The following is a 576,716-nucleotide window of genomic DNA, read 5'->3' on the forward strand; positions in this document are numbered from 1 at the left end:
TTTTAAAAAGTATTTTAAAAAGTAATATACAAACTATTTAAAAAGTAATATACAAACGTGTTAGTTGGCTTAAATTCAAATTTTAAGCTAGTTAATGTAAAAAATTAATTCGCTGTACGTCATAGAATCTAAGATTACTTTTTTCATCATACTTAATAAATTGGAAGTCCTTGAAGGCTTTTTTCCCATGTTTCAGAATCTAGGAAATCTTTGACAAATAATGGTGTGTCACACTTTAATTGATGACTATTCTTTTTCTTTCCTAAAGGCATGGAAAATAATGATTAATAGTAACTTTGGGGTGGGCTGGGTATTATATTCTATGACATTTGGTAAGTAGTAATCCGAAGAGAATGCAATGTGATTTGAAAGAAAAGGCTAGACCTCCATATTTGAGACAGATTTCAAATACACCCTGCTTTGGCAAACTAGAGTGCACTTTGCCAACATCATCCTCTCTACTTTTTAAAGGAGTTCAATACCTAATGTCAAAATAGTCTTAAAAACAAACAACAAAAATACCCCTCTGCTTTTCAAAAGCTCTGTAATACTTGAGTAGTTTAACTTTAGTTTTCACAAGTTTCCAGGGTTAGTTACTTAATAATAAATTATTAAATAAGTATTTATCATTAATATAATAAAATATAGTTCATAATATAAATAAAATAATAAATCGCTGTTAAATAACAAATTAACAAATATTAATACAATTAATAAACATAATACAGTGTTAACGAAAAATGCAGAGATATAGCAAAATAAAAAATGCTTTCGAAGAATAGTTGAGGCTAGACACAGGTGGGCATCAAGTAACATAGACATGGTTATTGGTGTCCAGGTCTGAGTGGTCTATCCAAGAGAACATGTCAGGAGAAAAAACTAGGCCAAAGTCAGATTATTGTGTAGACTCAAAAGGAAAAACCTGCTACAAAGACTGACCATGACTAAAGTCAGAGGAGGATTCTAACACCAAATTTCAGATTCTTGGCACTATCGGCATTTGAGGCTAGATCATTCTTCCCGTGGAAGACCTATGAAGTGCAACATGGCACCCCAGATCAATAGCATATCCAACCCCATCCCCAGATGGGATGACAAAAATATCTCTGAATACTAACTGTAGGGATGGGGGATGGGGGGATGGGGGATAGTGTTGCAAAAATAATCCTTACTGAGAACCATTTTTTTTGTGTGTGTCACACCCGGTGATGCACAGGGTTTACTCCTGGCTCTGTACTCAGGAATTAATCCTGGCTTCCTGGCGGTGCTTAGGAGACCATACTGGATGCTGGGAATTGAACCTGGGTTGGCTGCGTGCAAGGCAAATGCCCTACCCACTGTGCTATCATACAGCTCCTGTCTCTGTGATACTTCTACCCATGTGTATAAGTCTTTACTTTTACTGATTTTATGACATATTTAAATGCCTTCCAAAGTAAATTAAGCAACATTTTTTATATAGAACTTTAAATTTATGAAGCTGGACAGGAAGATAGCACAGGATTAAGGCGCTTTCTTGGGCAGACCACAGTTTGATCCTTTATCACAAAGCCCAGAGGACCTTACCCCTCTCATTTCTGTTGCGTGTGGCCCTAAACCTCCTCCATTCTTATTTTGTGAAACGAAAGATTTTAAGAGCGAAAACTGAAATTAAGTTTTTTATAGCTATAGTTTCAGTAAATTAAGAAGCACGTGTTCATATTTAGTAAAATAACAGAAATTAAAAATTTTATCAAATATAGGTGGGCTTGATTTATAGCAAATAATTGACAAGGTAAAAACAGTACCAGTTTAGAGCTGCTATCATCAACATGAACAAGTTATACTACAAGTGGAACTACTTATTTTAATTGTGATAAAATATGCATGATACAAAATTTACCACTTCAATTTTTTTAAAGTGTTCAATAGCGTTATTTACAGTGTTGAGCAACTAATCCCCAGAAATTTTTTCATGACAAAAACTACCTGTTTTCCTTCATTTTAGTCCTTGATGACCAGCAAAACCTTGTTTTGTTAAATTAGGGCATTAAATAAAGCCTTTTACTTATAGGTTTCAAATTTATTACCCCCATTATCTTTTCCAAATTAAATTTCTACCTCTGTTTTTCAACTAGGTGAATGTGATTGATGGAGCCAGAGGTTTCTAGATTGAAGTTTTACTTACTCACATTGAACTAGATTTGATTAGTACTATAGATTCAAATTTCTTATGACAACTTAGTGATAGAAATGTGTTTAATTCTGACTTTTTAATTTTATTTAATTTACAGTTCTGAAGATTGAACACATGCCTGACACATACACAGCATCTGCTGTACCACAATACCCCACCCCACCACACTCCTCCCAAAGAGACTGTTTTTTTTTGTTTGTTAGTTTGTTTTAATTTTTTTTTTATTAGTGAAACACCATGAGGTACAGTTATAGACTTACAAATTTTTGTGCTTGGGTTTCAGTTATACAATTGAGATTCTATGGTTTATAATGCTACTAATAATTGCTTCTCATGGACATGATTCTCCATCACCAGTGTACTTATTCTTCCTCGAGAAAGGATCCCAAACCCCTCCCTTTAACCTCCTCAATTCAATTATATTTATGTGGATCAACCCTCCCATATGTTGCCCTTGGATCTTTATTGTTACCTTGCCATATATCTTTAAGTCCCATATATGAGAGAGATCATTTTGTATTCATGATTTTCTTTCTGATTGTTTTCACTCAGCATGAAATTCACTAGTTCCGTCTAAGTTGCTGCAAATTGCCTGATTTTGTTCTTTCTTAAAGCTGCATAGTACTCCATTGTGTCTTTGTACCACAACTTCTTGACTTATTCATCTGTAGATGTACATTTCAGTTGTTTCCATATCTTGGCTATTGTAAAATAAAAAAGGCCCTCCCGTTGATCATCGATTTGCTCTAGCGGGCCCAGTAACGTCTCCATTGGAGACTTTGTTGTTACTGTGTTTGGCATATCGAATACGTCACGGGGAGCTTGCCAGGCTCTGCTGTGCGGGCGAGATACTCTCGGTAGCTTGCCGGGCTCTCCGAGAGGGGCGGAGGAATCAAACTCGGGTTGGCCATGTTGGCTGCATGCAAGGCAAACGCCCTACTGCTGTGCTATCGCTCCAGCCCTATTGTAAGTGAAGCAATAAATTCAGGTATACAAATATACTTTCAAATTAATGGGGAGGGGGGCATATACAGTGGTGCTCGGGATTTCTCCTGACTCTGAACTCTTGGGATCATATGGGATGCTGGGGATTGAACTCAGGCTGGTTGCACGCAAGGCAAGTGCTCTACCCACTGTATTATCATTCTGGCCCTTGGAATTAATTATTTTGTGTTTTGTGTTTTGGGGGTAGATGCCAAAAAGTATATTGCTGGGTCATATAGGATCTCTATTTCTGTTTTTTGGAGAGATCTTTGCAGAGATTTTTAAAATTTGACTTGATTTAATTTAATTTTTATTTAATCGTTATAAAATTATAAAGTTATTTATGATTGGATTCCAGGCATACAATGTCTCAACACAGATTCCTTCACCAGTGTCCACTTCCCTCTACAATGCTCACTCCCTACCCCTAACCCATTTGCTTCCCACTCACCAATCTGCTTCCACAAGAGGTGCTTTTTAATATACATGTTTGCAATGTGATTTACAGTATTGTTGCTGATACATAATACTTTACCACCTTTCACCTTTCAGCATCACATACTTCCTCCTCTAGGTCGAAAGCTTTCCATCGAAGTGCCCCCTTCATGTCCTATTCTTGAGTTCCCTCAAGTGGCATGTATTCTGGTGGACACCAGCTCTCATGTTCTTTGTTTCCATTGTCTTTGGTTATCCATTTTTCCACCATTAGGTTTCATTATATCCCACAAACGAAAGAGATCATTCTGTGTAGGTCTTTCTATCTCTGACTAACTTCACTCAGCATTATATTCTTCTTCTATGTAGCAGCAAATTTCATGACCTTGTGTTTTCTTGTGGCCAAGTAATATTCCATTTGGTATCATGACCATCCTGTTGTTCGTCGATTGCCTCAAGCAGGACCCAGTAACGTCTCTTTCATCATTGCCCCGAGATTTTTTTTAAAAGTGCCATATTCAAGGCTCTTTCAGGGTTAGGAGAATGAGACCCATCATTGTTACTGGCATTTGGCATATTGGGTATGCCATGGGGAGTTTGCCAGACTCTGCCATGTGGGCAGTTTACATTCAGTAGCCTGCCAGTTTGTCCAAAGTAAGAATGAGATAATGGGATGTCACACGGCCACATTTGCTTCCGGGAGCTGGGTTTTATAGTCTCTGGGTCTTGGCCGTTAATGGGATTACACGACGCCAGGGGGCCAGTTGGTGGGTGTGACCCCTGCCTACTGGAATATGGAGGATCTGGGTGGAGGATGCTCAGCCCTGATCCGAGCAGGCTTGGAGATCTCAGCCCTGGGACCCACATGCCTTTGTTCCTCTGCTGGTACCTTCATGCGTGTGGAGAGTGGTCTCACCAGGGTGGTGGCTGGTTCTGGCCATTTTGTATATGTACCTCATATACACAATAGTACCATTTATCTAGTCATTTATTCTTGGATGAGTGGGCTGTTTCCAGATTTTATATACACAATTTTATACACAATTTATATAGCATTCTATTCTTGTGCACTTGGGCTGTTTCTAGATTTTGGCTATCTCCCTGCATCAATGCCAGCACTAGATGTTCTTGTTCTTTTTGATGTGTGCCCGTCTCTGTGGTATGAAATGATGTCTTATTGTTGTTTTCATTTGCATCTTTCTGATAATTAGTGATGTAGAGCATTTTTCATGTGTCTTTTGGCCATTTGTATATCATCTTTGAGGAAGTTGTTCATCTCTTCTCCCCATTTTTTGGATGGGATCGGATTTTTTTTGGTGAAGTTCTACTAGTGCTTTATGTATCTTGGATCAGATGAGTGTTGGATAAATAATTTCTCCCATTCCTGGGCTATATTTTTATCCTGGTCATTGTTTTCTTTGATGGGCAGAAGGTTTTTCAGTTAATATAGTCCCATTTCTTTATCTTTCCTTCCACTTGATTGGTCAATGGTTTTTCATCCTTATAGATGCCTTGCTTCAATGTCATGGAGAGATCTGCCTATGTTTCCTTCTATAAATCTTATGGATTCAGGTCTAATATCAAGATCTTCGATCCAGTTTGATTTGACTTTTGTACATGGCATTAGAAAGAAACAAGTTCACTTTTTTGCATGTATCTGATCAATTTTAGAAACTCAACATGTTGAAGAGGCTTTCTTTGGCAGAGATGTTTTTTAATTGGCTGATTCATCATGCTTACTGCCTAGAAATTCATTTTCATCTCAAGACCAAGATTTCCTCTTATATATGCAAATGCAAAGAACTTTTTTGTTACTGTTTTTAAATAAAAATCTAAAGATGTGAACCATGTAGTTACTGTGATAGTGTCATAAATTGAAAATAAGAATAATTTGAAGAGAAATTACATGTATAAATTTCCTGTTTTAGTTCAAGATTTTAAAGCAATATTTCATTATAAATATTTTAGAATTATATGAAACACAAAAGAGAAAGCAAAATGATGTGTTACCTTGCAGCCTAGATAAACAATTAAAAGTTGAATAAATAAGAGATAATTTATGAAAAGTCAGAAGAAATGAATGTTTCAGAATTATAGCAATGTGTCTAGAGATAGCTCAATGGACTGATCATATACTTTTCATGTGGGTAGCCTAAGTTCAATTGCTGGTAGCATATGGTTCTCTGAATACAGCCAGAGGTGACCCCTGAGCACAGAACCGGTTCATGAGAACTGCCAAGTGTGGCCCAAGCACTCAAATTAAAAACAATATAAAATTAAAATTAAAAAATGTCAAATGTTGGCCACTGAAATCACTTTTCAAGATTTACCTGGATAAAAGTGAGAAATCTAAATTTGTGGACCCATACATACACTACACACAGATAAATGTGTATGATATGCATCTAATGTGTATTAAAATTTTTTTAATTTTTATTTATTGAATCACCGTGAGAACAGTTACAAAGCCTTTTGGTTTAGTCTTGGTCGGTCATACAATGATCAAACACCCATCCCTTCACCAGTACACATTTTCCACCACCAAGAACCCCAGTATACCCCCCTCCCACCCCTCCTCCTGCCTGTGTGGCAGATTTACACTTCTCTCTCTCTCTCTCTCTCTCTCTCTCTCTCTCTCTCTCTCTCTCTCTCTCTCTCTCTCCCCATTGATCACATTCAATATTATGACAAAAGATCCACCATTATTATTTGGAATTTTCCCCAACAATCAGACCTGCCAAAAAGACATCATTAGATAATTTGTTTTCTATTGCTGATTATGAAGAGCATATGGTGTTGCACTGATGCGATTGTGGCCACACAATTTTGATTTCTGATATTCTAGTAGTAAGTCTGGAGGGATTACTGCCAAGAACCGCTCAGTTCTGAGATTGGTTTGTGTGCCTCTGGGATTATGGTCGTTCAAGAGCCGGAGGAGACGTTCGTGAGTGGCAACTCAGGGCCTTGTGAGGGCGGGGAGCAGGGCCGGTTCCACCCCAGATACCATGAGGTCCCATGTGCCCCGTCACTGCAGTCTCATACCTGGCTGTCCATTAGGCTCTGAAAGATAGCGGCCACCATGTTGCTACTACCAGGGGGAAAAGGCGGAGGGACAAACACCCTTCCCCTCCCAGGGCAGCATGTCACCGTAGTTTAATGCACAGTCCAGATGCATTTCGATTGGGCATTATATTTTGGGCATTATATTTTGCTCGAATTTTCACACCACTATTCAAGCCTGCCTTCCAGGGACAGACATTAGATAATTTACTTTCCATTGCTCACTTTGCATATCAGGAAAGGTCGGGCAGCCATGTAAGTGGCCACGTGGATCTGAAGAATAGTCCTGGTGCCCACATACCTTCTAGAAGCTTATGGTCTCTGGGATTCCATCTGGAGAAGGCAGGGAGACAGCACCTACCCCATCTGGGACTTCCCAGTGATATTGGCTTGGTATGGGGTCCGGAGAATTCTCCAGATGTTGTGGAGCCCACTGGCCAGGTTTCTTGACTGTTGTGTGCAGCAAGATGGCGCTGGGGGCATGACTTCTAGGGTCAGAGGCTGACTGGGAGCTGGAATGGAACTGCCTGGTCAAGCACCCCTCCGCATTTTGGAAAAATAGTCCTGGTGCCCACATACCAGAGCCATACTTGTATCTTATCTTAATAATTGCACTTATCCTTGAGTGCAATTATTTGATCATCTGTCAGTCTGTTGCTTATTCCCTACATTGTGATTTTTAGTTTTCTTCTGCTCTTCAGTTCAGCAACATGATTACTATATTATTATAGTTTCTATTTCCTTCTTGTAGTCTTCTGTTTTCTTCAAGTCAGTGAACAGACTAATGATTTTCACTTTGAATTCTTCATTGATGACTGTAGAGGACTTTTGTGTGGTTGGTTCACTTTTAGGCTTTTTAAATCATCCAACTGCAGGTGAGTTCTTCCATATCTTAATTGTCTGATGAATCCATTGGAATTTTTGAAAGAAAACTGCAGGAGCTGTTCCTCTCTCCTCATCTATCTGTAAGCCTGGAAGGATTTTTCACCCATGGGGCTGGCCCTTCAGGGTAATGGAGAGGTTTACTGGTATAGCTGCTATTCTCAGTCTTGGCTCACATGCTATGTTTTACCAGAAGACAGTGGGTGTGCTTTCTTGACCAGAGTTCATCTCATCAGGCCACTCTGTATAAGCAACAAAAGGGTTGTTCAGGGACTCATGCTCGCAAAATTGAGTCAATATTGGTGACTCCCAGACTTTGTGGTCTTGGATGTGCCTGGAAATTTGTGGTGACATGTTCCCTGCAACAGCTAGATTATTGAAGACTACTAGACCTGGACTTTTAACCAGAATTACTGATTTCTGACATAGATTTAAAGCCAATGTCTGATTTAGTCTCCAAAGTATTGTCAAATTGGAAGTTTTCAATAAGAAAGAAAAGGGTTGCATATGGGCCCGCACACACAGGGGACTGGAGAGTTCAGTGGCCAAGAGCTGCGTCCCCAGGCCAGACGACGGGTGGCAGATGGACAGAGGAATAGAGAAACAGAAACCGGACATCAGTGCTGGTCAGTAGTCAATTTATTTCTCTCTCCTCCCCAGCTTTGTCCAATTTCAATCTTTACGACACAGTCATAGTTGTTTTGGCCGTAGTCCCAGTCATCAGAGTTCCATCATCCTAAGTCTCCTGGTAGACCGCAAAGCCCTCTCCTTCATTATCTCTTCTTACTCATCTCAACATCTTGTCTTCACTCTCTAGTCCCCAACATCTAATCCTCATTATCTTGTTTTCAGCATCTAGTCTTCATCTCCCTCTCAGCATCTCTTTCTCAACATCTCCTTCCCAGAGTCCAGTCCCAGAATCTCATTTGAGAGTAGTTCTGTTTTTCTTCCCCAATGTCTAGTCTTGTCTGTTCTGTTCTATTCCCTTTTACCCCTTACACTGTCACTGTCACTGTCTTCCCATTGTTCATCGATTTGCTTGAGCGGGCACCAGTAAAGTCTCCATTGTGAGACTTTTTACTGTTTTTGGCATATCAAATACATCATGGGTAGCTTGCCAGAGTTTGCCATGCGGGCGGGATACTCTCGTAGCTTGCCAGACTCTCCTAGAGGGACAGAGGAATTGAACCCGGGTCGGCCGCATGCAAGGCAAATGCCATACTCTCTGTGCTATTGCTCCAGCCCCTTACCCCTTACAACATAGTTATATAGAAATCAGAAAGGGTGGGAATATAAAGATGGAGTTGAAAATTATCATAACAACAAAGAGAGGTAAGGTCACTCCTTCAGGAGATTAACTCAAGAACAAAATCTCACCTGAGGATTCAGCACTCCATATTACTAGAAGATCCTCACAAGGGTGGAATTCCACCCAGAGTGTATTGCTTTCTCCTTTCCTCAGCTAGTAATCCATTTATACAGTCATAGTAAATTTGCTTCTTAAAATATTTCTAGCAATGTCATTTTATATGAACGCAGTAAGAGACATATTAAGCTTAAATGTTGCCTCTCCTTGGAACATCTTGCTATATACTCCAGACCATAGCCCTCAGGCCAGGTTAGCTTTTTTAACTCCAGCATGGTCCTTTTCAGTTTTCTCTTTTTGGGTCATGACAAAATTTGCCCATGACCTGTGCTCCTAACTTATAATTATTATCACACTTGACCTGACCCATTTTGATGCCAGGGTTGCTCAGATCTTGCCCTAGGTCAATCCAGTTCCTCGTTGGGACTCTGCTCTTGGTGTACTAGGAACTAAGGGCAACTGAGGCTTAAGTCAAGTAAATATGAATGCCCAGGAGTAAATATTATTTGGAGTCAGTTAACTCCTATGTTACATCACATAGCATAAACAGTCTTCCTGGTTCTATACAAAAATGACATTGTTAAATAAACCATACAAATGACATAAAACAAAGAGAAAACAAATATGGAATTATTAGTGCCTGATGGAATTGGGTGTTCCTCAGTTGCACTGTTATGTGAGTGGCTTAGCAAACGTTAACCTCTCTGCAGGAGCAGCAAGGACAACCCAGTGTTATCCAACATCAAATGAACAATCCATCTTTGAACAACCAATCAAAAAGAAAAATCAAATAAGGAATAAAGGAAGTTCCAAATAAAATTACAGGTCAATATCTCTGATGAACACGGATGCGAAGATCCTCGACAAAATATTAGCAAATAGAATTCAACAACTCATCAAAAAGATCATACACTACGACCAAGTGGGATTCATCCCAGGGATGCAAGGATGGTTTAATATTCACAAGTCAATCAACATACTCCATCATATCAACAAAATAAAAAATAAAAACCATATGATCATATCAATAGGTGCAGAGAAAGCATTTGACAAGATCCAACAGTCGTTTATGATGAAAATTCTAACAAAAATGAGCTTAGAAAGAACTTTCCTCAATAAAGTCAAAGTCCTCTACGACAAACCTATAGCAAACATTATCCTCTTTTGGGAAAAACCAAGGGCCTTCCATGTAAGATCAGGAACAAGACAAGGATGCCCATTCTCACCATTTCTGTTCTTATAGGGATCCATATGAAAAAAGGAGAATGTCTGAGAACAGATGACTGGTTAAAGAAACTTTGGGATAAAAATACACAAATAAATAAATAAATACTGAGTGTTAGAAAAAGTGGTATAAATTAAAACTGATATCAGATGTGTGATGAAACAACTTGAAAAAAAAAAGAAACTTTGGGAAATCTCCACAATGGAATACAGGAGAAAGCAATACACTGGAAGTACTTGCAGTAGCAGTTAGACAAGAAAAAGATATTAAGGGCATCCATATAGGTAAGGAAGAAATCAAGCTCTCACTATTCACAGATGATATGATACTATATCTAGAAAATCCTTAAGCCTCTACCAAAAAACTCCTAAAAACAATAGTCTTGAATAGTAAAGTAGCAGGCTATAAAATCAATACCCCCAAATTCATAGCCTTCCTATACGCAAATAATGATACAGAGGAAAGAGACATGAAAAAAAGCAATCCCATTCTCAATCGTGCCCCAGAAAATCAAGTACCTCAGAATCAGCTTAACTAAGCAGGTAAAGGACCTCTACAAAGAAAACTACAAAACGCTACTCCACGAAATAAAAAGAGCATGAGGAAATGGAAACATATCCCCTGCTAATGGATAGGAAGAATTAACATTGTCAAAATGGCAATACTCCCCAAGGCACTATACAGATTCAATGCGATCCCTATAAGGATACCTATGAAATTCTTCAAAGAAATGGATCAAGCACTCCTAAAATTCATTTGTAACAACAAACGCCCATGAATAACTAAAGCAATTCTTGGGAAAAAAGATGCTGGGAGGCATCACCCTTTCCAACCAAAAACTCTACTACAAAGCGATAACAATTAAAACAGCATGGTACTGGAATAAAGGTAGAGCCACAGACCAATGGAACAGGGCTGAATATCCCTACACACGACCCCAAATGTGTGAACATCTACTCTTTGATAAGAGAGCAAGAAATGTGAAGTGGAGCAAGGAATGCCTCTTTAGCAAATGGTGCTGGCATAACTGGACAACCATATGCAAAAAAATGGGCTTAGACCTCGACTTAACACCATGCACAAAAGTCAGATCAAAATGGATTAAAGACCTCAACATCAGACCAGAATTCATAAGGTACATTGAAGACAAGGTCGGCAAACCCTCCAAGATATTGAGGCTAACGGTATCTTCAAAGATGACATGCCACTGACCAACCAAGTGGAAACAGACATAAACAAATGGGACTATATTAATCTAAGAAGATTCTGCACCGAAAAAGATACAGTGGCCAAAATGCAAAGACAAACTACAGAATGGGAAGGGATATTCACCCAATACCCGTCCGATAAGGGGTTGTTATCAAGGATATACAAAGCACTGGTTGAACTCTGCAAGATGAAAACATCCAACCTCATCAAAAAATGGGGCGATGAAATGAACACACACTTTCTCAAAGAAGAAATACGAATGGTAAAAAGGCACATGAGAAAATGCTCTACATCATTAATCATCAGGGAGATGCAGATTAAAAAAATGAGATATCATCTCACACCACAGAGACTGGCCCACATCCAAAAGAACAATAGCAACCAGTGTTGACGTGGATGCGGGGAGAAAGGTACTCTCTCTCCTTCACTTCTGGTGGGAATTCTGACTGGTTCAGTCCTTTTGGAAAACACTATGGACGATTCTCAAAAAATTAGAAGTTGAGCTCCCATTTGACCCAGCTATACCACTCCTGAGAATATATACCAGAGAGCAAAAAAGTATAGTCGAAATGACATCTGCATTTGTTTGTTCATTGCTGCACTGTTCACAATAGCAAAAATTTGGGAAAAAAAGGAGAATGTCTGAGAACAGATGACTGGTTAAAGAAACTTTGGGATAAAAATACACAAATAAATAAATAAATACTGAGTGTTAGGAAAAGTGGTATAAATTAAAACTGATATCAGATGTGTGATGAAACAACTTGAAAAAAAAAAGAAACTTTGGGAAATCTCCACAATGGAATACTATGCAGCTGTTAGGAAAGATGAAGTCGTGAAATTTGCATACAAGTGGTTCTATATGGTTCTATAATGCTAAGAGAAATGAGTCAGAAAGAGACGGATAGACGTAGAAAGTCTGCACTCATCTGTGGATATAAAGTAACAGAATGGGAGACGAACACCAAAGAATAGCCGAGATAAGTACCAGGAGGTCTGCTCCACAGTTTGGAAGCTGACAACAGATTCTGGGGGGAAAGGCACCTCAGATAGAGAAGGGAACACCTTCACTTCTCTACCAGATAGTAAAGGATGTTTGGAGGACTCACTAAGGATGCGAGATGCGTGCTGAAAATAGACTATTGACAGAATACTTCTATTGCAAACCATAACACCCTAAAGAAAAGTGAGAGCAAAAGGGAATGCCCTCCCAAAGGTGGGCAGGGTGTGGGGGATGGGGTGGGACGTAGGAGGTCTACTGGGTCTACTGGGTGGTGGAGAATGTGCACTGGTGAAGGGATGGGTACTCGGTCAATGTATAACTGAAACCCAAGCATGAAAGTTTGTAAGTCTCAGGGTGTTTCACTAATAAAATTGTTTTTTTTTAAAATACAAATATATGATGGAGCTGGAGCAATAGCACAGCGGTAGGGCGTTTGCCTTGCGCGCAGACAGCCCGGACAAGCCGGGTTCAATTCTTCCGCCCTTCTCGGAGAGCCTGGCAAGCTACCAAGAGTATCTAGCCCACATGACAAAGCCTGGCAAGCTACCCGTGACTTATTCAATATGCCAAACACAGTAACAACAAGTCTCAAAATGGAGACGTTACTAAGCCCGCTCGAGCAAATTGATGAACAACGGGAGGGCAGTGACAGTGACAGTGACAAATATATGATAATAATTTTTGTTTCATTTTGGCGCAGCACCTTATGGTGCTCAGGTTTTACACTTGGCTCTGGTCTCAGGCTGGGACTGCACTCTGAGCTGCCATGTAAAAGGCAAGGGTCATACCCTTCTTACTATATCTCCAGCCTTTAATAATTAAATTATTATGGACAAATTTATACCACTTACTGACATTTTCAGATTCCCAGAAATTTCAATGACTGAATCAGAAGGAAATACAAGTATTAAACATGCAAATTACTCAAAGGAAATTGAAACCATAGACAAAAAGCCCGGTTTGATAGAGGCTCACTAATAACTTTTTCCAACACTTCAAAGAGAACCTATTAGTTATCCTACCCAAGATATTTTAAAATGTTGAAGCAATAGGAATGAGGCTAAGATTATCTTGATACCAAAAGCAGAGACATCATTATAAAAGAAAAACAAACCACTAATTCTGATAAGCATAGATGAAAAGACCTTACCATCACATACCAAATTCATTGGAAGCATATTCTATGAACAATTTGGACTTATTTTGCGGAAATAATGATTGCTCAATATACAATATTAATTAATGTAATATACATATAAGGAATAAAAAGTTAAAATAATATTATTATTATCATATCAGTAGATTCAGAAAAAGCTTTTGACAATAATTAACTTTTATTTATGATAAAAACAATCGATAAAATTAGGATATAGGTAAATATAGTAAAGGGCTATACAAACTAAATATAGCTAACATTTTACTCAACGGTAAAAAGTTGAGAGACTCTCTTCTGTGTTCAGGCACAAGACAAAGGTGAATTCTCTAACCACTATTATTAAGAATAATAGCACTGTAGCACCACAGCACTGTCCTCTCGTTGTTCATCGATTTGTTCCAGCAGGCACCAGAAACGTCTCAATTGTAAGACTTGTTGTTACTGTTTTTGGCATATCGAATAAATCACGGGGAGCTTGCCAACCTCTTCCTTGTGGGCGGGATACTCTCAATAACTTGCTGGGGTCTCCAAGAGGGGCAGAGGAATCGAAGCCGGGTCGGCCACGTGCAAGGCAAACACCCTACCCACTGTGCTACCGCTCCGGCCTATTAAGAATAAAATAGAGAAAAAAAGAGAATAATATAGTAATTCCTAGGCCTCATGCTTTACAAAGAAGAATAAATTAAATGGATTAAAACAGGGAAAAAATTCAATTTTTGTATATAAAAATGGCATAATCTTACGTATAGAAAACTGAATGCTGCCAGACACAAAATCAATAAAAATAAAATTGGAAGAAAATCTATTGCATTTATATGCAAACAATGATGTAGGAAAGAATGATTTCCCCTGTTGTTTAGACATGTTTACAGCAATGTGCACATTTATGGTTTTGATATAGTTACTGGAACTTTTCACCACCAAAATGCCCAATATACACCAGCAATGTTTATTTTGGTGGGGAGAGAGGGCACACCCAGTAGCGCTCAGGGATTATTCTTGTCTCTGTACTCAGGATCACTCCTACTGTACTTGGGGAGCCATATGGAGTACTGGGGATCAGCTGTGAGCAGAGCAAGCATCCAACCAGTTTAGCTGCGTTGTCTCTATGGCCCTATCCACCAATGTTCTTATATTATTATATTACTTCTATCTGCTTCTTCTTTATCCCCGTCCTTGCTTTGAAATCTTATTTTTTTTAATTTAAGGCCAAAGGTGTGTTATCACTTGATGCTATCTAGTTCCTTGTTAATATTCCTTACGTGAGATAACCTGATGGTTGTCTTTCTCCTTCTGCATTATGTTGATACATTCCAGTTTCATCCAAGTTCTTTTCTCATTGCTACATAGCAGAGAATAAAAGTTTAAATATCAATCCCACTTACATTTGTGTAAAAATGAGTCAAGTACCCAGGAAATCAACTTAATTGTGGCAAAACTTAAATACCAAAAACTCTAAGTCACTATTAAAAGGAATAGGAGGGGGGTTGCAGTATCACCAGTATGTCAACCTGTACATGCTGGGTGAGTGCATTAGCAGCCTGATTGTGGCTTTAGGCTTCCTGATACCCCCAAATTTCCACTCTTCCTCTGGTCAGACCAAAAGAACTCGAGACTAAGTTTCCAGAGAAATTAAACCACGAAAATTTAGGTATGTGGGAGCCACTCACACAAACCCCTTCTGGCTCAGCTATATAGGCTCTTCATCAGCCTTGCTTCAGAGATCCATGAATAAATCTCAAAAGTGATCAAAAGTCACAATTATTATTGGACTCAAGCAAGGCTGAACAGACTGGGGTAAATCTGAGGGGAGTGGGTCAGTCTGGTACCTGCCCAAGCAGAGCTCCCAGCAGCCACTTGCTTCCACAATCCAAAATCGCCTCCATGACTCTGGCCAGACTTCACCATCTCGGCACAGACCTCACCAAGATATAATCTGCTGAAAATTTGGGTATGTCGGTTTTGTGACTGAAATCTCAAGGCTTTCTCAGGGTCGGGATGGGATACGTATCCCCACTTCCCTGTACTTTCAGAAGTCTCACAGTCACGCCCATAACCCAAAGTTGCCACCCAGTTAAAAAGCTACTCCAGCCTTACCTTTCCAATTAAGATACTGAGTGCCGTGAACAAACACTATGACCTCTTGTTACCCATATTGCAAACTATAATGCACAAAAGGAGAGAGAAAAAGAAGAAAAGTTCCTGCCACAAAGGCAGGCTGCGAGTAGAGGGGCTGGGTGGGGAGGGAAATAGGGACATTGGTGGTGGGAAATTCACACTGTTGGAGAGATGAGTATTGGATCATTGTACGACTGCAACCTAATAATGAACAGCTCTGTAATGATCTATCTAATGGATATTCAACAAGAGAAAGAATTAGGAGACACAAAGAAATGATAAAATGTCCCATGTTATGGATTTACAAAGTTAACATTGTTTGATAAATGACCACTGTCCACTGTCCTCCCGTTGTTCATCGATTTGCTCGAGCAGGCCCAGCAACATCTCCATTTTGAGACTTGTTGTTACTGTGTTTGGCATATCGAGTACGTCACAAGTAGCTTGCCAGGCTTTGCCGTGTGAGCAAGATACTCTTGGTAGCTTGATGGGCTCTCCGAGAGGGGCGGAGGAATTGCACGCAAGGCAAACGCCCTACCGCTGTGCTATCCTTCCAGCCCAATAAATGACCATCCTACACAAACTTATGTAATGAGTGAAATCCTTATCAAAATTCCTATGGTATTTTGAAAATCTGCTGAATAAAATCAGTAATATTTCTAAAAAAACAAAATTTGAATAAATAAACAATCAAGAAAAATATTAATTTGTGGGCATTTTATTTGCTGATTTTAGTGGGACACTGTTAAGATTGCTATATAAACTCTATATGCCCAAATCATTAGTAATCAAACCAGTATGCTACTAAAATAAAACCAAATATTCAGACATATTCAATAAAATTAAAGCATCAGGCTTCACGCCCAACCAAGGCCATGAGTTGCCCCCCACGAGTGGCTCTCCATCACGGTCATGGCATCAGAGGCATACGAACTTAATCCAGAGCCCAGCAGCTTGCGGCAGAAATGTGAATGGACTATGCGTTAAACTACGGCACCATGCACCCCCCCCAAGATGGAAAGGGTGTCTGTCTCTTCCGCCTTCTTCCCCCCCCCCCTCCTCAACCGGCAGCACGGCGGCTGTGTCAGAGCTTATTGGAAAGCCAGGTATGAGCCGGCAGTGACGGGCAACTGTAGCTTCATGGGAAGGGGGGCAGAACCGGCTAGTCCTTCACACCCAACCGAGGCATGAGTTCCCCCACAAGTGGCTCTCCGGCATGGCCATGGCACCAGACGCACAGAAACCAGTCTCATAATTATCCAGCTCTTGGCAAAAATCCCTCCAGACTTAATTAGTAAAATATCAGAAATCCAAAATCACGTGGCCACGATAGACATCATATGGTTTTCATAACCACTAATAGAAAACAAATTATTTCACAATGCCTTTTCAGCAGTTCTGATTGTTGAGGAGAAGTTCCAAACAATAATGGTGCATCTTTTGTTGAAATAATGAATGTAATCAAAGTAGAGAGAGAGTTAGGTAAAAATCATCTGCCTCACAGGCATCGGGAGGGATGGGACGGGGCTAATATTGGGGTTCTTGGTCATGAAAAATAATTACTGGTGAGGGGAAGGGTGTTTGATCATTGTATGACCTAGACTTAAACCTAAAAGCTTTGTATCTTTTCTCACGGTGATTCAATAAATAAATTAAAAATTAAAATAAAAAGGCCCTCCCGTTGATCGTCGATTTGCTCGAGCGGGCCCAGTAACGTCTCCATTGGAGACTTTGTTGTTACTGTGTCTGGCATATCGAATACGTCACGGGGAGCTTGCCAGGCTCTGCCGTGCAGGCGAGATACTCTCGGTAGCTTGCCGGGCTCTCTGAGAGGGGCGGAGGAATTGAACTCGGGTCGGCTATGTTGGCTGCTTGTAAGGCGAACGCCCTACCCGCTGTGCTATCGCTCCAGCAAAATTAAAATAAAATAAAAATAAAATGTATACTTTGGTGGTTTTTTTTTTTTTTTGCTTTTTGGGTCACACCCGGCGATGCACAGGGGTTACTCCTGGCTCTGCACTCAGGAATCACTCCTGGCGGTGCTAGGGGAGTATATGGGATGCTGAGAATCGAACCCGGGTTGGTTGCGCGCAAGGCAAACACCCTACCCGCTGTGCTATTGCTCCAGCCCTCTGGTGTATTTATAAAATCTTGTTCTATAAAAAAGAATTAAAATATCAGAAGTATCTTTTACCTAATTTGGAACGATATTAAAAAGCTATAGTGATAGAAAAAAACTTCCTGATAGTCCTAGGATAAAGATAAGCTCTCTTATCAATGAGTCAAAATAGGATATTCAAGGTCAAAGTCCCATATTAATTTTCAATAAAGGAGCTGAGAAGAGTTAATTTACTTTTTTAAAAAGATTTCTATTAAGCAACTGTGACTTACAAAATTGAGAGCTGTGTTTTAAGCATGTAATATAATTAAAACAACAATATCACCACCAGTATTAACTTCCTTCCACAAATGTTCCCATATTCCTTGCCCACCCCATTCCCATCCCTGCCTATCAACAAGACAGGCACATTACAAAGTTTCAGTGGTTGCAGCTTAGGTCTCATATTTTCAGTTTTGTTGAGTTTGTATTTTGGATATATGGCTAAACCACTCACCCATATCAACAGTATAACTGAAGCTCTGATGCCTGTTCACCAATTACTTCCAGTTCTAGTCTTACTCCATTGACTTCATTCCTTCTCTGTCCTATTATTTCTGAAAACTGGGGCTAATTGTGAGTTAGACACCCCCCTTTTACTGCTGTACACTTTCTCATTCAGTACTCTATCTCCCACAGATAAGTTGAGACCATCCTGTGTATTTTCTTCTTGGGGCTAACTTCATTCCAGTTTCAACCACTTTGCATCAAAATGCATGATTTCACCATTCCTTGCAGCTGCATATTATTCTAATGTGTGTATAAAATACATCTTCATAATCAAGTCATCTGTTCTTGGACACTGACAATTCTATATCTTAGCTATTGTAATAGGCTGGAGCGGTAGCACAGTGGGTAAGGCGTTTGCCTTGCGTGGAGGCGACTCGGGTTTGATTCCTCTGCCCCTCTTGGAGAGCCTGGCAAGCTAGCAAGAGTATCTCGCCCGCATGGCAAAGCCTGGCAAGCTACCCGTGATGTATTCGATATGCCCAAAACAGCAACAACCAAGTCTCAAAATTTGTTGTGAGACGTTACTGGTGCCCGCTGGAGCAAATCGATGAACAACCGGAGGACAGTGCTACAGTGCTACAGCTATTGTATTCAGTTGCAGCAGTGAATATCAGTGTGTATATGTCCTTTAGAAAGAATGTTGTTGTGTTTGTTTGTTTTTTAATTTAATTTTTTTTATTAGTGAGACACGATGAGGTACAGTTGTAGACTTACAAATTTTGTGCTTGGGTTTCAATTATACAATGATCAAATACACATCCCTCCACCAGTGCCCATATCCCACCACCACAGATCCCAGTATCCCTCCCACCCTCCATCCCCCCATCCCACCCTGCCTCTGTGACAGGGCATTCCCCTCTGTTCTCTCTCCTTTTGGGTGTTGTGGTTTGCAAGTTGTTGTTGTGAGTGGCAATCATGTTTGATCCAGAGTCTACTGTCAGCATGCTTCTCTCCCCACGAATAGCTAAGGTAATTCTTGGGAAAAAGAAAATGGGAGGAATCAACCTCCCTAACCTCAAACTCTACTACAAAGGAGTAATAATTAAAACAGCATGGTACTGGAACAAAGGCAGAGCTGTAGACCAATGGAACAGGGTTGAATATACTAACATCTCCCCCCCAAGTATATGATCATCTAATCTTTGTTAAGGGGGCAAGAAAAGTGAAGAGGAGCAAGGAAAGCCTCTTTAACAAATTGTGCTGGCAAAATTGAATGGCTACATGCAAAAAAGTGGGCTCAGATCTCTGCCTAATGCCATGTACAAAAGTAAGATGAAAGTGGATTAAAGACCTCATCATCAGACCGGAAACCATAAGGTACATTGAAGAAAAAGTTGGCAAAACCCTCCATGACATTGAAGCTAATGGTATCTTCAAAGATGTCATGCCACTGGCCAAGCAAGTGAAAACAGAGATAGACAAATGGGACTATCTTAAACTAAGAAGCTTCCGCACCTCCATAGAAAGAATGTTTTAATGTTTCAGGGGTAGACGCCCAAAGATGGAATTGCTCGGTCATATAGCAGTTCAATTCTAGGATTACTGAGAACAATTTGTACTATTTTCCACAGGGTTTGTACCAGAAAACATTCCTAACTGCCAATACAGGTTGCTCCTATTTTTGATATGTGCCATTCTCACTAGTATGAGATGGTATCTCAATGTCATCTTGATTTGGATTTCTCTGGTGATAAGTGATGCTGAGCATTTTTCATGTGTCTACTGGCCATCCAACTGTCTTCCTCTTAGAAGTGTCTATTTCCTCTCCCCATTTCTGATAGGATTTTCAATTTTTTGTTTGATCTTTGTGAGTATAACATCGATATCAAAGCTTTATCTGATGAGTTGAATGGAAGTATTTTCTCCATTCAGTTAGCTGTCTATTAGTCTTAGTTTCTCTGTTTTCACTTGCTTGGCCATTGGTGTGACATCTTTGAAGATACCATTTTCGACTGTGAATCTTAAGGATGCTCCTTTATAGGCAATTTCTTTCTTTGATCTTGCTGCTTTCAGAATTTTATCTCTATCTAAGGTTTTGGTCATTTTGATCAGGATGTGTCTTGGGGTATTTTTATTTGCATTTCTTCTAGCTGGTACCCTTCGGGCCTCCTGAATGTGGCCGCATGTTTTCCTCAGCTTGGAAACGTCATAGCAAAAACATCTTTGACAGTTTCTTCTTCATCACGGTTTTCTTCCTGTCCCTCTGGGACTCCAGTAAATCTTTTGTTACTCCTCTTGGTTTCATCACGATCTTCTTTTGCGATTTGTTCCCAGACTGTGAGTCTCTTTTCCATTTTCTGCTCTTTTCTGGAGAGTCTCTGCCCTTCATCTTCAAGCTCTCTGATTCTGTCGGCAGGAGCTGTTACTCTGCTGCTGAAGCCTTCCACTGAGTTTTTCAATTCGCCTACCAGGTTTTTCAGTTCTGACATTTCTGTTTGTAATTTTGTTTGCATTTTCCTCATTTCTACCTTCAAATCCTCTTGTCTTTTATTGGCATTGCTTCCCATTGTTTTTTTTTAGCCCCCTAAGCATCCTTAGTAGCTACATTCTAAATTCCTTGTCAGAGAAGTTGTCTAGCACTTCATTATTGTTGATGTCTTCTGGGCTAGCCTCTTCAATAAGTAAGCTTGGTGGGCTTCTGCGTTCCTTACCATTGTGACCTGTGTGCTGTAGACCTTCACACTCACTGTTACTATTCTGCTTATGATGCAGTATTAATTGAGGTGGGCTTAATGAATTATTGGCTAATGTGTTTTTGGTGGTTAAACTAACCTAGTGAAAGTTCCATCTAAGAGGGTAACTTATGGTACCTATGGGATATGTAGAGGGATAATAATGTGGCCGCCTATGCAGCTGCGGCTCCGGGAAGGAGCCCTGCTGCCGGGCAGGTACCTGGGTGATATGAGCAGAAGGTGCCCAGAACGGTTCAGCTTTGGTTGCTCACGGTGTGCCTCAATTCCCGTCCCCCGCAGATCAAGGATGAAAACAGACCTCTCTGGGGGTCTAGATACATGCACAACCCTGGGAAAGATCCCTGCTCCTGGGCAGGTACTGGGTGAGATGAGCCAAGAATAATATATTTTTACCTGGATATGAGCAGCTTTCTGTTTCTGTTCCTAGAATGACATGAAGAATTCCAAGCAGCAATGATTGCTATTTAGTGATGGGAAGTCAGATACCTGTAGTAACTCTCTGAAAGTATGCAAGTGGATATTTGTTGGCGCTAAGCCAGGACATTAGGATGAACCTCTGGATGCTGCCCTGCAAGAAGGAAGCAGAACAGAGGCCCTACTTCTCACTTAGTGGGCAAGCTAAAAATTTGTGAGTCGATGACCTATAGAAGTACAGCATGCTTTCCTACACTTGCCTAGTCATGCATTATCTTGGCAGCAGTTTCCCCCTCTCTTACACATCCTCAATCTGGATTGACCTTCAAGTATCAGTATGAGCCTTCACTTTGCCCTATATGTAACCAACCAAAAGAATGTGGGAGACATAATCTGTAAAGCCTACATGTCCAGTTCCATATCTTCCTCTGACTTTTTAAGTCATAACAACATAGCTTTGACAACATAGCTTTGAGAAGACAATGTATACTCTGATGTTGTTTTGATGATTGCTCATGCTATAACTGTTTGTACTCTTGCTAGTGAGTCTTTCTCTGTGATGAAGTCATTAGGATATAACTGATAAAAAATAGAATAAAATGAGGCCTCTGGCAGTCACTCTTCACCTCAAGCCAGAACGAGCCTCCGTGCTCTTTACATTCCTCTTGCGTGTTTTATCTCCGTGCCTCCAACTGATTGATCGATCACTTCATGCAACAGATATTGCTTTTCATTTGTCCATATTAGTGTAGTGCTACCTGTAGAAGTTCATAGGCAGATGAGGAGCATTAAAGTTAAAGGTAGACTATCATTTGGGGGTGATTTGAATTAGCAAATTATCCAAGTCTTGTATTTTAAACTGTTGTGGGCATCCTGTTCATAAATTATTAAAGCCTTCTTGAAGCATATTGTGTAGAAGATTCTTCACAGCTTATTATTAAGAAATCTCCAATTAAGTTGACAATGAGATATTGCCTCACACTAGTTAGAATGACATGTAACAACAAAAAAAGTAGAAACAACCTGTTTGACAGGGTTGAAATAATAAAGGATTTCTCAGGCACTGGTGATGGGAATGTTGCTTGGTTCATCCCCTATGAAAAACAGTATGAAGACTCCTTAAGAAACGAAGTCTAGAACTCCCATACAGCCAATTACCTCACTGATGGGTATCTACCCCTTAATACAAAAATATTCATTCATAGATATTTGCATTCCTATTGATTGCAGCACTTCGTCCAATATCCAGGATATGAATAAACTGAGGTTTCCAATGACAAAAAGTGTATAATAAGGTTTTGAAATACTATACAATTCTATGCATATCAATACACAATATAATATTATGCAGCCACAAGGAATATGAAATGATATAATTTGCTGCAAGTTGAATGTAACTGAAGGATCTTATGCCAACTGGAGTAAGTCAGAAGTACAAGGACAAATACTAGGTGTTCTTACTAATCTGTGGTATATAGAATAACCTGTTAGGGGAATGGGAGCTATCAAAGATGGGCAAAACACTGGCTCGAGATTTCAGAAGGCCACGACTCACTGCTGCCACCAAGTAAGCTCATCTACTGGCCTTATTCCAGATACTAGTAAATAAATCTCAACAGAGATCAATTAGCCACAACATTTCCCAGACACCTGTTCCCGGTGGAGAACTCTCTGGAGTTTTTGGAAGAAGTCAACAAATCTCAATTAACAAGAACATCACTTGATCACTTGACATCCCGTTATTCATTGATTCACTCGAGCAGGTGCCAGTAATGTCTCCATTCATCCCTGTCGCATGCTAATGTAGCCCAATGGCATCTGCTCATTCTAGGAACACGAAGAGCCTCAAATTGATTGTTCAGGGTCTAGACAAAGAAGTCTGACCGTCTCATAGTTGGGCGGTCACATGATCTTTTGACATTCCATGGAATCCAGTCGGTAATGGCTCTAGTCCAGCGGTCGTCTCCAAATGTCATTACATGTCCAGCTCATGATTTTCGATGCCTTGGCAAATGAGACAGCATCCCTGATTCTTCACCGTCGATAAACGTTGGAACTTCGGATTCTTTCTCTCATTTGAGTGAAGCGTAATACTCCAAGCATAGCTCTTTCAATTCCTCTTTGGGAAACCTGTATAGCATTCTTATCATGTTTGCGTGGGCTGGAGCGATAGCACAGCGGTAGGGGGTTTGCCTTGCACGCAGCCAACATGGCCCACTCGAGTTCGATTCCTCCACCCCTCTCGGAGAGCCTGGCAAGCTACTGAGAGTATTTCGCCCGCATGGCAGAGCCTGGCAAGCTACCCGTGACGTATTCGATATGCCAAACACAGTAACAATAAAAGTCTCCAATGGAGACGTTACTGGGCCTGCCCGAGCAAATTGATGAACAACGGAAGGACCGTGACCGTGACCGTGATCATGTTTGCGTAGGGCCCAGGTCTCTGAGGCATATGTTAATGCATGCAGGAAGAACAGTGGAATCAAAGAGATGTGCCCAGAGCCGGAGGTTCTTTGTCCTTTTAGCTAGTTCTTCAGCGTTCTAAAGGCGTTCCAAGCTGCTCTCTTTCTCCTCTGCAACTCAGGTGCCAGGTCATCCGTCATGTTGACTTCTCGACCTAAGTACACTTGTACACATAATTGTTTCATTTGGAGATGTTCGTCCCATTGAGAGTGAATGGAATGTCAGGAACGAGACTATTTCTCATAAACATTGTCTTTGTTAGATTCAGCTGTAGTCCGACCCTTCCACACTCACAGTCGAAGTTGGCTAGCATTTGTGCTGCTTGGCTGATGTTTGGTGTTACAAGAACGATGTCATCAGTGAAGCGGAGGTGGTTTAGTTGCTGACTGTCTATCTTCACTCCCATTCCTTCCCATTCCAGTTGTCACATGACGTTCTCGAGGGTGGCACTGAAGAGTTTTGGTGAAATAGTATCACACTGCCGAACCCCTCTCTTGACATCAATGATCACCTCCCTGTAGAATGGTGAGATCCTGGTAGTGAATCTGCAATACAGCTCATGGAGGATCCTGATGTATTGATTTTGAACACCCGGTTTGGTTAGGGCCTCGATGACCACTTCAGTCTCAACAGAACCAAAGGCCTTCTTTGAATCAATGAACGTTAGACAGAGTGGCATCTTGAACTCCCAAGAAACCTCAATGAGCTTGGTTATTGTGTGAATATGGTCGATTGTGCTAAATCCTTTTTGGAAACCGGCTTGCTTGCATGGTTGTTGTTAATCTAGTGTTCTACTAATCCTATTCAGGATGACTTGAGTGAACAGCTTATCGATGACAGACAACAGGCAGATCGAGCAATAGTTGCCAATGTCGTGGATGTCTCCCTTCTTGTACAGTAGTACAGTCCTGCTGGTTTTCCATTGGGACAGAACCTTCCATTCAGACTGGTAGCATGTGAAGAGCCGAGCCAGTGTAATGATGAGTACTGACGGCAGGTCCTTCAGGTGTTTGGGTCTGACCTTTTCTGGGCCAGGTGCTGTTCGATTCTTTACCGACCAAATGGCGTGTCGGATTACGAAAGGGAGAACTTTGGGAATGACATATCCATCCTGCAGAACTTGGTATGTGGGCAGGTGGACATGGCTATCAAAGAGATCCGAGTAGAAGCCATGGATATTCTTCTCCATTGCCCTTCTGGAAGATGTGATAGATCCATCAGGATGTCGGAGGTTAGTCATCTTGGTCTTGTAGTTGGCAAAGGACAGGCGAGCATTGAGAATGCTTTTCCCAACGTCTGCCGCATCTGTCAGCACTGCTGCTCTTCTCTCTTTGAGGTCTTCCTTTATTGCTTCTCTGTACTGCTTTGTGAGCTTGGATGTTCACTTGTGGTTGCCTGAGGCTTGCACCAAGTCACCTTGGAAATGAGCTCAAGAGTTTTCTAAGACAGTCGTCTTTTTGTGACTATCTCTCTCTAGGCGTTCCTTGCACAATCATGGAGGTGCTGAACCAGTCGATCGTATTCCTCGTCAATGTTGTCAACAACGGCATCTTCCCATGTTTCTGCAATAGTTCCAAAGAGCTCCAAGTTGGTGGTCGTTCTGGGAGTTCTCTTCTTAAACTTTGCAGCCCTTTCTCCCCACTATGTGAAGTAGAATTTTGCACGAAGGAGATGTGGTCTGATTCCATTTGGAATTTTGGGACAGCAGTGACACCGGTCAGACAAGACCATCGATTGAATATGATGTGGTCAATTTCGTTGTGGAACCATCCACCAGGAGATTCCCATGTCCAATGTTTAGATTCGGCCTTCTGGAATTGTGAGTTACCATCAATGGTCTTGGTCGACATGATGAATTCAGACAGTCTCTTACCCTGTTCATTTTATTCTAGGCCATAGGTCCCAATGTGGAGTTCTTTGGCTGATCTTCTTGGTCCTATCTTGGCATTAAAATTACCAAAAATGATCTTGTAGAAGGTGTGGTCTTCTTTATAGAACTTCTCCAGCTCCATGTAGAACTTCTCAATTTCTCCTTCATCATCATTGGATGCGTAGACAACAAAGATAGAAACTGCCAGCAGTGAGCCACATCTATTCAAGTGTAATTGTCCAATTCGGGTTATTAGGCATTTGAATGAATCAATGTTTATGACCAAGTTCGTGTTGACAAGGACACCGACACCACCAAAACCTCTTTTGTCGCATGTTCCGAGGAACAGTTCTTCCCCAGTGTCAAAAATGGCATGATGTGATTGACGCCTTCTCGTCTCAGTCAGTCCAATGATGTCGTACTTGATCTTTTGCACTTGCACCGTCAAGTCCTCAATGGATTCATCCGATGCGAGCGTACGTGCATTGAAAGTACAGTCATTTTTGTCCTTCTTCGTTTTTGCAGCCTAGGTCGGCCCTGAGATTTTATGAGCCTCTCCTTCCTCATCTTTCTTGATGCTGCCATATTGGTGGCTCTTTCAGGATCAGGAGAATGGGACCCATTGTATTTACTGTTTTTTTTCATATCGAATACATCACGGGTAGCTTGCCAGGCTCTCCAAGATGGATAGAGGCTTTTAGGGCGGCCTCTAATCGCCCTTACAGGTGTTCCCATGCTTCAAACCATATTTCAATGCATTCAAATATGGTGTGGCAATCTTGTATTAAGTGTTTTATGATGTGTCCTGAAAGTGTCCGGAAAGCATCCTGGAGGGCGTTTGCGGCTGGGTACTGGAGGTAGTGGAGGTAATGGAGGTCTGCGGGGCTGCTGGGCCCAACGAGAACATGGGAATACTGAAATATTAACTTGTAAGAACAACTTGATAAAAGCTCAGACAAGGACTTAATGTCCCCATGATGACATACAACAGTTTTGACAAATTTTATTCCCTGGAAATATTATTCTATCATTCCTTTAGCCATTTAGTGATAACAAGCAATATTAAATAAATTACTGTGGACCTGCTATGGTGGCAGGCTTGAGGGGTGGTTGAAAAAATGGAGACAATGGTGGAGGGAAGGTGACTAAAGGTAGGATTGGTGTTGGAGTATTGAATGACAGAAACAAATCAGCATGAACTGCTTTGTAAACCACGGTGTTTTTATAAAGTGGGCAAAATATTACCAAAACAAAAGTGCCAACGAATGTTATAAATGTAGGGGGAAGCAAGAAAAGGCACTCTGGAAGTAACATGGGGGCAAGGGATAGGAACCTTCAGTTCATCTGTGGTGTAGAGGCAAGGTATTTGTGTATATCTAAACCACTAGACATAATACTACTGAAATGATGAGGTACAAACTACATTAAGTGAAGTTTAAAATGTATATAACAACTAATATGGTTTGGTGATGTGAAGGAACCTGGGGTCTTAGGTGGAGGGATGGAGTCACAGGCTGTTTACATTGAAGATGGGAACATTGTGTACTTGAAGCCCTATTATAAACAACATTGTAAAATATGGTGTCCAAATAAAAATTAAATTTCCAAAATTTCTGCATCTTGATGAGCAGACACTTCTATAAAGAAGAGGCCAGTAAGCATCTGAAACAGTGCTTTTGCACACAGTATTAAGGAAACACTAATCAAAACAAAAATAAGATATCATCTTATACCCGTAAGAATGGCATATAGCAAAAATAAATGAAAACAGCAAGCATTTACATGAATATTTCTCAAAAAAAGGGTTAGAATGGAATAATCAAGATATGTGCTGAAATTAGACTAAGGACCAAACACAATGGCCACTTAGTACTCGTATTGCAAAACATAACACCCAAAAAGAGAGACAGAGTAAAAGGGAATGTGCCTGTCACAGAGGCAGGAAGGGGATGGGAGAGGTGGTAGGAGGGATACTGGGGACATTGGTGATGGAGAATGGGCACTGGTGGAGGGATGGGTACTCGATCATTGTATGACTGAAAGATAATCAGGAAAATTTGTAAGTCTGTAAATATATCTCACTGTGATTCATTAAAAAATTTTTAAAAAAAGAATGGAATAATCATTTTCACCCAACTATCCCAGTTTTAAACTTTAAACACCGTAGTTTACAAAGTTGTTCATGATAGAATTGTTTCAGGCATTTCATGTTTCGATACCAATCCCACCATCAGTGTGACCGTCCCTTCACTATTCTCACTAGATTTACGCCCCCACAAAACCTGCTTCCTTAGCAGAAAGAAAAGAATTTATTTGATATTGCTTGTAGCAACAAAATGACTAGTGAAATTATCAAAAAATACTTCGTTAATGGTATTTTTAATGATAAGCTTTTAGTACCTGTAGTGCAAACGATAATGCCAAAAGGGAAGAGAGAGAGAGAGAAAGAGAGAGAGACAGAGAGACAGAAAGAGAAGAAAAATGTGCCTGCTATAGAGGCAGACTGAATGGGAGTTTGGGGAGGGAAACTCGGGACTTTGGTGGTGGGAAATGTACAATGGTGGAGGGATGAGTGTTGGAACATTGTATGATTGAAAATTAACCACGAATAACTTTGTAACTATGTATCTCATGGTGATTTAATTTAAAAATTAAAGGTATTTTTTAATATTTTAATAAGAAAATTTGAAAAAGTTGTAATAGCTTACAAAGGGGTCATTAAAGTCATTTTCAGAATTTACTCAGCACTTTGTTGCTAGTTGATACATTTGTGGTATTGCTTTTGTTTATTGAGCTTAGTTGGCTACTATGTTACTTTCCCATCTAATTTGGTGTGCTCCTACTGGGCTGTCAGTATTGTGGAATTTGGAGTGCTCCAGGAGCTCCAGAATCTGTAGAACTGGGCTGATAAGTTTCAGTGGTTGGCTTGGCTTTCATCTCATCTGAAATTAGTGGTGACGCTGTGGAGCTAGGTCATTGGTTATATGGTTGCATCTGTGTGATATGAGTGTGGCTGCTGAGGCTCCCAGCAGCATGGGGCAAGTGTGGAGGCTGCCCATCCCCACTTGGAGAAGACCTTCGAGCTCTCATCCCAGAAACTAGTATACCTGAAATTTTTCATCAACTTTGCATCACTGCAGAAATAAGTAGTGAAGTAGTGAATTTGGGCCATTTGCATAGTTTGTATGGGCAGTAACTGTGGAGTGTGGGTGTGGTTGCTGGAGTTTTAGTAGGATTGGGACTCAATTTACCGTACTTCCGAGTTTTTAGCCCCAATACTGGTGTACATGTGAGTTTTAGTGGCTTGACATGAATCTTTTCCAATATTAGTGGTGAAACAGTGAAGCTGGGATATTGTTTACATGACAGCAGCTCTGGCATGTGGGTGTGGCTACAGCTATTCCAATTCTATTTAGCTACCCTCCAAATACAAACACAGAAACATTTATTCAAATATATTTGCATACCAATATTTATTGCAGCTCTTATTATAATAGCCAGGATATGGAAGGAACCCAAATGTCCAACATTAGAAGGATGGATTAGGAAGTTGTGATGTATATACACAATGGGATACTATGCAGCCACAAGAAATAACAAAGTCATGGCAAATTGGATGGAATTGGAGAGTATCATTCTGAGTGAAATACGCCAGAAGTAGCACAAATACAGGGTGACATAACTCAATATCAATTTGATAATAAATCAGTTTGGATAATAACAATTGATAATGAACCTTGGATACTGTAATACAGACCTAAGACTGATCTGGGCAGGGGGGCAAGACAGAGGGGAATTGCTGGGTTTACTACAGGTAAATTAGGAACATAGAGAGAGGGTCTGAAGCACTAAGATGGTGCTAATGGAGGTAATAATATGCACCAAAGCCGTAAATATTAGTCAAAAGGAATGTGGTAGGAATATCAGACTGGAGGTGATATAGTGATGGGGTGAAGTGTCATAGGCACCTAAATGGTGGTGGTATGTGACAACCTTGTGCATCAGTACCATAAAGTTGAAGACTATTGCAACATAATTACCTAAACTATAACAATATAATAAAATATTGGGAAAAGAAGAACAAAAAGGGACTGTTTCTAACTTTTTGATGTGTTATTAGTCATCCTAAAGTTTTTGGTTCTTTCCTAAATCATAGTGCTCCTTCATAAAGATTTTTGTTTATACAGGATTTATAGTGCTTTTGATTGCTGCATCTTTTAGGGTCCATCACACTAAAACTCCCAGTTACATATCTAAGTTCTAATTCAATAGAATCCTTCCCCATCAGTTTCCTCACCCATTTAGTAACCTCAGTTATGTCATAGAGTGTAGGTTTTTAACTGTTAGATATTTTCCATTGCTTTGTTTCTTTTTTTAGCTTTAATATTATTTATTTATTTTTTAAATTTTATAAAGTAGTTCACAATATTTGATTACACTTAATATTTAAACACCAATCCCACCACCATTACACCTTCCCACCACTATATTTTGGATATTTCCATCCTGAATCCCAATCCCTGACCCAAAGCAGACCCTGCTTTGTTTCTTTATAGAACACATATGAGTGAGATTATCAGATAGTTGTTTTTCTCCTAATTTAACATGGTTATATCAATGAACAACCATTATTTTAATTTTTGTAAATATTTTGAAATATAATAAAAGTCTGCAATTACTTGATGACTATTAGAATCTAAACTATTTATTGTACTCAATTAGCTAAAATTGCTAATTGTTTCTGAATTGGTATGTTCCCTTAAGTCTCAACTGGCTTCCTTTCGTTCAACAAATGAGAGTTTCGAAGAAGAGCTGAGATTCATTCCCCAAGAGGCAACTTGCAAAATTTAGGGAAAGAGACAAGAGACAAAAGAAAAAAGATATTTTTGCATCATTAATAATATTACCTTTCATCCATATGGCACAATGCAAGAAGTTTAAAAGTTTTTCATTGCTCTAAGTTTCTCTTTCTCCTTATATGTTAGCTACTTTTGCAGAGGAATAGGTTGGCTACTAATATTATGGTTATTTTTCCCTTAACTTTTAATCTCTGAAAGTTTTCATAGCTTTGTCTGCAATTAATCCTGCTAATTGCCCCAGAATTCTAAAAAAGGTATTTTCTGTCAGGTGCACCTAGCACATTAATAACATAAAAATCTTGGAAAGAGTTCAGAGGAGACATGTACAGGTCTTTGCAAGGTTTTAATATAGTCAAAATGAAAGCACTTGTCAATCGCAAATGGCCTGAAATATTCTTCAGGATGATCCCCTTGTTGATATTTCTGGAAGAAGAATGACTAGCAGGAGCCAGTACTGAATAAGTAGTAGGAGCCACTATGGAAGTACACACTTGAATTGATTACCATTCAGCTTCTGTTAGTTTTTCATTCAGCTGAGTAAGGAACTCTAGAATCTCATTAGATATTTGTAGTCCAAATTGGGTATGCGCTAAAACATTTTTTGTGGGTAGTTTAGATATGGAATGACAGATCTTCTTGTATGCTTCAAGAACATTTCATTTTTATTTAATCCTTTAATGTAAAACATATATTATAAACCACATTTCACAGATACAGAAATGAAGGGTATGAGACGCCACCGAACTAGTAAGAAGAAAGTGTTATAGAAAGCACGGTAGCTCTGTCTCTAAGTATAAGTCTTTTCACTGTGACTATATATTAAAATCACCTGAAAGGCTTTTTAATTAGGAGACTCATAGTCATGCCCAGGACAATTAAATAAAAATGGGTAAAGGGTAGAGATGTAACACTGAAGTAAAGCACTTCTGCATGCGTGAGGAGCTCTGTTTACTCCTGGGCATATAAAAAGGAGCATGGGAGACAGAAGGGCACTCAGAAGCATATGCATTGCATGAGTAGAAAGCTGATTTGAACCCCAACATAATATTGCTACCCTCAGCACGTCCAGGTTTATCTCTGGAGGTCCTTAAGTACTGCTAGGTATGGCTCTGGTGATCTTTGGCATTGTAGGATCAAAGTATCACCACGTCTGTGACTGGAGGACTGAACCATTCAGGCCCTGATGGCCAAGAATACCTCCGAGGGGCTAGCAGAACACTACTTGAGAGCCTAACCACCCCAAATGGGGGGTGGAAGGTGTGTGTTATACATTACAGGTACTCATATTTAAGTTCTTAGATGATCCTAGTGTATAGCTGAGTTGAAAATTCTTCTAAAACCCATGCCTTTTCCACTATATCCATTTGCCCTTAATTTTTATCTTCATAAAAGCCAATTTAGGAGGTTACTGTACTGGCTGCTTTTCTCTCTTCCCAAATATTTTTATATAGTAGGATAGGTGGGGCCTAGAAAGACCTATTTGCAACATGTACCCAAGTTGATAATTTTATTTATTATTGATGTATCATAATTTACACTAGAAATAATAAAAATGTTTTTTAAATTTATTTTTAATTTTTAATCACAGTGAGATACAGTTACAAAGTTCTTCATTATTGGGATTCTGTCATATAATATTCCAACACTTTTTCCTTCACCAGTGTGCATTTCCTACCATCAGTGTCCCCAATTTCACTCTCCACAGCCCCTCGCTTGCCTCTGTGACAGACATTTTTCTTCTCTCTCTGGAATATACTCACACTGTGATAATGGTTGGAATGCAATAAGACTGTACAAATAAAACATTGGTATTCTCTCTCTCTGATCTCCCAGAAGGTGCATGCCAAGAATCTAAACCTTATGGAATTGCCAGCCCCTGCTGCTGAAAATGCTACGGGAGGCATGGGGGCACATACTTGCCAAACTAAAACTCTAGTAGCAGCACCCATCCCCATCACTACAGCTATGCCAAGGGCTCAACTCCACCGCTTAACAAATAGATGTTTGTCCTTCCTCTGCCACAGTTTAATTAGAATAAAATTCTGTAGTTCTGTCCAAGTTGTAGCAAGACAGGATTTCATCTTTTATATGAATATTGTCATATCTGATTGTGGGGTTGGTAAGTTCTTGTCTAAGAATTTATTGTTTCAGGAGGTGCTGCATTGTCCAGACAGTTCCAGATTCATGGTCTGGGCCATAGAGTGAACAAGGCGATAGATGTGGATGGTGGATGGGACTTCTGGGGATTCCAGAAGTATGGGATATGGGGGAGAGGCTATTCATCCCAACTCCAAAACCCCTCCCAGAGCTCTCAGCTTAGATGCCGGTACTTGAAATAATTTGGAGATTGGTGTCTCTGCAGATAATATTTGTGAGGCGGTGGAGTTTAGCCCTTGGTATATTTGTAGTGATGAGAGTAAGTCCTGCAGCTGGAGCCTTCTTTTGGCAGGTATTCAGCTCCCCTGCCTCCCATAAGCACTCCAGGGTTTACAGTAGCAGGGACTGGCAATTTCATGAAGTTTAGCTTTTTGACATGCATCTCCTGGAAGATTTGGTTGGGATTTGATGGAGCAGGATGAGTGAGTACGTCAACATAGTGGCAGTCACGAATGGTGGGTGGGACTGCTGGGGTTTCTGGAAGTATGAGGGTGGGGGAGAGGCAACCCACTTTGACTCTGAAAAAACACCAGAGATTTCAGCCAAGGTGCCAATACCTGAAATTATTCAGATATTGGTGTCTCTGCAGAGAATATTTGTGATGCTGTGGTGTTGAGCCCTTAGCATGCATCTCTTTGGAGATTTAGTCTGGATTTGGTGGGGCAGGACTGGTGAGTGAGCTGATGTTGTGGCAGCCATGAATGGTGGTACTTTCATCAGCTTAGCAGTATTTGATGGTGTGTGTGTGTGTGTGTGTGTGCACGTGGCTGTGTGTATATCACAGTTTGTAGTTGAGAATTTGAGCTATTTTCATACCTTAGCTATTATATACACTTCTGCAATGAACATATATATGCATATACTTGTTACTCATTAGTTTTTGACAGTGATTTTATAATACTGTATTAATGAGAGATATTTACCCATAGAAAATTCCAGCACCCCATCCACCAACAATGTATGCTTCTCTCTACCAACGTTTCAAGGATCCCTCTCATCAATATCTCACCCCTAACTCATCCATTGGTTAAAAAACAATTTGTTATGTCTTTGAAAACTAAGAAATGACCTATATAACACAGAAATTCTACTTCCTATCATCTACCCCAAGGATCCAAAACACATTGTGAAAAGACATTTATATTCCTGTGTTGATTCCTGAGTCTCCTGCCCCTGCGCCTGGCTGTTCTCACCGGGGCCCCTTGGAGGGAGCGGGTTGAGTTTCCCTCCCCGCCCCGACCAGGGCTCTGGCAGCCGAAGACCTCCAGAACCAGCCACCACCATGGTGAGACCACTCTCCACACACATGAAGGTACCAGCAGAGGAACAAAGGCATGCGGGTCCTGGGGCTGAGATCTCCAAGCCTGCTCGGATCGGGGCTGAGCATCCTCCACCCAGATCCTCCAAATTCCAGTAGGCAGTGGTCACACCCACCAACTGGCTCCCTGGCGCCATGTAATCCCATCAACGGCCAAGACCCAGAGACCATAAAACCCAGCTCCCGGAAGCACGCGGCCACATTTGCGGCTGCATGACATCTTATTATCTCATTCCTACTGTGGACAAACTGGTAGGCTACCGAATATAACCTGCCCACACGGCAGAGTCTGGCAAACTCCCCGTGGTGTACCCAATATGCCAAACACCAGTAACAATGATGGGTCTCATTCTCCTAACTCTGAAAGAGCCTTGAATATGGCACTTTTAAAAAATATCTCAGGGCTAGGACGAAGGAGACATTACTGGGGCCTGTTCAAGGCAATCGACGAATAACAGGATGATTGTGATCGCGATCGTGTTGATTATAACACTATTCATAATAGCCAAGATGTGGGAAAAACAACCTAAGTGCCAAAGAACTGATGACTAGGCAAAGAAATTGTGGTGTATATACACAGTGGAATACTACTCAGCTATAAGACAAAGTCACACACAAATCTTTTAGAATTAATGTTCTGTACTCCTGCAAGAGATTCTAAGAGGAGTCACCGAGTCATATGTGAGTATAATTTTTAAATTTCTTTTTATGATTGTGTGTAATTTTAAAAAATATTTTATTGAATCACCATGAGAAATTTACAAGCTTTCATGTTTGGGTTACAACCACACAATGATCAAATACCCATCCCTCCACCAGTGTACATTCCCCACCACCAATCTCCCCAGTATACCCCCCTTCTTCACCCTCCCCCTGCCTCCATGGCAGACAGTATTCTCCATACTTTCTCTATAATTTTGGGCATTATGGTTTGCAATACAGACACTGAGAGGTAAATTTCTTAATAATTCTTCAAACTATTTTTCATAGTTTGAACCAAGTCTGGTATTACCAACTGTGAATGAGGGTTCCACTGTCACTGCATACATACCAACTATAATTACATCAATTCTTTTTTATATAGACCAAATGTGGTTTCATCTTAATTCACCATTCTCAGTGTGAGGTTACATCACATTGTTTAATTTGCTATTCTTTTTATTCATTTAAATTTTATTATGACAACACGATTTACAAAATTGTTCATACAAGAGTTGTCTCAGACATACAATACTCCAATACCAGTCCCACCATCAGTGTCCCTCAAGAAAATGTCCCTAGGTTCTCTCTAACCCCTCAGCCTGCTCCCATGGTGGTATACAACAAATTTATCACATATTAGTTGCTCTCCAAAACTTAAAAGAATGGGAAATAGAATTTGAAAATAAAAATCAATAAAGTGATGTGATTTAACCAATATGAATAAGACGAACAACTTGGTGCAAGTATTGTGCAGGAGGAAGAGAATGGCATGGAACGTCGAAGAAGTTGTTAAGAGGATGAAGAACCTCCGGCTCCGGGCACATCTTTTCGATTACACCGTTCTTCCTGCACTAACTTAAATCTCAGAGACGTGGTCCCTATGAAAACAGAATGAGAATGCTATTCAGGTCTCCCAAAGAGGAATTGAAAGAGCTATGCTTGGAGCAACACGCTTCACTCAAGTGAGAGAAGGAATCCAGAGTTTCGACCTCCGTTGATGATCGGGGATCAGGGACGCTGCCTCGTTTGCCAAACTGTCGAAAATCAGATGGGCCAGACACAAAATGTGATTTGGAGATGACCACTGGACTAGAGCCGTTACCAATCAGATTCCACGGGATGTCAAAAGAACACCTACGATATGATCGGACTTCTTCGTCTAGACCCTGAACGTGAACGAACGGTTTGATGCTTTTTGTGTTACTGGAGAGAGCAGATGCCATTGGGCTACACTAGCACACGACAGGGATGAATGGATACATTACTGGCACTCACTGGAGCAAATTAAGCAACAGGATGACAAGTGATACAAGTGAAATAAGGTGTTATTTATTACAAATGTATAAAAACCCTTAGCAAGTTAGGAATAAACATACCTTCTTAAACTAGTAGAGGACAACCATATGCATCACTGTGAGTGCCGTACTCAATGCCTCATGTTAAAAAATTTATTCTGTACTTTAGAGTTTGTACCCCTGCCCCTTTGGATTGAATCAGCATTGAGATACAAAGTTATGAAGTTTACATGTTTGGGTTTCAGTTATGCAATGTTCCAATACCCAATCCTTTAGCAGTGTACATTTCCCCCATCTCTCTTTCGCACTCTGTCTGTCTCCTTTTAGGCATAGTGGTTTGCAATACAGGTACTGAAAGGTTATCATGTATATTCCTTTACCTCTTTTTAACATTCAGTTCTTGTACAGAGTGATCATTTTCAACTATCATTGTCACAGTGGTCCTTTCTCTACCTTCTCTGTCTAATTGCACTCTCCCCACCCACTTTTGGAACGTTTCCAACCATGTACCAGGACTCTTGGCCCTTTTTTCTACTATCTTTGGGAATTATTCTCATACTGTTTTTAATATCATGCAAGTTCATGCAGTCATTCAATGTCTGTCCCTCTCTCTCTAAGTAAGTTCACTCATAATACACCATGTCTAGGCAAAGCATAGGGAAATTTCATGATTTCAGTTTTCCTCGAGGTTGAGTATTATTCTATTGTGTAGATAGACCATTGTTTCTTTATCCAGGCATCCACTCTTGGGCAATCAGGTTGTGTTCAGATTCTTGCTAATTTGAATAGCACTGAAATGAGCATAGAAGTGCAGATAGCTTTTCTACATTGCATTTTTGGGCCACTATGATATATTCCCAGGAGTGGTATCATTGAGCCATATGGAAACTCAATTTCAAGTTTTTTAAGGAATGCCAATATTGTTTTCCAGAAAGGCTGGACAAGTCAGCATTCCCACAAGAAAAGAATGAGAGTCCTTTCTCGCCGCAACCGTGCCAACACTGGTTGTTCCTGCTCTTTTTGATCTCTGTAGCATGAGATCTCTGTTTTTTTGATATTCATCTTCCTGATTATTAGGAGTGTAGAGAATTTTTTCATGTGTCTTTTGGCCATTTGTATTTCTTCTTAGAGGAAGTTTCTGTTCATTCATAACCCGATATTTTTGATAGGGTTAGAATTTTTCTTTTTTTATTTTTCTTTTTATTTTATTTTTTTAAAATATTAATTAGTGAAACACCATAAGGTACACAGTTGTAGACTTACAAAATTTTGTGCTTGGGTTTCAGTTATAAAATGATCAATACCCATCCCTCCACCAGTGCCCATTCTCTACCACCACTGATCCCAGTATCCCTCTCACCCCCCACACCCCCCAACCCACCAGGCCTCTGTGGCAGGATATTCCCTTTTATTCTCTCACTCCTTTTGGGTACTGTGGTTTGCAAAAGAGAAAAGAGGCATTGAGTGGCAATCATGTTAGGTCTATAGTCTACTTTCAACATCCTGGGAATATAGTCGACTTTCAGCATCCTGGGAGGATCATCAAAACACACTTTAATTGGTGCTAGCTTATCTATCTGAACTGCCTTTCCCCCTAGCATGTGCAGCTGGCTTACAAGCAATGGAGTGAACGTCCTGGTACATATCTAGGCTATTCTTGGGTGTTAGTCTCCTACTTTGTTACTTTATGTTCCCAGATGAACGCAATCTTCCTAAGTCTGTGCCTCTCTTTCTGACTCATTTTGCTTAGCATGATACTTTCCATGTAGTATCACTTGTATGTAAATTTCATGACTTCATCTTTTCTAACAGCTACATAGTACTCCATTGTGTAGATGTACCAAAGTTTCATTAACCAGTCATTTGTTCTCGGACACTCAGGTTTTTTCCAGTTTCTGGCTATTGTAAAGAGTGCTGCAATGAACAAACAAGTGCAGATGCCACTTCGACTATACTTTTTTGCCTCTCTGGGATATATTCCCAGGAGTGGTATTACTGGGTCAAATGGGAGCTCAATTTCTAATTTTTTGAGAATTGTCCATACTGTTTTCCAAAAGGGCTGAACCAGTTGGCATTCCCACCAGCAATGAAGGAAGGTCCCTTTCTCTCCACATTCACACCAGCAGCGGTTGCTTTTGTTCTTTTGGATGTGGGCCATCTCTGTGGTTTGAGATGATATATCAAGGTTGTTTTGATCTGAATCTCCCTGATGATTAATGATGTAGAGCATTTTCTCATGTGACATTTTGCTATTCAGATTTCTTCTTCGAGAAAGTTTCTGTTCATTTTGTTGCCCCATTTTTTGATGGCCTTGGATGTTTTCTTCTTGTGGAGGTCAACCAGTACTTTGTATATCTTTGATATCAACGCCTTGTCGATTGTGTATTCAGCGAATATACTTTCCATTTTGTAGACTGTTTTTGTATTTTGTTCACTGCTGCTTTTGAGGTGTAGAAGCTTCTTAGTTTAAGATAGTCCCAGTTGTTTATCTCTTTTCACTTGCTTGTCCAGTGGCGTGACATCTTTGATGATACCATTAGCTTCAATGTCGTGGAGGGTTTTGCCATTTTTTCTTAATGTACTTTATGGAATCTGATCCGATGTTGAGGTCTTTAATCCATTTTATCTTACTTTTTACATGGTGTTAGTCAGAGATCTGAGCCCATTTTTTGCATGTAGCTGTCCAGTTTTGCCAGCACAATTAGTTAAAGAGGCTTTCGTTGTTCCACTTCATATTTCTTGCTCCTTTATCAGAGATTAGATGATCATATGCTTTGGGGGAGATGTCAGTATATTCAACCCTGTTCCATTGGTCTGCAGCTCTGCCTTTGTTCCAGTACCATGCTGTTTTAATTATTACTGCTTTGTAGTAGAGTTTGAAGTTAGGGAGGTTGAGTCTTCCCATTCTCTTTTTCTCAAGAATTGCTTTAGCTATTCGTGGGGGCTTATTGTTCCATGTGAACTTCAGGAGTGTTTATTCCATTTCTTTGAAGAATGCAATTCATATTGTTATAGGGATCGCATTGAATTTGTACAATGCTTTGGGAAGTATTGCCATTTTGACCATGTTAATTCCCCCAATCCAGGAGCAGGGGATATCTTTCCATTTTCTCGTGTCCTCTATTATTTCCTGACGTAGCATTTTGTAGTTTTCTTTGTACCGGTCCTTTAATTCCTTAGTAAAGCTACTTCCTAGGTAGTTGATTTTCTGGAGCACAATTGTGAACGGGATTTTTTTTTTCATGTCACTTTCTTCTCTCTCACTATTTGTGTATAGGAAAGCCATGGACTTTTGGGTATTGACTTTATAGCCTGCAACTGTACTACACAAGTTTATTGTTTCTAGGAGTTACTCTGTAGAGGTTTTAGGATTCTCTAAATATAGTATCATACATCTGCGAATAGTGAGAGCTTGATTTATTCCTTTCCTACCAGGATGCCCTTAATATCTTTCTTTTTCTTGCCTAACCTCTATTGCAAGTACTTCTGGTACTATATTGAACAACAGTGGAGAGAATAGGCATCCTTTTCTCGTCCCTGATCTTAGAGGGAAAGCTCTCAGTTTTTCCGCATGGAGGACGATGCTTGCTTCAAGCTTGTGGTAGATGGCTTTAACTATATTGAGGAAAGTACCCTCTGTACACATTTTGGCGAGGGTTTTCATCATAAACGGGTGCGGGATCTTGTCAAATGCTTTATCTGCATCTATTGATATGATCATATGGTGTTTATCTTTTCTTTTGTTGATATGATGGATTATGTTGATTGATTTCAGAATGTTAAACCATCCTTGCATCCCCGGGATGAAACCCACTTGGCCATGGTGTATGATCTTTATGATGAGTATTTATATTCTATTTGCTAGTATTTTGTTGAGATTCTTCACATCCGTGTTCATCAGGGACACTGGCCTGTAGTTTTCTTGTGATGTCTTTGTTTCCTTTGGTATTAGAGAAATATGGGCTTCATAGAAACTATTTGGGAGAGTTTCCTTTTCTTCAATTTCTGGAAAAGCTTGAGAAGAACTGGCAATAGGTCCTCTTTAAATGTTTGGGAAAATTCACTAGTGAATCCATCTTTACCTGGGCTTTTGTTTTTGGGAAGACTTTTGATTACAGTTCCAATTTCCTTGATGTTAATAGGTCTATTCAGGTACTCTCGATCTTGATTCAGCTTTGGGAGATTATAGAAATCTAGGAATTTATCGATTTCTTCTAGGTTCTCCTGTTTCGTGGCATACAGACTTTCAAAGTAGTCTCTGATGATATTTTGAATTTCTTTGGTTTCTGTTGTGATATCCCCCTTCTCATTTCTGATTCGGTTTATTAGGGTTCTCTCTCTCTTTCTTTGTGAGTATTGCTAGTGGTTTATCTAATATATTTTCTCGAAGAACCAGCTTTTGGTTTCATCGATATTTCCGATTGGTTTTTTTCCTTTTTGGTTTCCATGTCGTTGATTTCTGCTCAACGAGTTTTATGATCTCTTTCCTTCTGCCTGATTTGGGGTCCCTCTTTTAATTCTTTTCTAAGATCTTGAGCTGTGAAGTCAAGTTGTTTATGTGGGACCATTCTTCCCTCCTGAGAAATGCTTGCAGAGCTATAAATTTTCCCCTTAACATGGCTTTAGTTCCATCCCATAAGTTCTGGTAGCTCGTGTCTTCACTATTCTTTGTTTTCAGGTATCTTTTGATTTCATCCTTGACTTCCTTCCTGACCCACTCGTTGTTCAGCATTGAGTTGTTTAATTTCCAGGTGTTTGATTTCGTTCTCCGTGTCTGTCTTCTATTCTCAGTGCATCGTGATGTGAAAAGATTGTTGATACTATTTCTATCTTCCTGATTCTATTGAGGTATGTTTTCTGGCCTAGCACATGGTCTATTTTGGAAAATGCACCGTGAGCACTGGAGAAGAATCGTATTCTTTCTTTTTGGTGTGTAAAGTCCTGTATAGGTCTATAAGCCCTCTCACTTCTATTTCTTCTTTCAAAACCAATGTTTCCTTGTTATGTCTTGTTCTTTTTGATCTATCCAGACGTGATAACATGATGTTGAAGTCTCCAACTACTATTGTGTTGCTAGCAATGTCATCCTTAAAGTCTGTTAGAAATTGTTTTAAATATTTAGCTGTTCCCTCATTAGGTGCATTTACATTTACGTGTGTGATTTCTTCCTGTTGCATGTATCCCTTGATGAATAGAAAATAGCCTTCTCTGTCCTTTCTAATCTTTTTCAACCTGAAATTTATGTTGTTGGATACTAATATGGCCACCCCAGGTTTTTTGAGGGAGCTTTTTGCTTGCAGGATTGTTTTCTATCCTTTAACTTTGAGTCTGTGTTTGCTCTGACTGTTGAGATGAGTTTTTCGTAGGCAGCATAATGTTGGGTTCTGTCTCTGAATCCATGTTGCCACTCTGTGTCTCTTAATTGGTGAATTTATTTATTCATTTATTTTTGCCAAAATCAGTTTATTATTGGTCAATTTAAGAGATTTTCAGGTTTTTCATTTCTTACCTGAAAAAGCAACTCAAAGCCAGGATAAGATCCACCCAAATGTGTTAAATATCTCTTTTCCTATTATTCACATATATGCTATTACATACACACAATTAATGCCTTGACGTTGTCAGAAAATAACAGGGAATCAAAAAATACTCTGGGACTGGCAAATTCCCTCAAAATACTCTTGTTGAGCTGCGCTCAGTACATCTGTGTGTGTTGCTTCGGTTAAACAATCCAGCTCTAAATGTGGCCATCAAGGATTTTCCTTTCCTGTCTTCATACTTACGAAAAAAATTTTTTCTTGTGATTTATAATTTTGTTTCCTGGCAAAGTATTACTTTTGCAAATAATGAGTGCCACAGAAGGAGAACTAGTATTCTCAGAGTAATGGCCATCAAACTTTGGCAATTTCATGGAGCCACTGTGTTTCATTGGAGATTTTTCACACATGCTTGCTGGTGTTTAGACCGTTGACGTTGAGTGCAATTATTGTTACGGGATTTTGTGTCCTCTTTCTGTAGGGGTCTGTTGTGCTTGTAGGGTTTGTCTTGTCTTACAGTAGCCCCTTTAGCCCTTCTTTTAGGTTTTGTTTTGAGTCTATGAAGTTCCTGAGCTGCTGTTTATCTAAAAAATGTGTACCATCCTTCGAGTTTTGAGTGAGAGTTTAGCCAGATGGAGTATTCTTGGTGAAGCGTTCATTTCAGTGAGTTTTTTCGCTATATCCCACCATTGCCTTCGGGCTTGGAGGGTTTCCTCTGATAGGTCTGCTGTGAATCTAAGGGGTGCTCCTTTGTATTTGATTTCCTTCTTTGACCTTGTTGCTTGCAGTATTGTCTCCATCCGCAGCATCCATCATTCTAAATACAATATGTCTTGGAATGTTTTTGCTAGACTCTGTTTTAGCTGGCAACCTTCAGGCTCCTTGAATCTGAATGGCTGCATTGTTCAGCTCTGGGAACTTTTCAGCAATGATTGCTTTAACGGTGGCTTTTTCATTGGGATTGCTTCCCTGACCTTCTGATACTCCAATGATAATAATATTGTTCCTCTTGGAATCTTCTCCTAGGACTCTGATTCTATCTAGAGCCATTTTGAGGTCTCTTGCCATTGTTTGTTGTTGCCTGTTGGCTTTTTGCAGCTGATCTTCCAGCTCACTGATTCTGTCTTCAGCTGTGGTCATTCTACTGTTGAGAGCACAAACTGAGTTTTTATTTCATCTATGGAATCTTGTATTCGTGACATTTCTGTATGCAGTTTTCCAATTTCTGCTCTCATTTCTTCCCGTAATTTCTCAATTTTTTCACTCATGTTACTGGATATCTGTCTCACTGTTTCATTGAGCTCATTGAACATCTTCATTACTTCATACCTGAATTAATTCTCAGAGAGGTCCTTTAGGTGAGTAGCACTTACTGAGGCTTCTGGATTCTTCATTGTCCTCCCAATATGGTGAAGATTTACGTTGTTTCTTCATATTGGTGTGGAGGTATGGGAACTGATATGTTACAGTAGATTTCTTGGCATGACTAAACTACTTGAGGGCATGTAAGCGGCCACTGGCACAAAATAGGCCACACCCACTTCTACAGAAGCCACGCTCTCTTCTGAAATGGCCATGCCCCCACGGGTAACTGGTGTGTGTGGGAGGTAGTAGCTGGGAGGGGAAGAAGACCGGCACAGCGTCCGGGACGAACAGGAAATGTCTCAGGGATGCTGTCCTCACAGATTCCTAGAGGACCCCTGTGGCGCTTACGTGGAGAATACCAAGTCCCAGCTTTGAATACTGGCAGGTTAAACTCACCTGAGAGGGGAACAAGACCAGCACAGCATTGGGGGCGAACAGGAAGAAGCTCAGGATGCTGTCATCCCAGGGTCCTAGAGGACTCCTGGGGCGCTTGCGTGGAGAAAGCCAAGTCCCAGGTTCTAATACTGCCAGGTTAGACTGACCTGAGAGAGGAAGAAGACCGGCACAATGGTGGGGACAAACAGGAAGAGGCTCTAGAATTTTTCTTGTAAAGTTCTGTCAGTGCTTTAAAAGATCTTTGATATTAAACCCTTATCAGATGGGTATTGGTTAAATAATTTTTCCATTATGTGTGCTGTCTTTGTATCCTGGTCATCAATTAATTTGTGGTGTAGAAACTTCCTACTTTAATGTAATCCCATTTGTTTGCCTTTGCTTCCACTTGCTTGGTCAGTGGTGTTTTATCTTTGAAGATACCTTTAGCGTCAATTTCATGGAGAGATTTGTCTATACTTTATTCTATGTATCTTATAGATTAGATTTCATATTGAGGTCTTTAATTCAACATCATTTGACTTTTGCACATGACATTAAAAAGAGGTCTGGGTTCATTTCTTCTTTTTTTTTTTTTACATGTAGTTGCCTAGTCTTCCAAGCACCACTTATTAAAGAGGCTTAAAAAACTTCACTTCATATTTCTTGTTCCTTTATTAAAGATTAAATGACCATATATTGGAGGGTCTTGTCAAGATATTCATGTCTATTCCACTGTTCTACAGGTCTGACTATTCCATGGCATGCTGTTTTATTTACTACTGCTTTCTGGTACAGTTTAAAGTTGGGAAGTTGATAGTTCCTGTTTTCTTTTCCCAAAGCATTGCTTTAGTTACTCGTGGGGTTTATTTTTCCATAGCACTGTAGCACTGTTCTCCCATTGTTCATCGTTTTGCTCGAGCAGGCCCAGTAATGTCTCCATCATGAGACTTGTTGTTGCTGTGTTTGGAAGATCGAATACGTCATGGGTAGCTTTCCAGGCTTTGCTGAGCGGGGGAGATACTCTCGGTAGTTTGCCGGGCTCTCTGAGAGGGGCAGAGGAATCAAACTCGGGTCGGCCAAGTTATCCACATGCAAGGCAAACGCCCTACCCACTGTGCTATCGCTCCAGCCCATATGAATTTGAAAATGTCATGGGAATACTAGTAGGGACCTCATTGATACTCTTGGGAGAATTGCCATTTTGATGATGTTAATCCTCCCAATCCATGAACAGGAGATGTGTTTTGATTTCCTCATATCCCCTTTTTATTTCTTGAAATAATGTTTTGTGGGCTGGAGTGATAGCATAGCCGGTAGGGCGTTTGCCTTGCACGTGGCTGACCCGAGTTCTGTTTCTATGTCCCTCTCGGAGAGCCCAGCAAGCTACCAAAAGTATCTTCTCTGCATGGCAGAGCCTGGCAAGCTACCCATGGCATATTCAAAATGCCAAAAAATGTAACAACAAGTCTCACAATAGAGACGTTACTGGTGCCTGCTCAAGCAAATCGATGAAAACAGGAGGACAGTGCTACAGTGCTAATGTTTTTGTAATTTTCCTTGTATAGGTCTTTCACCTCTTTCTCTTTCTGAAGTACTTGATTTTCTTAGGCACAATTTTAGACGGGATTTTTTATATAACTTTTCTACTATTTCATTATTTGTATCAAGAAAAGCCTTTGACTTTTGTGTATTGATTTTGTAAAGTTTTCTTTATTATACAAATCTACTGTTTCTAAGAACTTTTTAAATAGTCTTTAGGATTTTCTAAATATAACATGTCATCTGCAAATAGTAAGAGCTTGACTTCTTCTGTTCCTATATGGATAATCTTGTTATTATTTTTTTGGTTTATAATAATGATTCTGGCTATTGCAAACAGTGCTGCGATGAACATATAAGTGCAGATTTCATTTCTACTATACTTTTTTGCATCTCTGGAATATTATTCCCAAAAGTAGTATTGCTAGGTCAAATGGGAGCTCAATTTCTAATTTTTTGAGAAACGTCCATACAGTTTTCCAAAAGGGCTGAACGAGTCAGCATTTCCATCAGCAATGAAGGGGAGTCCCCTTTCCCCAAATTCACGCCAACACCAGTTGCTTTTGTTCTTTTGGATGTGCGCCAGTCTCTGTGGTGTGAGATGGTATCTTGTTTTGGATATCTTGTTGTTTTGATCTGCATCTCCCTGATAATTAGTGGTGAAGAGCATTTTTTCACATGCCTTTTGACCATTCAGATTTCTTCATTAAGAAAGTTTCTATTCAGTCATGAAATTTACATACAAGTGGTACAATATGGAAAGTATCATGCTAAGCGAAATGAGTCAGAAAGAGAGGGATAGACATAGAAAGATTGCATTCATCTGGGGGATATAAAGTAACAAAGTATGAGATTAATACCCAAGAATAGCTGAGATCAGCACCAGGAGGATTACTCCATAACTTAGAGGCCAACCAGGTATCCTAGAGGAAAGGGCAGTTCAGATAGAGAAGGGAGCACCAAATAAAGGATGTTTGGAGGATCCTCCCAGGAGAGGAGATGCATGTCGAAAGTAGACTATGGACTGAACATGTTTGCCACTCAATGCCTCTTTTGCAGACCACAACACCCAAAAGGAGAGAGAGAATACAGGGGATTGCCCTGCCACAGAGACAGAGGGGATTGGGGGGATGGGGGTGGGAGGGATATTATCCATGGTGGTGGAAAATGGGCACTGGTGGAGGGATGGGTATCTGATCATTGTATAATTGAAACCAAAGCACAAAAATTGTAAATCTACAACTTAAAAAAAATAAAATAAAATAAAATAAAGGGAAAAAAAAAGAAAGTTTCTATTCATTTCATCACCCCATTTTCTGATAGGTTTGGATGCTTCTCCTTATATTGTTAACAGGTGCCTTGTATATCCTTAATATCAACCCCTTATCAGATGGGTGGGCTGGAGCGATAGCACAGCGGGTAAGGCGTTTGCCTTGCAAGCCGACCTGAGTTCGATTCCTCCACCCCTCTCGGAGAGCCCGGCAAACTACCGAGAGTATCTCGCACACATGGCAAAGCCTGGCAAGTTCCCCGTGACGTATTCAATATGCCAAACACAGTAACAACAAGTCTCATGATGGAGATGTTAGTAGGCCCGCTTGAGTAAATCGATGAATAATAGGAGAATCGTGACCATGATCAGATGGGTATTGGGTAAATATCCTTTCCTATTCTGTAGACTGTCTTTGTATTTTGTTTTTTATGAGGTGCAGAAGCTTGTTAGTTTAAGATAGTCCAATTTATTTATCTCTGTTTCCACTTGCTTGGTCAGTGACATGTCATTTTGGAAGATACCTTTAGCTTCAATGTCGTGGAGGGTTTTGCTGACCTTGTCTTCATTGTACCTGATGGATTCTGGTGTGACGTTAAGGTCTTTAATTAATTTTGATCTGACTTTTGTGCATGGTGTTAGGTAGAGGTTTGAGCTCTTTTTTGCATGTAACTTTCCATTTTTGCCTGCACCATTTGTTAACGAGGTTTTCCTTACTCCACTTCATATTTCTTGCTCCCTTATCAAAGATTACATGATCATATACTTGGAGGTGTTCGCCAGGATATTCTACCTTGTTCCATTGGTTTGCGGCTCTGCCTTGGTTCCAATACCATGCTGTTTTAATTATTACTGCTTTGTCGTAGAGTTTGAGGTTGAGGAAGGTGATGCTTCCAATCTTCTTTTTCCCAAGAATTCCTTTAGATACTCGTGGGGGTTTACTGTTCCATATAAATTTCAGGAATGTTTAATCCATTTTTTGAAGAATTTCATGGGTATCCTTATAAGGATTGCATTGAATGTGTATAATATTCTGTGGAGTATTGCGTTTTTGACAATGTTAATTCTCCAATCAATGAGGAGGGGATATGTTTCCATTTCCGCATGTCCTCTTTTACTTCATGAAATAGCGTTTTGTAGTTTTCTTTGTACAGGTTCGTCACCTCCTTACTTAAGCTGCTTCCGAGGTACTTGATTTTCTGAGGAATGATTGTGAACGAGATTGCTTTTTTTTGAATTGCCAAGTAATACAATTATTTATTTATTTTTAATGTTTTTTTTATTAGTTAAACTCCATGAGCTACAGTTGTAGACTTACAACCTTTCGTGGTTGGTTTTCAGATCTTCAATGATCAAGTAACCATCCCTCCACTAGTCCCCATTCTCAACCACCAATGAACCCATTAGCAATCCCTCACCCCCACCCTATCTTCCACATCCCGCCCAACCTCTGTGGCAGGGCATTCCCTTTTGCTCTCTCTTTCGTTTAGGGTGTTGTGGTTTGCAGTAGAGGTATTGAGTGATTATCTTGTGTGGTTGATAGTCTACTTTCAGCACGCATCTCACATGCTGGGCAAGTCCTCCAAACACCCTTTATTTGGTGTTTCATTCTCTATCTGAGCTGCCTTTTCCCCCAGCATGTGCTGCTGACTTTCAAGCCGTGGAGCATACCTCCTGTTACTTATCTCGACTATTCTTGCGTGTTCGTCTGTCCTTCTGTTACTTTATATTCCCCAGATGAGTGCAGTCTTTCTATGTCTGTCCCTCTTTTTCTGACTTATTTCACTTAGCATGATACTTTCCGTGTAGAAACACTCGTTTCTAAATTTCATGACTTCATCATTTCTAACAGCTGCATAGTATTCCATTGTGTAGATGTACCATAGTTTCTTTAAACAGTCATCTGCTCTTGGGCACTCCGGTTTTTGCCAGATTATGGCTAACAATGCAGCAATGAACATAAAAGTACAGATTTTATTTTGACTATACTTTTTTGCCTGGATATATTCCCAGGAGTGGTATGGCTGGGTCAAGGAGAGCTCAATTTCTAAACTTTTGAGAATTGTCTGTACCGTTTTCCAAAAGGGCTGAACTAGTCGTCATTCCCACCAGCAGTGAAGGAGAGTTCCTTTCTCCCCACATCCGCTACAATACCGGTTGCTTTTGTTCTTTTGGATGTGGACTAGTCTCTGTGGTGTGAGATGATATCTCATTGCTGTTTAATCTCCACCTGCCAATCATTAGTGATGTAGAGCATATTCTCAGGTGCCTTTTAGTCATCTAGATTTCTTCTTTGACAAATTTTTTGTTCATTTTATCACCCCACCGTAATTTGTCTATTTTTTCTGTCATATTACTGGATATCTGTCTGACTGTTTGAGTTGAATGAAAATCTTCATGACATCATATCTGAAATCTTTGTTAGAGAGGTCCCTTAGGTGACTAATATCTACAGAGACTTCTGGATTCTTTTCGTTGTCCTCCCCATGTGTTGGGGATTTGTGTTGTTTCTTCATGTTGGTATGTAGGTATGAGGACTTGGTTTCTTGGTATGGCTAAACTACCCGCTGGAAACCAGGCCACGCCCACTTCTGCAGAAGCCACGCCCACTTCACCCCACGGAAACCTGGTGTGTGTTTGGGGGGGGGGTAAAGACTGGGGGGTGGAGAAGATCAGCACAGCTTGGGAGACGAAGAGGAAGAGGCAGAGGCTAAAAGCTGCTTTTCTCCCAGCATCTGAGAGGACGCCTGGGGGGCTTGCAGGTAGAAATCCAAGTCTCGGGTTCGAGTACTGGCAGATAAACTGACCTGGGTGGCGGAGAAACCAGCACAACTTGGGAGACAAAGAGGAAGAGCTCATCTTTATTTTTTTAATTTTTTAAAAATTTATTTATTTATTTATTTATTTTATTAGTGAAACACCATGAGGTACAGTTATAGACTTACAAATTTTTGTGCTTGGGTTTCAGTTATACAATGATCAAGTACTCATCCCTCCACCAGCGCCCATCCTCCACCACCAACGGTTTCCAGCATCCCTCCCACCCCGCATCCCTCCATCCTACCCTGCCTCTGTGGCAGGGCATTCCCTTTTGTTCTCTCTCTCTCTCTCCTTTTGGGTCCTGTGGTTTGCAAGAGAGGCATTGAATGGCAATCATGTTTGGTCTATAGTCTACTTTCAGCATGCTTCTCCCACCCTGGGAGTATCCTCCCAACACCCTTTATTTGGTTCTCTCTTCTCTATCTGAGCTTCCTTTTCCCCTAGCACGTGTGGCTGGCCTCAAAGTCATGGAGCAAAATTCCTGGTACTAATATTTTTTAAGAATATTTTTGGTTACCATTTCAATGGCGTTGATAATGATCGCTCTTTTCAGGTATTTCAAATCTTCTGGGTTCAGTCTTGGGAGATTACAGGAATCCAAGAATTATCCCTGTATTCTAAGTTCTTTTATTTCATGGCATAAAGATTCTCAAAGTAATCTGTGATGATACTCTGAACATTAAATAGTTTCTGTTGTGACCCTCCTTCCATTTATAATTTGATTTATTAGGGTCCTCTAAGCTACCCGTTACGTATTCGATATGCCAAACACAGTAGCAACAAGTCTCACATTGTTACTGGGCCCACTCGAGCTCATCGATGAACAATGAAAGGACAGTGCTACAATGCTACAGGGTTCTCTATCTGTTTATTTGTGATTTTTCTTAGGAGTTTATCCATCTTTTTTATGTTCTCAAGAATAGGTCTTGGTTTCATTAATCATTTGGACTGCTTTTTGGATTCGAGCTACTTAAATTCTGCTTCAAGTTTTATTATTTCCTTCTTCCTTCCTTGTTTAGTCTCCTTTGTTGGTAATTTTTCAAAATCTTTAACTGTAAAGTCATGTTATTTAAGTGTGCCTTTTCTCCTTTTTGATGAAGGCTTGAAGATCTATAAACTTTTCTCTTAAAACTTTTTTTTCTGTGTACTACGAAGTCTGGTAGTTTATGTCCTTATTTTCATTTATTACCAGGATTTTTTTTAGTTCTATAGAAGTTCTTTCATTGCTTCTTGCGACACTAGTCCCAGGATTAAGAATTCCCTAAGATGTTGCCAGTCCATGAAGCTGTGCATTGTTCCTTCAAATCTGAATGATAATCTAGTTGGAAAGAGTATTCTTAGTGAGGAGTCTGTCGAGGTTTTGTACTATATTTTTTCATACTCTTCTGGTTTGCAAAGCTTCATTTGATACATCTGCTGTACATCTTATGGGCTTTATTTTGTATGTATGTTCCTTTCTGGATCTTGCTGGATTCGGTATTCTGTTTCTATCTTTTGATTTTTGTTTTCATTTTGAACTACAATGTGTCTTGGAGTTTTACAATAGGTGTCAGCTTTCACTGGAACATTCCTGACCTCAGAATCTTGGTGCTTATTATCCTTTGTGAAATTTCTTTTTTTAAGGTTTATGAACATTTTAGAAATCACCATGAGGTACAGTTACAGACTTAAAAACTTTCGTGCTTACATTTCAGTCATACAATGATCGAGTACTCATCCCTCTACCAGTGCCCGTTCTCCACCAACACCAATATTCCCAGTATCCCTCCCATGTTCCCCCATACCTCCCACCCTTGGCCTCTGTCGCAGGCACATTCCTTTTTACTCTCTCTCCTTTCGAGTATTGTGTTCTGCAACGCAAGTACTGAATGGCCATCATGTTTGGTCTATAGTCTACTTTTCCCATCCCGACTGGCCCTCCAAAAGACCTTTACTTGTTAGTCCCTTCTCTATCTGAGCTGCCTTCCCCCCCCCCCCCCCCCCCCCCAGCATGTGAGGTCGGTTTCCAAGCCGTGGATCAAACCTCCTGGTACTTACCTTTACTGGTCTTGGGTGTTAGTCTACCATTATGTTACATTATATTCCACAAATGAGTGCAATCTTTCTATGTCTATCTCTCTCCTTCTGACTCATTTCACTTAACATGATACTTTCCATGTTGATCCGCTATTATGCAAATTTCACGACTTTAACTTTTTTAACAGCTGCATAGTATTCAATTGTGTAGATGTACCAAAACTTCTTTAACCAGTCATCTGTTCTCGGGCACTGGATTGTTTCCCAGATTTTGCAAACAGTGCAGCGATGAACATACAAGTGCAGATATTATTTGTACTACACTTTTTCGCACCTCCGAGATATATCCCAGAAATGGTATTGCTGTGTCAAATACGAGCTCTATTTCTAATTTTTTTATGTATGAGTACTGCTATTTATTCAGCCACTGATTAGCTGATTGAATTGTGCATGAACTCCACCTTACCTTTTTTTAATTTTTTTTATACTTTTATTTATTGAATCACCACGGTGAGAACAGTTACAAAGATTTCGGGTCTAAGTCTTGGTCATACAATGAAACACCTGTAACTTCACCAGTGCCCATTCTCCACCCCCAACAACCCCAGTATACCCCCATCCCACATCCTCCCACTACCTGTGGGGAAGATGATTTCCACATTTCTCTCTCTCTACTTTGATCACATTCAATATTTTGACACCAGACCCACCATTATTATTTGAGATTTTACCCCAACACTCAGATCTGCTGAAAAGGCAACAATAGACAATTTGTGTTCTACTGCTGGTTATGAATAACATATGATGTCACGTGGCTGCAGTAGTGGCCACACGATTTTGAAGTTCCGAAATTTTAACACTTAAATCTGGAGGGATTTCTGCCAAAACCTGCTGGGTTCCGAGATTTGCTCCTGAGTCTCTGGGATCATGCCTGTTAAGCAGTTTGACCAGGAGCCAGAAAGGCTGTCTGTGGGTGATGACCCGGGGTCTCGTTGGGGCGGGAAGGACAGGACTGGCTCGACCCCATCCCATAAGGCCCTGCGTGTCTCGTCACTGCGGGCCCAAAACTGACTGCCCAGTGGCCTCTGGAGGATGGTGGACACCGGGCAGCCAGAGGGAACAAGCCAAGGTACGAAACCCACTCCCACCTGGTTTGGCCCAGCACCGGTAACCTACTGCAGGGACCAGACACATTTCTGTCAAAAGACGCTGGGTTTTGAGATATGTTTCTGAGTCTCTGGGATCATGGCCGTTAAGCAGTTTGATCAGGAACCAGAAGGCCATGCCTCCAATTATATAGCTGAGCCAGAGGTGGTTTGTGGGTGTGTTTCCCACACACCTAACTTTTGGCCGTTTGCTTTCTTGGTAAACTTTGCCCCAAGTTTTTGGGGTATGTACAAAGGCACAGCAGCAATTTGGGGGTATCTGAAAGTCTGAAGGCACCATCAGGCTGCTGATGCACTCGCCTCACAGGTACAGATTGACCTGATGGCAGCACCATACCCCCTTTATTTCTAATTTTTTAAGAAATATCCATACTGTTTTCCAAAAGGGCTGAACCAGTTGGCATTCCCACCAGTAGTGAAGGAGAGTCACATTCTCCCCACACCTGTGACAACTAAAGTTACTTTTGTTCTTTTGGATGTGGCCTGTGTCTGTGGTGTCAGATATCTCATTGTTGTTTTGATCTGCATCTCTCTGATGATTAGTGATGAAGAGCACTTTTTCATGTGCCTTTTGGCCATTCGGATTTCTTCTTTGAGAAAGTTTCTGTTCATTTCATCTCCCCATTTTCTGATGGTGTTGCACTCTTTTAGAGTTCAACCAGTGCCTTCTATATCCTGGATATCAACCTCTTATCAGATGGGTATTGGATGACTATCCTTCTCGTTTCTTTTTTTTTCATTTTCTATAATTTTATTTATTGAATCACCATGAGAGCAGTTACAAAACTTTTGGGTCTAAGTCTCGGTCATACAGTGAAACACCTGTACCTACACCAGTGCCCATTCTCCACCACCAAAAACCCTAGTATACTCCCATCCCACACCCTCCCCCCACCTGTGGGGCAGATGATTTCCACAATACTCTCTACTTTGATCACATTCAATATTTCGACCCCAGACCCACCATTATTATTTGAGATTTTACCCCAACACTCAGATCTGCTGAAAAGGCAACAATAGACAATTTGTGTTCTATTGCTGGTTATGAATAACATATGATGTCACGTGGCTGCAGTAGGGCCATGTGATTTTGAAATTCCGAAATTTTAACACTTAAATCTGGAGGGATTTCTGCCAAAAGTCACTGGGTTTCGAGATTTGCTCCTGAGTCTCTGGGATCATGGCTGTTGAGCTGCTTGATCAGGAGCCAGAGAGGCCGTTCGTGGGCGATGACTTGTGGTCTCATTGGGGTGGGGAGGACAGACCTGGCTCCACCCCATCCTGTGAAGCCCAACAAGTTTCATCACTGCGGGCCCAAGCTTGACTGTCCAATGTCCTCTGGAGGATGGCGGCCACCGAGCCGCCAGGGGGAAACAGGTGGAGGGACAGCACCCTTTCCCCCTGGGGTGGCCTGGCGACAGTAACCTACTGCAGGGTCCGGACACATTTCTGCCAAAAGCCACTGGGTTTCAAGATTTGTTTCTGAGTTTCTGGAATCAAGGCCGTTGATCAGGAGCAGCTTGATCACGAGCCAGAGAGGCCATTCGTGGGCGATGACTTGGGGTCTCATTGGGGAGGGGAGGACAGGCCCGGCTTCCCCCTATCCCATGAGGCCCAACAAGTTTCGTCACTGCGGGCCCAAGCCTGACTGTCCAAAGGCCTCTGGACGATGACGGCCACCGAGCTGCCAAGAGGGAGCAAGTGGAGTGACAACCCCCTTTTCTCCCTGGGGTGGCCTGGCGACAGTAATGTACTGTGGGGTCCGGACGCATTTCTGCCAAAAGCCACTGGGTTTTGAGATTTGTTTCTGAGTCTCTGGGATCATGGTCATTAAGCAGCTGGATCCGGAGCCAGAGAGGCCATTCGTGGGCGATGACTTGGGGTCTCATTGGGGTGGGGAGGACAAGCCTGGCTCCACCCCCATCCCTTGAGGCCCTGTGTGTCTCGTCACTGGGGGCCCAAACCTGACTATCCAGTGGCCTCTGAAGGATGGCAGCCACTGGGTCGCCAGGGGGAACAGGTCAAGGCATGAAACCTATTCCCACCTGGGTCGGCCCAGCACCAGTAACCTACTGCAGGGACCGGACACATTTCTACCTAAAGCTGCTGGTTTCCAAGATTCGTTTCTGAGTCTCTGAGATCATGGCCATTAAGCAGTTCAATCAGGAACCAGAGAGGCCTTGCCTCCAATTATATAGCTGAGCCGGAGGTGGTTTGTGGGTGTGTTTCCCACATACCTAACTTTTGACTGTTTACTTTCTTGGTAAACTTTGCCCCAAGTTTTTGGGGTCTGGCCAAAGGCACAGCAGCAATTTTGGGGTATCTGGAAGTCTGAAAGTGCCATGAGGCTGGTGATGCACTCACCTCACAGGTACAGATTGACCTGCTGGCAGCACCATACCCCCTCCTTTTCGTTTCTGTATGTTGTCTTTGTATTCTGGTCACTGTTTCTTTTTTTTCTTTTTTTTCCCTAAATTTTTATTAGTGAAACACCATGAGGTACAGTTGTATACTTACAAATTTTTGTGCTTGGGTTTCAGTTATACAATGATAGAATACCCATCCCTCCACCAGTTCCCATTCTCCACCACCACCAGTCCCAGTATCCCTCCCTCCCCCCATCCCCCCCATCCACCCCTACCTCTGTGGCAGGGCATTCCCTTTTATTAGCTTTCTCATTTTGAATGCTGTGGTGTGCAAAAGAGACATTGAGCGGCAATCTTGTTCGGTCTATAGTCTACTCTCATCACACATTTCCCATAGTGAGAGGAACCTCCCATCGGCCTTTATTTGGTGCTCCCTTCTCTATCTGAATTTCCTTTTCCCCTAGCGTGTGCAGCTGTCCTCAAAGCAAAGGAGTAATCCTCCTGGTACTTATCTTGGCTATTCTAGGGTGTTAGTCTCCTAATTTTTACTTTATATTCCTCAGATGAATGCAATCTTTCAATGTCTGTCCCTTTCTTTCTGACTCATTTCGCTTAGCATGATACTTTCCACGTAGTACCACTTGTATATGAATTTCATGACTACATCTTTTCTAACAGCTGCATAGCATAGGTCACTGTTTCTTTTGAGGTGCAAAAGCTTCTTAGTTTAAGGTAGTCTATTTCTTTATCTCTGTTTCCACTTGCTTGGTCAGTGGTGTGTAATCTTTGAAGAAACCTTTAGCTTCAATGTCGTGTAGGGTTTTTCAGACCTTGTCTTCAATGTGAATATGTGGGGGCTGGAGTGATAGCACAGCGGGTAGGGTATTTGCCTGGTACCCGGTAGACTCGGGTTCAATACCTTCTTCCCTCTCGGACAGCCCGGCAAGCTACTGAGAGTATCCCGCATACAGACTTTCAAAGTAATCTCTGACTATCTTTTGAATTTCTTTGGTTTCTGTTTGATGCTCCTGCTTTCATTTCTGATTTGGTCTATTAGGGTTCGTTCTCTCTCTCTCTCTCTCTCTCTCTCTCTCTCTCTCTCTCTCTCTGTGAGTCTTGCTAGTAGTTTATCAATATTGTTTATTTTCTCAAAGAAACAGGTCTTGGTTTCATTGATCTTTCGGATTGTTAATTGGGTTTCCATGTCTTTAATTTCTGCTCACAATTTTATTATTTCCTTCCTCCCATCTGGTTTGGGCTCCTTTTGTTGGTCCTTTTCTAATATCTTGAGCTGTGAAGTCAAGTTATTTATTTAGGCCCTTTCTTCCATCCTTACAAATGCTTTTAAAGCTACAAATTTTCCCCTTTAACTGTGTCCCACAGGTTCTGCTACCTCATGTCTTCATTCTCATTTTGTTTCCAGGTACCTTTTTATTTCTTCCTTGATTTCCTTCCTGATCCACTCATTGTTCAACACTGAGTTGTTTAATTTCCAGGTGTTTGATTTTGTTCTCTGTGTCTGTGCGTGATTAGCTCCTATCATCAGTGCTTCGTGGTCTGAAAAGATAGTTGATACAATGTTTATCTTCTTGATTCTGTCGAGGTATGTTTTGTGGCCCAGCACGTGGTCTATTCTGGAAAATTTTCTGTGTGCACTGGAAAAGATTGTATATTCTTTTTGGGAGTATGTAAAACCCTGCATAAGTCTATTAACCCCCTCTCTTCTATTTCTTCCTTCAAATCCAGTGTTTCCTTGCTGAGTTATAATCTTGTTGATCTATCCAGTGGTGATGAGGTGGTGCTGAAGTCTTCAACTAATATTGTGTTGCTAGCAATGTCCTCCTTAAAATCTGTTAGCAGTGTTTTTTAAGTATTTAACTGGTCCCTCATTGGGAGTGTATATGTTTAGGAGTGTGATTTCTTCCTGCTGTACTTATCCCTTGATTAATAAAAAAAATGGCCTTCGCTGTCCCTTCTAGTCCTTTTCAACCTGAAATCTCTGTTGTAAGTTACTAGTAGCCCATCCTGGCTTTTTTTTAGGGAGCTGTTTGCTTGCAGGATTGTTTTCCATCCTTTGACTTTGAGTATGTTTTTGTTCTGACTGTTCAGATATGTTTCTTATAGGCAGCATAATATTTGGTTCAGTTTCTGATTCCATTTTGCCACTCTGTATCTCTTACTTGGTGCATTTATACCAATGACATTGAGAGAGATCATTGTTACAGAGTTTTGTGCCATCTCTCTGTAGGGGTTTTATGTGCTTGTAGGGGTTTTTCTTGTCTTACAGAAACCCCTTTAAACCTTCTTTTAAGTTTAGTTTTGAGCCTCTGAAGTTCCTGAGCTGCTGTTTATCATGATATAGTGTATTGTTCCTTCGAGTGAGATAAAGTATTAGTTTAGTCGGATAAAGTATTCTTGGTGAAGCGTTCATTTCATTGATTTTTTTTTTTACTATATCCAACCATTGTCTTCGGGCTTAGAAGGTTTCCTCTGATAAGTATTCTGTAAATCTAAAGAGTACTCCTTTGTGATTTCCTTCTTTGACCTTGTTGTTTGCAGTATTGTGTTTCTATAAGTGGCATCCATTATTCTGACTATGGCATGTCTTGGAGTCTTTTAATTAGAGCCTCTTATAGCTGGCACCCTTTGGGCTCCTTGGATTTGGATGTCTGCATTGTCCAGCTGTGGGAACTTTTCAGCAATGATTTCTTTAACTGTAACTCTTTTCTTGGGGTTGCCTCCCTGTTCTTTTGGTACTCTGAATATTCTAATGTTTTTCCTCTTGGAATCATCACGTAAGTTTCTGATTTGCCCTAGAACTACTTTGAGGTATTTTCCCATTTTTTTTGTTCTCTGAAGGCTTTCTGCACCTCGTCTTCAGGCTCACTGATTCTCTCTTCAGCTGTAGACATTCTACTGTTGAGGGCACGCACCGTGTTTTTTATTTCATCTACCGAATCCTTTATTCCTGACACTTCTGTTTGTAGTTTTCTAATTTCTGCTCTCATTTGTTACTGTATTTTCTTGGCTTTCTGTTCTACTGTTTCTTTAATTTCCTCTTTTAATTTACTGAATGCCTGTTTCACAGTTTCTTTGAGTTCATTGAACATCTTCAACATCCTCTAGCTGCGAGAAAGTATTCTAGACAAGCTCAGTTGATGGTGTTTGTCTTTTCCACCTCAAGATTACCACCTTTTGGGTATGGTGCCACAAGCAGGTCAATTTGTATCCGTGAGGAGAGTGCATCAGCAACCTGATGGTGCCTTCAGACTTCTAAATACCCCAAAACTGCTGCTATGCCTTTGGCCACACTCCAAAAATTTGAGGCAAAAATTACCAAGAAAGTAAACAGACAAGTTAGGTATGTGGAAGACACACCCACAAACCACATCCGGCTCAGTTATAGAATTGGAAGCAAGGCCTCTCTGGCTTCTGATCAATCTGCTGAATGGCCATGATCCAAGAGATTTGGAAACAAATATCGGATCCCAGCGGCTTTTTGCAGAGATGCGTGCAGTCCCCACAGTAGTTTCACGCACTGGGATACCCCAGTGGGGAAAGGATGCTGTCCCTCTGCCTGCTCCCCCTTTGCAGCTTGGTGGCCACCATCCTCCAGAGGCCATTGGACAGTCAGGTTTGGGCCCGCAATTATGAGACACACGGGACCTCATGGGATAGGGGTAGAGCCGGCCCTTTCCTCCTCACCCCAATGAGACCCCAAGTCGCCACCCACGAACGACCTCTCTGGTTCCTGTTCAAGCTGCTTAACGTCCATGATCCCAGAGACTCAGAAAAAATCTTGGAACCCAGTGGCTTTTGGCAGAAGTGCATCCAGTCCTTGTAGTAGGTTTCCGGTGCTGGGACCCCCCCAGGTGTGAATAGGTTTCATGCCTTGGCCTGTTCCTGCTGGTGGCTCGGTGGCCATCATCTTCCAGAGGCCATTGGACAGTCAGGTCTGGGCCCATAGTGACGAGACACATGGGGCCTCACGAGATGGGGGTGGTGTCGGCCCTTTCCTCCCCACCCCAACGAGACCCCGAGTTGCCGCCCACAAATGGCCTCTCTGGCTCCTGAACAAGGTCCTTAACAGCCATGATCTAAAAGACTCAGGAACAAATCTCAGAACACAGCATGTTTTGGCAGAAATCCCTCCAGATTTAATTGTTAAAATTTCAGAATTCCAAAATCACACGGCACTACTGCTGCAGCCCCGCAACATTATATATTATTTATAATTAGCAATAGAAACCAAATTGTCTACATTTGCTTTTTCGGCAGATCTGAGTGTTGGGGTAAAATCCCAAATAATAATGGTGGGCCTGGGGTCGAAATATTGAATGAAATCAAAGTAGAGAGAGAGTAATTTGGAAATCATCTGCCCCATAGGTAGGGGGCGGGCATGGGATGGGCGTATACTGGGGTTTTTGGTAATGAAAAATGGGCATTGGTGAAGAATCAGGTGTTTCATCATTGTATGACTGAGACTTAAACCAAAAAGCTTTGTAAGTCTTCTCACAGTGATTCAATAAATAAGTTTATATATAAAAAAAGTAAGGTGGAGTTCAAACCCAATTCAATCATGCAATTCAATGGCTGAATAAATAGCAATACGCCGATATTAAAAAGATTACCACCTTTCTCTCAGGTGTTTTTCTATGACTTATGTGAAGCTTCTAGTGAAGCTGTGGAGGATGTGATCTTTTATATTGGGCCTGTACAGTCTTGTGTTCACCGCTATTTTGGTGAAATTGGAATAGACTAGTGGACTATTGGCCTATTGTGTTTGAGATAATTAGGTTGTTCTTCACGGAGTTAGGTGCTGAAGACTGAGATGTGACTCCAGAGTGCTACAAGACCTCCTTCGCCGAGTCCACGCTCCCTACCTTGGAGGCCACGTCCTGTATTGTGGAGGCCACGGCCCCTGCCATGCTGTGGGTGGGGTGGGGTGCCGACTGGGGGGGTCACCCACCTGGGACACGGAGCAAGTCAGAGGGTGTGGTGCTGGAAGGCAGTGCATGGGCAGGCAGGATAGTGGTCAGGGAGGCTGGGTGTCTCCAGGTCTGAGGGGCCGACTGAGGTACGGGTGTGGGAATGGTGGCGTGGTCCAGTCACCCATCTGGGACAGAGAGCAAGCTGGCGGGTTTGGTACTGGAGGACAGTTCATGGGTGGGCAGGATGGAGGTAGGGGAGGCTGAGTGGCTCTGGGTCTGATGGGTTGACTGGGGCAAGGGCGCAGGAATCCCTTTTGGAAATTTGTATCGAGAATTTCTTTAACTGTTATTTCTTCATCACATTTGACTTCCTGTTTTTCAGGTACTCCAATGATTATTATATTCTTCCTCTTGAACTCATCCTATAATTCTCAGGTACATTATTCTTCACTTTTCAGACTATACTCTACCTTCCTAGGGTTAAGTTCTGATAAGTTCTGAATGCAGAATCTCCTGTCCCAGCTCCAGGCTGTCTTCATTGGGGCTCCTAGGATGGGGGAGGGTTGAGTCTCCCTCTCTGTCCCAAGCAGAACCCCAGCAGCCGAAAATCTCCAGAACCCAGCCACAGCCATGTTCAAGGCCACTCTACACATGCTCAGATGAGTATCACACATAAAGGAACCGGCAGAGGATCCCAGGTATGCGGGACCCGTGACTCAAAATCTCCAAGCCTGCTTGGATCGGCGGATTGGGTCTGGAACTCCTCTACCTAGACCACCAGTTTTCCAGTAGTTTGGCAGTCAAACCCACAAACTGCCTCTGGCGCCATGTAATCTCATCAATGGCCAAGATTCAGAGACTATAAAACAAAGCTCCTGGAAGAGAGTGATACAATATTTCCTATATTTCTCCTCAAAAGCCTCCATCCCTCTCGGAGAGCCCGGCAAGCTACCGAATGAATCTCACCCGCACGGCAGAGCCTGACAAGCTACCCGTGGCGTACTGATATGCCCAAAACAGTAACAATAACGGGCCTCATTCCCCTGACCCAGAAAGAGCCCGAATATTCCACCGGGCTACACTAGCATGCAACTGGGACGAATGTAGACGTTGCTGGCGCCTGCTCGAGCAAATTGATGAACAACAGGATGACAAGAGATACAAGTGATACAAGTGATTCTACCTTTCAATGTTTCCTAGCAGATTCCTCTTTGGAAGAGTCTTTGAGCTCCTTGAGGTTTTGCTCAACTTCTATTCAGAACATCTATTGACATTTTATATCACCTACCATGTTTTACATTTCTGTCATCTATGATTAGAGTCTTTTGTTTTCATCTCAAATCCTATATTTTATTGCAGTTTGCTGAGATCTTTTTTATTCGAATTTCATTTTTTTATTCAAATCACCATGAGATACACTTACAAAGTTTTCGTGATTGAGTTTCAGTAACAATGATCGAACACCCAGTCCTCCAGAGAGCATTTTCTACCACAAAGTCCCCTTTATCCCTCCTGCCATCCCCATTCAATTCCACCCCCTGCCTCTTTCTTCTTACTCTCTACTTTTGGGCATCATGATTTGCAATATAGGTACTGAGAGGCCATCATGTTCAGTCCTTTATTTACTTTCAGCACACATCTCCCATTCCAAGAAATCCCTCCAAGCATCATTGATTTAGTGGTTTCTTTTCCATTCCAACTGCCTTCTCCTGCAACAATGAATTAGGCTTCCACCCATGCAGTAATATTCCTGGCCCCTGTGTCTACTGTCCTTGGGTGTCAGTCTCATATTGGGTTATTGTATATTACACAATGAGTGCAGTCATTCTATATCTGTCCATCTCGTTCTGGCTCATTATACTTAGCATGATGTTGGGGAACAGTTTCCCCCCAAACTGCTCAGACACGTTGCACATCGAGTCCGGGCAGATGTGGGGCAAAGGATGACAGGTGCATGGAGAAACTACTCTGGAAGTCTTCTGATGGCCGCTCACTTCATTGCCAAATAAATACTTTTTTTTTTTTTGCTTTTTGCATCACACCCAGCAATGCTTAGGGCTTACTCCTGGCTCATGCACTCAGGACTCACTCCCAGAATTGCTCAGGGTACCATATGGGATGCTGGGAATTGAACCCAGATCGGCTGCGTGCAAGAAAAATGCCCTACCTGCTGTGCTATCACTCTAGCCCCTTTACATACATCTTGGCTTAAGCGGATGGTCCAATCACATAAAGTTTAGCATTACTGACCTATCACCTTTCCAACTCCCATTTTCCCTGGCCCAATCCCAATTAGCGTTTGAGAGGAATACAGTTCGGTGACATTTCTTGAGGGATGAGACTCAACACCAGATACCTGGAGCTTGTAAAATGCACCCAGACATTCCCTACTGGGTCCTTATTTAGGGACAAGTCTTATCTGCTATGCAGGGACAGGTCTCATCTGCTCTGGCACCTGTTGCCATGCTCCACAGCATAATACTCTTCGTGTCCATCTGCTATACAAAAATTTCATGACTAAATCTTTCCTAACAGCTGCAAAGTATTACACTGTGTAGATGTACCATAGTTTCTTTAACCAGTCGTCTGTTCTCAGGAACTCAAGTTGTTTCCAGATTCTAGATGTTGTGAACATACAATAAATATACAAGTGCAGATGTCACTTCTACTGTGCTTTTTTGCACTCCTGGAATATATTCCCAGAAGTGGTATTGCTGAATCATATGGAAGCCCAATTTCTAGTTTTATGAAGAATGTCCATATTCTTTTCCAATAAGGCTGGACCATTCAGCATTTCCACCAACAATGCTAGAAATTGTTTTATCCTCACATTCACGCCAGCACTTTTCAATAAATCAAATAGAACATTAGGAAGTGGAGACACATCCCCTGCTCATGGATCGGGAAGATTAACATTGTCAAAATTGCAATACTCCCCAAAGCATTATATAGATTCAACGTGGTTCCTATAAGGATACCCATGATATTTTTCAAAGAAATAGACGAAACACTCCTGAAGGTCCTCTGGAGCAATAAACCCCCATGAATAGCTAAAGCAATCTTTGCGAAAAAAAGATGGGTGGTATCGTCTTCCCCAAGTTCAAACTGTATTAAAAAGCAGCAGTAATTAAAACAGCATGGTATAGAAACAGACCCACAGACCAATGGAATAGAGTTGAATATTATGACACAGACTCTCAACTATATGATCACTTAATTTTTGATAAAGGAGAAAGAAATGTGAAGTGGAGCAAGGAAAGCCTCTTCAACAAGTGGTGCTGGGAAAACTTGGCAGCCACATGTAAAAAATGAACTCAGACCTCTATCTAATGCCAAACACAAAAGTCAGATAAAAATGGATAAATGACGTCCCCCACGCCCCACCGAGGTCGCCAGCTGCCCCCCACGAGTGGCTCTCCGGCACGGCCACGGCCCCGGAGGCACAAGGACTTAGCACAGAGAACCAGCCGCTTGGAGCAGAAAAGCAAATGGACTGTGTGTGTAAAACTGCGCCACCAAGCCTGCCCGGAGGGGAAAGGGCGTTGACCGGCCCGCCCGCTCCTCTCTGGAAAGAAAGATGGCGGCCGCACGGGAGCCTTGTGGAAAGCAGGTTTGAGCCAGGCTCGGGGGAGCGGCGGGGACCTCATGGGAAGGGGGGCTTTGTGGGCCGTCCCCCACGCCCCACCGAGGTCGCCAGCTGTCCCCCACGAGCGGCTCTCCGGCACGGCCACGACTCCAGGACACAGAAACCAATCTCTTAACTAGCTAACTTTTAATAGAAATTCTTCCAGGGTCAATAAGTAAAATAGCAGAAATTCAAAACCGCGCGGCCGCGCGACATCATTTTATTCTTAAACCAAGTTGTAGAAAGCAAATCATTTCACAACGCTGTTTCAGCATGTCTGATTGTGGGGGGTGGGTCGTAAACTCTAAACAATAATTGTGCATCTTCTATCGAAATAATCTATCTAGTCAAAGTAGATAGAGTATTAACTAGAACTCATCTGCCTCACAAGAATTGGGAGGGGTGGGAGGTAGGGGTCTATTGGGGTTCGGGGTTAAAAATGAGTATTGGTAAAGGGAAATGTGTTCGGTATCTACATGACTGAGACCTAAACCCGAAAGCTCTGTAACTTTTCCCACAGTGATTCAATAAATAAATAAATTATAAAAAAAATGGATAAATGATGTCAATATCAGACCTGAATCCATAAGATACATGGAGAAACATGCAGGTAGAGCCCTCCATGATATTGAAGCTAAAGGCATCTTCAAAGACAAAATACCACTGACCACGCAAGTGGCAACAAAGAGAAGCAAATAAGACCAGTTTAAACTAAGAAAAAAAAGGTATTTCTGTACCTCAAAATAGTAACCAAAAATACAGAGAAAGCCCATGGAAAGGGAAAATTATTTCCCCAATATCCATCAGATAGGAGGCTAATAGCTAGACGAGTGTTAGAACTTTACAAGAACAAGACAGTGTTAGAAATTTACAAGAAAAAAACATCCAACCCCATCAAAAAATGGGGAGAAGAAACAGAAGCTTCCTCAAAAAAGAAATACAAATGGTCGAAAGGCACATGAAAAAATGCTCTACATCACTAATCATCAGGAAGATGCAAATCAAAAAAAAATGAGATATCATCATTTTATACCACAGAAACTGGCACACATTAACAAGAACACGATTGTTTCTTTAAACTTGTTAAACATCCTCATCATAGTGTCATTAAAAGCTTTTCAAGTATTTACTGGTGCTGCTTATGTCTTTGACAATACTGTTTTTCACTCTTTGAGTTTGATGTTTTCTGTGTTTTCTGATTGTGTGTGTTTGTGTGTATGTTGTTGAGTGCTGGGGATGAGTCTTGGTAATCAGATCCTCTGGAAGATGCTGAAGGATTATGCTGTAACATATAAGGATATATAACACTAAATAACAGGAAGAATAACCATTAGCAGTATGTCACTATCACTGTTACTGTCCTCCTGTTGTTCATTGATTTGCTCGAGCAGGCCCAGTAACATCTCCATTGGAGACTTTGTTACTGTGTTTGGCATATCGAATATATCATGGGTCGCTTGCCAGGCTCTGCCATGCGGGCGAGATACTCTCGGTAGCCTGCCGGGCTCTCTGAGAGGGGCGGAGGAATTGAACTCGGGTCGGCCATGTTGGCTGCGTGCAAGGCAAAAGCCCTACCGCTGTACTATCGCTCCAGCCCATTGCAGCCAATATAGCAGTATGTAATTCCTTGAATAGATGCGTCTTATGCAGCTGTGTAAGTGATTCCATACTTCAGGAGCTGTGGTGTGGACCCTTTTCTATGGTACAGGTCAGATGTGGAGGTTACTGGGAAGTGCTAGAAAGAAGGGGCACTATCTTGCATCCTGGATTAGGCCCAATAACGTCAGCAAGAGGCAAAACTCACCTGGAGTGGCAGAATAGCAGGCAGAAGGACTGCAATTACTTTTTTTTTTGGTTTTTGGTAAAAAAGGTGACCCCCCAAATGGTCACACCTGTTGAGGCTCAGGGGTTACTCCTGTCTCTGCACTCAGTAATTAATCCTGGTGGTGCTCAGGGACCATATAGAATACCAAGGAAAGGTCCTGGATCGGCCTCATAAAAGCAAATGCCCCATCTCTCCAGCCCCCCTGCAAGTACTTTTTTTTTTTTTTTGCTTTTTGGGTCAAACCCGGAGATGCACAGGAATTAAACCTGGCTCATGCACTCAGGAATTGCTCCTGGCGGTGCTCGGGGAACCATATGGGATGTTGGGAATCGAACCTGGGTAGTCCGCATGCAAGGCAAACACACTACCCACTGTGCTATCACTCCAGCCCTCCTGCAATTACTTTTTGATAAGTAATTGTGAACTGTCACTGTCACTGTCCTCCCGTTGTTCATCGATTTTCTCGAGCTGGCCCAGTAACATCTCCATCGTGAGACTTTGTTGTTACTGTGTTTGGCATATTGAATAAATCACAGGTAGCTTGCCAGGTTTTGCCATGCATGCGAGATACTATCAGTAGCTTGCCGGGATCTCCGAAAGGGGCAGAGGAATCGAACTTGGGTCGGCCATGTTGGCTGCATGCAAGGCAAACGCCTTACCTGCTGTCGCTCCAGCCCAAGTAATTGTGAACACATTTACATATTCCTATAATTATCTGAATGCCTTCTTGTGGAAAAATCAATTCGTCTACTCTTACCACACCCACGGGTGTTCATGGGTTACTCATGGGTCTCCATTTAGGAATCACTACTGGCACTGCTTGGAGGACCATCTAGGATGCCAAAGATTAAAACTGGTTTGACTGTGTGTAATGTATACACCCTACCTACTGTACTATGTCTCTGGAACCTTTTTAAAAATTATTTGCTTTTCCAGGTTCAACGGGACCAGGAAGGGTGATCCTCCACCCCAGTCTCCCCCCTCTTCCTGCAACTCAGCAGTCATGCCCATAAGCCACCTCTGGTGGCATCAGATAATTTCATCTTTGGCCACAATCCAGAGTCGCATGTCCTTCACTCCTGGAAGGGAGCACACCACGACACACATAATAACCATGCCCGCTGGACCCGGCGCCAGGCTGTTTCATTCGTGGCGCCCTGGAGGGGGGGGCGAATGAGACCCCTCCCTATCCCAAGGGACCCAGACCTGCAGCCGAAAACCTCCAGAACTCAACCGCCGCCATGCTCACAGCCACTCGCCACATGCTCTGGCTGAACCTCACCCATGAGTGAGTGAACCTATTCCTGGACTGTGTGACAACTCACACTTCACACCACTCATACTCCAAGAGTTCTGCATCACATTTGATGGGGTTTAAAGGAAGAGGAAACCAATCTTAGCAGGAATTTTTTTACATATCTGTAAAATATATAAAAGTTATATATAAATACAACTTTAAGACTGTTAAAGTTGTTAACAACCTTAACAACTAACATGTTGTTAAAGGTTGAACCTTGTGTGCTTAAAGGTTTAACCTTTAACAACATGTCAGTGATTTCTTATAGAAGGGTTTAATGTCTCCTGGGTGAAATACAACAATCTTCACATTCTTTCCTCTAAGGAAACTTTTTTGTAGCATTTTTACTGGTTTTTCATAACAAACAATACAAAATAAATTATTTTAGTTCTGCTTTGGGGCAGGGGTTGGGGTTCAGGATAGAAACATCCAAAATATGGTGGTGGGAAGGTGTAATGGTTGTGGGATTGGTTTTTGAATATTAAATGTAATCAAATATTGTGAACTACTTTATAAAATTAAAAAATGGAACATATTAAAAAATTTTAATAATTTGTTTTATGATTTGAGATTCTGTGATTCATACTAATAATGATTTATCACACTCATAATTCCAGCACCATATCCATCACCAGTGTACCCACATACCTCTCGCAAAGACTCCAAAACCTCTCTAACTAATCCCTTCAAACATAATTGTGTGGGTCAGTTCTCCCGTTAAGTTGTTTTTGGACCTTTTTTTCCTACCTCACTGTATATCTTTATGTCCCACATATGGGAAAGGTCATTCTATATTTTTCCTTTCCTTCTGACTGAATTCAGTTAGCATATCCTCTAAATATTCCATGTTGCTGGCAATGGCATTAGTTTGCACTTTCTTAGAGCACCATAGTATTCCATTGTGTCTATCTATATCCAGTTATTGATCTGTTAGTCTTAGTTGGATATTTGAGTTGGTTCCATAGCTTGCTATTGTACTAGGTGCAATAATGAACATAGTTGTCCATAAATCCTTTGAATTGTGTTTTTGTGTTTGGGGGATAGATGTAAATAAGTGATATAACTGGGACATATGAGAGTTCTATTCCAATATTAATTTCCATAGAGGTTGAACTAGATGACCAACAGTGGATGAGGGTTCCTTTATCACCACAGCCTAGCAAATGCTATCAATTTAAGAATTTTTGATAAGTGCCATAATCACAGGGATGAGCGGATATACTATTGTTATTCTAATTCACATTTAATTATAAGTGAGGATGAGAACTTTTTTTTTATATACTTGGTAGTCATTATATATGTCTTCTGTGGGGAGTATCTGTTCATCTCCTCACCCCTTTTATGAACGGGGCATTATATTTTTGTTGTCAGTAAGTTTTACGAATGCTTTGTTGATCTTAGATATCAGCCCTTCACCAGCAGTATTATACATATAGCGTTGCTCCTGTGAAATCTGTGGCCTGTTCCTGGGCCCCCGGATCTAAGCAAACCCCTGCACCATCCTTTCGAACCCAGGACACACTCCTAAGTACAAATAATGCTGACGCTGGCCCCTGGTGTCAACTGGATGTATCAAGGGCTACAATCCTTTTCCCACCCCCATTGTCCATGTGCCAATTATGACCTTTTCCTGGGTCCCTATATCTGAGGAAAACTTTGCCACTCTCCTTTCAAAGCCAGAACATGCCACTAATGATTTGCAATGTTAAAGCTAGCCTATGTCATCAACTAAGTGTGTCAAAGGCTCTGAATCTCTTCTCACCTTGTTTTTCCTGCACAGTCTGTGACCTGTTCCTGGGGTCTCCGGACCTGAAAAAAACCTCTGCACCCTCTTCATGTCCACTCCTTTAGCCCTTCCAGTGGTAAGGGTATTATATATTTCCTCAAACACACCGATAATAACCTGATATACAAACTGATAAAGTATTCAACTGTATGACCAGAGAAATAACATCTTTTTTTTTTTTATTAGTGAGACACCATGAGGAAGAGTTGTAGACTTACAAACTTTGTGCTTGGGTTTCAATTATACAATGATCAAATACCCATCCCTCCACCAGTGCCCATTTCCTACCACCATGGATCCCAGTATCCCTCCCGCCCCCCATGCCCCCCCATCCGCCCCTGCCTCTGTGGCAGGCCGTAACCTTTTGTTCTCTCTCTCCTTTTGGGTTTTGTGGTTTGCAAAAGAGGCACTGAGTGGCAATCATGTTTGGTCTATAGGCTACTTTCAGCATGCATCTCCCATCCTAAGAGGATCCTCCCAACACCCTTTATTTGGTGCTCCCTTCTCTATCTGAGCTCCCTTTTCCCTTAGCATGTGTAGCAGGCCTCAAAACCATGGAGAAAAATTCCTGGTACTAATCTCAGCCATTCTTGGGTGCTAGTCTCCTATTTTGTTACTTTATGTTCCCCAGATGAATGCAATCTTTCTATGTCTGTCCCTTTCATTCTGACTCATTTCGCTTAACATGACACTTTCCATGTAGTACCACTTGTATGTAAATTTCATTACTTCATCTTTTCTAACAGCTACATAGTACTCCATTGTGTAAATGTACCAAAGTTTCCTTAACCAGTCATCTGTTCTCGGGCACTTAGGTTTTTTCCAGATTTTGGGTATTGTAAAGAGTGCTGCAATGAACAAACGAGTGCAGATGCCACTTCAACTATACTTTTTTGCCTCTCTGAGATATATACCCAGGAATGGTATGCTGGGTCAAATGGGAGCTCAATTTCTAGTTTTTTGAGAATTGTCCATACTGTTCTCCAAAAGGGCTGAACCAGTCGGCATTACCACCAGCAATGAAGGAGGGCCAATTTCTCACCACATACATGCCAGCACCGGTTGCTTTTGTTCTTGTGGATGTGGGCCAGTCTCTATGGTGTGAAATGATACCTCATTGTGGTTTTGATCTGCATCTCCCTGATGACTAATGATGTAGAGCATTTTCGCACCTGCCTTTTAGCCATTTGGATTTCTTCTTTGAGAAAGTTTCTGTTCATTTTATCGCCCCATTTTTTGATGGGGTTGGACGTTTTCTTCTTGTGGAGTTCAACCTGTACTTTGTATATCCTTGATATCAACCCCTTGTTGGATGTGTATTCGGCGAATATCCTTTCCCATTCTGTAGACTGTCTTTGTATTTTGGTCACTGTTTCTTTTGAGGTGCAGAAGCTTCGTTGTTTAAGATAGTCCCATTTGTCTATCTGTTTTCACTTGCTTGGCCAGTGGTGTGACATCTTTGAGGATACCATTAGCTTCAATGTCATGGAGGGTTTTGCCAACTTTTTCTTCAATGTACCTTATGGATTCCAGTCTGATGTTGAGGTCTTTAATCCACTTTGATCTTACTTTTGTATATGGTGTTAGATAGAGATCTGAGTCCACTTTTTTGCATGTAGCTGTCCAGTTTTGCCAGCAGAATTTGTTAAAGAGGCTTTTCTTGCTCCACTTCACTTTTCTTGCCCCTTTATCAAATATTAGATGGTAGTATGCTTGGGGGGAGATGTCAGTAAATTCAAACCTGTTCCATAGTTCTATCGCTCTGCCTTTGGTCCAGTACCATGCTGTTTTAATTATTACTGCTTTGTAGTAGAGTTTGAAGTTAAGGAGGTTGATTCCTCCCATTTTCTTTTTCCCAAGAATTGCTATAGCTATCCTTGGGGGCTTATTGTTCCATATAAATTTCAGGAGTGTTTGCTCCATTTCTTTGAAGAATGTTATGGGTATCGTAATAGGGATTGCATTGAATTTGTACAGTGTTTTGGAAAGAATTGCCATCTTGACAAAGTTAATTCTCCCAATCCATGAACAGGGGATATTTTTCCATTTTATCGTGTCCTCTTTTATTTCCTGAAGTAGCGTTTTGTAGTTTTCTTTGTACAGGTCCTTTACTTCCTAATTTAAGCTGATTCCTAGGTAGTTGATTTTCTGGGGCACAATTGTGAACGGGATTGTTTTCTTCATGTCATTTTCTTTTATTTCACTATTTGAATATACGAAAGCCATGGACATTTGGGTATTGATTTTATAGCCTGCAACTTTACTATACAAGGCTACTGTTTCTAGGAGTTTCTTGGTAGAGGTTTTAGGGTTCTCGAAGTATAGTATCATATCATCTGCAAATAGTGAGCGCTTGTTTTTTTCCTTTCCTACCAGGATGCGCTTAATATCTTTTTCTTGCCTAATCGGTATTCAAGCAATTCCAATACTATATTGAAAAGCAGTGGAAAGAGTGGAAATCCTTGTCTTGTCCCTGATCTTAAGGGGAAGGCTCTCAGTTTTTCCCCATTGAGAATGATGCTTGCTGTAGGCTTGTGGTAGATGGCTTTAACTATATTGAGGAAAGTCCTCTCTATCCCTATTTTGATGAGGGTTTTCATCATAAACGGGTGCTGGATCTTGTCAAATGCTTTCTCTGCATCTTTTGATGTGATTATATGGTGTTTATCTTTTCTTTTGTTTATATGATGGATTGTGTTGATTGATTTCCGAGTGTCAAACATCCTTGCATCCCCGGGATGAATCCCAAATTGGTCATAGTGTATGATCTTTTTGATGAGTAGTTGAATTCTATTTGCTAGAATTTTGTGGAGAATCTTCACATCCGTGTTCATCAGGGATATCGGCCTGTAGTTTTCTTTTCTCGTGGTGTCTTTGTTTCCTTTGGGTATTATAGAAATATGGGCTTCATAGAAACTGTTTAGGAGAGTTTCTATTTCCTCAATTTCCTGGAAAAGCTTGAGAAGGATTGGCAGTAGGTCCTCCTTAAATGTTTGGAAAAATTTGCTAGTGAATCCATCTGTACCTGGGCTTTTGTTTTTGGGAAGACTTTTGATTACAGTTTCAATTTCGTTGATGTTAATAGGTCTATTCAGATGATCTAGATCTTCTTGATTCAGCTTTGGGAGATGATAGGAATCCAGGAATTTATACATTTCTTCTAGGTTCTCTTGTTTCGTGACATACAGAATTTCAATGTAGTCTCTGATGATCTTTTGGATTTCTTTGGTTTCTGTTGTAATATCCCCCTTCTCATTTCTGATTCGGTGTATTAGGGTTCTCTCTATTTCTTTGAATGTTGCTAGTGGCTTATCTATCTTGTTTATTTTCTCAAAGAACCAGCTTTTGTTTTCATTGATCTTTCTTATTGTTTCTTTGGTTTTCATGTCATTGATTTCTGCTCTACGTCTTATGATCTCTTCATTCTGCCTTATTTGGGCTCTTTCAGTTGATCCTTTTCTAAGATCTTGAGCTGTGAAGTCAAGTTGTTTATGTGCATCCTTTCTTCCGTCCTGAGAAATGCTTACAGAGCTATAAATTTTCCCCTTAATACGGCTTAAGCTGCATCCCACAAGTTCTGGTAACTCGTGTCTTCATTCTCATTTGTTTCCAGGTACCTTTTGATTTCGTCCTTGACCTCCTTCCTGACCCACTTGTTGTTCAGCATTGATTGTTTAATTTCCAGGTGTCTGATTTGGTTCTCCATGTCTGTGTGTGATTCACTTTTATCCTCAGTGCATCGTGGTCTGAAAAGATGGTTTATACTTTTTCTATCTTCCTGATTCTATTGAGGTATGTTTTGTGTCCCAGCACATGGTATATTTTGGAAAATGTTCCGTGCGCACTGGAGAAGAATGTGTATTCTTTCTTTTTGGGGTGTAAAGCCCTATATAGGTCTATAAGCCCTTTCACTTCTATTTCTTCTTTCAAAGCCAATGATTCCTTTCTGAGTTTTGTTCTTGTTGATCTATCCAGAGGTGATAAGGTATGTTGAAGTCTCCAACTACTATTGTGTTGCTAGCAGTGTCCTCCTTAAAATCTGTTAGCAGTTGTTTTAAATATTTAGCTGTTCCCTCATTAGGTGCATATACATTTAAGGGTGTGTTTTCTTCCTGTTGTATGTATTCCTTGATGAAGAGAAAATAGCCTTCGCTGTCCCTTTAATCTTTTTCAACCTGAAATTAATGCTGTCGGATACTAATATGGCCACCCCAGCTTTTTTGAAGGAGCTGTTTGCTTGCCTGATTGTTTTACATTCTTACACTTTGAGTCTGTGTTTTCTCTGACTGTTGAGATGAGTTTCTTGTAGGTAGCATAATGTTGGGTTCTGTCTCTGAATCCATTTTGCCACTCTGTGTCTCTTAATTGGTGAATTTATACTGTTGACATTGAGAGAGATTACTGTTATGGAGTTTTGTGTCATCTTTTTGTAAGGGTTTGTTGTGGTTGTAAGGTTTGTCTTGTCTTATAGTAGCCCCTTTAGTCCTTGTTTTACGTTTGGTTTTGAGTCTATGAAGTTCCTGAGCTGCTGTTTATCTAGAAAATAGTGTACCATTCCTTCGAGTTTGAATGAGAGTTAAGCCGGATAGAGTATTCTTGGTGAAGTATTCATTTCATTGATTTTTTTCACTATATTCCGCCACTTCCTTCAGGCTTGGAAGATTTCCTCTGATAGGTCTGCTGTGAATCTAAGGGGTGCTCCTTTGTATGTGATTTCCTTCTTTCACCCTGCTGCTTGCAGTATTGTATCTCTATTGGCAGCATCGATCATTCTAACTATGATATGTCTTGTAGTGTTTTTGTTAGGGTCTCTTTATCTGGCACCCTTCAGGCTCCTTGAAACTGAATGGCTGCATTGTGGAGCTCTGGGAATTTTTCAGCAATGATTTGTTTAACCATGGCTTTTTCATTGGGATTCTTTCCCTGAGCTTCTTGTAGTCCAAAGATTCTAGTGTTATTCCTCTTGGAATCATCTCCTAGGACTCTAATTCTCTCTAGAGCTTTTTTGAGGTCCCTTCCATTGTTTGTTGTTGCCTGTTGGCTTGGTGCAGTTGATCTTCCAGCTCACTGATTCTTTTCTCAGCTGTGGTCATTCTACTTTGGAGGACACATACTGAATTTTTTAGTTCATCTACGGAATCTTTAATTCGTGACATTTCTGTGCATAGCTTTCCAATTTCTGCTCTCATTTCTTCCCGTAATTTGTTGATTTTTTCTGTCGTGTTGTTGGATATCTGTCTGACTGTTTCACTGAGTTCATTGAACATCTTTATGACTTCATATCTGTATTCTTTGTCAGAGAGGTTCCTTGCATGAGTTGCACCTACAGAGGCTTCTAGATTCTTTTCATCAACTTCCCTCTGTGGTGGGGATTTACCTTGTTTCTTCATATTGGTGTGTATGTGTGGGGACTAGATCTTTTGGTATGACTAAACTACCTGCCTAAAATTAAGCCACGCCCACTTCTACAGAAGCCACACCCACTTCTTAAGTGTCCACACCTCCACAGGAACTTAGTGTGTGGGGGTGATTAAAGACTGGTTGGGGGAGAAGATCAGCTCAGCTTGGGGGACGAAAAGGAAGCAGCAGAGGCTCAGGGCTGCTTTGTCTCCCAAGGTCCCAGAGGACAACTGGGGGCTTGCAGGCAGAAATCCAAGTCCCGTGTTCGAGAAGCAGCTGATAAACTGATCTGGGTGGGGGAGAAATCAGCTCCTGAAATAACATCTTAAAGACACAGGCATCATTTGATTTTAATGAAAAAAGTGTATTAAAGAAATTTGATTTACAAAGTTAATAGTGTACTTTTTGGTATATAAGAATTCAACACCAATCTCATCTACAGTGCCAACTTCCCTCCAACAGTGTTCCCATATTTCATGCCCAACCCCAACCATCGCCCCATTCTCGCCTGTCATATTAAAAAGTTCCAGTGGTTGCAGACATTGTTAGTATTGGACATAGTTGGTGCCCAACCAGACTGTTAGGATGAGGCTTTGGAGACTGACCCACAAACGGGCAGGAGCACAGACCCCATGAAATGGACAAGCCATGACTCGTGTGTCTGCACTGGTTTGGAAAGGGTTAATATCTCTTCTCTTGGCTGCTTTTTAGCTTTTAGTATTACATAGAGCAATCTTCCTTCTCTCACGGTTCCCTAGCCCAGCTCAGCTTTGGAATGCAGATATTCTCCCACATCCCCCTATCACTCTAGTTGCAAGGGCTGTAGCTCATGTTGCCAGGCTGCTTGGCCTTGGATTCCTCTTTTGAGGCTGCGAGCATTGGACTTGAAAACGTGACAAGAACAATGTAGTTTTTGCTGTCTTGATATCTTCTTGTAACCACTTTTCCCTGTTAATGCTTTCTTTGTACTGTGTGCATGTGAGTACGTAGGATGATGTAAGCATTGACTATAAAACTTGCAGCTTCTCCCTTGCTCCGGGATGTGCTTTGGCCTGCGTGCCTGAGAGCTTGACCCCAGCTAGCTGGCTTAAATAAACTCTGCTTGTGCTTTGCATTACTGGCTGGAATCTTTGTGTGGTTCGAAGGAGGGAGTATCAACTTTGGACCCCAACAGATCAGCACATTATAAGATATAATCACTTCCTTAAAATTAATGAATCTTATCAGGTTTCAGATATTTTGGAATCTGAAGTTCAAATAGTAGCACCCACAAATCTTTAAGAACAACAGTGAGAATTTCACCTGCTGTTGCAGACAGGGACAGAATTCCTGGCAAATCATCAAGCTCAAACCCTCAAGCATCATTGATGGATCAATGCTCCATGCAATGACCATAGAAAAAATGCAATCACAGAAATATTCAAAAACTAAAAGATGAACTAATATAGGATATTAAAGTGTCCATACAATTGGAATTGAAAGGGTTAAAAACTATATAAAGAAGCAAGTCACAGAAACAGAATTTAACATGCAGAGAACTATATCAGTTATATTGGAAACAAAATACTAGCCATCACAAATAATGAAGTAAAAAAAGAAAAGAATAGTAAATGAATAAAACAGAATGTAAGATTCATGATCAATAATATCAAGAGGCATAATCTACCTATCATAGGAATACAACAAGGAGAGTTAGAAGAGAAAGAGGAGGAATGACTGTTGACAGAAATAATAAATTTCCTGGTCTCTAGAGATAAACACCTGCATAGACTCAAAAGACCCATAGAGTACCAAACAAAATAGACTCAAACGAACCAACGCCAAGACACAAAGTAATCAGACTGATAAAAATAAAAGAAAAAGACAGATTACTTTAGGCAGCAAGAGAGAAGAAAATCCTCAAATATGAAGGAAACAACATAAGAATCATAACAGACCTCCCACATATCTTCTTACAAGCCAGGAAAGAATGGGATGATACATTCAAAGCACTGAAAGAAAAAAAATACTTTAGCCTAGAGTTCACTACACTGCAAAGGTATCATTTAAACTTGAGAAAGGGACAAGAACAATTCCAGCCAAACAAGAACAGGAAACATTTGTAACAATTTAATGAATCCTGAAAGAATTACTAAGCGCTGCCTTAAAAAACAAACAAACAAGACACTTGCAAAAACAACATGATTACACACATACACATACAGATGGCAATACAGCACTTTATGTCAATAATCTCTCTCACAGTCAATGGAATAACTTCCCCTAATGAAAGGAGCTTGTATGGAGCAGGAAAGAAAATCCATCCAATTGCTGCTTACATGAAACACATGTAACTCAAAGGATAAATACAGATTTAGAGTGGAAGGATGGAAACAAACATACTAGCCAATCAAAGGCAAAATAAAAAGCTAGGAAAACTATACTTATATCACACCAAATTGTACTCCATATAAATAATGTAATTAGAGACAGTGATGGACACTACTTATTGGTCAAAGGAGCAATAGATAAGATATACTGTCTTCAATAATCATGAACCACCTTATAAATGAAGGCACCACAAATTTCATAAAGATTCTACTCACAAACCTATAGAAACACTAGAAGATAAAGAATTCGACAGACCTCTTTCACTGCTGGACCGATAAGAGAGGTGGAATACCAGGAGAGAGATAAGAGGCCTAAATGAGGTGCTAATATTACTGGGGTTGTTAGTTATATACAGAGCTCTGCATCTCCCCAAACAAGAATACACTGTCTTTTCTGGTGTACTTGGAACGTTCTCCAGGATAGGTCATATATTAGAGCATAAATTAAACATGCATGAATTTACAAACACAGAAAGTGTACAAACTACCTTCTGACATCACAATGCCATGAAAGCAGAAATTAACTACAGAGAGAAGATGAAGAAAATTTCCAAAACTTTGTACCTGACAAAGAACACTACTACCCAAAACTAGGATCAAAGATAAATCAAGGAAGAAATCACTGTATCACTGTATCACTGTCAACCAGCTGTTCATCGATTTGCTCGAGTGGGCGCCAATAATGTCTCCATTCATCCCAGTCCTGAGATTTTAGCAGCCTCTCCTTACTCATCCTTCCCGAAGGCTGCCGTATTGGAGACTCTTTAAGGGTCAGGGGAATGAGGTCCGTTATTGTTACTTTTTTTGGCATAACGAATATGCTACAGGTAGCTTGCCAGGCTCTGCCATGCGGTTAAGAAATAAAAAATATTTCTTGACATTAGTGAGAATGACTACACAGTTATTAGAATCTATGGGACGTGGCAAAAGCTGAATTAAGGGGGAAATTTGAAGCAGTGTAGACTTACATTAAGAAGGAAGAAAATGCCCAAATCAATAATGTAAACACACACACCAAAACTCTTGAGAAGCAACAGTAGAATAAGGAAAACGGTAAAAACCAGGGCAGAAATTAACAATACAGAAATCAAGAAAGCAATGTAAAGAATTCATGGTATCAGTAGTTATTTGAAAGAATAAGCAAGATAAAGGTAAAGGTAAAGGCCCTCCCGTTGATCGTCGATTTGCTCGAGCGGGCCCAGTAACGTCTCCATTGGAGACTTTGTTGTTACTGTGTTTGGCATATCGAATACTCTCGGTAGCTTGCCGGGCTCTCCGAGAGGGGCGGAGGAATCGAACTCGGGTCGGCCATGTTGGCCGCTTGTAAGGCGAACGCCCTACTGCTGTGCTATCGCTCCAGCCCTAAAACTTTAATGAGCCACAAGACGAGAAAAAAATTGTTAGTAAATGAAATAGGATGAAAGGCGTGAAATGAAAATAAATCCTTCAGAAATTTCAAATATAGTATGACATTACTAAAAAAAAATTTATGCTCTTAACCTGGCGCCAAGAAGGAATGGATAGATTCTTAGAATCATGTGATTTCCCAAAGTTGTATGAAAAGGAAGCAGAAAGCTAAAACAAGCCAACGATAAGTAAAGAAATTGAAATAGTCATTAAGAACCTTCCCAAATCGACCCCGGTATGCCACCTTCCTCACGCACAAGCCCCAGGGTCCTCTTGGACCCTTGGCCACCCAACCTTCCCGAGCATCTTCCCATTCGTCCCCAATGCCATGGCCGGTTTTCTCCCTCTCTCAGGTACCCGTAGGGGGCTTGGCCTCTGCAGAAGTGGGCCGCTCAAGACACTCAAAACACTCAAAACACTCCAAAACATATCATAGTTAGAATGATCGATGCCATAGATAGTGACACAATACCGCAAGCAGTGAGGTCAAAGAAGGAAATCACATACAAATGAGCACCCCTTAGATTCACAGCAGACCTATCAGAGGAAACCCTTAAAGCCCGAAGACAGTGGTGGGATATGGTGAAGAAACTCACTGAAATGAACGCTTCACCAAGAATACTCTATCCGGCTAAACTCTCACTCAAACGTGAAGGAACGGTACAATATTTTGTGGATAAACAATAGCTCAGGAACTTCATAGACTCAAAACCAAACCTAAGAGAAGGGCTAAAGGGAAGTATGGTGCCACCAGCAGGTCAGTCTGTACCTGTGAGGCGAGTGCATCAGCAACCTGATGGCACCATCAGGCTTTCAGATACACCCAAATTGCTGTTGTTCCTTTGGCCAGACCCCAAAAACTTGGGGCAAAGTTTACCAAAAAAGTAAATGGTCAAAAGTTAGGTATGTGGGAGACACACACACACAAACCACCTCCGGCTCAGCTATATATTTGGAGGCATGGCCTCTCTGGTTCCTGATCAAACTGCTTAACGGCCATGATCCCAGAGACTCAGAAACAAATCTTGGAACCCAGTGGCTTTTGGCAGAAATGGGTCCTGTTCCTGCAGTAGGTTACTGGCGCTGGGCCACTCCAGGTGGGAATAGGTTTTGTGCCTTGCTTGGCCTGTTCCCCTTGGTGGACCAGTGACTGTCATTCTCCAGAGGCCACTGAACAGTCAAGTTTGGGCCTGCAGTGACAAGACACGCAGGGTCTCACCAGATGGAGGTGGGACCGGCCCTTTCCTCCCCATCCCAGCAAGAACTTGAGTCACCGACTACAAACGACCTCTCTGGCTCCTGATCAAGCTAATTAATGGCCATGATCCCAGAGACTCAGAAACAAATCTCGAAACTCAGCGGCTTTTGGCAGAAATGCATCTGCACAGCATACACGGCCATGGCTCCAGAGGCAAAAGGACTTAATCCAGAGCACGGCAGCTTGCGGCAAAAAAAGTGAATGGACCATTCATTAAACTACGGCACCATGCCTCCCTGGGAGGGAAAGGGTGTTGCTCCCTTCCACCGTATTCTCCCCTGGCAGCAAAGTGGCCACCGCCTCAGAGCTTATTGGAAATCCAGGTATGAGCAGGCAGTGACGGGGCAACTGCAGTCTCATGGGAAGTGGGGCGGTACCAGCTCGCCCTTCATGCCCTACCAAGGTCCTGAGTTGCCCCCCATGAGCGGCTCTCCGGAACAGCCATAACACCAGATGCACAGAAACCAATCTTGTGATTATCTGGCTCTTTGCAGAAATCCAAAATTGCGTGGCTGCAATAGGAGCCGTGCAACATTATATGATTCTCATGACCAGCTATGGAAAACAAAGTATTTCACAATGCCTTTTCAGCGATTCTGATTGTTGGGGGGGGTGGAATTCTAAACAATAATAGTGCATCTTTTGTCGAAATGATGAGTGTAATCAATCTAGAGAAGAGTTAAGTGGAAATCATCTGCCTCACAGGCATTGGGAGGGGTGGGAGGGGGGTATATTGGGGTTCTTGGTGGGGAAAAATGAGTACTGGTGAAGGGAGAGGTGTTTGATCATTGTATGACTGAGACTTAAACCTGAAAGCTTAGTAACTTTTCCCACAATGATTCTATAAATAAATATAAGACGAAAAATAAATAAAACTATGAAAAAAATGTAAGGTGGAGTTCATGCCCAATTCAATCAGCTAATCAGTGGCTGAATAAATAGCAGTACTCCTACATTTTAAAAAAAAGAAGGGCTAAAGGGGCTACTGTAAGACAAGACAAACCCCACAAGCACAACAAACACTCTCAGAAAGATGACACAAAATCCCATAACAATAATCCCTCTCAATGTCAATGGTCTAATTCACCAATTAAGAGACACAGAGTGGCAAAATGGATTCAGAGACAGAACCCAACATTCTTCTGCCTAAAAGAAACACATCTGAACAGTCAGAACAAACACAGCCTCAAAGTCAAAGGATGGAAAGCAATACTGCAAGCAAACATTCCCCTCAAAAAAGCTGGGGTAAAAAAAAAAGCTGGGATAAAAAAAAGCTGGAGTGACCTTTCTAGTTTCAGACAACATAGACTTCAGGTTAAAAAAAGATTAGAAGAGACAGTGAAGGGCATTTTTTATTAATCAATGGATATGTACAGCAGGAAGAAATCACACTCCTAAATGTATATGCACCAAATGAGGGACCAGACAAATACCAAAAACAACTGCTAACAGACCTTAAGAAGGTCATTGCGAGGCTGGAGCAATAGCACGGCGCGTAGGGCGTTTGTCTTGCATGCAGCCGACCCGAGTTCGATTCCCAGCATCCATATAGTCCCCTGAGCACCACCAGGAGTAATTCCTGAGTGTAGAGCCATGAGTAACCCCTGTGCATCTCCAGGTATGACCCCAAAAGAAAGAAAATAGTTTTTTAAAATTTTTTAAAAAAGGACATTGCAAGCAACACAATAGTATTTGGAGACTTCAACACTGCCTTATCACCTCTGGATAGATAAAGAAACTTAAAAATCAGCAAGGCAATAATGGCACTGAAGGATGAAATAGAAGAGAGAGTGCTAATAGATTTATACAGGACTTTATATCCCCCTAAAAAGAATACAAATTCTTTTCCAGTGCACATGGAACATTTTCCAGAATAGACCATGTGCTGGGCCACAAAGCATACATCAACAGAATCGAGAAGATAGACATTGTATTAAATATCTTCTCAGAACACAATGTGCAGAAGACAGAAGTTAATCATGTACAGACGCCTGTACAAATCAAACACCTGTAAATTAAACAACACAATGTTGAACAATAAGTACGTCAGGAAAGAAATCCAGAAAGAAATCAAAAGATACTTGGAAACAAATAATAATAAAGACACAATCTACCAGAACCTGTGGGATGCAGCTAAAGCTGTCTTAAGGGGAAAAATTATAACTCTGCAAGCATTTCTCAGGAAGGAAGAAAGGGCCCACATAAACAACTTGACTCTACAGCTCAAGATCTTAGAAAAGAACCAAAAAGGAGCCCAAACCAGGTAGAAGGAAAAATATTATAAAACTTAGAGCAGAAATCAACGCCATGGAAACCCAAAAAACAATCCAAAAGATCAATGAAACCAAGAGCTCGTTCTTCCAGAAAATAGATAGATAGATAGATAGATAGATAAAGCACTAGCAAGATTCACAAAATAGAGAGAGAGAGAACCCTAATAAACCAAATCAGAAATGAGAAGAGGGATATCACAACCGAAACCAAAGAAATCCAAAAGATCATCAGAGACTACTTTGAAAGTCTGTATGCCATGAAACAAGAGAACCTAGAAGAAATGGATAAAATCCTGGATTCCTATAATCTCCCTAGACTAAATCAAGAAGATCTAGAAGACGAGAATAGTCCTATTACTATCAAGGAAATTGAAGCTGTAAAGTCTTCTGAAAAACAAAAGCCCAGGTTCAGATGGATTCACTAGTGAATTTTCCCAAACAGTTAAAGAGGACCTACTGCCAGGAAATTGAAGAAACAGAAACTCTCACAAACAGTTTCTATGAATCTCATTATCTTTAATACCAAAAGGAAACAAAGACACCACAAGAAAAGAAAACTACAGGCCGATATCCCTGATGAACACAAATGCGAAGATTCTCAACAAAATACTAGCAAAGAGAATTCCATTTATGATGAAAACCCTCGCCAAAATGGGGATAGAAGGGACTTTCCTCAATATAGTTAAAGCCAACTACCACAAGCATATGGCAAGCATCATCCTCAATGAGGAAAAACGAAAGCCTTCCCTCTAAGATCAGAAACGAGAGAAGGATGTCCACTCTCTCCACTGCTTATCACTATAGTTCCAGAAGTACTTGCAATAGCTCTGAGTCAAGAAAAAAATATTAAGGGCATTCAGGTAGGAAAGGAAGAAATCAAGCTCTCACTATTAGCAGATGAAATACTATACTTAGAGTAACCTCAAAACTCTACAAAGAAACTCCTAGAAACAATAGACTTGTATAGTAAAGTTGCAAATATAAAATCAATACCGAAAAGTCCATGGTTTCCTATATGCAAATAATGAGAGAGAAAAAAGTGACATGAAAAAAACAATGCCATTAAAAACTGTGTCCCAGAGCGATTCGTCCCCAACGCTGTGCCGGTCTACTTCCCCACCCAGTGGTAACTTTATCTGCCAGTATTTGAACCCGGGACTTGGCTTCCTTCATGCATGCATCCCAGGCATCCTCTCGGACCCTGGGACAAAAGAAGCCCTGAGCATCTGCCTCTTCTTCATCGTCCCCAATGCTGTGCTGGTTCTCTTCCCTATCCAAGTCAGTTTATCTGCAGTATACAAACCCGGGACTTGGCTTTCTCCGTGCAAGCACCCAGGCGTTCTCTCGGACCCTGGGACAAAAGCAGCCCTGAGCGTCTGCCTCTTCCTCTTCGTCCCCAACGCTGTGCCGGTCTTCTTCCCCAACAAGGTCAGTTTATCTGCCAGTATTCGAACCCAGGACGTGACTTTCTCCGTGAAAGCGCCCCAGGCATCCTGTCAGACCCTGGGACAAAAGCAGCCCTGAGCCTCTTCCTCTTCCTCTTCATCCCTAATGCTGTGCTGGTCCTCTTCCTCACCCAGGTCATTTTATCTGCCAGTATTCGAATCCGGGACTTGGCCTTCTCTGTGCAAGTGCCCCAGGCGTCCTCTCGGACCCTGGGACAAAAGCAGGTGTGACCCTCTGCCTCTTCCTCTTCGTCCCCAAGGCTGTGCTAGTCCTCCTGCCCACCCAGGTCCGTTTATCTGCCAGTATTCAAACCCAAGACTTGGCTTTCTCCATAAAAGCACCCTAGGCGTCCTGTCGGACCCTGGGACCAAAAGCAGCCCTGAGTCTCTGCCCCTTCCTCTTCACCCCAATGCTGTGATGGTCCTTTTCCCCACCCAGGTCAGTTTATTTGCCAGTGTTTGAACCGGAGACTTGGCTTTCTATGTGCAAGCACTCCAGGCGTCCTGTCGGACCCTGGGACAAAAGCAGCCCTGAGCCTCCGACTCTTTCTCTTTGTCTCCAATGCTGTTCTGGTCCTTTTACCCACCCAGGTCAGTTTATCTGCCAGTACTCGAACCCAGGACTTGGCTTTCTCCGTGCAAGCGCCCCAAGCGTCCTCTCGGACACTGGGACAATAGCAGCCTGAGCCTTTGCCTCTTCCTTTTCATAGTAAACACTGTGCTGGTCCTCTTCCCCAACCAGGTCAGTTTATCTGCCAGTATTCAAACCCGGGACTTGGCTTTCTCCATGCAAGCGCCCCAGGTGTCCTCTCGGACCCTGGGACAAAAGCAGCACTGAGCCTCTGCCTCTTCCTCTTCGTTCCCAACGCTGTGCTGGTCCTCTTTCTCACCCAGGTCAGTTTATGTGCCAGTATTCGAAACTGGGAGTTGGCTTTCTTCGTGCAGTCAGACAGATATCCAGTAAATTTCAGGAGGACATGAAAGAGACAAGGCATCGGACAATCGAGAAAACCCACAAAGAAATGAGAGCAGAAATTGTAAAGCTATGCACAGAATTGTAATGAATTAAAGATTCCGTAGATGAAATAAAAAACAGTCTGTGCCCTCAACAGTAGAATGACCACAGCTGAAGACAGAATCAGTGAGCTGGAAGATCAGCTGCACCAAGGCAACAGGCAACAACAAACAATGGCAAGGAACCTCAAAATAGCTCTAGAGAGAATCAGAGTCCTAGGAGTTGATTCCAAGAGGAACAACACTAGAATCATTGGAACACTAGAAGCTCAGGAACAACACTAGAATCATTGGAACACTAGAAGCTCAGGGAAACAATCCCAATGAAAACACCATGGTTACACAAACGATAGCTGAAAAATTCCCAGAGGTGGACATTGCAGCCATTCAGATTCAAGGAGCCCGAAGGGTGCCAGATAAAAGAGACCCTAACAAAAACACTCCAAGACATACCATAGTTAGAATGATCGATGTTGCCAATAGAGACACAAAACTGCAAGCAGCAAGGTCAAAGAAGGAAATCACATACAAAGGAGCACCCTTTATATTCACAGCAGACCTATCAGAGGAAACCCTCCAAGGCCGAAGGCAATGGTGGGATAAAGTGAAAAAAGTCTCTGAAATGAATGCTTCACCAAGAATAATCTAATCACATCATAATGCACTGAGAATAGAAGTGAATCACACACAGACACAGAAAACCAAATAAAAAAAACCTGGAAATTAAACAACTCAATGCTGAACAACAAGTGAGTCAGGAAGGATGCCAAGGATAAAATCAAGAGAACCAGGAAACAAATGAGAATGAAGACACGAGCTATCAGAACCTATGGGATGCAACTAAAGTCGTGTTAAAGGAAAAATTTATAGTTCTGCAAGCATTTCTCAGGACGGAAGAAAGGGCCCATATAAACAACTTGACTTCACAGCTGAAGATCTTAGAAAAGGATCAAAAAAGGAGCCCTAATCAGGCAGAGGAAAGGGATCACAAAATTTATAGCAGAAATCAACGACATAGAAACCAAAGAAACAATCAAAAAGATCAATGAAACCAAGAGCTGGTTCATCAAGAAAATAAATAAGATAGATAAAACACTACCAGCAGTCACAAAGAAAGAGAGAGAGAACCCTAATAAACTGAATCAGAAATGAGAAGGGGGATATCACAACAGAAACCAAAGAAATCCAAAAGATCATCAGAGACTACTTTGAAAGTCTGTGTGCCACGAAACAAGAGAACCTAGAAGAAATGGATAAATTTCTGGATTCCTATTATCTCCCAAGGTTGAATCAAGTACATCTAGAGTACCTGAATAGACCTATTAACATTAGGGTATTAGAAACAGTATCAAAAGTGTCCCCCAAAACAAAATCCCAGGTCCAGATGGATTCACTAGCGAATTTTTCCAAGCATTTAAAGAGGACCTATTGACAGTTCTTCTCAAGCTATTCCAGGAAATTGAAAAAAGAGAAACTCTCAGAAACAGTTTCTGTGAAGCCCATGTCTCTCTAATACCAAAAGGAAACAAAGACACCACAAGAAAAGAAAACTACAGGCCAATATCCCCTGTGAACATGGATATAAAGTTTCTCAACAAAATACTAGCAAATAATATTCAACAACTCATCAAAATGATCATACACCATGACCAAGTGGGATTCATGCCAGGGATGGAAGGGTGGTTTAACATCCGGAAATCAATCAACATAATCAATCATATCAACAAAAGAAAAGATAAACACCATATGATCACATCAATAGATGCAGAGAAAGCATTTGACAAGATCCAGCACCCCTTTATGATGAAAATCCTCGCCAAAATGGGGATACAGGGGACTTTCCTCAATGTAGTTAAAGTCATCTACCACAAGCCTACAGCAAGCATCATCCTCTATGGGGAAAAACTGAGAGCCTTCCCCCTAAGATCAGGGATGAGACAAGGATGCCCACTCTCTCCACTACCGTTCAATAAAGTACTGGAAGTACTTGCAATAGCGATTAGGCAAGAAAAAGATATTAAGGGTATCTAGGTAGGAAAGAAAGAAATCAAGCTCACACTATTCGCAGATGATATGATACTATATTTAGAGAACCGCAAAAACTCTACCAAGAAACTCCTAGAAACAACAGACTTGTATAGTAAAGTTGCAGGCTATAAAATCAATACCCAAAAGTCCATGGCTTTCCTATAGGTAAACAGTAAGAGAGAAGAAAGTGACATGAAGAAAACAATCTCATTCACAATTGTGCCCCAGAAAATCAACTACCTAGGAAACAGCTTAACTTAGGAACTAAAGGACCTGTACAAAGAAAACTACAAAACACTACTTCAGGAAATAAAAGAGGACATGAGAAAATGGAAAAATATCCCCTGCTCATGGACCAGGAGAATTAACATTGTCAAAAAGGCAATACTTCCCAAAGCACTGTACAAATTCAATGTGATCTCTATTAGATACCCATGACATTCTTCAAAGAAATGGAGCAAACACTCCTGAAATTTATATGGAACAATAAGCCCACACGAATAGTTAAAGCAATTCTTGGGAATAAGAAAATGGGAGGAATCTACCTCCCCAACCTCAAACTCTACTACAAAGCAGTGATAATTAAAACAGCATGGTACTGGAATAAATGCAGAGCCGCAGACCAATGGAACAGGGTTGAATATACTGACATCTCCCCCCAAACATATGTAAGTGATCATACAAAAGTAAGATCAAAGTGGAATAAAAACCTCAACATCAGAATGGAATCCATAAGGTACATTGAAGAAAAAGTTGGCAAAACCGTCCATGACATTAACGCTAATGGTATCTTCAAAGATGTCATGCCACTGGCCAAGCAAGTTAAAACAGAGATAGACAAATGGGACTAACTTAAACTAAGAAGCTTCTGCACCTCAAAAGATACAGTGACCAAAATACAAAGACAGTCTACACAATGGGAAAGCATATTCGCTGAAGGCACATTGGAAAAGGGGTTGATATCAAGGATATACAAAGTACTGGTTGAACTCCACAAGAAGAAAACATCCAACCCCATCAAAAAATGGGGCGAAGTAATGAACAGAAACTTTCTCAGAGAAGAAATCCGAATAGCTGAAAGGCACATGAGAAAAATGCTCTACATCACTAATCATATAGGAGATTCAGATCAAAACAATAATGAGATATTATTTCACACCACAGTGACTGGCCCACATTCAAAAGAAGAAAAGTAACTGCGGATGCCGCAAGAAAGGGACCCTTCTTCACTGCTGGTGGGAATGCTGACTGATTCAGCCCTTTCGGAAAACAGTATGGACAATTCTCAAAAAATTAGAAATTGAGCTCTCATTTGACACAGAAATACCACTCCTGGGAATATATCTCAGAGAGGCAAAAAAGTATAGCCGAAGTGACATCTGTACTTATTTGTTCATTGCAGCACTGTTTACAATATCTAGAATCTGGAAAAAACCTGAGTGCCCGAGTACAGATGACTGGTTAAAGAATCTTTCGTACATCTACACAATGGAGAACTATGTAGCTGTTAGAAAGGATGAAGTCATTAAATTTACATACAAGTGGTACCGGGCTGGAGCGATAGCACGGCAGGTAGGATGTTTTCCTTGCATGTGGCCCATGCAGCCGACCCGAGTTCGATTCCTCTGCCCCTCTTGTAGAGCCTGGCAAGCTACCGACAGTTTTGCTCCCGCACAGCAAAGCCTGGCAAGTTACCTGTGACGTATTCGATATGCCAAAAACAGTAGCAACAAGTCTCATGATGGAGACGTTACTGGGCCCGCTCGAGCAAATTGATGAACAATGGGAGGACAGTGCTACAGACAGTGCTACAAGTGGTACTACATAGAAAGTATCATGCTAAATAAAGTGAGTCAGAAAGAGAGGGACAGACATAGAAAGATTGCATTCATCTGGGGAACATAAAGTAACATAATAGAAGACTAACACCCAAGAATACGTGAGATAAGTTCTAGGAGGTATACTCCATGGTTTGGAGGCCAGCCACACATGCCAGGGGTAAAGGCAGCTCAGATAGAGATGGGAGCACCAAATAAAGTGTGTTGGGAATATCCGCCCAGGATGGGAGATGCATGCTGAAAGTAGACTATAGACCGAACATGATTGCCAGTCAATTCCTCTTTTGCAAACCACAGCACCCAAAAGGAGAGAGAGAACAAAAGGAGTGCCCTGCCACAGAGGCAGGGTAGGATGGGGAGATGGGGGATTGAAGGGATACTGGGATCAGTGGTGGTGGAGAATGGGCACTGTTGGAGGGATGGGTACTCGATCACTGTATAACCGAAACCCAAGCACAAAAATTTGTAAGTGTACAACTGTACCTCATGGTGTTTCACTAATAAAAATTTAAAAAAAGAATAAATAATAGGGAAAACAAAAACAAAAACAAAAACAATTGCGTCCCAGAAAATCAAGTACCTAGGAGTCAGCTTAAGAAAGGATGCAAAATATATGTACAAAGAAAATGCTACTTCAGGAAATAAAAGAGAACCGGAGAAAATGGAAAGACTTCCCTTCTCGTGGATCGGGAGAAATAACATTGTCAAAATGGCAATACTCCCCAAAGCATTGTACAAATTCAATGCAGTTCCTATAATGATACCCATGACATTCTTCAAAGAAATATAGCAAACACTCCTGAAATTCATATGGAACAATACGCCTCCATGACTATCTAAAGCAATTCTTGGGAAAAAGAGTATGGGAGGAATCTACCTCCCCAACCTCAAACTCTACTACAAAGCAGTGATAATTAAAATAGCATAGTACTGGAACAAAGTCAGACAGACAATGGAACAGGGTTGAATATAGTGACACTCCTCCCAAATATTTGATTATCCCATCTTTGATAAGGGAGCAAGAAATGTGAATCGGAGTAAGGAAAGCCTGTTTAACAAATTGTGCTTGCAAAACTGGATGGCTACATGCAAATAAATGGGCTCAGATCTCTACCTAACACCATGTACAAAATTAAGATCAAAATGCATTAAGGACCTCAACATCAGAATGGAATCCATAAGGTACATTGAAGAAAAGGTTGGCAAAACTGTCCACGACATTGAAGCTAATGGTATCTTCAAAGATGTCATGCCACTGGCCAAGCAAGTGAAAACAGAGATAGACAAGGGGTACTATCATAACCTAAGAAGCTTCTGCACCTTAAAAGATACAGTGACCAAAATACAAAGACAGTCTACACAATGGGAAAAGATATTCACCCAATTCCCATCTGACAAGGGGTTAATACCAAGGATATACAAAGCACTGGTTTAACTCCATAAGAAGAAAACATCCAATACCATCAAAAAATGGGGTGACAAAATGAACAGAAACTTTCTCAAAGAAAAAATCTCAATGGCAAAAAGGAACATGAGAAAATGCTCTACATCACCAATCATCAGGGAGATGCAGATCAAAACAACAATGAGATATCATTTCACACCACAGAGACTGACTCACATCCAAAAAAACAAAAGTAACCAGTGTTGTCGCAGATGTGGCGAGAAAGGGATGCTCCTTCATGGCTGATTTGAATTCCGAATGGTTCAGCCCTTTTGGAAAAAAGTATGGACGATTCTCAAAAAATTAGAAACTGAGCTCCCATTTGATCCAGTCATATATATCCAAGAAAAAAAAGTATAGTTGAAATGACAACTGCACTTCTATTTTCATTGCTGCACTGTTCACAATAGCTAAAATTTGGGAAAAAACCAAGTGCCCGAGATCAGATGACTGATTAAAGAAATTTTGGGAAATCTCCACAATGGAATACTATGCAGCTGTTAGAAAAGATGAAGTCACGATATTTACATATAAATGATTATACATGGAAAATATCATGCTAAATGATATGAGCCAGAGAGGGACAGACATAGAAAAACTGCACTCATTTGGGGTATATAAAGTAACAGAATGGGAGTCGAACACTCAGGAATAGTTTAGATAAGTACCAGGAGCTCTGCTTCATGGCTTGGATGCCGCAGCACATGCTGGGGAAATGGCAGCTCAGATAGAGAAGGGAACACCAAATAATGGATGTTTGGAGGACTCGCTCTGGATGCGTGATGCTGTAAGTAGATTGTAAAGTGAACATGATGGCCACTCAGTAACTGTATTGCAAACTACAACACCCTAAAGGAGAGAGTGAGCAAAAGGGAATGTCCTGCCACAGAGGTGGGGTGGGGTGGGGGAAATGGGGTAGTGGGTGGGAGGGCTACTTGGGATCATTGGTGGTGGAGAATGGACACTGGTGGAGGAATGGGTACTCGATTATTGTATAGCTGAAACCTAAGCACGAAAGTTTGTAAGTCTACAACTGGTGTTACATGGTGTTTCGCTAATAAAAATTATATATATATATATATGAAAATATAGGCAGAACCCTCCAAAATTTGGACCTCAAATGTGCCTTTAATGATCTGATAGCACTGGCAAAGGCAACACAGTGAAAAATAAACAATGGGAACACATAAAGTTAAAGGGCTTGTGCATAGCAAAAGAAACATGAGCTAAAACTAATAGCTACCTGAATGGGGGAAATATTTACATTCAACTCATCAGATAAAGGTTTGATATTGAGGATATACTCACAAAGATCAACCAAAAATTTGAATATTCTATCAGAAATGGGGAGAGGAAATAGACACTTCTCAGAGGAATACAGTTGGATTGCTAGTAGACACATGAAAAATGCTCAGCATCACTTATCATCAGAGAAATCCAAATCAAGATGACAATGAGTTACCATCTTATTCTACTGAGAATGGCACATATCAAAAATAGTAGGAGCAATCTGTGCTGTTGAGGATGTTTTGAAAAAGGAACTCTTATCGACTGCTGGTGGAATGTTGTCTGGTACAACCCCTCCTAAAACAGTATGGAGAGTTCTCAGCAAATTTAGGATTGAACTGCATATGACCCAGAAATTCCACTTTTGAGCATCTATCCCCAGGACATAAAAATACTTTCTCAAAAGGACATATGCACACCATTATTCACTATTGCACTCAGCACAGTAGCTAAGATATGAACTAAACCTTGGTGTCCAATGATAGATGAATGGATTATGAAGATGTATTATATATACACAATGGAATATTCTGCAGCTGCAACCAATGATGAAATCATTCAATTTGCTGCTATATGATTGGAACTGGATGGTACTTAAATTAGCTAAAAGAAGAAAGACAAACACACGATGATCTCACTTATCTGTGGAATATAGAATATTGGATGGGGAAATGTTGATGTTTAAAAGGTTGATGCTTAGAGAATCCTTGACCCTAATGTTTAGAGAAGTGATAGGCAGAGAAGAAAAGAAATCAAGAGGTGGGGGAAAGAAGAGAACAAGAATTAATGGATTAATAAACATCAGGGCTTCAGTTATACCAGTTAGAGGAGTAAAGACAAAACACAGACTCAACAGATGTGAAAACATGAAATCTAAGTGACAACCACTGAAATTTTGTAATTTGCCTATCAAATTGATGGGGCAGTGGAGTGGGGTTGGTATGAAGTGGGAATCTGGGACCACTGGTGAAGCTAAGTTGACAATGGTGTAGATTGATGTTTAATTATTGTATGCCTAAAACATAACAGTAACTTTGTACATCATGGCTTTTAATAAAAATATTTTAAAAATAAAAATATACTATAGCAAACAAAAGAGTTAAGCAAGGCCTTTACTCATCTAGATTAATTCTTTCTAAAATTTTTCAAAAGTTTTCTTTAGGTAAAATGATTACCATAGTTTTAACAGAATGATTTTGTTGAACAAATTTACTGTACCTTCACTGCAACCAAAGTGCACAAGACCCTCCACTACTGTACCTGTTTCACCTTGGTCCACCCTCCTTGACAACTCTACTGCTTGCTTGATCACTGTCACTGTCACTGTCCTCTTGTTGTTCATTGATTTGCTCGAGTGGGCCCAGTAACATTGTGAGACTTGTTGTTACTGTGTTTGGCATATCAAATACGTCACGGGGAGCTTGCCAGACTTTGCCATGAGGGTGAGATACTCTAGGTAGCTTGCCGGGCTCTCTGAGAGGGGTGGAGGAATCAAACTCGTGCAAGGCAATTCCCAGTCGGCCACATGTAAGGCAAACGCGCTACCTGCTGCTTGCTTGATAATATCAGTTTTTCATTTAAAGGTCAAGAATTTGTCCTCATTAGATATTATGTTCCTTTATATACCACTGATGACCAAGATCATTTAATATTTACTCTCCCTTTGACATTTCAACTGTAATTAACTCTTGATAAGTGTATTTTTTTCAATGAACTTTTTTAATTCATATCTGTTCTGATTTCCTCTCATTTTGCATAATACTCAAAAAACTGCTGCAATTATACCACACCACATTTCCAATTAAATTTTTAACAGAAAATGCAAGAAACTAGTAATCCTAAAGAACGAGTCTTCTCTCTCATCTCCTATCTGGTGTCATAAAATTCTAGAGAAATTTTGACACATTTGTGGTGTGAATGTTATACTCTGTACCCTGAAACAAATATGTACACTCACAAACTACTGTTAACCAATAATAATAATAAATTAAGCTACAGTAATTTCATATCATTCCTAATTTTGTCAATGCTTTTATTTTATTGTAGAATATTAGCTTACAAATGTGTAAATATTTTTATTTTATACCCAGCACTGAAGTATCAACATACTTTAACCATAGGTCACATAGCCCTTCTCTGCCACTTAAGCCCCCATAGGTAACATAATCTCGGTTCTGTTAGAGCAGTTTACGAAAGTGAACAAAACCATCCCCTAGGGCTGCTGGTATGATCCAGGAACCTTATGTTTAATTATTTGGGCTTCCTATTCACTTAAACATGGTAGATTTCTGGGGGAACACTGAATTTTTTTCTGAAAAGGTGAAATATGTCTGAGTTAGAATATAAGGGCTTATTTTACTGAATATTGTTTATTTTATTTTTTGTTTCTCAGGAAATTGAAATAAATGAGATTCTAATTGGAAAAGTAGAACTATCACTGTTTGTATATGACATGTCAAAGGACATAACAACGTTTAATTTTCTATTAGTTCACTAATAAACCAATACAGTATAGTGGAGCAGGCTGAAAAACCAATATATAAAAAATCTGTTGCATTATATATTTGACAATAAAGTAGAAGAAAGGGAATAAAATCCATTTACAATCATATGTCTTATGCAGCTATTATCCTTTGTCTTCACTCCAAAAACTGCTCTCAGTAGTTTTGTAAGGTAGGTCTAGAATTGAATTATCTGAACTTCTATTTACTCAAGAATTTATAATTTCTTTTCTGAGAATAGCTTAACCAGGTAAAACCTAATTGTTTTTTAATAGTTTGAACACACTTTATCTCTATAGGAAAGTCTTTGTTGAGTAATATATTGATATCATAAAAACTCTACTTTTTGCGTTTTTGAAAACTTAGTTATCATATGCAAGACATCTGCACTCCTATGTTCAGTGCAGCACTGTTCATAATAGCCAAAATCTGGAAATAACCCAAGCACCCAGGAACAGGTGACTGGATAAGAAACTATGGTACATATGGACAGTCCTTCAAAAACTAGAACTCGAACTTTCATATGAACCCGCAATACCACTTCTGTAAATATATCCCAAGAATGCAAAAAAGCACAGTAGAAAATGACATCTGTACCTATATGTTCATTGCATCACTGTTCACAATAGCCAAAATCTGGAAAAAACCCAAGTGCCCTAGAACAGATGAATAGTTAAAAAAGACCTTGGTACATCTACACAATGAAATACTATGCAGCTTCTAGAAGAGATGAAGTCATGAAATTTGCTTATAAATGGATAGACACGGAGAGTATCATGCTAAATGAAATGAGTCAGAAAGAGAGGGACAGACATAGAAGGAGAGAGAGTATGGCGAATATTGTCTGCCATGGAGGCAGAGGGAGGGTGGGAAAGGGGGGGTATATTGGGGATATTGATGGTGAGGAATGTGCATTGGTTGAGGGATGGGTATTTGGTCATTGTGTGATTGTAATCCAAACATGAAAACTTGTAACTATCTCATGGTGATTCAATAAAATTAAAAATATAAAAACACAAAGATTTAATCGTCTTAAAAATAAAAAAAATGTAGCCCTGAAACTCAATCATGAATATATTTGTAATTCATGATATTGAATACTGTGTTTGGCATATCGAATACATCATGGGGTAGCTTGCCAGGCTCTGCCGTGCGGGCAAGATACTCTTGGTAGCTTGCCGGGCTCTCCGAGAGGGGCGGAGGAATCGAACTCGGGTCGGCCATGTTGGCTGCATACAAGGCAAACGCCCTAGCGCTGTGCTATCGCTCCAGCCCGTGATGTATTCGATATGCCAAACGCAGTAACAACAAAGTCTCCAATGGAGACATTACTGGGCCTGCTCGAGCAAATTGATGAACAACGGGAGGACAGTGACAGTGATATTGAATAAAAATTAAAAATAATTTAATAAAAATAAATAAAATATATGTAAAGTATGTTTAGTTTATAGAGATTCATTTGGCACTAAAATTAAATATAGATGTAAAGTAAAGGAATAGAAATTGCTATTCCAAGAAAATGAGAAATGCGAAAGTAAAGAATTTATATATATACATATATATATATAGTATATATACACTTCAACAAAGAAAAAGATAACAAGAAAAAGTTAAGCATTATATGATAAAAGAATGTACATAAAAGGAAGAGAGTAATTATTAATATATATGTACCTCACATAACATCACCAAAATATTTGAAGAAACTTCATCAGACCTCGAGAAAAACATTACTAGCAAATAGTATAATAGTAATTTTAGCATTCCACATTCAACATTAGACAGATCATTCAGGCAGAGTGGCAATTTAACAAAAGAAATCCCATAGTATTGGCACCTGTGACTCTGTCAAGTGGAGGTGAGTCACAGAATGAGACATACAAACACAGAAGGACAAAACTGAACACACAAGTACCATCCAAGCTTTGGGCTTGTCTGGGTAGTCGTGAGTGAGTTCAGAGGCCAGCCATTTATTCAGTACAACATTACTCTCCCACCCTAGTTTTCAGCACTTTAGCTATATATATAGAGATATATGTCTATATAACTCTCTATATATAATATATATTTCTCTCTATGATCTGTTTCCTATTGTCTGAACTCCATAAAATATGGTGTGGTAATTATGGACAATGGATAGTAAGTGCCCCATGATGTGCCGCGCAGCCGCAAAGCGCCTGGAGTGTGGCGGTGGTTGGGTAGTGGAGGCTGGCTGCTGGGGCTGGGTCCCTTGGGGCAGGGAGGGCTCTCTCCCGCCCCACTCTGGGGTGCCCCGAGTAGAAAAAGCCTAGCGCGGAGTCCAGCAGAAACAGCCTGGTGCTAAAGCAATCCTTGGAAAAATTAAGACGGGGTGAATCACCTCCACCAACTTCAAACTGTACTACAAAGCAGTGGTAATTAAAACAGCATGGTGTTGGAATAAAAACAGACCAGCAGATAATGGAATAGGGTTGAATATCCTTACACATATCCTCAAATATATGATAACTTAATCTTTAATAAGGGAGAAATAAATGTCAAGTGGAGCAAAGAAAGCCTCTTTAACAAGTGGTGTTGCAAAACTGGACAGTTATGTGCAAAAAAAATGAACTCAGACCTCTAACACCATGCACAAAAGTCAGATCAAAATGGATTAAAGATATCAACATCAGACCTGAATCCATCAGGTACATGGATGAAAATGCAGGCAAAACCCTCCACGATATTGAAGCTAAAAGTATCTTCAAAGATGAAATGCCACTGATCAAGCAAGTGGAAGTAAAGATAAATAAATGGGGTTACATTAAACTAAGAAGCTTCTGTACCTCAAAAGAAACAGTGACCAAGATACAAAGACAGCCTTAGGAATGGGAAAATTTATTCACCCAAAACCCTTCTGATAAGGGGTTAATATCAAAGACATTCAAGGCATTTGCTGAACCTCAAAAGAAACAGTGACCAAAATACAAAGATAGTCTACAGAATGGGAAAGGATATTCGCCAAATACACATCCGATAAGGGGTTTATATCAAGGATATACAAAGTACTGGTTGAACTCCACAAAAAGAAAACATCGAGTCCCATCAAAAAATGGGGAGATGAAATGAATAGAAACTTTCACAAAGAAGAAATCCGAATAGCTAAAAGGCACATGAGAAAATGCTCCACATCATTAATCATTAGGGAGATGCAAATCAAAACCACAATGAGATATCATTTCACACCACAGAGACTGGCTCATATCCACAAAACCAAAAGCAACTGGTGCTGACGCGGATGTGGCGAGAAAGGGACACTCCTTCACTGTTGGTGGGAATGCCGACTGGTTCAGCCCTTTTGGAAAACAGTATGGACGATTCTCAAAAAATTAGAAATTGAGCTCCCATTTGATCCAGCAATACCACTCCTGGGAATATATCCAAGAGAGGCAAAAAAGTATAGTCGAAGTGACATCTGCAATTGTTTGTTCATTGCAGCACTCTTTACAATAGCCAGGATCTGGAAAAAAACCTGAGTGCCCGAGAACAGATGACTGGTTAAAGAAACTTTGATACATTTACACAATGGATGTGGAAAAAACCTGAGTGCCCGAGAACAGATGACTGGTTAAAGAAACTTTGGTACATTTACACAATGGAGTACTATGTAGCTGTTAGAAAAGACGAAGTCACGAAATTTACATACAAGTGGTACTACATGGAAAGTATCATGTTAAGCGAAATGACTCAGAAAGAAAGGGATAGACATAGAAAGATTGCATTCATCTGGGGAACATAAAGTAACAAAATAGGAGACTAACTCCCAAGAATGACTGAGATTAGTACCAGGAATTTTACTCCATGGCTTGGAGGCCAACCACACATGCTAGGGGAAAAGGGAGCTCAGATAGAGAAGGGAACACCAAATAAAGGTGTTGGCAGGATCCTCCCAGGATGGGAGAAGCATGATGAAAGTAGACTATAGACCAAACATGATTGTCACCCATTGCCTCTTTTGCAAACCACAACACCCAATAAGAGAGAAAAGGGAATGTCCTGCCACAGAGGCAGGGTGGGATGGGGGGGATGGTGGGTGAGAGGGATACTGGGATCCGTGGTGGTGGGAAATGGGCACTGGTGGAGGGATGGGTATTTGATCATTGTATAATTGAAACCCTAGCACAAAAATTTGTAAGTCTGCAACTGTACTTCATGATGTCTCACTAATAAAAATTTAAAAAATGAAGAAAGATTAATAAAATGAATACAAAAATTAGATGGCTGGATAGAAGGTAGTATAAAATAGATTCTCCTTAATCCTTTCTCATAAAATTGATTCAGATCAGGCAAGAAAATTAAGTGAATATGTTTGGTCTGTAAAAAAATATTCACTGAACTTCTTTTATGTATCACCTTATGTTTAAGTATTTGTGTACAACTGTGAATAAATCTGTTAAAATGCAAAAAAAAAATCCAATACCACGAAAAAATGGTGAGATGAACAGAAACTTTCTCAAAGAAGAGATTCGAATGGTCAAAAGGCACATGAAAAAATATTCTTTATTAGGGAGATGTAAATTAAAACCACAACAAGATATCATCTCACACCACAGAGACTGGCACATATCCAAAAGAATAAGAACAACCAGAGCTGTCACAGATGTGAAGACAAAGGAACTCTCCTTCATTTTTGGTGGGAATGTAGGCTGGTTGAGGCTTTTTGGAAAACAATATGGACATTCCTCAAAAAATTAGAAATTGAGCTCCCAATTGCTCATGAATACCACTTCTGGGACTATACCCTCCGGGCCCAAACTAAGTCAAAAGAAGACAAATATCGGATAAAATCACTTATCTGTGGTATACAGAATAGCAGAAGAAGGGCAAGCAAGGCATCAAAAGGTGGGTAGTACCTAGACTACCCTGGAACTGGGATTATAAAACTGAAGATAGAAAAGGAAAGAAACGGAAGGAAATAAAGGAATAAGAGGTGGACAGAAAGTAATAGTGGTGAACACATTGATAGTGAAGCAGTTCACATTATCGATATAGTTGATTCATAGAACCAACAAAACTTAAAGTAAATATAGTAATCAAACTTAAAAATGTGCTTGCGAGGAGGAAGGAGGGAGGTGACAGGGTGGATGGGAACATTGGTGGAGGGAAGTTGATAGTGGTGAAGGGATATGTGTGGGAAAATTTTATACCTAAAACTCAACTATGAATAACTTTGTAAATCACGGTAGTTAAAAAAATAAAAAAAATTTACAAAAATCATTCAAGGGGTTATGGTGCCACCAGCAGGTCAGTCTGTACCTGTGAGGTGAGTGCATCAGCAGCCTGATGGCACCATCAGGCTTTCAGATACACCCAAATTGCTGCTGTGCCTTTGGCCAGACCCCAAAAACTTGGGGCAAAGTTTACCAAGAAATTAAATGGCCAAAAGTTATGTATGTGGGAGACACACCCACAAACCACCTCCGGCTCAGCTATATATTTGGAGTCATGGCCTCTCTGGTTCCTGATCGAACAGCTTAACGGCCATGATCCCAGAGACTCAGAAACGAATCTCAGAACCAAGGGGCTTTTGGCAGAAGTGAGTCCTGTTCCTGCAGTAGGTTACTGGCTCTGGGCCACTCCAGGTGGGAATAGGTTTTGTACCTTGTCCTGTTCCTCCTGGCGGCCCAGTGACTGTCATCCTCCAGAGGCCACTGGACAGTCAGGTTTGGGCCTGCGGTGGTAAGACACGCGGGGCCTCACTAGATGGGGGTGGAACCGGCCCGTTCCTCCCCATCCCAACAAGACCCCGAGTTGCCGCCTACAAACGGACTCACTGGCTCCTGATCAAGCTGCTTAATGGCCATGATCCCAGAGACTCAGAAACAAATCTCGAAACCCAGCGGCTTTTGGCAGAAATGCATCTGGACTGCATACATGGTGGCCGCCGCCACAGAGCTTATAGGAAAGCCAGGTATGAGCTGGCAGTGACAGGGCAACTGTAGTCTTATGGGAAGGGGGATGGTACCGGCTCATCCTTAACGTCCTACCGAGGTCACGAGTTGCCCCCCACGAGCGGCTCTCTGGCACAGCCATAACACTAGATGCACAGAAACCAATCTCTTAATTATCTGGCTCTTTGCAGAAATCCAAAATTGGGGCTGTGTGACATTATATGATTCTCATAACAAGCTATAGAAAACAAGTATTTCACAATGCCTTTTCAGCAATTCTGATTGTTGGTGGGGGGAATTCTAAACAATAATGATGCATCTTTTGTCAAAATAATGAATGTAATTAATGTAGAGAAGTTAACTCTTCTTTACATTAGAAATCATCTGCCTCACAGGCATTGGGAGGGGTGGGAGGGGGGGTATATTGGGGTTCTTGGTGGTAAAAAATGAGTACTGGTGAAGGGATAGGTGTTCGATCATTGTATGACCGAGACAAACCTGAAAGCATAGTAACTTTTCCCACAATGTAAAGGTAAAGGTAAAGGCCCTCCCGTTGATCGTTGATTTGCTCGAGCGGGCCCAGCAACGTCTCCATTGGAGACTTTGTTGTTACTGTGTCTGGCATATCGAATACTCTCGGTAGCTTGCCGGGCTCTCCGAGAGGGGCGGAAGAATCGAACTCGGGTCGGCCATGTTGGCCGTGTGTAAGGCGAACGCCCTACCCACAATGATTCAATAAATAAATATAAGAAGAAAAATAAATAAAATTATGAAAAAAGTAAGGTGGAGTTCATGCCAAATTCAATCAGCTAATCAGTGGCTGAATAAATTGCAGTACTCCTACATAAAAAATCATTCAAGGCCTAATCACTGTCATAAAGTTGTATGGCAGTGTTTCGTAGAGTAACACAGGTATTGTGTTAGAAGCTGCGATTGATACTGCTGAGTAAGGAAAGAAAATATGTGAGAATATGTATCAGATTGGCAAACATCTTTTTAAAGGGCAAAAATACTAGTGAAACAAATTTAAACCCTTGGCATCTTCAAGCAGGGTGAACATTTAATTTAGATGTGCCAATCACTCCAGAATATATGGGTCAGACATTGTAGCAGTATAGAAGAGAACGCTTTAACATTTTCTTCCCAGGTCTAGAAAAGGTTAAAATCCTCATATACTTCCATAGCACAATGTCTAACTGTGTACATGCCCTTTTCAAGTGTAACTGTGGAACAAATACCAAAACAGTGAAACAAATGCCAAAAAAGTGTAACGGTGAAACAAATGCCAAAAACAGTGCCAAATAAAGTGTAACAGTGAAACAAATGCCAAAAACAGTGCCAAATAACAGTGTAACATGGTAATGATTTCTCTGGAAGAGAAGCAGCTAGGGTGCATGCAACCTGGTTCAATTCTAGGTACTACATGGTTTCCCTGAGCATTGCCACTTGCAGCCCTGTAGGTCCCAAAGCACCACCAGGTATGGTCCAGGAGTCCCTCAAAATCACTGGGTTGGCCTTGGTATCCCTAGCACTGCAGGGTCTGAGCAACAAGGCATCCTCAGGTCCAGGATGCCTTGTTGCTCGAATCACTGTGATTGTATCGAATCACTGGCCAGATTGATGGATTCTATGGACCTCCTGATTTCACTGTGAAGTGCCCCTCCTGCCAATTTTTCCTCTGCCTATTAAGGAATAGATTGAGAACAAGTTCCTTTGACCCACCTCTGCCATAGTACAATTTCCAACTTTGCTGTGGAGTATCTATTTGTATCTGTCAGTCTACTTTACAAATGTGGGCACTTCAAGGCCCTGTAGAATACATAGGTACCTCAGGGACTGAGTAGAGGGGTTAAGGCACTTACCTTGCATGTTGCCAACCTAAGATTGATCCTTGGAACACCTATGATCTCCAAGCACCAATAGGAATGACTCCGAGCACAGACCCAGAAGCCCTGATATTCACAGGTTATGGCTCAAAAACTGGGAAAATATATACAGTGTAGGTCCTTCAAATGCATCCACTACTATTTCTATGGTGGCACCTGAATCCTGCAGAGGGTGGAAGTAGAGGGATATTCCCGCTGATGTCCACACTACGGATGAGTCTAGTGAAGCCAACCTGCTCATATGGACTGCAGTCAGCATTTGACCAATACATACACCATCTGGTTTGAAGCACAGCAGACAGTGAGCAGAATTTGGGTTTGATTCCTGAGCCTTAGTCAACGATGTTTTGCCCTGACAGTTGGACTGTTGCAAAGGGATTAACCCTATGACTTGCACAAGGGAATCCAAGGGGTATATGATCATAAATAAGCTCTGGTGGGGTATAGGTATATGCAAAGACATTTAGGTTTTCCTGCAAGGCACTAGTGCATACCTTACTCTTCTACAACCTGGCTGATAAAGACACTGCCATTCCTGTCACAGAAAACAGACACTGTCTCCACTCTCACTGTGGATCAATGCAGTATGCAGCTGAGAATATTATAAGATTCATTATATCTGGGAGAGGTTTATCAACTCCACCCCAGAGATTTCCGAAGGGAATAAACATTGTGTACTCACCATGGTATTTAACATTTTTTCAGAATGTCCTTGAGGCTGAAGCAATAGTACAGTGGGCAGTGTGCTTACCTTGCATGCAATCTTTCGCTGGGATGGACAAATTACTTTATATTCCTGGATAAGGAGGATTCGCTCAATTTCCCTTGGGATTCCATTGTCTTGTTGCAATCTGTGCCTGCTAAATGCAAAATACCTGGAATGGAACATGCAACAATAACAGACCGAAGGTGGGAACCTGGTCTGGCACACTCCCTGTACCTGTCCAAGTCCCTTTCATGCCAGACAGTGTTGCCTCCTCTGGTCAATATGTAGAGCAACATACACAAGTAATTTAAGTTCCTAAAGGCCCTCATCTCAAGGATAGGTGGACATGTTCTCTCTTGTACTAGTACACCTTTTAGTCACCATCTTTGTTTTTTCCACTGGACTGAAGGACATTTTAACACATAAGGAAGACTTCACTATAGTCATCCAGTAAACCAGCAAAACCTATCTCTATCAAACATTGAAAAGTATCTAAAGAAGAAAGCTATCCTCCAAAACAGGAGGGCTTTGGACATAACTACCACACAAGGTAGTACCAAAATACTATGTTGCATGTTTATACCTGTTGAGTCTATTAGTGTATCATTGTTTATTAAATAATTTAAGGGCACAGGTGAACACCTTGAGTGATCCAACCCCTAGCCTAGAGAATTAATATATCAGTGGTTTAGATCATGGGGCTCCTACAAAAAAAAGTGTGACTTTTTTTGGGATGCATTGTAAATACCTTTTTCCTTTGTATTTACCTATGTTGTTGCTATGTCTCCAGTGTATCCTGATTACCACCAAATAAGCTATAGATTCTTACTAATTAAACTTGCTAACTATTCAGTGAACACTGTCAAAGCAGGAAACACTGTTATAAGAGCTAGTCACAGAGGTAAAATATTGAAGGAGATCATTGAAAAAACATAACATAACTGGTTTATCAGTCAGAGATTCCTCACCTCCACTCTGCCAAAGAAATATATATTCTGCCTAGAATTTTTTGTTAGTAGCTCAAATTCTGGCATAGCTTTAAAGTGGCATTGAATATGCTGGACTGAATATGTCACTTAACACAATTAAGGCTTCTAAGCGAAGTTTTATATTTTAAGGTTTTTTATTTTTTGCTTTTCGGGTCACACCTGGTGATGCACAAGGGTTAGTCCTGGCTCATGCACTCAGGAATTACTCCCGGCGGTGCTCGGGGGATGATATAGGATGCTGGGAATCAAACCCAGGTTGGCAGCATGCAAGGCAAATGCCCTACCCACTGTGCTATCTCTCCAGCCCCTTTAAGATTCTTTTTTAAAAATTTTTTATTAGTGAATCGCCGTGAGGTACAGTTACAGACTTAACAAACTCTCATGCCTGTGTTTCAGTCATACAATGCTTGAGTACCCATCCCTCCACCAGTGCCCATTCTCCACCACCGATAATCCCAGTATACCTCCCACTGCCCCACCCCATCCCCCCTACTCCTTTAAGATTCTTGAAGGTACAGATTCTTTTTATCTTATAGCCACCCAGAACAACTCTTGCTTCTTATGTGTCCTCTTTCTTTGATCTCTCCTTCTCAGTACATATAGGAGAGTTTCCTGAGGTTTTTAACCAGCAGGCATTATGGGAATAACCCAAATCTTCCAATATGAATTTTAAATACAAACATTATGAGGGCCTTCCTTCTGGACATCATGACTTTATCAAAGAAAATAAACATGTATATACCATAATTTTACATAACTCGCTCATGTTAAGAGTTAAACCCAGAGTCATCTTCATATATGCTATTTTTAAGTAAGTCACATAATCACTTAACCACTTAACTTTGGTAACTGAATTTTTGACACAAGTATGGGACATCACACATGATCCTGTTGAATTTAATCCTACTAAATTTATTTTTTTAATTTATTTTTAACTTTATTGAATCACCGTGAGAAAGTTACAAGCTTTCCTGTTTGGGTTACAATCACACAATGATTAATCCTACTCAATGTAGCACTTTTGTGTGGTGCCATGAATAAAGCACAGGTCTCACACATACAAAGCTAGTGATATACTGAGCTTTATCCTCAGCACTAGCCTAGAGAACACTGGGCTATATTTTCCCAGTCAATTTTATGTGTGTGGTGGGAAAATCTTGCTAATGACAATTACTCTACTTTTTAATTCTGATACTATTTTATTGAAATGGAAAAGCGATTTTATGCTTTCATGGTAGTCATTGAATAATAACTTTAATGGGAGAGGAGTGTAGTTGGAAACCTCTTATCCACATTCACACATTGTTAGACACTGCTGATTCAAATTACTAACCCATCTATTCTTGTCATCTAGCTCATGTTACTACATTTTATTCTCAATGTCATTTTGATTTTTTTTGTGGAGGACGATTTGGGTTACACCCGGCAGTGCCTCAGGCTTATTACTGACTCTGCACTCAGGGATCACTGAGCAGGCTTGTGGGACCATATGGGGTGCCAGGGATCAAATCTAGGCTGATGGCATACAAGGTAAGCAAACTGTCCACTGTACTATTGCTTCAGTCTCTCTCAAGGACATTCTGAAAAATTGTTAAATACCATGGTGGGTACACAATGTTTATTTATTCCCTTCTGAAGTCTCTGGGATGGAGTTGAACGAAAAAGGCAAGCATCCTCCAGAACAGCTGAAGCACAAATGGCCCATACAATTGCCAACTTAGAGACATACCACATATATTAGACCACTATCAACAGATGAACTTAAGTGTAGTTTCAAATATTTGCAATTCAAGTCAGGAAGGCAAAGCGCAAAATTGCTGTTAACAATTTATGAGAGTTGATTCTCATATATATATATATATACTTTTATGTGATCTGCTCTAGTGTGAACAACAAGAGATATACAGTTTTAACGTTTAGCCAATTTACATCTTTAAGGAGGTGTGAACTTCCTTTACATCCAGATGAAAAGCTAGCAGATGATTTATTATAAAATTTATTATTATGCAAACAGAACAGTACTTGGTGGAGGTGGGGAAGAATAGCGAACTGATTAAATGTATATTCTAGAATCTCAGAATTAGGTTCAATTTATACTATCACTTAATACTAAGGCAGCTGTATAAAATTGACCTCTTTTCACCTATTTCCTATCTGTAATCTGGGAAACATAACCTTCTATGGTTGTTATGAAAATCAAACATAACTGTATATTTTTGTTATCCCAGTCTAAGAAAGAAATTTATTCTGGCAAGACAATCTTGTAAAACACATGTTAGGGTAAAATAATCCTGTTTTCTTTCATGTTTTTCACTTAAAAGAGTTTGGGGGCCACACATAGCAGTGCTCGGGGCTTACTCCTGGCTTTGCACCCAGGAATTACTCCTGGAGGAACTCAGGGGTCCATATGTGGTACTAGGAATCAAACCCAGGTGAGGCCCATGGATGGCAAGAGCCTCACATGATTTGCTGTCTCTCGGGCTCTCACCAACCATTCTTTTAATAATGAGTAATATTTCCTGAAATTAAAGACTGCTAACATACAAATTGGCTCAAAAAGTTCTGAACATGGATTTTGAAAGTGCTGTTTTTGGAAGTTCTCATTTGTGTTCAGATACCTCAATATAATTGCCTTTATACCTACTCAAAAAATAATATTGTTTTGGATATGTCAGATCAAGTATCTTAAGTGTCACATGGCCATGAAGCTGATTCTATGACTAACATTTTTTAAAATAAGAGCATTTCTTAACATGAAATACCTTGCTTGTTTGGGGGCCACATCTAGCAGTGCCCACATCTGGCAGTACCGTACTCCTGGCTCCACACTCAAGGGTTACTCCTGGTAGGGCTTAGGAGACCAAATGGGGTACTGGGAATCAAACTCAGGTCGGCCACATGCAAGGCAATGCCCTACCTGCTATAGTCTGTACTATAGCTCCAGCCCCATGCAGTGTCTTTTTGGCTTTTTGTTTGGGGCCACACCTGGCTGTACTCAGGGAGGTATCCAGAGTCTCCAATCATTGGGAAAGATGAGTAAGGAGAGGCTACTAAAATCTCAGGGTTGGGACGAATAGAGACAATACTGGCACCTGCTCGAGTAAATCGACGAAAAATGGGATGACAGTGATACAGTGATACAGTGATGTTAGATCAAACAACCCTTCACTGAATGGCTGGCTTACCAAAATTCTTAAGTGTGTTGGTTTGTAGTAGCTTTTGCAAAGGGATTTTATTCATCAAAGTATTTAAACAGATACACAATGGATATAAAAAGTTTCTTTGGTATAGCTTAAGTCTGTAACTGCCCAATCATGTTTCCCTTTTTTATTTTTTTGGTAAGTGCCTTTTGAATAAATTTCCTAACAGACTTCTGGGAAGATAATAAAATCAAAACATCCTTAATCCTTTTTCACTGTTCCATAAATCAACAGAAATGAACACAAAAAAATAGAAAAATGAACAAAATCTATACAACCTATAAAGGCAGCAAAAATCAAAGAATTTCTGTAAGACATGATCTTACAGGTGTTCTTACAGTTTTCATTCTGTGACATCATGACGAACTGAGAAAATTCTGGTAAAATATCATCTGGTTTAAAAGAGCCAGGGTTATCTTAAACTAAGAAGCTTCTGCACCTCCAAAGAAACAGTGACCAAAATACAAAGACAGTCTACAGAATGGGAAAGGATATTCACCGAATACACATCTGACAAGGGGTTGATATCCAGGATATACAAAATACTGGTTAAACTCCACAAGAAGAAAACATCCAACCCCATCCAAAAATGGGGCAATGAAATGAACAGAAACTTTCTCAAAGAAGAAATCCGAATGGCAAAAAAGCACATGAGAAAATGCTCTACATCATTAATCATCAGGGAGATGCAGATCAAAACCACAATGAGATACCATCTCACACCTCAGAGACTGGCCCACATTCAAAAGAACAAAAGCAACCGATGCTGGCGTGGATGTGGCGAGAAAGGGACACTCCTTCACTGTTGGTGGGAATGTCCACTGGTTCAGCCCTTCTGGAAAACAGTATGGACGATTCTCAAAAAATTAGAAATTGAGCTCCCATTTGACCCAGCAATACCACTCCTGGGAATATATCCCAGAGAGGCAAAAATGTATAGTCGAAGTGACATCTGCACTTGTTTGTTCATTGCAGCACTCTTTACAATAGCCAGAAACTGGAAGAAACCTGAATGCCCAAGAACAGATGACTGGTTAAAGAAACTTTGGTACATCTACACAATGGAGTACTATGTAGCTCTTAGAAAAGATGAAGTCATGAAATTTACATACAAGTGGTACAATATGGAAAGTATCATGCTAAGCGAAATGAGTCAGAAAGAGAGGGATAGACATAGAAAGATTGCATTCATCTGGGGGATATAAAGTAACAAAGTATGAGATTAATACCCAAGAATAGCTGAGATCAGCACCAGGAGGATTACTCCATAACTTAGAGGCCAGCCGGGTATCCTAGAGGAAAGGGCTGTTCAGATAGAGAAGGGAGCACCAAATAAAGGATGTTTGGAGGATCCTCCCAGGAGGGGAGATGCATGTCGAAAGTAGACTATGGACTGAACATGTTTGCCACTCAATGCCTCTTTTGCAGACCACAATACCCAAAAGGAGAGAGAGAACACAGGGGATTGCCCTGCCACAGAGACTGGGGGGATGGGGGGATGGGGGTGGGAGGGATATTATCCATGGTGGTGGAAAATGGGCACTGGTGGAGGGATGGGTATCTGATCATTGTATAATTGAAACCAAAGCACAAAAAATTGTAAATCTACAACTTTAAAAAAAATAAAATAAAATAAAATAAAGGGAAAAAAAAATAAAATAAAAAAAAAATAAATAAAAGAGCCAGGGCTGTATTTCAGGGAGGCAGTGATACAGACTGGGTAAGAATAAGTAAAGTAAAAGGCCCTCCCGTTGATCATCCATTTGCTCAAGCGGGTCCAGTAACGTCTCCATTGGAGACTTTGTTGTTACTGTCTTTGGCATATCGAATACGTCACAAGGAGCTTGCCAGGCTCTACCGTGCGGGCGAGATACTCTTGGTAGCTTGCCGCGCTCTCCGAGAGGGGCAGAGAAATCGAACTCGGGTCGGCCATGTTGGCTGCGTGCAAGGCAAACGCCCTACCGCTGTGCTATCGCTCCAGCCCTCCGAGTGCCTGAGAACAGATGACTGGTTAAAGAAACCTGGTACATCTACACAATGGAATACTATGCAGCTGTTAGAAAAGATAAAGTTATGAAATTTGCATAATAGCGCATCAACATGGAAAGTATCATGTTAAGCGAAATGAGTCAGAAAGAGAGGGACAGACATAGAAAGATTGCACTTATTTGTGGAATATAAAGTAACAGAATGGAGACTAACACCCAAGAACAGTAGAGAAAACTACCATGAGGATTACTCCACAGCTTAGAAGTTGGCTTCGCATGCTGGGGGAAAAGGCAGTTCAGACAGAGAAGGGACCACCAAGTAAAGGGTGCTAAGAGGGCCTGCTCGGGATGGGAGATGTGGGCTGGAAGTAGACTATAGACTGAACATGATGGCCCCTTAATACCTCTACTGCAAACCACAACACCCAAAAGGAGAGAGAGAGAGCAAAAGGGAATACCCTGCCACAGAGACGGGTGGGATAGAGGGGACAGGGTGGGGGTGGTGAGAGAGATGCTGGGACCATTGGTGGTGGAGAATGGGCACTGGTGGAGGGATGGGTACTTGACCATTGTGTGACTGAAACACAAGCACAAAAGTTTGTAAGTCTGTAACTGTACACTTTTTATTAGTGATTCACTAATAAAAAATTTTTAAAAAAGAGAATATGTCATACATTAAGAGATACCTGAGAAACTTACATTTTATTTAAGTTTCCCAGTATTTTAAAAATAAAATGCCAAAACAGGAATTTATTATATATAATTTTAAATGTTTTATATTTAAAAAATTAATCTGTATGTTGAATATTTTCCATCAGGACAGTCTAGCTCTGTATGATAGCAACTTATTTATTTGAAGATAATGTTAAAATTCTGACTTTGTGATCATGAGACAGGTAAAATGGCTCTCCTGATAACCTAATCCCTATGTCTGGATTACGCCTGGATTACAGGAATTATTCCATTTGTTGCTATTTTGACACTACAGATCAGAATTTAGAACTAGCTGCACTTGCTGAGAGCATGAACTCAGTGTATCCTCACAGTAGTTTCTTAATAAACATGATGGTCATGACTTAATACCACAATTAAAGTGGAAAGTCCTCTTTAATGAACCAGCAGTACCTATTTCATTGTTATATTCACTTCTACAAATAAACATAAGTGGCAAGAATATATTAAGATCACATACTTAGAAATAAAAAAAATCAAATTAGGAAAATTTTCAAAGCTGAAATTCTGTTGAGATCGCTCTTGGCAGTAGTTTTGTCCTCACTATTCTATCTTACTAGGTCACAGAGACAATAATATAACTTACACCACCGAGCCTTATGGTGGTCTGATATAATAAGTTCAAGCAACGATGAGAACTAAGTAAATAGTAAAAGCACACTATAGTATTTCCACTACCAATATAAAATAGTAGAACAGAATATTCTACATGCAATTAATAAATTTAATAAATGAATTCATGAAACAAATTATAAATAAACGAATAAACCATGATATAATAGTAGTTGAATACCCTTCTCCCCGCCCCCCCAAAAAAGACAGAGCCTGTAGAAAGAACCTGCAGGTAAAAAGGGACTATTATATGATGTAAGACATACAGGGCCAGATAGTACAGAGGGTAGGGCACTTGCATTGTATGTACCCCACCCAGATTTGATCCCCAACACTATATATGGTCCCCCCCCGCCAAGTTCTACCAGGAGTGATCCCTGAGCACCGAGCCCTGAGTACTACCAGGTGTGGCCAAAATAAAACAACCTCCCCCTCCCCCAAATCCATCAAAACCATAATGTAAGATATACAGGAAAAGCAGTCCAAAGTACTATAAAAGTAAAGTTATAAAACAAAAATTAATGGATTAGAAAACAAACAAACACAGAACAAAGAGGAAAAAAACTTAGTTTTTTTTTCAGAAAAAAATGTATTAAAAATTAGCTAAGCATTTGTTAAGCCTACTTAAGGACTTTTCCTCAAATATTTGAAAGAAATCCGCCTGCTAAATGTATATGAACCAAGTGTCAGACATCTCATATTGATGTGTCACTATTCCTATGCCACTGGCTTATTTAGTATTTGCTTCTCTATAAAATCACCCATGTCATTAATACACTTAAATTTATGATAGCAGACTTTGTAATTATCTTAAATTGGATAAATCAGTAAAAATATTACTTTACCTAAATTGTTCTGAGAAATAGATAAGCCAGATATAATTAGGTTTTAAAAATAAAAAAGTGGTTTTTAATTCAAATAAGTTTGAAAAATGTTTCACTGAGTCAAAGTTTTTACTCTTTTAAATGAAGAAATTTAACTCATTGAAAAACTACCCAACATTTACTGCATGACTCTCCAAGAGGACCTTTATCATTTACAAACTTATACAACTACTTCTATAGAATTATTTTTTTTCAAAAATGCATTTAAAACTGCTGCAGCAAAGTATGGTTAAATCTAGAAACAAGAATAACACTATCAATTTTATTATGTATCATTCTTCAAGAATTTCTTAACTCATTTAATCTGAAATCATTGCAATTATAAAGAACATGTAACTTTGTATGATTGTTTTTACTAGGAAAAATCCAAAAGGATGGGATATCGTTGAAATTAAAACTTTTGTAAACTGCAAATGTAAATGCTTTTATAAAATGACACACAATTATGTTTCTAGAAATCACTGCAATTCTATAGTTCTCATGATCAATTTAAGACAAATCAGAATACAAATTTATTTACTACTGTACAGCTAGTAACTACTGTACAGCTCACGTAATAAACATGCCAAAATCATAAGAAAAAATGAAAATAAGAAAGGTCAGTAGGGGCCTGGGCTGTGGCCCAAGTAATAGTATGAGGACCTGGGTTCAATCCCCGGCATCCCTTCCTAGCACTGAGGTTGTGAGCCCCACACTCACCAAATTTGGCCCAACGAAAGTAGCAACAAAACCATTAATAGAGGGCAAGTCCCAACAGGTAAGAAATCATTCTAACTAAATAACTACTAGCTATTTACTATGAATACAATAAACAGTAGTACTAGACAGAATTAAGACACATTATATATATATGTGTGTGCGTATATATATAAAACATTTCATATGGAAGAGGGAGGTGGATAATGAGATAATCAATTAGCTTTGGGGGAAAAGAATACTAAAACCTATATATCAAAATAATCCCAAATAGGACAAAAATCTACTTTAATAAAACCATTAAAATTTTTAAAAGTAGGGGCTGGAGCAATAGCACAGCGGGTAGGGCGTTTGCCTTGCACGCGGCCGACCCAGATTCGATTCCCAGCATCCCATATGGTCCCCTGAGCACTGCCAGGGGTAATTCCTGAGCGCAGAGCCAGGAGTAACCCTTGTGCATTGCCGGGTGTGACCCAAGAAGCAAAAAAAAATTTAAAAATAAAGAATGTAATCTTGGAGTGAAGCACCCTTCATAAACATGATCCTAAGGTCAGAGACAAAAAGGAAAAGATTTATGCATTTTTAATTTTTTTATTTTTTTTTAGTCATTTTAATGCATTTTTTCTTGTGCACAAGGGAATAACTGATAGTCAAAAAGATAGTTTTCTTTTCACATAGCAGTTAAAAGTAATACAAACATCACAAGACACTTTCAGTGAAAATTACATTTCCAATACAAATCAAAATGCATATTAGGGTCTCTTTACCGGAGAAGCTAAGAAGGCAGGCTGAGGTAAAACGCACTTTCCTGGCATTACCACAATGATCCTTCACGCTTCACAAAGATTAAGGTCATACACAGTCAATCTGCAAATGTTGAATGTCACACTGTAGTTTTCTGTACAATTAAATGTATACTTAAGAGATACCAGGATAAACATTTCTACTATATTTTAACTGAACCTGTCTAGTCAACATTTTCACTGATAAGTTTATCAAAGAAGCTGTAAGATTCTACAAAATTGTGAGACACACTTAACTCCAGAAATATTTCTTATATTCTTTCTCATTTTGGTTACACAATCCTGCTCAGAGATTTTTAAATTGCAGTTCCAGTTGTGCTTACTGTACTGTGTACAAGCATCACAAAAAAGATAAAGGAATGGTATAAATCTTACAGCATTTTGCTAGCAAAAATACATGCCAAAGTCACAATAAGCAATATTGTACCGCAACATTTGAATATTGCAAATTCCAATAATTTGCTTCTGCTTTTAATTTTTTCACTCTACATTAAATTACTATAATAGGCTAATATTTAAAATGCAAATAAACTGGACATCTGTAAGACAAAACTTGCTCACCCAAACATGAAAGTTGATATTTCCATAAAATCACAATAAATGCATAATAAAGAGAAATGTACATGCAACACCTTTGAGTGAAACAGCATTGATTTTCACCACTGAACACAAGGAAACAGAAGTAAGGGGGGAGGGAGGGGGAGAAATGAAAGGATAGAGATGGACTCCACCTTAAAATACATCATATGGAACTTGTAACTAGACAGATTTAAAATAATCAAAATTAAAGCACAATTCTGTGTATTTAAAGATTTAAGAGCCATTATCAAAAATAAGATACTTTTTTCAAGGTACAGAAACGTAATTAGGATGGCTGGGAGCCCAGCAGCCTCTCAATGGCTGCATTGATGTCACCTCCTGTTGCTATCAGAGCCTGCAAGTTTGCTTCACGGTTTAAAAACCCCATTGCATTGAGCTGTTCCAGTTGTTGCTGAAATCTGACTTCTGGATTTGGCAGCTGTGGAGGATTTGCTCCAGCCAGAGCCTGCACCATTTGCTGAATGAATTGTTGGTTAGGTCCAGATTCTGATGTTGGACTCATAGTTTCACTGGGTGCAGAGCTGGGCACAGTGGACCCAGAGGGACCACCAGAGCCAGCGGTCCCTGCAGAGCCAGTGGGTCCTATAGGACCAATGGGGCCAATGGGGGTAAAAGGAACTATGGGCCCTATAGGACCTATGGGTGTAACAGGGCCTACAGGGCCTATGGCAGTTCCCAGGACCCCCACTCCCACCCCGGGAGTGAAACTTGGAATGAGTCCGGGTGCTTCAGTGGCTAATGTCTGTAGCCCCTGCTGGATCTGCATTAAAGCCTGCATAGCTCTTGGGTTTGACATGGCTGATATTGTGTCTGGATTCTGCATTTGCTGCAGGAAAGCTGGGAGCTGTGGACGCATCTGCTCTTGTAGCTGAGGATTTGCAGTAAACACTGGGCTATTCAGCATCATCTGTGCAGCCAAATCTGGATTTTGACTCAGCGACTGCATCATACTTCTCATGTAGGGAGCAGACAGCATATTTTGGATCAGCTGGGGGTTTTCAGTTATCTGTTGCAGCAAGCTCTGCATTCCTGGGGTACTGAAGATGCTGGCTACATAATTGGCTGCGGCCACGGTGTTCCCAGTAGCACTGCTGGAGCTACTGCCACTGCTGGTGGTTGTACTGGTAGTCGCAGAACTCTGGGTGGCCGCTGGTGGCGCCCATGGATTGGGTAATGGATCTCGATTTTCTGTGCGGGAAGGCTGTGTACCTTCCCCGGAGGAGGAACTGCCCCCCACTGAGGCAAACGGATTACCCCCAAACTGCTCCTGTGCAGCATTCAGCATAGGCTCTTGAATGTCAGTGTACATGCGCCTTAGAGCATTGTAACCACCAGGAATGCTCTCCAGATTGCTGAGAGCCAGGTCTTGATTTCTCATCATCTCCTGCATCATGGCTGGATTTCTGGCAATTTCCAGCGTCTGCCTCATAATATCTGGGTTGTTAAGCAGGTGACTGATTTCTGGGTTTCTCTGAATCAATTGTTGCATCTGTGGATTGGCCATAATAAGCTGCCTCATCAGATCAGGATTCGAAAGCATGCTCTGAACAAAGGGATTTTCCATGATCTGGATCATCATTTCAGGGCTGGACAGGAGCTGCTGCTGCATCTGGTTCTGGAGCTCAGAGAAGTTGGTGGAGCTCAAGCCCAGGCTGCTGAGGCCTGCTAGTCCTCCCAGGCTTCCCAACCCAAACGGGTTGCTATTTGTGGAAGTAGGTGTGGAGTTACTCCTGGGAGTTGATGCCGTTGCCGAGGTAGTATTACTTCCCACGACATTGCTAGACTGTGTAGACTGGCCCTGAGGTCGGTTCTGACTTTTGATGACAAGATGAACAGTCAGACCATCATGGATGCCGTGCTGGATCAAGGTATCTTGATCTTTTAATATTTTTCCGGCAAAAATCAGCACCAGCTGATCTGTTTGGGATTTGAAGCGTTTCGAAATCGCTTCCTTAAACTGCTGTACTGAGCTATTCTCAGGTACCGCGAACTCCTCTTTCTCTTTAGGAGTCTTCACAGTGACTTTGATGATTTTGGGCTCTGCCGAGGCAGAGGAAGGGCCTTGGGCCGCTGCAGGGCCGCGGGAGGGGCGCGGGGGGCCGCTGCTCTCGCCATTCTCAGCCATGGCGGCCGCGGTGACGCAGGCAGACAGGAAAGGCGCGGGCGGGCGAGAGAGCTAGCGAGGGAAGGAGGAAGGAAGGAGCACAGCCACAGCAGGTTGGGCCGTGCAGGAGCGCGGAACACAGTACCTCTCGGATGAAGACTGCGGTTCTCAGGTCCTCCGGTTGAGAGAGGGCTCCGTGTAGGCCACAGGCCGAGGTCTCCCGCTTTCCGGTCTCAGGGCCTCCGCCGCCGCCAAGTGATCCCACCGCGCGCACTCCCAGCAACTCCTGCAGCCGCTCCGCCCGCTCCTCTCCGCCCCTTCCCCTCCCCCAGTTCCTAGCTTGCTTCCCTGCCCCCTCTACTGACGGCGCCGAGGCCCAGAAAGATAGATTTGACTGGGACAAATTAAAAACTTCTGTACTGCGGGGCTTGCAGGGGCGGGGAAGGGAGAGGGGAGAGAAAGAGAGAAACAAAGACAGAGAAACAGAGAGGGAAAGATACCAAGAGGAAAGAGGAAGGGGAGGGAGCAAAGAAAGCCAGCTTCAGGAAAGGACCAGTGGAGACTACGTTCACGTATATGCAGTCCATTAAGGAGGCAGCGAAAGAATGAGAGCCTTAAGCGAACCGACTCCATATAAAGACAAAAAATGAATAAAAACAACTCTCACAATACAGAAAGCTGAGAGATTAACAATTGTGGTTAAGGGAAAAGGGGAGGGCAGGGAAGAAACCTGTATTTTACGAAAATAGAGCAGATGGAAATGAGCGCATACAAAAGACATTTTGTATTAAGAAATCAGAGAAATTCAAACAATGAAATTCTATTCATGCTTTATCCATTGCCAAAGAAGAAAAATAACGATGAATTCTATTGGTGATAGTTGAGAAAATGTACTCGCATGATAATTGAACTGCAAGTGAGTTTAATAATCATTAGACATTTTGAAAAGATATATTATCATTTTAAAGGCTTCCATTTTTATTCAAAAAAACCTCATTTAGAGACCTCACCTATGAAAATAATTGAAGATGCAGAAATTTATATGTGCAAAAATTTGAAACTATTTGTATTTGTGGTAAAAAAATTAGTGGTTCAGCAGAAATTATTTTCTCAGCATATGACCAATGGAATATGCTTTGCTATGATAAAATATATTTTAATAATTAAGTGCAATATAAAAAATTTCCAACTTATAAAACACAAAAAGAATCGTTGGTCTTTAAAAGTTTTATAATTAATAAACCATTCACCGATGTCGAAAATGGTCCTCTGGTTGATCAAATGAGGTTTTCTAAAATGTAAACTAAGCATTTTCTCCTCCGTCTTCCTTCCTTTCTTTTTTTTTTTTTTTTTTTTTTTTTGCTTTTTGGGTCAAATCCAGCAATGCTCAGGGGTTACTCCTAGCTCTTCATTCAAGAATTATTCCTGGTGGTGCTCAGGGGACCACATGGGATGCTGGGAATCGAACCCAGGTCAGCCACATGCAAGACAAACACCCTATTATGGTATCGCTCCAGCGCTTCCTCCGTCTTTCTTTTAATTGATTTATCAGTTTACAGCATTATAAAATTTCAGGGATACAGATTAACACCTCCATTTGTGTGTGAAATTTACCACATCACTAAAGTTCTGATTATATTTAAGACTATCTATCTATCTATCTATCTATCTATAAACACTCTTTAAGCAAATGTATAAAATAATCTGGACCATTCGATATCAGTAAATTAATGGTAGTTACTGAATGCTGAGATTATGAATAGTTATCACTTCTTAAAAACACTAAATTTCTGTTGACTTTCATAACTATACATTATATTCACAATTTAAAAATAATTAGAAGTTATTTGGGGCAGAGTTAGTGGCAAACATTAAAATGCTTTTTTTAATTTAGTTATAGATTTCATGACAGAAATATAGCACTTGAATAACAGAACAATTTCAGATTCATTTATTAATCTCTTTGTTTTTGTTTTTGGGCCAAACCTAGCTGTACTCAGGGCTTACTCCTGGCTCTGTGCTCTGATAATGCCCTGGGGAACAGTGCTGGGGGTTGAAATGGAGTTAGCCACATATAAAGCCCAAACACCTATACTATCTCTCAAGTCCCACAAATTTTCCTTCCTTCCTTCCTTCCTTCCTTCCTTCCTTCCATCCTTTTTTTCTTTCTTTCCTCCCTTTCTTCCTTTATTTTCAGTACATGAGCTGCTGAAGTGAGTACATAGCCCCATAAACTTCTAACTCAGGTTTATGCTACTCATAAAATAGTTTTCTCTCATACACACAATATTCAGCAAGCATTTAGCAGCATTGAAAAGTCATTACATCACAAGTATCTTAGTAAATGTCAAGATAAGAATAGAAAGAGGTATGTTATAGCTGTCAAATGAGAGTAAATTAATTGAATGTGATGAATGTGATAGACTGTAGCACTGCACTGTAGCACTGTCCTCCCGTTCATAGATTTGTTCAAGCGGGCCCAGTAACGTCTCCATTGTGAGACTTGTTGTTACTGTGTTTGGCATATCGAATATGATAGACTACAGAAGATAAAATGAATGAACTAGATCATACAGATTTACATATGCATACAAATCCATATAGATGCCAGAAACTAATGTCTGATGTTTATTGATACACCTATATGAGTACTGAAAGCTATCCTAAATATACTAGAATCATTAGTACCAACATACACCATGAGAAAGAGGAAATGGAATAAGACACGTTATAGTTATTAAACTATTGAATTAAGTTTGTAAAAATGGATTTCATATTTGAGATAAAAATAAATATATGACAAAATGGTGACAGTATTTCTAACTAGTAGGCACATTAATGTTAAGATACTTCAGTATATATTTTTGTATTTTTAATTTTTCGGGGGCTGGATCAATAGCACAGTGGGTAAGGCATTTGCCTTGCATGCGGCTGATCCGCGTTCGATTTCTCTGTCCCTCTCCGAGAGCCCGGAATGCTACCGAGAGTATCCCGCCCGCATGGCAGAGCCAGGCAAGCTCCCCGAGTCATATTCAATATGCCAAAAACAATAAAAACAAGTCTCACAATGCCCGCTCGAGCAAATCAATGAACAATGAGAGGACAGAACAGTGCGATAGTGCTAATTTTTTCAGAAATAAAAATATCTAAATAAATTATTGTCACTTATTTATACATTATCACTATATAAAATACATGTATAATAAATTACAACTTATTACCAAAAGAATGCAAATTAAAATAATAGTGAAATATCAACTCACACTCACAATACCATATAGTAAAAAGACTATAAATAGGATTGGCAGGAATGTGGTGAGAAAGTAACCCTTATTATTTTTTTAATTGAATCATTGAGAGATACACAGTCACAAAGTTGTTCCTAACTGGGTTTCAATCATACAATGAAGCCCTCATTTTGGAACTATTATCTGGTTCAGCCTCTATGGAAACAGTATGGAGTTTCTACTTTAAAAAGTAGAAATAGATCTCCCATGTGACCCAGTTTAATTCTAATCATTAAATCTACTCTCCAGATAAGGGAAAAACAATATTTTGAAGATTTATGTACTCCTAGTCATTGCAACTCTTACAAGAGACAGGACATGGAAAAGGACCAAATGACTAACAACAGATGAATGAATGAATAAAGAAACCATGGTATATATACACAAAGGAATACTATAAGTCTTAAGAAAAGATGAAATCATAAATTTCACTACAATGTGAATGGAACTGTAGGTATCTCATTAAGCAAACAAGTTAGAGAGAGAAGGAAAAATACCAGATGACCTCATTCACCTGTGGTATATAGAAATGATATCGGAGGTGAGATTGGAGTGGGAACATTGTATGCCTGAAACTATTATCAACAACTTTGCAAATCACAGTACCTAAAATTAATAATGACAATAATAAAGATTCACTCTTCTTGTGAATCACAATTGGCAATAGAGAAATAAAAGAAGTTTCTTTGTAACTCAATTATAATCAAATCATCCAAGGTAACTATTTTCATTGGCAAGTTTATGTTAGATAAATAAGGTAATTCATATTTATTTTTACAGTCTTAAATCTTCAGATTGTCATTTAGAGATTCTATTATGATTTCTATTATCTATAAATGATAGCTGGAACGATAGCACAGCAGGTAGGGTGTTTGCCTTGCACACAGCTGATCTGGGTTTGAATCCGCCATCCCTCTCGGAGAGCCCAGCAAGCTACTGAGACTATCCCACCCGCACAGCAGAGCCTGGCAAGCTCCCTGTGGCATATTCAATACGCCAAAAACAGTAACAAATCTCACAATAGAGACGTTACTGGTGCCCGCTCGAGCAAATCAATGACCAACGGGAGGACAGTGATAGTGACAGTGATTATCTATAAATAATATTTATTTTATTTATTTTTTTACCTCCCGTTCTTCGTTGATTTGCTCGAGCGGGTCCAGTAACGTCTCCATTTTTTGAGACTTGTTGTTACTGAGTTTGGCATATTGAATACGCCACGGGTAGCTTGCCAGGCTTTGCCGTGTGGGCGAGATACTCTCGGTAGCTTGCTGGGCTCTCCAAGAGGGGCAGAGAAATCGAACCTGACTTGGCCAGGCTGATTGCGTGCAAGGCAAACGCCCTACAGCTGTGCTATTGCTCCAGCCTGTTTATTTTATATATATTTTTTTATTCAATCACCATGAGATAAACAGTTACAAAGTTATTCATGATTGGGTTTCAGCCACACCCATCCCTTCATCAGTGCACATTTCCCACCATCAATATCCCCAGTTTCCCTCCTGCCACCACCTGCTTGCCTCTATGGCAGGGAATTTTATTCTCTCTGTCTCTGTCTCTGTTTCTTTCTTTTCTTTTGGGAATTGTGGTTTTCAATACAGGTACTGAACGGTTGTCATGTATACCCCTTTACTTAATTTTAGCACTCCCTTCGTGTCCAGAGTGATTATTTTCAACTGTTATTGTCATAATGTTCCCTTCTCTATCTTAACTTCCTTCTTCCCCCAACACTCTTGTGGCAAGCTTCCAACCATGGATCAATGCTCCAGAACCGTTTCTTGTGTACTTAGATATCAGTCTAATACTATGTTTTTTTATGTCTCACAAATGAGTGCAATTACTATGTCTGTCCCTTTCCTTCTAATTCATTTCACTCTGCATGAAAATCTCCATGTCCATCTATTTTATCTATCTATCTATCTATCTATCTATCTATCTATCTATCTATCTATTTGCAGGCCTATATTTATTGCAGCACTTGGAACAATAACTAGGTTATGGAAACCACTTACATATATAAGGACAGATAAACAGATAAAGAAGCTATGGTATATATACACAAGGGAACACTTTGCAACTGTAAGAAAGGACAACATTTTGCGATTTGCTGTATGTTGGATGGAACTGGAGATTATCATGTTAGGCAAAAGTCGGCGAGAAGAACAGATGCTGGTATATTGGGAACAAAGCAAGGCAAGATAATAGTAATGTCTGATGACAAATCTTTGATCCTGAACTACAAAACAGCCCACCTATTTAAATTTTTTAAAATTTTATTTATTTATTTTGCTTTTTGGGTCACACCAGGCGATGCTCAGGATTTATTCCTGGCTCTGCACTTAGGAATTACTCCTGGCGATACTTGGGAGACCATATTGGGATGCTGGGAATTGACACAGCAAACCTGGGTCAGCTGCATGCAAGGCAAATGCCCTAACCGCTATGCTATCACTCCAGCCCCAAGTCCATCTATTTTAAAGCAAATCTCATGACTTCATTTTTAACACCTGCATAGCATTCCATTGTGTAGATGTACCATTGTTTCTTCTTCTTCTTCTTCTTCTTCTTCTTCTTCTTCTTCTTCTTCTTCTTCTTCTTCTTCTTCTTCTTCTTCTTCTTCTTCTTCTTCTTCCTCTTCCTCTTCCTCTTCCTCTTCCTCCTCCTCCTCCTCCTCCTCCTCCTCCTCCTCCTCTTCTTCTCCTTCTCCTTCTCCTTCTCCTTCTCCTTCTCCTTCTCCTTCTCCTTTTCCTTCTCCTCCTTTTTTTTCTTTTTGCATCACACCTGGCGATACACAGGGATTACTCCTGGCTGTGCTCAAAGATTACTCCTGACAGTCTTGGGGGAACATATGGGATGCTGGATTGGCTGCGTGCAAGGCAAATGCCCTACCCACTGTGCTATTTCTCCAGCCTCATAGGATAGTTTCTTTATCCAGTCATCTGTTCTCAGGTACTTGGTACTTGGGTTGTTTCCAGATTCTGGCTATTGTGAAGAGTGTTGCAATGAACATAGGGGTGCAGATGGTGATTCTGCTCTGTGTTTGGGCCCACCAAGGTATATTCCTAGAGGTGATATCCTGGCTGAAATGAGAGCTCAATTTCTAGTTTTTTAAGGAATGCCCATATTGTTTTCTAAAATGGCTGGACAAGTCGACATTCCCACCAAAAATGAATGAGAGTCTCTTTCCTCTGCATCCACACCAGCACTAGTTCTTGTTCTTTTGGATGTGTGCCAGTCTCTGTGGTATCTCATTGTTGTTTTCATTTGCATCTCCTTCATGATTAGTGATGAAGAGCATTTTTTCATGTGCATTTTGTCCGTTCGAATTTCTTCTGTGAGGAAGTTTCTGTTCATTTGATCGTCCCATTTTCTGATGGGGTTGGATGCTTTTTCTTGAATAGTTAAACCAGTGCTTTGTATGTCTTTGATACTAACCCCTTATTAGACGTATTAGAAGGGATAGCACAGAGGGTAGGGCATTTGCCTTCCATATGGCTGACCTGGGTTCGATTCCGCCATCCCTCTCAGAGAGCCTGGCAAGCTACCGAGAGTATCCCACCCTCACGTAAGAGCCTGGCAAACTCCCCATGGCATGTTCATATGCCAAAAACAGTAACAACAAATCTCACAATGGAGACGTTACTGGTGCCTGTTCAAGCAAATCGATGAAGAATGGGAGGACAGTGCAATTAGAAAGGAATTCCATATTTCACATTCCGTATCTTTGTATCTTGGTCTTTGTATCTTGGTCACCGTTTCTTTTGAGGTAGAGAAGCTTAGTTTAATGTAATCCTATTTGTTTCTCTTTGTTTCAAATTTCTTGGTAAGTGGTGTTTCATATTTGAAGATTTCTTTTGCTTCAATGTCATGGAGGGATCTTCCAATGTTTCCTCTGTTTATCTTTTGAACTTAGGTATAATGTTGAGGTACTTAATCCATTTTGATATGACTTTTATGCATGGTGTTCGATAGAGGTCTGAGTTACATTTTTACATATACTGTCCAGTTTGTCAGTACGACTTGTTGAAGAGGGTTTTCTTACTTGCACTTTGTCACTTGATCACTTGACATCCCGTTACTCAACGATTTGCTCGAGGAGGCACCAGTAACAGCTCCATTCTTTCCTGTCATACGCTAGTGTAGCCCAATGGCATCTGCTCATTCCAGGAACACGAACAGCCTCAAACCGATCATTCAAGGTCTTGAGGAAGAAGTCTGACCATCTCATAGGTGGGCAGCCTCACAATCTTTTGACATCCCGTGGAATCCAGTCAGTAATGGCTCTAGTCCAGCGGTCGTCTCCAAATCTCATTACATGTCCAGCCCGTTTGATTTTCGACGCCTTGACAAATAAGACAGCGTCCCTGATTCTTGATCGTTGATGGAGTTCAGAACTCCAGATTCTTTCTCTCATTTGAGTGAAGTGTGATACTACAAGCATAGCTCTTTCAATTCCTCTTTGGGAGACCCGAATAGCGTTCTCATCCTGTTTTCATAGGACACAGGTCTCTGAGATGTATGTTAATGCAGGAAGAACAGTGGAGTTGAAAAGATATACCCGGACCGAGAGGTTCTTCGTCCTCTTAGCTATTTCTTCGATGCTCTCGAAGGCATTCCAAGCCGCTCTCTTCCTTCTGTGCAACTCAGGTGCCAGGTCATTCATCATGTTGATTTCTCGACCTAGGTACACATAACTGTTGTATTTGGAGATGTCTGTTTCGTTGAGAGTGAATGGAACATCAGGAACTAGACCATTTCTCATAAACATTGTCTTTGTGAGATTTAGCTTTCTACGCTCATGGTCGATGTCAGCCAGCATTTGTGCTGCTTGGCTTATGTTTGATGTTATTAGAACGATGTCATCAGCGAAACAAAGGTGGTGTAGTTGCTGACCGTCTATCTTCACTCCCATTCCTTCCCATTCCAGTTAGTCGTCACATGACTTTTTCGAGGGTGGCAATGAAGAGTTTCAGTGAAATGGTATCACCCTGCCAAAGACCTCTCTTGACGTCAATGATCACCTCCCTGTAGAATGGTGAGATTCTGGTAGTGAATCCGCAATACAGTTCACGGAGGACCCTGATGTACTGAGTTTGAATGCCCTATTTGGCTAGGGCTTCGATGACCACTTCAGTCTCAACAGAATCAAAGGCCTTCTTTAAATCAATGAACGTTAGACAGAGCGGCATCTTGAATTCCCAAGAAACCTCAATGAAATTGATTATCGTGGGATATGGTTGATTGTGCTGAATCCTTTACGGAAACCGGCTTTTTGCATGCTTGTTCTTAATCTAGTGTTCTGTCAATCATATTCAGAATTACTCAAGTGAATTAACATCGTCAAAAATGGCGATACTCCAGAAAGCATTATAAAGATTCAACGCGATCCCTATAAGGATACCCATGAAATTCTACAAAGAAATAGATCAAGCAATTTTGAAATTCATATGGAACAACAAACGCCCACTAATAGCTAAAGCAATTCTTGGGAAAAAGACGTGGGGAGGCATCACCCTACCTAACCTCAAAATTTACTACGAAGCGGTAATAATTAAAACAGCATGGTTCTGGAACAAAGGCAGAGCCGCAGACCAATGGAACAGGGTGGAATATCCGTACACACAACCCCGAATGTATGAACATCTAATCTTTAATAAGGGAACAAGAAATGTTAAGTGGAGCAAGGAAAGCCTCTTCAATAAATGGTGCTGGCATAACTGGACGACAACATGCAAAAAAATGGGCTTAGACCTTGACTAAGGTCTAACACCATGCACAAAAGTCGTATCAAAATAGATTAAAGATCTTAACATCAGGCCAAAATCCATAAGGTACATTGAAGACAAGGTCGGCAAATCCCTCCACGATATTGAGGCTAATGGTATCTTCAAAGACGACACTCCACAGACCAACCAAGTGAAAAAACAGATAAACAAATGGGACTATCTTAAATTAAGAAGATTCTGCACCTCAAAAGATACAGTGACCAGAATACAAAGACAATATACAGAATGGGAAAGGATATTTACCCAATACCCATCTGATAAGGGGGTTGATATCAAGGATATACAAAGGACTGGTTGAACTCTACAAGAAGAAAACATCTAACCCCATCAAAAAAATGGAGTGAGGAAATGAATAGAAACTTTTTCAAAGTAGAAATTCGAATGACTAAAAGACACATGAGAAAATGCTCTACATCACTAATCATCAGGGAGATGCAAATCAAAACCACAATGAGATATCATCTCACACCACAGAGACTGGCACACATCCAAAAGAACAAAAGCAACTGATGTTGGCGCGGATGTGGCAAGAAAAGGACTCTCCTTTACTGCTGGTGGGAATGCCAACTGGTTCTGCCCTTTTGGAAAACAGTATGGACGATTCTCAAAAAATTAGAAATTGAGCTCCCATTTTACCCAGCTGTACCACTTCAGGGAATACATCCCAGAGAGGCAAAAAAGTACAGTTGAAATGACATTTGAACTTTTATGTTCATTGTTCCACTATTCACAATAGCCAAAATCTGGAAAAAACCTGAGTGTCTGAGAACAGATGACTGGTTAAAGAAACTTGGGTACATCTACACAATAGAGTACTATGCAGCATTTAGAAAAGATGAAATCATGAAATTTACATACAAGTGGTATTACATGGAAAGTATCATGCTAAATGAAATGAGTCAGAAAGAGAGGGAGAGACATAGAAAGATTGCATTCATCTGGCTATAGAGTAACGAAATAGGAGACTAACAACCAAGAATAGCTGAGATAAGTACCAAGAGGTTCACTCCATGTCTTGGAGGCCAGCCACACATGCTAGGGGAAAAGGCAGCTGAGATAGAGAAGGGAACACCAAATAAAGCATGTTGGGAGAATCCTCCCAGGATGACAGATGCATGATGAAAGTAGACTATAGACCGAACATGATTGCCACTCAATGCCTCTTTTGCACACCACAGCACACAAAAGGAGAGAGAAAACAAAAGGGAATGCCCTGCCACAGAGGTGGGGTGGGATAGGGGTAATTGGGGGTGGGAGGGACACTTGGAGCATTGGAGGTGGAGAATGGGCACTGGTGGACTGATGGGTACTAAATCATTGTATAACTGAAACCGAAGCACAAAAAATTGTAAGTCTACAACTGTACCTCATGATGTTTCAAAATAACAAAAATAAATAAATAAATAGATAAATAAATAAAATGGCATGTCATATTTCAGAAGGGAGAACATTGGGAACGACATATTCATCCTGAGGAATTTGGTATGTGGGCAGGTGGACATGGCTATCAAAGAGATCCGAGTAGAAATCATGGATAATCTTCTCCATTGCCCTTCTGGGACATGTGATAGATCTATCAGGACGTCGGAAAGCAGTCATCTTGGTCTTCTAGTTGGGTAAGAACAGGCGGACATTGCGAATGCTTTTCCCAACTTCTGCCGCATCTGCCAGCACTGCTGCTCTTCTCTTTTTGAGGTCTTCCTTTATCACTTCTATGCACTGCTTTGCAAGCTGGGACGTTTGCTTGCGGTTGCCTGAGGCTTGTGCCAGGCCACGTTGGAGAATGAACTCGAGAGTTTTCGAAGACAGGCATCGTTTTTTAAAATTTTTTTAAATTTTTTAATTTTTTTCTTTCTTTTTTTATTAGTGAAACACCATGAGGTACAGTTATAGGCTTACAAATTTTGTGCTTGGGTTTCAGTTATACAATGATCAAGTGCCCATCCCTTCACCAGTGCCCGTCATCCATCACCACGGGTCCCAGTATCCCCCCCACCCCCCATCCCCTCGTCCCATCCTGCCTCTGTGGCAGGGTATTCCCCCTTGTTCTCTCTCTCTTCTTTTGGGTATTGTGTTTTGCAAGAGAGGCATTGAGTGGCAATCATGTTTGGTCTATAGACTACTTTTAGCATGCTTCTCCCACCTTGGGAGGGTCCTCACAACACCCTTCATTTGGTGCTCTCTTCTCTATCTGAGCTTCCTTTTCACCTAGAACGTGTGGCTGGCCTTTCATTCATGGAGCAAAATTCCTGGTACTAAACTCAGCCATTCCTGGCTGTTAGTCTCCCTTTTTGTTGCTTTATGTTCCCCAGATGAATGCAATCTTTCTGTGTCTATCCCGCTCTTTCTGACTCATTTCGCTTAACATGATACTTTCCATGTAGTACCACTTGTATGTAAATTTCATAACTTCATCTTTTCTAACAACTACATAGTACTCCATTGTGTAAATATACCAAAGTTTCTTTAACCAGTCATCTGTTCTTGGGCACTCAGGTTTTTTCCAGATTCTGGCTATTGTAAAGAGTGCTGCAATGAAAAAAAAATTGCAGATGTCACTTCAACTATACCTTTTTGCCTCTCTGGGATATATTCCCAGGAGTGCTATAGCTGGGCCAAATGGCAGATCAAATTCTAATTTATTTTTTATTTATTTATTTTTTATTTTTTTCCCTTTATTTTATTTTATTTTATTTTTTTTACAGTTGTAGATTTCCAATTTTTTGTGCTTTGGTTTCAATTATACAATGACCAGATACCCATCCCTCCACCAGTGCCCATTTTCCACCACCATGGATAATATCCCTCCCACCCCCATCCCCCCATCCCCCCTGTCTCTGTGGCAGGGCAATCCCCTGTGTTCTCTCTCTCCTTTGGGGTGTTGTGGTCTGCAAAAGAGGCATTGAGTGGCAAACATGTTCAGTCCATAGTCTACTTTCGACATGCATCTCCCCTGATGGGAGGATCCTCCAAACATCCTTTATTTGGTGATCCCTTCTCTATCTGAACTGCCCTTTCCTCTAGGATACCCGGCTGGCCTCTAAGTTATGGAGTAATTCTCCTGGTGCTGATCTCAGCTATTCTTGGGTATTAATCTCATACGTTGTTACTTTATATCCCCCAGATGAATGCAATCTTTCTATGTCTATCCCTCTCTTTCTGACTCATTTCGCTTAGCATGATACTTTCCATATTGTACCACTTGTATGTAAATTTCATGACTTCATCTTTTCTAACAGCTACATAGTACTCCATTGTGTAGATGTACCAAAGTTTCTTGAACCAGTCATCTGTTCTTGGGCATTCAGGTTTCTTCCAGTTTCTGGCTATTGTAAAGAGTGCTGCAATGAACAAACAAGTGCAGATGTCACTTCGACTATACATTGTTGCCTCTCTGGGATATATTCCCAGGAGTGGTATTGCTGGGTCAAATGGGAGCTCAATTTCTAATTTTTTGAGAATCGTCCATACTGTTTTCCAGAAGGGCTGAACCAGTGGACATTCCCACCAACAGTGAAGGAGTGTCCCTTTCTCGCCACATCCACGCCAGCATCGGTTGCTTTTGTTCTTTTGAATGTGGGCCAGTCTCTGAGGTGTGAGATGGTATCTCATTGTGGTTTTGATCTGCATCTCCCTGATGATTAATGATGTAGAGCATTTTCTCATGTGCTTTTTTGCCATTCGGATTTCTTCTTTGAGAAAGTTTCTGTTCATTTCATTGCCCCATTTTTGGATGGGGTTGGATGTTTTCTTCTTGTGGAGTTTAACCAGTATTTTGTATATCCTGGATATCAACCCCTTGTCAGATGTGTATTCGGTGAATATCCTTTCCCATTCTGTAGACTGTCTTTGTATTTTGGTCACTGTTTCTTTGGAGGTGCAGAAGCTTCTTAGTTTAAGATAGTCCCATTTATCTATCTCTGTTTTCACTTGCTTGGCCAGTGGCGTGGCATCTTTGAAGATACCATTAGCTTCAATGTCATGGAGGGTTTTGCCAACTTTATCTTCAATGTACCTTATGGTTTCTGGTCTGATGTTGAGGTCTTTAATCCATTTTGATCTTACTTTTGTACATGGTGTTAGGCAGAGATCTGAGCCTATTTTTTGCATGTAGCCGTCCAGTGATGCCAACACAATTTATTAAAGAGGCTTTCCTTACTCCATTCACATTACTTGCACCTTTATCAAAGATTAGATGAGCATATGATTGAGGGGAGATGTCAGTGTATTCAACCCTGTTCCACTGGTCTGCAGTTCTGCTTTTGTTCCAGTACCATGCTGTTTTAATTATTACTGCTTTGTAGTACAGTTTGAAGTTCGGGAGGTTGATTCCTCCCATTTTCTTTTCCCCAAGAATTGCTTTAGCTCTTCGTGGGGGCTTATTGTTCCATATAAATTTCAGGAGTGTTTGCTCCATTTCTTTGAAGAACGTCATGGGTATCCTTATAGGGATTGCATTGAATTTATACAATGCTTTCGGTAGTATTGCCATTTTGACAATGTTAAGTCTCCCGAACCATGAGCAGGGGATATCTTTCCATTTCCTCATGTCCTCTTTTATTTCCTGAAGTAGCGTTTTGTAGTTTTCTTTGTACAGGTCCTTTACTTCCTTAGTTAAGCTGATTCCTAGGTACTTGATTTTCTGGGGCACAATTGTGAACGGGATTGTTTTTTTCATGTTGCTTTCTTCTCTCTCACTGTTTGCATATAGGAAAGCCATGGACTTTGGGGTATTGATTTTATAACCTGCAACTTTACTATACGAGTCTATTGTTTCTAGGAGTTTTTTGGTGGAGGTTATTGGGTTCTCTAAGTAGAGTATCATATCATCTGCGAATAGTGAGAGCTTGATTTCTTCCTTTCCTACCTGAATGCCCTTAATATCTTTTTCCTGCCTAATCGCTATTGCAAGTACTTCCAGTACTATATTGAACAGCAGTGGAGAGAGTGGGCATCCCTGTCTCGTCCCTGATCTTAGAGGGAAGGCTCTCAGTTTTTCCCCACTGAGGATGATGCTTGCTGTAGGCTTGTGGTAGATGGCTTTAATTATGTTGAGGAAGGTCCCCTATATACCCATTTTGGCTAGTGTTTTCATCATAAAGGGGTGCTGGATCTTATCAAATGCTTTCTCTGCATCTATTGATATGATCATATGCTTTTTATCTTTTCTTTTGTTGATATGGTGGATTATGTTGATTGATTTCCGAATGCTAAACCATCCTTGCATCCCTGGGATGAATCCTACTTGGTCATGGTGTATGATTTTTTTGATGAGTAGTTGAATTCTATTTGCTAGTAGTTTGTTTAGGATCTTTGCATCTGTGTTCATCAGGGATATCGGCCTGTAATTCTCTTTCTTTGTGGTATCTCTGTCTGCTTTTGGTATCAGTGTGATATTTGCTTCGTAGAAACTGTTCGGAAGTGTTTTTGATATTTCAATTTCGTGGAAAAGCTTAAAGAGCATTGGGAGTAAGTCCTCTTTAAAGATTTGGAAGAATTCACTAGTGAATCCATCCGGGCCAGGACTTTTGTGCTTGGGGAGACTTTTTATTACCATTTCAATTTCCTTGATGGTGATAGGTCTGTTCAGGTTTTCCAGGTCTTCTTGGTTCAGCCTTGGGAGTCTGTAGGAGTCTAGGAATTTATCCATTTCCTCGAGGTTTTGATGTTCCGTGGCATAAAGCTTCTCAAAGTACTCCCTGAGGATCCTCTGAATTTCTGTGGTTTCTGTTGTAATGACCCCCTTTTCATTTCTGATTCGGTTTATTAGGGTTTTCTCTCTCCCTTTCTTTGTGAGTTTTGCTAGAGGCTTATCGATCTTGTTAATTTTCTCAAAGAACCAGCTTTTGGTTTCATTGATCTTTCAGATTGTTTTTTGGGTTTCCATCTCGTTAATCTCTGCTCTGAGTTTTATTATTTCCTTTCTCCTTTTCGGGTTGTGCTCCTTTTTTTGGTCCTTCTCCAAGCTCTTAAGCTGTGAGGTTAGGTTACTTATGTGTGCTCGCTCCTCCTTCCTGAGGAATGCTTGTAGAGCTATAAACTTTCCTCTTAACACAGCCTTTGCTGTGTCCCATAAGTTTTGGTAACTCGTGTTCTCATTTTCATTCGTTTCTAGGAATCTTTTGATTTCCTCTTTGATTTCCTGTCTAATCCACTCGTTGTTCAATAGTGCACTGTTTAATTTCCAGGTGTTTGATTTAGTTTTCTGTTTTTGTGTGTGATTTACTTCTAATTTCAGCACATTATGGTCTGAGAAGATTGGTGATACAATCTCTACCTTCTTAATTTTATGGAGGCATGTTTTGTGGCTCAGCATGTGGTCTATATTGGAGAATGTTCCATGTAAGCTTGAGAAGAATGTGTATTCAGCATTTTGTGGATGAAGTGTCCTGTATATATCTACTAAGTCCCTTTCTTCCATTGTTTCCCTCAAATGAATTATGTCCTTGCTAAGCTTGAGTCTGGTTGATCTATCAAGAGGTGACAAAGCAGTGTTGAAGTCTCCCACTAGTATTGTGTTGCTATTGATGTCTTTTTCCAAATCTATGAGTAGTTGTTTTAAGTACTTTGCTGGTCTCTCATTAGGTGCATATACATTTATTATTGTAAGTTCTTCCTGTTGTACAGATCCTCTGATCAATAAGAAATGGCCTTCACTGTCTCTTATGACCTTCCTCACTCTGAAATCGATGTGGTCTGATATAAGGATGGCTACCCCAGCTTTTTTATGGGAGCTGTTTGCCTGTAGGATTGTTTTCCAGCCTTTGACTCTGAGTCTGTGTTTGCTTTGACTATTGAGATGCGTTTCTTGCAGGCAGCAGAATGTTGGGTTCAATTTTCTAATCCATCCTGCCACTCTATGTCTTTTAATTGGTGCGTTTAGCCCATTGACATTGAGAGAGATTATTGTTATGGGATTTTGTCCCATTGTTCTGTTAAAATTTGGTGTATTTGAGGGGCCTTTCTTGCCTTAAAGTAGCCCATTTAGTTGTTCTTGTAACCATGGTTTTGAGTCTATGAAGTTTCTGAGCTGTTGTTTGTCTGTGAAACTGTGTGTTGTTCCTTCTATTATGAATGAGAGTCTTGCTGGGAAAAGTATTTTTGGGGAGGCATTTATTTCATTGAGTTTTTTTACTATGTCCCACCACTGTTTTCGGGCCATGAGGGTTTCATCAGAAAAATCAGCTGTGAATTTTAAGGATGCTCCTTTGTAAGAGATTTCTTTCTTCGATCTTGCTGCTTTCAGAATTTTGTCTCTGTCTAAGGTTTTGGTCATTTTGATCAGAATGTGTCTTGGGGTATTTTTATTCTGATTTCTTCTAGCTGGTACCCTTCGGGCCTCCTGAATGTGGTCACAAGTTTTCTTCAGCTCTGGGAATGTTGTAGCAATGATGTCTTTGACAGTTTCTTCTTCATCGAGGTTTTCTTCCTGTACCTCTGGGACTCCAATAATTCTTATGTTACCCCTCTTTGCTTCATCACGATCTTCTCTTGCCATCTGTTCCCGAATTGTGAGTCTCTTTTCAATTTTCTGCTCTTTTCTGGAGAGTCTCTGAACTTCATCTTCGAGCTCACTGATTCTGTTCTCAGCCGCACTTACTCTGCTGCTGAGGCCTTCCACTGAGCTTTTCAATTCGCCTACGAGATTTTTCAGGTCTGACATTTCTGATTGCATTTTCCTCATTTCTGCCTTCAGATCCTCTTGTCTTCTATTGGCATTGCTTTCCATTGTTTCTTTTAATTCCCTAAGCATCCTAATTAGCTCCCTTCTGAATTCCTTGTCAGAGAGGTTGTCTAACACTACAGTACTGTTGGTGTCATCTGGGCTAGACTCTTCAATATGAAAGTTTGGTGGGCTTTTGCGTTGCTTTACCATTGTGAGAGGTGTGGTTTAGTCCTTCACGTTCACTGTTACTATTCTGCTTGATATGCAGTGTGAGTTAAGATAGGCTTATGAGTTATTGGCTACTGTGTTTCTAGTGGCTGAGCTAAAATAGAGAAGTTTCCATCTAAGAAGGTAGCTTATGGTTCTTATGGCATATGTAGTGGGAAAATATTTCGCGGCCGCTGATGCGGCCGCGGCTCCGGAAAGAATCCCTGGCACTGGGCGAGGAGTTCGGAACGTCTCCTGTTTGGAATTGGAGCCGTTCAGCTTTGTTGCCCAGAGCTGGGCCTCTGTGCCCGTCCCACGCAGATCAGGGGTTGAAAACCGGCTTTCTAGGGGCTGGTTCTAGCTGCGCGTGCCCAGAGAGGGACCCAGGCCCTTCGGGGCGGGCTGTACCTGTTGGAATTGGAGCCGTTCAGCTTTGTTGCCCAGAGCTGGGCCTCTGTGCCCGTCCCACGCAGATCAGGGGTTGAAAACCGGCTTTCTAGGGGCTGGTTCTAGCTGCGCATGCCCAGAGAGGGACCCAGGCCCTTCGGGGCGGGCTGTACCTGTTGGAATTGGAGCCGTTCAGCTTTGTTGCCCAGAGCTGGGCCTCTGTGCCCGTCCCACGCAGATCAGGGGTTGAAAACCGGCTTTCTAGGGGCTGTTTCTAGCTTCGCGTGCCCAGAGAGGGACCCAGGCCCTTCGATCAAATTCTAATTTTTTGAGAGTCGTCCATACTGTTTTCCAAAAGGGTTGGACCAGCCGGCATTCCCACCAGCAGTGAAGGAGGGTCCCTTTCTCGCCACATCCGCACCAGCACCGGTTGCTTTTGTTCTTGTGGATGTGGGCCAGTCTCTGTGGTGTGAAATGATATCTCATTGTGGTTTTGATCTGCATCTTTCTGATGATTAGTGATGTAGAGCATTTTCTCATGTGCCCTTTTGCCATTCGAATTTCTTCTTTGCGAAAGTTTCTGTTCATTTCCTCACCCCATTTTTTGAAGGGGTTGGGTGATTTCTTCTTGTGGAGTTTAACCAGTACTTTGTATATCCTTGATATCAACCCCTTGTCGGATGTGTATTTGGTGAATATCCTTTCCCATTCTGTAGGCTGTCTTTGTATTTTGATCACTGTTTCTTTTGAGGTGCAGAAGCTTCTTAGTTTAAGATAGTCCCATTTGTCTATCTCTGTTTTCACTTGCTCGGCCAGTGGCGTGACATCTTTGAAGATACCATTAGCTTCAATATCATGGAGAGTTTTGCCGACTTTGTCTTCAATAAACATTATGGATTCTGGTCTGATGTTGAGGTCATAGATCCATTTTGATCTTACTTTTGTGCATGGTGTTAGGCAGAGATCTGAGCCCACTTATTTGCATGTAGCCATCCAATTTTGCCAGCACAGTTTATTAAAGAGGCTTTCCCTGCTCCATTTCACTTTTCTTGCCCCCTTATCAAAGATTAGATGATTATATGTTTGGGAGGAAATGTCAGTATATTCAACTCTGTTCCATTGGTCTGCAGCTCTGCCTTTGTTCCAGTACCATGCTGTTTTAATTATTACTGCCTTGTAGTACAGTTTGAAGTTAGGGAGGTTGATTCCTCCCATTTTCATTTTCCCAAGAATTGATTTAGCTATTCGTGGGGGTTTATTGTTCCATATAATTTTCAGGAGTGTTTGCTCCATTTCTTTGAAGAATGTCATGGGTATCCTTATAGGGATTGCATTGAATTTGTACAGTGCTTTGGGAAGTATTGTCATTTTGATGATGTTGATTCTCCCCATCCATGAAGAGGGGATTTTTTCCATTTCCTCGTGTCCTCTTTTATTTCCTGAAGTAGCGTTTTGTAGTTTTCTTTGTACAGGTCCTTTACTTCCTTAGTTAAGCTGATTCCTAGGTACTTGACTTTCTGGGGCACAATTGTGAACGGGATTGTTTTTTTCATGTTGCTTTCTTCTCTTTCACTGTTTGCGTATAGGAAAGCCATGGACTTTTGGGCATTGACTTTATAGCCTGCAACTGTACTACACAAGTTTATTGTTTCTAGGAGTTACTCTGTAGAGGTTTTAGGGTTCTCTAAATATAGTATCATACATCTGCGAATAGTGAGAGCTTGATTTCTTCCTTTCCTACCAGGATGCCCTTAATATCTTTCTTTTTCTTGCCTAACCTCTATTGCAAGTACTTCCAGTACTATATTGAACAGTGGTGGAGAGAGTGGGCATCCTTGTCTTGTCCCTGACCTTAGGGGGAAAGGTCTCAGTTTTTCCCCATTGAGGATGATGTTTGCTGTAGGTTTGTGATAGATGGCTTTAACTATATTGAGGAAAGTCCCCTCTATCCCCATTTTGGCAAGGGTTTTCATCATGAATGGGTGCTGGATCTTGTCAAATGCTTTCTCTGCGTCTATTGATATGATCATATGATTTTTATCTTTTCTTTTGTTGATATGATGGATTATGTTGATTGATTTCAAATGTTGAGCCATCCTTGCATCCCTGGGATGAATCCCACTTGGTCATGATGTATGATCTTTTTGATGAGTTGTTGTATTCTATTGGCTAGTATTTTGTTGAGAATCTTCACATCCGTGTTCATCAGGGATATTGGCCTGTAGTTTTCTTTTCTTGCGGTGTCTTTGTTTCCTTTTGGTATTAGAGAGATATGGGCTTCATAGAAGCTGTTTGGGAGAGTTTCTGTTTTTTCAATTTCCTGAAAGAGCTTGAGAAGAACTGGCAGTAGGTCCTCTTTATTTTTTTATTTTTTTAAAAAACAAATGAAATTTATTTGCTTGTTAACTATAATGCCATTGAATCTTTTTTTCACTTTATTTTTTTTTAACTTTGTCTTTTTTTTCTTTTTTTATTAGTGAAACACCACGAGGTACAGTTATAGGCTTACAAATTTTGTGCTTGGGTTTCAGTTATACAATGATCAAGTGCCCATCCCTCCACCCGTGCCGTCATCCATCACCACGGGTCCCAACATCTTCCCCCCCCCACCCATCCTGCTTCTGTGGCAGGGTATTCCCCCTAGTTCTCTCTCTCTTCTTTTGGGTAGTGTGTTTTGCAAGAGAGGCATTGAGTGGCAATCATGTTCGGTCTATAGACTACATTTAGCATGCTTCTCCCACCCTGAGAGGGTCCTCACAACACCCTTCATTTGGTGCTCTCTTCTCTATCTGAGCTTCCTTTCCCCCTAGGACATGTGTCTGGCCTTCCATTCATGGAGCAAAATTCCTGGTACTAATCTCAGCTATTCCTGGGTGTTAATCTCCCTTTTTGTTGCTTTATGTTCCCCAGATGAATGCAAACTTTCTGTGTCAATCCCGCTCTTTCTGACTCATTTTGCTTAACATGATACTTTCCATGTAATACCACTTGTATGTAAATTTCATAACTTCATCTTTTCTAACAGCTACATAGTACTCCATCGTGTAAATATACCAAAGTTTCTTTAACCAGTCATCTGTTCTTGGGCACTCAGGTTTTTTCCAGATTCTGGCTATTGTAAAGAGTGCTGCAATGAACAAACAATTGCAGATGTCACTTCGACTATACCTTTTTGCCTCTCTGGGATATATTCCCAGGAGTGCTATAGCTGGGTCAAATGGCAGATCAAATTCTAATTTTTTGAGAGTCGTCCATACTGTTTTCCAAAAGGGTTGGACCAGCCGGCATTCCCACCAGCAGTGAAGGAGGGTCCTTTTCTCGCCACATCCGCACCAGCACCGGTTGCTTTTGTTCTTGTGGATGTGGGCCAGTCTCTGTGGTGTGAAATGATATCTCATTGTGGTTTTGATCTGCATCTTTCTGATGATTAGTGATGTAGAGCATTTTCTCATGTGCCTTTTTGCCATTCGAATTTGTTCTTTGCGAAAGTTTCTGTTCATTTCCTCACCCCATTTTTTGATGGGGTTGGGTGATTTCTTCTTGTGGAGTTTAACCAGTACAATATGTCCTCTTTAAATGTTTGAAAAAATTCGCTAGTAAATCCGTCTGGGCCTGGGCTTTTGTTTTTGGGAAGACTTTTGATTACAGTTTCAATTTCCTTGATGTGAATAGGTCTATTCAAGTTCTCTATATCTTCTTGATTCAGCTTTGGGAGATGGTAGGAATTCAGGAATTTATCCATTTCTTCCAGGTTCTCGTGTTTCGTGGCATACAGACTTTCAAAGTCGTCTCTGATGATCTCTTGAATTTCTTTAGTTTCTGTTGTGATATCCCCATTCTTATTTCTGATTCGATTTATTAGGGTTCTCTCTCTCTCTTTCTTTGTGATTGTTGCTAGTGGTTTGTCTATCTTATTTATTTTCTCGAAGAACCAGCTCTTGGTTTCATTGATCTTTTGGATTGTTTCTTTGTTTTCCATGTCGTTGATTTCTGCTCTACGTTTTATGATCTCTTTCCTTCTGCCCGATTTAGGCTCTTTCTGTTGATCCTTTTCTAAGGTCTTGAGCTGTGAGGTCAAATTGTTTATGTGCATCGTTTCTATCGACTTAAGATATGCTTGCAGAGCTATAAATTTTCCCCTTAATACAACTTTCGCTGCATCCCATAAGTTCTGGTAGTTTGTGTCTTCATTCTCATTTGTTTCCAGGTGTCTTTTGATTTCATCCTTGACTTCGTTCCTGACCCACTCGTTGTTCAGCATCGAGTTGTTTAATTTCCAGGTTTTGGTTTGATTTGGTTCTCCATGTCTTTGTGTGATTCACTTCTATCCTCCGTGCATCATGGTCTGAAAAGATAGCTGATACTATTTCTATCTTCCTGTTCTGTTGAGGTATGTTTTGTGTCCTAGCACATGGTCTATTTTGGAAAATGTTCCATGCGCACTGGAGAAGAATGTGTATTCTTTCTTTTGGGGGTGTAAAGCCCTGTATAAGTCCATAAGCCCTTTCTCTTCTCTTACTTCTTTCAAAGCCAATCATTCCTTGCTGGGTTTTGTTCTTGTTGATCTATCCAGAGGTCATAAGGTGATGTTGAAGTCTCCAAGTACTATTGTGTTGGTAGTGATGTCTTCCTTAAAATCTGTTAGCAGTTGTTTTAAATATTTAGCTGTTCCCTCATTAGGTGCGTATACATTTAAGAGTGTGATTTCTTCCTGTTGTATGTATCCCTTGATGAAGAGAAAATAGCCTTCACTCTCACTTCTAATCTTTTTCAAGGTGAAATTAATGTTGTCAGATACTAGTATGGCCACCCCAGCTTTTGTGAGGGAGTTGTGTGCTTGCAGGATTGTTTTCCATCCTTTGACTTTGAGTCTGTGTTTGCTCTGGCTGTTGAGATGAGTTTCTTGTAGGCAGCAGAATGTTGGTTTCTGTCTCTGTATCCATTTTGCCACTCTGTGTCTCTTAACTGGTGAATTTAGACCGTTGACATTGAGAGAGATAATGGTTATGGGGTTTTGTGTCATGTTTCTGTGCAGGTGTGCTGTGGTTGTAGGGTTTGTCTTTTCTTATAGTAGCCCCTTTAGGCCTTGCTTTAGGTTTGGTTTTGAGTCTATGAAGTTCCTGAGCTGCTGTTTATCTATAAAATAGTGTACCATTCCTTCGATTTTGAGGGAGAGTTTAGCCGGATAGAGTATTCTTGGTGAAACATTCATTTTAGTGAGTTTTTTGACTATATCTCGCCACTGCCTTCAGGCTTGTAGGGTTTCCTCTGATAGGTCTGCTGTGAATCTAAGGGATGCTCCTTTGTATGTGATTTCCTTCTTTGCTCTTGCTGCTTGCAGTATTGTGTCTCGATCGGCAGTATCGATCATTCTAACTATGATATGTCTTGGAGTGTTTTTGTTGGGGTCTCTTTTAGTTGGCACCCTTCGGGCTCCTTGAACCTGAATGGCTGCATTGTGCAGCTCTGGGAAGTTTTCAGCAATGATTTGTTTGACGGTGTTTTTTTCGTTGGGATTGTTTCCCTGAGCTTCAGGTAGTCCCATGATTCTAATATTGTTCCTCTTGGAATCATCTGCTAGGACTCTGATTCTCTGTAGAGCCATTTTGAGGTCCCTTGCACTGTTTGTTGTTGAGTGTTGGCTTGTTGCAGCTGATCTTCCAGCTAACTGATTCTCTCTTCAGCTGTGGTCATTCTATTTTTAAGAGAAGAAACTGAGTTTTTCATTTCGTCTATGGAATCTTTTAATCGTGACATTTCTGCTCTCATTTCTTCGCGTAATTTGTCGATTTTTTCTGTGGTGTTACTGGCTGTCTGTCTGAATGTTTCATTGAGTTGATTGAACATCTTGATGACTCGTATCTGAATTCTATATCAGAGAGGTCCCTTGGGTGAGCTATTTGATGGAATGTTCTAGATTGTTTTCGTTGTTCTCCCCTTGTGTTGGGGATTTTCTTTGTTTCTTCATATTGCTGAATAGGTTGGGGACTAGATTCCTTGGGGACTAGGTTCCTTAGTATGGGAAAACAACCTGCGGCTGCATAAGCGTTGGCCCGCGGGAAATTAAGCCACGCCCACTTTTGAGGCCACGCCCACTTTTGAGGAGGCCACGCCTCTACGGAACCCTGGGTTTGGGATGAGATGGGCGCGGCGGTCAGGAGTGAAGAGGGCAGGGCAGATGCTCAAAACTGCTTCTCTTCAGGCATCTCGGGAGACACCTGGGTTCCTGCAGGGAAAGATGGAGGTCCCAGGGTCGCGATCTGGCAGCCTAGCTGACCTGGATTTAGGATGAGATGGGTGCCTCGGTCAGGAGTGAAGAGGGCAGGGCAGAGGCTCAAAACTGCTTCTTTGCAGCCCTTTCTCCACGCTCTGTGAAGTAGAATTTTGCACAAAGGAGACGGTGGTCCAATCCTGTTTGGAATTTTGGGACAACAGCAACATCGTTCAGGCAAAACTGTCCATTGAATATGATGTGGTCAATTTCATTGTGGAACTGTCCACCGAGAGACTCCCATGTCCAACGTTTAGATTTGGCCTTCTGGAATTGTGAGTTACCATGAATGGTCTTGGTCGACATGATGAACTCAGACTGTCTTTCACCCTGTTCATTCGTTCCATTCTAGTCGATGGGTCCCAATGTGGAGTTTTTCGCCTGATCTTCTCAGTCCTATCTTGGCATTAAAATCACCAACAATGATCTTGTAGAAGGTATGGCCTTCTTTATAGAACTTCTCCAGCTCCATGTAGAACTTCTCAATTTCTCCTTCATCGCAATTGGATATTGGTGGGTAGACAATGAAGATAGAAACTGCCAGCAATGAGGCACATCTATTCAAGTGTAATTGTCTGATTCGGGTTGTTAGGCTTACGAATGAATCAATGTTTATGGCCAAGTTCGTGTTGACAAGGACACCGACACCACCGATGCCTCTTTTGTCGCATGTTCCGAGGAACAGTTATTCTCCAGTGTTGAAAACAGCCTGATGTGATTGATGCCTTCTTGTCTTGGTCAGACCAATGATGTCGTACTTGATCTTTTGCGCTTGCACCATCAGGTCCTCAATGGATGCATCTGATGCCAGCGTACATGCATTGAAAGTACAGACAGTTCGGCCCTTAGATTTTATCAGCCTCTCCTTCCTCATCCTTCTTAACGTTGCCGTATTTGTGGCTCTTTCTGGGTCAGGGGAATGAGACCCACGTATTTACTGGTTTTGCCATATTGAATACACCATGAATATCTTCCAGGTTCTGCCGTGCGGGCAGAATACTCTCAGTAGCTTGCCAGGCTCTCTGAGAGGGATAGAGACTTTTAGGGCAGCCTCTAATCTTCCTTGAAGGGGTTCCCTAGGTTCAAACCATATTTGAACCCTATCAAATATGGTGCGGTAAACTTGTATTAAATGTTTTATGATGTTCGGAAAGTGTCCTGGAACATGGCGGTAGTGGAGGTAATGGAGGTCTGCCGGGTGCTGGAAGCAGGCAGAGGATCTTTGTTCCTGGGTCCACTGAGCCTGCAATCCAAGGTCACGGAATTCTGCTTTCCTGTTTCTGTGGTGCTTCACTTGCGCGTGAGTTTCGGCCCAAGTGTCCTGGAGCGTGGCGGAGGTTCACTCCACTTCATATTTCTTGCTTTTTATAAAAAATTCATAAGTTTGAGAGTCTCTGTCAGGATATCTAACTCTATTCCAATTATCTGCTGGTCTATATTCCAATATTATGCTATTTTGATTACATCCACTTTGTAGTACAGTTTGAAGTTGGGCAAGGTGATTACCCCATCTTCTTTTCTCCAAGGACTGCTTTAGCTATTGTGGGGATTTATTGTTCTATATTAATTTCAGATGTGTTTGACATATTTCTCTGAAAAGTTTCATGTTACTGCATTAAATCTCTACAATGCTTGCGTCTGAAAATTTCCATTTGTATACTTATAAGGACTGCATTAAATCTGTATAATGCTTTGGGATTATTGCTTTTTTTGCTTTTTTTGGGTCACACCTGGCGATGCTCAGGGGTTACTCCTGGCTCATGCACTCAGGAATCACTCCTGGCGGTGCTCGGGGGACCATATGGGATGCTGGGAATCGAACCTGTATCAGCCATGTTGGCTGCGTGCAAGGCAAACGCCCTACCCGCTGTGCTATCACTCCAGCCCCATATTATTGTTTTTTTGACAATGTCAATCCTCCCAATCCATGAGCAAGGTGTGTGTCTCTATTTCCTCGTGTCCTTTTATTTCTTGAAGTAGTCTTTAGTAATTTTCTTTGTATAGATCTTTTACCTCTTTAGTTATGCTGATTTTAAAGTACTTGATTTTCCAAGGCACAATTGTGAACGCGTTTAAAATAAAATTTTAAATATCTTTTACTTCTGTTGCATTATTTGTATATAGGAAAGCCATGAACATTTGGATATTAATTTTGTAATATCTGCCACTTTAGTATACAAATACAAAAGTTTCTAGTAACTTTTTTGGTAGAGTTATTGGATTTTCTAAGCATAGTAACATGTGACCTGCAAATAGTGAGAGCTTGACTTCTTCCATTCCTATCTGGATGTCCTTGATATCTCTTTCTTAACTGCTATTACAAGTACTTCTAGTACTATACTGAATAGACTGATGATATTAGGCACCCTTGCCTTTTGTCTAATCTTAAATGGAAGGCTTTTAGTTTTTCTCTATTGAGAATAATGCTTCCTGTGGTGTGGGTTGGATGGATGGCTTTAATTATAGTGAGGAAAGTTCCTGTAATTCCCATTTTGTTGAGAGGTTTTTTTTTTAATTGAATCACCATGCGAACATTTACAAAACTTTGATCAAAACCCATCAAACACCCATCCCTTCACCTGATCCACCACCAAGAACCCCATTAAACCACCCATACCACCCCTCCCCCTGCCTGTGTGGCAGATGATTTTCAGTTTACTCTCTCTTTATTTTGATTACATTAAATTTTTCTACAGATGACCCACTATTATTATTTGGAATTTTCTCCCAACAATCAGACCTGCCAAAAAGGTATCATTAGATAGTTTGTTTTCTATTGCTGATAATGAAGAGCATATGATGTCACAAGCTCATGATGGCCACACAATTTTGGATTTCTGGTATTTTAGTAATTAATTCCAGAGGGATTTCTGCCAAAAGCTGCTGGGTTCCGAGATTGGTTTGTGTTCCTCTGGGATCATGGTCATTTAGGAGTGGAGGAGCCATTCGTGGGCGGCAACTCGGGGTCTCCTTCGGGCGGGGAGTAGGTCTGGTTCCACCCCCCGATCCCAAGAGGCCCTGCGTGCCCCGTCACTGCAAGCTCATACTTCTCTATCCAATAGGCTCTGAAAGATGGCAGTCACCATGCTGCCATCAAGGGGGAAAGGCGGAGGGACAAACACCCTTTCCTTCCCAGGGCAGCACAGGGCTATAGCTTAGTTCACAGTCCAGAAGCATTTCTGTCAGAAGCCACTGTGTTCCAAGTTTGGTTTGCGTGCCCTTGGGATCATGGCCATTCAGGAGCAGAGGAGCCTTTCGTGGGCCCGTTTGTTGAGTTTTTAACATGAATGAGTGTTTAATTTTGTCAACGCTTTCTCTGCATCTATTGATATAATCATGTAGTTTTAATTTTTCTTTCATTGATATGATGTATTATGTTGATTGGTTATCATATGTTAATGCATTCTTGCATATAAAATTTGAAGAAAATTCTGCAGTAATAGTAAATGGAAATATACATAAAGAACAATGTAAATTTTCCAATTCCTAGTCTTAATCTGTATAAAAATGAATGATGGTCAATCTAAAATTGTTATAGCATTTAAGTTCTGTTGGATGTATTTAAGAAAGTAACAAAACTTTCATTTTAAAGTAAAAATATGTAGCACTGTAGCACTGTCCTCCTGTTCATCAATTTCCTTGAGCAGGCACCAGTAACATCTCCATTTTGGGACTTGTTTTTACTTTTTTTGGCATATCGAATACACCATGGGGAGCTTACCAGGCTCTGCCGTGCAGGTGGGATACTCTCGGTAGCTTGCCTGGCTCTCTGAGATGAACAGAGGAATCGAACCTGGTTCAGCCACGTGCAAGGCAAACACCCTACCCTCTGTTCTATTGCTTCAGCCCTGCTATCACTCCAGCATAAATATAAGCATAAGTGTAATATTTAGTAATTGCATTTTTCAATTATGGTTACATCATTAGATGTTAACTTCCATGTACCAGAGGGCATGGAGCTATTCAGTGTTCTTTAGTAGATACATAAGTAAAAAAAAAATTTTAGCTTTTTGGGTCACAGCCGGCGATGCATAATGGTTACTCCTGGCTCTGCACTCAGGGAACCATACGGGATGCTGGGAATAGAACCCGGGTCGGCCACATGCAAGGCAAATGCCCTACCCGTTGTGCCATTGCTCCAGCCCCAGTATAACTTTTTTTAGGTCACTGATTTAATTGCTCCATTGCTGTCCTTGGTATTCTGCTTGTCAAGTTAAAATGTTAACTCTTGTCAGCAACCAGCATGGTTAAGACATTTTAAAATGAAAATTCAGTTGAGTTTGAGATAGATATCTAACCACTTACTTATTAATTTACAGTAAAAAGTTATCATTTCACACCTCCTGAAAGTACTCAAATTTATTTGAGACAGAATTAGGAATAGATTTGACTATTCCCTCAAAAATCTCAGTTGTAAATTCTTCAGAGAACTTCTCTGAAAACAATATACTACACAAACTACAACTCTGGTGAATAAACTAAGCAGGATTAATATTTTAATATTTAAAATTAATTTTTATTGGCTATATGATTATATTTTTCAATATTCTTGAGAATAGTTTCTCCTGCATACAATTCTAACACCACCCATCACCAGTGTACCGATCTTTTTTCCTCAAGTACCCTTGTGGCCCTCCTTTTCTGCACTCACCCACTCACGCATCAACTCAATTATGTGGATCAGTTCTCCTATTATGTTGCCCATGAACCTTTGCTGTTACCTTGCTGTATATCTTTAAGTCCCACATGTGAGAGAGATCATTCTTTAGCTCTCTCTTCCCTTCTGATTGGCTTCACTCGGCATGAGGTAGTCTAATTCCACCCATGTCTCTGTAAATTTTTCTTTCTTAGAGCTGCACAGTATTCCACTGTGCATATACATATATTCACTGTCACTGTCCTCTGGTTGTTCATCGATTTGCTCGAGCAGGCCCAGTGACGTCTCCACTGTGACACTTGTTACTGTGTTTGGCATATCGAATACGTCACGGGTAGCTTGTCAGGCTTTGCTGTGCGGGAGAGATACTCTCGGTAGCTTGCCGGGTCCTCCGAGAGGGGCAGAGGAATCGAACCTGGGTCAGCCAGGTAGGCCGCGTGCAAGGCAAAAGGTTATCGCTCCAGGCCTACATATATTCATATACATATATATGTGTATGTATATATACATACTACAACTTTTTTATTCATTTGTCTATAGTAGGGCATCCTGGTTATTTGCATTTTATTTAGGACCAGAGCAATAGTAGAAAAGGCAGGGTGTTTCCCTTGCATATGGCAGACCTGGGTTTTATCCTAGTAGCCTATATGGTCCCCTGAGACTTTTCCAGGCGTGATCTCTGAATGCAGAGGCAGCAGTAAGTCCTGAGAACAACAGGTGTTCCCCACTCCAAACAAATATGTAAAACACACCCACATTTAATTTAATTTCTTTTATTTGGGAGAAGGGGACTTTGGCCACATATGCTATTGTCAGAGGAACATATGTGGTGAGAGGGATCAAACCAGGATAGGTTATGTGCAAACCCAGCACCTTAAACTCTGAACAATCTCTTTAGCCTCCTGAGCAGACCTTTCCATTACCATTTTTTTTCCTAGAAAGTCCTTGCCCTGTGACCTTGTAACATGTGTTTACTTTAGGACATTCCAGGAGTATCTATAATGAGCAGATCTGCCATCCTAGTAGGGTTATGAGCCATCTTAATTTACACTAGACACGCACCAACTGTAGTGCCATGTGCCACAGCAGATTCCAATTAAGCATGCTTAGACCAATAGGTCATAAACAGTTTCTTTAGATGAGTGCAGTGTCTCCCGTCAATTAACATGAAATGGTTGACTTATTGTGTTATTTACAAAACCCACATATGTAAGCTCAAAACCCTTAACCACGATTTATATGGAGATATAACTATGCCTCCCTTGTGATGAGGTCTCCTTCACCCAATGATACTTTGTAATAAATAATTCTAACCTTTATTTCTATTTTGTTCTATTAAATTTTTTTCTGTTCTGAAACCAATCCCTTCCCTTCATTGTTGATGATATTGCTATGATGATCAGGAGTTGCACATATGCCTCATAGTAGAGTTCACCCATTTTTCCTAGTTTCATTTATGTTGTTCACCAGGTGTTGAGTGTTACAGTGTTTTTGCACTTGACTAGAGTGTCCATGTAGGTTTGTACTCCATTAGTTGCAGTATTCAAACACATGTTTACCAGGGGTTATATTCTTCCTTTAGACACACAAGGTATGGTTATGTTGCTTGTCAGGAATAGCTGTGGTGCTCACACATGTGCCTTACTAGATTTCAGGCTTCCTGATTATGGCACTTGCATGTCTTTTTTTTTCATATTTTTATTTTTTAAGTTTTTAGTGAATATCTGTGAGATAGACTATTACAAAGCTGTTTAAGATTAAGTTTCAGTCATGCAATGATCCAACACCCATCCCTCCACCAGTGTATATTTCTCACCACGAATGTACCCCATTTCCCTAACATCTTCCCACCCCCTCCCTTACAGCCTGCTTCTATGGCATTTATGGCAGGCACTTTTCTTCTTTTTCTCTCTTCTTTAGTGCACTATGGTTTGCAATACAGGTACAAAAAGGTCATGGTGCTTGTTCAGGCAGTTCAGTATTTTATCAGGAAGGTAAGGCTGGAGTAGCTTTTTTACCTGGATGACAGTTTTGTGGGTGTGGATATGACTGCCCAGGTTTCTGGAAGTACAGGGAGTTGGGAAAAGGTAGCCCATCCAGAGCCCAAGGAAGCCGAGAGATTTCAGTCACAAAACCTGATTACCCAAATTTTCAGCAGATTATATCTCAGAAGGGTCTGTCCCAACACTGGCTGGGGAGCATGGCGGTGATTTTGGATTGTGTAAACAAGAGGCTGCCAGGGACTCTGCTTGGCAAGCACCAGGCTTATCCTCCCCACTCCGATTTACCCCTGTCTGTTCAGCCTTGCATGGGTCAGAGATTAATTGCAGCTTTTGATCTCTTTTGAGATTTATTTATGGATCTCTGAAAACTGAGCTTGTATAGCTGAGCCGGAGGTGGTTTGTGGGAGTGGCTCACGCATATCTAACTTCTGGCAGTTTAATTTCTCAGGATACTTGGTCCCAAGTTGTTGTGGTCTGGCCAGAGGCACAGCAGCAATTTGGGGGTATCAGGAAGCCCGAAGGCACCATCAGGCTGCTGATGCATTTGCCTCAAGTGTACAGGTTGACCTGCTGACGTTACTGCAGCCCCATTGCACATGTTTTTAGTTGTGGTGCCTCGGATCATTGCCAGGTGTGACCCAAAAATAATACTTAAATGAGTAAATAAAATAAAACCTAAGTGGAAAGCCAAATAAAAATAAAAACAAGAAATGCAGGCTTCATTTATTTCCCTTTCAGTGTAAATTGTAAGCCACACACATTCTTCACCAAGACAGGCAGGAAACATTATCTAAAGGATAGATGATGGCTTTAGTAAGAGGGGTTTTAGGTAGTAATTAATAATATCATAAACTGAAATTTTAATGAGATAAGTTCACACATTTTGTGTATCCATCTCTTAATAATAGGTTTTTATGGTATTAGAAATATTAAAAAATAGAGTATTTAAGACTCTATTATTCTTTTGGTCACTGTCACTGTCCTCCCGTTGTTCATCAATTTGCTCTTGCTCAAGCGGCCCAGTAACGTCTCCATCATGAGACTTGTTACTGTGTTTGGCATATCGAATATGTCATGGGTAGCATGCAAGGATTTGCTGTGCAGGTGAGAAGCTTTTGGTAGCTTGCTAGGCTCTCCGAGTGGAGCAGAGGAATTGTACTTGGGTTGGCCATGTTGGCTATGTGCAAGGCAAACTCCCTACCCGCTGTGCTATCACTCCAGCCCATTGTTTTGGTATCAGAAATATTTACTTCAGTTACCCCTCCTTTCCCCTTCCCACATTGAGGCTTACCCATATCTTCAGCTTCTTCAGATTCACCATTTCTTTTACCCCCTTTTCTTTCTTTCTCTCTTTGCTTCTTTCTTTCTCTCGTTTCTTTCTTTCTCTCTTTGCTTCTTTTTTCTGTCTTTGCTCCTTCCTTCCTTCCTTCCTTCCTTCCTTCCTTCCTTCCTTCCTTCCTTCCTTCCTTCTTTTCCTTCCTTCTTTCTTCCGTTCTTATTAAAGAGCCATGATTTACAAAGTTACCGAGAGTTAAGTTTTAGGAATACAATAATTCAACACTAATCTCTCCACCAGTGTCAACTTCACCCCACCATTGTTATCAGATTCCCTCCTCAGCACAACCCCACTCCACTCTTGCCTATCAATTTGACACTCACATTACAAAGTTTCAGTGATTGGTGCTCATATTGCATGTTTTGAGCTCTATTTAATCTGTGGTTTGGATATATGGTTATACCTCTGATTCATATCACTGGTATGACTGAAACCCTGATGATCAATACCCATTAATTCTCATTCTCTTCTTCCCTGCTTGATTTCTTTCCTTCTCTATTCATCTCACATTTCTTTTTTTTTTTTTTTTTGCTTTTTGCTCAGGAAGAGCAGCAGCAAAGCCTTTTCTCTAGTTAAAGTGAATAGATTAGTAATGCATTATTGAAGAAAATATTTATAGGACTGTGGTACTATTACTATGAAACTCGTTAACTTTTGACTGGGTTCTTGAATTTTTATGTAAAGTTGGAATACAAAACTTATGATGCTTATGTAGTAAAATTTCTTTATTGTACAGTTTACACAGGTAGTTCCTATCCTATGCTCAGGTCTCTTTCTCTTTGTTTCTCATATAGTACCTTACTCATCCTATCGCCAAATTGACCTTTTATTTATTTATTTTTAATTTTTTAAATTTTATTGAATCACCGTGAGATAGTTACAAGCTTTCATGTTTGAGTTACAATCACACAATGATCAAACACCCATCCCTCCACCAGTGCACATTCCCCACCACCAATATCCCTGTTATACCTCCCTTTTCCCACCCTCCCCCTGCCTCCATGGCAGACAATTTTCCCCATAGTCTCTCTCTAATTTTGGGCATTGTTTTGCTGTATAGCTGATGAGAGGCCATCATGTTTGGTCCTTTACTTTGTGCATACATCTCCCATTCCGACCGATTCTTCCAGCCATCGTTTTCTTAGTGATCCCTTCTCTATTCCAGCTGCCTTCTTCCCTTTGCTCATGTGGCAGGCTTCCAGCTGAGGAGCAGTCTACCTATACTGTGTATCTACTATCCTTAGGTGTCAGCCTCATGCTATGCTCTTTTATATTCCACAAATGAGTTGCAGTCCTTTTATGTCTGTCCCTCTCTTTCTGACTCATTTCACTTACCATGATACTCTCCATGTTTATCCATTTATAAGCAAAGCTCATGACTTCATCTCTCCTGACAGCTGCATAGTATTACATTGTGTAGATGTACCAAAGTTTCTTTAACCAGTCATCTGTTCTAGGGCACTTACTTGGGTTGTTTCCAGATTTTGGCTACAGTAAACAGTGCTGCAATGAACATATAGGTACATAAATCATGTCCTACTGTGCTTTTTTGCATCCTTGGGATATATTTCCAGAAGTGGTATTCGGGGTCATTCATTCATTCATTCATCATCCTGTTATTTGTCGATTGCCTCGAGCAGGCCCCAGTAACGTCTCTTTCATCCTAGCCGTGAGATAATGTTCAAGACTCTTTAGGAGAATGAGACCCATCATTGTTACTGGTATTTGGCATATTTGGTACGGAACGGTGAGTTTGCCAGACTCTGCCCTGTGGGAAGGCTACATTCGATAGCCTGCAAGTTTGTCCAAAGTAGGAATGAGATAATAAGATGTCATAAAAAGATGTCCTCATAAGATGTCGCACAGCCGCGAATGCGGCCACATGGTTCCAGAAGCTGTATTTTCTAGTCTCTGAGTCTTGGCCGTTGATGGGATTACACGACGCCAGGGGGCCAGGTGGTGGGTGTGACCCCCGCCTACTGGAATTTGGAGGATCTGGGTGGAGGATGCTCGACTCCAATCTGAGTAGGCTTGGAGATCTCGGCCCCAGAACCTGCGTGGCTTTGTGCCTCTGCCAGTACCTTCATGTGTGCGAAGAGTGGTCTCAGCATGGTGGTGGCTGGTCCTGGAGGTCTTCGGCTACTGGAGCCCTGGTCGGGGCGGAGAGGAAAGCTCAACCCTCTCCCCTCCGACGCGCCCCGGCGAGGAACAGCCAGGCGCGGGGGCAGGAGACTGCACTGGTCTCGTCTGGGAGCTGGATTTGATAGTCTCTGAGTCTTGGCCGTTGATGGGATTACACCGTGCCAGGGGGCCAGGTGGTGAGTGTGACCCCCGCCTACTGGAATTTGGAGGATCTGGGTGGAGGATGCTCGACTCCAATCTGAGTAGGCTTGGAGATCTCGGCCCCAGAACCTGCGTGGCTTTGTCCCTCTACCAGTACCTTCATGTGTGCAGAGAGTGGTCTCAGCATGGTGGTGGCTGGTCCTGGAGGTCTTCGGCCGCTGGAGCCCTGGTCGGGGCAGGAATGAAAGCTCAACCCGCTCCCCTTCACCACGCCCCGGCGAGGAACAGCCAGGCGCGGGGGGCAGGAGACTGCACTGGTCTCGTCTGGGAGCTGGATTTGATAGTCTCTGAGTCTTGGCCGTTGATGGGATTACACGACGCCAGGGGGCCAGGTGGTGGGTGTGACTCCCGCCTACTGGAATTTGGAGGATCTGGGTGGAGGATGCTCGACTCCAATCCTAGTAGGCTTGGAGATCTCGGCCCCAGAACCTGTGTGGCTTTGTGCCTCTGCCAGTACCTTCATGTGTGCGGAGAGTGGTCTCAGCATGGTGGTGGCTGGTCCTGGAGGTCTTCGGCTGCTGGAGCCCTGGTCGGGGTGGGGAGGAAAGCTCAACCTGCTCCCCTCCGACCCGCCCTGGTGAGGAACAGCCAGGCGCGGGGGCAGGAGACTGCACTGGTCTCGTCTGGGAGCTGGATTTGATAGTGTCTGAGTCTTGGCCATTGATGGGATTACACGGCGCCAGGGGGCCAGGTGGTGGGTGTGACCCCCGCCTACTGGAACTTGGAAGATCCTGGTGGAGGATGCTTGACTCCAATCCAAGTAGGCTTGGAGATCTTGGCCTCAGAACCTGCGTGGCTTTGTGCCTCTGCCAGTACCTTCGTGTGTGCGGAGAGTGGTTTCAGCATGGTGGTGGCTGGTCCTGGAGGTCTTCGGCTGCCGTAGCTCTGGTCGGGGTGGGGAGGAAATGTCAACCCGCTCCCCTCCAACGTGCCCCGGCGTGGAACAGCCAGGCGCGGGGGCAGGAGACTGCACTGGTCTCGTCCGGGAGCTGGATTTGATAGTCTCTGAGTCTTGGCCGTTGATGGGATTACACCGTGCCAGGGGGCCAGGTGGTGGGTGTGACCCCCGCCTACTGGAATTTGGAGGATCTGGGTGGAGGATGCTCGACTCCAATCTGAGTAGGCTTGGAGATCTCGGCCCCAGAACCTGCGTGGCTTTGTCCCTCTGCCAGTACCTTCATGTGTGCAGAGAGTGGTCTCAGCATGGTGGTGGCTGGTCCTGGAGGTCTTCGGCTGCCGGAGCCCTGGTCGGGGCGGGAAGGAAAGCTCAACCCGCTCCCCTTCGCCACGCCCCAGCGAGGAACAGCCAGGCGCGGGGGGCAGGAGACTGCACTGGTCTCGTCTGGGAGCTGGATTTGATAGTCTCTGAGTCTTGGCCGTTGATGGGATTACACGACGCCAGGGGCCAGGTGGTGGGTGTGACTCCCGCCTACTGGAATTTGGAGGATCTGGGTGGAGGATGCTCGACTCCAATCCGAGTAGGCTTGGAGATCTCGGCCCCAGAACCTGTGTGGCTTTGTGCCTCTGCCAGTACCTTCATGTGTGCGGAGAGTGGTCTCAGCATGGTGGTGGCTGGTCCTGGAGGTCTTCGGCCGCTGGAGCCCTGGTCGGGGCGGGGAGGAAAGCTCAACCTGCTCCCCTCCGACCCGCCCTGGTGAGGAACAGCCAGGCGCGGGGGGCAGGAGACTGCACTGGTCTCGTCTGGGAGCTGGATTTGATAGTCTCTGAGTCTTGGCCGTTGATGGGACTACACGGCGCCAGGAGGCCAGGTGGTGGGTGTGACCCCCGCCTACTGGAATTTGGAGGATCTGGGTGGAGAATGCTCGACCTCAATCCAAGTAGGCTTGGAGATCTCGGCCCCGGAACCCGCGTGGCTTTGTCCCTCTGCCAGTACCTTCTTGTGTGCGCTGAGTGGTCTCAGCATGGTGGTGGCTGGTCCTGGAAGTCTTCGGCTGCCGGAGCCCTGGTTGGGGCGGGGAGGAAAGCTCAACCCGCTCCCCTCCAAGGGACCCCAGCGAGGAACAGCCAGGCGCAGGGGTAGGAGACTGACTGCACTGGTCTCGTCCGGGAGCTGGATTTTCTAGTCTCTGAGTCTTGGCCGTTGATGGGATTACACAGCTCCAGGGGGCCAGGTGGTGGGTGTGACCCCCGCCTACTGGAATTTGGAGGATCTAGGTGGAGGATGCTCGACTCCAATCCGAGTAGGCTTGGAGATCTCGGCCCCGGAACCCGCGTGGCTTTGTCCCTCTGCCAGTACCTTCTTGTGTGCGCTGAGTGGTCTCAGTATGGTGGTGGCTGGTCCTGGAAGTCTTCGGCTGCCGGGACCCTGTTGGGGGCAGGGAGGAAAGCTCAGCCCGCTCCCCTCCAACGGGCTCCGGTGAGGAACAGCCAGGCATATAAAAGCTTAATTTCTAGTTTTTGAAGGACTGTCCATATTGTTTTCCAGAAAGGCCCACCAACAGTGGAAGAGTGTCCCACCTCCCCGCCAACACTGCTTACTTTGTTCTTTTGAATGTGTGCCAGTTTCTGTGGTGTGAGATGATATCTCATTGCTGTTTTGATTTGCATCTCCCTGATGACTGTCGATGTGGAGCACTTTTTCATGTGCCTTTTGGCCATTTGTATTTCTTTTTTGAGGAAACTACTTTTCATTTCTTCTCCCCATTTTTTGATGGGGTTGGAGATTTTTTTCTTGTACAATTCTACTAGTGTCTTGTATATCCTGGATATTAATTCCTTATCAGATGGGTTTTGGGTAAATATTCCTTCCCATTCTGTGTGCAGGCTCTTTCTGTATTTTGGTCACTGTTTCCCTTGAAGTGCAGAAGCTTCTTAGTTTGATGTAGTCCCATTTGTTTATGTTTGCTTCCACTTGCATGGTTAGTGTTGTTTCATCCTTAAAGATGCTTTTGGCTTCAATGCCGTGCAGAGTTATGTCTACATTTTCCTCTATGTACCTTATGAATTCATGTCTGATATTGAGGTCTTTAATCCACTTTGATCTGACTTAAGCTGACCTTTTAAATGCAGCACATCACTTTGTCCTGTCTCAGACCACTCTGAGGTGCCCTGGGTCTTTTCTATGTCCTCCTAGTCTGAAGTATATTGCACTGTATTGTGTCTTTGTTGAAAAAAATCCCTTGTAATATTCTTTGTCATAATCCGTTGTAGTTTGTCACCGTGAAAAAGGAATCCCTGGCCAACTGAAAGGAGAGACCAATTTTCAACGTTCACTGTTCTAAGTTTCACTTTGTCCTACAAATTCTAAGGCTCTGTCTGAGACTATTTTGTCCACAGTTTCCTGAGGCCACATTCTGAGACAGATGAGTGACTTATAACTTGGGCCTTGAGCTGGTTCATAAGATAACAGGATGCCAGGAAGCAGTAATAGTAACCGACAGAGGAAGAACAAATCTTTGGGTAAAATTAGAAAAATTTCTATGGCAAATGACAACTATACTAGTGTAATTGAAAATATGGGATGAGATACTTCTGTCTGTTTTTGCAAAGTAAGAAAGGTTTTAAATTAGCAGAACATCTGTGGGGAACAAATGGCAATCCTTTGTGACAGCCTGTCAGCCTGATTAAAAACACAAAGACTCATTTACCTTTAAAAGCCCCCTGTAGAGGAACTTGCTATTTCTCTCTTTATTACATTCAATAAATTCTTGTGTTACAAATCTTCAGTCTGGGATAATTATCCCTGAACACACTGAAGAATCTGGGAGCCATTTAACCACCCCAGTGCCCTCTCTAATTCCTACAGCAGCTGGGACTCTGGCCTTTTAAGGCCCATAGCTCTGTTGCTCTTTGTCCCTTTGGATTTTCTTTGTTCTCAGTTCTCAGTAAAAACTCCAGCTTTCTTGATGTCTGCTCTGGGCAGATAATGGACCAAATAGAGGACATTTCCTCTTTTGTACCCACTTTTACAGGTTTGCTATCTCCATTCTCCAGTCAATTTCAATATCTATCCTTATCTTGTTGAAATTTAAAATGACCAACAGTATTTGATAGATTAGCTGTATTTCTTCTCCTTTCCCCTTCACTGTAAAAATACCAGATGATATACATAGTCACATTAGAGATTCACCACATGAAAGTGAGAATGTAATATAGAGTGTAACCACTACTTTAAAACATAGAAATAATCACAGAGATAGTGTGATAAAGAAATTGGAAAAAATGGAAGAGGGGAAATATGATTGGTTAAAATAAGAGAGGAGTGGTAAAGAAAACTTCTGTGAGGAAGAAAACAAAATGACATTAGCTAAGGAAAGAATATTGGATGATGATATAGCAGAAAGTGATTGGAATGAATTCTGAGAGACAGGAAGAGAGACAATTCGAATATTTGAATGACAGTCCTGTTCTAATGGATTTGTGAATGTGACTCAAATCTTTAGAGAAGAATAATTTCAGTGTCTGATGCCTAATCTGTATAGACTGTAGATTGAAAATTATAACTCAGAAGAAGAAATGAATTTTGTTCTGATACAAGAAACCATTTAATCAAAATGATGTCTGAAATTTTGTATTGAGTACTGGTGTGGAAAACTTCTGACAGGCTACCAAAGAAAACACTTTAATTTTTGTTTGGTATTGGATTTTTTAAAAATTTCTATTAATTTTGCTCAACAATTGAAAAAATAGGAAAGGTTGGGGCTGGAGTGATAGTACAACGGGCATGGTATTTGCCTTGTATGCGGCGGACCCAGGTTCAATCCCAGACATCCCATATGATCCCCCAAGCACTGCCAAGTGTAATTCAAGAGTAATTCCTGAGTGCAGAGCCAAAAGTCACCCCTGAGCATTGCTGGGTATGACACAAAAAGCAAAAATAAAATAAAATAAAATAAAATAAAATACGAAATATAAACACTCCTCAGTGATTATTGACATACATAGTGAAGGACAAAATCCATTTTCTGAATTTTTATCTTTAACTTAGATATCAAGTTACTGTTAATATATATGAAACATATATATTTTATATAATATATGCTGGGAAAATTAAGTTAATTTTGAGATTAATTTTTTTTTTGCTTTTTGGGTCACACCTGGCGATACACAGGGGTTACTCTTAGCTTTGTACTCAGGAGTTACCCCTGGCGGTGCTCAGGGAACCATATGGGATGCTGGAAATCGAACCCGGGTCGGCAGTGTGCAAGCCAAACTCCCTACCTGTTGTGCTATTGCTCCAGCTCCGAAATTAAATTTTTTTTTATTAGTGAAACACCATGAGGTACAGGTGTAGATTTACAAATTTTTGTGCTTGGATCTCGGTCATACCACGATCGAAAACCCATCCCTCCACCAGTGCCCATTTTCGACCACCAGGATAGTATCCCTCCCCCCCATCCGCCCATCCCCCCATCCCCCCCTGCCACTGTGGCAGGGCATTCCCTTTTGTTCTCTCTCTCCTTTTGGGTGTTGTGATCAGCAAAAGAGGCATTGAGTGGCTAACATGTTCAGTCCAGTCTACTTTCAACCTGCATCTCCCCTCCTGGGAGGATCCTCCAAACACCCTCCACTTGGTGTTCCCCTTTCTATCTGAATTGTCCTTTCCCCTAGAATACCCGGCTGCCCTCTAAGTTATGGAGTAATTCTCCTGGTGTTGCTCTCAGCTATTCTTGGGTATTAATCTCATATTTTATTATTTTATATCCCCCAGATGAATGCAATCTTTCTATGTCTATCCCTCTCTTTCTGACTCACCGAAATTAAAATTTAATGATGTATAAGAGTAAAGTAAAAACGATTTCTTGTATGTTGTGGATAAGTCTGATTATTGGTAGGGCAAAAAGAGTAATTTAGTAAAATTTAGACAAGTCTTGGTGTAAATTTAGAAAAAGCTTCAGGAAAAGAATCACTACCTCATATTATTATTGTTTTTTTCTTTTAATTTTTTATTGAATCACCATAATCTACATTTACAAAGCCTTCCTGTTTGAGCTTCAGTCATACAATGATAGAACACCCATCCCTCCACCAGAGTACATTTTCCCACCACCAATGTCCCAAATATACCTACCCACACCCCGGTACCACTCCTCCTCCTGCCTCTATGGCAGAAAGATTCCCTCTTACTCTCTCTCCACTTATGGGCATTATGATTTGCAATACATATTATAAGAGACCATCATTCTTTGTCCCTTATCTACTTTCAACAAATATCTCCCATCACAAGCACTCCCTCCAACCATCACTGACTTAGTGATCCCTTCTTTATCCCTGCAGCCTTCTCTCCCAGCTCATAAGGCAGGCTTACAACTATGGAGCAATCTTCCTGGCCCCAAATCTACTTTTTTTTTTGGTGTTAGTCTCCTATTATGATATTTTATATTCCACAAATGAGTGCAGTCATTCTATGTCTGTCCCTCTCCTACTGACTCATTTCACTTAGCATGATACTCTCTCCATGACCATCCACTTATAAGCAAATTTCATGATTTTATTTTTCTTAACATCTGCATAGTATTTCATTGTGTAGATGTATCAAAGTTTCTTTAACCAGTTATCTGTTCTCAGGCACTCGGGTTGTTTCCAGATTCTAGCTATTGTGAACAGTGCTGCAATGAACAAACAGGTGCAGATGTCATTTCTAGTGTCATTTTTTTGCAAACTTAGGATATATTCCCAGGAGTGGTATTGTGGGGTCATATGGAACCTCAATCTCTAGTTTTTAGGAATGCTTTCCAAAAAGGTTGGAGTAATCGGTATTCCCACCAACAATGAAATAGTCCCTTTCTCCCCACATCCACTCAGCACTGCCTGTTCTTGTTCTTTTTCATGTGTGCCAGTCTCTGTGATGTGAGATGACATCTACTTGTTGTTTTGATTTGTATCTCCCTGATAATTAGCGTTGTAGAGCATTTTATCATGTGCTTTTTGGCTATTTGTATTTCTTTTTTGGGGAAGCTTCTGTTCATTTCTTCTGCCCATTTTTGATGGGGTTGGAGGTTTTTCCTTGTACAATTCTACTTGTGTCTTGTATATCCCAGATAATAATGCTTTATGAGATAGGTATTGGGTAAATATTCTTTCCCGTTCTGTCAGCTCTCTCGGTATTTTGGTCACTGTTTCTTTTGAGGTGCAGAAGCTTGTTAGTTTAATGTAGTCCCATTTGTTTATGTTTGTTTCCACTTGCTTGGTCAGTGTTGTTTCATCCTTCAAGATGCTTTTAGCTTTAATGTCATGAAAAATTCTGTCTATATTTTCTTCCACATACCTTATGGATTCAGGTCTGATATTGAGGTCTTTAATCCTCTTTGATCTGACTTTTGTGCCTGGCGTTATACAGAGGTCAGAGTTCATTTTTGCAGGTGGTAGAGGTCCCGTTTTCCCAGAACCATTCGTTGAAGAGGCTTTCTTTCTTCCATTTCATATTTCTTGCTTCTTAATCAAAGACTACGTAATCATATACTTGAAAGTTTTTGACAGAAAATTCAACTCAGTTAGATTGGTCTGTGGGTCTGTTTCTAGCCCACTAGTATGCTGTTTTAATTAAAACTGCTTTGTAGTGAGTTTAAGTTGGGGAAGGTTGTTGCCACCCATTTTCTATTTCCAAAGGATTGCTTTAGCTATTCGTGTGGGTTTATTGTTCTACAAGACTTCAGAAGTGTTTTGTCTATCTCTTTGTAAAATGTCATGGGTATCCTTATAGGGACCGCATTAAATCTCTATAGTGCTTTGGTGAGTATTCACATTTTGATAGTGTTAATCCTCACTATCCATGAGCAGGTAATGTGTCTCCATTTCCTAGTGTCCTCTCTTATTTCATGAAGAAGTGTTTTGTAATTTTCCTTGTATAGGTCCTACACCTCTTCAGTTAAGTTGACTCTGAGGTTCTTGATTTTCTGAGGCACTATTGTGAACAGGATTGTTTTTTAATTATCTATTTCTTCTCTTTGATTATTTGTATATAGGAAAGCCATGGACTTTTGGGTGTTGATTTTGTAGCCTGCCACTTTACTATAAAAACTTACTGTTTCTAGGAACATTTTTGTAGAGTCTTTAGAATTTTCTAAGTATAGTATCATATCATAGTGATAGCCTGAACTCTTCCTTTCCTAACTGCATTCCCTTGAAATCTTTTTCTTGTCTAACGGCTATGGCAAGAACTTCTAATACTGTATTGAATAGGAGTGGTGAGAGTGGGCAACCTTGTCTTGTGCCCGATCTTGGAGGGAAGGTTTTAGTTTCTCCCCATTGAGAATGATGTGTGCCATAGACTTGTGTTATATGGCTTTGACTATACCGAGGATAGTTCCTTCAATGCCCATTTTGCTGAGAGTTTTCATAATAAAATGATGCTGGACCAAGGTTTTACCTTTTCTTTTATTGATACGATGGATTATGTTGATTTATTTGCGAATGTTAAACCATCCTTGCATCCCCAGGATGAATCCTACTTGTTCAAGGTGTTTGATCTTTTTGATGAATCCTTGGACTCCGTTTGCTAGGATTTTGTTGAGAATCTTTGGATCTGTGTTAATCAGGGACGTCGGCCTGTAATTCTCGTTCTTTTTGGTATCTCTATCTGCTTTTGGTATCAGAGTGGAATTTGCTTCGTAGGAACTGTTTGGAAGGGTTTCTGATTCTTTAGTTTCCTGGAAAAGCTTTAAAAGGATCAGGAGTAAGTCCTCTTTAAAGATTTGGAAGAATTCACTAGTGAATCCATATGGGCCAGGACATTTATTTGAGGAAAAACTTTTTATTACCGTTTTAGTTTTCATGATGTTGATAGGTCTGTTCAGATACTCCAGGTCTTCTTGGTTCAGCCTCAGGAGGCTATAGGAATCCAGGAGTTTATCTATTTCCTCGAGGTTTTCTTGTTTTGTGGCATAAAGATTCTCAAAGTAATCGCTGAGGGTCCTTTGAATTTCTGTAGTTTCTGTTGTGATGTGCCCCTTTACGTTTCTGATTAGGTTTATTAGGGTTTTCACTTTACCTTTTTTTGTGAGTCTTTGTAGAGGTTTATCAATATTGTTTATTTTCTCAAAGAACCAGCTCTTGGTTCCAGTGATCTTTCTGCTTGTTTTGAGGGGCTTACATCTCGTTAATTTCTGCTCTAAATTTTATTATTTTCTTCTTCCTGCCTGGATTTGGCTCCTTTTGTTGGTCATTTTCCAAGACTTTAAGCTGTTAGGTTAATTTACTTCTGTGGCCTCACTCTTTCTTCCTGGGGGATGCTTGTAGAGCTATAAACTTTCTTCTTAACACAGCTTTCCCCATGTCCCATAAATTCTGGTAACTCTTGTCTTCATTCTTGTTTGTTTCCAGGAATCTTGTGATTTCCTTATGAATTTCCTTTCTAAGCCACTCGTTCTTCTGTAGTGAGTGGTATAATTTCCATGTATTTGTTTTGTTTTTCTGCTTGTGTCTGATTCACTTCTATTTTCAGTGCATCATGGTCTGTGAAGATCTTTGATACAATCCCTAACTTTTTAATTGTATGGAGGTATGTTTTGTGGCCCAGCATGCGGTCTATCTTGGAGAATGTTCTATGAACACTTGTGTATTCAGCTTTCTTTTGTTATTTTTATTTTTTTATTTTATTTTTTCTGGGGGGGTGGGAGGGATACTGGGATCCGTGGTGGGAAATGGGCACTGGTGGAGGGATGGGTATTTGATCATTGAATAATTGAAACCCAAGCACAAAAATGTATAAGTCTACAACTGTACCTCATGATGTCTCACTAATAAAAAAAATAATAAAATAAAACAAAAATAGTTTGAAGTTAGGGAGGTTGATTCCTCCCATTTTCTTTTTCCCAAGAATTGCTTTAGCTATTCGTGGGGGCTTATTGTTCCATATAAATTCCAGGAGTGTTTGCTCCATTTCTTTGAAGAATGTCATGGGTATTCTAATAAGGATCACGTTGAATTTATACAGTGCTTTGTGAAGTATTGCCATTTTGACAATGTTAATTCTCCCGATCCATGAACAGGGGATATTTTTCCATTTCCTCGTATCCTCTTTTATTTCCTGAAGTAGCCGTGTGTAGTTTTCTTTGTACAGGACCTTTACTTCCTTAGTTAAGCTGATTACTAGGTACTTGATTTTCTGGGGCACAATTGTGAATGGGATTGTTTTCTTCATGTCACTTTCTTCTCTTTCACTATGTGCGTATAGGAAAGCCATGGACTTTTGGGTATTGATTTTATAGGCTGCAACTTTACTATACAAGGCTATTGTTTCTAGGAGTTTCTTGGTAGAGGTTTTAGGGTTCTCAAAGTATAGTATCATATCATCTGCAAATAGTGAGCGCTTGATTTTTTCCTTTCCTACCAGGATGCCCTTAATATCTTTTTCTTGCCTAATCGCTATTCAAGTAATTCCAATACTATATTGAAAAGCAGTGGAGAGAGTGGACATTCTTGTCTCGTCCCTGGTCTTAAGGGGAAGGCTCTCAGTTTTTCCCCATTGAGGATGATGCTTGCTGTAGGCTTGTGGTAGATGGCTTTAACTATATTGAGGAAAGTCCTCTCTATCCCTATTTTGATGAGGGTTTTCATCATAAACGGGTGCTGGATCTTGTCAAATGCTTTCTCTACATCTTTTGATGTGATTATATGGTGTTTATCTTTTCTTTTGTTTATATGATGGATTGTGTTGATTGATTTCCGAGTGTTAAACATCCTTGCATCTCCAGGATGAATCCCAAATTGGTCATAGTGTATGATCTTTTTGATGAGTAGTTGAATTCTATTTGCTAGTATTTTGTTGAGAATCTTCGCATTCGTGTTCATCAGGGATATCGGCCTGTAGTTTTCTTTTCTCGTGGTGTCTTTGTTTCCTTTTGGTATTAGAGAGATAGTGGCTTCCTAGAAACTATTTGGGAGAGTTTCTGTTTTTTCAATTTCTGGAAAAGCTTGAGAAGGACTGGCAGTAGGTCCTCTTTAAATGTTTGTAAAAATTTACTAGTGAATCCATCTGGACCTAGGCTTTGTTTCTGGGAAGACTTTTGATTACAGTTTCAATTTCGTTGATGTTAATAGGTCTATTCAGATACTCTACATCTTCTTAATTCAGCTTTGGGAAATTATAGGAGTCCAGGAATTTATCCATTTCCTCTAGGTTCTCTTGTTTCGTGGCATACAGACTTTCAAAGTAGTCTTTGATGATCTTTTGGATTTCTTTGGTTTCTGTTGTGATAGCCCCCTTCTCATTTCTGTTTCGGTTTATCAGAGTTCTCTCTCTGTTTCTTTGTGAGTGTTGCTAGTGGTTTATTTATCTTGTTTATTTTCTCGAAGAACCAGCTCTTGGTTTCATTGATCTTTCGGATTGTTTCTTTGGTTTCCATGCCATTGATTTCTGCTCTAAATTTTATGATCTTTTTCCTTCTGCCTGATCAGGGCTCCTTCTTTTGATCCTTTTCTAAGGTCTTGAGCTGTGGGGTCAAGTTTTTTATGTGCATCCTTTGTACAGACCTAAGATATGCTTGCAGAGCTATAAATTTTCCCCTTAACACGGCTTTCGCTGCATTCCATAGGTTCTGGTAGCTCATGTCTTCATTCTCATTTGTTTCCAGGTATCGTTTGATTTCGTCCTTGACTTCATTCCTGACCCACTCGCTGTTCAGCATTGAGTTGTTTAATTTCCAGCTGTTTGATTTGGTTCTCCGTGTCTGTGTATGATTCATTTCTATCCTCAGTGCATCGTGGTTTGAAAAGATGGTTGGTACTATTTCTATCTTCCTGATTCTGTTGAGGTATGTTTTGTGTCCTAGCACATGGTCTATTTTGGAAAATGTTCCGTGTGCACTGGAGAAGAATGTGTATTCTTTCTTTTGGGGATGTAAAGCCCTGTATAGGTCTATAAGCCCTTTCTCTTCTATTTCTTCTTTCAAAGCCAATGATTCCTTGCTGGGTTTTGTTCTTGTTGATCTATCCAGAGGTGATAAGCGATGTTGAAGTCTCCAAGTACTATTGTGTTGGTAGCGATGTCCTCCTTAAAATCTGTTAGCAGTTGTTTTAAATATTTAGCTGTTCCCTCATTAGGTGCGTATACATTTAAGAGTGTGATTTCTTCCTGTTGTACGTACCCCTTGATGAAGAGAAAATAGTCTTCACTGTCCCTTCTAATCTTTTTCGAGGTGAAATTAATGTTGTCGAATACTAGTATGGCCACCCCAGCTTTTTTGAAGGAGCTGTTTGCTTGTAGGATTGTTTTCCATCCTTTGACTTTGAGTCTGTGTTTGCTCTGACTGTTGAGATGAGTTTCTTGTAGGCAGCAGAATGTTGGGTTCTGTCTCTGTATCCATTTTGCCACTCTGTGTCTCTTAAATGGTGAATTGAGACCGTTGACATTGAGAGAGATTATTGTTATGGGGTTTTGTGTCATCTTTCTCTAAGTGTGTGTTGTGGTTATAGGGTTTGTCTTGTCTTATAGTAGCCCCTTTAGATCTTGTTTTAGGTTTGGTTTTTAGTTTATTAACTTCCTGAGCTGCTGTTTATTTAGAAAATAGTGTACTGTTCCTTCGAGTTTGAATAAGAGTTTAGCCGGATAGAGTATTCTTTGTGAAGCATTCATTTCAATGAGTTTTTTCACTATATCTCGCCACTGCCTTCGCGCTTGGAGGGTTTTCTCTGAGAGGTCTGCTGTGAATCTAAGGGGTGCTCCTTTGTATGTGATTTCCTTCTTTGCTCTTGCTGCTTGCAGTAGTGTCTTTATCGGCAGCATCAATCATTCTAACTATAATGTGCCTTGGAGTGTTTTTGTTAGGGTCTCTTTTAGCTGGCACCCTTCGGGCTCCTTGAATCTGAATGGCTGCATTGTGGAGCTCTGGGAATTTCTTGGTGATGATATGTTTACCCATGGTTTTTTCATTGGGATTGTTTTCCTGAGCTTCTGGTAGTCCAATGATTTTAATGTTGTTTCTTTTGGAATCGTCTCCTAGGACTCTGATTCTCTGTAGAGCTATTTTGAGGTCCTTTGCCACTGTTTGTTGTTGCCTTTTGGCTTGGTGCAGCTGATCTTCCAGCTCACTGATTCTTTCCTCTGCTGTGGTTATTCTGTTTTTGAGGGCACAGACTGGGTTTTTTATTTCATCTATGGAGTCTTTGATTCGTGCCATTTCTGTGCATAGCTTTCCAATTTCTGCTCCCATTTCTTCCTGTATTTTGTCGATTGTGCGATAGATTGTTTCATTCATGTCCTCTTCCAATTTAGTGGATATCTGTCTGACTGTTTCATTGAGTTGATTGCACATCTTGATGACTTCATATCTGAATTCTTTGTCAGAGATGTCACTTAGGTGGCTAGCACTTACTGAGGCTTCTGGGCTCGTTGTATTCAGCTTTTTGAGGATGTAATGTCCTGTTTATATCTATTAAGCTCCTTTGTTCCATTTCTTCCCTTAGATAAAGTATGTCAATACTAAGCTTGTGTCTGATTTATGTATTGAGAGGTGATAAAGTGGTGTTGGAATCTCCCACTAGTATTGTTTGCTATCAATGGCTTTCTTCAAGTCTATGAATAATAATTTTAAGTATTTTGCTGTTTCCTCTTTAGGTGCATATACATTTAGGAGTGTAAGTTCTTCCTTATGTACGGATTCCTTATCAGTAAGAAATGACCTTCTTTGTCTCTTGCGACCTTCTTCAGTCTGCAATCAATGTGGTCTTATACAGAATGACTACCCCAGCCTATCTGCGAGAGTTGTTTGCCTGTAGAAGTGTTTTCCAGACTGTGACTCTGAATTTGTTTTTGCTCTCTTCAGATGTGTTTCTTGTAGGCAGCAGAATTTTGGGTTCAATGTTCTGATCCCTCCTGTCACTCTGTGTCTTTCAATTGGTGCGTTTTGACCATTGACATTCAGAGAGATTACTGTTATGTGGTTTTGTTCCCATCTTTCTGCCAAATTTGTATTTGAGGGGTTTGTCTTGTCTTAAAGTAGCCCGTTTAGTTGTCCATGCAACTATGGTTTTGAGACTGTGAAGTTTCTGTATTGCTGTTTGTCTGTGAAACTGTGTGTTGTTCCTTTTGATATGAATGAGAGTCTATCTGGGTAAAGTATTTTTAGTGAGATGTTGATGTCATTGATTTTTTTCACTATATTCTTCCACTGTTTGGTCCCTGGGGGATTCACCAGTTAAGTCGACTGTAAGTCTTAAGGATGGTCCTTTATTTTTTTATTTGTTTATTGTTTTAATTTTTTTGATATTTTATTTTATTATTTTTTAAATTTTTATTAGTGAGACACCATGAGGTACAGTTGTAGACTTACAAATTTTTGTGCTTGAGTTTCAATTATACAATGATCAAATACCCATCCCTCCACCAGTGCCCATGTCCCACAATGCTCCTTTATAAGCTATTTTTTCTTTGATTTTCCTGCTTTCATAATTTTATCTTTGTCTATAGTTTTTGTCATTCTTATATAGATCTGTCTTGGAGTATTTTTATTCGGATTTCTATTACCTGTTACTTTTCGGGCCTACTGAGTCTGGATGCATGTCCTCTTCCACTCTGGGAATGTCTTAGCAATGATGTCTTTAACAGTTACTTCTTCATTAGGGTTTTCTTACTAGCCTTCTGGGACTCCAATGATTCTTATGTTATTCTTGGCTTCATCCCAATATTCTCTTGACATCTGTTGGTTTGTTTTGAGATTCTTTTCCATTTTCTTCTTCAATTTGGAGATTACCTGCAATTCTTTTTGGAATTCACTGATTCTGTCCTCAGCAGCTGCTTCTCTGCTCCTGAGGCCTTTCACTGAGGTTTTAAATTCACTTATCAGGTTTATCAGGTATGTCATTTTGCTTGTAATTTTGTTTTCATTTTCTACATTTCTACTCTCATATCCTCTTCTATTTTATTGGCAGTATGTTCCATTATTTCTTTTAGCTACCTATGCATCCTCAGTAGCTCCCTACCAAATCCTTTGTGAGAGAGGTTGTTTAGCTCACTGTTACTGGTTGGGTCTTCTGGGATAGTTTCTTCACTAAGTTTGATGGCCTTCTGCGTTGGTTTACCATTGTGATCTGTGCAGTTTAGACTCTCACATTCACTGTTACTGTGTGTGTGTGTGTGTGTGTGTGTGTGTGTGTGTGTAATGTTAATTGAGGTGGGGCTAATGAATATTGGCCTAATGTGTTTTTGGTGATCATGCTGCCCTCGTGAAAGTTGAACATAAGAGGTTATTTTGTGGATCTTATGGAATACGGAGGGGAGAATACAAATACCACCCCACTGGGGCTCTGACCTGGATCAGGAGAGATAGAGACCTTGGAGATTGAATCTTAGTGGCAATAGTGGCCTGCTTGGGTTTCTGTCCCTCGGTGTTCCATTCTCAAAACTCTGTTTTTTTCTTAAATATTCCTTGCCTAGCAAGCTACTCGTGATGTATTCGACATGCCAAACACAGTAACAACAAGTCTCACAATGGAGACATTACTGGGCCCGCTCGAGCAAATCTATGAACTACGGGAGGACAGCGCTACAGTGCTATTCCTTGAACGAAATTTTGCTAAATCTTGAGGTGCTCAACTATTACTCTTGGCTTTGTGCTTAGAGATCATCCCTGGCTGTGTTCAAGAATGACTACATGTGGTACTGGGAATTGAACATAGGTCAATCATGCTTAAGACAAACCCCTAAAACCCTGTAATACTTGTCCAGCCCCATTCTTGCCATTTCTTAAAGTCAGTGAACACTTGGCAACTTTTAAAATCACAATGGGTACAACAATGTGATTGCAGTAATTCTTTTCTTGATAAGGTAGAAACTTCTAGTTCCACTGTAGCAATAGATCAGATAAAGGAAGCCACAGTACTAAAAGCTAGGATACTTTCAAATTCTAACCATTTCTCTTCCTTACTTTCTTCATTCTTCTGCAGCCCTTAATAGACATTACCCTATAAAACCAGGTACCAAACTGAACCCCGCATCATAGTCAGAACCAAGTCCCAGAATAAAAAAATCCAAAAATTCTGCTGTAGTACTTCCATCTTGGATATTTATAGTTGCTGCAAGTGTGTTCTGGGTTCCCTGTTAGAACATCTCCTACTGTTTTGAAGAAATAAACGTGTGTTTATGTGACCTAACCTTGTTGCATGATTCTTTACTTGTGACCCACTAGAGTCAGTCAAGGGGAGTTCCCACTGACACAGGAACTTAATGGATGAATACATTCTGTGGAAGAATACTCTTACAATTTCTCTTGAAATTAAATTAAGAGATAATTGATCAGTTACACTGTTTCAAAACCTTAAGATTTTTCTTTATTTGTGTTTCAAAATTAGTGCATTTTTAGGGTACTATAGTTGAACTCCCCAAACTCAGTCATAGAACCACGCATTCTACTATTATGGGGGTGGATAATGTATGGAGGGGGCGTGCCAGATAAACTAGTTAACTTGATTTTTAAATTCCACACATTGAAAAAGAATACAGTCAATGTAGGATATGGGATGGCTGTTAGTAGTAGAGAGTAGAAGGTGAAAGGAAGCCCCAAGCTAGGTAATCTCTCTCTTTGCTTCCTCACCTATGCCCAAATGGATGGCAGTTCAGCAGAGATCCTCACTTGTATGCACAGGGCCATGGCCAGAGACAGAGGAAAGCTAAAAGGACAGGAAACCTCTGAGGAACAATTCTATAGCGGTCTAGTGATAGATTACAGAGCCTCAAACCCCAAATATGGGACATGGGTTATAGAGTTCCAGCTGCAGACTCCAAAGGAGAAGTACATATACTGAACAGAGAACAGTGTAACAATAAGACCAGGTTATTGTATCTTGGAGGTATACAAGAGCTCAGGGATAGGTCAAGGAGAGAATAATCTCTAGTTGGACATTGAGGAACAGATAAATGGCATTGCACTCTTGTAAAAATGAGAGGCCTAGGCATTGGGAAGGGACTCAAAAACATCTACTTAAAATGTATAGTAAACTTTATCTTCTTATGCAACTGAATTTTGTATGCCACTAATTCATACAATACATAAGGGTAAACGCACAATCTCAGGATTAAATTTATACACTACTTTTAAGCTACAGCCCCAACAAATTCACAGATTGTGGAAGCAGTGTGTATTGCATCAATTCCTAGAGGACATGCTTAGTTATTCATGCCAAGACTTGAAGACCTTTTAGACAAGAGTTTTATTGATAAATGACAGTTAATAGAATGTTTATGATACTTTGATAATTATTAGCTATGGATTGCAAATATTTTGTTACATTCTCACAACTATTCATTATTCACTTTTGAGGATGATAAAATAAGAGATTAAGAGCTTTTAAGTCATTTGCTCAAGTCCACAATTCAAATAACAGAGCTAGAATTCAAATCTAGCCAGTCTAGTTCAAACTTGGGTTCTGTGGGCCTATATTTGAATAAATAGTTTGTAAAAACATATTACTTTATGGCTACTAATTAGAAATGTTATTATACAGTAGTCAAATATTAAAAGAACTGACCTGAAATAGACATACATTCCTATCCAGCAATGAAATTGAAGGGAATAATTTTGTGCAAAATTATTGAAATACAGCATATTTATAGAAAATGTACAATTTAGAACTTAATGGGCTGTGTACTATTTAGCTTCTCAACAGCAATCTTCATGTTACTTTCTATTAAAAATACCTCTTCATGGATAAATACAAAGGCAACTTCTAAATTAGTTTTAGTTTTACTTGTTTTTTTTTCACTTTATACATATAGATTGATCAGTATGTTTTGCTTGACTTCCTTTACTTAACGTTGTGTTTTCAAGATTCATCCCCACTATTTCATTTGGTTTTCATTAAAGAAGCATTTAATTTTTTTAAAGCACACAGGTGCGAATTTTTTTTGGAGGGGGGAAACATCCTGTGATTCATAAGGCTTATTCCTGGGTCTGTACTCAAGGATCACTTCTAGTGGAGTTTCAAGTACCATATGAGGTAAGGAAAGCACCTTACACTCTGTACTATAGCTCTACCCCCAGATGACTTCTTTTCTCTGAACAATGTGCTCACCAAAAAAGAACAATACAAACATTGCTAATTTTTAATAGAATATATTGGGAAACAGGGTTTTTTGTTAAATTCTAGTTAGACTAAATATTTTAAAAAACACTCTTTATAAAGTCTTCCATAGAAGTCTCTGTGCTTCAGCTTCCTTAAATGGAAAATAAGGATGTAGTAATGTCTCACTGATGTCATTGGAAGATTATTGAAAGCTACATTTTAACAAAAGCAATTTTATAATAAATGAGATGACAAAAATAATCAGTGCTCTTTGGCATATTCTGATTCATAAAACAATGACCAAACTTTTAAATAAGAACCCCAAATACTTCTAATTTTGAAAAATTATTTGCTTTTTTGCTCGAGCAGGCCCAGTAACGTCTCCATTGGAGTCTTTGTTGTTACTGTGTCTGGCATATCGAATACTCTCGGTAACTTGCCGGGCTCTCCGAGTGGGGCGGAGGAATCGAACTCGGGTCGGCCATGTTGGCTGCGTGCAAGGCAAACGCCCTACCCGCTGTGCTATCGCTCTGTGTTCATTAATTTTTCAACCTCACAATTCCAGTTCAGGGTGGTGGGTGATCAGAGTTTGTTCCAGTAGCTTAGGGCATAAGGTATTAAGTACCCAACCTTACACAGAGTACTATTATATCACAGTACACACTCACACACACCCATACTCATTCATACTTGGACAGCTCAAGAACTTAATATGTTCATCTTTGGAACATTATTCAAAACCAGACTATACTAAGAAAACCCACAAAGACATAAAGAGAATGGAAAACCTTGTTACAGGTCTAATACATTGTAATCTCTAAGTTGATAGTAATCATTGCTGCAATTATCACAGCTAAAGACCAAACGTTAAATTTACCACTAAGCCTGATTTGTTAACTAGTAAAATGGTCTCTTTTTAAAAATATACAGTAAGCTGCCAATATGTTTTATTTGGAAGGTGAAATTTCTGAGTCTGTTTTGCAACAATTCTTTCATTTCTCTGAAGTATTCTAGGATCTGTGATCATAGTTTCATGTGGCAGTTAAGTTCTCTATAATAAACTGTGCGTCTTTTCCATCTCATAATATAACTTAATAAAACCACATTCTGAGTGTTCCACCTAACAGTTGAGAATTACCATCAATTCTTAGAATCTGTGTTAGACATATTATTTTAATCCCATTTTCATTCAAGTATTTTAATTATAGTGAAATAAAAGAGAAAATGAGTGTAATTAATATGTAAATTTTGTATGCACACTAGGGAATACTAAATAACATCATGACAAGCTCTGTAAGTAAAGCTTCTTTTGTAATGTCAGCAAATATGTAATGAGAGAAGTGAATTTCAACAGTGTATGTGGATAGAGATATAACCATTCAAAATAACAATTATGAACCTTAGGAGTCAGAAACATTGATGGCACAAATATCAAATTAATTGGAGGGAAAATGTGAATATAAATTTTATTAGTTGATAAGATTTTATTTGCTGTAGAAATAATGTTTTGGTTTATAACTTCAGAAAAACTACAAGTGTAGTTTATGTATAGTTTCAGGTTTGTAATACAAAGATCAAAGATAGTTTAATTCAACATTTCTTTTCTCATCAAAGGGGAATTCACACATATTTTTAAGTTAGAAAAACACTGCTCTATGGACAGAGACTCGGGATTTGCCTTGCATGCAGCTGACCTGGGTTTGATCCCTGGCACCTCATGTATTCCCTTGAGACTTTCAGGAGTGATCTTTGACCACAGAACGAGTAGCACCTACTGTTGCACCCCATCATGCCCCAAATAAAGACAGTGCTTTAGAAGGAATTCAAGTCACAAGGAGGTCTTTGAAAAAGAAGACGGCTGCATAATCCAGGTAAGCATTTGGGTTTTCTCTGATAAAGGTAGTGCTAAGAAAACATAGTGTGAGAATGTGCAAAAAAAAGGTCTAGATATGTGAACAGAACGCTTCAAGCATTTCTGTACCATGGGAAAAATCTTCTATCTATTACTCTAAATGTGTTTAAATGCAGTCTGTAGATCCTAACCTTATTCACCAATATCTTTCATTCACTTCACAAATATTTACTGAATTTACTATTATGTGTAAGTTGTGACTAATAAGAGGAGTAAAACATGCAATATACATTAAATAATCACACAAATGTAATATCAACTATAGATTATAATAAATATACCAAGGGAAAGAAAAAATGTAAAAAGAAATACAGCTCGGGGCTGGAGCAATAGCACAGTGTGTAGGGCATTTGCCTTGCACGTGGCCAACCCAGGTTCAATTCCCAGCATCCCATATGATCCCTCGAGCACCGCTAGGAGTAATTCCTGAGTGCATGATCCAGGAGTAACCCCTATGCATTGCCAGGTGTGACACAAAAAGCAAGAAAAAAAAAAGCAAACAAACAAACAAAAAAACCCAAAACACAGGTCATGTCCATTTTACATTAAGTTTGTTATGGAAGTCTTTTGTAGGGATATAATATTTAATGTGTGATAAAAATTGTAAGTAGGACATAGGCAGGTTTTACAAAAACAAGAACAATACTCAATAAAGAACACAAGATTCAAAAGCAGGTAAGAACTAGGATATTTATAAACAATAAAGAGAGTAGTGGTGTATAAAATATGTATAATAACTAAGGAAGAAGATGAAATGCAATGTTGAGCTGATGTATGGAAGAAAGTTTGTGCAGAACTCTACAGTAAAGTGAGAAGTTCAGAATTTTTCTACAGCAAAAACAGTAGAAACCAATAGTAATGCTAACCAGTGGATTTTAAGTATAGGGATGATGTGATCTCATTTACATTTAGAAAGGATCATCATAACTTCTGTTGAGAAAAGTGGAACAAGAAAACAGATACTTGAAAAGTTTTTACGTTAGTCTATATAAAAATAATTGTGACTTAGGCTGGAATAGGTTGAGACAAAATATAAAACAATGCACAAATTTTAAATGTATCCTGAGTTATAACTGATTAAAATGTATTTAAAAAGTCAAGCAGACTAATCCAAATTGAGGATTATTTTTGCAGAAACACTTTCTTGGACTCCAGAAAATGTTAAGGTTATAAATAAGTATTACTTAAATTAAAGCGACAGGAATGATTACCTTGCACACGGCTAACCTGGATTTGATCCCCAGTACCCGAATGGTCTCCTGAGCCTACCAGGAGTAATCTCTGAGCACAGAGCCAGGTGTAACTCCTGAGCATCTCTGGACATGGCCCAAAAACAAAACAAAAAAATCAGCAAGAACAAAATGAATGATAAATTTAAAACAGAATACATGAAAAGATTTGAAACAGCATGCAGCTTATGTATTGGTTATAAGGGATTTAAAAAAATACAAGAGGGGCTGGAACGATAGCACAGCACAGCGGGTAGGGCATTTGCCTTGCACGCAGCCGATCCGGGTTCGATTCCCAGCATCCCATATGGTCCTCTGAGCACCGCCAGGAGCAATTCCTGAGTGCATGAACCAGGAGTAACCCCTGTGCATCGCTGGGTGTGACCCAAAAAGCAAAAAAAAAAAAAAATACAAGATACTCAAGAAAAAGGAAAGCAAAAAAAGAACATTGGTATGTTCATATTATCAGTTGGAGTAGATTTAAATTTATAAACTCTAACAAAAGACAAAAATGTTAATAAGGAGATCAAATCATTGAAAAATATGAAATTATAAAGTATGTGTACTGATTATTTGAGCAATTAAATACATTTAACAATTATTTAAACATCTGTAGGGATCTCCTCCTATCTAGTCACTCCCAGCTCTGATCACATCTTCCCTGGTTCTGCGAAAGAGGGAAGCCCTGTAACTCTGTCCTTGGTCCTAGAACCAGTATTATTGACATCTGCCACTGACCTCCTCTAGGTGCATCATGAGGAACTGATCTTGGCCACCCTGATTATCCCGGAGCAGATAAGCTCTTCCCATGTCCTATAGACTCTAGAAAACCCTGCCACTCTAACCTCAGCCCCAACCCAAAACCATGTAGACATGACTATACTGCTTCAACAATTCTAAGGGCTTGTGGTTCTTTTACATGTCTGATTATCCCCATAAAAACCCTAGTATGTAAAAAGTGTTTTTGAATGACCACTGAAGTAGCATTTCAAGGACAGAGAGGTTGGTAGATTAAAATATTTTAAGTAGTGACCCCTTACAGAAAAAATACCGAATCAGATTAGATCTCAAATAATTGGAAATCTAAAGCTCAAATTTCAACACCTATAAGTCATTAAGGACAATAGGGAAACAAAAAAAATCACTTGTTCTGGTAGACAGGATAGAAGTCCTGGCAAACCATAAAGGTCAAATAAAGACCCAGGCTTTATCAAGGAGAATGTCAAGCACACCATGCAATGGCAGTGGAAATAAAAGCAATCATTTGAAGAGATCAGTTCAAGGATAAACTGGCCCAGATTATCATAAAGTCCATATAAATGGAATTAAAGGAGCTAAAGAGTATGATAGAAAGCCAAAGCAACATGCAGAGAATCATCTGAAATGATGAGGACAAAATACAAGCCATCAACAATAATGAAGTAGTAAAAGAAAATGGAAGTAAATAAATAGAAGAGGATGTAAGATTATTCAATATCTGAATACTTAGAATACCAGAAAGAGAGAGAAAAGAGAAAGGGGAAGAAAGACTGCTAGAATAAATAATAACCCAGAACTTCCCTGGTCTCTGGAGAGAGACTTCAGCACAAGATTCATGAGGCTCAAAGAGTATCAAACAAGATAGATTCAAGTAAAACCACACTAATGAACATAGTAATCAAAGTGGCAAATATAAAAGACTTAAAGAAGTGAGAGAAGAAAAACCTCAAATTTAAGGGAAACAATAAAAATCACAACAAACCTTCCACATGATATCAAATAAGTAAGAAAAGAGCTGTATGATATATTCAGGGTACTAAATTAAAAACGTTCAGCCTAGAGTCCACTACTCTGAAAAACTTTCATTTATGCTTGAGGGAAGTCTAAGAACCTTTTCAAACAGAGGATAGTTGGAGCATTTGAACAAATTAGTCCAATCTTGCAAGAACAAAACAACAATGAGATATCATCTCACACCACAGAAATTGGCACACATCCTAAAGAACAAAAGCAACTGGTTGTTGGCATGGATGTGGGGAGAAAGGACTCTCCTGCACTGTTGGTGGGAGTGCCTACTATACCAGCCCTTTTGGAAAACAATATAAACATTTCTCAAAAAACCTAGAAATTGAGCTCCCATTTGACCCACCAATACAACTTACGGGAATATACCTTGGGGACCCAAAAACACACAGCAGAAATACCATCTGCACTTCTCTATGTTCATTGCAGCACTATAGACCATAGCCAGAATCTGGAAACAACCTGAATGCCCAAGAACAGAAAAATGGATAAAGAAACTATGGCACATAAACACAATGGGATACTATGCAGCTGTTAGGAAAAATGAAGAAATAAAATTTGTTTATAAATGGATGGACGTGGAGAGTATCACACTGAGCGAAATGAGTGAGAAAGAGAGGGATAGATACAGAATGACTGCACTCATTTGTGGTATATAAATATTATAGAAGAAGACTAATATCCATGACCAGGGAAAACAGAGGTAAGTAGGACTGTTCAATGGTTGATCTAACCACAAATGTGTGTGGGGGGGAGGTTGATGTAGATAAGATAGAGAAGAGACCAGTATGACAATAATATCTGTAAATGATCATGTTGTGCAAGAACTGAGTGTTAAAAATATGTAAAGGGATCTTCTTGATAACCTTTCAGTATCAATATTGCAAACCTCAATGCTCAAAGAGAGAGAGAGAGAGAGAGAGAGAGATAAATGCCTGCCATAGAGGCAAGCAGAAGGTGGGGAGTGGGAATGGGAGGGAACCTGGGGACACTGGTACTGGGAAATGTACATTGGTTGACATATGGGTGTTGGAATACTGTATGACTGATATTCAATCATGAACAGCTTTGTAAGGGTCTATCTCACAGTGATTTAATAAAAAGGTTTAAAAAACTGGTTCAAGTAAATCAGATCATACAAGAAAAAGGAGAAATTACAACAGGTTGCCCAGAAATTTAAAATAAAATGAGATGCATTATGAACAACATTTTCTTCTTAAGCTGGAGAATCTAGAAAGCAATGGATAAAATCTTAGAGTCCTGTAATCTCCATAAACTGAACGGTGAGGAAATAGAAAGTTTGAAAAAGCCAATCACAAGTAAGGAAATTTAAAGAATTATTAAGATCTCCCTGGAAATTTAAAGAATAATTAAAATCTCCCCAAGTATAAAAATTCCAGTTCAGATGGGTTCAATGCTGAGTTTTGACAAAAACCAGAGAAGATTTACCACCTTTACTCCTTAATATCTTCCAAAATATGAAAGAAACAAGAATCTTTCTTATCACCATCTATGAAGCTAATATTACACTAATACCCTAAGGTGACAGAGACACTTCCAGTAAAGAAACGTTCATGCCAATCTCCCTGATGAACATCAATGCAAAAATCCTTAACAAAATCTTAGCAAACTGAATCCAACATCAGTGGTATTAAGGAATGATAGAGTTAAATATCCAAACCACAGAGTCAACAGCACTGAAATCATGACCCCAAAACTTAAATAAGCGAACTTATAAAGGTTCCTGTTGAGATGGAAGACTGGGGTAGAAGTGGGGGTGGGAGAGGGAACCTGGCAGCAGTGGTGGAGGGAAGACAAACCTGGGATTGTTGTTGGAACATTGAATGACTAAAGCCCAACTATGGATTCAGAGATTCAACAGTAAATGTCTCAGAAGAGAGCAGAGAACGATACACCATAGACATGCCTCTAGACCCTGCGACAGGCTGTTTAATTTGGAGAAAACTCAGGGCAGGAAGGTGAGGTCCCCTCCCCGCTCCAAGGGACTCAACCCCAGCAGCCGAAAACCTACAGAACTCAACAGCCGTCATACTCACAGCCGCTCTCCACACGCTCAGGTTGAGCATCACTTATGAATAAATCCACAGAAAACCCAGATATGCGGGACCTGTGAACGAAAATTCCAGGCTCAATGGAATTAGGAATGAGTGAACTCTGCCCATCTCCCCGTGCTTCAGGGAACTTGGAAGTCACCTCCATATAATCTCATCAATGGCTATGATCCAGACACTCAACAATAAATCTCCTGAAAGAGAGTACAGAACCATATGCCATAGACATGCCTCCAGACACTGTGCCAGGCTGTTTCATTTAGGGCAACCTGGAGGGAGGGCGGGTGAGGACCCTCCCCGCCCCAACAGAGCCAGTCCCAACAGCTGAAAACCTCCAGAACTCCACTGCTGCCATGCTCATAGCTGTTCTCCACATGTTCAGAAAAGTCTCATGAGAGAATCTACTCCTGGACCACATAGCTGCATTTGAGGCCACGCGACATCTCATATTTTACACCATAATATACCAAGACTATCATTTGATGGTGTTTAAAGTAGAAGGTAACCAATCTGAGGGGAAAATATGTTTATACAGATATGTGTGTGTAAATGTACATCTAGGCACACAAGGCTCAACCTTTAACAACATGTTACTAATCTCTTATAGAAGAGCTTAACAGCTCCTGGGTAAAATACAACAATCTTCACAGACTCCTCTAAGAAACCTTTTATTTTTTATCATTTTTAGCGGAGTTTTCATAACAAGCAATAAAAATTTTGGTTGCTCTTTGAGGCAGGGTTTGGGTGTCGGGATGGAAACATCCGAAATATGGTGGTGGGAGGGTATAATGGTGGTGAGATCAATGTTTGAATATTAAATGTAATTAAATATTGTGAACTAATTTATAAAAATAAAATAAAAACAAAAACATAAAATAAAATCACTGTAACCGTAACACTGTCATCCCGTTGTTCATCGATTTACTCAAGTGGGAGCCAGTAATGTCTCCATTCATCCCAGCCCTGAGATTTTAGCAGTCTCTTCTTACTCGTCTTTCCCAACCATTGGAAGCTATTTCAGGGTCAAGGGAATGAGACTTGCTATTGTTACTGTTTTTGACATATTGAATATGCCACAGTAGCTTGCCAGGCTCTGCCATGCAGGCAGAATACTCTTGGTAGCTTGTTGGGCTCTCCGATATATATATATATATATATATATATATTTCCCACATTGATTTGTTGCTTACTGTCTGAACCCCATCAAATATGGGTATGGTATGGAAACCCCATCAAATATGGGTATGGTATGGAATCCCATTAAATTAATGGTAATTATGGAAAATGGGTAGGGAGTGTCTTATGATGTGTCTAGGAATATATTCGCTCATATGTGAGGCTCGGCTGGAGTGTGTGGAAACAGCCTTGAGTGTGGCGGCAGTTGGGTAGTGGAGGTTGGCTGCTGGGGCTGGGTCCCTTGGGGCGGGGAGGTTCCCTCTGGGGCACCCTGGAAGCGGGGTCTGGTGGCATGGTTATGGGGGCCTCATTTTATGCTTCCTTCTGGAAGAAGCAGTCATGGGTTCAAAAATATTAAAAAATAAATTAAAAAATAAAATTCAACTATTAATAACCTTTTAAGTCATGGTGCTTTCACAAAACAAAACGAAAATAAAATAATTTGATTTAAATTAAAAAAATTCTCCTCTCGAAAGGAAGAAATCAAGTTCTCACTATTCGCAGATGATATGATACTATACTTAGAGAACCCAATAACCTCCACCAAAAATCTCCTAGAAACAATAGACTCGTATAGTAAAGTTGCAGGCTATAAAATCAATACCCAAAAGTCCATGGCTTTCCTATATGCAAACAGTGAGAGAGAAGAAAGTAACATGAAAAAAAATCCCGTTCACAATTGTGCCCCAGAAAATCAAGTACCTAGGAATCAGCTTAACTAAGGAAGTAAAGGACCTGTACAAAGAAAACTACAAAACGCTACTTCAGGAAATAAAAGAGGACATGAGGAAATGGAAAGATATCCCCTGCTCATGGGTCGGTAGACTTAACATTGTCAAAATGGCAATACTACTGAAAGAATTGTATAAATTCAATGCAATCCCTATAAAGATACCCATGACATTCTTCAAAGAAATGGAGCAAACACTCCTGAAATTTATATGGAACAATAAGCCCCCACGAATAGCTAAAGCAATTCTTGGGAAAAAGAAAATGGGAGGAATCAACCTCCCGAACTTCAAACTGTACTACAAAGCAGTAATAATTAAAACAGCATGGTACTGGAACAAAGGCAGAACTGCAGACCAGTGGAACAGGGTTGAATACACTGACATCTCCCCTCAACCATATGATCATCTAATCTTTGATAAAGGTGCAAGTAATGTGAAGTGGAGTAAGGAAAGCCTCTTTAACAAATTGTGCTGGCATCACTGGACGGCTACATGCAAAAAAATGGGCTCAGAACTCTGCCTAACACCATGTACAAAAGTAAGATCAAAATGGATTAAAGACCTCAACATCAGACCAGAAACCATAAGGTACATTGAAGACAAAGTTGGCAAAACCCTCCATGATATTGAAGCTAATGGTATCTTCAAAGATGCCATGCCACTGGCTGAGCAAGTGAAACCAGAGATAGATAAATGGGACTATCTTAAACTTAGAAGCTTCTGCATCTCCCAAGAAACAGTGACCAAAATACAAAGACAGCCTACAGAATGGGAAAGGATATTCGCCGAATACACATCTGACAAGGGGTTGATATCCAGGATATACAAAATACTGGTTAAACTCCACAAGAAGAAAACATCCAACCCCATCCAAAAATGGGGCAATGAAATGAACAGAAACTTTCTCAAAGAAGAAATCCGAATGGCAAAAAAGCACATGAGAAAATGCTCTACATCATTAATCATCAGGGATATGCAGATCAAAACCACAATGAGATACCATCGCACACCTCAGAGACTGGCCCACATTCAAAAGAACAAAAGCAACCGATGCTGGCGTGGATGTGGCGAGAAAGGGACACTCCTTCACTGTTGGTGGGAATGTCGACTGGTTCATCCCTTCTGGAAAACAGTATGGACGATTCTCAAAAAATTAGAAATTGAGCTCCCATTTGACCCAGCAATACCACTCCTGGGAATATATCCCAGAGAGGCAAAAATGTATAGTCCAAGTGACATCTGCACTTGTTTGTTCATTGCAGCACTCTTTACAATAGCCAGAAACTGGAAGAAACCTGAATGCCCAAGAACAGATGACTGGTTAAAGAAACTTTGGTACATCTACACAATGGAGTACTATGTAGCTGTTAGAAAGGATGAGGTCATGAAATTTACATACAAGTGGTACAATATGGAAAGTATCATGCTAAGCAAAATGAGTCAGAAAGAGAGGGATAGACATAGAAAGATTGCATTCATCTGGGAGAGATAAAGTAACAAAATATGAGATTAATACCCAAGAATAGCTGAGATCAGCACCAGGAGGATTACTCCATAGCTTAGTGGCCAGCCGGGCATTCTAGAGGAAAGGGCAGCTCAGATAGAGAAGGGAGCACCAAATAAAGGGTGTTTGGAGGATCCTTCCAGGAGGGGAAATGCATGTCGAAAGTAGACTATGGACTGAACATGTTTACCACTCAATGCCTCTTTTGCAGACCACAACACGCAAAAGGAGAGAGAGAACACAGGGGATTGCCCTGCCACAGAGGCAGGGGGGATGGGGGGATGGGGGTGGGGGTGATATTATCCATGGTGGTGGAAAATGGGCACTGGTGGAGGGATGGGTATCTGATCATTGTATAATCGAAACCCAAGCACAAAAATTGTAAATCTACAACTGTACCTCATGGTGTTTCACTAATAAAAAAAAACACAAAAAATTCTCCTCTCCTCATTTTTACTATATTATATATTTATATCATTTATTTCATGTAAAATTTAAAACCGAATTATTGAAAATATAATTAAAGTGTGTGTACATGTAAAAATAAAGATGAACGGTTTTGGAAAAAGTATTCAATTTATCATTGATTTACGCTTTTGTGGAAATTTAGGAATTTAGCTTTATTCAACATCTCTTATTTTAAAAATATCTGTTTTATGTATGGGCTGGAGCGATAGCACAGTGGGTAGGGCATTTGCCTTGCACGCGGCCGACCTGGTCGGCCCAGTTTTGATTCCTCTGGCCCTCTGGTGGAGCCCAGCAAACTACCGAGAGTATCTCACCCGCATGGCAAAGCCTGGCAAGCTCTTTCTGGCGTATTTGATATGCCAAACACAGTAACAACAAGTCTCACAATGGAGATGTTACTGGGGCCGCTTGAGCAAATTGATGAACAATGGGAGGACAGTGCTACAGTACTGTTTTATATAGTGATAAAGAAACAGGAAGGGAATTACAAATGGCCAAAACACCAGAAGTGAAGGAAAATATCCATTTCTGGTAAGCTCTATTTACAAAACAAAATGTGCCCGAAAGTGGAGTCGAAAGGACAGTTGAAACACTGTGTAGGAAAGCAGGCACTCTAGTGATGGATGGTATTGAAATGATGTAAACAAGAAAAGCATAATTAAGAGAATTATAAATAATGGTAAATAAATATGTAAAAAATTTAAAAGCAAATCAATACAACAATGAGACACCACCTCATATAAATAAATTCATCAAAGAAAAAACAACCAATGGTGGGAATGTCAACTGGCCCAGCTTTTTTGAAAGACAATAAGGAGAGTCCTCAAAAAATTAGTAATTTCCTTATTACTCAGTAATTCCACTCCTGGGAATATACCTCAAGGGATCAAAAACACAATGCAGAAAAGACATAGGGACATTTATGTTGATTGCAGCACTATTCACAATAGCTAAAAACTGGATTCAATCCAAGTGACAAAGAATAGATGATTGGATAAAGAGGCTATCACACACACACACACACACACACACACACACACACACACACACACACCCCAGAATAGTATACTTGGCCATAAGGAAAGATGAAATCATGCAATTTGCTAATACATAGCAAATGTATTATGCTGAATGAAGTTAGCCAGAAGGGAAGAAACAGACAAAGAATGATCTCACTCATAGGCAGGACGGCTACATGCAAAAAAGTGGGCTCAGATCTCTGCCTAACACCATGCACAAAAGTAAGATCAAAATGGATTTATGACCTCAACATCAGACCGGAATCCATAAAGTTCATTGAAGACAAAGTTGGCAAAACCCTCCATGATATTGAAGCTAATGGTATCTTCAACGATGTCACGCCACTGGCCAAGCAAGTGAAAACAGACATAGACAAATGGGACTATCTTAAACTAAGAAGCTTCTGCACCTCAAAAGAAACAGTGACCAAAATACAGTCTACAGAATGGGAAAGGATATTCTCCAAATACACATCTAACAAGGGGTTAATATCCAGGATATACAAGGTACTGGTTGAACTCCACAAGAAAAAACACCTAAACTCATCAAAAAGTGGGGCGAGGAAATGAACAGAAACTTTCTCAAAGAAGAAATCCAAATTGCTAAAAGGCACATGAGAAAATGCTCTACATCACTGATCATCAGGGAGATGCAGATCAAAACCACAATGAGATATCATTTCACACCACAGAGACTGGCCCACATCCAAAAGAACAAAAGCAACCCATGCTGGCATGGATGTGGCGAGAAAGGGACCCTTCTTCACTGCTGATGGGAATGCCGACTGGTCCAACCCTTTTGGAAAACAGTATGGACGATTCTCAAAAAATTAGAAATTGAGCTCCCATTTGACCCAGCAATACTACTCCTGGGAATATATCCCAGAGAGGCAAAAAAGTATAGTCCAAGTGACATCTGCACTTGTTTGTTCATTGCAGTACTATTTACAATAGCCAGAAACTGGAAAAAACCTGAGTGCCCGAGAACAGATGACTGGTTCTGTTAAAGAACCTTTGGTACATTTACACAATGGAGTACTATGTAGCTGTTAGAAAAGATGAAGTCATGAAATTCACATACAAGTGGTACTACATGGAAAGTATCATGCTAAGCGAAATGAGTCAGAAAGAGTGGGATAGACACAGAAAGATTGCATTCATCTGGGGAACATAAGGCAACAAAATGGGATACTAACACCCAGAAGTGACCGAGATTAGTACCAGGAATTTTGCTCCATGACTTGGAGGCCAGCCACACGTGCTAGGGGAAAAGAAAGCTCAGATAGAGAAGAGAGCACCAAATAAAGGGTGTTGGGAAGATCCTCCCAGGGTGGGAGAAGCATGCTGAAAGTAGACTATAGACCAAACATGATTGCCACTCAATGCCTCTCTTGCAAACCACAGGACCCAAAAAGAGAGAGAGAGAGAACAAAAGGGAATGCCCTGCCACAGAGGTAGGGTGGGATGCAGGGGATGTGGTGTTGGCGGGACGCTGGGAACCGTGGTGGTGGAGGATGGGCGCTGGTGGAGGGATGGATACTTGATCATTGTATAATTGAAACCCAAGCAAAAAATTTGTAAGTCTATAACTGTACCTCATGGTGTTTCACTAATAAAATAAATAAATAAATAAATAAATAAAATAGAAACACAGTAGGGCAATAAATTAACACCTGAAGACAAATGAAGAGAAGAGCAAGAGAACTGGTCCTTTATAGGTAGTTTGCCACTGGGGTGGGTTTGGGAAATGGAAGTGGGATAGGTCAGGGAAGAGATCACTGTGACAATGATAGAAGTGTTCACTCTAGACCAGGTGTTGAAAGGAGGTTAAGTGACATGCATAGCACCTTTTCAGCAACAATTTGCCGCTCTGTCTAATGTTCATTGACTTAAAGAAGACCTTTGATTCTGTTGAGACTGAAGCGGTCATCGAAGCCTTAGCCAAATGGTATTCAAACTCAATACATCAGGATCCTCTGTGAGCTGTATTGCGGATTCACTACCAGGATCTCACCATTATACAGGGAGGTGATCACTGACGTCAAGAGAGGGGTTCGGTAGGGTGATACCATTTCACCAAAACTCTTCAGTGCTACCCTCAAAAATGTCATGCGACGACTGGAATGGGAAGGAATGGGAGTGAAGATAGACGGTTGGCAATTACACCACCTCTGTTTCGCTGGTGACATTGTTCTAATAACACCAAACATCAGCCAAGCAGCTTAAATGCTGGCCGATTTTTAAAAAAATTTTTTTAATAGTGAGACATCATGAGGTACAGTTGCAGACTTACACATTTTTGTGCTTGGGTTTCAATTATATAATGATCAAATACCATCCCTCCACCAGTGCCCACTTCCCACCACCATGCATCCCAGTATCCCTCCCACCCCCCATCCCCCCATCCCACCCTGGCTCTGTGGCAGGACATTCCCCTCTGTTCTCTCTCTCCTTTTGGGTGTTGTGGTTTGCAAAAGAAACGTTGAGTGGCAATCATGTTTGGTCTATAGTCTACTTTCAGCATGCTTCTCTCATCCTGGGAGGGTCCTCCCAAGACCTTTATTTGGTGTTCCCCTCTTTATCTGATGTTGGCCGATTTTGACCGTGAATGCGTAAAGGTTGAATTACAGCCAAATCTCACGAAGACAATGTTTATGAGAAACGGTCTCGTTCCTGATGTTCCATTCGCTCTTAACGGGACAAACATCTCCGAATGCAACAGTTATGTGTACCTAGGTCGAGAAGTCAACATGACGAATGACCTGGCACCTTAGTTGCTCAAGAAGAAGAGAGCAGCTTGGAATGCCTTCAAGAGCGTCGAAGAAGTAGCTAAGAGGATGAAGAACCTCTGGCTCCGGGCAAATCTCTTCAATTCCACTGTTCTTCCTGCATTAACATACACCTTAGAGACCTAGGCACTACGAAAACAGGATGAGAACACCATTCATGTCTCCCAAAGAGGAATTGAAAGAGCTATGCTTGGAGTGTCACGCTTCACTCAAGTGAGAAAAAGAATCCAGAGTTTCAACCTTCGTCGACGATCAAGAACCAGGGACGCTGTTTCATTTGCCAAGGCGTTGAAAATCAGATGGGATGGACACGTAATGCGATTTGGAGATGACTGCTGAACTAGAGCCATTACCAACTGGATTCCACGGGACTTCAAAAGATTGCATGGCCACCCACCTATGTGATGGTCAGACTTCTTTATCAAGATTCTGAACTATCGGTTTGAGGCTGTTCGTATTCCTAGAATGAGTAGATGCCATTGGGCTACAGTAGCATGCGACAGGGACAAATAGAGACATTACTGACACCTGCTCGAGCAAATTGATGAATAACGGGATGTCAAGTGATCAAGTGATCAAGAAATCGACAACAAAAAGAGAGGAAAAAAGAAAAAAGAAAATAGTGCCTGTCAAGAGGCAGACTGGGGATAACGGAGGGTAACTTGGGACATTGGTGGAGAGAAGTGGACACTGTAAAAGGGGATTAGTGTTGGAAAATTGTTGACCTAAAACTCAATAATAAAACTCAGTAATTCATGGTGATTCAGTATTTTTATTTAAAGATAAAATTAATAAAATTAAAAGTGGATAACGTATTAGAACTCCAGATGTAAGTTTTCTTAACCTAAACACGAAAATACCTTAGAGAAATAACAAGAGACAAATGGAACTTGATTTCAGTGCAAAAGGTACTGACTTTAATGCAAAAAAGAGAAAATATGAGAAAAAAGAAAGCGACTTCAAAACAACCAGATTCCAGAAAAATGTCAATTAATTGTATCAGTAAGTTCACAAGCTGTCCATGACATGAACCAGTTCATTGAAAGCCATGTAATGGTAAGACAGATGAGAAAATAAACCCCAAACTTATGCTACATACAGAAGACCCACTTGAAATTTTGTGCTAAAAATTGGTCAAAGAGATCACTCAAAGAATTGACCATATGGTCAAAAGGCCCAGGCTTTATCTCTAGTACTGAATGGCTCCTGAGCACCACTGAGAATGATCCCTGAGCAGTGAATCAAATGCAGCTCTTGAGCCTTCAAGCAAGCAAACAAACAAACAAACCCACAGAAACAAAATAAAAAATTAGTCAAAATAAAATTTAAAAAACAATCAGAACGGCAGATGGTAGCCTAAGCAAACCAGGGAAGACAATGCTTATCTTAGATAAAATAGATTTCAAAAAGCAAAAGACAGTGATGGTTATTATATAATGACTAAGCAATCAATAAATCAAGAGAACTTTCTACTCAGTAATAGACATGCACTAAAAATAAACATCAACGACAAAGCCATAAGATTCACAAAAAAGGTGATAAAACTTAATAAATAATATTTACACAAAAGGGAATAAGTTACGATATATACAAGAGTAGAAAAGTTTATAAAATAATAGAAACAATAATTTATGCCAATAAACTAGAGAATCTGAGAAATATGGATACACTTTTAGAGCAATAAAATCATTTTAGAGTAATCAAATAAAATCATCACATGGAAAAGAAAACCTATACAGATAAAAAAATTTATTTATTTATTTTTTCTTTTTGGGTCACACCCGGCGATGCTCAGGGGTTACTTCTGGCTCATGCACTCAGGAATTACTCCTGACAGTGCTCGGGGGGACCATATGGGATGCTGGGAGTCGAACTCGGGTCGGTAGCGTGCAAGGCAAATGCCTTACCTGCTGTCCTATCGCTCCAGCCCCTAAAAAATTTTAAACCTTAATCAGTATTCCAAAAATACAAACCAAGGGCCGGAGCGATAGCACAGCGGGTAGGGTGTTTGCCTTGCTCGCGGCCGATCTGGGTTCAATCCCTGGCATCCCATATGGTCCCCCAAGCACCGCCAGGAGTAATTCCTGAGTGAAGAGCCACCCCTGAGCATCGCTGGGTGTGACCCAAAAAGCAAAAAAAAAAAAATACAAACCAAGGTCAGTTTGGTTTACTGGTCAGTTCTGTCAATTATTTTTAAATAATCCATTACAAATATCTCCCAAATTATTTTAAAAACTTGAGAAAAGGGGATTTATTCCAAAATTTTTTATGAGACCAACATTAACCTTATACCAAAACCTGAGAGAGATCTCAAAAAACAAAAAAGAGAAAGTACTCGTCTCTAATGAAATCTGTATTGCAAACCATGATGCCCAAAGTAGAGAGAGACAGAGAGTAATAAGAAAGGTGCCTGCCACAGAGACAGGGGGTAGGATGGGATGGGGGTAATGGGAGCAATACTGGGGACATTGGTGGTAGAAAATGTGCACTTGTGGATGGATGGGTGTTCAATCATGATATGACTGAAATTCAATAGTGAAAGCTTTGTAACTGTATCTCACCAGATTCAATAAAAAGAAAAACAAAATAGCTGTTAAGATTCTCTACAAAGTATTGTCAAACCAAGTTCAACAGTACGTAAAACGGTAATTATGACAATATGGAATTTATTCCAGGGACTCAAGGATGTTTCAACATACTCCAATTAATGTTATGCCTCACATTAACAAAAATCAGGATAAAAATCACATCACTGGGGACTGGAGAGATAGTACAGAGGTTAAGGCCCTTCTCTTCTATATACTACCCCCACTACAAAGTTCAATTCCTGGAATTGAGCTATGGAACTATGGTTCCCTGAGAACTACCAAGAGTGATCCCTGAGCACAGAGTAAGGAGTAAGTTCTGACTACCACTGGGTGTAGCCCAGAAAAAAAGCAGAAGGATCATATCAATAGATATAATAAAAGATGTTGAAATGAATCAATATCAACTTAAAATTTAAAAAACTTTCAGCAAAATGTAGCTAGATGGAATATACTTCAACATTGTAAAGTTAAGATAAAACACAGCTAACATCATATTGGTAGGCAAAAATCTGAAATCATTTCCTCTGAAATCAGAATTGCCTTCTAATCAAAATATTGGTTTTATCACTGTTATTACCCATGGTAGCTTGCCAGGCTTTGCTGTCCCTTAAAGTCTTTTTAAATCAAAATCTATGTTGTCTGATGGCTCCTCTGGCATTTCTAAGCAAACTGCTTGCATATAAAACAATTTTCCAGCCTTTGATTTTTGATCCTGATATTACCCTGAATGTTTAGATGTAAATTTTGTAGGTTGGGCTCAGTTTTCTGATTCATCTTCTCACTCTGTGTTCATTTATTGATGAGCCAGGCCATTATTCTAAGGCAGTCGAGATGGAAGAATTCATTGTCATCATTTGGTAAGTTATCTGTGTCTTTTACAGAAGGCCTATCAATGTCTGGAGTGGAATTACAGTGGATATGGTATTTGCCTTTCACGTCGCTGGCCTGGATTCGATTCCCAGCATCCCATATGATCTCCCATGAACTGCTAGGAATAATTCCTGAGGTAGTAGCCTTGAGTATCGGTGGGTGTGCCTCGCCCCTCAAAAAATGACAAAGATATCACATCAAAGTGGTGAGAATTGCATGTATGAGAAAGGATAGGAAAAGCCTATGCTAATAAGAGTGTGATGAAAAAGGGATGTTTCATGTATTTCTAGTTTGAATTTTGAATCCAAAAGGAGAGAGAGAGTAAAAGGGAATGTGCCCGCTACAGAGACAGGGGGTGATGGGGGTCAGGGAATTGGGTAGGGTTTTGATGGGAGGGTTACTGGGAACATTGATGATGGAGAATGGGCACTGGTGGAGGGATGGGTACTTGATCATTGTATGACTGAAATATAAGCACGAAAGTTTGTAAGTCTGTAACTGTACCTCACAGGGATTCATTCACTGTCACTGTCCTCCTGTTGTGCATGGATTTGCTTGAGCAGGCCCAGTAATATCTCGCCCACACGGTGATTCATCAAAAATTAAAAAAATAAAATAAAATGAAGAATAGTACTACAATGAACACAGAAGCACAGATGACTTGTTTGGTTTGTTTTTTGGGCCACATCTCAAGGCTTATTCCTGGCTCCATGATCAGGGATCTCTTCTCATGGGTTCAGAGGACCATTGGTGATCACTTAAAAAATTATTAATTGAGGTTCTGTGCATTATGGCACTGTTATTGATGGTTTTCCATGCACATGTTTTTAACATCATACCCACCTCCCTCCCCCAAGTACTCCAATGCCGTTCCTTTTCCACCACCCTTGCCAACTCAACAAATTGTGTAGAATGGTTCTCCTCTTTTGCTGCCTTTGGTTACCTTATTGTGTATTGTTAGGTACCACATATGGGTGAGGTCATTCTGTATCTATCTCTTTTGTTCTGATTGACTTTATTTGACATGATAGCCTCTAGTTATAACTATCTTCTTGTAGTAAATGGCATTATTTTCTTCTTTCTTATTTTGCATATTAAGTATACACACTACAGCTTCTAGATCCATTAACGTATAGTTGGGCATTTGGGGTGTTTTCATAACAGATAACTTTTTAAAATAGGATTTTGGGACCTTTGAGGTACATTCCACAAAACAGTATTAGAGGTTCATGTGGAAACTCAATATTTAGGGTTTTTGAGAAGTTTTTATATTCTGCAAAAAGGTTGAGTCAGCAGACATTCCCACAAGCAGGGCATGGAGGTTCCTTTATCCTCACATCAATTAGAACCTTGTTTGTTTTTGCTCTTTGTGAAATGTCCAATCTCACCGTTGTGAGGAGATATCTCATCTCAATGTTATTTTTGTTTGCATTTTCTTGATGATAAGTGATGCAGAATATTTTTCATACACCTACTTGCATATTTCTTTGAGTGGGTTTCTGTTTCATCTTCCCTCATTTTTTGATTGGGTAATTTAAAAATTTTACAAGTATTTTATATATCTTGACCTTTTGTCAGATGAGTTATGGGAATATATTTTCTCCCAGTGTGTTTATATTGTCTTTTTTATTCTAGTCACTGTTTCTTTTGCAATGCAAAATCTTCTTAGTTTTATGCAGTACCATATGATCAACTTTGAGTTCATTCGATTGGCCAGTGATAGTGAACCACAGATTCAATGTCATGAAGTTTTCTGCTGTGTTTCCAAAAATATAATTTTGGGGTTCAGGTCTGATATAGAAATCTTAGTACAGTGCTGGAGTGATAGAGGGTGCTTGTTTTGCATAGGGCAACCTATGGGTTCGATCATAGGCATCCCACTTGGTCCACTGACAGGAATGATCCCTGAACGCAGAGTAAGGAGTGAAGCCTAAGCACCACTAGATGAAGCTCTCCAGAAAAATAGATAAAAGAAAAAGATAATCTTTAATCTGTTTTAATTGACTTTTAACTTAATTAATTAATTAATATGGCTTTTTTTGGTCACAGCCAGCGATGCTCAGGGCTTCCTCCTGCTTCATATACTCAGGAATCACTCCTTGTGGTGCTCAGGGAACCATATGGGATGCCAGGGAATCGAATCAAGGTCGACCACATGCAAGGCAAACAACCTACCCACTATATTAATCTCTATACCCCTTAAGTGACTTTTGTGCATGATGTAGGAAACAGTTTAGAGTTTATCTTTCACATGCGACTGTCCAGTTTTTCTATGTACCTTTTGTTGGGGAGACTTTCTTTTCTCTACTTCACACTCTTTGCTCTTTTGTTTAAGATTAGCTGTCCATACACATGAACGTCTTGGCTACCAATTCTATTTCATACATCTGAAAGTATGTCTTTATTCCAGTGCCACACTATATTGATTACTCTAGTTCTATAGTATAACTTATTGTCAGGGGAAAGAAGATATTTTAAAAATATTTATTATTATTTCTATACTTTATTATTATCTTTTTAACTTTAAGACAACTAGGCCTAGGCCACTTTAATGTTTTGTGCAGTATCATATGCTTTTTCTCCTTGATGACTGCAGATATCAGCTTGGCCATAGTCACTGGTGGATTCCCTGACTGAGATGCAGTCTTTGTGAGTATAAGGAGCTACTTGTATAAGCAGCTGTCAAACCAGTAAGACTGCATTGATGCATCCATCATTTTCAGGATTATTGGTAACCTGGGCATATTTTCCCCAAATAACTTTGCCTCCCTGTGTGACAAGGCCCAACTTGCTGATGTTCACCTCGATGACAGTACCTTTGGTGAGAACACCCAGAGTAGTATAGAGTGGAGATGAGGGATTCTTCTTTACACCAAGTATTGACAAGCAAAAAGTGGCTTTCAGGTCAGGATGTGTTACATGGGCTTTTTTTAAACGTAAACCCATTAGTCTAATGAATCTTTCATATTTAGGTGGTTTTCGTATAAAGCCATCTTCAACAAAGCAGACTTTAGTAACCATCCTCTTCCATGCTTACTTCTTTCTCTTTCCTGTTTGAATAAATTTTAATACTTCTGTTTCTCCTTGGGCATGGACTTTGGGCAGAAGAACTTCCCATTTTCCTGCTTTCTCTTTTTGTTTTTGTTTACTCATATTGGAAAGTACTTTAGCTCGGTATTGTCTCTCTGTGTCCAGCAGATACTCAGGCATTGCTCCTTGTGGCCAGCAGGAAAGGGTGGCCTCCACTTTATCACTTTATTATTATTTTTAATTGAACCACTGTGAGATACAACTAGTTACAAAGTTTTCATGATCAGGTTCATTTTATTTATTGAATTACCGTGAGCTACAGTTAAAATTTTTCATGTTTGAGCTTCAGTGATACCATGATCGAACACCCATCCATCCACCAGTGCACATTTTCCAATACCAATGTCCCCAGTATCTCCCCTTTCCCAACCCTCCCCCTGCCTCTATGACAGACAATTTCCCCCATACACTCCCTCTACTTTTGGACATTATGGTTTGCAGTATAGATACTGAGAGGCTATCATATTTGGTCCTTTATCTATTTTCAGCACACATCTCCCAAACCAAACGATCCCTCCAACTATCATTGACTTAGTGATCCATTCTTTTTTCTAGCTACCTTCTCCCCAGCTCATGAGGCAGGCTTCCAACAATGGAGTAATATTCCTGGCCCTTGTGTCTACTGTACTTGGGTGTCAGACTCATATTATGTTATTTTATATTCCACAAATGAGTGCAGTCCTTCTATATCTGTCCTCTCTTTCAGATTCATTTCACGTAGCATGATATGCTCCATGACCATCCACTTATAAGGAAATTTCAGCACTTCAACTTACCTAACAGTTGCATAGTATTCCGTTGTGTAGATGTATCAAAGTTCCTTTAACCAGTCTCATGATCAGGTTTCAGTCATAAAATATTCCAACACCCATTCCTCCACCAGTGTACATTTCTCACCACCAATATCCCCCATGTTCCTCCTTTCTTCTACTTTCTTCTTTTACTTCTCCCTCCCCTCCCCTTCCTCCTCCTCCTCCTTCTCCTCCTCCTCCTCCTCCTTATTCTTCTTCTCCTTCTCCTTCTTCTCTTTCTCCTTCTCCTTCTCCTTCTCTCCCTTCCTTGGGGCATAATAATTTGCAATATGGACACTGAGAGGCCATGAAATTTGGTCCTTTCCCACTTTCAGCACAAATCTCCCATCCAGAGAGATCTCATTGAACCATCATTGTCGTAATTCCCCTTCTCTATCCCAACTTCCCTCTCTCCCAGCCCTTGTTGCAGGCTTCTAACTGTGGAACAATCTTCCTGGCCCTTGTTTCTAATGCCCTTGTGTGCTATATTCCACAAATAAGTGCATTCATTCTATGTCTGTCCCTCTCCTTTTGACTTATTTCACTCAGCATGGTACTTTCCATGTCCATCTATTTTTTTTTTATTTATTTATTGAATCACTGTGGGAAAGGTTACAAAGCTTTCAGGTTTAGGTCTCAGTCATGCAAATATCAAACACATTTCCCTTTACCAATACTTATTTTTTACCATGAAGAACCCCAATAAAACCCCACCCCCACCCCTCCCAGTCCCTGTGAGGCAGATGAATTCTAGTTAACACTCTATCTGCTTTGATTAGATTCATTGTTTCAATAAAAGATTCACCACTATTATTTAGAGTTTACCCCCCCCCCCCCAAATCAGACATGCTGAAAAAGCATTGTGAAGTGATTTGCTTTCTACAGCTGGGTTCAAGAATTAAATGTTGGTTTTGGATTTCTGCTATTTTACTTATTGACCCTGGAAGTATTTCTACTGAAAGTCAGATAGTTAAGAAATTGGTTTCTGTGCTCTGGAGTCGTGGCCGTGCTGGAGAGCCGCTCATGGGGGACAACTGGTGGCCTCGGTAGGGCGTGAAGGGCGGACCGAAATGCCCCCCTTCCCATGAGGTTTTAGTCGCCCCCACAGCCCCGGCTCATACCTGCTGTCCACAAGGCTCCCATGCGGCCGCCATCCTTCTTTCCAGAGAAGAGAGGGCGAATGGGGCAACACCCTTTCCCCTCCGGCAGACTTGATGACCTGGATTAACGCATAGTCCGTTCACTTTTCTGCTCCAAGCTGCTGGGTTCTGCATTAAGTCCTTGTGCTTCTGGGGCCGTGGCTGTGCTGGAGAGCCGCTCGCGGGGGGTAACTGGTGACCTCGGTAGGGCGTGAAGGACGGACCAGAACGCCCCCCTTCCCATGAGGTTTTAGTTGCCCCCACACCCCCGGCTCATACCTGCTGTCCACAAGGCTCCCATGCGGCCGCCATCTTTCTTTCCAGAGAAGAGAGGGCGAATGGGGCAACACCCTTTCCCCTCTGGGCAGACATGATGGCCTGGATTAACGCATAGTCCTTTCACTTTTCTGCTCCAAGCTGCTGGGTTCTGCATTAAGTCCTTGTGTTTCTGGGGCTGTGGCCGTGCTCCAAACTTAACTCTGATTTTCAGGGAGAAACATTGGGTGGTTTACTTCCCATTGATCACTTTGTATATAGAGAGGTGTCGGTTTTGAGGAAAAGTCCTAGTTCTCGCATACTCGAGCTGTGCTTGTAGAGGCTTCTGGTCACCGGGGTTCCATCTGGGGGAGGCGGGATGTGGTACCTACCCCATCTGGGACTTCCCGATGATCTCGGCTCTTTTTGGAACCTGTTTTTTTTTCCCACCGGGAGCTGTGGATCCCGCCCTCCATGTGGCCCTTCTCTTCGGCTGTATCCATGTCCATCTATTTATAAGCAAATTTCATGAATTCATTTTTTTTCTAACAGCTGCAAAATTTTCCATTATATAGATGTACCATAGTTTCTTTAACCAGTCGTCTATTCTCGGGCACTTGTGTTGTTTCCAGATTCTGGCTATTGTGAACAGTGTTGTAATGAACATAGAGCACAAATGTAATTACTGCTATGTGTTTTTCCACCTTGGAGGTATTCTGCCAGAAGTGGTATTACTGGGTCATATAGCCAACTCAATCCTAAAGAAAAAAAGGGTGGGAAAAATCAGGCACAATTTTATTTTGTGTCTGATCTTAGAAGAAAAGTTTTCAGTTTTTCACCACTGAGCATAATGTTCACTACGTGATCGTTCTAAGTCTCCTTAACTATATGGAGCTTTCACCTTCTGACTGTTGAGAGGTTGGGGTGGAGGCCTTTCATTTTCTCCACACAGCTCTGAGGATAGGACACAGTCCCACTGGCATCTCTGGGTCAGGAGTGTCTTTTTGTAGAATATGGCTAACCTCATGTATTTCAGCAGGTCAGAGTTCCAATGCAGCCTATCTGAAGCTGTTGGAATGGGGTACAGGTCCATGGGTATTTGTGGGTCTTGGATCATGGCTTGCAACTTAAAACTACCTTACTCATCTCCCTGAATCACACTGTTATATACCTAGCTGTTTAGTTTATCTTCACTTTTTCTACATGTCTTCAACATGGCGCTACCTGACACTATATGTCACTACCTACCTGTTACTACATCTACCATTTTTTGTCAAGTACGTAACTTTAAATTCCAAGGCTAAAGCCGCATCAAAATAGTAGTAAAATGAAGACTTATGTGCCCCTTTTTTAAACAGTTGTTAACTTATTTCTCTTTATTCCTCATTCCTATGTACCATTTTTTGAACCATTTAAAAGTAGTGTTAGGCCACAGATGTGGCTTAAGTAATAGAGCACATATTCAGCATGTGCAAAACATTGGGTTTGATCTCTGGGTTCTCATGTCCCTTGCCATCTCTGTTGGCATTGCCCAGGTCTCACAAAAGAACAACTGGGTGAATTTTCCATTATAAGGTTTGCTATAAGCATCATGAAAAATTGTATTAAACATAAATCCTAGATATCCATAAGAAAATTATAAACGCATAAAACACTTATCTTATATATCATCCATATTTGAATTGTATTAAGCATAAATCCTAGATATCCATAAGAATTATAAACACATAAAACACTTATATATCATCCATATTTGAATTTCCCAGTGATATCTGTAATTATCCTTGTAGCTTTTTTCCTTTTAAAAACTTTGTTTGTGGTGTTTTTTCAGCTGGATAGTCTGCAGGTCCATCAAGTAGCAGAAAATTACATGAGTTCAAGTGCTATTTCATTACTTACGTGTACCATAGAATCTTTATCCAGTCATAAGTTTTTTTAACACGTCGGTTGCTACAAAATTTGGGTATTGTGAACAGTGTTGCAATGAACATAGGAATGCAAAAGTATTTTCTGAAATGAGTTTTTTGGCCTTTGGAATAGATGTCAAGAAGTGTAAATGTTGGGTCATATGGAAACTCAATTTCTAGTCTTTAGAGAAGTGTTCTTATTGTTTTCCAAAAGGGTTGAGAGATTCAATGTTACCAGAGCAATAGATAGAGCTCTATTTTGCCCCAGATCCATGTAAACACTGGTTAAGTACATTCTCTGTGATGTGTGCAGACATCACTGGTGTGAAATTATTTCTTATTTTTCTTTTGATTTGAATTTACCTGGTGATAATAATGCAGAGCATCTTTTTCTTGTATCATTTAGTTACCTTTTTGTCTTCTTTGATGAAGACTGTTCATCACATCTGCCCTTTTTCTTGGACAGGGTTTGTTGTTTATTCTACATTATATGGTTGCCCATTATCAGATGAGTGGTGGGCAAATATTCTCTCCATATTTTTGTTCTGTTTATCATTTCCTTCTAATTTTGAATTTAAGCACTATTATTTCAAGGATGTTCACAATACACTTGTTTTAGGCATTCAATGTTCCAACACCAATCCCTCCCCCAGCGTGACCTTCCATCAATGTCCCCAATTTCCCATCCTCCAAGCCTGCCCTCTTAGCAGGCACAAACAAATTTAACTCATACTGCTTGTTACAACAAAATGGCAAATGGAATTATAAAAAGTATATCAGTAAAGGACAATCTGTGGTAATTGCTATATCTCACAATGATGCTACTAAACACATTGTATGAGGATTTGCTGAGCTGGTTGTTGCTAGTTGAGACTTCTGTGTTACAATTTTCACTCATTGAGCACGGTGGAATCCTATGCAATTCTCCCATCAAATTTACAGTGCTCATACTGGACTGTCAGAACTATGAAAATTGGAATTGTCATGAAGCCTCATATATGGTTGCACTGTCCAGGACCTGGGGCAATTTGGTGCTTTGCAGATTGATGTTCAGTTGTGTAGATGCATCGTTTCTATACGTTTCTATACTAGAGGATTGTGGATGTTGATGTGGATGTGGATTGCTGAGGCTTCCAACAGGGAGAGGAATCTTCCCTCCCTCATTCTGATAAGGCCCTAGTGTTCTTAGTCAGGAATCTGGTATATTTGAGACGATTCAGCTCCTTAGTGTTCTTTTTCCTTGCTCATAATTCTTTTGTGGGAAAGAAATTTCTTTGATGTACTACCATATGTTTACTTTTGCTTTTGTTTGTTTGTTTGGCCAGGGACACTAAGTCATTGATAAAACTTCTAGATTTAATATCACTATTGTACCTATGTATTCTCAAGGGGTGGAGCGATAACACAATGGGTAGGGAGTTTGACTTGCACATGGCCGACCAGGGCTTGATTCCTCCATCCCTCTTGGAGAGCCCTGAAAGCTACCAAGAGTATCCTGCCTGTATGGCAGAGACTGACACACTACCCGTGGCGTATTGATATGCCAAAAAACAGTAACAACAAGTCCCACAATGGAGATGTTACTGGTGCCTACTGGAGCAAATAGGTGAACAACAGGAGGAGAGTGCTACAGTGCTACATTCTCAATATCATTTACGGGTACATGTCTGATATTGTGGTATTTAATGCATTTTGAATGGATTTTGTGCATGGTGTTAGAAAGGGGTCTAATTTAATGTTTTGCATGCGTCCAGCTAGTTTTCCCAGGGCTATTTCAAGATAATAATGCCATCCTTAACAAGACGACAACGAGTATAATCCTTAATGTTGTAAAACGGAAGGAATTCCCTCTGAAACAAAGCACAAAACATGGATGCCCACTCTTTCCACTTCTATTTAACATAGCTTTAGAAGTCGTGGCTATAGCAAGCAGTCAAGAAAAATGAATCATGGCCTGATGTTGAGATCTTTAATCCATTTTGATCTGACATTTGTGCATGGTGTTAGGTCGAGGTCTAAGCCGGTTTTTTGCATGTGGTTGTCCAGTTATGCCAACACCATTTATTGAAGAAGCTTTCCTTGCTCCACTTTACATTTCTTGCTTCTTTATCAAAAATTAGATGTTCATACATTTGGGGTTGTGTGTACGAATATTCCATCCTGTTCCATTGGTCTACGGACCTGCCTTTGTTCCAGTATCATGCTGTTGTAATTATTACCACTTTGTAGTAGAGTTTGAGGTCGGAGAGGGTAATGCATACCCATGTCTTTTTCCCAAGAATTACTTTAGCTATTCGTGGGTGTTTGTTTTTCCATATGAATTTCAGGAGTGCTTGATCTATTTCTTTGAAAAATTTCATGGGTATCCTTATAGGGATTGCATTGAATCTGTATAATGCTTTGGGGAGTATTGCCATTTTGACAATGTTAATTCTTCTTATCCATGAGCAGGGGATATGTTTCCATTTCCTCGTGTCGTCTTTTATTTCATGGAGTAGCGTTTTGTAGTATTCATTGTAGAGGTCCTTTACCTCTTTAGTCAGGCTGATTCCGAGGTATTTGATTTTCTGAGGCACGACTGTGAACGGGATTATTTTTTTCCTGTCACTTTCTTCTGTCTCATTATTTGGGTATGGGAAGGCTATGCATTTGGGTATGGGAAGGCCATACATTTCTGGGCATTAATTTTATAGCCTGCAACTTTACTATACGAGTCTATTGTTTCTAGGAGTTTCTTGGTAGAGGATTTAGGGTTCTCGGGGCCTGGAGCGATAGCACAGCGGTAGGGCGTTCGCCTTACAAGCGGCCAACATGGCCGACCTGAGTTCGATTCCTCCGCCCCTCTCGGAGAGCCCGGCAAGCTACCGAGAGTATTTGATATGCCAGACACAGTAACAACAAAGTCTCCAATGGAGACGTTACTGGGCCCGCTCGAGCAAATCGACGATCAACGGGAGGGCCTTTACCTTACCTTTACCTATCATCTGCAAATAGTTAGAGCTTGATTTCTTCCCTTCCTATCTGGATGCCTTTAATGTCTTTTTCTTGCCTAATCACTATTTTAAGTACTTCCAGTACTATATTGAACAGAAGTGGTGAGAGTAGTCATCCTTGTCTTGTCCCTATTATCTTGAGGGAAGGCCCTTAGTTTTTCCCCATTGAGGATAATGCTTGCCATGGGTTTGTCATAGTTGGTTTTGACTATCTTGAGGAAAGTTCCTTCAAAACCCATTTTGGTGAGAGTTTTCATCATAAACGGGTGCTGCATCTTGTCGAATGCTTTCTGCGTCTATTGATACGATCATATGGTTTTTATCTTTACTTTTGTTGATATAATGGATTATGTTGATTGATTTCCGAATGTTAAACCATCCTTGCATCGCCGGGATGAATCCCACTTGGTTGGTGATCTTTTTGATGAGTTGTTGTATTCTATTTGCTAATATTTTGTTGAGGACCTTCGCATTCGTGTTCATCAGGGATAATGGCCTATAGTTTTCTTTGTTGGTGTTGTCTTTGTTTGCTTTTGGTATTAGGGAGACATGTGCCTCATAGAAGCTGTTTGGGAAAGTTCCTGTTTTTCAAAATTCATAAGATACATCGAAGACAAGGTTGGCAAAACCCTCCACGATATTGAGGCTAACGGTATCTTCAAAGACGACACTCCACTGACCAACCAAGTGTAATTAGGGATAAACAAACAAATGGGACCATCTTAAATTAAGAGACTTCTGCACCTCAAAAGATATAGTGACCAGAATACAAAGACCATCTACAGAATGACAAAGGATATTCACCCAATACCCATCTGATAATAGATTGATATCAAGGATATGCAAAAACTGGTTGAACTCCACAAGAAGAAAACATACAACCCCATCAAAACTGGGTTAATGAAATGAACAGAAACTTTCTCAAAGAAGAAATCCGAATGGTTAAAAGGCACATGAGAAAATGCACTACATCACTAATCATCAGGGAGATGCAGATCAAAACAACAATGATATATCACCTCACACCCCAGAGTCTGGCCCACATCCAAAAGAACAGGGGCAACCAGTGTTAGTGCAGATGTGGCAAGAAAGGGACCCTCCTTCACTGCTGGTGGGAATGCCGACAGGTACAGCCCTTTCGGAAAAAACATATGAACGATTCTCAAAAATTAGAAATTGAGCTCCCATTTGACTCAGCAATTCCACTCCTGAGAATATATCTTGGAGAGGCAAAAAAGTATATCCGAATTGACATCTGCACTTCTATGTTCATTGCTGCACTGTTCACAATAGCCAAAATCTGGAAAAAACCCAAGTGCCTGAGAACAGATGACTGGTTAAAGAAACTTTGGTACATCTATACAATGGAGTACTATGCAGCTGTTAGAAAAGACGAAGTCATGAACTTTACACACAAGTGGTACCACATGGAAAGTATCATTCTAAGAGAAATGTGTCATAAAGAGAGGGGGCAGACATAGATTGTATTCATCTAGGGAATATAAAGTAACAAAATAGGAGACTAACATCCTAGAATAGTCGAGATAAGTTACAGGAGTTTTACTCCATGTCTTGAAGGCCAGCCGTACATGCTAGGGGAAAGGGCAGCTCAGACAGAGAAAGGAACACCAAGTAAAGATTTTTGGGAGGATTCTCCCAGGATGGGAGATGCATGCTGAAAGTATAATATAGACTGAACATGTTTGCGACTCAATGCCTCTTTTGCAAACCTCAGAATCCAAAAGGATAGAGAGAACAAAAGGGAATGCCCTCCACATATGCAGGGTGGGATGGGGGTATGGAAGGGGTGGGAGGGTTACTGGAATCATTGGTGGTGGAGAATGGGCACTGGTGGAGGGATGGGTACTTGATCATTGTATAACTGAAATCCAGCTACAAAATCTTGTAAGGTCAACAACTGTACCTCATGATGTTTCACTAATAAAAAAAAGAAAAATGAACCAAAGAATCCCATTGGAAAAGAAGGACTCAAATTATGACTCTTTGAAGATGACATGTTGATAAAAATAAAAGAGTATAAATCCACAAAAATCACCTAGAAACAATAAACCAATACAGCAAAGTCGTTACCTACAAAATCAATACAGAAAAGTCAGTTGCATTCTAATATGCAAAGAGTGAATTAGAAAAGAAAGTGTTCAAGGACTCTATCCCATTTAAAATAGAATCTCAAATATCAAGTATTTAAGAATCAGCTTAACAAAAGATGTTGGAGATTGAATATATGTTCATTTTAAATCACTTTAAATCATAAGTTTATATCGAATCAGAAAAGAACACAAATAGCCAAAGACACAATGAAAAATTTTTTTAAATTCAAGTTATTTTATTACCTAATTGGAAACTGTATTTTAAAGTTATAGTGGTGGTCAAAATTGCATGGTGGTGGAATAAAGATAAACCCTCTAAACATTGGTCATTTTTGAACACCCTATGACAAATTCCCATATATGTGGGCAGTTAATCTTCGATACAAATGCTGAGAACATAAAACAGAGTATAGATAGCCTCTATAACAAATGGTGGTTGGAAAATTGAATAAATACTTGTAAGAACTTAAAGATGCATCTATATTTCACATCTCACACTAAAGTCTATTCAATGTGGATCAAAGACCTTGAGATTTGAATAGAAGCTATAAAGTACATCGAAAAAAATATCGTAGAAGATCTCAAGATTTGGACCTCAAAGTTGCCTTCAATGACTGAATACTACTGGAAAAGGCAAACATAAAAATAAACAAATGGGACTACATAAAGTTAAACAGATTCTGCATTGCAAAAGAAACAAGGACTAAAACTAAAAGGCAATATATGAATGGGAAAATATTTCCTTTTTATTACATTAGTAAAGGATTATCCATTAAGAGACACACAAATAAATCTCGGAACAGAGTGGCCCATGGCAGAAATGCCTCTGGACTTCGCATTAGGTCAACTTCTCCGGGCCACCCCGGACAGGAGCAGGTGTCATTCCTCCTCCTGTTCCCCAAGAAGCCCGGTGGCCGTCATATTCCAGAACTTAGTGGAGGTCGGGACAGCAGTGACAACACACGCCAGGCCTCTCCGGAAAGGGGAGAGCCTGTCCTTCTCCTCACTCACCCCAACTGGACCCTGAGATTATGTTCACGAACGCCCCCCAGCTACTTAATAAGCTCCTTAACGGACATGATCCCAGAGACACACAAACGAATCTTGGAACAAAGTGCCTCTTGGTAGAAATCTCTCCAGACCCTAATTATTAAAATTTTAGAATTCCAAGACTGTGTGACCGCAAGAGTGGCCATGTAACATCATATGGTACTCATAACCAGCAATACAAAACAAACTCTCTAACGTTGCCTTTTTGGCACGTCTGAGTGTTGGGGAAAAATTCCAAATAATAATGGTGGGACTAGTGTTGAAATATGGAATATAATCAAAGTAGAGAGAGAATGATGTGGAAATTTTCTGCCACACAGAAAGGGGTAGGCGTGAGATGGGGGTATACAGGGGTTTTTAGAGGTGAAGAATGTGCACTGGTGAAGGGATGGGTGTTCAACCATTGTATGACCAAGACTCAAACATGAAGGCTTTGTAACTGTTCTCACGGCCATTCAATAAATAAAGTTTTTATAAAGGGTTATCCATTAGCTAGCACTGTAGAACTGTCCTCCTATTGTTCATCGATTTGCTCGACTGGGCACCAGTAACGTCTTCATTGTGAGACTTGTTACTGTTTTTGACATATGGAATGCGCCATAAGGTGCTTGCCAGTTTCTTTCATGCAGCTGGGATACTCTTGGTAGCTTGCCGGGCTCTCCGAGAGGGACGGAGGAATTCTAATTTATCCATTTATCTAATTTATCCATTAGATAAAGAGTTATTTTCCAGTATATATAAAGTACTAACAAAGGTCAACAAAAAATTTAAAAACCCTATCAATAAATGGGGAGAGGGAATGAATGGACCACAGAGGAAGACAGGCGAATGGTCAGTAGACACATGAAAAAATGCTCAGCATCAAATATAATCAGAGAAATCTAAATCAAGACAACAATATGATACCATCTCACACCCATGACACATATGCGAAACATTAGGAAAAATATATGTTGGTAAGGATGTGGTGAAAAAAGAACTCTCATCCACTACTAGTAGGAATATTGTCTGGTAGAACCTCTGAGGTAAACAGTATGGAGAGTTCTCAGTAAACTCAGAATTGAACTGCGATATTACCCAGCTATTCCACTTTTGGTTGTCTACCACAAAAACACTCTCAGAACTACATAAGATAATTTCAGTCCTCTTCACAATGGCCAGAATCTGGAAACAACCCAAATGCCTGAGGATAGATGTTTGGTTAAAAAAAACTTTGGTACATCTACACAATGCAATACTATGCAGCTGTTAGAAAAGATGAAGTCATGAAATTTGCTTATAAGTGGATGGTCATGGAGCATATCGTGCTAAGTGAAATGAGTCAGAAAGAGAGGACAGGCATAGAAGGACTACACTCATTTGTGGAATATAAAATAACATATTATGAGACTGACACCCAAGGACAGTAGACAAAAGGGCCAGGAATATTACTCCATAGTTGGAAGCCTGCCTCATGAGCTGGGGGAGAAGGTAGCTAGAAAAGAGAAGGGATCATTCAGACAATGATTGTTGGAGGGATCATTTGGGATGGGAGATATGTGTTGATAGTATATAAAGAACCAAACATGATAGCATCTCAGTATCTATATTGCAAACCATAATGCGCAAAAGTAGAGGGAGAGTATGGGGGAAATTGTCTGTCATAGAGGCAGGGGGATGGTTGGGAAGGGGGGGATACTGGGGACATTAGTGTTGGAAAATGTGCACTGGTGGAGGAATGGGTGCTCGATTATTGTATCACTGAAGCTCGAACATGAAAGGTTTGTAACTGTAGCTCACTGTGATTCAATTTTAAAAAATTTTAAAAAGAAATACATTTGCATACCATGAGTCATTGCTGCACTCAGTACAATAGCTAAGATATGGAATCAAACTGAATGTCCAATGATACATGAATGGATTATGAAGGTACAGTGTGTGTACACAATGAGATGTTACACAGTTATAAGGAACAATGAAATCATGTGATTTGCTGTAGCCTAGTTGGAATTGAATAATATTATGTTGAATTAAGTAACCCAGAAGAAGAAAGGCAATAACAGGATGATCTGATTTATCTGTGGTATATAGAATGCTGAATAATAAAATGTACTATATTAAACGGTGTTGCCTATATCACCCTTGACTCTATTGTTTATAGAGAATGACAGAAAAGTAAATAAACCAAGAGAGGAAGAAGAGAATGGGCTGTATTGAATAAATAGTCAACTGGGTTTCAGTTTTATTGCCAATATGAGTGAGCTGTAGAGCCATATCCCCAAAATACAGACTCAACAAAACTGAAAACATGAGCTTTTCATGTTTTAAACCTCTGAAAGTATCAACATCTGAAACTTTGTAATGCGTTTCCCAAGTTCACATGGGGGGGGGGGGGTAGGGTGCGGATGGGATTGGGAAGGGAATGTGTAAACACTGGTGGAGGGAAATTGACGCTGTTGGTGGGATTGATGTTGAAATATTATATCCCTCAAATTCAACTATCAATAACTTTGTAAATCACAGTTATTTAATAAAAAGTGACAAAAATTCTCTATCTTCTTTTGCACTATCTGCATATAGAAAAGTCTTGGTTTCCTGCACATCAACTTTGTAAGCGGGTGCATTATTGTGTAAGTGTATTGATTCTAGGAGCTTATTTTCAGAATTTTAAGGTTTCTAGATACAGTATCACTTCATGTGTAAATCACAAGAGTTTTATTTCTTTACTAATATATTTGTCTTTGGTTTGTGGTAAATGGCTTTATCTATGTTAAGGAAAGTTCCTTCTACCTCCATTTTATTGATAGTTTTTTAAATATATCATGAATTGGTTCTCGGTCTTAAATGATTTCTATGCATTTATAAATATTACATATATATATTCATTTTGGGGCCACAGTAGCAATATTACTCCTGGCTATTGAGCTCAGGAATCTCTCCTAACGGTGCACAGGAGACCATGTGTGATACAAGGGATCAAACACAGGTTGGCTGTATGCAGGGCAAATACCTTACCTACTGTACTATCTCTCAGACCCCTGAACATATGATTTTTATTTTTCCTTGGTGTATTAGTAATGACTGACATGTGTATATTAAACCATTGTTTTTCATTCACAGGATAAATCATACTTGGTCATGGTGTATGGCCTTTGTAATGTACTGTTGAATTCAATTTGCTAATATTTTGTTAAGAATCTTTCCATCTGTGTTCACCAAGGATATAGGTCTATTATTTTCTTTGCATATTTGATGTCTATGTCTGATTTTCATATCAGGGTTATTATAAAATATCTTAAAGGAGTATGGCTGTTTCATCAGTTATTTTGAAAGATCCTGTAAAAATCGGAAGTATGAAACTTAATCCTATAATATGTTCTTCCCTACATGGGAAGTTTCTTTTCCTTTCTCTACTACATTCCAATATACCTTTCTACTTTAAAAAAATTGGGAGTATGTCTTCTTTTTTAAAATTTTTTTATTAGTGAAACACCATGAGGTACAGTTGTAGGCATAAATTTTTGTGCTTGGGTTTCCATTGTACGATGATCGGGTACCCATCCCACCACCAGTGCCCATTTTCCACCACAACTGATCCCAGTACCCCTCCCACCTCCCTTATTCCCCCACCCCACTCTGCCTCTGTGGTATGGCACTCCCTTTTGCTCTCTCTCTCCTTTTGGGTGCTGTGGCCTGCAAAAGAGGCATCGAGTGGCAACATGTTCGGTCTAGAGTCTAGTCTCAGTATGCTTCTCCTACCTGGGGGGATCCTTCCAATACCACCCATTTGGTGCTCCCTTCTACATCTGGGCTGCCTTTACCCTTAGAGTGTGAAGCTGGCCTCCAAGCCATGGAGTAAACCTCCTGGTATTTATCTCAGCTATTCTTGTGTGTTAGTCTCCTATTTTGTTACTTTATGTTCCCCAGATGAATGCAATCTTTCTATGTCTATCCCTCTCTTTCTGACTCATTTCGCTTAGCATGATATTTTCCATGTAGTACCACTTGTATGTAAATTTCGTGACTTCGTCTTTTCTAACAGCTACATAGTACTCCATTGTGTAAATGTACCAAAGTTTCTTTAACCAGTCATCTGTTCTCGGGCACACAGGTTTTTTCCAGATTCTGACTATGATATGCCTTGGAGTATTTTTATTAGTGTCTGTTTTACCTGGAACCCTTTTGGCTCCTTAGATCTGTATGTCTGCATTCTTTAAACTCTGGGAACTTTTCAGCAATGATTTCATTGACTGTGGCTTTTTCACTGGGGTTGCCTCCTTGCCCTTCTGGTTCTCCAATGATTCTAATGTTGTTCCTCTTGGCGTCATCCCCTGGGTCTCTGATTCTCCTTAGAGCCATTTTGAGATCTTTTGCCATTGCTTGTTTTTCCCTATGGGATTTCTGTTGCTCATCTGCAAGTTCACCGATCTAGTCTTCAGCTGAACTCATCCTATTGCTAAGGGCACTTTCTGAGTTTTTAATTTCATCTACCAAATCCTTTATCTTTGACACTACTTTTTGTACCTTTTTTGTTTCTGCTCTCATTTCTTTCTGTATTTTCTCGGCTAACCGTTCTATTGTTTCTTTCATGCCTTCTTTTATTTTTCTGGATATCTCTTCCATTGATTCTTTGAGTAGGTCCTTGAACATCCTCTGCATTTTGTCGCATAATTCTTTATCAGAGAGAGCATATTTGTAGGTGACCCCGGTTGAGGGTTCGGGAATCTTTTCTTCATTTTCACCTTGTAGTGAAGATTTGCATTGTTTCTTCATGTTGTTTTGTTTGCCTAGTGGTAAAACCCTGGAATTCACTAGCACTGATCACTCTTATTGTGGGAAAAGATTCTGGATAAGGCCGGTAGATGGTGGACATCCTTCTCTCTTTCTAGGGTATGAGCATCTTTACTGGCATTTTTTTCTCTGGCTTATGTCGGACTTCTAGTGAAGGTTTGCAGAAGGTGTTCTTTTAGTATTAGGTTTATACAGCTTCTATTGCGTATTGGTCTTTTGTTAGAATTGGAGTAGGCCAGTGGATTGTTATTGTATTGTAGTGTAGGTGGCCGGAATTTTTCCCCAAGGAATTAAATGGCAAGGGCTGGGGTGAGGGTCCAGAGTGCTGGTGGTGGGAAATTTAACTGTGGCTGTGTAAGCGGCTGCCTGTTCGAGAGAAGGCTACGCCCACTTTTGGGGAAACCACGCCCCTACAGTAATGACCATGCCCCCAGCCAGTTCAGATGCTGGTCCACAGACCTGTTGGTGGGGGGGCGGGGGGGGGGGGGGTCGACGATTACATGGATCGGCACTCCCTGTGGAAGTGGCTAGAGCTGCTGGAGATGTCCCTGTCCGGGAGCCCGGTGTGGCGGCTCGGTTTCTGGGTCCTGAGTTGAGTTTGGGTGGGGAGTGCGTGCCAGTGGTACCTGTTGTGGGGGGGAGCGGCAGTTACATTAACAGGCGCTCCCTGCGGAAGTGGCTGGAGCTGCTGGAGGTGCCCCTGCCCGGGACCCGTTAGTGGCAGCTGGTTTTCTGAGTCCCGGGTTCGTATGTCTTCTTTAAAAGTTAAAAACTCACTAATAGTTACATCTGGGTGAGGACTTCTGATTTGGGGAGACTTTTGATTACTCTTTCAGTTTTCTTAAATGTAATTGGCTTGTTAGAGTGCTCTTTTTCCTCTAAATTCTATGTTGGGAAATTCTAGGAGTGATCTAGAACAGTGACAGTGACAGTGATCTATGTTGGGAAATTCTAGGAGCCAGAAAATGTGTCCATTTCTTCTAGCTCCTCCAGTTTCATAGCAAAAAATTGTCAAAATAGTCCATAATGATCTTTTTAATCCTTTAAATTTTTGTGGAATCTGTTGTGGTATCTCCCTTTTCATTTCGGATTCAAGTTTACAAGAGTTTCCTCTTTCTGTGTGAGTCTTAGTAATTTTTTATCAATCTTGTTTACTCTTTCAAAGAAACATCTCCTGGTTTCATTGATATTCTCAACTTTTTTTTGTCAATTCCTATTTTATTAATTTCTTCTCTAAGTTTTTAAATTCATTATGCTTTCTTTGGTTCTGTTTGGTTGGTCTTTTTCTAGTTGTTTAAACTGTGATGTTCGGTTCTTTTCCTACTTCCTAATGAATGCTTGTCTATGAACTTTCCTCTTCACTTTTGTCATGTCTCATTTGATCTGGTATCCTGTAAATTCTCATTTGTTTCCAGTAATCATTTGTTTTCATCTTTAATGCACTGCTTATTCAGTAGTAAGTTAGTTAATTTCCAGTTGCTTGAGATTTCCCCATATTTCTATGATTCATTTCTATTTTCAAACCACTGTGGTCTGAGACACTAGTTCATATGATTTATACCCTCTTAATTTTAGTGGATAAGTTTTGTGATCCAGTATGTGGTTTCTCTTGGAGAACTTTTCCCACGTATAATGGAAAAGTATGTGCATTCAACTTTTGGAGGATGAAGTATCCTATATGTTTACTAGGCCTATTCCTTCAAGTGCAATGATTTCTGCCTACTTGATCTATCTAGAGGTGATAGGACTTTGTTAAAATACCCTCATGCCATTGTGTTATAGTCAGTAATTTCTTTCAGGTTTATTAGAAATTGTGTCAAATTATTTGTTTTTTAGGGTGTTGCAGAGTCCTGAAGATGTATATGTGACCCAGTACTTCCAATTCCCCATTTAGAGCACTTCTTTAAAAAATTTTAATTTAAACAGCATGATTTACAAATTTTATTAACTCCAAAATGTATTAACACAGTGTCTTATTTATTTTGGATATTAACCCTTTAAGGGCTGGAGCAATAGCACAGCAGGTAGGGTGTTTGCCTTGTGTGCAGCTGGTCCTGCCGAGCAGGGTTCGATTCTTCCAACCTTCTCAGAGAGCCTGGCAAGCTACCGAGAGTATCTCTCCTGCACGGCAAAGACTGGCAAGCTACCCATGATGTATTCAATATGCCAGACACAGTAACAACAAGTCTCACGAGGGAGACATTACTGAGCCTGCTTGAGCAAATCGATGAACAATGGGAGGACAGTGCTATAGTGCTATTAATCCTTTATTGAGTGAGTGTTGGGTAAGTAATTTTCCCCATTCTCTGGGTTGTCTTTGTATTTTGTTCATTATTTCCTTTGAAGTGTAACACTTCTTAGCTTAATGTAGTCCCTTTTATCTTTGCTTATACTTGGTTTGGTCAGTATTGTTTCATCCTTATACTTCAAAGTCATGGAGAGCTGTATATTTTGTTTTGTGTATCTTATTGATTCAGGTCTGACATTAAACTCATTATCCGTTTTCATTAAAATTTTATGCATGGTGTTAGAAAGAAGCCTGGGGTTTTTGCATCCAGTCAGCTAGTTTTCCCAGCACCAGTTTTTGAAGTGGTTTTTCTTGCTCCGCTTCATATTTCTTACTCCTTCGTCAAAAATTCAGTGGTCATATATTTAAGGGTCTGTGTCAGGATAGTTAACACTGATCTGTCAGCCTGTCTTTATTCCAATACCATGCTGTTTTAATTGCTACTGCTTTGTAATACAATTTGAAGTTGGGGAAATGATGCCTCCCATTTTCTTTTCCCCAAGGACTGGTTTAGTTATTTTGTGTGTTTGTGGTTTTGTCTTATTGTTCCTTATGAATTTCAGGAATGCTTGATCTATTTCTTTAAAAAATGACCTGGATATCTTTATAGGGACTGCATTGAATCTATACAATGCTCTGGCAAATATGCCTTTTTGATATTAATCCTTCCAATTTATGAGAAGGGGATTTGTTTCCATTTTCTCCTGTCTTCTTTTATTTATTGAAGTAGTGTTTTGCAATATTCTTCATATAGGTCTTGTACCTCTTTAGTTAAGCTGCTTCCGAAGTACTTGATTTTCTGAGGCACAATTACGAATAGTTTCTAAATTATCTTTTTCTTATCTTTTATTATTTGCATACAGGTAATCCATGGAGTTTTGGAAATTGATTTTGTAGCCTGTAAGTCTGCTGTACAAATCTATTGTTTCTAGGAACTTTTTTGTAGAGTCTTTAGGATTTTCTAAGTATAACATCACGTAATTGCAAATAGTAAGAGCTTGACTTCTTCCTTTCTATTTGAATGCCCTTGATACCTTTTTCTTGCCTAATTGCTACAGCAAGTACTTCCAGTACTGCATTGAGTAGGAGTGGCAAGAGTGGGGAACCTTGTCTTTTGCCTGATATGAGAGGGAAGGCTCTTAAATTTTCCCTTTTAAGAATATTCTTTGCTGTGGGCTTGTAGTAGTTGGCTTTAACTACATTGAGGAAAGTTACTTCAATTTCCCCCTTTTTTGAGAGATTTTATCATGAATGGGACCTGGATCTTGTAAAATACTTTCTCTGCATCTATTAATATGACCACATGGTTTTAATTTTTCTTTTATTAATATGATGTATTATGTTGATTGACTTTCAAATATTAAACCATCTTGCATTCCTGGCATGAGTCCCAGTTGGTCATGGTATATGATCTTTTTAACAAATTGTTGGATTCTGTTGGCTAGTATTTTGTTGAGGATTTTTGCATCTGTGTTCATTAAGTATTTTGGCCTGTATTTCTTTTTTCTCATGGTGTATATGTCTGGTTTTGGATTGGGGTGATGTTTATTTCATAGAAACTGCTTAGGAGTGTTTTTTTCCTTCAGTTTTCTGAAATAGCCTGAAAAGGATTGGCAGTCAGTCATGTCTGAAGGTTTAAAACAATTCACTGGTGAATATTTCTGATCCTGGGCTTTTGTTTTGAGGAAGACTCCTGATTACCAATTAATTTTGCTTGATAGTGATAGCTCTGTTTAGGTATTCAAAATCATTTTGGTTGAGTCTTTGGAGGTTGTATCAGTCCAGTAGTTTACCTATTTCTTCTACTTTCTCTCACTTTTTTCAAAGTAATCTCTGTTGATCCTTTGAATTTCTGTCTTTTCTGTTGTGATACCCCCTCTTCCATTTTTGATTTTGTTTATTCAGGTTCTCTCTATTTCTCTCTTTCTTTGTGAGACTTGCTAGTGGTTTAGCGATCTTGTTTCTTTTCTCAAAGAAAAGAAAGATATCTTGATACCATTGATATTTTGGATTGTTTTGTGGAATTTCAGTTCATTAATTTCTGGTATTTTTAAAATTTTATTTCATAAGCTGGTTCACAATAGTTGAATACAGTTAATATTTAAACACCAATCCCACCACCATTACACCTTCCCATCACCAAATTTGGGATGTTTGCATCCCTAGCCCCAATCCCTGTCACAAAGCATAACCGGAATAATGAATTTTGTATTTTCTGTTATCGAAAATCGTCTTATGATGTATCGCATGGCCACATTTCCAGGAATATGTTCACTCGCATGTGAGGCTCAGCCTGAGTGTGTGGGGAACGGCCTTGAGCGCGGCGGTGGTTGGGTTCTGGAGGTTTTTGGCTGCCAGGGCTGGGTCCCTTGGGGTGTGGCGGGCTTTCACCCACCCTCCTCTGGGCGCCCTGAGTGAAACAGCCTGGTGTGGACTCTGGTGGCATGACTATGACAGGAGTCATGTTGCTCCCTTCTAGGAGAAAAAACCGTGTGATCTGGATGGTGACTGATGACAAGATTATCTGGCGCCTGCAGGAGATGGCTTATGGGTGTGATCCTTGGGTAGCTGGAGACTGGGAGGCAATGGGCAAAGGATCTCTTTTCCCAGTCCCGTTGATCTGCTGTTTTATTATTTCCTTCCTCCTGCCTGCTTTGTGATCCTTTTGTTGGTCATTTTACAGTTTCTTAAGCTGTGCCATCAAGTTTCTTATATAAGTCTTTTCTTCCTTTCAGACTAATGCTTGCATAGCATTGAACATTGTTTTGCTGTATCTCACAATTTCCGGCAGATAATGTCATTATTCTCATCAGTTTCCATTGTCTTTTTTAAAAAAATTATTATTATTTTTTATTAGTGAAACACCATGAGGTACAGTTGTAGACTTACAAATTTTTGTGCTTGGGTTTCAGTTATACAATGATCGAGTACCCATCCCTCCAACAGTGCCCATTCTCCACCACCACTGATTCCAATATCCCTCTCACCCCCACCCTCCATTCCATCCTGCCTCTGTGGCAGGGCATTCCCTTTTGTTCTCTCTCTCCTTTTGGGCGCTGCGCTTTGCAAAAGAGGCATTGAGTGTAATCATGTTCGGTTTATAGTCTACTTTCAGTATGCATCTCCCATCCTGGGCAGATCCTCCCAACATCCTTTATTTGGTGCTCCCTTCTCTATCTGAGCTGCCTTTTCCCCTAGTGTGTGCGGCTGGCCTCCAGGCCATGGCGTAAAAATCCTGTAACTTATCTTGGCTATTCTTGGGTGTTAGTCTCCTATTTTGTTACTTTATATTTCCAGATGAATGCAATCTTTCTATGTCTGTTCCTCTCTTTCTGACTCATTTCGCTTAGCATGATACTTTTCATGTAGTACCACTTGTATGTAAATTTCATGACTTAATCTTTTCTAACAGCTACATAGTACTCCATTATGTAGATGTACCAAAATTTTTTAACCAGTCATCTGTTCTCAGGCACTCAGGTTTTTTCCAGATCCTAGCTATTGTAACAGTGCTGCAATGAACAAACAAGTGCGGATGTCTCTTCGACTACTTTTTTGCCTCTGTGGGCTATTTTTCCAGGAGCAAGTTAAAACAGAGATAGACAAATGGGACTGTCTTAAGCTAAGAAACTTCTGCACCACAAAAGAAACAGTGACCAAAATACAAAGACAGTCTACACAATGGGAAAGTATATTAGCCCAATACCCATCCGACAAGGGGTTGATATCAAGGATATACAAAGTACTGGTTGAACTCCACAAGAAGAAAACATCCAACACCATCAAAAATGGGGCGAAGAAATGAACAGAAACTTTCTCAAAGAAGAAATTCGAATGGCAAAAAGGCACATGAGAAAATGCTCTACATCATTAATCATCAGGGAGATGCAGATCAAAAGAACAATGAGACAGGGACCCTCCTTCTTTGCTGGTGGGAATGCCGACTGGTTCAGCCCTTTTGGAAAACAGTATGGACGATTCTCAAAAAATTAGAAATTGAACTCCCATTTGATCCATTGTCTTTTAATTTCCTCTTTGATGTCCTCTCGTTTCCACTGGTCACTCAGTAATCAACTATTTAATTTCTATGTGTTTTATTTGTTTCTACATTTATGTTTGTGATTAACTTCTACTTTCAGTGTATCATGGTCTGAGAAGATAGTTGGTATTATTTGTTTGCTCTTGAATTTGTGAAGGTATATTTTGTGTCCCAGCATATGGTCTATCTTGAAAAATGTCCCCTGTGCTTTGTGGAATAATGTGGAATGATGTGTATTTGGTCTTTTGAGCATAAAAGGCCCTATAGATATTTACCATCTCCTCTCTCTTCCACTTCTTCCCTCAAATAAAGTATTTTCATTCTGAGCTTTAGTCTAGTTGATCTATCAAGAATTGACAAATTGGTGTTCAAATTTCCAACTACTATTGTGTTGCTCTCAATGTCTGATACTAGTACGGTCACTGTGGCCTTTTAGAGGGCGTTGTTTACTTGAAGAATTGTTTAACAGCATTTGATTTGGAGTCTCTGTTTTGACTACTTTAATGTATTTTTACAATCAGTAGAGTGTTGCGTTCAATTTTCTAATCCATTCTTCCACTCTGTGTCTTTTATTTGGTGCATTTAGCCTCTTGATATTGAGAGAGATTATTGTTATGGGATTTTGTACCATCTTTCTGCAGGAGTTTGGTGTGTTTGTGTTGCTTATCGTTTTTATTTTTAAAGTAGTCTGTTTATTTTATCTTGTAACAATCGTTTTGCGTCTATGAAGTTTCTGAGTAGTTATTTTTCTGTGAAGTTGTGTATTGTATTGTTCCTTCAAATCAGAATGAGAATCTGGCTTGGAATATTGTTCTTGGTGAGGCGTTCATTTCATTGAGTGTTTTTCACTATATCTCACCACTGTCTTCAAGCATGGAGAGTTTTGTCTGATTAGTCTGCTGTAAATCTTATTGACGCTCCTTTATATGTAATTTTCTTCTTTGAGCTTGCTGCTTTTAGTATTATATTTCTGTCTATGGTTTTCTTCTAATTAGGATGGGTCTTAAAATATCTTGAAATAAGATATATATATATATAAATGCATGTATATATTATGTAATATATTATATATTATATTAGTTAGTAAACTTCAGGCCCCTTAGATCTGGGTGCGTGCACTTTTAATTCTGGAAACTACTCAGCAATGATGTCTTAGAATGTTGCTTCTTCATCACGGTTGTTTTCCTGCTCCTCTGGTACCCTGATGATTCTTATAGTGTTCCTCTTGAAATCATCCCAAAGTTCTCTTGCCACATGTTGTTTTCTTTTGTGGCTCTTTTCCATATTCTGTTGTCATCTGGAGATTTTCTGTGCCTAATCTTGGAGCTCACTGATTCAATCCTCAACACATTTTAATCTTCTGCTGAGGTCTTCCAGTGAGATTACACCTATCAGATTTTTCACATCTGCCATTTCTGTTTGTATTTTCCTCATTTCTGCTTTCATATCCTCTTGCTTTGTTTGCAGTGCACTACTGTTTTTCTTTGAGCTCCTTATGCAGCTTCAACTATTCCATACTAAATTCCTATCAGACAGGTTATACAGTTTATTATCACTAGTTGAGTGATTTGGGCTATACTCACTAAACTTGGTGAGTTTCTCTGTTGTTTTACCATTATGAACTTTGAAGTTGTTTTTCTGTGTGTTGTGTGGAGTTGTTTCTTGTGTGTTGTGTGGCTAGGAACTTACAGTTAGGATGTCTTTGTATGTTTATTGTGAGTTGTGGAAATGTTAATAAATGACCTTTCTTCAACTTTCAGGTATGGGGTGAGTGGAGCCAAGCCAGGGGTTTCTCATCAACCTTCCCCTCCTCCTTATCCACTTCATGGGAGGGGTGAATTCCTGACCTGGGGAGCAAAATGGTGCTTCTGAGTACATTCCACAGCCCAATACACCTCACCTTTTTAAGCCTTCAGGTACGAGGGTCTCCTTTACTTCTATTGAACCTATTTCTTTCATTTCCCCTCCATCAGGCTTTCTTCAAGGATTCTCTGTTCAATGACCATTGAGAATCAATATAATTGTTATCTTAAAAACTTCAAGGAGAGAGATAACAAAAGGGAATGCCTTGATACAGAGGTAGGGTGGGATGGGGGGATTGGGGGGTGGGAGGGATACTGGGATCAGTGGAGGTGGAGAATGGGCACTGGTGGAGGAATGGTTATTTGATCATTGTATAACTGAAAACCAAGCACAAAAATTTTTAAGTCTACAAATGTACCTCATGGTGTTTCACTAATAAAAATTAAAAAAAATTTAAAAGAATATATAAAAAATCTTCAAGCATTTTTTAGAGGTTTTATATTATTTGAGATACTCCTGGACTTTCTTTTGACACCTCTGAGTTCTTTCATTTTCTCATTTCTTGTTAGCTAGTTACTGGTGCTGGACTGACTGGAGTCTATATATGTCTATGCAGTGCTCTTGGGGTGATGCTGAGAGTGGTCATATGTCTGAAGGGGCTTGTAACCATGACAGGTATGATGCAATCCCATGTTTTAATAGGGTATCATGGGGGGGTCGGATAAGTCTATAGTGAGCCCCTGTGGATTCTCATCAGACTTTAAGTGTGCGAGGAGAGTGAAATAAAGGTGTTGCATTACCCATTATTTCTGGCTTTGGTGTATCTTGGTGGTCAGGGAGTAGGGGCTGGTGCAGTGGGCAGTTCCATAGTTTATCCTGAATGGACCTAGAATGAGGGGAAAGTTTAGAGAGAGGACACCAAGTGGATCCATCCAAAAGCTTCCATGTGAATGGGATCCAGGTAGGGCAGGGACTCAGGGCTCAAAGAGGAGGGCAGAGGCTACTTTAGCTCTTTGTAACCTAGGAAACCTAATATCTCCTTTCCTATGGTATTTATTTATTTACCTATATGGTAAATATAAAGTCATATAGGTAAATATATTTGTTTTTAATCATATTTGTTTTTAATTTAACAACCTCCCATATTTTTTAGCAACACCCATAGTGAGAATTTTCACAATATCCCTGTGAGGTAGATTTTTAGAATTCCATTTTATAGATATTTGAGATACATTGAAGTGATAAGACTTACCTAAGGTCAGCCAATGAATATGTAAAAGAGGCAACTTAGGGTAGCATGTCTGTTGTCAGAGAGGCCTATTTTCCTGTGACAAAAGTGCATGGTAAGTATTGCTTTAAGTTGGGTACACCTCATTTATTTGGGCCCTTTCTATTTATGGGAATTATCACACTGGGAAAGGGCAGTAGTTTTCCTTAGATTATTCAAAATTAGGTCAATTCCCAATGATCTGGTTCTAAAGGAATTCTGTGGTTTGAGGTAGATGCCCAAGCTCCTGAAAATCAGATAACAAAAGCTTTCAACTCTAAAATTTTATAGATGACTTTATTGGAAAGAGATTTAAAAAATGTCCCAAATTTTATTCCTGGCACTATATGTGGTCCCCTGAGTCCTGCCAGAAGTGATCCCTGAGAGCAGAACAGAGTCAGAAATAAGTCCTGAGCACAAGTGGGAGTAACAACCCCCCAAAAGACAAAAACTTTGGGGCTGGAGTGATAGCACAGCAGGTAGGGTGTTTGCCTTGCACGCGGCCGACCCGGGTTCGATTCCAAGCATCCCATATGGTCCCCCGAGCACCGCCAGGAGTAATTCCTGAGTGCATGAGCCAGGAATAACCCCTGTGCATCGCCGGGTGTGACCCAAAAAGAAAAAAAAAAGAAAAAAAACCTTAAAAGTAAAATGTTACTTTAACATTTATTATGTTACTGTTTATATAATTATAATTTCTTTTTAATTAATATAAAATTTAAAAAATTCTTAGTATTTTTATACTGATATATATGTTTCTTAGTTTTGGGTTCACACCTGGCAGTATTCAGGGCTTGCTCCTGACTTGTCTCTCAGTGATCATCACTCCTGCTGAGACGTGGGGGATCATATGTGGTGGCAGGCACCAAACCTGGGTTGGCAAGCTGTGCTATTGCTTTGACCCATATTACTATATTTTTATATTACCATAAATATTACTATATAGAGATTAGCTTTATGTTTTACTTGATAATGCTATTTTGCACATGTATATAGATTAACAATGCAGATACCACTATACACATATACTGGGATTGAATGGTTAAACAAATAGATGGTTCAATGTGAGAATCAGTTACATACTGTTTGAGCATGATGTTTATTATAAGAAAAAGAAAAAAGTTATAGTGATTCATGTGTTAATAAACTGTAGTTATTAGGATAAACTCGTATATAGCATAATAAATATAGAAATATTTGTATTATATACATGTGTTGACATGGTCTGCAGTGATACTACAGCGGGTAGGGCATTTGCCTTGCATGTGGCTGAACCGGGTTCGATTCCTCCATCCCTCTTGGAGAACCCGGCAAACTACAGAGAGTATCCCCTTCCCCCGCATGGCAGAGCCTGGCAAGCTCCCCTTGGCATATTCGATATGCCAAAATCAGTAACAAGTCTCACAATGGAGACGTTCCTGGTGCCTGCTCGAGCAAATCGATGAACAACAGAAGGACAGTGCTGCAGAGCTACACCTATTATTATAAACACCTATGTTCTGTAGCTTTGTCAGTTGGGATGGATTAGATGCAATAGTGTTCCAGTAGCAATTAGCACACGAATGTTCAAATCTTTAATATCTCAGTTACAAGGAACCAGAAATGGTTAAAAAAATAGTTTCTTCAAAAACTTCAGTCAGTTTAATCAGAGGCTGAATAAATAGCAGTACTCCTCCATTAAAAAAATGGTTAATTATAGCACTAGCAAAAATAAAACGTAACATATAATTTGGGAGATTTTTTAGTGACATAAAGTAAGGATGAGTTAACCTATAATGGGGATATACAGTTTTGGCAACTAATATTTTATCAGATTATAGCACAAGTAAAAATCAAATATCACTGAGTTCATAGTATTATAAGTAAATAAATAAGCAAGAGAGAAGAGAAAAATACTTACTGTAGATGTGGTCCATACTTGTAACTCCTCATGTCTGGGCTTTACATAATGAGTTCCTTTCTAAGAATATGTATATAAGGGGGAAATAAGTACAGAAGAGAGGAAATCGGGCTTTGGAGATCCTCTTCCATAGCTTTCCCTTCCCCATTGTTTCTATTTTCTTTCTTTCTATTTTTTTTTTTTGCTTTTTGGGTCACACCCAGCTATGCACAGGGGTTACTCCTGGCTCTGCACTCAGGAATTACTCCTGGCGGTGCTCGGGGGACCATATAGGATGCTGGGAATCGAACCCGGGTCGGCTGCATGCAAGGCAAATGCCCTACCCGCTGTGCTATCGCTCCAGTCCCTGTTTCTATTTTATTAAATACAATCTTTTATCTTTGAAAAAAAAAGAGAACACAAAGGAGAAACATGACAACTTATCGTCAAGGTTAAAATAAAGAATATGTCATGTGGTGGAAAGATGTTCGGTAACAATATACATTTTGAATATGTATAAGGCTTTCCTTGCTCCACTTCCTATTTTCACTCCTTTATTGAAAATTAGCTGTCCATATACCTGAGGATCTCTCTCCCTCTCGTGATATTCAATTCTATTCCATTTTTCTGAGGGTCTGTCTTTATCCACTACCATGCTGCTTTAATTACTACTACTGCTTTGTAGCACAGACTAAAGTTGAAGGAAGTGGTTTCTCCCATATTTTTCCCTTAAGGATTGCTCTGGATATTGGCAGTGGCAGAGTAGGAGTTGACTATTGTTCCATATGGTACATATACACAATGAAATATTACTCGGCCATAAGGAAAGATAAAATATGTAATTTGTTGGTTCGTGGATAAATCTTGAGACTATTATGCTGAGTAAAGTTAGTCAGAGGAAGAGGGACAGACACAGAATGGTCTTTCTCATAAGCAGTATATAAAGGAACATAATGGGGGAATAACACTTATCCAAAGAAAATAGTAACAAAGAGCGTGAGAAGTGGTTTGCAGTGGGAATTTTGCCATGGAATTGATCAGGGAAAGGTATAATATGACATTGGTGGAGGAAATTTGTCAGGATGGGGTGTTGATGGAAACTGGGGACACTGATGGAAGGAAGTGAACACTGGTGAGAATACTGGTGTTGGAATATTGTATGCCTGCAGCATAACACTGGGACTTTGCAATTCATGGTGATTCAAGAAAGAGTATATACAGTCCTCAAAATCAAGGGGCTTAATTATCCTGAAAGATAAAATAGTAGTGAAAACAGTTAAAACTGAGATAAAAGAGAAAGTACCAGAATAAAAATGGCATGCCTAATGGGCTGGAGCAATAGCACAGCGGTAGGGCGTTTGCCGTTGGCCGACCCGAGTTCGATTCCTCCGCCCCTCTTGGAGAGCCCGGCAAGCTACCTAGAGTATTCGATATGCCAGACACAGTAACAACAAAGTCTCCAATGGAGACGTTACTGGGCCTGCTTGAGCAAATCGACGATCAACGGGAGGGCCTTTACCTTTACCTAATGCTAAATATCACTGATTAAAAGTACACTTGTTTGCTCTTAAATCAACTACAGATACTTCGTGAATGTTTTATTTTATTTTGTTTTTGCTTTTTGGGTCACACCCAGCGATGCACAGGGATTAATCCTGGCTCTGCACTCAGGAATTACTCCTGGCGGTGCTGGGGGACCATATGAGATGCTGGGAATCAAACCTGGGTCAGCCACATGCAAGGCAAATGCCCTACCTGCTGTGCTATTGCTCCAGTTCCACTTTGTGAATGTTTTAAAATTTGCTGAAATATAACATAAATTGGAGAACTATATAAGGTTTTCTTTTGGTTTAATACATTTTCTTAAGATAGTAGGCTTAAATATTTTTAAAGTCTCGAGAAAATATTTGGAAAATAACCTAATTAAATATTAATATTTCATATTAATAATGGATGGGACTAGATGGTTAAAATAATAGGTGGGACTGGATGGTTAATGCCTTTTTGTGATTAAGTTCTATCAGTAAGTAGAATGGATGTCCTTGAGAGGTAGCATTCTAAAGTAATCAAGCAGGAACTGATCAAGGAAAAGAGTTTTACTATGAAGATCTTTAGGAGATGGGCTGAGTTTTGAAAAGGACCTCCCATATACACCCTCTGCCAGAGCGATATAGCACAGTGATTAGGGTGTTTACCTTCTCCGCGGTCAGCCCAGGTTTGATCTCCAGAGTCCCATACCTCCAGGATTAACTCCTGAGTGCAGAGTCAGGGGCTACTGAGCATTACTTGGTGTCACCCCCAAAACCAAAAGAAAGAAAAAAAAAACATATACACCCCCAGGAGAGAAAATTGGTTATACAGAGCTAGAACTGTTAACAAATTGAAACACAATAGTTAATTTATGTCCTTAAAGACTATGAAATAATTTTATTGGGTGACCAAGTGTGTAAATAATGCAATCATCTGCTATTATTGATAAAATTTTGGGGAGAAGATTGGAAGTTCTCAAGGGGTGCACAGAAGGTCCAGGGGTCCTGCTGGCAGTTCTTGGTCAATGAGTCCCTCAATTCAATGCAAGAAACTGATTATACAGTGCTGCTCAGGGCCCTGCCATCTAGGCCACCCTAGCTGTATGTGGGATGTCAGGACTACAACTGGAGATTCTTGGGGTCTTTCTCATGCAACTCTGTGGAGTATTAGACTAAACCTGAGTCAGGCATAGGTTAGATGTGTGCCCTAGGCTATACTATCTCCTGGCTTTGTTTTAGATTGATTATAGAACATTACATTTTTAGATGTCCGTTTTCACTAGAAGTTTATTATATTCTTTTAAAAAAGACTTTATGTATTTAATTATTAAATTTAAAATTTTTGTATTATTTTAGCTTAGGTAATATGGACATAATAGTTTTTGTTATGGTGCTACTGCCAATCCCACAACCAGTTTCCATGACCTCTATCTTTAAGTCACCTTTGATTTTACTTTTCTTCTCTCTCGTATCCCCCCATAATTTGTTGATTACAGTTATGATTTTGGTGCACATGGTTGCCTCCTCTAAGCTCCAGCCATGTGTTGTGTCTTACTTACAGACAACCTTACCATTTTCCTCACCCTTTGATAACCTAACCTGGCATTTTCAGGGCTGGAGCGATAGCACAGTGGTAGTAGGGTTGCCTTGCACACAGCCAGCACAGCCGATCTGGGTTCGATTCTTCCACCCCTCTTGGAGAGCCTGGCAAGCAATCGAGAGTATCTCGCCCACGCAGCAAAGCCTGGCAAGCTACCCGTGATGTATTCAATATGCCCAAACACAGTAACAAGTCTCAAAATGAAGATGTTACTGGGCCCACTGGAGCAAATCGATTAACAACGGGAGGACAGTGACAGTGACAATGAATCTAGTGTTCAAGGTTTACTACTGGTTGATATTGACCATACTCTTATTTTGTTTCTTGGCATATCAAGATGATTTAGCTTAACCTGTTTTTGTCCGTCTTGGGAGTATTTCACTCAACATGATACCTTCCAACTCCATCCAATGTTATAAACTGCATAATTATATTTTTGTTGCTGAATAGAAACTTATCAATTAATCTGATGTTGGACATTTGGGCCACTTTATATCTCAGTATTGTACTAGAAGCTTCAATGAACATAGATGTGCATTTATATTTTCAAATTAATGTTTTTGTGATTAAAAGTATATATCTAGAAGTGGATTTCTGGTTCAAATGGGAACCCCATTCTTATTTTTTTGCAAAACATTCATATTATTTTTCTTAGAGGTCAGAGCTGATGATATTTTCAAACAACAGTGAATGAGAGTTCATTTTTTACCATACCCAAACCTGTATAAATCTCTGGGGGCGGCGAGGGGGCGGTTCCTGTGGCTCTTCTCTTAGTTGCTCCGGTTCGGGGGGCCGGGCCGCTTGCCCAGCCTGGGCGGCCCAGGTCATGGGGCAAATGGTGGAGGAAATGAGGGCCAAGCCGGTTGATTGATCAGATGCCATTTATTCCATTCTCCCCACACACCTGCCCCAGTCTCTCTGAACCTCCCATTCTAGTCTCACACATCTCCTCATTCCCGTCTCATTCTGTCTCTTCCACTCATATCTCTGTGCTCCATCTCGCAGTCTGGGCTTTCTCTCTCCACGTGCCCGCTCCTGTATTCTTCTACATTCTTCTCTCTGTCCCCCTTGCTATTCTCTCCACACTTCATCTTGTAGCCCTGTTCTCTCTCTCTCTCATCTCTCCCCTCTCCTCTCCAACTCCCCAGCACTCTGGGCCAATACTACACCCAATCAGGTAGCCAAATCAACATAAAAATTCCCTTCCTGACTGCCAGGCTCAAGGGCTTAAACATCACCTACGGTTATTCCAAAGCCCTTCCTGACTGACCAGAGGCAAAAGGTATTTTTCTCCTTTCCGCAGTCCAATAATTCTATCAACATCTTAATACTAGTTATTTTTGTATGGACACTGTAAGAGGTACATTGAGGCTTGTAGGGCAGCTCTCCTGGGAACATCTTGCCACAGACTCAGACTACAGAGCTCAGACCAGATTAAACATTCCTAATGCGAGCAGGGTCCAAATCTAGTTATCACTTTTTGGATCATGACAGCATATGTTCATGACCAAGCTCTTAACTTATAGTTAAGCATTATGGCACTTTGGCCAGGCCCATCTCAATGCCAGGGTAACACATAGCTTATCGCTTGCCCTGGTTGCATTCAGTCCCTCGACGGACCCTGCTTTTGGGGGTGCTAGGAAGTAAGGGTAGCTGAGACTTAGGTTGAGAGAAGAGATGCCCAGGAGGAAAATATCACTGAGAGTCAATAAACTCCCAAGCTACAAAAACGTAGCATTTACTGTCTTTTTATGTCCATATAAAAGGACATGGCTCTTAATAAACTATTCAAAGGACTTAAGGAGAAGAGAAAAACAATATAAGTCAACAGAGAACAAGTAAAGAAGTTACAAATAAACACAAAGGAATGGGAGCACTGTGATGGGAGTAACTCAATAAACCTAAGCTACCTGAGGCTATGCAGGAAGGACAAACCAATGTTATCCTACACTCACCAATACTTTTAACTTAAAAATATAAATATTTATACACATATATATGCCATTCTCACTGATGAGATTTTCTCTCTCTCTCTGACTGGTTTTTAACCACACATGGCTGTGCTCAGATCTTATTGCTGAATCTGGAGAGATTACTCCTGGCAGAATTTGGAATACATGGTGTTGGGGATTGAACATAGGTAGGCTCTACATGCAAGGCAAATGCCGTACCTGTAGTATTATCCATCCAGCCCTGCTGTTTCGTTGTTTTTTTCTAATTGCATTTTCCCTGATACTAAAAGATGAAATCTATTCCTCTTTCCCTCATTTTTGATGGGGTTATTAGGTTTTTGTTCTTTTGAACTTTGTGAGTACCTTATAGATTTTTGGGTGAATTACTGTACACAAATATTTTCTTTCAGTCAAGAGCATTTTTTATTTTAGTCTGATTTTCTTTTGCCATAAAACCCATTGTTTTGTTTTTCTGATCATAATAACCAGTATTTAATGCTTACTCCTGGCTCTGTACTCAAGGATCACTCTTGGTGCTTGGGGGTACAGAATCAAACCTGGTATAGGATACATGCAAGGCAAACACCTTACATGCTCTAATATCTCTCTGGCTACACAAAACCTTTAAAACTTCATATAGTCCCATTTTCTTATTTTTGCTTTTATCTTTTCTAGTGGAATCAGGATTTTGAAAACTCCGTTGATGTACAGATGCTGGGGAGTCCTGTTTTACTCAATGCATTTTATGGATTAATCCATATTTTTTCACAATATTTTATTACATTCATTATCCAAACACCAATCCCACCACCATTACATCTTCCCATCACATAGTTTTCTTTTCTGTTACATATTTTTTTAAAATTTTATTGAACCACCATGAGATACTTATAAGCTTTCATGTTTGAGTTACAATCACGCAATGATCAAACACCCATCCCTCAAAAAGTGCACATTTCCCACCACCAATGTCCCTGGTATAACCTCCCTTTCCCACCCTCCCTCTGCCTTCATGGCAGATATGATTCCCCATAATCTCTCTCTACTTTTGGGCATTATGGTTTGCAATACAGACCCTGAGAGGTTATCATGTTTGGTCCTTTATCTACTTTCTGCACACATCTCCCATCCCGACCGATTCCTCCAGCCATCTTTTCTTAGTGATCTCTTCTCTATTCTAGCTGCCTTCTACCCCTTTGCTCATGAGGCAGGCTTCCAGCTATGGAGCAATCTATCTGTCCCATGTATCTACTTTCCTTAGGTGTCAGCCTCATGTTATGTTGTTTATGTTGTTTTATACTCCACAAATGAGTGCAGTCCTTCTGTGTCTGTCCCTCTCTTTCTGACTCATTTTACTTAGCATGATAGTCTCCATATCTATCCATTTATAAACAAAGTTCATGACTTTATCTCTCCTGAGAGCGGCATAGTATTCCATCGTGTAGATGTACCAAAGTTTCTTTAACCAGTCATCTGTTCTAGGGCACTTCGGTTGTTTCCAGATTTTGGCTATTGTGAACAATGCTGCAATGAACATATATAATTTCTATTGTGCTTTTTTGCATCCTCGAGATATATTCCAAGAAGTGCTATTGCGGGGTCGTATGGAAGCTCAATTTCTAGTTTTTGAAGGACTGTCCATATTGTTTTCCAGAAAGGCTAGTCTAGTGGGCATTCCCACCAACAGTGAAAGAGCCCACCACATTTTGGATGTTTCCATCCAGAACCACAACCCCTGCCCCAAAGCAGAAATGAAATTATTTATTTTGTATTGTTATGAATAAACCGCTGAAAACGCTCCAAAAAACTTTCCTTAGAGGAGAGTTTGTGAAGATTGCTGTATTTCACTCAGGGGGCATTAAGCCCTTCTATAAGAGATTGCTAATATGTTGCTAAGGGTTGATATAGGTAAAGGTAAAGGCCCTCCCGTTGATCGTCGATTTGCTCGAGCGGGCCCAGTAACGTCTCCATTGGAGACTTTGTTGTTACTGTGTCTGGCATATCAAATACTCTCGGTAGCTTGCCGGGCTCTCCGAGAGGGGCAGAGGAATCGAACTCGGGTCGGCCATGTTGGCCGCTTGTAAGGCGAACGCCCTACCCGCTGTGCTATCGCTCCAGCCCTAAAATATCTTTATATATATATATATATATATATATATATATAAAGATATTTCCCTCTAAGATTGGTTGCCTTCTACTTTAAACCCCATCAAATGTGGTGCACTACTCTTGGAGTGAGCTGGAACAATAGCACAACGGGTAGGGCATTTGCCTTGCACGCGGCCTACCCAGGTTCGATTCCTCTGTCCCTCTCGGAGAGCCTGGCAAGATACTGTGAGTATCCAGCCCACACGGCAGAGCCTAGCAAGCTCCCTGTGGCATATTCGATATGCCAAAAACAGTAACAACAAGTCTCACAATGGAGACGTTATTGGTGCCCGCTTGAGCAAATTTATGAACAATGGGAGGACAGTGCTACAATGCTACTCTTGGAGTATTGGTGGTGTGGTCGTACAACCGCAAATGCGGCCATGCAGCTCAGTGATAAGTTTACTCATGGGTGAATTTTTCCCCAGTGTGTGGAGAGCGGGCATGAGCACGGCAGTGGTTGAGTTCTGGAGGTTTTTGACTGCTGGGACTGAGTCCCTTGGGGCTGGGAGGGTCGTTACCCACCCACCTCTGGGTTGCCCCAGGTAAAGCAGCCTGGCGCGGGGTCCAGCAGCATGGCTATGGTGAGTTGTTTTATGCTCTCTTAGGAGAGGGATTAATCCACTTTGAATTATTTTTTTATGGTGTGAGATATGGATCCAGTTTCAATTTTTACAAGTGGTTATCTTGTTTTCCCAGCATCATTTGTTGAAGAGGTTTTCCTAGCTCCACTTCATGCACCCAAGTTATTTGTAGTAGAGCAACTGTTCATATAGTTTGTATATTTTATCACTAGTATCTCAGTTCTTATTCATTGATATGTCAGCATATCCTTATTCCAGTACCAAAGAAATCTAATATGAGCTATTTGAAACTTGGAGATTCATGCTAATAATGCCCTGGGGCAACATTAATTTTTTCTTCCAACACCACAATTTTGTATAATATGCTTATAATAGTTGATTTATGTGAGAAAAAGAATAAGTAATAGAGCACAACCCCTCAAATTACTGTTTCAACAGGCTTCTATTTGAATCATTTTTATTATTGAAATACTTTTGATATCCTGCCCAAATGGTAGTCTGAGTCTATTAATTTTAGGATCTTCAATCTGCTTATTCCTTCTCTTCTAAAATGCCTTTCTCTCTATTATTGCATTGATGTATGAATATTTGAATATTTGTTCATATTTACCCCAATAAAAACTGTCATTGTGTAGCAAAATATTTAATTCTGAGTAAGAGTAGGAGGAAGAGAAGAGAGAATCCCTTCACCCTTCCCATGTATTTTGGCAGAGCATCATCATTTTCTGAAAATCACACCACAGGAACAAACAAGACTTTAGAAAACCTTTGAACTTTTGCTTTAGGACTCAGTTTATTCACTGAGAATGTGCCCTAGACTCGAGATTACTTTAAGTCTTAATATTGTTATGCTCTACTCCACTTATGATTTGAAAAAAGAGTAATTTTATGACACTATGAACCATTTTAAATCACTGATTCAAAAATTATAAATAAAGATTTTAGAAACCAAAGAAAAAGGGGGACAAGGGGGAGCTGCATTCATCTCATCTGATTCATCCTTGATTTAAAAAAAATTATTGTGTGAAAATGCACTCTGGGACTTGTATGGAGAAACTACAAATTTCACACTGGAATTCAACCCATGTAGGGAACTTAAAAATAATGGGAAATAGATAGTGGAGTTAGGGATGGAACCATAGCACAACGGGTAGAGTGTTTACCTTGCACGCGGCCGACCCTGGTTAGATTTCTCTGTCCCTCTTGGAGAGCCCAATAAGCTACCAAGGGTATCCCGCTCGCACAACAGAGCCTGGCAAGCTTGATATGCCAAAAAATAGTAACAACCAGTCTCACAAATGGAGACATTACTGGTGCCTGCTCGAGCAAATCGATGAACAAGAGAGGACAGTGGACAGTGCTACAGTGGACAGTGCTACAGTACATATAGTCGAGTGATGAGGTGAAACAAGAATCCCATGGAATACTACCTAACTTTTCTTCTAGTCCCATAAACTTGTCTCAAGAAACGTTCCATCCCCATCCCAGAGGGAAGTTGAAGGCAAAGAGAAAAAATGTCAATGCATCAAAGCACACACACACACACACACACACACACACACACGAATTCAACACAGCTTTTCTAGTACAGCTTGTGCCATTCACATAGTGTCATGACGCCGTCGGTGCAGGGACAGGTGGTCAGAACGAGAAAAGCTACGGCTACAGTCTGTACACTGGAAAGGTTTGATGCCTGTGTGCTTACGGAAATGACGAGTGAGCTCATCTGAGCGAGCAAATTTCCAGGAGCAGCCATCCCAGGTGCATTTATAAGGCTTCTCTCCTAAAAATTGAATACAACAATAGAAAGGGTGTCAGAGATGGGAGATTTTGATACTAATAAGATTATATAACACTTTATCAAAAGCTTTGGTATTTTAAAAATGTACTCTCCTTTATATTTGCAGAAGTTCTAAAGAAAACAAGATGGTAGAATAGGAAACACATTGACTCTGGTTTAAATTGGCCTTTCTTTGAAGCCTGAATTGTCTACTTACTCTGTGCGTTTAAAAAGAAGAGCAGTGGGGGTGGGGTGGGAAGTGGAGGGCAGGGGTGAGAGACATATTTCAATAGGCTGAATGCATTGCTTTGCATGAGGGAGGCATGGTTAGATTCCCAGTATTGCATGGTCCCCAGAGTCAAGCCATCCTGTGCACAATGCTGGGAGTAGTCCATGAGCTCTGTTGTGTGTGCTGAGCCCTCTGGCCGGCCCCAAAGACACTTCTCCCTGGGAAGTCTCTTTTTCTATCTTTTAATTATTAGTTTGTTTGTCTTTGGGACACTGCCAGTAGTGATTGAAGCTTACTCTTGCCTCTAATTCAGGGATCACTTCTGGCTGACTCAAAGAAACATAGGTGGTGCCAGGGATGTAACCTGGATTGGTCATGTGCAAGACAAGCTCCCTATCTGCTGTACTATCACTCTGGTCCTGTTTTCTCATCTTTAAAAGGGTATATAAATGAAGTAAGCCAAAATGTGAAAGACACTTTAAAGTGGAATATAGATAACGGAAACAAATATACTGGAACATCCAATAAAACCACTTCTGAGATTCTGAAAACTATAGTGGTTACTGAGGAAAAGAGAAAGAGAGATGGAGAGAATAGGTAGAGGAATCATTTTGATAGTCTGATGACTCTAGAGCTTTAGTGTTGGGTATTAGTTGGCTTATACTTATATATAGGTATGAAACTATATTGCCAAGATTCTATGATATAATCTAATGGCAAATCAAAACTAAGTAAAATAACAAAAAGCAAGTAGACAGGAACTACAAATATGTGAAAATAAATATATAAAAAGTATGCATAATTAATACAAAATAAATTAAAATAAAAGGGGCTAAAAAACATTATAGGGTTGCTTTAAACATTTTCTTCTTCCACCAAATACAGTCAATTATAAAACTTGGACCAAACTCATGTTTTTGAAACTGTATATACACCACACTGTAGTAACCATTTCTTCTCTTTAATTTATCCCACAAAATAGTCTAAAATGGAGCCATACACTAAAAAATAATGTGAGTCACTAGAATGAACCCTGATTTGAAGCAATAGTCATTCTGTGTAACTCAAAGACAAGAAATGAAGTAAGTAGAAGTGTTAAATCAAACATGTTTTTGTTGTTTCAAATCAAAGTCTTAGAAAGAGCTACATGTTCTGTATCCCTAGATTGCTCATATATGGAATGTGGGTACTTCTAACAGAATTAAAGTATAATATGCAAGCATTAAAAGCATGATCCCCATTATAGAGTATAGATTACACAGCACATACACTAAAAATAAAGGCGATATCAATGCACTTAAATGCAAATAAGTAAGTGGGTAAATATATGAAAAGTGAAGATGAGAATTGTGGGAAGACAAGTTTTCCTTTTTACTTTTACTTTCCTAAATTGTTTGAATATTTTTAAATATAATGTTGCATCTTACAATAAATTTTTTAGAATAAAAAGTAAAGAACTACATGACCAAAATGATAGTCAAGTTTATATAGAAGCATAGGTTAACCATTTTCTTCTTAATCTTTATTTTTTATTTTCTATGATGAACTATATTATTTTATAATCATTGGTTGTTTAAGCAATAACTTAAGACACAAAATAGCCTGTATTCTAAAATTCTCTATTTCTCTAGCTTTCCCCTCTTCTTCTTCCTTATAAATTAGCAGAACATTTAATTTTATGCTTCCTTAAATTCTGGTGGCAATCTCGTTTGCACTTAATGTTCTCAACTTACTGCTTATCACCTACCCAGCCTCCCATGATTTTACTGTTTATGGACAATGGAATAGAATTCACACTTCTGGACCAAATCCAGGCAACTGTTGTGATAGATATGAATTACTGATCATTTCAATATTTTAAAATTGCATTACCTGCTATGAAGGATTAGATAGAATTGGATGCAAGGTGACCAAATGAAAAGAAAAAGCAACACTCACACAGTGGAATTTTATTTTTCTAATCTGTGTTTCTGTCCCTGTGTCTCTCTATCTAAGAATGTGACTGTAGACTTCATTAAGAGTATATATGGGGGACAGGAGAGTGGATTTAGTAGGATGAATGTTTGTTCTCTTAGCAGAAGCCTAGGGTTTGAACCCCAGCATCAATATTCCCTTGAACACCACCCTGAATGATCCCTAAAACAACATATACTTGGGACTCCATATTATTATGCCCCTATCATTTTTCTTCTGTTTATTAATATTTTTTCCTGAAAATGTCTATCTTGTCTAGAAATTAAGAAAATTGGACTTTTATAATATCCGGTGTCTGTACAGGAATTCAGCGAGAAGAACAATGTTCCTATTTTCTTTTATATCACTGAAAAACCTTTATTCTTGTTTTTTCCTGATTTAGTCCTGGAGGTTTTCAGGGACTCTTCCAGGTGGTACCACGAGGTGCCAAGGATCAAACCCAGGCTTCTTACATGCAAAGCATGTTCTTTAGTCTTTTTAATTATTAATCTCCTTGACCCTGAACAACTTCTTGATTGTGTCAAGGCACTTTATATGACATAATGCATGATCTCCATCAACACATCATAAAAATGAAAAAATAAAAACAAAAAAATCATAACACATTATGCATAATATGAACTACATAGGAATGATAGTGTGCTCTAAGTACGAAGTCTAAATAATTTGTGTATTAGTGTGAGGCAATGACCTAGATGCCTAAGTATTTTTTTTTCTTTTTGGGTCACACCCGGCAATGCACAGGGGTTACTCCTGACTCTGCGCTCAGGAATTACCCCTGGCGGTGCTCAGGGGACCATATGGGATGCTAGGAATCGAACCCGGGTTGGCCGCGTGCAAGGCAAACGCCCTACCCGATGGGCTATTGCTCCAGCCCCTGATGCCTAAGTAGATTTTAGGAGGGAAGAACAGAAGGCAAAGAACAACCCAGTCAGTTGGGGCATGGGCTGGTAAGGCAGTGCCATTAATGATACATTGGGTCAGATATCCTGAAGCATGGAATATATTTACAAAAGTCCTCGAGGTGAACCCTATCGTAATGAGTGGAATAAAGAATTTGAATTTTAGAATGAGAGGCAAAGACAAACCAAAGAAGGGAGGTGGTATTAGTCTCCCTCAGGTACAGGTAATGAGGGGGAGTATATTGATTGTAAGGAATATAAAACAATAATACAATTAAGTCTGTCTTCTCTTTGCTATCATGTTCCACTTGTATATAGTGCCAATGATAAAATTCTGTTATAATTCACAGCTCCTACCACCTTTGCCCTCTTGCACTACTGTCTGAAGACAGTGGTGGGGAGTGCAAGACTGAAAAAAAATGAACTCAACAACGTCAGTTTTTCAATGAAATGGTTTAGTCATGGTGTACAATGGGTTGGTGGGTAGTAATCTACTTTCCTAGAGCATAAATAATGTGATAAAATTAATTGTGTATTGAACTGATGGAAGAATATTTAGTAAATATAAGAAAAACAAAAATAAAATTAGATGAGATAGATATTATATTGGATGCCAAAAAAGGATAATAATAAGCGGTTATTATGAACAACTATATGGCAAAAAATAACCTCGAAGAAATGAATAAATTCCCAGAAATATATATCCTACAAAAATAAATCAAAGTGAAAAAGGAAGCCTCAGAAGAAAATAACAAGAAGATTGACTTAGTAATGTAAAATGTTACAATAAAGGAGCAGAAGGCTTTGTGTGTAAATTCTATGAAACATTCAAGTAATTCACACTAATACTTCTTAAACTCTTTATAAATTAGGAGAGGTAGAAGTACTTCCAAACTCATTCTGTAAGGACAGCATCACCAAATATGAAAAGCAGAAAAGGCACGAGAAGAAAACTATAGTCTAATATCCATGATCAACAAAGATATAAAACAGTATAAAGCAAAGTCCTAGAAAACTGAATTTAATAACACATTGAAGGAATCATATTCTATGGCCAAGTTTGATTTATTCCAGTAATGAAGTAATGATTTTTGATATACTCAATTCAATGTGACATAATACACTATGAAAGAAAAAATTACATGATCATCTTAATATGTGTGTAATAATCACTTGACAAAGTTCAACATTTATTCATGATCAATACACTCGACAAAAAAAGATATAGCAGGAACTTATCTCAACACACCAAAATCCACATATGACAAACCCAGAACTAACATCATAATCATGAGGGCGTTGCTAAAACTTTTTAGATGCAGTAGAAGGGGCCAGAGAGATACAGTGGGTAAGGTGAATTCTTGTAGGCAGCAGACCTGAATTCAATCCCTAGCACCCTACATCAGTAATGCTCTCTGAATGAAGAACAAAGTGTAAACCCTGAGTATTGCTGGGTGTGGGCCAAAACCAAAATTTTAAAAGAGATACAGTATAAGGAATAATGCCCATAGCTTTCATTTATTTTCAATTTAGTACTTTTGAGCAGGAAGTTAAAAAAATCAGGCATGGTTTCAAAATAAACCATTAACCTCCAGAAATCAAGACAATATATAACATAAAAGCAAACATAGGTCAATGGAATAGAATAGTCTGTCTAGGGGCTGGAGCGATAGCACAGCGGTGGGGCGTTTGCTTTGCACGCGGCTGACCCGGGTGGATTCCAAGCATCCCATATGGTCCCCAGAGGACTGCCAGGAGTAATCCCTGTGCATCGCAGGGTATGACCCAAAAAGCAAAAAAATAAAAACAAAAAACAAAACAAAATAAGAACAACTGCACTAATAGCAAACAATGGAGAACGGACTGAAATGGTTTTGAGAAATCTAGATATTCATTTGCAGAATAAAATTGAGCCTATATCTCACATAATTTATAAAAATCAACTCAAAATAAATTAAAGGTGCGAAACCTGAAAACATAAAACTATTAGAAGAAAACAATGGGAAGTCTCTTGATATAAAAAATGATATTTTGGATATGACACAAAAAGCACAGAAAGCAAAAATAAAGATAGAAATAGATAAAAATAGAAAAAAAAAGATAGAAAAAAAGAAAAGCTGTACAGCAAAGGAAAATCCGGAGGGTACAAGAGAAACCTATAGAATAGGAGACATATATTCAGGGCTGGAGTGATATAGCACAGCGGGTAGGGTGTTTGCCTTGCACGCGGCTGACCTGGGTTCGTTCTCAGCATCCCATATGGTCCCCCAAGCACTACCAGGAGTGATTCCTGAGTGCAGAGCCAGGAGTAACCCCTGAGCATCACCGGGTGTGACCCAAAAAGCAAAAAAAAAAAAAGAATAGAAAAGAATAGGAGACATATTTTTAAATTGCACACCTTTTAAAGACATATTTTTAAGATGCAAATATTTTTAAAGGAACTCATAAAATTGACAGCAAAACAAAACAATAACTCAATTAAAACTGTGCAAAGTGTGTGTGTGGGGGGGGCAGATGGGGAGTGGAGAAACAGTACAGCAAATAAAGTGCTTGCCTTGCATGTGGCTGATTGTGTTTAAACCTGTAGTACCCAACATGGTCCCCCTAGTCGACCACAAGTGAGTGATCCTTGAGCACAAAGCCATTGGTAAGCCCTGAGCACAGTTGGGTGTGCCATACCCCAGCCCCACCAAATGTTCAAAGGAATTGAATATACATTTCTTGAAGGAAGATATACAAATTGTCAACAAGTATAGGCCCCAATAAGATAGCACAGTGGGTAGGGTGCAGCTGACTGGTTTGATCCCTGGCACCACATATGGTTCCCTAAGAACCTCCGAGATTAATATCTCAATGCAAAGCTAGGAGAAAATAGTGAGTATTGTTGATGTGAACCCCCAAAAAATGAAAAAGAAAAAGCCAAATAGATTCAGCTTTAATAATCTTTAAGGGAAATGAAAATCTAATATACAATAAGATATTATCGGATATATGTTAGACCTCAGAAGTGTGTTTACTATGGCAGAGGGACTGGAGGACGGGTAGGATAAGGGGGGAGACAATGGTGAAAGGAAGCAGAACACTCTGGTGGAAGGTGTGGTACTGGAACTCTGCAGGCATAAAAGTCTATTAACAGTACAATAAATCACAGTGCCTAAAATAGAAAAAAAATTTAAAGAGTTAAATATTTTTTGTATATTGTGTTACATCAATGAAAAGATAAAATATAACAAATATTGGAGAGAATGAGGAGAAAGGGAACCTTTGTACATATAGTAGGATTATAAATTGATACAATCTTATGGAAAAGTATGGAGGCTCCTGAAAAATAAAAATAAAACTAACATATCATTCAGCAATTCCATTTCTGGCTATGTATGGAGAGGAAATCTGTATCTGCTCTTCTATGTTCATTGCGGCATTATCCATGATAGTCAAGACAGTGAAGCAACCTAAGTGTCAAATGGAAGATAAATGGATAATGAAGATTTTAAATTTACATATATCACTAAGTTATATAAAATAGTAGCAATAAAATGTCATTTTAAATAAGCTAAGTTAGAAACACTGGGTCTGGAGAGATAGTACAGGAGGTAGGGCATTTGCCTTGTACATGGCTGACCCAGGGTTCTATTATTGCACCTCTTATGGTCCCCTGAACCCATAAAGAGTAATCCCTGAGCACAGAGTCAGGAGTAAGCCCTGAGCACCACTGTTGTGCTCCGCTCCTGATAAAAAAAGAAATACTACATATCTCTTAACAGTATGCAGGATAAAATAGTCAATTTTATTAAATAGAATATAAACGAGGGGGTTCAAAAGGGTTACTAGATATTGGTCAGTGGCTACAAAGATTTGGTTTCACAGAATAAGTCCTAGTACAAAACAATGTGACTATAGTTAATACTATTATACAGTATTCTTGGTGTTTGCTTGATGTATTAATAAATACCAAGAAAGTATATCTTAGGTGTTTTTATTACAGAAAGTAGGTAAACATGTAAGGTGATGGATCTTCAAAAGATTATTTGAGGTAAATATTTTATTTATCTATTATATATTTTGGTTTTTGGGTCACAAATGGTGGTGCTCAGGGCTTCCTCCTTCTTCAGTGCTCAGATATCACTCCTGGCGGGGTTCAGAAGCCCACATAGGGTGCCCAAGAAGGAAAACCAGGTCAACAGCAAGCAGGGAAAATGATCTATTCACTATTATCTCTCCAGTCCCATTAAAATTTATTATAAAATATAAAATATAACATATTTATCACAAATGCGTTCATTCACACCAACCACCTTACATATTTACACAGTGTATGAGTGTGAATGTGAATGAATGTGCAAATATATCTATATATCTATATCTACATCTATATGTGTATCTATCTATCTATCTATCTATCTATCTATACATCTGTCACTGTCACTGTCCTCCCATTGTTCATCGATTTGCTCAAGCGGACCCAATAACTTCTCCATTGTGAGACTTGTGTTAGGCATTTCGAATATGCCACAGGGAGCTTGCCATATCTGTATCCTCTTGAGGAGTGCTCAAGAGACCTAAGGGGGACGCTGCTATTTCTCTGGAAGGACACAGCAGGTAGGGCGTTTGCCTTGCACACGGCTGACCCGGCTGACCCGAGTTCGATTTCTCCGCCCCTCTTGGAGAGCCCGGTAAGCTACCAAGAGTATCCCGCCCACACGGCAGAGCCTGGCAAGCCCCATGGCCCTTCCACGAAATCACCAAATTGTATATATTAAGGTTATATAATTTTAATTGCCTTCCAAAGCAAAAAATTAGGAAAAATTAAATCAAGAGTTTAAAAACCCAAGGTGGTCCAAGTGAATTTGGATTTAAAAGAATGTTAATAATTGATGACATTTGTTGAGAATTTAAGATATGCCAATACTATTCTATATGTTTTATACTACTAGTTTTTCTAGGTAAGGAAACTGAAACTAAAGGAACAAGTTTCAGCTAATAAGTAGTAGACTGGGATGTCTACCATGCTGTAACATCACAACTGTAATATTACAACTGTAATGTAACTTGGTCACTGCATCTATATACTCAATAAAATAATTATTTAAAGAAAGGAATGATATACTTTAGAAAAAATAACTGACCATCTTAGCGTGCCAACAGCCCTGGTACAGAGACACAGCAGCGTCCCAGAAGGCACCATAGCACCAGTGATTCCTCTGGGCCCCATACCGAGCCAATTTCACCAGGGCACCCCAGATGGAGTAGGTACAGTCTCCCCACCTACTCCAGATGGAGTCTCGGTGACCAAGAGCTTTCACAAGCAAGGCCCAGGTATGTAGGTTCCAAGATCAAATCTCCATGCTGCATGGCAGCAAAGGTACTGGGCTGTCCCTCCCTCGCTCCCCGCCTGCTCGTTGGCCTGGCTGTCATGCCCACAATGTGCCTCAGGGCGCCATCTTAGTACACCAACAGCCCTAGTCCAGAGACTCCTAACTGAATTCCCAAATGGATTAGTGACCTACAGAGATGTCTCTGGAACCCAGCTATTTACAATGTAGGATCCCAGAATCTATTTAAAATGAGTCACTGTCACTGTCCTCCCATTGTTCATCAATTTGCTCGAGCAGGTCCAGTAACGTCTCCACTGGAGACTTTGTTGTTACTGTGTTTGGCATATCGAATACATCACGAGTAGCTTGCCAGGCTCTGCCGTGTGGGCAAGATACCCTCGGTAGCTTGCTGGGCTCTCTGAGAGGGGTGGAGGAATTGAACTCGGGTCGGCCATGTTGACTGAGTGCAAGGCAAATGCCCTACCGCTGTGCTATCACTCCAGCCCTGCTATCGCTCCAGCCTTTAAAATGAGTAATGGAAAATAAATTATCTAGCGTCTGCCCCTGGCAGGCAGACTCAAATGATGGTGGGAAAATTTGGGCAAAACATAATGCCCAAAAAGTAGAGAGTATTGGGGAAATTGTCTACCATAGAGGCCGGATGAGGACTGGGATGGAGGGTGTGGGGGTTACTGGGGACATTAGTGGTGGAAAATGGCACTGGTAGAGTATGGGTGTTCAATCATTGTATGTATGGCTGAATCTCAAACATGAAAGCTTTGTAACTGCATCTCACGGTGTCTCAATAAAATTTTTTAAAAAAAGAAAAAATAACTGATGTCTAAGAGAAAGTAAAAAAAATCAATGATAAATAAAGAGCACAAGAGAATGAAATTGTATATGAAAAAACCACCGAAGGCTTTTAAAGGACAGTTTCCATTAAACATACTTCTGTGTCTGTATTTCCTGTTTTGTATTAGTGTGATCTCAGAGAATACAAATGGCTGAATTGCATGCTAGTGTTCGTATTCAGATGAGCAAAAGCTTCAGGTTTCTCCGTTAAGTGAATATTTACCATAGACAGCTCTCTAAGAATCCTTGCAATGAACCTGCTTTTGTTTGTTTGGGAGCCACATACAGTGATATGCAGTGGTTACTCTTAGCTCTGCAGTCAAGAATTAATTCTGGAAGTGCTCGCTCAGGGGACCATATGGAATGTCAGGGATCGAACTCAAATCATCCACTGCAAGGCCCTACCCACTGTTCTATCTCTCTAGCCTTGTAGTTCATTTTCAGAAGCAGGAGTATTTGTTCTGTTGACTAGGAATACATTTCCTTTTCTCCAAAGTCGTTGTTAACATCCTAACCAGGCTCTATCACCATTTGCCTAGATCACTATAAAAGCCACTCTTGAACTTTATTGCTTTCCCCATCAACCATTGCACTCAATATCCCATGTCCAAGCTAGATTTTCTGTCAGGTTTCAGAGCAGAACAAGCTCATTCCATTCTCACAGCTTTTGCATTCTGGCCAGTGACATTTTCCCCCATTTCTTTTGCATATTTGACTCCACATATTGACTGTTAGTGTATGGGCCTTGTTTAGAACCTGATTTAAACAAATTTTCAAAAAGTTGAGTGACGATTCTTCAGCTGAAGCTGATACCACCATCACCCCATACCCAGGTTGGCAAAATCTCCAAGTCTGTTTTACTTATTTTTTGTTAATTTAAGTCTTTTAACTAATATGAACAAAGGTAATTTATAGGTTGGTGAATGCTGATGAAATAAAGAGTTTAGTTTCACTGATTTTAAAATTCTTTTCAATATTTAGTAAAGGAACTGGCAGAGGAACCCAGGTGTGCGGGACCTGGGGCTGAGATCTCCAAGCCTGCTCAGATCGGGACTGCGCTTCCTCCACCCAGATCCCCCATCTTCCAGTAGCTAGACAGTTACACCCACCAACTGCCCCTGGGCGCTGTGTAATCCCATCAACGGCTAAGATCCAGAGACTATAAAACCAACCTCCTTGGTTTTAGACCTCGTATTGTATAGTTGTCGCTCTCAGAGAACCGCACTGGCTACCAAGAGTATCCTGCCCGTACAACAGGGTCTGTCAAGCTCCCCGTGGCATATTTGATATGCCAAAACTCAGTAACAATGATGGGTCTAATTCCCCTGACCCTGAAAGAGCGTCCAATGGGGCACTTCCAAAAATCTCAGGGCTAGGTCCAATGGAGACGTTACTGGTGTCTGCTCGAGGAAGTCGATGAACAATGGGATGACAGTGATACAGTGATACAGTGATTTAGTAAAACCTGGGGGTTCTGGTAGCAATGTCCTTGCTGCCTGGGACTTATGACTTCCTAATTTGAAAGATTCACAGGCACTCACTGAGGAAGATGACTATTCAGTAGACACTAGACTTAGTGTTTCCTAGACTTGGTGTTTTCCTAGAAGTTACTTTAGTAGGTTAAGACATAAAGGGAAAATATATGAATGGAGCCTGTGCACACGAGAACAAATGAATCAGACTTTGCTTCAAGACTTCCTTCTCTTCCTATGATGTACAGACTGTCTGTGCATGCCCCTGTGCACAAGCGTATGTGTGTATATGTTGGTGGTGGCATGGAGGAAGGAAGACCTGTATGAATTCTATGGTGGGCTTTCAGGTGAGAGCTTTTGGTGTACACTTTGTTGCATCCTTCAAAGTCACACTGGTGAATCCGTCTTCTTTTTAAACCAAAGGATTCTTTTCTCTGTTCTTCAGTCATTGATGCTGGTCTGAATAAAGAAACAGACTTAGGGTAAAATTTATTTTAATGTAGAGGATAAATAAATAGGCTTACATACAGACCACCTCATATATAGTTAATTTATACAAATTTAACACTGGGCCCACCAGAAGGGGAAAAATTAATTAAGAATTCAGCTAGGCAATTCTCTTTAAGTATATATGATTAATTTGGGTGGTTTTTATTCCCAATTAGTGTGAAAATTTCAGTCTAAAGCCTCATTCTTAGAGAATGTTTAGAATGTTTAGAGAAATGTTTTTTTTAATTCAACATGGGTCACACATAAGCCAATTACTCCATTACAGCCAACATCATAAACATTATGATGATATAATTATAATTTATAAATTATAGTTTACAAGTATAAACTTTATTTGTGGTGAGATATAACTATAATTTTTAAGAAATTAAAATATTTAAGGGTAAAATTAATTATTTAAAATTAGAACATAACTTTACACAACATTTGTGCCCATATTTATGTATGCACTCAAAATTTTACCTTCAATAACAAGGCAATTTATCTGTATTTTGATGTCCCCAAATTCTTATTATTATGTTTGAGAAGTCACTTCACTTTTACTTGAAGATATATAGAGAAACAGACCTAAAGAAAAGAAAAAAATACTCACTCTTTCAATTTTCCCTGAATACCCAGCAAGACAGAATATCCACTCTCATTTGTACTGTCTTCACTGTCACTAGGGAAATCCGGTGGAGACATAGATACGGGGTCAACTTTCACTGCAAGCAAAGAAAAAGAACAAGGTGGAGTACAAATATACTGCCTCAGCAATCATGATTTTCAGTTTTCCAGTTTATTTCACAATCAGAATTAGCAGAAATATGCAGAAATAAAGAAAAAGCAAAGATGGAAGAAGTGTGTGGAAGAGATTTTTTTAAAATATTAGCATAGGAAAAACCAGAAATTTCTCTGAAAGAATAGTGAGTAAGGGATATTCTGTTATAACTAGAATAACTAGAATAAGCATTTATAGGACAATGATTTAAATAGAATAGTAACTTTCTTTAGGACAGGGAGTGTCTTGGTAATTATTCAGTTAATTATTTCCAGCTCCCATGAGAGAGTCTGCTGAAAAGTCAGTTTCAATGATTTAAATAAATATGCAAATTGCATATTCAAAAGAAGTCCTAAAATCAATATCCCGACTCACCCCAGATATGAAATCATCTTAGCATTTTGTGCTCCTAAGTAGAATGAGTGAGAGATAAAATAAATATTTATAAAACCCTTAGAAATTTTTACTACATATATGCATTCTTCCCTTCAATCTATGTTGGAAAAAACCCTGAAATTTTCTACATTATGAACTACTGATCGTTTCTTTATCCCTAAAATCTTAGTCAACAGTCTCCTCGATCACCTCAAAACTTGCATACACAAAAAACTTAACATAATAAGGTGGGGGTGGTAGTAGTTGGCTAGTGCACTGATTGAGCATCATTCACTAAAATGATTTTTAAAATTTTGAGGCAGCACCTGGCAGCACTCAGGGCCTATTCCTGGCTTTGTGTTCAGGGATCAAACCTGGTCAGGTTCAGGCGACCATATCAGGTGATGGGTATCAAATCTTCCTTGTTTATTCTGCTATTCCTGCTCCTCACCCCAATATGAATCACCTCCTTGGTGCAATAACTGGGCACTTACTTATTTTCCTCTGTGGGGTAATATACACGATTCTGTGGTTGTCTTACTGCCTCATTATGTACTTTGTTTTGGGAAGCCTGAGTGATCTCAAATGGTTACAATCTACTTTCTTGGCCACACTAGCTTTAAAATTCTTAAAAATTATTGACAAGTATTATAATAAAGTTCTAAGATGATAACTATTGTTTCACTCAAAGATGTGTTTTGAGAAGTATAGACTAAACATATTTAGTAATTTTACTTTTTAATTTTTTTCTTAAAAATATTTTAGCCTCATCTTCTCAGATGGAATCCCGGTGACCAGGAGCTTCTACAAGCATGGCTCTGGCATGAGGGTACCAGGACATTATTTTCTGAACTGCAGTGGGGCCGCCCCGGCTCCCAGGCAACCTCTGATTCTGGAAGTCACACCCACAACTCGCCCCCCAGTGCCATCTTACAGCACACAGCAACAAAGAAGAAAACCGGCTGGAGGGCCCCACTGCTCCCGGAGAATGCTCCAGGCCCCAAACAGAGCCGATATCACCGGGAGGTCCTAGATGGGGTAGGTGCTGCCATCCCACCTTCTCCAGATGGAATCCTGGTGACCATGAGCTTCTACAAGCATGGCTCTGGCATGCGGGTACCAGGACATTTTTAAGCGGCCGCGCAACATTTTCTTATATGCAAAGTGATCAATGGAAAGTAAATGACCCTGCCACAGAGGCAGGGTGGGACAGGGGGATGAGGGTGGGAGGGATACTGGGACCCGTGGTGGTGGAAAATGGGCACTGGTGGAGGGATGGGTGTTTGATCATTGTACAGTTGATACCCAAGCACAAAAATTTGTAAATATAAAAAAAAATTTAGCCTCTGTGATTTATAATTTCACATTGGTATCAATGACAGGGTTTGTGAATAAAATATTACATCACACCCCAACCAGAGTATCTGTTTTCCTCCACTGTTTTCTCAGGGTTCACAACTCAACAATACTCTCCTTTTACTTTCCATATCTCTATGCCAAGGCAAGCTCAGTACTGTTCAGTAGTTCTTAGATTCTGCTTTTTTGTCTTTTGTTTTGTCCCTACTATGTTTCTTTATATACCATATATGAGAGAGATAATTCTATATCTGTCGCTCTCCTGGTTGACTTCACTATGTATGAAAACCTCCAGATTTATCCATGGAGCAGCAAATTGAATGATTTTTGTTCTTTTTATAGTCTTTATTATTTTTTTGCTTTTTGGGTATTTTTGCTTGTTTGCTTTTTCCACTCAGGAGAAGTCCATGTTCTCTCTTGAACACATATTCCTAATCCTCTCTTTCTCTCCCCTCACATCTTTCTAAGTAAATGTCATTCAATAAAACTGTATTACTTCACTAAAAAAAATTGAACGAGTTAAAACAGATAGAAAAAGGATGAGGTAATGATGGAGGAAGTCAAAAAGTTCCATGAAAGGGGTACACTGATGCTTACCTGATCCAAGATTTTTGCCATCTCCTCCAATGAGTGGGACTGTAATGGCCACAGACCTTCCATCTGCAGGCAAAGTAGTATACACCATTGGCAAAGACTGCACTACCACTGGGATGGCTTTCAGTCTGTTCATCTTATTTGGTAGACTGACTGCAGGGATGGTGTGTATCACATGTAAGATGGACTGACTACCTTCGTTCTGCGATGCCAGGACATAGCCTGGAGTAGAGATATTTGTTGATGTGCTTGTGTTTGATGTTGAAGTGGATACTAACAGGATTTGAGAAGTAGGTTGTGACTTAGGAGAACATATTTGAGCTTTTAGCATGCTGGCAGGCTGGAGAGGAGTCTTGGGTCTGTGAAAAGAAAGATCAACTGGTTCCACCTGGGGCATGTTGAAATCATTAGCCAGAAGTTCTGGGGGCTCAATCTTGATATCCTTTAACAGTACTTGATTCTCCTTGGGGTTCATATCTAGAAGTTGTGAAGATGTTATATTACCTCTCTCTGGTCTCTGAGGGGGCTCTCTGATCTGAACAGAGCCAGTGACCTAAAATAAATAAACGAGAGGTGTAAATCATGCTATATTAGTTTACTAAAGATGCAATTAGTGAAAGAAATAAATCTTATGCTCATGGGCAGAAGAAAAGGAGCTAAGAAAATGTAGCAGAACTATATTAAAAAAGATATCAGAGGGAAACTTGTACAGAGAACCAGGACTAAAGACTGTATCAGGAAACTGATAAAACTTTCATTTTGGGACAGACAGATAGAGTGCAATGAACCCCAAATCAATCCCCAGCACTGCATATGATTTGAGTAGTGCCAGAAGTGATCCTTGAGCACAGAGCTAGGAGGAATAGGCAATTAATGCTGCTAGATGTGGACCATCAAATAAACAGCAACCAAAATACACCAAAAATTTTCATTTAAATATTATAATTTGGGGCTGGAGATAGTACATCAGTTAAGGCCTGCATGCCCCCAACCTGAGTTTAGTTCTATAAGATTCTCTATGGTCCCCCCAAGCACTACCAGGTGTAATTAATGAGTGCAGAGCCAGGAACAACTCCTTAGCATCACCGGTGTAATCCCAAAATATACATATAGTTTCAATAATTATTCAAGACTATAGACAAAGTGTTAATATAATATAAGCACTATGGTAAGCACAGTTAAAAGTAAACACTAATAAGGTGCTGCCATAATGTGCATATAAATTTAGAAAACTATAATGATGGAATAATGTGAGTGGTTTATATCACCCCATATTCAGTGATGTGTCAGGCATATAAGCAAAGTGTTTTAGAAAAATAAAAGGGGGGTGGAAGAAATAGTACAGCAGTCAGAATGCTTGTCTTTCACACAGCCAACCCCGATCCGATCCCTGGGATTCCATATGGTTCCCTGAGCTCCACCAGTAGCATTCCTTGAGCACAGAGCTAGGAGTAAGCTCTGAACACTGTCAGGTGTGATCCCCAAACCAAAAAGTACTGTTAATTAAAAAAAGATAGAGAAAAGGAAAGAGTTAATTCTGTCTATGAATCACCAGGGAATGTCTCAAGAAGTAATATTTATAACGCTTATAAAAATTTAGATATATTAGAGAATTATTAGTTCCATAGGCAGAGAAGAAATAGGAGTGATATTTCTATTTGAGGAGATATAACGAAAGACAATATGCTTAGAGAATAATAAAGCAATACAACAAGATGTAATATAAGCAAAATCTACTGCAATTTAAAAAAATTAAGTTTTACTTGAAATATCACTTATAAAAGTGCTGTATTATTTTATGTGTATGTATTTTTATAAATACATAACAATATTATGTTTCACCATTAAACATCCAACTATATGGGCCCTAAGTAGGGGCCACAATGAATAAGGCACTTGTTTTACACACAGCTGGCCCAGGTTTGATCTCCAGCACCACACATTGTCCCCCAACAACTGTCAGGTGAGATTCTTGACCCCAAAAGCAGGAAAAAACCATGAGCATAGCAAGGTGTGGACCAATACCTCCCAATCCAATTATATTCATCACCTGACCCCTTTAAATTGTGGTATATAAAAGATCTAGTAAATAATTATATGTTAGATAACTTATAAAATGACATAAAACTGAGGCTGGGGAGATAGTATAATGGGTAACACACCTGTCTTGCACATATCTAATCTGGGTTCAATCCCCAGCACCCATATGTTTTTCTGAGTTCTGCCAGGGTGCTCCCTGAGCATTGAGCCAAGAATAAGCCCTGACCCGCAGTGATGAAACATGTTGGGCCTCATGTGATGGGGGGGCAGCCGGGTCTTTCCTCCCCTCCCCAACGAGACCCCAAGTCATCGCCCACGAATGGCCTCTCTGGCTCCTGATCAAGCTGCTTAATGGCCTTGATCCCAGAGACTCAGAAACAAATCTTGAAACCCAGTGGCTTTTGGCAGAAATGTGTCCAGACCCTGCAGTAGGTTACTGTCACCGGGCCACCCCAGAGGGGAAAGGGTGCTGTCCCTCCGCCTGTTTCCCCCTGGCGGCTCGGTGGCCGCCATCCTCCAGAGGCCATTGGATAGTCAAGCTTGGGCCCGCAGTGGTGAAACTTGTTGGGCTTCATGGGATGGGGTGGAGCCGGGCCTGTCCTCCCCACCCCAATGAGACCACAAGTCATCACCCACGAACGGCCTCTCTGGCTCCTGATCAAGCAGCTCAACAATCATGATCCCAGAGACTCAGGAGCAAATCTTGAAACCCTGTGGCTTTTGGCAGAAATCCCTCCAGATTTAAGTGTTAAAATTTCGGAATTTCAAAATCACATGGCCCTACTGCAGCCACGCGACATCATATGTTATTCATAATCAGCAATAGAACACAAATTGTCTATTGTTGCCTTTTCAGCAGATCTGAGTGTTGGGGTAAAATCTCAAATAATAATGGTGGGTCTGGTGTCAAAATATTGAATGTGATCAAAGTAGAGAGAGTAATGTGGAAATCATCTGCCCCACAGGTGGGAGGAGGGTGTGGGATGGGGGTATACTAGGGTTTTTGGTGATGGAAAATGGGCACTGGTGAAGGTACGGGTATTTCACTGTATGACCGAGACTTAGACCCAAAAGCTTTGTAACAGCTCTCACGGTGATTCAAGAAATAAAATTATAAAAAATGAAAAAAAAAGTAAGTTGGGAGTTCATGCACAATTCAATCAGCTAATCAGTGGCTGAATAAATAGCAGTACTCCTACAAAAAAAATAAGCCCTGAGCATGACTGGGTGTTGCCCAAAATCAAAACAAAAGTGAATAAATATAAATAAAAAATAAATCTAATTTAAAATGTTTTAAGAATTACATTAATACAAAGGTCAAGGGTATTGTGAACTAAATATGAAACTGCCTAAATTTGATGCACTGCTTCCCTGTTGTGGCAGCTTTCATACTTAAATATTTTACTGTGTCTCAGGCCCACAGATGTTACCAAACGTCCTTGACTTGGCACTATAAGACATTGCCCAGTTCCACTTGACTTTGACCAAAAGGTTGTTGTTAACGTCTCCCAAATGCAAATCCTCCTTAATCATACAGACTGGGTTGGTGCTACTGTTGCTATAAACACACACGTTTGACCTTGGTAGTATTGCCACAGCAGGGCATTCATCAATGCAAACTCACAATGGTTTCACAGACTCACATGAGTACAAATTCTGTGATTTCCTGACACTTGTGGTTATCAATTTCCACGTAATTTTTAGGCATGTTTGAATAAGGCTGTTGTCAAGAAGTTCTTGGCGATCAGGCACAATGAAGGATTAAGACAAAGGCCTTAAGACACTAATTACATGACAACTATGGAAACTCTTTGATAAAGATTTAAATGAGTAATTAGTGTCATACAATATTATAATAGAAACACCAAAAGTAATTGATCACACAGAGAATATGAAATAATTTATAGACACTTCTCAAAAAACTGGGGATTGAGTTTCCCATATCATCCAAAAATCCCACTTCTTGTCATTTACCCTAACAGCCTATAAGCTATATTCAGATAATATATTTGTACTCCTACGCTCACTGAATACATTGAGTAGAAATGTATTTTGTACATTTGTGCATACTCCTGTGCTCATTTGCACTCCTGTGCTCATTCACAATAGATAAAATCCTCACATAGCACAAGTGTCAAAGAAGAGATCACTGGACAAAGAGACTATGTATATTGACACAATGGAATACTATTTGATTATAAGAAAGGATTAACTCATTTTATTTTATGATACATGGATGAATTTGAGAGTATCATGCTGAGTTAATTTAGTCAGAAGACAGGTACAGAGACATAATGATCTCTCTCATATAAGAAAACATAGTATGGGGTTGACAGATGACCAAAGGAAACAGAAATAGAGAACTGGTCTTCAATAGGAAGTATACTGCTAGGGGGAAGTGGGTGGATAAGATTGGGGGCACTGAGAAAATTGTTAAGTGTGTAAGGTAAAGGTAAGGTAAAGGCCCTCCCGTTGATCGTCGATTTGCTCGAGCGGGCCCAGTAATGTCTCCATTGGAGACTTTATTGTTACTGTGTCTGGCATATCGAATACTCTCGGTAGCTTGCCGGGCTCTCCGAGAGGGGCGGAGGAATTGAATTCGGGTCGGCCATGTTGGCCGCTTGTAAGGCGAATGCCCTACCCGCTGTGCTATCGCTCCTGGGAATATTTTATATATGAAATTCTACCATTAGCAGTTTTGTAAAACATGATTCTTAGAATTAAAAAACACACACACAAATCGGAGGACTGGACAGATAGTACTGGCACCTACTTTGTATGCAGCTGACCCTTATTCAATCCCAGAATCACGTGGTTCCCTGAGTACTTCGAGGAGTAGCACAGAACTAGGAGTAAGTTCTGAGCACTTCAAGGTGTGGTCCAAAAACAAAATTAATAAACAAATTGAAAAAGAATAATTCAGGGGGTATGGTACCGCAAGCAAGTCAATCTGTACAAGTGAGGTGATTCATCAGAAGCCTGAAGGCGCCTTCAGACTTCCAGATACTCCAAAATTGCTGCTGTGCCTTTGACAAGACCCCAAAAACTTGGGGCAAAGTTTACCAAAAAAGTAAATGGCCAAAAGTTAGGTATGTGGGAGACAAACCCACAAACCACCTCTGGCTCAGCTATATAATTGGAGGCATGGCCCCTCTGGCTCCTGATCAAGCTGCTTAATGGCCATGACCTCAGAGACTCAGAAACAAATCTCGAAACCCAGCGGCTTTTGGCAGAAATGCATCCGGTCCCTGCAGTAGATTACCGGCGCCGGGCAACCCCAGGTGGAAATAGGTTTCGTGCCTTGGCCTGTTCCTCCTGGCGGCCTGGTGGCCGTCATCCTCTAGAGGCCATTTGACAGTCAGGTTTGGGTCTGCAGTGATGAAACATGCGTGGCCTCACGGGATGGGGTAGAGCCGGCCTTTTCCTCCCTGTCCCAATGAGACCCCAAGTTGCCTCCCATGAACGGCCTCTTTGGCTCCTGATCAAGCCACTTATTGCCCATGATCCCAGAGATTCAGAAACAAATCTTAGACCCAGTGGCTTTTGGCAGAAATGAGTCCAGTACCTGCAGTAGGTTACCAGCACTGGGACACCCCAGGTGGGAATAGGTTTCATGCCTTGGTCTGTTCCCTCTGGTGGCCTGGTGGCCGCCATTCTCCAAAGACCACTGGACAGTCAGGTTTGGGCCTGTAGTGATAAGACACGTGTGCCCTCACGGGATGGAGGTGGAGCTGGCCCTTTCCTTCCCATCCCTAAAGGACCCCGAGTCGCTGCCCACGAACAGCCTCTCTGGCTCCTGATCAAGTTGCTTAACGGCCCAGAGACTCAGAACAAATCTCAGAACCCAGGAAGCTTTGGCAGAAATCCCTCCAGATTTAATTGTTAAAATTTCGGAATTTCAAAATTGCGCGGCCACTAGTGCAGCTGCACGACATCATATGTTATTTATAACCAGCAATATAAAACAAATTGTGTACTGTTGCATTTTCAGCAGATCTGAGTGTTGGGGTAAAATCCCAAATAATAAAGGTGGGTCTGGTGTCAAAATACTGAATTTAATCAAAGTAGAGAGAGAGAATGTGGAAATAATCTGTCCCACAGGTAGGGAGAGGGTGTGGGATGGGGGTATACTGGGGTTTTCGGTGGTGGAGAATGGGCACTAGTGAAGGTAAGGGTGTTTTATTGTATGACCGAGACTTAAACCCGACAGCTTTGTAACTGCTCTCACGGTGATTCAATAAATACAATAATAAAAAAATTAAAATAAAAAAATTTAAAAAAAGAAAAAGAGTAATTCAAACTATCACTATTCTCCAATGATATCTTATACAAAAAAGACCCTAAGATAGGTAAAAAGTATTCCTAGGAACAATAAAGCTATGCAGTAATATCACTGTATCACTGTCATCCTGCTGTTCATCGATTTCCTCTAGCAGGCACCAGTAACGTCTCCATTTGTCCTAGCCCTGAGATTTTATCAAGTGCCATATTGGACGCTCTTTCAGGGTCAGGGAAATGAGACCCGTCATTGTTACATATGGAATTCGCCATGGGGAGCTTTCCAGACTCTGCTGTGCGGGCAGGATACTGTTGGTAGCCTGCAGGGTTCTCTGGCCACGCGCTTCCGAGAGCTTGGTTTTATAGTCTCTGGATCTTGGCCATTGATGAGATTACACGGTGCCAGGGTCAGTTGGTGGGTGTAACTGTCTAGCTACTGAAAGATGGGGGGTCTGAGTGGAGGAGACCCAGTCCCAATCCGAGCAGGCTTGGAGATCTCTTTTTTACTCTTGGAGATACAATAAAATGGAGTGCAACAAAATCAATACACAGACATGTTGCATTTTATGCTCAAACAGTGAAATAGAAAAGATCAAAATTGTAATAATATACAATTTTATCTAAAAATTCAAATACCTAGTAATCAACTTTTTAAAGATGAAAACCCTATTTGATTAAAACCATCATTATAAGAAATAGAAGATGAAGGGGATGGAAATATATTCTTTGTTTTTTGGTTGAAATAATTAAAATCATTAATTTGCTCATTCTATCCAAATCATTGAAAAAATTCATTGCGATACCCATGAAAATTCACAGGATATTCGTCAAAAACATACTGTTAAAATTTGCATCAAAACATGAAATTCAATCTTTGAAGCATTCAGCCTAAGAGAAGGACCACATGGACGGTGCGGGAACCACAGATCTCGGAGGGAAAAAAAAAAAACAGGTTCCAAAAAGAGCCGATATCACCGGCAAGTTCCAGATGGGGTAGGTGCCACATCCCGCCTCCCGCAGATGGAACCCCGGTGACCAGAAGCCTCTACAAACACAGCTCGAGTATGCGGGAACTAGGAATTTTTCTCAAATCTACCGGACTACAGCTCCCAGGTAACCTCTGATTCCGGAAGTCACGCCCACAGCCCGCCCCCCAGCGCCATCTTTGAAGCATTCAGCCTAAGAGAAGGACCACATGGAGGGTGCGGGAACCACAGATCCTGGAGGAAAAAAAAAACAGGTTCCAAAAAGAGCCGAGATCACTGGCAAGTTCCAGATGGGGTAGGTGCCGCATCCCGCCTCCCCCAGATGGAACCCCGGTGACCAGAAGCCTCTACAAACACAGCTCGAGTATGCGGGAACTAGGACATTTTCTCAAAACCACGCGGCCGCTTATGCGGCCGCGCCACATCTCTCTATATACAAAGTGACCAATGAGAAGTAAACCACCCAATCTTTCTCCCTGAAAATCAGAGTTAAGTTTGGAGCACGGCCACAGCCCCAGAAACACAAGGACTTAATGCAGAACCCAGCAGCTTGGAGCAGAAAAGTGAACAGACTATGAGTTAATCCAGGCAATCATTTCTGCCCAGAGGGGAAAGGGTGTTGCCCCATTCGCCCTCTCTTCTCTGGAAAGAAGGATGGCGGCCGCATGGGAGCCTTGTGGACAGCAGGTATGAGCCGGGGGTGTGGGGGCGACTAAAACCTCATGGGAAGGGGGGCGTTCCGGTCCGTCCTTCACGCCCTACCGAGGTCAACAGTTGCCCCCCATGAGCGGCTCCCCAGCACGGCCACTGCCCCAGAAGCACAAGGACTTAATGCAGAAACTGGCAGCTTGGAGCAGAAAAGTGAACGGACTATGCGTTAATCCAGGCCATCATGTCTGTCCGGAGGGGAAAGAGTGTTGCCCCATTCGCCCTCTCCTCTCTGGAAAGAAAGATGGCGGCCACATGGGAGCCTTGTGGACAGCAAGTATGAGCCGGGGGAGTGGGGGCGACTAAAACCTCATGGGAAGGGGGGCGTTCCGGTCCTTCTTCACGCCCTACCGAGGCCACCAGTTGCCCCCCACGAGCGGCTCTCCAGCACGGCCACAGCCCCAGAAGCACAGGGTCTTAATGCAGAACCCGGCAGCTTGGAGCAGAAAAGTGAAAGGACTATGCGTTAATCCAGGCCATCATGTCTGTCCGGAGGGGAAAGGGTGTTGCCCCATTCGCCCTCTCCTCTCTGGAAAGAAAGATGGCGGCCACATGGGAGCCTTGTGGACAGCAGGTATGGGCTGGGGGTGTGGAGGTGACTAGAACTTCATGGGAAGGGGGGCGTTCCGGTCCGTCCTTCACGCCCTACCGAGGTCACCAGTTGCCCCCCACGAGCGGCTCTCCAGCATGGCCACAGTCCCAGAAGCACAAGGACTTAATGCAGAACCCAGCAGCTTGGAGCAGAAAAGTGAAAGGACTATGCGTTAATCCAGGCCATCAAGTCTGCCGGAGGGGAAAGGGTGTTGCCCCATTTGCCCTCTCCTCTCTGGAAAGAAAGATGGCGGCCACATGGGAGCCTTGTGGACAGCAGGTATGGGCTGGGGGTGTGGAGGTGACTAGAACCTCATGGGAAGGGGGGCGTTCCGGTCCGTCCTTCACACCCTACCGAGGTCACCAGTTGCCCCCCACGAGCGGCTCTCCAGCACGGCCACAGCCACAGAAGCACAAGGACTTAATGCAGAACCCCACAGCTTGGAGCAGAAAAGTGAAAGGACTATGCGTTAATCCAGGCAATCATTTCTGCCCAGAGGGGAAAGGGTGTTGCTCCCTTCCGCCCTCCTCCCTCTGGAAAGAAAGATGGCGGCCGCATGGGAGCCTTGTGGACAGCAGGTATGAGCCGGGGGTGTGGGGGCGACTAAAACCTCATGGGTCGGGGGACGTTCTGGTCCGTCCTTCACGCCCTACCGAGGTCACCAGTCGCCCCCCGCGAGTGGCTCTCCAGCACAGCCACGGCCCCAGAAGCACAAGGACTTAATGCAGAACCCGGCAGCTTGGAGCAGAAAAGTGAACGGACTATGCGTTGATCCAGCCCATCAAGTCTGCCGGAGGGGAAAGGGTGTTGCCCCATTCGCCCTCTCCTCTCTGGAAAGAAAGATGTCGGCCACATGGGAGCCTTGTGGACAGCAGGTATGAGCCGGGAGTGTGGGGGCGACTAAAACCTCATGGGAAGGGGGGCGTTTCGGTCCGCCCTTCACGCCCTACTGAGGCCACCAGTTGCCCCCACGAGCGGCTCTCCAGCACGGCCACGACTCCAGAACACAGAAACCAATTTCTTAACTATCTGTCTTTCAGTAGAAATACTTCCAGGGTCAATAGGTAAAATAGCAGAAATCCAAAACCAACATTTAATTCTTGAACCCAGCTGTAGAAAGCAAATCACTTCACAATGCTTTTTCAGCATGTCTGATTTGGGGGGGGGGGGGTAAACTCTAAATAATAGTGGTGAATCTTTTATTGAAACAATGAATCTAATCAAAGCAGATAGAGTGTTAACTAGAATTCATCTGCCTCACAGGGACGGGGAGGGGTGGGGGGTGGGGTTTTATTGGGGTTCTTCATGGTAAAAAATAAGTATTGGTAAAGGGAAATGTGTTTGATATTTGCATGACTGAGACCTAAACCTGAAAGCTTTGTAACCTTTCCCACAGTGATTCAATAAATAAAAAAAAAAAACATGAAATTCTCCAGATTGTCAAAGCAATTCTGAGAAACAAGAAAGGGGTTTCTATTTTCTGACTTTATACTATAAAACTTCAGTAATCAAAACTGTTTGGAAAGTGAATAAAGGCAGATTCTCATGCCAGTGAAATATAAATAAAGAGTTCAAGGTAAAACCTCAGAGGTATACTTATGGACATTGAATTTACAGCAAAGGAGCTAGGTGTGTGTAAAGGTGAAAGGATGTCTCTTGAACAAATGGTAGTCGGAAAACTGGTTAGCCACTTACAAAAATATGATCTTGGACATCTCTCTCACCAAAAATATGATCTTGGACGCTTATCTCACACTGTATACAAAAGTTAATAGAAATGGATTGGATATATCTCTATGAGGTTTGAACCCATAAAAAATACATAAATGAAAACAGGCAGAATTCTTCATGATATTAACATCAGAGATATCTTTCATGATTTCTGTCCCATTTGCAAAGAATACCAAGACAAAAACAAACCAACAGGAATAAGGCAAAATAAAGTTTCGCTACTACAAAGGAAATGGCTATGATAAGTGAACGCTAAGAAAATTGAAGAAAGATTCACAGACATTCACAGAAATGGGAAAGGATAATACTTAGATAGATAAACCACTATTAAACTCAATAACAAAGAAATCAAACCATAGCGAGAGAAACTGAACAGAAATTCTTCTACAAAGATATATAAATTGCCAAGAAATATATAAGAAAGAATTCGCGATCATTGATTATCAGGGAAATGTAATTCAAAGGGGATATAAGATATAACCTCACAGTACTGAGAATGACCTATATATCAGGCTGTAAACAACCAATGCAATGTAATACATGCAATGTAAAAGGACCCCTCCAAGCCAATTTTATGTTTTTTTCTAAGTTCCTAAAGGAAATTATTGGAATTTATATAGAAGTTAAATAGAAATTCTGGGTAGAATGGCCATTTCTTCCACTCCATCAACACAGATTTTTTAAAAAAAAAATATTTCCTGACGTCCTCTTCTATTTCTTTCAATAGTGATTTACAGTTTCCAAGACACAAGTTATTCATATCTTTTGCTGAATTGACTCAATTTTGTTGAGTTTTTGAACACCTTTAAATAGTCTTGTTGATTTCATTCTTCTTTAGTTAAAAATTGGCATATAGAAATTCAGCCACTTTCTGTGTCTTTATTTTGTAGCCTGCTACTTTGCTTGATTGGTTAATTGTTTCTTAAAGAGTTTAGTCACAGGTACCTTGCCAGGCTTTGCCCTGTGGGCGAGATACTCTCGGTAGCTTGCTGGGCTCTCTGAGAGGGGTGGAGGAATCGAATCTGGGTCGGCCGTGTGCAAGACAAATGCCCTACCCACTGTGCTATCGCTCCAGCCCTCGTAGAGCCTGGCAAGTTACCGAGAGTATTCGATATGCCAGACACAGTAACAACAAAGTCTCCAATGGAGACGTTACTGGGCCCGCTCAAGCAAATCGATGATCAACGGGAGGGCCTCGAGCAAAAGAGTTTAGTGACGGTTTTAGGGTCTTACAAGTATATTATCATGCATGCTAAGTACAACAGCCAGGATATGGAAGAAAAACAAATGTTCAATGACAACTAAATAAAGAAGTTGTGATATATATGTTATATATATATACCTAGGTCGAGAAATCAACATGATGAATGACCTGGCATCTGAGTTGCGCAGGAGGAAGAAAGCGGCTTGGAATGCCTTCAAGAGCGTTGAAGAAATAACTAAGAGGACAAAGAACCTCCAGGTATGAGCACATCTCTTCAATTCCACTGTTCTTCCTGCATTAACATATGCCTCAGAGACCTGTGCCCTACAAAAACAGGATGATCTCCGTCAACGCTCAAGAATCAGGGATACTGTCTCATTTGCCAAGGCATCAAACATCAGATGGGCTGGACATATAATGAGGTTTACAGACAACCGCTGGACTAGAGCCATTACTGACTAGATTCCACAGGATGTCAAAAGATCGCGTGGACGCCCACCTACAAGATGGTCAGACTTCTTTGTCAAGACCCTGAATGATCGGTTTGAGGCTCTGCATGTTCCTAGAACGAACAGATGCCATTGGGCTATGCTAGCACGCAAAAGGGATGAATGGAGACATTACTGGCACCCGCTCGAGTAAATCGATGAATAACGGCGGATCAAGTGATCAAGTGATATATATATATATATGTATATATATATACACATAGACAAAAATGTGATACTATGCACCCATAAGTAAAGATGTACACACACAACAAAAATGTAATACGGTGAACCATTAAGTAAAGACAAAAAGATTAAGTTCATTGCAACCTGGATAGAAAAATGTATGTCAGAGGGAGAAAGGAAAATACTAGAAAAACAAAATCAACTATATATAGAGATACCAAAAAAAGGACTAAAATGACGGCAAGCCCTTAGCCCTAGAATAAAGAGCTGAGAATACCAAGTAAGAGGACAAGTGAGTGAGGAAATGATAAAGTGAACTGATGTAAGAATATTGGTCAAGAATCTTGATGGAAAAAATTACCTAACATCACCACTACTATATTACAAAAATGGGAAAGGACTCAAACAAAGGCAGCCACTCTGGTGGAGGGTGTGATATTGGGACATTGTATACATGAAATCCATCATTAACAGTATTATAAATCCTGATGCTTCAAATAAAATTTTTAAATAATTCTAAATATACAATAAAATTACAAGCAGTTTAAAGATATTCCCAAAAATAGAAAAATGGACACTCCATAATATTTTTTTTATAATTTTATTTATTTTTTTTCTACTTATATCTATTTATTGAATCACTGTGGGAAAAGTTACTAAGCTTTCAGGTTTAAGTCTCCGTTATACAATAATCAAACACCTTTCCCTTCACCAGTACTCATTTTTCAACACCAAGAACCCCAATATACCCCACTCCCACCCCTCCCAATACCTGTGAGGCAGATGATTTCTACTTAACTCTCTCTACATTAATTACATTCATTATTTCGACAAAAGATGCACCATTATTGTTTAGAACCCCCCCCCCCCCCCCAACAATCAGAATTTCTGAAAAGGCATTGTGAAATACTTTGTTTTCTATAGCTGGTATGAGAATCATATAATGTTATATAATGATTTTGGATTTCTGCAAAGAACCAGATAATTATGAGATTGGTTTCTGTGTGTCTGGTGTTATGGCTGTGCCAAAGAGCCACTCGGGGGCAACTTGTGACCTTGGTAGCGCGTGAAGAACATGCCGATACCACCCCCCTTTCCCATGAGACTGCAGTTGCCCCGTCACCGTCAGCTCATACCTGGATTTCCTATAAGCTCTGAGGCGGGGGCCACCTTGCTGCGGGGGGGGGGGGAGGAGGCGGAAGAGAGCAACACCCTTTCCCTCCCAGGGAGGCATGGTGCCGTAGTTTAACGCATAGACCATTCACTATTCTGCCGCAAGCTGTCGGGCTCTTTTGCCTCTGGAGCCAAGTCCTTTTGCCTCTGGAGCCATGGCCGGGCTGGAGAGCTGCTCGTGGGGGGCAACTCGTGACCTCGGTAGGGCGTGAAGGACGAGCTGGTACCACCCCCCTTCCCATGAGACTGCAGTTGCCTCGTCACCACTGACTCATACCTGGCTTTCCAATAAGCTCTGAGGTAGCAGCCACCTTGTATGCGGTCCAGATGCATTTCTGCCAAAAGCTGCTGGGTTTCAATATTTGTTTCTGAGTCTCTGGGATCATGGCCGTTAATCTGCTTGATCAGAAGCCAGAGAGGCCGTTTGTAGGTGGCAACTCGGGGTCTTGTTGGGATGGGGAGGAAAGGGCCAGTTCCACCCCCATCTGGTGAGGCCCTGCGTGTCTCGTCACTGCAGGCCCAAACTTGACTGTCCTGTGGTCTCTGGAGGATGGTGGTCACCGGGCCGCTAGGGGGAACAGGCCGAGGCACGAAATCTATTCCCACCTGGAGTGGCCCAGTGCTAGTAACCTATTGCAGGAACAGGACACATTTCTGCCAAAAGCTGCTGGGTTTCAAGATTTGTTTCTGTGTCTCTGGGATCATGGTCATTAAGGTGTTCGATCAGGAACCAGAGAGGCCATGCCTCCAATTATATAGCTGAGCCGGAGATGGTTTGTGGGTGTGTCTCCCACATACCTAACTTTTCGCTGTTTACTTTCTTGGTAAACTTTGTCTCAAGTTTTTGGAATCTTGCCAAAGGCACAGCAGCAATTTTGGAGTACCTGAAAGTCTGACGGTGCCATCAGGCTGCTGATGCACTCGCCTCATAGGTACAGATTGACCTGCTGGCGGCACCATACCCCCAAGACTCATAATCTTATGTTGTCCTCAGTATTTGAATTTCAAACCAGTAAACTTCATAATGAAAGCTGTTCTGAGCCTATATCATATTATATATATCATATATCAAGTTAAATTGTATGCAAATTACTTCTCATATAGTTATTATATACTTTTAGTTAAAAACCCAGATGCAATATTAATTAAAGTGTGGATGACTTAACACTTTTATCCTGGATTATATTCTGCCATACAAAAGTTGAATGCTATTATGAAAGTGTTATTAGAAAATGAACATCTAAGGAAACATATGCAAAAGAAATGTTCAATAAAGTCATCCTAAGAGTAAAACACAAAAACAGAAAACAAAAATGGTTAACACTATTGTAGAAATGTGACTCTAAGTAACTAATTTTTTTCTTTTTGGGTCACATCTGGCGATGCTCAGGGGTTACTCCTGGCTCTGCACTCAGGAATTACTTCTGACGGTGCTCAGGGGACCATATGGGATGCTGCTAATCGAATCCGGGTCGGCTACGTGCAAGCAAAACACCTTACCCGCTTTACCTTACCCGGTCCAGCCCCCAGTAACTAATTTTTTTGACTTGCCAAGAATCCTGTATTATTAAACAGCTTCACCTTCCATCTTTATTACATTCTAATGAGTTTTTTTCCTCAAGTTTCATTTCTTTTTTTAAAAATTTTTATTTGTGAAACACCTTGAGGCATAGTTGTAGACTTACAAATTTTTGTGCTTGGGTTTCAATTATACAATGATCGAGTACCCATACCTCCACCAGTGCCCATTTTCCACCACCACTGATCCCAGTACCCCTCCTACCCCCATCCCCTCTGTGGCAGGGCATTCCCTTTTGTTCTCGCTCTCCTTTTGTGTGCTGTGGTTTGCAAAACAGGCATTAAGTGGCAATCATGTTTATAGTCTATAGTCTCCAGTAACTAATTTTTGAAAGTAAATTTTCCAAATGGATGGTAGTGGTGGAAGAGGAACTTGAGATATTGGTGAGGAACACATGACATTGGTAGTGAGTGTGGAACTGAAACATTGTATGCCTGAAACTCGGTTATCAACAATATTGTAAATCACAGTAACTAAATAAAAATTGGAAAGAGATGAAAGGTTCCTCATACACTGTGGTTGGACTGTCATATGACTAAATCTTCATTAGAAACATTATGGACAGTTGCACCCACATGCCACTGCTGCTGCCACACCAACAGCCCATGGTGTAATTCCACTGCTTCACTAAGAATCTCTGATGTCACTGTCACTGTCATCCTGTTGTTCTTTGATTTCCTCGAGCAGGCACCAGTAACGTCTCCTTCGTCCTAGCCCAGAGATTTTAGAAAGTGCCACATTCGAGGCTCTTTCAGGGTCAGGAGAATGAGACCCATCATTGTTACTGGTTTTTGGTATATTGAATATGCCACGGGGAGTTTGCCATACTCTGCCGTGTGGGCAGGATACTTTTGGTAGCCTACCAGGTTATCCAAGAATCTCTGCAAAGACACCAAACAATGTAATCGCCAGGAACCACAGTGTTGGGCTGAGAACTCTGGGGTCTTTTCAAAGTGAGGGCAAGAAGCCTCCCTCCAACTCCCTCTCTCCTATATCTCCAGAAGCCATACCCACCTCCAGATATATCTGCCTCCTATAGCCACCATATTGACTCATCCACTGGGTATGCTCTTCAGACTCATGAAATCTCTGAGATTTCTGAGACTTATGCATCTCTGAGGAGGTGCAAGCCAAGCAACTTGAATTCATGGACATACCTGTACCCACTGACTGAAAACTCTGGGGTGCTCTCAGGAGGGGATGGGCTGAATCCCCACACTGCTGAAGCCCTGACAGCGGCACCTACATGTCACTGCTGCTGCCATGCCAATAGCTTACAACCCAACCCCACAGTTTCACAAAGATTCTCTGAAAACTCACTCCAGTTCTACAGATCCTGAAGCTTCTGGACCACATGGCCATGCATGCAGCTGCATGACACCTATATGTTCCACCTTACCGAAATTCCAGTAATAGAATACCAAATTAGATGAGAAAGTAACATAGAAACCAACTAAACTCGACAAGCAAAAACAATAACACAGAAGGTCCAACTAGTAATGGACAGCTTAGTAAATCCTCAAAGACTATTCAGTGAAATATAACAATTTTCACAAATTTTATTTTTAATGAATTATTCTGATGAATTCCTCTAAAGGAATTCATGCTAAAATGAATAACTAATTATTTCATTGTAGCAAGCAGTGTAAAAAATTATTGTGTGTCTGCTAAGAGTGCAGTCTTCAGGACAGTGGTTGGGAAGATGGGGACAACGGTGGAAAGATCATTTGTTAATGGGATTGGTGTTGAAACATCAAAAGCCCAGGATAATTGTATTATGAACAACTTTGTAAACCATGGTGCTTAAATAAAATTAAAAAATCATATAGAGATTTCTCAAAAAAATTCCAAAAAACTTTCATATGACCCAGCAATTCCACTCCTTGGTACTTCTATAAACAACAAAAACACATCAATTCCAAAAGATATAAGAACACCAGGCACTCCCAATCCTCTGTATTTATCTTTAACCTCTCCTTTGTGCTCCTCTTCCTCTATTAATCACAAATATCCTCAAATCAGACACTGTAATATGTAGGTCAAATCTTTTGAGGGCTCTGGATTTTGTATATGTAAGTGAAATATTTCTTTTCTTACTTTATGTCCTTTGCATAGTTTACTTTAGAGCAATATCCTTTTTGTATAGACACAGGAAGACAGATAATGTTTGCCATGCTTTAGCAACTTGGGAGTTTACTGACTCTGAATAATATTTATTCCCGGGTATCTGTCATATTTAACTGACTTAGGCTTCAGTTGCCCTTAGTTTCTAACACCCATAAAGGGAGGTCCTGGCGAGGGACTTGGATGGACCCTGGGCAAGCCATAAGCTATCCTAGCATCAAAAGGGGAAAGGCTAAGTGCCATAAGAAGTATAATAAAAGTATGGTCATAGAACAAACTCTGTCTTGACCCAAAAAGAAGTAACTGAATAAGGACCCTGCTGGGGTTAGGAAAGACTAACCTGGCCTGAGGACTGGGATATATAGAGAGATGTCCCCAGGAAGTGCCACCCTTTAAACTTAATATATCTTACTGTGTTCATACAGAATAGAAAAAGAATAACTAGAAATATTAGTAAGAAGAAAATTTAAAATCATCGTTTAAATGAATTTATCTGGCTCCGGCAGGGTGTGTCTTCTGGGTGTGATCCCTGGGTTGCTGGAGATTGGTGGAAGCAGGCAGAGGATCTTTGTACTGCCAGTACTTTCAACACACGTATGCTGGGATCAAAAGCATCCATGGAGGACCTGATGGAGCAAGTGCAGAAGATCAAGTACGACATCAATGATCTGACCAAGATGAGAAGGCATCGACCATTTCACGCCATTTTTGATACTGGAGAAGAACTTTTCCTCAGAACATGTGAAAAAAGAGGCATCAGTGGTGTCAGTGTCCCTGTCAACACAAAATTGGCCATGACCATTGATACATTCAAATGCCTAACAACCTGGATTGGACAATTACACTTGAATAGATGTGGCTCACTGCTGGCAGTTTCTATCTTCGTTGTCTTTGCATCCAATTACAATGAAGAAGAAACTGAGAAGTTCTACATGGAGCTGGAGAAGTTCTATTAAGAATATCACACCTTCTACAAGATTATTGTTGGTGATTTAGTGCCAAGACAGGACGGAGAAGATCAGCCGAAGAACTCCACATTGGAACCTATGGCCTAGAATGGAATGAACAGGGTGAGAGACTTTCTGATTTCATCATGTCGACCAAGAACATCCATGGTAATTCACAGTTCCAGAAGGCAGAATCTAAACATTGGACATGGGAGTTTCCTGGTGGACAGTTCCACAATGAAATTGACGGCATCATATTCAATTGACGATTTTGACTGACTGATGTCACTGATGTGCCAAAATTCCAAACGGGATGGAACCACCGTCTCCTTCGTGCAAAATTCTACTTCTTGGAGTGGGGAGAAAGGGCTGCAAAGTTTAAGAAGAGAACTCCAAAAACGACCATCAACTGGGAGCTCTTTGGCACTATTGCGGCAACATGGGAAGATGCCGTCATTGACGACATTGATGAAGAATACAATCGACTGGTTCAGCACCTCCATGATTTTGCGAGAAACGCCGAGAGAGAGAGAGAGAGAGAGAGAGAGAGAGAGAGAGAAAGCCACAAAATAGACGCCTTACTTCAAAAACTCTCGAGCTCATTCACCAACGTGGCTGGGCGCGAGCCTCAGGCTACCACAAGCTAACGTCTCAGCTTGGAAAGCAGTGCAGAGATGAGATAAAGGAAGAGAGAAGAGGAGCAGTGCTGGAGATGCGGCAAAACCCTGGAAAAGCATTTGCAATGCCTGCTTGTATTTCGCCAACTACAAGACCAAGATGACTGCTCTCTGATGTCCTGATGGATCTATCACATCTTCCAGAAGGGCAATGGAGAAGATTATCCATGACATCTACTAGAATCTCTTCGATAGCCACGTTCACCTGCCCACATACCAAATTCCTCAGGATGGATGTTGTTTTCAATGTTCTCCCATCCGAAATCCAACAGCCATTTTGTCAGTAAGAAAGCGAACAGCACCCAGCCCAGACAAAGTCAGACCCGAACACCTGAAGAATCTGCTGTCAGTACTCATCAATACACGGCTCAGCTCTTCACAAGCTACCTGTCTGAAAGCAAGGTTCCGTTCCAATGAAAAACCAGCCGGACCATTCTATTGTACAAGAAGGGAGACATCCATGACATTGGCAACTATCGCCCGATCTGCCTGTTGTCCTTCGCCTACAAGCTGTTCACTCGGTCATCCTGAATAGGATTGGAAGAACACTAGATGAAGGACAACCATGTAAGCAAGCCAGTTTTCAAAAAGGATTCAGCATGATCAGCCATATTCACACAGTAACCCAGCTCATTGAGGTTTCTCGGGAGTTCAAGATGCTGCTCTGTCTAACGTTCATTGATTTAAAGAAGGCTTTGATTCTGTTGAGACTAAAGTAGTTATCGAAGCCCTAGCCAAATAGAGCTTTCAAACTCAATACATCGGGATCCTCTGTGAGCTGTATTATGGATTCACCACCAGAATCTCACCATTTTACAAGGAATTGATCATCGACGTCAAGAGAGGGGTTCAGCAGGGTGATTACATTTCACCAAAACTCTTCAGTGCCACCCTTGAGAACATCATGTGACGACTGGAATGGGAAGGAATGGGACTGAAGATAGACAGTCAGCACCTCTGCTATACCACCTCTGCTTTGCTGATGACATCATTCTAGTAACAGCAAACATTAGCCAATCGCCACAAATGCTGGTCAACTTCGACCATGAATGTGGAAAGGTCGGACTGCAGCTGAATCTCATGAAGGCCATGTTTAAGAGAAACGGACTCGTTCCTGACGTTCCATTTGCTCTCAACGGAAGGAACATTTCCGAATGCAGCAGCTATGTGTACCTAGGTCAAGAACTCGAAATGATGAACGACCTAGTACCTGAGTTGTGCATGAGGAAGAGAGTGGCATGGAACGCTTTCAAGAGCATCAAAGAAATAGCTAAGAAGATGAGGAACTTCCAGCTCCAGGCACATCTCTTTGATTTCACCGTTCTTCCTGCATTAACATACGCCTCAGACACCTGGGCCCTATGAAAATAGGATGAGAATGCTCTTTGGGTCTCCCAAAGAAGAACTAAAATAGCTATGCTTGGAGTATCACGCTTCACTCAAGTGAGAGAAGGAATCCAGAGTTCCAAACTCTGTTGATGTTCGGGAATCAGGGACGCTGTCTTGTTTGCAAAGGGGTCAAAAATCAGATGGGCTGGATATGTAATGCAATTTGGAGACCACCGCTGGATTAGAGCCATTGCCGACTGGATTTCACAGGATGTAAAAAGATTGTGTGGCCATCCACCTACGAGTTGGTCAGACTTCTTCGTCAATACTCTGAATGAACGGTTTGAGGCTCTTTGTGTTCCTAGAATGAGCAGACGCTATTGAGCTACACTAGCATGCGACAAGAATGAATGGAGATGTTATGGATGTCCATTCGAGCAAATCGATGAGTAATGAGATGTCAAGTGATCAAGTGATCAAGCTTAAATGAATTACTAGCTAAGGAAAGGAGAAAACAATGTGCCCTTAGATGGAATCCTGCCCTTGTGTGGATCTCCTAGTAATCTAGAGTGCTGAGCCCTTAGATGAAAGTTTGTCCTTGAGTAAATCCCCTAGAAGAATTTCTCCTGAAGGAAGGGCTTTACATCTGTTTGTTTTTATGACAATGTTTAACCACACGTATTTGTAACTGCTACTCAAACCCTCATGATTTCTATATAACAAAGACTGTGAGATTTGAAACGCCACTGATTACCAACCAGCCTGTGCTCCCCCTTTCTTTGGGAAAAATTATGTACCCAATACTCATCTGATAAGAGATTAATATTCAATATATATAAGGCACTGGTAGAACTTTACAAGAAAAAATATCAAGACCCATACGAAAATGGAGAGAACAGATGAACAGAGACTTCCTCAAAGATGAAATACAAATGGCAAAAAAGGCACATGAAAAAATGCTCCACCTCACTAAATTATCAGTGAAATGCAAATAAAAAGAACAATGAGATATCATCTCATGCCACAGAAACTGGAATACATCTCAAAGAACAACAACAAAAAAAAACCTGTGCTTGTCTGGATGCTCAGAGAAAGGGTCTCTATTCACTGTTGTTGGGAACATTGACTGTCCAGGGCTTCTGTAAAACAATATGGACATGTCTAAGAAATTTGGGAATTGAGCTTCCATTTGACTTAGTAGCTCCACTTCTTGGAATAAACCCCAAAGGCCCAAAAATAAAATGGAGAAAAGCCATTTTCATCCCCCCATGTTACTTACAGCACTATGCACAATAGTTAAATATTAAAACAATCCAAGTGTCCAAGATTAGACCACTGGATAAAGAAACTGTAATACAGAATGAAATATCACTTGACTATAAGAAAAGATAAAGTCATTCAATTTTCTGCTCCATGGAAGGACGTGGAAAATATCTTACTGAGTGAAATTAATCAAAGGGAGAGACACTGATACAGATCCATCTCATGCGCTGGATATAAAGAAACATATTGGTGGAATAAAGGATACCCAAATGCAATAAAAACAAGAACATGAGAACTGGTATTCAATAGGAAACTTGTCATTTGATGGGGCTGGGGGACAGGACATGGAGGGGCAATTTCTATGGTGGAGGGAAACTTTTAATCTGGAAGAGTAAGTGGTGCTGAAAAAGTGGTAAAGTGTTATGTATTAAAACCTATCAGCAACAGTACTGCAACCATAGTGCAAACACAAACGCACAAACACACAGGTGTGTGTATACATATACATATATAAACACCTCTCATAGAAGCAGAGTGGTGTGGGGGATGCAATAAGGGGCAGGAGAAATTGGTGGAAGAAATTTGACATTGGTGAGGAGAGCAGTGGTGATTTCCAGCATTGCCCAATCATAAACAACTTTGTAATTTTATGGTGACTAAACTTTAAAAAAATATTATGCACCATATTTAAGGTAGAATATAAACTTCCTTCAGGTACAAGAACAGTTTAACACACAATTTAATAAATAAAGCACCATATTAACACCATATTAATAAAAATATAGCACTATCCTCCCATTGTTCATCTATTTGCTCCAGCGAATTTGGCATATCGAAAACATCATGGGTAGCTTGCCAGGCTTTGCCGTGTGGGCGAGATACTCTGGGTAGCTTGCCAGGCTCTCTGAGCAGGGTGGAGGAATTGAACCCGGGTCCGCAGGGTCAGCTGCAAGCAAAGGAAACACCCTACCCGCTGTGCTATTGCTCCAGCCCAATAAATATAAATACAATTTATTTGGTCAAATTATAGATGCAGATAAAGCATTTGACCAGGTTCCAAAACTAAATCACAATAAAAACTCTGAACAAAATGAGAGCATAAAGGACTACTTGCATACGGCATGATTATATACTTACAAAATCCTAGATACTCTACACAAAAGGTCCTAGAAACAGTGTTGGGGTCTCAGCAGCCAGCCTGAGATCCTGGACATATCTCCTGCCTCTGGAAACAGGAGCTGGCTCTGTTCACAGGGGCCCAGGGCCTTATGCCGGTACTCCACTCAGAAAGGCACTCTAGTTGAGAAGATAACGGGATGTAGGACACAACCTTGCCATCTGCCTCTGTTAACACGCCCAGCCCTGAAGGCAGGAAGTGTAAGGGAGGTTTAGGTGGTGTAAGTGACATGTGTGTGGATTGCCCCCGGAGATACATGTATAAATACCTCTGTGTGAGAGCTAATAAATGGAGAGCTGCTTGACCTCCAGCTTTCCTCCCTCTGCGTGGTTCTTTCTCAGTGGTGGTGGGGGCCCACAGTGCGCAGAGGGGCAGGGCAGAGGGTTCTCCCCTTCCCACTTCCTCTCCTATAGGGAGTAAGTCCGGCGGCTTGAGGGATCATACTCCAGTGTGTCGGGGTTGACTGGCCAGTACCCTGACAAAACAGTAAATGTATAGTAAAGTGGCAGGCCACAAAATCAACAAGCAGAAATTCATTGAATTTCTATATTAAAATAATAAAATAAGAAGAAATTGAAAACATTTATTCACAGTAGCACCTCAAAAAAATCAAGTACCTGGGTATCAGTTTTAGTTAAAAGGGTGCTAGAGTTGTACCAAAGAAAACCCTTCTAAATTACTTGTAAAAGAAATGAAAGAAGACAAAAGCATGTGGAAACGTATCCCCCTTCATGAAATAGAATTATTTTCTCAAATTTTATTTTATTAAACCTCGATGATTTATGAAGTTATTCATAGCTGAGACATAAAAATGTTCCTGTACCTATAAGTGAATCAACATGAAAAGTATCATGTTAGGTGAAATGAGTCAGAAAGAGAGGGACAGACATAGAAGGACTGCAGTCATCTGTGGAATATAAAGTAATAGAAGAGGAGACTAACATCCAAGAGTAGTAGAGATAAGGACGAGGAGGTTTGCCCTATGACTTGGAAGCTGGCCTCACATGCTAGGGGAAAAGGCAGCTCAGACAGAGAAGGGTCCTGGGAGGACCCACTCGGGTTGGGAGCTGCCAAAAATAGACTATACACCAACACAGTAGCCACTCTATACCTCTATTGCAAACCACAACACCCAAAAGGAGAGAGAACAAAAAGGGAATGCTCTGCCACAGAGGCGGAATGGAGAGGTGGATGAGATGGGGGTGGGTGGGAGGGAAACTGGCAAGCTACCGAGAGTATGAGAAGGGTATTGGGTAAATATTCTTTCCCATTCCATGGGCTCTTCTCGGTATTTTGGTCACTGTTTCTTTTGAAGTGCAAAAGCTTCTTAGTGTAATGTAGTACCATTTGTTTATGTTTGTTTCCAATTATTTGGTCAGTGACATTTCACCCTTCAAGATGCTTTTAGCTTCAATGTCATGGAGACTTCTGCCTTTATTTTTTTCCACGTACCGTACCTTTATGGATTAAGGTCTGATATTGAGGTCTTTAATCCTCTTTGATCTGACTTTTGTGCCTGGCGATAGACGAGGTCAGAGTTCATTTTTTGCAGGTGGTAGCTGTCCAGTTTTCCCAGCACCACTCGTCGAAGAGGTTTCCTTTGTTTCACTTCACATTTCCTGCTCCTTTATGACTTGCTCCTTTATGACGTAAGACTAAGTGATCATGTACTTGAGAGTTTGTGACAGAAAATTCAACGCAGTTCAATTGGTCTGTGGGTCTGTATCTAGTCCAATACTATAGTGTTTTAATTTCAACTGCTTTGTAGTAAAGTTTAAAGTTAGGGAAGGTGATACCACCTATTTTCTTTTTCCAAAGGACTGCTTTACCTATTCGTGAGGGTTTATTGTTCCACAAAACTTTCAGGAATGTTTTGTCTATTTCTTTGAAAAAATGTCATGGGTATCCTTATAGGGACTGCATTAAATCTGTATAGTGCTTTGGGGAGTATTGCCATTTTGACAATGTTAATCCCCCCTATCCATGAGCAAGGGATGTGTCACCACTTCCTAGTGTCCTCTCTTATTTCATGAAGAAGTGTTTTGTCCCACCTCTTTAGTTAAACTGATTCTGAGGTACTTGATTTTCTGAGGCACTATTGTGAACAGGATTGTTTTTTAAGTATCTCTTTCTTCTCTTTGATTACTTGTATATAGGAAATTTATGGGCTTTTGGGTGGTGATTTTGTAGCCTGCCACTTTACTATAAAAACTTACTATTTCTAGGAAAAGTTTTTTAGAGTCTTTAGAATTTTCTAAGTATAGTATCATATCATAGTGATAGACTGAACTATTCCTTTCCTAACTGCATACCCTTGATATCTTTTTCTTGTCTAACTGCTATGGCAAGAACTTCTAATACTGTATTGAATAGAAGTGGTGAGAGTGGGCAACCTAGTCTTGTGCCCGTCTTAGAGGGAAGGTTTTAGTTTCTCCCCATTGAGAAAGGGCTTGTGTTATGGCTTTGACTATACTGAGGAAAGTTCCTTCAATGCCCATTTTTCTGAGTTTCATAATAAAATGGTGCTGGGCCAAGGTCATTACCTTTTCTTTTATTGATACAATGAATTATGTTGATTTATTTGCGAATGTCAAACCACCCTTGCATCCCCAGGATGAATCCTACTTGGTCAAGGTGTTTGAACTTTTTGATGAATCCTTGGACTCCGTTTGTTAGGATTTTGTGGAGGATCTTTGTATCTGTGTTCATGAGGGATGTCGGCCTGTAATTCTCTTTATTTGTGGTATCTCTGTCTGCTTTTGGTATTAGGGTGATATTTGCTTTCAAGAAAATGGAAGTGTTTCTGATTCTTTAATTTCCTGGGAAAGCTTCAAAAGGATAGGAAGTAAGTCCCCTTTAAAGAATTGGAAGATTCAATAGTGAATCCATATGGGCCAGGATATTTGTTTTGGGGGAGACTATTTATTACCTTTTCAATTTCCTCGATGGCCTTTCAGGTGCTCCAGGTCTTAACCTCAGGAGGCTATAGGAATCCAGGAATTTATCCATTTCCTCGAGGTGTTTTTGTTTCGTGGCATAAACATTCTCAAAGTAATCTCTGGGGATCTTTTGAATTTCTGCAGTTTCTGTTGTGATGTTCCCCTTTTTGTTTCTGATTTGGTTTATCAGGGTTTTCTTTTTACCTTTTTTTGTGAATCTTGCTAGAGGATTATCAATCTTGTTTATTTTCTCAAAGAACCAGCTCTTGGTTTCAGTGATCTTTCGGCTTGTTTTGGGGGTTTCCATCTCATAAATTTCTGGTGTAAGTTTTATTATTTTCTTCCTCCTGCCTGGGTTGGGATTATTTTGTTGGTTATTATTCAAGATCTCAAGTGGTAAGCTTAGGTTATTTCTGTTGGCTCGCTCTTCCTTCCTGAGGGATCATTGTAGAGCTTTCCTCTTAAAACAGCTTTTGTCATGTCCCATGAATTCTGGCAACTCATGTCTTATTTCTCATTTGTTTCCAGGAATCTTTTAATTTCCTCTTTGATTTTCTTTCTAAGCCACCCATTGTTCAGTACTGAGCTGTTTAATTTCCAGGTGTTTGATCTGATTTTCTATTTGTATGTGTGATTCAGCAGAATCTCTTGGCCCCACACCAGACTGTCTTCACCGAGGCCTCTTGGAGGGGGGAAGGTTGAGTTTCCCTTCCTGCCCCAAGCAGAGCCCCAGCAGCTGAAAACCTCCAGAATCCAGCCACAGCCATGCTCAAGGCCACTCTCCACACACTTGGAACAGCCTCATGCATGAAGGAACTGGCAGAAGAACCCTGGTATGCCAGACCTGTAGCTGAGATCTCCAAGCCTGCTCAGATTGGGAGTGGGCCTCCTCCATCTAGATCCCCTAATTTCCAGTAGGCTGGCAGTCACTCCGACAAACTGCCCCTGGCACCATATAATCTGATCAATGGCCAAAATCCAGAGACTAAAACAAAGCTCCCAGGAAGAGAGTGATGCTGTTCCGCCCTCTCAGAATCCACAGCAAGCTACCAAGAATATCCTGCCCGCACGCCAGAGCCTGGCAAGCTACCCGTGATGTATTCTACATGCCCCAAACAGTAACAATAACAGGTCTTATTCCCCTGACTCCAAAAGAGCCCCCAGTACACCACTGGTCTACGCTAGCACGTGACAGGGACAAATGGAGATGTTACTGGCGCCCGCTTGAGCAAATCGATGAACAATGGGATGACAAGTGATACAAGTGAATTGATGTGTGATTCATACCTATTTTCAGTGCATCATGGTCTGTGGCCGGAGCGATAGCATAGCCGGTAGGACATTTGCCTTCCACGTGGCCGATCTGAGTTTGATTCCTCCACCCCTCTTGGAGAGCCTGGCAAGCTACCAAGCGTATTCCACCCTCATGGTAGAGCCTGGCAAGCTCCCTGTGGTGTATTCAATATGCCAAAAAAAGTAACAACAAGTCTTACAATGGAGATGTTACTGGTGCCCACTCGAGCAAATCGATGAAAAACGGGAGGACAGCACAGGCTAGGACATGGTCTTTAAAGATCATTGAAATAATCTCTATTTTTTTAATTGTATGGAGAAATGTTTTGTGGCTCAGCATGCGGTCTATCTTGAATAATGTCCCACACACACTTGAGAAGACTGTGTATTCAGCTCTTTGAGGTTGAAGTGTCCTGCATAAATCTACTAAGTAACTTTCTCCATTTCTTCCCGCAGAAAAAGTATGTCCTTACAAAGCTTGAGTCTGGTTGATGTATCGAGATGGATCAAAAAGTGTATCGAGTCTAATGATGTATCGAGAAGTGACAAAGCAGTGTTGAAATCAACTAGTATTGTGTTGATTTCAATGTCTTCGCGTCTAGGAGTAGTTGTTTTAAGTATTTTACTGGTCCCTGATTAGGTGAATATGCATTTAGGAGTGTAAGTTCTTCCTGATGTATAGATCCCTTGATTAGTAATAAATAACCTTCGCTGTCCTTGTGACATTATTTAGTCTGAAATCAATGTGGCCTGATACTGCAATGGCCAGCCCACCTTTTTTTTAAAAAAATTTTTTATTACTAAAACACCATGAGATACAGTTGTAGACTAACAAATTTTTGTGTTTGGGTTTCAGTTATACAATGATCGAGTACCCATCCCTCCACCAGTGCCCATTCCCCACCTCCAATGCTCCCAGTATCCCTCCCACCCCCTATCCCCCCATCACACCCCACCCCTGTAGCAGGGCATTCCCTTTTGTTCTCTCTCTCCTTTTGGGTGCTGTGGTTTGCAAAAGAGGCATTGAGTGGCAATCATGTTAGGTCTATAGTCTACTTTCAGCATGCATCTCTCATCCTGGGAGGATCCTCCCAACACCCTTTACTTGGTGCTCCCCTCTCTATCTGAGTTTCCTTCTCTCCCAGCATATGAGGCTGCCTCAAAGCCATGGAGTGAACCTCCTGGTACTTATCTCGGCTATTCTTGTGTGTTAGTCTTCTATTTTGTTACTTTATATTCCCCAGATGAATGCAATCTTTCTATGTCTGTCCCTCTCTTTCAGAATCATTTCACTTAGCATGATACTTTCCATGCAAGCACTTGTATGTAAATTTCATGACTTAATCTTTTCTAACAGCTGTATAGTACTCCATTGTGTAGATGTACCAAAGTTTCTTTAACCAGTCATCTGTTCTCGGGCACTTGGGTTTTTTTTTTTTCCAGATTTTGGTTATTGTGAACAGTGCAGCAATGAACACAGAAGTGCAGATGTCATTTCGACAGTACTTTTTTGCCTCTCCAGGATATATTCCCAGGAGTGGTATTGCTGGGTCAAATGGGAGCTCAATTTCTAATTTTTTGAGAATCGTCCATACTGTTTTCCAAAAGGGCTGAACCAGTCGGCATTCCCACAAGCAGTGAAGGAGAATCCCTTTCTCGCCACACCCACGCCAACACGGGTTGCTTTTGTTCTTTTGGATGTGAATCCCAGCTTTTTTGAGGGAGTTGTTTGCCTGTAGAATTGTTTTCCAGCCTTGACTTTGAATCTGTTTTTGCCCTGACTGCTCAGATGTGTTTCTTGAAGGCAGCAGAATGTTGGGTTCAATTTTCTGATTCATCTTGCCACTCTGTGTCTTTTAATTGGTGCGTTTTGATCATTGACGTTGAGAGAGATTATTGTTATGGGGTTTTGGTTCCATATTTCTGACAGTTTGGTGTACTTGAGGGGTTTGTCTTGTCTTAAAGTAGCTTGCTTAGTTGTTCTTGTAACTATAGTTCTGAATCTGTGAAGTTCCTGAATTCCTGTTTGTCTGTGAAACTGTGTATTGTTACTTTTGATATGAATGAGAGTCTAGCTGGGTAAAGTGTTTTTGGTGAAGCATTTATTTCATTGAGTTTTTTCACTATATCATTCCACTATCTTCGGGCCCTCAGGGCTTCATCAGATAAGTAGGCTGTAAATCTTCTTTTTTTTAGTTTCTGATACTTTTTATTTTCTTCATTTTAGAGCCATTTAATATTTACATTAAAATGTTGTACAATGACTTCACATCCTGTTCCCCTATTCCTCATATTTCACATTAGTATTCTGAGTTTGGGCTGGAGCGATAGCACAGCGGGTATGGTGTTTGCCTCGTACACAGCCAAGATGGCTGACCCGAGTTTGATTCCTCCGCCCCTCACAGAGAGCCCGGTAAGCTACAGAGAGTATCTCACCTGCACTGCAAAGCCTGGCAAGCTACCCGTGACGTATTCAATATGCCAAACAGAGTAACAACAAGTTTCACAATGGAGACGTTAGTGGGCCCACTCGAGAAAAATCGATGAACGATGGGAGGACAATGACAGTGATTCTGAGTTTACCACTATTAGTGAACCTAGATTAAAACTAATAACTCTTATTAATTATATGTATAACCTTCCCCTATTGTTGGAATATAGCTCCAAATATTTTAGGTTTAACACTGTTGCTGTTGCAGAAACAACTCTTCAAATCGTGATCCAGACACTTCATTTCTTCAACATGTGACTAAATGACTCTGATCACCCCTGGGCAGTGCAGGATTATCGGACACTTTGCAACAAGCACTGCTCTGGGTTCAGGGGTGGACTGAAGTCCAACAAATGAGACTTTTGTGTTTGTAATTGTTACTCTTTCTATTTCAAATTTTTGTGTTTTTGTAAACAGAAAAGGGGGAGATGTAGGGTGACATTGCTTTGTCCTTCTTCCACAAGAAGCTTAGGTTTATCTGGTTACACCCATCACAGTGCTCCTGAGGCACTTCCATTCCATTGTGTTTATCTGTAAACAGTCTTCCCTATGCTCTCCTCCCCACCCAGTTAATCAGCTTTCCCCTTAATCAGACTGTTAATTTGTAAGGTCAGATTCCTCAGAAATCTATGATTTTATATGTATGAGTGAAATATTGCCTTTCTCCTCTCCTTATGTCTTATGAACAGTTTACTTTAAAGCAATATCCTTTTTGTATAGATACAGGAAGAACGTTAACATTATGCTTTGTAACTTACGATTCGATTGGCTTTGAATATTATTCACTCCCAGGCATCTGCTTTCTCGACTTAAGCCTCAGTTGCCCTTAGTTCCTAACACCCCAATAGCAGGGTCCCAACGAGGGACTGAATGGACCCAGGGCAAGCGGTGAGCTACCCTGGCATCGAAATGGGCCAGGCCAAAGTGCCATGATTCTTAACTATAAGTTAAGAGTTTGATCATAGACAAATGCTGTCATGATCCAAAGGTAACGACGAGACTAGAATCCTGCTAGGGGTGGGAAAGACTATCTGGCCTGAGCACTGTAGTCTGAGATCGAGATGGCCCTAGGAGAACAATTCTATAAGTTTAAGCTATTTCTTACTGTATCCATACAAAATGATTTATATTATATATGCTTATATGTTTCCTAGACAAGGAGAGGAGAAACACACCCAGGAGAATCCGCTCTAGGGTGGATTGATCTGATAATGAGGATCTGTCCTAGGAGTGGATGTCCCCAGGGAAAGAGGGAAAGAATTCTACCCCTATTGATTGTGACCACACCTATGTGTAATGATTACCCCAACCCCTCATGCTTTGGGATTTAACTGTACTGTAAGAGTGGGCTGGGGGATCAGAAGGAAGAAGCAGAGGATCAGAAAGAAGAGAAGGAGGATGAAGGGGGATGGAGAAGGAGAATGAAGTAGCATGGGGGAGGAAGAAGCGGGAGCAGAGGTAGAGAAGGGAGATTGGTGTAGATGGAGAGAGGATCGGAATAAACTGCGACTAATACCAACCAGCCCGCCCTCGTTTCCTTCCCTTGCCTGCCCATCGCCATCAACCTCCCCGGGGTGGGAGAAGGGTGAGACTACCGAACGCGGGCGGAGGGAGAGATAGAGCCACCGCTGCTGTGTGTGTGCCCCTTTCTAGAATTACACACCCTATAATTTAATTTTTATTTTCTATTCCAAAATACCAGTTTTTTTTTAATTTATTTATTGAATCACTGTGGGAAAGGTTACAAAGCTTTCAGGTTTATGTCTCAGTCATGCAAATATCAAACACATTTCCCTTTACCAATACTTATTTTTTACCATGAAGAATCCCAATAAAACCCCACCCCCCACCCCTCCCCGTCCCTGTGAAGCAGATGAATTCTAGTTAACACTCTATCTGCTTTGATTAGATTCATTGTTTCAATAAAAGATTCACCACTATTATTTAGAGTTTACCCCCCCCCAAATCAGACATGCTGAAAAAGCATTGTGAAGTGACAAAATACCAGTTTTAACTATTGGTTATGCTATGCTTTTTTCTTTTACTTTCTTAATTTTATTTTATAAAGTTTTTCACAATAACTTATTACATTCAATATTCCAACACTAATCTCACCATCATTATACCTTCTCATCATCATTATTTAATTTTTTTTAAAATTTTATTTTATTTTTATAAAGTTGTTCACAATAGTTCATTATAGATAATATTCAAACTCCAATCCCACCATCATGCACCTTTCAACAAACATACGAGGAATGTGTGTGAAGATTGTTGTATATCATTCCATATTCATTTAATCCCTTGTATAAGAGATTACAGACATATATGTTAAACCCTTAGAAATGACTGTTACTTTCGTACATTGGTGGGCTAGATTATAAGAGGTCACTTGATCACTTGACTTCCCGTTAATCCTCGATTTGCTCGAGCGGGCGCCAGTAAGGTCTCCATTTGTCCCTGCTGCGTGCAAGGGTAGCCGAATGGCATCTGTTCGTTCTAGGAACACGAAGAGCCTCAAACCAATCATTCATGATCTTGATGAAGAAGTCTGACCATCTGGAAGGTGGGCGGCCATGCGGTCTTTTGACATCCCGTGGAATCCAGTTGGTAATAGCTCTAGTTTAGCGGTCAACTCTAAATCTCATTACGTGACCAGCCCATCTGATTTTTGACGCCTTGGCAAACGAGACAGCATCCCTGATTCTTGATCGTCGATGGAGGTCGAAACTCCGTATTCTTTCTCTCATTTGAGTGAAACATGATACTCCAAGCATAGCTCTTTCAATTCCTCTTTGGGAGACCCGAATAGAGTTCTCATCCTGTTTGCGTAGGGCCCAGGTCTATGAGGCGTATGTGAATGCAGGAAGAACAGTGGAATCAAAGAGATGTGCCCAGAGCCCGAGGATCTTCGTCCTCTTAGCTATTTCTTTGACGCTCTTGAAGGCGTTTCAAGCCGCTTTCTTCCTCCTGCATAGCTCAGGTGCCAGGTCATTTGTCATGCTGAGTTTTCGACCTAGGTACACATAACTGTTGCATTCGGAGATGGTCATTCTTTTGAGAGCGAATGGAGCATCAGGAACAAGGCTGTTTCTCATAAACATTGTCTTCGTAAGATTCAGCTGTAGTCCGACCTTTCCACACTCACGGTCGAAGTCGGCCAGCATTTGTGCCGCTTGGCTAAAGTTTGGTGTTATTAAAACAATGTCATTAGCAAAGCGGAGGTGGTGTAGTTGCCGACCATCTATCTTCCCTCCCATTCCTTCCCATTCCAGTCGTCGCATAATGTTCTCGAGGATGGCACTGAAGTGTTTCGGTGAAATGGTATCACCCTGCCAAACCCCTCTCTTGACAGGGATGATCACTTCTTTGTAAAATGGTGAGATCCTGGTAGTGTATCCGTAATACAGCTCACGGAGGATCCTGATGTATTGAGTTTGAATGCCCTGATTGGCTAGGGCTTCAATGACCGCTTCCGTCTCAATAGAATCAAAGGCCTTTTTTAAATCAACAAACGTTAGACAGAGCAGCATCTTGAACTCCCGAGAAACCTCAATGAGCTTGGTTATCATGTGGATATGGTCGATGGTGTGGAATCCTTTTTGGAACCCGGCTTGCTCGCATGGTTGTCCTTCATCTAGTGTTCTGCCAATCCTATTCAGGATGACTCAAGTGAACAACTTGTAGATGACAGACAATAAGCAGATTGGGCGATAATTGCCAATGTCGTGGATGTCTCCCTTCTTGTACAGTAGTATAGTCCTGCTGGTTTTCCATTGGGACGGAACCTTGCATTCAGACAGGTAGCATGTGAAGAGCCGAGCCAGCGTGTTGATGAGTACTGATGGCAGGTTCTTTAGGTGTTCAGGTCTGACCTGTCTGGGCCGGGTGCTGTTCGTTTCTTTACTGACAAAATGGCATGTCAGATTTCGGAAGGGAGAACATTGGGAACAACATATCCATCCTCTGGAATTTGGCATGTCAGCCCGTGGACATGGCTATCGAAGAGATCTGAGTATAAGTCATGGATAATCTTCTCCATTGCTCTTCTGGAAGATGTGATAGATCCATCAGGACGTCGGAGGGCAGTCATCTTGGTCTTGTAGTTGGCGAAGGACAGGTGGGTGTTACACATACTTTTCCCGGCTTCTGCCACATCAACCAGCACTTCTGTTCTCTCTTTGAGGTCTTCCTTGATAGCATCTCTGCACTGCTTTGCAAGCTCGGATGTTTGTCTGCGGTTGCCTGAGGCATGCGCCAAACCACGCTGGCGAATTAGCTCAAGAGTTTTCAAAGATAGGCGATTTTTTGTGGCTATCTCTCTCTCGGTATTCCTCGCACAGTCATGGAGGTGCTGAACCAGTCGATAGTATTCCTCGTCAATATTGTCAACAATGGCATCTTCCCATGTTGCAGCAATAGTGCCAACAAGCTCCCAGTTGGTGGTCGTTCTGGGAGTTCTCTTCTTAAACTTTGCAGCCCTTTCTCCCCGCTCTGACTCATCTTCAATCCACAGCATCCTAATGCTCCCCAAGCACTGCCAGGAAACATAAGCAGTGGTGTGGCCAAAAAAAAAACAAAAATATGGGAAAAAGAAATTATTACTTGACTAAAAAGACACACGACAGACTGGGATTTCTCCACCAGTCATCTAATTTAGTCACCAGTCATCTAATAAAAAGGGTTAATGTCCAAGATATATAAAGCATTTGTAAAACTTAATAGCCGAAAGAACCTAACTCTATCAAAAATGGGGAGAAGGAAGAAATGGGGCTAAGAATGAACATATACTTTCTTAAAGAAAACATACTGACAAGTAGATATATGAACAAATGCTCTCACTTATCATCCTCAAAATGCAAATCAAAGCAACAATGAGATATCATTTCATACTAGTGAGGGTGGCAAACATTAAAAAGAGCAAAAAGTACTAATGTTGGTAAAGATGTGGAGAAAGGGGAACCTTTATCCCCTGCTAGTGGTAAAGTTGGCTTGCCCAAACTATTTCATTTTATTTTTGGATCACACCCAGTAGTGCTTAGGATTTACTCTTGAATCTGCATTCAGGGATTTACTATGGCTGGGCTCAGAAACCATTTGAAGTGCCAGAGATCTAAGCCAGGTATAATAAACAGAATATACAGAATAAACAGGAAGTGGAAACAGCCTGCGTGCCCAGGAACAGATGAATGGATACACTATGAGTGGATAAATGGGGAAACTCATGCATATGTGGGTATTCAAAACATTCCAGTGAAGAACCAATCAGTGAAAGTTGAAATCAAAAACAATTTGAAAGATCAATGACACTAAGAGCTTGCTCTTTAGAAATAGTAATAAAATTGACAAACCTTTAGCTATATAACCAATAAAAGATTAATGAAGTAAATGAAAGAAAAAATACAAGATACAAAGTTACATCTAGTGTTACAGCCACAGAATATAACAATTACTGGAGAGAACTCTTACAAATAAATATCTGACAACTAGTTAGAAAACCTAAATTAATATATTCTAGAAATATCATGTAATAATAGTAAATTATGTAAAACTGAATAGAACCATTATTTATTAGGAATGAAACTGAATAATCAATAAACATCCTACCAAGAAAGAAAAGTCTAGAACTGAGACATTTCCCAGTTTTAAACTATCAAACATTTAGGAGCAAAAGCAATAGTACAGTGGGTAGGTGTTTGCCTTGCACCTGGCCAACTGGAGTTTCAACACTGGCACAACATGTGGTCTCCCAAGCATGCCAGGAGTGATTCCTGAGAGATGATCAAAGAATATGCTCTGAGCACATCTGGACTTGTCCCCCCCTCAAAAAAAAACTAAACTAAACAAAAACTATCAAACATTCAATGAAGAATTGATTTCAATCCTCCTCAAACTCCTCCCAAATCAAAGATCAATGAAGATTTCTGTACTCATTTTGTAATGTCTACATCGAAAAGTACAGATAAATTTCACCAATAAATGCAGATTTAAAAATCAGCCAACTAGATCCAAGAATGTATCAAAATGTTCATACATACTAAGTGGATTTATTACAGAAATGCACACATGGATCAATTTCCTAATTATCAATCATTATGATAAAACACAATAAAATATAAGAAAAATCATATAATTATCTTAATAGATATGATTTAACAAAATTCAACATTCATATAGAATTTTAAAACTCTTAATTTAGGTATAGAGAAAATGTACCTCAGAATAATAAAGGTGATACATGACAAGTCCATACCTCACTCCTTTATTCAACATGAAATTGGAAGTCCTAGACAGAAAAATTAGGCAATTAGGTAGGAAAACTAAAGCAAACAGATTATTAAAGAAGTAAAGCTATTTGCAGAAATACTAGAGACTCCATTTAAAGTGGTTAAAATAATGTATTGAAATAAAAGACAAATTTCAGTAAGGCAGCAGGATACAAAATTAACACACAAAACTAAGAGGCATTTATTATTCATTTACAAAAATGAACCAGAAGAAAAAGAAATTTAAAAGATTATACCATTCAAAGTAGTGACCAAAATCACAAAACATCTAGGAATCAATTTAATAAGGGATGTCAGAAACGTATACAGTGAAAACTAAACATCACTGATGAACTAAAAGAAGACGCCAGGAAATGAAAATAAAAATCCATTTTTCATGGATTGAAAGAATCAACAACTGTTAAAATGATCATCCCACTCAAACTACTATACAGATTCTATGAAATACCCATTAAAAATCAAGACATTTTTTTCAAAGATACGGAACAAACTTAATAAAATTTATATGGAACCATGAAATGTCCCAAATAGCCAAGGCAATTCTAAGAAAACAAAAGAAAGTGGAGGGTATTGCATACCCAACTTCTAACTATATCACAACTATAATAATCAAAACTTCATGGGACTGTCCTCCCCCAGATCACGTTGACTTATACTGTAAACTCAGGTGTGTGTCCTGAGAGCATGGACAGGCCCCTTCTCACTCTGAAACCCCATACATCAACACGTGTCAAATCTGGGCACCCCATCCCTCTGTCTTGTGCCAGTAGATCCTGACCCTAGGCCAGGGATTAACACTACCTCTAGCACAGCAGGTAGGGCGTTTGCCTTGCATGAGGCCCGCCTGGGTTCGATTCCTCTGTCCCTCTTAGAGAGCCTGGCAATCTACTGAGAGTATCTTGCCTGCATGGCAGAGACTGGCAAATTCCCAGGGGCGTATTCAATACGCCAAAAACAGTAACAACAAGTCTCACAATGGAGACGTTACTGGTGCCTGCTCAAGCAAATCCGATGAACAACTGGAGGACAGTGCTACAGTGCTTGTCAACTTATAATCTAAACCCAAAACCACCCAGACTAGCTATATCTCTTATATTGGGGCAGGTGGAATGTGACTTTCCAATTTCCCTGACAGTACACTGCCTTAAATTTCAGTTAACATAACCGAGTAATTAGTTGACAATGTTTCAGGGCATACTCAAAGAACACTGCATGGTAAGTAACATGAACAGCTATGTAGCATTGTTAACAGTTTGGTATAAACAGTCAAACAGAACAGTTCTCAAGTACCTAGAAATCTAAACCTCCACCGTTGATCAATTGACATCCTGTTACTCATCGATTTGCTTGAGCGGACATCAGTAATGTCTCCATTCATCCCTGTCACGTGCTAGTGTAGACAATGGTGTCTGTTCGCTCCAGAAACACGAAAAGCCTCAAACTGATCATTCAGGGTCTTGACGAAGAAGTCTGACCATCTTGTAGGTGGGTGACCATGGGACCTTTTAACGTCCCGTGGAATCCAGTAGGTAATAGCTTTTGGTCCAGTGGTCGTCTCCAAAACACATTACGTGTTCAGCCCATCTGATTTTCGATGCCTTGGCAAATGAGACAGCATCCCTGATCGTAGATCGTCGATGGAGGTCAAAACTCCAGATTCTTTCTCTCACTTGACTGAAGCATGATACTCCAAGCATGGCTCTTTTGATTTCTCTTTGGGAGACCTGAAGAGCATTCTCATCCTGTTTTCATAGGGCCCAGGTCTCTGAGGCATATGTTAATGCAGGAAGAACAGTGGAATTGAAGAGATGTGCCCGGATCCAGAGGTTCTTCATCCTCTTAGCTCTTTCTTCTACGTTCTTGAAAGCGTACCAAGCCACTCTCTTCCTCCTGCGCAACTCAGGTGCCAGGTTGTTCTTCATGTTGAGTTCTCGACCTAGGTACACATAACTGTTGCATTTGCAGATGTTCATTCTATTGAGAGTGAATGAAATGTCAGGAACGAGTCTGTTTCTCATAAACATTGTCTTCATGAGATTCAGCTGCAGTCCGACCTTTACACACTCATGATCGAAGTTGGTCAGCATTTGTGCCAATTGGCTAATGTTTGGTGTTATCGGAACACTAAGTAACGAGTTCCCCGCTGTAGTTTAATCCATCATCCATTCATTTTTCTGCCGCAAGCTCCCAGGCTCTGGATTAAGTCCTTTTGCCTCTGGAGCCATGGTTGTGCTAGAGAGCCGCTCATGGGGGGCAACTCGTGACCTTGGTAGGGCATGAAGAACGAGCCGTTACCACTCCCCTTCCCATGAGACTGCAGTTGCCCCGCCCCCCCCCACGAGTAGCTCTCCAGCACAGCCATAACACCAGACACACAGAAACCAATCTCATAATTATCTGGCTCTTTGCAGAAATCCAAAATCATTATATGATTCTCATAAGTAGCTATAGAAAACAAAGTATTTCACAATGCCTCTTCAGCAATTCTGATTGTTGGGGGAATTCTAAACAATAATGGTGCATCTTTTGTCAATATAATGAATGTAATAAATGTAGAGAAAAATTAAATAGAAATTATCTGCCTCACCGTCATTGGAAGGGGTGGGAGGGGGGTATATTGGGGTTCTTGGTGGTGAAAAATGAGTACTGGTGAAGGGAATGGTGTTTGATCATTGTATGACCAAGACTTAAACCTGAAAGTTTTGTGATTTTCCCCACAGTGATTCAATAAATAAATATAAGAATAAAAAAATTAAAAAAAGAAATGTAATCCCCACCTGAAAAAAAAAGAATCACACCAAACAAACTATCACATTGCCATGGAGATAAAGTTTAACAATATAAAGAAGATTTGGAGAAAATCCAACACATGGATACTGAACAATATGTTGCTAAGTAACACCCAGATAAAAAAATGAAATCAAGGAAGAAATAAAAAAATTCTTGAGACTAATGATAATGAAGAAACAAGTTACCAGAATCTATGGAACACAGAAAAAGCAGTACTAGCGGGGGAAACTCATAGCAATATAGACCAACATATGGAAAGAAGAAAATGATAACCATGTTTATGTAAGAAATGCTGGATATATATCTCATACCTTACAGAAAAGTGCATCAAAGACTTTAAGATGAGACGAGAATCTTGAAAAATACACTGAGGAAAATATAGGCAGAAAGCTCCAAAATCTGGATCTTAAAGGTTGTCTTACATGATATAATGCCCCTGGCAAAGGTGACAAAATCAACAATAAATAAATGGGGCTTCATCAAATTAAAAACTTTCTACATAGCAAAAGAAACGTGAACTAAATCTTATAGTTAACTGAATGGGAGAGAATATTTGCAGTCAACATATCCGTTATGGGATTGATAAAGGTAAAGGTAAAGGCCCTCCCGTTGATCGTCGATTTGCTCGAGCGGGCCCAGTAACGTCTCCATTGGAGACTTTGTTGTTACTGTGTCTGGCATATCGAATACTCTCGGTAGCTTGCCGGGCTCTCCGAGAGGGGCGGAGGAATCGAACTCGGGTCGGCCATGTTGGCTGCGTGCAAGGCAAATGCCCTACCCGCTGTGCTATCGCTCCAGCCCTATGGGATTGATATCCAGGACATATTTTAAAGATCAGCAACAATTTTTTTTTAAATCCACCAGAAAATGGTGAGAGGAAATGAACAGGAACTTCTCTCAGGAAGACTTACAGGTGGCCAAAAGGCACATAAAAATGCTCACCATCACTTATTATTAGGGAAATCCAAATCAAGATGACAATGAGATATCATTTTACACCTATGAGAGTGGCACATATCAAAAGTACTCAGAATAATTTCTCTTGGCAGGGTAGTCACAAAAATGAAACTCTCATCCACTGCTGGTGGGAATGTTGTCTATTCCCACTCCTATGGAAAACTGTATGGGAGGTTCTCAGTAAAGTCAGAATTGAAACTCCACGTGACCCAGCAATTCTACTTTTGGGTATCTCTAGGACAGAAAATATTCTTTCAAAGAATAAATAGATACCATTATTGTGGAGCATGGTGACAGACACTAGTGCAGATAAGACCCAAACTTGCAAAGCGGCCCAGAAGCAAAGCCTTGCAAGAGGGAGTATCTGGGCAAAGTTGGCAAGAATAGTGTGTCAGTCAGCACCAGGTGTTTGGCCTTGAGCCTCACTCGACCTCCAAGTCACTTAATCCCTAGATACAAAAACTGTCATGTATGCTTAGCAAGTCATCCTAACTGCAGCATCTAGCCTTGATTGGGATTGGACCGGGGCAAAGTAAGTCATCCTAACTGCAGCATCTAGCCTTGATTGGGATTGGATCGGGGCAAAGCAAGTCATCCTAACTGCAGCATCTAGCCTTGATTGGGATTGGAACGGGGCAAAGCAGAGTTGGAGAGGTGATATGCCAATAATGATGAACTTCATGTGACTTGACTTTCTTGTAAGCTGAGACCCTCTATAACATATGTATTAGGCAGTAAGGTGAACAGCCATCAGCTGCTCTCGGAGGGTGTTTCTCTGTGCGCCTCATCATCCTTCGTCTCACGTCTGCCCGGGCCTGGTGCGCAACATATCCGGGCACTTTTGGGGGAAAAATGTTCCCCAAACATTATTCATTGTAGCACTCAGTACAATAGCTAAGATTTGAAATAAATCTAGATGTCTAAAACACATAAGTAGATCAGGAAGATGTGGTATACACAGAGGAATACTACACAGCTGTAAGGGAAGATGAAATCATGTAATTTGCAGCAACAGAGAGGGAACAGGAACCTATCATGTTAAATGAAGTACGCAAGAAGTATAAACACAGGACGAAATTACTTATATGTGGTATTTAGAATAATTGAATGAGGGAATGCAATGTTTTAAACCAGGGATTCCTAGACGATTCTTGACCCCAGAATATAGGGAGAAGGAAAGAGAGTGGAGGAGAGGTGGAGAAGAAACAGATGAGAAGCAAATTGGGGGAGGATAAGAGGATTCAGGCACATTGGTAATTTTAAGTAGTGATAGAGCCAAATGTCCAAACCACAGAGTCAACAACATTGAAATATTAAGACCCAAAATTTAACAACTGAATTTTAAATGGTGCCTGTCAAGAGGGCAGACTGTGAGGGGTGGGGAGGCTGGGAGATATGGGAGGAAATCTGGAAATATTGCTGGAGGGTAGTTGACACTTTTGGTGGGATTGATACTGGAACATTGTATGTCTAAAAAGTAAACTGTGAATAACCTTATGACTCCTGGTGTTTTAATAAAAATTTTAAAAATAAATTATTTTATAAGGGTATTAAAATAATCCTTATTTCCTCAGCTACATACCTGTGTGAACAGGAATTTCTTCATATATATAAATAAAAAGAATATATTGCAACAATTATAACAACAAAAATACCTACATGGTACTGGAACAAAGACAGAACTTCAGAACTACTGGAAGGAACTGAGAGTCCTGAGCTAAGCCCCCATATTTATGGTCAGCTAATCCATGACAAAGAAGCCACATATGTAAAGTCACTTGATCACTTGATCACTTGACATCCCGTTACTCATCGATTTGCTCGAGTGGGGGGCCAGTAACGTCTCCATACATCCCTGCTGCATGCTAGTGTAGACCAATGGCGTCTTATCGCTCCAGGAACATGAAGAGCCTCAAATCATTCCTTCAGGGTCTTGACGAAGAAGTCTGATTATCTCATAGGTGGGCGGCCACACAATCTTTTGACGTCCTGTGGAATCCAGTCAGTAATGGCCTTAGTCCAGTGGTTGTCTCCAAATCACATTATGTATCCAGCCCATCTGATTTTTAACACCTTGGAAAACGAGACAGCTTCCCTGATTCTCAATCATCAATGGAGGTCAGAACTTCGAATTCCTTCTCTATCTTGAGTGAAATGTGATACTCCAAGCATAGCTCTTTTGATTCCTCTTTGGGAGACCCAAAGAGTGTTCTCATCCTCTTTTCATAGGGCCCAGGTCTCTGAGGCATATGTTAATGCAGGAAGAACAGTGGAATTGAAGAGATGTGCCCGGAGCCAGAGGTTCTTCGTCCTCTTAACTATTTCTTCTATGTTCCTGAAAGCATACCAAGCCGCTCTCTTCCTCCTGTGCAACTCAGGTGCCAGGTTGTTCTTCATGTTGAGTTCTCGACCTAGGTATACATAACTGCTGCATTCAGAGATGTTTGTTCCCTTGAGAGCGAATAGAATGTCAGGAACGAGACAGTTTCTCATGAATATTGTCTTCGCGAGATTCAGCTGCAGTCCGACCTTTCCACACTCACGGTTGAAGTTGGCCAGCATTTGTGCCGCTTGGCTAATGTTTGGTGTTATTAGAATGATGTCATCAGCGAAGCAGAAGTGGTGTAGTTGCTGACTGTCTCTCTTCACAGTGAATCCACAATACAGCTCACGGAGGATCCTAATGTATTGAGTTTGAACACCCTGTTTGACTAGGGCTTCAATGACCGCTTAATCTCAACAGAGTCAAAGGCCTTCTTTAAATCAATGGACGTTAGACAGAGCGGCATCTTGAACTCCAGAGAAACCTCAATGAGCTTGGTTACCGTGTGGTTGATCATGCTGAATCCTTTTCAGAACCCAGCTTGCTCACAGGGTTGTCCTTCATCTAGTGTTCTGCCAATCCTATTCAGGATGACTTGAGTGAACAGCTTGTAGACGACGGACAAGAGGCAGATTGGGTTATAGTTTCCAATGTCATGAATGACTCCCTTCTTGTACAATAGAACAGTCTGTCTGGTTTTCCATTGGGACGGAACCTTGCATTCAGATAGGTAGTGTGTGAAGAGCCGAGCCGTGTACTGATGAGTACTGACGGCAGATTCTTCAGGTGTTCGGGTCTGACCTTGTCTAGACTGGGTGCTGTTTGCTTTCTTACCGACGAAATTGCATGTCGGATTTCGGAAGGGATGAATGTTGGGAAAGACATATTCATCCTGTGGAATTTGGTATGTGGGCAGGTGGACGTGGTATTGAAGAGATCCTAGTAGAAGTCATGGATGATCTTCTCTATTGTCCTTCTGGAAGATGTGAAATATCCATCAGGACGTCGAAGCGCAGTCATCTTGGTTTTGCAGTTGGCGAAGGACAGGCGGGTGTTGTGAATGCTTTACCTGGCTTCTGCCGCATTGACCAGGACTGCTGCTCTTCTCTCTTTAAGGTATTCCTTTATCGCTTCTCTGCACTGCTTTGCAGATGTATGTAAAGTGAAGCAATAAAAATCTCTTTAACAAATGTTGCTGGGGAAATTGGATAGCCATATGTAAAAAGATTAAATTAGAACCTTACCTTACATCCTTCATAAAAATAAACTCAAAGTGGATCAAAGGTTTTGAGATGAGAACAGAATCCATAAGATAGATTAAAGAAAACACTGGCAGAACTTTCCCGGAAACTGAACGCAGAGAATTCTTCTGCACATCTATGTTCATCGTTGCACTTAATACAATAATCAAAACAAAAATGCAATGCTCAACTACAGAAGAAAGTATCAAGAAGTTGTGGGATAATAATTTTTTTATAAAAAAAGAAAAAATATATGCAAAAAAAGAAGTTGTGGGATACATACATAATGGAATACTATGCAGCTCTTAAAACCAAAATCATGCCACTTGCAGCATGAAACTATAATTAAAGGATGACATGCTGAGTGAAATCAGTCAGTGTGAAAGATTCAGAATGATATCTCTCATACATGAAACACAGTTACGCAGCAATAAATATCCGAAAGCAACCAAAGTGGGAACTTATGGATATTATTGAGTAGTTGGGGTGGATATGAAGAATAGTGGGTCAAAGGGAGGGGAAGGAGACAGTACACTAGTGATAGGTGTGGTGTCAGAATAGTATTCATGGGAAACCATTAACAATTCTATTTATTTTAAGCCAAAAATAAATAAAAATTTAAAAATAGACACATAGATCAATAAAACCTATGGAGCGCTCACACATAAGACCTCTTATATAGTTAATTAACACAATACCAAAAAAGCCATCAATATCTTCAATATTTTTTTGGGAAACTGGACAACCACATATAGAAGGACTAGAAGTAATGTAGAAGCAGATGAAACTTATCTGCACTAATGGAAAATGACAAAAGTTACTGAATGACATCAAGCAGAGATCTCTCTAATCTCTCAGTTAAGGATTTTAAAGTTAAATTATGAAGTTATACATTAAACAGGATAAAACTATAGAAGAATATTACAAAAAGATAAAAGAAAATATGAGTATACTCCAAACAGAAATTGCCAATCTGAATAAAGTACTAAGAGGATTACCAAAATATAATAGAGGGACTAAAATGAAGAATAATAGACATATCCTGTATTTGGGGAAAAATCATCAAACTAGAACACAAGGTACCATAAATTATCCGAAAAGGACAAAACATGGAAAAGAGAACAAAGAAAACATCAGACAGTTTTGGAATAGCTTAAAAAATAAAATGCATATTATAGGGGCGAAAAGAGAGAAAATATGAGGAAAACTTTTGCTAAGAATTATTATAGCAGAAAACAATATGAATATCAACTTAAACTTCCAATCCTGAAAGCTCAAAGAATACTAATCTGAATAGCCCAAAGCAGAAAAACACCAATACATATAGGAATTAAAAGAAAGGGGCCAAAAAAGGTATTTTCCTGAGAGCAGCAAAAAAAAAAACCCACAAAAATTAAGATGTATGGAAGGGTGGAGGGGAGGGCAGTTAGTATAGAGAAGGGACCACTAAGTCAATTATAGCTGGAATTAATCACTCGAGACAAAAACTGAATGCTAAAAGTCGGAAAAGGGGTATACATGATAACCTTTTCAGTATCCATATTGCAAACCATAATGACCAGAATGCAAGAGAGCAAGTGAGAAGAGCAGGAAAAGGAGAAGGAAGAGAAGAACGAGAAAGAGGAGGAGGAGGAGGAGGAGGAGGAGAAAAAGGAGGAGGAGGAGGAGGAAGAGGAGGAGGAGGAGGAAGAGGAGGAGGAGGAGGAGAAACCCAATCATCATCAAGTTTGTGTGTCCCACGGAGATTCAATAAAAATTACTGATAAGAAATATCCTTAAAATTCACAGGTTATCTTTCTAATGATATATCAAACACATGGAATGAAATAGACATCCAAACAAGAACATTTCACCCAGCTACTATATCAATCAAATTCAGTGGTATAATACAAAACTTTCTGAAAAACAACAGCTAAAGAAGTGCGTGGTCCAACACCCAAAACGAGAGAGAGAACAAAAGGGAATGCCCTGCCACAGAGGCAGGGTGGGATGCGGGGGATGGGGGTGGGAGGGATATTATCCATGGTGGTGGAAAATAGGCACTGGTGGAGGGATGGGTATTTGATCATTGTATAATCGAAATCCAAGCACAAAAAATTGTAAATCTACAACTGTACCTCATGGTGTTTCACTAATAAAAATTAAAAAAAAAAGAAGTGCGTGGTCACTAAATAAAACCTCCAGAATGCATCAAAAATGATAAAATAAAAACTATTTCTAACTCTAGAGACATGAATACACTATTTAAAGAGATGATGTATTTATTTAAATAATTACATTAAATGTAATTAAATGGCTTGAACTATCAATCAAAAGCACATAGTGGCTAGATAGATTAGTAAATTGAATTCAGATTTGCTGCTTACAAGAGAATCATTTAAACTATAGGAATAAACACAGACTCAAAGTAAAGGACTGGAGAATAGTCACACAGGAAGGCAGTAGGCCAGAAAAAGTGAGAGGACCATACTTATATCAAGCAAAATATACTTTAACTTATAAATGGTAATAAAAGATAGGCATTGTATAATGATCAACGAGTCTATACACTAAGAAGACTTAACATTCATATTCAAATTAAAGATCATCAAAACACGTAAAAATACTAGTGTGTTTGAGGGAAATATTAACAGCTAGATAGAGAGTAGAAGATTTTAATGCCTCATTATGACCACTAGATAGATCAGCCAACAGAAAATTCAAAAAGGAAAGTAAAGCCTTAAAAGGAGGAAACAAAAAGACTTTTAAAAAAATTTTATTGAGCCTGGACGCTCGGCGGGGCGCCGAACGAGCGCAGCCGGAGGAGGGAGGAGAGCGGACCCCCAGCGACCCCAAGCCCAGCGCGCATCCATCCGGAGCAGCGCGCCCGGCAGCACACCGGCCCCTCCCATTCAGGTGGGTTGGAGGACCCGAGCGGAGCCCCGCCCCTGAACCCGGACGCTCGGCGGGCCACCGAGCGAGCGCAGACGGAGGAGGGAGGAGAGCGGACCCCCAGCGATCCCAAGCCTAGCGCGCGTCCATCCAGAGCAGCACGCCCGGCAGCACACCGGCCCCTCCCATCCAGGTGGGTTGGAGGACCCGAGCGGAGCCCCGCCCCTGAACCCGGACGCTCGGCGGGCCGCCGAGCGAGCGCAGCCGGAGGAGGGAGGAGAGCGGACCCCCAGCGACCCCAAGCCCAGCGCGCGTCCATCCGGAGCAGCGCGCCCGGCAGCACACCGGCCCCTCCCATCCAGGTGGGTTGGAGGACCCGAGCGGAGCCCCGCCCCTGAACCCGGACGCTCGGCGGGCCGCCGAGCGAGCGCAGCTGGAGGAGGGAGGAGAGCGGACCCCCAGCGACCCCAAGCCCAGCGCGCGTCCATCCGGAGCAGCGCGCCCGGCAGCACACCGGCCCCTCCCATCCAGGTGGGTTGGAGGACCCGAGCGGAGCCCCGCCCCTGAACCTGGATGCTCGGCGGGCCGCCGAGCGAGCGCAGCCGGAGGAGGGAGGAGAGCGGACCCCCAGCGACCCCAAGCCCAGCGCGCGTCCATCCGGAGCAGCACGCCCGGCAGCACACCGGCCCCTCCCATCCAGGTGGGTTGGAGGACCCGAGCGGAGCCCCGCCCCTGAACCCGGACGCTCGGCGGGCCGCCGAGCGAGCGCAGCCGGAGGAGGGAGGAGAGCGGACCCCCAGCGACCCCAAGCCCAGCGCGCGTCCATCCGGAGCAGCGCGCCCGGCAGCACACCGGCCCCTCCCATCCAGGTGGGTTGGAGGACCCGAGCGGAGCCCCGCCCCTGAACCCGGACGCTCGGCGGGCCGCCCAGCGAGCGCAGCCGGAGGACAGCGGGGATCCCAGGATCCTGGGAGGGAGTGGCCGGGGATTGTGTAGGGGCGTGGCCTCTAAGAAGGGGGCGTGGCCTAAAAGTGGGCGTGGCCTGCTTCCGGGCGGGCGGGCGCTTACGCAGCCGCAGGTATATCACTCACTTCAATCAACTTGGACCTGCATCCTTTCATCCTTTTCATCAATTTGTTACCTAATACCAAACAAAATTCCTCACCTCTTCTACTACAATTCAACAAAATCCCACTCGCCTACTCCATTTCCAACAAAAGTTCAGTTGGAAAATAGCTATACAAGTTCAGTAGTAAATAGTAATGCCTCCAAAAGTTTCACTCAATGTCAGTTATAAAACAAAGAATAACGCCTGATTGAGAAGAAGGTCAGACTCAGAAAGGTAAAAGAGGCGCATCTACCAGCAACAAAGCGGAACGGCTCCTGGCAGCCTCTCCTCACTCAACTAAAACAGTAGCAGCGAGTGTGAAGGACCAAACCACACTGGTCACAATGGTAAAGCAACGCAAAAGCCCACCAAACTTTCTTATTCATGAGGCTAGCCCAGACGACACCAACAGTACTATACCGTTAGACAACCTCTCTGACAAGGAATTCAGAATGGAGCTACTCAGGATGCTTAGGGAACTAAAAGAAACAATGGAAACCAATGCCAATAAGAGACAAGAGGATTTGAAGGCAGAAATGAGGAAAATGCAATCGGAAATGTCGGACCTGAAAAACCTGGTAGCCGAATTGAAAACCTCAGTGGAAGGCCTCAGCAGCAGAGTAACAGCGGCTGAGAACAGAATCAGTGAGCTCGAAGATCAAGTTCAGAGTCTTCTCAGAAAAGAGCAGAAAATGGAAAAGAGACTCACAGTTCGAGAACAGATGGCAAGAGAAGATCGTGATGAAGCCAAGAGGGGTAACATAAGAATTATTGGAGTCCCAGAGGGACGGGAAGAAAACCTTGACGAAGAAGAAACTGTCAAAGAAATCATTGCTACAGCGTTTCCAGAGCTGAAGAAAACTTGTGACCACATCCAGGAGGCCCGAAGGGTACCGGCTAGAAGAAATCCGAATAAAAATACCCCAAGACACATCCTGATCAAAATGACCAAAACTTTAGACAGAGACAAAATTCTGAAAGCAGCAAGATCGAAGAAAGAAATCTCTTACAAAGGAGCATCCTTAAAATTCACTGCTGATTTTTCTGATGAAACCCTCAGGGCCCGAAAACAGTGGTGGGACATAGTGAAAAAACTCAATGAAATAAATGCTTCTCCAAAAATACTTTACCAGGCGAGACTCTCATTCATAATAGAAGGAACAACACACAGTTTCACGGACAAACAGCAGCTCAGGAACTTCATAGACTCAAAACCATGGTTACGAGTACAACTAAATGGGCTACTTTAAGGCAAGACAGACCTCTCAAATACACCAAATTTCAACAGAACAATGGGACAAAATCCCATAACAATAATCTCTCTCAATGTCAATGGGCTAAACGCACCAATTAAGAGACATAGAGTGGCAGGATGGATTAGAAAATTGAACCCAACATTCTGCTGCCTGCAAGAAACACATCTCAATAGTCAAAGCAAACACAGACTCAGAGTCAAAGGCTGGAAAACAATCCTACAGGCAAACAGCTCCCAGAAAAAAGCTGGGGTAGCTATCCTAATATCAGACCACATCGATTTCAGAGTGAAGAAGGTCATAAGAGACAGTGAAGGTCATTTCCTATTGACCAAAGGATCTGTACAACAGGAAGAACTTACAATAATAAATGTATATGCACCTAATGAGAGACCAGCAAAGTACTTAAAACAACTACTCATAGATTTGGAAAAAGAAATCGATAGCAACACAATACTAGTGGGAGACCTCAACACCGCTTTGTCACCTCTTGATAGATCAACCAGACTCAAGCTTAGCAAGGACATACTTCATCTGAGGGAAACAATGGAAGAAAGGGGCTTAGTAGATATATACAGGACACTTCATCCACAAAAAGCTCAATACACATTCTTCTCAAGCGTACATGGAACATTCTCCAAGATAGACCACATGCTGAGCCACAAAACATGCCTCCAAAAAATTAACAAGATAGAGATTGTATCAACAATCTTCTCAGACCATAATGCGCTGAAATTAGAAGTAAATCACACACAAAAACAGAAAACTAAATTAAACACATGGAAATTAAACAGTGCGCTATTAAACAACGAGTGGCTTAGATAGGAAATTAAAGAGGAAATCAAAAGATTCCTAGAAACGAATGAAAACGAGGACACGAGTTACCAAAACCTATGGGACACAGCAAAAGCAGTCTTAAGAGGAAAGTTTATAGCTCTACAAGCATTCCTCAGGAAGGAGGAGCGAGCCCACATAAATAAACTAACCTCACAGCTTAAGAACTTGGAGAAGGACCAACAAAAGGAGCACAACCCTAACAGGAGGAAGGAAATAATAAAACTCAGAGCAGAGATTAACGAGATGGAAACCCAGAAAACAATCCGAAAGATCAATGAAACCAAGAGCTGGTTCTTTGAGAAAATTAACAAAATCGATAAGCCCCTAGCAAAACTCACAAAGAAAGGGAGAGAGAAAACCCTAATAAACCGAATCAGAAATGAAAAGGGGGTCATTACAACAGAAACTACAGAAATTCAAAGGATCCTCAGGGAGTACTTTGAAAAGCTTTATGCCACAGAACATCAAAACCTCGAGGAAATGGATAAATTCCTAGACTCCTACAGACTCCCAAAGCTGAACCAAGAAGACCTGGAATACCTGAACAGACCTATCACCATCAAGGAAATTGAAATGGTAATAAAAAGTCTCCCCAAGCACAAAAGCCCTGGCCCGGATGGATTCACCAGTGAATTCTTCCAAATCTTTAAAGAAGACTTACTCCCAATCCTCTTTAAGCTTTTCCATGAAATTGAAATATCAAATACACTTCCGAACAGTTTCTATGAAGCAAATATCACACTGATACCAAAAGCAGACAGAGATAACACAAAGAAAGAGAACTACAGGCCGATATCCCTGATGAACACAGATGCAAAGATCCTCAACAAACTACTAGCAAATAGAATCCAACTACTCATCAAAAAGATCATACACCATGACCAAGTAGGATTCATCCCAGGGATGCAAGGATGGTTCAACATTCGGAAATCAATCAACATAATCCATCATATCAACAAAAGAAAAGATAAAAAGCATATGATCATATCAATAGACGCAGAGAAAGCATTTGACAAGATCCAGCACCCCTTTATGATGAAAACCCTAGCCAAAATGGGCATAGAGGGGACTTTCCTCAACATAGTTAAAGCCATCTACCACAAGCCTGCAGCAAGCATCATCCTCAATGGGGAAAAACTGAGAGCCTTCCCTCTAAGATCAGGGACGAGACAAGGATGCCCACTCTCTCCACTGCTGTTCAATATAGTACTGGAAGTACTTGCAATAGCAATTAGGCAAGAAAAAGACATTAAGGGCATTCAGGTAGGAAAGGAAGAAATAAAGCTCTCACTATTCGCAGATAATATGATACTATACTTAGAGAACCCAATAACCTCCACCAAAAAACTCCTAGAAACAATAGACTTGTATAGTAAAGTTGCAGGTTATAAAATCAATACACAAAAGTCCATGACTTTCCTATACGCAAACAGTGAGAGAGAAGAAAGCATCATGAAAAAAACAATCCCGTTCACAATTGTGCCCCAGAAAATCAAGTACCTAGGAATCAGCTTAACTAAGGAAGTAAAGGACCTGTACAAAGAAAACTACAAAACGCTACTTCAGGAAATAAAAGAGGACATGAGGAAATGGAAAGACATCCCCTGCTCATGGGTCGGAAGACTTAACATTGTCAAAATGGCAATACTACCGAAAGCACTGTACAAATTCAGTGCAATCCCTATAAGGATACCCATGACATTCTTCAAAGAAATGGAGAAAACACTCCTGAAATTTATATGGAATAATAAACCCCCACGAATAGCTAAAGCAATTCTTGGGAAAAAGAAAATGGGAGGAATCAACCTCCCGAACTTCAAACTTTACTACAAAGCGGTAATAATCAAAACAGCATGGTACTGGAACAAAGGCAGAACTGCAGACCAATGGAACAGAGTTGAATACACTGACATCACCCCCCAATCATATGATCATCTAATCTTTGATAAAGGTGCAAGAAATGTGAAGTGGAGTAAGGAAAGCCTCTTTAACAAATTGTGCTGGCATCACTGGACGGCTACATGCAAAAAAATGGGCTCAGAATTCTGCCTAACACCATGTACAAAGGTAAGATCAAAATGGATTAAAGACCTCAACATCAGACTAGAAACCATAAGATACATTGAAGACAAAGTTCGCAAAACCCTCCATGACATTGAGGCTAATGGTGTGTTCAAAGATGACACGCCACTGGCTGAGCAAGTGAAAACAGAGATAGATAAATGGGACTATCTTAAACTAAGAATCTTCTGTACCTCCAAAGAAACAGTGACCAAAATACAAAGACAGCCTACAGAATGGGAAAGAATATTCGCCGAATACACATCTGACAAGGGGTTGATATCAAGGATATACAAAATACTGGTAGAACTCCACAAGAAGAAAACATCCAACCCCATCAAAAAATGGGGCAATGAAATGAACAGAAACTTTCTCAAAGAAGAAATCCGAATGGCAAAAAAGCACATGAGAAAATGCTCTACATCATTAATCATCAGGGAGATGCAGATCAAAACCACAATGAGATATCATCTCACACCTCAGAGACTGGCCCACATTCAAAAGAACAAAAGCAACCGTTGCTGGCGCGGATGTGGCGAGAAAGGGACACTCCTTCACTGTTGGTGGGAATGTCCACTGGTTCAGCCCTTCTGGAAAACAGTATGGACGTTCCTCAAAAAATTAGAAATTGAGCTCCCATTTGACCCAGCGATACCACTCCTGGGAATATATCCCAGAGAGGCAAAAACGTGTAGCCGAAGGGACATCTGCACTTGTTTGTTCATTGCAGCACTCTTTACAGTAGCCAGAAACTGGAAGAGACCTGAATGCCCAAGAACAGATGACTGGTTAAAGAAACTTTGGTACATCTACACAATGGAGTACTATGTGGCTCTTAGAAGAGATGAAATCACGAACTTTACATACAAGTGGTACAATATGGAAAGTATCATGCTAAGCGAAATGAGTCAGAAAGAGAGGGATAGACATAGAAAGATAGCATTCATCTGGGGGATATAAAATAATAAAATATGAGATTAATACCCACAACACCAGGAGAATTACTCCATAACTTAGAGGCCAGCTGGGTATTCTAGGGGAAAGGACAATTCAGATGGAGAGGGGAACGCCAAGTGGAGGGTGTTTGGAGGATCCTCCCAGGAGGGGAGATGCAGGTTGAAAGTAGACTGGACTGAACATGTTCGCCACTCAATGCCTCTTTGGCTGATCACGGCGCCCAGGAGGAGAGAGAGAACAGGGGGGAATGCCCTGCCACAGTGGCAGGGGGGGATGGGGGGATGGGAGGATGGGGGGGAGGGATATTATCCTGGTGGTGGAAAATGGGCACTGGTGGAGGGATGGGTATTTGATCGTGGTATGACCGAGATCCAAGCACAAAATTTGTAAATCTACAACTGTACCTCATGTTGTTTCACTAATAAAAAAGAAAAAAAAATTTATTGAATCACCGTGAGATAGTTACAAGCCTTAATGTTTGGGTTACAATCACACAATGATCAAACACCCTCCCTCTACCAATGCACATTCCCCACAACCAATATCCCCAGCATACATCCCCTTTCCCTCCTTCTCCCTGCCTCCATGGCAGACAATATTCCCCATAATCTCTCTCTAAAACAAGACTTTTTAAAGACAGATTTAAGGGGCTATTCAGCTCCCAGGTTTGAGTAAATGTTCATCTCTAGTGCTCAGGAATCATTCTCAAAGATATAACATAGGGTTTGTTACTAAAATATCACAAAATCAAGAAAATCAAAATTATACTTAACAGCTTCTCATATCATAATGTTCAGAAATTGTAATTAAACCACAAATAAAAAGCAGTGAAAAGTTCAAAAACTGAAAAAATGATTAACGTACTACTGAACCATCATTGGACTAGAGAAAAAAACAAAAAGAAACTGAAATATTTCTGAATACAAATGAGATTGAAGACATTGAAGACAGGGAGTTATCAGAACTTATGGGATATAGCAAAAGCTGTACTAAAGGGAAGTTGATAGCACTACAGACATTCATAAGGAAATAAGAGGTCCAAGGAAATGACCTGACCTCACATTCAAGGAACTACAAAAATAACAGCAATGGGAGTTCACAGTATGTAGAATATAGAATATAAAAAAATTCAGAGAAATAAATGATACACAAATAAAAATGTTAATGAAACCAAAAATTATTTTTTGAAAGAGCTGATAAGACGGAAAAAAACCCAACTAGTCTTAGGGGAAAAAACAGATTAACCTGCTAATTTGGAATAGGTGGGGGAAATTATAACATGCACCTCAGAAATACAAAGGATAATGTGAAATTATTATGAAAAACTATATGCCACTATTAAATTAGAGAACTTAGAAGAAAGGAATAAATCACTAGAGTTGTACAACCTCCCAAGACTGAGACAGGATGAAGTAGAAAACTTGAATACTATTACTATCAAGAAAGTCAAATTAATTATCAAAATTATTACCCCAAATAAACGTCTCAGACCACATATATTCAATGGCAAGTGTTTTCAGAAGAGAAACCTTCTACCTATACTTCTCAAGCTCTTCTAAGAAGTAAAAGAAACAAGATTCAAAAAAAAAAAAAAAGAAATGATTCCTCCTGAACAGTTTGTAGGACACCAACATAACTCATAACTTGTTACCAAAAGCTATGAGGGCCATCATGAGAAAAGAAAATCTCAGACCAATATTAGTGAAGAACACAGATGTAAGAATACTCAAAAAAACTATGTGAATCATATACACTAATGCATTAAGTGTTTCAACATCATGATCCAGTAAGATTCATAGCTGGGTTGCAAGTATGGTTTATTATGTACAAATAAATTAATGTTATATAATGCATCAATAAAATAAAAGACAACATATTATCATCTGTGTTTGGCATATCGAGTACGTCACGGGTAGCTTGCCGGGCTCTGCCGTGCAGGCGAGATACTCTCGGAAGCTTGCCGGGCTCTCCGAGAGGGGTGGAGGAATCGAACTGGAGTCAGCCATGTTGGCTGCGTGCAAGGCAAACGCCCTACCGCTGTGGAACAAGTCTCATGATGGAGACTTTACTGGGCCCGCTCGAGCAAATCGATGAGCAACGGGAGGACCATGACCGTGAATCTCGCCAATGCATTCCCAATATTATCATCTACAAGGATGAAAAGAAAAGCCCGTCAAGACCTGGATCTCATTCATGGTGAAAATTGTCAACAAAATGGGGATTGAAGGAACTTGTGTCATTATTGTAAAGGCCATACACAATACTAATGCTCACAGCTATTACTATCCTTAATTGGGAAAAACTGAAAGCCTTTTCACTACTATTAGTCACAAGACAAGGATGTCCACTTTTACCCTCTTCTTAACATAGTATTGTAAATCCTTGCCATAAAAAGTAGTAAAAAAATTAAGATGGGAAAAGAAATTATAATAGCACCATTTGCAGATAACATGAAAACCCTAGAAATACACTGCCAGAAAATTCTTAATGCTCTGCTCAAAAGCCCTAGAAACAGTAAACTTACACTGTAAATTCACTAGATACAAAGTTAATACACAGAAATTTATTGCATTTTTATAGACTAACAATGGCATAGGAAAAAATTAGTCATCTCTTTTGTCATTGTGAGTTCACTCTGTTACAATCAGCAATTAAGGCTATAATAAGCCTTATACCTGGAACCTTGGGGCTCTCCTATGCACTGTCTGTCATCCCTATACCAGGGAGTCATGCAGCCTGATATCAATTCTAATCCTTAAAACTGAAAACTGCAGACACTAGTGTCCCCATGCGGAAGTATTACTACATACTGTTTTCATACTGGGATATAACAGAACTAATTCAAGGACACTATACATTCATAAATTTCAGTTAACTAAGTGGAGGAACTAGTTGAAGATACCTATTTTAATTTAATTTTATTTTTATAAAGTTGTTTAGAGCAATTCATTACAGTTAATATTCAAATACCAATCCTACCACTACTGCACCTTCACACCACCATATTTCGAATGTTTCCACCCCAAATCCCAAACCGTGACCCCCAAAGCAGAACCAAAGCAATTGTTTTTGTTTTCATTCTGGACTTGTATTTCATCCTGGATTTGTATTTCATCCTGGATTTGTTGTATTTTATCCTGGAGCCATTAAGCCCTTGTATAAGTGATTACAAACATGTTTGTTAAACCCAATCAAATGCTGTGTGCTATTCTTGGTACATCAATAGTGTAGAGCATGAGAGGTCATGTGGCTGCCAATACTCCAGGAATTCTAAAATTTAGAATACGATTATACAGCAGATTCACTCATGGACGAGGCCTGTTGCTCTCTTCCAGGAGCTTTATTTCATAGTCTCTGGATCTTGGCCATTGAAAAGATTATATGGCTCTAAAGGCAATTTGTGGATGTGACTGCAAAGCTACTGGAAAATTTGGGAAATGGGGGGAGGGAGCCCATTCCCACTTCAAGAGAGCATGGAAATTTCTGTTTCGGGTCCCACATACCTGGGTTGTTCTGCAGATTCACTTGTGGGTAAGGCTCATCTGAGCCTGTGGATAGTGGCCATGAGCATGGCAGCGATTGTGTTCTAGAGGTTTTTGGCTGCCAGGGCTCTGTTGGGGTAGGTAGAGAAACTCAACTCGCTGCTGCCCCCCCCCCCCAATCCAAGTTGCCCCTATGAAGACAGCCTGGTGTGGGGTCTGGACGTTTAATGTAGCTCTTTTTTAGCAGCTTTTGAAGATCCCTTTGTCATATTTAAATAGCAGTACACAGTAAGAAAAATCATTTAAACATTAGAGATATAAACAGTAGTCCTCTGGTATAAGCACTGAGCAGATCGGTTCTTAAATAACTGGGAATCTAAAGTTTCACCACTAATATCCATAAAACTCAAAGAACAATGGGGAAACAAAGGATCTCAACTGCTCCTCCAGACATGGACAGAAACCCAGGTAAATTCTCAAGTTCAAAAAATTCTTAAGTCTGATCGATGAGGATCCCAAATCAACATTCACTGCATTGGTAACCACTGGCAAATGAAATCGAATAATCACTGAACAAGAAATTTGACCAACTCAGAAGAACCAATTCAGAGTATTCCACACAAATTGAAGAAGCTAGAGAATGCAATAGCAAGTCATAATAGTAAAACTGAACACGTGGAGAACTGTATAAATGAATTTAAAGACAAAAAACACAAGCCAGCATTGATAAGGAAGTGACAAAAGATAAGAGAAATGAAAGTGTGAAATAATGCAAGGTACTTAATGGATAACAGGAATAATCTACAACTTATAAGAATACCAGAAAAGTTAAAATGCAAAGGGGAATATCAAGTGATGTGAGAGAGTAGTTAAGAATCTTCCCACTTTCTAAAGGGAGGCTGTTGCAAAAATTCAATAGAGCTATAGAGTACCAAGCAAAATAGACTCAAACAAAATAATATCAAGACACAGAGTAATCAAAATGGCAAAAAAATTAAAAGTACAGACTTACTAAGACATCAGCAGAGAATAAGCCTTGAATAGAAGGGAAATAACATAAGAAGAATTATAACAGATCTTCCACATGAAATGGTACAGTTGAGAAAAGAGTGTAATGACGCATTCAAATTACTGAATGAAAAAATGGTTCGACCTAAAATTCGCTATCCTTCAAAGCTCTCATTTAGATTAGGGAAGGGATTTAGTTGATTGATGTCAGAAATCCTAGACACAGAGCTTGAACTGTGAGAACTATGAAGAAGTTTAGTTCATGGAAACTATGAAAAATTCTATTAATCTGGGGAAACTAGAAGAAATGGACAGATTATTAGAAACATGTAATATCCCAAAACTGAAAGAGAAGGAAGTAGTAAGACTGGCCAATCACAAGCAAGGAAATTGAAACAGTAACTAAGAATCCCCTCAAGAGCCAATAGTACCTGTGAACATCTCAGGATTTGCAAGGTAACCTCTGGGCACCACAGAGAGTTAGACTGAAGGCATTGGTTGTGGCATCCTCCTAGCTATTGTGGGCCTGAGAACATCATCAGATCTATGAGGGCACCTTTCCCTAAAGTGACAGTGACACGTTTTGGGACTCCCAAAAGTGTGTGGCCTCGGGTGCATCTTCTACAACATACATAAAAAGCACAGTTGAACTCTAGAAATAAAATTCACATACCATCAACAGGCGCAATGGGAAAGAAGCACAGTAGCCCTGAAGACTCAAACAGTAATAAGCAGTTATATAACCTCTCTGATAAGAACTTTAGAGAGGAAATGCTGAAGATGTTTAAGGAACTCAAAGAAACAATGGAAGCAACAGCCAATTACAGATTAGAGGATATGAGAAAAGAAATGAAAAAACTACAAGCAGAAATGACAGAACTAAAGAGTCTGATAGAGGAAATGACAAAAAAAAATCACTGGAAGATCTCAGAAGTGGAGTAACAGTAGCTAAGGAAAAAATATCAGTGAACTCCAAGATGACTTGCAGATAACCTCCAGATAACAGCTAAATATACAAAAAAAAAACCCTCAAAAATGAACAGCAGGCAAAAGAACTCTAGAATCAATTAAAGAAGAATAACTTAAGACTCAGAGGAGTCCCAGAAGCCCAGGAAAACAATCCAAAGAATAATCAGTGGTCAAAGAAATCACTGAGAAGTTTCCAGAGATTAAGATCACATGTACCCAGACTGAAGGGGCCTGAAGGGTATCAGCTAAAAATGTAAATAAAAACACTCCAAGGAAAGTACTAAACAGAATGATGAAAGCCAAAGAAAGAATACTAAAAAAAGCAACATCAATGTAGGAAATCACATACAATAGTATCTTGAAGATTTATCAAGGGTACATGGGTCCAGAGAAAATGGTAGGATATAGTAAAAAAATGAAATAAATGCACCACCAAGCACACTTTACCCAGTTAGACTTTTATTCAGATTTAAAAAAAAAAAAAGCAGAACCTCATTGGATGAAAAACAATTCAGGAATTTCATAGAATTAAAACCAACTTTACAAGAAGAAACAAAGGTTCTATTTTAAGACAAGACAAATCTAACAAACACAGCAAACTTCTACAGAAAGAGCGCATAAAACTCAATGATAGTAACTTTTCTCAATGTCAATTGCCTAAGTCTGCCAATTAAGAGACACAGAAGAGCAGAATGGATTAGAAAATTGAATTCAACCTTCTTCTCTCTACAAGAAACACATTTGAACAGAAAGGACAAACATAGGCTTAAAATTAAAGGTTGGAAGACAATATTTCAAGCAAATAACCCACCAAAATAGCTGAGGTTGCCCTACTTGTATCAGAAAACATTGACTTTAGGCCTAAAAAACTTATAAGAGACAGAAGGGTCACTTCTTAATGATCAAGAGATATATACATCAGAAGGTACTCACACACCTAAACATATGCACATAACAAGAGACCAGCAAAATACTCAAAACAATTGCTAATTGACTTAAAAGAAGAATTTCATAGTAACATAATAATAGATGGAGACCTCACAACCTCACACTGCAATATCACTTCTTCTTACATCAACAAGACTAAAAATCAACAAGGAAATACTGGCTTTGAAGGAAGAAATGGAAGGGGGTTAGTAAATACACAGATAGTGTTTCATACCCCCAAATTAAATACACGCTTTTCCTCAATGCACGTAAGACATTCTCCAAGGAATACCACATACTGGGATACTAGACATACCTCCATAGATGCAAGAGAAGAGAACTCATATCAAAAAACTTTCTAGACCCTGACATACTGAAATAAAAGTTAAATACAAACAAAAAAATCTTAAACATCTGGAAATTAAAAAACTCACTACCAAACAATCAGTGACTCAGAGAGGAAATCATTAAGATTCCTGGAAATAAATGAGAATGAGAATACAAGCTATCAGAATTTGTCGGACATAGCAAAAATGGTGTTAAGAGGAAAGTTCATAGCTATGCAAACATTCGTCATGAAAGAATAAATGCCCACAAAAATAACTTAACTGTACAGCTTAAGAATCTGGACAATGATCAACAAAAGGAGCCCAAAGAAGGCAAGATGAATAAAATAACAAAACTTAAGAGCTAAAATTAATGAATTGGAATAAAAATATAAAATATAACTAAATCATGAATTTGTCCTTTTAAAAAATAAAGAAGATAGATAAACCACTAGCATGACTCAATAAGAAAGAGAAAAACCCTAATTACTCCCATCAGAAATGAAAGGGGGCAGCATCACAACTGATACAACAGAAATTCAAAGAAACTTCAGGGATTGATTTGAAAATTTTTATGCCAGGAAAAGGGAGAAACTAGAAGAAATGGATAAATTATTGGGAAACTATAATTTCACAAGGCTAAACCAGAAAGATATGGAATACCTGAACAGATTTGTCCATATCCAATCAAAATGATATTTAAAAATCTCCCCCAAGGTGAAGGGATGGATATTTGATCATTGTATAATTGAAATGCAAGCACAAAAATTTGTGAGTCTACAACTGTACCTCATGATGTTTCACTAATAAAAATTTAAAAAATCTCCCCCAAAACAAAAGCACAGGCCCAGATGTATTCAATAGGAAGTTCTTTCAAACTATTAATGAACAGCTACGACCAATCCTTTTCAGGCTCTTCCATGAAATCGAAGAAACAGCATCAATGAAGAAAACATTATTCTGATAACAAAAACAGACAGAGGCAACACAAAAAAATGAAAATCACAGATTGATATCTCTGAAGGATATAGATGCAAAGATCGTCAAGAAAATACAAGAAAATATATGTCAAAAAGATAAGTGGGATTCCTCCTGGGATGCAATAATGGTCTATATTCACAAATAAATTAATGCACACCACATCAACACCACATCAACAGAAGAAAAAAATTATATTATCACATCAGTGGGTGCAGAGAAAGCATTTGACGAGATCCAACAGCCATTTCTGAGAAAAAAATTACTCTCAACAAAATGGAAACTGAATGAACTTTAATCAACATAGTTAAAGCCATTTACCACAAGCCTACAGCCATATACTCAATGGGGAAAATTAATTAACCTCCCTCTAAGATCAGACACAAAAGAAGCTTGGCCACTCTCATTCATCTATTCAACATGGCCTGTAATTACCTGCCATAGCAACTGCACTGCACTGTAGCACTGTCCTCCCGTTCTTCATCAATTTGCTCGAGTGGGCACCAGTAACATCTCACAACAAATTGTGAGACTTGTTGTTACTGTTTTTGGCATATCAAATATGTCACATTTAGCTTGCCAGGCTTTGCCGTGCAGACAAGATACTCTCGATAGTTTGCCGGGCTCTCCGAGAGGGGCGGAGGAATCGAAACCAGATCGGCCCTACCCATAAAGAAAATGCCCTACCCACTGTGCTATCGCTCCAGCCCACCATAGCAACTAGAAAACAAAAAGATGCAGGTGATGCGGGTGAGACAGAAGCAGCGGCAGCAGGTCTCTGTTCATTTGTGATTCCCAGGTCTTTCAAAATTTTCAGGAATGAAAATATTGAATAATAAAGATGCTCAGCTCAGAGTTGGAAAGTATTAAGAGTTTATTGGAAAGTAGAAAAGGATCTCCCTAAGTGGGGAGGAACTCAGTATACGGATAAGTTAAGTATGGCTTTTTTTGTGAGATTTGTATAGGAAAACCGGGTCTTTGTGTTACAGAGAATGCAGTAAATCTACAGGTGGTCTGTCTAGTCTGTCTTTTTGGTCACCTGCCTTAGCTATTTATTATCTTAGTCTCCCTATGAGCCTAAATTCAGGGGGAGAATTTTATGACAAACAATTATTAACTCCCTGTTAATCAGAAAAAGCCCAGAAATTTTCAGGGAGCCAAAAATATAGAATGGGCCATCCAAAAGCAGTACTGCCCACTGGAGCTGGCAAGGGTAAACTGAGGCTTCCTCTTTCAATATCAAGGACATTCAGGTAGGAAAGGAAGAATTCAAGCTTTCACTATTTGTGGATGACAGGGTAATATATCTAGAAAAGACTAAAGATTCTACAAAAATTCCGAGAAACAAGAGATTATATAGTAAAGTGGCAGGCTACAAAATTAACATGCTAAAGTCCATGGGTTCCTGAAGGCAAATGATTAAATAAAATAGAGATATTTTAAAATCCCATTCACAACTGTGCCTCAAAAATCAGTTACTCAGGAATTGGTTAAAGAGAAATATCTTTACAAAGAAAACCACAAAATACTACATGAAGAAATAAAAGAGAATGGTAGAAGAAATACAAGAGGTCTCTCCTGCTAGTTGATGGGATAAAGATAAAGATAAAGGCCCTCCCGTTGTTCGTCGATTTGCTCGAGCGGGCCCAGTAACGTCTCCATTGGAGACTTTGTTGTTACTGTGTCTGGCATATCGAATACGTCACGGGGAGATTGCCAGGCTCTGCCGTGTGGGCGAGATACTCTCGGTAGCTTGCCGGGCTCTCTGAGAGGGGCGGAGGAATCGAACTCGGGTCGGCCATGTTGGCTGTGTGCAAGGCAAACGCCCTACCGCTGTGCTATCACAGATTGTCAAAATGACAGTACTTCAAAAGCATTACATATAGGCAATCCACATAAGGATATCCATGATATTTTTCAAGAAACAGAAGAAACACTCTTGAAATTCCTATGAAAAAATACCGTTTCTTACTGCCCTGAATAGTCAAAGAAATATCTGTGGAAAAGGGGATGGAAGGTATAACTTTCACAAACTTCAAACAACTACAAAGGAGAATTATTTAAAACGATGCACTAAGTAAATAAATAGAAATAATCATATCAATGGAATAGAACTAAAATCCAAAGCTAGAGACTCAAATCGAAACAAAATGGATTAAAGACCTTGATATCAGACCTGAATCCATAAGGTACATAGAGAAAAACATAGACAAAACTCTCCATCTTGAAAACCCTCGCCAAAATGGGGATAAAGGGGTCTTTCCTCAATATAGTTAAAGCCATCTACCATAATCCTACAGCAAGCATCACTCTCAATGGGGAAAAACTGAGAGCCTTCCCCCTAAGATCAGGGATGAGATAAGGATGCCCACTCTCTCCATTACTGTTCAATATAGTACTGAAAGTACTTGAAATAGCAATTAGGCAAGAAAAAGATATTAAGGGTATGCAGGTAGGAAAAGAAGAAATCAATCTCTCACTATTCGCAGATGATATGATACTATACTTAGAGAACCCTAAAACCTCTACCAAGAAACTCCTAGAAACAATAGATCAGTATAGTAAAGTTGCAGGCTATAAAATCAATACCCAAAAGTCCATGGCTTTCCTATATACACATAGTGAAAGAGAAGAAAGTGACATGAAGAAAACAATCCCGTTCACAATTGTGCCCCAGAAAATCAAGCACCTAGGAATCAGCTTAACTGAGGAAGTAAAGGACCTGTACAAAGAAAACTACAAAACACTACTTCAGGAAATAAAAGAGGACATGAGGAAATGGAAAATATCCCCTGTCATGGATCGGCAGAATTAACATTGTCAAAATGGCAATACTTCACAAAACACTGTACAAATTCAATGCGATCCCTATTACAATACTCATGACATTCTTCGAAGAAATGGAGCAAACACTCCTGAAATTTATATGGAACAATAAGCCCCCAAGAATAGCTAAAGCAATTCTTGGGGAAAAGAAAATAGGAGGAATCAACCTCCCTAACTTCAAACTCTACTACAAAGCAGTAATAATTAAAACGGCATGGTATTGGAACAAAGGCAGAACTGTAGACCAATGGAACAGGGTTGAATTTACTGACATCTCCCCCCAAGCATACTATCATCTAATCTTTGATAAGGGGGCAAGAAAAGTGAAATGGAGCAAGAAAAGCCTCTTTAACAAATTGTGCTGGCAAAACTGGAAAGCAACATGCAAAAAAAGTGGGTTCAGATCTCTGCCTAATGCCATGTACAAAAGTAAGATCAAAGTGGATTAACGACCTCAACATCAGACCGGAATCCATAAGGTACAGTGAAGACAAAGTTAGCAAAACCCTCCATGACATTGAAGCTAATGGTATCTTCAAAGATGTCATGCCACTGGCCAAGCAAGTGAAAACATAGATAGACAAATGGGTCTATCTTAAACTAAGAAGCTTCTGCACCTCAAAAGAAACAGTGACCAAAATACAAAGACAGTCTATGCAATGGGAAAGGATACTCGCCGAATACAGATCTGACAAGGGGTTGATATCAAGGATATATAAAGTACTGATTGAACTCCACAAGAAAAAAACATCCAATCCCATCAAATAATGGGGCGATGAAATGAACAGAAACTTTCTCAAAGAAGAAATCCGAATGGCTAAAAGGCACATGAGAAAATGTTCCACATCATTAATCATCAGGGAGATGCAAATCAAAATCACAATGAGATATCATTTTACACCACAGAGACTGGCCCACATCCACAAGAACAAAAGCAACCGATGTTGGCGCGGATGTGGCGAGAAAGGGACCCTCCTTCACTGCTGGTGGGAATGCCGACTGGTTCAGCACATTTGGAAAACAGTATGGACGATTCTCAAAAAATTAGAAATTGAGCTCTCATTTGACCCAGAAATACCACTCCTGGGAATATATCCCAGAGAGGCAAAAAAGTATAGTTGAAGTGACATCTGCACTTGTTTGTTCACTGCAGCACTGTTTACAATAGCTAGAATATGGAAAAAACCTGAGTGCCCAAGAACAGATGACTGGTTAAAGAACCTTTGGTACATTTACACAATGGAGTACTATGTAGCTGTTAGAAAAGATGAAGTCATAAAATTTATATATAAGTGGTACTACATGGAAAGTATCATGTTAAGCGAAATGAGTCAGAAAGAGAGAAATAGACATAGAAAGATTGCATTCATCTTGGGAACATAAAGTAACAAAGTAGGAGACTAACACCAAAGAATGGCCGCGATTAGTACCAGGTATTTTGCTCCGTGGCTTGAAGGCCAGCCACACATGCTAGGGGAAAAAGCAGCTCAGATAGAGAAGGGAGCACCAAATAAAGTATGTTGGGAGGATCCTCCCAGGATGGGAGAAGCATACTGCAAGTAGACTATAGACCAAACATGATTGCCACTCAATGCCTCTCTTGCAAACCACAGAACCCAAAAGGAGAAAGAGAGAACAAAAGGGAATGCCCTGCCACAGAGTCAGGGTGGGATGGGGGGATGGGGGGTGGTAGGGATACTGGGATCCGTGGTGGTGGGAAATGGGCACTGGTAGAGGAATGGGTATTTGATCATTGTATAAAAACCCAAGCACAAAATTTGTAAGTCTACAACTGTACCTCATGGTGTTTCACTAATAAAAATTAAAAAGTAAAAGTAAAAAAATATTAAAATTTGAAAAAATACTCTCTATCTTGTAGCTAGAGGTATATTCAAGGATGAAACATCTTTGACAAATCAAGTGGAATCAAAGATAAACAAATGGGACTACATTAAACTGAGAAGCTTCTACACTTCAAAAGATGCTGTGACCAAGATAGAAAGACAGTCCATGGAATGGGAAAAATTATTTACCCAATATCTATCTGATAAGGGGTTAATATCAAAGAACTTTATAAGAAAAAAATACGAACCCAGCAAAAAATGGAGAGAAGAAATTAACAGAAATTTCTTCAAATAAGGAAAATAAATGGCAAGTCATCTGAAAAATACTCTACACTAATCATCAGGGAAATGCAACTCTAAACAACAAAATATCTCACATCGGAGAGAGTAGAACTAATAAAAATAACAGCAACCAGTGTTGGCATGGATGTCGGGAAAAGCAAATAAAGTCTTTTTGGAAGACAATATGAACATTCCTCAAAAATCTAAGAAATAACATTTCATATCACCCAGCAATTCCAGTCCATGAAATATACCCCCAACGGCCCAAAAGCACAATGCAGAAATGCCACCTGCACTCTCATATTCACTGCAGCACTATTCTCAATTTTCAAAATCTTGAAATAAACCAAGTGCTCTATAAAAGATGACTGGATAATGACACTATGGTACATATACATGGTGAAGTACATATAAGCAACAAGATAAAAAAACAAAACAACAAACACTGTCCTTCTGCTGTTCATCGATTTGCTCGAGCGGGTCCAGTAACGTCTCCATTTTGAGACTTGTTACTGTGCTTGACATATTGAACACGTCACGCGGAGCTTGCCAGGCTTTGCCGTGCGGGCGAGATACTCTCGGTAGCTGGGCGAGATACTCTCTGTAGCTTGCTGGGCTCTCTGAGAGGGGCGGAGGAATGAAACCGGCTCAGCCAGGCTAGCTGCGCGCAAGGCAAATGTCCTACCGCTGTGCTATCGCTCCAGGCAACAAGCTAAAATAATAAAATTAACTACTATGTGGAGTGATCTAGAGAATATCATTATGAGTGAAGACCCTGAGGGACAGGAGCAGACACAGTGATCTCAAGTATATGGAAGATGCTTAAAGAAACACAATAGGGAAACAGCTAATCCTGTTTAGGGCAATAGAAACAGGGCAGAACTGACTCTTAGTAGAAGCTGTGCTACAGTGGAGGCTGGTCAGGCAAGGGACCACTATGCTAAGGGAAGTGTTCATTTGGATGGAGACTGGGTGTGGAAAGTAGGTAAAGTGATATGCATGAAATCTTATCAGTGACAGTAATATAAACCAGTGCCTAAAAGGAAAAACATTTTTATTGAATCATCGTGAGATATAAAGTTATAAAATTGTTCAAGATTTTTCATTCATAAAATGTTCCAACACCCAGCCCTTCACCAGTGCACATTTCCCACCACTCAGTTCCCTCCTACCCACCCAACTCCCACAGCCTGACTCTATGGTAGACACTTTTCTTTCTCTGTCTCTCTTTTCCTTTCAGGCACAAGTTTGCATTACTGTTCTAAAAGGGTATCATACATATTCTATTGCATTGGGTTCCTTTTTTGTTATTTTTATGCATTTGTTTATAGCTTTACTGCATATACATGAATTTATAAACAATATAACATAGTTTCACATTTCCCCCTTTTTATTGAATCACGGGGCTGGAGCGTTTGCCTTGCACGCAGTCTACCCGGGTTTGATTCCTCCATCCCTCTTGGAGAGCCCGGCAAGCTACTGAGAGTATCCCACCCGCTCAGCAGTGGTGTATTCGATATGCCAAAAACAGTAACAACAAGTTTCACAATGAAGACGCTACTGGTGCCCGCTCGAGCAAATCAATGAACAACGGGAGAACAGTGCTGCAGACAGTGCTACAGTGCTATTGAATCACCATGGAAGACATATTTACAAAGTGATCCATGATTGTGTTTCATTAATATTGTGTTATACAAAATTCCAACAACCATGCCTTCAGCAGTGTACATTTTCCACCTACCAGTGTCCAAGTTTCCCTCCTTCCAACCCGCACCAGCCTTTCTAAATGGCAGACACTTTCCTTCTATTTTTCTCACCCCCTCTCTTTTCTTTTAGGCATTGTGGTCTGTAATATCGGTACTGAAAGGTTAACATCTATATTATGTTACTTCCTTTCAACACATATTTTCACATTTTTCTGAGTATTTTTTCTGAATATTACTTGTACTATTCTTTTTTTTCCTTCTTATATTTATTTATTGAATCACTGTGGGGAAAGTTACAAAGCTTTCAGGTTTAAGTCTCGCTCATACAATGATCAAACACCTTTCCCTTCACCAGTACTCATTTTTAACCACCAAGAACCCCAATATACCTCCTCCCACCCCTCCCAATGCCTGTGAAGTATATGATTTCTACTTAACTCTTCTCGACATTGATTATATTCATTATTTTGACAAAAGATCCATCACCATTGTTTAGAATCTCCCCCTCAACAATCAGAATTGCTGAAAAGGCATTGTGAAATTCTTTGTTTTCTATAGCTGGTTATGAGAATCATATAATGATTTTGGATTTCTGCAAAGAGCCATATAATTACGAGATTGGTTTCTGTGCATCTGGTGTTATGGCTGTGCCGGAGAGCCACTCGTGGGGGGCAACTCTTGACTTCAGTAGGGCGTGAAGGACAAGCCAGTACCACCCCACTCCCCATGACACTGCAGTTGTCCCATCACTGCCAGCTCATACCTTGCTGCTGGGGCGGGGGTGGGGGGGAGGAAAGGCAGAAGGGAGCAACACCCTTTCCCTCCCGGGGAGGCATGGCACTGTAGTTTAACGCATGGTCCATTCACTTTTCTGCCGCAAGCTGCCGGGTTCTGGATTAAGTTCTTTTGCCTCTGGAGCTATGGCCGTGTCGGAGAGCCGCTCGTGGGGGGCAACTCGTGACCTTGGTAGGGCATGAAGGACGAGCTGGTACCACCCCCCTTCCCATGAGACTGCAGTTGCCCCGTCACTGCCGGCTCATACCTGCCTTTCCAATAAGCTCTGAGGCGGCGGCCACATTGTATGTGTTCCAGATGCATTTCTGCCAAAAGCCGCTGGGTTTTGAGATTTACTTCTGAGTCTCTGTGATCATGGCCATTAATTTGCTTGATCAGGAGCCAGAGAGACCGTTTATAGGCGGCGACTCAGGGTCTTGTTGGGATGGAAAGGAAAGGGCCTGTTCCACCCCCATCTGGTGAGGCCCCACGTGTCTCGTCACTGCGGGCCCAAACCTGACTGTCCTGTGGCCTCTGGAGGATGGTGGTCACTGTGACACCAGGGGGAGCAAGCCAAGGCATGAAACCTATTCCCACCTGGAGTGGCCCAGCACCAGTAACCTACTGCAGGAACAGGACACATTTCTGCCAAAAGCTGCTGGGTTTCGAGATTTGTTTCTGAGTCTCTGGGATCATGGCCGTTAAACTGTTCGATCAGGAACCAGAGAGGCCATGCCTCCAATTATATAGCTGAGCCAGAGGTGGTTTGTGGGTGTGTCTCCCACATACCTAACTTTTGGCCGTTTACTTTCTTGGTAAACTTTGCCCCAAGTTTTTGGGGTCTGGTCAAAGGCACAGCAGCAATTTGGGGGTATCTGAAAGTCTGACGGTGCCATCAGGCTGCTGATGCACTCGCCTCACAGGTACAGACTGACCTGCTGGCAGCACCATACCCCCGACTTGTACTATTCTTAAGCTTGTTTTTCATGTAATATGTTCAGGTTTATGGGTATTGACATTTCTAGCCATAAAATTTATTTTTGGTATTCTATTTATGTACATCCACGACATTGGCAACTATCACCCAATCTGCCTATTGTCTGTCGTCTACAAACTGTTCACTCGAGTCATCCTGAATAGGATTAGCAGAACACTAGATGAAGGACAACCATGTGAACAAGCCGGATTCCGAAAAGGATTCAGTACCATCGACCATATCCACACGGTTACTAAGCTCATTGAGGTTTCTCGGGAGTGCAAGATGCCGCTCTGTCTAACGTTCATTGATTTAAAGAAGGCCTTTGATTCTGTTGAGATGGAAGCGGTCATGGAAGCCCTAGCCAATCAGGGCGTACAAACTCAATACATCAGGATCCTTTGTGAGCTCTATTGCGGATTCACTACCAAGATCTCACCATTCTACAAAGAAGTAATCATCCATATCAAGAGAGGGGTTCGGCAGGGTGATACCATTTCACCAAAACTCTTCAGTGCCACCCTCGAGAACATCATGCGACGACTGGAATGGGAAAGCATGGGAGTGAAGATAGATGGTCGGCAAGTACACCACCTCCGCTTTGCTGATGACATCGTTCTAATAACACCAAACATCAGCCAAGCGGCACAAATGCTGGCCGACTTTGACCGTGAATGTGGAAAGGTCGGACTACAGCTGAATCTTACGAAGACAATGTTTATGAGAAACAGCCTTGTTCCTGACGCTCCATTCGCTCTCAACGGAACCACCATCTCCGAATGCAACAGTTATATATACCTAGGTCAAGAAATCAACATGGTGAATGACCTAGCACCTGAGTTGTGCAGGAGGAAGAGAGCGGCTTGGAATGCCTTCAAGAACGTTGAAGAAATAACTAAAAGGACAAAGAACCTCCAGCTACGAGCACATCTCTTTGATTCCACTGTTCTTCCTGCATTAACATATGCCTCAGAGACCTGGACCCTACGAAAACAGGATGAGAACGCTATTCGGGTCTCTCAAAGAGGAATTGAAAGAGCTATGCTTGGAATATCACGATTCACTCAAATGAGAGATAGAATACGGAGTTCTGATCTTCGTCAACGCTCAAGAATCAGGGACGCTGTCTCATTTGCCAAGACATCAAAAATCAGATGGGCTGGACACGTAATGAGGTTTACAGACAACCGCTGGACTAGAGCCATTACTGATTGGATTCCATGGGACATCAAAAGATCACGTGGACGCTCACCTACAAGATGGTCAGACTTCTACGTCAAGACCCTGAATGATCGGTTTGAGGCTCTGCATGTTCCTAGAACAAACAGATACCATTGGGCTACGCTAGCACACAACCGGGATGAATGGAAACGTTACTGGCACCCGCTCGAGTAAATCGATGAATAACGGGGATTAAGTGATAAGTGATTAAGGTAATTAGCAAGCACAAAAACTTAGTTATTTCTTGGGCCTGAGAGATAGAACAGTTGGTAAGGAATATGCCACCTTCCTGGGTTCGGTCTGTGACACCACATATGTTCTCCTAAGCACTGCCATAGTCCCTGAACAGAGTCACATGTGGACCAAAATCAAAAACAAGAAATTAGGACTGAAGCAATAGAACAGTGGGTAAATAATATATTTAAAACATGAAAATAAAATGTCAGGTGCTACAATATATTTCTTATGCATTTATCTTAAGGATATGAGCATACTCATTTGAAAGAATATATGCACCTCTGTTCTAAGCAGTCTTAATGACAATAGCCAAAAATGACTTAAGTACCATCAACAGATGACTAGTGAAAGAAATTGTGGCATATACACTCAACTATTAGTCGGCAATTAAAATATATGAAGCCACGTCTTTTGCAACATTATGAATGGAATTTGAGGTGATTATGATCAATGCTTTCAATTATTTGTGAAATTATGAAGTACAAGTAAGAGAACTAGAAAAAAACCACAAACTAAATCTAAGCCTCTAGAAAGTTATAGTGGTCACCTGAAGGAAAGAGGGGAGAGAGGAATTGATAGACTGGTCATTTTGGTCATAAAACCACATTTGAACTTTGGTAGTAGTATTTCTAAACAATAGATATTGTGAAGTTGGATTTTCAAAATCCTATAGAAATACAAATAGATGGTAAATGGGTTAAATAAATATTAAGATACAAAAAATATCTAAAATCATATCATGTGTGGAAATCATTCTCCTTATAAAAATCCCAAGGTCAGGAAAGGCACCTGGGAAAATTAAGCTTAGATAAATTTATGATGATTGCAAACATGCAGCTAAGCAGGCAATGCCTTGTTAATGCAGAACAGGAGATGAGCATACCTTCAAAGTTGTACAGTGAATATACTTGCTGTTTATAAAAGTATGGCCACAAGCATGTAGCACTGTAGCACTATCCTCCTGTTGTTCATCGATTTGCTCGAGCAGTCACCAGTAATGTCTCCATTGTGAGATTTGTTATTGTTTTTGTCATATCGAACATGCCACGGGGAGCTTGCTAGGCTCTTACATGTGGGCAGGATACTCTCGGTAGCTTGCCGGGCTCTCCGAGAGGGATGGAAGAATTGAACCCGGGTCGGCCGTGTGCAAGGCCCTACCTGCTGTGCTATCGCCCCAGCCCGCAAGTATGTAAGTATTCAATATTTTGTTATTAACACATATGTTAACTTGTAAACAATGGCCCACATATCTGCATCTAGGGGAAAGCGGTTATAGTACTAAAATTAAAAAGCTAGGCAGTCTTTTGCTTGGAGTTGTTCAGGTGACCCTGATGCTCGCATAGTCACTGTGTATGTCTCATTCATTGTGTCCAACTCCATAGACAAAGTTCAAAGGCAGTGGTTGACTACAGATGGTGACCAAAAAATAACTGAAGAAAACATCTGAGGATAAAATACCTAATTTGAAAGTATATAGGCACACCTGTGTTCTTCTCAGCACTTAGTACAAACGCCAAAATATGGAAATAACCTACATGCCCAAATATGGATAAATGTACCAAGAAGTTGTGGTACACACAATAGAATACTCTGTAACCCTAAAAAAGTACAAAATCATCCAATTTTTCTAGGCATGAATAGAACTAGAAAATAGCATACTGAGTGATGTCAGTCATAAGAAAGGGATAGGTACAGAATGATCTCACTCTTGTGGAGCTTAAAGATACAGAGCAAAGTAGCAACAAGTGGCTAAAGGCAACACAAGTGAGCCGGTCCACAAAACTAAGTTTGTGGTGGTTGAAGGGGTTGAAAAGGGGGCATCCCTGAGGGAGGGAGGTGGACATATTGGTGATGGGTGCGATGCTGAAAATATGTGTATGGGAAACCATCATTAACAATATTGTAAATCAAATTACCTCAATCAATAAAAGAAAAATAAATATATCACAGAGGAATGACCTGTGAAGTCACTGAGAAAGTTGAAGTAGGAAACACCCCAGCTGATAGAATACATCTCTTGGTAAGAGTAAATGAACATGTTACAGGATTATTAGCTACAGGAAAACTAGATTAGAGAGATAGTAAGAAATGGGAAACTCACTGGGCCTAGAACAAAAAAAAATCTAGTTCCTCCAGACCCTTGGTATAGGTGTCAGTGCCAATATCCAGATTAAGGTTTTAAACAAATTAAGGCTTTACTAAAATTACTATGCTCTATACAACAGCATTGCTTTTGGTTTTGGATAACAGAAGCTTTTATTTACAAATCTGAGAAAGAATACGACATATTTTAAAAGCAAGACATACCCAAACAGGAGAGATTTCCCCCTCAAGTTATACTGACTTGGTCCATAGTAAGAAAGGCTTTGCTGACAATAGATGAACCAACTGTCATAAAGTTGGGGGACACCGAAGGACAATCAGAACATTTATGAAAACGAATGTGATAAGATTGCAGAGGAAGGACACACCACACCAATGCTGGCAGGTGAAACAAACACTGTCCTCCCGTTGTTCATCGATTTGCTCTAGCGGACCCAGTAATGTCTACATTTTGAGACTTGTTGTTACTGTGTTTGGCATATGGAATACGTCACGGGTAGCTTGCTAGGCTCTGCCACGTGGGCGAGATACTCTCGGTAGTTTGCCAGGCTCTCCGAGAGGAGTGGAGGAATCGAACCCGGCTCGGCTGGGTTAGCTGTGCGCAAGGCAAATGCCCTACCGCTGTTCTATCACTCCAAGTAGAGCAAGATTAGTTACTATACGTTCCTCAAAAAAGAGTGACAATTCTGCATCAATATTATGGTGCCACACATTGGACCCACACATTTCTCCCCATGCTGCCAACAATTTGATCAGACTGCAGGAGGTCATACAGAGGCAAGTAAAGAACCAGGAAGCAGTTAAGACCTTAGTATTATCACTGGCAGGAGAAAATGCTGAAATATTTTAAGATGAATCTGCCCACTTACATGAGATATAATGGGTCCTCTATTGCCGTTTAAACTGTATAGTCCACCTTTACATAATTTAACAATGCTTCTTTTTAAATGTACCATAGCAAATGGTAACTTGCTTGTCATTGAGATTAAATTAAAAATTCCATTTTCTCTCTTCTCACCACCATTAGAATATTATTTTGCTCCCCTCCATAAACTCTATGTCTACTAAGAAAAATGTTAATTCCCTCCTTCAGAACTAGAAAAGCTCAAAGTGGTAAGAACTAGGAAAGCTGAAAGTGGTAATGTCTCACTGTCCTCTAATTACAACTACTTGGCCGTAATTCAACTTGCCAGCTTGCTTTCAATAGAACTCATTCTTGACCCGCTTTCATAAGAAAAAGATTGAGATCAGAGTGTGAGACTCAAGTAACATTGAGTACAGTCAGGTAGTATGGCTCAATTTGCTCTGGAGTTAGTACTTTCTTTCTTAATCCCCTTGGTGCCCTCCTAACATTCTTACCAAAATTAAGTAGCAAACTGTTTAATCGTGCATATGTGTGTGTTTGTGTGTGCATTGTCACCTCATATTTTAGACAATTTTTCTGTCTGTATATATGTATGCGGAATTTTGAAATGTTAGAGCCAGATTAGAATTAAAAGTAAAAAAAATTCAAGTAAATATGTAGGGCTTTCTTTTGCAGAACTAACCCAATAAGAAATTAGGCCACTTTATAAATAACATAGATAAAAATCAATAAAAATTAAATTTTAAAGTATTTTTTGTGTTTTCATAAACATTGACAATTCAAATGTTATCTGAAAATTAAAATGTTTCCTTATAATTAAAATCTAAAATTTTATGAAAAAAGAAATCTTTCTGTATCAAAATGTTTATTTTTGTTTTGTTTCTACAACGAATAATCAGGCTCCAAAATACTGACAGCGGGGGCTGGAGCACTAGCACAGCGGGTAGGGCGTTTGCCTTGCACGGACAACCTGGGTTCGATTCCCAGCATCCATATGGTCCCCTGAGCACCGCCATGAGTAATTCCTGAGTGCAGAGCCAGGAATATCCCCTGTTCATCACCAGGTGTGACCCAAAAAGCTAAATAAATACATAAAATTTAAAAAAATACTTACAGCATAGAATTCCATTACAGAAAAAAGATGAAGATAGGAACCCTGAAGACTCAACAAGGAATACCCAACTACAAAATCTCTCTGATAAAGAATTCAGGGACGAAATGGTGAGGATGTTTAATGAGGTCATATAAACAATGGAATGAACATAGAATAAAATACAGGAGGATACGAGAGCATAAATAAGAAAACTAAAAGCAGAAATGTCATTAATAAAAATTCAGTAGAGGAAATGAAAAATTCAATGGATACCATTAAGAATAGAGTAACAGTTGTTGAAGAGAGAATCAGTGAGCTTGAATATGAGATGCAGAAAACTTCCAGGCAACAGCAGGAGATGGAAAAGAACTCAAGATAAATCAAAAGCAGACAAGAAAAGTTTGAATTCAAAAGGAAACAACATAATAACCACTGGAGTCCCAGAGGCAAAGGAAAGCACCCTGGTGAAGAAATAACAGTCAAAAATTTCATTGCTGAAAATATTTCAGAGCTGGAAAACGCAGGCATCCAGATCTAAGAACCCTGCAGAGTACTAGCTGAAAGAAACATTAATAAAAAAGACTTCAAGTCACAACCTAATCAGAATGATGAAAACCAAAGATAGAGATAAAAAATTGGACACAGAAAAATCAAAGAAGAAAATTACATACAGAAATTCTATGATTTACAGCATAGCTATCAAGTGAGACCCTCTGGAACCAACGTCAATGGTAGGATGTAGTAAAGAGAAAGAAAAAAAAGTAATGAAATGAGTACCTCATTAAGAATACTTTACACAGTCAGGTTCAGATTTGAAGGAATGATACACAACTTCACAAATTAGAAAAGCACAGGAACTTCATAGACTCAAAATTTATCTTAAAAGAACTGATGGGGCTACTTTAAGGCAAGACACACTCCACAAACAGAACAAACTTCTATAGAGAGGTGGCACAAAATCCTATGATAATAATCTCTCTCAACATCAATGATCTAAACTCACCAGTTAAGAGAAACACTGGCAAAATGGATTAAAAAATTTGAACTTAACATTCTGCTACCTACAAGAAACACATTTATTTATTTATTTATTTTAATAAATAAATTGGTAGGGTGTTTGCCTTGCACGCAGCCAACATGGCCGACCCGAGTTTGATTCCTCCGCCCCTCTCGGAGAGCCCGGCAAGCTACCGAGAGTATCTCTCCCGCACGGCAGAGCCTGGCAAGCCACCCGTGATGTATTCGATATGCCAAACACAGTAACAACAAAGTCTCCAATGGAGACGTTACTGGGCCCGCTCGAGCAAATCGATGAACAACGAGAGGGCCTTTACCTTTACCTTAATAAATAAATTTACTAAACATATGACAGGGATGAATGGAGACATTACTGGTGCCCGCTAGAGCAAATCAATGAACAACGGGATGACAGAAGTGTTTATTTATTTATTTATTTATTTATTTAACCAGTAACTACAACTGGTCTCATTCACCTGACCCTGAAGGCTTCACCGACATGGCAGCACTGAGAAGGATGAGAAAGGAGAGGCCGACAAAATCTCAAGGCCGACCTAGGCTACCACAACGAAGGAAGACAAAAATGATCGTCTGTACTTTCAATGCACGTACGCTAGCATCAGATTCATCCATCGAGGACCTGATGGTACAAGCGCGAATGATCAAGTACGACATCATTGGTCTGACGGAGACAAGAAGGCACGAATCTCACCATGCTGTTTTCGACACTGGAGAAGAATTTTTCCTCGGAACATGTGATAAAAGAGGTGTTGAAGGCGTCGGTGTCCTTGTCAACACAAACTTGGCCAAGAGCATTGATTCATTCGAATACCTAACAACCCGAATCGGACGTTTACATTTGAATAGATGTGGCTCACTGCCTGCAGTTTCATTCTTCGTTGTCTACGCACCAATATCTCATTATGATGAAAGAGAAATCAAGAAGTTCTACATGGAACTAGAGAAGTTCTATAAAGAAGACCACACCTTCTACAAGATCATTGTGGGTGATTTTAATGCCAAGATAGGACCGAGAAGATCAGCTGAAAAACTTCACATCGGGACCCATGGCCTAGAATGGAACGAACAGGGTGAGAGACTGTCTGAGTTCATCATGTCGACCAAGACCATTCATGGTAACTCACAGTTACAGAAGGCAGAACCTAAACGATGGACATGGGAGTCTCCTGGTGGACGATTCCACAATGAAATAGACCACATCATATTCAATTGACGGTTTTGCCTGACCGATGTCACTGTTGTCCCAAAATTTCGAATGGGATCGGACCACCGTCTCCTTTGTGCAAAATTCTACTTCACAGAGCGGGGAGAAAGGGCTGCAAAGTTCAAAAAGAGAACTCCCAGAATGACCACCAACTGGGAACTCTTTGGTACTATTGTGGCAACATGGGAAGACGCCATTGTTGACAACATTGACGAGGAATACGATCGACTGGTTCAGCACCTCCATGAATGTGCGAGGAACGCCAAAAGAGAGATAGCCACAAAAAATCGCCTATCTTTGAAAACTCTTGAGCTAAGTCACCAGTGTGGTTTGGCGCATGCCTCAGGCAACCGCAAGCTAATGTCTGAGCTCGCAAAACAGTGCAGAGATGCGATCAAGGCAGACCTCAAAGAGAGAAGAACAGAAATACTGGTAGATGCGGCAGAAGCCGAGAAAAGTATTCGTAACGCCCGCCTGTCCTTCGCCAACTACAAGACCAAGATGACTGCCCTCCGATGTCCTGATGGATCCATCATATCCTCCAGAACAGCAATGGAGAAGATTATCCATGACTTCTACTCAAATCTCTTCGATAGCCATGTCCACTTGCTGACATACCAAATTCCACAGGATGGATATGTCGTTCCCAACGTTCTCCCTTCCGAAATCCGACACGCCATTTCATCGGTAAAGAAACAAACAGCACCCGGCCCAGACAAGGTCAGACCTGAATACCTGAAGAACCTGCCGTCAGTACTCATCAATACACTGGCTCGGCTCTTCACACGCTACCTGTCTGAATGCAAGGTTCCGTCCCAATGGAAAACCAGCAGGACCGTACTACTGTTCAAGAAGGGAGACATCCATGACATTGGCAACTATCGCCCGATCTGCCTATTGTCTGTCATCTACAAGTTGTTCACTCGAGTCATCCTAAATAGGATTGGCAGAACACTAGATGAAGGACAACCATGCGAGCAAGCCGGGTTCTGCAAAGGATTCAGCACCATCGACCATATCCACACAATAACCAAGCTCATTGAGGTTTCTCGGGAGTTCAAGATGCCGCTCTGTTTAACGTTCATTGATTTAAAAAAAGCCTTTGATTCTGTTGAGACAGAAGCGGTTATTGAAGCCCTAGCCAATCAGGGCATTCAAGCCCAATACATCAGGATCCTCCGTGAGCTGTATTGCGGATTCAATACCAGGATCTCACCATTCTACAAAGAAGTGATCGTTGATGTCAAGAGAGGGGTTCGGCAGGGTGATACCATTTCACCGAAACTCTTCAGTGCCACTCTCAAGAACATCATGCGACGACTGGAATGGGAAGGAATGGGAGGGAAGATAGATGGTCGGCAACTATACCACCTGCCCTTTGCTGATGACATTGTTTTAATAACACCAAACATCAGCCAAGTGGCACAAATGCTGGCCGATTTTGACCGTGAGTGTGGAAAGGTAGGACTACAGCTGAATCTTACGAAGACAATGTTTATGAGAAACAGCCTTGTTCCTGACGCCCCATTCGCTCTCAACAGAACGACCATCTCCGAATGCAACAGCTATGTGTGCCTAGGTCGAGAGGTCAACATGACAAATGACCTGGCACCCAAGCTGCGCAGGAGGAAGAGAGCGGCTTGGAACGCCTTCAAGAACGTCGAAGAAATAGCTAAGAGGACGAAGAACCTCTGGCTCCGGGCATATCTCTTTGATTCCACTGTTTTTCCTGCATTAACATATGCCTCAGAGACCTGGGCCCTACGCAAACAAGATGAGAACGCTATTCAGGTCTCCCAAAGAAGAATAGAAAGAGCTATGCTTGGAATATCACGTTTCACTCAAATGAGAGAACGAATCCGGAGTTCTGACATCCGTCGACGATCAAGAATCAGGGATGCTGTCTCATTTGCCAAGGTGTCGAAAATCAGATGGGCTGGTCACGTAATGAGATTTAAAGACGACCACTGGACTAGAGCTGTTACCGACTGGATTCCACGGGATGTCAAAAGACCGCGTGGCTGCCCACCTACCAGATGGTCAGACTTCTTCGTCAAGATCACGAACGATCGGTTTGAGGTCCTTCATGTTCCCGAAGCGAACAGATGCCATTGGGCTCCACTAGCACGCGACAGGGACAAATGGAGACGTTACTGGCGCCCTCTCGAGCAAATAGACGACTAACGGGAAGTTAAGTGATTAAGTGATTAAGTGATTTATTTATTTATTTTATTGAATCAACGTGAGCTACAGTTACAAACCTCCATGTTGAGTATCAGTCATACAATGATCAAACATCCATCCTTCTACCACTGTACATTTTTCACAACCAATGGACCCAGTATCCCTCCCCATCCTCCCTTCCATCCATCTCCTGCCTCTATGGCAGACAATTTCCTCTTTCTCTGTACTTATGGGTATTATGGTTTGCAATAAAGACAATGAGAGGTTATCATGTTTGGTCATTTATCTACTTTCAGCCCACATCTCCCATAATGAGCGATCCCTCCAACAATCGTTGACTTAGTGATCCCTTCTCTATCCCAGCTGCCTTCTTCCCCAGCTCATGAGGCAGGCTTCCAACCCTAGAGCAATCTTCCTGGCCCTTGTCTCTACTTTCCTTGGTTGTCAGTCTCATATTATGATATTTTATATTCCATAAATGAATGTATTCCTTCTATGTCTGTCCCTCTCTTTCTGACTCATTTCACTTAGCATGATACTCTCCATGACCATCCACTTATAAGAAAATTTCATGACTTCATCTCTCCTAACAGCTGCGTAGTATTCCATTGTGTAGATGTACCAAAGTTTCTTTAGCCAGTCATCTGTTCTCAGGCATTCGGGTTGTTTCCAGATTCTGAATGTTATGAACAATGCTGCAATGAACATTCAGGTGCAGATGTCATTTCTACTGTGCTTTTATGCACCCTCAGGATATATTCCCAGAAGTGTTATTGTGGGGAGCTCAATGGTATCTTATGGAGCTCAATTTCTAGTTTTTGAAAGAATGTCCATATTGTTTTCCAAAAAGGCTGAACTAGTGGGCTTTCCCACCAACAGTGAAAGAGAGTGCCTTTCTCCCCACACCCGCACAGGCACTGCTTGCTCTTGTTATTTTTGATGTGGGCCAGTCTCTATGGTGTTAGATGATATCTTATTGTTGTTTTGATTTGCATCTCCCTAATGATGAGCAATGTAGAGCATTTTTCATATGCGTTTTGTCCATTTGAATTTCTTTTTTGAGAAAGCTTCTATTTACTTCTCCCCATTTTTGATTTGGTTGGAGATTTTTTTCTTGTACAATTCTACTAATGCCTTGTATATCCTAGATATTAACCCCTTTACTGTATCACTGTTATGCCGTTGTTCATTGATTTCCTCCAGCAGGCACCAGTAACGCCTCCATTCGTCCTAGCCCTGAGATTTTAGCAGGTGCCACATTGCAGGCTCTTTCAGGGTCAGGGGAATGAGATCCATCACTGTTTCTGGGTTTTGGCATATCGAATATGCCACAGGGAGTTTGCCAGACTCTGCTGTGTGGGCAGGATACTCTCGGAAGCCTGCCGGGTTCTCCGAGAGCGAAAACTAGACATAAAAAGTCATGCGGCTGCATTAGCTTGGTTATAGAGTCTCTGGGTCTTGGCTGTTGATGGGATTACACACCGCCTGGGGCAGTTGGTGGGTGTAACACCTAGCTACTGGAAGATGGAGGATCTGGATGGAGGAGGCCCAGTCCCGAGCCGAGCAGTCTTGGAGATCTCAGCCCCATGTCCCACACACCTGGGTTCCTCTGTTGGTTCCTTCCTGCGTGAGGCTCGTCTGAGTGTGTGGAGAGTGGTCTTAAGCATGGCTGTGGCTGGGTTTCAGGGATCTTTGGCTGCCAGGGCTCTGCTCGGAGCGGGAAGGGAAACTCAACCTGCCCCCCTCCAGGGGGTCCTCGTGGGTATTGGGTAAATAGTTTTCCTCTGTTCACGACGATCTCGACCATCCTGTTATTCGTCAATTGCGTCGAGCAGGCCCCAGTACGTCTCCTTAGTCCTAGCCCTGAGATTTTTTGAAAAGTGCCATATTCAAGGCTCTTTCAGAGTTATGAGAATGAGACCCATCATTGTTACTGGTATTTGGCATATTGGGTACGCCATGGGGAGTTTGCCAGACACGGCCGTGTGGGCAGGTTACATTCGGTAGCCTGCCAGTTTGTCCAAAGTAGGAATGAGATAATAAGATGTCACAATAAGATGTCGCGCAGCCGCAAATACGGCCACACGCTTCCAGAAGCTGGGTTTTATAGTCTCTGAGTCTTGGCCATTGATGGGATTACATGGCGCCAGGGGGCCAGTTGGTGGGTGTGACCCCCGCCTACTGGAATTTGGAGGATCTGGGTGGAGGATGCTCAGCCCCGATCCAAGTAGGCTTGGAGATCTCAGCCCCGGGACCCGCATGCCTTTGTTCCTCTCCGGTACCTTCATGTGTGTGAAGAGTGGTCTCAGCATGGTGGTGGCTGGTTCTGGAGGTCTTCGGCTGCCGGAGCCCTGGTCAGGGCAGGGAGGGAAATTCAACTCGCTCCCCTCCAAGGGGCCCTGGCGAGGACAGCCAGGCGCGGGGGCAGAAGACTCTGCGCTGTTCTCTTCCGGGAGCTGGTTTTTCCTCTGTATTTCTCTCTATATTTTGGTCCCGGTTTCTTTTGAAGTACAGAAGCTTCTTAGTTTAATGTCCCATTTTTTATGTTTATTTCCACTTGCTTGGTTAGTGGTGTAAGAAACACATTTAAATAGTAAGAGCAAACACAGAATCAAACTTAAGGGCTGAAAAACAATTCTTCAAGAAAACAACTCCTTCAAAAAGTCCGGGGTGGCCATACTAGTATCTAACAACATAGATTTCAGGCTGAACAAAGTTTGAAGAGACAGCAAAAGTTATTTCTTAATAATCAAAGTATATGCACACCTGGAAAAAATTACGCTCTTAAATATATATGCACCAATGAGGGACCAGCAAAATATTTCAAACAATTGTTAATAGATTCAAGGAGGAATCGATAGCAACACAACAGTAGTTGCAAACTTCAAAAACACTTTGCCACATTTTCATAGATCAACAAGACTAAAATCCAACAATGAAATACTGGTTTTCAAGGGAGAAATGAAAGAAAATAGGATTGTATATATAACAATGGCTTTTCAACCCTAAAAGCCATTGGTATATTTACAATCCTATTTTCTTTCATTTCATTCTTCTCCAGTGCACATGGGACATTCTCAATGACAGACAACAAGCTGGGCCACAAAACATCTCTTCCTAAAATTAAGATAATAGAAATTGTATCAACCATCTTTTCACATCATGATATACTGAAAATAGAAATTAATCACACACAAAAACAGAGAATCAATTAAAACACTTGGAAATTAAACAGCTCACTTCTGAACAACCAATGGGCTGGAGAGGAAATCAAAAGATTCCTAGGAACAAATGAGAATGAGGACTCAAGCTTCTAGAACTTGTGGGACACAGCAAAAACAGTGTTAAGAGTAAAGTTTATATCTCTGCAAGCAATCATCAGGAAAGAAGAAAGGGCTCACATAATTCACTTAACACCACAGCTCAAGATCCTGGAAAGTTATTAACAAAAGGGCAACAAACCAGAGAGGAGAAAGGACATCACAAACATTAGAGCAGAAAATAATAAGGCAAAATAGAAAATACAGAACATCAATGAATCCAAGAGCTGGTTCTTTGAGGAAAATAAAAAAAAGACCGATAAACCACTAGCAAGACTCACAATGAAAGAGTGAGTAAAACTAGTAAACAGAATAAGAAATTAAAGGGTGGAAGTCAAAATAGAACCACAGAATTCCAAAAGAACATCAGAGATCACTTGGAGAATCTTTATGCCATGAATAAAGAGAACTTAGAAGAAATTGAGAAAATTCAGAATTTCTATAACATTCCACGGCTGAATCAAAAGGATTTGGTATACCTGAGTGGACCTATTACCATCAAAGAAATTAATGGTTATCAAAAATCTTCCCCAAGACAAGAGCACAGGCAGAGATGGATTGTCTCATGCCTTTAATGAGTACCTGTTATTCGTCGATTGCGTCAAGCAGGCCCCAGTAACGTTTCCTTCGTCCTAGCCGTGAGATTTTTAAAAAAGTGCCATATTCAAGGCTCTTTCAGAGTTAGGAGAATGAGACCCTTCATTGTTACTGGTATTTGGCATATTGGGTACACCATGGGGAGTTTGCCAGACTCTGCCGTGTGGGCAGGTTACATTCGGTAGCCTATCAGTTTGTCCAAAGTAGAAATGAGATGATAAGATGTCACGCGGCCACGAATGCGGCCATGCACTTCCAGGAACTAGGTTTTAGAGTCTCTGAGTCTTGGCCGTTGATGGGATTACACGGCGCCAGGGGGCCAGTTGGTGGGTGTGACCCCCGCCTACTGGAATTTGGAGGATCTGGGTGGAGGATGCTTAGCCCCGATCCGAGTAGGCTTGGAGATCTCAGCCCCGGGACCCGCGTGCCTTTGTTGCCCTGCAGGTACCTCCGTGTATGCAGAGAGTGGTCTCAGCATGGTGGTGGCTAGTTCTGGAGGTCTTCGGCTGCCGGACCCCTGGTCAGGGCGGGGAGGGAAACTCAACCCACTCCCCTCCAAGGGGCCCCCGGCGAGGACAGCCAGGCGCAGGGGCAGGAGACTCTGCGCTGTTCTCTTCCGGGAGCTGGGTTTTATAGTCTCTGAGTCTTGGCCGTTGATGGGATTACACCAGGGGGCCAGTTGGTGGGTGTGACCCCCGCCTACTGGAATTTGGAGGATCTGGGTTGAGGATGCTCAGCCCCGATCCGAGCAGGCTGAGCACAGGCAGAGATGGATTCTCTCATTTCTTTAAAGAGTACCTACTGTCAATCATTTTCTAACTCTTCCAGGAAACTGATGAAGCAAATAAAGACATTCCCAAACAGTTTTTGTGAAGCAAATGTCATCCTGATAAAATCAGACAGACACACCACAAAGACACACACAAGACAGTTATAGATCATTATCCCTGAAAAAACACAGACTCAGAGACCCTCAACAAAGTACCAGGAAATAGAATTCAACAATTCAAAAATATCATATACCATGACTAAGTAGAATTTATTAGGGGTATGCAAACATGGTTGGTTTAACATATGCTAATTTAATGAAATACACCATATCAGTATGAGAAATACTATAAAATTATAATAATCATATAATTACATGAATATAACCAAGCTCCCCATGGTGTATTCGATATTCCAAAAACAGTAACAACAAGTCTCACAATGGAGACATTACTGGTGCCAGCTCAAGCAAATCAATGAACAATGGGAGGACAGTGCTACAGTGCTACAACCAGAGAAAGCATTTAACAAGATCCAGCACATATTCATAATAAAAAAAAAACCTCTCGGGGGGTTGGAGTGATATCAAAGCGGGTAGGGCCTTTGCCTTGCACTCAGCTGACCCGGGTTCGATTCCCAGCACCACCAAGAGTAATTCCTGAGTTCATGAACCAGGAGTAATCCCTGTGCATCGCCGGGTGTGACCCAAAAACGAAAAAAAGAAAGAAAACTCTTAGCAAAAATGGAAGTGAAGATTTTTTTTTCTATACAAAATCAAAGCTATTTAGCACAAGCCCAAATCAAACATTTTAGTCAATGGGGAAAAAAAAAACTAAAAGCCTTCCCTCCAAGATCTGGCACAAGACAATACTGTTCACTCATGCCACTGCTATTCAATATAGTACTGGAAGTACTACTGGCCATAGCAGTTAAGCAAGAAAGATACCAAGGTAAGGTACCATTTAGGAAAGGAAGAGGTCAAGATCTCAGTGTTTGAAGATGGCACAAAACTATACTTAGAAAATCCTATGGACCGAACAAAAGTCTCATAGAAAAAATAGATTTGTATGGTAAAGTCTTAGGCTACAAAATTAATACACAAAAGTACATGGCTTTCTTATATGCAAATAGTGTAGAGAAGTGAGAGAGATTAATAAAATAGTCCTGCTCACAATTGTGCCTCAGAAAAATAAGTTCCTTGGAATGAGCTTAACTAAAGAGATGAAAGGTGTACACACACACAAAAAAAAACCTTCCACAAAACACTACTTCAAGAATTAGAGATGGCTCAAGGAAATGGAAACAAATTCCCTTCTCACGGATCACGAAGATAAATATCATTAAAAAGGCAATACTCCCAAAAGCACTAAACAGATGTAATCTCATGACATTTTTCAAAGAATTAGATCAAAATTACCTGATTTTTGCATAGAACAACAACCGCCCCTCCCTAAATAGCTCAAGCAATCCTTGGGAAAAAGAAGATGAGAGACATCACTTTCTCCAATTTCAAACTCTAGTAATGAGAGATAGTAATAAAATTAGCATGATATATGATAACAAATAGCAAACAATACGATAGACCTTCAGATTAATGGAATAGAGTTGAAGATCCTGAGACAGATGCTCAGGTATATGGTCAGTTAATCTTCAATAAGTGAGAAAAAATATGAAGTGGATCAAAGAAGGTAAAGGTAAGGTAAAGGCCCTCCTGTTGATCGTCGATTTGCTCGAGTGGGCCCAGTAACGTCTCCATTGGAGACTTTGTTGTTACTGTGTTTGGCATATCGAATACGTCACGGGGAGCTTGCCAGGCTCTGCCGTGCGGGCGAGATACTCTCGGTAGCTTGCCGGGCTCTCCGAGAGGAGCGAGGAATCGAACTCGGGTCAGCCATGTTGACCGCTTGTAAGGCAAATGCCCTACCGCTGTGCTATCGCTCCAGCCCCGGATCAAAGAAACCTCTTGAAAAAGTAGTGTTGGTAAAACTGGTCAGTTACTCACAAAAAAGTTAAATCAGACCTCTTTCTAATGTCATGAATAAGTAAAATTAAACTGTACATAGCAGACCTGAGTCAAAAATGTACACAGAGGAAAATGTATGTAGAACTTACCATGACATTAAAATTGTAGACATCTACAAGAGTGAAAAACCACTGGTCAAGCTAGTGAAGCAAAGATAAATGAGTCTACATTAAATTAAGGATCAAAAAGCTTTTACATATACAAGGTAATGATGACCAGAATACAAAGACAGCCCACGAAAAGGAAGAAATTATTTACTCAACATTCATTTGGTAAGGGGTCAATATCCAAGATATATGAGGCACTGGTAGAACTTTACAACAAAAAACATCAAATCCCAAAAAAATGGGGACAAGATGAAATATAAATGTCCAAAAGGCATATGAAAAAATGTTCTACATCACTAATCATCAGGGAGAAGCAAATCAAAACAACAACAAGATATTATCTCATTTCACATAAACTAGCACACGTCAAAAAGAACAAAACAATCAGTACTGGCATGGATGTGGGGAGAAAGGGACTCTCATTGACTGCTGGTGGGAATGTTGGCTGGTCCAGACTTCCTGGAAAACAATATGGAGCTTCCAGGAAATATCTAGCAATCATGCTTTCATTTGACTGAAGTACTTTACTTCTTGGAATATACTCCAAGGACTCTAAAACAAAAATAATGAAAAAGACGTGAGCACCCCTAAGTTCTTTGCAGCATTATCTATAGTATCCAAAAGCTGGAAACAACACAACTGTCTGAAAATAGATGACTGGATAAAGAAGCTATGGTACATATACACAGTGAAATATTACTTGGCCATAAGAAAATATAGTCACGAAACTAGTTTCTGTGTGACAGGACTTTGAGAGTATCATACTGAGTGAAGTTAGCCAGAGGAAGAGAGAAGTACAAAATGATACATCTCATATGCTATGTATAAATATAATGGTGTAATAATGAATATCAAAAGACAGTGATACAAAGAACATGAAATCTGGTATGCAGTAGGAAACATGCCTCTCATGGGGCCTAGGAGATAGGACAGGGAGGGGGCAACATCTATTTTTCAGAGAAGCATTTAACCTGGTGAAAGTGGTGTGACTGAAAGGTGGCAAAGTGTTTTGGATGAAATCATATCACCAATAGTACTATAAACAACAGAGCAAAAACTTATCTGTATATAAGAGCCTCTCCTAGAAGTAGACTGGTGTGAGGGAAGCAAATGGGGTGGGTATGAGGGGATGGAGGTGGTGGGAATTAGATACTGGTGAAGGAAGGGGTCAGTATTGTAAACTTACATGCCTGAAGCCAAATAATGAATAACTTTAATTTCATTGTGACTAAAAATAAATTAATTACTTACTTTTTAATTTGTTTTTAAAAAACACATACATGTAAAATGAAATTCATGACAAAGGAGTTTAGAGTATACAGTGAAGTATGTCAAGTCTTTTCAATAAATGGTGCTGGAAAATCTACAGAGCCACACGAAAAAGAATGAAACTAGATCTGTTTCTTTTTCCCTTTCATATTTAAGAAAAACAGTGTATTTGTCAAAATTCCTTCAGCTTATTGATATTATATTTGAATCACTGAGATACACAGTTACAGATTTGTTCATGATTGGGTTTCAGTCATACAACATTCCATCACTGTACATTTCCCACTACCAGTGTTTCCAGTTTCCCTCCTGCCCCCCTCACCACAGGCTACCTCTATGGCAGACACTCTTCCTTTACCTTCTGCTCCTCCCCTCCCCCTATGCCTCCCCCTTCCCGTGCCCCTCTCTCTTCCCCTCCTCTCCCTTTTTCTCCCTCTCTTTCTCATTCTCTATGTCCTTTTTGGCATTCTGGTTTGCAATAGGGTACTGAGGTTATGATGTTTGTCGCTTTACCTACTTTCAGCACTGAATTCTTGTAAAAAGTGATCATTTCTGACTATCTTTGGCATAGTAGTCCCTTCTTTATTCTAGCTTCCCCCCCCTCCGTACCACCACCATTAGTGGCAAGCTTCCAATCATGGACCTCTTGGAACTTGTTTCCACTGTTCTTGGTACTAGTCTCATACTATGTTTTTTTTATATCCTACAAATGAATCTGGGGCTGGAGCGATAGCACAGCAGGTAGGGCTTTTGCCTTGCACGCGGTACACCTGGGTTCTATTCTTCCGCCCCCTCGGAGAGCCCAGCAAGCTACCAAGAGTATATCACCCACATGGCAAAGCCTGGCAAGCTACCCGTGATGTATTCGATATGGCAAAAACCAGTAACAACAAGTCTCACAATTTGTTGTGAGACGTTACCGGTGCCCACTCGAGCAACTAGATGAACAACGGGAGGACAGTGCTACATTGCTACAAATGAATCCAATCATTCTATGACTAGACCTGTTTCATACTTCATATACTTAAAATGAACTCAAAATAATTAAGGACTTAAGTATTTGATATAAAATGGATTGAAAATAAATATGGTAATGTGTTCTTTAATGTGTTCATTAGTGATCTTTGTGTATCTATAGTCAATATCAACTGAAACAGAACAAAACCTGGGGCAAATTAAAGATTCTGCACAGTGAAAATATCAATAAATTTAAAGTAATTTATTGATAAAAGATATTTGCAAACTATATGTCAAGATTGATATACAAAGTATATATAACCATCTCATATAACTCAATAACAACAAAAAGCTTATAACTTAGTTTTTAAAATGAGGAAGATACCACTTTCACCACTATTATTAAAAATAATATTGGAAATCCTTGCCATAGCAATTAGGCAAAAATAGATCCAGATTGGAAAAGAAATCAAGTTATCATGATTCACATCACACAAACAAACAAAAACATGATGACATCACACAAACAAACAAAATCCTAGAGACTGTACAAATATCCTAGAGATAAGAAATTTGTACAGTTAAGTAGCAGGCTAACAAAGCAACACACATAAATCCATGTCATTTCTATATGAAAACAATGAAGAGGAAGATTTTTTTAAAAATTCCACTCACATGTTGAAGAGGCTTTCCTTGTTACACTTCACATTTCTTGCTCCTTTGTCAAGGATTAAGTGATCATACATTTGAGAGTCTGTGACAGAATAATCAACTCTGTTCAATTGGTCTGCGGGTCTGTTTCTAGATCTATACCATGCTGTTATAATTACTAGCACTTTGTAGTACAGTTTGAAGTTGGGGAAGGTGATGCCACCCGTCTTCTTTGTCCCAAGGATTGCTACAGCTATTTGTGGGGGTTTCTTGCTCCATATGACTTTCAGGAGTATTTTGTCTATTTCTTTGAAACATATCATGGGTATCCTGATATGGACCACATTAAATCTGTATAGTGCTTTGGGGAGTATTGCCATTTTGATAATGTTAATCCTCCCTATCCATGAGTAGGGGATGTGTCTCTATTTCCTAGTGTCCTCTTTTATTTCATGAAGTAGTATTTTGTAATTTTTCTTGTATAGGTCCTTCACCTCTTTAGTTAAGCAGATTCTGAGGTACTTGATTAACAAGTGGTGCTGGGAAAACTGGACAGCTACCTAAACAAAACAAACTCTAACCTCTGTCTAATGTCAGACAAAAAAGTCAGATTAAAGTGGATTAAAGACCTCAATATCAGACCTGAATCCATAAGCTACATGGAGGAAAATGTAGGCAGAACCCTCTATGACACTGAAACTAAAAGTATCTTGAAGGATGAAACACCACTGACTAAGTAAGTAAAAATAAACACACAAAAAATGGAACTACATTAAACTAAGAAACTTCTGTACCTCAAAAGAAACAGTGACCAAAATACAGAGAGAGTCCACGGAATGGGAAAGAATATTTACCCATCTGATAAGTGATTAATATCCAGGATTTACAAGACACTAATGAAACACAAAATCACACACAAATCATCCTGTTATTCGTCGATTGCCTCGAGCAGGCCCCAGTAACGTCTCCTTCATCCTAGCCCTGAGATTATATTCAAGGCTCTTTAGTAGAATGAGACCCATCATTGTTACTGGTATTTGGCATATTGGGTACGCCATGGGGAGTTTGCCAGACTCTGCCATGTGGGCAGGCTACATTCGGAAGCCTGCCAGTTTGTCCAAAGTAGGAATGAGATAATAAGATGTCATAATAAGATGTCGCACAGCCACGCGGTTCCTGGAGCTGGTTTTTAGTCTCTGAGTCTTGGCCGTTGATGGGATTATACAGCGCCAGGGGGCCAGTTGGTGGGTGTGACCCCCGCCTACTGGAATTTGGAGGATCTGGGTGGAGGATGCTCGGTCCCAATCCGAGTAGGCTTGGAGATCTCGGCCCCGGAACCCACGTGGCTTTGTCCCTCTGCCAGTACCTTCATGTGTGCGGAGAGTGGTCTCAGCATGGTGGTGGCTGGTCCTGGAGGTCTTCTGCTGCTGGAGCCCTGGTCGGGTCGGGGAGGAAAGCTCAACCCGCTCCCCTCCAAGGGGCCCCGGTGAGGAGAGCCAGGCGCAGGGGCAGGAGACTCACTCGTGAATAGTACAAGAAAAAAACCTCCAACCCCATCAATAATGGGGAGAAGAAGTAAACAGAAGCTTCCTCAAAAAAGAAATACAAATGGACAAAACGCACATGAAAAAAATGCTCCACATTGTTAATCATTGGGGAGATGCAAATCAAAACAACAGTGAGATATCAACTCACACCACAGAGACCAGCTTCAAAAGGCAGCTCAGATAGAGAAGGGAGCAGCAAATAAAGGGTGTTGGGAGGATTCCCCCAGGATGGGAGATGCATGTGGAAAGTAGACTATAGACCGAACATGATCGCCACTCAATGCCTCTTTTGCCAACCACAGCACCCAAAAGGTGAGCGAGAACAAAAGGGAATGCCCTGCCAGAGAGGCGGGGTGGGATAGGAGGATGGGGTGTTGGGAGGGATACTGGAATCATTGGTGGTGGAGAATGGGCACTGGTCGAAGTATGGGTACTCGATCATTGTATAACTGAAACCCAAGCACAAAAATTTGAAGTCTACAACTGTACCTCATGGTGTTTCACTAATACAATTTTTTAAAAAAAGAACAAATGCAACAAAAAAGGGGGAAAGAGGATGCTCTTTCACTGTTGGTGGGAATGCCAACTGGACATTCTTTCAAAAACTAGAAACTGAGCTTCCATATGACCCCGCAATACCACTTCTGGGAATATATCCCAAGGGTGCATACAAGCACAGTAGAAATGACATCTGCACCTGTATGTTCACTGCAGCATTGTTCACAACAGCCAAAATCCAGAAACAACCCAAGTGCCCAAGAACAGATGACTGGTTAAAGAAACTTTGCTACATCTACACAATGGAATACTATGCAGCTGATAGGAATGATGAAGGCACAAAATTTGCTTATAAGTGGATGGTCATGGAGAGTATCATGCTAAGTGAAATGAGTCAGAAAGAGAGGGACAGACATAGAAGAACAGAAGGACTGCATTCATTTTTGTAATATAAAATATTGTAATATGAGACTGACACCAAAGGGCAGTAGAGACAGGGCCAGGAAGACTGCTCTAGGGTTGGAAGCCTGCCTCATGAGTTTGGGAAGAAGGCAGCTGGGATAAAGAAGGGATCACTAAGTCAATGATTGTTGGAGGGATCGCTTAGGATGGAAGATGTGTGCTGAAAGTAAACAAACGACCAAACATGATGACATCTCATTATCTATATCGCAAACCATAACGCCCAAAAGTAGAGAGATATGGGGAAACTGTCTGCCATGGTGGCATTGTGGGAAAGGAGGGAGTATACTGGAGACATTGGTGGTGGAGAATGCGCACTGGTGGAGGGATGGGAGTTTGATCATTGTATGATTGAAACTCAAACATTAAAGTTTGTAACTGTATCTCACGGTGATTCAATTAAAAAAAAAGAAAAAAATTCTATTCACAATTGTGACTTAATAAAGCAAGTACCTGGGCTTGACAAAGATTTGAAGGACATATATATAAAATAAATCTTTGAGTCATTATAAAAAGAAATAGAATAAACCCCAAGATAATAAAAACATCTTCTATTAATGGGTCAGAAAGATTAATACTATCAAAAAGACCATTCTCCCCAAAGCACCATGCTTATTCAATCCAGTTCCTTATAAAAATACCCATGACAAACCCCTGGCAATGGGCAAAGAGTCTCCTCATTGGTGGTATTGTTTTTTGTTTAATGTAGGAGTACTGCTATTTATTCAGCCACTGATTAAGCTGACTGAAGCAGGCATGAACTCCACGTCACATTTTTTAAAATTATTAAATATTATTTTCATGAAGTTGTTCACAGCAATTCTTTACATTAAACATTTCAACATCAATCCCACCACCTTCCTGCCACCATTATTCTAAATTTTCCCACCATCACCCAAACCTGCCCCTTAGGCAGATGCTAAATAATTTATTTTTTATTGCTTGTTATGAATACTATGAGATGTTTTGCGGCCACGAAAGTGGCCATGTGCTCCAGGAATTCTAAAATCTTTTTTAAATATTTGGGGTTTGGAGGCATCTCTACGGCATGCTGCACTCTTCCGAGATTCTTTTGTGAGTCTCTGAATCACGGCCATTAATACACTTAAATGGCACCTAGAGGGGGCTGGAGTGATAGCACAGGTGGTAGGGCATTTGCCTTGCATGCGACCCACCCGGGTTTAATTCCCAGCATCCCATATGGTCCCCTGAGCATCGCCAGGAGTAATTCCTGAATGTAGAGCCAGGAGTAACCCCTGAGCATAGCCGGGTGTGACCCAAAAAGCAAAACAAAAAAATGGCATCTAGAGGGTGTGGGTGTGACTGCTATGAAACCAGAAGGGCTGGGAGATGAGGAGAAGGTCACCCATCCCTGACTCCATGAAATCTGGAGTTTTCAGTCACTAGTCCCGCATACCTGGGTTTTTCAGCGGATTCACTCATGCGTGGGGAGGCTCAGACAATCAAGTGAACGTTGGCCGTAAGCATGGTGGTTATTGGGTTATGAAGGTTTGTGGCTTCCAGGGTTCATTTGGGGGAGGTGGAGGGACACACCTGCTCTGCCTCCAGGGTGCCCCAGTGAAATCACCCTCTGCAGAGTGGGGGAGACATATCTGCAGCATACTGCTCTCTGACGGGATTCATTTGTGAGTCTCTGAATTGAGGCCATTAATGTGCTTAAATGTCCTGATTTTGATCTCTTTTGAGATTTATTAATGGGTCTCTGAAGCAAAGCCAATAAATGAGTGTGAAGGGCTGAACGAGAGGTGGTTTGTGGGCATGTCCCTCACATACCTAACTTTGGCCATTTAATTTTTCAAGAAATTTGGTCCCAAGTTCTTGGGGTCCGCCCAGAGGCAAAGCGGCAACTTTGGGGTATCACGAAGACTGAAGGCACCATGAGGATGCTGATGTCCTATCCCTGCAGGTACAGATTGACGTGCTGAGTGGCACCATCCCCCAGTGGTGTTGTTCTTATATTTGTCAGAGGCAAAGCAGATGGTCCTTTATTCATTCTAAATTGATGACTGGGTTTGCAGGCCAAAGCTGTTTCATGCTTGAAGTATGTAAATTAAAAATATCCATGACATAATTAAGATATATGGAACAGATGCTGTTAAAATTTATAGCGAATAATAAAACTTTCAGAATAGCCAAAGAAAAAAAGTAAAGTAACGGCCCTCCCATTGTCCATCGATTTGCTCGAGCGGGCCCAGTAACGTCTCCATTGGAGATTTTGTTGTTACTGTGTTTGGCATATCGAATACATCACGGGGAGCTTGCCAAGCTCTGCCGTGCAGGCGAGATACTCTCGGTAGCTTGCCGGGCTCTCCGAGAGGGGCGGAGGAATCGAACTCGGGTCGGCCATGTTGGCTGCGTGCAAGGCAAACACCCTACCGCTGTGCTATCGCTCCAGCCAAAGAAATCTTAGGAAAAGAGAAAATGGGAGGATTTCCTTTACTCAGATTTAAACTATACTATAAAGCTATAGTAATCAAGACAGTGTATTACTGGAGGACTCTAAGGATAGTGGGATAAAATTGAGAACCTAGAAACAAATACTCAGGTATATGCTCAACTAATCTTGGACAAAGGGACCAAAAGTATAAGGTGAAAAAAGGAAAGCCTCTTCAACAAACAGTTCTGGAAAAACTGGTCAGTGGCATGTAAAAACTGGTCATTGACATAAAAACTGTTCAGTGACATATCTGACACAATAAATGTGAAATGGAGAAACAGCAGCCTCTTCAATAAATCATGCTGTCAAAACTGGATAAGCATATGTAAAAATTAAAACTGGATTTGTATCTTAGATCTTACACAAAAGTCAATTCAAAGTGGGTCAAAACCTTAAGAACAGGCAAGAATCTATAAGATACACTGAGGAAAGTATAGGCAGAATACTTTGAGATCTGGACCTCAAAGGTGCCTTCAGTGATACAATGCTACTGGCAAAGGTGACAGAATCAACAATAAAAAAATGCGACAACATCGAATTAAAGACTTTCTACATAAAAAATGAAACACCAACTAAATCTAAGAGACTGAATTGGGAGGAAATATTTGCAGACAGCACATCAGTTAAAGGGTTGATATCCAGGATATATAAAGTACTCACAAAGATCAACAACAAAAAAACCAAAAACACCATCAGAAAATGGGGAGAGAAAGTTTCTTTGAGGAAGACCAACATGTACATAAAAAATGCTTATGATCACTAGGAAAACCCAAAACAAGATGACAATGAGATACCATACCACACCAGTGAGAATAGCACGTATCAAAAATAATGGGAATAATCTCTGTTTGTAGGAATGTGATGAGAAAGGAACTCTCATCCACTGCTGGTGAGAATGTTGTCTGGTTCAACATTTATGGAAAAATTTATGGAGTTTATGGAAAACAGTATAGAGCGTTCTCAGTATAAACTACCATATGGCCCAACAATTTAACTTTTGGGTATCTATCCCCTAGAACAGAAAAATATTCACTCAAAAGAACACATGCACACCATTATTCGTTGCAACACAGTGCAATAGCTAAGATTTGGAATAAATCTAGATGTCCAAAAACAGAAGAATGGATCATGAAGATGTAGTATATATACATAATGTAATGGGGTACAGCTGTAAGGAAGGATATAATCATTCAATTTTCTGCAACATGGATGGAACTGGAAGATATCATGTTAAATGAAGTATGCCAGAAGACAAAAGATAACCACAGAATGATAAATCACTTATACGTGGTATTTATAGTAACTGGATGAGGAAATGCAATGATTTAAAGGTGTATGCCTACATCACCTGTTGTCCCAGAGTAAAGGACAGAGGAGAAGAGGAGAGAGAGTGAAGGAGAAGAGAAGACTAGATATATGAGAAACAGGGGCAGGGATCAAGGAGATTCAGGTATATTGGTAGTATCAAGGAATGATAGAGACTAATACCCAACCACCTTCAGCTCAGCTATGTAATTGGAGGCAAGGCCTCTCTGGTTCCTGATCAAACTGATTAATAGCCATGATGCCAGAGACTCAAAAACAAATCTAGGAACCCAGCGGCTTTTGGCAGAGATGTGCCTGGCCACCCCAGTTGGGAATAGGTTTCGTGCCTTGGCCTGTTCCCCCTGGTGGCTCAGTGGCTGCCATCCTCCAGAGGCCATTCAACAGTCAGGTTTGGGCCTGCAGTGACAAGACACGCGGGGCCTCATGGGATGGGGGTGGAGCCAGCTCTTTCTTCCCCACCCAAATGAGATCCCCTGAGTCGCTGCCCAGGAATGACCTCTCTGGCTCCTGATCAAGCTGCTTAACGGTCATGATCCCAGAGACTCAGGAACAAATCTCGGAACCCAGCAGGTTTTGGCAGAAATCCCTCCAAATTTAATTGTTAAAATTTCGGAATTCCAAAATCACCGTGGCTGCGCGAGATCATATGTTATTCATAACCCGCAATAGAAAACAAATTGAAGCCCATTTTAGTTACTCTTTTGACATACTGAATATGTCACAGGTAGCTTGCCAAACTCTTCCTGCGGGCTGGATACTCTCAGTAGCTTGCTGGTCTTTCCGAGAGGGACAGAGGCTTTTGGGGGACACACTGTATCACTGTATCACTGCCATCCTGTTGTTCATCGATTACCTCGAGCAGGCACCAGTAATGTCTCCTTCGTCCTAGCCCTGAGATTTTAAAAAATGCCACATTTGAGGCTCTTTCAGGGTCAGGAGAATGAGACCCATCATTGTTACTGGTTTTTGGCATATTGAATACACCACGGGGAATTTGCCAGACTCTGCTGTGTGGGCAGGATACTTTTGGTAGCCTGCCAGATTCTCCAGAGTAAGAACTAGATAATAAGATGTCGTGTGCTGCGAATGCGGCTGCGTGCTTCTGGGAGCAGGGTTTTATAGTCTCTGGGCCTTGGCTGTTGATGGGATTACACGGCGCCAGGGGCAGTTTGTGGGTGTAACACCTACATACTGGAAGATGGGGGATCTGGTTGGAGAAGGCCCCAGTCCTGATCCAAGCAGGCTTGGAGATCTATGCCCCGGGTCCTGCACACCTGGCTTCCTCTATCGGTTCCTTCATGTTTGAGGCTCGTCCGAACATGTGGAGAGTGGTCTTAAGCATGGTTGTAGCTGGAACCGGAGGTTTTCAGCTGCTGGGGCTCTGCTCGGAGTGGGGAGGGAAACTCAATCACCCACCCTCCTTCAAGGGGCCCCAGTGAGGACAGCCAGGCAGGGAGGAAGGAAACTCTGCGCTGTTCTCTTCAGGGAGCACACAATCAAGAACTGTAACACTACAATTTTGTTTTTGCCTTATGACATATTAGGCTCGAAACTGACATGTTAATAAACACTGACTATAAATTTTAATATCTATGAATTTAAATCTATGAATTTTTAATATCTATGAATTTAATATCTATAAATTTTGGAGGGACACACTGTTAAGAAATTCAAGAGGACATAAGAGCAGAAATGAGGAAAATACAAACATAAAAACAGGTGGGAATGACAGATCTCAAAAACCTGGTAGGTGAAATGAAAAACTCATTAGAAGGCCCCAGGAACAGAGTAAGGGCTATTTAGGACAGAATCAATGAACTCTACAATGAGGTGCAAAGACTCTCCAGACAAAAGCAAAATATGGAAAACAGCCTCAACATAAAGCAACAGATGACAAAGAACATCTGGATGAATTCAAGAAGAACCCAAGAATCATTGGGGGACCAGAGGGGCATGAAGAAAATCTTTATGAAGAAACAACTGTCAAAGACATAATTGCTGAGAAATTCTCAGGCTACAGTGCACTTGCACCCAGAACCAGGAGGTCTGAAGGGTACCAGCTAAAAGAAATCCAAATAAAAATACCCCAAGACATATCATATTTTGTATTTCTGAAACCATACATAAGGAGATAATTTACAGAGAAGAATCTTTAAGATTTACAACAGATTTATCAGAGGAAACCATCTGAGCCCGAAGATAGTGGGATATAGTGAAAAAACACAATGAAATGAACGCCTCACCAAGAATACATTATCCAGCTAGACTCTCACTCAGAATCGAAGGAATGATACAATATTTCATGGATAAACAGCAGATCAGGAACGTCATAGACTCAAAACCAACTTAAAGGAAGGATTGAAAGGGCTACTGTAAGACAAGGCAATCCTCACAAACACCACAAACCTCTACAGGTGGCAAAAACTCCATGACAATAATCTCTCTCAATGTCAATAGTCTTATGCACCAATTAAGAGACACAGAGTGGTAAAATGATTAAAAACTGAATCTAACATTCTGCTGCCTACAAGAAAAACACCCGAACAGTCAGAGCAAACACAGACTCAAAGTCAAAGGATGGAAAACAATCCTTTAAGAAAACAAATCCTTCAAAAAAGCAGGGTGGCCAGTCTAGTACCCAACAACATGAATTTCAGTCTGAAAAGATTAGAAAGGACAGAAAAGGCCATTTTTAATAATCAAGTAATATGGACATCAGGAAGAAATCACATTCCTAAACATATACACACCCAAGAGAGGCCAGCAAAATACTCAAAACAATTGCTAATAGACTTCAAGGAGGACATTGGTAGCAAGGCAATAGTAATCTGATACTTCAACATCACTTCATCACCTCTTGATAGAGCACAAAGACTAAAACTCAGCAAGGAAGTACTGGCTCTGAAAGAAAAAATGGAAGAGTAGCTATTCATGGCCCAAAAAGTGAATACACATTCTTTTCCTGTGCACATGGAACATTTTCCTAGATAGACCTATGCTGGGTCACGAAACTTACCTCAATATAATCAAGAAGATAGAAATTGTATCGAATATCTTTTCAGATCGCAATGCACTGATACAGAAGATACACAGAAACAGACTCAAATAAAATACTGGAAATAAAACATCTCATGTTAAACAAGCAGTGCATTAGAAAGGAAATCAAGGAAGAAATCAAAAGATTCCTGGAAACAAATGAGAATGAAGACACACACAAGCTACCAGAACTTGTGGGATACAGTTAAAGTAGTGGAGAGGGAAAATTTTATAGCTCTTTAAGCGTTTATCAGAAAGGAAGAAAGAGCCCACATAAATAACTTGACTTCACAGCTTAAGATCTTAGAAAATGACCAACAAAAGTATCTGAAACCAGGCAGAAGGAAAGAAATAATAAGACTTAGAGCAGAAATCAATGAGCTGGTTTCTCAAAAAATAATCTAAAAGATCAATGAAAGAAAGAGCTGTTTTTTTGAAAAAATAAATAAGGTAAAAGGTAAAGGTAAAGGCCCTCCCGTTGATCGTCGATTTGCTCGAGCGGGCCCAGTAACGTCTCCATTGGAGACTTTGTTGTTACTGTGTCTGGCATATCGAATACTCTCGGTAGCTTGCCGGGCTCTCCGAGAGGGGCGGAGGAATCGAACTCGGGTCGGCCATGTTGGCCGCTTGTAAGGCGAATGCCCTACCCGCTGTGCTATCGCTCCAAGAATGATAAACTACTAGCAAGACTCACAAAGAAGAGAGAGAGAATCAAAATAAATAAACCTAATCAGAAAGGAAAAAGGAGACATCACAACAAAACGCAAAGAAATTCAAAAAATCATCAGAGATTATTTTGAAAGTCTGCATGCCATGAACAAGAGACCCTAGAAGAAATGGATAAATTCCTAGATTCCTATAACCTGCCAAAGCTGAACCAAGAAAAATTGGAATACCTGAAAGACCTATCCCTATCAAGGAAATGGAAGCAGTAATCAAAACCTTCCCCAAAATAAATGCCCAGGTCCAGAAAATCATCCCCTACTCATGGATTGGAAGGATTAACATTGTCAAAATGTCAATACTCCTCAAAGCAATATACAGATTCAAAGCAGCCCCTATAAGAATACCCATGATGTTTTCAAAACACTATATAGATTCAATGCAGTCCCTATAAGAATAGCCATGACATTTTTCAAAGAAATAGATCAAATACTCCTCAAATTCACATGGAACAACAACATCCCACGAATAGTTAAAGCAATCCTTGGGGGAAAGAATATGGGAGGCATCATCTTCCCCAACTCCAAACTGTACTACAAAGCAGTAGGAATTAAAACAGTTTGGTATTGGAATAAAAACTGACCCACAGATCAACGGAACAGAGTGAATATCCTGACAATGACCCTCAAATATATGATCACCTAATCTCTAATCAAGGAGTAAGAAATATGAACTGGTGCAAGAAAAGCCTCTTCAACAAACGTTGATGGGAAAATTGGGCAGCTACGTTCAAAAACAAAAAAAAAATGAACTCAAATCTCTTTCTAACACCAGGCACAAAAGGCAGGTGAAAATGGATTAAAGACTTGATATCATACCTGAATTCATAAGATACATGGAATAAAATGTGGGCAGAACCCTCCATGATACTGAAGTTAATGGCATCTTCAAAGATGAAACACCACTGACCAATGCAAGTGGAAGCAAAGATGAACAAATAGGACTACGACAAACTTAAAAGTTTCTGCATCTCAAAAGAAACAGTGACCAAGATACAAAGACAGCCCACACACTGGTAAAAATATCCACCCAATATCCATCTGATATGGGGTTAATAGCCAAGATGTATAAGGCACTGGGAAAAAGTTACCAAAAAATATACAACCTTATCAAAAAATGGGGACAAGAAATGAACAGAAAATTTCTCAAAGAAATACAAATGGCCAAAAGGCACATAAAAATGCCCTGCATCTCTGCATCAGGAAGATGCAAATCAAAACAGTGAGAAATTATCTCACACCGCTTAGCTGTGCACACATCAAAAAGAACAAGAGCAACCAATGCTGGCATGATGTGGGGAGAAAGGGCCACTCATTCATTGGGTGCAGCCATTTAGAAAAAAAAAACAATATGTGCATTCCTCAAAAAGCTAGAAATGGAGCTTCCATATTACCACCTCTAGGAATATACCCAGGGGGCCAAAAACACACAGCAGAACTGCTATCTGTACTTCTATGTTTACTGCCGTACTTTTCAGTATAGCCATAATCTGGAAACAACCCAAGTGTCCGAGAACAGATGACTGGTTAAAGAAACCATGTTACATCTACACTATGGAATAATATGCAGCTGTTAGAAAAAATAAAGTCATGAAATTTGCTTATAAGTAGATGGACATAGAGAGTATCATGCTAAATGAAATGAGTCAGAAGGAGAGGGACAGACATAGGATGATTGTACTCATTTGTGGGATATACAAAAAAAAAACACAAAATAGAGACCAGTCCACAAGGACAACAGGGTTAGGAGGATTGGTACATGGTTAGAAGCCTGCCTCTATTGTTGTTGGAGACAGCAGTCAGTATAGAGAAAGGACCTCTATGAGTATGATGACTGGAAGTGTTTTATCGTGATGGGAGCTGCATGTTGAACGTTAAAGGACCAAGCATGACCACCTGTCAGTGTCTGTATTGCAAACCGTAATGCTCAAATGGAGAGAGAAAGAAATGGAGAGAAGAAAAGTGTGGGGGGTGTTAATAGGAGGGATACTTGGGACATTGGTTGTGAGAAATATTCACTGGTGGAGCAATTGGTGTTGGAACATTTTATGACTGAAACCCGATCATGAAAAACTTTGTAACTCTTTGTAATTGTGTCTCGTGGTGATTCAATTAAAAAAGAAGCAGCTGACATTTAAATAATATCCAAAGCAAACAGAGACACTTCCGAAAAGAAAACTTCAGATCAATCTCCCTGATATATATCAATGGAAAAATCCTTAACAAAATCTAAGCGAATTAGAACTAACAATATAGCAAAAAAATCTTACAGCCTGATCAATTGGTATTCATTTCTATGATGCAAGGATGGTTCAACAAATGAAAATCAATGAACATAATACCCCATATTAATAAAAGAAAAGATCAAAATCACATGATCATATTAATTGACAAAGAGAAAGCCAATGACAAGATGCAATATCCATTTATGATAAAAACTGTCAACAAATTATAGTAGAAAGACCCTTACTGCAGATAAAAGTCGCTATTTATAACAAACCCACTGCCAGTATCATCCTTAAAAAGTGAACGAATTCCCTCTGAGATCAGGTACACGGCAAGGATGTTCAATGTCTTCAGTTCTATTAAACATGGTATTAGAAGTCCTGCTACAGGAATCAGGCAATAAAAGTACATTAAAGGGGCCTGAATTGGAAAAGAAGAACTCAGATTATTCTCTTTTCAGACTACATGATGATATACATAGGAGACCCAAAGATCCCACAAGAAAGATCCGATAGGGCCGGAGCTATAGTACAGTGGGTAGGGTGTTTGCTTTGTACACAGTCAACCAAAGTTCAATCCTTGGCATCTTATATGGTCCCCTGAGCACCACCAGGAGTAATTTCTGAGTGCAGAGCCAGGAGTAACCCATGAATATTGCCAAATGTGATCCAAAAAGAAAGAGCAAAAAAAAATTTCCTACAAATTATAAACCCATACCGCTAAGTGGCAAGCTACAAATATAACACAAAATATAATTTGGCATTCTTCTATCCAAAAAAATTAATTATCAGAGAAAGCAATCAAAGAGCCTACTTAAAATAGCTATATATAGATTCAATGCAATTTACATCCAAATTCAGATGCCATTCTTCAAGGCTCTAGAAGTCAATATAGAAAAAAAGTTTGTATGTAATCAAAAAAGATCATGAATAGTCAAAGCCACTCTGAAAAATAAGAAAGTGGAAGGTATTTCATTACATAATTTGGAACTGTATTATAAAGCTATAGTGATCAAACCTGCATGGTACTGGAATAAAGATAGTCTCTCTGATCATGGGTCAGAATCAAACATCCCATGACAAAAACTTCATATATATGGGAAGTTAATTTTTGATAAGTAACTGAGTACATGAAATAGAGTAATAACAGCCTCATCAATTAATATGGTGCTGGGAAAACTGGATAACTACATGTAAGAAACTAAAGATGGATACATATCTTATACCTCATATGAAAGTGAGTTCAAAGTGAATCAAAGACCTTGATCTGATCAGAAACAATAAACTAGATTGAGGAAAATATAAGCAGAACACTTCAATATTTGGATCACAAAGGTACCTTCAGTACCTTCAATAATCCAATAGCACTAGCAAAGGCAACATAGTAAAAAATAAACGAATCAGACTACATAAAATTAAAGAGTTTATGCATGGCAATTGAAAAAAAAAACACTGGCTAAAGTAAAAGTCAGTTAACTGAATGGGACAAATATTTGTATTCAACACATCAGATAAAGTTATATCCAGGATATATCCAAGATATATGAAGTACTCATAAACATCAACAACAACAACAAATCAAAAATCCTATCAACAAATGGGGAGAGGAAATGAATAGACACTTCTCAGAGGAAGACAGGTGTGTGGCCAGTAGACACATAAAAAATGCTCAGCATCAATTATCATTAGAGAAATCCAAACAAGACAACAATGGGATACCATCTCATACCAGTGAGAATGGCACATATCAAAAATAGTAGGAACAATCTGTGTTGGCATGGATGTAGTGTAAAAGGAACTCTCATCCCACTTGCTGGTAGGAATGCTCTCTGGTACAAACCCTGTGGAAAACAGAACGGAGAGTTCTCAGAAAACTTAGTATTGAACTACTATGATCCAACAATACCTCTTTGATCCAACAACACCACTTTGGGGCATCTACCTCTTGGACATAAAAAACTCTCTCAAAAAGACTTGCATACCATTATTCATTGTAGCACTCAGTACAATAACTAACTAAAATCAACTTAGGTTCCCAATGACAGATAAATAGATTTTGAAGTTGTGGTATATACATGCAATGGAATGTTATGTACCTGCAAAGAATGATCAAATCGTGCAATCTGTTGCAACCTGGTTGTAACTGGAAGATAACATGTTGAGTGAAGTTATCCAGAAAAATAAAGACAAACAAATATAGGATGATCTCACTTATCTGTGATACACAGAACACTGGATGAGGAAAAGTATTATAGTAAAAGGGGAGATGCTACATCACCTTTGACCCCAGTGTTTAGAGAGGAGGGCAGAGAAGGGAAGAAATCACGTGGGCAAGAAGAGAACTAGAAGTAATAGGTAACAGGCATTAGGGCTTTAGTTATACTGGTGAATGAGTAAGTTGTCTTGCCATATAACCAAAATACAGACTATTTGAAACTGAAAACATGAGATCTAAGCTGGAACCATTGAAAATTTGTTATGTGCCTGTTAACTTGACAGGCAGGGTTAGAGTGGGGGTTGAAATGGGAAAAGAATATGGGAATACTGGTGGAATGAAACTGACACTATGGGTGGGATTGGTGTTGAAATATTATGTGCCTTAAACTGAACTATCAATAACTTTGTAAATAAAAAATTTTTAAAAGAAAACTAAATGAACATAAGGCAATTTATAATGAAAGCACAACAGTCCTTAACGTTGCATATCAAATGCAGGAGACTGACTATTTAATCAGCAACAGAATTCTTCTCTCTGTCAGGGTTCAGTGAGTTCAGTGAGACTGGCATATACAAATAGTTGTTTACTCTGAGTCAAGACTTTATTTTTAGTAATAAAAGTTACCAGAAGAGTTTTGGTTGAAGTAATGTTTCCTTTTTGTTGAGAATTCCATAGACCAGGGACTTTAGGACCTTACTTTAACTAATGCATATGCTGGATAGGAGTTGGCACTGGAGATGTAATGAGAAACTCAGTAGATTAAAGAGGTGAGATGTAATGTTCCTTGCATTTAATACCAGAGACAACTGAAGTATAAACAACTATTTCGTTACAGCAGAAAAAGAGTGAAATACTAGCTCTAAAGCTTCAAACTAATCTTTTCCTTTTTATGATCATCAGGTTGTATCCCTTCCTATCATGTTTCCTAAACAAAACATGAGAGATAAACATGGAAGAGATTATTTTCTATGAAGTCTTCAAACAAGAATCAGCCATACCAGTCCTCTTATTTACTTATTTATTTGGTTTTTAGGAAATGATTGGGGATTTCTCACAGCTCAGTGCTCAGGGATTACTCCTGATGGGCTCAGGATGTATGGGATGCCACGGACTGAATTTAGGTGGGCTATGTGCAAGCCAAGTGCCCTACCTGCTGCACAATTGCTCTCTCCCCACCCCCATCTGTTAAATAACTTCTTTATTTAACAGAAGAACACTATTTGTTGAAGCCATCCTCACTAACACAAACTTCCAAACTGGACATAGGAACAAGAATAACATATTAGACATGAGAAAAACATATTAGCCAAGGTGACCTAAACTTTCCTTTTGAAGCATTTTGCTTCCCTATTTTTTCAGATCAGTTTAACTTGAGCTATTGAGTAAGCTGAATCTGCCAGGCTTTATCATGTGTATGACTAGTATTAAAAGAAAGTCAATAAATGTAAACCATTGAACCTTTCAAATGAGAAATACTCTACAAACGTGAAAATAAAATTCATCTTCATATCCTAGGAGAAAACCTGAGTCACCAACCAGTTAAGAACGGAGTCTGAGAACCCTCTACATATTGTAGAAGGCACCACTCAGTAGCAGAATTAGTCAAAGGCAATAAATCTGAAACTCAAATATTAGTATAATCAGTATATTTGTTCAAGCTATGTGCACTGTCATGGCACCTTAGGAAACGGAAATTCTCCCTTCACTTAAAATTGAGGAGACAACTGACTTATGATTAATCTGCAAAGAAAGGGCAACTTTGTCCTGTGTGTGCCTCCTGAGAATAATATGGATATTAAAACCAATCTTGTGAAAAGAAGAAAAATCTGACTTGTCCATAAACTCCCCCCTCCCCACAACATACTTAGTGTCATAGTAAGGTGAGTGGCTACCATCCTCCTTGAAATAGAATTTTCAGTACAGATTTCCTCAGTTGAACTAATGCACTGTCTCTTTAAGAAGGCCAGACAAGATGGAGACCTCACAGCAAGAGGCTTTAAGAAACCAGACCCCCGAAGCTGGAGTGTGACAAAAGACTGGGTGAAGGGAAGGATAGAAAAGGCGGGAGACAAACCTGGAGGATAGTAAGTCAAGGCTCTAAAGATAGGAAGAAAAATTGAGTCCGCAACCACACAACCTTCACACTCAGAGTGCATCTACCCGCGATGCCGATGATCGGCTCCCCTTCTTACCCGGACCTATTCAGTTTCACCCTCCTAATCTTCCTTGGAAGTCTTCTTCCGTTGTTTAAGGTGGCTCCTTTGCTGCCCAGCGATAAACCCAGTGAGGCTAGCAAAAGGAAGGGGAGTGGGTAGGTAGGCAAAATGAAAAAGACTTACTTTAGGGTTCAGCGACTCAGATGCCATCCTCTGCTCCCACCGTGGGGCCAAAACCGACTGGGTGGGACCTAAACTGGAATAAAGGGCACCACCCTCCTCAGGGGAGAGTTAGGGGAAATGGGCACTGTCTAGAGCCGAAGTTTACTCTATTTTAAATATCTCAAAAGGAAACAGACGGTTTGAAAGAGTTAGGGAGTGTAGGTAATCTCTAAACCACACCCTTTTATTGAAATGCCCCCTCATGGCATTATTTGTTTAGGGGCCCGGAAGGTTTTCTTTATTCTTTTGGTTTCTCCCTGCTTTCACAGACCACACCCAGCAGCTCCACCCAATTCACTGCTACAGGCTCTCTCAATCACCAGATCCTTTAAAGCTGCACACACCGCATGGGTTTTCATCTCTCTTCAGCTAATGGACTCCTGGCCTTTCCTCTTCTGACCTTTCTCCTGAGTTTACTAAACCCAGTAAACTAAGCCGAGGTTGGTGACCTCCCAACTGAAACTTGGATATTTTGCTCCACTCAGTCTCCTGGGCCAGTCCAGGCCAGGCCAAACCTTAAAACTCCCCATCTTTGCTTTGATTCTGGTAAAATTGGTTCCCTAGACTTCCAGATCCAAGACATTTTCTCCAAGGAGTCCTCCTTGACCATCTACTCCTGTAAATATCTGGACTGAAGAGGCTCTTGTCCCTGGGACCGCTCTGTTTTGCCTATTCCGGTATGCTCCAAAGTCTCATTCTCTTGTGTGTAAACTCAAAAAAACAGCAGTGGTCTAACTCTCCCGCTGCCCGCTTTCTGTAGTCTCACGCTGCTTACCCCACCCCAGGGAGGTAGATGGCCATGGGCAGGCAAAGGAAGGAAACCAAGGCCAGGCTGGTTGGTGTTAGTTGCAGTTTATTCCATTCCCATCTCCATTCTCTGATTCTCCTCCTGCTTCTTCCTCCTCCATGCTACTTCGTTCTCCTTCTCGATCCCCCTTCATTCTCCTTCTGGCTCTGGAATCTGGATCTGGATCCCCCTTTCTCCTTCTCCTTCTGGAGTCTAGATCCGGATACCCTTTCTCCTCCTTCTCTGGAATCTCGATCCTGATCCCCCAAGCCCACTCTTAGAGTCTAGTTAAATCCCAAAACCATGAGGGGTTGGGGTAACAATTAGACATAGATGTGGTCACAATCAATAGGGGTAAAGTTCTTTCCCTCAGGGAAAGCCGCTTCTAGGACAGATACTCTCTCAGCAGTACAACCCATCCTAGAACGGAATCCCCTTGGTGTGTTTCTCCTCTCCTTGTCCAACAAACGTATAAGCATTCATAATATTAATCATTTTGTATAGACAAGTAAGAAATACATTAAGCTTATAGAACTGCTCTCCTAGGGCCATCTCGATCTCAGACTACAGTGCTCAGGCCAGATAGTCTTTCCTATCCCTAGCAGCGTCCTAGACTCGTCGTTACTTTTGGATCATGACAGCATCCGTCCATGATCAAGCTCTTAACGTATAGTTAAAAATCGTGGCGCTTTGGCCTTGCCCATTTCGATGCCAGGGTAGCTCACAGCTTGCCCTGGGTCCATTCAGTCCCTTGTTGGGACCCTGCTCTTGGGGTGCTAGGAACTAAGGGCAACTGAGGCTTAAGTCAAGAAAGCAGATGCCCGGGAGTGAATAATATTCATAGTCAATTAAATACTAAGTTACAAAGCATAATATTAACTGTCTTCCTTGTATCTATACAAAAAGGACATTGCGTTAAAGTAAACTATTCAAAAGACATAAGGAGAGGAGAGAGGCAATATTAACTTACAATACAATATCAGTGTCCAGGAAGGATCTGACATTACAAATTAACAGAGTCTGATTAGGGGGAAAAGCGGATTAACTAGTTGGAGAAGAGAAGCATAAAAGTGGTTACAGATAAATGAAGAAATGGGAGTGACTCGGGAGCACTGTGATGGGTGTATCCTGATAAACCTAAGCTCCTTGTGGCAAGTGAGACAGGACAAAGCAATGTTATCCTACACTCTTGTTCATGTAAATATCCAGATTTCTAATTAGAATTGGGGAAGAGTGGAGACTCCAAAAATAAAATCTGCTTCATACTGCTAGCTCACCCAAAACAGTAGTCCTGCATCATGAACCTGTTCCATTAGTTGTCAGTTAAAAGTCAAAGGGCCTTGAGATCCCATCTATACGAATTTATAAGTGGAACTTTATAATGATGCATTAGAGATAATATTTAATGTCATTTTTCATTCCAGGTAATAGTGACACCTGGTTTCTCTGCCAGAAATCAGAGTTATCCTAACTCATTTTTTTCTCTTATACCCTTATAGTGGATACCAGCCAATTCTGGAGTCATTGGGATTAACATGTAAGATTATCACACCAAAAACAGATTTCTTCATTTTTCAGTTTAAAAGCTCTTCATTTTACAACTCATGTAGGTATCTCTGTGAGTCATTGCAGCTCCAGGAACACTGAATCTGGTGTTTTTTTTGTTGACATGTGCTAGTCTGAATGGTGTGAGGTGATATCTTGTTCTTTTAACTTTCATTTCCCTGCTACAGAGCATATTTATATATACCTATTAGTATTGGGGAAGTTTCTGTTCATTGCTTCTCCCAAGATTTTTTTAAATTTTTTTAAAATTGAACCACTGAGGGATACAGAGTTACAAAGCTAATCATGGTCTGGTATCAGTCACTCAGTGTTACAATACCCATCCCTCCACCAGTACATTTCCCACCACCAGTGTCCCCAGTCTCCCTCCACCCTCCCCCAAGCCTGTCTCTATAGTAGGCACTTTCCTCTCTCTTTCTCTCAATCTCTCTTTCTCTCTCTCTCTCTTTCTCTATGTCTGTCTGTATCTTTCCCCTTTGGTTTGCAATACAGGTACTGAAAGGTTTGATACTTTACTTGTTATCAGCATACAATTATTTTTTTAAATTTTGTATTGAATCACCATGAGATAGAGTTACGAAGCTTTCATGATTGGGCTTCAGCCATACAATGATCTAACGTCCATGCCTCCACCAGTGCGCATTTTCCATCAGCAATGTTCCCAGTATCCCTCCAGCCACCCCCACCCCAACCCACCTCCTGCCTCTGTAACAGACACCTTCATTCTTTCTCTCTCTCTCTCTACTTTAGGGCATTATGGTTTGCAATACAGATACTGAGATGCCATTGTATTTGGCCCTTTGTCTACTTTTAGCACACATTCCATCCCAATCAATCCTTCCAAACAACATTGACTTAGTTGTCCCTTCTCCATCCCAACTGCCTTTTCCCCAAGCACCTGAGGCAGGTTTCCAAACCAGGGGGCGATTCTCCTGGCTCTTATCTCTACTGTGCTGAGGTGTCCACTGTCACTGTATCACTGTCATCCCATTGTTCATAGATTTCCTTGAGCAGGCATCAGTAATGTCTCCATTAGTCCTAGCCCTGAGATTTTAGGAAGCGCCACATTGGAAGATCTTTCAGAGTCAGGGGAATGAGACTCGTCATTGTTACTGGGTTTTGGCATATCGAATATGCCACGGGGAGCTTGCGAGACAATTTGCCATGCAGCAGGATACTCTCTATAGCCTTCCAGGTCCTCCGAGAGCAAAAAGTAGACAAAAAGAGGTTGCGCGGCCGAGGAGGCTTGGAGACCGACCTCACCCTCGGGTCCCGCACACCTGAGTTCCTCTGCCAGTTCCTTCATGTGTGAGTCTCGTCTGAGCCTGTGGGGAGTGGTCTTATGCATGGCTGTGGCTGGTTCTGGAGGTCTTCAGCTGTGGGGGCTCTCTGCTCCGGGCGGGGAGGGAAACTCACCCCCTCCCCTCCAAGGGGCCCCAGTGAGCACAGCCAGGCATGGGGACAGACAACCCACCCTCCTCCAAGGGGCCCCGGTGAGGACAGCAGGCGTGGAGGCAGGAGACTTTGTGGAATATAAAATAACATAATATGAGACTAACACCTGGGGCTGAGATCTCCAAGCCTGCTCAGCTTGGGACTGGTCCTCCTCCAACCAGATCCCCCATCTTCCAGTATGTAGGTGTTACACCCACCAACTGCCCCCGGCTGTGTAATTCCATCAATGGCCAAGACCCAGGGACTATAAAACCCAGCTCCTGGAAGCAACATGGCCATAAGGCAGAGTCTGGCAGACTCCCCATGGTGTATTCAATATGCCAAAAACCAGTAACAATGATGGGTCTCATTCTTCTGACCCTGAAAGAGCCTCGAATGTGGTACTTTGTAAAATCTCAGGGCTAGGATGAAGGAGACGTTACTTGTGACTGCTCGAGGAAATCAATGAACAACAAAATGACAGTGATACAGTGATATTCCACGAATCAGAGCAGTCATTGTATGTCTGCCCTCTCTTTCTGACTCATTTCACTTAACTGTCAATCCACTTAAAAGCAATTTTCACGATTTCATCTTTTCTAACAGCTGCATAGTATTCCATTATTTAGATGTACCAAAGTTTATATAACAAGTTGTCTGTACTCAGGCACTCAGATTGTTTCCAGATTATGGCTATTGTGAACAGTGCTGCCACAAACATACAAGCAGCACACAATTCTTATCCAGAGTGATTATTTCCAACTATCTTTGTCATGCTGGTCCCATCTCTATCCCAACTTCCTTCTGGCTCTTGTTTCTTCTACCAGTCCTTGGGTACTGGTCTTGTATTATGTATTTTTATATATCCCACAAATGAGTACAATCATTCTATGTTTTTCCCTCTGCTTCTGACTCTTCTCACTTAGCATTTCTCCCCATATCATGCCAGCATTGGTTGCTCTTGTTCTTTTTGATGTGTGCACAGCTAAGCGGTGTGAGATAATTTCTCACTGTTTTGATTTGCATCTTCCTGATGACTAGAGATGCAGAGCATTTTTTCATGTGACTTTTAGCCATTTGTATTTCTTTGAGAAATTTCTGTTCATTTCTAGTCCCCATTTTTTGATAAGGTTGTATATTTTTTGGTAACTTTTTCCCAGTGCCTTATACATCTTGGCTATTAACCCCATATCAGATGGATATTGGGTGGATATTTTTACCAGTGTGTGGGCTGTCTTTGTATCTTGGTCACTGTTTCTTTTGAGATGCAGAAACTTTTAAGTTTGTCATAGTCCTATTTGTTCATCTTTGCTTCCACTTGCATTGGTCAGTGGTGTTTCATCTTTGAAGATGCCATTAACTTCAGTATCATGGAGGGTTCTGCCCACATTTTATTCCATTATCTTATGAATTCAGGTATGATATCAAGTCTTTAATCCATTTTCACCTGCCTTTTGTGCCTGGTGTTAGAAAGAGATTTGAGTTCAATTTTTTTTGTTTTTGCATGTAGCTGCCCAATTTTCCCATCAACGTTTGTTGAAGAGGCTTTTCTTGCACCAGTTCATATTTCTTACTCCTTGATTAGAGATTAGGTGATCATATATTTGAGAGTCATTGTCAGGATATTCACTCTGTTCCATTGATCTGTGGGTCAGTTTTTATTCCAATACTAAACTGTTTTAATTCCTACTGCTTTGTAGTACAGTTTGGAGTTGGGGAAGATGATGCCTCCCATATTCTTTCCCCCAAGGATTGCTTTAGCTATTCGTGGGATGTTGTTGTTCCATGTGAATTTGAGGAGCATTTGATCTATTTCTTTGAAAAATGTAATGGGTATACTTATAGGGACTGCATTGAATCTGTATATTGCTTTGAGGAGTATTGGCATTTTGACAATGTTAATCCTTCCAATCAATGAGTAGGGGATGAGTTTCTATTTTCTCATGTTCTTTTTTCTTGAAGTAGTGTTTTGTGGTTTTTTTTTTTTGTATAGTTTCTTTACCTCTTTAGTGAAACTGATTCCTATGTATTGATTTTCTGAGCCATGATTGTGAATGATTTTGTTTTTCTAAATTCTCTCTTCTCTTTCATTTTTTTCAATGTAGCAATGTAACCTACCACTCTATTATACAAATCTATTTTTCTAGGATATTTTCTTCTGCAGTCTTTAGGATTTTCTAATTATAGTATCATCTCTTTTGCAAATAGTGAGAGCTTGATTTATTCCTTTCCTCTCTAGATAGCTTTGATATCTTTTTCTTGCTAATTGCTTTGGCAAATTCTATATTGAATAGAAATGGTGAGCGTTGGATAAACTTGTCTTGTACCTGATCTTAGAATAAAAGTCTTTATTTTTTTCCCTATTGAGGACAATGCTTGCTGTTATTGTCCCCAGTTTTTGATAGGGGCTTTTTTCTTGTTAAGTTTTACAAATCACTTAACTTCCCGTTAGTCGTCTATTTGCTCGAGCGGGTGCCAGTAACGTCTCCATTTGTCCCTGTCGCGTGCTAGTGTAGCCCAATGGCATCTGTTCGCTCCGGGAACATGAAGGGCCTCAAACCGATCGTTCATGATCTTGACGAAGAAGTCTGACCATCTGGTAGGTGGGCAGCCACGCGGTCTCTTGACATCCCGTGGAATCCAATCAGTAACAGCTCTAGTCCAACGGTCGTCTTTAAATCTCATTACGTGACCAGCCCATCTGATTTTCGACACCTTGGCAAATGAGACAGCATCCCTGATCCTTGATCGTCGACGGATGTCAGAACTCCGGATTCGTTCTCTCATTTGAGTGAAACGTGATATTCCAAGCATAGCTCTTTCTATTCTTCTTTGGGAGACCTGAATGGCGTTCTCATCTTGTTTGCGTAGGGCCCAGGTCTCTGAGGCATATGTTAATGCAGGAAGAACAGTGGAATCAAAGAGATGTGCCCGGAGCCGGAGGTTCTTCATCCTCTTAGCTATTTCTTCGACGTTCTTGAAGGCGTTCCAAGCCGCTCTCTTCCTCCTGCGCAGCTCGGGTGCCAGGTCATTTGTCATGTTGACCTCTCGACCTAGGTAGACATAGCTGTTGCATTCGGAGATGGTCGTTCCATTGAGAGCGAATGGGGCGTCAGGAACAAGGCTGTTTCTCATAAACATTGTCTTCGTAAGATTCAGCTTGTAAGTTTTACAAGTGTTCTATATCTATCTATCCATATATCTGTCTATTCTCCCAATCTGTTGGTTTTTTTAATTCTCTTCTTTGTATCTTTTGCAGTGCAGAGGCTTCTTAATTTCATGCATTCCCATTTGTTTAACTTTTATTTTGTTTGCTTGAGCAGTATGATTGAATCAATGAAGATGCCTCTAGAATCAATGAGGTTTTCTGACTATGTTTTTCAATATATTTTATGGATTTAGGTCTCATAATTATGTTTTCAATCATTTTTTATTTAAATTCTCATCTAATTCTTCTTTTAAATTTTTATTAGTGAAACACCATGAGGTACAGTTGTAGACTTACAATTTTTGTGCTTGGGTTTCAGTTATACAATGACCAAGTACCCATCCCTCCCCCAGTGCCCATTCTCCACCACCACTGATCTCAGTATCCCTCCCACCCCCATCTCCCTCATCCCACCTTGACTCTGTGACTTTTCTGCATGATGCTAGAAAGGGTCTGAGTTCACTTTTTCAAAATACCTGACCAGCAAGTTTTTCCAGCACCGTTTGTTAAATAGGCCTTCCTTGTTCCACTTCATTCTCTTTGACCCTCTGTCAAAGTTTAGCTGTCTGTATACTTGAGGTTTTATTTGTGGAATCTTCGTTCTATTCCATTGTTCTGAGAGATGTCTTTATTTCAGTATTATACTGTTTTGATTGTTACAGCTTCATAGTATAATTTAAATTTTGGGAACGAAATACCCTTCATCTCCTTTTTTCCTTCTTTTTTGTTGACTCACCTTGAGATACAGTTACAAAACTTTACAAAAAATTCAGTTTCAGTTTTAGCCATACAATGATCGAACACTCGTTCCTCCACCAGTGCACATTCTCCACCACCAATGTTCTACGTATACCCCCCCCACCATTCCAATCTTTCCCCCGGCTATACGGCAGACAATTTTCTTTCTACTTTTGGGCATTAGGGTGCAATATAGATACCGAGAGGCTATCACGTTTGGTCCTTTATCTACTTTCAGCACACATCTCCATCGTTAACGATTCCTCCAACCATCATTGTCTTAGTGATCCCTTCTCTAGTCCAGCTGCCTTCTTCCCCAGCTCATGAAACAGGCTTCCAAATATGGAGCAATATTCCTGGCCCTTGTGCATAATGTCCTTGGGTGTCAGTCTCATATTATGTTATTTTATATTCCAAAAATGAGTGCAGTCCTTCTATGTCTGTCCTTCTCTTTCTGACTCATTTCACTCATCATGATACTCTCCATGACCATCCACTTATGAGCAAATTTCATGACTTCATTTCTCCTAACAACTGCATAGTATTACATTGGGTAGACATACCAAAGATGCTTTAAGTAGTTGTCTGTGCTCGGGTACTCTAGTTGTTTCCAGATTCTGGCTATTGTGAACAGTGCTGCAATGAACATACAGGTGCAGATGTCATTTTTACTCTGCTATTTTGCACCATTGGGATATATTCCCAGAAGTGGTATTGCTGGGTTATATGGAAGCTCAACTACTAGTTTTGGAAGGAATGTCCATATTGTTTTCTGACATGGCTGAACCAGTCAGCATTCCCACTAACAGTAAAAGAGCATCCCTTTCCCCCTACAGACATGCCAACACTGATTGCTTTTGTTCTTTTTAATGTTGCCAGTCTCTGTGGTATGAGATGATATCTCATTGTTGTTTTGATTTACATCTTCCTGATGATTAGCAATGTAGAGATTTTTTCATGTGTCTTTTGGCCATTTGTATTTCTTTTTTTGGGTTGGGGTATGACTTTCTGTGTTAATGTTTCTTTTCTTTTCATTTTATTTATTGAATCACCTTAAGAGCAGTTACAAAGTTTTCGGTTTAACCCATCCCTTTACCAGTGCACATTTTCCACCACAAAAAAATTCCCAGAATTTCCCCCATCCCACCCCCTCCCCTTAAGTATGTGCAGACAATTTCCACCTCTCTCTCTCCTCTCTCTCTCTCTCTCTCTCTCTTTCCTTTGTCACTGTCACTGTGGTGTGACACAGTGCTGTGGATGATCCCGTTGTTCATCGATTTACTCTAGTGGGCCCAGTAACGTCTCCATTGTGACAATTGTTACTGTGTTTGGCATATCTAATACGTCATGGGTAGCTTGCCAGGCTTTGCCATGCAGGCGAGATACTCTCGGTAGCTTGCCGAGCTCTCTGCGAGGGGGCGGAGGAATCGAACTCAGGTCGGCCATGTTGGCCACTTGCAAGGCAAACGCCCTACCCGCTGTGCTATCACTCCAGCCCTCTCTACTTTGATTATATTCAATATTTTGACACCAGACCCACCATTGTTATTTGGGACTTTACCCCAAAGCTCAAATCTTCTGAAAAGGCAACATTAGACAATTTGTTTTCTATTGCTGATTATGATTGCATATGATGTCGTGCGGCTGCTATAGCAACCGCACAATTTTAGAATTCTGAAGTTTTAATAATTAAATCTGAAGAGATTTCTGCCAAAAGCGGCTAGGTTATGAGATTTATTTCTGAGTCTCTGGGATCATGGCCGATAAGCAGCTCAATCAGCTACCAGAGGGCTCGTTTATGGGCGGCCTGTATTTCTTTTTTGAGGAAGCTTCTATTTATTTTTTTCTCCCCTTATTAGATGGGTATTGGGTAAATATATTTTCCCATTCCGTGGGCTCTCTCTGTTTTGGGGTCGCTCTTTCTTTTGAGGTGCAGAAGCTCTTAGTTTAATGTAGTCCCATTTGCTTATGTTTGTTTCCACTTGCTTGGTCAGTGTTTCATCCTTCAAGATGCTTTTAGCTTCAATGTCATGGAGGGTTATCCCTACATTTTCCTCCATGTACCTTATGGGTTCAGGTTTGATATTGAAGTCTTTAATCCTCTTTGACCTAACATTTGTGCCTGGCATTAGACAGAGGTCAGAGTTCATTTTTTGCAAGTGGTAGCTGTCCAGTTTCCCAGCACCACTCATTGAAGAGGCTTTCCTTGTTCCACTTCACATTTCTTCCTCCTTCATCAAAGATTAAGTGATCATATACTTGAGAGTCTGTGACAGCAAAATCAGCTCAGTTCCATTGGTCTGTGGGTCTGTTTCTAACCCAGTACCATACTGTTTTAATTACTGCTGCTTTGTAGTACCATTTGAAGTTGTGGAAGTTGATTCCACCAACCTTCTTTTTCCCAAGGATTGCTTTAGTTATTCGTGGGTGTTTCTTGTTCCACAAGATTTTCAGGAATGTTTTGTCTATTTCTTTGAAAAATGTCATGGTTATCCTGATAGGGACAGCTTTAAATATGTATAGTTTTGGGAGAGTATTCCATTTTGATAATATTAATCTTCCCTCTCCATAAGTAGGTGATATGTCTCCATTTCCTAGTGTCCTCTATTAATTCTTGAAGTAGTGTTTTTTAATTTTCCTTGTATAGGTTCTTCAGCTCTTTAGTCAAGCTGATTTCAAGTACTTAATTTTCTGAGGTGCTATTGTGAATGGGATTTTTTTAAATATCTCTTTCTTCTTTTTAGTTATTTGTATATAGGTAAGCCATGGACTTTGGGGTGTTGATTTTGTAGCTTGCCACTTTACTATACTGACCTATTGTTTCTAGAAGCTTTTCTGTAGAGTTTTTAGGGTTTTCTAAGTATAGTATCATATCGTCTGCAAATAGTGATAGCTTGACCTCTTCCTTTCCTTTGGGTATGCCATTGACACCTTTCTCTTGCCTAACTGCAATGGCCAGGACTTCCAGTACTATATTGAATAGGTTTGGTGAGAGTGGGAAAGCTTGTGTTGTCTCCGACCTTAAAGGGAAGGCTTTTCATTTCACCCCATTCAGAATGGTACTTGCCATGGGTTTGTGATACATGGCTTTGACTATATTGAGGAAAGTTCCTTCAATGCTCAATTTGCTGAGAATTTTCATCAAAAACAGGTGCTGGATCTTGTGAAATGCTTTCTCTGTGTCTATTGATATGATCATATAGTTATTGTCTTTTCTTTTATTGATTTAATGGATTATGTTGATTGACTTGTAAATGTTAAACCATCTTTGCTCCCCGTGATGAATGGCACTTGGTCATGGTCTATGATCTTTTTGATGAGCCGTTGGATTCTGTTCGCTAGGAAATTTTTGAGGATCTTTGCGTCTCTGTTCACTAGGGATATCGGCCTGTAATTCTCTTTCCTTGTAGTATTTATGTCTGCTTTTGGTATCATGGTGATATTTGCTTCATAGAAACTGTTTGGAAGTGTTTCTGATTCTTCAGTTTCCTGGAAAAGCATGAATAGGATTGGGAATAAGTCCTCTTTAAAGATATGGAAGAATTCACTAGTGAATACATCTGGGCCAGGACTTTTGTATTTGGGAAGACTTTTTTGTTCATTTAGTTCATTGGCATTGAGAGAGATTGTCATGGATTTCATTCCATCTTTCTGCCAGTTTGGCGTATTTGAGGTGCTTGTCTTTTCTTAAAGTAGCCCATTTATTTGTTCTTGTAACCATGGTTTTGAGTCTCTGCAGTTTCTAAGTTGTTGTTTGTGAAACTATGTGCTGTTCCTTCTGATATGAATGAGAGTCTAGCTGTGTAAAGTATATTTGGTGAGGCAATTCCTTCACTGAGTTTTTTCACTATATCCTTCCACTGTCTTCAGGCCCTAATGGTTTCATCAGATAATCGTAAAGATGCTCCTTTATAGTTAATTTCTTCTATCTCGCTGTTTTCAGAATTTGTCTCTCTATCATTTTGTCATTCTGATCAGGATGTGACTTAGAGTATTTTTATTTGTATTTCTTCTAGCTGGTACCCGTCAGGCCTCCTGAATCTGGTCGCATGTGTTCTTCATCTCTGGGAATGTCTTATCAATGAAGACATTGACAGTTTCTTCTTCGTCAGAGTTTTCTTCTTGTCCCTCTGGAACTCCAAAGATTCTTATGTTATCCTTCTTGGCTTTATCTTGAATTTCTCTTGATACCTGTTGCTTTCTTTTAAGGCTCTTTTCCATTTTCTGCTGTTGTTGGGAGAGTCTCTGCACTTCATCTTGAAGCTCGCTGATTCCGTCCGCAGCAGCTGTTACTCTGCTGCTGAGGCTTTCCACTGAGTTTTTCAATTCATCTGCCATGTTTTCCAGATCTGCCATTTATGTTTGTAATTTTGTTTGCATTTTCATCCTTTCTGCTCTCATATACTCGTGTATTTTATTGTTGGTGCATTCCACTGTTTCTTGTTACTCCCTATGCATCCTCAGTAACTCCCTTCTAAATTCCTTGTCAGAGAGCTTCTCTAGTGCTTCATTACTGGTTGGGTCTTTTGGGCTAGTTTCGTCACTAACTAAGCTTGGTGGGCTTCTGCATTGCTTTACCATTGTGACCTGTGCAATTTAGACTTTCACACACACCATTACTGCTGTGTTTTTGGTGTGATATTAATTGAGGGGGCCTAATGAATTATTGGCTTAATGTGTTTTTGGTGATCGGGCTGCCTTAGTGAAAATTCCCACTAAGAGGCTAACTTATGGTTTTTATGGGACATGGAGGGGGAGAACAACTTGTGGTCACATTACCGCCTCAAGTTCAGATACCACCCCTACCGGGCCTGTACCTGGATTGGGGGAGATTAAGAAACTGCTTGAACGTTGGCTGCTATTGACACGGCCTGCCTGGATTCTCGTCCCTTGGAATTTTGGGTCTAAAAACCGCCTCCATCTCTTTTTTTCTAGTATTGCTTTGGCTACTCTGGATTTCTTTGACATTGTAACATTATTATTGGGAGTTTTTTTGCAATTGTAAGCGTGTTTATATATATTAATAACTTGTGAGGTACATAGTTGAAGTATTTTCCCAATTTTGTAGGTTGCCTTTTCATTTTGCCAATTAATTATTCTCTTTTACATATGCAATTTAATATATTGTAGTTTTGACGTTTTTGTTTCAGGTGTTCTATCCATAAAATTATTGCAAAAGCAATTTACTATGTAATTGTCTGGGAGTTTTATGGACTTGTGTCTTACATTACAATCTTTAATCTATTAGTAGTTAATTTTTGCGATTGATTGGAAGTCCAGTTTCATTCAGCTCACAAATATCCAATTTCAAACAGCATTTACTAAAAAGATGGTCTTTATGATCTTTTTCTTTTTGTATTTTCCTGGCACATGTCAAACATTTAATTGAATATATATGAATGAGCTTTCTTCTTGAACTTCTTTCTGCTCCCTTAGTACAGGGAAGAGAAATATGATATGATTTAAGCATATATACATGTATATACATATGTATATGTACGTATATACATCTAGTCCTGAGGAATATTATTTTGATTATTATGCAATCTTAACATTTTTTGAAATTAGGAAATATTATGTTTCCATCTTCATTCTTATATGAGTTTGCTTTTACTATGGTGTTTTTGATTGATCTATGATTTTCATAAATAAATTTTCTATTTGGTAAAAAGTATTATTAAAATTTTGAGTGTTATTTTATTTAATATAAGCATGGTTTATAGCATAAATCTTTTTCAATATTAATTCTTCCTTCCTCAAATCACTCATTTCCATTTTTTGTATTATCAATTTCTTTAATCATTATCTTCTTTTTTTTTTGCACACAGGTCATTTACCTACTTTGTTCAATTTGTTTCGAACTATTATATTTGATTTGATGCTTTCAGTATTGAGGTTATTTTCTTAATTTGTCTTTCAGGTAGTATTTGTATTGAAACACAATTGATACATCAGCCTTTTTTCTTGATTTATTCTCTGCATTTTATTTTACTTGATTTTTATTGAATCACCTTGAGATACACAGTTACAAATTTGTTCATGATTGGGCCATACAATGGTCAAATACCTGTTCCTTCACCAGGGTCCACTTCCTACCATCAATGTCCCCAGTTTCCCTCCCACAACCCAACCACTCTCTTCCTCTATAGCAGACACTTTTCTTCTTCCTCTCTCGCTCTACTCTCTGTCCCTCTTTCTTTTGGGACATTGTGGTTTGCAATACAGCTACTGAAAGATTACCATGTATATCCCTTTAGCTCATTTCATCACTCAGTTCTTCTCCAGAGTGATCATTTCTAATTATCATTATCATAGTGATCACTTCTCAATCCTAACTGCTAACCCTCCACTTGTGACAAGCTTCCAGCAGTGGACCAGTCCTCCTGGCCCTTGTATTAGTTTTGTGTACTTGGGTATTGGTCTTATACTATTTTTTATATCCCAGAAATGAGTGCAATCATTCTGTATGTCCTTCTCCCTCTCTCATTTCACTGAGCATAATATTCTCCATATCCATTCTAATGGCTGCATAGTGCCCCATTCTGTGTATGTACAATAGTTTCTTTATTCAGTCATCTGTTCTTGGGCACTCAGGTTGTTTTCAGATTCTGGCGATTGTTAATAGTGTTGCCATAAACATAGACGTACAGATGGCTTTTCTGCATTATGTTTTTGGGTCCCTAGTATGTATTCCCAGGAACAGTTTTGTTATGTCATATGGAAGCTTAATTTCTGTTTTGTTTTTTGGTTTTTTTTTAGTATTCTTATATTGTTTTCTGATAAGTATGAACCAATTGGCATTCTCACCAGCAATAAATTAGAGTTGCTTTCTCCCTGCATTTGTGCCAGTGCTGGTTGTTCTTCTTTTTGATGTGTGCCAAAGTGAGATGCTATCTCATTTTTGTTTTGATTTGTATTTCTTTCTCTGATGCTTAGTGATAAAGGGCATTTTTTGCATGCCTTTTGCCTTTTGACCATTTGTATTTCTTGTTTGAGGCAGCTTCTGTTCATTTCTTCTCCCCATTTTTTGATGGGGTTAGATGTTGTTTACTTGCAAAGCTCTACCAGTGCTTTAAATGTGCCTTATATGGCTTTATTATTAACGACTTCACAGATGGATATAATGGGGCTTTTCTTGATTTATTTAAGTGTACCTTGCATATTTATTGTAGATCAATTATGGTTACAATTCTGGACTTATATCTCTATTCTATATGTTTGAAATGTTGTCTCATGCTCTCTCTCTCTATGACTTCTCTGCTTTAAAAATTATTTTTGCTAAGACACTGTGAGTTACAAAGTTGTTTATAATACAGTTGTTTCAGAGATTTGGTATTACAACACCAGCAGTGGGACCCTCCCTCCACCAATGTCCCCAACTTTTAGTCACATAACAAATTCAACTCAGATTGCTCGTGTCAGCAAACCTTAAATGGCAAATAGAGTGATAATAAAATAAATGAGTTAAAGTCAATTTGTAGTTTATACATGATTTTTAACCTATATGATTTAAAATTTTTAAATTTGAAAATTTCCTATGTAGATAAGGAAATTAAAACCATTTAGTAAAATATAATTAAATACCTATTCTAATTTTAGACTCATTTTCAACTCTAGAATTCAAAATATATTATATCAATTTTATCTTATACTTAGGCATCATTATGGTAACAATCCTGTCTTACCTGTCATTAACAAAACTTTAAGAAAAATTCAGTGTAAATGTATTTTGGAGTTTACATGAAATATGTAAGTTTTCTCCCTATACTTTATTTAAGCACTGTGGTTAACAAAGTTGTTCATGATGAGTCATTCATTATTATATAACAGGAATTCAATATTCCAACACCAATCCCACCACCACTATCACCCTCCATTCACCATTGTCTCCAATTTTCCCAATCACCTCTCAAACCTGCCCGCATAGCAGGCCCACAATAATTTTTTTAATTTTTAAATTTTATTTTCATAAGGTTTTTCACATTAATTAATTGTGTTCAATATTTCAATACCAACTCCACCACCATTCCAACTTCCCACCACCATTATTTTGAATTTTCCCACCACCACTCAAGCTTTTCTACCACGGGCAGATGCTAGATAATATTTTTTCTATTGCTTGTTATGAATATCATGAGATCAAAAATATCAAAAATACAAATCACATCACCCAAAAGGAGAGAGAGAACAAAAGGGAGTGCCCTGCCACAGAGGCAGGGTGGGATGGGGGGATGGGGGTGGGAGGAATACCAGGATTAGTGGTGGTGGAGAATGGGCACTGGTGGAGGGATGGGTACTCGATCATTGTATAACTGAAACCCAAGCACAAAAATTTGTAAGTCTACAACTGTACCTCATGGTGTTTCACTAATAAAAATTTTTAAAAAATACATTGTAGAGGAATAAAGACAGGCTCTCTGGTTGACAGAACTGGTCTGGGGGTTGGGGGTTTGGGAGGGGCCTCTGGGACAATGGTAGAGGGAAGAGGAGACTCTGGTGCAAGTCTTCTTTCATTTTTTCTATAGTGATTTATATTTTTTACTAAATTGGTCTTCCATCTCTTTTCTTTATTACTAGATATTTGAGATTTTCATACACATTTTTAATTGGATTGTTTTATTTCCTCTATTTCATTGTTTATGTATAATAATGCAAGATATTTCTTTGTATTGATTTTGTAGCCTGCTACTTTACTGTATAGGTTTATTGGTGATAAGAATTTTTGTGAAGTCTTTAGGGAATTTTGTATACTATTATGTCATCTTTGATAGAGATGTTCATTTAGTTTTTATCTTTCTTTTGAATAATGTGGTCTATCGTATTAATTGCCTTGGATATACTGAACTACGTTTTCACCCCTGGAATAGCTTCTACTCATCTATGGTGCATGACTCATATAATGTGATGTTTTATTTGATTCACTAGGATTTTATTGAGGCTCTTTACATCTTTGTTAATTAGAGATATTGATATGCAATTCTGTTTTATAGTTATGTCACTGTATGCTTTGGGTGTCAAGGTAATGTTGGTCATATTGAAATGATTTGAAAGAATTCCGGCTTCTTCTATGTTTTTACGTCCTTAACTGGGAATCTGAGTCTGTAACTATGTAGAGGCCAATATAGGTAAACAAAGAATAGGAAATTGCCATAGCTTTACTCTATATTTCAAGGGTGCCTGCTGATTAACTATGTGAAATTTACCAATCTCTGTAAAACTGATTAAATTTTGATGTGCCTACTAACTGTCTTTAATGTCTCTGTCAACTTAAACAATTGCTCACATCCTGGGAGCTAGGGTGAGGTGAGGGGGGGAAATACTGTATAGAATAATGGCCATCTTGTGATCTCACTGATGGCTGCCTAGGTGACCCTAAACCTTGTACAGTGTTTGTCTCCTTGTGTGTTTTTGTCTCATTATCTGCTACCAGTTGGATGTCAAAGGTGCCAACCTGATTGGCTTTATTGTGGCAAAGCCCTCAAAGAATGAGGTTGTGATTGAGGATATATGAAGTATATACTCAGAAAGATCACCAAAATATCCAAAAACCCTATCCAAAAATTGGGAGAGGATATGAACAGACACTTCTATGAAGAAGACAGACAGTGGCCAATAGGAACATTGAAAAGCACCCAACATTACTTATTATTACGAAAATCCAAAACAAAAATACAATGAGATATCAAATAACATCAGTGAGAATTACACATATCAAAATACTCGGAGCAATCTGTGTGGGTGGGACTGTGGTGAAAAAGGAAATGTCATCCACTGCTAGTGGGAAAGTTATCTGGTTCAACTTTTATAGAAAACAGTATGGTGATTCTCAGTAAACCAAAACCTGCCATAGGACTCAGAAATTTTACTTCCTCATATGTCTCAGGACACACCAGATAATTCGTTCATAAGGACATATACTTACAATTATTTATTGCAACACTTAGTACAGTAGCCAAGATATGGGTGCAACCTAGGTGTCCAACAACATATTAATGGATTATGAGGACACAGTATATATACACAGTTGAAAAATATTCAGTCGAAAAATATTAATCGATAAGGAAAGATAAAATCATGTAATTTAGAGCAACATGGACTGGAAAATATAATTTTAAATGAAATAATCCAGAAGGACAAAAAAAAGATGATTTCATATATGTGGGCTATAGTATAACTGGAAAAGAGAATGCAATGTATTAAAGGGGGAATACATAGATCACCCTTGACCCCAGGTTGTAGGGAGGAGAAGCACAGAGAAGTAAATAAATCAAAGGTAAGAAGTGACAGACAAGGAGCTTTAGAGGGCAGAACCCTAATGAAGTCTCAAGTAGATGAGAGGTGTGGAGTGACAGAGTAAATATCCAAACCACGGAGTCAATAACACTGAAAACATGAGATCCAGAATTCAACAACAAAACTTTAAAATGTACCTGTTATGTTTGGAGGAAACCTAGTAACACTGATGGATAGAAATTGACACTGCTATTGGTGCTGGATCATTATATGTGTAAAATTCGACTAGTAATAATTTTGTAAATCACAGTGTGTCAGGATGGCGGAGTGGTCTAAGGTGCCAGACTCAAGCTCTGCTTCCCCAGCGCTGGGGGTTATGGTCTCCAAATTAATAAAATAAACATTAAAAATAATGTTGTGGTACATTAAAATATGTATAAGAATCTGTGAAATAAAATTTAGAGCCATGAAATCCATAACTCTAGTTAATTTACAAAAGAGAGAGACATAAAATAGAGAATGGAATGTCTCTTTAATAAATAGTTTTGGAGGAACCAAAGAAAATTGATCTCATTTCCCAATCTTAATTCATATTCCAGCCTTGCCTGAGTTTCTAAATATCCCTGTAGTCTGTTCCCTACGTGTTTCCATACTTCATAATCAATTGTTCCATATATAGGGAAGGCAGGATATAATACATGTAATTGCTTAGAACTAATTTTAATTCCTCTATCTTTCAAGATAGTTTTCAGCATCTGTACAAAAATTTGCTTACTTGATTGTTGCCCCATTATTCCTCCCTACTCTCAACAATAACCATCCCTCACCGGACTTCCTTACTTTAATCAGCAGCGCTGCCTTCTTTTCCGGGTGGCTCCACACCTCTGTACCTTAAGCCCCAGCGTTCCGGCGCCACTTGCCGGACCAGCCGACAGTCCAAATGGTCGAGAGGGAAGGTGAGGATCAAGGAAGCTATATACAAGTGGTTGAGAGGGCTGAGTTCTCGTGGAACAGCAAGCAGCATTGAACTTGGCAGGTAAAATCATCCATTGTAATGGCAAAAAACATATTCCCAAGATCATACATTTCTTTGATCATAACAAACATTGGAAGCATAATATAATGAAAACAATGTTACTTAGGTCAGTAATGGAAAATAAGAACAAGGTAGAAATAATATCAAAGTATACTGAAGAACACTCTGACCCTTCCTGGGTACTTTTCATGATTTATCAAGATGTTATTTCCTGCACATGCCACAAAATCACAATGCATCAATTTCTTATTAACTTCTCTGCAAACTGAAGATGATGAAGTATTAACTTCTCTGTAGACTTGAGTTAGCAACATAATGACTACTCCACGTATTAGAGGTGGTAGGACAGAGAGCTATGCCAAGTACACTTTTCCCTCTAAATGAGGCAGCTCCCAGAACTAGGTCCACATAAGGACCCTGCATAAGCAGGCAGCTCCCTGCACAGCCTCACATCTAGTTCCCCGAGTACTACCAAAAGTGACTCATGAGCACTCTTGAACACTACCAGATATGACCCAAAGCATGGAAAATGGTGTTTGGAAACTGTATTACTGCTTGCAAAAAGTGAAACTGAATCAGAATTTCACATCATGCAAAAAAGTTATTTCAAAATGGAGTAAAGTCTTCTATGTTCAAACTGGAGTTCTGACCTTTGTCATCAATCGAGAATCAGGGACGCTGTCTCGTTTGCCAAGACATTGAAAATCAGATGGCTGGACATGTAATGAGATTTGGAGATGACCACTGGACTAGGGCCATTACTGACTGGATTCCACGGGATGTCAAAAGATTGCGTGGTCGCCCACCTAAAAGATGGTCAGATTTCTTCATCAAGAACCTAAACAGTTTGAGGCCCTTTGTGTTCCTGGAGCGAGCAGACACCATTGGGCTACACTAGCAAGTGACAGGGACGAATGGAGACGTTGTTGGTGCCCACTCGAGCAAATCGATAAGCAATGGTATGTCAAGTGATCAAGTGATGTTCAAACTGATACCATAAAATACAAAGAAGGGAGACAGAGAGTTCATTTAGAGGTCTGAGAACAAGCTTTCCACGCAGCATCCCAAGGTTCAGTCCATGTCTTTGTATGGTACCCAAGTACCACTAGAAATGATGCCCAAGCACAATACAAGTTTCTAATACCTTGTATGTGTTTCCCAAATCAAGCAATTTTTTTTAAAACGTGAACTGAAATGTGTAGAAGAAAATATAGACAAATTTTTCCATGATATTGATTTCTGTGATTCAACAAAACAAACAAATAGGACTATCACCAACAAATCAGGTTCTGAACAAGATAAGGTATAATTATAATAAAAGGCTAAAAGTGGGAGAAAATAATCTCATATCATATATATTCCAATGAGTTAACATCCAAGACAAAGAACATAAAAAACTTCAGAATAAAAACATAAACAATTTCACTAAAAAATAACTGATCATATACAATATGTATAGTGAATGGCTGCATATAAAAAACAAATCAAATGGCATAAACAACTAAACTTCTTACACATGAGAGCAAATTACTTTAAAAGAATAATATCGTGGCCATTTTGACAGCATTCAGCCGAAGAGAAGAACAACATGGAGGGCGGGATCCACAGATCCCGAAGGAAAAAAAAAAAACACAGTTTCCAAAAAGAGCCGAGATCATCGGGAAGTCCGAGATGGGGTAGGTACCGCATCCGCCTCCCCCAGATGGAACCCCGGTGACCAGAAACCTCTACAAGCACAGCTAGAGTACGCAGGACCTAGGACTTTTCCTCAAAAATGCCGGGACTACACCTCCCAGGTAACCTCAGATTGCAGAAGTCACGCCCACAGCCCGCCCCCCAGCGCCATCTTGACAGCATTCAGCCGAAGAGAAGAACAACATGGAGGGCGAGATCCACAGATCCCGAAGGGAAAAAAAAAAACACAGTTTCCAAAAAGAGCCGAGATCATCGGGAAGTCCGAGATGGGGTAGGTACCGCATCCGCCTCCCCCAGATGGAACCCCGGTGACCAGAAACCTCTACAAGCACAGCTCGAGTACGCAGGACCTAGGACTTTTCCTCAAAAATGCCGGGACTACACCTCCCAGGTAACCTCAGATTGCAGAAGTCACGCCCACAGCCCGCCCCCCAGCGCCATCTTGACAGCATTCAGCCGAAGAGAAGAACAACATGGAGGGCGGGATCCACAGATCCCGAAGGAAAAAAAAAAACACAGTTTCCAAAAAGAGCCGAGATCATCGGGAAGTCCGAGATGGGGTAGGTACCGCATCCGCCTCCCCCAGATGGAACCCCGGTGACCAGAAACCTCTACAAGCACAGCTCGAGTACGCAGGACCTAGGACTTTTCCTCAAAAATGCCGGGACTACACCTCCCAGGTAACCTCAGATTGCGGAAGTCACGCCCACAGCCCGCCCCCCAGCGCCATCTTGACAGCATTCAGCCGAAGAGAAGAACAACATGGAGGGCGGGATCCACAGATCCCAAAGGGAAAAAAAAAAACACAGTTTCCAAAAAGAGCCGAGATCATCGGGAAGTCCGAGATGGGGTAGGTACCGCATCCGCCTCCCCCAGATGGAACGCCGGTGACCAGAAACTTCTACAAGCACAGCTCGAGTACGCAGGACCTAGGACTTTTCCTCAAAAATGCCGGGACTACACCTCCCAGGTAACCTCAGATTGCGGAAGTCACGCCCACAGCCCGCCCCCCAGCGCCATCTTGACAGCATTCAGCCGAAGAGAAGAACAACATGGAGCGCGGGATCCACAGATCCCGAAGGGAAAAAAAAAAAAAACACAGTTTCCAAAAAGAGCCGAGATCATCGGGAAGTCCGAGATGGGGTAAGTACCGCATCCGCCTCCCCCAGATGGAACCCCGGTGACCAGAAACCTCTACAAGCACAGCTCGAGTACGCAGGACCTAGGACTTTTCCTCAAAACTGCCGGGACTACACCTCCCAGGTAACCTCAGATTGCGGAAGTCACGCCCACAGCCCGCCCCCCAGCGCCATCTTGACAGCATTCAGCCGAAGAGAAGAACAACATGGAGGGCGGGATCCACAGATCCTGAAGGAAAAAAAAAAACACAGTTTCCAAAAAGAGCCGAGATCATCGGGAAGTCCGAGATGGGGTAGGTACCGCATCCGCCTCCCCCAGATGAAACCCCGGTGACCAGAAACCTCTACAAGCACAGCTCGAGTACGCAGGACCTAGGACTTTTCCTCCAAACCGTGCGGCCGCTTACGTGGCCGCGCGACATCTCTCTATATAGAAAGTGATCCATGGGAAGTAAACCACCTAACGTTTCTCTCTGAAAATCATAGTTAAGCTTTGAGCATGGCCACAGCCCCAGAAACACAAGGACTTAATGCATAACCCAGCAGCTTTGAGCAGAAAAGTGAACGGGCTATGTGTTAACCCAGGCCATCAAGTCTGCCAGAGGGGAAAGGGTGTTGGTCCCTTCCGCCCTCCTCCCTCTGGAAAGAAAGGTGGCAGCCACATGGGAGCCTTGTGGACAGCAGGTATGAGCCGGGGGTGTGGGGGCGACTAAAACCTCATGGGAAGGGGGGCGTTCCGGTCCATCCTTCACGCCCTACCGAGGCCACCAGTTGCCCCCCGCGAGCGGCTCTCCAGCACGGCACAGCCCCAGAAGCACAAGGACTTAATGCAGAACCCAGCAGCTTGGAGCAGAAAAGTGAAAGGACTATGTGTTAATCCAGGCCATCAAGTCTGCCAGAGGGGAAAGGGTGTTGCCCCATTCGCCCTCTCTTCTCTGGAAAGAAGGATGGCGGCCGCATGGGAGCCTTGTGGACAGCAGGTATGAGCTGGGGGTGTGGGGGCGACTAAAACCTCATGGGTTGGGGGGCGTTCCGGTCCGTCCTTCACGCCCTACCGAGGTCACCAGTTGCCCCCCGCGAGCGGCTCTCCAGCACGGCCACAGCCCCAGAAGCACAGGGACTTAATGCAGAACCCGGCAGCTTGGAGCAGAAAAGTGAAAGGACTATGCGTTAATCCAGGCCATCATGTCTGTCCGGAGGGGAAAGGGTGTTGCCCCAGTCGCCTTCTCCTCTCTGGAAAGAAAGATGGCGGCCGCATGGGAGCCTTGTGGACAGCAGGTATGAGCCGGGGGATTGGGGGCGACTAAAACCTCATGGGAAGGGGGGCGTTCCGGTCCGTCCTTCATGCCCTACCAAGGTCACCAGTTGCCCCCCACGAGCGGCTCTCCAGCACGGCCACAGCCCCAGAAGCACATGGACTTAATGCAGAACCCAGCAGCTTGGAGCAGAAAAGTGAAAGGACTATGCGTTAATCCAGGCCATCATGTCTGCCCGGAGGGGAAAGGGTGTTGGTCCCTTCCACCCTCCTCCCTCTGGAAAGAAAGGTGGCGGCCACATGGGAGCCTTGTGGACAGCAGGTATGAGCCGGGGGTGTGGGGGCGACTAAAACCTCATGGGAAGGGGGGCGTTTCGGTCCGCCCTTCACGCCCTACCGAGGCCACCATTTGCCCCCCACCAGCGGCTCTCCAGCACGGCCACGACTCCAGAGCACAGAAACCAATTTCTTAACTATCTGACTTTCAGTAGAAATACTTCCAGGGTCAATAAGTAAAATAGCAGAAATCCTAAACCAACATTTAATTCTTGAACCCAGCTGTAGAAAGCAAATCACGTCACAATGCTTTTTCAGCATGTCTGATTTGGGGGGGGGGGTAAACTCTAAATAATAGTGGTGAATCTTTTATTGAAACAATGAATCTAATCAAAGCAGATAGAGTGTTAACTAGAATTCATCTGCCCCACAGGGACTGGGAGGGGTGGGGGTGGGGTTTTATTGGGGTTCTTCATGGTAAAAAAAAAAGTATTGGTAAAGGGAAATGTGTTTGATATTTGCATGACTAAGACCTAAACCTGAAAGCTTTGTAACCTTTCCCACGGTGATTCAATAAAAAAAAAAGAATAATATCGTTAAATGTTAATTGAAGAAAAGAAGTGAATCACACACAGATACGGAGAACCAAATCAAACACCTGGAAATTAAACAACTCACTGCTGAACAATGAGTGTGTCAGGAATGAAGTCAAGGATGAAATCAAAAGGTACCTGGAAACAAATGAGAATGAAGACACAAGCTACCAGAACTTATGGGATGCAGCTAAAGCCATATTAAGGGGAAAATTTATAGCCCTGCAAGCATATCTCAAGACGGAAGAAAGGATATACATAAACAACTTTACTTCACAGCTCAAGATCTTAGAAAAGGATCAATAAAAGGAGCCCAAATCGGGCAGACGGAAAGAGATCATAAAACTTAGAGCAGAAATCAACAACATGGAAACCAAAGAAACAATCCGAAAGATCAATGAAACCAAGAGCTGGTTCTTTGAGAAAATAAACAAGATAGATAAACCACTAACAACACTCACAAAGAAACAGAGAGAGAGAGAACCGAATCAGAAAGAAGAATGGAGAGATCACAACAGAAACCAAATAAATTCAAAAGATCATCAGAGACTACTTTGAAAGTCTGTATGCCACGAAACAAGAGAACCTAGAAGAAATGGATAAATTCCTGGATTCCTATAATCTCCCAAAGCTGAGTAAGGAAGGTATAGAGTACGTGAATAGACTTATTAACATCAAGGAAATTGAAACTGTAATCAAAAGTCTTCCCAAAAACAAAATCCCAGGTCCAGATGGATTCACTGGCAAATTTTTCCAAACATTTAAAGAGGACGTACTACCAGTTCTTCTCAAGCTTTTCCAGGAAATTGAAAAAACGGAAACTCTCCCAAACAGTTTCTATGAAGCCCATATCTCTCTAATACCAAAAGGAAACAAAGACACCACAAAAAAGAGAAAACCACAGGCTGATATCCCTGATGAACATGGATGTGAAGATTCTGAACAAAATACTAGCAAATAGAATTCAACAACTCATCAAAAAGATCACACACCATGACCAAGTGGGATTCATCCAGGGGATGCAAGAATGGCTTAACATTCGGAAATCAATCAACATAATTCATTATATCAACAAAAGAAAAGATAAACACCATGTGATCACATCAATAGATACAAAGAAAGCAATTGACAACATCCAGCACCCGTTTATGATGAAAACCCTTGCCAAATTGGGGATAAGGGGACTTTCCTCAATATAGTTAAATCCACCTACCACAAGCCTACAGCAAGCATCATCCTCAGTGGGGAAAAACTGAGAGCTTTCCCCTTAAGATGAGGGACGAGACAAGGATGCCCACTCTCTCCACTGATGTTCTATACAGTACTTCCAGTGATTAGTGATTAGACAAGTGATTAGACAAGAAAAAGATATTAAGGGCATCCAAATAGGAAAGGAAGAAATCAAGCTCTCACTATTCGCAGATGATATGATACTAAGAGAACCCTAAAACCTCTACCAAGAAACTCCTAGAAACAATAGACAGGTATAGTAAAGTCGCAGGATATAAAATAAATACCCAAAGTACATGGATTTCCTATACACAAATAGTGAGAGAGAAGAAAATGACATGAAAAAAAAATCCCTTTCACAATTGTACCCAAGAAAATCAACTACTTAGGAATTATCTTAAATAAGGAAGTAAAGGACCTGTACAAAGAAAACTACAAAATGCTGCTCCAGGAAATAAAAGAGGACACAAGGAAATGGAAAAATATCCCCTGTTCATGGATCGGGAAAATTAACATTGTCAAAATGGCAATACTTCCCAAAGCACTGTACAAATTCAATGTGATGCCTATAAGGATACCCATGACATTCTTCAAATTTTTCATTTCATTTCATCATCCTGTTATTCGTCGATTGCCTCGAGCAGGCCCCAGTAACGTCTCTTTCATCCTAGCCCTGAGATTATATTCAAGGCTATTTAGGAGAATGAGACCCATCATTGTTACTGGTATTTGGCATATTTGGTACGCCACGGGGAGTTTGCCAGACTCTGCCCTGTGGGCAGGCTACATTCGATAGCCTGCAAGTTTGTCCAAAGTAGGAATAAGACAATAAGATGTCATAAAAAAAGTTCTGTTAAGATGTCTCAAATAAATGGAGAAAACACTCCTGAAATTTATATGGAACAATAAGCCCCCACGAATAGCTAAAGCAACTCTTGGGGAAAAGAAAATGTGAGGAATTAACCTCCCGAACCTCAAACTCTACTACAAAGCAGTAATAATTAAAACAGCATGGTACTGGAACAAAGGCAGAGCCGCAGACCTGGAACAGGGTTGAATATACTGATATCTCCCCTCAAACATATGATCATCTAATCTTTGATAAAGGAGCAAGAAATGTGGAGTAAGGAAAGCCTTTTTAAGAAATGGTGCTGGCAAAAATGGAAAGCTATATGCAAAGAAGTGAGTTCAGATCTCTGCCTAACACCATGTACAAAATTAAGATCAAAATGGATTAAAGACCCAACATCAGACCGGAATCCATAAGGTACATTGAAGAAAAAGTTGGCAAAACCCTCCATGACATTGAAGTAATGGTATCTTCAAAGATGACATGCCACTGGCCAAGCAAGTGAAAACAGAGATAGACAAATGGGTCTATCTTAAACTAAGAAGCTTCTGCACCTCAAAAGAAACAGTGACCAAAATACAAAGACAGTCTATGCAATGGGAAAGGATACTCGCCGAATACAGATCTGACAAGGGGTTGATATCAAGGATATATAAAGTACTGATTGAACTCCACAAGAAAAAAACATCCCAACTCAATTGTAGGGATCAATTCTCCTATTAGGCTTTTGGACCTTTGCTGCTGATTTGCTATGTATCTAAGTCCCACACGAGAGAGATCATCCTATCTCTTATCTATCTATCCCATTCCTTCTGACTGACTTCAGTCATGATTCCTTCTGACTGACTTCAGTCATGATTCCTTCTGACTGACTTCATTCATGGTTTTGTTCTTAGAGCTGCATAGTATTCCATTGTGAATATATACTACTATTTTTTGATCCATTCATCCATAGTCGGGCATTAGGTTATTTCCATATCTTTGCTATTGTACTCAGTTGGCGATAAACATAGGTGTGCATATATCCTTTAAAATTATGTTTTTGTGCTCTAGGGATACATGCCAAGAGGTAGTATTACTAGGTTATATAAGAGTTTTATTACTAATTTTTAGATAGATCTCCAGATTGCTTTCCATAGAGGCTGAACCAGATAATATTCCCACAGACAGTGGACGAGGGTTCTTTTCTCACCACAACCCCACCAACACTGGCTGTTTTCAAACTTTTTTTATATGTGCCATTTTTATAGGTATGAAATAATATATCATTATTAAAATTTGCATTTCCCTAATAATGAGTGATGGTAAGCACTTTTCCACATACATGTTGGTCATTCCTATCCTTTCTTTTGCGGAAGTGTCTCTTCATCTTTTTGACTATTTTGGATGGAGTCATTGAATGATTTTGTTTTTTTTTATTTTTGTGAGCGCTTTATAGGTTTTGGAACTCAACACATTAACTGTTGTATTGATACAAATATTTTCTCCCATTCAGTAAAGTGTCATTTTATAAAAGCTCCATTGAGTATACATAGAGCTTCCTTACCCAGTTACTGTCAATGAACACTTAGATTTAGTCCATGTTTTGAATATTGTGAATGTTTCTATAAACATAGAGGCCCCAACTTTTATTAAAATTATTGTCTTCGAGTCATTCCAATAAATGCCTATAAGTGGTATGACTAGATCATATAGAATTTCCATTTTAAAAGTAAATTTCCATACAATTTTCCAGAGGCTGCGTCAATATATATATATATATATTATCAAATGCATCGTTTGTTTTTTTCTCACATCCTTTCAATATTTTTGTTTATAATAGTTTTGATGTAAGTCATTAAAAATTAAAGTTGTGGGATGAAATTTAATTGTTTTTTCCTGATAAGTGATATTAAGTATTTTGTTCACGCATGGACAATCATTATGATTTTTTGACGAAGTGTCTATTTAGACATTTTGCCATTCTATTGAGTTGAGTACTTCTTTGTTAACGTGTGAGTGTGTGAATTCCTCATATATTTGTATATTAAGCCCATGTTAGGTGCAAATATCTTCTCCCAATTGTTAGGTTGCTTTTAAGTATTGATAGTTTCTTTACTATGTAAAAGTCTCTTGTTTATATATTTCAGGGTTTATTTGTATTTTTAATTTTTTAATTTTAGGCACCATGGTTTACAAACTGTTAATAGTATATAGTTTCACGCATACTTCACGCATTCCAACAACATCCTCCACCATAGAATCAGTTTTCTTCCACTAATATACTCCCCTGTTTCACCCCACCACAGTTCCATTTGTTAATACTTGGCTTTTGTTTTTCTTGCCATTGGAGTTGAATCTCCAAATACATTCCTGATGTTGAACCTCAACATCAGTTGCATATCATTTATAATTTTTTGTTCTTTTTTAAGTTGGGACCTAATATTCAAGAATTTTATTTTTTTAGTTAATATTTATGTGTGGTTTTAAATAGTGATCTAGTTTCACTTTTTTGGCTTGTGGCTGTTCAGTTTTTCCAACACTGTACTGTAGCACTGTAGCACTGTCCTCTCGGGATACTCTCGATAGCTTGCTGGGCTCTCTGAGAGGGATGGAGGAATTGAACCCGGGTCGGCCGCGTGCAAGGCAAACATCCTACCCGCTGTGCTATCGCTTTAACCCAACACTACTTGTTAAAATCTATTTTCTTTATTCACGATATGGTTTTATGTCCATTATCATAGATAAGATGTGCATAAATATCTAGATATATTTCTGCCTTCTCTATTCTATAGTGTGCCTGTATTTTGTTCCAGTAAAATACTATTTTGGCTACTTCAAACTTTGATGTAGTTTGAAGTTGAGCAGTATGATTCTTCACGTTTTCTCCTTTCTCCAAGTATTGCTTTGATTATTCGGGGTCTTTTATGGTTCCATATAAACTTTAGCATTTTTCTATGTCCTTGAAAAAAATGCCATTGACATTTGATAGGGATTGTGATGAATTCTCAGATTGCTTAGCTAAAATAGCCATTTAATAAAGTTTATTCTTCCAATTCATCAACATGGAATGTATTTCCATTTCTTTTGTCTTCTTTTATTTCATTTAGCATTGTTGTGTAGTTTTTAGTATATGATTAAGTCACCTTTTTTGTTGGGTTTAATTCCAGATATTTTTAATCCAATTGAAAATAGGGCTTTTTCTTAATTTCCATTTCCTCCAACTCATTGTTAGTATATGAAATTGCAACAGATTTATGTACATTGATTTTGTGTCCTACCACTTTTCTGAAATTATTCATTATATTTTTTGTAGTCCTTGTGGTTTTCCATATATATTGTCATTTCCTATGAAAACAGTGATAGCCTTACATCTTTTCAATCTCAATCCTTTATATGGTTGTGGATGTGGATAGTTTTTATTCTGAGTATGGCTTCCAAAACTACCTTGAAAACTAACAATGAGAATAATATCCTGTTCTTGATTCAGGCGTTAAATTAAAAGTTCTTCACAATTGACTAGAATATTAACAGTGGATATATTAGTTTGTTGAGATGTATTATTTCTATGTAAGAATGGTTGGTTTTCTATCATAGATGATCAATGTTTATTAGTATGATCATATGATTTTATCTTTACTTTTATTGATGTGATTGATATATTGTTTTAATTGACTTGAATAACTTGAACATTTCCCACATCTCTAGGATGGATACTACTTGGTTATGATGAATAATTCTCTTGATGAATTGGTGATATGAGTTACAATATTTTATATGATTTTTCCATCTATTTTCTTCAGAGTTTATGGATCTATCATTTTATTTGTGCAGTTTTTCTATGGTTCATGGATCAAAGTGACATTGACCACAAAGAACTTTTTAAGAGCTTGAGCTAGAAAATTTTGAAAGTTTTATAGAATTTTGAAAGTTTTGTAGAATTCACTAATTGAAGTAGTGGTTCTGTAATTTTTTTGTTTCTTAGGAAGTTTTTAAAACATTTCCTCCTACACTTACTATAAATACTGTGATTTACAAAGTTGTTCATAATGATTTGTTGCAGACTTTCAATATTCCAACACCGATTTACCATCATTACACCTTCCCTCCACTATTGTCTCCAATTTTCCTAACCACCTCTTATGCCTGCCCCCATAGCAAAACCCAAATAATTTATCTTATATTGCTTGTTATAAATAATTTGCTATCAGAATGGTCAATTAATGTTTCCATAGAAGAAAGTTAGATATTTGTATCTCACTATGGAGCCATTAAGTCCTTGTATAAGAGATTACTAAAATGTTATTAGAGGTTAAGCCTTCTGTGTTTATATTTTGTTAATCGAGATTTGGTTGCCTTCTACATTGTGTCCTATATAATCTGTTGTGCTACTCCTGGTTGGTCAGTGTTGTAGAATTTGAGATGTCACTCTAGGAAATCCAGAATGTTTAACAGGTGATACAGCACAGGCACGGTCACGGTCCTCCCATTATTCATCGATTTGCTTGAGCGGGCCCAGTAACATCAAAATCGTGAGACTTGTTGTTGCTGTATTTGGCATATTGATACAGTTGCAGTTAAATTTTTAACTGGGTAGAGGCTTTGGGTCATTTGTGTGACTGCTGGGGCATCCAGAAGTACAGGAAGATGGGGGGAGGTGACTCATCCCCAATTCCCTGAGAGCCTGGAGATTTTACAATATCTGCACACTTGAGATTTTCAGCAGATTAATTTCTGGATGAGGCTCACACTGAGCATTAGAGTCCTGCTGGGAACATGGTGGCAATTGTGGAATGTGGAGGCTATTGGCTGCTGGGTCTCTATTTGGGCAGGCACTGGGTTGACCTGCTGCCCTCTAAGGTGCCTCCAACCACTAAGCCTTGTGTGAGGTCAGGAAGAATCTCTACAACTTCTTGTCCTCTTTTGAGATTTATTTATGACTCTCTGGATCAAGGCCAGTGAATGAGCTTGCTTGGCGCCAGAGGTGGTTCATGGGTGTGACTCCTAGGAAGATTTTTTTAAAAAACTAATTTATTGAGGTAAAATTAGCATGCAAGGGGCTGGAGTGATAGTACAGTGGGTAGAGCGTTTGCCTTGCATGCCACTGACCGGGGTTCAATTCCCAGCATCCCATATGGTTCCCCGAGCACTGCCAGGAGTAACTCCTTAGTGCATGAGCCAGGAGTAACTCCTATCCATAGCCGGGTGTGACCCAAAAAGCAAAAAATAAATAAATAAAATAAAATAAAATTAGCATGCAAGAGTTTAAGATCTTTAGGGAAAAAATTATGCCACACCATACCCACAATAAAAATGTCATTATTTCTCTATCACAGTCCATTCCCATCCACCTGTAATTTCCCTTAGGTAACTTCAGTTATGTTATCAGAATCTAAGGGTGTGTTTTTATTCCATGTTTTCTCACTTTTTTCTTTATATAATACCTATGATTGAGATAATCCACTCCTTGTCATTATTTTTATGACTTACTTTGCTTAGTGTGATACCCCTCAGTTTCATACTCAACAATTCCATTCTAAATTCCTTATCAAATGGGCTATATATCTTGTTTTTAAGTATCCGGGCTAGTGTGGCTTCTTTGCTTTGCTCCATGGCCTCTCATTTCTTTAACTCTCCATAACATATTGTAAATATACAAAATCACTCTACCTGTAGGTTTCTAAGCACACACACACACACACACAAACACACAAGAAATAACTCCAAAATGAAAAGGTCACAAGAAGTAAAGCAACAAAGAAATTCACAAGGCTTAGTGAGTAAAGACACTAGCCCAGATATCCCAACACATACAAATGAGATAAATAACCTCTCTGATAAGGAATTTAGAATACCATTGTTGAGGATGCATAAGGAGCTCAAGAAAGCAATGGAACACACTGCCAACAAAGCACAAGAGAATATGAAAGCTAAAATGAGGAAAATATAAATTAAAATACAAGCAGAAATGACACATCTGAAAATCCTGATAGGTGTGAAAAACTCGCTGTAAGTCCTCAAGAGCAGAGTAACAGCTACTGAAGACAGAATCTGTGAGCTCCAAGGTGAGGTGCACAGAATCTCCTGACAACTTGCGAAGATGGAAAACAGCCTCAAAATAAACCAATAGCTGACAAGAGATTACCAGGATGAGTTCAGAAGGAACAACATAAGAGTCATTGGGGGCTCCAGAAGGCTACAAAGAATCACTATCACTGTCACTATCATCCCGTTGATAATCAATTTGCTCGAACGAGAGCCAGTAACGTCTCCATTTGTCCCTGTCACGTGCTAGTGTAGCCTAATGACACATTGGGGCTCTTTCAGGGTCAGGGGAATGAGGACCATTATTGTTACTTTTTGGCATATCGAGTACGCCATGGGTAGCTTGCCAGGCTCTGCCGTGCGGGCGGGTTACTCTTGGCAGCTTGATGGGTTCTCCAAGAGGGATGGAGTCTTTTGGGGCAACCTCTAATCACTTTTACAGGTGTTCCCAGTCAGGCATATATGCGGGCAAGATTCTCTCGGTAGCCTGCTGGGTTCTCTGGGAGCGAGAACTAGACAATAACAGACATTTCCAACGATCTGGCAGGGGCGAAAGATGGTGACGCCCCTTGGGTGGTCGAAGGGGGCTCGGGTTCGGTATGTCTCACCTTCGATCAACTGCGGGACGTGATTAAGTCTCAGGAGGAACTGATGCCCCAGCTGAGGAACGTGATGGTTCTTCAGGATGAAAATTATGTCAGTAAAGAAGAGTTCCAGGCAATAGAGAAGAAGCTGGTGGAAGAGAAAGCTGCTCATGCCAAGACCAAAGTTCTCCTGACCAAGGAAGAGGAGAAGCTGCAGTTTGCCCTTGGACAGGTAGAGGTGCTATCTAAACAGCTGAAGAGAGAGATGCTGGCCTTTGAAAAAGCGCTTTCAAACGTTAAGAGCAAAGCCCTGCAGGAATCTAGCAAGAAGGACCAGCTCATCATTAAGTGCAATGAGATTGAGTCTCACATAAAGCAAGAAGATATACTAAATGGCAAAGAGAATGAAATTAAGGAGTTGAAAGCAAGTTATCTATCAGTCAGCAGAAACAGATCTTCAGGAATCACATGTCTGACTGCCAGATCCAGAAGCAGCAGGAGAACTACATGGCCCAGGTGCTGGAGCTCTGCTCACGGCGAGAGGGAAACTCAACCTGACCCCCTCCAAGGGGCCCCGGTGAGGACATCCAGGCACGGGGATAGGAGACTCTGCATTGTTCTCTTCCAGGAGCTTGGTTTTTATAGTCTCCAGATCTTGGCCGTTGATAGGTTACATGGCAGTTGGTGGGTGTAACTGTCTAGCTACTGGAAGATGGGGGATCTGGGTGGAGGAGGCCCAGTCCCGAACTGAGCAGGCTTGGAGATCTCAGCCCTGGGTCCCGCACACCTGAATTCATCTTTCAGTTCCTTCATACGTGAGGTTCATCCTAGCCTGTGGAGAGTGGTCTCAGCATGGCTGTGGCTGGGTCCCAGAGGTCTTCAGATGCCAGGGCTCTGCTCCGGGCGGAGAGGGAAACTCAACCCGCCCCCCTCCAAGAGGCCCCAGTGAGTACAGCCAGGCACAGGGTCAGGAGACTCTGCTTTGTTCTCCGCTACAAAGAAAATCATGATAAATAGGCAACTGTCAAAGCCATCATTACTGAAAATTCCCAGAGCTAAAGTGCATTTGCACCCAGATCCAGAAAGTCTGAAGGGTACCAACTAAAGGAAATCCAAATAAAAATACACCAAAACATATTGTAATCAGAATGACAAAAACAATAGATAGAGACAGAACATTGAAAGCATCAAACAAGTAAATAACTTACAAAGGAACATCCTTAAAATTTACAGCAGACTTATCAGAAGAAAATCTCTGGGCCCCCAAACGGTAGTAGAATATAGGGGAAAAAACAATGAAATTAATGCCTCACCAAGAGTATTTTACCCAGCCAGATTCTCATTCAGATTTGAAAGACCAATTCACAGCTTCACAGATAAATACACAACAGGATCTTCCAGACTCAAAACGATTTACAAAAACTAAATTAGCTACTTTCAGATAAGTTAAACCCCACAAACACACCAACTTCTGCAGAAAGATGGCACAAAACTCAACAACAATAATTTCTCTCAATCTCAATGGATTAGATACACCAGTTAAGATACAGAGTGGTGGAATGAATTCAAAAATTGAACCCAACACTCTAATACCTTTAAGAAATATATTTGAACATTGAAAACAAACACAGATTCCAAGTCAAAGGCTTGGAAACAATCATTTCATCAAACAAGCCCCTTGAAAAGGCTGGAGAGAGTTTTTGGAAAACAATATTAAAATGCCTCAAAAAATGAGAAATTAAGCTTCCATATGACCCATTAATACCATTTCTGGGAATGCATCATGGGGGTACAAAAAACACAGTAGAAATAGCATCTGCATTTGTATGTTCATTGCAGCATTGTTCACAATAGCCAGAATCTGGAAACAACCAACGTGCCTGAGAATAGATGACTGGCTAAAAAAAACTTTGGTACATCTACACAATGGAATATTATGCTGAGAATATTATGCTGAGTAAAATGAGACAGAAAGAGAGGGACAGACATAGAATGATTTCACTCATTTGTGGAATATAAAATAATATAGTATGAGACTAACATCCATGGACAGTAGAGGCAAAGGCGAGGAGGATTGCTCCACGGTTTGGAATCTTGATTCATGTGCTGGGGAAGAAGACAGTTGTGATAGAGAAGGGATCACTAAATCAATGATACTTGGGGAGATTTCTTGGCATGTGAGGTGTGTTCTGAAAGTAGACAAAGGACCAAACATGATAGATACTCAGTATTTGTTTTATTTTCTTTTTGGGTCACTCCAGGAGATACTCAGGGGTTACTCCTGGCTCTGAACTCAGGAATAACTCCTGGCGGTGCTCAGGGGGCCATATGTGATGCTGGGAATCAAACCTGGGTTGGCCGTGTGCAAGGCAAATGCCCTACCCGCTGCGCTATCACTCCAGTCCCATCTCTCAGTATTTGTATTGCCAACAATTATGCCACCAAAGTAGAGAGAGAGAGAGTAAAAAGGAAAGTGCCTTCCATAGAGTCGGGGACTGTGGTGGGAGTGGGAGCGAAGGATATTGGAGACAATGGTAGTGGAAATGTACACTGGTGGAGTGATGGGTATTCGAACAGTGTATGACTGAAACTCAATCATGAAAGCTTTGTAACTGTATCTCACGGTGATTCAATAAAAATTTTCAAAAATTAGAGGATGAGCAGTTAAATTTGTTTGTGGTTAAATATAAAAAAGACTGGACACTACATACTAGTATCAAACATCATAGACTTCAGACTGAAGAAGGTTATAAAAGACATTGAAGGCCATTTCTTAATGATCAAGGGATCTGTACATCAGGAAGAACTTGCATTTCTAAATATATATTCAACTAAAGAGTAGCCAAAAATACTTAAATCAACTGCTTGAAGAAGACATTGATAGAAACACACTAGTAGTTGGAGATTTCAACACACTTTGTTACCTCTTGATAGATCACCTCAACTAAAGCTCAGAAAGGAAATTACTTGAGGGCAGAAATGGATGAGAGAGTTAGTAGATAGAGAGCTTTTCATCTTCAAAAAGCTTAATACACATTCTTTTGCAGAACACATGGGACATTTTTCAGATAGACCTCATGCTGGGCCATAAAACATACCTCCATAAAATTAGTAGTATAAAATTGTATCAACCTCCTGAGACCATTATGCATTGAAAGTAGAAGTAAATCAGAGACAGAAATGGAAAATCAAATCAAACACCTGCACATTAACTAGTTCCCTAATTGAAGAGCCAGTGACTTAGAAAGTAAATTAAAAAGCGAATGAAAAGATTTCTGGAGACAAGTGAAAATGAGAGCACAAGCTACTGAAGCATTCCTCAGGACGGAACAATGGGCCCAGAAAAATAAGTTATTATCAGCTTAAGGTCTTGAAAAATCAAAAAAGGAGCCCAAACTGGGCAGGGAAGAAAATAGTAAAACTTAGAGCAGAAATCCATGATCTGGAATTCCTAAAAAGAATCCAGTAGATCAATGATCCAAGAGCGGGTTCTTTGCAAAAACAAGATTGATAAACCACCAGCAAAACTCGCAAGAAACAGAGAGAACCCAAACAAACTGAAAGAGAAAGCAAAGGGGGACATCACAATAGAAACTACAGAAATCCATAGGAGCATCAGAAATAGATTCCTATAACCTCCCAATACAGAACCAAGAAGTCTGGAGTACCAGATTACCTGAACATACCTATCAACTTTGAGGAAATTGAAATGTTAATCAAAAATCTTCCCCAATTCAAAATCCCAGGCACAGATGGATTTACCAGTGAAATTTTTCAATCCTCTCAATCCACCAATCTGGAATATATTCCTATATTCTTGTATTCTTTTCTATTTTTTGCTATAGTGACATCATTATCAATGTATAAATCTTTCACACCTTTTATTCCTAGGTATTTGATATTTTGGGACACTATTTTAAATGGAGTTGACTATTTGATTTTTTCACTTCTAGTGCCTATAGAAATGTAGCATATTTGGGATGTTATTTTGTAGACTGCTAGCTTGTTGTATTGGATTATTGTTTCTAAGAGTTTTTGAGTGGTGTCCAAAGGTCTTCTATGTATGCTATCATGTCATTTGCAAATAGTGATAGCTTGACTTATTTTACCGTTTAGATCCCCTTGATTTTCTGTTTTGCCTGATTACAAAGACTTCCAAAACTATATTCAACAGAGTGAAGAAAATAGCTATTCTTGCCTTATACCTGATATCAAAGAGAAGTTTCTCAGTTTTTCAACATTAAGTATGACATTGACTGTAGGTTTGTTATAAATGGCTTAGTAATGAGGTATTTTCTTTTATTCTTATTTTGTTGAAGGTTTTTAATAATACAGCAATACTTAATCTTATGAAAATCTTATTCTTCATCTATTAATATTGTATTATGATTTTTCTATCTTTCGTTTCTATGATAGTGTATTACATGAATTGATTTGCATATAATGGACTATCTTTACATCCCTAGAGTGATTGCTTCTTGAATTTGACACATGATAATTTTGATATATTGTAATATTCAGTTTGCTGAGTTTCTATTGAGTATCTCTGCTTCTGCATTCATTAAGGATATTGGTCTGTAATTTTTGTTTTTAATGATACGTCTTTCGCTCTTAGAATTAAGTTAATGTTAACTTCATGGAAGCTATTAGGAAAATTTTTTATTTAATCAGTGGTTTGGAAGAGCTTGAAGAATATGAGCAGTAAGTCTTTTGAAGATTTAATACAACTCACAAGTTAACCATCTGGGCCAGTATTTTATTTGGCGGGAAACCATATTGTCTCAATTTTTTTACTCGTGATTAGCCCGTTCAGGTTTTCAACTTTCTCCATCTGAATTTTGGAAGGTTGTATGATTTAAAACATTTATCCATTTCTGTTCTCCAGTTTAGTGGCATAATAAACTCAATATTTTTTAAATTACCCTCTTTCACGTCTAATTTTATTTATTTGGGTTCTATTTTCTTATTCATGGTTCTAACATTTTATCAATATTGTTTATTATTTTAAAAAGCCAGCTTCATGTTTCATCAACCCTTTGTATTCTTTTCTTGATCTGTCTTGATCTCTGCTCTGATTTTTATTTTTTCCTTCTTCCTAATTACTTTGGGATTCATTTGCTCTTTTTCTAATTTCTCAAATTATAATACTGGATAATTGATTTGAGTTATATTTTCTTTCCAAATGTAAGCTTATACTGCGGGTGTATGTCCCTTTTAGTATAGTTTCATAGGTTCTGAGAGTTTGTGTCTTCATTTCCATTTGTCTCAAGTACTCATTTTATTTATTCTTTGATTTCCTCTTTGATTCAGTTGTTACTTAATAAGTATTTTAGTCTTCAAATGTTAGATTTTTCTCCAACTTTCTTTTTGTGATTAATTTCTACATTCTTGGCTTTGTGGTCTGAAAAGGTAAGAAATATTGATATAATTTCTATTTTCATGACATTATGAAAACTTGAATTTTGTCCCAGCATGTGATCTATCCTAGAGAATACTTCATATGCAACAGAAAAGAATGTGTTGAGTAAGTATCCTGTATATATTAATCCCAGTTATTAGAATTCCTCATTTAAGGATCATGTTTCTTTCCTTCTTTCCTTCTTGATTTTCTTTTCTCTTTTTTTTTCTTTCTTTATTTTTGTCTTGGAGAAGGCCACATCAGGCCATCCTCAGAGCTTACTCCTGTCTCTGTACTCAGAATCACTCCTAGTGTGCTTGGGAGACCATATGTGGTGCCAGAGATAGAATGCAGGCCGACCATGTGCAACCCACTTGTTCTATCTCTCCAGCCCCCGGTTCTAGTTCTGTATGGTTGGTAAGCCCAAGGATGAGAGTTGGATATTGAAATCTCCATTATTATTGTATGACACTTATTTATCTCTTTAAATCTATTAGCAGTTGCTTTGTAAATTTTGACTTCATTCGGTGCACATGTTGTGAATTTAATTCTCTTTATCATACTGTGTAAACTCAGTCAGAAAGGGGCATATATAGAGTATCTCTCATATGTGGGACTTACATATACATAGGAAATTGAAACTGGCAGTTGTAAAAGGTCCAAAGGCAACATAATCGGAGAACTGATCATGTAATTGAGTTGTGAGGGGGGTGAGAGAAAGGGGTGTGAGAAACAGAGATGGATACACTGGGATAGGTGTGGTGTTAGAATCACGTTCATGAGAAACCATTATTTTTATTTCATTTTTATTTTTATTCACATTAATTTGTTACATTTAATATTTTAATATTCAAGCACCAATTTCACCACCATTGCATCTTCCCACCACCATAATAGTGTGTAAAGAATCTTGTCTTTCATCGTTGAGCCATTAAGCCCTTGTATAAGAGTTTACAAACATGAATGTTAAACCCAAACAAATGTGAGCTACTCTTGGTAAATCGGTGGGGGAGAGTATGAGAGGTTGCGTGGCAGCATTTGCTCCAGGAATTCTGAAATTGGAATATGATTATGGAGCAAATTCACTCATGCGTATGGCCTATGCTGCTCTCTTTCAGGAGCTTTATTTCTGAGTCTATGGATCTTGGCGATTGATGAGATTATATGGCGCCAAGGGAAGTTTGTGTGCGTGACTGCCAAACTACTGGTTAACTTGGGAGTTGGGGAGAGGAAGCCGATTCCTGCTCTAAGCAAGCTTAAAGATTTCAGTCATGGGTCCCAAATAACTGGGGGAAACAATTGCTAATGGTATTGTAAACAAAATAAAATAAATGTTTAAAAATTGGGGATGGGGCTTGGGCAGAGAGATTGCACAGTGGGTATGGCACTTGCCTTGCCTGTGTCTTACATGAATTTAATCTCCAGCATCCCATATGGTCCCCTGAGCACCACCAGGAGTGATCCCTGAGTTTAGAACCAGGAATAACCCTAAGCATCACCATTTTTGGCCCTCCAAAAACAAAACACAAAATATTAAATTAAAATACCTATAATAAAAATGGTTTGGAGCAATAGCACAGAGGGTAGGGCATTTCTCTTGCATGCGGCCGACCCGGGTTCGATTCCTCTGCCCCTCTCGGAGAGTCCAGCAAGCTACTGAGAGTATCTAGCCAGCACGGCAAAGCCTGGCAAGCTCCCAGTGATGTTTTTGATATACCAAAAACAGTAACAACCAATCTCACAATTTGCCGTGAGACGTTACTGGTGCCTACTCGAGCAAAATCAATGAACAACAGGAGGACAGTGCTATAATAAAAAATGGGCTGGAGCGATAGCACAGCTGGTAGGGTGTTTGCCTTGCATGCGGCCAACAGGGCCAACCTGAGTTTGATTCCACCCCCTCTCGGAGATCCCAGCAAGTTTACGAGAGTGTCTCGCCCACACAGCAAAGCGTAGCAAGCTACTCCTGACGTATTCAATATGCCAAACACAGTAAAAAGTCTCACAATGTTACTGGGCCTACTTGAGCAAATCTATGAACAACAGGATGACAGTGACAGTGAATAAAAAATGACTGGAGCATTAGCACAACGGGTAGGGCTTGTGCCTTGCATGCGGCCAACCCAGGTTCGACTTCTCTGTCCCTCTCGGAGAGCCTGGAAAGCTATCGAGAGTATCCCACCCGCATGGCAGAGCCTGGCAAGCTCCCCGTGGTGTATTTGATATGCCAAAAATAGTAACAACAAGTCTCACAATGGAGACATTACTGGTGTCCGCTTGAGCAAATCAATGAACAACAGGACAGTGCTACAGTGAAGTGTTATAATAAAAATAAATTAAATTGGAGAATTTAAAAAAATGATTCAATCCTGTTGATATACTGATCCCTTAACAGGTACATAGTGCACACCCCCATCTTTCATATTCTTTTCTTTTGATTTGTTTTTATTGGAGGGGGTTCAATGCCCATCTGGGCTCAGAGCACACTCCTGACTCTTTGCTCTGGATTCACTCCCAGCGAGCTCCTGGGAACCACATGAAAGACAAGCTTCCTCCCTACCCACTGTACTATCATTCCAGCCCCTCTCTTAATTTTCTTTTGTATTCAATTTGGTCTGATGCAAGTAGGCCATCATTGCTTTTTTCTAAGTCAATTATGTCCTGTGTGATTATTCTCCACCCTTTCTTCAGACCTTATGCTAATTGTGAGAGTTCAAATGTGTCTCTGTAAGAAACATACTCTTGGGATTTGTTTGACCATTGTTTTTTTAAATGAGATAATTCAGTATCCCTAAGAGAACTAATTTAAATTCTACAAACTTTCTCAGCTTCTGTTAGATTAAGAATATCTTTATTTTTAAAATTTGAATGATAATCTTTCAAGGTAGAGGGTTCTTGGAGGTACTTTTTTCCCATTTAGTACTTTGAATATATTATTTCATTCTCTTCTTGTTTGTACAGTATTAAAGAGGTCTACTGCAAATATTTTCCCCCTACATATATCAGATTTTGCTTTCTTTTTTATTGCTGCTTTAAGGTCTCTGTCTTTTGGTTATTGCTATTTGATCACAATGGGTGATTTGTTCTGTTTGGGTTTATATAGTATAACATAGAACTCATGGCTGCTTCTCTCGGAAGGGAGCATAAAATGAGGCCCCCATAACCATGCAACTGGACTCTGCTCGAGGCTATTTTCACTCAGGGTGCTCCAGAGGGGGGCATGTGAGAGGCCTCCCCACGCCAAGGGACCCAGCCCCGGTAGCCTATCTCCACTAACCAACTGCTGCCATGTTCCAGGCTGCTTTCCACATGCTCGGACCAAGCCTCACATATGAGAGAACATATTTCTGGATCATGCGACCAATTTTGTGGCTGCGCGACACATAACACTCCCTACTCATTTTCCATAATTACCACACCATATTTGATGGGGTTCAGACAGTAGGCAATAAATGATAGAGAGAAATATATGTATCGACTGGAGCTATAGCACAGAGGGCAGGGCATTTGCCTTGCATGCAGCTGACCCAGGTTCGATTCCTCCGTTTCTCTCGGAGAGCCCGGCAAGCTACCCTCACAGAGTGTTCGCCCTCACAGCAGAGCCTGGCAAGCTATCCATGGTGTATTCGATATGCCAAAAACAGAAACAATAATGGGTTTCATTCCCCTGACCCTGAAAGAGGCTCCAATAAAAAAAAAGCCTCCAATATGGTAATGTTGGGAAAGATGAGTAAGGAGGGACTGCCACCCAGGGCTGGCCACCGCTTTTCCCTACAGATGTGTGTGTCTGTCTGTGAGCCCCCTCCCCTCCCAGCCCTGCGCCCTCCAAGGCTAGCTACTGAGACCTGGCCCTGGGGGCACCTGCCCTGACTTCTGCCACTAGGGCCAACCCAACTAGCTGCCACTCTTCACTACAGGTCCCTGGGCTGAGGACTAGCATCCTGACTGGCTGGGGGTGTGGCCTCCACTGTCAGGGGCGTGGCCTCCTCAAAAGTGGACATGGACTTACATTCCCCCTTCCTATCACTTTCGACTCACATCCCAACCTTTATCACCTAATTCTGTGGAAAATATCCTGGTCTCATCAAACACAATACAACAATAATCCGCTGGCCTGCTCAAATTCCACAAAAAGACCAGTGTACACAAGAAGCTCTGTAAGCCAAATATAAAAGACCACATCTCTCAATGCTGACTAGATGCCTATCATAAATCACAAAATAATGTCTGAGAGGAAGAATGTATTCTAGCAGGGGAGAAGGGTGACCACCATTGACCGAGCTCATTCAGAATCCTTTCCTGCTATAAAAGGGAACAGTGCTAGTGAGCTTGAAGGTTTTACCTTTATACAATCACAACAACACGGAGAAAAAGAACCAATCTCCACTACGAGGAGAGGACGAAGAAAAGAGTCCTGAATCCTCAGCAGGGGTTACCCACAAATAAGATCTCTCCAATGAAGAATTCCGAGATGAAATGCTGAGGATGTCAAGGAACTCAAAGAAAAAAATGGAGCAGACATCCATAAAATTAAAGGAAGAAATGAAAGAAACATTGGAACAGATAAGCAAGAAAATACAGGAAGAAATGAGAGCAGAAATAAAATAGCTACAAAAAGAAGTGTCACAAATAAAGGATTTGGTAGATGAAATCAAAAACTCAGTGGGTGCCCTCAACAGTAGAATGACTATAGCCAAAGACAGAATTAGAGAGCTTGAAGATGAGCAGCAGAAATCGTACATTCAAAAACAATGGGGAAAGACCTCAAAATAGCTCTAAGGCAAATCAGTGACTTAGGGGATGACTCCAAGAGGAACAAAATTAAAATCATTGGAATACAAAAAGGATAGGGAGGCAACCCAAATGAAAAAGCCACAGTTAAGGAAGCCATTGCTGAAAAGTTCCTAGAGTTAGAGAATGCAGGCATCTAGATTCAAGGAGCCAGAAGGGTGCCAGCTAAAAGAGACCCTAATAAAAACACTCCAAGGTATATCATAGACATAATGGTTGATGCTGTGGATAAAGACACAATACTGCAAGCAGCAAGGTTAAAGAAGGAAATCACATAAAAAGGTGCACACCTTATATTTACAGAGACCTATCAGAGGAAACCTTCCAAGCCGAAGACAGTGGTGAGATATAGTAAAAAAAAAGTCAATGGGTCTGCCGTCCCCTCTTCACTCCTCACACAGCGCTCATCTCATCTCATCTCAAACCCAGGTCAGCCTAGCCCCTGGTGTGTGGCCCCGGGACTTCCATCTCTCCCTTCGGGACCTCAGGCGTCCCGGCAGACGCCTGGAGAAACGCAGCTGTGAGCGTCTGCCGTCCCCTCTTCACTCCTCACGCGGCGCTCATCTCCTCTCATCTCAAACCCAGGTCAGCCTAGCCCCTGGTGTGTGGCCCCGGGACTTCCATCTCTCCCTTCCTCATCTCAAACCCAGTTTTCCGTAGAGGTGTGGCCTCTTCAGAAGTGGGCGTGGCTTCTGAGTGGGTGTGGCCTGTTTTCCATCCATAAGGGGCCACAGGTTGTTTACCCTTTCTAAGGAACCTAGTTCCCAAGGAATTTAATCCGCAATCTACTCAGCAATATGAAGAAACAAAGGAAATGCCCACCATAATGGAGGACAACAAAAACAATCCAAAACATTCTGTCGATACAGCTCACCTAAGGGACCTCTCTGACACAGAATTCAGATATGAAGTCATCAAGTTGTTCAATCAACTCAATGAAATGGTCAGACAGACAGCCAGTAATACCACAGAAAAAATCGACAAATTACGCGAAGAAATGAGAGCAGAAATGTCACGATTAAAAGACTCCGGAGATGAAATGAGAAACTCAGTTTCTTCTCTTAAAAATAGATTGACCGCAGCTGAAGAGAGAATCAGTGACCTGGAAGATCAGCTGCGCCAAGCCAACACGCAACAACAAACAGTGGCAAGGGACCTCAAAATAGCTTTTCAGAGAATCAGAGTCCTAGCAGATGATTCCAAGAGGAACAACATTGGAATCATGGGACTACCTGAAGCTCAGGGAAACAATCCCAACGAAAAAAACACCGTCAAACAAATCATTGCTGAAAAATTCCCAGAGCTCCGCAATGCAGCCATTCAGGTTCAAGAAGCCCGAAGGGTGCCAGCTAAAAGAGACCCCAACAGAAACACTCCAAGGCATATCATAGTTAGAATGATTGATGCTGCCGATAGAGACACAATACTGCAAGCAGCAAGGGCAAAGAAGGAAATCACATACAAAGGAGCACCCCTTAGATTCACAGCAGACCTATCAGAGGAATCCCTGCAAGCCTGAAGGCAGTGGCAAGATATAGTCAAAAAATCACTGAAATGAATGCTTCACCAAGAATACTCTATCCGGCTAAACTCTCTCTCAAAATCGAAGGAACAGTACACTATTTTCTAGATAAACAGCAGCTCAGGAACTTCATAGACTCAAAACCAAACCTAAAGCAAGGCCTAATGGGGCTACTATAAGAAAGGACAAACCCTACAACCACAACACACCCTACAGAAAATGACACAAAACCCCATAACCATACTCTCTCTCAATGTCAATGGTCTAAATTCACCATTTAAGAGACACAGAGTGGCAAAATGGATACAGAGACAGAACCCAACATTCTGCTGCCTACAAGAAACTCATCTCAACAGCCAGAACAAACACAGACTCAAAGTCAAAGGATGGAAAACAATCCTGCAAGCAAACAGCTCCTTCAAAAAAGCTGGGGTGGCCATACTAGTATCCCACAACATTAATTTCACATTGAAAAAGATTAGAAGGGACAGTGGAGGCTATTTTATCTACATCAAGGGATACATACAGCAGGAAGAAATCACACTCTTAAATGTATACGCATCTAATGAGGGAACAGCTAAATATCTAAAACAACTGCTAACAGATTTTAAGGAGGACATCGCTACCAACACAATAGTACTTGGAGACTTCAACATCGCCTTATCAACTCTGGATAGATCAACAAGAACAAAACCCAGCAAGGAATTATTGGCTTTGAAAGAAGAAATAGAAGAGAAAAGGCTTATAGATCTATACAGGGCTTTACACCCCCAAAAGAAAGAATACACATTCTTCTCCAGTGCGCACGGAACATTTTCCAAAATAGACCATGTCCTAGGACACAAACCATACCTCAACAGAATCAGGAAGATAGAAAGAGTATCAGCCATCTTTTCAGACCATGATGCACTGAGGATAGAAGTGAGTCACACAATGACACTGAGAACAAAATCAAACACCTGGAAATTAAACAACTCGATGCTGAACAATTAGTGGGTCAAGAACGAAGTCAAGGACGAAATCAAAAGATACCTGGAAACAAATGAGAATGAAGACACAAACTACCAGAACTTATGGGATGCAGCGAAAGCTGTATTAAGGGGAAAATTTATAGCTCTGCAAGCATATCTTAGGACTGTAGAAACGATGCACATAAACAACTTGACCTCACAGCTCAAGACCTTAGAAAAGGATCAACAGAAAGAGCCTAAATCGGGCAGAAGGAAAGAGATCATAAAACTTAGAGCAGAAATCAACGACATGGAAAACAAAGAAACAATCCGAAAGACCAATAAAACCAAGAGCTGGTTCTTCGAGAAAATAAATAAGATAGATAAACCACTAGCAACACTCACAAAGAAACAGGGAGAGAGAGCCTTAATAAATCGAATCAGAAATAAGAATGGGGATATCACAACAGAAACTAAAGAAATTCAAGAGATCATCAGAGACTACTTTGAAAGTCTGTATGCCACAAAACAAGAGAACCTAGAAGAAATGGATAAATTCCTGGATTCCTATCATCTCCCAAAGCTGAAGCAAGAAGATATAGAGTACCTGAATAGACCTATTCACATCAAGGAAATTGAAACTGTAATCAAAAGTCTTCCCAAAAACAAAAGCCCAGGTCCAGATGGATTTACTAGCGAATTTTTCCAAACATTTAAAGAGGACCTATTGCCAGTTCTTCTCAAGCTTTTCCAGGAAATTGAAAAAACGGAAACTCTCCCAAACAGTTTCTATGAAGCCCATATCTCTCTAATACCAAAAGGAAACAAAGACACCACAAGAAAAGAAAACTACAGGCCGATATCCCTAATGAACACGGATGCGAAGATTCTCAACAAAATACTAGCCAATAGAATTCAACAACTCATCAAAAAGATCATACATCATGACCAAGTAGGATTCATCCCAGGGATGCAAGGATGGTTCAACATTCGGAAATCAATCAACATAATCCATCATATCAACAAAAGAAAAGATAAAAATCATATGATCATATCAATAGATGCAGAGAAAGCATTTGACAAGATCCAGCACCCATTCATGATGAAAACCCTTGCCAAAATGGGGATAGAGGGGACTTTCCTCAATATAGTTAAAGCCATCTACCACAAACCTACAGCAAACATCATCCTCAATGGGGAAAAACTGAGACCCTTCCCCCTAAGGTCAGGGACGAGACAAGGATGCCCACTCTCTCCACTGCTGTTCAATATAGTACTGGAAGTACTTGCAATAGTGATTAGGCAAGAAAAAGATATTAAGGGAATCCAGATAGGGAAAGAAGAAATTAAGCTCTCACTATTCGCAGATGACATGATACTATACTTAGAGAACCCTAAAACCTCTACCAAGAAACTCCTAGAAACAATAGGCTTGTATAGTAAAGTGGCAGACTATAAAATCAATACCCAAAAATCCATGGCTTTCCTATATGCAAATAGTGAAAGAGAAGAAAGTGACATCAAGAAAACAATTCCATTCACAATTGTGCCCCAAAAAATCAAGTACCTAGGAATCGCCTTAACTAAGGAAATAAAGGATCTGTACAAAGAAAACTACAAAATGCTACTTCGGGAAATAAAAAAGAGGACACGAGGAAATGGAAAAATATCCCCTGTTCATGGATGGGGAGAATCAACATTGTCAAAATGGCAATACTTCCCAAGGCACTGTACAAATTCAATGCAATCCCTATAAGGATACCCACGGCATTCTTCAAAGAAATGGAGCAAACAGTCCTGAAATTTACATGGAACAATAAGCCCCTACGAATAGCTAAAGCAATTCTTGGGAAAAAGAAAATGGGAGGAATCAACCTACCTAACTTCAAGCTCTACTACAAAGCAGTAATAATCAAAACAGCATGGTACTGGAACAAAGACAGAGTTGCAGACCAATGGAACAGAGTTGAATATACTGACATCTCCTCCCAAACATATAATCATCTAATCTTCGATAAGGGGGCAAGACAAGTGAAATGGAGCAGGGAAAGCCTCTTTAATAAATTGTGCTGGCAAAACTGGACGGCTACATGCAAAAAAGTGGGCTCAGATCTCTGCCTAACGCCATGCACAAAAGTAAGATCGAAATGGATTTATGACCTCAACATCAGACCGGAATCCATAATGTTTACTGAAGACAAAGTTGGCAAAACTCTCCACGATATTGAAGTTAGTGGTATCTTCAAAGATGTCACGCCACTGGCCGAGCAAGTAAAAACAGAGATAGACAAATGGGACTATCTTAAACTAAGAAGCTTCTGCACCTCAAAAGAAACAGTGACCAAAATACAAAGACAGCCTACAGAATGGGAAAGAGTACTCACCAAATACACATCCGACAAGGGGTTGATATCAAGGATATACAAGTTACTGGTTAAACTACACAAGAAGAAATCACCCAACCCCATCAAAAAGTGGGGCGAGGAAATGAACAGAAACTTTCGCAAAGAAGAAATCCGAATGGCAAAAAGGCACATGAGAAAATGCTCTACATCACTAATCATCAGAGAGATGCAGATCAAAACAACAATGAGATATCATTTCACACCACAGAGACTGGCCCACATCCACAAAACAAAAGCAATAGGTGCTGGCGCGGATGTGGCGAGAAAGGGACCCTCCTTCACTGCTGGTGGGAATGCAGGCTGGTCCAACCCTTTTGGAAAACAGTATGGACGATTCTCAAAAAATTAGAATTTGATCTCCCATTTGACCCAGCTATAGCACTCCTGGGAATATATCCCAGAGAGGCAAAAAGGTATAGTCGAAGTGACATCTGCAGTTGTTTGTTCATTGTGGCACTCTTTACAATAGCCAGAATCTGGAAAAAACCTGAGTGCCTGAGAACAGATGACTGGTTGAAGAGGCTTTGGTACATTTACACAATGGAGTACTATGTAGCTGTTAGAAAAGATGAAGTTATGAAATTTACATAAAAGTGGTACTACATGGAAAGTATCATGTTAAGCGAAATGAGTCAGAAAATGCGGGATAGACACAGAAAGATTGCATTCATCTGGGGAACATAAAGCAACAAAACGGGAGACTAACACCCAGGAATGGCTCAGATTAGTACCAGGAATTTTGCTCCATGACTTGAAGGCCAGCCACATGTGCTAGGTGAAAAGGAAGCTCAGATAGAGAAGAGAGCACCAAATAAAGGGTGTTGTGAAGACCCTCCCAGGGTGGGAGAGACATGCTAAAAGTAGTCTATAGACCAAACATGATTGCCACTCAATGCCTCTCTGGCAAAACACAGTACCCAAAAGAAGAGAGAGAGAACAAGGGGGAATGCCCTGCCACAGTGGCAGGGTGGGACGGGGGTGGGGGATGGGGGCTGGGAGGGATGCTAGGACCCGTGGTGGGGGAGGATGGGCACTGGTTGAGTGATGGGTACTTGATCATTGTATAACTGAAACCCAAGCACAAAAATTTTTAAGTCTATAAAAAAAAACAAACACAGTAACAAATGTAACAGTGGAGACATTACTGATTCTACTTGAGCAAATTGATGAACAATGAGAGGACAGTGACATCTGTTCTAACAGCTTCATGGTATTCCATTGTGTAGATGTACAAAAAGTTTCTTGGACCAGTCATCTGTTCTTGGGCACTTGTTTATTTTTTTCCCCCAGATTCTAGCTATTGTAAATAGTGTTGCAATAAACATACAAGTACAGATGCATTTCTACTTTACTTTGTTGCATCTCCCATATATATTCCCAGAAGTGTTATTGTTGGGTCATATGGGAGCTGAATTTCTAGTTTTTGGAAGAATGTTCATATTGTATTCCAAAAAAGGCTGGACCAGTCGGCATTCCCACTTATAATGAATGAGCATCCCTTTCTCAGATGCTCTTTCACTATTGGTGGGGATGCCCACCAAAAAGCCCAAAAGTAGGGAGAGTATGGGGATTATTGTCTGCCATGGAGGCAGGGGAGGGTGGGAGAGGGGTGGTATACCGGGGATATTGGTGTTGGGGAATGTGCATTGGTGGAGGGATGGATGTTTCATCATTGTGTGATTGTAACCCCAAAATAAAATCTTGTAACTATAAAAAAGTCAATGAAATGAATGCCTCACCAAGAATATTTTATCTAGATAAACTCTCACTCAAACGTGATGGAATGGTACACCATTTTATATAGATAAACAACAGCTCAGGAATTTCATAGACTCAAAACCAAATCTAAAAGGACTAAAGGGGCTCCTGTAAGACAAGAAGGAAAACACCTATAAGCAAAACAAACCCCTACAGAAAATGGTACAAAACTCAATGACAAGTATCTCTTTCAATGTCAATGGTATAAATGCACCAATCAAGATACACAGAGTGGCAAAATGGATCCATAAACTGAAACCAACATTCTGCTACCTACAAGAAACCCATCTGAACAGTCAGAGCAAACACAGACTAAAAGTTAAAGGTTGTAAAATAGTCCTGCAAGCAAACAACTCCCTCAAAAAAGCTTGGGTGTCCATTTTAGTACATGATAACATAGATTTCAGGTTGAAAAAGATTAGAAGGGACAGGGAAGGCCATTTTTTGTTAATCAAGGGCTATGTACAATAGGAAGAATCACACTCTTAAATGTATACTCACCTAATGAGGCACCAGTTAAATACTGAAAACAACTGCTAACAGATTTTAAGGAGGACATTGCTAGTAATACAATAGTAGTCACAGACACCAACACCGCCTTATCACCTCTGGATACATCAACAAGAACAAAACTCAGCAAGGAAACACTGGCTTTGAAGGAAGAAATAGAAGAGAGAGAGTGCTAATAGCCCTATACAGGGCTTTACACCCTAAAAAGAAAGAATACACATTCTTTTCCAGTGCACATGAAACATTTTCCAAAATAGACTACGTGCTGGGTCACAAAACATACCTCAATAGAATCAGTAAGATAGAAATTATATCAACTATCTTTTCAGACAAAGATGTGCTGAAGATAGAACATAATCACACACAGACACGGAGAACCCAATCAAACACCTGGAAATTAAACAACTTAATGTTGAACAATGAGTGGGTCAGAAAGGAAGTCAAGGAAAAAATCAAAAGATACCTGGAAACAAATGAGAATGAAGACACGATCTACCAGAACCTATGGGATGCATCTAAAGCCTTGTACTTTTTCAAGCATTCATCAGGAAGGAAGAAAGGGCCTACATAGATAACTTGACTTCACAGCTCAAGATCTTAGAAAAAGACCAACAAAAGGAACCCAAAATTGTTCGAAGGAAAGAAATAATAAAACTTAGAGCAGAAATTAATGACATGGAAACCCAAAAAACAATCCAAAAGGTCAATGAAACCAAGAGCTGGTTCTTAGATAAAATAAAAAAGATTGATCTACCACTAGCAAGACTCACAAAGAAAGAGAGAGAGAACCCTAATAAACCGAATCAGAAATGAAAAAGTGGACATCACAACAGAAATCAATGAAATTCAAAAGATCATGAGAGACGACTTTGAGAGTCTGTACTCACGTAACAAGAGAACCTAGAAGGAATGGATAAGTTTCTGGATTCCCATAATCTCTAAGATTGAACCAAGAAGACTTAGAATACCTGAATAGACCCATTAATATCAAGGAAATTGAAACTGTAATCAAAAGTCTTCCCCCAAACAAAAGCCCAGGCCCAGATGGATTCACTAGCGAACTCTTCCAAACATTTAAAGAGGACCTGTTGCAAGTTCCCCCTCAAACTCTTACAGGAAATTGAAAATACAGGAACTCTCCCAGTTTCTATGAGGCACATATCTCCCTAATACCAAAAGCAAACAAAGACACCACTAACAAAGAAAACTATAGGCCAACATCCCTGATATATACGGATGCATAGATCCTCAACCAAATATTAGCAAGAACTCATTACAAAGATCATACACCATGACCAAGTGGGATTCATCCCTGGGATGCAAGGGTGGTTTAACATTTGGAAATCAACATAATCCATAATATCTACAAAAGCAAAGATAAAAGCCATATGATTATATCAATAGATGCAGAGAAAGCATTTGACAAGATCCAACACCCGTTTATGATGAAACCTCACACCATAATGGGTATAGAAGGAATTTTCCTCAATATAGTGAAAGCCATCTACCACAACCCTATTGGCAAGTATTATCCTTAATTAGGAAAAACCAAGGGCCTTCCCTCTAAGATATGGGACAAGACAAGGATGCCCACTCTCACAACTTCTATTCAAAATAGTACTGGAAGTACTTGCAACAGCAGTTAGGCAAGAAAAAGATATTATGGGCATACAGATAGGAAAGGAAGAATCAAGCTCTTAGTATCCGCAGATGTTATACTATATCTAGAGATTCCTAAAGTCTCTACCAAGGAACTGCTAGAAAAATAGACTTGTACAGTAAAGTTGCAGGCTATAAAATCAATACCACAAAATCCACGGCCTTCCTATAGGCAAATAATGAGACAGAGGAAAGTGATATGAGAAAAAGCAATCCCGTTCACAATTGTACCCACAAAATTCAAGGACCTCGGAATCAGCCTAACTAAGGAGGTAAAGTACCTCTACAAAGAAAACTACAAAACCCTACTTTACGAAATTAAAGAGGACATGAGGAAATGGAAATATATCCTCCGCTCATGAATAGGAAGAAACATTATCAAAATGGGAGTACTCCACAACACACTATCCAGTTTTAATGCAATCCCTATAAGGATACCCATGAAATTCTTCAAAGAATCGGATCAAGCACTCCTGAGATTCATATGGAAGCACAAACGCCCCAAATAGCTAAAGCAATTCTTGGGAAAAAGACGATGGGAGATATCACCTTCCCCAACCTCAAACTCTACTACAAAGTGGTAAAAATTAAAGAGGCATGGTACTGAAACAAAGGCAGAGCCCTAGACCAATTGAACAGGTTGGAATATTCGTACACACAACCCTAATTATATGAATATCTAATCAATGATAAGTGAGCAAGAAATGTGAAATGGAGCAAGGAAAGCCTCTTTAACAAATGGTACTGGCATAACTGGACAACCACATGCAAAAAAAATGGGCCTAGACCTCGACCTAACACCATGCACAAAAATCAGATCAAAATGGATTAAAGACCACAACATCAGACCAGAATCTATCAGGTATATTGAAGACAAGGTCGGCAAAACCCTCCATGATATTGAGGCTAACAGTATCTTCAAAGATGACACGCCACTGACCAACCAAGTGGAAACAGAGATAAACAAACGGAACTATATTAAATTAAGAAGCTTTTGCACCGCAAAAGGTACCGTGACCAAAATAGAAAGACAATCCACAGAATGGGAAATGATTTTCACCCAATAGTCATCTGATAATTGGTTGATATCAAGGATATCCAAGGCACTGGTTGAACTCTTCAAGAAGAAAACAGCCAACCCCACCAGAAAATGGGGCCATAAAATGAACAGAAATTTTCTCAAGGAATAAATACGAATGGCAAAAAGGCACATGAAAAAATGCTCTTCATCACTAATCATCAGGGAGATGCAGATCAAAACAACTATTAGATACCACCTCACACCACAAAGACTGGCACACATCCAAAAAGAGCAAAAGCAACCAGTGTTGGCATGGATGTTGGGGAAAGGTACCCTCCTACCCTGCTGGTCGGAATGCTGACTGCTTCAGCCCTTTTGGAAAATAGTATGGAAGCTTCTCAAAAAATTAGAAATTGAGCTCCTGGTATTATACCCCAGAGAGGCAAAAAAATATAGTCGAAACCTTATCTGCACTCGTATGTTCATTGCAGGACTATTTACAATAGCCAGAGTCTGGAAAAAAACTGAGTGCCCAAGAACAGATGACTGGTTAAAGAAACTTTGGTACATCTACACAATGGAATACTATGCATCTCTTAGATAAGATGAAGTCATGAACTTTGCATATAAGTGGGTCAACATGGAAAGTATCATTCTAAGTGAAATGAGTCAAAAAGAGAGAGACAGACATAGAAAGATTGCACTCATCTTTGGAATATAAAGTAACAGAATGGGAGACTAGCACTCAAGACTATTAGAGATAAGTACCAGAAGGTTCACTCCACTGCTTGGAAGCTGGCCTCACATGCTGGAGAAAAGGCAGCTCAGACAGAGAAGGGAACACCAAGTAAAGTATGGTTGGAGGACTCACTTGGGATGGGAGATGCGTGCTGAAAGAAGACCATAAATCCAACACGATGGCCATTCAATACCTCTATTAGAAACCGCAAAACCCCAAAGGAGAGAGAGAGAAAAAGGAAATTCCCTGCCACAGAGGCGGGTCTGGGGATGAGTCCGGGGGTGGGGGGAAGGTGAGAGGAATACTGCGATTATTGGTGGTGGAGAATGGGCACTGGTGGAGGGATGGGTACTCGAGCATTGTATGACTGAAACACAAGCACGAAAGTTTGTAAGTCCATTTTACAAACTTTTATTAGTGAATTACTTCACGGTGATTCACTAATAAAATATTTTTTTAAAAAATCTCAGGTCTGGGAAGGGAGCACCAAATAAAGAGTGTTGGGAGGATCCTCCCAGGATGGGAGAAGCATGCTGAAAGTAGACTATAGACCAAACATGATTGCCACTCAATGCCTCTCTTGCAAACCACAGGACCCAAAAGGAGAGAGAGAACAAAAGGGAATGCCCTGCCACAGAGGCAGGGTGGGATATGGGGACGGGGGTTGGGAGGGATGCTGGGACCCGTGGTGGTGGAGGATGAGCACTGGTGGAGGGATGGGTACTTGATCATTGTATAATTGAAACCCAAGCACAAAAATTTGTAAGTCTATAACTGTACCTCATGGTGTTTCACTAACAAAAAGAAAAGAAAAGAAAAGAAAAGAGAAGAAAAGAAAAGAAAAGAAAAGAAAAGAAAAGAAAAGAAAAGAAAAGAAAAATCTCAGGGCTGGGACGAATGGAGATGTTACTGGCACCCACTCGAGTAAATCGATAAACAACAGGATTACAGTGAACAGTGATACAATGAGCATAAGTTTGTTCTTTCTTCTCCACTCTTTCTCCTCGGAAGCAAGGATCTTAGGTTTATTGAGTTACACACGTTACTATGCTCCCAATGCACTCCCATTTCTCTGTGTGTATCTTTAACTTCTTTGTGTTCTGCTTCCCCTATCTGCTAATAACTTATATCCCGAAATCAAACTCTGTTACTTGTAAGGTCATCCTTCTCAGGATTCTATATTTGTATTTGTAGGTGAAATATTGCTTTTCTCTTTCCCTATTGATTTGCTCAAGCGGGCCCAGTGACGTCTCCATTGGAGACTTTGTTGTTACTGTGTTTGGCATATCGAATACATCACAGATAACTTGCCAGGCTCTGCTGTGTGGGCGAGGCACTTTCCCTATGTCCTTTACATAGTTTACTTTAGAGCAATGACTTTTTTGTAAAGACACAGGAAGACAGTTAATGCTATGCATTTTTAACTTGAGAGTTAATTGACTACGAATAATATTTACTCCTGGGCATCTGTCATATTTGCTTAACTTAAGCCTCAGTTGCCCTTAGTTCCTAGCATCCCAAAAGCAGGGTCCCAACGAAGGGACTTGGATGGACCCAGGGAAAGTTGTGAGTTACACTGGCATCGAAAAGGGACAGGACAAGCATTATAAAACTTCCAAGTTAAGAGCACAGTCATGGACAAATTTTGTCATGACGCAAGAGAAGTGACTGTACCCTGCTGGGCTTAGGAAGGACTAGTCTGAACTGAGGACTGTAGTCTGGGATTTATGTTGTGGTGTTCCCAGGAGAACCACCCTATATACTTAATATATCTCTTACTGTGTCCATACAAGATGACTAGAAAGATTAAGAATTAGAATTGAGAGGACTGTTTAAATAGATATGAACCTAGGAAAGGAGAAATACACCCCTACATGGTATTTTGCCTTTAGCTGGATCTCCTAGGATGATCTTTGTCTTAAAAGAGCTTCCCTTGGAAGGAAGGGCTCTATGTATGTTGATTGTGCTATCTGACCTGTGTGTAACTGCTACCTCCAACCTTCGAGGTTGGGCTCCTGACTAAGGCTGTGAGATGGGGTGCAGGAGAGTTGGGAATAGGGGACTAAGTGAGAATAGCATGGGGAACGTAAGAGATGGAATGAGTGGCAATGTGAGACTTGAATGAATCTGAGATTGGAATAGGTGGGCAGGGAGAATGGAATAAACAGTGGGATGGAGATTGAAGTAAATGGCCACTGATCACCAACCAGCTTGGTGGCTCTGTTCTCTCTCCCTCTATGCATTCATTGTGGACTGCCAGCAAGAGTTGGGAAACAGTTTGATGTTGGTGGGCCCCAACGGTAGCTTTATGTGAGGTGGGGAGGAGAAAGATGGTCACTTTCTCCCCATCTACCTCTGCCACCTGGGATCTAGGGTTACTGGATTCTTGTCTAGCCTTTCCTTGCAGAAAAGAATTTCAGGAGTAGAAGAGCAGTGAAGTAAAACAATTTTATTTGGAGGTTTTTGAAGGGAAGGAGAAAGGGAAAGTGGGAGAGAGTGGAGAATAGTGTGCTCAAGAGAGAACCAGGGCTTCTCCAAGGGCAGAGAAAGTCCCTACACACATCTAGCATTAAACATGAAAGCATGAGAGTACACATCTCAAGAGGGGAGATGTGGTTTCCACATGTGCTCAGACACGTGGACACAAGCAACACATGGGCTGGGGCAGCATACGCGTGTCCTTCTTTTGTTCAAGGTGGCTTTTATAGTGTTTTTCCAAATTGCCCCCACGTGGGGCTTCTACCTAGATAAAAGTCCATTGCTAGGGTTTTTGCTAAGTTGGTAGAATTGGGTGTGGCCTTTGAAACTCCTTTTCTTGATCTTTGTTCCTGCTGGATCTTCTTTCAGAGGATGTGTCCCGCCTTCTCTGGTCTGGGATCTCTGAGGGTTAATCAGATTAAAGGAAGGAATTGAGGGTTCTCAGCAATTTCCTTCAGGCCCTTTCTATAGGGAGGGGTCCAGTCTCCTCAGGGTCTGTTGCTGGAGAAGGTTTTATCAGGTCTTGCTTTCTATATCCACAAGGTGAGACATTTTTAGGATTGGTGGCTTTATTCCTGCCAGATATTCATTGACATCATGTAGGGGGGTGGGCTTCCCTAACCTACCTGCCTGCATCAATCTCATGGCCACCGAATACATGTGGCAAGAGCCTACACACATTTTGTAAACGTACACAGGTTTACATTTATTGGTATTCTTTGGAGATCTTGGATCAGTGCTCTAATTTCTCTCTTCATATTTCTCACACCCAGTGCTGCTCAGGACTCATACCTGGTTCTGCACTAAGTATCACTTCTGACAGGATATGGGGAATATATGCAGTTCAGTTCAGCTGTGTGTAAGGCAAGTTGCCTTACCTGATTTACTGTTTTCTCTGGCTCACTTCTATATTCTTTAGCTCCTTTTCAAAAATTTTAATTAGTTAATTTCTGTCCTCAGGTTCTTAATAGGTTTATTGATTAACATAAATTTAATTAAATTTTGTAATTTTTCTTTATAAATTTATGGTTTTTTAAAAAATAAATTTCATTTAAAAGTTTTTCTTTAGGCAGACTAAAAAGTTCAGATGTAGTTGAGAATTTTCCTCTTCTTTTTTCACCCTCTGTTCACATGGTGAATTCCTTCTTTTCTGCATTTTTCCCTGGTGCTCCATTGTTTATGGGTAGACCTCTAATCCCAAACCCTGGGTTTTGCTTAGTAACGAGTATGGTTAATCTTAGTTCCTGCTGTTCTGGGTGGTATCCATCGAAGAGTAGAGCTGCTTTCAGCTTTGAGGTGGGAACTGGGGCTAGTTGGGCCTGGCACACCTACCTCTGGAATTGCTGCTATTCTGAACAGTTATCAGAACAGGGGATTTTGTGTTGTACATGGGGCACACTGGGTTTGGGGCGTCTGGTGTACTCACTTCCAAGACTGCTATGGATATCCTGGGAAGTTGTTAGCAAGAGGCGGGGAATCTGTGATGGGTGTGGAGTGTGCTTGACTCGGTTGGGGGACACTCATCACCAAGGGGCAGCTGCTGCTGTCCTAGGAAATTTTTAGCCCAATGGGCAGGTCTCCATGGTGGACATGGGAATACTAAAGCTGGAGGCACTCTCCATCTCTGGGATGACTGCTGTTGCTATCATGTATGTGAAGGGTGTAGCTCTGCAATGGGTTCATGGCACACTTGGTCCAGGGACATTCACTATCCCATGGCAACAGCTCCTAACTATTAAAAGGTCATTGGTTTTAGGAGGAAGGGCTTTGCAATGGATGAAGGTATGTTGGGGCTAAGGCATTTACCAACCCTAGGGTATCTGCTCCAATTGAGTGGTCATTAGAATACTTTTCTTTCTTTTTTTGGGTCACACCTTGTGATGCACAGGGGTTACTCCTGGCTCTGCAGTCAGGAATTATCCCTGGCTGTGCTCATGGGACTATGTGGGATGCTGGGAATCGAACCTGGGTCGGCCGCGTGCAAGGCAAATGCCCTACCTGCTGTGCTATCGCTCCAGCTCCAGCATACTTCTTTTTTTGATAATGTTATTTGTTTTTCTTTTAGGTCAATGATTTATTCCATTTTTTGGGCTTCTTCAATTCTGCTGATGATACTTACTAGTATGTTCTATAGCTCCATTAACTATATTTGTGAATTATTTAATTTTACCATAAATCTTTCTTTAAGTTTATTGACTATCTCTTTCCATATTTCCACAGTTCAGTAAATATTTGGTGAATTATGTCTCTGAAATCAATCATGAGCAATGTTCAAAGATCTGATGTACTTATATGGATTTCTGTTCCATGTAACTGAGACTGCTTAATTAAAATTAAAATGTCTTTCATACCCCTGGTGCTTTGTGAGAGCAACAGCTAATGGCTTCGACCCACACTGTCAGAGGTAACAAAGTCAGCCTGCACTCACCTATGGATCCCTGGACCCTTCTCTAAGTCAATCACATACTTTGTACTGGGAGTAGGGGATAGCGGAGGGGGAGGCAAATGTACTTACTATGAATCCTTGCCTCCAAACTCTCCCAGCCACTTACCTGCTGTTATTTAATTGCATTTCCTATCTTTCAGGTGCCTTACAGCTAGTCTGGCTTCCACAACTGCCCTATTATATCTACTTCCGAATATTTATTGTTTACACTCCCTGCCACATCCTTTCCCTGGGTGGATGCTCAGTACAGTGAGTTTTTCTGCTGCACTCTGGTTGGGATTTTTCCTCCATAAACATGTAGTCAGTTAAAGGCAGGAAGTTAGTATTCTAAGGCAGCTGCTTGATGTTGTGCTAAACTAACATTGTGAAAACAGCTCCTAACACTCGTAGACAATGACATTCTGAACTTCTGAGTGTTCGAAGAAAAGATCCATTCATTTCACATTTGGTGACATAATCTGAGGTATATAAAGGTTATTTGAAGCTATTATTTGCATGTGTTTCAAAATTATTTCATGGTTTTCTATTCTAGACTTTTTGTGTCCTGCCATGATTTCTTAGAATGTTCAGGTCTTGGGGTCTGAAATTCCCAAAGACAGATAGATGATGGTATTCCTTCTTATATATACTCAATGGACTAGGTAGGATACAAGTTTTAGTGACCCAGATTGCCAAGAACTACCTACGTTACAAATATGGAAGTGATTTTTCTCTAGTACTTACTATAGAAGTTAAGGGATGAACAATAAAGTCAGACAGACCAGGTTTATACATTTTAGGTAGATTATGCTGGACCATTATCAACTTTTATCAGTATGGATTTCCTCATTAATAAAACGGTAACAGCACTAGTTTTAGCTGTATGAGGAATCAGATGAGATAATGAATATAAGTTCCCTAACAATGCATGACATAAATTTGGTACTCAACAATAGTAGATAATAACAGCATAAAAAGTCAGCCAATTGGAGGTGTTGTGGAACAAATTCCAGCAAGCAATGCTCTGCTTAAGGAGCAACCAAAATCAGCTATAAGTCACAGGAAAAACTTCACCAGCTCAGTATGGTTTGCCTGAGATCTGTGTATCTAAAGGTGTATCTAAAGGTTAGTTACTATGATGTAATGAAAAATAAAGATCAGACAAGGGTTATATTCACAGAATCCAACATTGTTACAGGCCCCGTTAACTTTTCTGGGGGGGAGGACTGAGATGGTGGACATTAGAGTTACTAATATCAGTGAAATCCCTGATGTGAGGGAAAGCCAATTTCTGGCTGAATCTGAGAACCAAGATTTTTTTTATTAGTGAAACACCATGAAGTACAGTTGTAGACCTACAAACTTTCTTGCTTGGGTTTCAATTACACAATGATCGAGTAACCATCCCTTCACCAGTGCCCATTCTCCATCACCAATGATCCCAGTAGCACTCCACCTCCCCACCCATCACCCACCCTGCCCCGCCTTTGTGGCAGGGCATTCCCTTTTGCTCTCTCTTTCCTTTAGGGTACTGTGGTTTGCAATAGAGGTATTGAGTGGCCATAGTGTTCGGTCTATAGTCTACTTTCAGCACGCATCTCGCATGCCGACCAAGTCCTCCAAACATCCTTTACTTGGTTTTCCTTCTCTATCTGAGCTGCCTTTCCCCCAGCATGTGTTTCCAGCTTCCAAGCCATGGAGCAGACCTCCTGGTACTTATCTCAACTATTCTTGGGTGTTAGACTCCCATTCTGTTACTTTATATTCCCCAGATGAGTGCAGTCTTTCTATGTCTGTCCCTCTTTTCCTGGCTCATTTCACTTAGCATGCTACTTTCCATGTAGAACCACTTGTATGTAAATTTCACGACTTCATCTTTTCTATATCGAATATCGATATAGCCAAACACAGTAACAACAAAAGTCTCCAATAGAGACGTTACTGGGCCCTCTCGAGCAAATCGACGATCAACGGGAGGGCCTTTACCTTTACCTTTACCTTTACCATCTTTTCTAACAGCTACATAGTATTCCACTGTGTAGATGTACCAAAGGTTCTTTAACTAGTAATCTGTAGAGAACTAAAATTGTTTTAATTCTAGTGTTTTAGGTTAGCTGCAGCTGGAACAGATGAGTTCTCTATTTCACTCTTCAGGAAATTTATTTGACTAGAGATATGACTGCAGTCCAAAGTTGAAGAAGGAGAAAACAAAATTTGTGCCAAATGAATATGCTGTGGCCACAGAGGCAGCATGGAACTCTGCCTCTGGGTTTGTCCTTCTGCAACCCCACTAGAAATATTGTGATTGATCATGATGAGTTTTAGTTTCTTCATTACATTTCCTTCTCACCAAACCCGTTTAAACAAAGATTCTCAAATCTTTGGCCCTAGATTTCTGAACTTACAAGGCCAAGAGAGGGAGTAGTCAGTTGGGGTGGGTTGAGGGGGAGAGGAATGATGAGATGGACTTAAAGTTGAACACTGGTGGTGGAGAGGTGAAGTAATTGTATATCAGAACCATAAGCACTGAAACCACTACTATAACATGAGACCCAAACTGTAATAATTATAAAATAAAAAGTTTACCATGGGTGGGGGTGGGAAGGAAAGTGCCTTTGGTGGAGTGATGCTGACATTGGTGGAAAGGATGGAGCTGAAACTTTGTATGCCTTTGGTTTTGGGGACCCACACAGGAGAGCCTGGCAAGCTACCAAGAGTATCCCACCCGCAAGGCAGAGCCTGGCAAGATCCCCGTGGTGTATTCGAAATGTCAAAAGCAGTAACAAGAAGTCTCACAATGGAGACATTACTGGTGCCCACTCGAGCAAATCGATGAACAATGAGAGGACAGTGCTACAGTGCTACACAGAAGTTCAGGGCTTACTACTGGCTCTTTGTTCAGGAATCACTGCTGGCAGGGCAATAATATTTAAAAAATTCAAATAGAGAAGCTGTGTATGAAGAGAACAAAGACAATATAACAAGGAGATTGATTAAATCTCACTGAGGAAATGGTATTAGAAGTGTGAAACAGAGATATTGAAATATATATATTCAATAGAATACCACTCAGTCCTTAAAAAAGATTTAAAAAGCCATTAAAAAAGAATTCAGGAGTTTAATGGGAAATAATAATACGACCTTTGCAAAGCACTGCTTTGGATGACCTAAAAGCTATAAAAAAATCTCCTGTTTTTGAAGGGTCTCAGAGAGATAGACATATTATAACTGTTCATAGTAACACAGTTCTAAAGGGAAACTTTTAAATACTGTAAAATACTCCTTCAAGCTAAAATGCTTTACTCTCCACTGATTTTTCATTTCTCCACTGGTTTTTCATTGCCTTTATCTTATGTGCTGACTAAAAATATCCTCCTCCCATTCAGTTTGTTGTCTTTTAGTTTTAGCCATGTTTCTTCTGCCATGCAGAAACTCTTAAATTTGATATAGTCCCACTTGTTTATTTTTGACTCTGCTTCCTGTGCCAGGGATATTGTATCATTAAAGACACCTTTGAGGTCCAGATCTTGGAGTGTTATGCCTATATTTTACTCAACGTATTTTATAAATTCTGGTCTGATCTAAAGTTCTTTGATGTACTTTGACCTGACTTTTGTGTTAGGTATGTGATACGGATTCAGTTTTATTTTTTTACACATGGTTATGCAGTTTTGCCAACACCATTTTTAAAAAAGTTTTTATTAGTGAAACATCATGAGGTACAGTTGTAGAATTACAACTTACATTTTTTTCTTTTTTTCATTTTTTAATTTTTTAAATTTTTATTAGTGAGACACCATGAGGTATAGTTGTAGATTTACAAATTTTTGTGCTTGGGTTTCAATTATACAATGACCAAATACCCATGCCTCCATCAGTGCCCAATTCCCACCATCACGGATCCCAGTATCCCTCTCACCCCCCATTCTCCCATCCCACCCTGTCTCTGTGGCAGGGAATTCCCCTTTGTTCTCTCTCTCCTTTGCCAACACCATTTTTTGAAGATCCTGCCTTTACTCCTTTCATACTCTCAACACCTCTGTCAAAAATTATCTTACCATATAGGTGGGGATTTGTTCTTGGCTATTCTATTCTGATCCATTGGTCAGAGAATCTATCCTTATTCCAATACCATGCTATTTTGATCACTATGACTTTATAGTAGCATTGTTCTCCTGTTGTTCATTGATTTGCTTGAGCGGGCACCAGTAACATCTCCATTGTGAGACTTGTTGTTACTGGTTTTGGCATATAAAATATGTCACGGGTAGCTTGCCAGGCTTTGCTGTGTGGGTTAGATACTCTCGGAAGCTTGCTGGGCTCTCCGAGAGGGGTGGAAGAATCGAATCTGGGTCGGCCATGTACAAGGCAAATGCTCTATCCGCTGTGCTATCACTCCAGCCCATGGCTTTATAGTAGAGTTTTAATTTAGGTAATGAGATGCCCTCAAGTTTCTTATTTTTCAGTATGGTCTTGGTTATTTTGTGGCTTTTATTATTTCATAAACACTTTACTATGGATTGTCCTAAGTTCTTGAAGAATTTCCACCGGTGTTGGTGCGGATGTGGTGAGAAAGGGGCCCTCCTTCATTGTTGGTGGGAATGCCGAATAGTTCAGCCCTTTTGGAAAACAGTATCTCAAAAAATTGAAAATTGAGTTCCGATTTGACCCAGCAATACCACTCCTGGGAATATATCCCAGAGAGGCAAACAAGTATAGTAGAAATGGCATCTGCACTTGTTTGTTCATTGCAGCACTGTTTACAATAGCTAGAATCTGGAAAAAACCTGAGTGCCCGAGAACAGATGATTGGTTACAGAAACTTTGGTACATCTACACAATGGGGTACTATGTAGCTGTTAGAAAAGATGAAGTCATAAAATTTACATACAAGTGGATACTACATGGAAAGTATCATGTTAAGCAAAATGAGTCAGAAAGAAAGGGACAGACATACAAAGATTGCATTTTTATGGGGAACATTAAGTAACAAAATAAGAGACTAACACCCAAGAATAGCCAAGATAAGTACCAGAAGGTTTACTCCATGGCTTGGAGGCCAGCCACACACGCTAGGGGAAAAGGCAGCCAGATAGAGAAGGGAGCACCAAATAATGGGTGTTGGGAGGAGTTTCCCAAGATGGGAGATGCATGCTGAAAGTAGACTATAGACCGAACATGATTGCCACTCAATGCCTCTTTAGCAAACCATAGCACCCAAAAGGAAAGAGAGAACAAAAGGAAATGCCCTGCCACAGAGGTAGGGTGGGATGGGGGGTGGGGGTGGGAGGGATACTGGGATCAGTGGTGGTGGAGAATGGGCACTGGTGGAGGGATGGGTACTTGATCATTGTATAACTGAAACCCAAACACAAAAATTTGTAAGTCTACAACTGTACCTCATGGTGTTTCACGAATACAAATTAAAAAAAATAAAATAAAAACTGTACATGAACAGAAAAAAAATCCATCCAAATTTGGAGAGGGAATTGCATTGAATCTATATATTAATTTAGGTAGAATAGTCATTTTGATAACAGTGATTCTTCCAATCCCAGCGCTTGGAATATTTTCCGATTTTCTAAGGTAATCTTTTTTTTTGCTTTTTGGATCACACCCAGCAATGATCAGGTGTTCCTCCTGGCTCTACACTTAGGAATTACTCCTGGCGGTGCAGGGAATCAAACCCAGGTCGGCCGCATGCAAGGCAAATGCCCTCCCTGCTATACTATTGCTCCTGCCCCTCTAAGGTATTCTTCTATTTCTTACTTAAGTGTTTGAAGTTTGCTTCAAACAAAAAAGTTTTTTTTCCAAAAGAAAGAGATCTATCACCTCTTTTTGTTGAGTGTTTTTATTACATTGAAGTCTTGGTAAAATTAAAGGGTAACACCAAAACATTTATAGGCTAACAGTAAATAGTCTATTAATATTATTTTTGGGCTCTGGAAATACTACAATGGGTTAGGCACTTTTTCTGCACGTGTCCGAACGTGTTCGACTTGGGTTCCATTCCCCACATCACATATCATACCTGGAGCCCTGCAGAAGTGATCTTTGAGCACAGATTCAGGAGAAAGCCCTAAGCACAGTTGTGTGTGATCCAAAGTAATAACTGACCCAATCAAAATATCACTGTTTTCATTTGACAGTCCACTCAAGTTTTCTTTTTTTCATGTTGTTAGGGATTAAACTCATGGTCCTCACACATGAACCCCCCAGTTAAGTTTTCCTTATTGGCAATTAAATTAGCGAATCAAGCCATATGAAGTAGGAAAAAAAGCTAAGTTCTGAGATAAATCACTACCCATTCCATTTTGCATGCCACACTGGTTCCCATTTTCAACATAGTAACAAATAGAAACTGTAAAGTCTTTGGTGCTCCATCATTTTTCTTCCTGACTCTACCCCCAGCCCCCTGCCCAGGCTCCAGCCTGCCTCTGTCTCTATGGCAGACACTATTCTTCTCACCCCCTCCCTCCTCTCCCCCATCTTCTTTTGGGTATTATGGTTTGCAATACAGGTTATCATGTATATTCCTTTAACTTCTTGCAGTGTCTCAGATCTTGTTCAGAGTGATCATTTCCAAATGTCATTGTCATAGTGGTCTCTTCTCTCTCTAACTGCCCCACTCCACATATGGCAAGCTTTTTACCATGGACCAGTCATCCTGGCCCTATTTTTCCTTTGAATATTTACCTTATACTGTGTTTTATTACTGTGTTTGGCATATTGAATACGTCAAGGGGAGCTTGCCAGGCTCTGCCGTGCGGGCGAGATACTCTCAGTAGCTTGCCGGGCTCTCTGAGAGGGGCGGAGGAATCGAACTCGGGTCAGCCATATTGGCTGCGTGCAAGGCAAACGCCCTACTGCTGTGCTATCGCTCCAGCCCGCAACAAAGTTTCTAATGGAGACGTTACTGGGCCCGCTCGAGCAAATCGAGGAACAACGGGAGGGCCTTTACCTTTATCTTTACTGTGTTTTATTATATCTGACAAAGCTACATAAACTTTTAGATCCGTTTGGAAGTAATGGGCCTTGGAATGGAGATTTACTACAGGGATTATAATCTTGTCTTGCACAGGGCCAATTCTTTTTTGATCCCTAGCAGTGCTAGAGTGATCCCTGAGCAGAGTCAAGAATAAGCCCCAAGCTTTTATATCAATAAAAAACAAAAACGAGAGTGAGATAGATAGATTGAGAGAGATAATGCCAGAGCGAAGGAAACAGTGGGCATACACTATGTATCTCTGATTTGGCATAATGCTTTTAGCTTATCTGTGCTAAGTTTTAGTATGTTTTTACACTCTTCCTTTCTATCTACATTTTCTTTTGTAGTGGTTTCCAAAGTCTAAACCCTTGGATTAGCAGAAACAGTATCTGTAGCTCTTGATACCATATTTGAAGATTCCATAGACCTAACCAGAGACATACTGAATCTGAAGCTCTCAGTGTTGGGGGAGGTGGGGCACTGGTTTTGTACTCAGGCATTACTCCTAGCAGAGAAGGTCCATATGTGGTACCAGGGAGATAACCTAAGTCATTTTTGTGCATTGTACTATTTCTCAGACCCGTGTATGTGAGAATTCTTACTGTACTATACTAAATTCTGTTCTTTTCTTACCTCCAATTGTAGCAATAAGAAATAAACAGTTTCAAATTTACAAAAATAAACAAACAAAAAATCTTTAACCTGAGGATAATGAAGTTCTGGTGGTGTGAAGTTTTTCATGACATAGAAACAATACAAAATGAATATTTCTACAGTCATGTATATCCTCCCAAACTATTGTATTTTTTATCTTAGTTATGGAAATTAGAGCTGAGGATTTGAATAATTCTAGAATTCTCAAGGTCCATTTATCTTAATTAACAATGCTTTATTTTTATTTAGAGGATTAGTAAGCTACAACTCTAAACCTAAAAAGAATTTAGTTCTACATTAGTGTAACCAACCCACCCCATAAGGTATTATGAAATATATAAATCAATGCTGAACCTCAGCAACAGAAGACATCTCATAAATCTTCCCATTGTTCCTCAATTTTTTATTTATTTCTTCTTTAGTTGCATCCTCTTATAGACCTTCCATGCACTTCAAGCCTTGACTATTAGCACAGCTTCTTCTACTGAATCAGTTAGTTTATGTAATCCAGATTAATTTCCTTTCAAATTATTTTCACCTAATTTCCCTCTTTAAGACAATGACTTTTTATTTACTATCATTTTCTACCTAAGCTCTTCTACCTAGCTTTAAGGCTACAGTATCCTTTCCATCCAATTTCATTTTGTACTATTTTTGAATCAGTGGGTCCCTCTTTTAGGATAACAAATTCATTTGTTCTTTCTTAGAGAAAAGTTGAAGAACAAAAGGAAAAGAAAAAGGACACCGAAATCCCTGATGGCAAAGGTTTATTTACAATTGATCACTTAATCACTTAATCCCCATTATTCATCGATTTATTCGAGCGGGTGCCAGTAACATCTCCATTCATCCCGGTTGCGTGCTAGCGTAGCCCAATGGTATCTGTTCGTTCGAGGAACATGCAGAGCCTCAAACCGATCATTTAGGGTCTTGACGAAGAAGTCTGACCATCTTATAGGTGGGCGTCCACGTGATCTTTTGATGTCCCGTGGAATCCAATCAGTAATGGCTCTAGTCCAGCGGTTGTCTGTAAACCTCATTACGTGTCCAGCCCATCTGATTTTTGATGTCTTGGCAAATGAGACAGCGTCCCTGATTCTTGAGCGTTGACGAAGATCAGAACTCCGGATTCTATCTCTCATTTGAGTGAATCGTAATATTCCAAGCATAGTTCTTTCGATTCCTCTTTGAGAGACCCGAATAGCGTTCTCATCCTGTTTTCGTAGGGTCCAGGTCTCTGAGGCATATGTTAATGCAGGAAGAATAGTGGAATCAAAGAAATGTGCTCGTAGCTGGAGGTTCTTTGTTCTTTTAGTTATTTCTTCAATGCTCTTGAAGGCATTCCAAGCCGCTCTCTTCCTCCTGCGCAACTCAGGTGTCAGGTCATTCATCATGTTGATTTCTCGACCTAGGTATATATAACTGTTGCATTCGGAGATGGTGGTTCCGTTGAGAGCGAATGGAGCGTCAGGAACAAGGCTGTTTCTCATAAACATTGTCTTCGTAAGATATAGCTGTAGTCCGACCTTTCCACATTCACGGTCAAAGTTGTTCAGCATTTGTGCCGCTTGGCTGATGTTTGGTGTTATTAGAACGATGTCATCAGCAAAGCGGAGGTGGTGTAGTTGCCGACCATCTATCTTCACGCCCATGTTTTCCCATTCCAGTCGTCGCATGATGTTCTCGAGGGTGGCACTGAAGAGTTTTGGGAGCTTGTTGTGATAATCTCTGGATCCTGGCCGTTATTGGGGTTACACGGCAGTTGGAGGGTGTAACTGTCTAGCTACTGACAGGTCCAGTCCCAAACCGTGCAGCCTTGGAGATCTCAGCCCCGGGTCCCACACACCTGGGTTCCTCTGTCAGTTCTGTTATGTCTGAGGCTTATCCAAGTGTGTGGAGAGTGGCCCCAGTAAGGCTTTGGTTGGGGCCTGGAGGTCTTCAGCTGTTGGGCCCTGGCGAGGATAGTCAGACACAGGGTAGGAGACTCTGCCTTGTGCTCTCCCGGGAGCTTGTTGTGATAATCTCTGGATCCTGGCCGTTGATGTTAAGTAATATTTTAATGCATGCTAAGAAAACTGTAATATTCCAATCAGATAAGTTTCTATATGATAAGGAATATAAGATGATACTGGGAAAAGCTTTGGCATATGCAATTATTAGAACCAGATCATCAGAACACTTATCTTTAACAGAACATTGTTATCAGAACATGTACATGTCATTACTTTATGCAACACCAACTTTTGAACAGCTTATCTTCTAATACTTCACTGAGTAATAACATTCAAGGTTATGCATTAAGACTGGGAAATAGGAAAGCAATGCAAAGTGTTAAACATCAAAGTATTTCAGAATCTACATATATGAATACAACGTTAAGATTAAGAAACAGTATTTCAATTTTTTCAGAAACATTTGACACTGTTTAATGCATAAGAAGACACTGCTTTGGTCCATCCACTTTTTCCAGCTTTTCAAAGTGCTTCCTGGCATTGCGGATATTGATCAGAGTAGCTGCAGAAGCTGAGAGGTAGGGGTGGATAAATTATCAGAAAAATCAAGTGTGGTCAGTCAAAGGTATACCTAATTATTAAAAACAATGAAAAGAACCAAATCCCTTAATGTATAACATAGAGAACGTACATATCCTAGCTTAATTAAGATTTTTTTTCTGAATGAATATATTTTTCTGATTAAGTAGATCTATTAAATTAGAAACATTAAATTCCTATAAAAATTTAGAAAATCTTTTGGCTTAGGACTAATAATATTTTATCATTATTTTAACAATATTTTATTAACAAAAATATCTATTATTTTATTAATAATACAAAATAAATTTATTGATTTTTTCTTTATATTATTATTTGTTATTTATACAGAGTCCACTATTTTGTACTGTATTAGAATGTAAATAGGAAAAGCCAGGATCAAATATAATTTAAACTTCTCGGAATATCTTTGAAATAATGCTAATATCTTTAATTTAATGGCTATGAAATACATGACTATTAGATCCTTGAAGCATCAAATACATCAATTTATGTCCATAAAACAAATGTAGGGATTTTGTACTAAGGAATAGACAATATAGCATGGATCATATAGTTCAGATTTTAGGTGAGTTTTTTAAAAAGTCTATATCATACGAAGCAAAAATCATGTATTTTGCAGCCCCTTTATTTAAGATCCCTATAGTTACTAAACTGTTATTTTGAGGGTGGGTGTTGGAGTCACACCTGGCAGTGCTCATGGGCTACTCCTTGCTTATTGCTCATGGCCGCGCGACCTCTTATTGTCTAGTTCTCACTTTTGGAGAACCTGACAGGCTACCGAGTGTATCCTGCCTGCACGACAGAGTCTGGCAAGCTCCCTGTGGCATATTCGATATGCCAAAACCCAGTAACAATGATGGGTCTCATTCCCCTGACTCAAAGGAGGCTCCAATGTGGCACCTGCTAAAATCTCAGGGCTATGATGAATGGAGCGATAGCACAGCGGTAGGGCGTTTGCCTTGCACGCGGCCAACATGGCCGACCCGAGTTTGATTCCTCCGCCCCTCTCAGAGAGCCCGGCAAGCTACTGAGAGTATCTCGCCCGCATGGCAGAGCCTGGCAAGCTCCCCGTGACGTATTCGATATGCCAAACACAGTAACAACAAAGTCTCCAATGGAGACATTACTGGGCCCGCTAGAGCAAATCGATGATCAACGGGAGGGCCTTTACTTTTTACTTTACTTAGGATGAATGGAGATGTTACTGGTGCCTGCTCGAGGAAATCGATGAACAACAGGATGACAGTGATAGAGTGATTTTGTGCTGAAGATGATTGTATAATAGTATAAATGTACTTGATGCTACTTACTTGTACACTTAAAAATAATTAATATATCAATAGCCAGAGAGGTTATTATAGGAGTTAAGATGCTTGTTTAACTTGTGGCTAACCCTGGTTCAATTTCTGGTTCAATGCCCTGGTTCACTGAGCACAGAGCCAGGAGCAAACTCCTGAGCTCCACCAAATAGTTGTAGCACTGTGGCACTGTCCTCCTGTTGTTCATCGATTCGCTGGAGCGTGCACCAGTAACGTCTCCATTGTGAGACTTGTTCCTGTTTTTGGCATATCGAATACGTCACGGATAGCTTGCCAGGCTTTGCTGTGCGGGCAGGATACTCTTGGTAGCTTGCTGGGCTTTCCAAGAGGGACGATGAATTGAACCCAGGTCGGCCGCATGCAAGGCAAACGCCTTACCCACTGTGCTATTTCTCCAGCCCACCAAATAGTTAGAAGAATAAATTATTACATTTTACCATTATTTTAAAATAATAATGAAGTACATCTGGTTTTAAGAATATATAGTTCTGAACACATGTCAGTTGAGTTAAAACTTACGAATGGATGGATCAGACATCACAACCATCACATAAGTGTTGGATGTAAAGATGTCAATGAAAGCAGCAAAATTAGAGTTCCTGATTTCCATGCTCTGGAAGGAAGCAGCCAATTTGCTATACAAGGAATGAGAAAAATGAGTAAAGAACATGACACTCATGCCTTTTATGTTAAAACATTTTCAGAACATTACATCTCACCTCATAACTCTATTATGGTAATTAATCACTAAACCTACTTGATCTTCATGTTAGAACTAGCTAATAATTGTAAAAGGAAAGCATCCTTATATGTAGATTAATGTTAAAAATCATGTTTAAAATAGTTCCCTAATATTTCAAAAGTTTAAGTTGAAATTCTATCACTGAAATTTAAAAAAAATCTTTTAAATGTTACACTGAAACTCAAGAAATTATCTCATTTAAAAATAATTTTATTTCATTGTATTTAATATTTGCCATTAAAATATATTAACATAAATATGGCAGAAAAAAACAGCACCAATAAAGCACTATAGGAGGTTCCTTATTTTCATTCCAAAAGAAATAATTAACAATCAGTTCCAATACTGAGCAAGTTTCACAATTTGTGATCAAATTAAAGTACCCCTTAAGCTCCCAGAGGAGGTACACAGAGGAGATTCACATTCCATTACTGGTGATAAGCTGTGAGGGAAAAGTCCCTTGTAGACGAGATACAAGGTATAGGGACACAAGATGGCAGATTTATCAACCTGGTCAGGGGTTCTAAAGAGGCAAGAGACAAAACAAGTTAAGAAAAACTCTTCAGCTACCCTCCATACAAAGGAGCTGAAGTACTCTGGAAAGGCTGGGATCTTGATAAGAACAGAGATGACTTCCTAGGCTATAGTATCCTTCCTTCACACCACAAGACTAATACTGAGCTCCAGAAGTGTACCAACAGACTTACTAGGTTTCAGATCTGGAATGCCACGAGAAGAGATATCAATGATGCTCAGTGATATGTAGACCTATGAACTAAATCTACATGCCCAGAATTTTAATGAAAAAGACTCCACACTTAACTCTGCTAACACAGAGTAACTGTAAATGAAGAGTAACTGTAAATGAAGATCCAATTAGCTACAGAAGCTAACACAGATGAAAACCAGATAAACAACAACAAAACAAATCAAATGAAGTCCAAGAGCCATCTTGTGGAAAAATAATAGTCCAAATCTCTAAACTGATGATCCAGAGTTTCAAATGCAGAATTAGGAAAAACTACAAAAAGAAAAAGTATAGTAAATTGGGATCCTTAAGGAAGTATGACATCACAGAGAGAGAACAACTCCAAAATCCAACCGCAAGGACATAGAAGATTTTATTTCTGTATAAAGTTCAAAATTGCTAGTAAAAAAATCAATAGAAAAATACTTGGAAAATAAATCAAAGGGATACAAAGAGGATTCAGAAAAACTAATCAAACAGAGACAACAAAACTCAGAGAAACAATCAGCTCCTAAATAATATGAGAAAACAGTAGTAAAACACAACCTTTGCATAAGAAAAGAAAATTATACAAACATAAATTAATAAAGCCAGAGTGCTAGAGAAAACTATGAAAACAGAATTAACCAAATGGAAGAACAAATCAGGGAGCTTGCAAATAGTAATGTACAAATGATTCAGTTGGAATAAGAGACATAATAAGGTGGTAAAAAAATGAAATAACTATGAGAACTGTCAGATTATATTAGGACAAGCAACATAAAGAGAATGAGTTTCCAGAAGGGAAGAAAAAGAGAAAGAAAGAAAGGAAGGAACCTATCTTTAGCACACAGTAGTGAAATTGTCAAGAGTTGAATAAGGAGTGCTAGCTTTGACAGCATATATATTTAAAGTTACAAGATCCAGAGAGTATAAAACCAAGCTCCCAGAAGAGAACAATGCAGGGTCTCCTGCCCCTATGCCTGGCTGTCCTCACCGGGGCGCCTTGGAGGGGGGCGGGTTGAGTTTCCCTCTCTGTCCAGAGCAGAGTCTCCGAAGCTGAAGACCTCCGGGACCCAGCCATAGTCATGCTAAATCACTCTCCACATGCTAGAACAAGCCTCACGCATGAAGGAACCGGCAGAGAAACCCAGGTGTGTGGGACCCAGAGCTGAGATCTCCACCCCTGCTCGGTTTGGGACTGGGCCTCCTCCACCCAGATCCCCCATCTTCTAGTAGCTAGACAGCTGCACTCACCAACTACCGTGTAACTCCATCAATGGCCAAGATCCAGAGACTATAAAACCAAGCTTCTGGAAGCACGCAGCTGCATTTGCAATCGTGTGACCTCTTATTGTCTAGTTCTCACTCTCAAAGAACCCGGCAGGCTACTGAGAGTATCCTGCCTGCATATATGCCCGACTGGGAACACCTATAAAGGTGATTAGAGGCTGCCCCCAAAGCCTCCATCTCTCTCGGAGAACCCGGCAAGCTACCGAGAGTATCCCGCCCAGAGAGCAGAGCCTGGCAAGCTACCCGTGGCACACTGAATATGCCAAAAACAGTAACAATGATGGTCCTCATTCCCCTGACCCTGAAAGAACTCCCAAATATGCCATCGGGCTACACTAGCACGTGACAGGGACTAATGGAGACGGTACTGGCGTCCACTCAAGCAAATCGATGAACAACAGGATGATAGTGATAGTGATATTAAAGTTGGAACAATACATAGAAGATTAGTATGGCTATTGTACAAGGATGACACAAATCCTGGAAGCAACTCATACATTTTATTTGCTTTTTGGGTCACACCCAGAGATGCACAGGGGTTACTCCTGGCCCATGCAATAAGAAATTACTCCTGGCAGTGCTCGGGGGACTACATGTGATGCTGGGAATCAAACCCGGGTTGGCTGCGTGCAAGGCAAATTGCCCTACCTGCTGTGCTATTGCTCCAGCCCCAACAAGTCATATTTTTAACACTCCCAGTTTCTATGAAGCAAATATTACTCTGATACCAAATGCAGAGAGATACCAAAATAAAAGAGAATTACAGATGAACACAGGTGCAAATATCTTCAACAAAATAAGTGCAGATAGAACTCACCAATTCATCAAAAAAGATAATACACCATGACCAAATAGGATTCATCCCAGGGATGCAAGAGTGGTTTAATCTACACAATCAGTCAACATAATACACCATTTCAATTGAAGAACAAAGAAGCTTTTTTTTTCATTTTTTTAAAATTTATTGAATCCCTGTGAGATAGTTACAAGCTTTCATGTTTAAGTTACAATCACACAATGATCAAATACCCATCCCTCCACCAGTGCACATTCCCCACCACCAATATCCCCGGTATAACCCCCTTTCCCACCCTCCCCCTGTATCCATTGCAGACATAATTCTCCATAATCTCTCTCTACTTTTGGGCATTATGGTTTGCATGCAATACAGACACTAAGACGTTATCCTGTTTGGTCCTTTATCTACTTTCTGCACACATCTCCCATCTTTTTTTTTTCATTTTCTTTTTTTTTTCTTTTTTATTAGTGAAACAACATGAGGTACAGTTGTAGATTTACAAATTTTTGTACTTGGATCTCGGTCATACCCCGATCAAATACCCATCCCTCCACCAGTGCCCATTTTCCACCACCAGGATAATATCCCTCCCCCCCCCATCCTCCCATCTCCCCATCCCCCCCTGCCACTGTGGCAGGGCATTCCCCCCTGTTCTCTCTCTCCTCCTGGGCGCCATGATCAGCCAAAGAGGCATTGAGTGGCGAACATGTTCAGTCCAGTCTACTTTCAACCTGCATCTCCCCTCCTGGGAGGATCCTCCAAACACCCTCCACTTGGTGTTCCCCTTTCTATCTGAATTGTCCTTTCCCCTAGAATACCCAGCTGGCCTCTAAGTTATGGAGTAATTCTCCTGGTGTTGCTCTCAGCTATTCTTGGGTATTAATCTCATATTTTATTATTTTATATCCCCCAGATGAATGCTATCTTTCTATGTCTATCCCTCTCTTTCTGACTCATTTCGCTTAGCATGATACTTTCCATATTGTACCACTTGTATGTAAAGTTCATGACTTCATCTTTTCTAAGAGCCACATAGTACTCCATTGTGTAGATGTACCAAAGTTTCTTTAACCAGTCATCTGTTCTTGGGCACTCAGGTCTCTTCCAGTTTCTGGCTACTGTAAAGAGTGCTGCAATGAACAAACAAGTGCAGATGTCACTTCGGCTACACGTTTTTGCCTCTCTGGGATATATTCCCAGGAGTGGTATCGCTGGGTCAAATGGGAGCTCAATTTCTAATTTTTTGAGGAACGTCCATACTGTTTTCCAGAAGGGCTGAACCAGTGGACATTCCCACCAACAGTGAAGGAGTGTCCCTTTCTCGCCACATCCGTGCCAGCAACGGTTGCTTTTGTTCTTTTGAATGTGGGCCAGTCTCTGAGGTGTGAGATGGTATCTCATTGTGGTTTTGATCTGCATCTCCCTGATGATTAATGATGTAGAGCATTTTCTCATGTGCTTTTTTGCCATTCGGATTTCTTCTTTGAGAAAGTTTCTGTTCATTTCATTGCCCCATTTTTTGATGGGGTTGGATGTTTTCTTCTTGTGGAGTTTAACCAGAATTTTGTATATCCTTGATATCAATCCCTTGTCAGATGTGTATTCGGCGAATATTCTTTCCCATTCTGTAGGCTGTCTTTTTATTTTGGTCACTGTTTCTTTGGAGGTACAGAAGCTTCTTAGTTTAAGATAGTCCCATTTATCTATCTCTGTTTTCACTTGTTCAGCCAGTGGCGTGTCATCTTTGAACATATCATTAGCCTCAATGTCATGGAGGGTTTTGCCAACTTTGTCTTCAATGTATCTTATGGTTTCTGGTCTGATGTTGAGGTCTTTAATCCATTTTGATCTTACCTTTGTACATGGTGTTAGGCAGAGTTCTGAGCCCATTTTTTTGCATGTAGCCGTCCAGTGATGCCAGCACAATTTGTTAAAGAGGCTTTCCTTACTCCACTTCACATTTCTTGCACCTTTATCAAAGATTAGATGATCATATGATAGGGGGGTGATGTCAGTGTATTCAACTCTGTTCCATTGATCTGCAGTTCTGCCTTTGTTCCAGTACCATGCTGTTTTGATTATTACTGCTTTGTAGTAAAGTTTGAAGTTCGGGAGGTTGATTCCTCCCATTTTCTTTTTCCCCAGAATTGCTTTAGCTATTCGTGGGGGTTTATTGTTCCATATAAATTTCAGGAGTGTTTTCTCCATTTCTTTGAAGAACGTCATGGGTATCCTTATAGGGATTGCATTGAATTTGTACAGTGCTTTCGGTAGTATTGCCATTTTGACAATGTTCAGTCTTCCGACCCATGAGCAGGGGATGTCTTTCCATTTCCTCATGTCCTCTTTTATTTCCTGAAGTAGCGTTTTGTAGTTTTCTTTGTACAGGTCCTTTACTTCCTTAGTTAGGCTGATTCCTAGGTACTTGATTTTCTGGGGCACAATTGTGAACGGGATTGATTTTTTCATGTAGCTTTCCTCTCTCTCACTGTTTGCATATAGGAAAGCCATGGACTTTTGGGTATTGATTTTATAACCTGCAACTTTACTATACAAGTCTATTGTTTCTAGGAGTTTTTTGGTGGAGGTTATTGGGTTTTCTAAGTATAGTATCATATCATCTGCGAATAGTGAGAGCTTTATTTCTTCCTTTCCTACCTGAATGCCCTTAATGTCTTTTTCTTGCCTAATTGCTATTGCAAGTACTTCCAGTACTATATTGAACAGCAGTGGAGAGAGTGGGCATCCTTGTCTCGTCCCTGATCTTAGAGGGAGGGCTCTCAGTTTTTCCCCATTGAGGATGATGCTTGCTGTAGGCTTGTGGTAGATGGCTTTAACTATGTTGAGGAAAGTCCCCTCTATGCCCATTTTGGCGAGGGTTTTCATCATAAACGGGTGCTGGATCTTGTCAAATGCTTTCTCTGCATCTCTAATACGATCTTATGGTTTTTATCTTTTCTTTTGTTGATATGATGGATTATGTTGATTGATTTCCGAATGTTGAACCATCCTTGCATCCCTGGGATGAATCCTACTTGGTCATGGTGTATGATCTTTTTGATGAGTAGTTGGATTCTATTTGCTAGTAGTTTGTTGAGGATCTTTGCATCTGTGTTCATCAGGGATATCGGCCTGTAGTTCTCTTTCTTTGTGTTATCTCTGTCTGCTTTTGGTATCAGTGTGATATTTGCTTCATAGAAACTGTTCGGAAGTGTGTTTGATATTTCAATTTCATGGAAAAGCTTAAAGAGGATTGGGAGTAAGTCTTCTTTAAGGATTTGGAAGAATTCATTGGTGAATCCATCCGGGCCAGGGCTTTTGTGCTTGGGGAGACTTTTTATTACCATTTCAATTTCCTTGATGGTGATAGGTCTGTTCAGGTATTCCAGGTCTTCTTGGTTCAGCCTTGGGAGTCTGTAGGAGTCTAGGAATTTATCCATTTCCTCGAGGTTTTGATGTTCTGTGGCATAAAGCTTTTCAAAGTACTCCCTGAGGATCCTTTGAATTTCTGTAGTTTCTGTTGTAATGACCCCCTTTTCATTTCTGATTCGGTTTATTAGGGTTTTCTCTCTCCCTTTCTTTGTGAGTTTTGCTAGGGGCTTATCGATTTTGTTAATTTTCTCAAAGAACCAGCTCTTGGTTTCATTGATCTTTCGGATTGTTTTCTGGGTTTCCATCTCGTTAATCTCTGCTCTGAGTTTTATTATTTCCTTCCTCCTGTTAGGGTTGTGCTCCTTTTGTTGGTCCTTCTCCAAGTTCTTAAGCTGTGAGGTTAGTTTATTTATGTGGGCTCGCTCCTCCTTCCTGAGGAATGCTTGTAGAGCTATAAACTTTCCTCTTAAGACTGCTTTTGCTGTGTCCCATAGGTTTTGGTAACTCGTGTCCTCATTTTCATTCGTTTCTAGGAATCTTTTGATTTCCTCTTTAATTTCCTGTCTAAGCCACTCGTTGTTTAATAGCGCACTGTTTAATTTCCATGTGTTTAATTTAGTTTTCTGTTTTTGTGTGTGATTTACTTCTAATTTCAGCGCATTATGGTCTGAGAAGATTGTTGATATAATCTCTATCTTCTTAATTTTATGGAGGCATGTTTTGTGGCTCAGCATGTGGTCTATCTTGGAGAACGTTCCATGTACGCTTGAGAAGAATGTGTATTGAGCTTTTTGTGGATGAAGTGTCCTGTATATATCTACTAAGCCCCTTTCTTCCATTGTTTCCCTCAGATGAAGTATGTCCTTGCTAAGCTTGAGTCTGGTTGATCTATCAAGAGGTGACAAAGCGGTGTTGAGGTCTCCCACTAGTATTGTGTTGCTATCGATGTCTTTTTCCAAATCTATGAGTAATTGTTTTAAGTACTTTGCTGGTCTCTCATTAGGTGCATATACATTTATTATTGTAAGTTCTTCCTGTTGTACAGATCCTTTGATCAATAGGAAATGGCCTTCACTGTCTCTTATGACCTTCTTCACTCTGAAATCGATGTGGTCTGATATTAGGATAGCTACCCCAGCTTTTTTCTGGGAGCTGTTTGCCTGTAGGATTGTTTTCCAGCCTTTGACTCTGAGTCTGTGTTTGCTTTGACTATTGAGATGTGTTTCTTGCAGGCAGCAGAATGTTGGGTTCAATTTTCTAATCCATCCTGCCACTCTATGTCTTTTAATTGGTGCGTTTAGCCCATTGACATTGAGAGAGATTATTGTTATGGGATTTTGTCCCATTGTTCTGTTGAAATTTGATGTATTTGAGAGGTCTGTCTTGCCTTAAAGTAGCCCATTTAGTTGTACTTGTAACCATGGTTTTGAGTCTATGAAGTTCCTGAGCTGTTGTTTGTCCGTGAAACTGTGTGTTGTTCCTTCTATTATGAATGAGAGTCTCGCTGGGTAAAGTATTTTTGGAGAAGCATTTATTTCATTGAGTTTTTTCACTATGTCCCACCACTGTTTTCGGGCCCTGAGGGTTTCATCAGAAAAATCAGCAGTGAATTTTAAGGATGCTCCTTTGTAAGAGATTTCTTTCTTCGATCTTGCTGCTTTCAGAATTTTGTCTCTGTCTAAAGTTTTGGTCATTTTGATCAGGATGTGTCTTGGGGTATTTTTGTTCGGATTTCTTCTAGCCGGTACCCTTCAGGCCTCCTGGATGTGGTCACAAGTTTTCTTCAGCTCTGGAAACGCTGTAGCAATGATTTCTTTGACAGTTTCTTCTTCGTCAAGGTTTTCTTCCCGTCCCTCTGGGACTCCAATAATTCTTATGTTACCCCTCTTGGCTTCATCACGATCTTCTCTTGCCATCTGTTCTCGAACTGTGAGTCTCTTTTCCATTTTCTGCTCTTTTCTGACAAGACTCTGAACTTGATCTTCGAGCTCACTGATTCTGTTCTCAGCCGCTGTTACTCTGCTGCTGAGGCCTTCCACTGAGGTTTTCAATTCGGCTACCAGGTTTTTCAGGTCCGACATTTCCGATTGCATTTTCCTCATTTCTGCCTTCAAATCCTCTTGTCTTTTATTGGCATTGGTTTCCATTGTTTCTTTTAGTTCCCTAAGCATCCTGAGTAGCTCCATTCTGAATTCCTTGTCAGAGAGGTTGTCTATCGCTATAGTACTGTTGGTGTCGTCTGGGCTAGCCTCGTGAATAAGAAAGTTTGGTGGGCTTTTGCATTGCTTTACCATTGTGACCAGTGTGGTTTGGTCCGTCACACTCGCTGCTACTGTTCTAGTTGAGTGAGGAGAGGCTGCCAGGAGCCGTCCAGCTTTGTTGCTGCTAGATGCGCCTCTTTACCTTTCTGAGTCTGACCTTCTTCTCAATCAGGCGTTATTCTTTGTTTTATAACTGACATTGAGTGAAACTTTTGGAGGCGTTACTATTTACTACTGAACTTGTATAGCTGTTTTCGAACTGAACTTTTGTTGGAAATGGAGTAGGCGAGTGGGATTTTGTTGAATTGTAGTAGAAGAGGTGAGAAATTTTGTTTGGTATTAGGTAACAAGTTGATGTAAAGGATGAAAGGATGCAGGTCCAAGTTGATTGAAGTGAGTGATATACCTGTGGCCGCGTAAGCGCCCGCCCGCCCGGAAGTAGGCCACACCCACTTTTAGGCCACGCCCCCTTCTTAGAGGCCACGCCCCTAGACAATCCCAGGCCACTCCCTCCCAGGATCCTGGGATCCGCGCTGTTCTCCGGCTGGGCTCGCTCCACGGGCCAAGCGTCCGGGTTCAGGGGCGGGGCTCCGCTCGGGTCCTCCAACCCACCTGGATGGGAGGGGCCGGTGTGCTGCCGCGCGCTGCTCCGGATCTGGACGCGCGTTGGGGCTTGGGCTCGCTGGGGGTCCTCGCTCTCCTCCCTCCCTTCACAAAGAAGCTTTTAACTCAAGATTGCCATTCACTCCCCAGGTCAGGATCCCCATCCCCACCAACAAGCTTGAAGTGGAAAAGGAGAGGAATGGTTGCTTAGCCCCTGCTGCTTGGCTTTGTCTTGCAGTGGTATGAGGTATCTGATGAAGCTCAACGATGGGTCAAAGGGGGGCCCTGGTTTTTACTTAGGTTCACGATTTAGCCTCTCAGGTAAGAACCATAGTCCCCAGACCCCACCCCCACCCTGAAAATAGTCCAAAGCCACAAATGAACATTTCTTCACCTCTCCATAACTAACCGTAAGCATACAAAGACATCCTAACTGTAGGCAACAAACCACAGAACAATGCACAAAAACAACTCCAGATGGCAAAAGTCACAATGGGAAAGCAGCACAAAACCCTGACAGGCTTAATTATGAGAAGACTAGCCTGGAAGACTCAACCAATAATAACAAGCTAAATAACCTCTCTGATAAGGAATTTATAGAGAAATTGTTAAGAATGTATAAGGAGCTCAAAGAAGCAATGGAATGGACCCCCAATAAAACACAAGAGGTATGAGAGCAGAAATGAGGAAATGATTAACAGGGGGGTGGGAGGCATACTGGGATCAGTGGTGGTGGAAAATGGGCACTGGTGGAGGGATGGGTATTTGATCATTGTATAACAAACCCAAGCACAAAAATTTGTAAATCTACAACTGTACCTCATGGTGTTTCACTAATAAAAATTTAAAAAAAAGAAATGACAGATGTAAAAAACTTGGTAGGTGAAATAAAAAACATACTGGAAGGCTTCAGCATCAGAGGAACAGCTGCTGAGAACAGAGTCAATGAGTGCAAGATCAGGTGCAGAAAACTAGACAACAGCAGAAGATGGAAAAAACTCAAAATAAACCAACAGACGACAAGATAACTTTGGGAAGAATTGAAGAGGAACAACATAAGAATAATTGGGGTCCCAGAGGGGCAGGAAGACAACCCTGATGAAGAAGCAACAGTCAAAGACATCATTGTTGAGAGGTTCCCAGAACTGAAGAGTGCATGCACCCAGATCCAGGAGACCTGAAGGGTACCAGGGAAAAGAAATGCAAATAAAAATAATCCAAGACACATCCTAATCATAATGATTAAAACCATATATAGAAATAGCATACTGAAAGCAGTAACAGCAAAGAAGGATACAGATCAAATGAAGGCACAAGATCAAACAAAGCTGCATCCTTAAGATTTACATCAGACTTATCAGTTGAAATCCTCAGGCCCAAAGACAGTGAAGGGAAACAGTGAAAAAACTCAATGAAATGAATGCCTCCCAAAGAATACTTAACCCACAGAATCTCATACACATTTAAAGAAATGGTACACAACCTTACAGATAAACAACTCAGGCACTTCATAGTCTCAAAATTATCATTACAAGAACTAAATAGGTTAATTTACAGGAAGACAAGTCCCACAAACATGTCAAATTCTTGCAGAAAGATGGCAAAAAAACCCTCCAGAACATAGTTTTTCTTAATGTTAGTGGGCTATATGCACCATTTAAAAGACACAGAGTGATAGTGGGGATTAGATAATTGAACCTTGGAGGAAACACACGAAATCAATCAGAGCAGACAGACTAAAAGTCAAAGGTTTAAAGACAATTCTTCAAGCAAATAACTCCCTCAAAAAGTCCAGACTGGACATACTACTATCAGATGACATAGATTTTAGGCTGAAAAAGGTTATAGAAACAGTGAAATTAATTTCTTAATGATCAAAGGAAGAGGATCATGAGGAAGAAGTCACACTCCTAAGTCTATGAATTTAATGAGGGACCAGCAAAAATTTTGATTAAATTAAAAAAGGTTTTTAATTGAATCACCATGAGGAACATAGTTACAAAGTTGTTCATGATTAGATTTCAGTCATACAATGTTCCAAAAACCATCCCTTCACCAATGTACCCACCACCAATGTCCTCTATAGCTGGCACTTTTCGTCTCTCTCTCTCTCTCTCTCTCTCTCTCTCTCTCTCTCTCTCTCTTCATCTAGTTTTCTCCTTTTTGGCATTATTGTTCAGCAATTTTTAAATTGAATCACTGTTACAAAGCTTTCGTAGTTAAGTTTCAGTCATACAATGACGAAACACTCACTCATCCTTCCAGTGTGCATTTTCCACCACCAATGTCACCTTTATCCCTTCCTGCCACTCCCACCCAACCCCACCCCACACCCTGCCTCTGTGTCAGGTACCTTCCTTCTTACTCTCTCTACTTTGGGGCATCATGCTTTGCAATACAGATACTGAGAGCCCATCATGTTTGGTCCTGTCTACTTTCAGCGCACATCTCCCATACCAAGTGATCCCTCCAGTCATCATTGACTTAGTGGTCCCTTCTCTATCCCAAATGCCTTCTCTCCCAGCACATGAGGCAGACTTCCAAACATGAAGCAATCATCCTGGCCTTTGTCTCCATTGTCCGCAGGTGTTAGTCTGATATTATGTTATCTTATATTCCACAAATGAGTTCAGTCATTCTATGTCTATCCCTCTCTTTCTGACTCATTTTACTTAGCATGATACTCTCCGTGTGAATTCACTTATAAGCAAATTTCATTACTTCATCTTTTCTAACAACTGCATAGTATTCCATTGTGTAGATGTACCAGGGATTCTTTTTATTTATTTATTTATTTTTTAATTTTTATTAGTGAAACACCATGAGGTAAAGTTGTAGATTTACAATTTTTTGTGATTGGGTTTCGATTATACAATGATCAAGTACCCATCCCTCCACCAGTGCCCATTTTACCAGGGATTCTTTTATCAGTCATCTGTTCTTGGGCACAACAAACAACACAGTAATTCAAAGGATCATCAGAGATTACTTTGTGAATCTTTATGCCATGAAATGAGAGAACCTAGAAGAAATGTATAAATTCCTGACTTTTTATAAGCTCCTCAGTCTGAACTAGAATGATTTTTATTTTTTATTGTATTTTTTTAATGTAGGAGTACTATTTATTTGGCTATTGATTCAGCTAACTGAATCGGGCATGAACTCCACTAGGATGATTTTTAAAATCTGAACAAACCCATCACGGAAAGGAAATAGAAATGATAATCAAAACTCTTCTCCCAAACAAACCTTAGGCCCAGATGGACTTACTAATGAATTCTTTCAAACCTTTAAAGAGGAACTACAGGCAATCCTTTTCAGGTTCTTCCAGTAATTTGAAGAAATAGAAACACACCCAAAGTGTTTCTAGAAGCAAATATAACCTTGTTCCTCAAAGCAGATAGAGACATCATAAATAAGATAATTACAGACCAATATACTTGATAAACACAGATGCAAAGACCCTCAACAAAATATGAGCAAATAGAATTCAACAACTCATCAAAAATATCATATACCACAACCAAATGGGACTTATTCTGGGATTGTTATGATGGTTTAACATATTTAAGTAAATCAAAATAATTCACCTATCAATAAAAGAAAAATTAAAACCCTTATGATAATATCAATAGATGCAAAAAAGCATTTGACAAGATCTAACACCCATTCATGAAAAAAAACTCTCAACAAAATGGGAGTTGTAGAAACTTTTCACAGTGAAGTCAAAGCCATTTACCATAAACACTCAGCAAGCATTATTCCCAATGGGGAAAAATTAAAAGCCTTACCCCTAAGACTAGGCACAACCCAAGATTGCTCACTCTTGACATTTCTATTCAATATGTTACTGAATGTACTTGCCATAACAACTAGATAAAAAAAGGAAGAGGGTAAGCTCTCACTGTTTGCAGATGACATGATACTATATTTAGAAAATCCTAAAGACTCTACAAGAAAGCTCCTAGAAACAATAGACTTATAGTAAAGTGGCAGCATACAAAATTAACATGCAAAAGTACATGTCTATACTATATATACAAATAATGAAATAGAAGAAAGTACATTAAAAAACAATCTTGTTCACAAATGTGGCTCAGAAAATCAAGTACTTCAGAATCACCTTAACTAAAGAGGTGAAGGAACTATAAAAAATTACAAAACACTTCAAGAAGTAAAAGAAGATATGAAAAATAGGAAACAGATCTCCTGTTCATGATTTGGGAGGATTAATATCATTGATATACCAATACTACACCCAAACATTGTACAAATTCATTGCAGTCCCTATAAGGAAACCCATGCCATTATAAAAATTTAGAAATAAATCACTCCTGAAATTTGTATGGAATAACAACACCCCCTCACTCTGAATAGTTAGGTAGTCCTTGGGACAACACTCCCTCACTCTGAGTAGTTAGGTAGTCCTTGGGAAAAAGAAGATGGGTGGCATGTCTTTACACAACTTCAAACTGTACAAAGCGACAGTAATTAAAACTGCATAGTATTGAAAAAAATGACAGACCCTAAATTCAATGGAAGAGACTTGAAAGAAAGAACTTCCATTACTTTTCAATAAAGATCAGTTAATTTTCAGTAAAGAAGCAAAAAAAAAAGAAGTTGAGCAAGGAAAACCTCATCAACAAGAGGTGCTGGGAAAACTGGTCAGCTACATGCAAAAGTGCAAAAAATGAACTAGACCTCTTTCTAAAGCCATGCACAAAATTTAAATCAAAATGGAATGAAGTTCTTTTTTAATTTTTTTATAATTTTATTCAATATTTTGACACCAGACCCACCATTATTATTTGAGATTTTACCCCAACACTCAGATCTGCTGGAAAGGCAACAATAGACAATTTGTTTTCTATTGCTGGCTATGAATAACATATAATGTCATGTGGCTGTAGTAGTGGCCACGCAATTTTGAAATTCCGAAATTTTAACACTTAAATCTGCAGGGATTTCTGCCAAAGCCTGCTAGGTTCCGAGATTTGCTCCTGAGTCTCTGCGATCATGGCCGTTAAGCAGAGAAGAGGGCACCAAATGAAGGGTGTTGTGAGGACCCTCACAGGGTGGGAGAAGCATGCTAAAAGTAGTCTATAGACCAAACATGATTGTCACTCAATGCCTCTCTTGCAAAACACAGTACCCAAAAGAAGAGAGAGAGAACAAGGGGGAATACCCTGCCACAGAGGCAGGATGGGACGGGGGGTATGGGGGGGAAGCAGCTTGATCAGGAGTCAGAATGGCCGTTCGTGGGCGATGACTTGGGATTTCGTTGGGGTGGGTGGGGAGGACAGGACCGGCTCCATCCCCATCCCGTGAGGCCCAAAATGTCTCATCACTGCGGGCCCAAACCTGACTGTCCAATGGCCTCTGGAGGATGATGGCCACCGAGCCGCCAGGGGGAAGCGGGCAGAGGGACAACACCCTTTCCCCCGTGGGGTGGCCTGGCGACAGTAACCTACTGTGTGGTCGGGACACATTTCTGCCAAAAGCCGCTGGGTTTTGAGATTTGTTTCTGAGTCTCTGGGGGCATGGCTGTTAAGCAGCTTGATCAGGAGCCAGAGAGGCCATTCATGGGTGATAACTTGGGGTCTCGTTGGGGTGGGGAGGACAGGACTGGCTCCACCCCCATCCCCTGAGGCCCAAAATATCTCATCACTGCGGGCCCAAACCTGACTGTCCAGTGACCTCTGGAGGATGGCAGCCACCGGACCGCTAGGGGGAACAGACCAAGGCATGAAACCTATTCCCACCTGAGTTGGCCCAGCACCGGTAACCTACTGCAGGGACTGGATACATTTCTGCCAAAAGCCACTGGGTTTCGAGATTTTTTTCTGAGTCTCTGGGATCCATGGCCGTTAAGCTGTTCGATCTGGAACCAGAGAGGTCATGCATCCAATTATATAGCTGAGCCGGAGGTGGTTTGTGGGTGTGTTTCCCACATACCTAACTTTTGGCCGTTTACTTTCTTGGTAAACTTTGCCCCAAGTTTTTGGCGTCTCGCCAAAGGCACAGCAGCAATTTTGGGGTATCTCGAAGTATGAAGGCGCCATAAGGCTGATGATGCACTTGCCTCACAGGTACAGATTGACTTGCTGGCGGCACCATACCCCTGGAATGAAGTTCTTGATATCAGACGTGAATCCATAAAGTACAAGAGTTAAATGTAGGCATAACCCTCCATGATATTTAAGCTAAAGGCGTCTTAAAATATGGGTATTCGGTCATTGTATAACTGACACCCAAGCACAAAAATTTGTAAGTCTACAACTGTAGCTCATGGTGTGTCACTAATAAAAATTTAAAAAATTAAATTAAATTAAAATAATAATAAATAAATAAAGGCTCCCTGAAACGAATGCAAAAAAAAAAAATGAAACACCACTGGCCAAGCAAGTGGAAGCAAAGTAAAGAAAGATGAAACTAAGAAACTTTTACCTTCAAAGGAATAACAAGAATACCAGGACAACCACGGAATGGGAAAATTTTTTTTATCCAACACTCTTCCGATAAGGGGTTAATATCCAAATTATTAAAAATTCACCCGTAGAACATTAAAAGAAAAACAACTAACTCCATCAAAATATGGGGAGAACAAATGAGCAGAAATTTCCTCAAAAAATAAATACAAATGGCCAAAAGTACATGAAAACGTGCTCTATATCACAAATTATCGAAGATCTATAAATGAAAACAACAATAAGACATGATCTGAAGCCACAGAGACTGGCACACATCCAAAAGAACAACCAGTGATGGCATGGATGCAGAGAGAAAGTGATTCTCATTCACTGCTGGTGGAAATATCAATTGGTCCAGCCTTTCTGGAATATATTATGAACATTCCTCAAAAAACTTAAAATTGAGCTTCCATATACCCAGTAATACCACTCCTGAGAATATACCCTAGTGGCACAAAAAGACAATGTAGAAAAGCCATATGCATTCATATCATATGTTCATTGCAGCACTATTCACAGCAGCTAGAATCTGGAAACAACCCAAGTTCCTGAGAAAAAATAAGGAAACATTGTATAAGATAAGATAAAATAAGGAAACATGGTATATCTGAACAATATAACAATATGTAGCTGTCAGAAAAAATATAGTCATGACATTTGCTTATACCTGTGTAGGATAACACTCTTTTGTCCTTCCTCAGGTAGCTTAGGTTTGTCAGGTCACACCCATCTAAGAACACTGAACTTGTATTGTAAGCAATGTCCTTTCTGTGTGGACACAGGAAGACAGATAATATTATGCTTTGTAACTTGGGAGTTGATTGACTCCAAATAATATTTACTCCTGGGCTTCTGATTTCTTGACTCAGTTGCCCTTAGTTCCTAGCACCCCAAAAGCAGGGTCCTGACGAGGGACTGAATGGATCCAGGGCAAGCAGTGAGCTACCGTGGCATCGAAATGGGCCAGGCCAAAGAGCCACGATACTCAACTATAAGTTGAGGGCATGATCATGGACAAATGCTGTCATGATCCAAAAGTAAGTAACGACGAGACTAGGACCCTGCTGGAGCTAGGAAGATTAACCTGGCCTGAGGACTACGAAATGTATAGTGAGATGTTCTCAGGAAGAACCAAACTAAATTTATATCTCTTACTGTGCTCATACAGAATGACATTGCTAGAAATATTAGAAGTAGATTTATTACAACTATTTAAGTAGATTACTAACTGAAGGAAGAACACACCCTTGTTGGGATCCCACCCTTGGGTGGATCTCCTAGTAATCTGAAGTAATCTCTGTAGATGAGATTTTATCCTTGAGTTAATCTCCTGGAGGAGTGGTCTTACCTCTCTTTGTTGATTCGTCAGTATTCAACCCACCTTTATGTCACCGCCTTATGTGACTGCTATATAAACTAAGACGTAAGCTCGGAAAAGGGGTCAGAAGTGAGAGAGCTCGGACTCCAGAGATCCAGAGTCAGAGCCAGAAGGAGAGAGCTTCCAAGACTGGGGCCCAGGAGAGAAGGAGGCAGAGAAAGACAGGAGTGAAGAGGATTGGAATATGCCAGACACAGTAACAACAAAGTCTCCAATGGAGACGTTACTGGGCCCGCTCGAGATATAGACCGGCCTGGCCCTCGTTTCTTCTTCCGTCTGCCCTTGACCAACAGCCGTTCTGATCCAGGCCACACACAGCGGCTCAAGAGCACCGAACGCAGGCAGTGAAACAGTGCCGTCCAGTGAGCCCGTGAACATACAACCTTCGGCGTGATAAGATTTTACATACATGGATGGGCATGGAGAGTATCATGGTGAGTGAAATGAGTCAAAGATATAGATATAGAATGATCAAACTCATTTGCAGGATAAAAAAATGGTATGAAAATAATACCCAAATACAATAGAAACAAAGGCCAGGAAGACTTGGTCCATGATTACAAACTTGACATAAGGAGTGGGGTGGGGTGAAGTGCATTAGGACAGAGAAGGTACTTATGACTGTCATAGCTGGAAATGATTACTCTGGACTCTAACTGATTGCTGAAAGGAAGTAAAGTGATACCCTTTCAGTAATAGTACTGCAAACCACCATGCTGAGAGAGAGAGAGAAGTATATGTCATAGAGACAGGCCATGTTTGGTGGGGAGGGAATCTGCAGAGACTGGTGGTAGAAACACACAATGGTGGGTGATGGGTGATGGAACACTGAACGACTGAAACTTACACATGAACAACTTCGTAACTGTATATCTCTCAGTGATTCAATAAAAAAGCACTAAAAAGAGTTCAATTAGGAAACAAAATTGAAGGAAGCTAGTGAGAAAAATAAGGTAATATGTAAGAGTAATTCTTTAGCACTTTAATCAGACTTCACAATGAAAACTGTGTAGACTAGGACAAAATAAAATTAAATGTTCAAAATAAGCAATTATAAAAAACGGACAGAGAATACCATAATCTACAAAAATCTTTTAGATATAACAGAGGTTATAGTAATTTCCCAATGCTAGGCCTTCATTACAGGAAAAGTTAAAGAAGCGCTTGTATCTGAATTTTTAAAAGTGCACCGAAAACTGAAGGAAATAAATTAATAGAAACATGGAAAAATGACAAAATGGTAGTAGGAATTCCCTATATATCTGTTGTGATCCTTAAGTAAATGTACTAAACCCATCAATCAGAGGGAACAGGCTTAACAGACTGAAAATAAAATGCCACTTAAGTATAATGACATAATATACGTCAATACGTCAACCGGCAAGATGAAAACTAGTAGTCCAAGCCAATAGGACATGCAGGAATCGCTGTAGTTTCATAATATTAAATAGGCTTCCAACCAAAACAGTTATCTACAGTCAAAAATATTACTACACAATAACAATAAATGGATTAATATAAAATAAATATATAACAATTATTAATATATGCACCCAGGATAGTAGCACTGAAATACTAAAAACACTTCATGGGATATAAAGAAGCATAGTGAGGGAATAAAAAATGGGCATAGGCAACGGAATCTGATAACTGATCTATAGTACTGAGTTTAGCACAGTGAAGAGAATTGAGCTTACAAGGGTAGAGTAGAGGAATTGAGAAGGGGAATATTAAGACAATGGTGAAGGAAAGCAGACAGTTTGGTGGAGAAAGTGGGGCTGGAACATTGTATCATTAATAGAATGTACTATAAATGATGGTAACTAAAATAGTATTTTTTGGTTTTGTGTTCTTTATTTATTTATGTAATTTTTATTAGTGAGACACCATGAGGTACAGTTGTAGACTTACAAATTTTTTGTGCCTGGATTTCCATTATACAATGATCAAATACCCATCCCTCCACCAGTGCCCATTTCCCACCACCACGAATCCCAGTATTCCTCCCACACCCCATCCCCCCCATCCCACCCAGTATTTTTTTTTAAATCCACCAGCACAAATCATAACTGTAAACGCTCTGAGAATGAATGAATAACACCATTTTGGGGTGTTTATTGAGCTCCAAGAAACAATGGCATAGAATGTCAGCAAAGTAAAAGAAAATATAATAGAAGAAATGAGAATTCTACATTAAAAAGTTTCAGAAATGAAGAATATATTTGGTGATATGAAAAATGCAGTGGAGGCAGCAGAATAGCAGCAGTTGAGGAAAAGATCAAGGAGCTCCAAGATGAGGCACAGAACCTCTGGAAAACAACGTAAGATGAAAAAAGCATTTTGAAAAGAAATGTATCATTTATTTCAATGAAAATCAAAGTCACAATTAGACCTAAGCTTACATAGGTGCAAATGGCCTATATTCAAAAGATAAGCAGATATGTTGGCGAGGATATGGAGGAAAATAAACTGATATACTGTTTTAGGGAATATAAACTGATACACCTGCTATGAAGACTCCTTGAAAAATTAAACTGAAAATTCTATCTGCCCTGGCAATACTGCTTCTAAATATTGCTCCTGCATTTATCTGAATAATATGAAATTTCTAATTCAGAATGATATCTGCACGGCAGAGCCTGGCAAGCTCCCCGTGACGTATTCGATATGCCAAACACAGTAACAACAAAGTCTCCAATGGAGACGTTACCGGGCCCGCTCGAGCAAATTGATGATCAACGGGAGGGCCTTTACTTTACTATCTGCACCTTTGTGTTCACAATTTTCAAAATACAGAATCAACCTATACATCTCTTTAATAGATGATAGACTATACAGTATACAGATGCTTTAGTACATATACTCAGTTGAATACTACTATGCCCTTAAAAAGATAAAATTGTGCCATTTGGAACAAAATGGATGGGATCTAAGGTGATCCTGCTAAGTGAAATAAGTAAAAAAACAAAACACAACCATTGTTGGATGGTTTCACGCATACGTGGAATATGAATTACTAAAGCAAATGAACTAAAGAAAAACAAATTACAACTCAGTTGAAACTATTGTGGTTTACTAGAGGGAAAGAGAAAGATGGAGTGGGAGCAGAGGGGTCTTTCAGTGGTGGGATGGAACTGGAATTTTATTGGTGGGAGTGGTGACAATTATTCAGATATAACAGTATAAAACTAAACAGATAAAATACTATAATATTGTAACCATTTTTAAAAATTTAATGTCATCTATCATATGACACCACTCTTTATTAGGAAATACAGGACAAGTTCCTATTTACTCATAACCAAGGACATTTACATTTTTCTCTCTTTTAAAAAAATTTTTTTTTGCTTTTTGGGTCACACCCGGCGATGCACAGGGGTTACTCCTGGCTCTGCACTCAGGAATTACTCCTGGCGGTGCTCGGGGAATTATATGGGATGCTGGGAATCGAACCCGGGTCGGCCACGTGCAAGGCAAATGCCCTACCCACTGTGCTGTCGCTCCGGCCCCTCTTTTTAAAAAAATGTAATGAAATCATTTTTGAAACTGGAAACCAAAATTTGAACACAAGTATATAGGTCATAATAGTTGGTCTTTCAACTTGATTCTTGGCTCAAATTTGCTTCCATGTTTTTGAAAACTTAATTTTAATGAGTGTCATATAGTCAGAATTTATAAATATCTGTCAACTGCCTGATTTTTTTCCTAGAAGAAGGAAAGTAGGGTGGGGAATGTCAAGCCCTTATAAGGCTCTCAAAATCATGTGGTCTGACCTTAGTAAATGATGAAACATATATATGTTCTTGTTAATTGCCTGTATTGTGTGGCCCAAGAGAGATGTTATAAATATCCAAATGGCCTTTGGCAGGAGAAAGATTCTTCAAGTCTAGAAAGCATATATAGCAATACTTGAGTAGAGTTTTGAGGGTCTATGTTTTCCTTTGTTTTTTTTACACAACCTGAAAAAATAACCATGTTGCTTTATTGTGTAAAATCTGGATATTCAATCGACCCATCTAAGAAAAGTTTTCAAGCTAATTTTTGATGTTTTCTATAAATTTTCTACAAATGGCAAACTACATTACAGTTTCATATGTATCAAAATAATTATAATTTTATATATTTTAACAAATTATTAGCATTTTTAATAGTTACTGATATTATTAAACACTTGCAAGAATAATTTATCTCTCAAAAAATTAGTATTTTTTTTTGGTTCACACCAGCTCTGCTGGGCTTATTCATGGTTCTGTGCTCATGAATCACCCCTAATGAAGGTCAGGAGACCATATGTGGTGTCAGGATTGAACTATTTCTCTGTTCCTCAAAAATAAATGTTGAAAAATTATTATAAACAGATTTTCATTTAAAAAAACAAACATCAGGAAGTTTCAAAGTGTGCTAAAGAATATTGTACTCTGTGTATAAGTTTTTTAGAGTAAGAATTTTTATTATTATTATTAACTAGTTATGATTTTGAGCTATTCCTTTTATATTCACAATTTTAAAACTCAAACTATATTTGATCAAAGCAATATTAATATTTCTAGACTTTCTCTTTATACACCTGAATTAGGATGTCAATATTTGAATTACTGTAGTTTTATATCAAATTTTGGTTTTGTAGAGGGTAAATTATCCTTTCTTCATTTTCAAGACATATTTTCTATTTATTTCTTCCAACGTAATATTGGGCATCTTGAAGATACTCTACTTAGCTTTTATATATATATTTTTTCTTTTACATCAGTTCAGTTTATATTAGAGGACATGACTTTTAGTCAATTGTAGGCTTCTTTAAAGTTTAGGGGGGTTTTTGAACAAAGAAACTATTTTGAATATATGTATAGCTTAATATGTTTCTGTCAATCCCATATACAATAGTAGTCCCAACAAGCTACTAGGGTAGGAGTGCATAAAGCTATTACAGCTATATATGTGCACTCTAGGACATTCTATGACACATTCCTCAAACCTTTTAGTAGTTTTATATCAAATTTTGGTAGTCCCAACAAGCTACTAGGGTAGGAGTGCATAAAGCTATTCCAGCTATATATGTGCACTCTAGGACATTCTATGACACATTCCTCAAACCTTTTACCTAATTTTTAAGTGGCGCATCTCTAATAATAATACAAAGAAATATAGTTATGTGAACATCTGAAAAATCACAGAGATAAATAAATTAAATGAGATATCTTACCTGCAGCTCAGTTTAAATTGCTTAATAATGTTGCTGATTTTCTCAAATCTGTGGGCATCATGCTGTTCTTTACATTGATAATGAGAAATCACCTGTGAAAAAGATCAGTACCTTTTAAATACATACAATATAGTCATGTTACCATCTGCTACTCCTGAAGGCAGATTCTGTCAGTTTCTTAATCACAGTGACTTTCAGGGTAGACTTGGCACCTGGCTTTTTTCCTGTTCTGTGTAAATCCAACATTTTGCATAATTTCAACATCCCTGCAGAGTATCCATCCAGTATCATTTGGTTATCATTTTATTAGAACATTTCAGGGTTATTTTGGATCACTAATATATTTCTCATCTAATCACTAAATCTCCTTAATCATTAAATGTTCATATTATTTAAGTACTTTACAGATGGTTTTTGATTTCATGAAAAAGAAAAATTTTACTCTTTTGTTTTAATTGGGGTCTGGCCAACACCAGTAGTGCTCAGGGGTTATTCCTGGCAAATTATTCAAGAGGGATGCTTGGAAGTGCTCAAGAGACCATATGCTTTGCCATGGCTAGAAAAGTGGTCAGCTGTAAGGCACCACCTTATCTCCTGTACTCTCACTCTCTCTGGCCACAGAAAGTTAAAAATTACTAACTATTCTTATACTTCATGCACTGAATTTTAATGAAGTCTGTACCCAAGTTGGTTTGGGTATTATATTTAAAAATCTTAGCTGAATTATTCTAACATCTGGGGATTTACTATTTATGAAGGAACCAATTAATGATAAACACACACATCAGCTGAAAATTACTTCCTCTAATACTTTCAGATTTTAAGTAAAACCACACAAGTATTTCCTACAGATTGAATATCCAGATCTAAAATTTATAGTATGAAGCAAAATTCTAGTAACAAGATTGTTCCTCAGAGTGACGAGCTGGTGAGATAGTACAGTGGGTTAGGGCACTTGTCTTCCATGCAGCTTATCCAGGTTTAATACCTGGGACTCCATCCTGTTCTCTGATCCCCATCAGGAGTGATCCCTGAGCACATAGACAGGAGTAAGCCCTGAGTACCATTGAGTTTGGTACACACAAAAAACCAATCCTCTTCTAGTGGAAACGGTTGATCACACACCAAAACTTGGTCTCCAAAAAACCAAAGTCACTGGGCCAGAGAAATAGTACTGAGAGTAGTGTACATTCTTTGCATGTGTGGGCTCCCTGGATTCATTAACAGAACTATATGGTCCCCCAATATTACTGGATATAAGCATGGAGGTCCCAGGAATGGTCAGATGTGACCCTTCATGGCTCCTGTGTTCTGTTTGAATTTCCCTTTTGATCACTAGCACCACATCCTAGGGCCTTAGACTTCAATTAGAAATGACAGCTAGGCCTCCTGTGCACCACTTGTGAGGTCAAAAATTACAAGAGTTAACCAAAGCCACATGTTGGTCTTCAAATTAACCAAACCAAACCAGAACATGGGCCTAATATTAGATTAACCTCTATGATCAGGTATTGTGGATGGTGTAGGAAAACACTGCTGAAGCAGGATTTAGATTGAAGAATTCACTTGCCTGTTGCTATTAAGACCTAGCAGGAAAAAATACAACATCCAGGTAGCACTCATTTAACATTAGCTCTGCCAGTGAACTGAGGCAGAAAAACAGTCTAATAAGGACTCCTTGCATCACTTACACCAGCTAGCAGAATGATTTGAAAATATAGCTAGTGTAACAAAAGTTTCCACAAAGGAACAAAAACTGCACTCTGTAATCTCTGCCCTCTATTTCTATAACAGCCGAAAGAAACCAACATTTAATAATAGCTTGACAATTTTATGCTTAGCATTATGCTATGTTAACTTTTTCCATTTCAGTCCACACAAAAACCCTATTGTCATTTCCATTTTGTAGAAAAGGAACCAAACTAATAGACTGATCAATGTGTCTAAAACTACAAAGCATTGGTAAGAGCTTAGAAACAAATTTACCATGAGCTACACTTCGATACTTGGATACTTTTCACATCTTAAATTAGTTGTTTTTACTGATATTTAAATTTTTTATTTATAACTGTATTATTTTATATGGTAATATATGTAGAAAGCTATAAAACACTTGTCTGAATTTATATATAAAAAAGACATCAACACGCCTCTTGCTCTTATGTTCACCTGAATGAAACTATATCACTGAATTAGTTATCAATATGTATTTTCCATAGGATAGAAATAGATATTTTTCCTTTAAAATTTATTTATTGAGGTGTGGGGGGGTTGGACCATACCCAGCAGTGGTCAGGGGCTATTTATGATTCTGTTCCCAGGAACAACCCCATGGTGGTGTTTTGCCTTGTTTTTTGAGACAGGGATTGCACTTTATTGAAGAGAAATATCCCAGCATGAAGCCTTCTGTGTAATCATGATGCAAATAATAATGATCAAGTAATGTTGAACACCTGACATTTATAATGCTATAAGCAGATATTATCTCAATAAAATTTATATAATTTTTTCTTTTTTAATTAATTTATTTTTTATTAGTGAAACACCATGAGGTACAGTAGTAGATTTACAAGTTGTTGTGCTTGGGTTTCAGTTATACTATGATCGAGTACCCATCCCACCACCAGTGCCCATTCTCGACCCCCAACAATCCCAGTATCCCTCCCACCCCTCCCATCCCCCATTCCACCCTGCCTCTGTGGCAGGGCACTCCCTTTTGTTCTATTTCTCTTTCTGGGTGCCGTGCTCTGCAGAAGAGACATTGGGTGGCACTCATGTTCAGTCTATAGACTACTTTCAGTATGCATCTCCCATCCTGTGCAGATCGTCCCAGCACACTTTATTTGATGCTCCCTTCTCTATCTGAACTGCCTTTGCCCCTACAGTGTGTGGCTGGCTTCTAAGCCATTGAGTGAACCTCCTGGTATTTATCACAGCTGCTCTTGGGTGATAGTCTCTTATTTTGTTACTTTATGTTATCCAGATGAATGCAATCTTTCTATGTCTGTCCCTCTCTTTCTGACTCATTTCGCTTAGCATGATATTTTCCATGTAGTACCACTTGTATGTATATTTCATGACTTCATTTTTTCTAACAGCTACATAGTACTCCATTGTGTAGATGTACCAAAGGTTCTTTAACCAGTCATCTGCTCTCGGGCACTCAGGTTTTTTTCCATATTCTAGCTATTGTAAACAGTGCTGCAATGAACAAACAAGTGCAGATGTCAATTCGACTATACTTTTTTGCCTCTCCAGGGTATATTCCCAGGAGTGGTATCACTGGGTCAAATGGGAGCTCAATTTCTAAGTTTTTGAGAAGCGTCCATACTGTTTTCCAAAAGGGTTGAACCAGTCGGCATTCCCACCAGCAGTGAAGGAGGGTCCCTTTCTCGCCACATCCACGCCAACACAGGTTACTTTTGTTCTTTTGGATATGGGCCAGTCTCTGTGGTGTGAAATGATATCTCATTGTTGTTTTGATCTGCATCTCCCTGATGATTAATGATGTAGAGCATTTTCTCATGTGCCTTTTAGCCATTCGGATTTCTTCTTTGAGAAAGTTTCTGTTCATTTCGTTGCCCCACTTTTTGATGGGGTTAGATGTTGTTTTCTTGTGGAGTTTAACCAGCACTTTGTATATCCTTGATATCAACCCCTTGTCGGATGTGAATTTGGAGAATATCCTTTCCCATTCTGTAGACTGTCTTTGTATTTTGGTCACTATTTCTTTGGAGGTGCAGAAGCTTCTTAGTTTAAGGTAGTCCCATTTGTCTATCTCTGTTTTCACTTGCTTGGCCAGTGGCGTGACATCTTTGAAGATACCATTAGCTTCAATGTTTTGCCAACTTTGTCTTCAGTGTACCTTATGGATTCCGGTCTGATATTGAGATCTTTGATCCATTTTGATCTTACTTTTGCACATGGTGTTAGGCAGAGATCTAAGCCCAGTTTTTTGCATGTAGTCGTCCAGTTTTGCCAGCACCATTTGTTAAAAAGGCTTTCCTTACTCCACTTCGCATTTCTTTCTCTTTTATCAAAGATTAGGTGATCATATGTTTGAGGGGAGATGTCAGTATATTCAACCCTGTTCCATAGGTCTCCAGCTCTGCCATTGTTCCAATACCATGCTGTTTTAATTATTACTGCTTTGTAGTAGAGTTTGAGGTTCGGGAGGTTAATTCCTCACAATTTTCCCCCAAGAATTGCTTTAGCTATTCGTGGTGGCTTATTGTTCCATATAAATTTTAGGAGTGTTCGTTCCATTTCTTTAAAGAATGTCATGGGTATCCTAATAGGGATCACATTGAATTTGTACAGTGCTTTGGGAAGTACTGCCATTTTGACAATATTAATTCTCCCGATCCATAAACAGGGAATATTTTTCCATTTCCTCACGTCCTCTTTTATTTCCAGAAAGAGCATTTTGTAGTTTTCTTTGTACAGGTCTTTTACTTCCTTAGTTAAACTAATTCCTAGGTAGTTGATTTTCTGGCGTACAATTGTGAACGGGATTGTTTTCTTCATGTCATTTTCTTCTCTCTCACTATTTGCGTATAGGAAAGCCAAGGACTTTTGGGTATTGATTTTATAACCTGCAACTTTACTATAAAAGACTATTGTTTCTAGGAGTTTCTTGGTAGAGGTTTTAGGGTTCTCTAAGTATAGTATCATATCATGTATGAATAGTGAGAGCTTGATTTCTTCCTTTCCTACCAGGATACCCTTAATATCTTTTTCTTGACTAATCGCTATTGCTAGTATTTCCAGTACTATGTTGAACCGTAGTGGAGATCTTGGGCATCCTTGTCTCGTCCTGATCTTAGGGGGAAGGCTCTTCGTTTTTCCCCATTGAGGATGATGCTTGCTGTAGGTTTATGGTAGATGACTTTAACTATATTGAGGAAAGTCCCCTCTATTCCCAACTTGGTGAGGGTTTTCATCATAAATGGGTGCTGGATCTTGTCAAATACTTTCTATGTATCTATTGATATGATCATATGATTTTTATCTTTTTTTGTTGATATGATGGATTATGTTGATTGATTTCCGAATGTTAAACCATCCTTTCATCCCCGGGATTAATCCCATTTGGTCATGGTGTATGGTCTTTTTGATGAGTCGTTGAATTCTATTTGCTAGTATTTTATTCAGAATTTTCGCATCCATGTTCATCAGGGATATTGGCCTGTAATTTTCTTTTTTTTTGTGGTGTCTTTGTTTCCTTTTAGTATTAGAGAGCTGAAGACCAACAGCTGAAGACCTCCGGGCCCTAGCCAAGGCCATGCTGGGACCACTCTCCACACACTTGGATGAGCCTCACGCATAAAAGAACTGGCAGAGGAACTCAGATGTGTGGGACCCAGGGCTGAGATCTCCAAGCCTGCACAGTTTGGGACTGGACCTGCCAGTAGCTAGACAGTTACACCCACCAACTGCCGTGTAACCCTAACAATGGCCAGGATCCAGAGATTATCACACTCAGTTCCCGGGAGAGAACAAGGCAGAGTCTTCTACCCTGTGCCTGACTGTCTCCACCAGGGCCCAACAGCTGAAGACCTCTGGGCCCCAGCCAAGGCCATGCTGGGACCACTCTCCACACACTTGGATGAGCCTCACGCATAAAAGAACTGGCAGAGGAACCCAGGTGTGTGGGACCCGGGGCTGAGATCTCCAAGCCTGCACGGTTTGGAACTGGACCTGCCAGTAGCTAGACAGTTACACCCACCAACTGCGGTGTAACCCCAACAACGGCCAGGATCCAGAGATTATCACACTCAGTTCCCGGACATCTTATCATCTCATTCCTACTTTGGACAAACTGGCAGGCTACCAAATGTAAACTGCCCACACGGCAGAGTCTGGCAAACTTCCCGTGGTATACCCAATATGCCAAATACCAGTAACAATGATGGGTCTCATTCTCCTAACCCGGAAAGAGACTTGAATATGGCACTTTAAAAAAAAAATCTCAGGGCTAGGACGAAGGAGACGTTACTGGGGCCTGCTCGAGGCAATCGACGAACAACAGGATGGTCGTGATCAAGATTAAAGTGATATGGCCGTCATAGAAACTGTTTGGGGTAGTTTCTGTTTTTTCAATTTCCTGGAAAAGTTTGAGAAGGAATGGCAGTAGGTCCTCTTTAAATGTTTGGAAAAATTCGCTAGTGAATCCATCTGGACCTAGGCTTCTGTTTTTGGGAAGACTTTTGATTACAGTTTCAATTTTCTTGATATAAATAGGTCTATTCAGGTATTCTATATCTTCTTGACTCAGCTTTGGGAGATTATAGGAATCTAGGAATTTATCCATTTCTTCTAGGTTCTCTTGTTTCGTGGCATACAGACTTTCAAAGTAGTCTCTGATGATCTTTTGAATTTCTTTGGTTTCCGTTGTGATATCTCCATTCTTACTTCTGATTCAGTTTATTAGGGTTCTCTCTCTCTGTTTCTTTGTGACTGTTGCTAGTGGTTTATCTATCTTGTTTATTTTCTCGAAGAATCAGCTCTTGGTTTCTTTGATCTTTCGGATTGTTTCTTTGGTTTCCATGTCGTTGATTTCTGCTCTAAGTTTTATGATCTCTTTCCTTCTGCCTGATTTGAGCTCCTTCTGTTGATCCTTTTCTAAGATCTTGAGCTGTGAAGTCAAGTTGCTTATGTGCATCCTTTCTTCCGTCCTGAGATATGCTTGCAGGCCTATAAATTTTCCCCTTAATACAGCTTTAGCTGCATGCCATAAATTCTGGTAGCTTGTGTCTTCATTCCCATTTGTTTCCAGGTACCTTTTGATTTCGTCCTTGATTTCCTTCCTGACCTACTCGTTGTTTAGCAGTGAGTTGTTTAGTTTCCATGTGTTTGATTTGGTTCTCTGTGTCTGTGTGTGATTCCCTTCTATCCTCAGTGCATCGTGGTCTGAAAAGATTGTTGATACTATTTCTATCTTCCTGATTCTATTGAGGTATGTTTTGTGGCCTAGCACATGGTCTATTTTGGAAAGTGTTCCGTGCGCACTGGAGAAGAATGTGTATTCTTTCTTTTTGGGGTGTAAAGCCCTGTATAGGTCTATAAGTCCTTTCTCTCCTATTTCTTCATTCAAAGCCAATGTTTCCTTGCTGAGTTTTGTTCTTGTTGATCTATTCAGAGGTGATAAGACGATGTTGAAGTCTCCAACTACTATTGTGTTGCTAGCAATGTCCTCCTTAATATCTGTTAGCAGTTGTTTTAAGTATCTAGCTGTTCCTTCATTAGGTGTGTATACATTTAAGAGTGTGATTTCTTCCTGTTGTACGTATCCCTTGATGAAGATAAAATGGCCTTTGCTGTCCCTTCTAATCTTTTTCAGCCTGAAATTAATGTTGTCGGATACTAGTATGGCCACCCCAGCTTTTTAGAGGGTGCTGTTTGCTTGCAGGACTGTTTTCCATCCTTTATCTTTGAGTCTGTTTGCTCTGATTGTTCAGATGAGTTTCTTGTAGACAGCATAATTTTGGTTTCTGTTTCTGGATCCATTTTGCCACTCTATGTCTCTTGGTATGTGCATTTAGACCATTGACATTAAGGGAGATTATTGTCATGAGGTTTTGTGCCATCTTTCTCTAGGAGTTGGTTGTGTTTATACATGTTTTCCTTCTTATCTTACAGGAGCCCCTTTAGTCCTTCTTTTAGATTTGGTTTTGAGTCTATGAAGTTCCTGAGCTGTTGTTTATCTACAAAGTGGTATATCGTTCCATTGAATTTGAGTGAGAGTTTAGCTTGATAGAGTATTCTTGGTGATGCGTTCATTTCATTGAGTTTTTTCACTATATCCCACCATTGCCTTCAGGCTTGGAGGGTTTCCTCTGATAGGTCTGCTGTGAATCTAAGGGGTGCTCCTTTGTATGTAATTTCCTTCTTTGACCTTGCTGCTTGTAATATTGTGTCTCTGTCCACAGCATCCATCGTTCTATGATATGCCTTGGAGTGTTTTTTCTGAGGTCTCTTTTATCTGGTACCCTTCTGGCTCCTTGGATCTGGATGTCTGCATTCCTTAACTCTGGGAACTTTTTAGCAATAATTTCTTTGACTGTGACTTTTTCATTGGGGTTGTCTTCCTGTCCTTCTGGTACTCTAATAATTCTAATGTTGTTTCTTTTGGCATCATCCCCTAGGTCTCTGTTTCTCCTTAGAGCCATTTTGAGGTCTTTTCCTATTGCTTGTTGTTCCCTGTGGGATTTCTGTTGCTCATCTTGAAGCTCGCTGGTTCTCTCTTCAGCTGCACTTATCCTACTGTTAAGGGCACTTACTGAATTTTTGATTTCATCTACTTAGTCCTTTATTTGTGGCACTTCTTTTTGCAGCTTTTTTTTTTCTGCTCTCATTTCTTCCTGTATTTTCTCGACCCTCTGTTCTATTGTTTCTTTCATTTCTTCTTTTATTTTTCTGGATATCTCTTTCATTGCTTCCTTGAGTAGATCCTTGAACATCCTCTGCATTTCATCCCGGAATTCTTTATTGAAGAGAGCATAATTGTGGACAACCTCAGTTGAGGATTTGGGATTCTTTTTTTCGTATTCTCCTTGTAGTGGAGATTTGCGCTGTTTCTTCATGTAGTTTTGGTTGTCTAGAGGTAGAACTCTGTACTGTTCCCTCTTATCGTCGGAAAGGATTTTGGATAAGGCCTGTCTCTGTTAGTCACCCTTCTCCCTTTCTAGAGCCCGACCTTCTTCTCAGTCAGGCACTATTCTTTGTTTTATAACGGACATTGAATAAAGCTTTGGAGGAGGTGCTCTTTAATATTGACCTTGTACCACTTATTTCATACTGGTCTTTTGTTAGAAATGGAGTAGGCGAGTGGAATATTGTATTGTAGTACAGGTGGCCAGAAATTTTTGGTTGGTATTAGTTGACAAAGGGTGGGATGGAAGTCCTGAGTGCTCGTATTGGGAAATACAACTGTGGCCACGTAAGCTGCGGCCCGCCCTGGAGAAGGCCACGCCAACTTCTAGGAGGCCACGCCCCCTATGTAGTGGCCACGCCCCACCCTGTCCCAGGGTCACTCCCACCCAGTATCCTGGAATAGAGGGGCTGGTGAGGTGATGGGTAGTCCCGCGATGGAGCTGCAGCTGGTGTTCCTGCTGGAGGGTGTTGGTTCCACGGGAGAGGGGCACGCAATCGTAGCTCCCCCTACCCACCTGAAATGGAGGGGCCGGTGAGGTGATGGGTCATCCTGCGGTGGAGCTTCGGCCGGATTCCTCTCTGGACTATATAAATTTTTTAAAAAGTTTTTAACTATATTTTGGAGAATGGGGTGAGATACAAGTTTCATAAGAAAAAAATGCTCATTTTCTAACAGAATTAAACAGGAGTCCATTAACACAAATTATTAGCAGAAATAATGTAAATATCCACACATTATAAAATACATGTTTTGCTAACTTCTAAATAGGTATACATCAAAGAATTTCTTTTGGGTTACTTACTATAAATATACTCATGTGCTATGTAATGAGATTTCAGCCAGTGACAGGCCACATATATGATAGTGATCTTTATATATATGGTGTTTGATTATATCTACTCTGCGATGATCACATGACAACAAAATCATTAATGATACATTTCTCAGGTAGTATCCACATTATTAAGTTATATATTACTATACACTGTATAAAAATGTTTTGCGTGCTGAAAAAAATAATTGTAGGGAAAAGGATCTTCCTGAAATTGGTAATATTTTGCTTTTTATTGCTGAAAAGATGAAAGTAAGTACATTTTCAAGAAGAAAATTCTCACCAGATATGTAGCTCTTTCAAATAGAATCACTTCATCAGCTTCAATAATTTCAGCAAAATTCCTTAGGTTCATTTCCAGCTGCTGAACAATGGGAATCAGTTGATAAACAATGCTGGACCAAGCCTAACAGAACAGAAGCAAATCGACGAACAGAAGCACAGTGTAATATTAGTAACAAAGAGCCAATTCCAGACTTTTGCAAATATAAATTAGCATATGGACATCAACCCCCCCCAAAAAACCCCACCCACAGCAATTTAGTCCCAAACAAATACTGTTAATGAACATAATGCAAATAAAATTAAAAAGAAGTTAATATTTGAATTTTATCCTTTAATTGGATTTTTAAGTTCTACTTACATAAAATTCTAGAGGAAATGATTTACATTGATAATTAAAAATAAACATATCATATACTTCCATCACATTGCTAGAAAGAAAGTTGAAAGCTCTTATCTAGTGAGGTGAAAAAATGCTTCTAATCCAGCCATTCATCAAATATTTAAGTTCAATAGTGTAGACCGTTCTTCACACCAGAACCTAATATTTAACATACATCCAAGAATCAGTTTTGTGGAATTATCAGTAACAAGGAGAAATGGCCACCACTCTCAATCCACTATATACAGAGAATTCAGTGATATTATGATTCCCAAAAGCTTCTAGTCAGCTGTATATTTATCCAATGGAAATAAAATTGGTCCACTCTGTGTTTTTCTAAAACTGTCTTTATCCAAATGAATATAAGTAATGAAAAAAGTTGAATATTAACTATGCCCTCTTATTTTCTTAACTCTTATTTGAATTTTCATTATAATACTTCCTTCAATTTCACTCCAATTTTTCTGGTAAGGTACACAATGTTGTTCTTTCCCTATTAGAAGCAGGAACCTGGTTAGTCATTTATGTGTCTAATAGCATCAAATAAATATGTATTGAGTGTTTGTAGAATAAAGATTAATATAATATAAATATTTAAGTCAGCTCTATTTAACAATGAAAGAAGATAGTAGCGCCAGTCTCTGTTTCAATTAATTTTATTACATAGGCATTAGGGTTCCAGTTCCATGTTCCCAGGTCGGTGTTAATGTCACTGCTGAATTTACCTTGGAGAAGGCACCAAAGCTAACCACAGCAGAGACATTGTCACTCACAGCAGTGTTGTGATTAGCCAATTGTCTTTGGTCGTGTTATGTATTGCCATCCTTCACAACGCAGTTGGATCTGTGCATCATGTCCATCCTTATTCACGGTAACCTGTTCTATGGGAATAAGGCTTTGAGAGAAATTCGGCCCAAATTAATCTAGAATAGTATTTTCTAGACAAGTATCTAAAAATGACTGTTGTTAGAGTGAGATTGGCTAACCATAATATTGATGGAAATTAATCAATTTTAAAAATAAAATTTTCTAGACAGGTATCCTAAAATGATTGTTAATAGTGAGGCTGGGTAATCATAATATTGGGGGAAAATGAATTAGATTTTGAAAACCATCATTTATTTCTAAAGTGCAATGTTTTTTCTCCTTGGTAACTCAGGTTTCTGTGCTTCTGGTTATAAATAATTCTCAGATGAAGCTGATTCTGAGGATGTAGCTACCAGTTACAGAGGAGGATGCTTTCTCATCCACTACACAAATTTCTCACTAGATACCAGAAGCAGTATGAAGGAAAGCTATTCATATTCTTTTGTGTCCAGAGGAGAACAAATCATTAGATAAGGACTAAGAGGGGAGGAAGCATGATAAATATATAAAGATATTGGCATGTGCCAATAATGTAACTTCAGTTTTATCCATAATATATCTACTCTTACCACTACAATTACTGAAAGCCACATGATATCCATTACAGTATAATGGGTATAATTTTTCTGGGTCAAAGAATGCTAGTCTTCATTTTAACACAAAAATCGAAGTTACCATACTCTAGGCACAAGCCATCTCATTCAGTTTCCCTTCTCCAATATTTACCTTAAATAGTTTTCTTCTAAAAAATAATAGTTTATATCCTATTGAGGTACTTGAATATAATATACACGGTTTAAATAATTATTAAGAATACAAGTCAAAATGAAGGACTACCAGTGAAATATTTTCTGACATAAAGATCAGTACCAAGTTGATCATGAACAATTTGTCTAATTCATTTTGATCTGTTAGATATGCTGATCAACCCCCAAATCTCTTGTCTCATATATATTTTTAAACAATATAATAGATTACTATTTAGTCTACATAGATGGCTATAGAAGAGTTTTAAATCTTTTTGTTTTCATAATATCCTTATAGCTTTTTTTACCATGCTCTTAAAATAGGGAAATTCAGGAGAACATACAAACCTCATAGAGAGTTTCATCCCAGATAGATGTTCGGAAACAAGAACATTCCAATGGGCGAGACAAACGCCTAAGATCTTCTTCTCGCTTTTTAAAAATCTGAAAAAGTTCAAAACTGGTCAGCATCTCTCCTCTTTCATAGACAATCTGAGATGTAATTATTCCAAAATAGTTTAAACATCTTTAGAAGATATTTAAAAGAGGAGCTTTTCCCTTATCCAATATCTAACCCAAATATTTGTAAAGAGAGGAGCCTTGGGGGAAATCTTTCAGTACGTATTATACCCATTATACTGTAATTTTTCTGGGTCAAAGAATGCTAGTCTTCATTTTAACACAAAAATCGAAGTTACCATACTCTAGGCACAAGCCATCTCATTCAGTTTCCCTTCTCCAATATTTACCTTAAATAGTTTTCTTCTAAAAAATAATAGTTTATATCCTATTGAGGTACTTGAATATAATATACACGGTTTAAATAATTTTTAAGAATACAACAAGTCAAAAACTAGGATTGCAGAAACAATTTGGGGTGAGGTGTAAAAGGGGAACAACTCTCAGAATTCTTGAAGCCAATAATGATTGTTGTTAGTATTCAATGAGGTCACTAATTTAGAAAAATAATTTTAACATATAGAGTAGTCTTAATAATAAAATATACTGAAGAGGGACTGGAGTGATAGTACAGCAGATGGGGTGCTCGCATTGCACTTGGCTACCCAGTTCGATCTCAAGCATCCTATATGTTCCCCTGATTCCCACCAGCAGTGATTCCTGAGTATAGAGCCAGAAGCAACCCGTAAGTATAGCTGGTGTAGTCCCCAAACACACACACCCCAAAAATATCCCAACCAATAAACAACATTCTAAATTACCCAGTATAGTTGATTAAAGATAGCTATGTTGTCAAGATTCGTATCATGTACTGCGGGGGTGAGATGAGGGGGAAGGGTGGGAGAAAAATTGGGGACATTGGTGGTGGAAAATGTGCACTGGTAAAGGCATGGATGTTGAAACACTGTATTACTGAAACTCAATTATGAACAACTTCGTAACTGTGTATCTCATGGTGAGTCAATAAAATTTTTTTAAAGATTCATACCATATTATACAATATTTTATAGCAAATAATTAAAAATTAATATATAACTTTGCACATGCACTTATATTACGTAGAAAATATTTATACAAAGATATATGCATATATATTTTTCATAACCAGTAGATTTGAAGTGTTTATATACATTATGATTGTAAATTCCAAATCTCAACTTGTCCTGGTTCCCAGGTCTTTGTCAAGCACCAGCTGCTCTGAAGCTATTTTTAGATGAGGTTAATATTTTAAATGAGATTAAGATTCAGTAGATTCCCTGCAACAGTGGGATGGATTCTATGAAATCAGGGGAATACCTTAAGAAAGACTGCTTCTATTCCTTTCTTTCTGACTGACTTCATTCAGTATAACATTCTTTTAATTTGTTCTTTCTTAAAGCTGCATATGATTCCATTATGTATATATACACAAACATTAATAGCATTATAAACCACATAATTTCAATCAATAAAAATTCTTTTTGAATAATAAAAAATTAAGCACTGTGGCACTGTCCTCCCGTTGTTCATTGATTTGCTCAAGTGGGCCCAGGAATGTCTCAATTGAGACTTGTTGCTACTGTGTTTGGCCTATTGAATATGACACGGGTAGCTTGCCAGGCTTTGCCGCGTGGGCGAGATACTCTGGGTAGCTTTCCGGATTCTCCGAGAGGGGCAGAGGAATCGAACTCGGCTTGGCCGGGCCTGCCGCGCACAAGGCAAACACCCTACCGCTGTGCTATCAAGAATTAAAAAAGCAAAAGACTTTTTTGCTCCCACAAAGAAGAAATATTCCATAAAGAAGATTCTACTTCCAGATTCCTTTGTCTTGAAATGTAACATCAAATCTTTCCTAGATGCCGCGGCCTCAGATTCTGGACTTGCAAGCTTCCACAATTATATAGATCTGTTCCTTAAATTAAATCCCTCAAGAGCTATAACCACACAGCTACAGATATAATGGACACATGTACAGGCACAAACACATATACACACTTATTACTAGTTTAGTTTCTTTATGGAATCCTGATATACACACATGTAGAATGAACTATCTATTTTGTTTGAAACATACTTGGGGACATACTCTAGCTATATTATTTCAAAATTTCCAATGCAATAAAATAATCTTGAGCTCAATAATTAATCTTCAAAAGAGAATACATTTCATACCACAATTAACATACCATTGGGAATATTTATGTAAGTATTTACAAAATAAGATGATTAGTAAAAAATTAGAACTGAAAACATTCCATAAGGAGCTCACTGTCACTGTCCTACCATTGTTCATTGATTTTATTCAAGCGGGCACCAGTAACGTCTCCACTGTGAGACTTGTTACTGTTTTTGGCATATCGAATACGTCATGGGTAGCTTGCCAGGCTTTGCTGTGTGGGCGAGATACTCTGGTAGCTTGCTGGGCTCTCCAAGAGGGGCAGAGGAATCGAACCCAGGTTGGCCGCGTGAAAGGCAAAAGCCCTATGCACTGTGCTATCGCTCCAGCCCATGAGGAGCTCATTTGTTGGAAAACTAGATTTTTATGCTGCATGTCGAATGTTTTATAAAGGGAGCAAAACAGAAGACAAGACAAGAGCAACGATAAAAATAACAAAGTAGTTAGAATCCCAGAGTCCAAGCAAGCTAAATATAGGATTTTTTGATAAACTAAAACAAATAATGTTTTGTGAAAGAAGATAAAAAATAACTAAAAAGAATGACCATTCAAAGTTTGTCAGATTCAAATATAGAACCCGATCCTAGAAATATCAAAGCATACCTAAAGAATGGAACACGGGAGGTAATCCTGTAATTAGTTATGGAATAGAAATAATTTTTTACCACAGCTATTTTACAACATTCTTTAGTCAATTAGAGGGTATTCTAATATTCCTAGGTTTTAATCCAAATAGGAACTATATTCTTCTACATTGCCATCATATTCTAAAATTGCTTTCCTTAATTTTACCTTTTGGAAATAGGGGGTTATACCTATCACCTTAGCCCTTAATATCAAATTATTTTATTTTACATTGAGTAAACCAAAGCTACACTGTTCATGATATGCTGGACCTCAAAACCCAGCTGAGTTTATCCTCTGATTTAAGTTTATATGTACAAAATCCTGTATGAGAAGACAAATATATGAATTTTTATAGCTATGAGTATGTTGACTTCGAATCATGAACCTGGATATTTTTCTGTATTCTGTGTTACCTTTTATTTCTCTGAAAGGTGGCACAGTTTTCAACATATAAGTTACTTACCTCCTTTGTTGAGAAACCAACATTTTGTTTTTTTGGTTTTTGTGACTCAGCTCAGGGCGTATTCCTAGTGGAATAAGGAATATTCAAGGGGCAACATGGGATGTTAGGGAAATAACCCAGGTTGGGCACATACAAGACAAGTTTGCTTTACCTGCTGTACTTACTGTCAATCTGGTCAAAATAGCATAATTATGTTTATTGATTTCATAGCCAATAATTTTACTGTATCAGTATGTTTCCAATACTCCTGATGGAAACTTTAGAATGTTCTATATACATTGCCATAAGGTAAAGGTAAACATTGCCATACCATATGCAAATAAAGATAATTAAACATAAGTGGTGGAAATGGACATTTTGTTCTCTACCTGATGGAGTGATAGCACAGTGGGTAGGGCATTTGCCTTGCACGTGGCCGACCTGGGTTTAATTCCTCCATCCATCTCTGAGAGCCTGGCAATCTACTGTGAGTATCCTGCCCACACAGCAAAGCTCCTCGTGGCATATTTGATATAACAAAAACAGTAACAACAAGTCTCACAATGGAGACATTACTGGTGCCCACTCGAGCAAATCCATGAACAATGGGAGGACAGTGTTACAGTGTTACAGTGCTACCTGATCTTACAGGAAAAAGATTTCTAGTTTTCACCACTGAGTATAATATTAGTTGTGGATTTTTTGCATATGTCCCCCAATATATGGTTCCATATATCAACAGTTTAAAAAGTTTTAACATAAATTGATGGATGCGGGTTCGTGCAAAAAAAAAACTTTTTCTGTAGGCCAGAGAGATAGTTCTGGGTCACCTGGCACATGATCAACCCAGGTTCAATCACTATACGCCATCTGATACCCTGAACACCTCCAGGAACATCCCTGAGTCTAGAGCCCAGAGCAAGCACCTAATACAGGTGAGGACAAAACCGATCCTCCCCTCCTAAAAATATTATTATGTATCTACTGATATGACTGGACAATCTCTATGTTTCCTTTTGTTGATGTGGTGTGTTACATAGATAAAATACTCCACCAAACTGACTTCAGTGTATCTTGGATACTTTAATTCCATTGTGAGGACAGAAAAAGCAAAAATAAATGTGGTTACATCAAGCTTAAAATTTGTGTTTTTGTTTTTTGCTTTTTGGCTCACACTTGGCGATGCACAGGAATTACTCATGTATCTGCACTCAAACTTTACTCCTGGCTAGGCTGTGCAAGTGGGACCATATGGGATGCTAAGAATGGAACTCAGGGGGGCCACGTGCAAGGCAAACGCCCTAACAGCTGTACTATTGCTCCAGCCCCTAAAATTTGGACTTTGAACAAAGTATTACTGACTCAAAACAGCATTCTACTAAATGGAGCAAATATTTGCACATCACACATCTTGACAAGGGATATTATATTACTAAGATATATAAAGTAATCATAAGAAGTCAACAACTATAAAGAAAACAAGTTCACTGCAAAATTGGAAAGAAGTTGGAACAAACATTTCCCCAAACACATATAGATAACCAACAGGCAAACGAAAATATGTCCAGATCACTGAATATCAGGGAAATGCAAGTCAAAATGACAATGGGCTATTACCTCACACCTATAATAACGGTCTTTATTGCAAACCAGTGGAACAGAGTTGAATATTCTGTCACAGATCCCCAAATATATGACCACTTAATCTTTGACAAAGGAGCAAGAAATATGAAGTGGAACAAGGAAAGCCTCTTCAACAAGTGGTGCTGGGAAAACTGGATAGCTACCTGCAAAAAAATGAACACTGACCTCTGTCTAATGCCAGGCACAAAAGTCAGATCATAGTGGATTAAAGACATCAATATCAGACATGAATCCATAAGGTACATAGAGGAAAATGTAGGCAGAACCCTCCACAACATGGAAGCTAAAAGCATCTGTGAGAATTAAAAAGCACTGACCATGCAAGTGAAAGCAAACATAAACAAATGAGACTACATCAAACTACGAAGCTTCTGCACTTCAAAAGAAACAGTGACCAAAATACAGTCAGAGCTCACAGTATGGGAAAGAATATTTAACCAATATCTATCTGATAAGGGATTAATATCCAGGATATACAAGACAGTAGTAGAATTGTACAAGGAATAAAACTTCCTATTTTTATACTAGTACACTAGTACTACTAGTACACTAGTAGAATTGTACACTAGTAGAAAAAAACCTCCAACCCCAACAAAAAATGGGTAGAAGAAATGAACAGAATTTTCCTCAAAAAAGAAATACAAATGGCCAAAAGGCACATGAAAAAATGCTCCACATCGCTAGCCATCAGGGAGACGCAAATCAAAGCAACAATGAGATATGGTCTCACACCACAGACTCTGGCACACATTCAAAAGAACAAAAGCAACCAGTACTGGAGTGGATGTGGGGAAAAAGGGACGATCTTTCACTGTTGGTGGGAATGCCCACTAGTCCAGCCTTTCTGGAAAACAATATGGACTATCCTTCAAAAACTAGAAATTGAGCTTCCATATGACCCCACAATGTCACTTCTGGGAATATATCCCGAGGATGTAAAAAAGCACAGTAGAATGACATCTGTACCTATACATTCATTACAGCACTGTTCACAATAGCCAAAATCCGGAAACAACCCTAGTGCCCTAGAACAGATGACTGGATAAAGAAACTTTGCTACATCTACACAATGGAATACTATGTAGCTGTCAGGAGAGATGAAGTCATGAACTTTGCTTATAAATGGATAGACATGGAGATTATCATGCTAAGTGAAATGAGTCAGAAAGAGAGGGACAGACATAGAAGGACTGCACTCATTTGTGGAATATAGAAAAACAAAACATGAGGCTGACAACTAAGGATAATATATACATGGGACAGGAAGACTGCTCCATAGCTCGAAGCCTGCCTCATGAGCAAATGGGAGAAGGCAGCTGGAATAGAGAAGGGATCACTAAGAAAATGTTAGCTTGAGGAACCAGTTGGGATGGAAGATATGTGGAGAAAGCAGATAAAGGACCAAACATGATAACCTCTCAGTGTCTATATTGCAAACCATAATTCCCAAAAGTAGAGAGAGAGAGAGAGTATGGGGAATCCTGTCTGCCATGGAGGCAGGGGGAGGGTGGGAAAGGGGGGATATACCGGGGATATTGGTGGTAGGAAATGTGTACTGGTGGAGGGATGGGTGCTTGATCATTGTGTGATTGTAACCCAAACATGAAAGCTTATAACTATCTACGGTTATTCAATAAAATTGAAAAAAAAAAACGATGTTCAGCTTGTGGAATACAGCAAAAATAGTGCTAAAAGGAAAGTTCGTAATTATGCAAGCATAGCATTCACCAGGAAAAGGGCTCACATAAATAACTTGATTGTATTACCTAAGAAATTGGAAACAATGATTTTTTTCTTTTTGAGTCACACCCAGCTATGCTCAGGGGTTACTCCTGGCTCTGCACTCAGGAATTATTCCTGGCGGTGCTTGGGGGACCATATTGGATGCTGGGGATCAAACCCGGGTCCACCGCTTGAAAGGCAAACACCTTATCCGCTGTACTACCCCTCCAGCCCCTGGAGACAATGATTAAAAAATGTGCAGAGAGAAGCATAAGAGAAAGAACACATGGAGGGTACGGGATCCCGGAGGAAAAAAAAAAGAAAAAACAGGTTCCAAAAAGAGCCGAGTTCACCCGCAAGTTCCAGATGGAGTAGGTGCCGCATCCCGCCTCCCCCAGATGGAACCCCGGTGACCAGAAGCCTCTACAAACACAGCTCGAGTATGCGGGAACGAGGACTTTTTCTCAAATCTGCCGAACTACACCTCCCAGGTAACCTCTGATTCCGGAAGTCACGCCCACAGCCCGCCCCCCAGCGCCATCTTTGAAGCCTTAAGCATAAGAGAAAGAACACATGGAGGGTGCGGGATCCCGGAGGAAAAAAAAAGAAAAAACAGGTTCCAAAAAGAGCCGAGTTCACCCACAAGTTCCAGATGGAGTAGGTGCCGCATCCCGCCTCCCCCAGATGGAACCCCGGTGACCAGAAGCCTCTACAAACACAGCTCGAGTATGCGGGAACGAGGACTTTTTCTCAAATCTGCCGGACTACACCTCCCAGGTAACCTCTGATTCCGGAAGTCACGCCCACAGCCCGCCCCCCAGCGCCATCTTTGAAGCCTTAAGCATAAGAGAAAGAACACATGGAGGGTGCGGGATCCCGGAGGAAAAAAAAAAGAAAAAACAGGTTCCAAAAAGAGCCGAGTTCACCCGCAAGTTCCAGATGGAGTAGGTGCCGCATCCCGCCTCCCCCAGATGGAACCCCAGTGACCAGAAGCCTCTACAAACACAGCTCGAGTATGCGGGAACGAGGACTTTTTCTCAAAACCGCGCGGCCGCTTACGCGGACGCGCGACATCTCTCTATATACAAAGTGATCAATGAGAAGTAAACCACCCAATCTTTCTCCCTGAAAGTCAGAGTTAAGTTTGGAGCACGGCCACAGCCCCAGAAACACAAGGACTTAATGCAGAAACCAGCAGCTTAGAGCAGAAAAGTGAAAGGACTATGCGTTAATCCAGGCCATCAAGTCTGCCAGAGGGGAAAGGGTGTTGCCCCATTTGCCCTCTCTTCTCTGGAAAGAAGGATGGCGGCCACATGGGAGCCTTGTGGACAGCAGGTATGAGCCGGGGGTGTGGGGGCGACTAAAACCTCATGGGAAGGGGGGCGTTCCGGTCCGTCCTTCACGCCCTACCGAGGTCACCAGTCACCCCCCACGAGCGGCTCTCCAGCACGGCCACGGACCCAGAAGCACAAGGACTTAATGCAGAACCCAGCAGCTTGGAGCAGAAAAGTGAACGGACTATGCATTGACCCAGGCCATCAAGTCTGCTGGAGGGGAAAGGGTGTTGCCCCATTCGCCCTCTCCTCTCTGGAAAGAAAGATGGCGGCCACATGGGAGCCTTGTGGACAGCAGGTATGAGCCGGGAGTGTGGGGGCGACTAAAACCTCATGGGAAGGGGGGCGTTCCGGTCCGTCCTTCACGCCCTACCGAGGTCACCAGTTGCCCCCCACGAGCGGCTCTCCAGCACGGCCATGGCCCCAGAAGCACAAGGGCTTGATGCAGAACCCAGCAGCTTGGAGCAGAAAAGTGAAAGGACTATGCGTTAATCCAGGCAATCATTTCTGCCCAGAGGGGAAAGGGTGTTGCTCCCTTCCGCCCTCCTCCCTCTGGAAAGAAAGATGGCGGCCACATGGGAGCCTTGTGGACAGCAGGTATGAGCCGGGGGTGTGGGGGCGACTAAAACCTCATGGGAAGGGGGGGCGTTCCGGTCCGTCCTTCACGCCCTACCGAGGTCACCAGTTGCCCCCCACGAGCGGCTCTCCAGCACAGCCACGGCCCCAGAAGCACAAGGACTTAATGCAGAACCCAGCAGCTTGGAGCAGAAAAGTGAACGGACTATGCATTGACCCAGGCCATCAAGTCTGCCGGAGGGGAAAGAGTGTTGCCCCATTCGCCCTCTCCTCTCTGGAAAGAAAGATGGCGGCCACATGGGAGCCTTGTGGACAGCAGGTATGAGCCGGGAGTGTGGGGGCGACTAAAACCTCATGGGAAGGGGGGCGTTCCGGTCCATCCTTCACGCCCTACCGAGGTCACCAGTTGCCCCCCACGAGCGGCTCTCCAGCACGGCCACAGCCCCAGAAGCACAAGGGCTTAATGCAGAACCCAGCAGCTTGGAGCAGAAAAGTGAAAGGACTATGCGTTAATCCAGGCAATCATTTCTGCCCAGAGGGGAAAGGGTGTTGCTCCCTTCCGCCCTCCTCCCTCTGGAAAGAAAGATGGCGGCCACATGGGAGCCTTGTGGACAGCAGGTATGAGCCGGGGGTGTGGGGGCGACTAAAACCTCATGGGAAGGGGGGCGTTCCGGTCCGTCCTTCACGCCCTACCGAGGTCACCAGTTGCCCCCCACGAGCGGCTCTCCAGCACAGCCACGGCCCCAGAAGCACAAGGACTTAATGCAGAACCCAGCAGCTTGGAGCAGAAAAGTGAACGGACTATGCATTGACCCAGGCCATCAAGTCTGCCGGAGGGGAAAGGGTGTTGCCCCATTCGCCCTCTCCTCTCTGGAAAGAAAGATGGCGGCCACATGGGAGCCTTGTGGACAGCAGGTATGAGCTGGGAGTGTGGGGGCGACTAAAACCTCATGGGTCGGGGGGCGTTCCGGTCCGTCCTTCACGCCCTACCGAGGTCACCAGTTGCCCCCCACGAGCGGCTCTCCAGCACAGCCACGGCCCCAGAAGCACAAGGACTTAATCCAGAACCCAGCAGCTTGGAGCAGAAAAGTGAACGGACTATGCATTGACCCAGGCCATCAAGTCTGCCGGAGGGGAAAGGGTGTTGCCCCATTCGCCCTCTCCTCTCTGGAAAGAAAGATGGCGGCCACATGGGAGCCTTGTGGACAGCAGGTATGAGCCGGGGGAGTGGGGGCGACTAAAACCTCATGGGTCGGGGGGCGTTCCGGTCCGTCCTTCACGCCCTACCGAGGTCACAAGTCGCCCCCCGCGAGCGGCTCTCCAGCACGGCCATGGCCCCAGAAGCACAAGGACTTAATGCAGAACCCAGCAGCTTGGAGCAGAAAAGTGAACGGACTATGCGTTGATCCAGCCCATCAAGTCTGCCGGAGGGGAAAGGGTGTTGCCCCATTCGCCCTCTCCTCTCTGGAAAGAAAGATGGCGGCCACATGGGAGCCTTGTGGACAGCAGGTATGAGCCGGGAGTGTGGGGGCGACTAAAACCTCATGGGAAGGGGGGCGTTTCGCTCCGCCCTTCACGCCCTACCGAGGCCACCAGTTGCCCCCCACGAGCGGCTCTCCAGCACGGCCACGACTCCAGAACACAGAAACCAATTTCTTAACTATCTGACTTTCAGTAGAAATACTTCCAGGGTCAATAGGTAAAATAGCAGAAATCCAAAACCAACATTTAATTCTTGAACCCAGCTGTAGAAAGCAAATCACTTCACAATGCTTTTTCAGCATGTCTGATTTGGGGGGGGGGTAAACTCTAAATAATAGTGGTGAATCTTTTATTGAAACAATCTAATCAAAGCGGATAGAGTGTTAACTAGAATTCATCTGCCTCACAGGGACGGGGAGGGGTGGGGGGTGGGGTTTTATTGGGGTTCTTCATGGGAAAAAATAAGTATTGGTAAAGGGAAATGTGTTTGATATTTGCATGACTGAGACATAAACCTGAAAGCTTTGTAACCTTTCCCACAGTGATTCAATAAATAAATAAAAAAAAATGTGCAGAGAACCTAAGCAGACAAAGAAGACATATAGATGGACAACGAAGACATACAGATGGACAAAATTTATATGAAAAGATATCAATCATCTAAAAATTTAATAAACACTGCAATAAGATGTACGTGACAGGGTGGTTATTAACAAAAAGAGAAAAAAACTAAGAGTTTGTGAGAAAGTAGAGAAAAGGGAACCCTTGAGTGCTCTTGATGAAAATGTACATTTTAAATAGGATATAGCATGGAATGTTCATTCTCATCCACTGTTTGAAAGATTGTAAAGTGGTTCAACTTCTATGCAATACAGTAAAGAAACTTCTAAAAATGTTAAGACTAAAACTAAACATATGATACCACTCTTGGGTACAAACCCCAAGAAAAATGTTATTAAAAGATATATGTACATCTATGTTCACTACAGCACTATTTACAATGGCTAAGATTAAAAAAAAAAACCCAAGAACCCAATAACAGATGCTTGGACAGAGAAATTGTGTTATATATATAATACACAGTAGAATACTACTGTGTTGTAAGATGAAATACCACATTTTGCTACAATATAAGTAGAATGGGGTGGTGTCATGTAAGTGAAATAAGTCAGAAAAAGACAAAGTCCAGATGATTTTAGTCAAATGTGTCATATAAAGAACAAAAAATGGAATATGTAATGGTCAATGAAAGCAAACCCTTAAACTCTGAAAACAAAACCAATGCTTCTAACTGGGAGGTAGGATGAAGGAGAGGGGATGGAATGTGTAGATGAGAAGGAATAAAATAATGGTGGTGGTGTAATATTAACATTTTGGTGATATGGTGGCGCAGTAAAATTCACATCTAAAGCATAAATATTAACACTACTATAAACAATGTCACACCATTAATAATTTCCCTCTCCTTATTGAACCACTATGAACTACAGTTTCATGATAGTTTCAAAATTGCTCAGTCATATAATGTTCCAACACCCATCCCTTCACCAGAGTATATTTCCCACCACCAGTGTCCCTAACCTATCCCTGCCCAGCTTGCCTCCATGGCATGGCAGACACTTTTCTTCTCTTCTTCTCTCTCTCTCTCTCTCTTTCTCTCTCTCTTACCCCAGCACTAATTTTTAAAGGATAAAGTATGAAGGTTCTTAAAAATTAATAATAGAATTACTACATGACCCAGAAATTCTACATCTGGATACTTACCCAAAGAAAATGAAAACACTCATTTGTTAAACTACTTCTCTCCATTGTGGCATTATTTACCATCACTGTCACTGTAACTGTCCTCCCGTTGTTCATTGATTTGCTTGAGCCGTCCCAGTAATGTCTCCATTGTGATAATCGTTACTGTGTTTGGCATATTGCCATTGTGACAATTGTTACTGTGTTTGGCATATTGAATACGTCACGGGTAGCTTGCCAGGCTTTGCCGTGCGGGCGAGATACTCTCGGTAGCTTGCCAGGCTCTCTGAGAGGGGCGGAGGAATCAAACTCGGGTTGGCCATATTGTCCGCTTGCAAGTCAAATGCCCTACCTGCTGTGCTATCGCTCCAGCCCGTTATTTACCATAGATATCTAATATATGAAAATAAGCTTAGTATCTATCAATGGATGAAAGGATAAAATTTGTGCTGGTATAGTCATGGGTAGCTTAAAAATGTTTAGGATAGGGGGTATGATGCCGCCACCAGGTCAACCTGTACCTGCGGGGCAAGCGCATCAGCAGCTTGATGGTGCCTTCAGCCTTCCTGACACCCAAAAATTGCTGCTGAGCCTTTGGCTGGACCCCAACAACTTGGAGCGAAGTTTACCAAGAATTTTTTTTTTACTAAGAAATTTAAATGGCCAAAAGTTAGGTATGTTGCAACCATCCCCACAAACTACCTCGGGCTCAGCTATACAAGCTTATTTATTGGCCTGACATCAGAGACCCATAGATACATCTCTAAAGAGACCAAAATCCACAGTTAATCTCGTACCTGCACATGGCTAAACGACTGGGGTATATCTGAGGGGGCCAGGTTGGCCTGTGCCCACAGCTGCCCAGCTGGTTGAGCCCCTAGCAGCCGCTTGCTTCCACAATCCAAAATTGCCCCCATACCCCAGGTCTGACTCCACCATCTGAGGACTGACCTCACCAAAATATAATCTGCTGAAAATTTGCGTATGCAGGTTTTGTGACTGAAGTCTTCAGGCTTTCATGGAATTTGATTGGGCTACCTCCCCCCACTTCCGAATACGCATGGAAGCACTGGCAGTCACCCCCATGAAACAACTCCAGCACAACCCTGTAAACTTTATTACTGACCTTGCTTCAGAGACCCATAAATAAACCTCGAAAGAGGTGAAAAACCAGAGACACAGCATCGAGTTCTGGAACACAGCACAGAACTGGAGATCTCTCTGGGCCCCATACCAAGCCAATTTCACCGGGGCACCCCAGATGGAGCAGGTACAATCTCCCCACCTACTCCTGATGGAATCCCGGTGACCAAGAGCTTACACAAGCAAGGCCCAGGTATACAGGTTCCAAGATTAAATTTCCATGCTGCATGGCAGCAAAGGTGCTGGGCTGTCCCTCCCTGGCTCCCCACCTGCTCGTTGGCCTGGCTGTCATGCCCACAATGTGCCTCCAGGTGCCAGGTGCCACCTCAGCGCACCAACATCCTGGTCCAGAGACACAGTAATGAGTTCCAGAAGACACAACAGAGCCAGAGATCTCTCTGAGCCCCATACCTAGCCAATTTCACCGAGGAACCCCACATGGAGCAGGCGCAGCCTCCCCACCTACTCCAGATGGACTCTAAGTGACCAAAAACTTACACAAACAAGGCCCAGGTGTGTGGGTTCCAGGATTAAATCTCCATGTAACATGGCAGCAGAGGTGCCAGGCTGTCCTTCCCGGCTCCTTGCCCGCTCATCGGCCTGGCTGTCACCCCCACAATGTGCCTCCAGAATTCACCTTAACACACCAACAGCCCTGGTCTAGAGATGCTCAATTGAATCCTAAAATGGATTAGTACCCTACATAAATGTCTCTGGAACCCAACCATTTACAATCTAGGACTCCAGAATCATACAGCCATCGCACCCAAGATATTCAAAATGAGCAACAGACAATAAATGATCTAGCATCTGCCCCTTGCAGGCAAGCTTGAATGGTGGTGGGAAAATTTGAGCAAAACATAATGCCCAAAAGTAGAGAGAAAGTATTGGGAAAATTGCTTGCCATGGAGGTAGGGTGAGGACTGGGGTGGGGGCGGGGAATATACTGTGGACACTGGTGGTTTAAAGTGTGCAGTGGTGGAGGGATGGATGTTCGATCATTGTACGGTTGAATCTCAAACATGAAAGCTTTGTAACTGTGTCTCACTGTGATTCAATTAAAGAAAAGTAATGTGGAGTTCATGCCCAATTCAATCAGCTTAATCAATGAATAAAAAGTAGTGCTCCAACATTAAAAAAATTCTTAAGATAATAATGGACCACTTATATGACTGACTCAACAGGTTATACAACATAGCCATTCATTGAGATTAGTTTGATTACCCTCCAGTGTTCACAGAAAGGTAAAATCATATAATGATATATTTTTCAAAACGTATTCCAGTCATGGGTCAGAGTGAAAGTACAGCAAGTACGGCACTTGACTTACATGTGGCTGACCTGGATTCAATCCCTGGAACCCATATCTTTTCTGAGCCTGCCCACACAGAGTTTGGCTCTCAACCCCCAAAAATATATTCTTGTCATCAAGCTATCCATTATAAATGCAATAGAATATTTTATTCAGTCATAAAAAGAATGAAATTTTGCAATTTGTAACAACATAGAATTTGAGGACACCGTGTTACATGAAATAAATTGAGAAGATAAATCCTGGATGATCCAAATTGTATATGGAATCTAAAAGCAAAAAAAGTAAATAAAAGAAACAACAGGGATGAAGAGATAATTCAGCTTTTAAGGTGTTTGACTTGAACACAGCCAACACTGGTTTGATCACCAGTACCACAGATGGTCCCTAAGCATACCAGGAATATCTCTGAGCCGAGAGTCAGGAATAAATAATTCATGAGCAGTCAGGTGAGGCCCCAACAAATACCCCACAAAAAATAGAAACAAACTGAAAAATAACAATGATTATAGACATAATTATGGTTGTCAGAATGGGGAATCCTAGAGACATGGTTGGAGAGGGTAAAAAGGTACAAACTTTCAGCTGTACATAAATTATGTGTATTTAATACACAGCAAAGTGACTGCACTTATGTGTTATACACCATATATAACACATGCTAAGAGAGATCTTAAAGTACAAGAAACAAAATTGTAACCATGGTGAATGATAAGATTCTTGCCTAGCATGAAACTGATCTGAGTTTGATCCCAAACACAACAAATGATGCCCTTTACCATAGCCAAAAGTGATCCCTGAATACAGTGCCAGGAGAAAGTCCTGAGTACCATTAGGTATGCCCCCATCAAAATAAAAGTTTCCAAGGAAGGCTAGTTTTCATTCTTTGTAATGATAGAAGTAGCCCCTAGGATATCTCCTTATCTTTTTTTCCATTTTTTTCTGATAAAAGTGGTTTATACTATCTCTCACAGATATATATATATATATATATATATATATATATATATATATATATATCTCACAGCATAAGCACAGGCTTCAGTAGGGTTAAATCTACTTTTGGGAAGGAAAATTTACATTTTAATACTGATTTTTAATACAAGTAAAGTTGAATTATTAAGTATATATTTCAAAATTTTAACAAATGTAACCGTTAAAATATTTACAAGCAAAATGATGGCAAATGGACATTTATTATTTCATATAATACTATGTTTTTTCACTGAAATGTCACATTTCAAGTCAAGGCAAATGCTTTAAGGAAAATCTCAGGATATATGTAAACAAATTTTATGAAAGGTAAAATTAAAGTTTATAATTAAAAGTAAGAGAACTTTATTTAAAAATATATGTTGAAAGGTTTTTATTCCTTTAAAAAAAGTTACGAATTTACCTATCCTCTAAAAGTTTACAAAGCACATCAACATTTTGTGTAACTCCCTTTCTGTCTTACCAGGTCCCTTTGATCCTCCTGTACTAGATCCATTTTGTGCACCAAGCAAAAGATTTTGGCATCTGGAGAGTTTTGCAGAATGGCCTCCAGGCATGACTGGTAATAGTGCATGTCTTTTTCCAGTTCATGGCTCTCCACATCAAAGACATAAATCAGAACTTCCACATTTCGAAAGATGTTGTCTCGCTGGCTAGTAAAATAATTTTCCATGAAGGTGTCCTCTCTAATAGAAAAAATCTAGGCAGTCAGTCCTCAAATTAGTCACACCTAGTTACAATCTATTTCTGTTGGGTTAATAGGATAATCTAAAGGCCTTATTATTTGTACATGATCATTTAAATTTTAAATTGTTAACTATCATGCACACAATCAAGAGTTTTTTCAGAATTACTTAATAATATACTATCTTGTAGCTTTACTGTATTTGTCATAACTTATGATGACAATGTTATTCTACAAAGTAGCATTTATTTACCTTCATATAACCTTATAATTACACATATTTTCTCTATAGATATATCAACAGATTTTAAGTGACATGTATAATTTTTAAAATTTGTGCACATTGATACACTTGAACCAGTAACAGATCATTTGCCTCACCCAAAATATGTTTCATGTAAGCTTTTCTCTCTTCTAATGTAATGTAAAAATCTTCCCATTTGTCAAAATAATTTAACATATTTAACTCACATTAAAATATAATCACCTTCATGTTCCACAACATTCAATTTACATTTCAATATGAGAAAATTATTTACTGGTGTTTTAATTTGTTAGTAAATCAAGCTTTGCCTTTCTGTATGCCTTCTTTTTATTGCTGAAGATAGTAAAATTCCTCAATAAAAAATTAATTTGTTGTTTCTAATATACTAATTCAAGTAATTTTCATCATAAACAAAAGAAACATATCAGTATTTATTATGCAAGTATAGTACTTAACCTTAAAATTTAAAGCTATCATTTACCTTAGTGTAAATAGTTATAAATTAAAAGGCAAATGATAGAAAATGGATATTATCTCACTCACTTTTTGAGCCATACCTTGCCCCTTTTCTTAGTGTTTCAAGCATATTTCCCAATGGTTTTCCCCTTATTATCTATGCACTCAGAGGCCTTTATATTTGCTTGATTTGTTCTTTCTCATACGCTATTTATTTTCCCATATCTACATTAAATTAACTCCTACTTGTCTTTTCATATTTCAGTTTAATTCACACATCCCACAGAAATCATCCTTGACCCCTCTGACTTATGTAAATCCAGTCAACATAAGCTTTTATATCAATACACTGCTCACATGTTTTAACTTACTACAAGTGTACAAACTTATGTAAGTTTTTAATTGATGGAATTACTGCCCTAGGCAACAAACTCCATAGAAAATTATGTCTGTTACTACTGACCAATTTCATAGCTTTTATCACGAAGATACGTACAGCTGAGTACATTTAAGCATTTTAATCACTTCACTTAATCACTTAATCCCCATTATTCATCGATTTATTTGAGCGGGTGCCAGTAACGTCTCCATTCATCCCGGTTGCGTGCTAGCGTAGCCCAATGGTATCTGTTCGTTCGAGGAACATGCAGAGCCTCAAACCGATCATTTAGGGTCTTGACGAAGAAGTCTGACCATCTTGTAGGTGGGCGTCCACGTGATCTTTTGATGTCCCGTGGAATCCAATCAGTAATGGCTCTAGTCCAGCGGTTGTCTGTAAACCTCATTACATGTCCAGCCCATCTGATTTTTGATGTCTTGGCAAATGAGACAGCGTCCCTGATTCTTGAGCGTTGATGAAGATCAGAACTCCGGATTCTATATCTCATTTGAGTGAATCGTGATATTCCAAGCACAGTTCTTTCAATTCCTCTTTGAGAGACCCGAATAGCGTTCTCATCCTGTTTTCGTAGGGTCCAGGTCTCTGAGGCATATGTTAATGCAGGAAGAACAGTGGAATCAAAGAGATGTGCTCGTAGCTGGAGGTTCTTTGTCCTTTTAGTTATTTCTTCAATGCTCTTGAAGGCATTCCAAGCCGCTCTCTTCCTCCTGCGCAACTCAGGTGCCAGGTCATTCATCATGTTGATTTCTCGACCTAGGTATATATAACTGTTGCATTCGGAGATGGTGGTTCCGTTGAGAGCGAATGGAGCGTCAGGAACAAGGCTGTTTCTCATAAACATTGTCTTCGCAAGACTCAGCTGTAGTCTGACCTTTCCACATTCACAGTCAAAGTCGTTCAGCATTTGTGCTGCTTGGCTGATGTTTGGTGTTATTAGAACGATGTCATCAGCAAAGTGGAGGTGGTGTAGTTGCCAACCATCTATCTTCACTCTCATGCTTTCCCATTCCAGTCGTCACATGATGTTCTCGAGGGTGGCACTGAAGAGTTTTGGTGAAATGGTATCACCCTGCCGAACCCCTCTCTTGATATGGATGATTACTTCTTTGTAGAATGATGAGATCTTGGTAGTGAATCCGCAATAGAGCTCACGAAGGATCCTGATGTATTGAGTTTGTACGCCCTCATTGGCTAGGGCTTCCATGACCGCTTCCATCTCAACAGAATCAAAGGCCTTCTTTAAATCAATGAACGTTAGATAGAGCGGCATCTTGAACTCCCGAGAAACCTCAATGAGCTTAGTAATCGTGTGGATATGGTCGATGGTACTGAATCCTTTTCGGAATCCAGCTTGTTCACATGGTTGTCCTTCATCTAGTGTTCTGCTAATCCTATTCAGGATGACTCAAGTGAATAGTTTGTAGATGACAGACAATAGGCAGATTGGGCGATAGTTGCCAATGTCATGGATGTCTCCTTTCTTGTATAGTAGTACAGTCCTGCTGGTTTTCCATTGGGATGGAACCTTGCATTCAGACAGGTAGCGTGTGAAGAGTCGAGCCAATGTATTGATGCGTACTGATGGTAAGTTCTTCAGGTGTTCAGGTCTGATCTTGTCTGGGCCAGGTGCTCTTTGTTTCTTTACCAACGAGATGGCATGTTGGATTTCAGAAGGGAGAACATTGGGAACGACATATCCATCATGTGGTATGTGGTATGTGGGCAAGTGGACGTGGCTATTAAAGAGATCTGAGTAGAAGTCATGAATAATCTTCTCCATTGCACTTCTGGAAGATGGGATAGATCCATCATGATGTCGGAGGGCAGTCATCTTGGTTTTGTAGTTGGTGAAGGACAGGCGGGCATTACGAATGCTTTTCCCAGCTTCTGCCGCATCTACCAGTACTGCTGCTCTCCTGTTTTTGAGGTCATCCTTGATGGCTTCTCTGCACTGTTTTGCCAGTTCGGGTGTTCGCTTGTGGTTGCCTGAGGCATGTGCCAAGCCACGTTGGCAAATAAGTTCAAGAGTGTTCGAAGAAAGGCGGTTTTTTGTGGTTATCTCTCTCTTGGCATTCCTTGCACAATCATGGAGGTGCTGAATCATTCGATCGTATTCCTCATCAATGTTGTCAATGACGGCATCTTCCCATGTTGCCGCAACAGAGCCAAAGAGCTCCCAGTTGATGGTTGTTCTGGGAGTCCTCTTCTTAAACCTTGCATTCATTTCTCCCCATTCTGTGAGGTAGAATTTTGCACGAAGAAGACGGTGGTCTGATCCCGTTTGGAATTTTGGGACAACAGCAACATCGGTTAGGCAAAACCACCGATTGAATATGATGTGGTCTATTTCATTGTGGAACCGTCCATCGGGAGACTCCCATGTCCAACGTTTAGATTCAGCCTTTTGGAACTGTGAGTTACCATGGAAGGTTTTGGTTGACATGATGAACTCAGACAGTCTGTCACCCTGTTCGTTCCATTCCAGGCCATGGGTCCCGATGTGGAGTTCATCGACTGATCTTCTTGGTCCTATCTTGGCATTAAAATCACCGACAATGATCTTGTAGAAGGTGTGATCTTCTTTATAGAACTTCTCCAGCTCCATGTAGAATTTCTCAGTTTCTCTTTCACCATAACTGGATGTTGTTGCATAGACAACAAAGATAGAAACTGCCAGTAGTGAGCCACATTTATTCAAGTGTAATCGTCCGATTCGGGTTGTTAGGCATTCGAATGAATCAATTAAGCATTTTATTGAACGAAAACCAACGAAATGCTCTGTATATAATGACTCTTGTTTATCTTTGATGCTTAGGCAGTGTGCTTCATAATTTTGTTGTTGGCAAAGGCAACATAAACCCGGGTTCCAGTTCTGTCTTTGCTATTAATTAGTTGTGTAACATTGGGATAGTTAAAATCTCACTACAATTCAGGTATTGTGGACACAATTACAAATAACGGTGCCTATATAAAAATTTTATTTGAAAACAAAATGAGATCTCAGTACCTAAATACAAGGGACTAGAACTATACTCTGCATACAGATAACAGAATTGGAAGCAACAATAAATAATCAAGAATTTCTATAGGAAGAACTGCTGGAGTGCTAAGAGATTCATCTGTTAGAAGTCATTTTCTTACATAACATCTGGATATTTGGTTATTCTTTCAGGAAATACTCATTGGATACCTCTACTCTATTGCTAGCTCTATACTAAGAGCTAGGAAATACTATCCTATTATCCTAATAATGATGTCTACTTATTCTGTGAGGGACTCTGCTATGCTTTTTGTGCATATTATCTTAATTTATTAAAACAACCTGTAAATTAGTATCATCATTTCTATTTTGCAGATGAAGAAATAGTCGCTCAGAGAAGTTAATGATCTATAAAGATACACAGCTAACAAAGTTGAGATACAAACCCCAGTATCTAGTTTACAGAAATTAGTCTCCTAATCACAATATCTTGCACACTTCTGCTTCTCAGAGCTGCAAATAGGGTAGAAAGCAATGCCTAAAAAGAAGCACAGTGTGAGTTTGCAATTGTGCATAAACTGCAGATGGAATTGTTTTGACCGTGAAAGGAAAACTGTCTCCTACTCTGGCAAGAGTGGATAATTCAGCAACAAAATAAGTGATCATATTTGATCTACAGTGTTCAATTGCCTGGAAATAATCATGGAAATGATGAAGAATGAAGTAATAGGGTGTGGTATCTAGGCACTCAGCACTAATTTTAGGCCTTCTGAAATCAAAAACTAATTTCTTCACCTGCAAAAGGAAAATTTATATCCTATATTATAGTTGCCTAAGTACAAATTGTGTTAGTGCTGTTTAATATATAATTTGTAACTTCACGATTACAAAAGTCACAGGTCTTCATTTAATCAAGTGCCAATTTTTAAGTAACTTGTGTCCAATATATATCTATTAAAATAGTAATTACTGTAAATTTATTATTATTACTGATTCTCTAGTAATAATAGAATTATTGCCAAGAATTATTGCCACTGGCCTCACAAGCAAGGTAGCTGATAGTACTTACCCACCACAGTCCCACAGGTTCAATACCAGATTACCCAGAAATCGAACATGAGAATGTTCTACGTCAACTGGAAGGCAAATATGACAAATCTAATAGTTGTAGCACGTAAGATGAAATTCAGAATCAGCAAACATTAACCCATTGAATTCAGAAGGACCAAAGTGGAGTGAAATGCTCAAAGCCACAGGAAGAAGGTGATTTTCAGTTAAGTAGTGTGGTTTAGTGTCAAGGAAGGCATCTAAACTATCCTGAATTACAGAATTGGTTTGTAACTAACTAAAAAGTCATTTAACTTTTCAGTTATTTAGTGCTATTTTTGCTTTCTGGGTCACACCCAGCGATGCACAGAGGTTACTTCTGGTTCTGCACTCAGGCTCAGTAGTCCTGGCGGCTCTCAGGGCACCATATGCGGTGCTGAGGACCTAACCTGGGTTGGCCACGTGCAAAGCAAATGCCCTACCCTCTGTACTATTGCTTCACACCCTAGTTATTTAGTACTTTGAGCAGAAAAAACCTCCAATTATAAAGCTAACGTTAAATTTTCATCATGCAAAACAGACATACACTACTTACCATCATTCCCTGACCCACATTTCTCTGTCAACACCCTTCAAACACATTAAGATGAATTTAAAACAAAACCAAAATATAACCAAACTCATTCCTTGCAATGATTTCATTATTTCAGTTAATTATCCTATCAAATTTACCATTTGTTGGGAGAGGGGTTATTTAACTCCTTAGTCTGTATTCAAGTCATTGCTATTATTTTATAATAACTCTGAATTCCATTACTTATAGTCTGCCATGGCTGGAGCGATAGCACAGCGGTAGGGCGTTTGCCTTACATGCAGCCAACATGGCCGACCAGAGTTCGATTCCTCTGCCCCTCTCTGAGAGCCCGGCAAGCTACCGAGAGTATCTAGCCTGCACGGCAGAGCTTGGCAAGCTCCCCGGGACGTATTCGATATGCCAAACACAGTAACAACAAAGTCTCCAATGGAGATGTTACTGGGCCCGCTCGAGCAAATCGACGAACAACGGGAGGGCCTTTACCTTTACCTTATAGTCTGCCACTAACATTAAAAAAGGCCTTCCTCTTCTGAAGTCTACACAACTACAATAGTTCCATAATTTCCTCCACCAGGAAATATTACGCACTTTATTTCATTCCATAGACTACTGCTAGTTTCATCTTCTTAACACTACTTTGAACATGTCACTCCCCATTTGAAAACCTTTCAAAAACTTCTCTATGTCTGAAAGGTACCATTCAAGGTCCTTTACAATTTGGCTTCCAAATTATTTTCACATCCACCCAATAAACCATGTTAATAACACCTGAAAACGACGTCTTACTGCATCCTAGCTAAATTTATTCATTGTCCTCCCAAACCCTACTACCCTCCCAACATAACTTCTTACACCAGGGGTCGCAAACTTGCTAAGAGGAGCCAGGCTAGTAAGTGTATATGAGCAAAATTGATCATGAATGAAGAGTGATCCCCCAAGGGAACAATAGCGTGAGTAGCAATTACTCAGCTCTAGCTCATTTGCCATGTGGTAACATTGATTAAGGCATCTAGATCCTTAATTTTTTAATGAATAGTTGAAAATCCAGAGTTTTACCAAATCATTTACATATTGATAAATAGTTATAATTTTTCTAAAGCACTATAGGTCAAACAAAACAAGATCGTCCTTATACAGTATATAGCCGCCTGTTTGCGACCTCTGCCTCACTTTCCTTCTTATCCTATACTTTGCCTACTGAGAAATTATCCAATTTTTTTCCGAATTTAGAGTCATCTTTTAAGGCCCAGCTTAAACCCCACCTCTTCTAAAAGCCCTACGTAGCCACCCCTCACTTACAATCATCACGCCCTCTGAATCCATTCAAACATTTATTAAGCATCTACTCTCTGCCAGGCATTAGAAATCATAAGGTGTGTGATAGAAATTCTTATCGTGAAAATTTCTCAAAGCTTAGCAATTACCATCTTTATCATTTTTTGTGAATATCAGTTACACAGTTGTGTTTCTGCTATGACTGTCTCATAACTGTTGCTAAAACCATTTATTATCTAACATCTGTGCAGTTTTAATCTTCTCATAAACTAGTTCATCAGAAGCAAAACCTTGTAAAAAATGGATACTGGAGCCCAACAATTTTTAGTTCAAATATCATTTTTATATGTGTGACCTTGGGTAAGACATACAGCATTTGAATAGTGGTTTCCTCATGCTAAAAGTATATATGCAGGGAATATTATTAACCCCACAGTATTAATGAGGATTAAATGACGTATCACTCACAAGTGCCTGGCACATAGTAGGTGCTCAAAGTACTTCCCTTCACCCATTTAATTCCCCCTCCTTGGAAAAGGAATCATATCTTACATGTCTTTGTATTTCCAACAGAGTCTACGAGAGAGTAGGTGCTCAAACTGCTATTAATTTGAAGACTATGTAAACGGTCTAGTACTAACAAAAATGAAAAGAAGTGCTACTGAGAAAGGGAAAGACAATCACAAGAGAAGTGACAGGATTCAGTGACTGCTTAGATATGGAGTACATGGAATAGAAATCTGATCTCTACTTCCATATCATAAGAATTGTTATCAAGTGACCTTTCTGCAATACCACAGTGTTGAGTACTCTCTTCCCCACAAAATTCTCTCTCTTGGCCTCTGCTGTCATACCTAGTTTATTTATCTTTAGTCTCCTATTCTTTTTTCTGTCCCTTCATTGTTGAGAGTTCTTTAGGATACTATCACTGACCATCTACTCTTTTCTCTTATGTATTATTCCCCCAGGCAATTTGATATTTTGATATTCTTTTATTTGTTTTCTTTTCTTTTGGGGTCACACCCGGCAATGCACAGGAGTTACTCCTGGCTCTTCACTCAGGAATTACTCCTGGCGATGCTCAGGGGACCATATGGAATGCTGGGAATCGAACTCAGGTTGGCCGCGTGCAAGGCAAACGCCCTACCCGCTGTGCTATTGCTCCAGCCCCCATATTTGTTGGACACTGATATCCCATAATCATTTGCTCAAAACATAGTTAACTCCTTTTTTAATTATATGTGGGCATCTTCACTTAAATAAAGTGCAAATATCCCAAACTTAATATATCTAAATGTAACTTATCACCCCATTCTTCCCACAAAATCTAATCATCTCCCAAACTTCTCTATTTCTGTGAATTTAACCAGCTGTCTAAGCCAAACTCTTACTTTCATCCTTTATCCAAATTTGTTCCCACCACTCTTCCCAAATCTATCAGCTATACTGACTTTATCTTTTAAATATATCACAAATTCATTTACTTCTCACTATACCCACTATAGCCTATCCCAAGTTAAGTCCACATTACATTTTGCCTGTTCTACTAAAGCAATCTCCCAACTTTGTCAAATTTCATTTGACAAAAATTAGAAAATTTGTAATTTTTGTTCTGACTTCTCCAAAATTTTTAACTCATTTTTGTTCTTTCCTTTCCAGTCTACCTTCCATAGTAGAGATACAGTGATTTCTCCAAAATGTAGATATTTATTTCATTCTTTGTTAAGAAGAAACGTGTGTCTCTGCGCACTTATCTTTCCATATTCCAGAAAAAATGCTTAGGATGATAACCTCAAAATACTAACTGCAATCAACTGATTCCAAGAAGTAAGTCTGAGAATGAGGAAAGAAGGGCTTTCCATACGTGTTTGGATTTTGCATAAACGTTACTTTTATAAATTGAAACTGGAAAGTGAAAACAATAAAGTCTATTCATGTTACTTATTTTCTTTAGGAGGTTTCCCCTCTGCCCTCAATTCAAACTAACTTACTTGACTTATAACACACCTTATGATCCAACTACCACTTTCTACCTCCTTCAAGTAGTCTTCCTGATCTGCTGTCATATTAGCAACTGAAAACAACCAAGAGCTTTGGGGATTCATATACATTATTCTTTCTTTAAAAAAGAGGGGAAAGTTGTTAAAAATAAAAGAAGAAAAACAGAATAATAGAGCATTAAATAAAATCTAAGAGAACAGAGAATTTTAAGAAAGTGGGAAATCTTAGAGTCATCAACAGTACTTATGACTGAATATATATTTTGTCGACAAATTTGCTACTCTAAGAAACATTTTAACAGTCCTCTATTAACTTAATATCATCAATTTGAATCCTTACTCTAAATTTCAAAACACAATAGGCTCTAAATTTAATAAAATAAAACTGTACTTTTTCATCACTGACAAATTATAAAAACAAAAAATAAAGACAATATAATAATTAAATCATAACTTTACTATTTTTAGGAAAATCAGTAACTGCATTCAAATGAATAGCAAGTAAAAAATGAATGCACTATATGTATCTCCAGTCTACAGTTTTATCAATAGAACCCATACATTTCTTCAGCAATGACAAACTAGCTAGTAATGCACAAAAGCATTGAGACCAGGACAATATTTTTGGTATACTTTTACTACCTTTAAGGAAATGCAGTAATTGCTAACAAATTAGAGCCTATTTGAGTTATCCTTAATGGCAAGAGTCCTGAACCATTAATAATGTCTGGCACATAAAAAAAGCTTCATATAATAATTGGCTGGATAATTATACTGCTTTAATGCATAGGGTTTATACAATTTGCATCACTCTGTTTTCCTGCAATATTTAAATGATGCTGCTAGGACATACCAATCAAAACTATTTGTATAGATAAGCTTGAACAGGTCTGAAATTTGGATTGCAGAGCTATTTAACATATTTAGGTATCTTGACTGTTGATTAGCTAAAAGCAGAAGTGCTTACTGGACATTTTATTCAAAGTACTTTAATGAGCCTGAAGAGAAGCAGTTTTGAGCGTCTGCCCTGCCCTCTTCACTCCTGACTGCGGCGCCCATCTCATCTGAAATCCAGGACCCCAGGTGTCCCCCAAGATGCCTGAAGAGAGCAGTTTTGAGTGTCTGCCCTGCCCTCTTCACTCCTGACTGTGGCGCCCATCTCATCTGAAATCCAGGTCAGCACAGCTGCCGGCTCGCAACCCTGGGACCTGCATCTTTCCCTGCAGGACCCCAGGTGTCCCCCGAGATGCCTGAAGAGAAGCAGTTTTGAGCATCTGCCCTGCCCTCTTCACTCCTGACCACGGCGCCCATCTCATCCCAAACCCAGGGTTCCGTAGAAGCATGGCCTCCTCAAAAGTGGGCGTGGCTTAATTTCCGACGGGCCAACGCTTACGCGGCTGCAGGTTCTTTTCCCATACTAAGGAACCTAGTCCCCAAGGAATCTAGTTCCCAACCTACACAGCAATATGAAGAAACAAAGAAAATCCCCACCACAAGGGGAGAACAACGAAAACAATCTAGAACATTCCGTCAATACAGCTCACCTAAGGGACCTCTCTGACATAGAATTCAGATATGAAGTCATGAAGATGTTCAATCAACTCAATGAAACAGTCAGACAGACAGCCAGTAACACCACAGAAAAAATCGACAAATTACGAGAAGAAATGAGAGCAGAAATGTCAGGATTAAAAGATTCCATAGATGAAATGAGAAACGCAGTTTCTCCTCTTAAAAATAGAATGACCACAGCTGAAGAGAGAATCAGTGAGCTGAAAGATCAGCTGCAACAAGCCAACACGCAACAACAAACAGTGGCAAGGGACCTCAAAATGGCTCTACAGAGAATCAGAGTCCTAGCAGATGATTCCAAGAAGAACAATATTAGAATCATGGGACTACCTGAAGCTCAGGGAAACAATCCCAACGAAAAAAACACCGTCAAACAAATCATTGCTGAAAACTTCCCAGAGCTGCACAATGCAGCCATTCAGGTTCAAGGAGCCCGAAGGGTGCCAGCTAAAAGAGACCCCAACAAAAACACTCCAAGACATATCATACTTAGAATGATCGATACTGCCGATAGAGACACAATACTGCAAGCAGCAAGAGCAAAGAAGGAAATCACATACAAAGGAGCATCCCTTAGATTCACAGCAGACCTATCAGAGGAAACCCTACAAGCCCGAAGGCAGTGGCGAGATATAGTCAAAAAACTCACGGAAATGAATGCTTCACCAAGAATACTCTATCCGGCTAAACTTTCCCTCAAAATTGAAGGAACGGTACACTATTTTATAGATAAACAGCAGCTCAGGAACTTCATAGACTCAAAACCAAACCTAAAGCAAGGCCTAAAGGGGCTACTATGAGAAAAGACAAACCCTACAACCACAACACACACGCACAGAAAGATGACACAAAACCCCATAACCATTCTCTCTCTCAATGTCAACAGTCTAAATTCACCAGTTAAGAGACACAGAGTGGCAAAATGGATACAGAGACAGAACCCAACTTTCTGCTGCCTACAAGAAACTCACCTCAACAGCCAGAGCAAACACAGACTCAAAGTCAAAGGAAACAATCCTGCAAGCACAAACTCCCTCAAAAAAGCTGGGGTGGCCATACTAGTATCTGACAACATTAATTTCACCTCGAAAAGGATTAGAAGGGACAGTGAAAGCTATTTTCTCTTCATCAAGGGATACATACAGCAGGAAGAAATCACACTCTTAAATGTACACGCACCTAATGAGGGAACAGCTAAATATTTAAAACAACTGCTAACAGATTTTAAGGAGGACATCACTACCAACACAATAGTACTTGGAGACTTCAACATCGCCTTATCACCTCTGGATAGATCAACAAGAACAAAACCCAGCAAGGAATTATTGGCTTTGAAAGAAGTAAGAGAAGAGAAAGGGCTTATGGACTTATACAGGGATTTACACCCAAAAAAGAAAGAATAAACATTCTTCTCCAGCGCGCACGGAACATTTTCCAAAATAGATCATGTGCTAGGACACAAAACATACCTCAACAGAATCAGGAAGATAGAAAGAGTATCAGCCATCTTTTCAGACCGTGATGCACTGAGGATAGAAGTGAATCACACAAAGACACGGAGAACCAAATCAAACACCTGGAAATTAAACAACTCGATGCTGAACAATGAGTGGGTCAGGAACGAAGTCAAGGATGAAGTCAAAAGATACCTGGAAACAAATGAGAATGAAGACACAAACTACCAGAACTTATGGGATGCAGCGAAAGCTGTATTAAGGGGAAAATTTATAGCTCTGCAAGCATATCTTAGGACTGTAGAAACGGTGCACATAAACAACTTGACCTCACAGCTCAAGACCTTAGAAAAGGATCAACAGAAAGAGCCTAAATCAGGCAGAAGGAAAGAGATCATAAAACTTAGAGCAGAAATCAACGAAATGGAAAACAAAGAAACAATCCGAAAGATCAATGAAACCAAGAGCTGGTTATTCGAGAAAATAAATAAAATAGATAAACCACTAGCAACACTCACAAAGAAAGAGAGAGAGAACCCTAATAAATCGAATCAGAAATAAGAATGGGGATATCACAACAGAAACTAAAGAAATTCAAGAGATCATCAGAGACTACTTTGAAAGTCTGTATGCCACGAAACACGAGAACCTGAAAGAAATGGATAAATTCCTGGATTCCTACCATCTCCCAAAGCTGAAGCAAGAAGATATAGAGTACCTGAATAGACCTATTCACATCAAGGAAATTGAAACTGTAATCAAAAGTCTTCCCAAAAACAAAAGCCCAGGCCTAGACGGATTTACTAGCGAATTTTTCCAAACATTTAAAGAGGACATATTGCCAGTACTTCTCAAGCTTTTCCAGGAAATTGAAGAAACAGAAACTCTACCAAACAGCTTGTATGAAGCCCATATCTCTCTAATACCAAAAGGAAACAAAGACACCGCAAGAAATGAAAACTACAGGCCAATATCCCTGATGAACACGGATGCGAAGATTCTCAACAAAATACTAGCCAATAGAATACAACAACTCATCAAAAAGATCATACATCATGACCAAGTGGGATTCATCCCAGGGATGCAAGGATGGTTCAACATTCGGAAATCAATCAACATAATCCATCATATCAAAAAAGAAAAGATAAAAATCATATGATCATATCAATAGACGCAGAGAAAGCTTTTGACAAGATCCAGCACCCATTCATGATGAAAACCCTTGCCAAAATGGGGATAGAGGGGACTTTCCTCAATATAGTTAAAGCCATCTACCACAAACCTACAGCAAACATCATCCTCAATGGGGAAAAACTGAGACCCTTCCCCCTAAGGTCAGGGACGAGACAAGGATGCCCACTCTCTCCACTACTGTTCAATATAGTACTGGAAGTACTTGCAATAGCGATTAGGCAAGAAAAAGATATTAAGGGCATCCAGGTAGGGAAAGAAGAAATTAAGCTCTCACTATTCGCAGATGACATGATACTATACTTAGAGAACCCTAAAGCCTCTACCAAGAAACTCCTAGAAACAATAGGCTTGTATAGTAAAGTGGCAGGCTATAAAATCAATACCCAAAAATCCATGGCATTCCTATATGCAAATAGTGAAAGAGAAGAAAGTGACATCAAGAAAACAATCCCATTCACAACTGTGCCCCAGAAAATCAAGTATCTAGGAATCAGCTTAACTAAGGAAGTAAAGGACCTGTACAAAGAAAACTACAAAACGCTACTTCAGGAAATAAAAGAGGACACGAGTAAATGGAAAAATATCCCGTGTTCATGGATGGGGAGAATCAACATCATCAAAATGGCAATACTTCCCAAAGCACTGTACAAATTCAATGCAATCCCTATAAGGATACCCATGACATTCTTCAAAGAAATGGAGCAAACATTCCTGAAATTTATATGGAACAATAAGCCCCCAGGAATAGCTAAAGCAATTCTTGGGAAAAAGAAAATGGGAGGAATCAACCTCCCTAACTACAAACTCTACTACAAGGCAGTAATAATTAAAACAGCATGGTACTGGAACAAAAGCAGAGCTGCAGACCAATGGAACAGAGTTGAATATACTGACATTTCCTCCCAAACATATAATCATCTAATCTTTGATAAGGGGGCAAGAAAAGTGAAATGGAGCAGGGAAAGCCTCTTCAATAAACTGTGCTGGCAAAATTGGACGGCGACATGAAAAAAAGTGGGCTCAGATCTCTGCCTAACACCATGCACAAAAGTAAGATCGAAATGGATTTATGACCTCAACATAAGACCAGAATCCATAATGTTTATTGAAGACAAAGTCGGCAAAACTCTCCATGATATTTAAGGTAATGATATCTTCAAAGATGTCACGCCACTGGCCGAGCAAGTGAAAACAGAGCTAGACAAATGGGACTATCTTAAACTAAGAAGCTTCTGCACCTCCAAAGAAACAGTGACCAAAATACAAAGACAGCCTACAGAATGGGAAAGGATATTCACCAAGTACTCATTCGACAAGGGGTTGATATCAAGGATATACAAGGTACTGGTTAAACTACACAAGAAGAAATCACCCAACCCCATCAAAATATGGGGTGAGGAAATGAACAGAAACTTTCGCAAAGAAGAAATTCGAATGGCAAAAAGGCACATGAGAAAATGCTCTACATCACTAATCATCAGAGAGATGCAGATCAAAACCACAATGAGATATCATTTCACACCACAGAGACTGGCCCACATCCACAAGAACAAAAGCAACCAATGCTGGCGTGGATGTGGTGAGAAACGGACCCTCCTTCACTGCTGGTGGGAATGCAGGCTGGTCCAACCCTTTTGGAAAACAGTATGGACGACTCTCGAAAAATTAGAATTTGATCTGCTATTTGACCCAGCTATAGCACTCCTGGGAATATATCCCAGAGAGGCAAAAAGGTATAGTCGAAGTGACATCTGCACTTGTTTGTTCATTGCAGCACTCTTTACAATAGCCAGAATCTGGAAAAAATCTGAGTGCCCAAGAGCAGATGACTGGTTAAAGAAACTTTGGTACATTTACACAATGGAGTACTATGTAGCTGTTAGAAAAGATGAAGTTATGAAATTTACATACAAGTGGTACTACATGGAATGTATTCTGTTAAGTGAAATGAGTCAGAAAGAGCGGGATAGACACAGAAAGATTGCATTCATCTGGGGAACATAAAGCAACAAAAAGGGAGACTAACACCCAGGAATGGCTGAGATTAGTACCAGGAATTTTGCTCCATGAATGGAAGGCCAGCCACACGTTCTAGGTGAAAAGGAAGCTCAGATAGAGAAGAGAGCACCAAATGAAGGGTGTTGTGAGGACCCTCCCAGGGTGGGAGAAGCATGCTAAAAGTAATCTATAGACCAAACATGATTGCCACTCAATGCCTCTCTTGCAAATCACAGTACCCAAAAGAAGAGAGAGAGAACAAAGGGGAATGCCCTGCCACAGAGGCAGGGTGGAACGGGGGGTTGGGGAGTGGGAGGGATGCTGGGACCCGTGGTGATGGATGACGGGCACTGTTGGAGGGATGGGCACTCCATGGCACTCTTATTCCACTGGAAAGACCATAGTGCATTACAATTATCCAACTATCTTTAATCTGTCCTTCACAAGATTCTGAACTAACTCATCAATTGCAGGGAGAGTTGCCTTTGTAGCTCTAGTGCCTAGCATATAACAGACACTCAAAATATGTTTGCAAAAAATCAACAGTCTAAACAAAGATGAAAGATAAGTATTTGAACAGAGAAATTATCCAGTGAAGAGTAGTTTTACAAAGAACAGCTTTCATGTCAATGTCAACTTTCTTGATTTTTTTGTTTTTGGCCATACCCTCTAGTGCTCAGGGCTTACTCCTAATTCTATGGTCAGGAATCACTCCTGACAGTGCTCAGGGTTCTGTATGTGGTGCCATGGATCAAACCCGGGTCAGACATATGCAAGATAAACTCCTAACTCGCTGTACTATCTCTCTAGTTCTTAATATTACCATATAATAGAGAGAAAAATTAAAGATGATTTAATTCTTACCGTAGGAAGAAAGTTGGAAGACTTTCAAGTTTTTTTAAACGTAAAATTTACGAACTATATTTCCAATTGCCACATTTTTGAAATAAATGATTATATATTCTATCAAAATCCTAAGATATTTTATGAAAAAAATAGTTATATATAAGGGGTTATTGATGAAAATGCATTATACTCAGGCAAAATTTAATCTTGTTATTTGGCTATAAAATTTTATATCATTAAGAAAATATTACTGGTGGACCAGTCTAAATCGTTAGGGATTTTCCTTTTTCTTTTTTCTTTTGGGGGGCTTTTTTGGGTTACACCTGGAAATGCACAGAGGTTACTCCTGGTGGTGCTCGGGGGACTATATGGGATGCTGGGAATCGAACCCGGGTCGACCGTGTGCCAGGCAAATGCCTTACCCGCTGTACTATAGCTCCAGCCCCTCATTAGGGATTTTTCAATAGTTTAATGCATCCTTATTGATTGCAACATTAGAGGCTCATCAAGAGCATTCCTTTAGTGAACTCGATTATTAGGTGACATTGGACATCTTTTTTTTAACAAAATCTTGGGTTGGAGCAATAGCACCGAGGGTAGGGCAGCGGGTAGGGCGGCGGGTAGAGCATTTGCCTTGCGAGTGGCCGACCCGGGTTCGATTCCTTCGCCCCTCTCAGAGAGCCTGGCAAGTATCTCGCCCGCACGGCAGAGCCTGGCAAGCTACCCATGACATATTTTATATGCCAAAAACAGTAACAACAAGTCTCACAATTTGTTATGAGACATTAGTTACTGGTGCCCGCTCATGCAAATCAATGTACAATGGGAGGACAGGGCTACAGTGCTACATAACTTACCCCAATTATAATTATAAAGGGCTTATTAAAGCCAACTTTGTCAAATCCTAATATAAGTGTTTTTGTTCTACACTCATTTGTTCATACAAACTTCAAACAACTTTATTAGGTAAGTAATATCACTATTTTACAAATGAAGAAACTGAAGTCCTAAAGATTCCTTAAATTTTCTCCAGAGCTGTTTCCTTATTGATGTAGCCTCCCATGGTGGAGGCTATTATGGAAATCACAGAAGAGCACACACATTCTAAAAGGTTTAACTCATAAAACTTTCCACATTGAAAGAAAAATTGAATTTTGCGTTCAACATAAATATGTAAGAAGAGAACCATGTCATGTGTATATAGCTTGTTTAAAATAAAAAATAACTTGTAAATTTGAAGATAAGCATTTGCACAGCTACCTTAGGGTGCACAGGTATGACGGATGGTTTAGTCAAGAACATATTTTTAAAGGGCATAGTATGCAATGAAGTCATTTGGATTCTATTATTTGGGAGGTTGTGAACAGGGATTGTGTGTGTCTGTGTTACTGGTGGTACTCAAAGTTTACTCCTGGTGAGGCTTGGGAACCACATGAGGTGCTGGAGATCTAATCCAGGGTATCCACATGAAGGGCAAGTGCCCTACCCAATGTAGTATCACTCTGGTCGACGTTGTGAATATTTTTAAACATGTGAAAGATCTGGTTAGATTTATATTCCAGAGATAAATCTAATAGAAACTAAGGGGACAGAGTCAGGAAGAACATTCAGTTTTCTGTCCTGGGAAGATGGTATAGATAAAGACAATAAACATATTGAAAGTAAATACTTACCTTTACCTTTATGTTTCTGATTGGACTAACACTTCTTACCTTTTTCTTCATAGCTGTGTTTGGTAGCACCCATCTGCAGATATAAATCAGAAGACAATTTTCATGATTGGACTGTTTTAGAAATCAAAATAAAAATATATTCACATATATGAATACATAGAGAGAGGTGCAAAAAAGCATATTTAACACAACAGCCAAATACAGCTGTGTTGCACCCCAGATTAATTAGTCCACATTTTCCTAAATTATAAAATTGGGTTGCAGTTGCCTATTTCTTAATTATGTGAAAGCCCTACAGAAATTTATTTAGGAATATCAAAGACCCATTAAAATACAAAATTCAATTTTCATCATTTTAAAAAGTTTATGAGTAGCATATAGAAGCGTTTTAATAAATCTGTCATTTAAAAAGTACTCTGTATCAGCCTATTTTAAAAATAGCCTCAGTCCTTCAGTTGTCCTTTCAAGTCATTTCACTCATCACAAGCACAAAGTATATTTAAAAATCTTAAATTCGGGTACACACTGGCACAGAAAGTACTAGCAAATTACTGATTTTCACTTCAAAGCGAGAACTCCTCCTAACCAATATTCAGCATGATAGCGTCAAATCTACTTTACTGTCAATTCAAGGCAACTTACGACTACCTCCTCAGTTCGAACACCCCTCATCTCAAATCTCTTACCAAGGATTGTTTCTGCCGAGCTAGTCTGCATTCCTGCTTATCCTACCCTCAAAATCATAATATCATTTAACCTTACTGGTAAACTGAAGCAAGTTATATGGGTGGGGTGTTCTAATTCACAATATTCTATCTGGAAAGTTCCCCCCTCCCCTTCCAGGTTTAACATAATACCCTTCACCCACCCAAGCGATCCTTCTGGTTCCCATATGGGAGGATCCATTCTTGACCCCATATTCTCTTTCTCCATTTTTTTCTCAGAGTCAGATTCTTCCATTGTGCAACAAGTTCTTTTCGGTCCCTTCTAAATTCGCAGTACTCTTCCTGCTTTCCCCCCACCTCCCCTTGTTCACCCACTCAGATGCCTATTTTCATTATCTGTGACCCTTAGGCCGTTTCTATTCTTGCCTTGCCTCCGCCTTTGTCCACTGGGGGGCTGCTTTCCCCACAGTTACCTTTACCTCCCGGAAACTTGGTCTCAATGCACGGACGAGGTGGCTCACTCAAAGGTTAAGTAATTCTGTGGTGCAAAGGAAAGATGGAGGCTGAGAGCGAAAGCGGGGAGGAGAGTATTCGCCTTGGCAGTAGCCCTCCCAGGTTTCAAAACCCAAAAGGGACTTCACTCGCAAAAAAACGTAGGAGCGGTGGAGTTGACAGAGCTGACCCACGCGGTAAGCACAAGATGACAAATGCCTCACTACTCCTTATTCCTGAGCCTGTACACCCAACTGAGCCCACTGTTGCAGTGGATAGGATGTATTCACACGCCTTTCCAGAGCGCAGGTGCCTAACCATCGCCACAGTACTGCAGGCCAAGATCACGTGGGCACCTGCCTTAAATTCTGTCATGTGACTGCAGCTACCCAAGGGGTGGGTGGACGGGGGCGGGGGTGGGGGCGGCGGTGAGCCGTAGAGACTAAGCAGAGAAAGACAGAGTACCCGCCTGCAGCCATTACGTGCTTCACTCACACACAAATTTGCAAACCATACCAGGAGGAAACTTGCGTTGAAGGGAAATCAGCCACAAAGCCCGCCTTGGAGAATGAAAGGAGACGGTTACAAATTCAGTGCTTCAAGGAAAGTCTTTTACTTCCATTTCACCCTTACCAGTTTTCTGTATGGAAAAACAAGCTTTGTTCTGTTTTCCTTTTTTTTAATTTATTAATCACTGTAAGCTTGTAATTAGGTAAATTGATACATTAAAGTTATTACAAGTTTTTTTCAAGTCACTTAGTAACTTCACAGGCAAAGTTGTTATTGCTGGAATCAAGGATTCATCCAGGATTTGGGGACACATCCAGGATTTGGGGGCCTGCTTTCCTGTTTAAAACTAGAAGAAAATGAAATAAATTCTCTATAACATAATAAGCTGTCTGTAGGTTAAGTTGAAAATGGATAACTGAAGGACTACTGGTAGGTATATCCATACTACCAGGGATTAAAAAGTTAACTTGATACATGTCAACCCCTTCCTAAAAACTATAATATGGTTATACCTACCAGTTTTCCTGAGGGGTTGGGGAGGAACTGAAGAAGCAACTTCCTTCTCTACAATTTAGAGGGGTCAGAGTTCAGGAAGTGGTAGGCTGTTGCTTTTCATCTTAAACCCATTTGTGCTATATGTACAACGTATACATATATATAGATACATTCATATATATAATAAGTAATTGAAGGAAGGAAGGGAGGAAAGAGTGAGTACAGAGAAATAGTAATGTTGTCCTGGCTTGAGCCTCGAATGAACAGAGAGACAGTTCAGGATAAGATAGTGTGTTTATTAGAAGCTCTGAACTGAGGACCCCCAAGTCAGAGGAGAAAGAGATTTGGAGCCTCGTTTGCTGAGAGGGTCTCTCTTTTATCCTCTAAAAGTGGGCTATAAACTACATACATTCTTATCAATGCAAGAGGAGATACAGAGGTAATTGGCAAAAAAAATAATTAATGTATCTTTTTCACATAGTATGGCCTTCAGGCGTTCAAAAAGAAACCAGCCAGTTTCAGTATATCTAGCCCATTTTGCGCGGCGTTCAGGTGCTTTTTCCCGTGCACTCCCATTAAGTCTCTCAAGCCCAGTGCACTCCCATTCGTCTGGTGAGCTGGTGGAACCTTAACTCACTTTATGGGGCTCACTCAGTTGATTGGCATCATAAAAAGGAACGCTCCCCCAGCCTTCTCTTGTTTAACGAGAAGGGTCAGTTAAGTGGTCAGTCCCCATTAGATTTTCTTAATTTTTGCTGCGCTTTCATAATTCTCATTACATACAGCTTCTTATTTGTCATTACAGCATATAGTTGCTTATAGCAGTTACCAGATTTGATCCCAACACTGCATATGATCTCATCGTCCAATTCCCTCACTCACCCAGGAAATTCTAGGAATGATCCCTGAGCACAGAGCCAGGAGTAAGCCTTGAGCACAGGTGGGTGTGACCTGGCAAAAGAACATAGAGCATAGGAGGGAGAAGAGCTAGTTCTCAGTGTGAGCAAAGAGAGGAAAATGAAATATTATTCACTGTAATGTCCCAAATGAAATGTAATGAAGGAACCAATAGAGGAACCCAGGCATACAGGACCCGGGCTGAGATCTCCAAGCCTGCTTGGATCGCGACTGGGCCTCCCCCACCCAGATCCCCCATCTTCTAGTAGGTAGGCGTTACATCCACCAACTTCCCCTGGCTCCGTGTTATCTCATCAACAACCAAGACCCAGAGACTATAAAACCCAGTTCCCGGAATGCGGCTGCGCGACCTCTTATTATCTAGTTCTTACTCTTGGAGAACCCGGCAGGCTACTGAGAATATTCTGCCTGCACGGCAGAGTCTGGCAAACTCCCCATGGCATATTCGATATGCCAAAACTCAGTAAGAACGATGGGTCTCATTCCACTGACCCTGAAAGAGCCTCGATTGTGGCACTTTTTAAAATCTCAGGGTTAGGACGAAGGAGATGTTACTGGTGCCTGCTCGAAGAAATCAACGAACAATGGGATGACAGTGATACATTAATGTACCAAGTGTATTTGCTAGCTGGTAGTTATCTAAGTTAGAAATCTGTCTTCGTGACCAAAGAGCAGATAAAGTGCTTGCTTTGCACAGGGCCAACCAGGTTCCATTCCTGTCATCACATATGATCCTCGAAATCTGCCAAGAGTGATCTGAGAGCAGAGACAGGAGCTTGCCCTGAGTACAGGCAGGTGTGGCACTGAAACAACAACAACAACAACAACAACAACAAAAAGAAATCTATCTTCCACAGACTGGAAGACTATTCTTCGTGGTGATATTTCAAAGGAAGAAGCAGAAGGACAATACAGGAGATAAGACAGTTTCTTCATACTCAGCTGCTTCTGCTGACTCTGGTTCGTTCTTGGCACCATATATAGTCCCTTGAACACCTGACCAGGCATCACCTGAGCATAGAGCCAGAAATAGTCCCTGAGGAACATCTGAAGGGTGTGACCACCAAATCACACACACATATACACATACACATACACACACTAAGCCCTCCCTAACATCTCAAAGGAATATCTTTCAAGTTCTTGAGAATGATACCAAATTTTAAGTTACATATTCAAAATTTTTAAATGCTCTAGGAAAAGTTACAGGATACTATCATCAGGTTATAACTTTGCAGTGTTTAACTTTATCAGGTAGATATTTTAATAGGAGTTAGGTTAAGAGGCAACTAGGGATCATCTGAGGGGATGGCACATCTCTTGGTGCAATAGTTTAGACAAACAGGCGCTAAGAGTTCTGGAATTATCATCACTCCCCTTTACTACAATCTATCTTCCTGTATTTAATGCTTCTTTTTTTGTTCCAGATATTATACTATCTGGCCTGAATAATTTTAATAGCCTCTTAAGTGATTTTTCCTAAAATAGAAGCTCTAAAATAGGAGTGGGTGGTATGATCTTTAGTTATTCACTCACAAAAAGCATTCAGTGTAAGTGCAATGTTCTTACTATATAAAGACATCATTTAGACGTTTTCTCCAACCTCCACTACCACTAAGTTCAAAATGCCAAATCACTCCCCAAAACCACTATCTTATAGAAATGTATTGTTTCTCTGTTGCAAGTCTCTCTTTTGCCCTCCTCCAAATGATGCATTTTCCCTACACTCTTTGGGTAATCGTTTTTAAAGCATCAGTAAGAAAAGGCCATTTTTTTCTGATTTTCATTCTGCCCACAATTTAAGGGAAGAATTCTTCAATAAAATTATGTGGCCTAAGAGAACATCTAAAAACTCTTACTTTCTCCCTCAATAACCATAAGAAATAGATTCATAAAGGTAATAAGAATGGGGGCAGAGGCAGGTAGTGGAGAAGAATGAAGGGGAAAAGAGGTAGGGAAAAAAGCAATTAGTGTAGGGGCAGAAGAAAGGCATTTTAAACATAGTAAGTGACCAAAGTTTGATCCAAAAATGTTGAATAAGACAGGTGGTACATGAATTCATAGATTTTTAAGATTCTGATTTCCACCCAAATATCCCTGGGATATCTTTCTACATTGCCATTGCAGACTCTTACATAGATAGGAGATGAGCATATAATTTTTGAATTAGTGTTTTTATATTCTTAGAATATCTGGATCATATGGTAGCTCTATTTTAATTTTTATTCTATTTTTATATTTAAAATCGATAGCTTTATTTAGCTTTGTCCACTTATAACACATCATATAAAATATTTATTTATATGTTTCATATATGCTCCCTGCTCCAAGAAGAAAGTAAGTTCCACTGACAGCGGGAATTCTAATCTTTCAGTACCCAGCACAGTGTCTTACACTGTCTTTAAAAAATAAAAAAGGGCGGTTGGAGTGATAGTACAGCGGGTAGGTCGTTGCCTTGCACTCAGCCAAACCGGGTTTGATTCCCAGCATCCCATGTGGTCCCTTAAGCACCGCCAGGAGTGATTCCTGAGTGTAGAGCCAGGAGTAACCCCTGTGCATCGCCGGGTATGACCCAAAAAGCAAATATAAATAAATAAATAACATTTTACAAACTAGTTGAATGAATTTTACATTTTGTGTAAACTGAGGATATCATTTTTGGCAAAGATTAATACTGACATAATTTATTATCCCTAGAATTAATCAATTAGAAATTTTTAAATAGATACAATACCATTGGTTTAAAATATTTTTGTTTGTGGAGGTAGAGCTGTATGGATAAATAGGAGAATATATCTCACAGTCTAGTTGTCCTAATTATTACTAGCTTAAAATTCCTATTGTAGATTATAATTATTTTATTTATTTATTTTTAATTTTTTAGAGCATTGCAATGCTATTCATGATTGAATTTCAGTCATACAGTATTCCAACACCCATTCCTCCACCAGTGTACATTTCCCAGCACCAGTATCGTCAGGATCACTCCCATCCCCCCCTCACCCCCCAATCCTTGCCTGCCTCTGCCTCTTTGGCAGGCGATTTTTTTCTCTCTCTCTCTTTCCTTTTAGGCATTGTGGTTTGCAATATTGATACTGAAAGATTATCAAGAATATCCCTTACCTACTTTTAATCCTCAGCTCTTGTCCAGTGTGATCATTCCCAACTAATGTTGTCATGTAGGACTCTTCTCTATCTTACCTACCCTCAGACGCTCACATGATTGTGGTTAGATCCAACTATTAACCAGCATCAGACCAGAATCCATAAGGTACATTAAAGTAAAGGTCAGCAAAACTCTCCACGATATTGAAGCTAAAGGTATCTTCAAAGATGAAATGCCAACCAAGTTAAAGCAGAGATACACAAATTAGATTATTTTAAACTAAGAAGGTTCTGAAACTCAAAAGAAATAGTGACCAGGATACAAAGAAAGCCTACAAAATGGGAAAGGATATTCACTCAATACCCTTCTGATAAGGCGTTAGTAACAAAGATATACAAGGCACTGGTTGAACTATACAAGAAAAAAATCCAATCCCACCAGAAAATGGGGCAATGTCATGAACAGAAACTTTCTCAAAGAAGAAATTCGAATGGCCAAAAGTCACATGAAAAAATGCTACATCACTAATCATCAGCGAGATGCAGATCAAACCAACAATGATAAATCATCTCAACACCACAGAGACTGGCACACATCCAAGAGAACACAAGCAACCGGTATTGGCGTGGATGTGGGGAGAAAGGGACTCTCCTTCATTGTTGGTGGGAATACTGACTGGTCCAGCCTTTTGGGTAAACAATATGAACATCCCTCAAAAAACTAAAAATTGCTCTCCCATTTGACCCAGCAATACAATTTCTAGGCATATACCATGGGGGCCCAAAAAGAAAATAGCAGGAACACCATCTGCACCGCTACATTCATTCAGCAATGTTCACCATAGCAAGAATCTGGAAACAACCTGAGTGCCCAAGAACAGATGAATGGGTAAAGAAACTCCGGCACATTTACACAATGGAATACTATGCAGCTATCAGGTAAATGAAGTCATGATATTCGCCTATAAATGGATGGACATCAAGAGTATCATGCTGAATACCACTCCTGGGAATATATCCCAGAGAGGCAAAAAAAAGTATAGTCGAAGTGACATCGGCACTTGTTTGTTCATTGCAGCACTCTTTACAATAGCCAGAATCTGGAAAAAACCTGAGTGCCCGAGAACAGATGACTGGTTAAAGAAACTTTGGTACATTTACACAATGGAGTACTATATAGCTGTTAGAGAAGATGAAGTCATGAAATTTACATACAAGTGGTACTACATGGAAAGTATCATGTTAAGCGAAATGAGTCAGAAAGAGCGGGATAGACACAGGAAGATTGCATTCATCTGGGGAACATAAGGTAACAAAATAGGAGACTAACACCCAAGAATGGCCAAGATTAGTACCAGGAATTTTGCTCCATGGCTTGGAGGCCAGCCACACATGCTAGGGGAAAAGGCAGCTCAGATAGAGAAGGGAGCACCAAATAAAGGGTGTTGGGAGGATCCTTCCAGGATGGGAGAATCACGCTGAAAGTAGTCTATATACCAAACAGGATTGCCACTCAATGGCTCTTTTGCAAATCACAACACACAAAAGGAGAGAGAGAACAAAGGGGAATGCCCTGCCACAGAGGCAGGGTGGGATGGGGGGGATTGGGGTAGGAGGGATACTGGCATCCATGGTGCTGGGAAATGGGCACTGGTGGAGGGATGGGTATTTGATCATTGTATAATTGAAACCCAAGCACAAAATTTGTAAGTCTACAACTGTACCTCATGGTCTCTCACTAATAAAAATTAAATAAATAAATAAATAAAGATTCAAACACACACAAAAATAAAATAAAGGTATGAACTGGATAAAAAAAGAGTATCATGCTGAGTGAAATGAGTCAAAGGAAAAGGACTTTGTGGTATACCACATTCATTTGTGGTATATAAAAAATATATAGGGGCTCGAGTGATAGCACATTGGGTAGGGCGTTTGCCTTGCACGTGTCTGACCTGGGTTCAATTTGATTCCCAGCATCCCATATTTTCTCCTAAATACCGCCAGGAGTAATTCCTGAGTGCATGAGCCAGGAGTACTCACTGTGCATCGGCTAGTGTGACCCCAAAGAAGAATACTCATGGCCAGAGTAAACAGGGATTAGGAGAACTGGCCTATTTTAATTTTAAAAGAAATATGTAAATAGCTATATTGTTTTCCTTAGAGGTTGAACAAGTCTATAACCCCACCAAACAGTGAATGAGGGTTCCTTTTTAATCATACCCACCCACACTGGTTGTTTCTGTACTGGTTGTTCTAGGCTTCTAAAATATGCTCCACTCTCACTGCTGTGGGGTGTTTTGTTGTTTTAATTTGCAATTCACTGATAAATATCAGTGATGATGATTATTTTTTGCTTTTTTCTTCTTGGGTCACACTCGATGATGCACAGGGGTTACTCCTGGCTCTGCACTCAGGAATTACTCCTGGCGATACTCAGGGGACCATATGGGATGCTGGGAATCGATCCCAGGTCAGCTGCGTGCAAGGCAAATACCCTAACCACTCTGCTATTGCTCCAGCCTCCTGATGATTATTTTTCATGTGTCTCTTGTCGATTTATTTGTCTTCCTTGGGGAAGTTTCTGCTCATCTCTTCTGCTCATATTTTGATTTTTCTTGTTAGCTGCTGAGTTTTGTGAATAAGCTATATTACTTGGATATTAGCTCTTTGTCACATGTATTGTATGCAATATTTTTTCATTCAGTATAATATCTTTTTATATTAGTCATCTTTCTTTTGTAGTGCAGAAATTTTTTCCTTTGATGTATTCAATCCATGGGCTGGAGCGATAGGACAGCGGGTAGGGCGTTTGTCTTGCACGCGGCCGATCGGACCCACCTGGGTTTGATTCCTCTGCTCCTCTCGGAGAGCCTGGCAAGCTACAGAGAGTATCTCGCCCGCACAGCAAAACCTGGCAAGCTGCCAGTGACGTATTCAATATGTCAAACATAGTAACAACAAAGTCTCACAATGGAGATGTTACTGGGCCCGCTCAAACAAATCGATGAACAACGGGAGGACAGTGACAGTGACAGTATTCAATCCATGTTTGCTTTTTTCTTTACCAATGAAATTGAATCATCAATGATTCCCCTAAAATCAGTAACATAGGGTGATGTGACAGTGTTTTCTTTTATCTACACTATGCCTCATATCAAGATCTTTAGTTTTAATTTATTTTTTCTGTATGGTGTAAGTTAGAAGGTAATTAATTTTTCATAAACATTTCCCCAACATTTGTTGCAGAGCATTCTCCCTCCACTTTATGTGCTTGGCTGTTTTATCATCATTAAACTATTCAAGAAATCGGAGGATTTATTTCTATTTTGTTTGTGTCTTTGGCTTTTGTGTCACACCCAGTGATGCTCAGGGATTACTCCTGCTCTGCTGAGGGGGCCATATGGAATGCCAGGGATCTAACCTCGGTTAGCCGTGGGGTTTACCTTACCTTAGTTTGCCTTGCCTGCTCTACTATTGCTCAAGCCCCTGAGGGTTTTATTTCTGGACTATCCATTCTATTCCATTTGCCACTGTATATATTTTCAACCATTCAATCTGATAAAAAATCTAACATAAACTCCAAAGATCTAACAGAATATATGTTTCATTTTATTCTCTAAATGTGACGTCAGTCACATTTATCCTCAATTATAGCAATGGGATTACAATTCTCAAATGCAGTTCATAAATTCTCTGCCCCTACTCTCATATGCCTTTGCTTCTTCTCATAGCTCACTCTTAAACCCCCAAACACCCTAAGTTTATTCCTATAAGCCATTCCAAAGGCAGAACTTTTCTCCATACTCCAAACCCCTTGCTAGGAATGTAAGAAAATGACCTTACAATTAGGGCTAGAGCGGGTAGGTCGTTTGCCTTGCAAGCAGCCGACCTTGGTTCGATTCCTCCATCCCTTCCAGAGAGCCCGACAAGCTACCGAGAGTATCCCGCCCATATGGCAGAGCTAGCAAGCTTTCGGTGGCGTTTTCTATACGCCAAAAACAGTAACAAGTCTTGCTTCATGTTCCTGGAGCGAGCAGACGCCATTGGCCTATACTAGCATGCAACAGGGACGAATGGAGACATTACTGGTGCCCGCTCCAGCAAATCGATGAACAACGGGACAATAGTGCTAAAGTGCTACAGACCTCACAGTTTACTAGACTTAAACTGTAGTGAAAGTTCAGTTTCCTATCTAACATGTAAGGAACATAGAAGCACCATAGCATACTGACAACAGAAAAGTGGAGGAAACTGAAAAGCACCTAATCTTATATTCACCAGCAAAAATGCTATCGCCGGTAACTTGCTGCCCTTAAAATTGGAGAGATAGGCAGATACAGATAACAGTAACTCTCCAAAATGAAAACATGTGCACAGAAGCCTCTCCAAAGAACGACTGTTGGTGCAGCAAACACTCAAGAGTAATTGACAATTTATTGGAGACTTATTGTGAAGGACTTTGTGCATTAAGAATTCAGGGGCATTGTTGGAGGAAAGTGGACACTGGTGAAGGGATTTGTGCTGGAACATTATAGACATGAAATTCAATCGTGATTAACTTTTTAATTTACAACGATTCAATAAAGATAAAAGTGAAAACTGGGGGGCTGGAGCGATATTACAGAAAGTAGGGCGTTTGCCTTGCATGCGGCCGACCCAGGTTCTATTCCCAGCGTCCAATATGGTCCCCCGAGCACTGCCAGGAGCAATTCCTGAGTGCATGAGCCAGGAGTAAACCCTGTGCATCACCGGGTATGACTCAAAAAGAAAAAAAAAGTGAAAACTGCAGGGCATACCATTCATATAAAAACTGTTCATATGTTTGAGGGATTTTATCTCCAGAACACTACCAAGTTAACATAGTAAATATCAGAAGAAATTTCCCCACTCAAGGTATAAGTTGGTAGTTGGTAGTAAGTAAAAAAAAAAAAGTAACTGCTGTGTAAAACAGAAGAATATTCTGTTTGATACAAAGACTTCCCTCAAAAGGAATGCCTTAGCCTTCCACAAGGGGAAAAAAAAATACTTGAACTCAGACACTCTAGAGATCTTTTCTGACCTAAAGTGAAGATAATAATGTGAGAGTTACTGGTAAAATTCACAGTCTAAGGGAACAGGCTTATGAAAATCTGAAAAATATTTATAGGACTATAGATAACAGTACCTTCCCTGATTTTAACCACCGCCACAATATTAAAGACTTGTATGTAAAAGTTTATTTCATCCATTAAAATATTCCCGCCTTCTTAAAACTTGTTTCGCCTCTTTAACAAGTTGTGCTGGCAAAACTGGATGGCTACATGCAAAAAAGTGGGCTCAGATCTCTGCCTAACGCTACGTACAAAAGTAAGATCAAAATGGATGAATGACCTCAACATCAGACAAGAATCCATAAAGTTCATTGAAGACAAAGTTGGCAAAACCCTCCATGATATTGAAGCTAATGGTATCTTCAAAGATGTCTCGTCACTGGCCTAGCAAGTGAAAACAGACATAGACAAATGGGACTGTATTAAACTAAGAAGCTTCCGCACCTCCAAAGAAACAGTGACCAAAATACAAAGACAGTCTACAGAATGGGAAAGGATATTCGCTGAATACACATCTGACAAGGGGTTGATATCAAGGATATACAAGGTTGATACTCCACAAGAAGAAGATATACTGGTTGAACTCCACAAGAAGAAAACACCCAACCCCATCAAAAAATTGGGCGAGGAAATAAACAGAAACTTTTGCAAAGAAGAAATCCGAATGGCTAAAAGGCACAAGAGAAATTGCTCTACATCATTAATCATCAGGGAGATGCAGATCAAAACCACATTGAGATATCATTTCACACCACAGAGACTGGCCCACATCCACAAGAACAAAAGCAACCGGTGCTGGCATGGATGTGGCGAGAAAGGGACCCTCCTTCACTGCTGGTGGGAATGCCGACTGGCCCAACCCTTTTGGAAAACAGTATGGGCGCTTCTCAAAAACTTAGAAATTGAGCTCCCATTTGACCCAGCAATACCACTCCTGGGAATACATCCCAGAAAGGCAAAAAAGTATAGTTGAGGTGACATCTGTACTTGTTTGTTCATTGCAGCACTCTTTACAATAGGCAGGATCTGGAAAAAACCTGAGTGCCCGAGAACAGATGACTGGTTAAAGAAACTCTGGTACATTTACACAATGGAGTACTATGTAGCTGTTAGAAAAGATGAAGTCATGAAATTTACATACAAGTGGTACTACATGGAAAGTATCATGTTAAGCGAAATGAGTCAGAAAAAGTGGGATAGACACAGAAAGATTGCATTCATCTGGGGAACATAAAGTAACATAATGGGAGACTAACACCCAGGAGTGGTGAGGCTAGTACTGCTCCATGACTTGGAGGCCAGTCACACGTGCTAGGGGAAAAGGAAGCTCAGATAGAGAAGGGAACACCAAATAAAGGGTGTTGGGAGGATCCTCCCAGGATGGGAGAAGCATGCTGAAAGTAGACTATAGACCAAACATGATTGCCACTCAATGCCTCTCTTGCAAACCACAGAACCCAAAAGGAGAGAGAGAACAAAAGGGAATGCCCTGTCACAGAGGCAGGGTGGGATGGGGGGATGGGGTGTGGGAGGGATGCTGGGACCTGTGGTGGTGGGTGATGGGCACTGGTGGGGGCATGGGTATTTGATTATCGTATAACTGAAACCCAAGCACAAAAATTTGTAAGTTTATAAATGTACCTCATGGTGTTTCACTAATAAAAAAATAAATTATTTTAAAAAAACTTGTTGCTGGAGGGAGGAGAGCAAGTACAGCAGATAAAGTGCTTCCCTTGAGCACAGCGAACCCAGATTTGATCCATAGCACTCCATATGGTTCCCCAAGTCCACCAGGAGTGAGTTCAGGTAGCAGTATATCCTTAGGAAATCCAAGTGAGGCTTCAAAACCAAAAATAAAATTTAAAAATTAATGTTGCAGTTAAGGTAACATGTTTGTAATAATGTTTTAACATTTATATTCTTTTGGGAGGCTCACTTGGCTTGCTCAGGGATTACACATGGCTTTGAACTTGGGTAGAGACTGGGTGAGACTGGGGGACATATGGGGTACTGGGTTTAAAAACCAGTTAAGCTGCATGCAAGGAAAATGCCCTATTTGCCCTAATATTGCTTATCCAGCTTCTAACACTCATAATCTTTGGGCATTTTTATTTTGCTTTTTGGGTCACTCATGGCTATGCTCAGGAGTTACTCCTGGTTCTTCACTCAGGAATTACTCCTGTTGGTGCTTGAGGGACCATATAAGATGTTGGGGATCGAAACTAGGTTGGCCGCATGCAAGACAAACATCCTACCCACTGTACTATTGCTCTGACCCCAACATTCATAATCTTAATGTACAGTTAATCACCTCAACACCACCAAAGTGCCCAATGCCCTCAACTAATGTATTTCAGTTGCCTATTCATGATCTTCACGGTCCACACCTCCTCCCCAATACTTCCCCTGGTTTGCAAATCTCAGATTTGAAATCCAAATCCAAGGGTTTGTTATTATTTAGTAATGTGTATTCCATCAGATTTTATTTTTCTGCATATATCTTAGATGAATGAGATCACCTGATATATTTCCTAGATCCACTGATATATTTTACTTACTGTGATGCTCTCCAATTACATCCTAATTTCAGGAAACTGAAAGACTTCATCTTCTCTTACATCTGCATGCTATGCCAATGTGTATATATGCTACAATTGCTTTATTTCTGTCTTTGGGCATTTGGGTTGTCTCTATATCCTAGTTATTGAAATTTTCATTTCATTTCATCATCCTGTTATTCGTCGATTGCCTCGACCAGGCCCCAGTAACGTCTCTTTCATCCTAGCCCTGAAATTATATTCAAGGCTCTTTAGGTGAATGAGACCCATCATTGTTACTGGTATTTGGCATATTTGGTACGCCACGGGGAGTTTGCCAGACTCTGCCCTGTGGGCAGGCTACATTCGATAGCCTGCAAGTTTGTCCAAAGTAGGAATGAGATAATAAGATGTCATAAAAAGATGTCCTGATTAGATGTCGCACGGCCGCAAATGCGGCCGTGCGGTTCCAGGAGCTGGATTTTATAGTCTCTGAGTCTTGGCCATTGATGGGATTACATGGCGCCAGGGGGCCAGGTGGTGGTTGTGACCCCCGCCTACTGGAATTTGGAGGATCTGGGTGGAGGATGCTCGACTTCAATCCGAGTAGGCTTGGAGATCTCAGCCCTGGAACCCGCGTGGATTTGTCCCTCTGCCAGTACCTTCATGTGTGCGGAGAGTGGTCTCAGCATGGTGGTGGCTGGTCCTATTGAAATAAGCACTAAATCAAGCATAGGTGTGTGTATATCTTTTCAATTTGATGAGTTTGTGTTCTTGGGGTGAATTCCAAGAAATATGCACATTGGGTCTTATAGGAGTTTTATTCTTGTTTCAAGAACCCTCTATATTGTTTTCTAACCAGCTGAACCAGATGCTATTGCCACTCACAATTAATTTTCCATTTTCAGTAAATCTTCACCAGCACTGGTTGTTTTGGGTGAGAGGGGTGGGTCACACCTGGTTATGCTCAGGGTTTAATCCTGACTCTCCTTTCAGCGATCACTCCTGACCATGATTGGGGGACCAGATGTGGTGCTGGGGATCAAACCCAGGTCAACTGCATGCAAGGAAAACTGCTTACCTTCTGTATATCTCTCAAGCTCAGGGCTCAAGAGATAGCACAATAGGTAAAGCCTTATATGTGCCCTGCTTGGGTTTAATATCCGGCATCCCATATGGTCCTCCAAACACTGCCAGGAGGAGTAATTCCTGTGTACAGAAGGCAGGATTAATTCTTGAGCATCACTGGGTATCACCCCAAACAAGCAAAGAAATAAATAAATTCTCAGACTAATCGAAAAGAACTGAGAGCTCAGATTTAAAGTCTCATGGGTGTCTATATACAAAGAAAAAAGCTGGGTCCCAGAAACATACTGCTGAAATTGCATTTTCTCTTCTATGTTTATTGAAGCATTTTTCACAATAGCCAAATCTGGAAACAACCCACGTACTCAGGAACAGACGACTTGTTAAAGAGCTTATGGTACATCTACATAATAGAATACTATGCAGCAGTTAGGAAAAATGAAGTTATGAAATTCATTTATAAATGGTTGGACATGGAGAGTATCATGCTGAGTGAAAAGAAGGAGGACAGACAGAATGATTACACTCATTTGTAGAATATTAAAAAGCATAATTTTACACTTATACTCAAGGACAGTAGAAACAAGGGCAAGGAGTTGGACATAGTCCAAGTAGTCCACGGTTGGAAGCCTGCCTCAAGTTCTGGGGAAGAAAGCAACTGGGATAGAGAAGAGACCATTACGACAAAGACAGCTGGAAATGATCAATCTGGATAGGAACTGTATGCTGAAAGTAGATAAAGGAAAAACCATGATAACTTCTCAGTATCTGTGTTGCAGACCATAGTGCCCACAAGGGGGGGGGGGGAGAGCGAGCGAGCCAGCGAGCCAGCGAGAAAGAGAGAGAGAGAAAGAGAGAGAGAGAGAGAGAGAGAAGAAGGGAGGGAGAGAGAGAGAAGAATAGAATAGTGCCTGCCATAAAGAGCCATAAAGGCAGGCTGCGGGAGGGGAATGGCAGGAGGGTAACTAGGGTAATTGGTGGTGGAAAACGAACACTAGTGGAGGGGTGGGTTTTGGATCATTGTATGATTGAAACCTGACCATGAATAGCTTTTCAACTCTGTATCTCATGTTGACTCATTTTTTAAAAAATTTAAATTAAGTATAAAAATAAATTTAAAAAAGTAACTGGGTCGCTATCACATCATACACAAAATTTTATTCAGAGTGGCTTAAAGACTTTGAAATTAGGCCATATTGCATTAAAACATATGAACCTCAGAAGTGTTTTCAATGATTTGATTCCATTGCCCAAAATAATAAAACAAAAGTAAACATATGGGCCTGCACCAAGTTGAATTTTTCACATGGGAAAAGAAATTTGTATTAAGTAAGGATATCTTATGAAAGGGGAGAAAATATTTAAACACAATCTATCAGATAAAAGACTAATATCCAAGGCACATAAATTACAAAGCTCAGTAAGAAAGCCAATAATGCTGTCAAAACAATGGGGAAAGAAAATAAACAGACACTTCTTGAGGAGAATATGGGTGTGATCATTTTGACTATATCAATATTACCAATCTGTGAATATGAAATGTTTTTCTGTCCTATTTATTTCAATGATGACATACAGGTTTTGCTGAAGGGGGGTATACTGGGGAGATTGGTGATGGAGAACGTGCACTAGTGGAGGGATGGGTGTTTGATTATTGTGTGATTGTAACCCAAACACGAAAGCTTGTAACTTTTTCATGGTGATTCAATAAAATTAAAAAAAATAAGTCTTGCACATATTCTGTTAAGTTATTCCTAGATATATGATGTTTCTGCACACTATTTTAAATGAAGTTATTTTTTAAAATTATTTGTCTTCTGATGTGTCATTTACAAATAGAAATGCATGGGGCCAGAGTGATAATACAGCAGGAAGGGAGCTTCTCTTGCACACAGTCAACTTAAGTTCAAACTTCGGCACTTCACATGGTCTCCTAGACTCCAGGAGTGATCCCTGGGCACAGAGCAAGGATTAAGCCCTGAGCACCATCAGCTGTGTCCCAAAAAACAAAACAAAACTAACTTATTTTTTACTGTTTTATAGTATGTTAATTTGCTCTGTTGGTTTATTATTTCTAGACCTTAATAGGGTGCATGCACCAGTTGAGGCTTGGCTTTTGATCTTAGTTATCTTATTCTAATTATAAAATCATGTCAAGTGCAAGTAGTGATATTTTAACTACTTTACAACATAGATCTCTTTGACTTATTTTTCTTGCCTAAATGCTGTAGTTAAGACTTCCAAAACTCTATTAAATTACAGTGGAGACTGTATGCTTCTATGTCATATGTCTCAGAAAGAAAGCCTTCAGGTTTTTTTTTAATAATTCAGTATAATGTTGGGTGTATACTCTCTGTAAATGGCCATTAATATCTTAAGATATGTTACTTTGTCCCAATTTTCTTCAGGATTTATATAAAAATGGATGTTGGATACTGTCACAAACCTTCTCTTCATTAATTGATATGACAGTATAATTTTTGTCTTTCCTTTTGTTTATAGCGGTGAATTACATGTATTGATTTTCATATATTGAATTATCTGTGCATCATTCAATAAATTCTATTTGGTAACAAAGCATGATCTTTTTGACTTATAATAGGTTTTGGTTAGCTGACATTTTCATGATGATCTTAATTTGATGTTCATTAGGGATATGGGTCTGTAATTTTCTTTTTTTAGTAATATCCGTGTCAGATTTTGACAATAAGGCAATGCTTGCTTTGTAGAAGTTATTAGGAAGCAATTCTGTTTCTTTAATGTTTTGGAAGATCTTGAGAAGTGTAGTTAGTAAGTTTTATTTGAAGATTTGTTAAAACTCACTCGAGAAACCATGTGAACTAGGGTTTTTCTTCTTGGATAGAATATTTATTACACTTTCAATTTTCTTACTCATGATCGGTCTTTTCAGGTTTTCTTACTCCTGATTAAATCTTTAGGAAGTTGTATGATTTTAAGAATTCTTTCATTTCTCTAGTTCTACAAAGGGCATAAAGCTGTTCATATGATCTTTTTGTATTTTTGAGGTGTATTTAAATCTTATCTTCAGATCTTTTGACTTAATTTTTGATTACAACACAAATTATGGGTAAAATCTCATTTTTTGATTCAAAAGCTGTTTATTATTCATGATTGACTTTATGGGTTGAAAAATATGGTTGATTAACAGTGTCACAAAAAGGAAGACGAGCCTTAACCACTAAGCTAATTATGTTCTTCCAATTCTCCAATAAGTCAAGCCCAGGAAAAAGAGATAAATTGGTAGCAAGAAGAAAATAAATACCACATGTTCTGTCAATTCATCCTGTTATAGAAAATCACAAAGAACATATGCTTCATTGAATCTGACTTTCTTTTAACACTATGAAGCTCAGAAGTGCAGCAAATGCTGTGGGTCATTAATAACTGAGAACAGGACTGCACTGAATGTCATGTTCTCCATTGCTAGGCTGTTCCACACCTGGTTTTCTCTGCAGCTTCTTGGTGAAGACCTTGCTAACTATATAGTTGGTTGATGGGCAGAATGAGTTGTGACAGTTCCCTGAATGCAAAAATTTAAATTCTGTGCCCGTTCCGCATGCCCAAAGAATGAAGTAGAAACTCCTTCCTCAGATTATGAGCATCACTCTTCCTACTGTCTCACCATTTTTTTTCTAAATGAATCACCGTGAGATACAGTTATAAAAGATTTCATGTTTGAGTTTCAGTTATACAATGATTGAACACACATGCCTCCATCAGTGCACATTTTACATCACCAATGTCTGCAGTATTTCCCCCTTTCCCATTTCAACCCTCTCACTACATCTATGGTAGACAATTTCCCCCATACTCTCTCTCTACTTTGGGGCATTATGGCTTACAATACAGATACTGTGAGGCTATCACATTTGGTCTTTTATTTACTTGCAGCACAAATCTCCAATCATGAATTGTCCCTCCAACCATCATTGATCACTTAGTGATCTCTTCTCTATTCCAGCTTCCTTCTCCCCTAGTTCATGAGGCAAGCTTCCAACTATGGAGCAATACTCCTGGCCTTTGTGTCTACTGTCCTTGGGTGTCAGTCTCATGTTACATTATTTTATAATACACGAGTGAGTGTAGTCATCCTATGTCTGTCTCTCTCTTTTGAATTCATTCACTTATCGTGATACTCTCCATGACCATCCACTTATAAGAAAATTTTATGACTTCATCTTTCCTAACATCTGCATAGTACTCCATTGTGTAGATGCACCAAGGTTTCTTTAACCAGTTATCTGTTCTCGGGCACTCGAGTTGTTTTCCAGATTCTGTCTATTATGAACAGTACTGCAATGAACATACAGATGCAGATATCATTTCTACTATGCTTTTTTGCACCCTTAAGATATATTCCCAGAAGTGGTATTATGAGGTCAATGGAAGCTCAATTTCTAGTTTTTTTTTTTTGGAGTGTGGTCTCACCATTTCTTATTTATTTATTTATTTATTTATTTATTGAATCGCTGTGGGAAAAGTTACAAAGCTTTCAGGTTTAGGTCTCGGTCATGCAAATATCAATCACATTTCCCTTTATCAATACTTATTTTTCACCAAGAAGAACCCCAATAAACCCCCACCCCCACCCCCCAATGCCTGTGGGGCAGATGAATTCTAGTTAACACTCTGTCTACTTTGACTAGCTTCATTGTTTCCATAAAAGTTGCCCCATTATTATTTAGACTTTACCCCTCCCCCCCAAAAACAGCCATGCTGAAAAAGCATTGTGAAATGATTTGTTTTCTATAGCTGGGTTCAAGAGTTAAATGATGTCGCGCGGCCGCTATTGTGGCCGCGCGGTTTTGGGTTTCTGCTATTTTATTTATTAACCCTGGAAGTATTTCTACTGAGAATCAGATAATTAAGAGATTGGTTTCCGTGCTTCTGGGGCCGTGGCCATGCTGGAGAGCCGCTCGTGGGGGGCAACTGGTGACTTCGGTAGGGCGTGAAGGACAGGCCAAAACGCCCCCCGTCCCATGAAATCTCATTATTTTTTAAGTGATATCCAGAGTTTTTTTTTTTAACAAGTCACTGTGAGGTACACAGTTACAATAGCCTCAACTGGTATATTTCTTTTTTCTTTTTTGCTTTTTGGGTCACACCTGGAGATGCACAGGGGTTACTCCTGGCTCTGCACTCAGGAATTACTCCTGGTGGTGCTCGGGGGACCATACAGGATGCTGGAATCGAACCTGGGTTGGCCGCATGCAAGGAAAACACCCTACCCACTGTGCTATCACTCCAGCCACACAAACGGTATATTTCAAAGCTAATTCTATTATTCTATAGTTTTCTCTTTCTTTATTGTAATACCAAACTGATTTTTATTACCGTACCTTTGCAGTGAATGAAGTCTGAAAGCTTACAAAATGCAAAATTGTTTTTAGGGTTCAGTGACTTAGACAAATCTTAGTGACAAATTTTCTCCCTTATGCCTCTGAAAGCACTGATTGTGATACTTCAAGCAGTATTGTTTGATTGTGACAGTTCTGTGATCCCTGAATCTGCAATAATTTTTCACATAAATCACAAATAGGTTAACATGAGCACAACAGCTACAGGAGTATGGCGACCCACCAGTAAGGACCACCCAAAAGATGTGTTACTAGAACCTCTATAGCATGTAAGTGAGTAACACAATTGAAGTCTGACTGCCTAGTAAGTAAAATAATCAGAGTATATGCTAACAATGTATTAAATAAGTGTAGCTCTGACAAGCATCATGGCAGTGTGCGTTAGTGCTACAACTTTATGTAGCACTGGTGAACAACACAAATAAATGTGTAAGCCAAAATTGTGTATGATATCATATCATTATAATAACAACAGTGAAAGCAAAGAGAAAATGGGGAATCATAATAAAGTTATATAAAATATATCAGAGAGAAAGAAAAAAGTTAATTTCACATATGTGAAATATATATTAGAAAAAAAACAAGAGAAAAGTCAATGTCTACTGATGAAGAACCCTTAGACTTTGACAATAAAACTGAGGTTATAACTCATTGGGGAGTAGTGCTTTGTAAGTAGGGAAGGAAAATGTGGACTACATGTGACATAAGGACAATGATAGAAAGTCTTGGGAACTTTGATGGTGGGCAATGTACTGTAACTTTATGCATAAATACCATAATGTTAACACTGTTAAGACTATGTTATCAACACTATAATAAATTAATTTTAAAATATTCGAAAAGTATTTTAATTTTTATCATGAATATTGTTAAATGTTTTCTATGCATCTATTCATATGTATCACTGTTCTCTCATTGTTCATCGATTTGCTTGAAGGGGAAACAGTAATATCTCCATTGTGAGACTTGTTATTGATTTTGGCATATTGAATATGCCACGGGGAGCTTGCCAGGCTCTGCCATTCAAGCAGGATACTCTCGGTAGCTTCCCAGGCTCTGTGAGAGGGATGGAAGAATCAAATCCGGGTTGCCGTGTGCAAGGCAAATGCCCTACTCACTGTGCTATCGCTCCAGCCCAATGGTTCGAGGCACAGAGGAAAAATCAAGCAAGAGGGATGAGTAAAACTCATATGGCTGCAGTTCACTCAGGCAGTTCAGCACTTTTCAGATTCTGCAACCTCCTTTTTGTAAAATGATACACAAGTGTATACATCACTTGGGCCATTCAATAAAAGAGCATATGATCAAAAGATTAACATCATACATTTAATCATCTGCATTATTGTGTAAGCAGGATGTTCTTATACATTCAAAGGGGGCAGTGAATCATTATCAAAGCAAAGCACTAAGGACAAAGCAGCTACAATCCTCCCTGCTGACCGCTGACCAGTCACATAGTTGCTGGGCTGTGTGCAGCCTGACACAGTCTTGTTTGCAAGGTTAAGTCTTGGGAACTTTCCTTAGGCCTCGGTCTTGTGGCCAACATACCCCCCTTTCTGTTTTTAAATTTTTTTAAATTTTTTAATTTTTTAAATTTTTATTAGTGAGACACCATGAGGTACAGTTGTAGACTTACAAATTTTTGTGCTTGGGTTTCAATTATACAATGATCAAATACCCATCCCTCCACAAGTGCCCATTTCCCACCACCACGGATCCCAGTATCCCTCCCACCCCCCATAACCCCCATCCCACTCTGCCTCTGTGGCAGGGCATTCCCTTTTGTTCTCTCTCTCCTATTGCCTCTTTAGCAAAACACAACACCCCTTTCTGTTTTAAAGCAAGATTAGACAGCATGATCGTATGTATGAGTAGCTTGCCGCTGGATTAGTCTTTTGTGCTGGCGGAGCTTTCTGCAGACTATATAGAATAAGACAACAATATCAACATAAGCAGTAACATTCCCACAGAAGTTCCCATTAGATTTTTGATATGTTAAGGGTTAAGTTGTTAATTCCATATGTAATCCCCTTCCACCCTTTATCAGAGTCTGGACTTTGTATGTAAGTCTCAAAAGTCTCATGTATTTGATTCTGCAATTGTAATATTTTACCAGTCATATTCTTGTGTCTCAATAAATAATTTTTAACCTTTTCCCAGGGGAATTCAGTTTCATTTTAAGGTACTGGAGAGGTACAGAAAGAGGAAGAGTTACATTTTTCTGTACATTTTAAGGTACAGAAAGAGGAAGAATTACAGTCACATTTCAGAGTCATTTGGAATTTTAAATTAATCAATTGATAACAGAGTCACAGTTTGGGTTACATCAGCTATTTTTTCTTGCAGCTCAGAGTCAATCTGTTTCTGTGCGGTCCATAATTTTTCAGCATTTTCGTGCCATTTCTTAACAAACTCAGCAGTTTTGGAGCCTTGTTGTAAGGCCACCCCTGCAGTCACAGGGGTGGCACTGACTGCTATAAACACCAATACCATGGCTATCACTAATCCTACAAATTTTATAGATCGACGCAATAGGTGACAGGCTAAACGATGAAGGAGGTTTGTTGCTGGACTGTCTTCCCAAGGACAATGTACTCATACAGCTACTCAAATATCAACACAGGCCTGGAGAAATAAACGCTCTCATTTATTCATTTATTATAAACGCATGACTTATGGAGTTATTAATACATGTAAACATGGCACAGTTATAACAAGATATTGTCCCCTCGGAATGGTTCCAATTGATGTTTTCTTTTAGCATAACATACGGTAAGGGAGTACATAACGAGTAAGATTTCTATAAAGCTCAAGGGTATCTACAGAGGATTTTCTGTATATGCGTTCTATATAGGAGGCCATAGATTTCAAAGTTGTTCCTATTTTCCAGAGATGCTGCTGCTTTGGCTGTCCCAGGCTAAACAGGGAAGAAGGTTTGAGTTCACCTCCATGCCACAAAATAGGGACATTAGAAGTTGCTTCAATCAGCTTTCTCCATCTTAGTATTTTTTCAGTCCCTATTTTGTGGATGGAGCCTATTGGGTCCCAATCTATAATAGTTCCCAGAGAGGTGTTTAAGTAAACTCGTCTGCTACTCCCTCTACATTGATGCTAATAAACCCAGTCGTTTAATCGTTCTACCGTGGGTACCTGACAAGGTGGTAAGGATGGTGCTGAAACATAAGTTTGTTTTCCTGTATCTTTAAATCCAACAGCAGCTAACAGAAGTAAGTTCATATTTATACTAGAGTTTTTATAAATGGACAACATCCCTGCATTTTTGGTTTTAAACAATGATCTCCATTTCCTATACATACTGGCGATCTTTCAACACCCGTAACATAAGTTGGAAAGATGGTTTCCTCTTTCTTAGGTTTAAATGGCCCATGCCCATCATGGGGGCAGGCATTCACATAGTTTCATTAATGTATATAGGTACAGTATTATTTTGTCATAAGACCCCCCTCAGCAAAGGTGGATTTGGTATATATGCTCAATAATTAATATTAGTATTAACGACACTTACTTGAACAGATATCATGGATAACATAGTTAGGAAAAGAGTGTCCGGAGTTTTGTGAGTCTGAGTTGAGTTCAGCATATTCTTTGCTTTGGCTGTGAGGCTTTTCAACTGTCCCCATGTAGAGGCATAAGCCTTTTGGGTGTTAAGCAAGGGATATCAACGGGGCCGACCTTTCTCATTGAAGCATAGCCGCTACATTCCTCTATCTAGATCATTTACCGGGTCGGTCATTCTGAAATGACCAAAACTTCTTCTTTTCTGTGGAAACAAAAGCAAAACCTCTTCCCCATCATATGGTGGTTACAGGAATCCACTAATTGGTTACCAGATCTTTATATTGTGCTAGGAAAGAACAAGCAAGGGGAGGAGAAATCCCTTTTTGTGGGATCAGAATGTGAGGTACAACGACGATAAGCTGTGGATAAATTGTCAAATTTAAAAAACTTACTATAAATAATGCTTTTGATACCTGTTATTGTGGTGTATCCACATACATTTCCCCTTTTTGTTTTAAAAACATATATTTTAAGGTCCTATTAGATCGTTCTATTATAGCTTGTCCTGTAGTATTATATGGAATACTAGTAATATAGCTACCCGTGATGTATTAGATATCCCAAAAACAGTAACAACAAGTCTCACAGTTTGTTGGGAGACGTTACTGGTGCCCACTCAAGCAGATCGATGAACAACGGGAGGACAGACAGGACAGTGCAGTGTTAAGTGTAATATGAATTATAGCGTAAGCTTTGAAGAAATAGGTCATTTTAAAGGAAAAATAAGCAGGAGCATTGTCAGTTTTTGTTGTTTGTGGTATACCCATTACAGAAAAAAACAGTAAATTTTAAAAATTGAAAAATTTTATTTTTAGGAAAGTTATTATGTATCCTTGCCCAATAATTAGTACAAGCAGTCTGCCAATCCTCATCTAACTCCCATAATGTCTCATTTGGTCATTTGTCAGGGGTACTATTAGTTCAGCAGGGTCTTATCCTATTAGTTAATGCATCGTAAATGGCCTTTTGATATGATTTTTGATATTTTAGCAATATAAGTTAAAAGAGCCTTATTCATCTTGTTAGGTTGAAAGCTCCAGTCTTCTATAGAATTCCTGTAGGAGAATGTGAGGTGTGTAAAACCAACAAGTTTACTTCATTGAAGTGTTCTATTCTATTTAATTGGGCCTTTTGAATCATTTTTTCAATTACTTCTAATTCTTGTTCCACTTCCTGAGTGAGCTGATGGAGACTTGTCAGTGCGGAGTCACCTTCTAGGGTAAGAAATAGATGTTGCAAAACATATGTAGGGATTCCCAAAGAGGGACGAAGCCAATTTATAGCCCTTAATAGCTTTTAAAAATCATTCAGAGTTTTTAGATCATATCTCCTGGTATGTATTTTCTGGGGAACTATAGTATGTTTCCATATGCTTTTTCCTAGATATTCCCATGGTGGGAACCTGTACTTTTTCTGTAGCTATTTGCAGTCCCCATTGTTCTAATTCTCGCACAGTTTGTTCATGAATTATTTTTATATCTTGTTCAGGGGGTGCTGCAAGCAAATTATCATCCATATAATGGATGGATTTTGCAAAATGAAATTTCTCTCATAATTTTTTTGCGTGTTGATTAACAAAATACTGACACATTTTGGGACTATTCATCATCCCCTGAGATAATACGGTCCATTGATATCTATTACTAGGACTTTCATTATTCAAAGATGGCACTGTAAATGCGAATTTAGGCATGTCTTCCAGTTGAAGGGGAATTGTATAAAAACAATCTTTAAACCTACCACTATTATATTTTATTTTTGTGGAATAAGGGCTAAATTGGTCAGACTTGATTGTAATGGGCTCATGAGCTCCATGCATTCATTTACTTTTCTTAAGTCAGCATCTTCCATTTCCTGCATTTTTTAAAATTACAAATACAGAGGAGTTTCAGGGACTAATGCTAGGGATGGTATGACCAACTTGTAATTGTTCTTCAACCAGAACATGTAAGACCTGCAATTTCTCTTGTTTCATGGGCCACTGCTCAACCCATACAAGTTTAACTTTTTTCCAGGTGATTGATAGAGCAAATCGTGATTCATTATTTTTACGAGCAGTGGCCCTCACTAAAAAAGGGTCTTTTGACAATTTTATTCACCATTCTTCTAATAGGTATCGGCCCCATAGAGTTACTGTGATACTTGCCACATAAAGTTGTATAGTAGCTTGTTGTTGATCAGGGCCCTAACAAGTTAAGATCTTAGTACTCTGTTGTACATCTGTCAGCCAGGGCAGTAAATGTAGCATTGATGGGATGTTTATGTCATTTTTGGGGCCAGTGATGGGAATCAATAATAGACACCTCAGCCCCAGTATCAATCATGACTTATATTTTAATTCCTCCCTCAAAAGTGACAATCAATGAAGGTCGGGATTCTTTAATAAACATTTGCCAATATACATCAGCATCAGTGCGGCCAAAGCCACCTTCTCTCTTTATATTTTGATGTCTTCCAGGGATATAGGGTAGTAAGAGAAGTTGAGCAATTCGTCCTACTTTAAGTAATGTAATAGGCTGAGCCACAAACATCATAATCAAAATTTCCCCTGTATAATCATTGTCAATGACCTCTACATGAACAGTCACTCCCCGGCATGTGAGGCTGCTTGTACCCAGCAGCAGTCCCACTGAACCTTTTGGTAAAGGTTCATAAATGTTAGTAGGCAATTTGTGTATTGTTTTTGGTTTTAAGTGTAAATCATCAATTGCTAAGATATCTGCTGCAGCATTGCCCTTGGTGCCTCTTACTAGATCAGCATAGGTTAGTCTTTTACTATTCAATTCTCTTTTCCCATATTGTTGAAGGGGCCCTGGGATGGGTCCCACATCTCGTTTCCCAAAACCTGTTTACAAAGGATTTCCAAATTTGTCTTTCTTAGAGCTGGAGCAATAGCACAGCAGGTAAGGCATTTGCCTTGCACGTGGCTGACATGGCCGACCCGGGTTTGATTCCTCCGTCCTTCTCGGAGAACCTGGCAAGCTTCCGAGAGTATCTCGCCGGCACAGTAAAGCTTGGCAAGCTCCCCGTGACGTATTAAATATGCCAAAAACAAAAAGTCTCACAATTAGTTGTGAGACATTACTGATGCCCTCTCGAGCAAATCAATGAACAACGGGAGGACAGTGCTATAGTGCTTTCTTAGAGCTACATTCACTGGTCCATTGTCTGCCTTTTCCACAGCGTTGACAGACCCTGGGAGGCTGATTGTTAATGCTCATAATTAAAGATCTTATAACATGGAATTCTGAATTTTAGGAAAATATGGGTAAAGGAGGGTTAAAATATTCAGAAGATTTATATATTTCATTTGCTTATATATTCCTTCATTCTCCTCCCACTTCACTTCCAGTGCACTGCATTTTGCATTTTTTAAAATGACTTAAACCTCAATTTTTTCTCCAGTATACAACTCAAACAGTCACATATGCAGTTTAAGCTTGTGCTTTAGTTAGTCGTTGAAAATAACTTTATAAGAAAGGGAACAGAGTTTTAGATTTTCTATATTTATCATAGTATAATTGTCAAATATTCCTTCTAGTTTTATGTTTTATCTCATTTTCCTTTCATTTTTCTTGAGATAAAACTCTTTTGCCAGAATATTTTAAACTTTGAATTCCTTTTTGCCACAAACACATATTTTGTTTTCTGGATATTCTCTGTTCAAAAGGCATCCGAAACACTTAGATATTCTTTAACACTTAGATATTAACTTGCTAACTTCAAAACTAGAATCAGCAGAATACTGTGATTATTATGTATTATATATTATTTTGGATGTATATATCAATTGATCAATTGATATATATAGATCACGATCACGACCATCCTGTTGTTCGTTGATTGCCTCGAGCAGGCCCCAGTAACGTCTCCTTCTTCCTAGCCCTGAGATTTTTTTTTAAAAAGTGCCATATTCAAGGCTCTTTCAGGGTTAGGAGAATGAAACCCATCATTATATATTATATAATCAGCATAATACTGTGATAGTCACCATTCGCAGCTCTCACTTGCCTCAGCTGAGGAGGAAGAGGGGGTGGGGGCAACTGCCTCTATTCAGCTGCAAGGTCACTAAAGCCAAAAGGACTGTTCTTAGTTGCTTGTATTTTAAATTGACTCTCACTCCCCCACCCCTGGAAGGTCTGAAATTGGTCTGAAATCCCAGCAAAAAAATGATATATTTAAACTCTGATGAGATAAAAGTTTTGCAACCAATTTTACAACTCTAGGAAGCAGACTAATTCTTCATTAAAAGTGGCTGAGGCTTGTAAGATACATTCTTGCATTCTCTGAGCTCTTATTTCATTTTGGTTTTAGTCTCTAGTTCTGCAGCTCTTTCTAGATAATACAGATTCTGAAGCTAATTTTCCAGCCAAATTAGCCTTGTCCGCCAATTCGGAACCTTGATCCCCTTTTCCCAGACTGAACAGCATGTTTCCTTCTTGTAAAAAATGGATCAAGAAAGCGTTTTTGATAATATAGAGCCAGAAAAATAAATTATGACAAGGTTATTGTAAACCTAAGGTGGTCAGATGTTAATATTTTTGAATTTACTAGTTCTGAGGTAAGAGAATTTCAGAGGAGACTCATCCTTGTGGGTTTACAATCCTTTTTTGACTTAATTTTAAAAGTTTTTAATTATCTTGAATCATAAGATTCCAACGTACTGATGGATCTATCACATTTTCCGGAATGGCAATGAAGAAGATTATCCATGACTTCTACTCAGATCTCTTCGATAGCCACATCTACCTGCCCACCTACCAAATTCCGCAGGATAGATATGTCGTTCCCAACGTTCTCCCTTCTTAAATCTGACATGCAATTTTGTTGGTAAAGAAGCGAACAGCACCTAGCCCAGACAAGGTCAGACCTGAACACCTGAAGAACCTGCCATCAGTACTCATCAATACACTGACTCAGTTCTTCACATGCTACCTGTCTGAATGCAAGGTTCAGTCCCAATGGAAAACCAGCAGGACTGTACTACTGTACAAGAAGGAAAATATCTACGACATTGGCAACTATCCGCCTATCTCCCTGTTGTCTATCGTCTACAATCTGTTCACTCGAGTCATCCTGAATAGGATTGGCAGAACACTAGATGAAGTACAATCAAGTGAGCAAGCCAGTTTCCGAAAAGGATTCAGCAAATTAACCATATCCACACGATAACCAAGCTCACTGAGGTTTCTCAGGAGTTCAAGATGCCACTCTGTCTAACGTTCATTGATTTAAAGAAGGCCTTTGATTCTGTTGAGACTGAAGCAGTCATCAAGGCCCTAGCCAAACAGGGCATTCAAACTCAATACATCAGGATCCTCCGTGAGCTGTACTGCGGATTCACTACCAGGATCTCACCATTCTACAGGGAGGTGATCATTGACGTCAAGAGAGGGGTTTGGCAGAGTGATACCATTTCACCAAAACATTTCAGTGCCACCCTCAAGAACGTCATGCTATGACTGGAATGGGAAGGAATTGGAGTGAAGATAGACAGTAGGCAACTACACCACCTCTGCTTCACTGATGACATCGTTCTTATAACATCAAACATCAGCCAAGCGGCACAAATTCTGGCCGACTTCGACCGTGATTGTGGAAAGGTCGGACTACACCTGAATCTCACAAACACAATGTTTATGAGAAACGGTCTCATTCCTGATGTTCCATTCACTCTCAACGGGATGAACATCTCTGAATGCAACAGTTATGTATACCTAGGTCGAGAAGTCAACATGACGAATGACCTGGCACCTGAGTTGCACAGGAGGAAGAGAACGGCTTGGAAGGCCTTCAAGAAATAGCTAAGAGGACGAAGAATCTCTGGCTCTGGGCACATCTTTTTGATTTAACTGTTCTTCCTGCATTAACATATGCCTCAGAGACCTGTGCCCTACAAAAATAGAATAAAAACACTATTTGGGTCTCCCAAAGAGGAATCGAAAGAGCTATGCTTGGAGTATCATGCTTCACTCAAATGAGAGAAAGAATCCGGAGTTCTGAACTCTGTTGATGGTCAAGAATAAGGGACACTATCTCGTTTGCAAAGGCGTCAAAAATCAGATGGGCTGGACACGTAATGAGATTTGGAGACAACAGCTGGACTAGAGCCATTACCGACTGGATTTCACGAGACGACAAAACATCGTGTGGCCCTCTTCCTCTTCATCCCCCAAGCTGAGCTTGACTTCTCCACCACCCAGGTCAATTTATCCACCACTTCTCGAACCCTGGACTTGGGTTTCTCCCTGCAAGCCCCAGGCATCCTCTTGGACCTTGGGAGACAAAGCAGCCCTAAGCCTCTGCCTCTTCCTTTTCGTCCCACAAGCTGAGCTGCTCTTCTCCCCCACCAAGTCTTTATTCCCCCCACCCCCGCACACCAGGTTCCCGTGGGGGTGTGGCCTCTTTAGAAGTGGGCATGGCTTCTGTAGAAGTGGGCATGGCTTAATTTTCGGCAGGCCAATGCTCACACGGCCACAGGTAGTTTAGTCATACCTAGAAATCTACTCCCCACACCTACACACCAACATGAAGAAACAACACAAATCCCCACCACAGGGAGATGATGATGAAAAGAGTCCAGAAGCCTCAGTAGGTGCTATTTAACTAAGGGACCTCTCTGACAAAGAATTCAGATTTGAAATCATAAGATGTTCAATCAATTCAATGAAACAGTCAAACATATATCCAGTAAACTGAAAGAGGACAGGAAGGAAACAATGGATCACATAAACGAGAAAATACAGGAAGAAATGAGAGCAGAAATTAGAAAGCTACTCACAGAAATGTTATGAATCAAATATTCTGTAGATGAAATAAAAAACTCAGGATGTGCCTCAAAAGTAGAATGAAGACAGCTGGTGGAAGAATCAGTGAGCTGGAAGATCAGCTGCACCAAGCCAACAGGCAACAACAAACAATAGCAAGGGACCTCAAAATAGCTCTACAGAGAATCAGAGTCCTAGGAGACGATTCCAAGAAGAACAACATTAGAATCATTGGAATACCAGAAGCTCAGGGAAACAATCCCAATGAAAAAGCCACAGTTAAACAAATCATCAGTGAAAAATTCCCAGAGCTGGACAATGCAGCCATTCAGATTCAAGGAGTCTGAAGGCTGCCAGCTAAAAGAGACCCTAACAAAAGTACTCAAAGACATATCATAGTTAGAATGATCAATGCTGCCGACAGAGACACAATATTGCAAGCAGCAAGGTCAAAGAAGGGAATCACATACAAAGGAGTACACCTTAGATTCACAGCAGATCTATCAGAGGAAACCCTCCAAGCCCGAAGGAAGTGGCGAGATATAGTGAAAAAAACTCACTTAAATGAATGCTTCACCAAGAATACTCTAACCGGCTAAACTCTCACTCAAGCTCGAAGGAACGGTACACTATTTTCTAGATAAACAGCAGCTTAGGAACTTCATACACTAAAAACCAAACCTAAAACAAGGGCTAAAGGGGCTACTATAAGATAAGACAAACCCTACAACCACAGCAGACCCTTACAAAAAGATGACACAAAACGCAATAACAGTAATTTCTCTCAATGTGAATGGTCTAAATTCACCAAATAAGAGACACAGAGTGACAAAATGGATTCAGAGACAGAACCCACCATTCTGCTGCCTACAAGAAACTCATCTCAACAGTCAGAGCAAACACAGACTGAAAGTCAAAGGATGGAAAATAATCTTGCAAGCAAACAGATCCCTCAAAAAAGCTGAGGTGGCCATACTAGTATCCTACAACATTAATTTCATGTTGAAAAAGATTAGAAGGGTCAGTGAAGACCATTTTCCCTTCATCAAGGGATACGTACAGCAGGAAGAAATCACACTCTTAAACGTACACACACCTAATGAGGGAACAGCTAAATATTTAAAACAACTGCAAACGGACTTCAAGGAGGACATTGCTAGCAACACAATAGTAGTTGGAGACTTCAACATCGCCATATCACCTCTGGATAGATCAACAAGAACAAAACTCAGCAAAGAAACATTGGCTTTGATAGAAGAAATAGAAGAGAAAGGGCTTATAGACCTATACAGGGCTTTACACCCCAAAAAGAAAGAATAAATACTCTTCTCCGGGGCTCACAAAATATTTCCAAAGTAGACCATGTGCTAGGCCACAAAACATACATCAACAGAATCAGGAAGATATAAATAGCATCAACCATCTTTTCAGACCACGATGCACTGAGAATAGAAGTGAACCACACACAGACACGGAGAACCAAATCTAACACCTGGAAATTAAACAACTTAATGCGGAACAACGAGTGGATCAGGAAGGAAGTTAAGGACCAAATCCAAAGGTACCTGGAAACAAATGAGAATGAAGACACAGGCTACCAGAATTTATGGGATGCATCGAAAGCCGTGTTAAGGGGAAAATTTATACCTCTGCAAGCATATCTCAGGACGGAATAAAGGATGCACATAAACAACTTGATTTCACAGCTCAAGATCGTAGAAAAGGATCAACAGAAGGAGCCCAGATCAGACAGAACGAAAGAGATCATATAAGTTAGAGCAGAAATCAATGACATGGAAACCAGATATAATCAGAAAGATAAATGAAACCAAAAGCTGGTTCTTCCAGGAAATGAACAAGATAGATAAACCACTAGCAACACTCACAAAGAAACAGAGAGAGTACCTTAATAAACCGAATCAGAAATGAGATGGGGGATATCACAACAGAAACCAAAGAAATCCAAAAGACCATCAGAGAATACTTTGAAAGCCTGCGTGCCACGAAACAAGAGAACCTAGAAAAAATGAATAAATTCCTGGATTCCTATAATCTCCCAAAGCTGAATCAAGAAGATCTAGAGTACCTGGATGGTCCTATTTCAATTTCAAGGAAATTGAAACTGTAATCAAAAGTCTTCCCCCAAAAAATATTCCAGGTCCAGATGGATTCACTAGCGAATTTTTCCAAACATTTAAAGAGGACCTACTGCCAGTCCTTCTCAAGCTTTTCCAGGAAATTGAAAAAACAGAAAGTCTCCCAAACAGTTTCTATGAAACCCATATCTCTCTAATACCAAAAAGAAATAAAGACACCAAAAGAAAAGAAAACTACAGGCCGATATTCCTGATGAAGACGGATGCGAAGATTCTCAACAAAATACTAGCAAATAGTTTTCAACTACTCATCAAAAAGATCATACACCATGACCAAGTGGGATTCATCACGGAGATGCAAGGAAGGCTTAACAGTCAGAAATCAATCAACATAAAATCCATCATATCAACAAAACAAAAGATAAAAAAATCATATACTCATATCAATAGATCCTGAGAAAGTATTTGACAAGATCCAGCACCCGTTTATGATAAAAACCCTTGCCAAAATGGAGATAGAGAGACTTTCCTCAATATAGTTTAAGCCATCTACCACAAACCTACAGCAAGTAGCATCCTCAATGGGGTAAAAGTCAGAGCCTTCCCCCTAAGATCAGGGACGAGAGAAGGATGTCCACTCTCTCCACTGCTGTTCAATATAGTACTGGAAGTACTTGCAATAACAAATATTGCAAGAAAAAATATTAAGGGCATCCAGGTATGAACGAAAGAAATCAAGCTCTCACTATTCACAGATGATATGATACTGTACTTAGAGAACCCTAAAACCTTTACCAAGAAACTCTTAGAAACAATAGACTTGTATAGTAAAGTTGCAGGCTATAAAATCAATACCCAAAAGTCCATGGCTTTCCTATACGCAAATAGTATAAGAGAAGAAAGTGACATGAAGAAAACAATCCCGTTCACAATTGTGCCCCAGAAAGTCAAGTACCTAGGAATCAGCTTAACTAAGGCAGTAAAGGACCTGTACAAGAAAACTATAAAACGCTACTTCAGGAAATAAAAGAGGAGACGAGGAAATGAAAAAATATCCCCTGTTCATGGATCGGGAGAATTAACATTGTCAAAACGGCAATAATTCCCACAGCACTGTACAAATTGAATGCGATCCCTATTAAGATACCCATGACATTCTTCAAAGAAAGTTAGCAAACACTCCTGAAATTTATATAAAACAATAAGCTCCCACGAATAGCTCAAGAAATTCTTGGGAAAAAGAAAATGAATGAATGAACCTCCATAACTTCCAACTCTACTACAAAGCAGTAATAATTAAAACAGCATGGTACCGGAACAAAGGAAGAGCTGTAGACTAATGGAACAGGGTTGAATATACTGACATCTCCCCCCAAGCATATGATCATCTAATCTTCGATAAGGGGCAAGAAAAGTAAAGTGGAGCAAGGAAAGCCCCTTTAACAAATTGTGCTGGCAAAACTAGACGGCTACATGCAAACAAGTGGGCTCAGACCTCTGCCTAACGCCATGTACAAAAGTAAGATCAAAGTGGATTAAAAACCTCAACATCAGACTGGAATCCATAAGGTATACTGAAGATAAAGTGGGCAAAACCCTCCACCACATTGAAGCTAATGGTATCTTCAAAGACGTCACGCTACTGGTGAAAACAAGTGAAAACAGAGATAGACAAATGGGTCTATCTTAAACTAAGAAGCTTCTGCATCTCCAAAGAAACAGTGACCAAAATACAAAGACAGTCTACAGAATGGGAAAGGATATTCGCCGAATACACACCCAACAAGGGGGTGATATCAAGGATTTACAAAGTGCTGGTTGAAATCTACAAGAAGAAAACATCCAACCCCATCAAAAAAATGGGGTGATGAAATGAACAGATACTTTCTCAAAGAAGAAATACGAATGGCTAAAAGGCACATGAGAAAATGCTCCACATCATTAATCATTAGGGAGATGCAGATCAAAACAACAATGAGATATCATTTCACACTACAGAGACTGGCCCATATCCACAAGAAAAAAAGCAACGGGTACTGTCGCGGCTGTGGGGAGAAAAGAACCCTCCTTTACTACTGGTGGGGATGCCGACTGGTTCATCCCTTTTGGAAAACAGTGTGGACGATTCTTCAAAAATTAGAATATGAGCTCCCATTCGACCCAGCAATACCACTCCTGGGAATATATCCCATAGAGGCAAAAAAAAGTATAGTCGAAGTGACGTCTGCACTTGTTTGTTCATTGCAGCACTCTTTACAATAGCCAGAAACTGGAAAAAACCTGAGTGCCTGAGAACAGATGACTGGTTAAAGAAACTTTGGTATGTTTACACAATGGAGTACTATGTAGCTGTTAGAAAGGATGAAGTCATGAAATTTACATACAAGTGGTATTACATGGAAAGTATCATGCTAAGTGAAATGAGTCAGAAAGAGAGGGACAGACATAGAAAGATTGCATTCATCTGGGGAACATAAAGTAACAAAATAGGAGACCAACACCCATGAGTGGCCGAGATTATTACCAGAAATTTTGCTCCATGGCTTGGAGGCCAGCCACACATGCTAGGGGAAAAGGCAGCTCAGATAGAGAAGGGAATACCAAGTGAAGGATGTTGGGAGGAGCTTCCCAGGATGGGAGATGCATGTTGAATGTAGACCATCGACCAAACATTATTGCCACTCAATTCCTCTTTTGCAAACCATAATACCCCAAGGGAGAGAAAGAACAAAAGGGAATGCCCTGCCACGGAGGCAGGGGTGTGATTTAGGGTTTAGGGGGTGGGAGGGATACTGGGATTTTTGGTGGTGGAGAAAGGGCCCTGGTGGAGTGATGGGTACTCGATCATTTTATAACTGAAATCCAAGCACAAAAATTTGTAAGTCTACCACTGTACCTCATGGTGTTTCATAAATAAAATTTTAAAAAAATTTAAAAAAAGTAAGCAATTAAAAAATGATGAACTGAAGATATTAATAGAAGATCTGAATGTATAAGGTACCTAAAGGGAAACATTGGCAGAACCTTCTATGACATTGAAGCTAAAGGCATCTTCTAATATGAAACACCGCTGATTAAGCAAGTGGAACCAAAGATAAACAAATGGGACCACATTAAACTAAGAAGCTTCTACACCTCAAAACAAATGGTTACTAAGGTACAAACACAGCTCAGGGAATGGGAAAATTATTTTCCCCATAATCATCTGATAAGGGGTTAATATCCAAGATATATAAGTCAATATTATAACTTTACTAGAAAAAATTTACATTCAACCCCATCAAAAATGGGGAGAAGAAATGAACAGAAACCTCTCCCCCTAAAAATACAAATGGTGAAAAGGCACAATGAAAAAAATGATCTCCATATCTAATCATCAGGACGATGCAAATCAGAACAGCAGTGAGATATAATCTCACACCACAGAGACATGATTCTCAAAAACAACGGAAACAACTAGTGCTGTCATGGATGCAAGGAGAAAGGGACTCATTCATTATTGGCAAGGATAACGACTGGTCCAGCATTTTTGGAAAATAAGGGTATTCCTCAAAAAACTAGAAATTGAGCTTCATAACTCAGCAATACCCCTTCTGATAATAAACCTTGGGGTTCAAAAGCACACAGCAGAAACCGCATCTGTACTTCTATGTTCATTGCAGCATTATTCACAACCAGCATGTAGGAACCTTCCAAGTGCCTGAGAACAAATGTCTGAATAAAGAAGCTATGGTGGCATCACCCTGCCCAACTTCAAACTGTACTACAAAGCAGTAGTAATTAAAACAGCATGATATTGGGCTAGAAACAGATGTTCAGACCAATGGAATGGAGTTGAATATTCTGTCACAGACCCCAAATATATGACCACTTAATCTTTGACAAAGTAGCATGAAACATGATGTAGAACAAGGAAACACTCTTCAACAAGTGGTGCTGGGAAAACTGGATAGCGACCTGCAAAAAAATGAACTCTGACCTCTGTCTAATGCCAGGCACAGAAGTCAGATCAAAGTGAATCAAAGACCTCAATATAAGACATGAATTCATACGGTGCATAGAGGAAAATGTAGGCGGAACTCTCCACGACATTGAAGCTAAAAGCATCTTTAGGGATGAAACAGCACTGACCATGCAAGTGGAAGCAAACATAAACAAATGAGACTACATCAAACTACGAAGCTTCTGCACTTCAAAAGAAACAGTGACCAAAAAATAAAATAAAAAAGAAACAGTGACCAAATTACAGAAAGAGCCCACAGAATGGGAAGTAATATTTACCCAATACCCATCTGATAAAGGATTAATATCCAGGATATACAAGACACTAGTAGAATTGTACAAGAAAAAAACCTCCAATCCCATCAGAAAATGGGGACAAGAAATCAACAGAAGTTTCCTCAAAAAAGAAATACAAATGGCCAAAAGGCACATGAAAAAATGTTCCACATCACTAGCCATCAAAACAACAATGAGATATGATCTCACACCACAGAGACTGGCACACATTCAAAAGAACAATAGCATGCCTCTTTTGCAAACCACATTACCCAAAAGGAGAGAGAGAACAAAAGGGAATGCCCTGCAACAGAGGCAAGGTGGGATGGGGGGGTGGGGATATGGGGTGGGAGGGATACTGGGATCAGTGGTGGTGGAGAATGGGCACTTGTGGAGGGGTGGGTACTCGATCATTGTATAACTGAAACCCAAGTACAAAAATGTGTCAGTCTACAACTGTACCTCATGGTGTTTCACTAATAAAACTTAAATAAATAAATAAAAGAACAAAAGCAACCAGTGCTGGCGTGGATGTGGAGAAAAAGGGACACTCTTTCACTGTTGGTAGGAGTGCCCACTAGTCCAGCCTTTCTGGAAAATAATATGGACAGTCCTTTAAAATCTAGAAATTGAGCTTCCATATGACCCTGCAATACCACTTCTGGGAATATATCCCGAGCATGCAAAAAGGCACAGTAGAAATGGCATCTGTACCTATATGTTCATTGCAGCACTGTTCACAATAGCCAAAATCTGTAAACAACCCAAGTGCCCTAGAACAGATGACTGGTTAAAGAAACTTTGCTACATCTACACAATGGAATACTATGTAGCTGTCAGGAGAGATGAAGTCATGAACTTTGCTTATAAATGGATAGACATGGAGCGTATCATGTTAAGTGAAATGAGTCAGAAAGAGAGTGACAGACATAGAAGGATTGCACTCATTTGTGGAGTATAAAACAACATGAGAATGACACCTAAGGATATTAGATACACAGGACAGGTAGATTGCTCCATAGCTCGAAGCCTGCCTCTTGAGCAAAGGGGAGAAGGCAGCTGAAATAGAGAAGGCATAACTAAGAAAATGATGGCTTGAGGAAGCGATTGGGATGGGAGATGTGTGCAGAAATTAGATAAAGGACCAAATATGATGGCCTCTCACTGTCTGTATTGCAAACCATAATGCCCAAAAGTAGAGAGAAATTATGGGGAATACTGTCTGCCACGGAGGCAGGGGGAGATTGGGAAAGGGGGGTATACCAGGGATATTTGTGGTGGGGAATGTGCACTGGTGGAGGGATGGGTGTTTGATCATTGTGTGATTTTGACCCAAACATGAAAGCTTGTAACTATCTCACAGTAATTCAATAAAATTTTTAAAAATAAATAAATAAGCTATGGTACAACTACACAATGAAATACTATGCAGCCACCAGAAAAATGAACTCATGAAATTCCCTCATAAATGGATGGGCATGGAGAGTATTAAGCTAAATTATATTAATCACAAAAAGAGGGACAGGGATAGAATGATTGCACTCATTTGTGGAATATTGAAAAACATAGGTTGTCACTATTACCCAAAGACAGTAAAAATGAGAGCCAAGAAGACTGCTCCACAATTTGAAGCTTGCCAAACTTGGTAGAGAACAGTTAGGATACAGAAGGGATCACTATGTGTGGAGTATGGCTATTGGCACTGGAGCAGATAAGTTCCGACCTTGCAAAGCAGCCCAGAGGGAGGCTACGCAGTAGGGAGTATCTGAGAAAATTGGTAAGAACGGGGTGTCAGCACCAGGTGTCCGGCCTTGAGCCTCAGTTGACTTTCTGGTCATTTGAGCCCAAGAAACAAACTGTCATTTATGCTTAGCAAGTCATCCTAACTGCAGCATCTAGCATTGATTTGGGTTGGAGAGTTGGAAAGGTAATAGGATAATAACGCTAAACTATGTGATTGGAGCTTCCTGTAAAGATGAAACCCTCTATAAAATATGCGTGTATTTGGCAATAAAGTGAACAGCCAACATCTACCTCTGGAGGGTGTTTTCTCCACGCGCCCATCATCCTTCGATCCACGTCTGCCCGGACCCAGTGAGCAACATGTCTAGGCACTGTTAGGGAAAACTGTTCCCCAATAACTATGACAATGATAGTTAGAAATGATTACTCTGCACAAGAACTGAGCACTGAAAGTTGCTAAAGGGATAGACATGATAATCTTTCAGTACCTGTGTTGCAAACCACACTCCCCAAAAGGAATGATAGAGAGAGAAAGAGAAAGAAGAAAAGTGCCTGCCATAGAAGCAGGCTAGGTTGGAGTGGTAGGAGGTAAACTGGGGGCATTGGTATTGGGAAGTGTACACTGATGAAGGGAGGGGTGTTGAAATATTGAATGGCTGAAACTCAATCATGAACAACTTTGTAACTGTGTACCTCACTGTGATTTAATAAAAATAAACAATAAAAATCATAAAATCATTTTAAAAAGAAAATAGGGTTGAGGCTGAAGCGATAGCACAGCCAATAAGGCGTTTGCCTTGCACGTGGCCGACCCAGGTTCGATTCCCAGCATCCTATATGGTCCCTCGAGCACTGCCAGGAGTAATTCCTGAATGCAGAGCTAGGAGTAACCCCTGAGCATTGCCGGGTGTGACCTGAAAAGCTATATATATATATATATATATATATATATATATATATATATATATAAATGGCTAGTATAAGTAGAAGAATTTGTCAGTCTGAGGAAGGCGATTGGTGCACTGATCTGGGTTGCCCACAGTACTAAGCAAAATAAAAACAAACAGAACAACTCTAAGGTACAGTATAATGAAAATGGCAAGATACAAAGAGAGAGAGATGGACAACTTAAAACACTGAGAGTGAGGGGCCTGGAGCTATAGTACAACAGGTAAGGCATTTGATTGCCTTGCATGTAGCCAACCTGGGTTTGGTCCCTGGCATTCTATAGGGTCCCCGGAGCAATGCCAGGAGTGATTCCTGGGTGCCGAGCTGTGAGTAACTCCTGAGCATCGCCTGGTGTGACCCAAAAATTTAAAAAAAAAAACAGTGATAGTGAAGCAAAATCTCCTACACAAGGGAAAGGCCGTAAGATTTATGTTGGATATCTCAAATGAAACTCTAAAGCAAAAGAATAGAACGATATATACAAAGTACCGAAAAAATACATCCAACCAACATTCCACTACCTTGAAAAGTTAATATTCCAATTGAGAAGTGACAAAAACATTATCAGACAAACAACAGCAAAGGACATTCTCTTCATCCAAATCAGTTCTGTAAGAATACTGAATTACCACCTATTAACAAAAAATATTGTTGAATGGAGGATGGAGACATAGTATAGTTAGTGGGACACTTGCATTGCACATTACTGAGCCAGGTTTGATTGATACCTGGTACGGTACCCCACATGCTCTCCCAAAAAGTTCTTCCTGAGCACAGCTAGGTTTTGCCCAACCCCCCAAACAAAAGGTACAAAATGACCAAAATATTTATATCAAATGAAAATTCCTGCCTATCAATAGTTTCTATAAATAATGATAGTTTGGACTTTCTGATCAAAAGTTACAAGTTGCAAAGTGAATCAAAAAATAAAATTCAACTTCCTGTTGCTTATAAGGGACACACAGACTCTCACAATAAACATGGATGCAGAATTAAAAGGTGGAAAACAATCATACAGACTAAAAGTAGATTAGAAAAATAAAAAATAAACACATGTATCAGACAAAATAGCATTCAAGTTAAAGAAAATAATAAGAGAAAGACTTATTAAGGGATCAACACATATGCCCCAAAGGAAGAGACTGTAAAGTTTATAAAAAAATTGGCAATAGAGCTCAGAAATATATGAATGACAACACAGTAGTGGGACATTTTCATGCCCCACTCTTATCATTGAATATATTAACTGAACAAAATATCAGTAAAGAATCAAGAGTTTTAAATGAGGAATTGCAAGAACAGGAATTAATAGACATATACATATCCCACAAAATATAAATACATACTCATCTCTGGTGAATATGGAACAGTTATTAGAATAGACACCCTGTTGGAGCACAATGGGAGTGTTCATAAGTCACTGATATAGAAATAATATCAAGCATTTTCTCAAACCACAATGCAATGAAGGTAGAAATTAACTATAGAATGCAAGACTGGGAAAGTTACAACATTTGGAAACTGAAAAACATAAATGTTTTATAACTGCACTGTAGCACTGTCCTCCCGTTGTTCATCAATTTGCTCAAGCGGGCCCAGTAATGTCTCCATTGTGAGACTTGTTACTGTGTTTGGCATATCGAATACATCATGGGGAGCTTGCCAGGCTCTGCCGTGCAGGTGGGATACTCTTGGTAGCTTGCTGGGCTCTCCGAGAGGGGCGGAGGAATTGAACCTGGGTCGGCCGTATGCAAGGCAAACTGTGCTATCGCTCCAGTCTGTTGCTGGATTTATAGGATGAAATGGTCCATCGGTACTCAGTGTCCCGCTGTGGAAGGACGTCAGGAGCGTCAGCTTGCCTTAGCGTTGTTGCCTGTGTGGGGGTTCTGGGCTGTCCAGGCCCTGGTTAAGTCTCACGAGATGGCAGCAACTTGAGGGAAAACCAGTGTTCACTGGCCTCTGGAGAGGGCTAAGTATGGGAGCACCCAGATGCACACTCCAGGCTGTTTCCCCATGAGGCGGTCATGGGGACCTTCCCCATGTTACCTTCTCAGGCGAGTGCTGGGGGGTGGTGCTGGTGCTCTTTCTCTGAACCAGGGGTCTGGGGGCAAGTCCACCTTTAAGAAGAGGTTCAAACAGGCATATAGACAAGGGGCTTTCTCCACTCCCAGCTCCCAGGCCAGGGATCCATCAGAGACAAACAAAGTTGCCTCACCCCATCTTCAAATACGACAATGACCAGATCCACTTGTGAAACTGTGTGCTGAGCCACGAAACCAGTAGTCAGGAGGCCTTCTAAGAAAAAAGGAGACTCGGGTCTCATGCCAGCTCCCTCACAATCCCCCAACACCGAAGCTGAGTCTTTTTTGGCGTCCCCTTCTTTCCCATCTGGGAAATCAAGTTCCAACATTTCAGCAGATAGGTGCAAGCCAGCCTTTTCTCTTTAGCTTCTTCCTCTGCAAGGAGGGTGAGTGCCAGGGGCCAATCTCTGGGTCCCATCATTTCTCTGTGCCCCCCCAGTTTGTCTGCAAAGCCTCAGAAATCAGGGACCTTCCAAGGAGCATGTAGCCAACCCTTGGCTAGTCCCTCTGTTCCTAGCTCTGGTGGCCATGGGAGAGGGTAGGTAGGACTTTGTCTCTCTGGACGCAGCCTGAGACCTCAGCCCCATGTTCTCTCCCCTTCCCAATGTCCTGAACTTCTGCTTCTGCTTCATCCCAGAATCCTGGAATCAAACACGGGGCAGGGATGGGGTGGCCAGCCTGACTGATTTCAGCGCTCCCCCTGATTTGAGAGGAGGAGGAGCAAAAGGAGGTGCCAAGATTTGACTGGGGGCAGGTGCAGGAACTTCCCGTCTGGAGTGAGAACCCATAGATAGGGGCCCCTGCAGAAGCGGCAGCACTGAGACCCAGGATCTAACGTGAAGGCAGAGGTGCTGCCACTTCTGGGGGCTAGATTTGGAGTCGCACAGACTCAGGTTTAAATCCCAGCTGTGTAGCCCAGGGAGAATTGTTTAATGTAGCTTCTATTGTGTTTCCTTACCTCGTTTTATTTGTTTGTGTTTGTTTTTATTTGGGGGGCCACATCCAGCAATGCTTAAGGGTGACTCTTGGCAACTAGGAGTTAATTCTGGAAATGCTCAGGGGGCTATATGGGATGCCGGAGATGGAACCAAGGTCGGCTGCATGTAAGACAAATGCCCTCCCTGCTGAACTAAGCAGAGCCAAACCAGCCTTCTTTCTGTCTCCGCCGTGAGGGGGGTTTGAATGGGCACTGGAGTTCAGGTGGGCAGAGGGTGCCGGGCAAAGCTGACCACCAGCTGACTCACCGCACAGCAGTGCACAGCATGCTGGAATCAAAGCAGGCCTGGGGGCGAGTCTCGTCTCTGAGCAACACTATTTAGGGCTCCCTGGGGTGGGCCGAGGGGAGGCTGGGGGATCCACTAGAGATCTACAGGGCTTTTGGTTGTTACATTGTCCCCGACAGTGGCGGTGCTGGGAGTTACAGGGGTGAGGCTGGCGACCAGCCTGTCGAGAGAGGGTCCCACTCAGAGGCTACCTGCGTCCAGGCTGTGAGTTTGTGTGCACCCCGCCCCCAATGGAGCCTTCCCCTCCTTTGCTTCTCCTGTGCTGGGCTTGGTCCTTCACCTCTGGGTCTTCCCCACGCTGAAGTGCGGCCTGTTGAGTCTCATCAGCCTCGTTTTCACAGAGAAGGAGCGGGAGGGTGTGACCCTCGCCTATGGGGAAAGATGCATCTCGCCTTTGGTTCCTGCGTGGAAGGACCTGGAAGGGGTGGTCTCAGCGAAGTTAAGCAGAGAAAGGTCCAGTCTCACACCTCACTGGGTCAGAAAGACGCTGTTTCATCAAAGCAAACCCTCAGACTCTGGTGACTGAACAGACTTCGCTCAGGGTGGGGTGGGGGTAGGTGATGGGGTCTCTGGACTGTGGAGCAGGGACACGGGGGCTTTGGCTGTGGCTGTGATGTGGCCACACGACACCCCTAAAACATATAAACATTTATGCTTTTCTGGCGGGAGAGATAGTACAGAGGGTAGGGCACTTGCCTTGAACACGGCCAACCCAGATAATTCCATATGTTCCCCCCGAGCACCGCTAGGATTTATTCCTGAGTGCAGAGCCGGGAGTAACTCCTGAGCACTGGCGGGTATGGCCCCAAAACAAGAAAAAAATGTTCTTATAAACCAATATTACCACCATACATGATTTTTTCCCAATTTTTATTTTATTAAATCACCATGACTGTGCACTATTTAGTTATCCATAGTTGGGTCTCTGACATACAAAGTTCCGTCACCCATTCCTCCATCAGTGTTTCCAGGTGTCCTCTCCTATCCCATCCCAGCCCCAGCTCTCCATCTTGATGGGCACCTTTAAAATTTGGTTGTTAAAGTTTGGGTCTCATGATTTCAGTGTTGTTAACCCTGTGGTTTGGATATTTAGCTCCATCATTCCTTCACTCCACCGACATACCTGAATCCCCTGCCTCCTGCCCTCATTGCGTCTCATCTGTCTCTTTCCCCCCTTCCCCTTCACTCTATTTCTTTCCTTCTCCCCTAAATCCATGTGTAATTAAAAACAAATAAATAAACAAACTAGAGAAGTTGGATAGATAGTTTTATAACTACTGCATCAAAAATAAAACCAAAGAAGAAATAAAATTATTCTCAAAATAATCAAGGAAAAGGCAATATATAAGAACCGTGAGACACAGCGAGGGGAGTACAAAAGGGAAGTTCATAGAAATAGAGATTTATACAAGTAAACAAGAAAAGGCTCAAATGTAGAGCAAAAACAGATTATATACAACTCAAGAAAATTATAGAAACAGTAAATATAACCAGGAACTGTTTTTTAAAAAAAATTGTTAAAGAGAAGAGTGTCTCTCTTGTAGCTAGGCTCACAAGAAAAAGAAAAAAAGAAGACTCAAATACATCAGATCAGAGGTGAAAGGGGAGAAATTAGAACAGGAAACATATATACAAGAGACCACAAGAGGGCCTGAAGAAATAATACAGTTGGTAGGACACTCACTTTATTTTTTCATAATTATAAAGAAGATTTATTAAAAATATAAAATACTACATGAAACATTGAACAGAAAAATAAAAGAAAAACAAGATGAAATGTCCATTCTAAGAGAGTGAGTTTATTATTATTGTTATTTTTAATTTTAGAATTTGGACCACATCCTGGGTTGCTTAGGGCTTAATTATGGCTCTGCACTCAGAGATCACTTGTGGACGGGTCAGAGAGACATAAGAGGTGCCAAGAATCAAACCTGGGTCAATTGCACAAAGAAAGTTCATTGTAGGCTTTGTGTTTTATTTCTTGTATGTTTCTAGTATCAGATTGTGGAATTTTTAAAAAAATTTTTTATTACTGAAACACCATGAGGTGCAGTTGTATGTAGACTTACAAATTTTTGTGCTTGGGTTTCAGTTATACAATGATCAAGTACCCATCCCTCCACCAGTGCCCATTTTCCACCACCACGGGTCCCAGTATCCCTCCCGCCCCCCATCCTACCATCCCACACTGTCTCTATGACAGGGCATTCTCTTTTGTTCTCTCTCTCCTTTTGGATGTTGTGGTTTGCAAAAGAGGCATTGAGTGGAAATAATGTTTGGTCTATAGTCTACTTACAGCATGATTCTCCCATCCTGAGAGGATCCTGCCAACACCCTTCACTTGGTGCTCCCTTCCCTATCTGAGCTACCTTTTCCCCTAGCATGTGTGGCTGGCCTCCAAGCCATGGAGCAAAATTTCTGGTACTAATCTCGGCCACTCGTGGGTGTTGGTCTCCTAATTTGTTACTTTATGTTCCCCAGATGAATGCAATCTTTCTATATCTATCCCTCTCTTTCTGACTCATTTGGCTAACCATGATCCTTTCCACATAATACCACTTGTATGTAAATTTCATGACTTTATCCTTTCTAACAGCTACATAGTACTCCATTGTGTAAATGTATCAGAGTTTCTTTAACCAGTCATCTGTTCTCAGGGCGCTCAGGTTTTTTCCAAATCCTGGCTATTGTAAACAGCACTGCAATGAACAAACAAGTGCAGATGTCACTTCGACTACACTTTTTTTTTGCCTCTCTGGGATATATTCCCAGGAGTGGTATTGCTGGGTCAAATGGGAGCTCAATTTCTAAGGTTTTGAGAATCATCTATACGGTTTTCCAAAAGTGCTGAACCAGTCGGCATTCCCACCTGCAGTGAAGGAGGGTCCCTTTCTTGCCACATCCGCACCAGCACAGGTTGCTTTTGTTCTTTTGGATGTGGACCAGTCTCTTTGGTGTGAAATGATATCTCATTGTGGTTTTGATCTGCATCTACATGATGATTAGTGATGTGGAGCATTTTCTCATATCCCTTTTAGCCACTCGGATTTCTTCTTTGAGAAAGTTCCTGTTTATTTCGTTGCCCCATTTTTTGATGGGGTTGGATGTTTCCTTCTTGTGGAGTTCAACCAATACCTTGTATAAACTTGATATCAACCCTATACCAGATGTGTATTTGGCTAATATCCTTTCCCATTCTGTAGACGGTCTTTGTATTTTGGTCACTGTTTCTTTGGAGGTGCAGAAACTTCTTAGTTTAAGATAGTCCCATTTGTCTATCTTTGTTTTCACTTGCTTGGCCAGTGGCGTGACATCTTTGAAGATAACATTAGCTACAATATCATGGAGGGGTTCGCCAACTTTGACTTCGATGTACCTTATAGATTGTGGTCTGATGTTGAGGTCTTTAATCCATTTTGATCTTACTTTTGTACATGGAGTTAGGCAGAGATCTGAGCCCACTTTTTTGCATGCAGCCATCTTGTTTTGCCAGCACAATTTGCTAAAGAGGCTTTCCTTGCCCCACTTCACTTTTCTTGCCCCCTTATCGAAGATTAGATGATCATGTGCTTGGGGAGGAGATGTCAGTATTTCAACCCTGTTCCATTGGTCTACAGCACTGCCTTTGTTCCAGTACCATGCTGTTTTAATTATTACTGCTTTATAGTAGAGTTTGAAGTTAGGGAGGTTGATTCCTGCCATTTTCTTTTTCCCAAGAATTGCTTTAGTTATTCATGGGGGCTTATTGTTCCATATAAATTTCAGGAGTGTTTGCTCCAGTTCTTTGAAGAATGTCATGCCTATCGTAATAGGGATCGCATTGAATTTGTACAGTGCTTTGGGAAGTATTGCCGTTTTTTTAATTTTTTTTATTAGTGAAACACCATGAGGTACAGTTGTAGATTTACATTTTTTTTGTGCTTGGGATTGATTATACAATGATCAGATACCCATCCCTCCACCAGTGCCCATTTTCCACCACCATGGATAATATCCCCCCCACCCCCATCCCCCCATCCCCCCTGCCTCTGTGGCAGGTCAATCCCCCTGTGTTCTCTCTCTCCTTTTGGCTGTTGTGGTTTGCAAAAGAGGCATTGAGTGGCAAACATGTTCAGTCCATAGTCCACTTTTGACATGCATCTCCCCTCCTGGGAGGATCCACCAAACACCCTTTATTTGGTGTTCCCTTCTCTATCTGAGCTGCCCTTTCCTCTAGAATGCCCGACTGGCCACTAAGCTATGGAGTAATCCTCCTGGTGCTGATCTCAGCTATTCTTGGGTATTAATCTCATATTTTGTTACTTTATATCCCCCAGATGAATGCAATCTTTCTATGTCTATCACTCTCTTTCTGACTCATTTTGCTTAGCATGATACTTTCCATGTTGTACCACTTGTATGTAAATTTCATGACTTCATCTTTTCTAAGAGCTACATAGTACTGCATTGTGTAGATGTACCAAAGTTTCTTTAACCAGTCATCTGTTCTTGGGCATTCAGGTTTCTTCCAGTTTCTGGCTATTGTAAAGAGTGCTGCAATGAACAAACAAGGGCAGATGTCACTTCGACTATACATTTTTGCCTCTCTGGGATATATTCCCAGGAGTGGTATTGCTGGGTCGAATGGGAGCTCAATTTCTAATTTTTTGAGAATCGTCCATACTGTTTTCCAGAAGGGCTGAGCCAGTCGACATTCCCACCAACAGTGAAGGAGTGTCCCTTTCTCGCCACATCCGTGCCAGCATCGGTTGATTTTGTTCTTTTGAATGTGGGCCAGTCTCTGAGGTGTGAGATGGTATCTCATTGTGGTTTTGATCTGCATCTCCCTGATGATTAACGATGTAGAGCATTTTCTCATGTGCTTTTTTGCCATTCGGATTTCTTCTTTGAGAAAGTTTCTGTTCATTTCATTGCCCCATTTTTGTATGTGGTTGGATGTTTTCTTCTTGTGGAGTTTAACCAATATTTTGTATATCCTGGATATCAACCCCTTGTCAGATGTGTATTCGGCGAATATCCTTTCCCATTCTGTAGACTGGCTTATTGTTCTATATAAATTTCAGGAGTGTTTGCTCCATTTCTTTGAAGAATGTCGTGGGTATCCTTATAGGGATTGCATTGAATTTATACAATGCTTTTGGTAGTATTGCCATTTTGACAATGTTAAGTCTCCCGACCCATGAGCAGGGGATATCTTTCCATTTCCTCATGTCCTCTTTTATTTCCTGAAGTAGCGTTTTGTAGTTTTCTTTGTACAGGTCCTTTACTTCCTTAGTTAAGCTGATTCCTAAGTACTTGATTTTCTGGGGCACAATTGTGAACGGGATTGCTTTTTTCATGTTGATTTCTTCTCTCTCACTGTTTGCATATAGGAAAGCCATGGACTTTTGGGTATTGATTTTATAGCCTGCGACTTTACTATATGAGTCTATTGTTTCTAGGAGTTTTTTGGTGGAGGTGATTGGGTTCTCTAAGTATAGTATCATATCATCTGCGAATAGTGAGAGCTTGATTTCTTCCTTTGCTACCTGAATGCCCTTAATATCTTTTTCTTGCCTAATCGCTATTGCAAGTACTTCCAGTACTATATTGAACAGCAGTGGAGAGAGTGGGCATCCTTGTCTCGTCCCTGATCTTAGAGGGAATGCTTTCAGTTTTTCCCCATTGAGGATGATGCTTGCTGTAGGGTTGTGGTAGATGGCTTTAATTATGTTGAGGAAGGTCCCCTCTATCCCCATTTTGGCTAGGGTTTTCATCATAAAGTGGTGCTGGATCTTGCCCTTGGGGGCGGGCTGTACCTGGTTGGAATATGAGCCGTTCAGCTTGATTGCCCAGAGCTGGGCCTCTGTGCCCGTCTGGCGCAGATCAGGGGAGAAAACCGGCTTTCTAGGAGGTGGAGCTAGCTGTGCATGTGCAGAGAGGGTCCCAGGCCCTTGGGGGCGGGCTGTACCTGGTTGGAATAGGAGCCGTTCAGCTTGGTTGCCCAGAGCTGGGCCTCCGTGCCCGTCTGGCGCAGATCAGGTGTGAAACCGGCTTTCTAGGAGGTGGAGCTAGCTGTGCATGCGCACAGAGGGTCCCAGGCCCTTGGGGACTGGCTGTACCTGGTTGGAATGGGAGCCGTTCAGCTTGGTTGCCCAGAGCTGGGCCTCTGTGCCCGTCCCGCGCAGATCAGGGGTGAAACCGGCTTTCTAGGAGGTGGAGCTAGCTGTGCATGCGCACAGAGGGTCCCAGGCCCTTGGGGGCAAGCTGTACCTGGTTGGAATAGGAGCCGTTCAGCTTGGTTGCCCAGAGCTGGGCCTCCATCTGTACTGCTTTCTAATGATGGCAAACCATTGAATAATTTCACTATCAGTGAAAAAGGATAATTATTTCACTGTATTCCTGTCAACACTGGCTATTTTCGGCCCCTTTTTGATATAGGCTATTGCCCCTATTATTAGGTGATAATCAGTTTTATTTTTATTTGCTATAGTTTCTTTTACAGTCCAGAACGGTTTTAATTTAATATAGTCCCATTATTTTCTTTTGCTTTGTTTGCTAATGGAATAAAAGCATTCAGGTGCCTCTGAAGTCAGTGTTAAGGAGAGTTCTGCTGACATTTTTCTTGATATTTTTGTGGACTAAGGTTTAATATCAATTTTATCCACTTTCAATAAAATTTTATTAATGGTGTGACATAGTGGTACAATTTCATTTATTTTGTGTGGATAGCTGATTTCCCAGCACCATTTGTTGAAGAAGTTTTCCTTCCTCTACTCTGGTCTTTTGTTCTAAAAATTATCTATAAAGCTAAGTATTGGTATAAGATCCTTTCTTCTATTGTTTAAGAAATCAAAGATATGAATTTCCTTCTTATAACTGCTTTTATTGCATCCCATATCTTTTGATATATTGTGCTTTGTATGTCTTAATTTGTCTCAAGATGTTTTCTAATTCTCTTCTGATTTCTTCTTTGATCCATTGGTTGTTTAAATATGTGCTACTTCCTCCCATATATTTTTATATTCTTAGTTTTTTTGTATCATAGATTTCTAGTTTTTATTAGTTATCACAAAAGATACTTTGTAAGATTTTTGTCTTTTAAAGATCAGTAACATGGGTATGGTGCCATCAGCAGGTCAACCTGTACCTGCAGGGTGAGTAGATCAGTAGCCTAATGGTGCCTTCAGGCTTCTTGACACCCCCAAATTCCTGCTGTGCCTTTGGCTAGATTTCAACAATTTGGGAACAAGTTTACTGAGAAACTCAATTGTCAAAAGTTAGGTATGTGGGAGCCAGGCCCACAAACCACCTCTGGCTCAGCTGTGCAAGCTCATTTATTGGACTTATTTCAGAAACCCATAGATAAATCTTGAAAGACATCAAAGGCCACAATTAATCTTGGACCCGCACATAGCTGAACAGACTGGGGTAAATTGGAGGGGGGCGAATTGGCCTGGTGGCCTGCCCAAGCAGAACCCCCAGCAGGCACTTGCTTCCACAATCCAAAATCGCCGCCATATTCCCTGCCTGACTCCACCATCTCAGAATGGACCTCACCAAGATATAATTTGTTAAAAATTCTGGTATGCGGGTTTTGTGACTAAAATTTCTAGGCTTTTTTGTGGTCGGGATGGGCCACCTCCCCCACCCTGTACTTCCGAAAACCTTGGCAGTCATATCCACATCCCAAAGCTGCCACCCAATTGAAAATCTACTCCAGCCTTATTGTCTTGATAAAAATACCGAATGCCTGAACAAACACCATGACCTCTTAGCACCTGTATTGAAAACCACCATGCACAAAAGTAAAAGGAGAGAGGGGGAGAGAGGGCAAGAAGGAAAGTGCCTCCCATAGAGGGAGGCTGGGGGTGAGGTTTGGGGGTTGATGGATAATGGGGAAATGAGAGACATTGATGTTGGGAAAAGTGCACTGTTGGAGGGAAGGGTGCTGAATCATTGTATGACTGAAACCCAATTATGAACATCTTTGTAATGGTCTATCTCACAGATATCTAATTAAATTTTTTTAAGTAATGTGGAGTTTATGCCTAATTCAATCAGTTTAACGAATGGCTGAATCAGTACTCCTACATTAAAAAATTAAAATAAAGGTCATTAAGATTTGTTTAGGGGTCAGATATATTATGGAGCCTGGACAATATTCTAGGTATATGCAAAAGAAATTTTTTATGTTGTTTGCCACGGTCTGTATTATTAATTCACTATGAATTATATGTTCAATGTTTTATTTGAAGAAAATTTGTCTTTAGTATTTAACTAAAAGTTTAGGTACCTAAACAGAGTCAAGCAAATTTTCATTTTTGTTGTTTTGAACTCTCACCCAATCTTTAATTTTGAGAAAATTTGTCTTCCTTATTATTAGGCATAATTGGGAACTGATTTGCAACCAAGACTTCAACTGGAATTTTATATTTGAAAATGATGCTAATATAATAAGATGTGATCCAATACTTATTGAGTACTAAGACTGATTTTATGAAATCAATATTCATAATGTTCTCTTGGAAATATTTGTCTGGCACATAATTTTTAAGTTTTGCAGACTTTGAGGTAATAAAGTAAGGTCATTTATTGGCAGGTCCAGGAAAGAATATGTTTGGAGTTAGAGAGGTAATACAACAGGTAGGGCCTTTCATAGGACTTTGCATAAGGCTGACTTAGGTTCAATCCCTGGAAACCCCACGTGGTCCTCTGAGCCCACTAGGCATTTTACCTGGGCACAGAGCCAGGGGTAGCTCCTGAGAACTATCGGGTGTGGCCCCAAAAATAAAAAACAAAAAATGGGCTGGAGCAATAGTGCAGCCGGTAGGATGTTTGCTGTGCACATGCCCAAACAGGGTTCTATCCCTGTTATCCCATATAGTCCCCTAACCATTACCACTGAGTGCAGAGCCAGGAGCAAGCTAGGTCTGGTCCCAAAACAAAACAAAAAAAACAGTAATTTTTTTTTGGTTCTGCTTTGAATGTTTAAAAAGTTAAAACCGAGATTACAGCAAAGCAAATTAGGGAAAATTAAATGGCATATTACTATTTTTCACTGCATCTATTTTAATTATAAACTATAATGTGATCAGCCCAATTTTGTGAGCAACACTATTATATGTTTGTCTATTTGTTTTTGTTTTGGGGGAATACCCATCAGTGCTCAGGAATTACTTTGTGCTGATATATCATTCCTGGCAGGACTGGGGACCATATTGGTTGTCTGGGATGAACCTAGGTTGGCCATGTACAAAACAAATGCCCTACTCACTGTACTTACTCTGACCCCATGGTTAGTATATGTTTTATTAAAGAAAGAGGGTTCACAGTAGAGAGAACACTTGGGTATCAACAGAAAGTTGTTCATTGTTTTCAATAGGACCTCAAGTTTGTCATTATATATATGTTATATATATATACATACATACATATAAATACATATATATAGTCATAGTCTTTTTGATGAGACTAGTTTTTGAATGAGATGTGCTGAAATGGACATTGAAATGAAAGTTTCTTTTATGAACAGACTTTTTAGGCCCTTCTAGTATATTTCAAGAAGTGGAATTGCTGAATCATACGGAAGTTCAATTCCTAGTGTTTTGAGTGGTGTCCATATTTTATTCCAAGAAAACTGAACCATCAGTAAATGAGGGTCAGATTTCCCTCCACAGCGATGTCAACATGGATTAATTTTACCCTTGTGATTTCTGTCATTCCCACTGGTGTACAATGATGCCTTTGCTTTCTCCAGATGGAATCTCGGTGACCAGGAGCTTCTACAAGCATGGCTCCGGTATGTGGGCACCAGGACTATTCTTCTGAACTGCAGGGGGGCGCTGGATTGGGCAGTTCCATCCCGGGTCCCAGTCAGCCCCTGATTCCGGAAGTCACGCCCTCAACCCGCTCCCAGCTCCATCTTTCCACAACAGCAGCGAAGAAACCTGGCCGGTGGGCACCACAACACCCGGAGAATTCTCCGGGTCCCGAAACAAGCCAATATCGCCAGGAGGTCCCAGACGGGGCAGGTGCTGTCTCCCTGCCTTCTCTAGATGTAATCCCGGTTACCATGAGCTTCTACAAGCATGGCTCCAGTATGTGGGCACTAGGATTATTCTTTCGAAACGCATGGCCGTGTAAGCCTTTCCTGATATACAAAGTGAGCAATGGAAAGTAAATGATCTAGCATCTGTCCCTGGAAGGCAGGCTTGAATCGTGGTGGGAATATTCGAGCAAAATATAATGCCCAACAGAAATAAATCTGGACTGTGCATTAAACTATGTTGCCATGCTGCCCAGGGAGGGGAAGGGTGTTTGTCCCTCTGCCTTTTCCCTCTGGTGGCGGTGGCATGGTGGCCACAATCTTTCAGAGCCTAATGAACAACCAAGTATGAGACTGCAGTGACAAGGCACACAAGACCTCATTGGATGGAGGGTGGAACCAGCCTTTCTCCCTGCCCTGATGAGGCCCCGAGTTGCCACCCACGAATGCCTTCTCCGACTCCTGAACAGCCATGATCCCAGAGTCACACAAACCAATCTCGGATACCACCAGCTTTTGGCAGAAATACATCTGGACTGTGCATTAAACTATGGCTCTGTACCACCCTGGGAGGGGAAGGGTGTTTGAGGGTGTTTGTCCTTCTGCCTTTTCCCCCTGGCAGCGGTGGCATGGAGGCCACCATCTTTCAGAACCTAATGGAGATCCAAATATGAGACTGTATTGATGAGGCACGCAGGGCCTTATGGGATGGGGGGGGGGGGGTGGAACGGCCCTGCTTCCCACCCTGACAAGGCCCCGAGTTTCCACCCATGAATGCCTCCTGAACGACCATGACCCCAGAGGCACACAAACTGATCTCAGAGCCCAGCAGCTTTTGGCAGCAATCCCTCCATACTTATTACTAGAATATCAGAAATCCAGAACCGCATGGCCACAATAGCAGCCGCACGACATCATACGCTCTCCATAATCAGAAATAGAAAACAAATTATCTAATGATATTTTTGGCAGGTCTGATTATTGGGGAAAATTCCAAATAATAATAGTGGGTCTTTTGTCATAATATTGAATGTGATCAACGTAGAGAGAGAGTAAAGTGGAAATCTGCCACACAGGCAAGAAGAGGGATGGGAGGGGGTATACTGGGGTTCTTGGTGGTGGAAAATGTGCACTGGTGAAGGGATGGGTGTTTGATCAATTTATTACCAACTGAGATTTAAACTGAAAAGCTTTGTGACTGTTCTCACGGTGATTCAATAAATAAAAAAAATTAAAAAAACACTTTATGACTGAACCTCCCCCCACAAAAAAAGATGATATCTTGCTATGATTTGAACTTACTTGATGAAAAGTGAATCAGAGCATTTTACTATGTCTCTGGCCGTATATATGTCTTCTATGGGGGATTTTCCATTCATCTTTCTCGCCATTTTTCATGTTTTTTTTCCTTTTTAAATTCTACCAATGCTTTGTGTATCTTATATATTAACCCTTTGTCAGATGAGTCATGGGCATGTTTTTTTCTCCCAATTGGTGGGGTGTCTTTTATTCTGGTCATCATTTCTTTTGTAATGCAGAAATATAAGACTTAAATCCAAGGGGTTCTATAGCCCAAAGCAGCTTGGTTTTAAAGTATGTGACAAACACACAGGGAGACAGAGACACAAGGACTTTAGGGTTTAGCTTTAGGTTTATGTGAGCATCCATTAGTGAACTCACAGACTTCTTTTTCTCAGTAAAGTATTACTCCCGGCCCTGCCTCCCAGCATATAAAACATGTTTTAGTTGACAGAGAGATAAAGAACAGTTAGTAAGCTAGTAAGCACATCAAAATGGCTCATGAAGAACAGAGGTTTGTATTTCTCATTGCCAATCAGCAGACACCTTTAAAATATAAAGAATAAAGTATAGAAAATGTAAGTATATAAGTATATATAAGCCCTTTATAAAGTATAAAGTCATGATATTTTCCTATTCTATCTATACTTGATTATCTTACATTTCTTATTCTAGTCTTGCCATTGTTGCCCTTTTTATCTAAAACACAGTATTCTATTCTATTCTATTCTATTCTAGGTGCACAGTTTGCTCCATTCAAAGTATTCTATTTTTGTTTGGGTGCAGATCTGCTGGGTGCAAACTTGATTTACAGAGGGGACAATTTCTATCTTGGGGTTTTTGTTAGGGGAAGGATTTCTCACACAAAGCTTGATGCAGTCTCATTTATTGTTGCTGTTGTTTGCTTAGTCAGTGGAATTAAATCACCAAAAATACCTTTAATTTCAATATCATGAAGTATTCTACCTATGTTTTTCTTAATAGAACTTATGGATTCAGGTCTGATATTGATGTCTCTAATGTAATTTGCTGATACATGGAAAAGTCTAGAGAGTATCATGTTGAGTGTACTCAAAAGGAGAGAGTCAGATAACAAAACACAGATTTAAAGTCAAAGGGTGGAAAACAATCCTTCAAGCAAACAACACCCTCAAAAAGCTGGGATGGCCATACTAGTATCCGACAATATAGATTTCAGGCTGAAAAAGATTAGAATGCTCAGCGAAGGCCAATTTTAAATGCACTGTAGCAATGTCCTTCCGTTGTTCATCAATTTGCTCGAGCAGGCACCAGTAACGTCTCCATTGTGACACTTGTTACTGTTTTTGGCATATTGAATATGCCACGGGGAGCTTGCCAGGCTCTGCCGTGTGGGCGGGATATTATCGGTAGCTTGCTGGGCTCTAAGAGAGGGATGGCGGAACTGAACCCAGGTCGGCCATGTGCAAGGCAAACGCTCTACCCGATGTGCTACTGCTCCAGAGTACTGAGGGATTAAAGGTGGATAAAATACAGAAGATACAACAACCATCAGGAAGTAGTTAATCATCTGATGTCTCCTATACTGTAGAATAAGTTTAACCCTGAGAAGGATTAAACTGAGCTCTGACTAAGAGAACTTAACACAGTGATTTACAGCTTTGTGCACATGTGGAAAACTTCTCAATTTGGCTTTAAAAACACATAAACACAATGTTACACAGATACTCTTTTCATGTGACTTACTAAACAGTCCGGAGGGGGGGAGCGGGGAGTGCCAAATTCCCTGGTGAATTCACATACCATATGCCCACTCTTGACAATCTTGAGTTAAAATCCTAAAAGGCAAATCTTCCCCTCCAACATGTAAATTTTCAATCAACAAGAAAAAGAAAATTTAAGAACAGACTATTAAGGACAAAGAAATATCCAAAGAAAAGATGTTGCAAATAGGAAAAGAGAAAAGCTATTAAAAATGAAGACAATCGAAATGTACAGGCATAGAAAGAGTTGAAGTTTTTGAGTTCCAAGTTTGTCCAGCAAGACCAAATTGACAAAGATGAGAAATTTGATGAAAGGAGCTTCAGAAATAAATAAACAGGACAAAGTCAAGAATATTATCTAGAACTGAAAGCTATTGCAAATACTTCCAGTACTGTATTGAACAGCAGTGGAGAGAGTGGGCATCCTTGTCTTGTCCCTGAACTTCGAGGGAAGGCTCTCAATTTTTCTCCATTGAGGATGATGCTTGCTGTAGGCTTGTGGTAGATGGATTTAATATATTGAGGAAAATCCCCTCTATACCCATTTTGGCGAGGGTTTTCATCATAAACGGGTGCTGGATCTTGTCAAATGCTTTCTCTGCATCTCTAATACGATCTTATGGTTTTTATCTTTTATTTTGTTGATATGATGGATTATGTTGATTGATTTCCAAATGTTAAGCCACCTTTGCATCCCTGGGATGAATCCCACTTGGTAGTGGTGTATGATCTTTTTGATGAGTAGTTGAATTCTATTTGATAGTATTTTGGTGAGAATCTTCGCATCCGTGTTCATCAGGGATATCGGCCTGTAGTTTTCTTTTCTTGTGATGTCTTTGTTTCCTTTTGGTATTAGAGAGATATGGGCTTCACAGAAACTGTTTGGAAGAGTGTCTGTTTCTTCAATTTCCTGGAAAAGCTTGAGAAGAACTGGCAATAGGTCCTCTTTAAATGTTTGGAAAAATTTGCTAGTAAATCCATCTGGACCTGGGATTTTGCTTTTGGGAAGAGTTTTGATTACAGTTTCAATTTCCTTGATGTTAATAGGACTATCTAGGTACTCTAGATCTTCTCGATTCAGCGTTGGGAGATTATAGGAATCCAGGAATTTATCCATTTCTTCTAGGTTCTCTTGTTTCGTGGCATACAGACTTTCAAAGTAGTCTCTGATGATCTTTTGAATTTCTTTGATTTCTGTTGTGATGTTCCTCCTTCTCATTTCTGATTCGGTTTATTAGGGGTCTCACTCTTTCTTTGTGAGTCTTGCTAGCGCTTTATCTATCTTGTTTATTTTCTCGAAGAAGCAGATCTTGGCTTTATTGATCTTTCGGATTGCTTTTTTGGTTTCCATGTCATTGACTTCTGCTCTAAGTTTTATGATCTTTTTCTTTCTGCCTAATTTGGGCTCCTTTTGTTGGTCCTTTTCTAAGATCTTGAGGTGTGAAGTCAAGTTGTTTATATGGGCCCTTTCTTCCTTTCTGAGAAATACTTGCAGAGCTATAAAATTTCCCCTTAACACGGCTTTAGCTGCATCCGATAGGTTCTGGGAGCTCGTGTCTTCATTCTCATTTGCTTCCAGGTATCTTTTGATTTCATCCTTGACTTCCTTCCTGACCCACTCGTTGTTCAACATTGAGTTGTTTTATTTCCAGATGTTTTATTTGGTTCTCTGTATCTGTGTGTGATTCACTTCTATGCTCAGTACATCATGGTTTGAAAAGATTGTTGATACTATTTCTATCTTCCTGATTCTATTGAGGTATGTTTTGTGGCCTAGAACATGGTCTATTTCGGAACATGTTCCGTGCGCTCTGGAGTAGAATGTGTATTCTTTCTTTTTGGGGTGTAAAGCCCTGTATAGGTCTATAAGCCCTCTCTCTTCTATTTCTTCCTTCAAGGCCAATGTTTCCTTGCTGAGCTTTGTTCTTGTTGATCTATCCAGAGGTGATAAGGCAATGTTGAATCCTCCAAGTACAATTGTGTTGCTAGCAATGTCCTCCTTAAAATCTGTTATCGGTTGTTTTAAATATTTAGCTGTTCCCTCATCAGGTGTGTATACATTTAAGAGTGTGATTTCTTCCTGTTGTACATATCCCTTGATGAATAGAAAATGGCCTTCACTGTCCCTTCTAATCTTTTTCAAACCGAAATTTATGTTGTCGGATACTAGTATGGCCACTCCAGCTTTTTTGAGGGAGCTGTTAGCTTGCAGGATTGTTTTCCATCCATTCCATCCACTTTGAGTCTATGTTTGCTCTGATTGTTCAGATGAGTTTCTTGTAGGCAGCAGAATTTTGGGTTCTGTCTCTGAATCCATTTTGCCACTCTGTGTGTCTTAATTGGTGAATTTAGACCGTTGACGTTGAGAGAGATTATTGTTATGGCGTTTTGTGTCATCTTCCTGTAAGGGTCTGTTGTGCTTGTAGGGTTTGTCTTGTCTTATTGCAGCCCCCTTAGCCCTTGTTTTAGGTTTGGTTTTGAGTCTATGAAGCTCCTGAGCTGCTGTTTATCCACAAAGTAGTGTACCATTCCTTCGAGTTTGAGTGAGAGTATTCTTGGTGAAGCGTTCATTTCAGTGAGTTTTTTCACTATATCCCACCATTACCTTCAGGCTTGGAGGGTTTCTTCTGATGGGTCTGTTGTGAATCTAAGGGGTGCATCTTTGTATGTGATTTCCTTCTTTGACCTTGTTGCTTGCAGTATTGTGTCTCTATCTGTGGCATCGATCATTCTAACTATGATATGTCTTGGAGTGTTTTTAGGGTCTCTTTTAGCTGGCACCCTTCGGGGTCCTTGAATCTGAATGGCTGCATTGTCTAGCTCTGGGAATTTTTCAGCAATGACTTGTTTAACCGTGGCTTTTTTCACTGGGATTGTTTCCCTGACCTTCTGGTACTCCAATGATTCTAATGTTGTTCCTCTTGGAATCATCTCCTAGGACTCTGATTCTCTCTAGAGCTATTTTGAGGTCTTTTGTCATTGTTTGTTGTTGCCTGTAAGCTTCGTGCAGCTGATCTTCCAGCTCGCTGATTCTGTCTTCAACTGTGGCCATTCTACTGTTAAGGGCACAGACTGAGTTTTTTATTTCATGTACGAAATCTTTTATTCGTGACATTTCCGTGAGTAGCTTTCCAATTTCTGCTCACATTTCTTCCCATAATTTCTCGATTGTTTCTCTCACATCCTCCTTTAATTTACTGGATAACTGTCTCACTGTTTCATTGAGTTCATTGGATATCTTCATTACTTCATATCTGAATTCTTTCTCAGAGAGGTTCCTTAGGTGAGTAGCACTACTGAGTCTTCTGGACTCTTTTCATCACTCTCTCCGCGTGGTGGGATTTGTGTTGTTTCATCATGTTGTTGTGTAGGTATGGGGACTGAGATGTTACACGAGATTTCTGGGTATGAGTAAACTACCTCTGGCCCAATATTAGGCCACGCCCAGTTCCACAGAAGCCACGCCCACTTTTGCACTTTTGAAGAGCTGTGCCCCCTGGTACCTAGTGTGTGTGTGTGTGTGTGGTTGTACAACTTTGGTGGGGGGGAAGAAGACCGGCACAGCTTGGGGACACAGAGGAAGAGGTCAGGGGTGCTGGGCGTCCCAGGCTCCTAGGGGATGCCTGGGGCGCGTGCACGGAGAAAGCCAAGGCCTGGATTCGAATTCTGATGGATTAATTGATCTGGGGGGGCGGAGCGGGGAAGAAGTCCGGCACAGCGTTGGGGCATGAATTTACTTTTATTTGAATTTCCCCTTATATTTCAGGACTCCAGCATGCCTTTTTATAGTGGGATTTTTTTCACCTGTTATTTATTCAACTAGTCATTCTCCCCACTCTTTCTCTGTCTTCTAGGATTCCTATGACACTGAAGTTGTTCCTCGCAGAATTGTCAGCAATATCACTTAAGTTCTCTTTATTTTATTCATTATCTTTTCTATTTTTTATTCTCTATTATTCAATCCATGCACTGCAGTTTATAGGTCCTTCTTTTAATTTTTGGCTACTTCATCAATTAGCACGGCGGGTAGGGCGTTCGCCTTACATGCGGCCAACATGGCCGACCCGAGTTCGATTCCTCCACCCCTCTCGGAGAGCCCGGCAAGCTACCGAGAGTATTCGATATGCCAGACACAGTAACAACAAAGTCTCCAATGGAGACGTTACTGGGCCCGCTCGAGCAAATCGACGATCAACGGGAGGGCCTTTACCTTTACCTTCATCAATTCTGCTGCTGTGAATTGCAACTATATTATTTAGCTTCTTTATATTTTGTCTCTCTAACAACAATCCCCTCAAGGTTGGGACATTCCTTTGAATAAAATAAAAAGAAAAATGGTTGTCTAATAATGCTAACGTGCAATTAGGACAGAATGGAACAGATAACAGGGCAAGAAAAATTTGTCCAGGAAAGAATAGTATAAACAGTTTAGGGTATAGTGTAAACAGTATGAACAGTACAGTATAAGCAGTAGAAGAGTATAGTATAAAGAAAATTGTATAAACAGTTGTATATACAATATAGTGTAAACAATTTAGACTCCTGCTTATTGCCTATGTGAAATATCCCAATCTCTGTTATTCTTATACCTATTGAAATTTGATATGCTTTGCTAACTATCCTCAATGTCTTTGTAAACTTAGACGATAGCTCAGATAAAGGGAGCCAGGGTAGTGGAGTTATATTGCATTGCCTTCCTGTGAGACCACTCATGAATTCCCAGGTGACCCTAAATCTTGGAAATTCTTTGTGTGTTTATCTCTTTATATTTGTTTATCTCATTCTCTGAGACCAAACCTCACTGGACAGAGATCAAAGAGCCAATGTAATTGGCATTAGACAATTTTGATTAGAATAAGTTTTTGCATTTTTCCTATTCAAGTTATTCTCAAATGTATTTTTCAGATAGTTAAATATGAACATGATAATTTTTCCAAAGTTTTCTTCAGATAGACTTAAAATGTCTGATGTAGTTCAGGAATTTCCTGTTTCTGTCAGCATCTGTTGACTGAACTGAGTTCTTTCTCTTAAATATTTTCCTGCTGCTCCATCATGGAAAATCTCTTGCTATTCCTGTGTTTCTCTTACCAGATTGTGTGGTTCTACCCTTATGAACATTATATGATGGTCCTTAAGAACAATTTATGATTTCATAAATATTTTTGAGAAGTTGTTCAATGTCCTTGAATTGTGTCTTTGGCATTGCATAAAGTATGTATAATGCTTTTGATAGGATGATCATTTTGACCATGCTAATCCTTTTTTGATGGCCACACCTGGAGGTACTCAGGAGTTTACTGTTAGCCATATACTTAGGGATCACTCCTGATGAGGATCAGGGAACCGTTTGTGGTGGCAGACATTGCACATGGGTATGCCATGTGCAAGGCAAGCACCTTACCTGTTGTACTGCCTCTATATTGGGTTAACTATTACAACCAATATATATATGTAATGATCGGTTTGAGGCTCTGCATATTCCTAGAACGAACAGATACCATTGGGCTACACTAGCACGCAACCAGGATGAATGGAGACGTTACTGGCACCCGCTCGAATAAATCGATGAATAACGGGGATTAAGTGTAAGTGAAGTGATATATATGTAAAAATTTTTTTCATGCTTAGTGTCTTTTTCTCTTCCCATCCCCTTGCCCTCCCCCCTCCTCCCCTTCACCTTCCCCTCTCCCTCCCTTCTCTCTCCCCTCCCCTCTTCCTTCCCCTTCCTCTCCCTTCCCCTCCCCCTCCCCTCCCCCTTCCCTTCCTCTCCCCTCCCCCTTTCCTCTTTTCTTCTTGCCCTCCCCTTTTCCCTTTTTCTTCTTCCCCTTCCCTTTCCTCCTCCTCCTCCTCCTCTTCTTCTTTTTCTTCTTTTTCTTCTTCTTCTTCTTCTTCTTCTTCTTCTTCTTCTTCTTCTTCTTCTTCTTCTTCTTCTTCTTCTTCTTTCCTCCCACTTCGTTCTTCCTACTTCTTCTTTCTTCCTCCTCCTCCTTCTTGCTTCTCCTCCTCTTCCTCCTCCTTTACTTCCTTCTCTTCCTCTTCCCCTTCTATGTATTTACTAAAGATAAAATATGAAGAGGCCATGGGGCGGCTCTCTCCACCACCTGCGTTCGGTAGTCTCAGGCCACTTCCCCCACCCCAGGGAGGTCGATTGCGATGCGCAGACGAAGAAAGAAACAAGGGCCAGGCTAGTTGGTCTCAATTGAACTTTATTCCAAACTCATCTCCCTTCTCCTATGATTCTCCCTCTGCTTCTTCCTCCCCCATGCTACTTCATTCTCCTTCTGGATCCCAGTTCGACCTCTTCTCGCTCTGTTCATTCTCATGCCCCCCCCACCACACGTTTACTGTCTTGTTAAATCCCAAAGCATGAGGGGTTGGGGCTTACACATAGGTGTGGTCACAATAGGGGTAAAATCCATCCCTCAGGGAAAGCTGTTTATAGGACATATTCTCATTCAGCAGGATGACCCACCGAAAAGCAGAATCCCATGGGTGTGTTTCACCTCTCTTTGTCCAACAAACATATAAACATTCATAATATTAATTATTTTTATGGACACAATAAGAAATACATTAAGCTTATAGAATTGCTCTCCTGGGACAATCTCAATCTCAGACTACGGTGCTCAGGCCACTTTAGTCTTTCCTATCCTTAGCAGGGTCCTAATCTCGTTGTTACTTTTGGATCATGACAGCATTTGTCCATGACCATGCTCTCAACTTATATAGTTGAGTATCGTGGCACTTTGGCCTGGCCCATTTTAATGCCAGGGTAGCTCACAGCTTGCCCTGGGCCCATTCAGTTCCTTGTCGGAACCCTGCTTTGGCGATGTCAGGAACTAAGAGAAACTAAGACTTAAGTCGAGAAAGCAGAAGCCCTGGAGTGTGTTTTGTTTGGAGACAATTCACTCCCAAGTTACGAAAGCATAATATTAACAGTCTTCTTTGTCCATACAAAAAGGACATTGCTTTAAAGTAAACTATTAAAAAGATATAAGGAGAGGAGAAAGGCAATAATAATTTACAATACAATTTCATATAGCTTTCCTATATGCAAACAGTGAGAGAGAAGAAAGCAACATGAAAAAAACAATCCCGTTCACAATTGTGCCCCAGAAAATCAAGTACGTAGGAATCAGCTTAACTAAGGAAGTAAAGGACCTGTACAAATAAAATTACAAAACGCTACTTCAGGAAATAAAAGAGGACATGAGGAAATGGAAAGATATCCCCTGCTCATGGGTCGGGAGACTTAACATTGTCAAAATGGCAATATTACCGAAAGCATTGTATAAATTTAATGCAATCCCTATAAGGATACCCATGACATTCTTCAAAGAAATGGAGCAAACACTCCTGAAATTTATATAGAACAATAAGCCCCCACGAATAGCTAAAGCAATTCTTGGGAAAAAGAAAATGGGAGGAATCAACCTCCCGAACTTCAAACTGTACTACAAAGCAGTAATAATTAAAACAGCACGGTACTGGAACAAAGGCAGAACTGCAGACCAATGGAACAGGGTTGAATACACTGACATCTCCCCTCAATCATATGATCATCTAATCTTTGATAAAGGTGCAAGTAATGTGAACTGGAGTAAGGAAAGCCTCTTTAACAAATTGTGCTGGCATCACTGGACGGCTACATGCAAAAAAATGGGCTCAGAACTCTGCCTAACACCATGTACAAAAGTAAGATCAAAATGGATTAAAGACCTCCACATCAGACCAGAAACCATAAGGTACATTGAAGACAAACTTGGCAAAACCCTCCATGACATTGAAGCTAATGGTATCTTCAAAGATGCCACGCCACTGGCCGAGCAAGTGAAAACAGAGATAGATAAATGGGACTATCTTAAACTAAGAAGCTTCTTCTGCACCTCCAAAGAAACAGTGACCAAAATACAAAGACAGTCTACACAATGGGAAAGGATATTCGCCGAATACACATCTGACAAGGGGTTGATATCCAGGATATACAAAATACTGGTTAAACTCCACAAGAAGAAAACATCCATCCCCATCCAAAAATGGGGCAATGAAATGAACAGAAACTTTCTCAAAGAAGAAATCCGAATGGCAAAAAGGCACATGAAAAAATGCTCTAGATCATTAATCATCAGGGAGATGCAGATCAAAACCACAATGAGATACCATCTCACACCTCAGAGACTGGCCCACATTCAAAAGAACAAAAGCAACTGATGCTGGCGCGGATGTGGCGAGAAAGGGACACTCCTTCACTGTTGGTGGGAATGTCGACTGGTTCAGCCCTTCTGTAAAACAGTATGGACGATTCTCAAAAAATTAGAAATTGAGCTCCCATTTGACCCAGCAATACCACTCCTGGGAATATATCCCAGAGAGGCAAAAATGTATAGTCGAAGTGACATCTGCCCTTGTTTTTTCATTGCAGCACTCTTTACAATAGCCAGAAACTGGAAGAAACCTGAATGCCCAAGAACAGATGACTGGTTAAAGAAACTTTGGTACATCTACACAATGCAGTACTATGTAGCTCTTAGAAAAGATGAAGTCATGAAATTTACATACAAGTGGCACAACATGGAAAGTATCATGCTAAGCAAAATGAGTCAGAAAGAGAGGGATAGACATAGAAAGATTGCATTCATCTGGGGGATATAAAGTAACAAAATATGAGATTAATACCCAAGAATAGCTGAGATCAGCACCAGGAGGATTACTCCATAGCTTAGTGGTCAGTCGGGCATTCTAGAGGAAAGGGCAGCTCAGATAGAGAAGGGAATACCAAATAAAGGGTGTTTGGAGGATCCTCCCAGGAGGGGAGATGCATGTCGAAAGTGGACTATGGACTGAACATGTTTGCCACTCAATGCCTCTTTTGCAGACCACAACACCCAAAAGGAGAGAGAGAGAGAACACAGGGGATTGCCCTACCACAGAGGCAGGGGGGATGGGGAATGGGGGTGGGGGGATATTATCCATGTTGGTGGAAAATGGGCACTTGTGGAGGGATGGGTATCTGATCATTGTATAATCAAACCCAAGCACAAAAAATTGTAAATCTACAACTGTAAATCTACATGGTGTTTCACTAATAAAAAAAAATTTAAAAAAAAAGAAAGCAGTACAGAAATGTCTTTAGAAATTTAAAAGTGCCATATTATCCAGCAATTCCAATACATGCTATATAACTTCACAATTAAGAAAACAGAAATTTGAAAAATATGTACACACCAATGTTCACTGAAGTGTTATTTACAATAGTAAATATCCGGAAAAAACAAGTGCCTAACACCAAATGAAATAATTAAAAAAATTCATAATGGGTCTGGAGGGATATTATATGTCTTCCACATAGCCAACCTGGGTTTAATCCCTGGAACCCGTTATGACCCCCAAGCACTACCAGGAATGAGCCCTGAATGCAACTAGGTGTGGCCCCAACCCAAATATATGTTATTTCACTTTGAATTATTTAACTTTATGTATGTAAAGTATAAGAAAGCATGAGTAAAATGAAATAATTAAAAGAGTCTAGATGATCTCACTTGTATGTGGTATACATACAAAGCAAAAAATATACAATATCAAATGAAAATAAACCCTGACACTCTGATAATAGAAGTTATATATAGGAATGTGGAGATTGAAGGAGTTATATGATATGGGACATAGAGGGAGTGGTGGAAGGACAGTATAAATCCCCAGGATCATTGTGGGTTAACTAAAATTACCTACCAAACTTTTTTGGGAAGTTCTCCTAAGTAGTGAAAAGTAGGTCTGAGGGCCCCTCTTAGGGATTAACAGCCAAGCAAGCATATGGTTCAATGCAGAGAAAGAGGACATGACGCTGCAATGATAATTTGTGGTGTCAGAGAATATCAGGGCCACCTCAGCAATACTAAGTGCCTCCATAGCCACACCTGGTGATGCTCAAGGAACCATATTGTGCAAGGGATCAAACCAGGGCCAAATACATGCAAGATACATGACTTGTTCCCTGTAATATTTATCTTGCCCAAGTCACGGTCACGGTCCTCCCGTTGTTCATCGATTTGCTCGAGCAGGCCCAGTAACGTCTCCATCGTGAGTCTTGTTGTTACTGTGTTTGGCATATAGAATACGTCATGGGTAGCTTGCCAGGCTCTGCCGTGTGGGCGAGATACTCTCGGTAGCTTGCTGGGCTCTCCGAGAGGGGCAGAGGAATCGAACTCGGGTCGGCCATGTTGGCCGCTTGTAAGTCAAACGCCCTATCGCTGTGCTATTGCTCCAGCCCTATCTTGCCCAAGTATACTACCAAATTTTTAAAGATTAAATTAACACTAATCTTCATATTTTTTGACATAATTGAAAGAGATAAAACAGTGGGCAAGCCTTGCAAGCCAGCACATCTGGATTGTATACCTGCGACTGAATATGGTCCCCTGAGCACCTCCAGGAATAAGCCATGAGCACTCCTAGGCATAACCCCCAAACAAAAAAAATTCAAACGGGACCCTTGAAAACTAATTCTATGACACCAATATTACAGTATTAGCATGGCCAGATCAAGATACTTCTGTATTTCTTATTAGAAAATTTTATGTTCATGTCACTGATAAATATTTATGCAAAATTAGTCAATAAAACACTCAAGAAACTTTACGCAGCATTATAAAACTTCACTAGGTTGGTAAAATTCAGCATCATTTCATGTTAAAAGTGCAAACTAGAAAAGAAAACTGCCATAACATTACAGAGGGCATATAAAAATCCCAAAGAAGAAAATAAGCCAAGATGTTGAATCATACTAGGTGAACCAGTTCCCCCCATCTAAGAACACTGGGGCGTTCTCGGAAATGGGGGAGGGACGATTCCCCTCCTTACTGGAAGTCCTACCACACCATAAATCCTCCGGCAAAGAAATGGCCAGGCTCCACAACTGAACGTCGACACTCTGTCGCATGATCCAATCATCCCAGCTCCACATATCTTGGAGTGCATGACCAAAACACCTCCAAATTTCATACTACTGATAGCCCTGTAGGAGTACTGAAAATTTGATAGGAAAGTTACATAGAAGAACATGATGCTCAATGAGTGAAAACGATAATACAAATGCCTCAACTGATCCCAAACAACTCAATAGATCCTCAATGACTTTAGTAGGACCATGCAAAACATATGAATCATCACACAGGCTTTTATTGATCTATTTTTAATAATTTCATTTTCTATTTTGTTGTACAGAGCAATGTGAATTAAAATTATGACTGCTAAGACTTGGGGAAATGGGGGACATGGTAATTGGGGACATTAGTGGTGAGATTGGTGTTGGACTATTGAATGCCTGAAACAACTGCATTATGAACAACCTTGCAAATTATGAACTTTAAACTTGACAAAATTATGATCAATGACTACAAAATTTGAAATTTGCTTTCACAACTTATATTCAAAACAACAAAGTATAGTCAAAACAATTTGGAAAGAGAAATGAAATGCTTTCATATTTAAAACAGAAAAGTAAAATCACCTTTTCTACTGACACATATGCAACTTTTTTAAATTGAATCACCGTGAGATACAGTAAGAGCTTTCATGATTGTGTTTCAGTCATAAAATAATCGAAAACCCATCCCTCTACAAGTGTACATTTTCCACTACCAAAGTCCCCAGTATCCATCTGACCATCACCACATGACCTCACCCCCTGCCACTATGGCAGACAATTTCCTTATTACTTTTGGGCATTATGTTTTGCAATACAGATACTGAGAGGCCATCATGTTTGGTCCTCTGTCTACTTTCAGTACACATCTGCCATCCCGAGGATTACCGCCAACCATCATTGACTTAGTGATCCCTTCTCTATCCCAAATGCCTTCTCGCCCAGCACATGAGACAGGCTTCCAGTGATGGAGCAATCTTCCTGGTCCTTGTCTCTACTGTTCGTGGTGTTAGTCTCATACTGTGTTATTTTACATTCCACAAATGAGTGCAGTCATTATATATCTGTCCCTCTCTTTTTTATTATTTTTTTTATGTTCTCAATGATTTTTTTTAAATTCTTTTATTAGTGAAACACCATGAGGTACAGTTATAAGCTTACAAATTTTGTGCTTGGGTTTCAGTTATACAATGATCAAGTGCCTATCCCTCCACCAGTGCCCGTCATCCATCACCACGGGTCCCAGCATCCCCCCCACCCCCCATCCCCCCCGTCCCATCCGGCCTCTATGGCAGGGTATTCCCCCTTGTTCTCTCTCCCTCCTTTTGGGTACTGTGTTTTGCAAGAGAGGCATTGAGTGGCAATCATGTTTGGTCTATAGACTACTTTTAGCATGCTGGACGGCTACATGCAAAAAAGTGGGCTCAGATCTCTGCCTAACACCATGCACAAAAGTAAGATCAAAATGGATTTATGATCTCAACATCAGACCAGAATCCATAATGTTTATTGAAGACAAAGTCGGCAAAACTCTCCATGATATTGAAGCTAATGGTATCTTCAAAGATGTCACGCCACTGGCCGAACAAGTGAAAACAGAGATAGACAAATGGGACTATCTTAAACGAAGAAGCTTCTGCACCTCGAAAGAAACAGTGACCAAAATACAAAGACAGCCTACAGAATGGGAAAGGATATTCACCAAATAAACATCCGACAAGGGGTTGATATCAAGGATATACAAGGTACTGGTAGTACTGGAAGTACTTGCAATAGCGATTAGGCAAGAAAAAGATATTAAGGGCATCCAGATAGGGAAAGAAGAAATTAAGCTCTCACTATTCGCAGATGACATGATACTATACTTAGAGAACCCTAAAACCTCTACCAAGAAACTCCTAGAAACAATAGGCTTGTATAGTAAAGTGGCAGGCTATAAAATCAATACCCAAAAATCCATGGCTTTCCTATATGCAAATAGTGAAAGAGAAGAAAGTGACATCAAGAAAACAATTCCATTCACAATTGTGCCCCAGACAATCAAGTATCTAGGAATCACCTTAACTAAGGAAGTAAAGGATCTGTACAAAGAAAACTACAAAACGCTACTTCGGGAAATAAAAGAGGACACGAGGAAATGGAAAAAATATCCCCTGTTCATGGATGGGGAGAATCAACATTGGCAAAATGGCAATACTTCCAAGGCACTGTACAAATTCAATGCAATCCCTATAAGGATACCCACGACATTCTTCAAAGAAATGGCACAAACACTCCTGAAATTTATATGGAACAATAAGCCCCCACGAATAGCTAAAGCAATTCATGGGAAAAAGAAAATGGGAGGAATCAACCTACCTAACTTCAAGCTCTACTACAAAGCAGTAATAATCAAAACAGCATGGTACTGGAACTAAGGCAGAGTTGCAGACCAATGGAATAGAGTTGAATATACTGACATCTCCTCCCAAACATATAATCATCCAATCTTCGATAAGGGGGCAAGAAAAGTGAAATGGAGCAGGGAAAGCCTCTTTAATAAATTGTGCTGGCAAAACTGGATGGCTACATGCAAAAAAGTGGGCTCAGATCTCTGCCTAACGCCATGCACAAAAGTAAGATCGAAATGGATTTATGACCTCAACATCAGACCGGAATCCATAATGTTTATTGAAGACAAAGTTGGCAAAACTCTCCATGATATTGAAGTTAGTGGTATCTTCAAAGATGTCACGCCACTGGCCGAGCAAGTGAAAACAGAGATAGACAAATGGGACTATCTTAAACTAAGAAGCTTCTGCACCTCAAAAGAAACAGTGACCAAAATATAAAGACAGCCTACAGAATGGGAAAGAATATTCACCAAATACACATCCGACAAGGGGTTGATATCAAGGATATACAAGGTACTGTTTAAACTACACAAGAAGAAATCACCCAACCCCATCAAAAAATGGGGCGAGGAAATGAACAGAAACTTTCGCAAAGAAGAAATCCGAATGGCAAAAAGGCACATGAGAAAATGCTCTACATCACTAATCATCAGAGAGATGCAGATCAAAACAACAATGAGATATCATCTCACACCACAGTGACTGGCCCACATCCACAAGAACAAAAGCAACAGGTGCTGGCGCGGATGTGGCGAGAAAGGGACCCTCCTTCACTGCTGGTGGGAATGCAGGCTGGTCCAACCCTTTTGGAAAACAGTATGGACGATTCTCAAAAAATTAGAATTCCATCTCCCCTTTGACCCAGCTATAGCACTCCTGGGAATATATCCCAGAGAAGCAAAAAGGTATAGTCGAAGTGACATCTGCAATTGTTTGTTCATTGCAGCACTCTTTACAATAGCCAGAATCTGGAAAAAACCTGAGTGCCCGAGAACAGATGACTGGTTAAAGAAACTTTGGTACATTTACACAATGGAGTACTATGTAGCTGTTAGAAAAGATGAAGTTCTGAAATTTACATACATGGAAAGTATCATGTTAAGCAAAATGAGTCAGAAAGAGCGGGATAGACACAGAAAGATTGCATTCATCTGGGGAACATAAAGCAACAAAACGGGAGACTAACACCCAGGAAGGGCTCAGATTAGTACCAGGAATTCTGCTCCATGACTTGAAGGCCAGCCACATGTGCTAGGTGAGAAGGAAGCTCAGATAGAGAAGAGAGCACCAAATAAAGGGTGTTGTGAAGACCCTCCCAGGGTGGGAGAGACATGCTAAAAGTAGGCTATAGACCAAACATGATTGCCACTCAATGCCTCTCTGGCAAAACACAGTACCCAAAAGAAGAGAGAGAGAACAGGGGGGAATGCCCTGCCACAGCGGCAGGGTGGGACGGGGGGGGGAATGGGGGGTGGGAGGGATGCTAGGACCCGTGGTGGGGGAGGATGGGCACTGGTGCAGGGATGGGTACTTGATCATTGTATAACTGAAACCCAAGCACAAAAATTTATAAGTCTATAAGTGTACTTCATTGTGTTTCACTAATAAAAAAATGATAAAAAAAAATAAACTCCACAAGAAGAAATCACCCAACCCCATCAAAAAATGGGGTGAGGAAATGAACAGAAACTTTCGCAAAGAAGAAATTCGACTGGCAAAAAGGCACATGAGAAAATGCTCTGCATCACTAATCATCAGAGAGATGCAGATCAAAACCACAATGAGATATCATTTCACACCACAGAGACTGACCCACATCCACAAGAACAAAAGCAACAGGTGCTGGCATGGATGTGGCGAGAAAGGGACCCTCCTTCACTGCTGGTGGGAATGCCGGCTGGTCCAACCCTTTTGGAAAATAGTATGGACAACTCTCAAAAAATTAGAATTTGATCTGCCATTTGACCCAGCTATAGCACTCCTGGGAATATATCCCAGAGAGGCAAAAAGGTATAGTCGAAGTGACATCTGCAATTGTTTTTTCATTGCAGCACTCTTTACAATAGCCAAAATCTGGAAAAAAACCCGAGTGCCCAAGAGCAGATGACTGGTTAAAGAAACTTTGGTACATTTACACAATGGAGTACTATGTAGCTGTTAGAAAAGATGAAGTTATGAAATTTACATACACCTGGTACTACATGGAAAGTATCATGTTAAGCGAAATGAGTCAGAAAGAGCCGGATAGACACAGAAAGATTGCATTCATCTGGGGAACATAAAGCAACAAAAAGGGAGACTAACACCCAGGAATGGCTGAGATTAGTACCAGGAATTTTGCTCCATGAATGAATGGAAGGCCAGCCACACGTTCTAGGTTAAAAGGAAGCTCAGATAGAGAAGAGAGCACCAAATGAAGGGTGTTTGCTGGCAAAATTTGACCGCTACATGTCCCTCTCTTTTTGATTCATTTCATTTAGCATGACCCTCTCCATGACCATCCACTTATAAGCAAATTTCATGACTTCATCATTCCTAACAGCTGCATAGTATTACGTTGTGTAAATGTAGCAAAGTTTCTTTAACCAGTCATCTGTTCTTGAGCACTTGGGTTGTTTTCAGGTTCTGACTATTGTGAACAGTGCTGCAATGAACATACAGGTGCAGATGTCATTTCTACTGTTCTTTTTTACACCCACGGGATACATTCCCAGAAATGGTATTGCGGGGTCATATGGGAGCCCAATTCCTAGTTTTTGAGCAATGCTCATATTGTTTTCCAGAAAAGTTGGAGGAGTTGGTATTCCCACCAACAATGAAATAGAGTCCCTTTTCCCCCACATCTGCTCCAGTATTGGTTGTTCTTGTTCTTTATGATGTGTGTCAGTCTCTTTGGTTTAAGATGATACCTCATTGTTGTTTTGTTTTGCATCGCTCTGCTGATTAATGATGTAATCATTTTTCACGTGCCTTTTGGCCACTTGTATTACTTTTTTTGAGAAATTTTCTGTTCATTTCTTCTCCCCATTTTTATGGGGTTGGAGGTCCTTTTCTTTTAAAATCTTACTAATGTCTTGTATATCCTGGCTATTAACTGATGGGTATTGGGTAAAAAATTTTTCCCATTCCGGTCTGGTCCTTAATCCACTTTGATCTGATTTTTGTGCCTGATGTTAGACAGAGGTCTGAGTTTATATTTTTGCAAGTAGCTGTCCAATTTTCCTATAAACACTTGTTAAAGAGGCTTTCCTTGATACACTTCAAATTTCTTGCTCTTTTATCAAAGAATAAGTGATCACATATTTGAGAATCTGTCAGAATATTCAACTCTGTCCATTAGTTTGCGGGTCTTTTTTATTCCAATGCCATGTTGTTTTAATTACTACTGCTTTGTAATACAGTTTGAAGTTGGCGAAGCTGATGCCACTCATCTTATTTTTCCCAAGGATTTCTTTAGGTATTTGTGGGTGTTTATTATTCCATATAAATTTCAGGAGTGTGTTATCACGTTCTTTGAAAAATGGCATGGGTATCCTTATAGAAACCACACTAAATCTGTATAACACTTTTGGGGGTAATTGCCATTTTGACAATGTTAATCCTCCAGATTTATGAGCAGGGGATGTGTCTCTATTTCCTCTTTTATTTCTTGAAGTAGTGGTTTCTAATTTTTATTGTATAGGTCCTTTACCTCTTTACTTAAGCTGATTCAGAGGTATTTGAGTTTCTAAGGCACTATTGTGAACAGGATTGGGTTTTTTTAGTTTTTTTATATTTTATATTTTTAGTTTTTTTATATATTTTTATATTTTTTATATTTTTCCTCTCTTTCATTATTTGTATATAAGAAAGTCAAGCATGAGGCTAATATGTTTGATAATTGGGTGATAATTTTATAGCCTGCCAAGTTACTAGACAAAGCTACTGTTTCTAGGAGCTTTTTTTGTAGTTTTTAGGATTTAGTATTTAGTATCATGTCATCTGCAAAGAGTAATATTTTGACTTCTTCCTTTCCTATCTGGATGCCCTTGATATCTTTTTCTTGCCTAATTGCTGTGGCAAGAAATTCCAGTACTATTTTAATAAAAAGTCATGAGAGTGAGCAACATTGTCTTGTTCCCAATCTTAGAGGGAAGACTTTTAGTTTCTCCCCATTAAGAATAATACTTGTGAATTTAGCTCAGCACGACAGACGTGGCAAACTTCCTCATCGGTACCTTGCGGCAGCGGGGTGGCCTTCAGGGCGGCAGAGTGCCCAGAAAAAAGATCCAGGGAACTGCAAGATCACCCCCCTTGACCACGGTACCCCCCAGCACCCAAGCGAGAGGAACTCCGAGAAGTGTTAGGAAGGCAACAGAAATGGGACTTTAATTCCGCTCAGCAGCAACGCAGCAAACTTCCTCATAGGTACCATCATCAGAATGACGAATATCACAGATAGGGAAACAGTACTGTACGCAGCAAGGTCAAAAAGCAAAATAAAACAAAACAAAAAATGATATTAGAGTTTGAACCTTTGAGTGCTAATATATATGTGCATATATATACATTATATATATAATCAAGATTGGTTGTCTTCTACATTACACCCCATCAAATGCGATGTGCTAATCTTGGTATATCAGTGACCTAAAATATGAGATGTCTCATGACTGCTATCATGGCCACACACTCCTGGAATTCTAAAATTTTAAATAGGATGCTAAAGTTGAAGTTAGATTTTTAACTGGATGCTGATTTGGGGGTCTGGAGGCATCTTTGTGGCATCATGCTTTCTTCCAAGATTCATCTGTGACTCTCTGGATCATGAATGTTAATGCTCTTAAATGGTGCCCAGAGGCAGTCCGTGGGTGTGACTGCCAGGAACCCAGAACTGCAGGGAGATGGGAGAAGGCGCCCTTTCCCAACTCCGTGAGAGCCTGTAGATTTCAGTCACAAGTCCTGCATACCTGGGTTTTTCCGTGGATTCATTTTCATGCATGGGAGGCTTGTAAAGGTCAGTCATGAGCAGGGCTGCGATTTGGTTCTGGAGATTTGTGGCTGCTGGCTGGGGTTCTTTTAGGGCAGGTGGAGTGACACACCTGCCTCCCTTTGAGGCGCCTGGATAAAATCAGGCTGGTGCAGCGTAGGGAGTCTCTGTGGTGTGCTGCTCTCTTCCGAGATTCACTTGTGAGTCCTGTTACTTCATTATTCATTCCCTCCTATAATTCTTTGTAAAGTGTTGTATGGGATGCAAGGAGCTGGAAAAAAGTGAGGACCAAGGCAGATAGTCTTGAGAAAAGAGTGCTTTCACCTCTATTGGCCACCGCGGGAAAATTTCTGGCATGGGTCTGGTAAATTTGGCTATGAGCACTTATACAGCAAAGATGGTAATATTGTACCAGCCAAATGAGTCAGCTGTTAAGCAGTACCTGAAGTCCACTTGTTCTGCAGAGTGTGGAATGGGATCCCAATACCTGAGTTCCTCAATCTATTCATCTTTACCCAGCTCTTACGATGGGTCATTCAGAGGTTTTGACTCTAGTTCCCACTTTTACCTCTAGTCTTCCTACATCAAAGTCTTTTTAGGTCTATTTCCGTCTCAGAGATATTTTTGGCCAGCTCAAGCATATTAACCTCATTTGGAAAAGCCCCTTAAATGACCAAAAATAAATCAAATGGGCTCACTTAATCACTTAATCACTTAACTTCCCATTAGTCGTCGATTTGCTCGAGCGGGCGCCAGTAACGTCTCCATTTGTCCCTGTCGCGTGCTAGTGTAGCCCAATGGCATCTGTTCGCTCTGGGAACATGAAGAGCCTCAAACCGATCGTTCATGATCTTCATGAAGAAGTGTGACCATCTGGTAGGTGGGCGGCCACGCGGTCTTTTGACATCCCGTGGAATCCAGTCGGTAACAGCTCTAGTCCAGCGGTCGTCTTTAAATCTCATTACGTGACCAGCCCATCTGATTTTCGACACCTTGGCAAATGAGACAGCGTCCCTGATTCTTGATCGTCGACGGATGTCAGAACTCCGGATTCTTTCTCTCATTTGAGTGAAACGTGATATTCCAAGCATAGCTCTTTCTATTCTTCTTTGGGAGACCTGAATAGCATTCTCATCCTGTTTGCATAGGGCCCAGGTCTCTGAGGCATCATGTTAATGCAGGAAGAACAGTGGAATCAAAGAGATGTGCCCGGAGCCGGAGGTTCTTCATCATCTTAGCTATTTCTTCGACGTTCTTGAAGGCGTTTCAAGCTGCTCTCTTCCTCCCGCGTAGCTCGGGTGCCAGGTCATTTGTCATGTTGACCTCTCGACCTAGGTACACATAGCTGTTGCATTCGGAGATGGTCGTTCTGTTGAGAGCGAATGGGGTGTCAGGAATGAGGCAGTTTCTCATAAACATTGTCTTTGTAAGATTCAGCTGTAGTCCTACCTTTCCACACTCACGGTCAAAGTTGGCCAGCATTTGTGCCGCTTGGTTGATGTTTGGTGTTATTAAAACAATGTCATCAGCAAAGCGGAGGTGGTGTAGTTGCCGACCATCTATCTTCACTCCCATTCCTTCCCATTTCAGTCATCGCATGATGTTCTCGAGGGTGGCACTGAAGAGTTTCGGTGAAATGGTATCACCCTGCCGCACCCCTCTCTTGACATCAACGATCACTTCTTTGTAGAATGGTGAGATCCTGGTAGTGAATCCGCAATACAGCTCATGGAGGATCCTGATGTATTGGGCTTGAATGCCCTGATTGGCTAGGGCTTCAAATGGGCTCAATGAAAAAAATTCTATGAACAATAGTCATGACTCTGCTATTAAGTTCAATGTAAATGTTAAACCTCTGCAGTGTAGAAGAAATGTATTTTTTTAGGAAGTAAAACATGTCTGTTGATTTAAAAAGCCAAGCTTCTCACAGGGAGTGAAAATGATATACCTCTGAAAAAAATTTTCTGTCTTATTTTTATTATTTTATTTTGGTGGGTAGTGCACACATGGAGGTGCTCAGGGCTTACTCCTGGTGATTCTCAAGAGGACCTGCCTCTTTACGCAAGGATCACTCCTGGTGGTGCTCAGGGGATTATCTGTGGTTCTGGGTATTGAATATAGGTTGACTGAATGCAACACAAATGCCCTTCCTGCTGTACTATTTCTCTAGCCCCCTCTGAAAATGTTTGGTGGACTTAAGGCTCTAGACTACACCTCTAAGAAATTGGAGAGCCTGGGAAATGAGTTCCTAAAGATGTTTGCCTCTTTTATCTGACACGAAAATTGTTGATTTCAGATCTTGCCTATTCATAAAAAGTGGTCAATTCTGCTTCTTCATTTGTAAGAAAAGCCTTTATTTAGTCAATGACTATAAGTCTGGTATAGTTGCATCTGAGTTCATCATGTCAACCAAGACGTTCCATGGTAACTCACAGTTCCAAAAGGCTGAATCTAAATGTTGGACATGGGAGTCTCCCAATGGACGGTTCCACAATGAAATAGACCACATCATATTCAATTGGCGGTTTTGCCTAACCGATGTTGCTGTTGTCCCAAAATTCCAAACGGGATCAGACCATCGTCTCCTTCGTGCAAAATTCTACCTCACAGAACGAGGAGAAAAGAATGCAAGGTTTAATAAGAGTACTCCCAGGACGACCACCAACTGGGAACTCATTGGCTCTATTGCGGCAACATGGGAAGATGCCGTCATTGACAACATTGATGAGGAATACGATCGAATGATTCAGCACCTCCATGATTGTGCGAGGAATGCCAAGAGAGAGATAACCACAAAAAACCACCTTTCTTCGAACACTCTTGAACTTATTCGCCAACATGGCTTGGCACATGCCTCAGGCAACCAGAAGCGAACATTCAAGCTGGGAAAACAATGCAGAGAAGCCATCAAGGATGACCTCAAAAACAGGAGAGCAGCAGTGCTGGTCGATGCGGCAGAAGCTGGGAAAAGCATTCGTAATGCCCGCCTGTCCTTCACCAACTACAAAACCAAGATGACTGCCCTCTGACATCATGATGGATCTATCACATCTTCCAGAAGGGCAATGGAGAAGATTATTCATGACTTCTACTCAGATCTCTTTAATAGCCACGTCCACTTGCCCACATACCACATTCCACATGATGGATATGTCGTTCCCAATGTTCTCCCTTCCAAAGAGCACCTGGCCCAGACAAGATCAGACCTGAACACCTGAAGAACTTACCATCAGTACTCATCAATACACTGGCTTGGCTCTTCACACGCTACCTGTCTGAATGCAAGGTTCCATCCCAATGGAAAACCAGCAGGACTGTACTACTATACAAGAAGGGAGACATCCACGACATTGGCAACTATCACCCAATCTGCCTATTGTCTGTCATCTACAAACTGTTCACTCGAGTCATCCTGAATAGGATTAGCAGAACACTAGATGGACAACCATGTGAACAAGCCAGATTCCGAAAAGGATTCAGTACCATCGACCATATCCACACGATTACTAAGCTCATTGAGGTTTCTCGGGAGTTCAAGATGCCGCTCTGTCTAACGTTCATTGATTTAAAGAAGGCCTTTGATTCTGTTGAGATGGAAGCAGTCATGGAAGCCCTAGCCAATCAGGGTGTACAAACTCAATACATCAGGATCCTTCGTGAGCTCTATTGCGGATTCACTACCAGGATCTCACCATTCTATAAAGAAGTAATCATCCATATCAAGACAGGGGTTCGGCAGGGTGATACCATTTCACCGAAACTCTTCAGTGCCACCCTCGAGAACATCATGCGACGACTGGAATGGGAAAGCATGAGAGTGAAGATAGATGGTCGGCAACTACACCACCTCCACTTTGCTGATGACATCGTTCTAATAACACGAAACATCAGCCAAGTGGCACAAATGCTCGCCGACTTTGGCCCTGAATGTGGAAAGGTCGGACTACAGCTGAATCTTACGAAGACAATGTTTATGAGAAACAGCCTTGTTCCTGATGCTCCATTCGCTCTCAACGGAACCACCACCTCCGAATGCAACAGTTATATATATCTAGGTCGAGAAATCAACATGATGAATGATCTGGCACATGAGTTGCGCAGGAGGAAGAGAGCGGCTTGGAATGCCTTCAAGAGTGTTGAAGAAATAGCTAAAAGGACAAAGAACCTCCAGCTCCGAGCACATCTCTTTGATTCCACTGTTCTTCCTGCATCAACTTATGCCTCAGAGACCTGGACCCTACGAAAACAGGATGAGAACGCTATTCGGGTCTCTCAAAGAGGAATCGAAAGAGCTATGCTTGGAATATCACAATTCACTCACATGAGAGATAGAACCCGGAGTTCTGATTTTCGTCAACGCTCAAGAATCAGGGACCCTGTCTCATTTGCCAAGGCATCAAAAATCAGATGGGCTGGACACGTAATGAGGTTTACAGACAACCGCTGGACTAGAGCCATTACTGATTGGATTCCACGGGACATCAAAAGATCACGTGGACGCCTACCTACAAGATGGTCAGACTTCTTCGTCAAGACCCTGAATGATCGGTTTGAGGCTCTGCATGTTCCTAGAACGAACAGATACCATGGGGCTACGCTAGCACGCAACCGGGATGAATGGAGACGTTACTGGCACCCACTCAAGTAAATCGATGAATAACGGGGATTAAGTGATTAAATGAAGTGATATTTACATCAAAATTTGATATTCCTGTGCTGATGGGTCCTTGAGAATTCAATGTATCATTTACATACAAAACTGAGATACTTAAGGAGTTAAAATTTATTGCAGTTCAAATAGATGGGTCTGGGTTTCTCCTTGCACCAATGTGCAATGTCACTAGATTCCTGTGTATAGTGCTTCTCTCTCTGATCTGAATGCTGGTTAACTCCAGTGTATAATGATCTGGTCTTGCCTCTAAGTTATTGCATATCCAGTGTACCTTTTTATGGTCTAAAACATTTTTTAAAATAAAATAAAATCTCTTCACTGGACCTCTTTCTGTACTTAAGCAGTTCTCTTAAGTTTTCCTAAGTTGTTGGGGATCTTTTTTGTTTTCTGCCACAGTCATATGCCTGTGGGTGAGAGTCTTGGGCTCAATGCCCATCACTATCTGGGTGTATGAGCCCTCGCTGATTCTGCAGCTTATTTTGGCATTAGAATACTACTTCATTCTGCTTTCTGTCCACCTGATTCTGCAGTCTGTCTGGGTGTAAGAGAGTATAAAGAGAGAGACAAAATGCCAGGCTGGAAGGAGGCTCTTTTTTATTAGTGAATCACTGGGAGGTACAAGTTACATACTTACAAACTTTTGTGCTTGCATTTCAATCATACAATGATAAAATACCCATCCTCCAACAGTGCCCATTATCCACCACCAATGATCCCACTATCCCTCCCACAACCCCCACCCCATCCCCCCACCTGCCTCTGTGGCAGGACATTCCCTTTTGTTCTCTCTTTCCTTTTGAGTGTTGTGGTTTGTAACAGAGGTATTGAGTGGCATCGTGTTCGGTATATAGTCTACATTCCTCACACATCTAAGGAGGCTCCTTTTATCTGGTACTGTTTCCCACCTATCATCCCATCATCTATCCCTGATTGGATACCTTTCTATGTAATCTTATTAAATTAATATTAGATTAACTAGTTAATCTGCTCTCCTTAGATTAAGGATAATCTAAAAAAATACTTAGGTTATCTGACACTCCATCCTTCTACTCCCACTACATCCATACTTAATGTTGTGATAATGGAGGCAGGGAAGGTACAGGGGAGATACCTGACAATGAGCTCCTGAGAAGTAATGGAATCAAAACGGAATTTAAAGAGGAACTCTGTCACAAGCCCTAAAGGAACAAACCACATTATGGCTGTACCCACTTTGTGGCCACAAGAACTGAGGCCTGATAAGACTTCAACTGGTGCCAACACATTCCGTCCAGAGAGAAGTTCCAGCAGAAACAAAGGTTTGTGATAAGAATATGAAGGCGGATCACTAAAATTTTTCAAGCTCTTCCCCTTGACAATCCCTAGAAATAGAATCGTTTTTTTTAATGTAATCACCGTCAGATACAGTTACAAAGCTTTCATGTTTGAGATTCAGTCATACAATGATCAAATATCCATCCCTTCACCAGTGCACATTTTCTACCACTAATGTCCCCAGTATCCCACCCCATCCCACCCCTCCCTCTGCCTCTATGGTAGACAATTTCCCCCATTCTCTCTACTTTTGGGTATTATGATTTGCAATACAGATACTGAGAAGCTATCACATCTGGTCCTTTATTAACTTTCAGCACACATCTCCTATCCGTCCAACCATCATTGATTTGGTAATACCTTCTCTGTTATGGCTACCTTATCTCCCAGCTCATGACGCAGGCTACCAACCTGTCCCTGTCTCTACTGCCTTTGGGTGTCAGTCTTATATTTTGCTATTTTATATTCCACAAATGAGTAACAACAGACTCTTTTTTTATTAGTGAAACACCATGAGGTACAGTTGTAGATTTACAATTTTTTGTGCTTGGGTTTTGATTATACAATGATAAGATATCCAACCCTCCAGCAGTGTCCATTTTCCACCATCATGGATAATATCCCCCCCACCCTCACCCCCCATCCCCCTGCCTCTGTGGTAGGGCAATCCCCTGTGTTCTCTCTCTCCTTTTGCGTGTTGTAGTCTGCAAAAGAGGCATTGAGTGGCAAACAGGTTCAGTCCATAGTCTACTTTCGACATGCATCTCCCCTCCTGGGAGGATCCTCCAAACACCCTTTATTTGGTGCTCCCTTCTCTATCTGAGCTGCCCTTTCCTCTAGAATGCCCGACTGGCCACTAAGCTATGGAGTAATCCTCCTGGTGCTGATCTCAGCTATTCTTGGGTATTAATCTCATATTTTGTTACTTTATATCCCCCAGATGAATGCAATCTTTCTGTGTCTATCACTCTCTTTCTGACTCATTTCGCTTAGCATGATACTTTCCATGTTGTACCACTTGTATGTAAATTTCATGACTTCATCTTTTCTAACAGCTACATAGTACTCCATTGTGTAGATGTACCAAAGTTTCTTTAACCAGTCATCTGTTCTTGGGCATTCAGGTTTCTTCCGGTTTCTGGCTATTGTAAAGAGTGCTGCAATGAAAAAACAAGTGCAGATGTCAATTCGACTATACATTTTTGCCTCTCTGGGATATATTCCCAGGAGTGATATTGCTGGGTCAAATGGGAGCTCAATTTCTAATTTTTTGAGAATCGTCCATACTGTTTTACAGAAGGGCTGAACCAGTGGACATTCCCACCAACAGTGAAGGAGTGTCCCTTTCTCGCCACATCCGCGCCAGCATCAGTTGCTTTTGTTCTTTTGAATGTGGGCCAGTCTCTGAGGTGTGAGATGGTATCTCATTGTGGTTTTGATCTGCATCTCCCTGATGATTAATGATGTAGAGCATTTTCTCATGTGCCTTTTTGCCATTCGGATTTCTTCTTTGAGAAAGTTTCTGTTCATTTCATTGCCCCATTTTTGGATGGGGTTGGATGTTTTCTTCCTGTGGAGTTTAACCAGTATTTTGTATAGCCTGGATATCAACCCCTTGTCAGATGTGTATTCGGCGAATATCCTTTCCCATTGTGTAGACTGTCTTTGTATTTTGGTCACTGTTTCTTTGGAGGTGCAGAAGCTTCTTAGTTTAAGATAGTCCCATTTATCTATCTCTGTTTTCACTTGCTCGGCCAGTGGCGTGGCATCTTTGAAGATACCATTAGCTTCAATGTCATGGAGGGTTTTGCCAAGTTTGTCTTCAATGTACCTTATGGTTTCTGGTCTGATGTGGAGGTCTTTAATCCATTTTGATCTTACTTTTGTACATGGTGTTAGGCAGAGTTCTGAGCCCATTTTTTGCACGTAGCCGTCCAGTGATGCCAGCACAATTTGTTAAAGAGGCTTTCCTTACTCCACTTCACATTACTTGCACCTTTATCAAAGATTAGATGATCATATGATTGAGGGGATATGTAATTGTATTCAACCCTGTTCCATTGGTCTGCAGTTCTGCCTTTGTTCCAGTACCATGCTGTTTTAATTATTACTGCTTTGTAGTACAGTTTGAAGTTCGGAAGGTTGATTCCTCCCATTTTCTTTTTCCCAAGAATTGCTTTAGCTATTCGTGGGGACTTATTGTTCCATATAAATTTCAGGGGTGTTTGCTCCATTTCTTTGAAGAATGTCATGGGTATCCTTATAGGGATTGCATTGAATTTATACAATGCTTTTGGTAGTATTGCCATTTTGACAATGTTAAGTCTCCCGACCCATGAGCAGGGGATATCTTTCCATTTCCTCATGTCCTCTTTTATTTCCTGAAGTAGCGTTTTGTAGTTTTCTTTGTACAGGTCCTTTACTTCCTTAGTTAAGCTGACTCCTAGGTACTTGATTTTCTGGGGCACAATTGTGAACGGGATTGTTTTTTCATGTTGCTTTCTTCTCTCTCACTGTTTGCGTATAGGAAAGCCATGGACTTTTGGGTATTGATTTTATAGCCTGCAACTTTACTATACAAGTCTATTGTTTCTAGGAGTTTTTGGTGGAGGTGATTGGGTTCTCTAAGTATAGTATCATATCATCTGCGAATAGTGAGAGCTTGATTTCTTCCTTTCCTACCTGAATGCCCTTAATATCTTTTTCTTGCCTAATCGCTATTGCAAGTACTTCCAGTACTATATTGAACAGCAGTGGAGAGAGTGGGCATCCTTGTCTCATCCCTGATCTTAGAGGGAAGGCTCTCAGTTTTTCCCCATTGAGGATGATGCTTGCTGTAGGGTTGTGGTAGATGGCTTTAATTATGTTGAGGAAGGTCCCCTCTATCCCCATTTTGGCTAGGGTTTTCATCATAAAGGGGTGCTGGATCTTGTCAAATGCTTTCTCTGCATCTATTGATATTATCGTATGCTTTTATCTTTTCTTTTGTTGATATGATGGATTATGTTGATTGATTTCCGAATGTTCAACCATCCTTGCATCCCTGGGATGAATCCTACTTGGTCATGGTGCATGATCTTTTTGATGAATAGTTGGATTCTATTTGCTAGTAGTTTGTTGAGGATCTTTGCATCTGAACAACAGACTCTTATCTAGATATCAGACCCCATGTCTGTGTATGTGAGGGGGTATAAAATTATAAAATCAATTCTGCAAAGGAAAGTCGGGCACCTCCATGCTCTGGGAGTTTGACCCACATATTCACCTTAGATATGCCCCCTTTGGAGAAGTACCTGTTCCTCATTTCTCTCCTCGACCGTACATTTTTTCTAAATAAAATTTCTTTATTTAACTATTTATCTCCTCCTGAAATTCTTTGTGGCGAGCCAGGCAACAGACCTGGTAGCCTGTGTAAGAATTTAGGACTGACTTTCCTTTTCTGAAAAGAGCAGTTCCTTGCTCCAGCATGAGTTTCATGACTCCCCAAGAAATCAGGTGGCAGGGATAGTTTAGATAAGTGAAACCCAAGTGCGGCTTGATGACTGCCTCCTGGGGCTGATAAGACATGAGATCTATACCATCCAGGTACTCATTGCACACTTTCATCATTCCTATATTTCTCAAGCATTTTCCCATGTGACCATGGTGGTTAGAGAATAAGTGGTAGACTCCGTTCTAGAGGCTACCAATCTGTCTTCTACCCAATTCATATAAATCACCTGAAACAATTATGCTAAGTTCCCAGGAATGGGTAAAGTTGCTTTTAGCTCAAAAGTATATGTGTATATATATATATATATGTATATATATTCATTCCATAGAAGATATTTTGCTTTGTAATTTGACATTTTGCACCTCCTATGTAATTCGGCCACAACAGGTTTTAAATTAGAAAAGGGGCAGTCATTTGGATGTCAGTACAAATGGCAAAAGTGGTTTCTGTGGCTCTTTATATTTCCATGAATGTATTAAGATTTAGCTTATATTTATCAAGGAAGCAACAAATTCAGAATTTGGCTAGTACAAAAGATAGTAATTTCAGGTTTTACTGTCATAAAGAAAATAACAAATAGTGCCTTCGATTGTTGATAAGGAAGCATTTATTTGAATCTCTACCCTAGGAGAAAATTGGTTAATTTAAGCTTTGTCTTTTCAGAAAAAGTGATAAATTTAGTTCATATGTTTACAAGGAAAGCAAGTATTGTAAAATCTGTTTGAATAAAAGTTATTCGTTTTTGTTTCTGGTCTGATAAGAAAATAACTTCTAAAAGTAAAACTTTTTAAGCACTTTCCTAGTCTATGACTAGCATTTGTTGGCTATACCTAACGGTTATTTCAGATGATGATAAGCCTCAAGCCCCCCCTTGGGTGTAGTCTCCAAAACTGAAGATATGAGTAATATTCTTCAGGTTCCAAATAGAATAGTTTCTTCAGGCCCCAGGTACAGGGAAAGAGTTTAAAATTTTACATATAGTTTGCTGTTCCAGTCGCTCACTAAGAAAGTGTCCACAGACGTGTGGGTGCTTAGTTCTAAACCAGGTTTAGATCTGTCACAGAATGAACAGCTTTTGGTTCTGTGTTTCATAAAAGTGGAGACAAATTTCAAGAGAAAATTTATGCTTTTAATTTCAGGTTTGCAGCTGCTTCCAGGCCAAAAGTTTTTTTTTGTTGTTGTTGGGGGAAACACCCTGAGTTGTTCTTCAAGGGTTACGCCTGGCTCTCAGTGATTACTCCTCGAGGTGCTGAAGGACCATTTCTGGGAATCAAACCTAGGCCAGCTGCATACAAGACAAACAGCTTACCCACAGTACTATTTCTCAGGCCTACAGATTAGTTTCCAACCCCACCCTAGACTCAGTTGCTAGGGATGGAGAGAAGTACAGTTTTCAAGCTTTTAGAATGGTTTCGGCTCTGTGTCCTGTTGTTGGAGAAGCAGAGCCTCCAAGAGATAGTTGTCAGGAGGGGGATTTTTACTGACCTCATCTCAAAAATGTGTTCTTGAAAAAGGGTGTTGCTTTGGAATCTACCCTCCATGGAGGTGTTATTTAAGAGGGGTAACTCTGCCCTTAACTTTAAGGTATCTTCTGTTCTGAAAAGCAAAAAACTTTAGGCTCCAAATACAACAGACAAAGGGATATTTTCTTTTTTTTAATTTTTATTAGTGAGACATCATGAGGTACAGTTGTAGACTTACAAATTTTTGTGCTTGGGTTTCAGTTATACAATGATCAAATACCCATCCCTCCACCAGAGCTCATTTCCCACCACCACGAATCCCAGTACCCCTAGCACCCCCCATCTTCCCATCCCACCCTGCCTCTGTGGTAGAGCATGGCATGGAGGCCAGCCACACGTGCTAGGGGAAAAGGGAGCTCAGATAGAGAAGGGAGCACCAAATAAAGGGTGTTGGGAGGATCCTCCCAGGGTGGGAGAAGCATGCTGATAGTAGACTATAGACCAAACATGATTGCCACTCATTGCCTCTTTTGCAAATCACAACACCCAAAAGGAGAGAGAGAACAAAAGGGATGTTTTCTAGTCACAGTCCTTCATGCTCCAGGCTGTCAAGACCTTTCACAATTATGTGTATTTCTTGGCATACTAGGAAGCAGGCAGTTTCTTTGCTTTGCCTTCAGAAGAAAATTCCAGAACATGTTAAAAACAGCAGGGATATTATGGTCAAAAAATAACTTATTATTTACAGTATCAAAGCACCCATTTGCAAAGCTTTTATTGATATGAATAGGGTATGGCACATATATCCAAGCTGAGTTTGAAGCTCTGTCAAAGAAAAATAAGACCTGTGTAAACATCATATTACAAGCATCAATGAAAGCATTGCAAACATTAATGAAAGTGGAAAGCTTTGGAGAGAAATAATTATGAAGAAGTAAGAAAGTAAGGAAGAAATGCAGGATCAAGAAAGTAGTCGGAAGGCTATAGACCTAACATGATGACCACTTAATACCTCTACTGAAAACTACAACACCCAAAAGGAGAGAGATAGCAAAAGGGAATGCCCTGCCACAGAGGAGGGTTGGGGTGGAGGGGACGTGGTGTGGGTGGTGGGAGGAATGCTTGGATCATTGGTGTTGGAAAATGGGCACTGGTGGAGGGATGATTATTGACCACTGTATGACTGAAACGCAAGCACAAAAGTCTAAGTCTGTAACTGTACCTCATGGTGATTCACTAATAAAAAATTTAAAAAAGAAAGTTGTAAAAAAGTGAAGAAAGAAAGGAAGAAAGAAAGAAAGAAAGAAAGAAAGAAAGAAAGAAAGAAAGAAAGAAAGAAAGAAGAAAGTAGTCAGAAGGAAGTACCTCCATCTAAATCATCGAAGGTAACTAAAGAATTGTCATGTTCAGTCAGTGCTTTTTCCCAACCAGAGCAAAGAGAACTTCAGAAGACAATTGGACAGAGGATTCCAAAGTTCCAAGATGTCAGGTTACAAAAGAAAATTAATACTCAAAATTCTGAAAATAAAAGTCTGCACTGTTTGGAAAATTTTAAAAATAGATCTATTATGATTTGCTCGAGTGGGCCCAGTAACGTCTCCATTGGAGATTTTGTTGTTACTGTGTCTGGCATATCGAATACTCTCGGTAGCTTGCCGGGCTCTCCGAGAGGGGCGGAGGAATCGAACTCGGGTCGGCCATGTTGGCCGCTTGTAAGGCGAACGCCCTACCGCTGTGCTATCGCGCCCGCTCGAGCAAATCGCTCGAGATCTATTATATTAATAAGAAATGTAGCTTGTGATAAAATAGTCATACTAATTTCACAGCAGCTTATTTTAATCACAAGTGCTAATTTTAGTGGAAAAAGAATCAGGAATTGAGTATTATAGTCAGAATATTTTAATAATTCAAAGTCATCCAATTTAATTTTTTATGACCTATATAAGACCATTACAAAAAAGCAGACATTTCAATTGATTTGAACTATATTGAATTAATTGCTTTTGTATCCACAAAGTGAATGATTTACAGCTGTTTACTTAATCTCCTGGATATTTCTTTAACAATGTACTAGAACATAAAAACAGAACTTTCTAACTTTATGCTTAAATATGGTAACTGAAAGTATATTTGTATAAAAGATACTAAAGAGAAACTTGACATTAGAAAACCAAATTCTGAATGCTTGTTGTTTGATTTTTTTTTATAAAACACCACTGATGTCTCTTGGTTCAAAATGGTCAGCAACATAAAATACAAACACCAAAGTAGAATGTGAAAGTCTTTTTTGATAGGTGGGGCCATACTTCGCAGTATTCAGCAATCACTCTTGGCTATGCTGGGGATTATGCAGTGCTAGGGATTAAATTTGTCAGCAGCATCCAAAGCAAGCATCCTGCCCTTTACTTTCTTTTTAACCTAGTTTTTGCGAAGCCTTTTTTTCCTTTCTTGCCCCTTTAGGTTATAATATAACTCAATTTCAGTGGACTTCCTACGATTTCCCCAAACACTGTATTCACTTTGTTCACACCACTACTACTTAATGTCTTTTATCCACTTCAGCAAATCCCTATTATTCAAAACTCGTTCAAAATTTACTTACTTTAAAGTGTATTTCACAAGATGATCTCTCCATTTCCACATCAACCTTGCACATTTGTTTCATCACATTTATGTTACAAATACCCGTTTATAAATATCTTCCACTAAACTGTCAGCTATTTTTACCTTTAGCATCTAGACACATTAGCATTTCCTCAATAAAAGCGTGGTGAATGCAAAAATTGGAAAGAAAAAGTTTGTCATTAGAAAATGCAGAGTTAATGCAAACTCAGATTCAAATGCTTTTAATATCCAACTTAAAATTTGCTGCTTGGAATTGTCAACAATGGGATTAGATGGCAAAAATTAATGCTGAAAAGTTCAATATCAGAAGAAGAAAAATAAGTCCTGGAAAGGGAAAATCTATCTCTTAAAAGGAAACACTTGAATCTACAGGAGTTGAACACCAAATTCAGTTATTTATTTATTTTTAGTTATTTATTTATTTATTCATCTAAACCTATGCATGACATTCCAGGCTCTTCTAGGCCTGGTTCCATCCTGTATATTATATTTTAGTCTCCACCACTCATTTTAATGTGTAAGAATACTCTTCAGTAAACAGAATCTTTTTCTCATAAAATATTTCTTCTTAACCATTACTCTTAGGACTTTCGGCTTCTGCTCAAAATGTACAACTGCTACTCTCCCCATGCAGTGTTCTGTGATTTCCCACCTAGACTTATGATACACCTTTTTTTAAAGTCCCACCTCCCACTTTTGACTTTATTTAAAACCATTGTTTTAATTTTTTTAATTTTTATTTTGGGGACACACCTGACAGTGCTCAGGGCTTGCTCCTGGCTCTACTCTCAGGGATCACTCCTGTCACACTCTTAGGACCGTATAGTATGCGGAAGTGGCTGCATGCAAGGCAAACACCATTACTGAAGCAATACTTATATAGTAGGCTTGACAACTTCAGGAATTAATGAAAGTTGATCAGGACATGAGTAGGCACAGTAAGGGTACAGTGTTGCAGAAAGAGATCAATAGTAGTTCACAGGTCAAAAAGGGAGGTCATCACATCTGGTTGACTCATGCTCTGTTGGATGCTCTCCCTCCGAAGTGTGGCTAAGGCACGAGTCTCTTCCTGAAAGCGGCGGTGTCCCTCCTCAGTAAGTCTCCAAAGTCCAGGTCTTGGCTTTGTGTTAGTCTCATCCTGAAGGCTGACTGGGGACTTCTCAAAGCTACCCAGGAAGCAGAGATTGTGTCGGATGGTGTTTTTCCAGCCTTGTGGAGCTGTCCAGAAAAAGGGGAAATGTTTTCGGGTGAAATTGTAGATTTGTTGCACATTAAGACCACAAGGAGGACTGTTTCTTAATGCTAGGGAAATTAGATGACTGTAATTGAGGGGTGGACGGGGCCAGGGCCTCTGTTCCTGGCCATTACCTTGCCATAACTTTTGGATCTGTAAGCACTCCCCTTTGTTAGTTGATGGGAGAGTCACAGAGTACTTATCATCTTGTTCTTCAGTTTCCTCTTCTGTGAGCTTCCAGTTGCTGGGAAAAGTGAAATGTTGTTCACTGGAGCAAGAGGGAAGGGACTGAATCACTATGGTCTCAAAGCAAATAGATTCCTTTGGGAGCGGTCGAGGTGACGAAGGTATTCTTGTCAGATCCCTTTCCTTATTAGGTTTTGGGACTTCTTGGCTGCCAAGGGAGCACACGACACTGGGATTTACCCACATCCATAGGTTTGGTTCAGAGTCAGGACCATCTTTGTCAATATTAGTTTTTTTCCCTTGGGTCACCTTTGGGGGCTCCATTACCCGGACTCTGTATTTGACAAGGTTTTGCTCAGTTAAAGGGTATTGGTCTGATGTGCAGGGCAGAAATAATTCATTCCCCATGTCCCAGTCCAGCATCCCTGGGACATTGCCATGGAGTGTGTACCAGAACTCAGTATTTTTTAGTTTTAGGTCCATCTTTAGTGGACACGTAGGTGGAATGAGACTTCAAAAAGACAGATTTCTTAAGCACTTCTCAAAACTCTCGCAGGAGCATGATCTAGGTAGCTGATGAGGTGGCCTATTAGAGAAATATTAGGAAAAGAGTTACCAATAATTCACAGATTAGTGGGAAGTACTGCTGATCATAGATAATTAGTGTCTCATAGATAAGTCTCTAGGTAGAGAAACCTATTTTATAGAACAAAGAAGTCACTAAAAAGAGTTTTCTGAAGGAAAAATGGTTCAAGGTGAAATGCCTTAGTTTCTATTGAAAATAGAGTATTCCCTTATTAGAACTTAAAACTTTGAATTGTGCATAAGAGAAAGCAACTAGCATAGCATGTGATGGTATGCCATATCTTCAAAGTCTTGCTGGCTTCCTTTAATGGAGGAATAAATACATGGAGAGAGTATGTTATATTTCTGAGTTATATTTTAATGGTTTAAAATTATTTAACTTATTATTTTATTATAAAGTGCCTTTAGTCAAGCGATTTCAGGTTGTTGGCTGTGACTGATTCTATTGGCAGTCCTGTAAGATAGCATAGTGGATATTATTAACCCAATTTTATGCATAAAAGAACTGAGAGAAGAACGGAACATTTATGACCACATCTAAATTAAGTAGAAGAATTAGACCATAGCTTTTGTCTTCCAAACCTTTAATTCATACTCACTGCCTCTTAGGCAACTTTAGTGTATTGTATAAAGAATATAGAGATATGTGTAATCCAAATCTCGGAATAAAATGGCAACTGTTAGAATGTGATCATTGCTTCCTTTTCCTCCTTGGTAATCACCATAGTTTTCATTGAGTCTATGCATTAGCTTCATTGTTTCTTGGCAGTTTTCAAAATTGAATTTTTGACCAATGTATTATGATTAAAACTAGCTTATTATGTAAATGACTATTAGTCCATAATAATAGTTAAACATTTTCTTTTGTTTTGATGTCACTCCTGCTCTGTGCTTAAGGATCACTTGGGTGGGGGAGAGGGTGTCAGAGGATCATATGGTGTTGGGGATCAAACTCAGACCAACTGTGTGCAGGGGAGTGCTGCATGACTAACTTTACTATTTATCCAACCTCGATACCTAAACATTTTTTCAAAATTATTTGAAGAACTGTGATTTATAAAGTTATTAATGGTTGAGTTTTAGGCATACACTATTTCAACAGATATGTACAAGGCTACTGCCCTACAAGTTGCACTATAGCTCTGTCACTGGTAAGGTATATATCCTCAATTAAATTATAGTACATATTGATTTCTAGTATTTTTTGACACATAAAAAGTTTCATTAAAAAAGATTGGCAGCTGGAGAGATAGTACAGCGGGTAGGGCTCTTGGCCTTGCACCTGGCCTACCTGAATTCAATCCCCGGCATCCAATATAATTCTCCAAGCACTGCCAGGAGTAATTCCTGAGTGTAGAGCCAAGAGTTACACCTGAGCATCGCTGGGTGTTACCCAAAAGCAAATATATATATATATATATATATATATATATGATATTGTAAAGGGAATGTGCTTATTAAATTTATGCATATAACAAATGGAAATCATATTGGACCCAAAAGAGGACTTTTAATTACTTTGCATCAAATGCATATTTAACTTAGAAATTTTGAGATTCAATGTAAACACCTACTTTGGCAGCTGCCGTCTGAGCTAAGAAAAAAGAACGCAGCTGACCAAAATTAAAAGCGTTACAGGATGTAAGTGCTTCAACAGTCTAAACTTATTGAGGCAAAGCACCTATTTATAATTTTTACAGTGTTCGGAATTGATCTGAAAGCCAATAACCCGTACTCATTGCCACTTACTGTGTGTTTCATCCTTTAGAATTCAACCTGAGATTCTGGGCATTGGAAGAAAACTTTCTAAAAGACAAAATAAAACAGAAAAACAAATACAACCTGGTTGAGATGGCTACATTTTAAGATAAATTTCATAACATTCAATGCAAAATTAAAATCCGGTTCTTAAAATAAATATTAAATGATTTTTCAGGAACATCCAGATTACAAAGAGATTAGACTCAGGATCTAGAGAATATTTCACACGATCTCACTTTTTGTTCTCAAAAAGACAAATCACATTAACATGCATGTAGTAATTGCATATTTTAGACATTTAATGGCACAGAGATAGCACACACTTTAGTAAACCTCTCTCTTTTACTACAAATATACAAACAATAATGAGAAAAATTACATAGAAAAGCAGAGCATGGAAGATAGTCAAGTTTAATAGAACACAAAGAAAATATCTTTGGGCCAGAAATATAAAGAAGTGAGTGAAAATAAAGTAATTGGCTTGCTGGTTTCTGGATTATCAAGGAGGAACTCGAAATAAGAAATTTTATTTCTTTAGGAAAAGGAGACCAAAGATCAGGGACTGTAACGAGTTGTAAAAAGGAGTGGAAAATTATTACTGTCAAACCAGGATAAACTATATGTCTGAGAAAGTTGGCAGGTGGGCTGGAGCCATAGTACAGTGTGTAGGGCACCTGCCTTGCATGCAGCAGATTCGGGTTCCATTCCAGGCACCATAAAAACTTTTTAAATACCCGGGACTTGGATTCCACCGTGCAACCCCCGAGGCGTCCCCTAGACACCAGGAGACAAAGCAGATCTGAGCCACTTTGCCTATCCCTTTCTGCCGCCCAAGCCGAGCTGGTCTCTGCTCCCCAACCCCCAGGTCAGTTTTCGCGCCGTTTCTCCGACCTGGGACTTGGATTCCACCATGCAAGCCCCCAGGCATCCCGCAGACGCCGGGAGACAAAGCAGATCTGAGCCTCTCTGCCTCTCCTTTTCTGCTGCCCAAGCCGAGCTGGTCTCTTCTCCCCACCCAGTCTTTACTCCCGGGACACACACCAGGTATCTGTGGGGGTGTGGCCACTTTAGAAGTGGGCGTGGCTTTTAAAAAGTGTGCGTGGCCTAATTTTCAGCTGGCCAAAGCTCACGCGGCCACAGATAGTTTACTCAAATCAAGAAATCTGACCCCTACACCTACACAACAACATGAAGAAACAACGCAAATCCCCGTCACAGGAAGACGATGAGGAAATAAGTCCAGAAGCCTCAGTAGGTGCTAGCCACCTTAGGGACCTCTCTGACAAGGAATTCAGATAATAAGTCATTAAGATGTTCAATCAACTCAATGAAACAGTCAGACAGATATCTGCTAAATTGAAGGCGGACATGAAAGAAACACTCGATCGCACAATTGACAAAATACAGCAAGAAATGAGAGCGGAAATTGGGAAGCTTTGCACAGAAATGGCACGGATCAAAGATTCCATAGATGAAATAAAAAACTCACTCTGTGCCGTCAAAAATAGAATGACCACAGCTGAGGAAAGAATCAGTGAGCTGGAAGATCAGCTCCACCAAGCCAACACGCAACAACAAACAGTGGCAAAGGACCTCAAAATAGCTCTATAGAGAATCAGAGTCCTAGGAGAAGATTCCAAAAGAAACAACATGAGAATCATTGGACTACCAGAAGCTCAGGGAAACAATCCCAATGAGAAAACCATGGTTAAACAAATCATCACCGAGAAATTCCCAGAGCTCCACAATACAGCCATTCAGATTCAAGAAGCCTGAAGGGTGCCAGCTAAAAGAGACCCTAACAGAAACACTCCAAGACATATTATAGTTAGAATGATCGAAGCTGCTGATAGAGACACAATACCGCAAGCAACAAGGGCAAAAAAAGGAAAGAGATCATAAAACTTAGAGCAGAAATCAATGACATGGAAACCAAAGAAACAAGCCGAAAGATCAATGAAACCAAGAGCTGGTTCTTTGAGAAAATAAACAAGATAGATAAACCACTAGCAACACTCACAAAGAAACAGAGAGGGAGAACCCTAATAAACCGAATCAGAAATGAGAAGGGGGATATCAAAACAGAAACCAAATAAATCCAAAAGATCATCAGAGACTACTTTGAAAGTCTGTATGCCACGAAACAAGAGAACCTAGAAGAAATGGAAAAATTCCTGGACTCCTATAATCTCCCAAAGCCGAATCAAGAAGATCTGGAGTATCTGAATAGACCTATTAACATCAACAAAATAGAAACTGCAATCAAAAGTCTTCCCAAAAACAAAAGCACAGGTCCAGATGGATTCACTAGCGAATTTTTCCAAACATTTGAAGAGGACCTGCTGCCATTCCTTCTCAAGCTTTTCCAGGAAATTGAAAAAAACGGAAACTCTCCCAAACAGTTTCTATGAAGCCCATATCTCTCTAATACCAACAGGAAACAAAGACACCACGAGAAAAGAAAACTACAGGCCGATATTCCTGATGAACACATATGCGAAGATTCTCAACAAAATATTAGCAAAGAGAATTCAACTACTCATCAAAAAGATCATACAACATGACCAAGTAGTATTCATCCCGGGGATGCAAGGCTGGTTTAACACTCGGAAATCAATCAACATAATCCACCATATTAACAAAAGAAAAGATAAAAATCATATGATCATATCAATATATGCAGAGAAAGCATTTGACAAGATCCAGCACCCATTTATGATGAAAACCCTAGCCAAAATGGGGGTAGAGGGGACTTTCCTCAACTTAGTTAAAGCCATCTACCACAAGCCTACAGCAAGCATCGTCCCCAAGGGCGAAAAACTGAGAGCCTTCCCTCTAAGATCAGGGAAGAGACAAGGATGTCCACTCTCTCGACTGCTGTTCAATATAGTACTGGAAGTACTTTCAATAGAGATTAGGCAAGAAAAAGATATTAGGGGCATCGAGATAGGAAAGGAAGTAATCAAGTTCTCACTATTCGCAGATGATATGATACTATACTTAGAGAATCCTAAAGCCTCTACCAAGAAAGTTCTAGAAACAATAGGCTGGTATAGTAAAGTGGCAGGCTATAAAATCAATACCCAAAAGTCCATGGCTTTCCTATATGCAAATAGTGAAAGAGAAGAAAGTGACATGAAGAAAACAATCCCATTTACAATTGTGCCCCAGAAAATCAAGTACCTAGGAATCACCTTAACTAAGGAAGCAAAGGACCTGTACAAAGAAAACTACAAAATGCTACTTTAGGAAATAAAAGAGGATACGAGGAAATGGAAAAATATCCCCTGTTCATGGGTCGGGAGAATTAATATTGTCAAAATGGCAATACTTCCCAAAGCACTGTATAAATTCAACGCAATCCCTATTAGGATACTCATGACATTCTTCAAAGAAATGCAGCGAACACTCCTGAAATTTATATGGAACAATAAGGCCCCCAAATAGCTAAAGCAATTCTTGCGAAAAAGAAAATGCGAGGAATCAACCTCCCTAACTTCAAACTCTACTGCAAGGCAGTAATAATTAAAACAGCATGGTGCCGGAACAAAGGCAGAACTGCAGACCAATGGAACAGGGTTGAAGATACTGACATCTCCCCCTAAACATACGAGCATCTAATCTTCAATAAGGGGGCAAGAAAAGTGAAGTGGAGCAGGGAAAGCCTCTTTAACATATTGTGCTGGCAAAACTGGATGGCTACATGCAAAAAAATTGACTCAGATCTCTGCCTAACTCCATGTACAAAAGTAAGATCTAAGTGGATTAAAGACCTCAACATCAGACCGGAATCTGTAAGGTACATTGAGGAAAAAGTTGGCAAAACCCTCCATGACATAGAAGCTATGTCATGGTGTCTTCAAAGATGTCACACCGCTGGCCAAGCAAGTGAAAACAGAGATAGACAAATGGGACTATCTTAAACTAAGAAGCTTCTGCACCTCAAAAGAAACAGTGACCAAAATACAAAGACAGTCTCTACAGAATGGGAAAGGATATTCACCAACTACACATCTGATAAGGGGTTAATTTCAAGGATATATAAAGTACTGGTTGAACTCCACAAAAAGAAAACATTCGACTCCATCAAAAAATGGGGAGATGAAATGAATAGAAACTTTCACAAAGAAGAAATCCGAATGGCTAACAGGCACATGAAAAAATGCTCCACATCATTAATCATCAGGGATATGCAAATCAAAACCACAATAAGATATCACTTCACACCACAGAGACTGGCCCATATCCACAAGAACAAAAGCAACCGGTGCTGGCATGGATGTGGTGAGAAAGGGACACTCCTTCACTGTGGTGGGAATGCCGACCGGTTCAGCCCTTTTGGAAAACAGTATGGACGATTCTCAAAAAATTAGAAATTGAGCTTCCATTTGATCCAGCAATACCCCTCCTGGGAATATATCCCAGAGAGGCAAAAATGTATAGTCGTAGTGACATCTGCAATTGTCTGTTCATTGCAGCACTCTTTACAATAGTCAGAATCTGGAAAAAACATGAGTGCCCGAGAACAGATGACTGGTTAAAGAAACTTTGATACATTTACACAATGGAGTACTATGTAGCTGTTAGAAAAGACGAAGTCACGAAATTTACATACAAGTAGTACTACATGGAAAGTATCATGTTAAGCGAAATGACTCAGAAATAAAGGGCTAGACATAGAAATATTGCATTCTTCTTGGCAACATAAAGTAACAAAATAGGAAACTAACACCCAAGAATGGCCAAGATTAGTACCAGGAATTTTACTCCATGGCTTGGAGGCAAACTACACATAATAGGGGAAAAGGGAGCTCAGATAAATAGGGGAACACCAAATAAAGGTGTTAGGAGGATCCTTCCAGGTTGGGAGAAGCATGCGGAAAGTAGACTATAGACTAAATATGATTGTCACCCATTGCCTCTTTTGCAAACCACAACACCCAATAAGAGAGAGAACAAAAGGGAATGCCCTGCCACAGAGGCAGGGTGGGATGGGGGAGGATGGGGTGTGGGAGGGATATTGGGATCTGTGGTGGTGGGAAATGGGCACTGGTGGAGGGATGGGTATTTGATCATTGTATAATTGAAACCCAAGCACAAAAATGTGTAAGTCTGCAACTGTACCTCATGATGTCTCACTATTAAAAAATTAAAAAAAAACTTTTTAAATTATGGTGTTACTATATATATGTATATATATATTAAAGGGCATCCCATTGATCGTCGATTTGCTTGAGCGTGCCAGTAACGTCTCCATTGGAGACTTTGTTGTTACTGTGT

General features: G+C 40.5%; 4 protein-coding genes and 3 pseudogenes across 4 annotated transcripts; 2 read left to right on the forward strand and 5 right to left on the reverse strand.

Annotated features, from left to right (window-relative positions):
* Positions 1 to 75,576: 75,576 nt before the first annotated feature.
* Positions 75,577 to 341,204, reverse strand: KLF8 (KLF transcription factor 8). Its single transcript, XM_056130027.1, has 6 exons — positions 341,155 to 341,204; positions 236,702 to 237,251; positions 234,206 to 234,317; positions 233,423 to 233,562; positions 222,124 to 222,362; positions 75,577 to 75,589 (listed from the first exon to the last, which is right to left on the reverse strand). The coding sequence occupies exons 1-5, from the start codon at positions 341,179 to 341,181 to the stop codon at positions 222,181 to 222,183; spliced, it is 1,011 nt and encodes a 336-aa protein (XP_055986002.1). The 5' UTR covers positions 341,182 to 341,204; the 3' UTR covers positions 75,577 to 75,589; positions 222,124 to 222,180.
* Positions 110,387 to 113,438, reverse strand: UBQLN2 (ubiquilin 2). Its single transcript, XM_056130026.1, has one exon. The coding sequence runs from the start codon at positions 113,363 to 113,365 to the stop codon at positions 111,506 to 111,508; it is 1,860 nt and encodes a 619-aa protein (XP_055986001.1). The 5' UTR covers positions 113,366 to 113,438; the 3' UTR covers positions 110,387 to 111,505.
* On the reverse strand, positions 185,953 to 189,753 carry LOC130038132 (ribosome biogenesis protein NSA2 homolog; annotated as a pseudogene).
* A 32,609-nt stretch (positions 341,205 to 373,813) lies between the features above and the next one.
* LOC130038133 (spermatogenesis-associated protein 24-like) lies at positions 373,814 to 399,194 on the forward strand (annotated as a pseudogene).
* A 10,330-nt stretch (positions 399,195 to 409,524) lies between these two features.
* On the reverse strand, positions 409,525 to 480,692 carry RRAGB (Ras related GTP binding B). The gene is made up of 10 exons (XM_056130044.1): positions 480,567 to 480,692; positions 479,699 to 479,771; positions 469,514 to 469,619; positions 467,114 to 467,180; positions 461,722 to 461,944; positions 445,975 to 446,070; positions 443,633 to 443,755; positions 433,862 to 433,953; positions 411,533 to 411,648; positions 409,525 to 409,662 (listed from the first exon to the last, which is right to left on the reverse strand). The coding sequence occupies exons 1-10, from the start codon at positions 480,656 to 480,658 to the stop codon at positions 409,565 to 409,567; spliced, it is 1,086 nt and encodes a 361-aa protein (XP_055986019.1). The 5' UTR covers positions 480,659 to 480,692; the 3' UTR covers positions 409,525 to 409,564.
* Positions 414,181 to 414,279, forward strand: LOC130038266 (uncharacterized; annotated as a pseudogene).
* An 87,906-nt stretch (positions 480,693 to 568,598) lies between the features above and the next one.
* Positions 568,599 to 569,610, reverse strand: FOXR2 (forkhead box R2). The gene has a single exon (XM_056130147.1). It carries the CDS (start codon positions 569,571 to 569,573, stop codon positions 568,647 to 568,649), a length of 927 nt encoding a protein of 308 aa, XP_055986122.1. The 5' UTR covers positions 569,574 to 569,610; the 3' UTR covers positions 568,599 to 568,646.
* Positions 569,611 to 576,716: the final 7,106 nt, after the last annotated feature.

This window comes from Sorex fumeus, unplaced genomic scaffold (assembly GCF_029834395.1).
Source record: "Sorex fumeus unplaced genomic scaffold, SorFum_2.1 ptg000073l, whole genome shotgun sequence".
Classification (NCBI taxonomy): Eukaryota; Metazoa; Chordata; class Mammalia; order Eulipotyphla; family Soricidae; genus Sorex; species Sorex fumeus.

Coding starts and splice junctions, on each gene's coding strand:
- RRAGB (XM_056130044.1), bottom strand. CDS start 480,658: ATGGAAGAATCTGACTCTGAGAAAAAAATGGAGAAAGAGAATATGGGG. Junction 469,620..479,698: donor TCAGAAACATAAAGGTAAAG/GTAAGTATTTAC, acceptor CTTTCTCAGTAG/CACTTCTTTTCATTTTTGTT. Junction 461,945..467,113: donor AACCTGTGGGACTGTGGTGG/GTAAGTACTATC, acceptor TTTTTCTATTAG/AGAGGACACCTTCATGGAAA.
- KLF8 (XM_056130027.1), bottom strand. CDS start 341,181: ATGGCATCTGAGTCGCTGAACCCTAAA. Junction 237,252..341,154: donor CTGAGTCGCTGAACCCTAAA/GTAAGTCTTTTT, acceptor TATTTATTTTAG/GTCACTGGCTCTGTTCAGAT. Junction 222,363..233,422: donor CCACCATAGAATTCATACAG/GTCTTCCTTCCT, acceptor TTCAATTTTTAG/GAGAGAAGCCTTATAAATGC.
- UBQLN2 (XM_056130026.1), bottom strand. CDS start 113,365: ATGGCTGAGAATGGCGAGAGCAGCGGCCCCCCGCGCCCCTCCCGCGGC.
- FOXR2 (XM_056130147.1), bottom strand. CDS start 569,573: ATGGACCTAAAACTAAAAAATACTGAGTTCTGGTACACACTCCATGGC.